Here is a 522,134-nt window from a genome sequence, read left to right on the forward strand (position 1 = left end):
AAATATATTCCTGAATGGACTCAGAAACCACACAGGTAGGAACCAGAACTTTAATAAAAAACAACGAGAGTCACTTATAAAAACAGAGTCCCTTATGGATGGTAGCTGCAGGAGAGGAAGTAGTATTTACCTGGAACAGCCTTCCAGCAGCAGTCTTTAACAAACAAAAAAACAGCTATTAATTTCACTGATACTGGAGGAAAACCGAGTATCGTAAAACATTTTATTTGAAACAGAATAAAAAATAAACATAAATAAAAGATTTATAAAAACAACCAAACCGTGTGTGTCTTCTGTTTAGTCACTTTATTAGTACCCAGTGAATGGGAAAATCTGCGCCTAAAGCTTTATAAAGCTAATTTTGCTGCGTATTAAAGGTATACTTACATTAGAGTTCCTGAAGCTGTAGAGTGGACGCTTGGATAAGTCTAACCATTGTACTCCTATTACACAGAGCCATTTATAAACTCTATAGCGTTATTACCACACGCATACAGGAAGTCACTCTGTCGCCAAGTACACACCCAGACTGATCTTTGAATCTTAGACAAACACAACATGGCTTGCAACAGTATTCAACTGGTTTTAGAGTCATTCGCAGATCATATTTATATTTCACAAATATATAATACTCCCAGTCAGTAAAAGGGACACTAAGTACCATAACCACCACAGTTTAGTGCATTATTTCGGATTATTACACAGCTCATTGTGGTTTTTATGGTGCTAGGAGGCCAAGGTTCCACAGTCCGTAAGGCTTTTGGCAAACTGTTTTCAAGTAGCATGACAGAAACTGTGGGAATATACACCACCTTCACCTGAAGCCCACCCCTTTACGCCACTAATGTGATAATGAAGTGAAAATGTATTCAGCAGTATAAATAAATGTTAACTCTGTGGAGCCTGATAATTCACACAGGCTCCTTGATGCTAATAGGGTTAGAAACCATTAAGTTGCAGCTAAAAGGGTTAATGGGCTTTAGCAGCACAGACAGGGCTGAAAACAGTTTGGCAAAAAACAAACAAACCTGCATCCATAGCCAAAATGCAGTGGTTATGGCGTTTGGAATTATGCAGTGTCTATTCTGGCCGGAACAATACTGGAACTTGGTGGTTCTGGGAACAAGTTTAAGGAGCAAAGAGGCTCAGGACGCTTTCCTGGCATTTTGCAAGATGGCGAACTTCAGTGGTGATGGACGCCGCAAATAACAAATACGCATCTTGATTCAGAGAAAGAGAACTCGGCAGAAATCAGGATACACACACACACAATTCTCTGTAAAACTAATACTTTATCTATTGAGCTTTGTTCAAACAAAAAATGCAAAATAGTTGAATTTCTTTGTAGAAATCAATTGAAAACTAGAGATGCTTTGTCAATCCCTAATATCACAGCATAATAATCTCCAGGTAAAATGCAGCGATCCTCCACATTATAAATATAGATTTCTGTATAAAATTAGACGCAGTAGTCACTCTGAGCCGCGCCAGCACTAATAATTTGGAAATTCTCAGCAAATGGCGCCTGATTGTCAGGACAGGGTCATGAAAATGCTTACTAAGCAATGGACAAATGCAATAAGGCACTAATGTCTGTAATGGCGGCCAGGAGTCGTCGCCAGGAGCATCGTTTAACCCATATACATTATATATAGATGTATCTTGCAAAGCAATGCGCAGCGCATGCCATTCTAATTAACAGGACAATGCCTATGGGAATAACTGGCAGAATTTTCTACTACAAATTTGCAGGATTAGACGATTTCACAGCATATAAAACCTGTTCATTTGGCGAGATTTTTCATCTACGCAGCATGGACGCACTAATAAGAATGCATGAAACGCACACTACTTGTGAGTTTTTTTTCTACATTAAAATATTGCTTATACCGGAACTCTGCAACACTGTCTAAGAGATGCACTTTACCCCAGGTATATACGTCAGCTTGCTATTAGCCCAGTGTCACACAGCATGTAACTGGTGGCTACTTTCGCTTTCTGACCTCGTATAATTGCTTATTGCAATATGCCACCGTCTATCTACGCCTACAAAAAAGTGGCATTGGTGGCAGCTGCAGGGAAGCACACACCAGACACCGCCACAAATCCCATTCTGCTCTAGTGGCACAGCTCCGTAACGACTTTAGGGGGAAAGCAGAGCTGTGTGTGCAGTTCAAGTGGACAAATTTAAACCATAAATTAATTCTCCAGTGCAAATGTCTTGCAGTATGTGTAACAACACTATATTCTTCTCTTATAGTACTTGTAGTGACTTCCCTCTATAGTGGCAGTGCGAAGGACCTCCCATGCAGGGGGTAGGCCATAAAGGATCTTCTCACCTCTGAGCAAACATACTAACTTCACATACAATAAGAAAGTTTCAATCAGAAAAAGCTTTACGTGGGTCTACGATCACCAAGTGGAAGACTATTAGTGTATTGCCGCACGAGATACACCGTGCAACCCTTGACAGTCTGGGGGAAGCAATGACGTGGACAGGACACTGATTTGCTGACCATGCAGATATTGCTGGGTCATTGCGCCCGGTTCAGTATGCCCAGATGTCACCGCTGTACAGTGCAAGCTCGATGCAGATTTCATGGGGCCTTCATCAGCTTTTCTGTCTGCTTGATGTCCAGTACGAATTGGCAATAATTCAAGAAACCAGTAATAACCGTAACAAAGTTTTAGCTCCAGCTTATGCTGTTTCCACAAGACAAGAATCACCGCTCGAAGGATTCCAGTCTTATCCCATCCAGAGATTAAACAGCAGTCTTTTTCCAGTGTTGATCCCAGAAAATGAATGGTGCAAGTTTGGGGTTTTCAAAGTTCTTTTGGAGAACATTAGAGCTTGGGGAAGGGGACATTCCTGTCTCTCTAGAAATAAGGACAGATCATCTAAATTGTTAAATTACCTGAGCACTCTAAGGCAGGCAAGATGTTTCAAATGTCCTTTAAGCAGTGGCGAGAGTTGCTGAAAGAGTTCTGGAAGATGTCTGCTCTGTGGTTTCTGGCAAGAGTTCATGGTAAAATACTGCACCGGCCCAAACCCTTAATATTTCCAGTCTTTGGTGGTCTCAGAGAGAGAGAGAGAGAGAGAGAGAGTAGAGGCCTTGATCTCTTTCCTCATCTCATACGATTTTGTCTCATCAGTGGGACAATACACGAAGGTGGACCTGCTTTCCCCAAGAAGGGGTGTTTCAAAAGCTCGTTAGCTGAGGCTCGTTGACTAGGATCTCTCACTAGAAGTCTGTCCAGGAAACCCTTTAGCAATGGAGACACCTAGAGAGAAACAGATATAATCAGCAAACAAGTCGAAAAACAATGTTACTTCATTTTAAGTCAGGTCAAATAAATGTAAAATTAAAAGGAACATGGATCACCTTTAGACACCTGTCTCATTCAAAAAAAAAACTTAAGCTGTGAAAGAGACAGTTGCCTCATTCTGCAGGTTGACAAAATAAAGGTAATTCTACATTTTTCATATTTACCTGCTTCTTTCTTAGGCTTTCCACACCCACTCCAGGGGAGGACAATGATCTAACCAATCAGTGTCCTATCCCTGGGAATGGTAGAAATGTGCACCGAGCATGCCAAACAAAATTACACATTCACTCTGCAACATCAGGACAGGGGGAGAAGATAGGAATTAGTGTGATCATGCAGAGCAGACTCTGCTGTTGCACAATGATGTCAAGTTTCTTACGTTAGTGGACTGGTCTGAAACCAAGCTGGGGGAAGGAGAGGAGGGAGGCTGAAGAGCTGTGTCCAATACTGCAATCCAACCAAGTTTATAGTAAGTTTATAAACATTTATTACATACTTGCAAAGTGTTTATTGCTTTATTTTGGATTGTATATTTGTTGAAAGGCGTTTGCTTGCTGGTTTATTAACTTACTTGTTAAGTGATACATGTCACTGATTGCTAGATACAGAGTGAGACAGAGCTATGGGGGAACCTAGATACAGTGTAAGAGAGAGCTACAGGAGGGGGGGAGGGGAGCAGATACAGAGTAAGAGAGAGCTACGGGGGAATTAGATACAGGGTAAGAGCTACGGGGGAACTAGATACAGGGTAAGAAAGAGCTACGGGGGAACTAGATACAGGGTAAGAAAGAGCTACGGGGGAACTAGATACAGGGTAAGAGCTACGGGGGAACTAGATACAGGGTAAGAGCTACGGGGGAACTAGATACAGGGTAAGCGAGCTATGAGGGGGTGGAAGGGCTAGACACAGAGTAAGAGAGCTACGGGGGAACTAGATACAGGGTAAGAGAGCTACGGGGAACTAGATACAGGGTAAGAGAGCTACGGGGAACTAGATACAGGGTAAGAGAGCTACGGGGAACTAGATACAGGGTAAGAGAGCTACGGGGAACTAGATACAGGGTAAGAGAGCTACGGGGGAACTAGATACAGGGTAAGAGAGCTACGGGGGAACTAAATACAGGGTAAGAGAGCTACGGGGGAACTAGATACAGGGTAAGAAAGCTACGGGAGAACTAGATACAGGGTAAGAGAGCTACAGGGGAACTAGATACAGGGTAAGAGAGCTACGGGGGAACTAGATACAGGGTAAGAGAGCTACGGGGGAACTAGATACAGGGTAAGAGAGAGCTACGGGGGAACTAGATACAGGGTAAGAGAGAGCTACGGGGTGCAGATACAGAGTAAGAGAGAGCTACTGGGAAACTAGCTGCAGAGTGAGACAACAGAGAGCTACAAGGGAACTAGATACAGTGTAATAGAGAGCTATGAGGGGGTGGGGAGGGGGGCTAGACACAGAGTAAGAGAGAGCTACGGGGGAACTAGATACAGTGTAATAGAGAGCTATGGGGGGGCTCTAGATACAGAGTAAGAGAGCGCTTCGGGGGGGGATTTGATACAGAGTAAGACAGCTGGGGGTGATCTAGATACAATGTAAGAGAGTGAGCTAGGTGGGGGGGCTAGATACAGTGTAAGAGAGAGCCACGGGGGGCTAGATACAGAGTAAGAGAGGGCTACATGGGGGGGCTAGATAAACAGTAAGCCAGAGCTACGGGGGAACTAGATACAGAGTAAGAGAGCTACGGGGGGCTAGATACAGTGTAATAGAGAGTTATGGGGGGGGGGGGGGGCTCTAGATACAGAGTAAGAGAGCGCTTCCGGGGGGGATATCTAGATATAATGTAAGAGAGTGAGCTAGGTGGGGGGACTAGATACACAGTAAGACAGAGCTACGGGGGCTAGATACAGTGTAAGAGAGAGCCACGGGGGGCTAGATACAGAGTAAGAGAGGGCTACATGGGGGGGCTAGATAAACAGTAAGCCAGAGCTACGGGGGAACTAGATACAGAGTAAGAGAGCTATGGGGGGCTAGATACAGTGTAATAGAGAGCTATGGGGGGGGCTCTAGATACAGAGTAAGAGAAAGCTACGGGGGAACTAGATACAGAGTAAGAGAAAGCTACGGGGGAACTAGATACAGAGTAAGAGAAAGCTACGGGGGGACTAGATACAGAGTAAGAGAAAGCTACGGGGGAACTAGATACAGAGTAAGAGAAAGCTACGGGGGAACTAGATACAGAGTAAGAGAAAGCTACGGGGGAACTAGATACAGAGTAAGAGAAAGCTACGGGGGGACTAGATACAGAGTAAGAGAAAGCTACGGGGGAACTAGATACAGAGTAAGAGAAAGCTACGGGGGAACTAGATACAGAGTAAGAGAAAGCTACGGGGGAACTAGATACAGAGTAAGAGAGCTACTGGGGGAACTAGATACAGGGTAAGAGAGCTACGGGGAACTAGATACAGAGTAAGAGAGCTACTGGGGGCTAGATACAGGGTAAGAGAGAGCTACAGGGGGCTAGATACAGAGTAAGAGAGAGAGCTACAGGGGGGCTAGATACAGTGTAAGAGCGCTACAGGGGGGCTAGATAGTATCTCCATTGGAATAAAACAGGGAGATACATAAATCCTGGACTGTTGGTGGTCCATGAGGACTGGGTTGGAGAACACTGATCTAGATACAATGCAAGAGAGTGAGCTATGTGGGGAAGTGTGGGGGCTCTAGATACAGAGTAAGAGATAAAGCTACGGGGGCTGGTGGGGGCAGGGACAATAGCTAGAAGAAATCAGATTAGGAAACAGGGCTTGCAGGAGGTTTTCAGTTTAAAAATGTTTGTTTCCAAAAAGAAGAATTAGCACAGCAGTAGGGGATTAAGCAGTAAACTAAGGTGAATTAACTGAGGTATGGGAAACTGCAGGTTAGAGAAGTTGTTAGCAAAGTGACAGTTATCAGGGTTGGTTAGCGAGATGACAGTTATCAGGGTTGGTTAGCGAGATGACAGTTATCAGGGTTAGTTAGCGAGATGACAGTTATCAGGGTTGGTTAGCGAGATGACAGTTATCAGGGTTGGTTAGCGAGATGACAGTTATCAGGGTTGGTTAGCGAGATGACAGTTATCAGGGTTGGTTAGCGAGATGACAGCTATCAGGGTTGGTTAGCGAGATGACAGTTATCAGGGTTGGTTAGCGAGATGACCGTTATCAGGGTTGGTTAATGAGGAAGATAGTTATCAGGGTTGGTTAGTGAGGAAGATAGTTATCAGGGTTGGATACTGAGGTGACCATTATCAGTGTTAGTAAGTGAGGTAGACAGTTATCAAAGCTGGTTAGTGAGGTAGACAGTTTTCAAGGTTGGTTAATGAGGTAGACAGTTTTCAAAGTTGGTTAGTGAGGTGACCGTTATCACGGTTGTTTAGCGAGATGACTTATCAGGGTTAGAAAAGGGAAAGGTGCCAGACCTCAAGAGACTACATTTGTTAGGAAGATTGAGCATTCTGGTCTACACAATTTTTCTACATTTTGTGACAGATTTGTTTGTTTTTTGGCACACAGTCTCACCTTCTGCACATTTTTCAGCTTAGGAGGTAAATTGTCCCTTATCATCTTCATAGCCTTGAGGGGAGGTTCGTTGAAATAGGGAGGCTCTCCGTCCACCATCTCAATCACCATAATACCCAGAGACCAGATATCAACCTGAGAATACAGGAATTAGAGTAAATTATCAAGTGGTCAGTGAACAAACACAACTTCTCATATGCTCAGTGAATTCTCACCTCAGGCCCGTAGGGTAACCTCGAGATCAGCTCTGGAGCCATCCAGTAAGGAGTCCCAACCAAGGACTTCCGGCGAGGGACCTCCTTATTGACCTGAGCACAGAACCCAAAGTCTGAGAGCTTCACCTGCAGAGGAAAAGGATTAGCAATGTCACAAAGAGAGAAACCAAGAGAAGGAAGGTTCAATGGCTGTGTTTTCCCCTTCCAAATACTGTTAAAACCTCAATGGGTGCATCTGCAGTCTCCTAAATATGACAAACTGTCATAAACCCATTTTCTGTGTCTGCTGTCTCCCGATGCAGATAATACCTCACTGGCTGCATCTCTACCTCCTCCTCGGTGACTGTGCCTTCAGCCTCCTGACACTTTTCAAGTTGTCCATAATCAGCACACATTTGACCAGGATCCCTTTGACAACACTCTCTGGCACCACTTTCTGAATTACTATATATATATATATATATATATTCATTTAAAAACTGCCAACATATTCTGTAGCACTTTACAATTATAGAATGGGAATAATTGATAACAAGTATTAAAAGAGACAAGAGGTGAAAAGGGCCCTGCTCAAACGAGCTTACAATCTTTCTGGATCTTTTACTCCCTGAGATCGTCAAGATTCATACCCGGCCATCATGAGTGAGTAGTATGGAGTCACTTTTGATGTCACGGTGGATCACCCCCTGTGAGTGAAGAACTGATAGAGCCTTCAGGACAGACACACAGACTGCAGCGATTTGCTCCTCGTCCATTCTGGGGAGAAAGAATGAGAGTTGGTTACAAGCAGAAGTAAAGGACCTGGAATCTAGCAAATTACAGGTGCTTAAAAAATAGTGTGTGAGTGAGGCTTAAAGGACAGAGACATAATTCACATTCCTGGACAAATATATTAGTCATGCTCAATACCTGGTATGTGTGACTATGTCAGTAAGTGCTCCTCCTTCTAGAAACTCCATAACGACCCACAGCTCATCTCCAACTAAGTAACTGTTGTACATCTGTACTACGTTCTCGTGCTGGTAATCTCTCATTATTACCACCTGCGGAGCATAGGAACCAATGAGCAAACATTTCACACAGCAGCTTTCGTTGCAATACCCCAAATGACCACAAGAAGGCAGCAAACACTAAAATCCCATATCCACTATTTGTCTGCACAATTAATTCCCTAAAAGCAGTGCAATGACAATCTCACCTCATTGAACAGAAGTTCTCGTCTTTGTTGCTTGCGGAGGTCCATCTTTTTAACAGCAACCAGCTTGCCAGAGCTCCGAATTGTGGCTATACATACAATGCCAGTTGAGCCCTCCCCGATTTTTATAAAATTCTCAAGGTAGGTCCTGGGGTCACCTGGGTCCACAACCATCTGCAGAGCGGCTCGGAACTGCTCATGGGACACCCGCTGTGGCTCCCTCTGAGGGGAGCGAGGTTGGGCTGGGTTCTGGTTTTGGGGGCGAGAGAGTTGGGGATCAGAGCTGTGCTGGGCAAGAGCAGCAGACGAGGGCTTCTCAGGAGGCTTGGGTTTAACTTGACCTTGCTGTGGCCGAGAAGATCCTTTGTTCCCAGGGCTTTTTGGATCAAGAGGTGCAGCGGAACGAGAGTCTGGCACCTAAAGAAAAGTGTAATATATGTACTGATCAGACATCTGACACATTCTACATAAAGCAAGGCAATAAAGATAACAGCAGTGAGCATGGTGGTTATAAAACACATTATCCATCAAACCCTAACTAACCTGACCCCAGCCAACCCACCACCAGCTAACCTGATCCCAGCCAACCTGACCCAAGCCAACCGACAACCAGCTAACCTGACCCAAGCCAACTCACAACCAGCCAACCCACTACCATCTAAGCCACCTCCAGCCAACCCCCCTTCAGCTAACCTGACCCCAGCCAACCCACCACCAGCTAACCTGACCCAAGCCAACCGACAACCAGCTAACCTGACCCAAGCCAACCGACAACCAGCTAACCTGACCCAAGCCAACTCACAACCAGCCAACCCACCACTACCAGCTAAGCCACCTCCAGCCAACCCACCTTCAGCTAACCTGACCCCAGCCAACCCACCACCAGCTTAACAGACCCCAGCCAACCCACCACCAGCTTAACAGACCCCAGTTAACCCACCACCAGCTAAACAGAACCCAGCCAACCCACCTCCAACTAACCTGACCACAGCTAACCCACCACTAGCCAAGCAGACTCCAGCTAATCCGACCCTAGTCAACCCACCACCAGCTAACCTGACCCGAGCAAACCCACCTCCAGCTAACCTGATCCCAACCAAACCACCTCCAGCTAATCTCACACCAGTTAACATGACCCAAGCAAACCTGACATGAGCAAACCCATCTCCAGCTAACCTGACCCCAACCAACCCACCACCAGCAAACCTGACCCCAGCTAACCAGACACTAGCTATACTAAAAGCTGCCATGTTTCTTATATTGCTTATATATCCTGTATGTGATATAGTTTATATACCCTGTATGTCGTGTTTCATTCTGTATGTGATATAGTTTATATATCCTGTATGTCATGTTTCATTCTGTATGTGATATAGTTTATATATCCTGTATGTCGTGTTTCATTCTGTATGTGATATAGTTTATATATCCTGTATGTCGTGTTTCATTCTGTATGTGATATAGTTTATATATCCTGTATGTCGTGTTTCATTTCTACAACACTGTTATATAGTTTATACATCCTGTATGTCGGGTTCCATTATGAATGTGATATAGTTTATATATCCTGTATGTGATATATAGTTTATATATCCTGTATGTCGGTTTCATTCTGTATGTGATATAGTTTATATATCCTGTATGTCGTGTTTCATTCTGTATGTGATATAGTTAATATATCCTGTATGTCGGTTTCATTCTGTATGTGATATAGTTTATTTACCCTGTATGTCGTGTTTCATTCTGTATGTGATATAGTTTATATATCCTGTATGTCGGTTTCATTCTGTATGTGATATAGTTTATATATCCTGTATGTCATGTTTCATTCTGTATGTGATATAGTTTATATATCCTGTATGTCGTGTTTCATTCTGTATGTGATATAGTTTATATATCCTGTATGTCATGTTTCATTCTGTATGTGATATAGTTTATATATCCTGTATGTCGTGTTTCATTCTGTATGTGATATAGTTTATATACCCTGTATGTCGTGTTTCATTCTGTATGTGATATAGTTTATATATCCTGTATGTCGTGTTTCATTCTGTATGTGATATAGTTTATATATCCTGTATGTTGTGTTTCATTCTGTATGTGATATAGTTTATACATCCTGTATGTCATGTTTCATTCTGTATGTGATATAGTTTATATATCCTGTATGTTGTGTTTCATTCTGTATGTGATATAGTTTATACATCCTGTATGTCATGTTTCATTCTGTATGTGATATAGTTTATATATCCTGTATGTCGTGTTTCATTTCTACAACACTGTTATATAGTTTATATATCCTGTATGTGATATAGTTTATATATCCTGTATGTCGTGTTTCATTCTGTATGTGATATAGTTTATATATCCTGTATGTCGTGTTTCATTCTGTATGTGATATAGTTTATATATCCTGTATGTCGTGTTTCATTCTGTATGTGATATAGTTTATATATCCTGTATGTCGGTTTCATTCTGTATGTGATATAGTTTATATATCCTGTATGTCGTGTTTCATTCTGTATGTGATATAGTTTATATATCCTGTATGTCATGTTTCATTCTGTATGTGATATAGTTTATATATCCTGTATGTCGTGTTTCATTTCTACAACACTGTTATATAGTTTATATATCCTGTATGTCGGGTTCCATTATGAATGTGATATAGTTTATATATCCTGTATGTCGTGTTTCATTCTGTATGTGATATAGTTTATATATCCTGTATGTCGTGTTTCATTCTGTATGTGATATAGTTTATATATCCTGTATGTCGTGTTTCATTCTGTATGTGATATAGTTTATATATCCTGTATGTCATGTTTCATTCTGTATGTGATATAGTTTATATATCCTGTATGTCGTGTTTCATTCTGTATGTGATATAGTTTATATACCCTGTATGTCGTGTTTCATTCTGTATGTGATATAGTTTATATATCCTGTATGTCGTGTTTCATTCTGTATGTGATATAGTTTATATATCCTGTATGTTGTGTTTCATTCTGTATGTGATATAGTTTATACATCCTGTATGTCATGTTTCATTCTGTATGTGATATAGTTTATATATCCTGTATGTTGTGTTTCATTCTGTATGTGATATAGTTTATACATCCTGTATGTCATGTTTCATTCTGTATGTGATATAGTTTATATATCCTGTATGTCGTGTTTCATTTCTACAACACTGTTATATAGTTTATATATCCTGTATGTGATATAGTTTATATATCCTGTATGTCGTGTTTCATTCTGTATGTGATATAGTTTATATATCCTGTATGTCGTGTTTCATTCTGTATGTGATATAGTTTATATATCCTGTATGTCGTGTTTCATTCTGTATGTGATATAGTTTATATATCCTGTATGTCGGTTTCATTCTGTATGTGATATAGTTTATATATCCTGTATGTCGTGTTTCATTCTGTATGTGATATAGTTTATATATCCTGTATGTCATGTTTCATTCTGTATGTGATATAGTTTATATATCCTGTATGTCGTGTTTCATTTCTACAACACTGTTATATAGTTTATATATCCTGTATGTCGGGTTCCATTATGAATGTGATATAGTTTATATATCCTGTATGTCGTGTTTCATTCTGTATGTGATATAGTTTATATATCCTGTATGTCGTGTTTCATTCTGTATGTGATATAGTTTATATATCCTGTATGTCGTGTTTCATTCTGTATGTGATATAGTTTATATATACCTTGTATGTCGTGTTTCATTCTGTATGTGATATAGTTTATATACCCTGTATGTCGGGTTTCATTCTGTATGTGATATAGTTTATATATAACCCGTTTGTCGTGTTTCATTCTGTATGTGATATAGTTTATATATCCTGTATGTCGGGTTTCATTCTGTATGTGATGTAGTTTATATATCCTGTATGTCGTGTTTCATTCTGTATGTGATATAGTTTATATATATCCTGTATGTCATGTTTCATTCTGTATGTGATATAGTTTATATATAACCCGTTTGTCGTGTTTCATTCTGTATGTGATATAGTTTATATATCCTGTATGTCGGGTTTCATTCTGTATGTGATATAGTTTATATATATCCTGTATGTCATGTTTCATTCTGTATGTGATATAGTTTATATATACCCTGTATGTCGTGTTTCATTCTGTATGTGATATAGTTTATATATACCCTGTATGTCGTGTTTCATTCTGTATGTGATATAGTTTATATACCCTGTATGTCGTGTTTCATTCTGTATGTGATATAGTTTATATATAACCCGTTTGTCGTGTTTCATTCTGTATGTGATATAGTTTATATATCCTGTATGTCGGGTTTCATTCTGTATGTGATATAGTTTATATATATCCTGTATGTCATGTTTCATTCTGTATGTGATATAGTTTATATATCCTGTATGTCGTGTTTCATTCTGTATGTGATATAGTTTATATATACCCTGTATGTCGTGTTTCATTCTGTATGTGATATAGTTTATATACCCTGTATGTCATGTTTAATTCTGTATGTGATATAGTTTATATACCCTGTATGTCGTGTTTCATTCTGTATGTGATATAGTTTATATACCCTGTATGTCGTGTTTCATTCTGTATGTGATATAGATAAGGTTAATGACTAGGATTTGTTTCTTTTGTTTCTTTACACCAAGAGCCAATGTAGGTTTGGCCATCACCTGGAATTATTTGTCACATTTAGTGGGTGTTTCTTTGGCCACTGTACAGCGCTGCAGAATAGGTTTGTGCTCTAAGGAAAATTATCCAACCTCCTTCTATAAACCTAAGCCATTGCAGCATTGTATTACATTGTGTTACATTGAAGGAATCATCGTGTTACTGTATAACTACCTGGTGAGCAGCTCCTCTGCTGGGATCAGTGTCTGCCCTGGGGTAGGTGTTAAATGGCCGTCCGGCTTGCTGTGCTGGCTTTATCGCTCCTTCACTAGCAGAGGTACTTGACGTGTGTATATTGGGCCCAGAGAGTGGTCTTTTGTCTCTCGGTGACTGTGGACTACCCTCTCCTCCTGCATAGGCAGACTTGGGTCTCCGCTCATCCTTATCCCTTCTCACCACCCGATCTGCAGGTTCACTGTAATCCATCTCCACTCCTGGAGGTTCTCTTTTCTCATCTGCTCGATGGTGAGAGCGATTTGCTCTGTGTTCAGTGGGTTTAGGATAATCTGGAGGCGGAGGACGATGTTTATGGGTGGGTTCCTGACCCCTTGGCTGTTGGGGGGCTTCTTTCTGCTCTTCTCTAGGTCGGTCCCTTCCCTGGTGCTCGAGCCGGCTCCGCTCAGACCCCCTACCATCGCTGTCACGTGGCTGTCGGGCACGTCTCTCGCTCATCCCATTTTCAAACTGGAGACGCTCCTCCCGCGGGTAGCATGGGGGACTCTCTCTTCGCAGGGAGTTAGAGCGGCAAACAGACATGGTCTCAAACTCATCCAGGAGCCAAGCCAAAGAGCCATCCCGTGCCAGCTTGTTCCCACGAACAATAGTCTGCCAGGGTAATGTTACAGAATTAGTTTAGTACACACATTCTATCCAAAAATAATAAGCAGCCTAAAGACCTTGATCCACAAAGCCAGCCTCACAAACAAAAACCTCTGTCTGCGGCTCTCAGGTACTGACCGAACCTTGGAAGATTGTCCACCTCATCTATTCTACCTGTGTCACCCATTATAAAATGTTACCTATTATACCTGTAGTTTATCCGTGACATTTTCTGTACATGCAGTTTTTATTTCCAGTGAATGTATTTCACCAATATCCCATGTAATATAGTTATTCATATTTTAGGTGATTGAAAAGTTTACCAGCCAGATTCTATCGGATTCAATATGTTTTCTCTCCCACCCCATCTCTGTCCATCGTTGCCCCTCCTGGCTGTAACGTTTCTTATCTCCATCCCAGTTTCCTCACTTCACACACGCAGACTTACAAGCAAAATCCTCATATTCATATACTCTCCATATTCTCTTAGCATAACCCGCCCACCCAGGTTCCTACTAATTTCATAGCATGTTCCTCCGGCTGCTTGAGATATTACTCAATTACCCCCTCAGTCTCTTTACACTAACAGTAGCTGCAACGTTCCTTTAATATCTCTGGCCGTCACTTCCAAAGTTTTCAAGGGGATCCCCATGAAGAGCCCGGTTGTGGCGAAACGCACGTCAGAACAATTGCAGACTCATTAGTTCTAAAAGATGAGACACAATTTTCTGAGACATTAATTCTCTAAATTTAAACATTATATTATTGAAGATACCTTCGGAACAGTCACTTCGTCTAGATGTGATTTTGTGCTGAATCTCGTACTTTGATCCTATATCCACTTCAATCCGAGCAATATAGAGTTTAAGAGGTTCTGGGTACTATAGATTCCCTCTGTTCCTCCTATTTATTTTTATTATTTTCCCTTTCCAGTCTGGCATTGAAAAGGCGCGAGTGTAATTAACCAAAGGTTAAACTTGGGATGGGGGTGGGAGGGAGAGGGGCACTGCAGGGTCACTTTAATGTGTTCGGTTCTTCAGTGGGTTTATTAATTATAACAAATGAAGAAACAGCATTAGGGATCGACCGATATTGATTTTTTAGAGCCGTTACCGATAATCTGTGAACTTTCAGGCCGACAGCCGATAACTTACCGATATTCTGTACATTTACCGTTTTGAAAAAATAAACAATTTCTACACAAATCTACTGTTAACTGAACATATTCATTATTTATTTTTTTGCAAATCTTTATTATTTATTTTTTTTATGAAGGTAAATGCACAAAATATATATGCCTTTCAGGAGTTGTGTTTTCAAGAATATATGTGTGTGTAGTGGATGCAGTGATAGTATTTGATTAGTGAATGCAGTGTGTGTGTTTGTGTAGTGGATGCAGTGTGTTTGTTTATGTAGTGTGTGCATAATGAATGCAGTGTGTGTTTGTGTAGTGAATGCAGTGTGTGTGTATTTATGTAGTGTGTGCATAATGAATGCAGAGTGTGTGTTTGTGTAGTGTGTAAAGTGAATGCAGTTTGTTTGTGTAGTGTGTATATAATGAATGCAGAGTGTGTGTTTGTGTAGTTTGTGTGTGTGTGTAAAGTGAATGTAGTGTGTTGAATGCAGTGTGTTTGTGTAGCTTGCATATAATGAATGCATATTGTGTGTGTAGTGTGTGTGTATATATAAAGTGAATGCAGTGTGTGTGTGTTTTTGTGTAGGTATGTAATGTGTGTAAAATGGGGGGGGGGTGCATTCTTATTTTAAATATTATTATTTGTTTTGTTTTTTAAAATATGTAAATGTTTAAACCTTTTGTTTTAGTCCCCCTCTCTGCTTCTTACCTGGCCAGGGAGGGGGATATGGCATTCCCTGGTGGTCCGGTGGCAAGGACTGTGCAGTGGAGGGCCCACAGCAAGCCCTTACTTACCTTCCCAGCAGCTCCCTTCAGCTCCTCTGTCTAACCCTCGCGGCCTGTGGTAACCAGTGGCAATGCTCTGACTGCCACGGGACTCGCGAGATTTAGACAGGGAGCTGAAGGGAGCTGCTGGGAAGGTAAGTAAGAGCTTGCTGCAGGCACTCCAGGACCGCCGGTCCTGGTCTGCATTATCGGTATCATTATAGGCAGATACTGATATTGACGAAAATTCTGAATATCGGCCGATAATATCGGGCAGACTTATAATCGGTCGATCCCTAAACAGCATATTTAGGAAAGATATTGTTCACCCCAGCCATTACCCACAGATCCCTGCTGTCCTGATAAGAGTGGCCGTTCGGGCACTTTAGTAGCAAGTTTGTTTTCAGGCTTTTGGGCTGACATTTTATCAGTAGGTATTTATTTAACAATAAAATATAGGAAAATGCTGAGTTACAAAAAAAAAAAATGAATAATAAAAATGGTCTGTGCATCTAATATGGGGAAACATTCCCTCACCACCAAGCATTCAGCCTTCCTGGAAGGGAAAATCCACGGCCATTTGCCATCCAAAGTCTATCTTTGATGCTATTTTGTATCACACTTTTATTATTATTATTATTATTATTATTGCCATTTATATAGTGCCAACAGATTCCGTAAAGCTTTACAATGTTATGAGAGGGGGGATTTAACTATAAATAGGACAATTACAAAAAACTTACAGGAATGATAGGTTGGAGAGGACCCTGCTCAAACGAGCTTACATTCGACCTGTTGAATGTAAAAATGATCATTGTGCAGGTAACTTTACTCCCATTTCTTGTAGATGCATGGAATAACCTTTCAGCAGAGGTGCTAGAGACTAATAACAGAGACTAGTTCAGGGAAGCCTGCAACGGCCCTGAACAGGAAACAGTCTGTTTTTAGAAATAAAATGTGTAAACTAAGCGGAGAACTGACTGTATCGGCTGTGAAACTTTACCTTCCTCTGGCCTCGCAGATAGCATCAAAGGGACTAGTAAAAAGGATGGGGGTAGGTGAGGTGCACCGTACCATGCTGTTACTTCCTCTTCCTGACACTAGCCAGGGCTCTCCCCATAGCACAGCACGCAGTGTGAATGAGAGGTTGCCTGGGATAAGCACAGAAGACATTCTAACTCACCTTCTGGGGGCCATGGCGGATGGTTGTGATGCATGCTGGGTCCACCAGCGGTTTGGGTCTCTTTGCGGATTCCTCGATTAGACTCTGCCATTGTCGGGGGAGTCCAGTGAATTTCTGTTCATGCTCATCAAAGCCTGTGTGCACCCGGTGCTCGAAATTCGACGGTGCAGAAATCTCAACGCGCTTCTTCTTTTTGACAAACATGTTTGCAATTAGACCTGTGGAGAGAACACGATATTAACACAACTCCATATTGAAAAACCTCAAGAACAATACAGACACCAACATGGGGGACTCCATCATATCTGGGAACTCAGAAAATAAAATACACACAGTATCTTACTATTTATTTTAAAAGTTCAGCAATATTAAAGATTTTGTTTTAATATATCTGCTACGTTGACTCTTGTCCTGAGATCACACATCCCATCATGCACCTGCCCGGAGACTATCAAAATGCGCTTATATTTGCCTTAAAATTTCCAATCATTTGGATGTTCTTAGAGCACATCTAAAACTATTGTTTATTAGGAGTTGATAAAAATAAAGGGAGAAGGCAAAAGATTAATGGCTTGATCCCTGCAGGCAGCAATATCAGAGTGCCAGCTCTTGGAACAAGCTTGTCTGTCACACACAATGAACATATAAGCAGCTGCTCTGTGTGTGCACTGTCAGCACTGAAAGAAGCACAGATGAGGGTTCTACCCTTACCCTAGGGCTTCATCCAGGCCAAAAATCAGAGTTACTTCCTCATAGCGATGAGCAGTGACCCCCCCCCCTGCTCCCCATAGGGCACACCCAATATAACGAAAAGTGAACATTTCTCCAAATTCAGAAAGTCTTAAACAGATTTATACTTCCCTTCAGCAGTCATGATATATTCCCTGACAGTGATAAGAGTGGGGATTACCTGCTACACTCCCCAAAAAGCCATGCCCATTTTAAGTAATACTATACAGAGTAGTGATAAGAGATGGGCTAGCAGCCCAGCCCCCTCTCGGGGAACGCCCATTCTAACACAAGGCACAGGAATGCTGTATATTCACATTATCATGTGACAACAACCATTCATCAGGATCCAGCACTCCCCCAGACTCTGCATCCTATCACTCACAGCCCAAATATACAAACTCACAAACAGCACCCTGAATAGAAAATCTAAATATATACTGAGAACTGCCCCAAGCATGGAAATACATACCGTAAATGACAAATAGAGCCAAGCACGTATCTTATATCACAGAAGAGCCCAATATCTGTCAAACAAACATCTTTAAACTTGGAACCCTTACATTAAACCGTGACAAGAAAACAAAACCTCAGGTAATACGGCACCAAGTGACATAAAATGACAACAGCCAACCGAACCAGACAATAATACCCATATACTAATTGTCACGTCCACACAGACTGAAAACTTTAACTGTGGAAATTATCAGAATTTAAAGTTCATTCATATTTTCAAATCAGCTAGGTTTAACCACGACTGTGGCCAAAAATGGGACAGTGAATAATCCAGTCAAAAAGTCACAAGGAAAGAGGCGAACAAATAACTGATTAATGATAAAGATGCTAAATTAATATCTATCAGTCAAGTTTCTATGGATTTGATCGTATATTTATATATACACAAAGTGCGCTAAGATCACGCCAGGCGGTAGCGCGGTTCTGCTTTTGAGTGCTCAAATTCTCTAAAACGTATGTCTGTCTCACTCGGTTAATCATTTCGTGATAGTGCGGTTTGTTTCTCCAAGATGCCCCAATTTTTATTCAAACACTGAAGCATATGATTTATATGGTTTGCTTTAGGTTAGCTTTAATTCCTGGCGGCTGCGAGACAATGCAGAGAGTATTAAGAATCAGTGAGATCCAGGTCGGTTCGGCCGCGCAGCCAGCTCTGATCTTGTCCACCATACTGTCAGGGGCCCTTGGGTGAGTGTATGGCTGACAATAAATAACATCACTCACATCAGACAGCCAAAACAAGGAGGGACGACGAGAAGGAGACAGGCCTTCTCCAAGGACTGGACGTGTATAGTTTACGGTATATCAAAGACCAGGGAAATCAAATGCTGTAATTATTTATCGCACACAGTCCATGGGAAAACTTGTAAATACCCACGCCGATTCTGTATAAACATGGCAAATTATTAATAAAGCATTTTGACAGAGACACAATGAGTGCCTGTTGACACATGAAATCCCTGGGGCAGAATATCGAACATAAATCTAGCTGCCAAAAAAAAACACAAACGATTGTCAATATAAATTGCACATTCAGGACAAATGGTTAACTGCGCCACATACTCCATGTGTATCGAGAAATAAAAGAAAAGAGAAGAGTAAACTGACATGTGGCCAAGGGCTCTGCTCTGGAAGTACCTTCTGATGCGAATGCTGATGGCATAATCGGAGGGGGTCAGGGTAGGACCAGTTCAAAGAAACAGACAAAGCAGGGGCTGCTGGCAAGATTCCCATTATGCAAGGACTGTCACAACATATTGGGGTATGGTGGGATTCTCGGTGGAAGCACCCTGATTCTGCAAACGAGACTTGGTGTATATAACTCCAAGCACCATGACCTCTTCACTGGTTTGAAGTAGTCCTGGTGCTATGAAATGCTGCACATGCAGAGTTTAACCCTTTTGCTTGCAGACGTGTAACTCCACCTCTAGCAGGGTCATTGGGGTTTCTTCAGGCAGACCAGGCTGGCTAATGTCAATTCTGTGCAACTTACATTGCACCGAATGTCAGTCATTTGTTAAGAGTGGTCAGCTGACGCTCTAAACAAATGAATGGCGGAAACTGTGGCATCTGGCCTCTGTGACTCTGCAGAAGCTGGAAGCACATCACCCGACCATCAGGGAACCTTGGGAACACAACTAAGGGAGCAAATCATTGCATTGTATCATAAGCACAACAGAAGGCAGCAGGGGAAATGATGCTTTAGTTTAGCCTTTAGTTTAACCCCTTAAGGACACATGACGTGTGTGACACGTCATGATTCCATTTTATTCCAGAAGTTTGGTCCTTAAGGGGTTAAATAAATGGAATACTGCAAGCAACTAAAATCTGTATTATCTTATTAAAATCACCAACATAGTCCATAGCACAGTACAACAGCAAAGATACTCTCAGCTCCCATCTTTTTTTTTTTCTATCAAAGTCTAGCAAGCATGTAATAAAATCCCTGGGACCATATCCCCAGCTACAGACAGCATAACAGCATGTGGGACATACAGCACCCTTGGACCTCATCATTCATGATTCAGGCATGGGGCCAGTGTAGAGGGACTAGCAGGAGCCAGGTGGCTAGCACAGGTTGTATCTTTTTGCTGAGCTCAGTGAATGGGTTAAAGCATGTCTCTCTCTCTTTAATCAGTAAATCCGCTGGCTGCACTCACTCTCCGCCTGTCTCGCAGCAGTTTAATCAGTAACTAGTAAAACACGTAGCGCTGCCTGCACAATGAAAGCCTAGTTTCAGTGAGAACGAGATATGGAGTATAGTGATAGCGTGGTGAAACGTAGGACTATACTCTCACCAAGCTTAGTGGAAAAAGTGCTAGCAAGTCACAGAAACACAGAGCCCGGTAAACAAGACTAAGCCAAGGATTTTACCAGACTGGGCAGCTCATTCCAACACCTCCACATCACATAACAATACATTTCCTATAAAGCTGCCATGCGCCTACTGCAGGGAGAGTTGGGAATAGCTTTCACCCCTCAATAATGGCAGTGTTTCACCTCCCAAATGCAGCGTTTATCTGGGAACATTAAAGGGACACTATAGTCACCAGAACCTCTACAGCTTAATGTATGCCCTGTCCCTGCAGGCTCGGCATTGTAAATAGTTAGAACACATGTTTGGGAAACACACCATAAGCTTCTAAAGAAGTGGTAAATAATCCTGCAGATTCCCTACCTCAATGTTGGCAGTGCTGTCCTCAAATCCAGTAATATTGGCTGCAAATTCAAACACGGATAACCAGGCTGACTACAATCACTTTACCTCTTAATCCCAGAAAGGTTTCCTTGGATATGTTCCGATACAATGCGGGGGGGGGTATTGGTAGCAACTAGTGAAGTCGATCCTAACCCCCTACATCGAACTTTGCTAGCACTATACATGAAGCATGGCTGAACGAGGACCAAACAAACAATTGATGTAGATGGCCTACACACCGTTTCAAGTCCCCCCTGGGCCATGGCAGTAACTACAAGCCTATATTATTAACTACATGGGACATGATGGCTACAATTATTGTCCAAGTTGTTATCTTTGCAGTTGCTGGCTGGATGCAGCCTGCGAGAACACACCTTGCAGGATTAGAGTGCAGCGAGAACACACCTTGCAGGATTAGAGTGCAGCGAGAACACACCTTGCAGGATTAGAGTGCAGCGAGAACACACCTTGCAGGATTAGAATGCAGCGAGAACACACCTTGCACGATTAGAGTGCAGCGAGAACACACCTTGCACGATTAGAGTGCAGCGAGAACACACCTTGCACGATTAGAGTGCAGCGAGAACACACCTTGCACGATTAGAGTGCAGCGAGAACACACCTTGCACGATTAGAGTGCAGCGAGAACACACCTTGCACGATTAGAGTGCAGCGAGAACACACCTTGCACGATTAGAGTGCAGCGAGAACACACCTTGCACGATTAGAGTGCAGCGAGAACACACCTTGCACGATTAGAGTGCAGCGAGAACACACCTTGCACGATTAGAGTGCAGAGAGAACACACCTTGCACGATTAGAATGCAGCAAAAACACACCTTGCACGATTAGAGTGCAGCGAGAACACACCTTGTCTGGTAGAGTACCTCACTCTGACTGCCTATGCTGGAGTCCCTAACTGCCCGGCGGTCTTCCTGAGACTGTCCGCCTGCCGGAGTTCCGGACGCTGAACACCTGCCGGAATTACTGAAACTGTCATTTTCAATGTTTTCATTTTACTTTCAGTATTTTATTTATTTATATACAGGGCTTGACAAATTTGCTTTGAAACGGGGAGCAAGCTAAAAAAAATTAGGAGCCAGATTTTATTTAAACTTACAAAGATTTATATTCGATGACAAAAAATACAATTCTTAAAGGGGCACTATAGCCACCAGGACCACTACAGCTTAATGGTGTATCTAGTTCTATTTGATTCCATTTGGAGTTACCCAGTTTAATTTATTGCTAGGATGCTGATGGTTTAAAGTGTGAAATAAAGATTTATATTGTATTATGTAGATATTTTTCCCTTTATCTTTCCACACCAACAATGAAGTTTCGGTCTTACCAGCGGGCAGCCCGTAATGATGGACAGGCAGTGGGAGGTTACATTACTCCCGAATGCCAGGCGGGTGTGATGTATTGCGGGTGCCACAACATCATTTTCGTTGTCCGCAATAAGGGAAGAACGCAGAAGTAAGCCATTAGGATGAGTGGGACGCCCTACAGATAGTGATTGTCCACTTCTTGCCCAAGTGACCGGAGGCCGCAGTTTAAATATGGATGAAATCCTGGACTACAGCACAGCGAACAGCAAGACGTGTCTTGACATCAACCATTTGGGAGATTCTGAAAAGTGCAATATCGGTTTTAATTATTTATGGTTTGATAATAAATTGTTCATCCAGCACTCTGTCCATACTGATTTCCAATTCCAGGAATCATCAATAGAGGATGTGCCACCCGACAAGTTGACACCAATCCTCTCAAGCTCAGGATTTTAAGGTGAGCTTAACACTGAAGTCCCTGTTAAGTGAATACGCCCATACTACGCTACTGTATTTTCACTTTGTTTATTTAAGACCTGCATTTTCATCCGAGGTGTAATGCTGCCTTAAGAACATAAAGATGCGATTTACTGAGCCAGTACTTTTAGGCACTTGTCCACGTTGGATGTTTTAGATATCACCTACCACTAATCATTTTAATAAGTTTAATCTGCATTATATATTTCTCTTTTTCACGGTTTTTTTACATATCAAATCTGTGTATATCCCTATTTACCTGTTAGGTACAAGGGTAAGCAATATTGCATGTTTATATTTTAAAGAGCTCCACTGTTATGTAGAAAGGTTCTGAATTATATTACAGCAAACTCAAATATCCTGACGCCACTTTGGGCCGCGGTATTAACTATAAGGTCACAGTGCTGGCTGTGGCCCTGAATGCAGTCACCCTGGGCCGTGACATTAACTATAAGGTCACAGTGCTGGCTGTGGCCCTGAATGCAGTCACCCTGGGCCGTGGCATTAACTATAAGGTCACAGTGCTGGCTGTGGCCCTGAATGCAGTCACCCAGGGCCGTGACATTAACTATAAGGTCACACTGCTGGCTGTGGCTCTGAATGCAGTCACCCTGGGCCGTGGCATTAACTATAAGGTCACACTGCTGGCTGTGGCCCTGAGTGCAGTCACCCTGGGCCGTGACATTAACTATAAGGTCACACTGCTGGCTGTGGCCCTGAATGCAGTCACCCTGGGTCGTGGCATTAACTATAAGGTCACAGTGCTGGCTGTGGCCCTGAATGCAGTCACCCTGGGCCGTGACATTAACTATAAGGTCACAGTGCTGGCTGTGGCCCTGAATGCAGTCACCCTGGGCCGTGAGATTAGCTATAAGGTCACACTGCTGGCTGTGGCCCTGAATGCAGTCACCCTGGGCCGTGAGATTAGCTATAAGGCCACACTGCTGGCTGTGGCCCTGAATGCAGTCACCCTGGGCCGTGGCATTAACTATAAGGTCACAGTGCTGGCTGTGGCCCTGAATGCAGTCACCCTGGGCCGTGGCATTAACTATAAGGTCACACTGCTGGGTGTGGCCCTGAATGCAGTCACCCTGGGCCGTGGCATTAACTATAAGGTCACACTGCTGGCTGTGGCCCTGAATGCAGTCACCCTGGGCCGTGGCATTAACTATAAGGTCACAGTGCTGGCTGTGGCCCTGAATGCAGTCACCCTGGGCCGTGGCATTAACCATAAGTTCACACTGCTGGCTGTGGCCCTGAATGCAGTCACCCTGGGCCGTGAGATTAGCTATAAGTTCACAGTGCTGGCTGTGGCCCTGAATGCAGTCACCCTGGGCCGTGGCATTAACTATAAGGTCACAGTGCTGGCTGTGGCTCTAAATAAAGTCACCCTGGGCCGTGGCATTAACTATAGGTTCACAGTGCTGGCTGTGGCTCTAAATAAAGTCACCCTGGGCCATGGCATTAACTATAGGTTCACAGTGCTGGCTGTGGTTCTAAATAAAGTCACCCTGGGCCATGGCATTAACTATAGGTTCACAGTGCTGGCTGTGGCTCTAAATAAAGTCACCCTGGGCCGTGGCATTAACTATAAGGTCACACTGCTGGCTGTGGCCCTGAATGCAGTCACCCTGGGCCATGGCATTAACTATAGGTTCACAGTGCTGGCTGTGGCTCTAAATAAAGTCACCCTGGGCCATGGCATTAACTATAGGTTCACAGTGCTGGCTGTGGCTCTAAATAAAGTCACCCTGGGCCATGGCATTAACTATAAGGTCACAGTGCTGGCTGTGGCTCTAAATAAAGTCACCCTGGGCCATGGCATTAACTATAAGGTCACAGTGCTGGCTGTGGCCCTGAGTGCAGTCACCCTGGGCCGTGGCATTAACTATAGGTTCACAGTGCTGGCTGTGGCTCTAAATAAAGTCACCCTGGGCCATGGCATTAACTATAGGTTCACAGTGCTGGCTGTGGCTCTAAATAAAGTCACCCTGGGCCATGGCATTAACTATAAGGTCACAGTGCTGGCTGTGGCTCTAAATAAAGTCACCCTGGGCCATGGCATTAACTATAAGGTCACAGTGCTGGCTGTGGCCCTGAGTGCAGTCACCCTGGGCCGTGGCATTAACTATAAGGTCACAGTGCTGGCTGTGGCTCTGTATGCAGTCACCCTGGGCCGTGGCATTAACCATAAGTTCACACTGCTGGCGGTGGCTTTAAATAAAGTCACCCTGGGCCGTGACATTAACTATAGGTTCACAGTGCTGGCTGTGGCTCTAAATAAAGTCACCCTGGGCCATGGCATTAACTATAAGGTCACAGTGCTGGCTGTAGCTCTAAATAAAGTCACCCTGGGCCATGGCATTAACTATAGGTTCACAGTGCTGGCTGTGGCTCTAAATAAAGTCACACTGGGCCATGGCATTAACTATAGGTTTACAGTTCTGGCTGTGGATTTGAAGGGAAGTATGCCAGGGCCGAGGCATTAACTATAAGGTCACACTGCTGGCTGTGGATTTGAAGGGAAGTCAGCCAGGGAAGCACAATAGAGAGGCGTTTCCATAACATGAGGGACCTTCCTGCTTTCACTCCCAATTAAAGCAAATCCAGAGTACTGTGACGTTATTGCCTTACTGCAGGGGTTCTCAACCCAGTCCTCAAGGACCCCCTACCAGTACAGGATTTGGGGATTACGTGGGTGTGTCTAAGGTGAAAAAAAACAACAAAAAACACCTTAGACACATCCAGGTAATCCAGAAATCCTGGACTGGTAGGGGGTCCAAGAGGACTGGGTTGAGGACACCTGCCTTACTGTAACATGGCTCCCCCCATAGCACAGTTAAATTCCAGGAGAAATTAATCAAAGTGTCTGGATCAGAGAATGTTGTAACTGTGGGGGCAAAATCCATGGGACGTCCCTGTGGCGTTCACATTTGCGTTACTGGTCAGATATAGATACATCGATAATCCTCCCCCAGTCTAAACACATCTTTCATTACAATCATAGTAACTAATGCTACATGGGTAATGGCGCAGGGTATAAAATAAGTGGCTATTATCAACGTATAAAACTACACAAATAGAAAATACACTTGAGTCCTATTCATCGAATAAAATAATGCATTAGCAGTATTAAAAAACAAGCCACACGGGTATTATACACGGAGTAAACCATGCTTCTGTTAGAAACAGTCCATTTAAAGGTCTCGCGTGAATTCACCCTCATTATCACCATCCCAGCCGAGGACTGCGTTTTGACGCAGTATGAGCAACAAGAGGAATTACGGTATCCACATTCTGCAATAAAGGGAGATACCCAGAGAAATTCAGAAATAATCACTTTCCAGTGTCCTTGAGGTGAATGTTCCTTTAAATGATCACAGCAAATAGGTCATCTATACACTATAACAACTATAGCCCATTGTAGTGGTAATGGGACTAACATCCCCTGGTAATGTAGCAAGCCATTTTTGAACAGATCGACACAATCCAATGGTCCCAGAAGTGACTGCGGTGTGCCTGCTCGTTTGCAGTATTGCTAATCAGACATCCCGCTACCACATTAGCATGTAAACTTTGGCTATGTCTTAACAGCACTGATTGGATAAGAGCTCACGAGGGGTTCTAGTGGTTATGGTGCTTAGTGTCCCCGTAACAGAATGAGCATGGTAATGTTGTTAAAAGATCTGAAAGGGGGTGGGTCTAACCTGAAATAATTCAGGGAATGAATGGGTTAGTGCGGTCTTGTGACCAGGCTGGCATGGGATGTGTTAATCCACTTAGCACTGCTATGTCACCAGTCAGACAGGGAATGGGTTAACAAAGTCTAATGGACAGACAAGAATTGAGTGGGTTAATGAGGTCAAGAAAGTAAGAAATGGGTTAATGGGGTCAAGTGACCTAACAGGCAAGGAATGGGTCAATCAGGTAATGAAGTCAGGGGAGAAAGGGTTCATAAAGTTATTAAATATTGTTTTTGTACTTTACTGTAACCAATGTTTTGTGGACCCAGGAAATACTTGAAAATCAGAGAAAACTCACCGTATCCTTCCTAGCAAAATATTTTATAAATAAATTAAACAAGACAGGGAATGGTAGTTAATGAGGTCATGTGAAGTTGATAATGGGGTTGATGAGGCCATGTGACCAGGCAGGGGGCCTGTATGCTGGCATCAGTCTAATAGAGCAGATTGGGGGATGGGCTGCTATGTTTGGAATGTAAGAGGAGACAGCAGGTCACCTCCTGGCAGCCCCCTGACTAATAAAAAGCCTGCCATGGGTCTGGGGTCCAGGCCGAGGCCATCTCCCGGCAGCCCCCCGACTAATAAACAGCCTGCCAAGGGTCTGTGTTCCAGACTGGGGCCATCTCCTGGCAGCCCCGACGAATCAACAGCCTGACAAGGGTCTGGGGTCCACGCTGGGGTCATATCCTGGCAGCCCCTGACTAATCAACAGCCTGCCAGGGGTCATCTCCTAGCATCCCCTGACTAATAAACAGGGGTCTGGGGTCCAGGCTGGACTGACAGAATAAACCCTCCAACAGAATGACTAACCTAGACAGTATGCAGGGAAAACAGTCTACCACAATAAGCCTCACAACCAGTTATTACAAAACCTCTCAACTAAACTTTCCATCAATCATAATAAACCTCACAATTAATTATAAAACTCCCCATCAACAAAACCCATCAATAAACTATAAACCTCTCAATTATAAAAAACCTCCCCACAAAGCACAATAAACCTCTCAATTATAAAAATCCCCACCATGCACAATAAAACTCAATTATTACAAAACTCCCCATCACAATAAACCTCCTAATTACAAAACTCCCCATCAACCAAAATAAACCTCTAAATTATTACAAAACTTTCCATCAACCAAAATAAACCTCTCAATTACAAAACTATCCAATCATAAACATATTAATTAACATAAAACTTTCCGTCAACCACAATAAATGTAATTATTATAAAACTCCTCATCAACCACAATAAACCTCTCAATTATTACAAAACTCCCCATCAACCACAATAAACCTCTCAATTATTATAAAACTCCCCATCAACCACAATAAACCTCTCAATTATTATAAAACTCTCCAGCAATCACAATAAATCTCACAATTATTATAGACCTCCCAATCAACCACAATGAACCTCTCAATTATAACAAACCTCCCAATCAACCACAAAAAACACTCATTATAAAAAACTCTCCATCAACCACAATAAATCTTTCAATTATTATAAAACTCTATCAATAAAAGTAAACCCATCCATAAAATCCACAAACAATTCATCATTAAATTCCCATCAAAGAATACCTCTCAATCAGCAAATATTCCCATCTCTCGTGGCCCCCAGGTTTATCAATACATTCACTGTACAAGACGTCTGGCTTCCCTCACATCCTATCCTCAGAAGTCGTGGCAATGATGGGTTAAAATGTGGTGACAGGTGCCTTGTTAGCAAACCTTTGCTCCAAACCCAAACAGATTTACTCATTAGATAAAGGGACACTATAGTCACCAAACAACTAGTTTGATGAAGCAGTTTTGATGCATAGACCATGCCTCTGAAGTCTCACTGCTCAATTCACTGCCATTTAGGAGTTAAATCACTTTTTGTTTCTGTTTATGCATAACTAGCCACACCTCCCCTGGCTGTGACCGACACAGCCTGCATGAACACAAAATGGTTTCATTTTCAAATCAGATGTATCTTACTTTTTTTAAATCTCCTGCTCTGTAAATTGATCTATAAACATGCAGGAGGCTCCTGTAGGGTCAAGCAAGCTTTTAACAGAGCAAGAAATATGAATTCTAAAGTAAACAAAGGAAGTGTAAACATTAGATGACTGTTCACAGGAAGTGTTTAGGAAGGCTGTGTAAGTCACATGCAGGGAGGTGTGACTAGGGTAGCATAACTAAAGTAATTTAACTCCTAAGTGGCAGAGAACTGAGCAGTGAAACTGCAGGGGCATGATCTATAAACCAAAACTACTTAATTAACCCCTTAAGGACACATGACATGTGTGACATGTCACGATTCCCTTTTATTCCAGACGTTTGGTCCTTAAGGGGTTAAACTAAAGTTGTTTTGGTGACTATCGTGTCCCTTTAACAAAGTTCAAAGCTGCAATACTAGTAGCTAGCCAGGGAGTTCCTTACCGATTCTGAAGGCATCTGTAGCCAGGCGGTCCTCACAGGATAAACGGTTTAAGGAGAACTCGCCACAAATTAATTTTCACTCAGCTGCAAGTGAGCAAGGATTTAAGAATTAATAGAGAATTTTGTTTCAGCCAATCTAAGCCCTAGAAGATTATTGTTTAGCTGCCAGCCACGGGTATCGTGGGATAGATCACATACCTTTAGAAGTTTCCATTTCCAATCTGTGTGGAGTTCAGCAACCATTATACAAAGCACAGAGACATGGGATCATAGCAGCCAATGCCTAGCACCTAAACATACCAGGGAATGTGGCTCCCATAAATATTAGGCAAAAAATAGCTGTCTGTTATCTCAAGCAGAAATTAGACACAGGGATTCAAGACTCAGAGAGAAATCTGTGGGGAATATCTCCCTTAACCCCTAAAGGATACATGACATGTGTGACATGTCACGATTCCCTTTTATTCCAGAAGTTTGGTCCTTAAGGGGTTAAAGTGACACCGACATTCCTTTAGTCTGTATAAGATGGCATATCAAGCTTATAGCATATGATATACACTGAAAGGGCTCATCAAACATTCACTATTAATTCCAGAAAATAGGCATGCACTCCATAGCATAGCCCTTTAGTAACCAGCATGACAGTAGAAGCTCTATAGGAGGATCTCGGCCAGGGTGGAGTGTTAGCTTCACGGGCAAGATGGATAACTAAAGTGTAAGGAAATCAGAACATGATATGAATCAGATTTAACCTTCTGAACGTTATATACATGGCTTAAAATGTCCTAAAGTACTAGCCAGGCCTTAAAAATTACTGGCCACTGCACACATGCAGGGATCATGGCACACTCACCAGGGGTGACTTTAAACGTGCCAGTATATATACACACACTAGTGCTGAGTGCAGTTTCCATAATAGACTGGAGACAGGGAGCATCTTGCGATCTAGACTCTCTGGCATGGATGGAAAGGACACAGAAGAAGACGACATCTCATTATGAGTTTTAGAAGGTATACAATACTGAGAGGAGGATGAATTGTGTGGGTGCCAGCTTTGCACGTGGTTCTGCCCTTTCAAAAGAACCTGCCAGGCCTTGAATTGGTTTACCAGCTGAGATGCTTACATTGTGCCGTGACCGCAGGACGATGATTCATTGTAATGAGTATGTAGAGACAATAAACGAGCCCCACACATTGCATGCCAACAACAGTGAACACGAAACCTGGACACTGTCCAAAATTTCCTAAACCCCACCCCCTGCCTGCCTCCTCGACTCCTAGATATGAATCTAGAGGGGTGTTCATTAAGCAACATCTATTCCGGCAGCGAGTGGGGCACTGCGGTTACACAAGGGACCGGCAGCGAGTGGGGCACTGCGGTTACACAAGGGACCGGCAGCGAGTGGGGCACTGCGGTTACACAAGGGACCGGCAGCGAGTGGGGCACTGCGGTTACACAAGGGACCGGCAACGAGTGGGGCACACCGGTTACACAAGGGACCGGCAACGAGTGGGGCACACCGGTTACACAAGGGACCGGCAACGAGTGGGGCACACCGGTTACACAAGGGACCGGCAGCGAGTGGGGCACTGCGGTTACACAAGGGACCGGCAGCGAGTGGGGCACACCGGTTACACAAGGGACCGGCAACGAGTGGGGCACACCGGTTACACAAGGACTTGCTGGCACTTTGGTACATTGGTACTCAGACAGAGCTCAGGGCCTCTGAACAAGCCATGTTTCTGTTTTTTGGTCACAGAGGACTTTCCAGTGCCATGCTAAGCAGTATATTCCCTAAACAGGAAACCGTGGAGTATTCACAAGAGAACAGCAAATTCACTCAAATTGAAAATGTGTTCCAACGCGGATCTTTTCCAGCTCTCTTATTTTAGCCTAAAATATGCCATGCCCCGAACTGCCCCCTGTGTGCGGATGGTGAGATGCCAGGCAGGTGTGGGTGACACATGGAGCTCAGTAACATCCACTTGTTTCTCCACAGCAAGTTGCAGCTTGTGCAGGAAAGGCTGGGAGCGGCCTCGGTATTGCACCTGTTCCGGCCTGTCACTCAGGGTCCAGGGAAGGAGGGGCCCCGCTCACCTGTGGCCAGAGATCCTAAATGTCAGGATGTGCACTGTGCTACCCCGGCACTGTGCTCTTTATTCTTCTGTACCCAGCACCCATTCTGTAAAGCAAGCTCTGGACTAAGTAAACTCCATTCATGTATAGCGTCTGCACATTAAGGCAAATGATTACCTGTTAACAAACCTCTCACACCCTGCCTGTAATCCACCAGACTCCGCCACACCTCTTAACCCTTCACTACCCAGGGCTACTCCCAGGGAATGTCTAATAGGAAGTATTAAATAACATATTGCCACCAAGGTCCAAATTCGCAACCATTCATGTGAGCCCCGAGTGAGGCCTCAGTATTGCCCCTTGCAGCACAATATCACAGCTAGCCACATACATGTATACAGCACGCACTGTCAGGGTTTTCACTACACAGAGAATTGTCAGGTCAAAATAGTGGAACCGTCACCGGCTTAAGACCCACTCTGATTCCAAGCTCAATGTCCGTGACATCTTCCCATATAATGTATCTACATAACATACATAATCAGAAAAGACCACTTTCTGGGTGACATGCCCCATAATTCACTGTCTCTCTGCATTCAGTCAGAAAGATTTATTTTGCTAATAGCTAAAGAATGGAGCAATCCGCAGGTTCCCATGGTGACTGCTCCACCTTTTACGTCTCCCCAGACCTCTGTAAAGATCTTGCTGCGCTCTGGTCAAAGCCCGCAGGAGATATTCCAGGAACAGCAGAGCCTAATCAGGAACATCCATGCAGTGTCGGATGGCCCACCGAGGGGAGAAGGAATGTTTTAACCACTTGTGAATAAAGTAGAAAAAGAGTCTGCATTTGTCCGTGATCTGTTGGCTATTCCGGTTATTCAGAATCACTGAACTTCATGCCTTTTCTGTGGTTTGTTAGTATACGTATCAGCGATACAGAATTTCCCAAACAGCCGTAAAAACACAACCTTCAACAAATATATCAAGATAAAGCAAAAACAAGGAACCTGTTTTGTTGCCATTAACCCCTTCATGACAGTAAGTTAGGGAATACAGCATGATCTGTCAGGAATGCAGTAATCACAGATTGTATTTATTTTGGTATAAGTTATGGTTGTGAATCAGTTTCACTGATCTTATCAGCAGATGTCATACAGCGGATTCATATCCGAAACGTATACCATATTTTAGCACAGTGAAGTGACCTTTCACACTAAATCAGTGTTATTCATTAATAATGTGAATTTCAATATCAGGCCAAAGTAGCTAAACTAAAAAACTGAATTTCCTTACAGTTTGACTATTTTTATCTAAAAATTTAAATTCACTTTGAATTCCCAGCAAAGATAAACATAAACATGGAATATGTGACAACTATCCTTATTACCTAACACTCATCTGAGTGACATCCCTCTTCATCAACACTGATATATAATACCCCGTCATGCCCGCTCCCATAGATTAAACCCCTGTCATCCCCTCTCCCATCCCCTATCCCATCTAATAAACCCTCCCCACCCTCTTTCCCTCTCCCATATATTAAACCCCTGTCATCCCCTCTCCCATCTAATAAACCCCTCCCCACCCTCATTCCCTCTCCCATCTAATAAACCCCCTGTCCACCCCTCCCCTCTCCCATCATGCCCTCTCCCCCCATCTAATAAACCCCCGTCATGCCCTCTCCCATCTAATAAACCCCCCGTCATCCCCTCTCCCATGTAATAAACCACTCCCCTCTCTCACCTAAAAGCCCCCTGTCATCCCCTCTCCCAACCCCCTCTCCCATCTACTAACCCCCTCCCCTGTCATCCCCTCTCTCACCTAATAGCCCACCTGTCATCGCCTCTCCCATCTACTAACCTCCCTCCCCTCGTCCCCTCTCTCACCTAATAGCCAGTCACCCCCTCTCCTGTCTACTAACCCCTCCCCCTCATTCCCTCTCCTGTCATCTCCTCTCTCTCACCTTATAGCCCCCTGTCATCCCCTCCCCCATCTAATAATCCCAGGTCATCCTCTCTCCCATCGAATAACCCCCTGTCATCCCCTCTCCCATCGAATAACCCCCTGTCATCCCCTCTCCCACATCTAAAACTCCCTTTCATTCCCTCCCCTATCTAATAAACCCCTGTCATCCCTCCCTATCAAATCACTCAACTGTCATCCAATATCCCACCTAATACCTTCCTCTTATCCACTCTCTCATCTAATACCCCCCAGTCACCCCCCCCATCTAATACCCCCTGTCACCCCCTACCCTCCCCATCTAATACCCCCCTGTAATCCCCTCCTCCCCATCTAATACCCCCCTGTAATCCCCCCTCCCCCATCTAATACCCCCTGTCACCCCCTCCCCATCTAATACCACCTGTCACCCCCTCTCCTCCCCCATCTAATGCCCCCTGTCACCCCCTCCCCTCCCCCATCTAATGCCCCCTGTCACCCCCCCATCTAATACCCCCCTGTCATCCCCCCCCCCTCCCCATCTCATACCCCCTGTCACCCCCCCATCTAATACCCCCCTGCCATCCCCCCTCCCCATCTCATACCCCCTGTCACCCCCTCCCCTCCCCATCCCATCTAATGCCCCTTGTCACAACCTCCCCTCCCCCATCTAATGCCCCTTATCACCCCCCTCCCCCATCTAATGCCCCTTATCACCCCCCTCCCCCATCTAATGCCCCTTGTCACAACCTCCCCTCCCCCATCTAATGCCCCTTATCACCCCCCTCCCCCATCTAATGCCCCTTGTCACAACCTCCCCTCCCCCATCTAATGCCCCTTATCACCCCCCTCCCCCATCGAATGCCCCTTGTCACCCCCTCCCCATCTAATGCCCCCTGTCACACCCTCCCCTCCCCCATCTAATGCCCCGTGCCACCCCTCCCTCACCTAGTACCCCTTGTCCCCCCCCCTCCCCATCTAAAACCCCCTGTTACCCCTCCCCCATCTACCCCTCCTTCGTTCTATTACCACCCCGTTACCCCTCCCCCCATTCCCCGTGTATTTGCCCTGTGTGTGGTATTAGCGCGGTTACCTGCCCCGGATCCTCCTCACTCCGCTCCGGCCGCCATATTGTCCTCCAGACTCCAACATCCGGGGACTCCCAGCTCCCCTAGCGACCGCTGCCTAGCAACACCACACGCTTCCCACCGCCCCGCCTACCGAACGCAATCATTGACCCAGCCGGCTGTCAATCAGAGCTCCACCAGCCAATAGCATGACAGAGACTGGGTGCGTCACACACTCGGCACACTGTGATTGGCTGCTCGTTCCTCCCGGTCTGACTGAACCCCGATATATAACCCGGACTGAACCCCGATATATAACCCGGACTGAACCCCGATATATATACTGACTGAACCCCGAAATATAACCCGGACTGAACCCCGAAATATATACTGACTGAACCCCGAAATATAACCCGGACTGAACCCCGATATATATACTGACTGAACCCCGAAATATAACCCGGACTGAACCCCGAAATATAACCCGGACTGAACCCCGAAATATAACCCGGACTGAACCCCGATATATATACTGACTGAACCCCGAAATATAACCCGGACTGAACCCCGAAGTATATACCGACTGAACCCCGATATATATACTAACTGAACCCCGAAATATAACCCGGACTGTACCCCGAAATATAACCCGGACTGAACCCCGAAATATATACTGACTGAACCCCGAAATATAACCCGGACTGAACCCCGAAATATAACCCGGACTGAACCCCGAAATATATACTAACTGAACCCCCGATATATAACCCGGACTGAACCCCAAAATATATACTGTCTGAACCCCAAAATATAACCCGGACTGAACCCCGATATATATACTGACTGAACCCCGATATATAACCCGGACTGAACCCTGAAATATATACTGACTAAACCCCGAAATATATAATGTCTGAACCCCAATATATAACCCGGACTGAACCCCGAAATATATACTGACTGAACCCCGAAATATAACCCGGACTGAACCCCGAAATATAACCCAGACTGAACCCTGAAATATATATTGACTGAACCCCGATATATATATATATACACACACACTATCTAAACCCCGAAATATATAATGTCTGAACCCCAATATTTAACCCGGACTGAACCCCGAAATATATACTGACTGAACCCCGAAATATATACTGACTAAACCCCGAAATATAACCCGGACTGAACCCTGAAATATATACTGACTGAACCCCGATATATATATATATATATATATATATATACACACTGACTAAACCCCGAAATATATAATGTCTGAACCCCAATATATAACCCGGACTGAACCCCGATATATACTGACTGAACCCCGAAATATATATATACTGACTGAACCCCGAAATATATACTGACTGAACCCCGAAATATAACCCGGACTGTACCCCGATATATATACTGAACCCCGAAATATATACTGACTGAACCCCAAAATATATACTGACTGACTGAACCCCCGATATATAACCCGGACTGAACCCCAGATATATAACCCGGACTGAACCCCGAAATATATACTGACTGAACCCCGAAATATAACCCGGACTGTACCCCGATATATACTGACTGAACCCCGAAATATATACTGACTGAACCCCCGATATATAACCCGGACTGAACCCCGAAATATATAATGACTGAACCCCCGATATATAACCCGGACTGAACCCCGAAATATACACTGTCTGTACGCCGATATATATATACTGACTGAACCCCGAAATATATACTGATTGAACCCCGAAATATATACTGACTAAACCCCGAAATATATACTGATTGAACCCCGATATATATATATACTCACTGAACCCTGATATATAACCCGGACTGAACCCCAAAATATATACTGACTGAACCCCGATATATAACCCGGACTGAACCCTGATATATATACTGACTGAACCCCGAAATATAACCCAGACTGAACCCCGATATATACACTGTCTGATTCCCGAAATATATACTGACTGAACCCCCGATATATATACTGACTGAACCCCGAAATATACACTGTCTGAACCCGAAATATAACCCGGACTGAACCCCGAAATATATATACTGACTGAACCCCGAAATATTACCCGGACTGAACCCCGAAATATATATACTGTCTGAACCCCGATACATATATACTGACTGAACCCCGAAATATATATACTGTCTGAACCCCGAAATATATATACTGTCTGAACCCCGATACATATATACTGACTGAACCCCGAAATATATACTGACTAAACCCCGAAATATATACCGACTGAACCCTGAAATATATAATGTCTGAACCCCAATATATAACCCGGATTGAACCCCGAAATATATACTGACTGGACCCCGAAATATATACTGACTGGACCCCAAAATATAACCCGGGCTGAACCCTTAATATATACTGACTGAACCCCGATATATAACCCGGACTGAACCCCTATATATGTACTGACTAAACCCCGAAATATATACTGACCGAACCACGACATATATACTGACTGAACACCGAAATATATACGAACTGAACCCCAATATATATACACTGACTGAACCCTGATATTTAACCCGGACTGAACCCTGAAATATATATACTAACTGAACCCCGATATATATACTGACTGAACCCCCAAAATATATACTGACTGAACCCCGATATATATATATATATATACAGGGCCGGTGCAAGGATTTTTGCCGCCCTAGGCAAAAGTAAAGTTTGCCGCCCCCCCCCCCCCCCATATGACATCACAATGCCCCATGTTAACTAACGCAAGTGCTGCAGTGCCGCCGTGTTTACATTAAAAGGCCTGCAGGGACAGGCTATAGACACCAGAACCACTACATTAAGCTGCAGTGGTTCTGGGGACTAAAGTGTCCCTTTAATGTGAGGTAAATTAGAGATTAGTGCCACGAATAATATACTAGATTGCCTACTTACAATCAGATGAGGATGGTGATGGGCTCTAGCTGCAGTCTGGCTCCACTCGTCTAGTCTATAACAGGCTCTCTGGAGGCTGTTTGTGTTCTGGGAGAACGGAAAGCAGCTCCATTTTTTTAAAGGCCCTTTACACAGCTCATGGTCTGGGCCCCAGGGTCCACCTTCATGTTCCACCAAATAGTTTGTTCACAGGAGTAGGGGATGTCCTGATATGTGTGTAAGGAATGCATTGTGTGAATCTGTGTTTGTATGTGTAAGGGCTGCAATGTGTGTTTCTGTGTATGTACGGGATGCAGTGTGTGCGTCTGTAAGGGGTGCATTGAGTGTGTGTAAGGAATGCATTGTGTGTTTCTGTGTGTGTAAGGGATGCATTGTATGTAAGGGTTGAATTGCTTGTGTGTGTGTGTCTGTGTGTGTAATGCATTGTGTGTTTTTCTGTGTGCAAGGGGTGCATTGTGTGTGTGTGATGGACGTCGATCTCTCCCTCCTCCCTTGTCACTCTCTTCTCCCCCTCTCCCTCCCTCGTCACTCTCTTCTCTCTCCCCCCTTGTCCCTCTCTTCTCCCCCCCCCTTGTCCCTCTCTTCTCTCCCCCCCTTGTCCCTCTCTTCTCTCCCCCCCTTGTCCCTCTCTTCTCTCCCCCCCTTGTCCCTCTCTTCTCTCCCCCCCTTGTCCCTCTCTTCTCCCCTCTTGTCCCTCTCTTCTCCACCCTCTTGTCCCTCTCTTCTCCACCCTCTTGTCCCTCTCTTCTCCCCCCTCCCTTGTCACTCTCTTCTCCCCTGCGTGTCCCTCTCTTCTCCCCCCTCCCTTGTCACTCTCTTCTCCCCTCCCCACTCTCATTCCCCCTCCTAACCCCGTCAATTCCACTCCCTGTCAATTACTTCCCCCCACCTTGTCAATTTATTTCCCCTCCCTTTCAATTTATTCCCCCACCCTGCCTGTCCATTTATTCCCCCACCCTCCCTGTCCATGTATCCCCCCCTCCCTGTCCACCCTTCCCCTCCCTCCCTGTCCACTTATCCCCCCCCTCCCTGTCCACTTATCCCCCCCCTCCCTGTCCATTTATTCCCCCCCCTCCCTGTCCATTTATTCCCCCCTGTCCATTTATTCCCCCCCCCTCCCTGTCCATTTATTCTCCCTGTCCATTTATTCCCCCCCTCCCTGTCCATTTATTCCCCCCCTCCCTGTCCATTTATTCTCCCTGTCCATTTATTCCCCCCCTCCCTGTCCATTTATTTCTCCCCCCTCCCTCTCCATTTATTTCTCCCCCCCTCCCTCTCCATTTATTTCTCCTCCCCCCCACTCTCTCCATTTATTTCTCCTCCCCCTCCCTCTCCATTTATTTCCCCCCCTCCCTCCCTCTCCATTTATTTCCCCCCCTCCCTCCCTCTCCATTTATTTCCCCCCCTCCCTCCCTCTCCATTTATTTCCCCCCCTCCCTCCCTCTCCATTTATTTCTCCCCCTCCCTCTCCATTTATTTCTCCTCCCCCCCACTCTCTCCATTTATTTCCCCCCCCCTCCCTCTCCATTTATTTCCCCCCCTCCCTCTCCATTTATTTCCCCCCCCCCTCCCTCTCCATTTATTTCCCCCCCCTCCCTCTCCATTTATTTCCCCCCTCCCTCCTTCTCCATTTATTTCTCTCCCCCCCACTCTCTCCATTTATTTCCCCCCCCCTCCCTCCCTCTCCATTTATTCCCCCCCTCCCTCTCCATTTGTTTCCCCCCTCCCTCTCCATTTATTTCTCCTCCCCCCCACTCTCTCTCCATTTATTTCCCCCCCCCTCCCTCCCTCTCCATTTATTCCCCCCCCCCTCTCCATTTATTTCCCCCCCTCCCTCTCCATTTATTTCCCCCCCCTCCCTCTCCATTTATTTCCCCCCCTCCCTCTCCATTTATTTCCCCCCTCCCTCCCTCTCCATTTATTCCCCCCCCCTCCCTCCCTCTCCATTTATTTCCCCCCTCCCTCCCTCTCCATTTATTTCCCCCCTCCCTCCCTCTCCATTTATTTATCTCCCCTCCCTTTATTCCCCCCCTCCCTCCCTCTCCATTTATTTCTTTCCCCCCCCCCCCCTTTATTCCCCCCACCCTCCCCTACCTATGTTGTAGCGTGGCCGAGCTCTGTACTGTCCGCGGGTACAGGGAGCATTTGTTTCCTGTACCCGGCCGGACTAAAAGGAAGTGAACACTCAGTGTTCACTTCCTGTTAGTCCGTCCGGGTACAGGAGACAAATGCTCCCTGTACCGGCGGATCATACAGGGCTGGCCACGCTACAGTGAGGGAGTGACAGGAGGGAGCGCTGAGCGCTTCCCTCCTGTCAGCTCCTCTCTTCATGCTGCGCCCGGGCGGTGCGCCCTCATGGACGCACCAGCCCGGGCGAAGCTGCAGCTGCCTGAGGCTCTCTGCAGAGCGCTCGGGCGGCTGCAGCATTAGGGGGGCCGGCGCTCCTGGCGGCGCCCCTTCCTAAGGGGCGCCCTAGGCGGCTGCCTAGTCCGCCTTAATGGTAGCGCCGGCCCTGTATATATATAAAAATAGATATATCCCCTGCACTCACGCTTGAAAGACAGTCCAATGCCGGGCGCACCACCAGAGCTCCAAGATATGTAGAAACAAACAAAAGGGAAGGCTGCTCTCCGGACTTTTAAAACAAAAAAGTTTATTCAAATAAAATTAAAAGCGACCAACGTTTCGGTCCCCGTTCGGGACCTTCCTCAGGGTCAAAAATAGGACAGCAAGACAATAATGTCTTGCCGGACTGAACCCCGAAATATATACTGACTGAACCCCGAAATATATACTGACTGAACCCCGAAATATAACCCGGACTGAACACCGCTATATATATACTGACTGAACCCCTATATATGTACTGACTAAACCCCGAAATATATACTGACTGAACCCCGAAATATATACTGACTGAACCCCGATATTTAACCCGGACTGAACCCCGAAATATATATACTAACTGAACCCCGATATATATATATATATATATATATATATATATATATATATACTGACTGAACCCCCAAAATATATACTGACTGAACTCAATATATATACTGACTGAACCCCGATATATAACCCAGACTGAACCCAGAAATATATACTGACTGAACCCCGATATATATATCTGGACTGAACCCCGATATATACTGTCTGAACCCCGATACATATATACTGACTGGACCCCAAAATATATACTGACTGTACCTCGATATATAACCCAGACTGAACCCCAAAATACTAGTACTAAAGATGCTTGCCATGATGGGGTTGAATAAGTTTGAGACTGGAGAAGTCAATATAAGTTAAATTTTCAGTTGAAGTTTGGAAAACCACTTGAAGCATTCGTTGTGCTGAGGTATTTCAATTACCGTTGTTTGGTTTGTTCATTGCAAACAGCTGAAAGTGTACATTTTGACGATAAACCTGATTTTCAGTTGGAGTTGAATAATGTTGATTACAACTGTATATACTGACTATATCCCGAAATGTATACGGACTGTACTCAATATAGAACCCAAACTGAACCCAGAGACATAAAAGGACTGTACCCCAATATATAGACCAGACTGTTCACTGAAATATATACTGACTGTAGCGAAGCTAAATACTTCCATTGTAAGTTCCTTCTTCCAAGAGAGAATAGTGCTTCAGTGATAATAGCGTTCCACAGACACTAGACAACACACACATAGGGCTGGGGACAAGAACTAGCTTTTTTTTGTCACAAACAGTGGTATTTATACGGACAATAGCAACCGGGGTAACACACAAGAACAATGGGTCATCTCCCTGGCATCTCTAGTTCTGAGAGATAATTTCATTAAAGACTTGACTTCCCAGACACCAGAATAATAAAACAGTGTACAAAAACTACCTAATCATATCTTTCATATACAATTTATACATCCCCATGCAGGTGTTGTTTACCCACTTAAAGTGTTTTTTAAAAATGGGCCTGGATCGGATGTGCCTAGCTTAAATATCGTCAAATTAAGTTTGACCGGTAGAGGCTACATCTCAATCCGGAGTGGAGTTCCAGACTGCCGCGGCTAGGTGCTGATGATCACTGAAATTGCTGGTTTCTAGTGTAGAGAAGGGGCTCTTAGGTAGCGATCGGTATCGTCCCTCTCCTCTATCTCCCCTCCAAAAAGCGCTCTTTTAGGTGTTAAATCCAAGAAGTAATACTAGCCGTTACTTTTACCGGTCAGCCATGTGAGTCCAAGCCGACTTGGAGTTCCATGAAATTGATGCCTGCTCCTGCTGAGCGTGTGTTGTGACTACCCCAAGCTCATGGAATAGTTTTCGGGCCTGAGATAGAGCGCTCAACATTGTGGAGGATAGGAGAGGGGAAGAGGGATCCAGGGGGTGATTAACTCTTGTTGTAGAGTTTGTAATTTGGAGTCCTGCACCAGTTGATCTTCTGGCCCGGCCCAAGCTCAGCAACATTGACTGTACCCCAAAATATAACATGGATTGAAAAAAAAAAAAAAACTTGTGAAATGCGTTGTGTAATATTGTAACATTTATGTTTTATTTCTTTTAATCATTAACATATATTTGGTTTTAATTCACTTTGTTATGATAGACCATTTATAACACTTTTTATGCAATATTACAATTTTATTTGTTCCTGGCATACCCAACTTCAGATCTGAACAACTATTTACCATCATATTCGGTGGTGATTATACCACCCATGCGCAGATATTTGAGTGACTTAACGCTCTATCAAATGTGAGTATAATAAATTTTTGTATTGCATCACATATTTAAGTTTACAGTAAGCACTATTGGATATGTTATTCTTCTTTCATATACCCACCTGCACATCGAGATATTCACCCCAAAAATTATATCCATCGGTGGCGATTGTACCACTGCAAGCAATTTAACTTAGAGCTAGTTTAAGTTCCATAACATGTACTGTATTGTAATGAGTCTTACCTGATCGGGAGTCCAGCTCGCAGAGTTATACGCTCACCCTTGCAAAGTAGACACAGACCAGGGTGACCAGGTAAGACGCCACCTGGCCTGTGAGTCTGTGCATGGGGGCTTTCCTGGAAAAGTGCTCCAAGACGCTGTACAGTAGGGATTAGCAGAAGCGTAGTCAAGGGAAGCCAAAATCAGGGAAGCTAGAGATCAGAGTAGTCCAGGAGGAAAGCCAAGGTCAGAAGCCGGAATTAGACAGGAAACACTGGAACGCAGGTACGGAGAAACAGGAACCAAACAAGGGAACCAGAGTCAATGAACTGACACCCCTCCCAGGGTGTGACAGGCTTTTATATCCAGCCAATTAATATGGCATACAGGTGTGCTAGAGTAGCCACGGGTAAGTTTAGCTCCCAGTGCTGGAACAAGGCAAGGACACCTATTAAGGCAATACTATGAATGGCTGGATAGCACAGTGGCAAAAGAGCAAGATACACAAAGCCAAAGTCCAGGGTTCAAATCCCCTGCTGGGCACTACTGGGGTGACCTCATCTGGCAGACTGGATGTTGCGGCGAGAACTGTGACAGTACCCTCCCGTCAAGAACGCCCTCCGGGCGTGAACAGGCTCTTCTTGGAAATGGTACTCCTCATCTTCGGTCTCAGTATCACTAAGATAGTCTTTATAATTAAGGTATCCCTTTACATCCTGGGATTTTATGGTACCAGTTTTGGGTACTAAAGGGGAGAGGCCAAGGTCATTCATGGACTTGGAGCAGGCGGTAAGTACCTTGATCCCAGGAGTCTTTCTCTCTGTACTTTTTTCCTTAGATGCATCACCAGGTAGTTCTCCTTTGGGCAGGGAAGTGGTGATGGTGCCAGTTTGTACAGGAGAGTCTTCTAGGGGTGGTGCAGACTCATCAGGATTACTGATTGTGACATTTGCCATAGTCTGAGTACCCTTTTGTGTCACAGAACGGGGACAGGGCTGGCAGTGTCCAGGCTGTCTTGCCGAGATGAAAGGGTAAGTCCATATGGCACCAGACAGAAGGGATCTTGGCCTATGTGGACGAGTTGGGCAAAGAGATATGAAATGCCCTCTTTTCCCACAGTATAGACATAGACCATGGGCTCTCCTGCGGCCTTTTTCCTTAGGGGGCAATCTAGTTCTGGTGAAACCAATCTCCATGGGTTCCTCCATGTCGACTGAATTTTCACGGCTAGCTCGAGTATAAGCAGGGTTACAAGGCGGGTCCCTGAAAGTGGGTTCATGCTGCAACATGATGGGATTTTTGTATTCACTAAATAATTCCTCTTCTCTAGGCAATCGGGTTCTGCGAGAACCTGAAGTAGGCTTGGAAGTTGCTTTTCTTGCTGTAAAACACTGAGAATCCATTGCGGACATAAACAACTCCCAGGAGTCCAAGACAGTACTTCTCTCCTGCAGCTTCTGGTGTGCCCACGCCTTAATCCGCCCGGTACATAGGTTAATAGCGGAGCGAACTTTGATAAAGTCGTGGCGTAGGTTCTAGATTTCAGGGCAAATAGTAGCTCACAATCCGTCTTGAACATCGGAAAAGCTGAACAGGAACGTCGAACCTGTCAGGCATAATGACATACGGTTCTGGGTATACATGTTCCGGGAATGGAAGTGTTGCTCCTTTAAATGCCAATGAACGTCTCTGCAAATCCATAACATTCTGGGACAGGTTGGAGACTTGCTCGGCCAGGGAGGTGAGTCATTTGTATAACTCTGCGGACTCCATTGGTCAGTTCATCTGTAATGAGTCTTACCTGATCGGGAGTCCAGCTCGCAGAGTTATACGCTCACCCTTGCAAAGTAGACACAGACCAGGGTGACCAGGTAAGACGCCACCTGGCCTGTGAGTCTGTGCACGGGGGCTTTCCTGGAAAAGTGCTCCAAGACGCTGTACAGTAGGGATTAGCAGAAGCGTAGTCAAGGGAAGCCAAAATCAGGGAAGCCAGAGATCAGAGTAGTCCAGGAGGAAAGCCAAGGTCAGAAGCCGGAATTAGACAGGAAACACTGGAACGCAGGTACGGAGAAACAGGAACCAAACAAGGGAACCAGAGTCAATGAACTGACACCCCTCCCAGGGTGTGACAGGCTTTTATATCCAGCCAATTAATATAGCATACAGGTGTGCTAGAGTAGCCACGGGTAGGTTCAGCTCCCAGTGCTGGAACAAGGCAAGGACACCTATTAAGGCAATACTATGAATGGCTGGATAGCACAGTGGCAAAAGAGCAAGATACACAAAGCCAAAGTCCAGGGTTCAAATCCCCTGCTGAGCACTTCTGGGGTGACCTCGTCTGGCAGACTGGATGTCGCGGCGAGAACCGTGACATGTATATGTGGTGGAATCTCGGTAAAAATAAATTTAGTAGGCCGAGATTGCCACGTGGTATGTGCACGTGCATATACTGTATTGGTCGGTTGCACGTGGCTAAGATACAATCAGTAGTGTACGGATAGATGATGAAGGGCAAGGAATAGCTGAGCTTACTAGCCATATGGTTAAACTAGCGCATAATCCAAGTAGTTGGTTTGGTAATTGGTGATGAGCAGTTTGGAGGACTCAAATTGGTATGAGCAGTTTGGAGGACTCAAGGCATTGGTAGGTGGAGTCATGCTAATCTTGATGCTGTGCCTTCTCCTACCATGTCTGATTCCTTTGGTAGTTAGGTCTGTGCATAGCATTATAGAGAATATAGCAGAGAGAAAGGCTGCTGCACAGATAATGGCTATATATAGGTATGAGGCTCTAAATCAAGGAGAACTAGTACAGGAAGAGGAATGTTGAGGGATTCGTATCTTTAGGGAGTCGCAGGGTCTGGTCTGGTTCATGGCAACTTGAGGTGTAAGCAAACTATGGTTAAGTGATGCATCTGGAATTGTGAAATATCAGAAGCATCAAAGGGGGGAATGTGGTGGAATCTCGGTAAAAAATAAATTTAGTAGGCCGAGATTGCCACGTGGTATGTGCACGTGCATATACTGATGTATCGGTCGGTTGGTTGCACGTGGCTAAGATACAATCAGTAGTGTACGGAGCATGTGCAAGAATACAGTATTCCCCTCCTCCATTGTGCTGGTCAAACAGGAAGTTAGTCTTTGTTCGGTTGATTGGGTAAGAGTATGTGTGGGTGGAGCTGATTATGGGTGGAGTTATATACCTATATAAGGGACCTACACTATTGTTCGGGGCTCAGATCTTGTTATATTTTGGTGACATTAGTCCCTCTGAGTCCCGGTCGGTGAATCGAATAAAGAATCTCTTCCTTCCTGAAGAAACCTGTGTCCATCTCTCTGTGCTCGGCTTCCGTCAGTTTCTCCGGTATCATTTGGTGCATTGGCCGGGAAGCTCATCGTTCAACGGTAGCTGAGAAGAAGAGGCGTGAGACGGTCTATCTTTGCCCACGCTCTCTACGGCTGCACCCCTGAACTTCTGCGTGGACCTCCCTTCGTCTCGGCGCCACTGGTCTGTTGTCCAGAAGATCATCGGCCTCTACGTAGTAAGTGCTGGGGTGTCCCCGTCGATGAGTGTGAACTCAGGTTCAGGAACGAGGAGGTAAGACGACTACTGTTTTAGACGGTGGACCCACTAGGGGTACTGGATACCGATTGTGCGGTAGGCCCATAAGGGGTTATTTGTGTATGGAATCTGCCCCCTCCAGTGGAGGGAAGGAGCGAAGGCGCACCGCTCAATTAAACGCCCTGTAGTCCGCCCGTTTAATTTTGGTTTGGAGTCAGGCTGGGTTCTGTGTAAATAGCCCAAGCCGGACACCGGTGTCTTGTCTAGACTAGCGTTCTAGGGTGTATATTACGTTCGCTAGGTCGGAGGGACCGGGAGACTAAGCGGCGTCTGTGTAGATTCGGTCCGCTAGATCTCAACCTATCTTGGCTAAGTGGAAAGGCGTGTAAATTTGGAACCCACTAGACTTTTGATAGAGTATATAGACTAAGAGGGTGCTGTTGTAAATTCCGCCCTCTAGTTCGCTATATGTGGTGCTTGGGCAGCGTGGCTAACCAAAACGGATGTAAATAGTTTTAGGTAGTCCATCGAGGTACTGGCCAATAGATTAGTTGGGAATTGTAAATGTGTTAAAGATTGTTGTAGTAGCGTGTATATCTTGCTAGATAGCGTGAGCTCTGCCGTCTAGCGAGAGTGTGAATAGTGTGTAACTGTATTATAGCGCACGGTACCATAACCATGTATAATTAATGATATGGTAAATAACTACTAACAACTGTCGTCTATGTTGTATGTTTAACACCATAACCACTACTAATGGAACTGTGACTTTAAATTGTACTCTAATCAATGCTAACCGTACTACAACTACTGTTTGTAAAGACGATGTTACTGGGGTGTGTTATAGACGGGTAATTCAGATATAGGGAATTATAGCGTGGGTGACTGTATAGTTTCGCCAAAAGGCACAGTATTAGTTATTTAGTGACTGGTGTAACAGCTGTGTGTGCACGGGAATTCCCTGAGTGTTTTGTTGTGTGCGTTTCGCTTAGTAACTGTACCACGTGGTGCTGTTGCCGAGGGAACGGGTGTGACCGTTGGAAGTGTGTTTGTTTAGTTTCTGTTGGAGACGACGCTTCATTGTTAAGTATGGGTGCGTCAGATTCAACGGTTATGGATCCCTTAGGATGTATGTTGAAAAACTTTAAAAAGGGATACAATGTGTATCATTATGGGGTAAAGATGTCTCCAACACGCCTGACTACTTTATGTAGTAGGGAATGGCCTACTTTGGTTGCTGCATGGCCACCACGTGGCAGTTTGGATCCTAATCTGGTACAGCGTGTACACGTGGCTGTATCAGGTAGGCCTGAACTTTACGGCCAGTTTCCGTATATTGATTGTTGGAAGCAGGCCGTAAATGACTTGCCAAAATGGATCCGGGTATGCCACGAGGAACAATGTCGCCTCATGGTGGCCAGAACTCGCTAGTCCACTAAGGCCGTAATTACGCCCATTTTGGACACGCCTCCTGAGTCTGAGATCCCCATGCCGCCCCCTTACTCCTCCTCCACAGGAAGAGGAAGAGGAGGTGCTGTTGGTAATGCTACTCCCCTTGCCCCGTTGTCCCCACCTACCCCCTCCTCTAGCTCAGAGCCCAGCCCACTTGTTTTAAACCCTCCCCTTCCGGTACCTACCTCTGTTAACTCCACCTACCCAGATTTGGCGCCATTTCTAGTTCCTGGTCAGGCTCCTCCTAGCCCGGCCCGGAATATTTTACTCACTGACCTCCCCCTCAGTAAAGCGTCCCCTTCCCCTCGTCTTACTACCCCTCGACCGGAACCCCTAACTGACGTTTCTAAACGAAGCCCCATACTAACCCGACAACTGACCGGTACCCTCCAACCCTGACACTATCAAATGCCTCTCCGACTGACACCAGGCCCGACACACATTAATGGTGACGGCCAGATACAACACGCTGATCCTGTATTCGTCTATGTTCCCTTCACTACTACTGATCTATTTAACTGGAAGACCCATAACTCCTCATACACCGATAAACCTCAAGCCATGACGGATTTGTTTACCTCCATAGTCCAGACACATAATCCCACTTGGGCTGTGTGGCGAAACCAGCTTCGCCACTGTGAACTGGAGAGGCCTGGCTGCTAGCCTCCTGCCCTGCGACTACGGCCCATGGACATATTGCTCTATAAACACTATATTTGGGCATGTAATAATTTATATTGCTGCTACTGGCCCTTTAAAATCAGCGATGGACATATTGGGACTTTTGGGACTAATGTCCCTTTAAGACTTTGTAACATATCACAGTAATACTGTCTTAAATATTATGTAGGTATTTATGTGTTCAGTTAAACTGGGGATATGTAGAAATGTGTGTTTTATGTGTTAAATGTATCAGTATGTAATTTTATGTCTTTTACTGTCTTTTTGCAACCATGTGGTTAATGGAGTCTGACTCTAGTCCTAGATAATTGAATTACTTCTCCAATTATCTCCAGGGCAGAAGGGAGGAAGCCGGAATGCATTGTGGGGGATGTTTTACTTCTGTTTGAGCCAGATTGTGCCATGCTGCAAGCCCAGGCCCAAAAGATACTTTTAGTAACTTTTAAACCCCTGGTCGGATTCATGCCATTTTTTAATATGTTGTTCCCCTGAATGGATTGATTGTGGATATGTATTTTTATGTGAATGTGATGTATGGTTTTAAAGTTATGAAAGTTGTGTAAAAGTATATTTTACTCTGTATGCATAATGGGATTATGTGTCACACTAAGGGGAGGGGATGTGTGGGAGGTAACATCTATGTCATTGGTTCTTTTATGCCTCCCCCTGGGTGTGGCCTGTATGTGTGAGTTGGAAATAAAAGCCAGACTGGGTGTCCCAGTCTAGAGTCTTGCTTAACCCTCAAAGCGATGTGTCGTCTCGGTCTTTGGGGGAATGGGATTGTATGCTGACTGCCAAGAGTGTAAGCCGATGTCTGCTTTTCTTGTTCAGCTGTTCCAGTGTTCGTGTGGTTCCAGTCGGGAGAATGGTGTTTGCAGTAGCTGCCTGTGCATCTGTAAAGGGGATTATCGCCTAAACTGGGTTTTATCCTCTTGTAAGTGAAACGGTCCGTTACAATTGGTGGCAGCGGTGGGATCGTTCCTACAACCAGAGGGACAGCTACATACAACACCATTTCTGGATTACAAATTGAGGGCAACGCTAGTATCCGTACAGCGACCCTATCTACAAAGGAAATCAGGAAAATGGAAGGAGACAGAGTCGCAGCTGCTGCAGCACCTCCGAGGGAGGAGGAGGAATCCGAGTTTGCCAGGGAATATAGGAGCAGGATGGCTCTATTCTCACCAGCCCGAGCGGAGCGGATGGCAGACCGGGTCTACAACGATGTACAGGCGTACCTCATGCTGCGAACGACGCAGAGGAACCAACAAGCTGCGGGATTGTTCCCACAGCCAGAAGGACAGCTACAGAACACCAATTCCTTGGAGTTACAAATTGAGGGCAACGTTAGCATTCGTGCAGCGCCCCTGGCAGCAGAGGTATCCAGCGACTTGGAGCAGACAAGTATGGAAGGCTCTGACGCTGAAGATGATTTTATGGCCAAGGTGAGGCAGCAAGTGGCCCAGTATGGGGGTTATATATCCATGGACACATTCCAGGGGATCTGGAACCAGGTCATGGCTGAGCAAAACTCAAAGATGGACGAAGAGTATGATGAGCAGGAAGAGTGGTACAGCAGCAGAGTAGAGGCTGCATCCGAGGAGGTTAGCCGCCCCCCCCCGAGGCGGCAGGAAGAACCCGAAGTAGGGGTCCTCATAGATTGGTCCTGTGAGGAACCACAACAGGCAGGTGGAGATGGGACCGAGGTCTCTCTACCGGCCCTACAGGGATGCTGGGCAGTCGGCCCAGATCCCCAGCGGCAGTGTGTAACCCAGGGAGCTGATGGTGTCGTCCATCCTCCCCAGCGGCAGGCTGAGTTACAGGGGGCAGAGGTTGTTGTTCCTGCCCCCCAGCAGCAAAGTGATATGCCAAGAAGGCAGTGTGAAGGGAAGGGAGAGGAGAGCAGCGTCCTCCCTCCCCAGCGGCAGTGTGTGCCCCAGGGAGCAGAAGGTGCAGTCCTTCCTCCCCAGCGGCAGTGTGTGTCTCCGGGAGCTGATGGTGTCGTCCATCCTCCCCAGCGGCAGGCTGAGTTACAGGGGGCAGAGGTTGTTGTTCCTGCCCCCCAGCAACAAAGTGATGTGCCAGGAAGGCAGTGTGAGGTGAAGGGAGAGGAGAGCAGCGTCCTCCCTCCCCAGCGGCAGTGTGTACCTCAGGGAGCAGAAGGTGCAATCCTTCCTCCCCAGCGGCAGTGTGTACCCCAGGGAGCAGAAGGTGCCATCCTTTCTCCCCAGCGGCAGTTTGCCATCCAGAGAGAGGAACTTGTTACACCCTCTCTCCCACGGCAACCTAACCCACCAAGGGGAGATGTTAAGCCCCACAACGGTGCAGATGGGACCGTAGTCTCTGCACTTACAGCACAAGGGATAGGGACGGTCGGTCCTGTTCCCCAGCCTCAGTGTGATGGATCCAAAGGGGAGACAGTCGGTCTCCCCCTCCGGCAGTCGAGCTGTGCACCTAAAGGGGAGACAGCCAGTCTCCAGCAACCAGGCGCCCACCAGACTACTCCCGTGGTAGTGCTGGCAACAGGACAGAGTACCGCTGGTCTCTGCCCCCTCAGCAACCCACCAAGGCAGCCTACCCGTCTCCCACCCAGCAGTGGTGAAACACCAGAACTTGGACAAAATCCTTCCTCACCCAGATGTAGTAACCGGTTAGTGTGGGTGGGCTGCTCTGTTATTTCTGTTTCGTGGGTGGGTTGCTGGACTAACCAGGGCACTGACCGGCAGAAAGTCAGGTACCCTGTTAGTCTAATTGGCAAAGGGGAGAAATGTGGCGAAACCAGCTTCGCCACTGTGAACTGGAGAGGCCTGGCTGCTAGCCTCCTGCCCTGCGACTACGGCCCATGGACATATTGCTCTATAAACACTATATTTGGGCATGTAATAATTTATATTGCTGCTACTGGCCCTTTAAAATCAGCGATGGACATATTGGGACTTTTGGGACTAATGTCCCTTTAAGACTTTGTAACATATCACAGTAATACTGTCTTAAATATTATGTAGGTATTTATGTGTTCAGTTAAACTGGGGATATGTAGAAATGTGTGTTTTATGTGTTAAATGTATCAGTATGTAATTTTATGTCTTTTACTGTCTTTTTGCAACCATGTGGTTAATGGAGTCTGACTCTAGTCCTAGATAATTGAATTACTTCTCCAATTATCTCCAGGGCAGAAGGGAGGAAGCCGGAATGCATTGTGGGGGATGTTTTACTTCTGTTTGAGCCAGATTGTGCCATGCTGCAAGCCCAGGCCCAAAAGATACTTTTAGTAACTTTTAAACCCCTGGTCGGATTCATGCCATTTTTTAATATGTTGTTCCCCTGAATGGATTGATTGTGGATATGTATTTTTATGTGAATGTGATGTATGGTTTTAAAGTTATGAAAGTTGTGTAAAAGTATATTTTACTCTGTATGCATAATGGGATTATGTGTCACACTAAGGGGAGGGGATGTGTGGGAGGTAACATCTATGTCATTGGTTCTTTTATGCCTCCCCCTGGGTGTGGCCTGTATGTGTGAGTTGGAAATAAAAGCCAGACTGGGTGTCCCAGTCTAGAGTCTTGCTTAACCCTCAAAGCGATGTGTCGTCTCGGTCTTTGGGGGAATGGGATTGTATGCTGACTGCCAAGAGTGTAAGCCGATGTCTGCTTTTCTTGTTCAGCTGTTCCAGTGTTCGTGTGGTTCCAGTCGGGAGAATGGTGTTTGCAGTAGCTGCCTGTGCATCTGTAAAGGGGATTATCGCCTAAACTGGGTTTTATCCTCTTGTAAGTGAAACGGTCCGTTACAGGCTGATTGCCAGCAATTGCTTATGACATTGTTTAACAACGAGGAAAGGACACGGATAAACCAAGCGGCAATTAAAGCGCTGGAAGAAGTGGCCTGTACACAAAACCAGGCCAACCCGGCAGCATGGGCCGCAGCCCATTATCCAAATACTGATCCGGAGTGGAATGTCAATGGCGCAGATATGGCCCATTTAAAAGCATACAGGGACACTATTATTGCTGGCATGAAAGCCGGGGGGGAAAAGGCGATTAATATGTCTAAGACGGCTGAGGTATTGCAGAAATGTGATGAATCGCCCAGTGCCTTTTATGACCAGTTATTGGAGGCATACCGGTTGTATACCCCCTTTAATCCAGAGGCTCCTGAGAATTCCCGGATGGTTAACTCTGCCTTTGTCAGCCAAGCCTACGGAGATATAAAGCGCAAGCTACAGAAGTTAGAAGGGTTCGTAGGGATGTCTATAACCCAACTAATGGAGATAGCAAACAAGGTTTATATGAATAGGGAGACAGAGACGAAGAAGGCAGAAGAGCGAAAGATGCGTAGGAAAGCAGATATGCTAGCGGTAGCTATCGCAGGCGTAGATAGAAGGGAAAAGGAAGCGTATAGGGGAAAGGATAAAGGCGAGAATAAGTGGAATGGGGAGCCTTTGAGTAGGAACCAATGCGCGTACTGCAGGGAAGAAGGGCATTGGAGAAGTGAGTGTCCACGGAGGGAACACTATGAGAGAGACAGACCTAGGGCAGGGTATAGTAACAATTATAGAGGCAGAGCGAGAGGAAGAGGAGGTCCTGGAGGAAATAGTGGGAATAATAGAGGAAGTGTTAGTGGAGATAGATATTACCCAGCAGCGCAGAGACCCCGCGAGAGAGAGGATAGGGACTTTGTGGGTTTGGCTGACACAGTCATGGAGGACTATTGATACCGACCGGGCTCCATCCCCCTTGGCCGAGCGGAGCCTATGGTCGATGTAGCAATAGGGGGAAAAAGGAGTTCCTTCATGATTGACACTGGTGCTGAACATTCGGTGGTGACTGACCTAGTCGCTCCTCCTTCAGGAAGAACTATCACCGTAATAGGAGCAATTGGAAGGAGTGCCGCTAAACCGGTTCTTAAAAGTCGACTCTGTACATTGGGAGGCCACGTAGTAAAACACCAGTTCCTTTACATGCCTGAATGTCCAGTCCAACTGCTAGGACGTGATTTGTTGTCGAAATTACAAGCACAGATAACATTTCTGCCTAACGGAACAACATCTTTGAAGTTCAATGGACCTTCAGGTATAATGACAATATCTGTACCAAAGGAAGAAGAGTGGCGACTTTATACAGTGTTGACTAGCCAAAACCCTAAGAGTGATGAATCCTTGTTCAATATACCAGGAGTGTGGGCAGAGAATAACCCACCAGGACTTGCTCGCAATATCCCACCAATTCGTATCGAACTAAAGCTTGGGGTTTATCCAGTGAACTTAAGACAATATCACATTCCACAAAAGGCCAAGAAGAATATACAATCTTATTTGGATAAGTTCATAAGGTATGGTATCCTAAAATTCTGTACTTCCCCCTGGAACACCCCATTGTTGCCTGTTCAAAAGCCCGGTACAGATGAGTATCGCCCTGTGCAGGACTTGAGAGCAGTCAATGATGCGGTAGTAAGTATACATCCAGTTGTGCCCAATCCATATAACCTGCTTGCTTTAATTCCGGGCGGGGCTACCTACTTCACAGTTTTGGATCTCAAAGATGCCTTCTTTTGCCTTCGAATTGCTGCGGAAAGCCAGTGTATCTTTGCATTCCAATGGGAAAATGCTGTAACGGGCTCGAAACGCCAGATGACTTGGACAAGACTGTCCCAAGGGTTTAAAAATTCACCTACCCTATTTGGATCAGCTTTAAGTCAAGACTTACTGGATTTCAAGTCCATCCCAGGAGAGTGTGTACTATTACAATACGTAGATGATTTGTTGATAGCAGCAGTTACAAGAGAAATATGTCAGCAAGCAACACATGATTTACTACACATTCTTTGGAAGGCAGGATACAAGGTGTCCAGGAAGAAAGCCCAGTTGTGTCAGCCAACTGTCAAGTATCTGGGATTCCATATCTCTGAAGGTCAAAGGATAATGGGGCCAGAGAGAAAAGAAGCTGTATGCCAAATACCAATACCCAAGAATAGAAGACAAGTGCGGGAGTTCTTGGGGGCAGCAGGCTTCTGTAGGATATGGATTCCCAGTTATGCGATATTGGCGAAACCTCTTTATGCGGCTATAAAAGGTACAGAACACGATCCCTTCCTGTGGACCCCCGAACAGCAAAAGGCATTTGAAGATGTGAAGAAGGCATTGATGAGTGCCCCAGCATTAGGTCTACCTGATCATACACGTCCATTCTACTTATATGTACACGAGCAAAGAAGAATGTCTGTGGGAGTATTGACACAGTACTTGGGATCATGGCAACGACCTGTTGCATATATGTCCAAACAACTGGATGCAGTGGCCAGTGGTCTTCCACCTTGTCTAAGAGCCGTAGCTTCCGCCGCCCTGCTGGTAGCCGAAGCTGATAAGCTCACTCTGGGTCAGGAACTCTACCTGCGAGTCCCGCACGCAGTACAGACGTTGCTAGACTATAAAGGCAATCATTGGTTTAGTAATAGCCGCATTACTAAGTATCAAGCTATGTTATGTGAAAACCCGAGAGTGCATCTAGAGACTGTTAATACCTTGAATCCAGCTACCCTTTTGCCGCAACCTACTGAGAGTCAACATGATTGCCTGGAGGTGATGGATGAAGTGTTCTCAAGTAGACCGGACCTTCGTGATTTTCCCATCCAGAACCCTGATGTCCAGTACTATACGGACGGCAGTAGTTATGTGAAAGAAGGGATTCGCTATGCAGGATATGCAGTGACAACCATAGACAAGGTGATAGAAGCTCGGCCATTGTCAAAAGGAACATCGGCACAGAAGGCAGAACTAATCGCACTCACACGAGCGTTACAATTGGCTGAAGGTTTGAGGGTGAACATCTACACGGACTCCAAGTATGCGTTTTTAACCACTCATGCCCACGGAGCCTTGTATAAAGAAAGAGGACTACTGAACTCAGAGGGTAAAGAAATCAAGTACGCAGCTGAGATATTACAACTATTGGAAGCCGTGTGGGAACCGAAAGAAGTTGGTATCATTGTCGAGCGCATCTGAAAGGTGATGGTGATGTAATAAAAGGAAATCGGATGGCAGATAATGCAGCCAAGCGTGCCGCTGAATCAGGAAAACAGGAGTATGTGGAACGTATAGCTGCTCTTATACCGACCCCTCTGTCTCAATGGACTCCAGTTTATACAGCTCAAGAAGAAGAGTGGTTAAAGACTGAAGCTGGGAAGTACCTGGAGAACAATTGGTATCAGTAAGAAGATGGAAGAATAGTTATTCCAGCATCGCTAGCTGTAGAAATTGTCCAGAATTATCATAACGGGACACATTCCGGAAGAGATAGTATGGAAGAATCTCTTGGGAAGCATTTCTACATACCAAGATTGTCCAACTTGACTCAAGCCATTGTATGAAGATGTGTGATATGTGCCAAGAACAACTCAAGGCAAGGTCCAGTGAAACCACCGGGAGTCCAGTATATGGGAGGACTCCCTATGTCCGATCTCCAAATAGACTATACGGTAATGCCTAAATCCGGCGGACATCGCTACCTACTAGTAGTTGTGTGTACCTACTCAGGGTGGGTAGAAGCATGTCCTACTCGTACAGAGAAAGCAGGAGAAGTTGTGCGATTTCTGTTGCGAGAAATAATACCCCGATATGGACTACCATGTCCTATAGGATCGGATAATGGTCCAGCCTTTGTTCACCAGTGCCTACAACAACTGACTCATATGCTCGGTATTAAGTGGAAACTTCATACGGCATATAGACCTCAGAGTTCTGGGAAAGTGGAAAGGATGAACAGAACTATTAAGAACCAATTGGCAAAGATGTGTCAAGAGACTCAACTTAAGTGGAATGTTCTTTTGCCAATAGCTCTGTTGCGCATTCGTAGTACACCTACCAGAAGGATGGGTCTCTCACCTTTTAAAATTATGTATGGGCGTCCACCTCCTGTACTTGGTAACTTAAGGGGTGATTTGAGTCAGTTGGGAGAAGGAATTACCCGGCAGCAGGTTGTAGAGTTGGGTAAAACTATGGAGGAGGTACAGAAATGGGTACAGATAGATTACTTTTGTCTACCCCTACAGCTATAAAGGTGGCTGAAGTGACTCCGTGGATTCATCACTCCAGGGTTAAACCAGCAGCAGTAGATTATTGGCAAGCTACACCAGATCCAGAGAATCCCTGCAAGATCCGGTTAAAGCGCACAACTCAGTCGGAGTGACGAGGAGATATTGGGACTTCAAGCGTAATTAAAGAGATCAGCAAGTAGGTGTTTTGACGGCCATAATAAAGCCTGACCACCTACCCACGTTACATAGCCAGAGTGTCTTGAAGGGACCTCTGTGAAGGGAAAAGAGGACTTGAAGGACTCCATTCCTTGCAGCCCTTACATCCTGGAAGCTCGCACGGACAAAGAATTAGGACAAGGATGTCAGGAGAAATGTATTTGATAATGTGCATATTTGTGTTTTTAATTATTCAGGAAGGTAGAGGTACCGACACACCTGGCTGTGAGGTTTGCATTAAGACTACTAAAACAGGTAATCATATTTCACAGACCCTTATTTGGCATTCACAATATGAGTGTAAAGGATATGTATCTAGGTGTAGATACTTAGGTATAGATTATAGTGTATGCCATTTAGGAATAGGAGAACCTAAGTGTTTTAGTCCAGAGTATCAACCCCGTACAATTTGGTTGACCCTTCGGAATGGAGACTCACAGGGGACCCTAATAAATAAGACAATACTAGAAACCGTACATTCTTCGGGTGTTCTGCTATTTGATGCATGTAAGGCGATATCAAGTGGTAGAAAACCATGGAATGTATGTGGGGATCTTAAATGGGAAAGAACGTATGGGTCTAATGATAAGTATATTTGCCCCAGTAGGAAGAACAAGTATATAGATCCAAAATGCCCAAATAAGGATTATAATTATTGTCCATATTGGTCTTGTGTAGGGTGGGCAACTTGGGGACAGACAGTAGATAAGGATATGATTGTTACTAAGTTGCCTACCAAACCATATTGTAAGTCTATGGAGTGTAACCCAGTCCATATACTTATTAATAATCCTGAACAGTTTATAGATAGGTTCGGAAACTTATTTGGGTTTCAGATATATGGGACAGGTTTGGATCCTGTAGCATCCCAAACTCATCAAGTTTTCCATTCTTTCTACGAGGAGATGAGTGTAGAAAATAAGATCCCCCATAATGCTAAGAACTTGTTTATTGATCTAGCCGAGAGTATTGCTGGTAGTCTTAATGTAACCAACTGCTATGTGTGTGGAGGTACTAATATGGGAGACCAATGGCCCTGGGAAGCAAGGGAGGTAATGTATTCCGGTTCTGAGACAATTGAACAGATAACATCTTCTCAAGCTGATTATCAAATGAGTGTTAGAGGTAAATCTGAGTGGCGATTAAAGACCTCCATTATAGGTTATGTTTGCATAGCAAGGAAAGGAAAAATGTTTAATACATCTGTAGGAGAATTGACTTGTCTAGGGCAAAAAGCTTATGATCATGATACAAAGAATACAACTTGGTGGTCAGCTTCAAATGTCTCAGAACCACCTAACCCGTTTGCAAGTTATACCAATTTAAAGGATGTGTGGTTTGACCTATCTGCTACATCTAGTTGGAAAGCCCCAGCAAATTTGTACTGGATCTGTGGTAAGAAAGCCTATTCGGAGTTACCACAGGACTGGGAAGGGGCATGTGTGTTAGGTATGCTCAAACCATCCTTCTTCTTGTTGCCTATTGAAACAGGAGAGACTTTGGGAGTTAAGGTATATGATGTGAATCATAGAAAGAAAAGGGGACCCCTAGAGATAGGTACCTGGGAAGATAATGAGTGGCCTCCCCAGCGTATTATAGATTATTATGGGCCAGCTACGTGGGCAGAGGATGGTACTTTTGGATATAGAACCCCAATATATATGCTCAACCGTATTATAAGGTTACAGGCAGTGGTTGAGATAATTACCAACGAGACATCGCAAGCGCTCAATCTCCTAGCGAAACATAATACTAGGATGAGGACAGCCGTTAAATAAATTAGCCCTGGATTACCTATTGGCAGTAGAGGGAGGTGTATGTGGGAAGTTTAACCTAAGCAATTGTTGTCTTCAAATAGATGATGAAGGGCAAGTAATAGCTGAGCTTACTAGCCATATGGTTAAACTAGCGCATGTGCCTACTCAGGTATGGAAAGGGTATAATCCAAGTAGTTGGTTTGGTAATTGGTATGAGCAGTTTGGAGGACTCAAGGCATTGGTAGATGGAGTCATGCTAATCTTGATGCTGTGCCTTCTCCTACTATGTCTGATTCCTTTGGTAGTTAGGTCTGTGCAGAGCATTATAGAGAATATAGCAGAGAGAAAGGCTGCTGCACAGATAATGGCTATATATATAGGTATGAGGCTCTAAATCAAGGAGAACTAGTACAGGAAGAGGAATGTTGAGTGATTCGTATCTTTAGGGAGTCGCAGGGTCTGGTCTGGTTCATGGCAACTTGAGGTGTAAGCAAACTATGGTTAAGTGATGCATCTGGAATTGTGAAATATCAGAAGCATCAAAGGGGGGAATGTGGTGGAATCTCGGTAAAAATAAATTTAGTAGGCCGAGATTGCCACGTGGTATGTGCACGTGAATATACTGATGTATCGGTCGGTTGGTTGCACGTGGCTAAGACACAATCAGTAGTGTACGGAGCATGTGCAAGAATACAGGATATAGTATTCCCCTCCTCCATTGTGCTGGTCAAACAGGAAGTTAGTCTTTGTTCGGTTGATTGGGTAAGAGTATGTGTGGGTGGAGCTGATTATGGGTGGAGTTATATACCTATATAAGGGACCTACACTATTGTTCAGGGCTCAGATCTTGTTATATTTTGGTGACATTAGTCCCTCTGAGTCCCGGTCGGTGAATCGAATAAAGAATCTCTTCCTTCCTGAAGAAACCTGTGTCCATCTCTCTGTGCTCGGCTTCCGTCAGTTTCTCCGGTATCATATATACTCGAGTATAAGCCGACCCGAATATTTAAAAAAAACTCGGAAAACTTATTACTCGAGTATAAGACTAGGGTGGGAAATGCAGCAGCTACTGGTAAATTTCTAAATAAAATTAGATCCTAAAAATACTATATTAATTGAATATTTATTTACAGTGTGTGTATATAATGAATGCAGTGTGTGTGTATGAGTGCATCGTGTGTGTATGAATTTTTTTTAGTGCAAGGACTGGAATAAAAAAATGTATTCTGATGTATTTGAATTGTGCTTTGTACCGCTTAGAATAAATATTAGAATACAAAACTTTATGTAAAGTAACTTTATTGAAGTTCATTGGTTTTCACTAGCAATTGAAGCAAATATTGAACAATCAAATTTCATACAGTGCCCATATTTGAAAGGACACTCCGGACTCCTGGAGCACTTTAGCTTGCCGAAAGGCTTTATGTGTGAACAGTGTGTCCTCTTTTCCATAAAGTTCATAGTTCAATAGAAATTCACACTTTTATAAATGAACTTTGTTACACCCCCCTGGCTGTCAATCAGATAACCAGTCCTGTTACTTCCTGGTTTGTTTAGCTAAGTGGAGATAAACTCAAAAGGCCTGCCTTGCAAAGACTTCTCATTGAACTACATTGGGAAGTCTGTGATTGGACAGCCACAGAAAGTCTGGTCGGGGTTAGACAAGAGATCTGCAGTTTTTGCAAGCTGTTTTTAGATATACATCAAAATAAATGCATGTTTTCATTTGTGGTATATCTACTAAACAGTGATTTTTGATTATTTTATTTTATCTGGGCAATGGTGTGTCCCTCTAACTAAAATTCAGCTTGTTCCACCCTTGGAAGAACAGTGTGACACCTTAGTAATGTTTCCACTCGAGAATCTCTGTGGATACATCTCCCGGCCTGTCCTCACAATCTTTATTAAATAATTTACTAAATCAGAAACACGGTATAATTAATTAATTGGAATTGGAATTTAAACTGTAGTTAAATTATACATTTATGGCTCTGGTAGATGACCTAGAATCCCCCAGCACTGAGCAGATAAGGGGCCCCCATTCGTGAGATGGCTTTGTGTGTCAGCGATTGCATCATCAGGCTCCGCCGTAGCCTTTTCCATTCTCCTAGTGGCGGCATGGCATTGCTTGCTACCACTCGACAGAGTAAGACTGCAACATACGTTTCAGGGGCCTCCTTCAAGGCATACGAAACTCATTTTTTCATTGTTGATTCATAGAAGAGACAAATTATTGGAAGGAGGGGAAGATCAGCGTCCTTAATCCTAGTTAACGATTGTCTTTGATCAGCCAGACGTCATCCACGATCTGGCCGTCCTGGGGAAAGAGGGGGTGCATTAGCAGTGTACCGTGCAGGAGACATCCTTTAACATTGGATAACAGATTATGGACAGAGGCAGACATCAGAAGTGGACAAAAATGTCACATGTGGAAGAATTGATTTTTTCCCTATTTCATGGTCCTGTATTTAGATTTTACGCTGTTAAGGACAGGGCTGTATCCACCTTTTGCTTGTTAAATCTGCTCTTACTTTGACACAATATCACTGTGTCTCACTATTTCCGTTTATGATACACAGAAACAATCCTTTTTATTAATCTTAAAAAAATCAATCCTCTAGCCCTGAGGTGATCTTCTGGTATAGGGAAGCCCCTGATAGTGATAGTTTGGTGATGTGGACCCCTTACCATAAGATGATAATTTGGTGATGCGCAACCCTGACCGTAGTATAATAGTTTGGTGTTGGGGACCACTGACCATAGAATGATAGTTTGGTGATGGGTCCCCTGACCATAGTATGATGTTTTGGTGATGGTTCCCCTGACCATAAGATGATAGTTTAATGATGAGGTCCCCTGACCATAGGATGATAGTTTGATGATGAGGTCCCCTGACCATAGGGTGATAGTTTGGTTATGGGACCCCTGACCATAAGATGATAGGTGGTGATGGGGACCCCTGACTATGGGATGATGGGTTCCCCTGACCATAGGGTGATAGTTTGGTGATGGGGCCCCCTGACCATAGGATGAAAGTTTGGAGATGGGCCCCCTGACCATAGGATGATGGCTTTGTGAAGGAGACCCCTGACTATAGAATAATAGTTTGGTGATGGGACCACTGACCATAAGAAGATAGTTTGGTGATGAAGACCCCTGACCATATGATGATAGTTTAATTGATGGACCCCCCTGACGATAGTATGATATTTTGGTGATAGGAACCCTGATCATAGAATGATAGTTTGGTGATGGGTTCCCCTGACCATTGGGTGATAGTTTGGTGCTGGGTACCCTGACCTTATGACGATAGTTTGGTGATGAGGACTCCTGGCCATAGGATGATAGTTTGGTGTTGGGGAACCCTGACCATAGGGTGATAGTTTGGTAGCCATATATTTTTAATATTATATTGTACCCTATTGTACTCAATGCAATGTTTGTGGGCCCAGAAATCTTAATGTATAAATACCTTATAAATATATCCAACAGTTGGAGCCCTATGCCCTAGGGTAATATTATTCAGGAATACCTTTTGAATTGGATTTGCAGTCAGTGAGATGAACTGATTATTTTCTCAAGTCAGATTTTTTTTTAATATACCTGTGACATGATTTATACTGCATAACAAGTATAAGCATTCATAGTAACTCAAACCTGATCGTCAGAAATCTGCTGCATGTGTATGTGAGTCTTGTTCGCAATAAGTATCCTGGTGTATCCATAATCTTCTATACGCACTGCGCTCCATGCTCGGGGAGAGGGAATGAATGGGTCCAACCTCTCACTGCAGCCCTGGGAGACACACAGAATATCTAACACATATATCTTATAGAGATACACAATCTAGTACACATATATTATATATAGAGTAAAGAAAATAAGGAATTTATCCTCAAAGAATAAATAGATAGGCTGATAAAAGGTGGGTGCAACGTATAACACTTAACAAGGAAGTGAACAGGTGGTAGTGAAGGATAGGTATATAAATTATCCAATTGGTAAACCAGCAGGCTTTATTTGTGTTGCCTAAAATGTATTACCATAAATTAGTCTATCCATTTATTATTAAAATAGAGACAGACAGCGATGTGACGTACGCGGACTCTGTGAGACACTACAGTTCTCGGCTAAAACCGAGAGGATGGAGCTAGAAATAGCGGAGCCTTCATCTCGCTGTTTCTTGTCTGCCAGCTTACAGCGACCAGCAAAGAGGCTATAATGAAATAGGAGCAGAAGGAACAAGTAAGGGGACTCTTTGTACTGTTTAAGCGTGATGCGATCCCGAATTGATCTCACAGCGGATAGAGGTAATTAATACCTGAATATATCTGTAATGCTTTTTATATAAGTATAGCGCCACTAGGATTGCCTTAAATTGATTAAAGGTTATACATTCTCCTTTCTAAAAGAGTCTGTAACAAAAGAGGCTATACTAAAATGGCTCCCAAACAGAGAGATAAAGAAAAGGTCTCTGAAAAAGAGAAACTCCCTCCTCCCAAAAAGGAAAAAAATCATCCTATAAGCACTATTTATTGACCGAAACCTAATGAAAATTATCAGGAAAAACACCACAGAAAATCGTTACCAGCAGACACCAAGGGAACAGACACATCTACCATAAGCTCTAATTTCAAGGAATTGCCCAACCATTACTACTATCAAAACACTTTTAGACGAATTATACGTAAAAATTAATAAAGATATGGAATTTAACTCAGGAGACTTGAGATCCGAAATAGCCTGCTTAGCAGAAAATCGTAATGCTCAAACAAATACTTTAACCTCAATCCAAGAAGAAAATAAATATCTCCAGGCTTCTTATTCAAAAATGGAATCTAAAATTAAAAATGTAGAGGATAAAATAAATGACATGGAAGACAGAGCAAGACGCAAGAATATTCGCCTTAGAGGCATACCAGAAGCAGTACAACAAAACCAACTCACTAATTTTCTTATGAAATTTCTTGAAGAATTTATCTCCATTCAGGAAATGGGAGTCTATCCTTTCGAAAGAGCACACAGAGTCCAAAAAACCTGAAGGCATTGATTCATCCTTACCTAAGGACATCCTAGTTAGATTTACTAACTACTATCTCAAAGAGAAGATAATGAAGTTTCGAAAAACAAAACAGTCGAGAATGGAGGATTTAAGAATATCAAATTATTCGCAGATATTTAATTTGCATCACGGCAAATCAGAAGAACTTATGCAGAACAGACACGGATTTTAAGGAATATAGATGGACATTCTACAGCTCTAGTAGCACGGTAACTTTTCAGGACTGCGGGACATCCGCAGGAATTAAAGAAGGGTTTTTTTTTTCTTTCCCCTCTCTCATCTCATCTCGTTTTGTGAATACGATGGAGCTTTTAGACAGGTTGCAAAGTAGTAAAAATATAAAAGGATCACTAGTGAAGCAACATAATATAATATGGGGGAAGACTCAGACTTGTGAAATATAACTCACGATGTAAAACGTTTAACGTGAATATGAAGTAGAATTTGCTCCTTGCTCACAAGGCATGTATGAATAAGAATAGTGTACAGGTTGGTTGGGGCTGAAGGGAAGATACAATAAAACGAGGGAGGAGTTTATAGTGAGAAATATGTGTGAATAATAGCAAATAGCACTATAGCACCTGTTTTATCAAAATGTTAAAGTTACTAGCACTTTTTTTAATTTATTTTTTTAAAGGTACAAACTCACACAATAGTAGGGATGAGCAGGAGATAAAGGGTTGGTGGGATGGGAGATACGAATGAGGGAATGCCGATTTACCTTGAGTTATTAGTTGGGGTTATATGTTTTGGGCGGATTGTTGTCCCTTCCTTCGTCTCTCCTCTCCCCCATCGATTAAAGAATTGATGGTTTAAATATGGTAAAATATGAAGAAGTGGTATTTGGATTGTGTTGGAGGTCCACACGTAAATGGTAATGATATAAAATGATCATGGTAATGAGACACTAATATGGGTTAAAAATGTAGGTAGATACTTGTAGAGGAAGGGAAGAGCATGAGATGGGGATAGTAATGAGCGAACTACGATTTTTTCCTTCATGAAGAAATAGAGGTTACATGATGTATTGTGTTGTGTTCCTCCCTTATTTTCTTAGTTCTCCCCATTGATGTATCAATTTGTAGGTTAATATTGGGTACTGGTGTACTTTTTTTTTTATAAGTATTGGAATACATAAATGTGTCACTTGGGTGGTGTGTGGCCCCCTCTTTTCACTGGGCCCTTCTTTGTCCTGCCGCATGACAGCATTTCTAAGCACGGATTCACGGGTAGTTGGGTCACTGTGCTTTGGTAGTAGGTGTAGACCTTTATCGGCGATCCCTAGTGGATCAGTCGGTAGAAGGTTATGTTGAATGAATGGATTTTGTATATCTGAAGAAGGTCCTGGGGTGGGAGGTGGATTGGAGTCGATGTAAGCGAATACGTTTGAGTATTCCTGGCTAATCATGGCAGCATCACTTATGGGTAGCTCCTCCCTTAGCAGTCACAGGACAGGAATTAATTAGATTAATTAATTAGACTGATAGGTATAAAGAGTCCCTCCTCCCCTTACACCACAGTCTTTTTTCCTGTCCTTAGCAAGTTCTACAGGACTTTTAACTTTTTCTTTTATGGCCACCTTCCTGCGTTTGTCGTGGGTTCGTTCCAAATGAAGTTCAGCCTCTCTTCATTTGAAGGCCCCAGTAAACAGCCTGCATGAGCAGGACTAACTGGGTCAGGTTCTGTGTAAGTACTGAACCGCTGCGTGGGATTTAGGTGTTCTGAGGGAGACACTGGTTTTCTATTTGTCTGATGGGGTTGGTCTTCCTTAAAAATTCCCCTTGTTATCAGCTTGCCCCTCTTAATTGGGGTCCAAAATCCCCCCCCCCCCGCACCTATTTCTGGCAGTTCTTTGAATCCATACTATGGGGCCCTGGAGTGGTCCTACCTGTGATTTGGTGTGTTGTCCGGTTCCCTGTGGGGTCTCCTGGATTGGTGGCTATGCCTTCTGGCCCATGGGGCTATTCCCCGACTGCCTGGGGCTTCCTGGGGGTTCGGGCGTCGCAGGCTGGGACACAGTTTGCGTTCCAGCAGACAGGCTGGTGCTCGCGGCCGGATCCGGCGAACCCGGAAGTGATTTTCCTTGGCCGCGAGCGTTTGGAACGCACGGCGTGCGTTCCAGCGGTCTGCGCATGCGCGGACCGGATGGTTTCCCCGGCTCTATTTAAACAGGCAGATTCTGACAGTCTGATTGTGCGCTGCATCAGCTGTTCGAGCGATCTCGTTCCTGGCTCCCCTGCAGTTCGCCCTTTGCTGTTTCTTGGCTGCCTGGAGGACTTTTGTGTCATTATAAGGTAGGATTCCTGATAATTCTTGTTTAAGGTTTATTTTATTTTCTCTTGCTGGTCAGTCTGCTCTGACCTTTTGGTTAGGTATTGTGTGTTGAATTTCCCTTTGGTTCTCCCTTGTAGTATGGATTCCCCCTCTGCCTCTGCAAGATCCCTCTCTAGAAAACATAGGTGAGCCATTCAATTTTTCTATTGGGGGGGGTTGTTAAAAAGAGTGCCAAACTAAGCCTGTAATATATGTCATATATGGCTTTATTTCAGCCCCAGCAAGCATCTGGATTCCCCAGCGAGGAAATCAAGGGAAAAGTCCAATAAATGCATTAATTGCTCATCACCTGCTCCACCTGGAAGGAACCTCTGCAGGGAATGCTTGTCGGAGGCGGCTAATGTCCCCAGTAAGACTTCACCGCAGGATGACCTTAAGCTCTGGATTTCCCGTGCAATTGCTGAGGGCTTTAAGTCTACCACGGGATGTGGTGGCCCTCCTAAGAGACGCAGAGCGGAACCTCAGTCTTCCAGCTCTGAGGAGGATCCGGACCTGTGGGAGGTCTCTGATGAGGGGGAGGAGGAGGCTGACTATGCCTCCAGGTCTCTGGACTCTAAATCTGTAGATCGGCTTATTACCCTCCTCAGAGACACTCTTAGCCTCACGGAAGAAAAGTCTGAATTGAGAGAGGCTGACAGGTTTTTTGAGGATCTGAAACCTAATAGACCAACGTTCCCAGTGCATTCCTCTATAAAGGACATGATCCTTCAGGAGTGGAATAAGCCGGAGAGGAAGTCCACCTTGAAAAACAAATTCACAAGGACTTATCCTTATTCTACCGTGGACTGCTGCCTTTGGAATTCGGTTCCCAAGGTTGATGCCGCAGTGATCCATATGGCTAAAAAGACCACGCTTCCTATAGACTCCATGGCATACTTAAGAGAACCTATGGAAAAGCGTATGGATGGTGACCTAATTAAAGCCTATCTGGCGCTAGGCTCCGCCCTTCATCCGGCAGTGGCGCTGACCACTCTCTCCAGGGCCCTACGAGTTTGGCTCGCTAATTTGGAGGAAGATATTGATCAAGGTGTCCGTAGAGAACATCTCCTGGGAAGTCTCAAGGATTTGAGCCTTGCTACTGAATTTTGCTCTGAAGCCTCCCTGGACATCACTCGCATGATTGCCAAAGGTATGGCCCTATCGGTGGCCTCCAGAAGGGCTTTATGGCTTCATTCCTGGGGGGCGGACTATGCCTCCAAAGCGTCCTTGTGTGGTCTACCGTTCCAAGGGGACCTCCTGTTTGGTAAGATCCTGGAGGATGCCATTCAGAAAGCGGCTGATGGGAAAAAAGCGTTTCTTCCACAAGTCAGCAGAAAGGGTTTTTCCTCCTCCTGGAAAACCAGGCGATTTAAGGATCGGTCCTTTCGGGACAGTAGAAGCTACAAGCCCGGAAGGGAGTATTCCAGGAACTCTTCGTGGAAGTCCTTCTCTCACTCCTCTTCCAATAAGGCTTCCAGAGGTAGAGGTGCCAGGACCTCCGGGAAGACCTTCTGAAGGTCCTCGGGCCCATCCGGGTACGGTGGGTGGAAGACTGCAGTTCTTTTACCCGGTGTGGGCCGCAAATGTCACAGACGAGTGGGTCACCTCAATCATAAAAGAAGGCTACAGGATAGAATTTTCCTCTCGTCCACGTGCTGCCCATTTCAGAAAATCAAAAGTGTCAGAAGGTGTCAAACGAAGGGCCATGAGGACTTGCATTTCCACTCTGTTGGGACAGAAGGTGTTGGAGGAAGTCCCTTCTCACGAAAGATTCCAGGGGATGTATTCCACTGTGTTTTTGGCCCCAAAGCCCCAGGGAAAGTGGCGTCTCATCCTGAACCTAAAAGGAGTGAACGCCTTTCTAGACGTAAGGACATTCAAAATGGAATCCTTACAGACTATCCTAAAGTGCGTAAAACCAGGAGATTGGATGACCTCCATAGACTTAAAAGACGCCTACTACCAAATCCCTGTAAACAGCAATCACATGCAGTTCCTTCGGTTCTGGGCTTTAGGAAGACATTTCCAGTTCCGAGGGCTTCCGTTTGGTCTCAGCTTAGCGCCAAGGACTTTCTCGAAGGTCCTTGTCTCTCTGATTGCCGTCATAAGGATGAGAGGTATCGAGATATTCCATTACCTGGACGACATACTCATCGTAGGGCCTTCGCAAGGAATAGTGGAGCATCATACATTAATGGCAATGAACATCCTGCAAGATCACGGGTGGCTTCTCAACATAGAAAAAAGCTCCCTGATTCCATCTCAGACCATCGTGTTCCTCGGAGCGGTGATAAATACCATTTCTGCTCATGTGTTTTTGTCTCCAGAGAGGGTCATGAAGTTACAAGACAAAGTCAAGAAGCTCCAGGTTCTCGAAAAGGCCTCGGCAAGGGAAGTCATGAGTCTCCTGGGTTCTTTGACGTCTACGATAGGTTTGGTGAAGTGGGCCCAATGGAAGTTTCGCCCTGTACAGAGTTGTTTTCTTCTCCAGTTCGACAGAGAAAAAACGGATTGGGATCAGGAAATTTCTCTGCCCCTGCCAGTAAGAAGAGAGTTGGACTGGTGGAGGAACGGGAAGAACCTAGCAAAGGGTTTTCCCTTGGAAGAACCTCCGTGGACCGTCATTACGACGGATGCCAGTTCTTCTGGTTGGGGTGCCCACCTCGATTCCTCATGGACTCAGGGGTGGTGGACTCGAGAAGAAAGTCGGCTCCACTCGAACCTAAGAGAACTGCGAGCTGTTTCCAAGGCCATTCAGGTGTTCCTTCCAAAGATCAGGAATTCCTGGGTGTTGATCAAGACGGACAACCGAGCGGTGGCCTCTTATATAAACAACCAGGGAGGCACAAGGAGCAAGCGGCTCTTAAAAGAGCTAGCTCCTCTAATGGTGATGGCCATGACCTATCTCCAGGGACTGAAGGCTATCTATCTCCCAGGCTCGGAGAACGTAGCGGCGGATTTTCTCAGCAGATCAGAAATTCTCCCGGGAGAATGGAAACTTCACCAGTCAGTTTTTGCTTGGATCACCCGTCGGTGGGGCATGCCCCAGATCGACCTGATGGCCTCGTACAGTACCTCGGCCATAGAGTAGGGTCAGGGAAACAGCGGCCCGAACCAGCCAAAGTAGAAGCGATAGCGAATTGGCCCCAGCCCCGGACCAAAACGAAAGTATTAGATTTTCTAGGGACCACAGGTTATTACCACAAATTTGTCCCCGAGTACAGTGCCCTGGCCAAACCCCTCACAGACCTGAACAAAAAGTCTCTTCCCAGACAGGTAGCATGGTCCCCGGAGTGCGCGGCATCTTTCCAGAAACTCAAAGTGCCGTTGAGCAATGCACCTGTGTTGGCCACCCCAAACCATACTAAAAGATTCTTGTCCACACAGAAGACTCCATGTTTGGGCTGGGAGCCATGTTGAATCAAGTGGGGGACGACGGGATGGAGCACCCGGTGGCATATCTTAGTCAGAAACTATTACCCAGAGAGGTCAGCTATGCCACCGTGGAGAAGGAATACCTGGCTCTCATATGGACATTAAAGAAATTACAACCCTACCTCTACGGCCGTCCCTTTACTTTAATGACAGATCATAACCCGCTTTAGCTGGTTAAACAGAGTCGCTGGAGACAATCCCCTTTGTTACGCTGGAGCCTGGCAAACAGAATGGCAATGCGAATGGTTTATCCTGGCAAACGGAGTTGGAACCTTGACTGACTTCCCTGGACATCCTCAAGCCAACCCGACAGGGTCTAGGCGGGTATGCCGACCCATGGAACTAAGGGGGGGCAATGTGAAGAAACTACCCTGTTTTGTTCGTTAACTTGGACCACGACCACCCCCCTGGCTCATTAACTACAAATGGAACTGCAGATTAAGTGCTCTCTCTGTGTGGCAGCCATTCGTATGGCAGCCATCTTGAACAGTTTGTGGATTTGTTCAGTTTTAGAACTCTCCGGAATAGACCGACCGCTACCTCTGAAACTGTGAAACTGTTTTGGGCATAAATATGACTTCCATGGAAATCCCGAACCCCTGAAGCCAACTGGGTGATTTTTTGGATATGTTGGTCCCCCAGATCGGGGCTATCTGGGGATGTGACTGTTGTGGGATTTCCATGTGTTTTGGGGGTATTTTTGGGGTGTTATTAAAATGTATGTTTCTTGTGCCTGAAACTAATTGAGTTTAGCTCAGTTCCTGACTCAATTATCTCACAGACACAGGGGAGGGATTATCTTGTTTTGTGTGGGAGTATCCTAGACCTGAGAGCCAATGTAATTACAGTGTGTTTTTTGTCATAGTCCCCTCTCAGGTCAAGTGGGGAATGCCCCTGTACAGCCTTGTCACTACAGATCCCCACTGCGACCCCACTAACCACAGCCCCCTTCCCGACAAAACCTGTCACTACAGACCCCACTGTTACCCCACTAACCATAGCCACTACTCCCCGCTCAGCCCTGTCACTACAGAATCCCACTGTGACTCCACTAACCATAGCCACTACTCCACGCTCAGCCCTGTCACTACAGAACTCCACTGTGACCCCACTAACCATAACCGCTACTCCCCGCTCAGCCCTGTCACTACAGTTCCCCACTGTGACCCCACTAACCATAGCCCCCTTCCCGACAAATCCTGTAACTACAGACCCCACTGTGACCCCACTAACCATAGCCAATACTCCCCGCTCAGCCCTGGCACTACAGAACCCCACTGTGACCCCAAAACACCCTGAACAGCCCTGTCACTGCAGACCACCACTAATTACAGACCCACTCCCCGCACAGCACCATCACTACAGACCTCCACTGTGACCCCACTAACCACAATTCCCACCCCCTACACAGCCTGTCACTACAGACCCCCCAATTCCTACACAACCTGTGACAACCACTGTGACCCAACTAACCACAGCCCACTCGCCGCATAGCACCATCCCTACAGACCCTCACTCACCGCGGACCCTGTTATTATGTGTACCGGAGCTTGGGGATTTGTATATGGACTTTCCATGGATCCGTTATAAACCTGAAATTTAAAAAATATATTTTTATATTTAAATTATAATTATTGTCGTGGAGATCCCATACACAGTATTAACAATATAACAGTATGGGCAGGAAATTATATGGATAAATACCGGTCTCCACCAGTAGCTAAAGGACAATCTACACTTAAAATATACACAATAACACAAAAATAAAATTCAGCGCAGGAGCAAGATGATAATAGTCCACAAGCAGCTCAAACACCAATACGGAGTCTCTTTTTTTCCCATCAGAAAACTGGATAAAAACTGGGGGTAAGTGCAATGCTTCAATAATCCTTGACAAGATATATGTGGAGAGAACCAGAGAAGATATAATAGTGTAGTATTTTAAAACTGTAGTTGTGATAGGTAAGATAAAATATGTGCACTCACACTTTCCTGGAGCTTCAATACAGCTCCAGTGTATGCGCCTGGGCGGAATAATCCCCGCCTATGGATCAAGTGCAGAGGTAATTCTTCAAATTATAGGTGTAGTAGGGGTGATCCTCATAAAAAATAAAAGTGTTTCTCCAAGGAGAAATGCGTAAAGTGTATTGTTTATAACTTTTTGATCACTATTTTATCTTATTATATACTGTATTACTTTTATTTTTTTAATATTAAAGTACTTTTTAAATTGGACCTAAGTTTGCTACTGTTGGATTGTTTGGAGCTATATCCCTGATGGAGATCATACCACCCAAGCGCTTTTGGATTGAGCAAATCGGAATTTGCTCTTTAGCATGTGAGTAGGTTTAATTTACTTTCTTTTTACATTCCTTTTTACGGTGTACACTATTGTGGTTCTGTTTGTTTATTTCCACATATACACGGATGGAAGAATTTATATTTATATCTGTATCCTTAAGTGGGGATCATACCACTTCAAACACTATCAGAGGAGCCAGGTTTTATGGCTCTATTACACATGAGTTTACATTTTATAGTTTTTACCTACCCTTGCTCCATAGCTCTACATACTTTACCATATACAATTTTTATTTGTTTGTTTTTTTGTGAGGATACCCCCTACTACACCTATAATTCAAAAAATTATCTCTGCACTCTATCAGCAGGGATTATTCCTCATACACTGGAGCTGTATTGAAGCTTCAGAAAAGTGTGAGTGCACATCTTGTATCTTACCTATCACAACTATAGTTTTAAAATCCAACACTATTATTTCTTCTCTGGTTCTCTCCACATATACCTTGTCGTGGATTACTGAAGCGCTGCACCTAACCCCCTGTTTTTATGCACTTAAAATATACAGTATATGTGACATTCTAACAGACACTTCACTACAAACATACTAGAACTGGTTACAGATCTGCATGTAGAATATGTTTGTGCTATAGTATTAGTATACTCACTGTGTAGTTATACACCGGCCACAGCCTCTCATAGGAATGTTCGTGGGCCCAAATTTCCAAATCAACCCCTGAAAGGAGACATATGATCATATAGACCAGACCTTTCTATTTAATAACTATCTCCTTATACAGACATGGCCGCTGGACTGAAATTCACATGACCCATTTATTGTTGTAACTTCTTACCAATTCCTCTTTTGCTAAAGATGCCGAGCTTGTTCTTCACAACCCAACATCTCTGAGTCTGTCTCCTGTCCTGCCGCTCAGCAGCAAGAGCTCCATAACTTCATCGCCCAGCCCCAGACACCTTGATCTCTCTTCAGTCTCCATCCTTGTATTCAAGCTTATATCCTGATCACACTATATTCTCTGTATATTGATCATCTCTGGTATCAGTGGTTCTGCCCTTCACCCGCACTCACACTGACCCTACCTTTCTAATTATTTCTTCATTAAGCCTATTCCCATTCTAGCTGCTGCACTGCAACCGGGAGTTCTTGGCCCGATCTCTTTGGCCTTCAAGCTTCCCCTCTATCTGACTTATCTCCTCTCTTCTCTTCAGTACCTAGTTCTAGCAGATACAATCCATATCTTCCCTACTCAGTCCAGGCTGTCATACCATATTTGTAGAACAGGTCCTCCAGACCATATTGTTCTTCAGGAAGTCCTCTGCGAACCTAAAACAAAAAATACTAAATACTAAATAATGCAGAAAATGAATTTACACAATCAAAGAGACCATATATGCGGTCACATCACAAGAGGGGAGATCCTTGTCTGTAGTTAGCTACTAAACCAAAGACAATATTGAAAACTAACACATATTGATGGCTATTTTCTGGTACTGAGATTCTCCCTCATTTACTTTCCAGAATGGATGACAATTTATCCTGTCTCACTATATACTCCATTTTCGTTTTCTTGCTAAGACATCCTGTCCTTTCTAGAGATATACATTGTGACTGTTCCTTACCACACTCTCGTTCTGTGTGCAGTCATCCTTGTTATTGTTGGAGCAGTACATAGGACGATGACCCATGGTGATGATCCAGGGCCTTTCCAAGCGATGAGATGGGCTGGCGGCTTCCTGTGGAGGGAGATGATCGCAAATGATATACTATTTATTAAATATTACTCATCTTGTACAGGGTCTATTTATACAATAATCCAGGAATATGAAGTAGAGAATGGTGCATTTTATGGCAAGGGGTGAGGCATCTGCGAAAGGATTTTGTTGATTTTGTTTATTGATTTGGTTATTTTGGTTGATGTTTTTTTTTTGTGGACTAACAAGGATTACAGAGGGAGACTGACCTGAAGATCCTTCTGAAGCCACAGGTACTGCTCTCCCACGAGCTCCTTACCATACTGAGGATAAAAATATACCTCGGTGGAGAGCGAGATGATGTGAGCAGGACCGAGGTTCCAACTGGAGATACGAGGAACAGACAGAAATACAAATTAAAACATTTTTTTATTTATATTGGCAGAAGCAGGACTCCATGTGAGAAACACGAGGACAAGCTGACCACGGGGAACCCAAAACATAATGCTGCCAGATAGATACATTGTGTCACTCTAATCGAAATGTGGGGCATCAGGCTGCCCCTCCATTACATCTGTCTGTACATCAGTTTGTCCATGATGTCCCACACTTATCTTGTGAGGTCCCTGGTGATATCACACCCACTCATCAAACACACCTGTGCACTTACCTGTACCACAGACCCTCTGTGCTACCCGGCATTGTGAAACGGTTACGGTAATTGGAGAAGTTACTGAAAGAGAATATGCAGATAAAAATCAGGAACATTAAGTTAAAAAAATGCAACATGGGGACAGAAAGAAATGATAGGGTCTCTCTGTAAACTCAGCGGAAAAACATCTCTCTCTACTGTACTCTGTTTGTCCTGATTAAACGCGAAAGCACAGAACCTCAAAAGGTGGCACAGGATTGATGATGTATAGATTGGATTTATAGATGCCATCTGGACTACCTTAGATAATGGTACTATACGGATCAGATCTGATAGGTCCTGTGTGGATTGGATGTGATAGATACCACGTGGAGTGAATCTGATAGATAAAACGTGGATTGGATGTGATAGATATCGAGTGGATATGATCTAATAGATATCATGCAAACTCATAGATAATCTATCAATCAGAATGCAAACTGATAGATAATCTATAGATCAGATTGCAAAATGATAGATAATCTATAGATTGGAATGCAAACTGATAGATAATCTATATATCAGATTGCAAACTGATAGATAATCTATAGATCAGATTGCAAACTGATAGATAATTTATGTGTGACTTACAACATACCATAATATGAATTCAGCAGAATATTGGTGAAATACTCACTAAGCTTCCTCGTGGTTTCCTGGGCAAGTCATGTAAGGGACATACGCAGCCACTGACTCAATCTGCCGCATAAACTCATCACCGACCTGAGCATCGTCCTGAAAGGAGTGAATGGTGGTTAGTACAAACGATGAGACAACCATCCAATGAGGGAGACTGCCCTACAATAAATAAAACTATCTTATATTCAGTGAGGCTGCCTTACAATGTGTCAGGCTACCAGGCAATTAATCTGACTACCTTATAAATAGTAAGATTTCCCTACAATGAGTGAGACTGTCCTCTTATGAGTGAGGCTGCCTAATGGTGTGTCAGGCTACCTCATAATAAATTAGATTGCAGTAAGTCATCTCAATATATCACGAGTGAGACTGTCCTACAAACAGTGAGACTGTCCTACATACCATGAGACTGCCCTACAAATCGTGAGACTGTTCTGCACACCGTGAGACTGTCCTACAAATTGTGAGACTGTCCAGCAAACAGTGAGACTGCCCTACAAACCGTGAGACTGTCCTGCAAACCGTGAGACTGTCCTGCAAACCGTGAGACTGTCCTACAAACAGTGAGACTGTCCTGCAAACCGTGAGACTGCCCTACAAACAGTGAAACTGTCCTGCAAACCGTGAGACTGCCCTGCAAACAGTGAGACTGCCCTGCAAACAGTGAGACTGTCCTGCAAACAGTGAGACTGTCCTGCAAACAGTGAGGCTGCCCTGCAAACAGTGAGGCTGCCCTGCAAACAGTGAGGCTGCCCTGCAAACAGTGAGGCTGCCCTACAAACAGTGAGGCTGCCCTGCAAACAGTGAGACTGCCCTGCAAACAGTGAGGCTGCCCTGCAAACAGTGAGACTGTCCTGCAAACAGTGAGACTGTCCTGAAAACAGTGAGACTGTCCTGCAAACAGTGAAACTGTCCTGCAAACAGTGAAACTGTCCTGCAAACCGTGAGACTGCCCTGCAAACCGTGAGACTGCCCTGCAAACCGTGAGACTGCCCTGCAAACCGTGAGACTGCCCTGCAAACCGTGAGACTGTACCTGCAAACCGTGAGACTGTACCTGCAAACAGTGAGACTGCCCTGCAAACAGTGAGGCTGCCCTGCAAACAGTGAGACTCTCCTGCAAACAGTGAGACTGTCCTACAAATCATGAGACTGTCCTGTAAACAGTGAGACTGTCCTGCAAACCGTGAGACTGCCCTGCAAACTGTGAGACTGCCCTGCAAACTGTGAGACTGCCCTGCAAACTGTGAGACTGCCTTACAAATCGTGAGACTGTCCTGTAAACAGAGAGACTGTCTGATAGTTCCTCTAGTGAGAACACAGTGTGTAATTTGTAACAGTGCTTTTGTAATGTGAGGACCAGTCTGTCACAGAGCGGGGAGACATGGAGTGACCTTTCGTTTCTGTAAATTGTCCTTATTGCACTCACTAAGAGGAGGCTGTGAGTCATGCAGAGAATCCCCTCACCTTGTCCATATCGTATGCAAAATCCCCTGTAACACATAAAGAGAGACAGTAAGCACTTAGTGTACATTCTGTCTGCACACACTGCCAACAACACAGCAATCACACGCCATGGCATGGTTAGTCCTGCTACAAAGCGCTCTCCGTGTTACTCTCACCTGAATCAGTGAGCGACCTTCATGGCATCACGCACTCCATGCAGCAATCACACGCCATGGCACGGTTAGTCCTGCTACAAAGCGCTCTCCGTGTTACTCACACCTGATACAGTGAGCGGCCTTCATGGCATCACGCACTCCATGCAGCAATCACACGCCATGGCATGGTTAGTCCTGCTACAAAGCGCTCTCCGTGTTACTCACACCTGATACAGTGAGTGCCCTGCATGGCATCACGCACTCCATGCAGCAATCACACGCCATGGCACGGTTAGTCCTGCTACAAAGCGCTCTCCGTGTTACTCACACCTGATACAGTGAGTGCCCTGCATGGCATCACGCACTCCATGCAGCAATCACACGCCATGGCATGGTTAGTCCTGCTACAAAGCGCTCTCCGTGTTACTCTCACCTGAATCAGTGAGCGACCTTCATGGCATCACGCACTCCATGCAGCAATCACACACCATGGCACGGTTAGTCCTGCTACAAAGCGATCTCCGTGTTACTCACACCTGAATCAGTGAGCGACCTTCATGGCATCACACACTCCATGCAGCAATAACACGCCATGGCACGGTTCGTCCTGCTACACAGCGCTCTCCGTGTTACTCACACCTGATACAGTGAGCGGCCTTCATGGCATCATGCACTCCATGCAGCAATCACACGCCATGGCATGGTTAGTCCTGCTACAAAGCGCTCTCCGTGTTACTCTCACCTGAATCAGTGAGCGACCTTCATGGCATCAGGCACTCCATGCAGCAATCACACACCATGGCACGGTTAGTCCTGCTACAAAGCGCTCTCCGTGTTACTCTCACCTGAATCAGTGAGCGACCTTCATGGCATCAGGCACTCCATGCAGCAATCACACACCATGGCACGGTTAGTGCTGCTACAAAGCGCTCTCCATGTTACTCACACCTGATACAGTGAGCGCCCTTCATGGCATCATGCACTCCATGCAGCGATTACTCCCATAATGCACATCATGCACTCCTCATCAGCTCATACTCATACTCTCACTATACACCGTATACTCCAATCTAATCCAGGCCGAGCCCCTCTCTTCTATAGTTAATGGCTATTCTCACCACTATCCGGCTAATAGAAAGCCGGCTGTGGACCGAACGGTAACCTACCAACGTGGAGAATAGCATCATACATGTCCATCTGTGTGTCCTTCTGCAGGCGAGACAGCGACTGAGCATTCTCGTTTCCCATGTCCCCAAACACGGCCAGCCGTGGAGCCCAGGCAGCACCGCTCTGCATGGCACGGAAAGAGAACTTCGGGCTCCAGCCGCGTTCACTGCCGCAGTGATACACTGATCGGAGAGTCAATAGAGAATGAGTGAAGAATGGGAGAGATAATAGGGACAAAAATCAATGTAAGTGATAGTGGGGACCGATAATAGAGGGAGAGTGGGGAGATGACTGGGAGAGGGGGAAACATGCATATATCACAGTATAGTCAGCGTACGTAATTTATTATGGAATAATTCACCAGAGAAATTGGTAGCACTCATTACAGCAAAAAGGGTTAACAATAACGAAGATTATCACCAGGAATCATGGGACAGGGGTAAAAGGACACACTATGGGGGGTACAATAACACACTATGAGGGGGTACAATGACACACTATGGGGGGGTACAATGACACACAATGGGGGGGTACAATGACACACAATGGGTGGCGGGGGGTACAATGACACACTGTGGGGGGTACAATGACACACTGTGGCGGGGTACAATGACACACTATGGGTGGCGGGGGGTACAATGACACACTATGGGGGGTACAATGACACACTATGGGGGGTGCAATGACACACTATGGGGGAGTACAATGACACACTACAGAGGGGTACAATGACACAATATGGGTGGCGGGTGGGGTACAATGAAACACTATGGGGGGGTACAATGACACACTATGGGTGGCGGGTGGGGTACAATGACACACTATGGGGGGTACAATGACACTATGGGGGGGTACAATGACACACTATGGGTGGCGGGTGGGGTACAATGACACACTATGGAGGGGGTACAATGACACACTATGGAAGGGTACAATGACACACTATGGAAGGGTACAATGACACTATGGGTGGCGGGTGGGGTACAATGACACACTATGGAGGGGGTACAATGACACACTATGTGGGGGGTACAATGACACACTATGGGTGGCGGGTGGGGTACAATGACACACTATGGAAGGGTACAATGACACACTATGGGGAGGGAGGAGGGGTACGATGACACTCAAAATCTAAGTGAGAGATTTAAACAGCATCTATTCAGGGGCAGCCAGCTAAATAAGAAGCAATCACCATGGAAACGAATGGAATGTCTCACAGCATTTAGCACTTTGCACCCAAAATAGCACCTGTTCGCCTTAATAAATGTCCCCTAAAACGTGTTACAGAAAAGCAGAGTAAAGTTCCAGTTTTGAGCATGGGGGATCCGAGAGCACGCGGAGATTGTAGAGTGTGGGAATCCGAAAGCGTGGGGATCAGAGAGTGTGGGAATCAGAGTGCACGAGGATCTGAGAGCATGGGGATCAGGGAGCGTGGGAATCAGACAATGTAGCGATAAGGGAGGGTAGGGATCAGGTAGTGTGGGAACCAGAAAGCATAGGGGTCAGATAGCGTGGGGATCAGATAGGGTGCGGATCAGGGGGGGGTGGGGATCAGGGGGGGTGGGAATCAGAGAGTGTGGGAAACGAGAGTGTGGGCATCAGAGAGTGAATTCTTTTTTTGGCAAATTGAGATAGAAAGAAGAGCGATGGGAAGTGGATCCAGATGGGTCCCGTCTCACCATATCTCTGTCCTGGTTTGAGGTCCTTTAAAGAGACTCTGTGAATGTACATAGATCTTTGCATCGGTCCCCCGTCCACAAAAAGGGTGGCATTGCCACACACAGAGATGTTAAATATAGCAGGCCATGGCAGGGCACTGAATTCCACAACAGAGGGGGTGAAGTTCAGTGTTGTCCAGGTCACAGTCATCGAGGTGGGATCACCTGAGCAAAGAAGACACCACATGGTTACTGACCCATCCGGGATATGAGACCACACATTTAGGGTAAGAGGCCACACTCACCAGTGAAGGACAGGTGGACCTGTTCAGGTTGCTCTCTAGAAATGCCAGCACTGTGGATCCATGAAAAGGACACAACTAGGAGGCCGAGAAAAGCCCAAATCTGCATCACTGCACAGAGAAAACAGGGACGTGAATTGTGTGCCGTGACAATACGTTGTCATGCTCTATAAATAAAAGTTATGAATATGTAACGTTCCCCATCACCCACAGAACTCATAAGATATTCTGTCATTATTGCGCCATTCGGTAAACTTGGAATCACCCAGAACGTCAGCAGTTTCTGAGATACTGGAAACTCTCAACATTTCCCAATCAGAGTCACTTCATTCACTCGACTTCCCTATTTTAATGTTTGATGGAAGAAGAAGCAAACCTGCTAAGCGCTTCTACCGGCTTTGTATAATAAGTCACGTGATTTGCTCTCCGTGTTACCTGTTGGACGTTATAAAATCGTGTAGGATCAGCACACATTCAGTCCATGTTACCTGGTGGACGTTATAAAATGGCCTGTAGGATCAGCACACATTCAGTCCATGTTACCTGGTGGATGTTATAAAATGGCCTGTAGGATCAGCACACATTCAGTCCATGTTACCTGGTGGACGTTATAAAATGGCCTGTAGGATCAGCACACATTCAGTCCATGTTACCTGGAGGGCGTTATAAAATGGCCTGTAGGATCAGCACACATTCAGTCCATGTTACCTGGTGGACGATATAAAATGGCCTGTAGGATCAGCACACATTCAGTCCATGTTACCTGGTGGATGTTATAAAATGGCCTGTAGGATCAGCACACATTCAGTCCATGTTACCTGTTGGACGATATAAAATGGCCTGTAGGATCAGCACACATTCAGTCCATGTTACCTGGAGGATGTTATAAAATGGCCTGTAGGATCAGCACACATTCAGTCCATGTTACCTGGTGGACGTTATAAAATGGCCTGTAGGATCAGCACACATTCAGTCCATGTTACCTGGAGGATGTTATAAAATGGCCTGTAGGATCAGCACACATTCAGTCCATGTTACCTGGAGGATGTTATAAAATGGCCTGTAGGATCAGCACACATTCAGTCTATGTTACCTGGTGGACGTTATAAAATGGCCTGTAGGATCAGCACACATTCAGTCCATGTTACCTGGTGGATGTTATAAAATGGCCTGTAGGATCAGCACACATTCAGTCCATGTTACCTGGTGGACGTTATAAAATGGCCTGTAGGATCAGCACACATTCAGTCCATGTTACCTGGAGGATGTTATAAAATGGCCTGTAGGATCAGCACACATTCAGTCCATGTTACCTGGAGGATGTTATAAAATGGCCTGTAGGATCAGCACACATTCAGTCCATGTTACCTGGTGGACGTTATAAAATGGCCTGTAGGATCAGCACACATTCAGTCCATGTTACCTGGAGGATGTTATAAAATGGCCTGTAGGATCAGCACACATTCAGTCCATGTTACCTGGAGGATGTTATAAAATGGCCTGTAGGATCAGCACACATTCAGTCTATGTTACCTGGTGGACGTTATAAAATGGCCTGTAGGATCAGCACACATTCAGTCCATGTTACCTGGTGGATGTTATAAAATGGCCTGTAGGATCAGCACACATTCAGTCCATGTTACCTGGTGGACGTTATAAAATGGCCTGTAGGATCAGCACACATTCAGTCCATGTTACCTGGAGGATGTTATAAAATGGCCTGTAGGATCAGCACACATTCAGTCCATGTTACCTGGAGGATGTTATAAAATGGCCTGTAGGATCAGCACACATTCAGTCCATGTTACCTGGAGGATGTTATAAAATGGCCTGTAGGATCAGCACACATTCAGTCTATGTTACCTGGTGGACGTTATAAAATGGTCTGTAGGATCAGCACACATTCAGTCCGTGTTACCTCGTGGATGTAATAAAATGGCCTGTAGGATCAGCACACATTCAGTCCATGTTACCTGGTGGACGTTATAAAATGGCCTGTAGGATCAGCACACATTCAGTCCGTGTTACCTGGTGGATGTAATAAAATGGCCTGTAGGATCAGCACACATTCAGTCCATGTTACCTGGTGGACGTTATAAAATGGCCTGTAGGATCAGCACACATTCAGTCCATGTTACCTGGTGGATGTAATAAAATGGCCTGTAGGATCAGCACACATTCAGTCCATGTTACCTGGAGGATGTAATAAAATGGCCTGTAGGATCAGCACACATTCAGTCCATGTTACCTGGTGGATGTAATAAAATGGCCTGTAGGATCAGCACACATTCAGTCCATGTTACCTGGAGGATGTAATAAAATGGCCTGTAGGATCAGCACACATTCAGTCCATGTTACCTGGTGGATGTTATAAAATGGCCTGTAGGATCAGCACACATTCAGTCCATGTTACCTGGTGGACGTTATAAAATGGCCTGTAGGATCAGCACACATTCAGGCCATGTTACCTGGAGGATGTTATAAAATGGCCTGTAGGATCAGCACACATTCAGTCCATGTTACCTGGAGGATGTAATAAAATGGCCTGTAGGATCAGCACACATTCAGTCCATGTTACCTGGTGGATGTTATAAAATGGCCTGTAGGATCAGCACACATTCAGTCCATGTTACCTGGTGGACGTTATAAAATGGCCTGTAGGATCAGCACACATTCAGGCCATGTTACCTGGAGGATGTAATAAAATAACCTGTAGGATCAGCACACATTCAGTCCATGTTACCTGGAGGATGTAATAAAATGGCCTGTAGGATCAGCACACATTCAGTCCATGTTACCTGGAGGATGTTATAAAATGGCCTGTAGGATCAGCACACATTCAGTCCATGTTACCTGGTGGATGTTATAAAATGGCCTGTAGGATCAGCACACATTCAGTCCATGTTACCTGGTGGATGTTATAAAATGGCCTGTAGGATAAGCACACATTCGGTCCATGTTACCTGGTGGATGTTATAAAATGGCCTGTAGGATCAGCACACATTCAGTCCGTGTTACCTGGAGGATGTTATAAAATGGCCTGTAGGATCAGCACACATTCAGTCCATGTTACCTGGTGGATGTTATAAAATGTCCTGTAGGATCAGCACACATTCAGTCCATGTTACCTGGTGGACGTTATAAAATGGCCTGTAGAATCAGCACACATTCAGTCCATGTTACCCGGTGGATGTTATAAAATGGCCTGTAGGATAAGCACACATTCGGTCCATGTTACCTGGTGGATGTTATAAAATGGCCTGTAGGATCAGCACACATTCAGTCCGTGTTACCTGGAGGATGTTATAAAATGGCCTGTAGGATCAGCACACATTCAGTCCATGTTACCTGGTGGACGTTATAAAATGTCCTGTAGGATCAGCACACATTCAGTCCATGTTACCTGGTGGACGTTATAAAATGGCCTGTAGAATCAGCACACATTCAGTCCATGTTACCTGGTGGATGTTATAAAATGGCCTGTAGGATCAGCACACATTCAGTCCATGTTACCTGGTGGATGTTATAAAATGGCCTGTAGGATCAGCACACATTCAGTCCATGTTACCTGGAGGATGTAATAAAATGGCCTGTAGGATCAGCACACATTCAGTCCATGTTACCTGGTGGACGTTATAAAATGTCCTGTAGGATCAGCACACATTCAGTCCATGTTACCTGGTGGACGTTATAAAATGGCCTGTAGGATCAGCACACATTCAGTCCATGTTACCTAGTGGACGTTATAAAATGGCCTGTAGGATCAGCACACATTCAGTCCATGTTACCTGGTGGACGTTATAAAATGGCCTGTAGGATCAGCACACATTCAGTCCATGTTACCTGGTGGACGTTATAAAATGGCCTGTAGGATCAGCACACATTCAGTCCATGTTACCTGGAGGATGTTGTAAAATGGCCTGTAGGATCAGCACACATTCAGTCCATGTTACCTGGTGGATGTTATAAAATGGCCTGTAGGATCAGCACACATTCAGTCCATGTTACCTGGTGGACGTTATAAAATGTCCTGTAGGATCAGCACACATTCAGTCCATGTTACCTGGTGGACGTTATAAAATGGCCTGTAGGATCAGCACACATTCAGTCCATGTTACCTAGTGGACGTTATAAAATGGCCTGTAGGATCAGCACACATTCAGTCCATGTTACCTGGTGGACGATATAAAATGGCCTGTAGGATCAGCACACATTCAGTCCATGTTACCTGGTGGATGTAATAAAATGGCCTGTAGGATCAGCACACATTCAGTCCATGTTACCTGGAGGATGTAATAAAATGGCCTGTAGGATCAGCACACATTCAGTCCATGTTACCTGGTGGATGTAATAAAATGGCCTGTAGGATCAGCACACATTCAGTCCATGTTACCTGGAGGATGTAATAAAATGGCCTGTAGGATCAGCACACATTCAGTCCATGTTACCTGGTGGATGTTATAAAATGGCCTGTAGGATCAGCACACATTCAGTCCATGTTACCTGGTGGACGTTATAAAATGGCCTGTAGGATCAGCACACATTCAGGCCATGTTACCTGGAGGATGTTATAAAATGGCCTGTAGGATCAGCACACATTCAGTCCATGTTACCTGGAGGATGTAATAAAATGGCCTGTAGGATCAGCACACATTCAGTCCATGTTACCTGGTGGATGTTATAAAATGGCCTGTAGGATCAGCACACATTCAGTCCATGTTACCTGGTGGACGTTATAAAATGGCCTGTAGGATCAGCACACATTCAGGCCATGTTACCTGGAGGATGTAATAAAATAACCTGTAGGATCAGCACACATTCAGTCCATGTTACCTGGAGGATGTAATAAAATGGCCTGTAGGATCAGCACACATTCAGTCCATGTTACCTGGAGGATGTTATAAAATGGCCTGTAGGATCAGCACACATTCAGTCCATGTTACCTGGTGGATGTTATAAAATGGCCTGTAGGATCAGCACACATTCAGTCCATGTTACCTGGTGGATGTTATAAAATGGCCTGTAGGATAAGCACACATTCGGTCCATGTTACCTGGTGGATGTTATAAAATGGCCTGTAGGATCAGCACACATTCAGTCCGTGTTACCTGGAGGATGTTATAAAATGGCCTGTAGGATCAGCACACATTCAGTCCATGTTACCTGGTGGATGTTATAAAATGTCCTGTAGGATCAGCACACATTCAGTCCATGTTACCTGGTGGACGTTATAAAATGGCCTGTAGAATCAGCACACATTCAGTCCATGTTACCTGGTGGATGTTATAAAATGGCCTGTAGGATAAGCACACATTCGGTCCATGTTACCTGGTGGATGTTATAAAATGGCCTGTAGGATCAGCACACATTCAGTCCGTGTTACCTGGAGGATGTTATAAAATGGCCTGTAGGATCAGCACACATTCAGTCCATGTTACCTGGTGGACGTTATAAAATGTCCTGTAGGATCAGCACACATTCAGTCCATGTTACCTGGTGGACGTTATAAAATGGCCTGTAGAATCAGCACACATTCAGTCCATGTTACCTGGTGGATGTTATAAAATGGCCTGTAGGATCAGCACACATTCAGTCCATGTTACCTGGTGGATGTTATAAAATGGCCTGTAGGATCAGCACACATTCAGTCCATGTTACCTGGAGGATGTAATAAAATGGCCTGTAGGATCAGCACACATTCAGTCCATGTTACCTGGTGGACGTTATAAAATGTCCTGTAGGATCAGCACACATTCAGTCCATGTTACCTGGTGGACGTTATAAAATGGCCTGTAGGATCAGCACACATTCAGTCCATGTTACCTAGTGGACGTTATAAAATGGCCTGTAGGATCAGCACACATTCAGTCCATGTTACCTGGTGGACATTATAAAATGGCCTGTAGGATCAGCACACATTCAGTCCATGTTACCTGGTGGACGTTATAAAATGGCCTGTAGGATCAGCACACATTCAGTCCATGTTACCTGGAGGATGTTGTAAAATGGCCTGTAGGATCAGCACACATTCAGTCCATGTTACCTGGTGGATGTTATAAAATGGCCTGTAGGATCAGCACACATTCAGTCCATGTTACCTGGTGGACGTTATAAAATGTCCTGTAGGATCAGCACACATTCAGTCCATGTTACCTGGTGGACGTTATAAAATGGCCTGTAGGATCAGCACACATTCAGTCCATGTTACCTAGTGGACGTTATAAAATGGCCTGTAGGATCAGCACACATTCAGTCCATGTTACCTGGTGGACGATATAAAATGGCCTGTAGGATCAGCACACATTCAGTCCATGTTACCTGTTGGACGATATAAAATGGCCTGTTGGATCAGCACACATTCAGTCCATGTTACCTGGTGGATGTTATAAAATGGCCTGTAGGATCAGCACACATTCAGTCCATGTTACCTGGTGGACGTTATAAAATGGCCTGTAGGATCAGCACACATTCAGTCCATGTTACCTGGAGGACGTTATAAAATGGCCTGTAGGATCAGCACACATTCAGTCCATGTTACCTGGTGGACGTTATAAAATGGCCTGTAGGATCAGCACACATTCAGTCCATGTTACCTGGTGGACGTTATAAAATGGCCTGTAGGATCAGCACACATTCAGTCCATGTTACCTAGTGGACGTTATAAAATGGCCTGTAGGATCAGCACACATTCAGTCCATGTTACCTGGTGGACGATATAAAATGGCCTGTAGGATCAGCACACATTCAGTCCATGTTACCTGTTGGACGATATAAAATGGCCTGTTGGATCAGCACACATTCAGTCCATGTTACCTGGTGGATGTTATAAAATGGCCTGTAGGATCAGCACACATTCAGTCCATGTTACCTGGTGGACGTTATAAAATGGCCTGTAGGATCAGCACACATTCAGTCCATGTTACCTGGAGGACGTTATAAAATGGCCTGTAGGATCAGCACACATTCAGTCCATGTTACCTGGTGGACGTTATAAAATGGCCTGTAGGATCAGCACACATTCAGTCCATGTTACCTGGTGGACGTTATAAAATGTCCTGTAGGATCAGCACACATTCAGTCCATGTTACCTGGTGGACGTTATAAAATGGCCTGTAGGATCAGCACACATTCAGTCCATGTTACCTAGTGGACGTTATAAAATGGCCTGTAGGATCAGCACACATTCAGTCCATGTTACCTGGTGGACGATATAAAATGGCCTGTAGGATCAGCACACATTCAGTCCATGTTACCTGTTGGACGATATAAAATGGCCTGTTGGATCAGCACACATTCAGTCCATGTTACCTGGTGGATGTTATAAAATGGCCTGTAGGATCAGCACACATTCAGTCCATGTTACCTGGTGGACGTTATAAAATGGCCTGTAGGATCAGCACACATTCAGTCCATGTTACCTGGAGGACGTTATAAAATGGCCTGTAGGATCAGCACACATTCAGTCCATGTTACCTGGTGGACGTTATAAAATGGCCTGTAGGATCAGCACACATTCAGTCCATGTTACCTGGTGGACGTTATAAAATGGCCTGTAGGATCAGCACACATTCAGTCCATGTTACCTGGTGGACGTTATAAAATGGCCTGTAGGATCAGCACACATTCAGTCAATGTTACCTGGAGGATGTTATAAAATGGCATGTAGGATCAGCACACATTCAGTCCATGTTACCTGGTGGACGTTATAAAATGGCCTGTAGGATCAGCACACATTCAGTCTGTTACCTGGTGGACGTTATAAAATGGCCTGTAGGATCAGCACACATTCAGTCCATGTTACCTGGTGGATGTAATGAAATGGCCTGTAGGATCAGCACACATTCAGTCCATGTTACCTGGAGGATGTAATAAAATGGCCTGTAGGATCAGCACACATTCAGTCCATGTTACCTGGTGGATGTAATGAAATGGCCTGTAGGATCAGCACACATTCAGTCCATGTTACCTGGTGGATGTAATGAAATGGCCTGTAGGATCAGCACACATTCAGTCCATGTTACCTGGTGGATGTTATAAAATGGCCTGTAGGATCAGCACCCATTCAGTCCATGTTACCTGGTGGACGTTATAAAATGGCCTGTAGGATCAGCACACATTCAGTCCATGTTACCTGGTGGATGTTATAAAATGTCCTGTAGGATCAGCACACATTCAGTCCATGTTACCTGGTGGACGTTATAAAATGGCCTGTAGGATCAGCACACATTCAGTCCATGTTACCTGGTGGATGTTATAAAATGGCCTGTAGGATCAGCACACATTCAGTCCATGTTACCTGGTGGACGTTATAAAATGGCCTGTAGGATCAGCACACATTCAGTCCATGTTACCTGGTGGATGTTATAAAATGGCCTGTAGGATCAGCACACATTCAGTCCATGTTACCTGGTGGACGTTATAAAATGGCCTGTAGGATCAGCACACATTCAGTCCATGTTACCTGGTGGACGTTATAAAATGGCCTGTAGGATCAGCACACATTCAGTCCATGTTACCTGGAGGATGTAATAAAATGGCCTGTAGGATCAGCACACATTCAGTCCATGTTACCTGGAGGATGTTATAAAATGGCCTGTAGGATCAGCACACATTCAGTCTATGTTACCTGGTGGACGTTATAAAATGTCCTGTAGGATCAGCACACATTCAGTCCATGTTACCTGGTGGATGTTATAAAATGGCCTGTAGGATCAGCACACATTCAGTCCATGTTACCTGGTGGACGTTATAAAATGGCCTGTAGGATCAGCACACATTCAGTCCATGTTACCTGGAGGATGTAATAAAATGGCCTGTAGGATCAGCACACATTCAGTCCATGTTACCTAGTGGACGTTATAAAATGGCCTGTAGGATCAGCACACATTCAGTCCATGTTACCTGGTGGACGTTATAAAATGGCCTGTAGGATCAGCACACATTTAGCACACGGCAGGGAATGTGTCCATATTCCAGGTTATTAACTGGAAGAACGGATGACTTAGAGACGTTTTTCAGTTGAGCTATTTTGTCCTTAAATTTGAAATTCACTTTAGTAAATAACCCTGGTAAGTGTCAATACTAATTTATCCGATTGGCGTCAGCAAAGAACGAGTTAGTAGCGCAATACAGGACTCACGCAGTCACCAACACAATCGCCAAAGCAGTCACCAGCACAGTCAATAATGCAGTGTCTCACGCAGTCACTAAAGCAGTCACCAACGAAGTCACGAATGCAATCACTAACATAGTCACTAGCGCAGTCACCAATGCAGTGTCTCACGTGGTCACTAACGCAGTCACCAATGCAGTAACTAACACAGTCACTCACTCAGTCACCAATGCAGTGTCTCACACAGTCACTAACACAGTCACCAACGTAGTCACTAACACAGTCACTCACGCAATCACCAATGCAGTCACCAACACGGTCTCCAACGCAGTCATTCATGCAATCACCAACGTAGTCACTAACGCAGTCATCAACACAGTCACTCACGCAATCACCAACGCAGTCACTCATGCGGTCACCAACGCTGTCTCCAATGCAGTCACCAACAGTCTCCAACGTAGTCACTAACGCAGTCACTCATGCAATCACCAATGCAGTCACTCACACAGTCACTCACGCAGTCACCAACGCATTCACTAGCCTAAAAGCGAGATATTGACGCGATGGTTTATTTCTCAGTGTTATGTGGAATTAGAATTTTATATCCACCACGGGTGTCTTTTTACAGACAACTTTCTGTTTATCAAACGTTACTATAGCGGCGCACTTTATCAGCTACCATTGATGGCTCCTTCTGGTGCTAATTGCACCGTGTTAATAAAAGTCATAACATAAAGAATAGAAAGTTAGAATTCTGCCTAATCGTAATAATTAACAAGCTCAAAACACACAGATCCACCACCCAACACCTGGTTCCTCTTTATGTACCTACCTGCCATCCTGCCCCCCAGGTGTAGTTAGCTGGCATATGCTGCAATGCGATATGTAAGGGATCAGTGGGTGACAGCAAGTTGCCATAAAGTTATCAGCTGACTGCCCCGGAAACAAAACAAATCGAAAGGATAAGGGGCATTGCTGGTGTCACACTGCCCCCCAGTGTCTACAACATGTAATGCGCTGACAGTCCAAACATGGCTGCCATATTCCATTAACCCTTTCACTACCAGATTCTTTACGTTTAAAGATAGCATAACATTTATTAGAAATATGGGATGCATAGTCACAAATAAATGTAGGATCGAACAGTGTTTCGGTGCAGTTAGCTGTGCAGAACACACACAAAATTCAATTATTGTAAATTTACAGCATTTTTGTCATTTTCCAGAAATTTTGGAGGGATAATCCCGATTTCCTGCTCCCTTGGCCTGTGGAATACACTGTCAGCGTAATTTACCAAAGTGAGAATTCAAAGTGAATTTCCAATCTAAGGCCAGGGCAGTTGAGCTGGAAGCATGGCTGACTTGGAGCATTTTTACAGTTGGGTTATTTTGACCTTAAAGGGACACTCCAACTACCCAAATCCTGCTGAAATGCTTTACTTGTGAAGAATGTGTACATTACATACATAAAATGAAGATTTTTACAGAAATTTACACTTTTTTTTTAAATTAACCTGGTTACACCCCCTGGCTGTCAATCAGACAGCCAGTCCTGTTGATACCGGAGAAACTGACGGAAGCCAAGCACAGAGAGATGGACACAGGTTTCTTCAGGAAGGAAGAGATTCTTTATTGGATCACCGATCGGGACTCAGAGGGACTAGCGTCACCAAAATACAGCAAAGTCTGAGTACTGAATACATAGAGTACATTCCTTATATAGCACTGTAGCTCCTCCCACAATTAACTACACCCACACATACCCTTAACCTATTTAATAAATAGAGTCTAAACTCATCCATCCGGTCTAACCACGTGGCTCATCTGATACAAAGGAGAGGGACGCGTAATTCCAGTTCTTACATTCCTGCACCTGGTCAGTACAGTGATGACAGTATCTTAGCTACGTGTAATTAACTAACTGATACTACAAACACATATACATACATATGCCTTGTGGCAATCTTAGCCTGCTAAACTTGTATTTTACTGGAATTACATCACATTCCCCCCTTTGATGCCTCTGATATTTCACAATTACTTGAGGCATCACTTAACCTTGGTTTGCATATACCTCAGGTTACCATGAACCAGACCAGACTTATCTTATGATGTGAATCTTTTAACACTCATCTTCCTGCATTGGTTCTCCTTGATCTAGAGCCTTATACTTATATATCGCCATTATCTGTGCAGCAGCCTTCCTCTCTGCTATACTTCCTATCAGGCTTTGCACAGACCTAACTACTAAGGGTATAAGACACGGTAGGAGTAGACACAACAGTAAAATCAGTAGGACTCCACCTACCACTGCCTTAAGCCCTCCAAACCACTCATACCAGTTACCAAACCAACTACTTGGATTGTACCCTTTCCATACCTGAGTAGGCACATGCGCTAGTTTAACCATATGGCTAGTAAGCTCAGCTATTGCTTGCCCTTCGTCATCTATTTGAAGACAGCAATTGCTCAGGTTAAACTTCCCACATACACCTCCCTCTACTGCCAAAAGGTAATCCAAGGCTAATCTATTTTGGTACACTGCTGTCCTCATCCTGGTATTATGCTTCGCTAGAAGATTGAGTGCTTGTGAGGTCTCATTAGTAATAATCTCAACCACCGCCTGTAATCTTATAATACGGTTGAGCATATAAATTGGGGTTCTATAACCAAAGGTACCATCTTCTGCCCACGTGGCTGGCCCATAATAATCTATGATACGCTGGGGAGGCCATTCATTATCTTCCCAGGTGCCTATCTCTAAGGGTCCCCTTTTCTTCCTATGATTCACATCATACACTTTAACACCTAAAGTCTCACCTGTTTCAATCGGTAACAAGAAGAAGGATGGTTTGAGCATACCCAACACACATGCCCCTTCCCAGTCCTGTGGCAACTCCGAATAGGCTCTTACCACAGATCCAGTACAAATTTGCTGGGGCTCTCCAGGTAGATGTGATGGATAAATCAAACCACACATCCTTTAAACTGGCATATCTAGCAAACGGGTTAGATGGTTCTGAGACATTTGAAGCCGACCACCAAGTTGTATTTTTAGTATCATCATCATAAGCTTTTTGCCCTAGACAAGTTAATTCTCCTACAGAAGTATTATACATTATTCCTTTCCTTGCTATGCAAACATAACCTATGATGGAGGTCTTTAATCTCCACTCAGATTTACCTCTAACACTCAAATGATAATCGGCTTGTGTAGATATTAGTTGGTCAACTGCCTCAGAACCGGACATTACCTCCTTTGCTTCCCAAGGCCATTGGTCTCCCATGTTAGTACCTCCACACACATAGCAGTTGGTAACATTAAGACTACCGGCAATACTTTCAGCTAGGTCAATGAACAGGTTTTTAGCGTTATGGGGGATCTTATTATCTATACTCATCTCTTCATAAAAGGAATGGTATACTTGATGAGTCTGGGAGGATACCGTATCAGTCTCTATTCCTATAAACAATAATGTCCCAGGATCTAAACCCGTCCCGTATATCTGAAACCCAAATAAATTTCCATACTTATCTAGGAACTTGTCGGGGTTATTAATAAGTATATGGACTGGGTTGCATTCCATAGACTTACAATAAGGGCTAGTCGGCAACTTAGTCACTATCATGTCTTTATCTACTGTCTGTCCCCAAGTCGCCCACCCCACACAAGACCAATATGGACAAAAGTTATAGTCTTTATTTGGGCATCTAGGACTCACATATTTATTTTTGCTACTGGGACAAATGTATTTATCGTTAGACCCATACGTCCTCTCCCATCTAAGATCCCCACATACATTCCACGGTTTTCTACCACTTGATATCGCCTTACATGCATCAAATAGCAGAACACCCGAAGAATGTACGGATTCTAACACCGTCTTATTAATTAGGGTCCCCTGAGGATCTCCATTCCTGAGAGTCAACCAAATTGTACGAGGTTGATACTCTGGACTGAAGCACTTAGGTTCTCCTACTCCTAAATGGCACACACTATAGTCTATATTTAGGTATCTACATCTTGATACCTCTCCTTTACATTCGTATTGTGAATGCCAAATTAGGGTTTGGGAAATATGGTTACCTGTTCTCGTAGTCTTAATGCATACCTCACAGCTAGGAGTGTCGGTACCTCTACCTTCCTGAATATAAAAACACATGTAAATAAACACAATCAAAAGCACATCTTTCGCCGTCATCCTCAGTCTTCGTCCGTGCGATGGAACCTCAGCTTCCAGGATGTGAGGGCTGCAGGGAATGGAGTTCTGCTCGTCTTCACAGGTGTCCCTTCGAGACTTTCCTGGCTTATACACTATGTGATGGTAAGCGGACAGGCTTTATTATGGCCTTCTCACTCACACCTGTAACAATAAAATTTGTAATCCACAATAATTCCTCGTTACTCCGACTGAGTAGTGCGTTTCAACCGGATCTTGCAGGGATTCTCTGGATCTGCTGTAACTTGCCAAGAATCAACTGCTGCTGGCTTAACCCTGGAGTGATGTATCCACGGAGTCACTTCGGCTACTTTTATCGCTGTAGGGGTAGACAAAAGAACAACATAAGGACCTCTCCACTTGGGCCCTAACGGTACATTATTCCACTCTTTAATCCACACTTGATCTCCTGGATGATAACTATGAACAGGGGGATAAATATTCACAGGTAATCTATCTTGTACCCATTTCTGTACCTCCTCCATAGTCTTACCCAACTCTACAACCTGCTGCCGGGTAATTCCTTCTCCCAACTGACTCAAGTCCCCCCTTAAGTTACCAAGTACGGGAGGTGGTCGCCCATACATGATTTCAAAAGGAGAGAGGCCCATCCTTCTGGTAGGGGTACTGCGGATTCGCAATAAAGCTATGGGTAAGAGAACGTTCCACTTAAGTTGGGTTTCCTGACACATTTTAGCCAACTGGTTCTTTATAGTTCTATTCATTCTCTCTACCTTACCAGAACTCTGGGGTCTATATGCAGTATGAAGCCTCCACTTTATACCAAGCATATGAGTCAGTTGTTGTAGGCACTGATGAACAAAAGCTGGACCATTGTCCGATCCTATAGAACAGGGTAGTCCATATCGGGGTATTATTTCTCGTAGCAGGAATCTTACAACTTCTCCTGCTTTCTCTGTACGAGTAGGACATGCTTCTACCCAACCTGAATAGGTGCACACAATTACCAACAGGTAACGATGTCCACCCGATTTAGGCATTACTGTAAAGTCTATTTGTAGATCGGACATGGGGAGTCCCCCCATAAACTGGACTCCTGGTGGCTTTACTGGTCCTTGTCTTGCATTATTCTTAGCACACGTTACACATCTGCGTACAATGGCCTGAGTCAAGTTGGACAATCTTGGTATGTAGAAATGTTTCCTGAGAGATTCTTCAGTACTGTCTCTCCCAGAATGTGTCCCGTTGTGATAATTTTGGACAATTTCTACCGCTAGTGATGCTGGTATGACTATTCTTCCATCTTCTAGCTGATACCACTTGTTCTCCAAATACTTTCCCGGTTCAGTCTTTAACCACTCCTCTTCTTGAGCTGTATAAACTGGAGTCCATTGGGACAGTGGAGTTGGTATAAGAGCAGCTATATGCCCCACATACTCCTGTCTTCCTGATTCAGCAGCACGCTTAGCTGCACTATCTGCCATCCGATTTCCCTTGGTTACATCACCATCTCCTCTCAGATGCGCTCGACAATGTATGATACCGACTTCTTTCGGCTCCCACACTGCTTCCAATAGTTGTAGGATTTCAGCTGCGTACTTGATTTCTTTGCCTTCTGAATTCAGTAGTCCTCTTTCTTTATACAAAGCTCCGTGGGCATGAGTGGTTAAAAACGCATACTTAGAGTCCGTATAGATATTTACTCTTAAACCTTCAGCCAATTGTAACGCTCGTGTTAGTGCTATTAATTCTGCCTTTTGTGCTGATGTTCCTTTCGCCAGTGGCCGAGCTTCTATCACCTTGTCTATTGTTGTCACTGCATATCCTGCATAGCGGATCCCTTCTTTCACATAACTACTGCCGTCGGTGTAATATTGAACATCGGGGTTCTGGATGGGAAAATCACGAAGATCTGGTCTACTTGAAAATACTTCATCCATTACTTCCAAACAATCATGTTGACTTTCAGTAGGTTGCGGCAAAAGGGTAGCTGGATTTAAGGTGTTTACAGTCTCTAAATGCACTCTTGGGTTTTCACACAACATTGCTTGATACTTGGTCATACGGCTGTTACTAAACCAATGATTTCCTTTGTAATCCAACAACGTCTGTACTGCATGTGGGACTCGTACATAAAGTTCTTGACCCAGAGTGAGTTTATCGGCTTCAGCTACTAGCAGGGCGGCTGCAGCTACGGCTCTTAGACAAGGTGGAAGTCCGCTGGCCACTGCATCCAGTTGCTTAGACATGTAGGCAACAGGTCTTTGCCATGATCCCAAGTACTGTGTCAATACTCCCACAGCCATTCTTCTTTGCTCGTGTACATATAAGTAGAATGGTCGTGTGTGATCAGGTAGACCTAATGCTGGGGCACTCATCAAAGCCTTCTTCACATCTTCAAATGCCGTTTGCTGTTCTTGGGTCCATAAGAAGGGGTCGTGCTCTGTACCTTTGATGGCTGCGTACAGAGGTTTTGCCAGTATCGCATAGCTGGGAATCCATATCCTACAGAAGCCTGCTGCCCCCAAGAATTCTCGCACTTGTCTTCTATTCTTGGGTATTGGTATTTGGCAGACAGCTTCTTTTCTCTCTGGCCCCATAATCCTTTGACCTTCAGAGATATGGAATCCCAGATACTTGACAGTTGGCAAACACAACTGAGCCTTCTTCCTGGACACCTTGTATCCTGCCTTCCAGAGAATATGTAGTAGATCGTGCGTTGCTTGCTGACATTTTTCTTTTGTAACTGCTGCTATCAACAAGTCATCTACATATTGTAACAATACACATTCTCCTGGGATAGACTCGAAATCCAGTAGATCTTGACTTAGAGCTGAACCAAATAGGGTAGGTGAATTTTTAAACCCTTGGGGCAGTCTTGTCCAAGTCATTTGGCGTTTTGAGCCCGTTACAGCGTTCTCCCATTGGAAAGCGAAAATACATTGGCTTTCTGCGGCAATTCGGAGGCAAAAGAAGGCATCTTTGAGATCTAAGACTGTGAAGTAAGTAGCCCCGCCCGGAATTAAAGCAAGCAGGTTATATGGATTGGGTACAACTGGATGTATGCTAACAACCGCATCATTGACTGCTCTTAAGTCCTGTACAGGTCGATACTCATCTGTACCGGGCTTTTGAACAGGCAGCAATGGGGTGTTCCAGGGGGAAGTACAGAATTTTAGGATACCATACCGTATGAACTTATCCAGATAGGATTGGATGTTCTTCTTAGCCTTCTGCGGAATGTGATATTGTCTTAGGCTCACTGGATAAACCCCATGTTTCAGTTCAATTTTTATTGGTGGAATATTGCGGGCCAGTCCTGGTGGGTTGTTCTCTGCCCAAACTCCTGGTATGTTAAACAATGTCTCATCACTCCTAGGGTTTTGGCTAGTCAACACTGTATAAAGTCGCCACTCTTCTTCCTTTGGTACGGATAAAGTCATAATACCTGAAGGTCCATTAAACTTTAAGGATGTTGTTCCATTTGGTAGGAACGTAATCTGCGCTTGTAATTTTGATAGCATATCACGTCCCAGCAATTGGACTGGACATTCAGGCATATAAAGGAATTGGTGTTTTACTACGTGGCCTCCCAATGTACAGAGTCGACTTTTAAGAACCGGTTTTTCAGCACTTCTTCCAGTTGCTCCTATCACAGTAATAGTCCTTCCAGATGGAGGAGCAACTAGATTAGTCACCACTGAATGTTCAGCACCAGTGTCGATCATGAACGCACTCCTTTTCCCCCCTATTGATACATCGACCATAGGCTCCGCTCGACCAAGGGGGATGGAGCCCGGTCGGTATCAATAGTCCTCCATGACAGTGTCAGCCAATCCTACAAAGTCCCTACCTTCTCTATCGCGGGACCTTTGCGCTGCTGGAATATACCTGTCTTCCCTAACACTTCCTCTGTTCCCATTACTCCCTCTATAACCATTACTCCCTCCGGGGCCTCCTCTACCTCTCGCTCTACCTCTAAAGTTTCCGTAGCCTGCCCTGGGTTGGTCTCTCTCGTACTGCTCTCTTTGCGGACATTCGTTCCTCCAATGCCCTTCTTCCTTGCAATACGCGCATTGATCCCTACTCAAAGGCTCCCTACTCCATCTATTATTGCCTCTATCTGGGCCCCGTTTATCTACGCCTGCGATCGCTACCGCTAGCATATCAGCCTTTTTACGCATCTTGCGCTCTTCCTCTTTCTTACTTTCTGTATCCCTGTTCATATAGACCTTATTTGCTACCTCCATTAGTTGGGTGATGGACATACCTGCAAACCCTTCTAACTTTTGTAGCTTGCGCTTAATATCTCCGTATGCTTGGCTGACAAAGGCGGAGTTAACCATTCGGGAATTGTCTGCGTCTTCCGGATTAAAGGGGGTATACAAGCGGTATGCCTCCAATAATCGGTCATAAAAGACACTGGGCGCTTCATCGCTTTTCTGGATCACCTCAACTGTCTTTGACATATTAATAGCCTTCTTTCCTCCGGCTTTCATGCCAGCAATTATAGCGTCTCTATAGGCTCTGAGTTGAACCATATCAGCACCATTTACGTTCCAATCGGGATCGGTGTTGGGATAGTGTGTCGCGGCCCATGCTGCTGGATTAGCTTGGTTCAAAGCACGGGCTCTATCTTCTAATGCTTTAATGGCTGCTTGATTTATTCTTGTCCTTTCCTCATTGTTAAATAAAGTCATTAGTAACTGCTGGCAATCAGCCCATGTCGGATTATGCGTCTGTACTATTGAGGTGAACAGATCAGTCATAGCTTGTGGTTTCTCAGTATACGAGGAATTATGGGTCTTCCAGTTTAAAAGATCGGTTGTGGTAAATGGGACATATACGAAGACTGGGTCAGCGTGTGCCATTTGACCTGCGGCATCGATATAAGCTGACCCGGGATTCAGACGAAGAGGCATCTGATAGTGCTTTAATTGTTGGGCACCAGTCAACTGTCGGGTTTGGATGGGGCTACGTAGAGAGGCGTCAGTCATGGGTTCCGGTCGGGGAGAGATAGGGTATGGGGATGTGGGAGGTCGGTTTTGGGAAAAGGTCGTAAATAAAACACTTCGAGCCGAGCTAGATGAAGCTTGACCGGAAGTCTGAAGTGGCGCCAAATCAGGATATTCGTTTCTAATGGGGGTGGGTTCTGGTTCCGGAAGGGGAGATTTAGTACGAGGGGGGGTGGATCCTGTACTGGAGGAGGAAGCGGAAGTGGATGAGGGTAATGAGGGGAGGGGTGCAGGACTTCCTGCGTTTGCGTCACTTCTTCTTAACGGAAAGTAAGGGGGCGGCAAAGGGATCTCGGACTCAGGGGGCGTGTCCAAAATGGGCCTAACACCAGTCCTAGTGGACGAGCAAGTCCTAGCTACCATGAGGCGACACTGCTCCTCGTGGCATGTCTGGAGCCATTTTGGCGAGTCATTTACGGCCTGTCTCCAACAGTCAATATAAGGAAACTGGCCGTAAAGTTCAGGCCTACCTGATACAGCCACGTGTAAGCGCTGTACCAGAGTTGGATCCAAACTGCCACGTGGCGGCCATGCCGCAACCAAAGTAGGCCACTCCCTAGTACACAAAGTGACCAAACGTACAGGAGACATCTTTACCCCAAAATCACAAACTTTGAATCCCTTTTTAAAATTCTTAACCATACATCCTAAGGGATCCGGAATCGTTGACTGCGACGCACCCATACTTAACAATGGAACGTCGTCGACAACGAATACTATACACGCGTACTATTCAACAGTCACACCCGTTTCCTCTGGCAACAGCACCACGTGGTACGGTTACCAAGTGAAACGTACACAATAACAATAAACACTCAGGGAATTCCCGTACACACACAGCTGTTACACCAGTCACTATATAATCAATATTATGCCCTTTGGCGTAACTATACAGTCACCCACGCTATAATTCTCTATATACGAATTACCCGTCTATAACACACCCCAGTAACATCGTCTTTTACAAATAGCGGTTACAGTACGGTTAGCATAGGTCAAAGCACAAGTTAAGGTCACAATACAATTATTAGTGGTTATGGTGTTAAACATGCAATGGACGACAATGATTAGTACTTATTATACAATGTCAGTAAATATACAGGGTTATGGTACCGTGCACTATAATACAGCAACACACTATTAACACTCTCGCTAGACGGCTGAGCTCGCGCTATCTAACAAGATATACACTTTACTAAACAATCGTTAACACATTTACAATTCCCAACTAAACTATTGGCCAGTACCTTGAATGGACTACCTAAAACTATATACACCCGTTTTGGTTAGCCACACTGCCCAATCACCACACATATAGCGAGCTAGAGAACCGAATTTACACAGGCGCCTCTTAGTCGCACTATCAAAAGTCTAGTGGGTTCCAAATTTACACGCCTTCCCACTTAGCCCAGATAGGATGAGAACTAGCGAACCGAATTTACACAGGCGCCGCTTAGTCTCCCGGTCCCTCCGACCTAGCGAACGTAATATACACCCTAGAACGCTAGTCTAGACAAGACACCGGTGTCCGGCTAGGGCTATCTTACACCTGGACCCCGCCTGACTAACCAAATCAAACGGTCTGACTAAAGAGCGTTCGATCGAGCGGTGCGCCTTCGCTCCTTCCCTCCGACAGAGGGGGCAGATACAGATTCAAAAACCCCTTTGGGCCTACCGCACAATCGGTATACCCCTAGCGGGTCCTGCCGTCTAAAACAGCAGTTGTCTTACCTCCTCGTTCCTGAACCTGAGTTCACACTCATCGACGGGGACACCCCAGCACTTCTCACGTAGAGGCCGATGATCTCCTGGACAACAGACCAGTGGCGCCGAGACGAAGGGAGGTCCACGCAGAAGTTCAGGGGTGCAGCCGTAGAGAACGTGGGCAAAGATAGACCGTCTCACGCCTCTGCCTCTCAGCTACCGTTGAACGATGAGCTTCCCGGCCAATGCACCAAATGATACCGGAGAAACTGACGGAAGCCAAGCACAGAGAGATGGACACAGGTTTCTTCAGGAAGGAAGAGATTCTTTATTGGATCACCGATCGGGACTCAGAGGGACTAGCGTCACCAAAATACAGCAAAGTCTGAGTACTGAATACATAGAGTACATTCCTTATATAGCACTGTAGCTCCTCCCACAATTAACTACACCCACACATACCCTTAACCTATTTAATAAATAGAGTCTAAACTCATCCATCCGGTCTAACCACGTGGCTCATCTGATACAAAGGAGAGGGACGCGTAATTCCAGTTCTTACATTCCTGCACCTGGTCAGTACAGTGATGACAGTATCTTAGCTACGTGTTATTAACTAACTGATACTACAAACACATATACATACATATGCCTTGTGGCAATCTTAGCCTGCTAAACTTGTATTTTACTGGAATTACATCACACTGTTACTTCCTGGTTTGCTTAGCTCAGTGTAGATAAAGAGGTTGCAGTTGCCTACAGCACCTGCCTTGAAAAGACTGCTCATTGAGCTGCATTGGGAAGGCTGTGATTGGACAACCACAGAAAGTCTGGGCGGGGTTAGAAGGGGAGGGCTTGCAAAGGCTGCAGACAAGAAAACTGCATTTTTTTACCAGCTGTTTTTAGATATACTGCCAATAAAAAAAAAAAATTAAATGCATTCATGTTTTCATTTGGGATATGTATACTAAACAGTGATTTATTTCTTTTGTTGTATTTGAGCATTTGAGTGTCCCTTTGCATTTGAAATTCACCTTAAATTCTCATTTGAGTAAATAATCTGTTTCTATGAGCATGGTCTCGATAGCCTCTTACCTCATTGTTTTTTGTTATATCCTACATTAAAACTATAAATTGATGCAGAATATGTGATTGTTGTATAAATGCCAATAATAATAATTTTGCAATGTGTATACACTGTTTTCTGGATGGAATTAATGAATTCCTGCATTAGTGGAGGATTGAGTCTCCTCCTTATGATACCGGAGAAACTGACGGAAGCGAAGCACAGAGAGATGGACACAGGTTTCTTCAGGAAGGAAGAGATTCTTTATTGGATCACCGATCGGGACTCAGAGGGACTAGCGTCACCAAAATACAGCAAGTTCTGAGCCCCGGACAATAGTGCAGGCTCCTTATATAGGCACATAACTCCTCCCATATTAAGCTCCACCCGCACATTCTCTTAACCAATCAACACAAATAAGAATTAACTTCCTGTTTGACCGCATGGCCTGTCCAGCACAATGGAGGAGGGGGAATACTACATCCTGTATTCTTGCACATGCTCCGTACACTACTGATCGTATCTTGCCTCGTGCAACCAACTGATCGATACATCAGCATATGCACGTACACATGCCACGTGGTAATCTCGGCCTACTAAATTTATTTTTACCGAGATTCCACCACACTTATAGAACCAGTTATGAGTCGACATTTACTTATTTCTCATTTCTGACAGTGACCGTTTCAGTAAAATGACGTGGTATTGTCGTACAGGACCTCTTTAGTAAGGAATTGTGTGGAATACCCTGTAATGGGGAACACGTGGTCAGGAACAGTATTCAGAAAATGCTACAAAATTCAGGTGATGGTGTTTGTGAAACCCTCGCATTGCTACCACCATCTAATCAAACTGATACCCAGCGGGACGGATCCAGGGGATTATATTAAACTCTGACCCTACCATCTTATTGGTCCAGTCGATTGCAGTCTTATCCTCCTGTTCTTACCTGTGGGAGGTCAAAGCATGGTATAATGGCGCAGATGGGCGCCACGCATTGCATGTTCAGAGATAGCCTTGTCTGCGCCCAAGTTTTACAAAGTGTAGCCGTCCTGTTTGAACAGTTCTGGAACAGCGCAGCATTGTGGCAACAGGGTTTCAATCCCCACTTTACAGCAATTTGAAATGAATTGTCTAATTTAAATTAAAGCTGTAACTTAGCGACGTTAGTACCGCAGGAAAACGTGGCTCTCCAAATAATGCAAGCACCACGTCTCAGTGTGAATTTAGAATTCATTGAATTCTGCTAAATACTTGTGTATCATGCGATCTATACCTGGGACTGGTTTAATGTTTCATAATTTAGGTTTTCGGTTTGTTAATTGCAAATTCATTTTTATTCACAAATTGCATTAGAGAATTTACTTTCTCTCCCTTCTTTGTAGCTACGGATCCACAGAGTTAAAAAGAAGAGAAAGTTTTTACCACATTGCAAAACAGAAGAATAACAGGACTATAATGCACTATTAATGTGCTTTGCACAAACTCAAAGTTCTGGATAGAAACCAGACACTAAGTAGCGCACTCTGCTACCCGTCTAGGGTGCTGGACACCAAGTACAGGACAACCACAAACCCTAACAAACTCAGTAAATTCAGTATCTGCCAAGTCTACATTGGATTTACTAAAATTATTAAGATTGAGAGTTAAAAAAAATCCTGTTTTTATAGATTCTGACAGAATTAAAAATAAAACACAAAATGAAGAAACGCTCAAGGAATAGCATTTAGTTTATAATTGTACTGCTGTCCCAGCCACTGCGATGAAACTGTTTTTTTGAGAAAAGCAGCAGCATAGAGAGAGAACAATTGTGCGTTTATTGCCCCCATTGTACAGCGCTACACAATTTGCTGGCGCTATATAAATAATAAAATAATAATTGCAGGAATCATCGCAGACCAGGAATGGCTGAAATACACCCTCCCCTTCTCTGTGTATAGAGCAGACACCAAAGGGGACAGAACCTTCCCAATCCCTTCTTTCCCAGCTCACCAATTACTAGAAAGATGGCTTTTATAGCACATTAATTTGGGACATAACCAGCATGGATGGATGATCAGGGATACAGAACACAAAACAGGAGTATTTAATAAAGTGAGAACATGGATTTAACATTTTAGGACAAATTAGTTGAATTTTCCCAATTTGGCCATTTTGGCCTTAAATGTGAAGCTCACTCTGAATTCTTACTTTACTGATTAACCCTGAGAGTTTCTTCCGGTATTCTCTCATCCTCTGTCGAAATATTGGAGGCGAGTAAAGAGATTATACAGGACAACTTGTCTTTCCAAAGTTCTAACAGATCCAGAATTAGGGCAGAATTTATATTGAGACATTATTCATCAACCGGGACTGAGATTTACACATACCATCAGAATGTAAAGGAAGCTGTGTGGGCATAGGGTTAAATACCGTAAATACACTAAAGGAAGCTGTGTGGGCATAGGGTTAAATACCGTAAATATACTAAAGGAAGCTGTGTGGGCATAGGAATAAATACCGTAAATACACTAAAGGAAGCTGTGTGGGCATAGGGTTAAATACCGTAAATACACTAAAGGAAGCTGTGTGGGCATAGGGTTAAATACCGTAAATACACTAAAGGAAGCTGTGTGGGCATAGGGTTAAATACCGTAAATACACTAAAGGAAGCGGTGTGGGCATAGGGTTAAATACCGTAAATATACTAAAGGAAGCTGTGTGGGCATAGGAATAAATACCGTAAATACACTAAAGGAAGCTGTGTGGGCATAGGGTTAAATACCGTAAATACACTAAAGGAAGCTGTGTGGGCATAGGGTTAAATACCGTAAATATACTAAAGGAAGCTGTGTGGGCATAGGGTTAAATACCGTAAATACACTAAAGGAAGCTGTGTGGGCATAGGGTTAAATACCGTAAATATACTAAAGGAAGCTGTGTGGGCATAGGAATAAATACCGTAAATACACTAAAGGAAGCTGTGTGGGCATAGGGTTAAATACCGTAAATACACTAAAGGAAGCTGTGTGGGCATAGGGTTAAATACCGTAAATACACTAAAGGAAGCGGTGTGGGCATAGGGTTAAATACCGTAAATTCACTAAAGGAAGCTGTGTGGGCATAGGGTTAAATACCATAAATACACTAAAGGAAGCTGTGTGGGCATAGGGTTAAATACCGTAAATATACTAAAGGAAGCTGTGTGGGCATAGGGTTAAATACCATAAATACACTAAAGGAAGCTGTGTGGGCATAGGGTTAAATACCGTAAATACACTAAAGGAAGCTGTGTGGGCATAGGGTTAAATACCGTAAATACACTAAAGGAAGCTGTGTGGGCATAGGGTTAAATACCGTAAATTCACTAAAGGAAGCTGTGTGGGCATAGGGCTAAATACAGTAAATATACTAAAGGAAGCTGTGTGGGCATAGGGTTAAATACCATAAATACACTAAAGGAAGCTGTGTGGGCATAGGGTTAAATACCGTAAATACACTAAAGGAAGCTGTGTGGGCATAGGGTTAAATACAGTAAACACACATTCCTGGCTAAAACCTGGCATCTGTATTTCAAATGAAATTTCCACCCGACCTGTGTATGAATTGCAATCCAAAACACAGACAGGGTTGTCCATTACAGAGAGTATCGCCAGGAATTCCAACTGAATTTATTGCAAATGAAACAAATTGGTCGGCAATGTTTGCAGTTCGACTATTTTAGTCTAAAGTTTCAAATGTACTCTGAATTCACTCTGAAAGACAATTCACACTTTACTGGCACGGACTGCTCGTTTCAGAGGGACGAAACTGTTCCTTCAGCTCAGTCAGATCTGTATGGTACAGGAATAAAGTTACTGGATTCATATCCAGGACAGTGCTCTCCTCACCTGTGATCACACAAAGACCACAAGACAAGAATAATGTATCATTTTATTTATTATTCAGGCTCTGAAAAGGCCGACTCCTAGAACTGTGTTAGGATGTGACACACAAGTACAGAGCAAGACAAAGTATCTCCTCCTTGCCCCCAACAAAGCCTGGGTGTCACTATTGCTGAGCGGGACTGTTCGACCGTACCCGTAGGACAATCCTGGGGTTATCCAGGCAGAATGTTCACACAAACTAACGCTCAGTAACAAATCCACACGGGAGGATTGTAACATGGTGCAGAGCTTTGAAAATTGCAAATTTGGTTAATTTCCAGCAGGTTGGAGGAAGGAATTTACTGTGGTACACTTCCCATCCTTCTGCTGCGCGCAACGCAAGACAGACCCCCCACCCCTACACAATGATGGGACAATAGAACACACATGGAAATGTTTTTGAATGTCGCCTATGCTCTTTCCATAGGAAGCAATTCCATTTAAACAGCAGTTTGTTTTCCTTGTTTTCAATTGTAAATCTTCTGTTTTCTTCTGTTATAGAAACAGTTACCTGTAAGCAAGATTTGTGTGGGTTTCATGCCACCTGGTCTGTAGGAGATCGTCACAGTACGGCCACCAAGTAAATGTGTTGGACAAGCTCCTAGTTTTTCTTTTTAACGTGGGCACAGTCATACTTTCCCCGAACCACTTTGAGCTTCACTCCCGGTAGATCCTGTGTGCGTCCTCCTTCCACCAGTACGATGTTGTGTTCCTGGAGGTTGTGACCCTCCCCAGGAATGAAGCACACCACCTCCTTGCCATTGCTCAGACGCACACGGGCGCACTTGCGATTGGCAGAGTTTGGTTTCTTGGGTTTTCGGATCATGGTCTTCAGTACAACACCCTTGAGCTGCGGACAGCCAAACGTGGGTCCCAGTTTGTGAACGTTAGGCTTCGGCTTACCAGCACGGTGCATCTGGTTTAGGGTTGCCATTGTTCGAGATTCCAGGGGCTGAGAGACCTGGACACCAACACGCAGCATGGAGCAACCTGCACAAATACAAACAGTTAGTGTGCAGGAGAACCCACCGAACTAAAAGACACACAGGGCTCATTCACTTAATCAGGGATTGTGGAAAACAGACATGGGACAGGACTATTTTATTCCATGACTGCATACTTTTTTTTACAATTAAACTGTTTTGACTTAAAATTTGCAACGGCTTTGTCCACTGTAAAGATTTAAACTTAATATATTGTTAGATGCCCTGAGTGGGTTTATATTATTAAAGGGATACTCCAGGCTCCCACACACGTTAGGTGCACTGTGTAGGTTAGGTTACAGTTAGTTATACTGGGTGGGTTTATATTATTAAAGGGACACTCCAGGCTCCCACACACGTTAGCTGCACTGTGTAGGTTAGCTTACAGTTAGTTATACTGGGTGGGTTTATATTATTAAAGGGACACTCCAGGCTCCCACACACGTTAGGTGCACTGTGTAGGTTAGATTACAGTTAGTTATACTGGGTGGGTTTATGTTATTAAAGGGATACTCCAGGCTCCCACACACGTTAGGTGCACTGTGTAGGTTAGGTTACAGTTAGTTATACTGGGTGGGTTTATATTATTAAAGGGACACTCCAGGCTCCCACACACGTTAGCTGCACTGTGTAGGTTAGCTTACAGTTAGTTATACTGGGTGGGTTTATATTATTAAAGGGACACTCCAGGCTCCCACACACGTTAGCTGCACTGTGTAGGTTAGCTTACAGTTAGTTATACTGGGTGGGTTTATATTATTAAAGGGACACTCCAGGCTCCCACACACGTTAGATGCACTGTGTAGGTTAGGTTACAGTTAGTTATACTGGGTGGGTTTATATTATTAAAGGGACACTCCAGGCTCCCACACACGTTAGATGCACTGTGTAGGTTAGGTTACAGTTAGTTATACTGGGTGGGTTTATATTATTACAGGGACACTCCAGGCTCCCACACACGTTAGCTGCACTGTGTAGGTTAGGTTACAGTTAGTTATACTGGGTGGGTTTATATTATTAAAGGGACACTCCAGGCTCCCACACACGTTAGATGCACTGTGTAGGTTAGGTTACAGTTAGTTATACTGGGTGGGTTTATATTATTAAAGGGACACTCCAGGCTCCCACACACGTTAGATGCACTGTGTAGGTTAGGTTACAGTTAGTTATACTGGGTGGGTTTATATTATTAAAGGGACACTCCAGGCTCCCACACACGTTAGATGCACTGTGTAGGTTAGGTTACAGTTAGTTATACTGGGTGGGTTTATATTATTAAAGGGACACTCCAGGCTCCCACACGTTAGATGCACTGTGTAGGTTAGATTATAGTTAGTTATACTGGGTGGGTTTATATTATTAAAGGGACACTCCAGGCTCCCACACGTTAGGTGCACTGTGTAGGTTAGATTATAGTTAGTTATGTTATATGTATGAAGTTTAACAACTTTCTTTAATTTATTTGCAGAATAATTTGTTTTATTCCACTAATCCACCTCCCATCTTGCAGGATTTCTTTTACCGGTAAAGGTTGATATAAACTCACCAAACTGCCACGACCTGGACGCAAAACTCAGAATTCCAGCCATTTTATAACAGCTGTTACCTGAAAAAGAGACAGATCCTTAAGGAATCTCGCTCAGCTACAGAGAATAGAGTGTCACGGGGACAGAGAATATACAGAGAATAGAGTGTCACAGAGACAGAGAATAGAGTGTCACAGAGAATAGACAGAGAGACAAAGAGCAGAAGTGAGAGCAGACAGAATATAATAGACAGTGAGAGAATAGAAGCAGCAGTTAGATGATAATATTATACAGATAATACACTGTGTAATAATAACAATATCAGGTTCACCTTGAGCAGCCTGCAGGCCTCACTCACAGACTCTGCTTCCATGTGTCTCTGCTTCCATGGGTCACATGATCAGTGGGCGTGTCTAACCAAAGCGAGGCTTAGAATGTCCAGGAAGATATCCCACACTCAGCCAGCTCGGTAAGTAGGAGCTATACCCAGAGCTACCTACCATTAACCCCTGCACTGCCAGAGCTGCCACCATGAACCCCTACACCGCCAGAGTTGCCACTATTAACCCCTACACTGCCAGAGCTGCCACCATTAACCCCTGCACTGCCAGAGCTGCCACCATTAACCCCTGCACTGCCAGAGCTGTCACCATTAACCCCTGCACTACCAGAGCTGCCACCATTAACCCCATCACTGCCAGAGCTGCCACCATTAACCCCATGCACTGCCAGAGCTGCCACCATTAACCCCATGCACTGCCAGAGCTGCCACTATTAACCCCATGCACTGCCAGAGCTGCCATCATTAACCCCTACACTGCCAGAGCTGCCACTGTTAACCCCTGCGCTGCCACCATTAACCCCTGCACTGCCAGAGATACCTCCGTTAACCCCTGCACTGCCAGACTGCCACCGTTAACCCCTGCACTGCCGGAGCCGCCACCGTTAACCCCTGCACTGCCAGAGCTGCCACCCGTTAACCCCTGCACTGCCAGAGCTGCCACCCGTTAACCCCTGCACTGCCAGAGCTGCCACCCGTTAACCCCTGCACTGCCAGAGCTGCCACCCGTTAACCCCTGCACTGCCATAGCTGCCACCATTAACCCCTGCACTGCCAGGCTGCCATTAACCCCTGCATTGCCAGAGCTGCCACTGTTAACCCCTGCACTGCCAGAGCTGCCATTGACCCCTGCACTGCCAGAGCTGCCACCATTAACCCCTGCACTGCCAGAGCTGCCGCCATTAACCCCTGCACTGCCAGAGCTGCCACCCGTTAACCCCTGCACTGCCAGAGCTGCCACCCGTTAACCCCTGCACTGCCAGAGCTGCCACCCATTAACCCCTGCACTGCCAGAGCTGCCACCATTAACCCCTGCACTGCCAGGCTGCCATGAACCCCATGCACTGCCAGAGCTGCCACCATTAACCCCATACACTGCCAGAGCTGCCACCATTAACCCCTGCACTGCTAGGCTGCCATTAACCCCTGCATTGCCAGAGCTGCCACTGTTAACCCCTGCACTGCCAGAGCTGCCATTGACCCCTGCACTGCCAGAGCTGTCACCATTGACCCCTGCACTGCCAGAGCTGCCACCATTAACCCCTGCACTGCCAGAGCTGCCACCATTAACCCCTGCACTGCCAGAGCTGCCACCATTAACCCCTGCACTGCCAGAGCTGCCACCATTAACCCCTGCACTGCCAGAGCTGCCACTGTTAACCCCTGCACTGCCAGAGCTGCCACTGTTAACCCCTGCACTGCCAGAGCTGCCACTATTAACCCCTGCACTGCCAGAGCTGCCAGTAACCCCTGCACTGCCAGAGCTGCCACTGTTAACCCCTGCACTGCCAGAGCTGCCACTGTTAACCCCTGCACTGCCAGAGCTGACACTGTTAACCCCTGCACTGTCAGAACTGCCACTATTAACCCCTGCACTGCCAGAACTGCCACTATTAACCCCTGCACTGCCAGAGCTGCCATTAACCCCTGCACTGCCAGAGCTGCCATTAACCCCTGCACTTCCAGGCTGCCATTAACCACTGCACTTTAAAGGTACAATCTGGGCTGCAGAATATATTCAGCCAGATTTCTTTAATTTTGTTACTGGATTATTACTTTACGATAATAACACCACCATTGTTACATATAGGCTACTACTGTGATATGTTGTACTTTCTGTTACATGTATTATTATTACTAACAACCTTGCTGTTAGTACTCCCCTCCCCTCTCTCTCCAACCCACCCCCTCCCCTCTCTCTCCCCCCTTCCCCTCTCTCTCCCTCCCCCTCTCTCTCCCTCCCCCTCTCTCTCCCTCCCTCTCTCTCTCCATCCCCCTCCCTCTCTCTCTCCCTCCCCCTCCCTCTCTCTCTCCCTCCCCCTCCCTCTCTCTCTCTCTCTCTCTCCCTCCCCCTTCCTCTCTCTCTCTCCCTCTTCCTCTCTCCCTCCCCTCTCTTCCTCACCCTCTCTCCCCCCTTTCTCTCCCCCCTTTCTCTCCCCCCTTTCTCTCCCTCCCCCCTCTCTCTCCCCTCTCTCTCCCTCCCCTCTCTCTCCCCTCTCTCTCCCTCCCCTCTCTCTCTCCCCTCTCTCTCCCCTCTCTCTCTCCCCTCTCTCTCTCCCCTCTCTCTCTCCCCTCTCTCTCTCCCCTCTCTCTCTCCCCTCTCTCTCTCCCCTCTCTCTCTCCCCTCTCTCTCTCTCCCCTCTATCTCTCTCCCCTCTATCTCTCTCCCCTCTATCTCTCTCCCCTCTATCTCTCTCCCCTCTATCTCTCTCCCCTCTATCTCTCTCCCCTCTATCTCTCTCTCCCCTTCCCCTCTCTCTCTCTCTCTCCCCTCTCTCTCTCTCTCTCCCCTCTCTCTCTCCCCTCTATCTCTCTCTCCCCTTCCCCTCTCTCTCTCCCCTTCCCCTCTCTCTCTCTCCCCCCTCTCTCTCTCTCTCTCTCTCCCCTCTATCTCTCTCTCTCTCCTCTATCTCTCTCTCTCTCCCCTCTATCTCTCTCTCTCCCCTCTATCTCTCTCTCTCTCCCCTCTATCTCTCTCTCCCTTTCACTATCTCTCTCTCTCAATCTTCCCCCTTACATTCTCTCTCTATATTTTTCTTTTTCAAATTTGGCCTAAACTTTGCATACATATATTTTGACTAGTTTATATAATTTACTCAGACACTATATATGATCCATGCTAATCTTGACATTTTCTCTTCTCTCTAGTAACAGATGTCCTGGTGTGTGCCTTGGCTCCTGACCGGTATGTTAGATAACGGCAGGACACACCTGTGTGCATACAGAAAGCTCTAACGGTCTTTGCGAATTTATGCCATGGGTCAGTCGGGATCCAACGAGGGACCTTCTGCTACAATCCAGTGCGTAACCCGCGATTTTCTACAGGTTCGGTTTGATCTGGAGCCTTTTCCTGATGAGATTCTTCAGAAGATCTTGAGCTTTCTGCCCCCGCGGGAACTGGTAACGCGGTGCCGGCTTGTGAGCCGTCGCTGGAAACACCTGGTGGACTCACCCACTCTCTGGAAGCTGAAATGTGAGCATGAACGCCAGGCAGATCTACTTAGAGCTTCCTCGCTATGTCATTTCTTCCCCTGGCAGAGAGTGTTTGTTAAGGAGATCTTCTGGAGGAACCTGATACGGAACCCGTGCGGCAAAGGTGAGACCAGAAAGGGGACAGAAACAGGCAAGGTAGGGGGAAAAAAGGCAGACGGACGGCAGAGTAAGAAATCTATTACATTCCCAAGATGAGATATAAGGCATTTACTATGACCCATCCATAACGTTATGACAGTGAAATCAGATTATTCATTTTTCGGATGCCATTATGGGCCGCGAATGGAGGAAACAACCCTTTAGGAATTAAGGTGACATTAAAGTTAAAATAACAGGAAACTGTTTTCTTTATTTATCGTATTATTCCTCTCAATGGGTGGCCAGTAAAAGTCTGGAAGCGTCAGCTGATGCTTTAATTCTCTCACCTTCCTCATATTATGGGGCAGAAAGAATGCTGACCTGGAGCCACAAGTTCCAGGTTAAAACAATGCAAAATAGTATAAACCCCAGAAGGTAAATCAGTGCCGGGACACATTACGCCACCATAACAACAATATATGGGTTTTCTTAACTCAGGGCTCGACAAATCCCAGGTCGTAATGGCGACTAGAAATTTCGCCCTGGCGCCTGGGATATCACCCCTTTAAGGCGACCACCCGGGGTAGCATTGAAGCCGGCCGCAGTGAGGAACATTGCGGCTGGCCGTCCGCCCTGGTGAACATGGAGGCGGCTGGTTGAGACAGCAAGGAGGCGGGCGAGTGAGGGAACAATAATCTACCTGCCTCTCTGCTCCCTCACAGACTGTTTAAAGGGAAAACAGGAAAGGAGGTTAGTGCTAATAATAAAAAGGCAGCGGCCTGGCAGAGCGTAACCCTCTATGGTAAGAATGGAAAACAACAACAACAGAAATGCAAGGCTGCGCCAACATGTATCAATGAGGACTACAAATAGTAAAAAGACATATAAATAAAACTTATAAAGGTTACAAAATGTCCAAAACGTTTTTAGAAGTTGCACTGTGGCAATAAATGTCTTTTAAGGTGCTTTAGATGATGGGGTCTCTTCTCTGTTTATAGTAGTCCTGTTGGTCTCGTGATATGGAAAACACAAGATAAAAGACTAATCGTATAGCGTGTAAGAGTCAATATATGTGAGAAAAAGATATAACTATTCCACTCACATTTTGATGAGCTATAGCCAGCTCAGGTATAACAGGCGTACAGCAGAACAATCCCCACTTATGGGATATATGGATGATTGTCCTCCGGAGGGAATGATGTCCAACTCTCAGGACAAGGGATATATAAAAACAACTAATAGTGCTCTCTGTTTAACACGGTATAAAAGTTGTTTAAATAAATAAAAATGTACTTACAAGTGTAGTGCAGGCCAACTGCACTATGGTAACAGCGCTGGTGGTATGATCCCCACCTCAGGATAAGCTTGTAAGCACGTGGTAAAATCAATTAAATGCCAGGTGAAAGTAGATAAAATAGTGTGTAAAAAGATAGTTGGCACAGATATTAGCCAAAAAAAATCTTAAATTATATAAAATACACAATTTATAAAACCATTTACGCGTTTCGCCACTAGGGCTTTTTCAAAATGGGATAACATTATAAACCTGTCAGATAGGAGTATATACGAGTACATAATCAGTTAAAAATTGGCACAAAAAAACGTCAATAGTCAATGGCCAATAGAATGAGTTATATATCACATATATTGTAAGTGAAAATAAAAAGATTTACATTAAAAGTAGCATTATACAAGGTCTTTTGCCATTAAAATCGTTAAAAAACGAAGTCTATATTCTTAGAAATATTTGATTTAAGGGCGTCACGTGACTCCCGTGAAACATGCATTGCATGTTGGGAAATGTAGTGCGCGAGTCACGTGACCGGCGCTTTCATTAGTGGCAGTGTGAAGCGAGCGATATAGCTCGCGGCATTATGGGGACCGGAAGTGCAGCTTGGGATATGTAGTGCTGACTAAGTCAGCAAGTGCGGTTGCCGTTCTGGTGGGCGGTACGCACGTGATGGGGGGCGGACTTTGTGCCTATGATGGGCACTTTGTCTTATATGACAGGTAGTGCTGAATACATCAGCATATAGGCGGTGTGTATATATATATAAAGGGGCAGGGCTCTGTGTTAAAAAGGCAGCATATATAATGGCTTGAAGGAGGATGTTAAAAATAATGGGCAGAGAGATGGTAGTGGCCATATTAACTATGGTGATACATGATATGTAAAAATACAGATACAAATAAAGAAAATAGTTCAAAGTAGAGTTAGGGACAATATTTAAAGGGAAAGTATCAGTCTTTTGAAAGATCAAATGCAGCGCTTGCATTTGTAAAAACCTTTCGCTCCTTCTAAAAAAGTATGGTTAGTGATTTGTTTGGTTTGTCTAACCAAAAATTATACTAGAGAAACCAAACAAATCACTAACCATACTTTTTTTAGAAGGAGCGAAAGGTTTTTACAAATGCAAGCGCAATCAAATAGAACCAATAAAAAAGTTACACCATAAGAGATTTTATCGGATGCAATACAACAAATGTAATCTACCTATTGGAGTGCCCATGTGGCCTCCGATACGTAGGTATGACTACAAGGTGCCTAAAGACAAGATTAGGAGAACACTGCAGGAATATTAAAAACCATTAGCGGTTGTTACAGGTTTGGTGTGATTGGATGATAACCATTAGCAGTTGTTACAGGTTTGGTTTGATTGGATGATAACCATTAGCAGTTGTTACAGGTTTGGTTTGATTGGATGATGACCATTAGCAGTTGTTACAGGTTTGGTTTGATTGGATGATAACCATTAGCAGTTGTTACAGGTTTGGTTTGATTGGATGATGACCATTAGCGGTTGTTACAGGTTTGGTTTGATTGGATGATAACCATTAGCAGTTGTTACAGGTTTGGTTTGATTGGATGATAACCATTAGCAGTTGTTACAGGTTTGGTTTGATTGGATGATAACCATTAGCGGTTGTTACAGGTTTGGTTTGATTGGATGATAACCATTAGCGGTTGTTCCAGGTTTGGTTTGATTGGATGATAACCATTAGCAGTTGTTACAGGTTTGGTTTGATTGGATGATAGCCATTAGCAGTTGTTACAGGTTTGGTTTGATTGGATGATAATCATTAGCGGTTGTTACAGGTTTGGTTTGATTGGATGATAACCATTAGCAGTTGTTACAGGTTTGGTTTGGTTGGATGATAACTATTAGCAGTTGTTACAGGTTTGGTTTGATTGGATGATAACTATTAGCAGTTGTTACAGGTTTGGTTTGATTGGATGATAACTATTAGCAGTTGTTACAGGTTGGGTTTGATTGGATGATAACCATTAGCAGTTGTTACAGGTTCGGTTTGATTGAATGATAATCAGTAGCAGTTGTTACAGGTTTGGTTTGATTGGATGATAATCATTAGCGGTTGTTACAGGTTTGGTTTGATTGGATGATAACCATTAGCAGTTGTTACAGGTTTGGTTTGGTTGGATGATAACCATTAGCGGTTGTTACAGGTTTGGTTTGATTGGATGATAACCATTAGCGGTTGTTCCAGGTTTGGTTTGATTGGATGATAACCATTAGCAGTTGTTACAGGTTTGGTTTGATTGGATGATAACCATTAGCAGTTGTTACAGGTTTGGTTTGGTTGGATGATAACCATTAGCGGTTGTTACAGGTTTGGTTTGATTGGATGATAACCATTAGCGGTTGTTCCAGGTTTGGTTTGATTGGATGATAACCATTAGCAGTTGTTACAGGTTTGGTTTGGTTGGATGATAACCATTAGCGGTTGTTACAGGTTTGGTGTGATTGGATGATAATCATTAGCAGTTGTTACAGGTTTGGTTTGGTTTGATTGGATGATAACCATTAGCAGTTGTTACAGGCTTGGTTTGATTGGATGATAACCATTAGCAGTTGTTACAGGTTTGGTTTGATTGGATGATAACTATTAGCAGTTGTTACAGGTTTGGTTTGGTTTGATTGGATGATAACCATTAGCAGTTGTTACAGGTTTGGTTTGATTGGATGATAACCATTAGCAGTTGTTACAGGTTTGGTTTGATTGGATGATAACCATTAGCAGTTGTTACAGGTTTGGTTTGATTGGATGATAACTATTAGCAGTTGTTACAGGTTTGGTTTGATTGGATGATAACCATTAGCAGTTGTTACAGGTTTGGTTTGATTGGATGATAACCATTAGCAGTTGTTACAGGTTTGGTTTGATTGGATGATAACCATTAGCAGTTGTTACAGGTTTGGTTTGATTGGATGATAACCATTAGCAGTTGTTACAGGTTTGGTTTGATTGGATGATAACCATTAGCAGTTGTTACAGGTTTGGTTTGATTGGATGATAACCATTAGCAGTTGTTACAGGTTTGGTTTGATTGGATGATAACTATTAGCAGTTGTTACAGGTTTGGTTTGATTGGATGATAACTATTAGCAGTTGTTACAGGTTTGGTTTGATTGGATGATAACCATTAGCAGTTGTTACAGGTTTGGTTTGATTGGATGATAACTATTAGCAGTTGTTACAGGTTTGGTTTGATTGGATGATAACTATTAGCAGTTGTTACAGGTTTTGTTTGATTGGATGATAACCATTAGCAGTTGTTACAGGTTTGGTTTGATTGGATGATAACCATTAGCAGTTGTTACAGGTTTGGTTTGATTGGATGATAACCATTAGCGGTTGTTACAGGTTTGGTTTGATTGGATGATAATCATTAGCAGTTGTTACAGGTTTGGTTTGGTTGGATGATAACCATTAGCGGTTGTTACAGGTTTGGTTTGATTGGATGATAACCATTAGCGGTTGTTACAGGTTTGGTTTGATTGGATGATAACCATTAGCGGTTGTTACAGGTTTGGCTTGATTGGATGATAACCATTAGCGGTTGTTACAGGTTTGGTTTGATTGGATGATAACCATTAGCGGTTGTTACAGGTTTGGTTTGATTGGATGATAACCATTAGCAGTTGTTACAGGTTTGGTTTGATTGGATGATAACTATTAGCAGTTGTTACAGGTTCGGTTTGATTGAATGATAATCAGTAGCAGTTGTTACAGGTTTGGTTTGATTGGATGATAACCATTAGCAGTTGTTACAGGTTTGGTTTGATTGGATGATAACCATTAGCAGTTGTTACAGGTTCGGTTTGATTGAATGATAATCAGTAGCAGTTGTTACAGGTTTGGTTTGATTGGATGATAACCATTAGCGGTTGTTACAGGTTTGGTTTGATTGGATGATAACCATTAGCAGTTGTTACAGGTTTGGTTTGATTGGATGATAACCATTAGCAGTTGTTACAGGTTTGGTTTGATTGGATGATAACCATTAGCAGTTGTTACAGGTTTGGTTTGATTGGATGATAACTATTAGCAGTTGTTACAGGTTTGGCTTGATTGGATGATAACCATTAGCGGTTGTTACAGGTTTGGTTTGATTGGATGATAACCATTAGCAGTTGTTACAGGTTTGGTTTGATTGGATGATAACCATTAGCAGTTGTTACAGGTTTGGTTTGATTGGATGATAACTATTAGCAGTTGTTACAGGTTTGGTTTGATTGGATGATAACCATTAGCGGTTGTTACAGGTTTGGTTTGATTGGATGATAACCATTAGCAGTTGTTACAGGTTTGGTTTGATTGGATGATAACCATTAGCAGTTGTTACAGGTTTGGTTTGATTGGATGATAACCATTAGCAGTTGTTACAGGTTTGGTTTGATTGGATGATAACTATTAGCAGTTGTTACAGGTTTGGTTTGATTGGATGATAACCATTAGCGGTTGTTACAGGTTTGGTTTGATTGGATGATAACCATTAGCGGTTGTTACAGGTTTGGTTTGATTGGATGATAACCATTAGCGGTTGTTACAGGTTTGGTTTGATTGGATGATAACCATTAGCGGTTGTTACAGGTTTGGTTTGATTGGATGATAACCATTAGCGGTTGTTACAGGTTTGGTTTGATTGGATGATAACCATTAGCGGTTGTTACACGTTTAGATTATTTTAAAGGTAGTATAAAATAAAAAATGTAAATTTGTTATTATTAAAGTCAATTATTATTAAATATAAAAGTAAGGTATTATTATTAAATGTAAATTATTATTCCTTCATTTGAAGTACAAATCAAAGTGTGATTTTTGTTGCACAGGACTGATTTTTAGCTTTTTTGTTCCACAGATGGGTTTGATCCCTGGAACGTTATCCATGGAGGAGATGGCTGGGTCGTGGAAAACAATCGATGTCCTGTGGAAGGAGCTGAGAGCCAGACATGTTTTGTAACGTCCTTTTTGTAAGTATGGTGACAGGATGAGTGTCTGTGACTGGGATTGCTCTAATAGCAGGATTTCTCCCATCTTTCCAAAAGCTGGTGCTCAAAGAGTCAGACCATAGACCTGCTGAAAGAAGGATTCTGCGAACACTACCTCGATGTCCACCAACCTCCGATCGCCATCAGTGACTGGTTAGTTGTCCCGACACACGCACTTTATTGGCATATTGGTTACACACCAAGGGAAACTGACACGCTAACCCATAAGCAATGACAGCCGATAGAGATCTAAATAGAGGACAGAGCAGTAATTCTGGCCTCAATGAGCAGCACAGAATGGGAGTAAATTGTCAAAGAAAGGGCTTGCATAGGCTGCAGACAGCAGATCTGCAGCTTTTAGAAGCTGCTTTTTCATATAACCTCAAAGACAACATACAGAAATAAATATATGCCTGTTTTCTTTGGGGGTCTACCTCCAAAATAGTGGGAAAAGGTCAGCTACTGGGGAGGCGGCATTGTGGAGACCTAGATCGACCTACTGACCGCTGTCTCATTTTCCAGGGTTGCCGGGAGGGAAGACTGCGGATGTATGTATGAGATCAACGTTCATCTCCTCGCTGCCGACAGACAATCCATCAAGACGTTTTCTAACCCCACATTACAGATAGATCAGTGGAACAATCAGATTTACCATCAGGTAAGCTCAGCTATGTGCAAACAATATACTATTGTGACTGACTGCTTGGCACCCCGACTAGGTACCTCCGTCAATCGCTGCTTCCTAGTATTTGTGAGTACCATAAGCACTGCACTGGAACACCATAACATCCATAAACCCCATGAACCGCCGCCTCTTGGTTGTGGTCTCGCCGTCCTCCACCCACAAAGGACCCAAGACCAGGATCCAGCTTCCAGTGGGTAGACCTCTCCTAGTCCAGAGAGCGTAGCAGGAACAGAAGAGCAAGAGCATTATACTCAGGGGAGTATTGGGATATAGCAATCCCCAGAGTGTAGTTCTCCAATCCCCCATACATGAGCCAAGACTTCATGAAGGGGTAAAGCATTCTCTTTAATGGAAGCCACAACTGGCCTTTTATGCAAGTCCCCATGCAAGGGCGACCCACATGGACCTTGTTGGGGACGGTGACATAAACTTGTAAACCAATAACAACAGAGTTAAAATGCATGACACTCCCACACATAGCATACAATCCGTCCCCTCTGCTTGGGAGATAATTGGATCAGTAACTGTACTAATTATAATCCAATTATCTCCAAGCACAGAAAAAATAAAAAAATGTAAAACACCCCAACAGTACCCTAAAAATACATAAAACCACACAAATGTTAAATCCCCTGATCTGGGTGACCAGCATATCCAAAAATCACCCAGATCAGTTTAGGGGTTCAGGATTTTCCTGGAAGTCTTATTGTTGACCCACTGTGCACATGGTCCCATGCCCAAAACAGTTCCAGAGAATTAGGGCGAACGGTCTGTCTCTCTGTCTGGAGTACATACTTCACATGAACCATTGGGCATGGTATATTGCTGGGCCCATAGTCCTGAGGTAAGAGGCTGGCCAGCAGGCCCCTCGAAGAACCCTTTGACGAGGTTCAGTTCGTTACAGGGCCATAATCACAGGGTAGGAGGCTGGCAAACAGGCCCCTCCCAAAGCCAGTGATGAGGTTACTTTCGCCACAACTATAGTTTACATTCCTTCTACTTATACATGCCACTTACTCTGTATCACATGTGCATCCCAAAACAGAGATCCTTAAAGGGGCACTGTTAAAGAGAAGAGTTGAACCAGGATGTTGTGTCTGTGAACGCCCATGCACACTGCCTCATCGTTCTTCCTCACCCCTGCACTGATCACAAGGGATTGGCTTGGGAGCTGGTGATAGGCTTAGAGCATCACTGACCGCCCATTGCGAGTAATAATACATACGGTAACTTGCAATACGCAGCTAGTAATAAGCTGACACCCTCAGTCTCTCACCGGTGCCCAAGCCAATCCTTTATGATTAGTGCTGTGGCGCAGCTTGTGCCAGGAGCACGTCTTTAAGGTTACTGTTAGAAGGAGCCCAGGAACTCCAGACGGTTTCACTGAGCAGTGGTTGTTACGGGGGCTTGACTTGATATGAACATTCCCCTTAACCGCGGATCCTTCTACACACTTCAAGCATGTAAATAGCCTTATGTGTCATCTGATTATTCTCTGCAGTGGTTTACAAACTATTAAATGGCAACAAAGCCATCCAACGTATCACAAAACTTTCCGTTTGTCACGTGACTGTCGCCAACTATAAATGTGTTCACGTTGTTGATACAGGTCAGGCAAGGACAAAACTGATCGCGGCCAAATAATCCCAGTAGAAAAGTGTACTATAATCGAAGTCCTATCTCATTAATGTTTGACGAGCCTTGGGACCAGAACTGCAGCAATAGGCTCATTGTTTTTGTCAGTTCTGTGCTATACTTTTGTGGTGCCATGTTTTAACTTCAAGCAGACCTAAAAACAAAAATAAGAAACAACAAAGTGGAAACCACAATCAAATAAGCATACAATTAAAAATACAACCTGGAAAATATATCCAAATTCTATAAAAGAATATAGTGAAATAAACGAAAGTGAAAATCAGACCTCTCACCCCTCTGGGGTATATGTAATGTGGACTTGATAGTAGATCCAAACAAATGTATCTTCAAAGAGATGGATAAAAAGAGCCATACATGGTGAAGTACGTATAAAATAATACAAAAAGAGATTTATTGGTATCACTTACAGACATAAATAAGTGGTAGGCATATCTCCACTCTCAGTGGAACTGGATGGCAGTATGGAAACTGGAAGCACAAATCCAATTGGAGTAGCAGAGACCACAGAGACAATAAAGGAATATAAAATAAATAAATAAAATTGAATAGAAACAATAAGAAAGTCCGGTATCCAACGCATTTCGTCCGAAATATAAAGGACTTCTTCAGGGATATGTGAGAGTTCTGGTGTAGAAGGACTTCTTATACCCGTCGTAATTTTCTCTAACGCCGTTCACCGGCAAAATGCGTTCCAGGTTGGAGCGCAAAGACGCATTTCCTGTGACGTCCATCCGTCTAAATTGCGCATGCGTGAAGAAGATCAGAGTTCTAGGCGTTCGAGAATCGAGCGCATCATAGCGCATGCGTGGAGACCTAAAAACTGAAGAAAATAGTATACACAACCGGCGAAATGTCGCCACATAGATTAATAAAAACGAAAACTGAAATAAATGATATACACAGCTTATAGAATCGGGAAAAGACATAAATAATATATGTATCCAAAATATAAACATGAAAAATATATGAAAAAACAAGCCAATGCACTGGACAAAATGCAATATATCCAATAAAGCACCAGTCAATGGACATATGCATAAGACCCATACAGTTTTATTAATGAATGACATACTAAGATGCTACAGAGAAAATTACAATATATTTGTACATGAATGGCAGTATATATGAAATACAGCTGAAAATGAATATAAATGTAAATACAATTTAAAAAATTAAAAATAAAATAAAAATAGAAATGGAAATAAAAATAAAATAAATATGAATATAAAAATAAATAATAAAATGAAAATAAAAAAATAAAATTAAAATTAAAAATTACATGAATATGGGATATGTAGGTAGATAAAAAAAATATACCGTAATACATATGAAAAAAGCCAAACAAATTGCAGAGATTGAGAGAAAAAAGAGAAATGAGTACATCCAAAAGCCAAAAAACAGATCCAGTGTTCAAATTGAATATTATATCAAACCTTGTAAATCTATTTCGGCATTAAGGCCATGATGTAATGTTTGTAAGGTATATATCCAGAAAGCTTGTTAGCGAATTAGTTCTGGAAGTTTGTCCCCTCCTCTGCATCCTAATATGATATGTTCTATACCAAAGGCTTTTTTTCACTAAAAACAAAAATAGCTGCATTAGGCGGGGGCGTTTTGAACAAACTCCCCCTTTGGGGAAACTCCTTTCCTGTCACATATTAATCAGATCTGGAGATAATACGAAAGGGGTAAAATCTGACCTGATAATTATTACAAATCAAACTCTATTAGATTTAGAAGCCCATACTAGAGACATTATTCAATATGGCTACTTTGTTCTACAGATTTGCGAATCTTTTGTCACTGTTTTCCTGTCTGTGTGTCTGTCTTCCTATCGATGTCAGATCTCCCAGCGTGACAATTTATTCCCCTCTCTCTCGATCACAGCCCCTTCCCACTCCTCCAGCAGCTCCCACTTATGTTCCTGTGACCGATGAGTTGCCTTGTCTTTTCAGGTTTCACATGTTTTCGAAAACTATGGCCCAGGAGTGCGATTCGTCCAATTCTCACATAAGGGAAAAGACACGTTGTTTTGGAAAGGCTGGTACAGAGCACGGTTTACAAACACGTCTGTCACCGTGAGATGCAACGTTAACGAAAACCAGCGGGTTGCATGTGAACATTCAGCATTCCATTGGTCTCGCCATCGGTAGTTCCACCAGATGCCATGGCAATGTGTGGTGAACTTACTGACATGTCGTGTTCTCACAATCTGACGGAGATTATTCAAAACCAAAGTGGGATTTCTCGCAGAGAATAAGAATGGGGATTGGAATCTATATATATATATTTATTAGAATAAGGTGAATATTTTCTACAGATATTGAATAAAATGAAGCAGGTGCAGTGGAAGAGAATATAGACAAATCATATGTTAATTGGTGTATTTTATTTATAAAATATTTTACCAGGAAAGATACATTGAGATTTCTCTCGTTTTCAAGTATGTCCTGGGTCCACAAAACATCACATTGATACAATAGGATACAATAAAATACAAAAACAATTTTAATATACAATATATACAAAATGTTACACAGAACAGGTAGGAAATATATAACAATGACAGGTACATTCTGTTTTCAAGTATGTAGAGAGGGATCTCTTAAAGGACTTTAAGCTTAGGGAAGATTTTAATTTGTGCGGGAGGTCGTTCCACAAATGCGGTGCTCTGTAGGAGAAGGAGGATCGGGCTGCTTTCTTTTTGTATTGAGGTAGACTAAGTAAAGTGTTGGTACTGGATCGGAGGTTATAGGAAGTGGGAACAGCCGGGGAAAGCATTGTGTTCAGGTAGGGTGGGAGTTTCCCAGTAAATTCTTAAACACAAGGCTGGAAAGATGGAGGGTGCGTCTGGATTCCAGCAACAGACAGTTTAGTTCTTTTAGCATGTCACAATGGTGGGTCCTGTAATTACATTGAAGCACAAATCGGCAGAACGAGTTATACAATGTGTTGAGTTTATTAATGTGGGATTGCGATGCAGATGCATATACTACATCCCCATAATCAATGATTGGCATCAGCATTTGCTGTACAATCTTTTCCTTTACTGTAGGGCTTAGGCAGGATTTGTTTCTGTACAGGGCACCTAGTTTTGGATAAAGTTTAGATGCAAGTTTTTATATGTGGAGGCCAAAAGATAGATTGGGGTCTAACATCATACCCAAGTATTTGAAAGAGTGGACTGCGGTCAGTGTGCCATTTGAAATGGTTTTGATGGATAGGTGGGAATTGTGTAATTTGTGTAATTTAGGTACCGTTCCAAAGATCATTGTGACAGTTTTGTCAGTGTTCAGGAAGAGTTTGTTTTTTGCAATCCACTTTTCTACCTCTGTAAACTGGTCTTGGAGCACAGCCTCAAGCTGCGGTAGATCGGAATTGTTCGCATAGATTACCGTGTCATCTGCGTACATGTGTATGTTTGAGGATTTGCAGACATTTGGCAGATCATTTATAAATAATGAAAATAGTAGGGGGCCGAGAATGGAACCTTGGGGAACACCACACGTGACTGGGAGAGGGAGGGAGTCGCTGTCAGAAATGGACACATATTGCGAGCGATCCGATACATACGATCGAAACCAGTTTAGCGAATGATCACCAATACCTGACTTTTTGAGTTTGTGCAGTAGAATGTCGTGGTCTACTGTGTCAAAGGCCTTTGCAAAATCAAGGAAAATAGCTCCAGTTAGGTCTCCTTGTTCCATGCCAGTTTGGATGTCATTGCAAACTTTGAAGAGGGCAGTTGTAGTGGAGTGATTCTGGCGAAAGCCCGATTGATCAGGGGTCAGATAGTTTGATTGTTGGTAATACTCACATAGTTGCGTATGGACACATTTTTCTAAGATTTTTGACAATACTGGGAGCAATGATATAGGGCGATAGTTAGAAACCAAAGTAGTGTCGCCACTTTTATGGATAGGCACTACTCTTGCAGTCTTCCAAAGTTTGGGTAAGTATCCAGACACCAAGGATTCATTAATTAGAGTTGTGACGGGTTTAGCAATTGCCGGTGCACTGAGCTTCAACAGCATTGCTGGGATTTGGTCAGGTCCGGACTGGTTTTTCATTTTTAGATTATTAAGATGTTTTTCAATTACACTAACAGGTACAGGTCTAAAAGTGAACTTGTCTATATTGGGCGTTTGCAAATTTAGTCGGTCCTGATCCACATTTGTAGTTTCAGGATGTGTGCCATTTATTAGCTTGGCAATCAGGGCAGTAGTGCATCCGACAAAATAATTGTTAAAGGCATTTGCTATATCTAAGGGAAGTTGCAGGGTTTGGTTATCCACTTTGACAGAGGAGGGTTGGGAGTGGATTGGGGGAGTGTGTAGTTTATTTATGACTTTCCAAAAGTTTCTAGGGTTTGACATGTTATTGTTCAGATTGTCATAGAAATATTGGGCCTTGGCCAATTTTGTTTGTTTTGTGCATATATTTTGCCATTGTCTATACGCACAGTGATCGTTCATAGAGCCAGTACGCTTAAACTTTGACCACAAAGAATCCCGAAACTGGTACATTTGGATGAGGTCAGCAGTGATCCAGTTCATATGTGCTCCTTTTACCCTCAACTTACGCAGTGGGGCATGCAGATTCCAAATTTGTAGGAGTTCTTCTTGATGTATGTGCTGACTTCCTTGACAATTTCCTCGTATCTCTTTTGGCTGTATGGTGGCTCAGTGGAATCCATTTTGTAAATAATTACTATAAAAAAGAGACCGGTACGCAATGGTTAATATGAGTTTCTGATTGAAATCTGCTAAAAAAATAAACAAATGGAAACATATTCTGGAGATATACTCCTATATTCTGCACCTGCTCTTTTTTACAGGAATTTCATATTTATAGTTTGTATGAAGCTCCACAGCAATAAAACTCACAGTAAAACACAGTGTGTATGGGTATCTCAGAGCTTTACAGCAATAAAACTCACAGTAACGCACAGTGTATGAGTATCTCAGAGCTCCACAGTAATAAAACTCACAGTAACGCAGTGTGTACGAGTATTGCAGAGCTCCACAGCAATAAAACTCACAGTAACGCACAGTGTATGAGTATCGCAGTGCTCCACAGTAATAAAACTCACAGTAACGCACAGTGTATGAGTATCGAAGAGCTCCACAGTAATAAAACTCACAGTAACGCAGTGTGTATGAGTATTGCAGAGCTCCACAGTAATAAAACTCACAGTAACGCACAGTGTATGAGTATCTCAGAGCTCCACAGCAATAAAACTCACAGTAACGCACAGTGTGTATGAGTATCTCAGAGTTTTACAGCAATAAAACTCACAGTAACGCAGTGTGTATGAGTATTTCAGAGTTTTACAGCAATAAAACTCACAGTAACGCAGTGTGTATGTGTATCTCAGAGCTCCACAGTAATAAAACTCACAGTAATGCGCAATGTGTATGAGTATCACAGAGTTTCACAGCAATAAAACTCACAGTTATAATTCCGGTTTGTGAAAGGTTGAGCTTGAGTCTTTTGCGCAGTGTGTGTTGTGAAGACCCCAGCCTGGAGAGGGTTAAGTCCAAGGTCTAACAACTTGTGACGAGGAGCAAATGTCTTTCGGAAGTTAAATGATGCTGATTGCTAAATTCACAGCCTCACCCAAAAGGTCGAACAAATGTGGTTGAAGTGCCAGAGAAGTAAGTCGACAGTTTTTGTTGTCTGTGGGAGAGTGTTTCTGGTTTTCAGCCACAGCGGTGTTGCTTTCCATTCTTGGCCCTTGAGGACTGCTTGGATAAACTGTAGCTCTGTTGTGGCAGCCATCTTGGTCACGCCATGCGGTTCTGCCTCTGAATCGGTAGGTCCCAGCGGGGACCGGGATATCCCCCATCGGTCCAAATAGTGGGGGGTGGGTTAAGGGGCAGCAAGTGGTGGCTTAAAGACGTGCGCTCAGCGTCGGCGATCGGCTGCTTCTCCACTACGCTGGTGCAGCAGACTCAATAGGCCTCCAGGTCAGGCACGTTAGCTGCTTGATAAGATGTCCTAGGCCAGTACCAAAATGACACACTTAGTGATAAGCTTAGCCTTTCAGCAGTTTAGGACCCTCTTGTAGCCAGATTATTAGCGTTAAGTGCTGGAATTTAGCTTGGTGACGCAGGAGCTACAGAGGGACACGTCCGGCCATCTTGGGTATCAGCCCCCTTCCCCCCAAGTGTGTCTATTTAGGAGGGACAGTCCCTCATTTATAACCTATTGTCTCTATTTTGTGGGAGCTCCATAGTGTTGGTGTGTTTCAGTGTTTAACAGAATTCAACAGCAATAATACTCCCAGTAATGTGTAATAAATGTGTTTAGAAATCAATCTGTGTAAATAAGATACATTGTTAGTTCTATAAATTGTTATTACCATATTTGCATTATGCAGCATCACCTGGGTGGGTTCACTTAAGTGTTGCGTGACTCGTGACACACGCAACTGTAACGCAACCCCATGGATCTGGGGCTGTAACTTTATGTGTAATGAGCCATGGAGGTTCACGTGGCATGGAAGATGTGATTCTGACCGGATGGTCTGATGGGCCGGTGGATACACTATTTCGGCAGCTGTTTTGTGTCGGAGAAGTGCAGCATTGAGGAATTGGCTGATCTGAGGACACTCTGCTAATTAAAAGGTTTGTACAAAATGTTTCCGATGGGTTCCACGATGCTGGTACAGTATGTCAAATGATTCCACGGGAAAAACTTATGGGAACCCATGTTCTATTGTAACGTACAGCGGAATAAGCTGGTGCTACAATAATAATAATATATCAGAAACATTTTAATAACTAGTAATACAATACTGTATAATAATTTAATAACTAGTAATAATATATAAAATTATTATACAGTGGGCCCTTGGTTTACAAACGCCTCGGTTAACATAATTTTCGGTTTACAAATGAAAATCCATTGAAAATAATGCCGCGGTTTACAAACTTTTTTCGCAATACAAAGCGAGTTTCCCCAGGATGCATTGCACCTGGGAGGTTTATGGCGCCGCCCCCTGCATGCTGGAGCCTGTGGGTAGCACGTGGCGTCGAGTGTGGAGGTGTTGGAGCGGCTTTTGTATCGAGTTTTGGAGCCATTCTGGAAATTGTTTGCAGTGGTTTGGGGACTTTTTGGTGCATTTCTCAAGCTGTGGAAAGGTAGGGAGCTGAGCTTCGTCGTGTGCATGCCTTTTACTGTGTGTTCTGCATTGTGGGTTGGTTTCCATGCCAGCTCATTTTACCTATTTCTGACCTCCAGAACGGATTAATTGGTTTTCAATGCATTCCTATGGGAAACCGCGTTTCGGTTTACAAATGTTTCGCAATAAGAAACGTCCCGGAGAACGCATTGAATTCGTAAACCGAGGTCTCGCTGTATATAATTTATTATTAACTAGTAATAACACAATATTATATAATAACATTTTATAACTAGTAATAATAATAATAATATAATAATAATAATATAATAGTTTAACCCCTTAACGCCGTTACGGCGTTCTATGCCGTCGCGGCTTTAAAGGGCTTTAAAGCCGTTGCGGCGGCATAGAACGCCGTAACGGCTGAAGCCCCCAGGAGGTAAGCTATACTTACCTCCGCCGCGATCCTCTTCTGGGGGTCTGCCTGAGAGCCCAGGCAGCCCCCCTCCGGCAAATGAGGCCCCCGGGGGCCATGTGATCGCTCTCTAAGAGCGATCACATGGCCCCCTATAGCTGGCTATGGATCTGCCAGCAGGGGGACTGTCTAAAATATTAGAGAGTCCCCCTGCTGGTAGGTAGTGTAAAAAAAAAATTAAATACACATGTTAAAATAAAATACAAGTATTTATATATATATAATATATGTATATATATTATATATATAATATATATACATATTATATATATGTAACGTCATACGTAATGTATTTTAATATTAATATTAGTATATATATTAGTATTAAAATACACTTAGAATGACGTTACATATATAATATGTATATATATATTATATATATAATAGATCTACATATATATATTATATATATATACGTATAATTACAATAATAAATAAATAAAATAATAAAATAAATAAATAAAATATTGAAACAAAATTTAAAATAAATTATATATTCATATGTAATTTCATTCTAACTGTATTTTGTTATTAATATATATATATTGGAAACAGAATACACTTAGAATGACATTCTATATATATCTATCTATATATAAAATACAAATAACCGCAAATATATATAGATAGATAAATACATATAATTACATGAAAGATTACATTAGTATACACGTAGAATTTAAATACCTATAAATGCATATATATTAAAATTCTACGTGTATATTTAAGTAATTTTTTAACATAATTATGTCATTTAATTAATTAAAATTTGATTGACATGCCTGACAACACAGGGAGAAAGTGCAGAGAATTTAATTCGCAAGCACTATATTTAACCCTGTAACTCTCCAAGAAACCATAAAACCTGTATATAGGGGGTACTGTTTTACTCGGGAGACTTCGCTGAACTCAAATATTAGTGTTTCAAACTGGTAAATTGTATTACAACGATGATATTTTAAGTAAAAGTGACGTTTTTTGCATTTTTTACAAACAAACGGCACTTTTATGGACTATATTATTGTTGTAATATGTTTTACTGTTTTAAAACACTAATATTTGTGTTTAGTGAAGTCTCCCAAGAATAACAGTACCCCCCATGTACAGGTTTTATGGTGTTTTGGAAAGTTAGAGAGTCACATATAAGGCTCGCATTTCATTTTTTTGACATTGAAATTTGCCAGATTGGTTATGTTGCCTTTGAGACCGTATGGTAGCCCAGGAATAAGAATTACCCCCATGATGGCATACCATTTGCAAAAGTAGACAACCCAAGGTATTGCAAATGGGGTATGTCCAGTCATTTTAAGTAGCCACTTAGTCACAAACACTGGCCAAATATTAGTTTTTTGCTTTTTTCACACAGAAACAAATATGAACGCTAACTTTGGCCAGTGTTTGTGACTAAGTGGCTACTAAAAAAGACTAAACATACCCCACGTTCAATACCTTGGGTTGTCTACTTTTTCAAATGGTATGCCATTATGGGGGTAATTCTCATTCCTGGGCTACCACACCGTCTCAAAGGTAACATTACTAATCTGGCAAATTTCAATTTGAAAATGGAACGTTCTATATTTGACCCTGTAACTTTCCAAAACACCATAAAACCTGTTAATGGGGGGTACTGTTGTACTCGTGAGACATCGCTGATTACAAATATGTGCATTTTGTTGCAGTAAAACCTAACAGTATTATGACATTTACAGCTAAAATGTGAGGCGGAACTACAAATTAAAAAAAAAAATTCTAATTTCTTACAGTTTTTTTTTATTTTATTCATAATAAATTGTTTCATATATAAATATTTTATATGAAATGAAAGCCCTGTTTCTCCTGAACAAAATGATATATAATAAGTGTGGGTGCATTTAATATGAAAGAGGTGAATTACGGTTGAACAGACATATAGCGCAAATTCCAGTTTTTGTTTACGTTTTGTTTTGATCAGAACGTGCACTATTGACTCCGTCCTGAAGGGGTTAATAACTAGTGATAATAATATATTATAATAATAATAGTTTAATAACATTTTATTAATGTGATAGTTTTAGTTGGTGTGTTTTGCTTGTTAAGCACCATGGCAACCAATGTCAGTCAGTACAGGAAATCTGTCTGGGCAGAGCTGGCTGACTTGTTAACAAGCCGCAATCTGACAGGATAGTCCCCTCTACAGCCCCGCCTCCTCCTCCACAGCCCCGCCTCCTCCAGACTAGGAGCTCACACCCACCACCATCTAACCAGCGCGTGCTGTCAGAGTCCTGCACTCTGATTGGTTGTTGGAATTGTTCCCGCCCCACTTTCTTGATGGCTATGTTTTAGCACTTCCCATTGGCTGTGTTTCTTACACTGGCCACGCCTCAGAGCTGTGATTGGTTAAATTCGGATTCCAGACTTATTTTGCCCCGCCCACTGCGTCTGATTGGTGTTTCCATGATGTCGAATCTCCGCCCCGCGCACTGGGTGCACCAAGATGGCGGCGCGCATGGTGACCCGGTGTTCTGTCAGCTGTGCCCGGGCTCTGAGCTCCAGAACCCCTGCTCCCCAGAGCCGGCTGTATGAGCACGGGAGGGAGGGCTACAGCCACCGGCCCCAGCTGGACATGGAGACCCTGAGCCGGGACCTGGAGAGAGCCCAGCGGGAGATAGAGGACAGGAAGGGCGGGGAGCGGGACCTGGGGGGGCTGGTAAGGGGGAGACTGGGGGGGAGGGGAGCGGGACCTGGGGGGGCTGGTAAGGGGGGAGACTGGGGGGAGGAGGGGGAGCGGCACCTGGGACTGGGGGGAGCAGGACCTGAGGGGGCTGGTAAGAGGGGACCTGGGGGGAGGAGGGGGGGCTGGTAAGAGAGGAGAGACGGGGGGGGGGGGGGCTGGTGAGGGGGAGAGCAGGACCTGGGGGGCTGGTAAGAGGGGACTGAGGGGCTGGTAAGGGGGGACTGAGGGGGAGAGCAGGACCTGGGGGGGGGGGGGCTGGTAAGAGGGTACTGGGGGGAGAGCAGGACCTGGGGGGCTGGTAAGAGGGAACTGGGGGGGGAGCAGGATCTGGGGGGGCTGGTAAGAGGGACCTGGGGGGAGCAGGACCTCGGAGGGCTGGTAAGGGGGAACGGGGGGGAGGCGGTAAGAGGATTCTGGGGGGTGGTCTGTTAAGAGGGACTGGGGAGAGTGACAGGGGTGTCTGTTAAGAGGGACTGGGGGTGAAAGACTGATGGGCTTGTAAGAGGGTAATGGCACAAGGTGTAGAGACACTGGGAATGGAAATAGACGCTGGGGGTAAGACTGGGCAAGGGTGGGGAACACCAAGGAGGAGAGGAATAGATACTGGGAAGAGAAGTAGAGAGACTTTGTTAACAGAGGGTGATAATAGTTCTGGAAGGGAAAAGCAAAGATTAGAGAGATTGACTGGAAAGCCACTGGTGGCAGTGAGAGTTGGGTTGGGGCTGTATGCTGGGGAAGGCAGAGAGAATGTGAAAGCCAGCAGCTAAGGATGATTGAATTTGGTAGAGTATAAGAGAATGAGGCAGTGGTGTGAGAGTTTGGAAGGCAGTAACAACGAGAGAGCTTTGGTGGCAGTGACAGACATCGGTAGGGACTGTACATTTGGAAGGTTAGGGGAGGGTCCTTTAGGGTGGTGGTGAGAGAGAGATTGGAGGGACCTCCAGGTGGTGCAGTGATGACACTGTTGAATAAAGACAAAGTGTGGGGGGAAAGTTTAAGTGAGTTAAATTGTTATAGTGGGGGAGTGTCTTTATCCTGTCACCCTCACAGGACATTGATTTATACTATCAGGTCAGGACGTGGGAGCAGCTGCAGAAAATCAGACAGGACATTCAGAAACTGGAAGATGAGAAGACCCAGATGGCCAAAGAAGTGAAACATCTAGTGGTGAGTAATTCTGTGTAAAATGTAAACACCATATAACTTGTTTTGACTAGACCCAGCAGATGCTCTCAGCCAATGAGAGGGCCCTGCTTGGCTCTCTAGAGCGAAGGTGATTCTTACTGTATGAAGACAGGACTCAGGGGCTGAGAGCATCCAGCATGTTGTCACACCTCTCTCAAATGGGTGACTGTTCTATCATGGGATGGGACCAGGACACCCCTGGCATCATAACTACTACACTGGGCTGAAATGGTTGGGGTGCTTGGAGTGTTCCTTGAACGGGGATGCTGATGTGGGCTTTGTTTGTTTTTTTGCTGTTTGTTACTCTTAGAGCGGATTCCTGGTAAATGTGTTTCTTTGTTCAATCCACAGCTGACGCACACCAAAGAAACCTTGGAAAAGGTACGTTCAGCAAAGAGCCATGTCGCACATTAGTCCTTGGTGTTTTATGTGGGGTGTTGTTTCCTGTCTCCTCTGTGTTAATCTGGCATTGTTCTGTGTCATGTATACTGTGTATCTTTGTGGAATTATTTTTAGTTTTCTGTAAGTTTTACCAGTTTTCCTCCGGTTTTAGCTCCCAGTGTATGTATCCCTAAGAAAGAGGGGTAAAGACATCCGGCAGCAGCTTAATAGCCTGTACCCAGAGGAGAGTGACCTAGACAGATCCTTTTATATCCGAGCTTTGCGGCTGCCAAACCGGACACACCCAGACACGGTAAGCGCTGAGCACATTTCAGATACAGGAGCCACTGATAATTAATACGTTCCCCCTCGGTCTAGTCAGCCACCCCAGAGACTTTGTGTGAATCAAACTTTAAATACTAGCTGATCAGAGTCTCTCCCAGTGTTCCTTTACCTATACATTTACTAGTAATATATCTAGCACTATGTGTGAGGAGGGAGGTTATAAAAACAGCTCCGTATCAATTATTCCCAACTCTTTGACAAGGTTTTTCATAGTTAATAACTATATCATGCATTGTTTGTTTGTTTTTTGTTCCTGCAGCCTGTTGGTGATGAGAGCAAAGCTCGAGTATTGGATATTGTTGGGGGGAAGCCTAGTAAGTGTCTGAGCTGCTGATAGGAGGTGTTTTGGGGTACAGAATGGTATGAAAGATTAGTGTGTTGGGGTACAGACCATTAAGAAGTCTCAGTGTGTGAGTTTGTGGGTTCCAGAATGGTAAGAAAGATGAGCGTGGTTGAGGTAGGAAGAAAGGTGAGGTCTTGCTGCAATTTTTGATATATTCTTTTATCTGCCTTTCATTCAGAGTTTGATTTTGAGCTGCAAAACCATCTCCAGCTTGGGGAAGATCTTGATATTATTCGTCAGCGGTATGAAAAGTGACTAGTGGCTGTAATGAATTTATACTAACCCTGAACTTGTAATTGCTATGTCAGCCAGATCCCCTCTGCATGATTGATATATCAAACCAGGTGGCTATTTCAGTTTCTTACAGCCTGACTACCCTACTGCCCCAATGGATTAAATAATCCTCCTTGCTGGACCTCATCGAGTCCTGACCTACACAGGGGTTATGGTGTGCATTCGCCAACACTGGCGGTCAGCAATGGGGGAAACTGGATAAATGAACCCTTGTCGTAACAAGCTCCTCCGATAACCAACAGCTGGATTGAACTCTGTAATAACAATAATAATCAGTGGGCTCTGTGCTTCAATTAACAAAAATCTAATTGGAGGAAAAAAAAAACATAAGATCCCATTGAATGCAGGATATACGTGTCAGGGGTCTGGTTAGTGGTTCTGGTCAGATGCCTTGCAGTCCATAGAGTGTGTGATGGCTACATGTAATCTCCCATGTAGTCCATACTGTGGTGTGTTATATATTAAAGTGTTTCTGCTCCTTTTTTTTATGTATGTATTTCCTTTTTGTCCCATTGTTTGCGATAGTGTTTTTCCTGCGTCTCTCTTGTATAACGTTTTGCTCCCACGTTTCTTGCTCCTAAAGTATTAAAATCAGATGCAGAGGTTTTGCTTCACTTTTCTATGGCGCACTGTGAGCAGCTTTATCAAGTATTGTCTTTGTTTTAAGGAAAATCCTTCAAATTGTAAACGTGTGGGTTGGTTTTCCCCTTACTGTCTTCATCATTTGTCTTATTTTGTGACTGTAAAAATTATCAGGAGCAAAATATCAAATAAAATAAAGTGTTCGACAAATCATTTGGGCGCATTACAGAGAAGACACGAATATTGTCTCCACTGTATGAAGATGGAGCGACTGTTTTATACATTAGAAAATGGCGCATGTGCACAAATGTGACTGATTGTGACCATCTTACAATAACCCTGTGTAGTCAATTATTACCAAACTCTCTGTATGTAGGCTGAAAGCAGTCTTTCGAAGTGCTGGTCACGGACAAGGAATAAATCCTATATATATATTAGTTTTAGACGCATCAAACTGTTTTACCATTTCTATAAAGGGATCGTTGACTGGCCGAGTACGGCATATCTCCTCTAGTCTGTCTGAAACTGAGCACGGCACACTCGGTTTATCCTGTTACCTTCTCTTTATATGCTGGTTTACTCATTAAACTCGCATACTGTAAAATCAGGTTGGCATCGGATTAGCTGAGCTAGAAAATGTCAGCTATAGTAAGTACCTGGCTATTTTACCCTAAATTAGCCAAGTGCATTTTATTTCTCTGTAATTAGTCAATCATTTAACTTGCTTTTAACCCCCACAATCTCTGCCCCAATAAATAATCTTTCATTCCCACTTGTTACTCCGTCATGTGAAAGTCTGCCTGTCTCTCCCTTTTACAATCTGTAACTCTGTTTCATGAATTGTACACTGTCTGCTCACGTGTTTCATTAGCTGATTGGAGCCACAGGCATTTTCCGCAGAATATTCCATACTATTGTGTAGGTTGGGTACACGGCAGCCCCCAGGCCGTGTTTTAGACTTCCATTTTATTGGAAGCAAAGAGGGATGAAACAGCTGGTATAATTAATCATCCCTTTGTCCTCGATTCTGTTACCATTGCAAACCTACCTTAATATAAGAAAGAATCGCTTACCTTGCAAAGAAAGCCCACCAGTCTCTACCATTTTTAACGTCTGCACCTTCTTCCAGTCACTGCTGTGGTGATAGTGACTTCTATTTAGTAGCGGGACCAAATAATCAGTTACCCTTTCGGATGCTAAAATCCTTCCTTGATGGACCTGGCACTTATTCATAGACTGTGACGGAAGATAAGAACCATTCGGCCCATCTAGTCTGCCCAATTTTCTAAATACTTTCATTAGTCCCTGGCCTTATCTTATAGTTAGGATAGCCTTATGCCTATCCCACGCATGCTTAAACTCCCTCACTGTGTTGACCTCTACCACTTCAGCTGGAAGCCTATTCCATGCATCCACTACCCTCTCAGTAACGTAATACTTCCTGATATTATTTTTAAACCTTTGCCCTTCTAATTTAAGACTATGTCCTCTTGTTGTGGTAATTTTCCCTGTGGCATAGTCTGTTATTGAAGATGAGTGCCACTAGTTGTTATAAACGAATCGCCTATCACTGTTGAATGACCTCGGCAAAGAATCGTGATTTAAATGGGCTGTGAGCTCTTCTACTCTTTATTTTGGTGTAGCGCACATTATGTGACCAGGGGAAACCCTGAGTATCCTCCTTAGAAGATTCAGAATTCTTTTTTTTCATTTTTTTTTTGCAGACGCCTCTCCCATGTGTCAGGTCACCGCTCATACTACCTCCGTGGAGCTGGCTCCCTGTTGCAGTACGCCCTTGTTAACTTCACAATTAATAAACTTATGAAAAAGGTGACCAGTCTCTCGCAGATTGTACTGTATTTCTATGCCTTCTCGATCTCTGTATTTCATCTTTTCCGTCTTTTCTTTAGGGATTTATTCCGATGTCGGTACCGGACATGCTGAGAGGTGCCGTGTTTGTGAGTCCGTTTATCTGAACCAATATCTATCCTCCTCCTGTCCCGTTCTATGAACTCGCAATAAAGCACAATAGGAAAGTGCAAAGAATGTATTCTGTGCTCCCTTTCCTCTTACCGCTCTATTCTGCTCCTCATTTTCCTGCTGAGCTCACACCCCCCCCTGCACATTCTCACTGCCCTTCTGACCACCTCCTGTTACTTTCTTCTTCTCCCCCTTTTTCAGGAAGGTTGCGGCATGCAGCCAGACGCTCAGAGTTCACAGGTTTATAATCTAGACCCCTCTCAATTCCCTGATTTAAACCTGGCTGGTACGTCTGAGGTTGGTATTGCAGGTGGGTGTCTTTGATATAGATTCACTCCTGTATTTGGCAGATTCACATTTCAAACTCTCTCTAAACCATCTATTCTCCAGGTTACTTCATGGATCACTCACAGACGCTGTCAGACCTCCCCCTCCGGTGAGCTGCTCCCACCAACCCTGGCTGCCTGGATCCTGTATTTTCCCTGGCTGTGCTAGGCTAGCCAGTCATACAATTTAAACTTCAAGACTATTTAGATTTTAAAAAGAAAACAACAACTTTTAGTTCTCTTAGCGATCAAATGTACAAAAAATCTCACATATGTATGTTCCATATCCACCCTGCTTTTCCTTGTTCCAATCAGGTGTTGTAGTAGCACACTTTACCCTCTGCTCATACTCCTCTGTATCCCCTGACCTTTTCCATTATTATGTCATGAGAATGGGAGTCTGTCCTCGCTGTGTGCAGCTGCTTGCCTGCACGTCATTCTCTTTTTATCCCTCCATCAGAGCTCTTCTTTCACTGTCCTCTCCTAAAAAACAGATCCCCTGTTTCAGCATCGTGAATGCCTTTTAATACTCTCTTCTTCCTCTTCAGGACAGTTTGCTGCAGCACGTGTTACAGAGCAGAGACTGACGCAGGACGGGAAACCTGGGGTCTTTACCGAGTTCATCACTTCACTAAAGTCTGTACCTAGTCGCTGAAACTCCCAGCATGCATCTGTGTCCAGCACCCTTGCCTCATGCCTCTCATTCTTACCTCCTCAGGTTGAGATGTTTGGCGTCACAGCAAACGAGAGCGGCACGGAGAGCCAAGAGCTGCACAATGAATTCTTACAGCTGCAGAAAGAGATCTTCTCTGATCTCGGTTTACATTTCAAGTGAGGAACATAGCACAAGCTTAACTGGGTGATGTTCAGAGATATGGGGGGCGACTGCAGACTGTTTGTAGGTTCACTCTGAATACTATGTAAATGATTCTTCCGCAGGGTTCTCGATATGCCAACGCAGGAGCTGGGGCGGCCTGCGTACAAGAAGTATGACATTGAGGCATGGATGCCGGCACGGGGGAGTTACGGCGAGGTGAGCAAAGCCTGTGCAGGGAATAGATTTTTTTCTTCGCCTTCAGATACAACGGGGTTAGGTATAAAAAGTGTTGGGACTGGTGCAATAATGGAAAATGGGGAGACATGAGTGGAATGTGCCTGCTGGTTTCACTGGTGATTACCCCAATTCTAGTACGTTTAGTCCACTTTTCCCAATACAACACTTTTATACATACCTCCCACTATGAGAGGAGGATGGGTCATTTTGTGTTTACAACATACACACTATATAAAAAAATATATATACATACATACAGGGAGTGCAGAATTATTAGGCAAATGAGTATTTTGACCACATCATCCTCTTTATGCATGTTGTCTTACTCCAAGCTGTATAGGCTCGAAAGCCTACTACCAATTAAGCATATTAGGTGATGTGCATCTCTGTAATGAGAAGGGGTGTGGTCTAATGACATCAACACCCTATATCAGGTGTGCATAATTATTAGGCAACTTCCTTTCCTTTGGCAAAATGGGTCAAAAGAAGGACTTGACAGGCTCAGAAAAGTCAAAAATAGTGAGATATCTTGCAGAGGGATGCAGCACTCTTAAAATTGCAAAGCTTCTGAAGCGTGATCATCGAACAATCAAGCGTTTCATTCAAAATAGTCAACAGGGTCGCAAGAAGTGTGTGGAGAAACCAAGGCGCAAAATAACTGCCCATGAACTGAGAAAAGTCAAGCGTGCAGCTGCCAAGATGCCACTTGCCACCAGTTTGGCCATATTTCAGAGCTGCAACATCACTGGAGTGCCCAAAAGCACAAGGTGTGCAATACTCAGAGACATGGCCAAGGTAAGAAAGGCTGAAAGACAACCACCACTGAACAAGACACACAAGCTGAAACGTCAAGACTGGGCCAAGAAATATCTCAAGACTGATTTTTCTAAGGTTTTATGGACTGATGAAATGAGAGTGAGTCTTGATGGGCCAGATGGATGGGCCCGTGGCTGGATTGGTAAAGGGCAGAGAGCTCCCGTCCGACTCAGACGCCAGCAAGGTGGAGGTGGAGTACTGGTTTGGGCTGGTATCATCAAAGATGAGCTTGTGGGGCCTTTTCGGGTTGAGGATGGAGTCAAGCTCAACTCCCAGTCCTACTACCAGTTTCTGGAAGACACCTTCAAGCAGTGGTACAGGAAGAAGTCTGCATCCTTCAAGAAAAACCTGATTTTCATGCAGGACAATGCTCCATCACACGCGTCCAAGTACTCCACAGCGTGGCTGGCAAGAAAGGGTATAAAAGAAGAAAATCTAATGACATGGCCTCCTTGTTCACCTGATCTGAACCCCATTGAGAACCTGTGGTCCATCATCAAATGTGAGATTTACAAGGAGGGAAAACAGTACACCTCTCTGAACAGTGTCTGGGAGGCTGTGGTTGCTTCTGCACGCAATGTTGATGGTGAACAGATCAAAACACTGACAGAATCCATGGATGGCAGGCTTTTGAGTGTCCTTGCAAAGAAAGGTGGCTATATTGGTCACTGATTTGTTTTTGTTTTGTTTTTGAATGTCAGAAATGTATATTTGTGAATGTTGAGATGTTATATTGGTTTCACTGGTAAAAATAAATAATTGAAATGGGTATATATTTGTTTTTTGTTAAGTTGCCTAATAATTATGCACAGTAATAGTCACCTGCACACACAGATATCCCCCTAAAATAGCTAAAACTAAAAACAAACTAAAAACTACTTCCAAAAATATTCAGCTTTGATATTAATGAGTTTTTTGGGTTCATTGAGAACATGGTTGTTGTTCAATAATAAAATTAATCCTCAAAAATACAACTTGCCTAATAATTCTGCACTCCCTGTATATATGTATGTATATGTCAGATTTTGTATCTCTGTGTTATGACCACAATAATAATAACAACAAAGTGTTTAACCAGGAAAGGTACATTCAGCTTACTCACGTAATTTTCAAGTACGTCCTGGGGATGTTACCTTAGCCCAACATCCAGGGGATGTTACCCCATTTAATGGTACTCATTTTATCTACCTCGGAAGGATGAAGGGCAGAGTCAACCCTGCCGGGATTTGAACCTGCGACCCAAGGGTTGAACAGATCTACTGAGGAAGCATTAGCCCACTGAGATTAAAGAGAAACTACACTGTGTATATTTTGTATATGTAAGCCGCCAATATATATCATAAATGTGTTTTAATTGGGGGGTTTTCTCTACCCTCTTGTCCAGTCATGCATATCATAAAATCGTCCCCTTATCATTACATCTCCCTTCCCAGATGAATCCGGTATGTCTTAAAGAAGTGTTTATTGTTTTTGTCAAGTGTCTTTCTCTTCGGTCCTGTAAATGTTTCTTGGTAAATCTACACTTTATTTTAGAATTCTTTGACACTCTTAGGGTTTTGGTAAAGTCCAAAGACTCTCTGGATCTGCAAAATTCAGCCCACAGCACCAGTTAGTTTATTTATTTTCTACCTAAGATTTCAAGTGCGTCAAACTGCACAGACTACCAGAGTCGGCGACTGAACATCATGTACCGCACCCCGACAGGAGAGCTGCGACACGCACATACAGTGAGTCCACATTCTATTTTACTTTCTGCTGCACAGGGTCACTGTATGTTCCATTAACTGGACTGTGCTCTTTCAGGTTAATGGCACGGCCTGCGCTGTACCACGTCTTCTCATCGCCATTCTAGAGTCTTACCAGTTAAAGGTGATTATGTTCCCACACCGATCCCAATGTGCAATCTGCCTAGCTTTACTTACCCTGCTCCTTGCACTATGAGCAGTTTCATTCTCCATTCTTGTTCTGTTTACTCTCTGCATCTGCAATGCCATAATTTGTCCTACCCAACCTTCATTATAGTCCTTTGTGTCTTCCCACAGGATGGACAGGTTCGCGTCCCAGCTGTCTTGCAACCTTTCATGGGGACAGATATTATTGAAAGACCACCCTACACCCCTGCAGAATACATTGGACCAGACCAGCGAAAATTCACGGGCAAGCCGCAGAAGAGTGTAGATTGAAGCTGGATTGGTGGGATTTGTCATGTGGCACAGACATCAGAGACTATGTGGACATAGCTTGATAAGACGGCCACATGTGCAGTGACTTGTTGAAATCTGGGCTAGGTGGGGCTTGTAACACAGGCACATTAGGGTGTGGATTCATGTGATCGTGGGTCAGTCTGTGGGAAAGATACAATCCCAGGTGGATTGGTGGACCAAACGTGACAGGGTGTGGATTGGTGAGATACTGGTTGGATGAGGCTGAAAGACTGATACAGACTTGCATTGCTATTATTGTGACTATTGAGGATGAGATCTCCCTGCCATCTAACTCAATGGCCGACAATGTAGTTTAATACAACTTGTCAATAAACCTTCCTGGCAGCCTAAAACATTGCGACATTGTCCTGGGTGCAGTTCAATTTAGTTTAAAAGCCCAGGGGCGACTGTTCTCCCAAACAGGTGGCAGACACATACCCTCAGGACGCCAATTTCCACACAATAAAATAGCAGGCGCACCTGCTAGGGATGGGTCACAGACAATGGTGAGTAAACGCAGGAAAACTGGCTCCTACTGCACTTAACGCTGTGTGCCAGGGACGCTGCATGTTAACCTGTTAGTGACTGGAGAGCTGAGCTCTAACATGTTATTTATAAACAACCCACACTCTGAGCAGAGGTGTTATGTTGATACATTGCACAGAATGCCCACCTGGTACGGACGATCTCAGGACAGACGGACATTACCAGCTGCCTGCGAGCAGGCGGGATATTGGAAAAACCTGGGCAGTTTGTGCTTTATAAAGACTGGTCTGGCACCGCTCATTTAAACAAGCTGATGTGTTCTTCTTCTGATTATTATAAAAACCAGCACAGACATAGTGTTCGATCTTCTCTAACATTTATCTTGCATTTATCGTGGCTTAGGTTTTTGTATTCTCTGTGTTTTGGTTAATGCATTTTATCAGCTAATCCCTGTAAAACGGCCAGATTCTGGGATCAAACCGAGAGCAAGCTCGCCGTTATTCATATTGTGTGGGATGAGAGCAGAGCTCTGATTTTTATGCTCCCTCCACCCGAAATGTGGCCAAGAGCTCTTCCTGTGCGCTCTGCCTTTTTACAGAAATCCGGCGGATGGTGGGATCACGGCTGGAAGGGGCAGTTATATCAATATAAATATTCCGTGGAACGTGAGATCAGTGCTTGGTGGGGCAGTTAGATCAATTTAAATATTCCGTGGATGGTGAGATCAATATAAATATTCCGTGGATGGTGGGATCAGTGCTGGATGGAGCAGTTAAATCAATATACTGTGGATGGTGAGATCAGTGCTTGGTGGGGCAGTTAGATCAATATAAATATTCCGTGGATGGTGGGATCAATATAAATATTCAGTGGCTGGTCAGATCAGTGCTGGGTGGGGCAGTTAGATCAATATAAATATTCCGTGGATGGTGAGATCAGTGCTGGACGGGGAAGTTGGATCAATATAAATATTCTGTGGATGGTCAGATCAGTGCTGGGTGGGGCAGTTAGATCAATATAAATATTCAGTGGATGGTCAGATCAGTGCTGGGTGGGGCAATTAGATCAATATAAATATTCCGTGGATGGTGGGATCAATATAAATATTCCGTGGATGGTCAGATCAGTGCTGGGTGGGGCAATTAGATTAATATAAATATTCCGTGGATGGTGAGATCACTGCTGGACGGGGCAGTTAGATCAATATTCAGTGGATGGTGAGATCAATGCTTGGTGGGGCAGTTGGATCAATTTAAATATTCCGTGGATGGTCAGATCATTGCTGGGTGGGGCAATTAGATCAATATAAATATTCTGTGGATGGTGAAATCAGTGCTGGACGGGGCGGTAAGATCAATATAAATATTCCGTGGTTGGTGAGATCAGTGCTGGGTGGGGCAGTTAGATCAATATAAATATTCCGTGGATGGTGAGATCAGTCCTGGACGGGGCAGTTAGATCAATATAAATATTCTGTGGATGGTGAGATCAGTGCTGGACGGGGCGGTAAGATCAATATAAATATTCCGTGGATGGTCAGATCAGTGCTGGGTGGGGCAATTAGATCAATATAAATATTCCGTGGATGGTGGGATCAATATAAATATTCCGTGGATGGTCAGATCATTGCTGGGTGGGGCAATTAAATCAATATAAATATTCTGTGGATGGTGAGATCAGTGCTGGACGGGGCAGTTAGATCAATATAAATATTCTGTGGATGGTGAGATCAGTGCTGGACGGGGCAGTTAGATCAATATAAATATTCCGTGGATGGTGGGATCAATATAAATATTCCGTGGATGGTCAGATCATTGCTGGGTGGGGCAATTACATCAATATAAATATTCTGTGGATGGTGAGATCAGTGCTGGACGGGGCAGTTAGATCAATATAAATATTCTGTGGATGGTGAGATCAGTGCTGGACGGGGCAGTTAGATCAATATAAATATTCTGTGGATGGTGAGATCAGTGCTGGGTGGGGCAATTAGATCAATATAAATATTCCGTGGATGGTGGGATCAATATAAATATTCTGTGGATGGTGAGATCAGTGCTGGGTGGGGCAGTTAGATCAATATAAATATTCTGTGGATGGTGGGATCAATATAAATATTCCGTGGATGGTGAGATCAGTGCTGGGTGGGGCAGTTAGATCAATATAAATATTCCGTGGATGGTGGGATCAATATAAATATTCCGTGGATGGTGAGATCAGTGCTGGGTGGGGCAGTTAGATCAATTTAAATATTCCGTGGATGGTGAGATCAGTGCTGGGTGGGGCAATTAGATCAATATAAATATTCCGTGGATGGTGGGATCAATATAAATATTCCGTGGATGGTGGGATCACTGCTGGACGGGGCGGTAAGATCAATATAAATATTCCGTGGATGGTGAGATCAATATAAATATTCCGTGGATGTTCAGATCAGTGCTGGGTGGGGCAGTTAGATCAATATAAATATTCCGTGGATGGTCAGATCAGTGCTGGGTGGGGCAATTAGATCAATATAAATATTCCGTGGATGGTGAGATCAGTGCTGGGTGGGGCAATTAGATCAATATAATATTCCGTGGATGGTGAGATCAGTGCTGGACGGGGCAGTTAGATCAATATAAATATTCCGTGGATGGTGGGATCAATATAAATATTCCGTGGATGGTCAGATCATTGCTGGGTGGGGCAATTACATCAATATAAATATTCCGTGGATGGTGGGATCAATATAAATATTCCGTGGATGGTGAGATCAGTGCTGGACGGGGCGGTTAGATCAATATAAATATTCCGTGGATGGTGAGATCAGTGCTGGGTGGGGCAGTTAGATCAATATAAATATTCCGTGGATGGTGAGATCCGTGCTGGGTGGGGGCAGTTAGATCAATATAAATATTCTGTGGATGGTGAGATCAGTGCTGGACGGGGCAGTTAGATCAATATAAATATTCCGTGGATGGTGAGATCAGTGCTGGGTGGGGCGGTTAGATCAATATAAATATTCCGTGGATGGTGAGATCAGTGCTGGGTGGGGCGGTTAGATCAATATAAATATTCCGTGGATGGTGAGATCAGTGCTGGGTGGGGGCAGTTAGATCAATATAAATATTCCGTGGATGGTGAGATCAGTGCTGGGTGGGGCAGTTAGATCAATATAAATATTCCGTGGATGGTGAGATCAGTGCTGGGTGGGGCAGTTAGATCAATATAAATATTCAGTGGATGGTGAGATCAGTGCTGGACGGGGCAGTTAGATCAATATAAATATTCCGTGGATGGTGAGATCAGTGCTGGGTGGGGCGGTTAGATCAATATAAATATTCCGTGGATGGTGGGATGCTAGACGGGGCAGGACTGATCAGTGTAATCGCAATCGATCTCTGGAACAGTCGACGAGGAGGATGTGATCATTTGTTGTGTTTTTTTTTTATCCAAGTGAAGTTAAATCACTTAAAATGTATAATTCATGCCCTGCCCCACAAATATAATGGGGTTCACTTTGACTTAGCTGGTTCTTTAGTTATACAAGTGGCTGTGAAAACAATAAATAATAATAATCAGATTGGACCATTTTGTCTCAGTATTTTGTCTTACTGTAATAATCTGTACCCGCAGCTTCTTTCGGTAAGATTTAGTATTTTTGAAAGTGTGTAGACACGGACAGATATAAGGACATCTCGTTCCATGAGCATAACTTTTACTATAAGAGGTTACCCCTCTCCCCTTTGTCTCTCTAAAAGCCCCCACTATTCTATAAAAGACTGTTAACTTGCTCGAATATAGTTTGAACATTGGCTTCCATTCAGCCAGTAGAGCTAAAGAGAGATTAAAGGAACAATAGATTCATTTAAAGGTTTTAATAATAATAATGAAATTGACTATTTAGTAGATCTAACCCAAACAGATGCATGCAGGTATTTATTGGGGATAGATAAAAACAAACGCTGAAGACAGCCTTTAAACTCCTAGAAGAAAGCTTCTCTTGACAGCCAGGGAGACGTTTGTCCCCCAAGTATTACTTTTTATGAACGGTCAGTAAAATGAGACTCCAGACACCTACAGCACTCCAGCTAGCTATGGAAAAGTCTGTCAATGGGAGCCGACCTAATATCAGGACTGGTTTACAGTGAGTGCTATGGAAAGGTCTGTCAATGAGAGCCGACCCGATATCAGGACTGGTTTACAGTGAGTGTTGTGGAGAGGTCCGTCGATGAGAGCTGACCTAATATCAAGACTGGTTTATAGTGAGTGTTGTGGAGAGGTCCGTCGATGAGAGCCAACCTAATATCAGGACTGGTTTACAGTGAGTGCTGTGGAGAGGTCTGTCAATGAGAGCCGACCTAATATCAGGACTGGTTTACAGTGAGTGCTGTGGAGAGGTCTGTCAATGGGAGCGACCTAATATCAGGACTGGTTTACAGTGAGTGCTGTGGAGAGGTCCGTCAATGAGAGCCGACCTAATATCAGCACTGGTTTACAGTGAGTGTTGTGGAGAGGTCCGTCGATGAGAGCGACCTAATATCAGGACTGGTTTACAGTGAGTGCTATGGAAAGGTCTGTCAATGAGAGCCGACCCGATATCAGGACTGGTTTACAGTGAGTGTTGTGGAGAGGTCCGTCGATGAGAGCCAACCTAATATCAGGACTGGTTTACAGTGAGTGCTGTGGAGAGGTCCGTCAATGAGAGCCAACCTAATATCAGGACTGGTTTACAGTGAGTGTTGTGGAGAGGTCCGTCAATGAGAGCCGACCTAATATCAAGACTGGTTTATAGTGAGTGTTGTGGAGAGGTCCGTCGATGAGAGCCAACCTAATATCAGGACTGGTTTACAGTGAGTGCTGTGGAGAGGTCCGTCAATGAGAGCCAACCTAATATCAGGACTGGTTTACAGTGAGTGTTGTGGAGAGGTCCGTCGATGAGAGCGACCTAATATCAGGACTGGTTTACAGTGAGTGCTGAATTGGGACCTGGATCTGCACATTTTTATGGACCTTATGCTGAAATTTTAATTTGTGGTTCTGGAATCTTAAAGTGAACTGTCACTTCTCTGGAATTGGCAGCATTAATTAAAACCTTGAAAATCACCCAGAACTTGTGTTAATAAAATAAGTTTTTTTTTTTATACTTTGTTTTGTTTGTTTTTGTTTTTCTTTTATTTCGGTGTCTTTTTTCTTCATCCCTTCTCTGTCTACTTTTCATTTTTGGCTATTCTGTATTTTGTGACGATATTGTTTCAGGCTCCAGCTTGTGTAATTATTATTTTGTATGGTAGATCTGTATCGTTACCATGTAAAGCCCACCTTCGCCAGCCTGCTGGGGCACAGAGCGCCTGGAGTCAATGTCCATGGTGTCAGCTATGTGACAGAGAAACTGTATGCGGTGGCATGGAGCAGAGGTGTGAATACACAGTGCCAACGGTACTTTCGTTGCAATCGCTGGTCGTTCAGATATCGTCCCCATTCACACACTGTCTATATGGCACTGAGCATTTCTGAGCCACGTCAGACCACAAAAATAATCAAAAGGTTTAGCAGCTTGTGTCTGTAGCCGTCCGTGGACCCTACCTTGATGTGGCCCAGCTCACAGTACTGCGAGATTTGTGGCTACGAGTAACAGTGTGCTTACAGTTGGCCAGGGCAACTCTAGGTGGATGGGAATGTAAGAAAGGTGGCATCTAGTGGCAATGCAGCACTGACGGACACTGAGACCTGCAACGCGTACATTCTGCCGCCAGTACCTGTGTTTACAGATTACCTGACTGTGTGTGAGTTTATACACCTGTCAGCAATGGGTGAGTCTGTAATGGATGAGGGGGTCCACGCATGTTGGGTCTTGTAGTGTAAGAGGTTCATGGACACTGCGTGGTGTTTGTAGATTTTGTTTCTGGGCTGTTCTCTGGCAGTGGAAGGTGTTTGTATGTCTCTGTACGCCGGCTGCTGTCTCGTTGCCACCTGCAGGTGGTCGGGAACATCTGTCTCCTCTGACGACATTCCCAATGCATTGTATGAGCTATTTAAGCTGCAGAATCCCAGACGCTGCACAGACGAGTCCATCTAGAGGCGCTGCCTCTCGCTCCATTCCCAGGAGGGTAAATCCGAATCTGAAGGCTCGCTGCTTCTTTCCTTAACGTGCCGGGGGACCATGGCCTCATTTCAGTGTTTGCTGGTACTTGCTGTTTGTATGAAAGGTGAGTTGTGAGCGAGCTGGCGTGGGATCAGTCCCAGGAACACCTACTCGTGGCTTCCTGCATCTCAGGGGCCACATTTATTTATCATTAAATATGGTGCACAATTGATGGAAACCGAACACTGGTAATTATACAGAGAGAAGGAAATAGAATTAGAATTCTTGAGACATAAGGAGAAGAGAACTGTGAGCTTCAGCCTCCTACAAGGTACTGTGCAAGAAAACCCGTGAGCTTACAATCCGGAGGATCCCTTATCATTGTATGCATTGAACCCCCTATGGTGGGACTGAGGGCTCCACACTTGCTACCAGGGTGGGAGTTGTTATTTATTAGATGGTGGGAGGTGGATGATTATATGCTTTATTATCTGGGATAGGTAGAGGGGTCAGATGATATAGGTTCTATGCAATTCGTCTGCTCATCCTCTTTAGTTCATGGACATACAATGCGTTATCAGAGGAGATGTCAGAGGACGCATTACTTGAGGGGGGTGTCAGAGGATGCATTACCTGAGGGGGTGGCTGAGGTTGCATTATCTGAGGGGGGTGTCAGAGGATACATTACCTGCGTTTGGTGGAAGGGGGTCAAATGATGCATTACCTGAGGGGGTGTCGGAGGATGCATTACCTGCGTTGGGGGAGAGGGGGGTCTCAAGATGCAAGCCTTATTACTTGGTGGAATGATCAGGGAACAAATGCCTTTTAATGATGGAATGAGGGCATAGACCCTATTCTATAGGGAGGTCAGGGGGCACAAGCTTTTAAGGGGTATTGGATTCCTTATTACCAGGGCTGGGGAGACACGGTTAGAGGATACCTGCCTTCTAGCTTGAGAGCAGAATATCCAATTTGCTGAATTCTTTTTATCATCATTGGCACTAATAGCTCTCCCTTGTCTTTCTGGTAACAATTCCCCATAACCCTCCCAGTGTGTGGCAATAAATACCCCTTTATCTTTTATCCTTTCAGTGTTGGCTTTCCCCTTGTCCACACGGCTCTCTGAGGGAGAGGAGAAGGTAAGAACCACCAACCCACAACTGTACACAGGGACATAAGGTGTGGGTGTATATAGCACTAGCAGAATATGGAATGTGGGTGTATATCATGGTAGTGCGATATGGGGTGTGGGTGTATATAGCGTTTGTGGGATATTGGGTGTGGGTGTTTATAGCGGTAGTGGGATATAGGGTGTTCGGTGTATATAACGGTAGTGGGATATGGGGTGTTGGGTGTATCTAGCTGTAGATATGGGGTGTTGGGTGTATCTCGCGGTAGATATGGAGTGTTGGGTGTATCTAGCTGTAGATATGGGGTGTTGGGTGTATCTCACTGTAGATATGGGGTGTTGGGTGTATCTCACTGTAGATATGGAGTGTTGGGTGTATCTGGCGGTAGATATAGGATGTTGGGTGCATATAGCTGTAGATATGGGGTGTTGGGTGTATCTCGCTGTAGATATAGAGGGTTGTGTGTATCTGGCTGTAGATATAGGATGTTGGGTGCATATAGCTGTAGATATGGGGAGTTGGGTGTATCGTGCTGTAGATGTGGGGTATTGGGTGTATCTAGCTGTAGATATGGAGTGTTGGGTGTATCTCACTGTAGATATGGGGTGTTGGGTGTATCTCACTGTAGATATGGAGTGTTGGGTGTATCTGGCTGTAGATATAGGATGTTGGGTGCATATAGCTGTAGATATGGGGAGTTGGGTGTATCGTGCTGTAGATGTGGGGTATTGGGTGTATCTAGCTGTAGATATAGAGTGTTGGGTGTATCTCACTGTAGATATGAGGTGTTGGGTGTATCTCACTGTAGATATGGGGTGTTGGGCGTATCTTGCTTTAGATATGGGGTGTTGGGTGTATCTTGCTTTAGATATGGGGTATTGGGTGTATCTCGCTGTAGATATGGGGTGTTGGGTGTATCTTGCTGTAGATATGGGGTATTGGGTGTATCTAGCTGTAGATATGGGGTGTTGGGTGTATCTCGCTGTAGATATGGGGTATTGGGTGTATCTTGCTGTAGATATGGGGTATTGGGTGTATCTCGCTGTAGATATGGGGTGTTGGGTGTATCTTGCTGTAGATATGGGGTATTGGGTGTATCTAGCTGTAGATATGGGGTGTTGGGTGTATCTCGCTGTAGATATGGGGTATTGGGTGTATCTAGCTGTAGATATGGGGTGTTGGGTGTATCTTGCTGTACATATGGGGTTTTGGGTGTATCTTGCTGTAGATATGGAGTGTTGGGTGTATCTAGCTGTATGGGTGTATATAGCTGTAGATATGGGGTGTTGGGTGTATTTTGCTGTAGATATGGAGTGTTGGGTGTATCTAGCTGTAGATATGGGGTGTTGGGTGTATCTCGCTGTAGATATGGGGTATTGGGTGTATCTCGCTGTAGATATGGGATATTGGGTGTATCTCGCTGTAGATATGGGGTGTTGGGTGTATCTCGCTGTAGATATGGGGTGTTGGGTGTATCTCGCTGTAGATATGGGGTGTTTGGTGCATTTCGCTGTAGATATAGGGTGTTGGGTGTATCTTGCTGTAGATATGGGGTGTTGGGTGTATCTTGCTGTAGATATGGAGTGTTGGGTGTATCTAGCTGTAGATATGGAGTGTTGGGTGTATCTAGTTGTAGATATGGGGTGTTGGGTGTATCTCGCTGTAGATATGGGGTGTTGGGTGTATCCCGCTGTAGATATGGGGTGTTGGGTGTATCTAGCTGTAGATATGGGGTGTTGGGTCTATCTAGCTGTAGATATGGGGTGTTGGGTGTATCTCGCTGTAGATATGGGGTGTTTGGTGCATTTCGCTGTAGATATAGGGTGTTGGGTGTATCTTGCTGTAGATATGGGGTGTTGGGTGTATCTTGCTGTAGATATGGAGTGTTGGGTGTATCTAGTTGTAGATATGGAGTGTTGGGTGTATCTAGTTGTAGATATGGGGTGTTGGGTGTATCTCGCTGTAGATATGGGGTGTTGGGTGTATCCCGCTGTAGATATGGGGTGTTGGGTGTATCTAGCTGTAGATATGGGGTGTTGGGTCTATCTAGCTGTAGATATGGGGTGTTGGGTGTATCTCGCTGTAGATATGGGGTGTTGGGTGTATCTCGCTGTAGATATGGGGTGTTTGGTGTATCTCGCTGTAGATATGGGGTGTTTGGTGTATCTCGCTGTAGATATGGGGTGTTCGGTGTATCTCGCTGTAGATTTGGGGTGTTTGGTGTATTTCTCTGTAGATATGGAGTGTTGAGTGTATCTGGCTGTAGATATGGGGTGTTGGGTGTATCTCGCTGTAGATATGGGGTGTTGGGTGCATCTCGCTGTAGATATGGGGTGTTTGGTGTATCTCGCTGTAGATATGGGGTGTTTGGTGTATCTCGCTGTAGATATGGGGTGTTCGGTGTATCTCGCTGTAGATTTGGGTTGTTTGGTGTATTTCGCTGTAGATATGGAGTGTTGAGTGTATCTCGCTGTAGATATGGGGTGTTCGGTGTATCTCGCTGTAGATATGGGGTGTTGGTGTTGGGTATAGCTCTAGCTCTGAATCCAGCGTTGCTTTATTGCATGTTATTCATTATTCTTGCCTTTTATTAAGTTACATGTATTATGTATGGCCTTTATTAAATTACATTTATTATTCATCAATGTAGTAGAATCTATATTAACTATGCCGGGGCCAGGAGCTTGCAAAGAGCATTAAGATCAGGGAGCTCTCCGGCTGTACTATAAATCTCACAATTCTCAGACACCATTTGTTGAATCCCATAGGTCCAGGTTTACATTTATTATCTCAGACTGAACCCATTCTGAATGACAAGTTTAAAATGTTTAGGGCCATTACAGCTACAATAACTAACAGCATGGGGCACCACAGGTGACATTGTCCTACCCATTTGAAGTCTTGAAGAGAATTACAGTTTATGTGGGAATACATTGTAGGTAAATAGTTTCTTACCAAACTACTTAACACCAAAACCAGCTACAGTTTCTATAAATAAGACTCACAAATACTTTCTAGCAGGTATCTCCCTGCTCCCATCCCCTCCACGATGTCAATGTATTAATATTTATTATCTATAAACAAGCCCTGATGTGTCCTGTCCTCCATTAAGGGAGTATAACTTTGAGGTAAAACTCTCGACTGTGCTGCAAAATATTCTATTGTTTTATCAGTGCTCGGTAATATGTTACACCTTTATAAATAATCAATAATCCTACCTACTTTCAATGCTGATTGAATTGTGACCCTTTTATAAAGATATTCAGCAGGTTAGCATTTTAGAGATTATAAGGTATCCCGGTCTAACAATACTTGAAACTACTTTAAAAATATTAGCTGAGAGGTGCAAATACTGTATTTGTAGCGCACAGTAAGTGCCACAAATTAATCTATAAAAATACTCGTCATTATAAATTCCATAAAGAACTGCAGCTAATCGATGACTATGTGTTTTAGGTAACAAGATGCATTCTGGAAGTTCTGGCAGAGTCTCTGTCCAAACCCCACGCAGAGCAAGTGAGCGGAGATTGTCTCAGGATCCTTAAAGAAGGTAATGGTTGTGGTGTCCCTCTGGCTCTCTTCCCCCACTCCTGACCTGTTTACTGGCTTCACAATTACCAGTTCATGACATGGACCAAAGGTCAAGTCCCTCCGTCAATGCCCATCTCACTTGCTCTTGTGGACAATTTTCATGCTGAGAAACATACCTGATCTTAACTAAGGTTTCCACAATACAGAAAATGTTATGTGTGAGGTTGAAATAGGTTGACAAACCGTGTACAGCCAGTTGGATATATATGTTATGTAGCCAGGGTGTTTGCTAATGGTCCTTGTGTTTTCCAGATGAACGGGTCATATCGATGCTACGTCATCAACATTTGCTACGAGAATTGGAGGAGTTAGCTCATAAAGGTATTTATTGTTGGATAACAATAAATCTATATCTTATCAATCAGTTCTCTGTTGCATCCCCCCCCCCCCATCCAAGTGAAACTGCCACCATACCACCCCATCAACAACCTAACCTAACTTCTGCACCCATCTACACCTCCGCTACAATCTTCTCTTTGTCTCACCAAAACAAGCCTACCTACCATTAATGCACATATCAAAAGATTCTCTGTATCTTTCCTCTTCTGTCTGCCCTCTTTAACCTACTGCACCCAACCCCATACACCTCACCCCTTCATATCTCCTACTAAATACACTATTAGATACATTATCTAATCTGCTTCCAACCACCACCACCCTCAGCACTCTGTCTGCCCAATGGAGAGCACTATATTAAACAAGGTCTTTCCCATTTTTTTCAAACTTAGAAAAGTCTGCACACATGGAGCAGGAGAATATGGACACTAGTGAGGAAGATGAGTTGAGGAAGAGAGCAAATGAACAGAGTAAGAGAGGACCAGCTGCCAAGAGAGGTTCTGAGAGTGAAGAATCCAGAGAGCGTCAGGAAACAAAGGAGATTGAGAAGATGGAGAAGGTGGAGATAAAGGAGAAAGAGCGTGGGGAATCAGCAGAAGGCAAAAAAAATGAAATGCTTGAGGAAGATGAAGAGAAAAGAAGCCCAGCAGAAAAAAGAGGGAAGGAAGAAAGAAACTCCGGGAAGAAGAGGAGCGGTGAGGGAAGCCCAAAAAGAAATCCCAGTAAGAGATTCAATGATGGGGAGGTGGAGGACAGCTCAGAAGAGGATGAGGATGAGCAAGGGTTCCACGGAAACAACCATGGATGGTACCACAGCAACCATGATGACTGGGAGGAGAGGAAGCGAGGATCAGCAAAGAGAATGGCAGAAGATCCCAGTGAAGAAGAGACCGCACAATTTGAGACTGAAGACAAAGGTATTAAATACTTCAATTCCAAGACTCAAATGCAAGGCCACCATGGAGAAGGGAAAAGATACATGCATTATCCTGAGGAAGGTGAGGTGGCCAGAGAGAGGAGCCATCATGGACCAGAGGAGGGTGAAAGGTATTACCACAATGGAAGGCCTGAAAATCAGGAGGAACAAGAGGAAGAGAGAGAGCTGAAGGAGATGGAGGAACGAGAGGAACACAAAGCTGAGGTGAGAAGGTGGTAGGGCTATTTTGAATTATTTGTGAATAACCACATAGAAGGGTAATACCAAAAACTTATTGCTCAATCAGTAATAGAAGGGGTTATAGCAGTACTAGTTATGGCGCCAGGAGTGACCTGGAGCCCTCTCATGTAATTAGTTTAACCATTTGCTAATAATTTGACAACTTACCTAGGCTGCGCTGGCCACTTGTCACTTCCTCAATATTGTTGAATGGGTAAGACAGTGACAGGCAACAGAGGGTTGTAGTCAATGGAGTATATTCGAAGCATGGGCTTGTCACCAGTAGGGTACCTCAGGGATCTGTACTTGGACCCATTCTCTTTAATATTTTTATTAGTGATATTGCAGAAGGTCTTGATGGTAAGGTATGTATTTTTGCTGATGATACTAAGTTATGTAACAGGGTTGATGTTCCAGGAGGGATAAGCCAAATGGCTAATGATTTAGGTAAACTAGAAACATGGTCAGAGTTGTGGCAACTGACATTTAATGTGGATAAGTGCAAGATAATGCATCTCGGACGTAAAAACCCAAGGGCAGAGTGCAGAATATTTGATAGAGTCCTAACCTCAACATCTGAGGAAAGGGATTTAGGGGTGATTATTTCTGATGACTTAAAGGTAGGCAGACCATGTTATAGAGCAGCAGGAAATGCTAGCAGAATGCTTGGTTGTATAGGGAGAGATATTAGCAGTAGAAAGAGGGAAGTGCTCATGCCATTGTACAGAACACTGGTGAGACCTCACTTGGAGTATTATACGCAGTACTGGAGACCGTATCTTCAGAAGGATATTGATACTTTAGAGAGAGTTCAGAGAAGGGCTACTAAACTGGTTCGTGGATTGCAGGATAAAACTTACCAGGGAAGGTTAAAGGATCTTAACATGTATAGCTTGGAGGAAAGACGAGACAGGGGGAATATGATAGAAACATTTAAATACATAAAGGGAATCAACACAGTAAAGGAGGAGACCATATTTAAAAGAAGAAAACCTACCACAACAAGAGGACATAGTCTTAAATTAGAGGGACAAAGGTTTAAAAATAATATCAGGAAGTATTACTTTACTGAGAGGGTAGTGGATGCATGGAATAGCCTTCCAGCTGAAGTGGTAGATGTTAACACAGTGAAGGAGTTTAAGCATGCGTGGGATAGGCATAAGGCTATCCTAACTATAAGATAAGGCCAGGGACTAATGAAAGTATTTAGAAAATTGGGCAGACTAGATGGGCCGAATGGTTCTTATCTGCTGTCACATTGTATGTTTCTCATTAACAGCCAGAAACTCATGCTATAATGGTTATAGTACTTTGAGTGTTTCTTTAAAGAACCTGGCTAAATGAATGATAATTGTCACCGCCATTGTCAGCATGACTCAGTCATAACTTTTCCAATAAAAACAGTCCACAAAACACACCAGTAACTGGACACAATCTGATGGCAGCAGCCCAATGGCAGCTTATCAGAGGGACATTGATACAACATTACATCAAGCAGTGAGAGCTCACATATAACTGTCTGGATTCACTTCCAGCCACTCCTATAGCATCGAAGAACCCCCAGAGACCCAAGTCATACTAGACAATAGAGAATCATCATTATTATTATTTGCTTTGTTTTATTATTGTGAAGGATGTAATACACTGTCTATGAGCAGGCCGGACTGGCCATCGAGCACACCGGGCAAATGCCCGGTGGGCCGCGGTGGCCATGGGCCGAGGCCTGCATGGGAGGTCCCAGGATCTCTCTTGACGGTCTATGCAGGGCCGGCACTATCCGAGCGCCGGCCCCGCTGTTTTCCATGACGGGGTGGTGGGGAGATCAAAGATCTCCCTCACCACCCCACTTGGACAGACATGTGGCTGGGGAGGGAGGGAGAGGACCCGGCGGAGCTCTATCTTGCAGCTCCGCCTGGTTCCTCTCGCGAGAGTGAACTCTAGCTCGCAGGCTAGAGTTAACTCACCACTGGACCACCAGGGATGGTGTAATAGTGCCTGAACCCCCCCTCCCAGATACCACCATGTCGGTCTCCCCCCCCCCCCCCTCTCTCCCAGGCTAAAGGTAAGAAGGGAGGGGGGGATACAATGCCTGCTTAATTTTATTTTTATTTTTTATCCCCCAAACACACACAATCCTTTCTAATATTCACACATAGCACTCTCACACACAGCACTCTCACACCCATCACACATAGCATTCTCACACAGAGCACTCTCACACCCATCACACACAGCACTCTCACACCCATCACACAGCATCCATCGCACACACATACTGCATCCTTCACATACACACATCCCTCGCAGACACCCACTACACCAAACACACACACAATACTTCCGAACATATTTATATTTTTTTTATATATATATATATATATATATATATATACACACACACTACAGCACCCCTCACACACATACTGCACTCCTAAACACATTATGTTCCACACACTATATCCCTTACCCAACTCTGGATCATATACACACACTAGATCCCTTTATACACTCTGAATCCGTTATATACACACACTCACTAGATCTCCTACACATTCTGGGTCCTTGAAACACACACTAGACTCCTGTATACACACACTGCGCCATCTACACACACACATACTACATTACTAAAATACACACTCTGGATCCCTTATAAACACACTAGTTTCATTGTAAACAAACACATACTACACCCCGAAACACACACTCTCTACAACCCCAACAAACACTACATAACCTATATATATACACACACACACACACACACTATATAGTGTATGTACACACTTACTACATCCCCTATACACACATTCTCTACAGCCCCTAGCCATATATGCATTACATTACACAAAAAACACAACACGACTAAAACCGACCTTTTTACACAATACCACACCACAATCAGCTCACTCTGCACACACACAATCCCACAAGCAGGATCCAAACACATGCACAATGCTCTTTCCTGGCCCTTTTGTCTCCGGGTATCCATTTATAGAGACACCAGAGACAAGTTGCAAGGAAACACAGTGCAAGCATGTTATTACATTTGCTTGCACTGTGCAGAACAAATGCAGGGCTTTTTTTTCTCATGCTAGAGCTCTTTAGCAGAGCTCTGCGCATGGTCTGCCCTGGAAGAGCATTGAACCAACATGCTCACTTTGAGAGGGGGCGTGTTTGTCATTGGTGATGATGAAACACACCCTGTCTGTCCCGCCCCCTTCTTAGTGGGCCGTTGTGATAAAAAAATGCCCGGGACGAATTTTTCTCCCAATCCGGCCCTGTCTATGAGTGTATTAACCCTTAACCACCCCAATAACCCTCCATTGGACCATTTCACAATACAATATAATGTGTTGTTATTTGTTAACACAGTCCATTAACTCTTAATCTGTGTCCATAGACACCAGAATGACCAGCTTACAATGGGTGGGCCTCTCCTGCTTTAAAATTGGCTGGCTTCATACGCTGCCATTGGTCCTGCTGTTTAGATGCGCAATGAAAGAAGCACAGCATTGTGGCATATGTTACGTGATCTAGAATGTATTATGTCTGTTTCCTGTAATAAAGACACTGTTTTGATATGTGGAATTAAATGGTTTATTTGATATCATGGAATAAGCTCTCGTACGCAAGAAGTCATGGAAGTGCCAAAAGTGAAAACAGTATGTCACAGGGACTGCGTGCATCTGAGAGACCAACTATGGTGTCACTAAAGACTTTATTCACTAAATAATAAAATTTTAAGACCAATTAGCTGGAAAAATCTCCAATTCAACTTCAATTTTAATGCTCTACAATTCACTGTTCAATGAATAAGCCCTAAAACGAGAGAGAGAGAGAGTGTGTGTGTGTGTGAGCATGTGCGCGCGCGTGCGTGTCTGTCTGAACAAAGAGATTGATAACAGACAAAAAAAAGAAACACAAGTTTTGGAAGCTCTACCTGCAAGCCTACAAACTTATAGAATTTTTTTTTAAAAAATTAGACAAATTAAAATGCATAAATACAGAGTCTTGGGTCATGAGATGAACAAACAGATACAGATGGAAAATATTGGGGCATGAGAAGAATTAACAGATAGAGATGGAAGCTCTTAGGGAATGAGAAGAACAGGCAGATAGAGATGCAAAATATCGGGTCTTAAGAAGAACAAACAGATAGGGGGTCATAAGAAGAATGGAGAAAAGTGCTGAGGGATAGAGAGTCGCAGGAATGTGGGTCACACGCAGACTTTTGGACACACGAACAGCCATGAATTCAGAAAAGCATGGTTTGTTAGTTGAAACTGGTTAGTCCAGCTCTTCTCATGTGTCAGGATCATAAAAACCTTTAGTTTCATAAACATCGAAGATGAATGGAAAATTACATTTACAGAGAACTAGATAACCTCCATTACGTTCAAATTTGTGTGCTTGCCATTAGTAATTTTTGTCTTGACACCATTTGCAACCATTATGGATAGAGCTGAAATACTGGACCTTGATACCTGCTGTAATCACACCTTTAAATAGCAGCAAACAGTTTGTGTTTGTTCTTTGGAGAATCCGGCCTATAGCGTTAGAGCAGGACTTTCGTCTCATGAACCAAAGCCTGAGATTTAGGGTGTGACTAGTAAACATATTTTGGTAGTTGAAACAAAGTCTGTAATGTCACAGAAAATCCTTTGTCCATTTTTTTGTATGAGTTGTATGATGTTCACAGTTAACAGTATTCTGTGCTTTCTCCACAGGAGCAGGACCTGCAGGAGGTGGAGAGAGAGCTGAGGAAAACTGCAGAGAGATTACAGCAGCTGCGCCAAGGTTGACCCTAAAGCTAGTGCTTAACCTTGCGTCTTCCTTGTCCACTTTCCACTATCCTGTGTACATACATAATTTCTGATCTTCCAAGGCTGGCTTTATACTGTTAGAAGACATAAAGCCAATCCTCTTGTGGCTTAGCTTTGAGTGAGCTTCACATAAAATGTTTGGGCTCTAGCTGGGTAGAAGGAAAAAAAAAAAAGTCCAAAACCCCCCAAAGCATCCCATTACATGTGGTAAGACCCTGGGCTAGGTCGGCCTGTGACTGTCCTAGAAGGTGGCCAGCAGAACATGTAGGGACGTCAGGCTGCAACCACAGACATAGGATCATTGAATATCTTCTCCTGCTCCAAGTAGACTCTATCCAGCACACATTCCTTAGTTTGAGAATTTTTAAAATCTTTTATTTGTTGTAAACTGGCTGCATCGTTCTGTCTGGGGCTGCAGGCGGGATGTTTTCTTGGTTCTTAATGCGGGGAAGTTTTCCTACATGTACATTTCTATAATGTGAGGTCATTTGCTCTCAGTATTGTTTGCCGTAATAACCAATAAAAAACAAACAAAAAAACAATGAACATTTGATATCGGAGAACTCATAATGTGGAGGGAGTGGGGGGACACAGAAAAAAAGAGTTATGCCTCCTTTTTCTCAATTAAAAAGACCATATTAGCATTGATCTGTAATCCCACCTGACCCTTCATCATGTCAGTTAGGTGAAAAGGCCTCGGCCAATAAAGGGAAGCACACAAGTAAGTCCAAGGACGGAGCTTCTGGAAGGAGAAAGCCATATTATACCCTGCAGCTCTTCCCTTGGAAGATTCATTTACCTACTAATTCTGTCACCAGTCATCCGAAAGGTTGGGGGTACACAAATTAAAATAGGGGGTATCGGGGAGGCTATTTTTATATGGATCTGCTAAAGCTGAGTCTGCCACCCAGGAGTTTGAGGGAGCAGGTCCTCGCAGGGTCTGGGGAGCTTCTGCAGGGGGGTCTGGGGATGGCTCCTTGGGATCTTCAAAGAGTTTTTCCACATGAGAGAGGAGAGCTTGAAAGAACTCGGGGACCCCTTCATAACCTAGAAAGGAAATAAAAAGGTTGAGGGATCTATCTTCTTTCCCAAAAAGAACCTGCCTTCACTACGGGAGAGCTGCTCCACAACAAACACTGCATGCAGAAACAACATATTAGGAGAGATATTGGCACTACTGGCACATATATTGCTTTGGGTTATAAGGACCAGGCTGATATCCAGAGGGACCAGGAATAATACAGATTTATTTTTCAAAAATGTAAAATTATATTTTTCACGAAAGTAAGAATTGTTGGGAATTCAAAGTGAATTTCAATTTTAAGGACAAAATTGTTGACCTGTAAAAATTCTCTACGTCAGCTATGCTTCCATTTTGTCCATTTTGGTTTTAAATATGAAGTTCGTGAAATAGCCTCAATATTTGTTCTATCCAGGGAGGACACAAAGCTCTGAACCAACAGATTTCTTTCTTGTTCAATTCCAAGTAAAGTTCCCCACCTAGTGGCCAAAATCCACAATGACAGCTTCAAGCTGTATGTGCGCCTTAGACTTCTAATTAAACTTCAGTGTGCCTTTAGGAGATTTTGCTAAAGACTAAATTGGTGGGCTTGTGGAACTCTTGGTTTGGGAACATAAATTAGGTTGACATGGGGCATATAGTAATAGAATGAGGGGTTCTCCAAATATTTGAGGTCATTATATTGAACACCACGTGGCTCATTATAATAATTATCCCATCCTGAATCATCACCATACAAAGTGGGAATATCCTTCAGCACACGCCTGGTATTGTAAGCCACACAGGAGTTATAATCGAACCTCTTTTACCAAGCTGGGTTATTTAAAAATCCAAATCCTCCGTGCCACCTATTCACTTTCTACGGAGTTACTGTGTTACCTGTCTCCTCTGACAGTACTCCTTATCTCCCGGAAAGACTTCTCTCTCATCATACCTGGAAATGCATTGACATCAATGACTGCACATCGGCCGCTCTGTGTATCGACGATAACATCCACTCCGAACAGCGACATACCAAGGGCCTCCTGGAGGCTCTGTACCACTTTTTTCACTATCGCTGCTGGTGGCGGGTGAACCTCTGGGCATGGCATCGCCTGGAAGGAGAGAATGGGGGATCACCGATATTGACCAATAAGTGAAGCCTTGGCTTGGACTTAGAAGCCATGGCAGCGGCTTACTGAATGTCAAGAAATGTCGGGCAGTTGGCGGAGTGAGGGCTCAGCTGCTTGGTCCATTTACTAGTGTGACAGTGACTCACTTGTGAGAGGTGGGAACAGGACTCAGCCTTGGAAACCTCATGACTGTTGAAGAAAATGGTCTTTTCATCTGGAAAGAAAAATGAGGGAAACCTCTTAGATGTACATGACATTTCACTGGTCATAAATGGTAGCAAGGAGACTGTTACAAGAATAAGACTCAAATCACTTTCCCACAACAGGACATTTCTTCTCAATTCAAAACTATTTAAAATGTCCCTCCTCTTCCCCTCTTTCATATTAAGAACTTTGCGCAGAGCGTTGCATCGAGGGTTCACTTCACTTATCTGTACAGAATCTTCTATATTATCAATCGTAGTGTGAAACATTTACCAAAATCAAATGTATGTTAATATTTCTAAAATGGCAAAATTTCAGGCAACCCTTCGTCAGATTAGGTGGCATTTTCAGTACAAGGGGTTTTAACATTTTTGCTGATCAATAAATATAACTAGCCAGCGCTATAATTACGCAGAGACTTGCAATTCTACATTACTTGTTAGGACACACTACGCTGCGTTAAAAACCCACTTTAAGGAATAAACCTATGGAAAGTTTTCTGTCAACCCAAACTGTTCTGTTTGGACCCCATTGGACATGAGAACCTTTCACCAAATATTTTCTGTGAAAATTAGATAGATAGACAAATAGGGTTTAATAAGTTATTCTTACCAAATATATCAAACCCCCACACCCCCTACCCCCAGCCAAAAAAAAAACACAACCCAAAATAAATATTTTTCATCTTCAGTGTTAGCTACACAGTACAAATTTATAAATGCAACACTTTTGTTTTTGCCCCCATTTTTCATGAGCTGAACTCAAAGATCTAAGACTTTTTCTATGTACACAAAAGGCCTATGTCTCTGTAACAGATCACCTGGCATCCCGACTTGGCACCTCTATCAACGGATGCTTCCTAGCTGACGCTAAGGACTATAAGCACCGCACCGGACACCACAGGCACAGCAGACTCCACAACTGCCTTAACTTAACTGGAATTTCGCCGTCTTCCTTCCACCCTGTATGAACCTCTGGCATCCAGGACTGTGTGGGAAAGACCTCTCTTCCAGGAGAGCGTAGCAGGAACAGCTCTTAGAAGAGCTAGTGATTAGAGCCCAGGGGGGTATAAAGAGTATAGCAATCCCCACTGTTCCCCTCCAATCAAGAGACAAGACTACGTGTTGAGGGTCAAACAGGAACTCAATTTTAATGGAGGCACACTGGCCTTTTATGCAGGTTTCCCAACAAGGGTGATGCCCAGGTGGACCTTGTTGGGCACAGGGACACAAAGTGTACAAGCCAATAGAAACAATTTAACAATGAACAACACTCCCACATACAGTACACAATCCCTCCCTTCTACCTGTGATACAATTAAGGTATCATTAACTTAATTATCCCCAAACAGAAAAAAACGCATATTTATATAAAGTCCAATAAGTACCTCAAAATACAACATATCCCCATACATCCCCTGATAGCCCTGATCTGGGTGAACAACATATCTAACAATTGCCCAGATCAGATCAGGGGTTCAGGAATTTTATGGAAGTCATAGTTTTGCCCAGGTGCAGGCATGGTCCCAAAACAGTTCCATAGAATCATGGCAAAGTGCCGCTGGAGGACCGACCAGGCACTACGAGGTTTTCATGCTGAAAATAGTTCCAGGGCATTTGCGGCTAAGTCCACCTGAAGTCTATTCGTGGTTTTGGTCTATGCGAACATGATGGCCGAATGTCCAATGGCGGTCACTTTGACTGTTCGGGAGCTCGAAGAACCATTGTTTAAAGTCCCAATAGCCACATATAGGATCTCTCAACCACAATAAATTAAAGGGGCCATAGTCACAGGGTAAAAGGCTAGCAAGTAGTCCCCTCCAAACCCCAGTGGCTAAATGGCTTTCGTCACAGTCTCAAATATTGTTCATGAAGCTGTCTAAATCTGTGTTAGTGAGCACTTCTCCTTTGCCGAGATAATCCATCCACCTCACAGGTGTGGCATATCAAGATGCTGATTAGACAGCATGATTATTGCACATGTGTGCCTTAGGCTGGCCACAATAAAAGGCCACTCTAAAATATGCAGTTATACTGTATTGGGTTGGATACGGGGGGGGTCCGAAAAACCAGTCAGTATCTGGTGTGACCACCATTTGCCTCATGCAGTGCAACACATCTCCTTCGCATAGAGTTGATCAGGTTGTTGAATTATGGCCTGTGGAATGTTGGTCCACTCCTCTTCAATGGCTGTGCGAAGTTGCTGGATATTGGCAGGACCTGGAACACGCTGTATACACCGATCCAGAGCATCCCAAACATGCTCAATGGGTGACATGTCCGGTGAGTATTTTGGCCATGCAAGAACTGGGATGTTTTCAGCTTCCAGGATCTGTTGTGTACAGATCCTTGCAACATGGGGCCGTGCATTATCATGCTGCAACTTAAAGGGTGATGGTCGTGGATGAATGGCACAACAATGGGTCACAGTATCTCTGTGCATTCAAAATGCCATCATTAAAATGCACCTGTGTTCGTTGTCTATAGCATATGCCTGCCAATACCATAACCCCACCGCCACCATGGGCCACTCGATCCACAACGTTGACATCAGAAAACCGCTCACCCACACGACACCATACATGCTGTCTGCCATCTGCCCTGTACAGTGATAACCGTGATTCATCCGTGAAGAGAACACCTCTCCTGAGTGCCAGGTGCCATTGAATGTGAGCATTTGCCCATTCAAGTCGGTTACGACGATGAACTGAGGTCAAGTCGAGACCCTGATGAGGATGACAAGCATGCAGATGAGCTTCCCTGTGATGGTTTCTGACATTTTGTGCAGAAATTCTTTGGTTATGCAAACCGATTGTTGCAGCAGCTGTCCGGGTGGCTGGTCTTGGAGGTGAAGATGCTGGATGTGAAGGTCCTGGGCTGGTGTGGTTACACATGGTCTGCGGTTGTGAGGCAGTTCTCTGAAATGTCTTTGAAGACAGCTTATGGTAAAGAAATGAACATTCAATTCACGGGCAACAGCTCTGGTGGACATTCCTGCAGTCAGCAAGCCAATTGCACGCTCCTTCAAAACTTGCAACATCTGTGGCATTGTGCTGTGTAATAAAACTGCACATTTTAGAGTGGCCTTTTATTGTGGCCAGCCCAAGGCACACCTGTGCAATAATCATGCTGTCTAATCAGCATCTTGATATGCCACACCTGTGAGGTGGATGGATTATCTCAGCAAAGCAGAAGTGCTCACTAACACAGATTTAGGCATATTTGTGAACAATATTTGAGAGAAATACGCCTTTTGTGTACATAGAAAAAGTCTTAGATCTTTGAGTTTAGCTCATGAAAAATGGGGGCAAAAACAAAAGTGTTGCGTTTGTAAATTTTGTTTAGTGTATTTTATGTGACTAAAAGAAATTCAGCTAAAAACCCATTTTAATTCCCAGGATCCGGGATATAACACTGCCATATGGACAAAGGCACATGGGGGTTAAACACCTATAAAAGATGGTTCCAGGAGCTAATATTCAGACCCTGGACTTGTGTTTTTACTTTTGATTGTTCAATAAGACATATTAAAGGAACACTCCAAACACATAAAGCTTGCTAAGTGTTTAATGTGTGAGGATTTTTGTTTTATTTTATTAAAAGGCCAATTTCAGGTAGCTCAAAGCACCTGCCTTGCAAAGACTTCTAATTGAGCTGCTTTGGGAAGTCTGTGATTGGACAGCCACAGAAAGTCTGGCAGGGTAAAAAGGGGAGGGCTTGCAAATGCATTAGACTAGAGATCTGCAGCTATTCCATGACAAGATTTCATATAAAGGAAACATGCAATACAAACTACATGTATATTATACTTTGGGGGTATATCGACTAAACTGTTACACACATTTTTATATATATAATTTGTTTTAACCCCTTAAGACCGGAGGGCGTACTATTACGTCCTTTTAAAAGCGGCTCTAAACGCCGCAGGGCGTAATAGTACGCCCTCCGGTTTTTAGTAACTTACCCGGTCGCCGGCGGTCCCACGCCGGCGATCGCGGTTGGGGGGACTCCCAGGGAGCCCCCCCGCGGCAGATCTTCCTCCTCCGGTCCCTCCCGGTCATGTGAGAGTGAGGTCCTTGCGAGGACCTCACAATCACATGGCCGGGATAGCTGGCTGCAGCAATGCCAGCAGGGGGACTGCCTGTAATGACAGTTAGTTCCCCTGCTGGCTGAAAATCAAATTAAAATAAGTTCAAATAAGTGTAAAAAAAATATATATATACTTAGATCATATATATATATTATATATATATGATCTAAGTATATATATACACATATACACACACACACATACACCGTCTAGGTGTATTTTAATATTAATATATATATAATTATATATATATATTAATATCAAATTACACGTAGACTGATACTGATTAAATATATATATAATTATTGTTATATATATATTTATAAATAATATAAAAAAAATAAATATGTAAATACGTAAAAAAATAAAATAAAAAAAATAATTACAAATAAAATATTAAAAAATATATAGATGTGTTTTATTTTGTTCTAACTGTATTGTGATATTAATATATATATATTTATATCAAAATACACGTAGAACGAAATAATATATATATCTATATACATAAATATATACGTATATATCACTATATATATACCTATATATAAATAAAAATATAAAAAAAAAAAATATATATATATACGTATATATACACATATGTATATATATACATATATTAATTCTACACATATATTTATGTAATAATTTTACATAATTAGGTATCCTAATTAATTACAATTAGCGGGACCTGCCTGACAACCCATGCCGAAAGTATAGGGAATTTAATTTGCTAGCACTATATTTAACCCTATAACTTTCCAAGACACCATAAAACCTGTACATGGGGGGTACTGTTTTACTCGGGAGACTTCGCTGAACACAAATATTAGTGTTTCAAAACAGTAAAATGTATTACAACGATGATATCGCCAGTAAAAGTGACTTTTTTGCATTTTTCACGCACAAACAGCACTTACACGGACAATATTATTGCTGCAATACTTTTTACTGTTATGTTTTTACAAATATTTGTGTTCAGCGAAGTCTCCCGAGTACAACAGTACCCCTCATGTACAGGTTTTATGGTGTTTTCAAAAATTACAGCGTCAAATATAAGGCTTGTGTTTCATTTTTTTCACATTAAAATTCGCCAGATTGCTTACGTTGCCTTTATGACCCTATGGTAGCCCAAGAATGAAAATTACCCCTATGATGGCATACTATTTGCAATAGTAGACAACCCAAGGTATTGCAAATGGGGTATGTCCAGTCTTTTTTAGTAGCCACTTAGTCACAAACACTGGCCAAAATTGGTGTTTTTTGCATTTTTCACACACAAATACTAACGCTAACTTTGGCCAGTGTTTGTTTTTTTTTTTTTTTTATTCCAATATTTTTTTTATTTTTATGGTGCATGAAAGATCACAACATTTCTTGTATGGCCACAACAGCCTTAACAAGCGCATTGGTTACAAGTGTACGAGCATATTTGTGGTAGGAAAGAAACTTGTACATAGTTTAGTGAGTTGCTTGGTTCATAGAAACATTGATGAGTTTAGCTCGGGAGTAGCGAGGATAAGGATAAGGACCAGAAGCTTATTATCTAGTGAGCTTGTAGCAATTACGTATAATGAGGAGCGCTGCCTGTTTTTGCGTAAGTTGTATATACATTAATGAAGGCTATCATGTGCCTCCCAAGTAGCAGTAGACTTTGCAATTGCATGTTACAGTGAGTCATACAGAGGGTATTACTATGTCTGTGACATTCGGGGCTGACGCTCGTTTGAGGTTTTACAATAGTATGTCACCTCGCAGTGTATGTATAGGGTCCGACGTCTGTTTGCCACTGACTGCTTGTGGTGAGGATGTCATCTGCGTAGGAGTGGGTATTGGTGCGGTATGGTGTGTGATAGAGGTTTGTTGCGGTGGGTGATGCCCCATAAGGTGGGGTATGTGGTGTTCTGATGTTCCATGTTTGGAACACGGGGTCTGCTCTGGAGGAGGGAGGGCGGCCTGTGGGCAGCAGGGAGATGTGGGTCGAGGTATCCCTTCAGTTACAGTCGCCTGTAGCGTGGAGTCATGGGTATTGGGGACCTCAGGTAGCAGGTTGGTCCGTGGTGTGTGGTAAGGGGTCTGTCGCCGGGGTTCTGTAGTGTGTGTTTGCTTTGCTTCCCTGACAGGGCCCCCTTTTGTTACCTGGCGTGTGGCTTGTGTCGGCCTCAGTCAGGTGTGTGAGGGAGGAGTCTTGTGTGTCAGGTGTCACAGGTGGTTCTCGTGCTCAGCGTAGTCACTCTGGCAGGGGGTGACATGCGGTCAGGGGTAGTAGGGGGGGAGTGAAGGGGAGGTAGCGATGGCGGGGGGTGACCAGGAATTAGTTTGGGTGTGCCTGGGTGTGCCTGGGTGTGAGAGGTGGGGTGTGGGCTTCGGGCTCCCGGGCCTGTGTCCGCGTCCCAGCTCCCCCCGTCCCTGGGTCCGGCATCGGCGTGCTCATTTCGGATCCGTCCTTCCGTCGGGACTGCCTCCGATGTTCCGTCGCTCCTGTCTGGGCCCTCCGGCAGGGGGGGCCTCGTATTTGATCCCGGGGGTTGCGTGTCTCCTCCGGTCCCTGAGGGGGAGGCGAGCCATCTTAGCCAGTGGTACCAGGTGTCGTGGTAGCGCTGTATACGTCCGGCCGCTGAGAGGATCAGCTCCTCGATCTGTCTGATGTCCTCCACTCTGGCTAGCCACTCTCTCAGCGTCGGGGCCGTGGGTTGTTTCCAGTGTGTCGGGATAAGACTACGCGCCGCGTTTAGGAGATGTGGTATCACTGATCTCTTGAATTTAGGTGTGGGGATTGAGGTTAGTTGGAGTAGGTAGGTTTCCGGCGTGAGTTGTATGTTTGCGTCCGTTATGGTCACCATGACAGCGTGAATCGCCGACCAATAGGGTTTGATGTGTGGGCAGGTCCACCAGATATGGAAGAGGGATCCCAGTTCCCTCCCGCACCTCCAGCATTCGGGTTCGCAGGCATCTGTTATTATGGATAGTTTCTCGGGTGTCCTGTACCAGTGCGAGAGCATTTTATATCCTGTTTCCTGGAATTTGGTGGCTATGGATGCTTTATGTATGAGCGTGAACACTGTGGTCCATTGTTCCGTAGGGAGTGTGTGTCCTAGATCCCTTTCCCAGTATTTAGTGAAATAAGGGAGAGGTGCATCGGTGGATGGTGTAATCTGTGTGCGGTATAGTAACGATATTGCGTGCGGTGGGCTCGGGGGGTTCGTGCACATCATCTCAAAGGCGGTGAGGGCTCGGGTCGCTGAGTCCAGTCCTGGCGTGGTCTGCAGGAACCTCTTCAGTTGATGGTATTTGAAGAGGAGCGACCAGGTGTGCGGGTTGTTCGGGACCAGTTCTCTCAGGGTTGTGATTGCGCCCTGTTTGTACACGTCCTTCAACCTGCAGGGGGTTGGTAGCCCCAGCGCTGTAATGTAGCGGGGATCCTCCGCCGGAGGGAGTCGTGGGTTGTGCGATACAGGGCAGAGAGGTGAGAGCTCCGGAGCCATGTCCTTTTGTAGAGCCAGTCTCCTCCAGATGGTCATTGTGACGTTCAGCGTTGGATGTTGTTTTGGCAATTCGCCTTGCGTCGCTTTCGGTAGCCACGGGAGGAGAGGGAGGGGAGTTTGCGAGAAGCTCGCCTCTATCGGGATCCACAGTTTGTCTTTTGGGTTGTGTGTCCATTCAATCAGTCGTTGGAGGTGTATCGCCTGTCGGTATTTTGTCAGGTCTGGTAAGCCTAGGCCCCCATGCAGTTTGGGTTTGGTGAGAGTGGCAAAGTTCAGTCTCGCTTTTTTACGGTGCCACACGTATTCTGTCATTGTTTTCCGGACTTGTGCAAAAAAGGATTTGGGGATATGGACTGGTAGGGTCTGTAGGAGGTATAGGAGACGTGGGAGAATATTCATCTTGAGTACACTGATCCTGCCCAGCCATGTGATATGGGGGAGGTGCCAGGCATTCAGGTCTTTTGTGATTCGTTCCAGGAGGGGGGGGAAGTTGATGCGGAAGGTGTCCGTAGGGTCCGCCGATAGCCATGTCCCCAGGTATTTGATCGCCTCTGTGCACCAGCGGAAGGGGAAGTCGTTCTGCAAGCTGGTAACCAGCGCTTGGGGGCATCCCACATTGAGAATCTCAGATTTAGTGTAGTTGATTTTTAGGTTTGACAAGGTGCCATACGTGTCGAATTGCTGCAGCAGTTCTCTGAGAGAGTGCCGTGGGTTGGTGATTGTAAACAGGAGGTCATCCGCATATGCGGAGACTTTGCTGACTCCCCATCTGCCTCCAATTCCGGAGATGCCAGGTTGAGCTCTAATGGCGTTGAGGAACGGCTCCAGACTGAGGACAAAGAGCAACGGTGATAACGGACAGCCTTGTCTCGTGCCGTTTTTTATCTCAAACGGGTCTGAGAGGAGTCCGTTCACCTGTACTCTGGCTGTTGGGTTGGCGTACAGGGCCGATATCCAGGCCATCATGTGCTGTCCTAATCCGAGGTGTGCCAGTGTGGACCGCAGGAAGGACCAATCGACCCTGTCGAAGGCCTTCTCCGCGTCCGTTGAGATCAGTAGGGCTGGCAAGGGACCCTGCTTTGCTGCGTGGATCAGGTTGAGTGCCTTGGTGGTGTTGTCTCTGGCCTCTCTGCCCTCCACGAATCCTACCTGGTCAGGGTGGATTAGGTCTGGCAGTAGCGGTTGGAGGCGAAGAGCCAGAATCTTGGCGAACAATTTGAGGTCGGTGTTCAGCAAAGAGATCGGGCGGTAACTGGCACAGGAGGACGGGTGGCCAGTGTTTGTGACCAAATGGCTACTAAAAAAGACTGGACATCCCTTATTTGCAATACCTTGGATCGTCTACTATTGCAAATGGTATGCCATTATGGGTGTACATTTATTTCCTGGGCTACTATACAGTCTCAAAGGCAACGTAACCAATCTGGCGAATTTCAATTTCAAATGTAACACGCTATATTTGACCCTGTAACTTCCCAAAACACAAAAAAACCTGTACATAGGGGGTACTGTTTTACACGTGAGACTTTGCTGAATACAAATATGTGTATTTTATTGCAGTAAAAGCAAACAGTATTATGACATTGACAGTTAAAATGTCATGTAGAACTAAAAAAATTTAAAAAAATCTTATTTTCTCACACTTTTTTCATATTAAATTATGTTTCATAGCTACATATTTGATATTAAATGAAAGCCCTGTTTCCCCTGAATAAAATGATATATAATAAGGGGGGGTGCATTTAATATGAAAGAGGTGAATTACGGTTGGACAGACATATAGCGCAAATGCCAGGTTTTGTTTAGATTTTGTTTCGTTCACAACTTGTACATTTGGCTGCGGTGTTAAGGGGTTAATGGAGTGTTTCTTTAATATAAATAAATCCCAATTTAAGTACATTCTCTTACTTACCTGTCTCTCCCAAGGGGAAATTCCGCAGAGAGGGTCTCCGTACCACAAAATGTTCTGACCCCACCACAAATACCTTGTAAAGAGTAGCATTGTGATTAATGAAGCTTTGTAAGAGGCATGGGGGAGTCACTTCATTTAAACCCCCCTCGTTAAATATCAGGGACATCTGGAAGGAGAAGGAGCAGAGAGCAAAGCACATTACATGGACCATGACTACAAGAAACACACTGCGTTTTATGTGAAAACATTAGCGCTCCAAACACGGACAGCTCGTTGACAGCATACAAATTATCAATTTTATTGCAGCGTTAATCATGTGAAAATATATTACTGAAGGCCTCCATTTAATATTTTTGAATAAACTTTTCAAATGATGAAAAAAATACGTCATATATAAAAAAGAATATATAAACATACATCATATCATTTAAAAAATGTATCCAAAGATATTAAATCAATTGAAACGCATTTCCAACGTTATTAAATCGAATCCCAAGACAGGTATTAAAAAGGGATATTGTGGGACTACAATAAAAGCAGAGGCAAGCTGCAGAATTAATAGGGGAAAAGAGATTTTAGTTTTGAAGAAAGAATAGAAAAATATATCTGTTTACAAAAAAAAGTGTCTCAATGAGGCTAAGATAATATTATCCAAATATTTACAGGGCCTGTTCAAATGACAAGAGGTCATCTATTGAGACTTAAAGAAAAGAGATTTTGCCCCCAGTAGAGCAAAGTGTTCTTTATTTATAGTTTTTTGGTAATTGTTTTACTTGAATCATGGATTACCGAAGAAAGAAAACAGGAGAATGGGTACACATATCAGATAGAATAGTCACAGTGGTATCCAACATGCACAGCCTATCATTTGCGACTACAGCTCATAACATAGGTGCAGACAGTACAAACAGTAGTGCTCGTCGAGGGTATAACTGAAGTCGTGTACTGTGTACATATAGATACAATGGATACCCCTACAAGCCAACGTGGCTTCAGTGAGTCCCTCGACATTAAGGAGTAAATAAAATAGAAGTTGCAGATAGATGGAGGGGTAATTCAGGTCTATGACATCACAACTCAGATAGTTGTCAGCATTATTGCCTCATGCCGTAAGAGGTAGAGGGCAAAGTGTTCTTTACAGTAATAACAATGAATATGTGGAGAAGCAGAATATTGAAGGATATAATAGTGGATTTTCAGGACATTAGCAGCTAGTTGATCCAGGGAGAAATCGGATTGCCCCTTTGAAGTCAAGAAGGATTTTATTTCCGATTTATAGGAACATTAAAAAATGCATTCAATTGGAATGTTTGCCTTTTTTTGGATCAACAGCAGAAATGGAGATTAGTACATAACTATACGATGGATCACAGGTTGTAAGAACCCTACCCAAGTTTCCTAACATACACTTAGAGGGTACCCCAGCAAATACACACCTGGTGAGAACGTGGTCCGTGGGCGATTCGTGTCTTACAGACTGTAACAGAGAGAAGGAATGCAATGAGAAAGTGCCATGTTTATATCTATCTATCTATACTCCATGTATGATATGTATCTGCCCCCATTCCCAAGAGCCCAAGTTTACACTGACTTTCACCCTTTCATTACATGGGCAAAACAACACTTCAGATACCTCCCAAGTTTCTGAATTGCAATCTTTCTTTTTGCAACAATTTATTGTGTAGTGAATAAATTCAATGTATTTCATGGAGACAGTTAGTTAAATTATTCAGTGTATTTCTTGGAGACAGTTAGTTAATTAATCCAGTGTATTTCTGGGAGACAGATAGTTAATTAATCCAGTGTATTTCTTGGAGACAGTTAATTAATCCAGTGTATTTCTTGGAGACAGTTAGTTAATCCAGTGCATTTCTTGGAGACAGTTAATTAATCCAGTGTATTTCTGGGAGACAGTTAGTTAATTAATCCAGTGTATTTCTTGGAGACAGTTAGTTAATTAATCCAGTGTATTTCATGGAGAGAGTTAGTTAAAGTGTTTAGTGGAGACAGTTTGCGGTGTGTGAGAATATGTAGCAATGAATCCCTGGATGAAGCCAATTTGAACGTTGTGCCTATCAGATCGTATGGGGCACAGATTTAGACTGATAAATGAGGGGAAACAAGATGGAGTCTGGAAGACAGGAAGTTATAAAGATGTCCAGTGTCGTGTGATGGGTCCTATGATAATGTCATGCATTGTCATACGGCGCTGTTAAGAATCCACCAGCTCTCAACATATGGAGGAATTTAACTCTTATCATTCTCAGCCTATACTTAACTTGTATTGTGTTATGACAATACATACCCTATACTGTGTTATACACAGACAATACATACTCACCCTATACTGTGTTATACACAGACAATACATACTCACCCTATACTGTGTTATACACAGACACACTCACCCTATGCTGTGCTACACACAGACAATGCATACTCACCCTATACTGTGTTATATACAGACACACTCACCCTATACTGTGTTATACACAGACACGCTCGCCCTATACTGTGTTATACACAGACATACTCACCTTATACTGTGTTATACACAGACAATACATACTCACCCTATACTGTGTTATACACAGACACACTCACCCTATGCTGTGCTACACACAGACAATGCATACTCACCCTATACTGTGTTATACACAGACACGCTCACCCTATACTGTGTTATACACAGACATACTCACCCTATACTGTGTTATACACAGACACGCTCACCCTATACTGTGTTATACACAGACATACTCACCCTATACTGTGTTATACACAGACACACTCACCCTATACTGTGTTATACACAGACACGCTCACCCTATACTGTGTTATACACAGACACGCTCATCCTATACTGTGTTATACACAGACATACTCACCCTATACTGTGTTATACACAGACATGCTCACCCTATACTGTGTAATACACAGACACGCTCACCCTATACTGTGTTATACACAGACATACTCACCCTATACTGTGTTATACACAGACACGCTCACCCTATACTGTGTTATACACAGACACGCTCACCCTATACTGTGTTGTACACAGACACGCTCACCCTATACTGTGTTATACACAGACACGCTCACCCTATACTGTGCTATACACAGACACGCTCATCCTATACTGTGTTATACACAGACACGCTCACCCTATACTGTGCTATACACAGACACGCTCATCCTATACTGTGTTATACACAGACACGCTCGCCCTATACTGTGTTATACACAGACAATACATACTCACCCTATACTGTATTATACACAGACACACTCACCCTATGCTGTGCTACACACAGACACGCTCACCCTATACTGTGTTATACACAGACATACTCACCCTATACTGTGTTATACACAGACACGCTCACCCTATACTGTGTTATACACAGACATACTCACCCTATACTGTGTTATACACAGACATGCTCACCCTATACTGTGTAATACACAGACACGCTCACCCTATACTGTGTTATAAACAGACATACTCACCCTATACTGTGTTATACACAGACACGCTCACCCTATACTGTGTTATACACAGACACGCTCACCCTATACTGTGTTATACACAGACATGCTCACCCTATACTGTGTTATACACAGACACGCTCACCCTATACTGTGCTATACACAGACACGCTCACCCTATACTGTGTTATACACAGACACGCTCACCCTATATTGTGTTATACACAGACACGCTCACCCTATACTGTGCTATACACAGACACGCTCACCCTATACTGTACTATACAGACCCACCCTTTACTGTGTTATACACAGACACGCTCACCCTATACTGTGTTATACACAGACACGCTCACCCTATACTGTGTTATACACAGACACGCTCACCCTATACTGTGTTATACACAGACAGGCTCATCCTATACTGTGCTATACACAGACACGCTCATCCTATACTGTGTTATACACAGACACGCTCACCCTATACTGTGCTATACACAGACACGCTCATCCTATACTGTGTTATACACAGACAAACACAATATTGTGACACGCAGTCACAGACACTCATATAAACACACTGTGACACACCCCGAGAACTTTGCTCTTTCTGTACGTGTGACACAGAACACACACTGTGCACCGCACCCTGTCCAAGAGATAACAAACTATTTCATCCTGAAGGACACACTCTGTCGCATACACACACTATGCAGTGTCACAAAAATCAATCATTGTACGAGTTCACAAAGTCACTAACTATACAATATCTAAATATCACTCACTGCACAATGTCACATAAATGCACCCTATGCTATGTTACACAGACACACAGAGTATATGTGTCTATGAATGGCAGATGGGAGTACCTGTGTAACACTCTGTAACACAATGTCACAAAAACACACACTGTGCTATGTTACACAGACAGACAGAGTATATTGTGTCTGCAAATGGCAGATGGGAGTACCTGTGTAACACAATGTAACACTCTGTAACACAATGTCACAAAAACACACACTGTTCTATGTTACACAGAGTATATTGTGTCTGCAAATGGCAGATGGGAGTACCTGTGTAACACTCTAACACAAATATACAAACATACACACACACAGGCATTACCCTGTAACACTAACACAAGAACACACACATACTAACTTCTGTGTTAAATCGATACATACAGTACCTTTTTCAGACATACAAAATCACTTTGGGATAGTGCGCAGGTAACCTGTTTCTTTGTTAAACCCAACCTTTTGCCTCACACACTTTGATCATGCAGAAGTGTACTGATGGGGGGGGGGGGGGGGGGAGAGGAGAGAGGGTAGTCAGCCCCCATGTGACATACTGGAGGGGGTTTGCATAAACGTATCCATATTTTTTACTCAGAAGGACCACATTCCTATTAACACAGTGACTGTGTTACAGTTTCCACAGTAACACTTCAAATGGATACAAAACGTGTAACAATGATTTGTTATTCCTGTAATTAACACAAATGGAGTAATTCACAAACTGCTTATTGTGGAGAATTAACAGAGAAATAACAAATCTGAAGACAAAATGACAAAATTGGAACACTCCTCCACCACTCCCGCGTTAGTAAATAACCCTATCTGTGTTTGCCAGAAACATCTCTAACTAACAAGAGATAAGCTCATGGCGCCCTGTGCCCGCTGGTAAATGCAGGACTTGTACTTTGTATGTTCTGTTTACATACTCAAACACCCCACACCCCAGGAATGATTGGGTTCAGAGGTCATCAACTCTGCCTTGGCAGCCTTACTGATTGGGAAGGTGAGATGGGCCCGCACCAGGGAGACAATATCGCAATGTTTGGACACCAACTCCACACATGGCGGGGAGAAGACCGAGCAGATACCTTCAGAGAAAACAAGAAAAACACAGTCAACAACATGAATATACCATGCAATCGAGGAGAGATCTCCATTATACCCGAGCACACGTTTTTAGTAAATATGGCTGCAATGCTCTCTGTTCTATCTAGTAAGCTGGTAGCAAGCACTGTGAGCAGGCTATTTGGGGTATGTTGTCCATCTCCTACTGACCATTGTTGCGGGACTCCAGGCTGCGCAGTAAGTGATAGGACTCGAATCGATCGAGGAGGGTGTGCAGAGCGGGCAGGGGGTCCAGGAGAATAGTGTACGGGTGAGTGTCCAGATAGACCTGTAAAGCAGACATTAATAGGTTAAAGGGTTACTCCAATCATCATAACCACTACAGCCCGCTGTAGTGGTTATGATGCCAGGAGTACCCTGGCATGGTTCCCCAGTTATAGGACAAGCCGTTTAGCAACAGATTGCCCCCTTACCTGGGTTTCCGATGCTCCTTGGTGGTCCTGTGTTGTACGTTCTGCTTGTGCTGAGCGCGGCCCTCCCCTTTCATTGGCTAAGAGTATCAGGTGACTGACAATGACTGACATTCCGTGCAATGAAAGTAGCACAGAATTGACATTAGCCAGCTGGAACTCTTGGTCTGAGCTGGCTGATGACGCTACAATTACAAGGGGAGTTAAATCTCTCCAATGAGGTGTAGTTACAACTCAGGCAGCAGAAGGGTTAAACTCTGTATGTGAAGCCTTTCATGGTAAAGCACTGCACACACAGATTGCAGGCACCATAACCACTTCAAGTCACTGACCTGGTCATAGTACTTGGAATAACACTTTAATTCCTTAACAACCGAGCACTTTTTTGATTTGATATTAGCATAACATGTATTTGAAGCGAGGGGTGCATCGCAAGCACATAACCATATCATAACACATCGGTTTTGTTTATAGGTTGCTTTGTGGACAAAGTAAAAAATTTTAATTCTGTAAATTTACACAATTTAAATTTTTTACGTACTTGTTCGTATTTTATAAAAAATATCTGATAAATGAAAAGATTTAGACATTATACAATGTCCTTTGTCTTGCAATATTCACCCAGAGTCTGAAACGTTAGTATAAAAAGGAAAAAAAAAATTTGTTATCACATACGGGTGTGAAAAAAAAGTTAAATAAAATGGTCAAAATACCTTGCTTATAGGTATCTTTAATTATACTGAAGGCATTACTAGCAGTTCAGTTGATTGTAGAAATGTTATGACCCATTGATCCTTCCTTTACTGTTTGAAAACAGGGAGTGAGCTGACATTTTCAGCACAATTGCAGACATTAAATTAGTTACCAGTGATGTCTGGCAGAGAAGTTTGTTAATCTAAAGACTGATAACAGTATTGATACAGACTGATAATCATTACTGAAGGTTAAATTAGGGTGAGTGAGGCTTTGTGAACTAAATCTTATTCTGTAAAATAAAAAGGTTTATGCTCGATTTAGGTAGTGAAGTGGTTAATATGGTAGAAGGTAATACTATATTAACACACATCACAATAAGGTTCACGCTACACATATATCACTTGTGTCTGGTTCTCCTCATAGCAAGACTTACTGCGTGAATGGGGGTGGGAGGGAGATTGTGAGCTCTTGGGTAATACCATTAACAGTGATAGCAATGGGGACAGGGAGAACTTAATAAATCATAATGATGACTTATTAACACAGACACCAGGAAAACCAAAGAAGGTTCGGGCAAACCAGGGCTCAGTGAAGGCAGCTTTATTGAAACATCCTGCAGAGAGCAATGTATTGATCTCTCTAAAAGAGGTCTTGTCAAGCTGCACTTTGTGGGAATATTCTACAGACACCAAGAGAAAGGTTGGAGCAGTAGATACAATATAAAGGATGGAGCAGGAGATACAATACAACGGTTGGAACAGGAGATACAATATAACGGTTGGAGCAGGAGATACAATATAAAGGATGGAGCAGGAGATACAATATAAAGGATGGAGCAGGAGATACAATATAAAGGATGGAGCAGGATATACAATATAACGGTTGGAGCAGGAGATACAATATAAAGGATGGAGCAGGAGATACAATATAAAGGATGGAGCAGGAGATACAATATAAAGGATGGAGCAGGATATACAATATAACGGTTGGAGCAGGAGATACAATATAAAGGATGGAGCTGGAGATACAATATAAAGGATGGAGCAGGAGATACAATATAACGGTTGGAGCAGGAGATACAATATAAAAGATGGAGCAGGAGATACAATATAAAGGATGGAGCAGGAGATACAATATAAAGGTTGGAGCAGGAGATACGATATAAAGGTTGGAGCAGGAGATACAATATAAAGGATGGAGCAGGAGATACAATATAAAGGATGGAGCAGGAGATACAATATAAAGGATGGAGCAGGAGATACAATATAAAGGATGGAGCAGTAGATACAATATAAAGGATGGAGCAGGATATACAATATAAAGGTTGGAGCAGGAGATACAATATAAAGGTTTGAGCAGGAGATACAATATAAAGGATGGAGCAGGAGATACAATATAAAGGATGGAGCAGGATATACAATATAACGGTTGGAGCAGGAGATACAATATAAAGGATGGAGCTGGAGATACAATATAAAGGATGGAGCAGGAGATACAATATAACGGTTGGAGCAGGAGATACAATATAAAAGATGGAGCAGGAGATACAATATAAAGGATGGAGCAGGAGATACAATATAAAGGTTGGAGCAGGAGATACGATATAAAGGTTGGAGCAGGAGATACAATATAAAGGATGGAGCAGGAGATACAATATAAAGGATGGAGCAGGAGATACAATATAAAGGATGAAGCAGTAGATACAATATAAAGGATGGAGCAGGAGATACAATATAAAGGTTGGAGCAGGAGATACAATATAAAGGTTGGAGCAGGAGATACAATATAACGGTTGGAGCAGGAGATACAATATAAAGGATGGAGCAGTAGATACAATATAAAGGTTGGAGCAGGAGATACAATATAACGGTTGGAGCAGGAGATACAATATAAAGGATGGAGCAGGAGATACAATATAAAGGTTGGAGCAGGAGATACAATATAAAGGTTGGAGCAGGAGATACAATATAACGGTTGGAGCAGGAGATACAATATAAAGTATGGAGCAGTAGATACAATATAAAGGTTGGAGCAGGAGATACAATATAACGGTTGGAGCAGGAGATACAATATAAAGGATGGAGCAGGAGATACAATATAAAGGTTGGAGCAGGAGATACAATATAAAGGTTGGAGCAGGAGATACAATATAAAGGTTGGAGCAGGAGATACAATATAAAGGTTGGAGCAGGAGATACAATATAACGGTTGGAGCAGGAGATACAATATAAAGGATGGAGCAGGAGATACAATATAAAGGTTGGAGCAGGAGATACAATATAAAGGTTGGAGCAGGAGATACAATATAACGGTTGGAGCAGGAGATACAATATAAAGGATGGAGCAGTAGATACAATATAAAGGTTGGAGCAGGAGATACAATATAAAGGATGGAGCTGGAGATACAATATAACGGTTGGAGCAGGAGATACAATATAAAGGTTGGAGCAGGAGATACAATATAACGGTTGGAGCAGGAGATACAATATAAAGGATGGAGCAGGAGATACAATATAAAGGTTGGAGCAGGAGATACAATATAAAGGTTGGAGCAGGAGATACAATATAACGGTTGGAGCAGGAGATACAATATAAAGGATGGAGCAGTAGATACAATATAAAGGTTGGAGCAGGAGATACAATATAAAGGATGGAGCTGGAGATACAATATAACGGTTGGAGCAGGAGATACAATATAAAGGTTGGAGCAGGAGATACAATATAAAAGTTGGAGCAGGAGATACAATATAAAGGATGGAGCAGTAGATACAATATAAAGGTTGGAGCAGGAGATACAATATAACGGTTGGAGCAGGAGATACAATATAAAGGTTGGAGCAGGAGATACAATATAAAGGTTGGAGCAGGAGATACAATATAAAGGTTGGAGCAGGAGATACAATATAAAGGATGGAGCAGTAGATACAATATAAAGGTTGGAGCAGGAGATACAATATAACGGTTGGAGCAGGAGATACAATATAAAGGATGGAACAGGAGATACAATATAACGGATGGAGCAGGAGATACAATATAACGGTTGGAGCAGGAGATACAATATAAAGGTTGGAGCAGGAGATACAATATAAAGGTTGGAGCAGGAGATACAATATAAAGGATGGAGCAGTAGATACAATATAAAGGTTGGAGCAGGAGATACAATATAACGGTTGGAGCAGGAGATACAATATAAAGGATGGAACAGGAGATACAATATAACGGTTGGAGCAGGAGATACAATATAACGGTTGGAGCAGGAGATACAATATAAAGGTTGGAGCAGTAGATACAATATAAAGGTTGGAGCAGGAGATACAATATAAAGGATGGAGCAGGAGATACAATATAAAGGATGGAGCAGGAGATACAATATAAAGGTTGGAGCAGGAGATACAATATAACGGTTGGAGCAGGAGATACAATATAAAGCATGGAACAGGAGATACAATATAAAGGTTGGAGCAGGAGATACAATATAAAGGTTGGAGCAGGAGATACAATATAAAGGATGGAGCAGGAGATACAATATAAAAGATGGAGCAGGAGATACAATATAAAGCATGGAACAGGAGATACAATATAAAGGTTGGAGCAGGAGATACAATATAAAGCATGGAACAGGAGATACAATATAAAGGTTGGAGCAGGAGATACAATATAACGGTTGGAGCAGGAGATACAATATAAAGGATGGAGCAGGAGATACAATATAAAGGATGGAGAAGGAGATACAATATAAAGGATGGAGCAGGAGATACAATATAAAGGATGGAGCAGGAGATACAATATAACGGTTGGAGCAGGAGATACAATATAAAGGTTGGAGCAGGAGATACAATATAAAGGATGGAGCAGGAGATACAATATAATGGTTGGAGCAGGAGATACAATATAAAGGACGGAGCAAGAGATACAATATAAAGGATGGAGAAGGAGATACAATATAAAGGATGGAGCAGGAGAAACAATATAAAGGATGGAGCAGGAGATACAATATAAAGGATGGACCAGGAAATACAATATAAAGGATGGAGCAGGAGATACAATATAAAGGATGGAGCAGGATATACAATATAACGGTTGGAGCAGGAGATACAATATAAAGGATGGAGCTGGAGATACAATATAAAGGATGGAGCAGGAGATACAATATAACAGTTGGAGCAGGAGATACAATATAAAGGATGGAGCAGGAGATACAATATAAAGGATGGAGCAGGAGATACAATATAAAGGATGGAGCAGGATATACAATATAAAGGATGAAGCAGGAGATACAATATAAAGGATGGAACAGGAGATACAATATAAAGGATGGAGCAGGAGATACAATATAAAGGTTGGAGCAGGAGATACAATATAAAGGATGGAGCAGGAGATACAATATAAAGGATGGAGCAGTAGATCCAATATAAAGGTTGGAGCAGTAGATACAATATAAAGGTTGGAGCAGTAGATACAATATAAAGGTTGGAGCAGTAGATACAATATAAAGGATGGAGCAGTAGATACAATATAAAGGTTGAAGCAGTAGATACAATATAAAGGATGGAGCAGGAGATACAATATAAAGGATGGAGCAGTAGATACAATAAAACGGTTGGAGCAGGAGATACAATATAAAGGTTGGAGCAGTAGATACAATATAAAGGATGGAGCAGGAGATACAATATAAAGGTTGGAGCAGTAGATACAATATAAAGGTTGGAGCAGTAGATACAATATAAAGGATGGAGCAGGAGATACAATATAACGGTTGGAGCAGGTGATACAATATAAAGGTTGGAGCAGGAGATACAATATAACGGTTGGAGCAGGAGATACAATATAAAGGATGGAGCAGTAGATACAATAGAAGTCCATCTTAGTGTATTTTAGACTTACCTGAAGCTGCTGGACGAGATAATGGGATTTGAGGTCTTGGCCAGCTTCTACAAGAAGGTCTGACAACTTGTGTATAATCAGATCAAAGGGACCTTGGTTACTGAGGGGCAATGAGAGATCCACCTAATGGCAACATGTTTTGTTTTGTTTTTTTAATTGAATTTATCACCTGGGAACTATTTAATGTGAACCTGGATTTTTTACCTTGCACACATAGCTGCAATATAACTACTGGCCCACATAGCTGCAATATAACTACTGGCACACATAGCTGCAATATAACGACTGGCACACATAGCTGCAATATAACGACTGGCCCACATAGCTGCAATATAACTACTGGCACACATAGCTGCAATATAACGACTGGCACACATAGCTGCAATATAACTACTGGCCCACATAGCTGCAATATAACTACTGGCACACATAGCTGCAATATAACGACTGGCACACATAGCTGCAATATAACGACTGGCACACATAGCTGGTATATAGAGTAATATAACGACTGGCACACATAGCTGGTATATAGAGTAATATAACGCCCGGCACACATAGCTGGTATATAGAGTAATACAAGCCTGGCACGCATAGCTGGTATATAGAGTAATACAAGCCTGGCACACATAGCTGCAATATAACGCCCGGCACACATAGCTGGTATATGGAGTAATACAAAGCCTGGTACGCATAGCTGGTATATGGAGTAATACAACGCCTGGCAAACATAGCTGCAATATAACGCCCGGCACACATAGCTGGTATATAGAGTAATACAAGCCTGGCACGCATAGCTGGTATATAGAGTAATACAAGCCTGGCACGCATAGCTGGTATATAGAGTAATACAAGCCTGGCACGCATAGCTGGTATATAGAGTAATACAAGCCTGGCACACATAGCTGGTATATAGAGTAATACAAGCCTGGCACACATAGCTGGTATATAGAGTAATACAAGCCTGGCACACATAGCTGCAATATAACGCCCGGCACACATAGCTGGTATATAGAGTAATACAAAGCCTGGCACGCATAGCTGGTATATAGAGTAATACAAAGCCTGGCACACATAGCTGGTATATAGAGTAATACAAAGCCTGGCACGCATAGCTGGTATATGGAGTAATACAACGCCTGGCACACATAGCTGCAATATAACGCCCGGCACACATAGCTGGTATATAGAGTAATATAACACCCGGCACACATAGCTGCAATATAACGCCCGGCACACATAGCTGGTATATAGAGTAATATAACACCCGGCACACATAGCTGCAATATAACAACTGGCACACATAGCTGGTATATAGAGTAATATAACGCCCGGCACAAATAGCTGGTATATAGAGTAATATAACGCCCGGCACACATAGCTGCAATATAACGCCCGGCACACATAGCTGGTATATAGAGTAATATAACAACCGGCACACATAGCTGCAATATAACGACTGGCACACATAGCTGGTATATAGAGTAATATAACGCCCGGCACAAATAGCTGGTATATAGAGTAATATAACGCCCGGCACACATAGCTGGTATATAGAGTAATATAACACCCGGCACACATAGCTGGTATATAGAGTAATATAACACCCGGCACACATAGCTGGTATATAGAGCAATATAACGTTTGGCACACTTACATCCGTCACATCGTATCCGCGGCTCCTGAAAAATAAAACGTTTCATAATGTAAGATATAAAAATAACTACTGTGTAGACAGTAGGGTAACACACACACACAGTGCATATAGTGTAGACAGTAGGGTAACACACACAGTGAAGACAGTAGGATAATACACACACACAGTGCATATAGTGTAGACAGTAGGGTAACACACACACAGTGTAGACAGTAGGATAATACACACACACAGTGTAGACAGTAGGTTAATGAACACAGTGCATATAGTGTAGACAGTAGGGTAACACACACAGTGAAGACAGTAGGATAATACACACACACAGTGCATATAGTGCAGACAGTAGGATAATACACACACACAGTGCATATAGTGTAGACAGTAGGGTAACACACACAGTGTAGACAGTAGGGTAACACACACACACAGTGCATATAGTGTACTGTAGACAATAGGGTAACACACACAGTGTAGACAGTATGCACAATCGCACACTGCACACTTCACCCACTTGCAAAGTTCCTCAAAGACATGAAAGTTGAGTTTTCTTTTCTTCTTGTCGTTGACACAGACGCCGATTCTCTTCCTCCTCTGCAAGGCAGGCATGGTGCACAGTAAACCTGTCTCCCTGGTTCAGCCCAAGCCTGCTGCACTCACCTTTGGCCTGTCTCAGCTAGGTAATGCAGGATGTCTGATACCCATGTGGGGCAGGCACAGAATAGCTCACAGGAGAGTCAGGAAGGAACCTTCCCAGAGATACCAGCTGATTGCCATAAATATTGATTAGCTCACCGTTACCAGGGATATACTGAGTGACACACCTTGTAATGACAAACAGTACGGCAAGATGCATGTCACTGTCACATTTACAGATCGATTACTGTGTACACACACATACCCAGGTCACACATGTACCACCTAACCATGGCTCGTATATAGCACCTAATCAAGGCCTAACCACCTAACCAGAGCGTACATATACCACCTAACCAGGGCACACATACCACCTAACCAAGGCTCATATATACAACCTAAACAGGGCGTACATATACCACCTAATCAGGGTGTATACATACCACCTAACCAGGGTGTATACATACCACCTAACCAGGGCACATGTACTACCTAACCAGGGCACATATACTACCTAACCAATGCGTGTACATACCACCTAACCAGGGCGTATACATATCACCTAACGAGGGCACATTTACTACCTAACCAGGGCGTATACATACCACCTAACCAAGGCGTATACATATCACCTAACTAGGGCAAACATACTACCTAACCAGGGCACATATACTACCTAACCAGGGCGTATACATACCACCTAACCAGGGTGTATATATTCCACCTAACCAGGGCACACATACCACCCAGCCAGGGCGTATACATACTACCTAACCAGGGTGTATACAGACCCCCTAACCAGGGCATATACATACCACCTAACCAGGACGTGCATAAATACCACCTAACCAGGGCATGTATATAACACCTAACCAGGGCGTGCATAAATACCACCTAACCAGGATGTGCATAAATACCACCTAATCAGGGCATATATATACACCACTTAACCAGGGTGGGTATATACCACCTAACCAGGGCGTGTATGTACCACCTAATCAGGGCATGTATATACCACCTAACCAGGGCGTGTATATAACATTTAACCAGGGCACATATACCATTTAACCAGGGCGTGTATATATCACCTAACCAGGACATACATACCACCTTACCAGGGCGTGCAATAGGGTTTATGTTTCAGGAGGAATAAGTCAAATGGCAAATAATTTAGGTAAACGAGCTGTGGCAACTGACATTTAATGTGGATAAGTGCAAGATAATGCTTTTTAAGTGTAAAAACCCAAGGGCAGAGTACAGAATATTTGATAGAGTCCTAACCTCAACATCTGAGGAAAGGGATTTAGGGGTGATTATTTCTGATGACTTAAAGGTAGGCAGACAATGTAATAGAGCAGCAGGAAATGCTAGCAGAATGCTTGGTTGTATAGGGAGAGGTATTAGCAGTAAAAAGAGGGAAGTGCTCATGCCATTGTACAGAACACTGGTGAGACCTCACTTGGAGTATTGTACGCAGTACTGGAGACCGTATCTTCAGAAGGATATTGATACCTTAGAGAGAGTTCAGAGAAGGGCTACTAAACTGGTTCATGGATTGCAGGATAAAACTTACCAGGAAAGGTTAAAGGGATCCTATAGTGCCAGGAGAACAAACCAGTTTTCCTGGCTCCTGGAGTGTCCCCCTCCCAATGCTTTCCTATGGGGAAAATCTGACGCTGGTGGCAGGGCCGGATTAACATAGGGGCTGATGGAGCTGTCCCTAGTGTCTGTGTCCCCATTTCTCCCAGTGTCCCCAAATGTCTCAGTGTCTCCATGTCTCCATCCACAAGTGCCCCCACGTGTCTCAGTGCCCCCAAGTGTCTCAGTGTCCTCACTGTGTCCCCATGTCTCTCAGTGTCCCCTAGTATCCTAGTGACACGGGAAACACAGACATGGGGACATGGGGAGAAATGAGGACACTGAGACACTGGGAGACTAGGGGACTGGGTGACATGGGGACACTGACACTGTGATACATAGGGACACTGATGCCAGGCTGTCCTTCCAATTCTTTGGACAGACATGCCCCCTTTTTGGGCATGTTCACCCCTTTTGGCCGTTCTGGTCACGTGATTTGCGTCAATGGCCCAACCTTTTACCCCGCCCATTGACTTCCTGCTTCACTGGTCACTGCTGTTAGTTGGTATGGATTTACTTGAAAGATGAGAGCATAAATTAGAGAGAGATTAGCATAGGGTATGTGTTTTCTTATAGCTGCATCCTATGAGTTTCCCTCCAGCACCATCTCCATCAGATACATGACGCTTGGGAGGTATGACTGTTTGTGTTTTTGGTCGATAGGATTCTGTAATTAGGCCCATCATAACTGTCAGCACCAGGCCCACTGGGCTCTTAATCTGGCCCTGGCTGGAGGTCAGTTTAGATTCCGGAAGCCATGTCTGTATCCACAAGTGGGAAGACAGAGGGCAGACTTAGAGCTGCAATATATTACATTGCAGAACTAAGAGCAAAAGGGACACAGCACCCAAACTACTTGTATACGCTGAATTGTTCTGGTTGCCTACAGTTTCTCTTGGGGTATTTTCTAAGTTTTGTGAAAATAATGTTTTTTTTCTGCCTGGAGCTAATTAATTTATTACTTTATCTGACTCAATTATTAGCAGAGAGGAGATAATTGCTTGTTTGTATTAGGAGTGTCAGTGTGTGACTGCATTGTTATTGGCTGTACTTTTTGTGTCCCTTTTCCCCACAGGGTCCACGGGGGAGTGCCCCTTGCATTGGGAATTGTATAAAAGCCAGTGTGGCACCAATAAAGCTTCAGTCTTGTTATACACTTCATCAAGTTTCGGCTGATGTTTGGGTACCTGTTCACTGCATTGGGAGAATTTGCTGAGAAAACTGTATTTGATCTGGATTAAGAGACAAATGGAAACCCGAACTGCGAGCTATAATCACTCATGCTCATAGCAGTTCGGGTGGAAACAGACGAACCGATAGCTACCACATCAGGGATCGTTACAGGGTCTCTTTATATTTACCATTCTATAGAATAATTTAGTCTTTAGTATTGTCTTTGCCTTATTTTTACTTCCCCTTACCCTATTTCACTTTATCCCTGGGTGCTGGGGGGGGCTTTCCATTTTACTTTCTCCTCTAACTAGATTCCGCTCCAGTTGCAGGCTCCATCCATGTGGGGACAACGACATGATATCATGTTCTACGGTACTATCATAAGGCCTTCGGGTGTCTCTGTTTCCTCTGTGGCTTGAGCACAACCTTGTCAACTCTCTGCCATCGGTCATCTTGGGCCCGAATGCCCTAGAGGACCATGCAACCACTTGCTTTTTAGGTCTTCCTCCTGGACCTGCTCCTGCGTTTGTCTGTGCCCCTTCTGGCTTCAGGTATGCCCGATTCGAGATTGAGGAGTCTCGGAAGGAGGCTTCCAAGGACACTGGAAGGGCTTGGAGACAACCAGTCACCACTCTAAGGGTAAGACTGGCTAAGCAGAACAAAACATTCCAGGCCAAGGATCAAGATTTGATTTCCACTCCCTCTTCAGATGAAGGTATGTTCCCTTAATACTCTCTGTGGTCAATGAGTGGAGGGCTGAAAGATCTGCATCTAAAGCGAATGATGACTGGCCCAAAAACAAGGCCTCAGACTGCAAGTATGCAAAGGAGTCAATTGTGGGTGAGACCCACCATGGTTCCAATTCCCAGCAGATCTCATTCTGGATTATGCGGAAAATTACATGTTTGAGTCGAGATGTATTCACTACCCTCGCCCGGTGGAGTGGATTCTGCCACGTCACATTACCAATGTGACAGGAATAACCCTGGGTTGGAAACATGGATGTGGCGAAACCAACTTCGCCACTGTGGGCTGGAGAAGCCTGGCTGCTAGCCTCCTGCCCGCTGACTATGGCCCCTGGACATATTGCACTTTAAAGACTATATTTGGGCATGTAATAATTTATATTGCTGCTACTGGCCCTTTAAAATCAGCGATGGACATATTGGAACTTATGTCCCTTTAAGACTTTGTAACATATCACAGTAATACTGTCTTAAATATTATGTAGGTATTTATGTGTTCAGTTAAACTGGGGATATGTAGAAATGTGTGTTTTATGTGTTAAATGTATCAGTATGTAATTTTATGTCTTTTACTGTCTTTTTGCAACCATGTGGTTAATGGAGTCTGACTCTAGTCCTAGATAATTGGATTACTTCTCCAATTATCTCCAGGGCAGAAGGGAGGAAGCCGGGATGCATTGTGGGGGATGTTTTACTTCTGTTTGGGCCAGATTGTGCCATGCTGCAAGCCAAGGCCCAAAAGATACTTTTAGTAACTTTTAAACCCCTGGTCGGATCCATGCCATTTTTTAATATGTTGTTCCCCTGAATGGATTGATTGTGGATATGTATTTTTATGTGAATGTGATGTATGGTTTTAAAGTTATGAAAGTTGTGTAAAAGTATATTTTACTCTGTATGCATAATGGGATTATGTGTCACACTAAGGGGAGGGGATGTGTGGGAGGTAACATCTATGTCATTGGTTCTTTTATGCCTCCCCCTGGGTGTGGCCTGTATGTGTGAGTTGGAAATAAAAGCCAGACTGGGTGTCCCAGTCTAGAGTTCCTGCTTAACCCTCAAAATGAAGTGTCGTCTCGTTCTTGGGGGGGATTGGATTGTAAGCTGACTGCCAAGAGTGTAAGCCGATTGTATGCTTTTCTTGTTCAGCTGTTCCAGTTCGGAGTGTTATTTCGTATCCAGCTCGGGAGTTCTGATGTTCTGCAGTAGCTGTGCCTGTCTCTAGAAAAGGGGATTATCGCCTAAACGGATTTTTCCCCTTTTATGCTGAAACGGTCCGTTACAATGGATTTCCAGATTTACTGTTGGAATGTGTGACTATCATGGTAACTCCCTGAGAAACGGGACTTATGGGGGTAGCTTTGTGTTTGGGAGGGGACCATGGCATATTCCTTTCTCAGCTTCCCAGTAACCTCTTATGTCTAAGCCACACTGTGCTTATTTGGGACACAGGGTCACCCACAAATTAATCGGCTATGAGGACTTCATGCACCAATTCGGGATAAACCTATGAACTCTGTGGAACTGCTGAGCGGATAGAAACTTCGGCATAGCCCGTTGAAACTAGTTCCAAACCCCTGCACCGGATCACAGTGCAATTTTACCAGTTAGAGCGCTCAGGGACCGCTAACCTTACCATATGTGTGGGGTTTACTAATGTATAAATATGTCTTTGCTGATATCAGGACCATCTTTAACACGGGGCAAACAGGGCAGCCCCAGTTGCTCCTGAGGGGCTCAACCCAGCTGCCACGTGGCCCCACTGCCTGCAAATAAAATTCTCCCCGTGCGCCCTTGGTGCTGGTATTGCGGCTGCACCAGGGCCCGCACACTTAGGGCCACCCAGAGATCATGTTTCAGCAGGGGCCTGGTAGGGCGCAATGGCCCTTTAACAGCGCGACTGGGCCCTTGCTTAACAGCAGCATGGGAGGAAATGACGGCCGCGAGTCACTTCCTCCCACCATAGGGACAATGAGCCACGCAGGAGGGAGGCTGATCCAGGAGGCAGTGAGGAGGGGGACTCACCGAGGAGAGCCAGACCCCAACTCCAAACACCGCAGCCAACACACTGGACCCCAGGGCAGGCACCCTCTTGCAAGTAGGAAACTGGAGGGTGACTTTAAAAGTGTAAAGTTTGCATGTGTGTGTGTCAGTATTTCAATGTCTGTGTGTGTGTCAGTATTTCTATGTGTGTGTGTGTCAGTATGTCTGTGTGTGTGTGTGTCAGTTAGTCTATGTTTGTCAGTATGGCTGTGTGTGCGTCAGTATGGCTGTCTGTCTGTCTGCTTCAGTATGTCTGTCTGTGTGCCAGTATGTCTGTCTGTGTGTGTGTGCGTCAGTATGTCTACCACAGTGTGTCTGTATGTCTACCACAGTGTGTCTGTATGTCTGTCACAGTGTGTCTGTGTCAGTATGTGTAACGGATCACCTGGCACCCCGACTTGGTACCTCCGTTAATGGATGCTCCTAGCGCTTCCTGAGGCCTCCAAGCACTCTAGCCGACACCACAATCACCGAATCAGAGAAGCATATGAATGCTTTCAAGCCTCTGAATGCTGTAGACAGTTGAATAGGAACCATACGAATAGGCTTGCACTCCTAGCAGTCAAACTGGAACAGCATGCAATAAATCCTTCCCCCCAATAATGAGACGACACATCACTTTGAGGGTAAAACAGGAACTCTCGACTGGCTCATCCAGCCTGGCTTTTATTACAATAATACACATACAGTCCACACCCAGGGGGAGGCATAAAATAACCAATCACATACATGGTTCAGCCCACACATCCCCTCCCCTCAGATAACATTAAACCCAATTATCCGGTACACCTTTTCAGCCAAGTTCTGGATGTACCCCAAAACCAGGGGGTACACCTTTAAATCCAGCATCGCTGGACAGCCCTTATTCAGGGGGACAACATATCCAAAAATCAGTTCATTCGGATAAACGGTTCGGGAGATATGGGGTTCCAAAGATTTGACCGACCGCATGGGTAAAGTATCCGAAAACAGTTCCATGCATTTTGGCCCTGCGGTCGGTCACAAACAAGGGAATGAAAACAGGCGAATTGCCTGTGTTATAGAGCCTGGAGAGGGTTTGAATGAATTCCCTTGTTTGAGGGGTTCTTTCTACCGAACGGCGGGTCATTCGGTAGTTTCTATACGAATTTCTGGAAGTATGGAGGTCTCAGCGGTGTTTGCCTAGTCAAGTGTCCGATTTTAGTTCCAGACACTCGACGGCAAAACACCGCTGTTCGGTAGTTTAAGATGGCCGCCGCCACGTGTTTGTTTCCCGAATGGCGGCCACCCAGAGGACACAGAATACATTACACTGATTGCCAATTACCCGTTTGCAACATTGTTGCAAACTGTAATTGGAGGCACACTTATTCCTGGGTGGTCTGGTTGTTCGGTAGTTTCACTCAATAAAATAAATGGAGTGATTCTACCGAACAATCAGATGAATGCTGCATACATATCCCAGGTTAAACTTAACACACAAATACACATATAATATTACAGGCAGTACACTAGAATATGTATCACAGTCTTAAAGGGACAGTAGTCCCAAAAGTCCCAATATGTCCATAGATGCTGTTAAAAGGGCCAGTAGCAGCAATATACAGTACAATATGCCCCAAATAACCCAGGGGCCATAGTCAGCAGGTAGGAGGCTAGCAAACAGGCTTCTCCAGGGCCCAGTGGCGAGGTTGGTTTCGCCACAGTATGTCTGAGAAGGGTAAATTGCGTTACATTTTGATACAATAAAACTGCCTGCTGCATGAATTCGGAGTGCCTGTGAGTCTCTTTCTGTGTCAGTATGTCTGTCACAATGTATCAGTATGTCTGTCTCGTTAGACCCAGTCACTGTGTTTCTGTGAGAGGGACGTTAGACCCAGTCACTGTGTCTGTGAGAGGGACGTTAGACACAGTCACTGTGTGTCTGTGAGAGGGACGTTAGACCCAGTCACTGTGTGTCTGTGAGAGGGACGTTAGACCCAGTCACTGTGTCTGTGAGAGGGACGTTAGACACAGTCACTGTGTGTCTATGAGAGGGACGTTAGACCCAGTCACTGTGTGTCTGTGAGAGGGACGTTAGACCCAGTCACTGTGTGTCTGTGAGAGGGACGTTAGACACAGTCACTGTGTGTCTGTGAGAGGGACATTAGACCCAGTCACTGTGTGTTTGTGAGAGGGACCTTAGACCCAGTCACTGTGTCTGTGAGAGGGAAGTTAGACCCAGTCACTGTGTCTGTAAGAGGGACGTTAGACCCAGTCACTGTGTGTCTGTGAGAGGGACGTTAGACCCAGTCACTGTGTCTGTGAGAGGGAAGTTAGACCCAGTCACTGTGTCTGTGAGAGGGACGTTAGACCCAGTCACTGTGTGTCTGTGAGAGGGACGTTAGACCCAGTCACTGTGTGTCTGTGAGAGGGACGTTAGACCCAGTCACTGTGTGTCTGTGAGAGGGACGTTAGACCCAGCCACTGTGTCTGTGAGAGGGACGTTAGACCCAGCCACTGTGTCTGTGAGAGGGACGTTAGACCCAGCCACTGTGTCTGTGAGAGGGACGTTAGACCCAGCCACTGTGTCTGTGAGAGGGACGTTAGACCCAGTCACTGTGTCTGTGAGAGGGACGTTAGACCCAGTCACTGTGTCTGTGAGAGGGACGTTAGACCCAGCCACTGTGTCTGTGAGAGGGACGTTAGACCCAGTCACTGTGTGTCTGTGAGAGGGACGTTAGACCCAGTAACTGTGTGTCTGTGAGAGGGACGTTAGACCCAGTCACTGTGTGTCTGTGAGAGGGACGTTAGACCCAGCCACTGTGTCTGTGAGAGGGACTTTAGACCCAGTCACTGTGTGTCTGTGAGAGGGACGTTAGACCCAGTCACTGTGTGTCTGTGAGAAGGACGTTAGACCCAGTCACTGTGTCTGTGAGAGGGACGTTAGACCCAGTCACTGTGTGTCTGTGAGAGGGACGTTAGACCCAGCCACTGTGTCTGTGAGAGGGACATTAGACCCAGCCACTGTGTCTGTGAGAGGGACATTAGACACAGTCAGTGTGTATCAGCGAGGTGTGATTTCCCATGATACTTTGTACATTACTGGTTTTTCTTGTTTCTGAAACCATTTCCTGGAACTCTAAATTTATCGCCTGTAATGAGTTGCAAACCCAGCCCCTGCCGCATGGTAAGTTACACTGAGATCACACTCTGCTCTGTGCTACTGGGGGGGGGTTATGGTAGAAATCTAAATATACAGAAAGTGTGAGCGCTCCTAAGAACAAATCCAGATATGAGATATCAATATTTAATACTTCATTTATATACAAAACACGTACGTTGATAGTAGCAAAAACACTATGAAATCATCATATCATACATAGGAGAGTTAACGTTAATTAATAGGGTCTTGCCATAGGAGAATTAACTGAGGTCCGAAAGACTTCAAAGCACAATTCTACAAAAATGTATCAGATAAATGTAAAAAGTATCTGCATGATACATAAAAAGCAACAACACACAATGCTGAAAGGGACACTCCAGGCTCCCACACACGTTAGATGCACTGTGTAGGTTAGGTTACAGTTAGTTATACTGGGTGGATTTATATTATTAAAGGGACACTCCAGGCTCCCACACACGTTAGATGCACTGTGTAGGTTAGGTTACAGTTAGTTATACTGGGTGGGTTTATATTATTAAAGGGACACTCCAGGCTCCCACACACGTTAGGTGCACTGTGTAGGTTAGGTTACAGTTAGTTATACTGGGTGGGTTTATATTATTAAAGGGACACTCCAGGCTCCCACACACGTTAGGTGCACTGTGTAGGTTAGGTTACAGTTAATACTGGGTGGGTTTATATTATTAAAGGGACACTCCAGGCTCCCACACACGTTAGATGCACTGTGTAGGTTAGGTTACAGTTAGTTATACTGGGTGGGTTTATATTATTAAAGGGACACTCCAGGCTCCCACACACGTTAGGTGCACTGTGTAGGTTAGGTTACAGTTAGTTATACTGGGTGGGTTTATATTATTAAAGGGACACTCCAGGCTCCCACACACGTTAGATGCACTGTGTAGGTTAAGTTACAGTTAGTTATACTGGGTGGGTTTATATTATTAAAGGGACACTCCAGGCTCCCACACACGCTAGATGCACTGTGTAGGTTAGGTTACAGTTAGTTATACTGGGTGGGTTTATATTATTAAAGGGACACTCCAGGCTCCCACACACGTTAGGTGCACTGTGTAGGTTAGGTTACAGTTAGTTATACTGGGTGGGTTTATATTATTAAAGGGACACTCCAGGCTCCCACACACGTTAGGTGCAGTGTGTAGGTTAGGTTACAGTTAGTTATACTGGGTGGATTTATATTATTAAAGGGACACTCCAGGCTCCCACACACGTTAGATGCACTGTGTAGGTTAGATTACAGTTATACGGGGCGGGTTTATATTATTAAAGGGACACTCCAGACTCCCACACACGTTAGATGCACTGTGTAGGTTAGGTTACAGTTAATTATACTGGGTGGGTTTGTATTATAAAAGGGACACTCCAGACTCCCACACACGTTAGATGCACTGTGTAGGTTAGGTTACAGTTAATTATACTGGGTGGGTTTATATTATTAAAGGGACACTCCAGGCTCCCACACACGTTAGGTGCAGTGTGTAGGTTAGGTTACAGTTAGTTATACTGGGTGGATTTATATTATTAAAGGGACACTCCAGGCTCCCACACACGTTAGATGCACTGTGTAGGTTAGATTACAGTTATACGGGGCGGGTTTATATTATTAAAGGGACACTCCAGACTCCCACACACGTTAGATGCACTGTGTAGGTTAGGTTACAGTTAATTATACTGGGTGGGTTTGTATTATAAAAGGGACACTCCAGACTCCCACACACGTTAGATGCACTGTGTAGGTTAGGTTACAGTTAATTATACTGGGTGGGTTTATATTATTAAAGGGACACTCCAGGCTCCCACACACGTTAGGTGCAGTGTGTAGGTTAGGTTACAGTTAGTTATACTGGGTGGATTTATATTATTAAAGGGACACTCCAGGCTCCCACACACGTTAGATGCACTGTGTAGGTTAGATTACAGTTATACGGGGCGGGTTTATATTATTAAAGGGACACTCCAGACTCCCACACACGTTAGGTGCACTGTGTAGGTTAGGTTACAGTTAGTTATACTGGGTGGGTTTATATTATTAAAGGGACACTCCAGGCTCCTACACACGTTAGATGCACTGTGTAGGTTAGGTTACAGTTAGTTATACTGGGTGGGTTTATATTATTAAAGGGACACTCCAGGCTCCCACACACGTTAGATGCACTGTGTAGGTTAGGTTACAGTTAGTTATACCGGGTGGGTTTGTATTATTAAAGGGACACTCCAGGCTCCCACACACATTAGATGCACTGTGAAGGTTAGGTTACAGTTAGTTATACTGGGTGGGTTTATATTATTAAAGGGACACTCCAGGCTCCAACACACGTTAGGTGCACATCGTAGGTTAGGTTACAGTTAGTTATACTGGGTGGGTTTATATTATTAAAGGGACACTCCAGGCTCCCACACACGTTAGGTGCACTGTGTAGGTTAGGTTACAGTTAGTTATACTGGGTGGATTTATATTATTAAAGGGACACTCCAGGCTCCCACACACCTTAGATGCACTGTGTAGGTTAGGTTACAGTTAGTTATACTGGGTGGGTTTATAGTATTAAAGGGACACTCCCGGTTCCCACACACGTTAGCTGCACTGTGTAGGTAAGGTTACAGTTAGTTATACCGGGTGGGTTTATATTATTAAAGGGGCACTCCAGGATCCCACACACGTTAGATGCACTGTGTAGGTTAGGTTACAGTTAGTTATACTGGGTGGGTTTATATTATTAAAGGGACACTCCAGGCTCCCACACACATTAGATGCACTGTGAAGGTTACGTTACAGTTAGTTATACCGGGTGGGTTTGTATTATTAAAGGGACACTCCAGGCTCCCACACATGTTAGATGCACTGTGTAGATTAGGTTACAGATAGTTACAGTGGGTGGGTTTATATTATTAAAGGGACACTCCAGGCTCCCACACGTTAGGTGCACTGTGTAGATTAGGTTACAGTTAGTTACAGTGGGTGGGTTTATATTATTAAAGGGACATTCCAGGTGCACTGTGTAGGTTAGGTTACAGTTAGGTTACGGTTAGTTATTCTGGACAGTCTGCATCACTAGCGACAATCCCTCAGCTGGCTGCCCACCGCGTCCCTATTCCTTGGCCACTATTGTTGGTCTGTATGACATAATTTCTTGCATTTCTGCAGTTAGCTCTCTATATTAGTACTATGAACTACAAGTCCCAGAAGTCTTTGCAATGTTGATGAATTAGAGCTTGTGGATTGAGCTCTGTAATGGAAGGTTAATTGAGCGTTGCTAGCTGAGTCACTTCCTTGTTTGGGGAGAGCTGGCAGCATGGACTCTGCCTTCTGTAACTGGCAGATCACTGTAGCGTGATCAATATTTCACTCAGTCCCTGCAGTATGCAGCATTCACACACTGCATCTGTGAAAGCCATTAATAGTGTGTTTCTTGATACATTTCATCCATGCAGTATATGAAGGATACATACAGTGAAGGGCAATTTACAATGTAGGAGCCTGCACTCTCTGAATTCTCAGCCCAGCCCCACAAAAAAAAATAAAAAAATTCTGCGTTTATTGTTCAACCTTTCCTTTCAAAATAGCACAAACAATTAACACTTCAGATAAGGAGAGGCCTCCACCTAAAATATTAATGTGCTAAAATACATAAAAATAATGTATATTTGTAAGGAAAACAGGGAGCCGCAGGCAGCTACCATGGGCACACAGTCAGTAACGCTATACATGCAGGACTCCACACAATGAAGTATTCGGATGTGTCCTGCAAACACAGAATGATTGGATTCCCTCTGTAGCCAGTGTGACGGGCTTGGCCACTCTCTGTCTATCTACCTGCAGTCCCACTCAAAGCAGGTCCTTCTCGCCCCTGATTTCCCTACTGGGCTGTAACCGCATGCTGCTCCTCCAGTGCCAGGAGGGGGCAGAATAAATTATATTAAATAACCACAATTCTGTTTCTAAACACTCGCAGGGTTATTAACTAAGGTGAGAATTCAACGTGAATTTGAAATGTAAGGGTAAAGTAATCAAACTGGAAACATAAATAACTTTATTCCAGTTTGATTATAATGGCCTTAAATGTGAAATTCATGTTGAATTGTTGTTGAATTCTCACTTTAGTGAATAATCCTGCCAGAAATCTTAGTACACCCTGATCAGAACACCTATATCATCTGTGTATGAAAAGTGCTGCCCTGTAATATGTAGCATTCATGTGCTACAGGAGGGAAATCAGTAAATTAATCAGGGCAGCTCTTGTGGAATTCCTTGTTAATTAAGTAATTTCCCTCCTACAGAATATGACGGTTTACATAAAGCTTAGAATCACCTTTCATATTGTAACATCCGGAACTCGATCACAATATGTAACAATTCTGGTTCCAAAAATGTTGAGTATTTTAACTATTCAAACTATTTGTCCGTCTACAGCACTAGCAGCCAGAGGACAAAAAGTTAAAAACATTGCTTGGCAGCACGAGGGTTAAAATACATGGAGGCTGTCCGGCACTCGCAAGCCAATACCTAAAGTAAAAGTTACAAATAAATTCCAATGGGTGTTAATATGACCCTGATCTAATTATAGGGTGTGGGCTATACTATACATAGTGTGTGGGAGAGGAGGGCATGTCTTTTTCCTCATCCTCAGGCCCCACTCATGGGCAGATGGTGGGAGCTATTTAATAATTAAGAGAGGAGTTGCTATTGTAGACCCACAGCCCCGTTAATCATTGGCGTCAGGTGGGGTGATATGAGTACAGTAAGAGTGCGTGCCAATGTTCACCCCCCTTGCTTTAGAGTCCCCCTTCGCTGGGTGGCTAGGGGTCCCCAAACCCCCCTGCCAACCCAAATGTAAAATGAAAGCATGCAAAGACTGGGAGCAAGTTATTGGAGGTTACATAGGCTGAGCATATAGAATCTCATACCAAAAACCTGTCTATGGTAAATAACCATTCCATACTGGCCTTCACCATATTGTCATGATGTCATGGAATGTCCAATAAATAGGGCATGTTGTCTGCTCTGTAAGTCCTTGGTAGACATCACCTTCTAAGTAATGTTTGTACTTTTCTACCCCCAGATCTCGTTTTTACATTAGGAAGGTTTCATGGACCCATGTCTAATTGGTGCAGCTAATGGAACCTTCTCCAGCTAAGAGAAGCAGGCGTGACTCATCAGAAGCTCCCACCGAACATCCCCTGTTTGTGGATCCCAGTTTTCCCCATGATGAAGCTCTCCGAATTGATGGTGTGACGTGGAGAAGACCCAAGGTACGTTGGATCATTGATCTCATCCTGATTTTCTTCGTTTTCTGATACTATCCATGTCTTTCATGGTGTCCCTTCTTTACAGGAGATCTGTGCCAGGCCTCAGTTTATTGTGGGTGGAGCTACCAGAAGGGATGTCTGCCAGGGGAATCTGAGTATGTGGCATATTCCCACTGGATGGGTATTTTTTTATTATTTTAGTAATGTAGTAATGATGGCATTTAAACTTGTCATTTTTATCTCTGCAGGTAACTGCTGGTTCCTTTCTGCTCTCTCCTGCCTGTCCCTGTACCCTCATCTCCTGCAACAAGTGGTACCTGCTGGACAGGACTTTGAGGATGGGTACAATGGCAGCTTCAAATTCCAGGTAATAATTCACACTAAGTCTATTCACTTACTGAGCATTGTGATACCCCTCAGGCCTGCATTCTCATTGATGTCTACTAAAGCCCATACTGTCTCCTGTGTGTGTTCATCTCTAGCTGTGGTCTTGTGGAGTAATGAGAGCTGTTTCTGTCTTCCTTGTGCTCAGTTTTGGCAGTATGGAAAGTGGATTGAAGTACTGGTGGATGATCTCCTGCCCACAGTTCCACTTGGTGACAATGGCGACTGTGGAGTAGGTCGAGCTCAATATAAACTTCTATTCATGCACTCAAATGATACAGATGAGTTCTGGAGCTCTCTTCTGGAGAAAGCATATGCCAAGTGAGGATAAGTTAGGAGGAGAAGCCCCACCAAGACAACATACATTTTGCAAAAAGTGCTAACAAAATGGTCCAGACACTCACAGAACGAAGATCATAGACACTTAGTATTCACACTACAAATCTTCGTAGGTACTCAGTACTCAAACTACAAATCATTATAGACAATAAGCACCCACACAGGTGTCCCTTATGGACATATGTCAAAGAGGAGACGCTCATAGGTCATTAGACCTCACCAGAGATACTGTCAAAACACAGGACAGATACTCGGCAACATTCAACTTTCACATGACAGACACTCAGTACTCACCCCTGTCCTAGAAACTACAAGTTGCTAATGGCTGTATCTCTTGCAGGCTGAAGGGGGGATACTCTGCTCTACAGATGGGATTTGCCAGCGAAGCTCTGGTTGATATGACTGGTGGAATAGTACAAAGCATTAAGACCAGTGGATCATCAACAGAATTATGGAGTCATCTTAGTCATATGCTCCAGAGAGGAGCCCTGATCTGCTGTGGGAACACTCAGGTACCCCAATTTATTCAGAGTTCAGATAAATTGGCCCAAACTTTTACCATTCACAATCCCATATGTTCAATGTGAATAGAAATGTGAGCATCATAGTTTCTATCAAGAACATAACATAATGTAAAGATCTTAATATTATTCACATTTACAGAAAAATTTCCAAAAATACTTCATTATAAACAAACTCGTCCAATCATCCCTCATCATACCACACCTTACAATACTCACTATTGAGAACCTCACTCTAACATTACTCACAATACTCAAAATCTAGAACCTCACTGTAGCATCCCTCACAATACTCACCATCTAGAATACAGGTAGGCAACCTCTGGTGGACTACATCTCCTTTGATGGTTTGCCAGCAGCTGGCTGTAAGAGCATTATGAGAGTTGTAGTTCACAACATGTGGAGTGCTGAAGGTTGCCTATCCCTGATTAGAACCTCACTCTAACATCGCTCACAATCTAGAATCTCATTCTACCATCCATCATAATACTCATGATTAGAACCTCACTCTAACATCCCCCACAATCTAGAATCTCATACTACCATCCATCATAATACTCATGATTAGAACCTCACTCTAACATCCCCCACAATCTAGAATCTCATACTACCATCCATCATAATACTCATGATTAGAACCTCACTCTAACATCCCTCACAATCTAGGATCTCATACTACCATCCATCATAATACTCATGATTAGAACCTCACTCTAACATCCTTCACAATCTAGAATCTCATACTACCATCCATCATAGTACTCATGATTAGAACCTCACTCTAACATCCCTCACAATCTAGAATCTCATACTACCATACATCATAATACTCATGATTAGAACCTCACTCTAATATCCCTCACAATCTAGGATCTCATACTACCATCCATCATAGTACTCATGATTAGAACCTCACTCTAACATCCCTCACAATCTAGAATCTCATACTACCATACATCATAATACTCATGATTAGAACCTCACTCTAATATCCCTCACAATCTAGGATCTCATACTACCACCCATCATAATACTCATGATTAGAACCTCACAATCTAGAATCTCATACTACCACCCATCATAATACTCATGATTAGAACCTCACAATCTATAATCTCATACTACCATCCATAATAATAATCATGATTAGAACCTCACTCTAACATCCCCCACAATCTAGAATCTCATACTACCATCCATCATAATACTCATAATTAGAACCACACTCTAACATCCCTCACAATCTAGAATCTCATTCTACCATCCATCATAATACTCATAATTAGAACCTCACTCTAACATCCCTCACAATCTAGAATCTCATTCTACCATCCATCATAATACTCATAATTAGAACCACACTCTAACATCCCTCACAATCTAGAATCTCATTCTACCATCCATCATAATACTCATAATTAGAACCTCACTCTAACATCCCTCACAATCTAGAATCTCATTCTACCATCCATCATAATACTCATGATTAGAACCTCACAATCTAGAATCTCATACTACCATCCATAATAATACTCATGATTAGAACCTCACTCTTACATCCCTCACAATCAAGAAATCTCATACTACCATCCATAATACCGGTAATACTCATGATTAGAACCTCACTCTAACATCCTTCACAATACTCTTCTAGAACCTGAACTCTCTGTTCCTCTTGTTATATACTATTATTAAACCAGAAATTACCTCACTTCTTCCCATTATGTCTCTGCAGGGAGAACTTGAGACCTCCAACTTAATGGGTATTCTAAGCTATCACATGTACTCCGTGACTGGTGCGAAGGAAGTAAGAGAGCGTCAAAACATAGCATAAATCCACAATCTATTTATTGTTAGCAAAGTACCTGTAATGGTATACATATACTATACTATATATTTACTACTCTTTCTCTATCACTGTTAGCCTTTTCTGCTTGCACTGGAAGGCAGTTCCAGGTATCTACTACCCTTTCTATATCGCTGTCAGTCTTTACTGCTCCCACTGGAAGGCAATTCAAGGCACTAACTATCCTTTCTTTATCACTGTTAGTCATGATTGCTTCCACTGGAAGGCAGTTCCAGGTATCTACTACCCTTTCTATATCGCTGTCAGTCTTTACTGCTTCCACTGGAAGGTTATTCTTGATATCTACAACCCTATCTTTAGCTGTAAAGTTATGGTGAGATGGAGATTCTGGATTATGGTTTATTTCATTAATGTCGGTTTTAAGGCAGTTTTAAAACTCTTTCTAGATTGAATTCTAGCACTAGTGCTGGTTGGAGATTCCATGACTTTAGAGATTCTTCCTCCAGGTCCAGACAATCCAGGGGACCGTGTGTCTGCTTCGAATTCGTAATCCATGGGGTCATAAAGAGTGGCTGGGTCCATGGAGAGATGGGGGGCCTGAGTGGCAGTTCGTGGAAAACCTTCAGGAAATAGAGGTTGTAATTCTGGAGGACGGCGAGTTTTGGTAAATCTGCATCTACGTACTGTGTTACCACAGAGAGAAACCTGCATGTATCCACCAGAAACTAAACATCATTCCCACACAGTCCCAGTAATCTCCCTTTTCTCTATAGGATGGCTATAGAAGACTTTCAAAATAACTTTCAAGTTCTGGAGATCTGCCACTTGGGGCCCAATAGCCTGTCCAGAATTGGGGGAGCAGCACGGCCTTGGGAATGTGTAACCTATGAAGGAAAATGGGTAAAAGGTCTATCAGCCGGGGGCAGCATTGCATCCGTAGGTACGATTTTTAACTAAAATAGAATATACTTCTTAATGGAGAAGACTCCGTGTCCCATAGCTCCTTCTGTCTGTGTCACCCTGCAGTGGGAGGGACAGACTCCGTGTCCCATAGCTCCTTCTGTCTGTCACCCTACAGTGGGAGGGACAGACTCCGTGTCCCATAGCTCCTTCTGTCTGTGTCACCCTGCAGTGAGAGGGACAGACTCTGTGTCCCATAGCTCCCTCTGTCTGTGTCACCCTGCAGTGGGAGGGACAGACTCCGTGTCCCATAGCTCATTCTGTCTGTGTCACCCTGCAGTAGGAGGGACAGACTCCGTGTCCCATAGCTCCCTCTGTCTGTGTCACCCTGCAGTGGGAGGGACAGACTCCGTGTCCCATAGCTCATTCTGTCTGTGTCACCCTGCAGTGGGAGGGACAGACTCCATGTCCCATAGCTCCCTCTGTCTGTGTTACCCTGCAGTGGGAGGGACAGACTCTGTTTCCCATAGCTCCTTCTGTCTGTGTCACCCTGCAGTGGGAGGGACAGACTCCATGTCCCATAGCTTCATTCTGTCTGTGTCACCCTGCAGTGGAAGGGACAGACTCATGACTCGCGATTTGCCGCATGTATCCCAAATGTTGGCTATACTGCTGTTTCTACAGCATTCATATTCTGATATTAGAATGGGTTCAAAGCGCATTCATTTGTGGTGTTTTAAATTTGTGACTTTTGTTGAAGCGCAGATAACAGGAAATACAGGATAGCGAAACACTGCAGTTCAATATACTGATATGAAAGAGGAGTACATTTGGTAGGCAGCTAGTGGCCATTAACTCCCGGTGTTCTTGGGTCTGCTGCCCCCTTGTGTGAGGAAGTTAGATGTAATCTCTAATGATCAGTGAACTCCAATGTCTTTATACAGATTCCTTTTGGATGAATCCCCAGTTTTCTTTTGTACTGCTGGAGGAAGACAATAATTCCAATCACCCTCATCCAGCATGTAACTTTATTGTAGCCGTGATGCAGAAACACCAGAGGCTGCGGAGAGCTGGATCTATCCGTGTAGCGTGTAACATATTCCAGGTAGCGTGTTTTATCTCATGCAATTCACAGACTTCTAATAAGATACAAAGAGAATCTGGCATCCATCGCTTCTTCCATATTTTATAACCCATGTCATCACTCGCAAACTCCTTTAATATTTACAGGTTTTATGGCTAATACACTTCCTGCCGTCAGTTTTAGTTTTATATTCAGTGTAACATATAATGTCCACTGTCAAAGATGCTCTTTTTAGCTACTAGGTTAAGGACAATTGCCATTACATTTTCCCTTCTCGATTAAAAAAAAAAAAAAAAAAGATAATTACATTTAATCAAATCTTAAAGGGACACTCCACTGACCAAATAAAACATAAAATACAACTACTTTATATAGCTACAACTACTTTATATAGCATGTTTTGTTTCCCATGGATATCCCCGGAATAATACAGGTTCCATTTTGTATGACTAATCCCATATTGGTTGTTTTAGGGGGATGAGACTCATGCCTACCTGTTCGAAGAGACCCTTCGCCACTCTCAGCCCTTGCTGTGTTCTGGACCGTGTGATAATCACAGAGAGGTGGTCGTGTGTTCCCGTCTTCCCCCAGGACGATACGTTATCATCCCCTCATTAGAGAAAGCATCAGACGAGGGTGAATTTGTGATCAGAGTCCTGACAGAGAAGAACTGTTCCAGGTAAAGGGGCACGTCAGAAAAGATGGCAAGACATATAAAAATAAAGAGATGGGGGGTCCCCCCCCCAAATCTTACAAGAAAAACACATAAATACTGATATATACATAAAAACTCTCTGACAGTGATGGGGCTTACTGACAGAAAATATTATCCATAAGTTATTCATTCCCTAAAGCAAATCTACATTAATTATGGCACATTTAATAATGGCAGACCCATCCCAGAACCAGATGGGCACTTACAGTAGTCACCATCACCAAGAGCTCAAGATAGACAATTCAATTAGGTACCTGGGTGATTCCTATGTTTAAGTCACCCTGTGTCTATTGTGGGTGCAGGGTGTGTATGTAATGCGTGTGTTGGGGGTTAAATGTTAGTGTGCTCTCCTGTCTTGCTAATGTTTGCAATCAAGTAGGTGGATTTGGCTGTGGAGCCTGTACAGCGCCACCTGTTGGTTGTAATGATCTAGCAACAGCGATATGCACGACCTGAATAGCAAGTCTTGCATATTGCTAATTCTACAGGCAGGAGAGATATTTTCTGTTGTCTTCTCCACCGCTTTATAAATATGTCATTGTGTTATAATATGTCTGCTATGATTTGACTGTTTGCAATTTTATTAAAGTTGTCACAACAATCTAAGTGTAATGAACATATGGGCTAGTCCCGAGTTAAAAATAAAGATTTGTGGGGGGTGGAGCCAGGAGCAAAACCGAGAGCATGCCATTTCTAACGGCTCCTGAACAGTGTATATAATCTTACAAATAACTTTGCAGAGATGGCCAAGGAATTAATATCTCAAAATCGAGGAACAGAGAAGGGGGTAACCCAAATAGAAGAATGTAGCAAAAAGAGGGGGGAGGAGGAAGAGAAGAGATCTGTTCCTAAGATAGAGTATACACAAAATTATAAAAATCTAGAAGATTTTATTAATGAATCAAAAAAACATCAAAATAACTATCCCAGCTATGACTGTCTGACAAGGTACAAGACAATAGTAGCAATAGTACCTTGGCCATCTCTGTAAAGTTATCTATCTTTTAGGTTTTAATACCATTTCCGGCCTACTTATCGATCAATAATCAACACATAATCACGAGTACTTATTCCACATAAGTTTCATAGTGCCTAGTTACCTAATGACTGACCTACTTGACAGATTGGTTGACTCAAGTTTAGGTCAAGAGGAGATTACTAATGTCTTCTCAACTAACCCTCTAACATTACATAATGTTACTGATAGTAACATTTGTTAAGACCTGCAGTGGTGATGGTGCTGCGGTCTCCTGTTCCTTTCCCAGCTGCTGAGTATTAGTGATTATAGCTCCAGCAGGGGGTAGAGATGAATACAGCTTCCCAGACAATCCTTCCCAGTGGATAGAATATTCCTTCCCCAAACATGAGCCAAGACTTCATGAAGGGTGTAACAGAACTAAAGCTTTATTGAAACAGGCTGGCTTTTATGGGGGATCCTCATGCAAGACGACGTCCCAGAACAAACAAATACATTCACCAATCACTGTACAGTATTTTACTAATACACGCCCTCCCTCTGCCTGGGAGATATTGAGATAAGTTAAGTAGTAAATCAATTATCTCCAGGCAAGGGGCACACATTTTCCCCAAAAGTTAGAACACCCCTTTCCCCACAAGGTATCCCCACAAAATACATATCCCCTGATAGCCCCGATCTGGGTGGCAAACATATCCAAATTTCACCCAGATCGGTTCAAGGGTTCTTGAAAAGTGTGGAGGTCATGTTTTACCGACCACACACAAGGCTCCTGCCCAAAATAGTTCCACAAATTCAGCGTGTGTGGTCGGTCAATGGGGAAAAAGGCGAAAAGCGGCCAAAATACCGAATATACCCTCCTGGCTCGTAGTAGCGATTGTTCCCCTGGTCTGTACGAACATAACTACCGAATGCCGTTCTTCTGGCTGTTCGGTAAGTAGGAGAAGCGGGAGTTCGGTAGTTTTCAGCGGTGGTTCGTGCGGTCGAGTGTCCGATTTTAGTTCCAGACACTCGACGACCAAGTCCCGCTGACTCTCCTCGTGCGAACAAGATGGCCGCCGTTTTCTTTTCCACGTGGCGTTCAGCTATACGAACAGCGGCCACCCAGGGAACACTTAATTGACGGTGCTTTTGAACATAACAAGCCAGGAGGGAGGTCGGGGTTCGGTAGTTGCCAAACTAACAATCCATTGTAGGCAGGAAAAATGAAACAAAATACATAAAAATAGAAGAAAAGGTCAGATAAAGTCCCTTTTCTTCACATTACTCCCCCTTAGTTCCATGGGTCGGCATACCCGCCTAGACCCTGCCGGGTTGGCTAGGGGATGTCCGGGTGGTATCATTAAGTGTCCAAGTCTGTCTGACGGGAAAGCCCATCAGCGGACGGTACTGTAGTGTAAAATTGTAGGGCTGCAACGCTAAACTCCAGCGTAGCAACCGGGGGTTGTCTCCAGAGACTCGGTGGAGCCAAATGAGGGGGTTGTGGTCAGTAAGTAAGGTAAAAGCACGGCCATAGAAGTACGGTTGGAGTTTCTTTAAGGCCCATACTAGTGCCAGACATTCTTTTTCCACGGTGGCACAGCTGACCTCCCGAGGTAGTAACTTACGGCTGAGGTATGCCACCGGGTGTTCCATGCCATCTTCCCCCACTTGGCTCAGCACGGCTCCCAGCCCAAACATAGAGGCATCTGTGTGAACGAGAAAGGTCTTATTAGGGTCTGGGGCCGCCAATACTGGAGCTTCGCTTAAAGCCGTCTTAAGGCTCTGGAACGCTGTTGCACACTCCGGGGACCACGTTACTTGCTTGGGTAGGGCTTTTTTGGTTAGGTCGGTGAGGGGTTTTGCTAGGGTGCTATACTCAGGGACGAACTTGCGGTAATACCCTGCTGTGCCTAAAAAGGCTAATACCTGGGTTTTAGTGCGGGGCTGGGGCCAATTCGCTATGGCCTCTACTTTGGCGGGTTCGGGGCGCTGCTTACCAGACCCTACCCTATGCCCTAAGTACTGGACCTCTGCCATGCCCACATGGCATTTATCGGGTTTCAGGGTGAGGCCGGCTTCCTGTAACTTGCTAAATACCAAAGCCAAGTGTACCAGGTGGGTTTCCCATGTGCCGCTGTAGATGGCGATGTCATCCAAGTAGGCACATGCGAAGTCCTGCATCCCTTCCAGAAGTCGGTCCGCCATCCTTTGAAACGTAGCCGGGGCATTCTTCATCCCAAACGGCATAACCCTAAATTGGTATAGCCCGAATGGGGTGACGAATGCCGACTTAGGGATGGCGGACGGGTCTAGTGGAATTTGCCAATAACCTTTACACAAGTCCAGGGTAGTCAGGAAGTGCCCGCTGGCCATGCGATCGAGCAATTCGTCGATCCGTGGCATAGGGTAGGCATCCGTAATCGTCCGGTCGTTCAGTTTCCGGTAGTCAATACAGAAGAGAGTCGTACCGTCTCGCTTCGGTACTAGCACCACCGGGGACGCCCAGGGATTTTGGGAAGCCTCAATAACCCCCAACTCTAACATTTCTTGGAGTTCCTTCCACATGCTAGTTCGTACTGCTGCCGGTATACGATATGGCTGCTGCCTCAAGGGGGTCTCCCCCTGTGTCTCTACCCGGTGCACTGCGGCGGAGGTGTATCCGGGTAGAGCTGAGAATAGCCCACCGTATTCCTGCAGCAGGTGCTTAGCGTCTGCCTGCTGAGTGGAATCTAGTTTTTCCCCCAACCCGACCTGTTCCAAGGTCCCGGGGTTAGCTGCTAGCAGGTCGGGTAAGGGGAGTCCCTCACTATCATCTGTGGATGGGGCGCATATGGCAGCCACGTCCTCAGAGCGCTCGTGATATGGCTTCAACATGTTCACATGAAAGGCTCGTCGGATCCTTTCATCTGAACATTTGGCCACAATATAAGTGGTGTCGCTAATCTTTTCTACCACTTTGAATAGCCCCTGCCCCGCTGCCTGGAGCTTGTCCTTTTTGGAAGGTCTGAGGGCTAGTACCTTCTGCCCTACTTCCAGGTTCCTATCTCTTGCCCCTCGGTCATACCATTGCTTCTGGCGCTTCTGGGCCGCTTGCAGGTTCTCCCGGACTGACTCGGTTAGGGCCTGCAAGCGGTCCCGAAACTCCAGCACGTATGGCAGAACTGGGACTCCCTCCTCCCCTGTGTTGCCCTCCCAGTGCTCCCGTATGAGGTCCAGGGGTCCCCGTACTTTTCTCCCGTAAAGGAGTTCGAAGGGGGAGAACCCAGTGGACGCCTGAGGCACTTCCCGGTAAGCAAACAGGAGATGCGGTAGAAACTTCTCCCATTGACCGTAGGACTCTGTGAACGCTGTGAGCATTTGTTTAAGCGTGCCGTTAAATCGTTCACAGAGACCGTTGGTCTGGGGGTGGTAGGTGGAGCTAAATAATGGTTTGACCCCGCAGCTCTGCCACAACTGTTGAGTTACAGTTGCCGTGAACTGGGTCCCTACTCAGGAAAAGATCTTAACCAGAGCCTCTGCTACCGTCTCCGCCTCAATGTTGGAGAGCACCACAGCCTCAGGGTATCTGGTGGCATAGTCCACCACCGTGAGGATGTAGCGCTTCCCGGAGGAGCTGGGCTTGCTGAGAGGCCCTACCAGATCTACTGCCACCCTGTAGAATGGCTCCTCTATTATAGGTAGGGATCGTAACTTGGCCCTAGGGTGATCCCCCCTTTTCCCTATCCTTTGACAGGTGTCACAGGTCCTGCAGTAGGACTGCAAATATTTGGATATCCCTGGCCAGAAGAACGTCTGGGTTAGGCGGTCCTTAGTTTTCTTGATACCCAGATGTCCTGCTAGCGGGATATCATGGCTGAGCCTTAGAAGCTCTGCCCTGTATTTCCGGGGTACTACCAGCTGCCTCTTTATAACTTGCGCTGCCCCATTCCCCACTCCCCCTGTGACCCTGTACAGCAACCCCTTGTCCCATTGGAATTCCTCGTGGGCATTACCTTCCCTAGGGGTCCCTACTGCCTTCCTGTAGCCTGCTAAGGTGGGGTCTGCTTGCTGGGTTTGGCCAAAGTCTTGGGGGGTGCCCCAGAAGGGGATAGGGTTAGGGTTGGCTACGGGGTTTTCAGTTCCTACCAGTGGTTCCTCGGAGTGTGTCGGTCCAGCTCGGCGAGCTTGCGCCCTGGTAGTCACTGCGCAGGCTCCAGCAGGCTCGGATTGCACCAGCTGTGAAGTCAGGAACCCCAAATCATTCCCCAACAAAACTTCCGCCGGTAGTCCAGCCATAATGCCCACTTCCATTGGCTTTGCGCCACTGCCCCAATTTAACTGTACCCGGGCTGTGGGTATCTTGTGGATGGCACCCCCGGCCACTCGTACTGCTACAGTCCTGTTGGTGCGGGCCTTGGCAGCTACAGTGTGGGGCTGTACCAACGTAAGGGTAGCGCCAGTGTCTCGTAGCGCCTCTGCTTCTTTACCGTCTATGGTGACCAACTGTCGGTGGTGGACCCGGTTGTCGACTTCGGCTTGGGCTAGATCCACCTCATGTAGCACGGCCCACTGTTCTGAGTCTGGAGTGGGCTCGTCCACAGGGGAATGCTGATAGTGGTGAGCGGCGGCCCTCGGGGTTTGTGGTGGCCGCTCCCAGCTGGTTCTGCTCCGCTGAGGGCAATGGATTTTGTAGTGCCCGGGCTGATTGCGCTGGTGACATACCAGTGGGGGTCTCCGGGTAAAACCAGGCTGGGTTGTGGGGGGCACCGTGGGTGGTCTGGGGTTGGTCACAGGCCCTGGTGGTGGAGCACTGGACCTTACCAGAGGACGGTTCCCACTAGTTTCCCCTTTTCGGCCCTCATTATGCTCATCTGCCAGCTTGGCTGCGGCTTCGATTGTAGCCGGCTTTCTGTCTCTGACCCAATCCCTGGTGTCTACCGGGGTGTGCTCAAAAAAATGTTAGAGTAAGAAGAGTTGTAGTACCTCTTCCAGTGTGGTGGCCAGGCAGCTTTGTATCCAGTTCTGGGCTGCCCTATACAGCCTAAAGGCCCTTTCCGTGTAGGAGTCTCGGCCCCCTTTCCGCAATGCCCGAAATTTCTTTCTGTAAGTCTCTGGGGTCACGGCATACCTGGCCAGCAGAATTTCCTTTACCTTGGCATAGTCATGTATGGCTGTGTCAGGAACTGCTCTGTAGGCCTCGGCTGCTCGGCCCGTGAGTATTGACGTTCAAAATCCTGTAAATATGCGTCAATTTCCATTTCTCCGTCCGCAAAGCTTTTAAATGCAGCATAGTTAATTTTTCTCCGCTGCCCTCCATTTGTAGATCCTGTTAGGGACGCGTTGTCTACTTGGTTCAAGCTTGCCTGCAGGGCACTGCGTTCTGCGTTCACCTGTGCCAGGACTTGCGTTATTGCCTCAGGTGGGGGATTTGGCCCATATAGATTTAGCCTCCACATCACCTTCTGTTGGAATTCTGCTTCCTCCCGGCTGACATTCGCCATGCTGCTGGTTTGGTCGCCCTCCATCAGTTCTGCTATGAGGGTAGCTTTCTTTTTGTTGCTTGCCACCTGACCTCGGGCTTCCAGTAGATCTTTTAGCGTGGTCCTTTTTAGTTTCTCGTACTGCTGGGCCATTCACCAGTTGTCTCTCCGTGTTCCATTCAATCCCGTCGCTTGCCACCAGTTGTTAAGACCTGCAGTGGTGATGGTGCTGCGGTCTCCTGTTCCTTTCCCAGCTGCTGAGTATTAGTGATTATAGCTCCAGCAGGGGGTAGAGATGAATACAGCTTCCCAGACAATCCTTCCCAGTGGATAGAATATTCCTTCCCCAAACATGAGCCAAGACTTCATGAAGGGTGTAACAGAACTAAAGCTTTATTGAAACAGGCTGGCTTTTATGGGGGATCCTCATGCAAGAGGACGTCCCAGAACAAACAAATACATTCACCAATCACTGTACAGTATTTTACTAATACACGCCCTCCCTCTGCCTGGGAGATATTGAGATAAGTTAAGTAGTAAATCAATTATCTCCAGGCAAAGGGCACACATTTTCCCCAAAAGTTAGAACACCCCTTTCCCCACAAGGTATCCCCACAAAATACATATCCCCTGATAGCCCCGATCTGGGTGGCAAACATATCCAAATTTCACCCAGATCGGTTCAGGGGTTCTTGAAAAGTGTGAAAGTCCTGTTTTACCGACCACACACAAGGCTCCTGCCCAAAATAGTTCCACGAATTCAGCGTGTGTGTGTCAATGGGGAAAAAGGCGAAAAGCGGGCAAAATACCGAATATACCCACCTGGCTCATAGTAGCGATTGTTCCCCTGGTCTGTACGAACATAACTACCGAATGCCGTTCTTCTGGCTGTTTGGTAAGTAGGAGAAGCGGGAGTTCGGTAGTTTTCAGTGGTGGTTCGTGCGGTCGAGTGTCCGATTTTAGTTACAGACACTCGACGATCAAGTCCCGCTGACTCTCCTCGTGCGAACAAGATGGCCGCCGTTTTCTTTTCCACGTGGCGTTCGGCTATACGAACAGCGGCCACCCAGGGAACACTTAATTGACGGTGCTTTTGAACATAACAAGCCAGGAGGGAGGTCGGGGTTCGGTAGTTGCAAACTGCCGAACTAACAATCCATTGTAGGCAGGAAAAATGAAACGAAATACATAAAAATAGAAGAAAAGGTCGGATAAAGTCCCTTTTCTTCACAACATTAATACCGCCTTTTTTGAGATCCAAAATCCTACCAGGACCAAATAAGAAGCGTTTGGGAACTTACAAGCCTAAGGCAATACTTAGAGCAGAAACTTGTCCCTAGATGACTACGTCCGGATATCTTATTACCAGATAAAATCCAGACTGAGGAGCAGCTCAGTGAATGGAACACCATTTTACTGGACTGCTCCTTTAAGTTAATGGATTTTCTGGTTAAATTGGAAAAAAATAATTTTGAGGTGGTAAATACTAAGTTAAAAGATGACATCACCTCAATTAAAAAACATAAATCAGATGATTTATTTGTTCAGATGGAAACTAAGTTACAACAAAAAATGAAAAGGAGATACAAGGTAGAGCCACGACGTCACAAGAATATGTGAAGTTGTAGAATCTATCTTATAATAGCCTACCTCAGAGCTACAAAATAGGGGGTAACCCAAACAATAATAAGTACAACGAGGAGACCCTTGAAACAAGGGGATCCCAAAGAGAGTAGCTCTGAACACAGAAAGTACATATGTAGTACCAGATAATGAAAGGAAAACGAGAAGGAAGAGAGAGGGGAATCACATATAAATGAGTAAAGGGATGGAAAGGGTGAAAGGGAGTAAACAGAAAAAGTGCTACCTATTGTGAAAATAAAAAATATATATGTATAAATAAAGCACTCGACGTGCGTTTCAGCGTGAATGCACGCCGTCGTCAGGAGCAATAGGTAGCACTTAGGTAGTCAGTATGCTGGGATAAGTTAGTTAGTTTACCAGTTTGTTCAGGATTCTTAGGTAGGCAGCTTTAGTCCTGTGTGGTGTTTCTAGACCTTGTATAGGGTTATTTATTTTGGGTTTGTTTAACCCATTCGTCTACAGGATTTCCAGTCTGCCTTTTGATAGTGGGGACTTCTCATTTTTTGGGGGTTATCAGCCCTTATTTAGTCCTTATTTAAGGAACTGTGGGAGGCAGAGGGTGGAGATAAGATTTTTTTCTGTTTACTCCCTTTCACCCTTTCCATCCCTTTACTCATTTATATGTGACTCCCCTCTCTCTTCCTTCTCGTTTTCCTTTCATTATCTGGTACTACATATGTACTTTCTGTGTTCAGAGCTACTCTCTTTGGGATCCCCTTGTTTCAAGGGTCTCCTCGTTGTACTAAGTTACAACAAAATATAATTAACTTTAAACACCATCTGAAGGTTAAAAAACATACTAAATTTCAAAGGGATTTTAAAGACTTTAAAGGACCACTATAGTGTCAGGAAAACATACTCGTTTTCCTGGCACTATAGTGCCCTGAGGGTGCCCTCACCCTCAGGGACCCCCTCCCGCTGGGCTCTGGGGAGAGGAAAGGGGTTAAAACTTACCGTTCTCCAGCGCCGGGCGGGGAGCTCTTCTCCTCCGATCCTCCGCCTCTCCTCCCATTCGGCTGAATGCGCAAGCACGGCAAGAGCTGCGCGTGCATTCAGCCGGTCTCATAGGAAAGCATTATCAATGCTTTCCTAAGGACGCTTGCGTGTTCTCACTGTGATTTTCACAGTGAGAATCACGCAAGTGCATTTAGCGGCTGTCAGTCAGACACCAGTAACCTAACCTTTGGTGAACGTGAAGCCTTAAAAGAACTAAAACAACAAACTGATGTCATAATAAAACCAGCCGACAAAGGGGGCAATATTGTACTGATGAACCGATCTGAATACGTCAACATGTGTATGTTACACCTTGATGACAAAACTCATTATAGGATCCTTCCCTCGGATCCCACCTTGAATTTTGTAGGAGAATTGGCTACTTTACTTAATGTTGCTTTAGACCAACAGGTGATTTGCAAGGATGAATTCAGATTCCTACTACCACATAAGAATCCCACTATTGCAACATTCTATTGTCTGCCGAAGATACACACGGGCACTAGACCCCCTCCTGGCAGACCCATTGTGTCTGGGAACAATTGCCTCACTGAATCCTTAAGTAAATTTATTGATAAAATCTTGCACCCCATGGTACTATTATTACCATCCTACCTTCAGGATGCAAAGTCTACTCTCCTGACATTACAGAACTTGACAGTTCCACCTTACACACAACTGGCAAGCCTGGATGTGGTGGCACTGTATACCAACATCCCCCATGAAATAGGGATAAGGGCATGCAGGTTTTTTCTGAACAATACATCATACAATGACCTTCAGAAAAATGTCATTATGGCCATCTTAGAGTTCATTTTAACGCATAACTACTTCATGTTCAATGGCCGCTATTATTTACAGATCTCTGGCACAGCAATGGGGACGGCCTGTGCACCCACCTATGCTAATTTGTTTCTGGGATGGTGGGAGCAACATGTCGTCACTACTCCCAAATTTAGCCGCTTTCATGAGTACATCTTAAGCTGGCATAGATATATTGACGACATGTTGCTCCTCTGGACAGGGTCCGTCCCCATGTTTGAAGAGTTTGTTAAAGCTCTTAACGACAATGACATCAATCTCAAATTAACACATGTGATAGATGAACATGAATTGGTATTCCTGGACCTCAAAATTCTGCTAGAACAGGATGGAACTATCCAAACGGAACTGTTTAGAAAAGCAACATCAACCAACAGTCTGTTGCATTGGGAGAGTCATCATCCCTTCAGACTGAAAGCTTCCATCCCCTATAGTCAGTACCTGAGAGCTAGACGTAATTGCTTGGTAGACCAGACATTCTACAATGCATGTAAAGTACTGAAATTGCGATTTAGGGAACTAGGGTACCCCAACCGTGTTTTAAAACACGCTTTCCATCGGGTGTGTAGCATTGACAGAAACACCAGCCTTCAATTTACGAAACCAAAACAAGAATCTAAGGCCCCACGCTGTATTGCGACATTTGACCAGGGTTGGGGACCTATGTCCCAAGTCCTCAAGAAAAACTGGCCCATACTTCTATCTAACCCGAAACTTCAACATGTGTTACCAAAGTATCCACCCCTAACAGCGCGCAGACCAATCAACTTACAAGACCAACTTGTACATAGCCACCTGGCACCTCCGCGACCACCAACCAATTGGTTATCGAATACTAAGGGAACCTACAAATGTGGGCACTGTAAGGCTTGCCAATATATTTTACCCTCAAAATTCACCACATTTACTCAAACCCGAATCAGGGTTGAGACGAATGCCCTGATCAACTGCAGCTCTATGCAAATAATTTATTTGATCACATGTAGCTGTGGTATTCAATATATTGGCAAGATCTTCCAGCAGTTCAGACGCAGGATCCTGCAACATATAACCTCTGTAATAACACCATCACACCGACTCCTGTAGCAAGACATTTTCTCAACTTTCATGACGGTAATTTTGACAACTTGAGATTCCAGGCAATTGAGAAACTATTACCAAACCCAAGAAAGGGAGATTTTAATAAGATCCTGCTCAGAAAAGAATCTCAGTGGATTTTTTCATTCAAGACCTTAGCTCCATCAGGTCTGAATGAAGAATTTAATTACACACCATTTATAAATAAATAATTTATCAGCCATACACAGACATTAATATGGCTAACTTCCTCATAAAGTCATTAAGAACTCATTAATACAGTTTTTTCTGTATTGTTTTTTGGATTGGCACTATTGCAAGATATTATTATGTAACATGACCATATCTAATTACTACTATATCTGGTAAAAAATATCTCCATATCACCTATGGTCTTGCCAGATGTAATAAGGACAACAACAATTTTCTTTATTATAGTACTCTACTGTTACATCATTAAACCTATCCCAGAAGTAACTATATAATTGGTACTCTGGTTTGTAGATATTAGGTAGCCCATTTTCATATGGGTCACTTGGACCAGATCAATACTGTGGTTACCCATAGCAATGGAAGAAATGAGGGTCAAAAATCACCCTTTGACTCTTCTCCCTCATTGCTTTTTGACCTTGGGGGTTTCGTTATTTATTTATTTTACTTCAGCCCTATATTTTTGGCTGGTTATTTATTTACTGGCATCTGAACCTAGGAAAAGCACTCCTCCTATAAAACTATGGACTCTTTTTGAGTCATATGGGCCACCGTACCTGCTCTTAATGCTTGAATTTACATGTGACCAATGAAATTCAAGGGCGGGCTATTTGAACTCCGAGACACTGACGAATCAGTTCCCCCTGATGAGCCTCCGAGTCAGGCGAAACGCGCGTCGGGGCGCGACATTTTCTGTGTGCTCCTGGACATCACTATGCTAGTGTATTTCTAGCACTGAGCTTAGACGGCATTAAGCCATCCGGGGCACATTAGATCTCTTAACCGACCAGGGCATTTTGGAAATAATTCTGTATGTGCCGCCTAAGTGTTTTCCCGTCATGGCTAATATGCTACTGACTATATATTACAATCTGATTATACAGTGAACTGTGAGATTTAGACGGCGGGCAGCCATCCGCAGCACATTAGATTTCCATACCGATCAGGGTATTTCTGAGAATTAACAGTTTTTTCTCTTTTTTTTCTCTATTTCTGTGCTGGTTGGCTTTATTATAGTAGCAGGACTTCCTTATCTCTTAACTACTCTTTATTGCCTTTCCTATACCGGGCGCCCTTGAAGGCACCATTCTAATTTCCTACTCACTACACTTGCCTAATATTGAACTAGATATATGATTAGGCAGTTAGAGGGACAGTGTCATATCAGTATCACTGTAGACAGGAACAATATTATTATCCTTAGACGGGTTTAGGCATCCGAGAGTGTCCAGCTACTCTGTATTGCATTTGACAAGAACTCTTTTCTCTCTGAGTGTCTAGATACTTTGTTTTGTATCTAGCTCTTTCTTGACAAATTGACTACAATACATTTTGTTACTGTCAGGGTACCTGAGGTCTCTACCTCTGAGAAGGGTAGAGACTTGGTTGTTTATCCTTCCAGACACGCCATATCTCCCGTTCCTCGCGGTCCATCCAGTCATTCTAACGCTGGCCGCAAGGGATCCGCTTCCTTTTCTAACAGGACGCTCGATACGTGACGTCGTGACGCTATTCCGAGCGACCTGCCACTCTATTGACTTTAGCCTATCAGCACTCAGCTGAGGCGTGTCTACTCTCTGGACTCAGGGTATTTAAGCTGGCTTCACTCGTCAGCTCATTGCCCTGTCGTGGTTCTAGCTTGTCTAGTCACTCAGTGCTCTTGTATTCTAGTATTCTCTTTGGTTCTGACCCGGCTTGTTGTACTATTCTGCTTATCTCTGTTATCCCTCTGACCCGGCTTGTCTCTCGCTTACCTGTCTTCTCGTTCCCCCGACCTCGGCTTGTCTCTGACTATTCTCTGTACGTTAGTCCGGCCATTCTAAGGCCCGGTATACGTACCTTTCTACTGTTAGTACTCTGCGTGTTGGATCCCTGTCCCGATCCTGACATTACGACAGGGCCAATGGATCCTGCAGGTACTAACAGTCAGCTTGGTTCTTCCGACCCCAGGTTTGATGCCATGGAACACAGGATGGATCAGATGGCCCTAGCACTACAGGCGCTTTTGTCTCGTGCTAGTAACCCACCAGAGGAGACACGGACTCCTTCGATCTCTCCTGTAAGTTCAGGCCTAGAAGTAGCTACTGTAGGTGCTTCTTCTCGTATTACTCCACCAGTACGTTATGGCGGTTCTCCTGAGAAGTGTCGTGGCTTTTTGAACCAGATCAGCATCCATTTCGAATTACAACCCTGTTCCTATCCTACAGATAGAGCGAAGGTTGGATTTATTGTTACGTTACTCATTGAGAAGGCTCTGAGATGGGCTAATCCTTTATGGGAGAATGATAGCCCGTTAGTCTACAACTATAATGCCTTTGTAGCTGCTTTTAAAAGAACTTTTGACCCCCCTGGTAGGAAGGTCAATGCAGCTAGATTACTGTTGCGCCTTAGACAGGAAAATCGAACACTTGTGGATTATGCACTAGAGTTCAGATCCTTGGCGGCAGAAGTTAAGTGGAACGAACAGGCTTATATAGATGTATTTTTAAATGGGTTATCAGATGTAATCCTTGACGAGCTCACTACTAGAGAGCTCCCTGAGGGTTTGGAGGATTTAATTTCTTTTATCTCACGCATTGATGAACGCTTAAGAGAGAGGCAGAACACTCGAGATAGGACTCGTAGACCCTCCTTTAAACTAGCTCCTGCATTTCGAAATTTTGAGATCGAGACCTCACGTTTCCCTGAGCCTATGCAGATAGGTAATACTCACCTCACAGAGGAGGAGAGACAGTACAGGAGAAGGGAGGGTTTATGTATGTACTGTGGAGTCAGAGGTCATTTACGCCTAAATTGTCCCAATCGTTCGGGAAACGCTCGCACCTAAGTTTCTCTAGAGGACAGACCTTGGGTGTATCTATTTTGTCCTCTGTTCACAATTATAAAGATCACAGGCTTGTGTTACCCGTTTCTTTGACTTGGGAGAAGGGAGTAGTAAAAACCATGGCTTTGATCGATTCTGGAGCCGCTGAGAGCTTTATCGATCAAGTTTTTGTTAACAAACATACTATCCCATCCCAGTTAAGGGAGACACCTCTGGCCGTTGAGGCCATAGATGGTAGACCTTTACTTGAGCCTGTTATTTTCCGTGAGACCATACCTGTTAATTTAACTGTTGGTATCTTGCATGAGGAAGACCTATCCCTGTTGATCATCTCCTCTCCGTCTATTCCCATAGTTCTGGGGTACTCTTGGTTAAAGAGACATAACCCTATCATTAATTGGGAGTTAGGGGAGATAATCTCATGGGGGCAGAGTTGTCAGGAGAAATGTTTGCGGAAGGTCTCTCCTCTTTGCCTGGCGAACACGTCGGCTAATTCCTCTAATCCTACAGAGACTCAAATACCACCTCAGTACCTGGATTTAAAGGCGGTATTTGATAAAAAGAGAGCCGATACTTTACCTCCACACAGATCCTTTGATTGCAAGATTAATCTACTCCCTGGTACCATGCCTCCCAGGGGTCATGTATACCCATTATCTACTAAAGAGAACTCAGTTCTAGAGGAGTACATTCACGAGAATTTAGACAAGGGATTCATTAGGAGATCCTCCTCCCCTGCCGGGGCTGGATTTTTTTTTGTTAAAAAGAAGGATGGTTCACTTAGGCCTTGTATTGACTATCGAGGTTTGAACAAGATAACCATTAGGAATGCTTACCCCATTCCTTTGATTACCGAACTCTTTGATCGTTTAAAGGGTTCTACCATTTTCACCAAGTTAGATCTCAGAGGGGCATATAACTTGGTGAGAGTCCAGCAGGGACACGAGTGGATGACGGCATTCAATACTCGCTACGGCCATTATGAATATACTGTCATGCCTTTTGGGTTATGTAATGCATCGGCTGTGTTCCAGGATCTGATTAATGAGGTTCTTAGAGAATTTCAGCAGGAGTGTGTTATTGTATACCTGGACGATATACTCATACATTCTAGAGAGATTGAGAATCACCACGATCAGGTCAGAAGGGTTTTGCACAAACTTCTTCAACATGGGCTGTACTGCAAATTGGAGAAATGTAGTTTCGATCAGTCCCAAGTAAATTTCCTCGGTTATGTGATCTCTGGGGAGGGATTTAAGATGGACCCGGATAAGCTCCAGTCCATTCTGGATTGGCCTCTACCCAAGGGTCTCAAGGCCGTTCAGAGATTTATTGGGTTCTCCAATTACTATAGGCGCTTTATTAAGGGTTATTCTTCTATTATTGCGCCCATCACCAATATGACCAAACAGGGGGTTGATACTAAGAATTGGTCTACGGAAGCTCTCCTTGCTTTTAAGACTCTCAAGGAGCGTTTTGCTTCCGCCCCAATTTTGGTTCACCCTAATACCACCCTTCCTTTCCTACTTGAGGTAGACGCCTCAGAGACTGGCGTAGGTGCTATCCTATCCCAAAGGCTAGGTGTGGATAAACCATTACATCCATGTGGATTTTTTTCTAAAAAATTGTCTGGTGCGGAGAGCAGATATGACATTGGGGACAGAGAACTACTAGCTGTTATCAAAGCTTTGAAAGAATGGAGACATTTATTGGAGGGGACATTACATCCTGTTACTATTTTAACGGATCACAAGAACTTGTCCTATATTGGAGAGGCCAAGCGATTGTCTTCCAGGCAAGCTCGTTGGTCGTTATTCCTCACCCATTTCAACTACGTTCTTACCTATAGGCCTGGTTCTAAGAATTCTAAAGCCGATGTTCTATCTCGCCAATATGAACCTTTGGCTTCTTCTGAACCGGTCCTGTCCTCTATTGTACCCCAATGCAACATTATTGCTAACACAAGTCTCAAAATCCATTCTCCGCTGCTTGCCCAGATCTTGAACTCACAGCATCTGGCACCTGGACAGACTCCTGAGGGAAGAAAATGTGTCCCTCCTGAACTCCAACTGGAGCTCTTACAGTGTTTCCACGAAAGCAAGGTGGCTGGTCATCCTGGCATTCGCAAGACTTATTCCCTGATCTCCAAGGATTTTTGGTGGCCTTCCTTACGAAAGGATATTAAGGAGTTCGTCGGGGCTTGCGAGACTTGTACCAGGACTAAACAGCCTCACGCATCTCCCTGTGGTTTGTTGCTCCCCTTGGACATTCCTGAGAAACCATGGTCCTGTTTGGCCATGGACTTTATTGTGGATTTACCTGCTTCCAAGAGACAGACTGTTATTCTCACGGTGGTGGATAGATTCACTAAGATGGCTCATTTTGTACCGTTGCCTAAACTTCCCTCGTCTCCTGAATTGGCGGAGATTTTTGCGAGAGAGGTTTTTCGCCTACATGGGATACCTTCTGAAATCGTTTCTGATAGAGGCTCTCAATTTGTCTCACGATTCTGGAGATCCTTCTGTTCTCAATTAGGCATCAAATTGAACTTTTCCTCTGCATATCACCCTCAGTCTAACGGAGCCGCTGAGCGTACGAATCAAAAGATTGAACAATATCTGCGCTGCTTTGTTTCCGAACACCAGGATGATTGGGTCGGTTTGATTCCTTGGGCAGAGTTCGCACACAATAATCTCGTTTGTGATTCTACTCGTTCCAGCCCCTTCTTCATGAACTATGGCTTTCATCCCTCCATTTTTCCTTCGGTCTCTTCTTCCCAAGGAGTACCGTCGGTTGATGATCATGTCGCCAATCTGAAGAAGTTGTGGGATCAGACTCGGCAGATTCTCCTGCATAATTCTATGTTGTTCAAAAAACACGCTGATAAACACAGAAGGGCGGCTCCAGTTTTTGTTCCTGGGGATAGAGTATGGCTGAGTACTAAGAACATTCGTTTAAAAGTCCCCTCTATGAAATTTGCACCTCGGTACATAGGCCCGTACAGGGTTTTGTCTCGTATCAACCCGGTTGCGTATCGCCTAGCTCTGCCATCGGCCTTACGCATCCCCAACTCCTTTCATGTGTCCTTGTTGAAACCATTGATTTGCAACAGATTCTCCTCTGCGGTTTCCTCACCTCGTTCTGTTCAGGTGGACGGTCAGGAGGAGTACGAGGTCAACTCCATTATCAATTCCCGATTGTCCCGGGGAAAATTACAGTATCTGGTCAACTGGAAGGGATATGGTCCTGAGGAGAGGAGTTGGGTACCTCAGGAGGACGTACATGCCCCTCGTCTCCGCAGGGTGTTTCACTCCCGCTTCCCATCTCGTCCCGGTTCCTTCCGCCCGGTGGGCGTATCTGAGAGGGGGGGTACTGTCAGGGTACCTGAGGTCTCTACCTCTGAGAAGGGTAGAGACTTGGTTGTTTATCCTTCCAGACACGCCATATCTCCCGTTCCTCGCGGTCCATCCAGTCATTCTAACGCTGGCCGCAAGGGATCCGCTTCCTTTTCTAACAGGACGCTCGATACGTGACGTCGTGACGCTATTCCGAGCGACCTGCCACTCTATTGACTTTAGCCTATCAGCACTCAGCTGAGGCGTGTCTACTCTCTGGACTCAGGGTATTTAAGCTGGCTTCACTCGTCAGCTCATTGCCCTGTCGTGGTTCTAGCTTGTCTAGTCACTCAGTGCTCTTGTATTCTAGTATTCTCTTTGGTTCTGACCCGGCTTGTTGTACTATTCTGCTTATCTCTGTTATCCCTCTGACCCGGCTTGTCTCTCGCTTACCTGTCTTCTCGTTCCCCCGACCTCGGCTTGTCTCTGACTATTCTCTGTACGTTAGTCCGGCCATTCTAAGGCCCGGTATACGTACCTTTCTACTGTTAGTACTCTGCGTGTTGGATCCCTGTCCCGATCCTGACAGTTACACTGTTCAGTCAACTGCGATTGTATATGGCTATCATGAGTAAAGGGAACAAGTGTTTGTATTAACACATATCCATCATTGACACACGCTGTCTTGTCTCTTTACGTGTACACACGTTATACAGCATTAGATTTAGTTTTGGATACGTCTGATACTATTGTATCCCAGTACATTGCACAGATAACTGGATTCTCCGGACAAGCTTATTTTGGCTGCGGATCTGGAGTATTGTCGATACCTTAACTCCAGTCCTTGACACATCGCAACAGCGATGTTTCACAACCCAGTTTAACCTTTTCTCACTTATACCGTGAGTTGAGGGGACCAGTGTATGTATCAGTACGATCAGAAACCAAGACTACACATTCCTTACAGAAACACGCTGTTTTGTCTCTTTATGTGTACACACTTTACATGGTAACATATTCAGGTTTTTGGATGCCCCTGATATTATTGCATCCAATTACATTGCACAGTGAACTGGGTTTTTTGGATAAGCCTATTTTTGGCTGCGGAATTGGAGTACGGCTGATGCTTTAACTCCAGTTCCCCCCCCCCCTCCCCCCCCCTCCCCCCCCACCTCCTATTCATCGCCATAGCGATGGTTTGCTACCCAGTTTAGCAATTTTTTACTTAACTGTTCTATTCTCTTTTTGCATTTATTTTATTTATTTTGTTTATTATTTTGTGTGTTCTCGGCTTCTTGACTGCTACTATTGTCTTGTACCTAGTCAGACAGTCATAGCTGGGATAGTTATTTTGATGTTTTTTTGATTCATTAATAAAGTATCTTCTAGATTTTTATAATTTTGTGTATACTCTATCTTAGGAACAGATCTCTTCTCTTCCCCCTCCCTCCAAATATCTTAATCTACCTGTACAATCCACAATCCGCAGACAGGGGTTCAAGCTGCGCATATCGATGCCCTTCTTTCAACCCGCAAAGACACCTAAGCAGAGACCCAGGCCTGGGGCCTGCACCATGCAGACCCTTATGGAGCTGGAGAAGTTCCTTGGAAGTGCATATGCGGCCACAGAGCACAACTACCTCAGCCAAACACACCCAGAGCCCTCCGTACACCTGCCTGCCATGGGACGTCGCTCCCAGAAGACGGGCACTCCGTCCGAGCACCAGGACATCACAGCACTGCTCCAAAGACAGGTACGGCCCAAGATTGCACCTGCAGAAAGCATCCACACTGCGGCCTCTGACATATACTCAGAGCACCAACAACAGCGCAAGCCACCCACTACACCACCCGATCCCACGGCCAGCACGGAAGACTCGTCCCCCGCAACGAAACACGACCTTAAGGTCCTGCTGCAGGACTTCCACTAGGTACTTGCAGCTGAGCTTGCAATACTACGCTCAGACATGCAAAACACCACCGACAGGGTCTGGGCTACAAAGGAGGACATTATTGACTTAAATACAGGCCTCACCAACATACACACCATGGTACAGCAGCTGACTAAATCGCACCAAATACTCTCACTACAGATGACCACCAGGAAGACCGGTACAGACGTAATAACGTCAAAATCAGGGGCATAAAGACAGCAATATCGGCAGAGGAGCTACCCCATTATGTCAGGAGATTAATGGCAACAATACTGCCCCTGGCAATGGCAAAGAAAATCACGCTAGATGAGGTGTACAGACTCCCAGGGCCCACCGGGCCACCACCGCACACCGCCAGAGACATCATCGTAAAATGCACCTCGGCACAAGATTGGGGGAATATCATGGCGGCCCTGAGTGGCAAGACGCCACTAACCTTCGAAGAAACACAATTGACCTTCTATCAAGATGTTACCAGAACGACCCTATAATGGCACAAATCGCTCACACACGTCACGCAACAACTGAGAGCTGCAGGCATAGCTTACTGCTGGGGAACACCGGACACGCTACAAGCAACCCACAACAGAACCACTCACTCACCGACCTAGACTAGAGGACGCATCTGAGTTCCTTTCATCACTGGGGCTGGCAGAACCACGGATGGGGCCCAGAAACCAATGCCCCGGCAGGTCATGGGACCTAGCCACCACCATACCCTTTGTTCCAAGAATGGGAGCTGAGAGGCAACTGGGCATCTGAAAGCAGTCGGCAACGGAGGTGTTCGTGCCCACTCTAAAGATGACGAGCAGGGGGGGCGGAGCCTGACACGGACCGGAGCAGACACACATTGCCGGAGCTCCGGTGCAATCCACTGCAATCTACAGTAACCGGGGACACCCCGTATCATTCTCGGCCACACAAACGAGCACTGACCTCGGAGAACCTTACTGTGACGACGATGCCCTTCCTCCTGACGCCCGGCTCCAAAACTAAGCGCCGAGGCGGCAAGGCCTACAGGACGGGCAGGCAGCCTCAGACCATAACGGGAACGCACTGGCCCTGGAACATCCAAGACTTTGAAAACTGGTACCCCAGCACACAGAGCTCAGGTGAGATGGGTCGCAGGGCGCAAAAAACGCCCCAAAACATCTCGAAGCCGCAGCGCGACATAGGCCAAATGCTACAGGCCCCAAGCGCAGTGAAGGCCCAAACTCCCCGTGACACATCCCCACGACCATCAGAGAAGGGAGAAACACAGGACAGTCCACACCCCAGTCCCCAACACCCCATACCCACATGGACGTCAGAAGCCAGCACACCGGCCTCAAAACAAGACATACAGGCAATGCTGACAGGCCTACAACAGAATTTCAGACAAATGTGGGAAGCAGATCTGGCAGTACTTAAGCTGGACGTGCACGCAGTGTCAACGCGCACACAGGCGATCGAAGAGGAGGTCAAGGGACTGAGGGGAGAAAGTGCGACACCTACAATCCTCACAAGCGACAATGTCCAGGCAATTAACCTCCTGGATGATAGAGGGCGCCGCAAAAATATTAAAATTCGAGGGGTACCTGAGTCAGTGCCACTAGAAGAATTGCCACACTTCACCAGACGCCTTGTGGCCACACTCTTACCGACAAGACAAGCAAAAACATTCCAATTCAATGGGATCTATAGGATAGCCAAATCCCCACAAGCACCCACCTCAGCTCCACGGGACATAATATTAAGATGCCTATCAATGTCAGACAAACTGGGGCTAATGGCAGCAATACAAGGGCAGACCCCTTTTGACTTCGAAGCATGCCAACTCTCCTTCTTCCAGGACTTAAGCAGAGCCACACTACAATGGCGCAAGAGTATGCACCAAATCACCAAACAACTCCAAGCGGCAGGAATAGCCTATAGATGGGCGACCCCAGGAACTCTCTGGATCCCTAAAGATGATAAGCACTTCAAGGCCACCGACCACACGGAGGGCCAAGCATTGATGACTGCTCTAGGACTACCGAACCTCGATGACACAACTAGACCCTCAGCCAGGGACAACAAGAACAGATACAACCGCGACTCCTGGAATAAGCAGGGGCACCAAACCCAAGACCTGAAGGAAATGCCTTTGCCGACAGCCGATTAGGCTTTAGTTTAAACATTTTGTTTAAAGATTTTGTGTTAATAAGTCTGATACTTAAACTACATGTAGTTCTATGTTCTTTCTCATTCTAAAAGTTATTGCAGTGCGAACGAGGCTCACTAGAGCCAACCACCCTTGCTCCGACGACACCTCCCCCCCCCTCTCCCTGGGGTTACAGGGAACTGACATCAAGGGCGACATAGCAAACCAGACTGGCATCAAGCACACCACCAAGGCTAATAACTCTAGCCTGGAACCACACGGGTTAGGCTTGATCCTGTCACACCACAGCGACCTATAACCACCTAGACTTAACAGCCATAGTTGTAAAATTGACCAGCGACCACACGCAGCCACCACTAGGACGAAAAGACACCTTACAACTACACACACAGGTGCAAACTAATGGCCTCAGTCAGGAACAACAAAGGAGCGGACTTAGTCCTAGAAGGGAAACCCACGGAGGGACCCCACGACCACCATAACCCACTCCAGGCCTATGTGCAGAAGGGCCACATCATACACCCACAACCTTGAGACACAAGGCAGGGAACCATAAATAATACCCAGACTTAGCCGTAACCACCCTCTCCCCTCCACTCAAGACCCCATAAAACAAGGGGTGACATAAGCAGACAGGTGTCTCCTACCCTCACGGTTACATGATTTAACTTACTCACTATAACAATGAGACCAATCGTAATTACAAAATGTGTGTGAGAAGAATCTAGTAATGCCTGTATATAATATGTACTGTTTGACGTGTAGAGGCTGTTGTGGCCATACACGTGTGTTTATCATCTTGCCACACGAAAAATAAAGATTTATAAAGATGACGAGCAGAGATCTGCAACTTAACTGACCTCATGTTTTATTTTCTATCTTTTCTCATATGGTTTCTCTTAAATTGTGTGTGATTAACATTGTTTTACAGTTTGACTAAGATATATAACACTCCACAGAGGCCCCACTTACAATGACGGAAAACCCATGCGGGAGTGACCCAAACGGCTCTAGAGCCCACAGGTAACCCAGTCACAACTAGGCGAGGCATACACTACACCTCAATACCCAACCCCCCTAGCAGCTCCCTTGGTTAGGGTCGCACCCCGCTTAATTGCAAGGTACCCCTACAACAGTTCCTTGTTGGAACCCATCACGCTGACACCCATATAGAACAATCTCAATGCAGAAACCAACACGACAGGCAACCTTGCATGACCTCCCAACAATGTCATTGACCCTCGACGGCTCGCCTCATACAGAGGATCACCACCAACGCTGAACCCAAGACTCTAACATTGTGTCACTACTCAGATATAGAAACCCCGTACCTCAACCATGTATTATACCAGCACACTTACGATTACTGACCCACTAGGCGCACTCACCTACTGATATATACAGAATTAATCATGTTTAAAGGATCACACTAGCACTGGGATAAGTCAAGAGAGATAGGCCTGAGAGCTGCAATTGCTTTTGTAAAGGCAATAAATATAATCACTGTAAGCAGAGCTGCAGTGGAATAGGCAGAGGGCATGATACCTGCATAGAAGGGCACCTGGTTGGGTGAAGAGCTCCTGAGAGACCCCAGTCAAGTTTTGGCGACTGGGGCAGAAGCATTCCAGGGTCCCTGCAAGCAGGTAGGAAGTGGACTCGACGGAGGTACTCTGTCGGAGTATAGGAGCTCTGTCACAGGCATACCCAGCCAAGAATCAGGTGGGCAGACCCTGACCAGAACCAAGTGGGCACACCTAGCACAGACCTAGGTGGGCAGACCCAACCCAGAACCAGATGGGCAGACCCATAATGGAACCAGATTAGCAGACCCAGCACAGAACCAGGTGGGCAAACCCAACACTGACCTAGGTGGGCAGACCCTGCACAAAACCAGGTGGACAGAACCAGGAACCAGGTAGGCAGGCCCAGAACCAGTTGGGCCGACCCAGCTCGGAACCAGGTGGGCAGACCCTGTAAAGAGCCAGTTGGGCAGATCCTGCATGGAACCATTTGTGCAGACCCAACACGGAACCAGATGAGCAGACCCAGCCCAAAACTAGGTGGGAAGACCCAGCCCAGGACCAGTTAATCGGTACATGGTATCACATGGTAGAATTTAATAAATTATTGGTAACACAAATAAATGTATAAGGAATTGATTGGAAGACATTATTCAGATGATGAGGCACACGGATTACATTTTTGCGATAATAAAGAGCCCGTTTCTGTAAGATTTAGTTCTAGCAAGAAGATTTATCTTTCAGAGCGAGGAGAAGGCCATTGCTGCTTCTTTGGTATTTGGAGAGATGACTTGTTAATTCCTGTTTATGTTCCATTCAGAGAGGAACGTGGAATTCTGCTGAAATGTAGATTAATGTAAATATTGATGAAGGAGGAAGAGAAAGAGCTTGCGTTTTAGGAGAAGCTATAGTCTACGTGTTGAGCTTTAGATGTTTCAGTCTGTGCCATTTCTGTCTATCTCCATTGGCAATAGCTCAGCTCTGTTGGTTTCATCTGGTTTGATTGTGTTTTGGTTAATGGATATGGTTATGGTTGTGTGGTTATATATAGGAATGCCGTGGTCCTGCCTATGGCATCCTTCCTTTGACAGTCGATAAATCTGATAACTGTACCCTATTTAGATTATACAGGAACATGGGAAGGGTTAATGGGCAAGACAAAGATAAAATGGTGGCTTTAACACATTGCTCTGTGTACGTGGCCCTCTGTGGCATAATGAAAGAACAAGGCCGAGACCCATCCTGCATTGCATCATGGCGGCCGCAGTCTCAGTTTGCCGCACTCTCTTTTCTCACGCCACAATCGGTCTCTGTGACATTGCTGTGTTTTTGTTTAGAGTCGTCTGAGCGTTAATACTCAATGACTCCATCACATCTGTTTATTTATATGATTGAAGATTCCTGTTTATTCTATAGCTATATATTTTCCAGTCTCCACGACAGCTGATAAGCTTGTTTACAATTAACCTGTATTAACCATTTTAAACTGTGTGATTAATACTTTTTATATATGTGTGAGTCCTGGTGTATTACGAGAGCTGGGCGTATATGCCTCCTGATTTCTCTACAATATTTCAATAACCCAGATGAGAATGTAATGGGGTGAGGGTAAATGTATAATCTAGCTTGTATTCTGTAACCGTGAAAGGAATGTTTAATTATTGAGAACATTTTAGGCACCATAGATGCTGTATGTGGAAAGTCTATAGGTTTTCCATGTTTTTTTAAATGTTATATTCGGTGTTTCTGTTTTATTTTACATGACTACCACTCCCTTGGCTTTTTAAATAAATTTTTAAATCACTTTAAAAGTAAACTTCCAGTGCCGGCGCAGTCTCCACATTGCAGCCCGATCTGCCTTCCGTGAAGTCGTCAATCATGACCATTTTTGTCCAATCAGATGCGTCACTAGAGAAGCATTGCGGACAGATGGAACATGCGTTTAGTGCAATCCACCCGCCCATTGCTTTTCCAGAACACTGAATTGGACTCACACTCGGCATCAACCGTCAGAGTACTCTGTATGGAAACATTCAATAACTGTACTTTGTTGCTGTCTGTCTGAGTGAACACCACTGATTGGTGTGGAAACTGTAAAATGTAAAGTCAGCTTTAAAGAAACAATGTAGCATTACAAACATGTATTCCTAACAAAATAGTGTTCAAACTGTTTACGTTTACCTCCTCCCCATTTACCATTAAAAATGTTACTCACTTTGTAGCCCTCACCGCATCAGTCTGCATGATGCCATGACGCCTCTATAGGGAGGCATTTGTAGGCTAATGTGCATGCGCCAATATAAATGCTCCCTAGGAGAGTCATTTCATTGAATAGCCAGGTCTGACTCCGTTACTCAGCGAAAGCACCCTGTTAATAACATTCCAGGGTTAAACTAAAAGGCCTCTGCACCCAGATCATAGAAACATAGAATGTGACGGCAGATAAGAACCATTCGGCCCATCTAGTCTGCCCAGTTTTTAAAAATACTTTCATGAGTCCCTTGCTTTATCTTATAGTTAGGATAGCCTTATGCCTATCCCACCCATGCTTAAACTCCTTTATAGTGATGTCCCGGACGGTTCGCCGGCGAATAGTTCCCGGCGAACATAGTGTGTTCGTGTTCGCGGCGGCTAGCAAACATATGCGCAGTTCGATCCGCCCCCTATTCGTCATCATTGAGTAAACTTTGACCCTGTGCCTCACAGTCAGCAGACACATTCCAGCCAATCATCAGCAGACCCTCCCTTCCAGACCTTCCCATACTCCCTCCAGACACTCTGTGTTACTGCAGATACTCCCTCCAGACACCCTGTGTTACTGCAGATACTCCCCCCAGACACTGTGTTACTGCAGATACTCCCTCCAGACACTCTGTGTTATTGCAGATACTCCCCCCAGACACTCTGTGTTACTGCAGATACTCCCTCCAGACACCCTGTGTTACTGCAGATACTCCCTCCAGACACTGTGTTACTGCAGAAACTCCCTCCAGACACTCTGTGTTACTGCAGATACTCCCTCCAGACACTCTGTACTACTGCAGATACTCCCTCCAGATACCCTGTGTTACTGCAGATACTCCCCCAGACACTCTGTGTTACTGCAGATACTCCCTCCAGACACTCTGTGTTACTGCAGATACTCCCTCCAGACACTCTGTGTTACTGCAGATACTCCCTCCAGACACCCTGTGTTACTGCAGATACTCCCTCCAGACACTTTGTATTACTGCAGATACTCCCCCCAGACACTGACACAGAGCAGAATAGGGACTGTTCTCCCTACATAGGGTCACTTGGCAGATATGGATTGACACCTATCCTAAGGATCCCTGATACACACTGACACAGAGCAGAATAGGGACTGTTCCCCCTACATAGGGTCACTTGGCAGATATGGATTGACACCTATCCTAAGGATCCCTGATACACACTGACACAGAGCAGAATAGGGACTGTTCCCCCTACATAGGGTCACTTGGCAGATATGGTTTGACACCTATCCTAAGGATCCCTGATACACACTGACACAGAGCAGAATAGGGACTGTTCCCCCTACATAGGGTCACTTGGCAGATATGGATTGACACCTATCCTAAGGATCCCTGATACACACTGACACAGAGCAGAATAGGGACTGTTCACCCTACATAGGGTCACTTGGCAGATATGGATTGATACCTATCCTAAGGATCCCTGATACACACTGACAGAGAGCAGAATAGGGACTGTTCCCCCTACATAGGGCCACTTGGCAGATATGGATTGACACCTATCCTAAGGATCCCTGATACACACTGACACAGAGCAGAATAGGGACTGTTCCCCCTACATAGGGTCACTTGGCAGATATGGATTGACACCTATCCTAAGGATCCCTGATACACACTGACACAGAGCAGAATAGGGACTGTTCACCCTACATAGGGTCACTTGGCAGATATGGATTGATACCTATCCTAAGGATCCCTGATACACACTGACAGAGAGCAGAATAGGGACTGTTCCCCCTACATAGGGCCACTTGGCAGATATGGATTGACACCTATCCTAAGGATCCCTGATACACACTGACATAGAGCAGAATAGGGACTGTTCCCCCTACATAGGGTCACTTGGCAGATATGGATTGACACCTGTCCTCAGGGACCCTGATACACACTGGGGGGGACCTACTGTCCTCTCCCCCGCCCCCACCCCTGCGCGGTGGGTGGGGGCCATAAAAATAATGAGGGGGGGGACCTACTGTCCTCCCCCCCCGGCCCCCACCCCTGCGCGGTTGGTGGGGGCCATAAAAATAATGAGGGGGGGACCTACTGCCCCCCCTCTGGCCCCCACCCCTACGCAGTGGGTGGGGGCCATAAATCACAATGGGTGGGACCTACTGTCTTCCCCCCGCCCCCACCCATGCGCGGTTGGTGGGGGCCATGAAAATAATGAGGGGGGGACCTACTGTCCTCCACCCCTGCGCGGTGGGTGGGGGCCATGAAAATAATGAGGGGGGGGGACCTACTGTCCTCCCCCCAGCCCCCACCCATGCGCGGTGGGTGGGGGCCATAAAAATAATGAGGTGGGACACCTACTGTCCTCCCCCCCGGCCCCCACCCCTGAGCGGTGGGTGAGGGCCATAAAAATAATGAGGGGGGGGACCTACTGTCCTCCCCCCCGGCCCCCACCCCTGAGCGGTGGGTGGGGGCCCTAAAAAAAACAATAAGGGGGAGACCTACTGTGCCCCCCCAGCCCCACCCCTGAGTGGTGGGTGGGGGCCCTAAATAAAAATCTTTATTTTTATGGCCCCCACCCACCGCGCAGGGGTGGGGGCAGGACAGTAGGCCCCCTCATTGTGATTTATGGCCCCCACCCACCGCGTAGGGGTGGGGGCCGGGGGGAGGACAGTAGGTCCCCCCCCCCTCATTATTTTTTTGGCCCCCACCCATCGCGCAGGGGTGGGGGCCGGGGGGAGGACAGTAGGTCCCCCCCTATTATTTTTATGGCCCCCACCCACGGCGCAGGGGTGGGGGCGGAGGGAGGACAGTAGGTCCCCCCCCCCCCAGTGTGTATCAGGGATCCTTAGGATAGGTGTCAATCCATATCTGCCAAGTGACCCTATGTAGGTGGAACAGTCCCTATTCTGCTCTGTGTCAGTGTGTATCAGGGTCTCTGAGGACAGGTGTCAATCCATATGTCAAGGTGTCAATATGTCATATGTCAGGTGTCAATCCATATCCATTGTGATTTAGGAATGTTAGGTGATTTATGCCCTTTATGGATTAAAACCAGACTCTGCATCAACTGTGTAATTTTCCATGGGAGTTTTGCCATGGATCCCCCTCCGGCATGCCACAGTCCAGGTGTTAGTCCCCTTGAAACATTTTTTCCATCACTGTTGTGGCCAGAAAGAGTCTCTGTGGGTTTTAAAATTCGCCTGCCCATTGAAGTCTATGGCGGTTCGCCCTGTTCGCGAACGTTTGCGGAAGTTCGCGTTTGCGAACTGAAAATGTTATGTTCGCAACATCACTACTCCTTTACTGTGTTAACCTCTACCACTTCAGCTGGAAGGCTATTCCATGCATCCACTACCCTCTCAGTAAAGTAATACTACCTGATATTTTTAAACCTTTGCCCTTCTAATTGAAGACTATGTCCTCTTGTTATGGTAGTTTTTCTTCTTTTAAATATAGTCGCCTCCTTTGCTGTGTTGATTCCCTTTATGTATTTAAATGTTTCTATCATATCCCCCCTGTCTTTTCTTTCCTTCAAGCTATACATGTTAAGTTCCTTTAACCTTTCCTGGTAAGAAAACCACACTATTGAGATGAAGTGATTGTATTTTGGTGCTTAGACTGTCCCTTTAATTGGCTTATTTACTACATATCAGGTGATTACCAATATATTGATTTAATCGTTACACTGACTGGCTGGTACATTTGTATAAGGTTGGCTGGTTTATGTTAGTAAGGTTCATGTTACTTTGTCATTTCAGGCCTCCAGGTGGAGCTGTCCCTTATCGAGAGATTCTGGTAAGTAGCTGTATTCCTCTTATAATGACATGCTGTAAATTAGGGTAGTTTTTAAAGGGACTCTCCAGTGTCAGGAAAACATAACCCCTTCAGTGACTTACCTGAATATAGCACCGATTTCCCCCGGCGCTGGGTCAGGCTCCTCCTGGCGGGGGAGACCTAATGTGCATGCGCGGCAATGGCCACGCGCATTAGACCTCTGTATAGGAAAGCATTATTCAGTTCTTTGCTATGGGGATTTCAGCGACGCTGGAGGTCCTCATGCATAGCGTGAGGATGTCCAGCGTTGTTTAAAACACTTTTGGCTGAGGGCTATTAGAGTTTTATTCCACATTTAAAAAGTGATTGGCTCCCTATCCCATGCCATCAGATTTATAATTTAACTCCCAGCAGCCTCAGACAAATTGTCACTATGTAATGCAGTGCGGAAGGCAAGTTCTTGCACTCAGTTTTACTGGATATAAATGCTCAGTGGAGAGGAATAGAGAACGGCGTCTCTCACAATGCGTATTAACCTCTTACAGCCGCTGTCACTGGAGAAGGATCTGTGCAGCTCTCGGTTCCAGCAGTTTGCGAGCCAGGTAACGCTCCATGACATGATTCTGGCAATTTACACGTCATATTACTCTCACTATTACTGCTATTACTCTCTCAATTACTCACACTTACTCCCTCACTAAAACACACTTACTCCCTCAATAACTCACACTTACTCTCTCACTTACACATGCATACTCTCTCACTTACACATGCATACTCTCTCACTTACACACACTTACTCTCTCACTAACACATGCATACTCTCTCACTAACACATCCTTTTCTTCACCCTCTCTAATTCACACTTCCTCTCACCCACGATTACTATCTCTCTACCTCACATTTCATCTCTCACTTATTTAACCTTACTGTCACTAACTCACATTCACTCACTCACTCATTTATTTAACCTTACTCTCACTAACGCATGTTTACTCGCTCACTTACTTAACCTTTCTGAAGGAATGCCTCATCACTCATACTATTCCCTTTTCGAACGCTATCATTCCATTTATATACCCACTGTTTCGGTAACTGAACAAGGAACACCCCGACAGCTTATAAGAACGTTCAAACCCTCTGTTAACAAATGCGAAACCACAAGGGAAACAACTAATGAATGCTCTCCTGTGTGGCCGCCATTTCGTACAGTCAAATGTACATGGGCGACAGAATGGATGGAGGCCATCTTGTCTCAATCTTTTTGGATATGATAGTCACTCAGATCAGGGCTATCGGGGGATGTGACTTGAGGGGGTTCCATGTATTTTGGGGGTACTTTTGGGTGTTTAAAAATTGTTATACTTTCCCCCCCCCTCTCCTTTTTTTTTTTCTCTTCTCTCTCTTTCCTCGCCCCACTCACTAACTTCCCACGACTACGACACATTCCACCCACTCCCAAACCCACACCCCGACCACCCAAACACACCAGACCACCCATCACACTCTTTCCCCGCCTTTGAAAATACGTGACGGAAAGTGACAGACTAGCGACAACCTCAAGGCAGGAAACGGACACTACACTCTCACTAACTATACTTAGAGACTAAATGTTGAGCTATACAGATATCTTTTGGTTATATGGGAAATGGCAGTGGCTTCCTCCCCACATGGGTTCAGGAACCTAGGACACTAGACAATGTGAAACAAAAGTCAAAGCTGTATTATAGACCAATGAGATGAGCACCCTCAAAAATCAGATATCTTAGTGTTTATACTCTTCAGCCTGAATACAACTTACGTGAAACCGTATACTGTAACTGTTACCTCATGTTCACAAGACTTGTTATTGCCTATTTCTATGCTGTCATCACAAAATAAAGAATTGAAAAAAAAAAAAAAAATTTATACTTTTCTGTACCTGGGAGATAATTGAGTTTGTACCGTTCCTGACTTACTTATCTCTCAGGCACAAGGGAAGAGTTTACCTTGCCTGCATTAAACAGATCTACTCCCAGCATTCAGTCTCGACTAATGTGTGGGAGGAATACTATACTGGCTATAATTACCTACACAACTTGTTGTAGCTATTTTACTCTGGAAAAGGGAATCTGTGGCGGCGATATACTGGCGGTCCGCCACATGTGGTGGCAGCGGTGGGATGGTCCCTTTTTTCTGGAGCTCACAGCTGAAGTTGGAACTATCCTAGAAAAGCAATGGATGGAGATCAGCTGCGCTCAGCTCAAGCGTACTACTTTAAAGGAACTCCTAGAAGCACGAGAAGACATTGCCAGCAGCAAAGCAAAAAGGACTTTAATCAGCGAGCTAATGAAGCTGGCCAGAGAAAATGTAACTGCAGGGAACCTTTCAAGTCCCCCAGAAGACACCGAGCAGATGAGGGAGATTCAGGAACAGTTAGCACTTTTTGGCTCGAAACACCCCCCAAGAGGTCATTCTCAAGATTCTGGCCAATGTGGATACGAAAGCCCATAAGAAACGCGAACATGAGTTTCGTATACTCAAAATGCAGCGAACGAGAGCAGTTTCCTGGAACAGCCTCAGCCTCCCACCGGAGCCGCGAAGGGTACCATTCACTGCATTTAAGGCATTCCAAGAGACAGAGGAGGAGATTGATGGATATCTGGCTGATTACGAGCAGCAATGTGTCCTTCACAAGGTAGCAGAGACCAAATGGATTACCATCGTTGCCGTAAAACTGTCTGGGAAGGCTGCTGATGCATTTAGAGCCATACCAGATGTAGCGGACCATGGGTAACCTAAATGGTTACCTCTGCTATTACCTTCCTTCAGCCACTCTGGAACCATCAGCATAAGTAAATACCCATTCCCCCAGTAACCAGACGAAACATAGTCCTGGGTGTCAATTCAAGTTTATTGTCACACACACAGCTTGTATGCCCAGACCCCTATATGGTGTTTACAATGCAAGAAAAAAGGGGTTTCAATCCCAGGATCCTCTGTGCCTGAGAGATAATTGCGTGAGAAAAATTCTCTAAAAAAATTCTCTCTCAGGTACAGAAAATCTAACAAAATATACATTACCCCAAAAGTGTCCCCACCATACTCAGGAACACCACAAAAATTACATTACCCAATAGCCCCGATCTGAGTGTACAACATATCCAAGAATCACTCAGATTGTTTTGGTAAAATGAGAATGCCATTGAGATAAAGTTTTGACCAGCCAGACACGAAGTGCTAGCCCAGAACAGTTCAATGAAAATAGGTGTTCTGGCCGGTCTCCGTTGGTGAGGTTCCTGTGCTAACACCAAGTAAGGGAATCGTTTCATTTCAGGATACAAATGCTCCCCCTAGTCGATAGTTTATATCTCCCGAACGTCGTTAGTGTATGTGTTTGGGAAATAGAACGGACAGCGTGAGTGCCTAGCCGAAAAAAGTTCCAGGCACTCAACAAGTAGAAAAAACAGACAAATGAGTAGTAGTTCTGCCACACCATCCTAGCCGGAATACTGTCTGGGAAGGCTGCTGATGCCTTCAGATCCATACCAGACCAAGAGATCCACAGCTACGAGCGAGTGAAGGAAGCCCTGTTGGCCCGGTACGCAGTCACCTCAGAAGCTTACCGCAGGAAATTTAGGGAGCTGAAAAAAGCCAATTAGGACTCCTACACAGAGTGGTCTTGAAGGATGCACCAAGCCGCCTCTCATTGGATCAATGGCAATAGTCAAACAACTACCATGGAAGATGTACTACAGCTATTGTTACTGAAACAATTTTTCACTTTAGTACATCTCGACATAAAAGATTGGGTAAGAGATCGATGCCCTCTCACTCTACCTGAAGCAGCCAGGTTAGTCGATGAATATACAGATGCCTGCAAACTAGACTGGCCCCAACCTAGAGCCCCTGCCACCCTGGGTAGAACCATCATTACCTGCACAGGGAGGGAATTATCGGCCACTTCCACGACCAGCGTCTGAAGCCTACGTGCTCCAGCAGAAGACCGGACCCTGCCACTTCCGCTGCAAGCAAGTGGGCCACGTTCGAAATAATTGTCCCCTAGAGCCACTTCGACCCACCTGGAACCAGTCAGGAACTCCAGCCACTCGGGGAGCCACTCTCTGCCTGAATAACAGGCAGGACCTCTAACATTTGCTTTCGCTTCCTCGACTAATCCCGAAGTACACACCGTGCCTACACGAGCTCAGGCACAAGCCAGGGAAGTCAACTCATATTCCTCGGAGGCCTAGGTGCCGCCGACAGTAACCTTAGGACCGCTAGCTTGGGATAACCCGGAGGACTTTGAAAGGGAAGTAGCAGGGGATAACCCCCCTTGGGAGGATTAGGTGGAGAACAGTTTGTGTGAGAGCGGTGAAGGTTGTACAGGATAACGGAGCCCAAATTAAACAAATTGGACCCGTTCAGAAGCACCAACTGGTGGTGCCTCGGAAATACTGGTTAGAGCTTCTGAAAGTGGGACATGATGTACCGTTAGCAGTGCACCTGGGAATATGGTGGACAGCCTATCGGATAACCCAGAACTTTTTCTGGCCTGGCATATCCAGGGATGTCCGGCAGTACTGTCAAACTTGTGAAGAATGCCAGAGGGTAGGAAAAAGCGGAAACCAGCCGAAGGCTAAGCTGATCTCTATGCCCATCATAGAGGAGCCCTTTAGCCGGGTCGCCGCAGACCTGATAGGACCCTTGGGTCAGCCTAGTCCGGTAAGAGATACATCCTTACTGTAGTGGACTATGTTACCAATACCTCAAAGCCATGGCCCTCCCCAACATCCGGGCAGAAACGGTAGCGGATGCCCTGGTCCGGATATTCTCTCAAGTAGGATTTCCTCGGGAGATCCTTTTGGATCAGGGCACCCAGTTTACAGCAGAGGTGACCCACCAACTTTGGAAGGTTTGCGGGATCAAACCTATCATGAGTTCCCCCTATCACTCCCAGACTAATGGTCTCTGCTAGTGGTTTAACAGGACTCTCAAGCAGATGCTAAAAACATTTACAGCCGCTTGCAGAGACTGGGAGCGGTTCCTACCTTACCTCCGATTTGCATACTGGGAGGTCCCTCAGGAATCGACTGGGATTTCTCCCTTTGAACTGTTCTATGGGAGACTGGTCCGAGGTCAATTAGACCTCATTAGAGAGCATAGGGAAGGGGAGACAGAGATAAATGTGCACCAGCCTCAGAGGATCCCGATGCATTACCCCTACACGACCTGATAGGAGGTGACCCTAGAGAGGGAGCTATAGAATTGGTACAGCTAGGAGACTGGTTAGGGGCCCAAGAGAGGGCCCAAGTGATACGACTTTTAGAAGCCAAACCGGCAATGTTTTCTCAGGAACCAGGATACACTACCCTGGCCACGCATAGGGTGGACACTCCGGGTGCGCATTCCTGGATGACATAGCGATTTATAGTGACACGTGGGAGGCTAATCTAGAGGTACAATATCTGGGCCACCGTGTAGGATGTTGGAAACAACAGCCAGAACCCGCTATGATTGAGGCTGTAGCCAACTGGCCCACTCCCCGTACCAAGACACAATTCATGGCTTTCTTGGGAAAAGCCGGCTACTACAGACGTTTTGTCCACCGACTACAGTGCCCTAGCAAAGCCCCTGACCAACTTGACTAAAAAGAACCTACAATATACACGTATGATACTGCACTCAAAGTTTCATATAAAGAAAATATATATTTCCCTTTTTGCCATATTTTTATATTATACTGTGCAATAACAGACGTATATTAATAGACTCAGAAATAAATATATATTTTATTTATATCAAACTTTGAGTGCGGTATCATACGTGTATATTGTATATACCCAAGGTATTTATATGTGGGCTACCTTGATACCAGCACCACTATAGATAAGAGAGTGCCTGTACATGTTGAATTTTCAATAAAAAGAACCTACCTAGGCAGGTCCTGTTGTCATCAGAATGTGAGGAAGCGTTCCAAGCCTTAAAACAAGCTCTCATCAATGCTCCTGTCCTAGCTGCCCCAGATCCTAACAAACATTTTATTGTTCATACAGACGCTTCCATGTTAGGACTGGGGACGGTTTTGAGTCAAGTTGGAGAGGGCGGAGCCTACCTTAGTCGGAAATTACTGCCGAGAGAGATCAGCTATGCGGCCATTGAGAAAGAGTGCCTGGCTCTAGTATGGGCACTGAAGAAATTAACCCCTTATCTTTACGGACAAGCCTTCACCTTAATCACTGACCACAATCCACTAGTATGGCTCAATCGGGTCGCAGGAGACAATGCACGACTGTTGAGGTGGAGTCTGGCCCTACGGCCCTACGACTTCACCATCTAATATTGACCCGGTAAACAGAAAGGGAATGCGGATGGCTATCTCGCCAGATCAAGTTGGCCAATTGATAAAACTTCTGTTGTTTTTTTCCCCATGTTCCGGACATCCCCAAGTTGACCCGAAAAGGAATGCTCCATCACTCATACTATTCCCTTTTTGAACGCTATCATTCCCTTTATATACTCACTGTTTCGGTAACCGAACTAGGACCACCCCCACAGCTAATTAAAATATTAGAAAGCTCTGTTAACAAGTGCAAAACCACAAGGGAAACAACTAATGAATGCTCTCCTGGGTGACCATCATTTCGTACAGCCGAACACACGTGGTAGACAGAATTGATGGTGGCCATCTTGTCTCCCAAACGCAGGCAGCGGTACCTGGTCGTCGAGAGCCTGGAACTGATTTCGGATAGGCACTTTCACAAACACCGGTGAAGACTGAACTTCTGCCCGTTCAAGTTCCCGACCACCCTTACAAAAAGCGTTCGAGAGATACAAACTACCAAATGTGGGAAGCATTCGACACTTGAAATCATTTGTCTATTATGTGTGGTTTTCGTATGGAAGTCTGTGAACAGAGACCGGCCATTGCCACGATTCCTCTGGAACTATTTTGGGCTTCTACCTTGTGGATGGTCGGTCTGACAATCCCACACCACCGAACAGATCTGAGTGATTTTTGATGTGATAGTCACTCAGATCAGGGCTATCTGGGGAGGGCGTTCCATGTATTTTGGTGGTACTTTTGGGTGTCTCAGAGCGTGTGGTCTTTTAGAGCGATCACATGGCCCGCAGGGGCCTAATTTGCTGAGGGGGGACTGTCTGGTCTGTCAGGCAGCCCCCCAGACTGGGAGCAACACCGATCTCCGGCAGGGAAACGACGGCGATTGGTTAAGTGCATAGGACGGCTCATATTTGCGGTCCTGAGGAGTTAACCTTACTCTCACTAACTCATGTTTACTCCCTCACTTATTTAACCTTACTCTCGCTAACTCACGTTTACGCGCTCACTTATTTAACCTTACTCTCACTAACACACGTTCATTCCCTCACTTATTTAACCTTACTCTCACACACTCATGTTTACTTGGTCACTTATTTAACCTTACTGTCACTAACACACTTTCATTCCCTCACTTACTTAACCTTACCCTCACTAACACAAGTTTATTCCCTCACTTATTTAACCTCACTCTCACTAACTCACATTTACTCCCCCACAGGATGGCAGACTCACCAATACTCAGCTTCAAAAGCTTTTAGCCAGTCTGTTCAGTGAGTTTGGTAAGTGATTGTCATTGCTAATACTCTGTCTCTGGATAAGGCATTGTCCACAAGGGATCCAGGAGCTTCTTTTTAAAAATAATACTGTTAAACAGTGTTTTAATAAAGACAAATGCCATTCCCACCATGCAATATTGCTATTTCACCGGGATAATGCTGGTTACCTTTAATTACCTCTCCTTGCCTCCTGTTTCTTGTTACCACCTCTCGTTACCACTGGATTATTCCTCTGTAAATAGTAAATTACCCCCTTTCATTACCTCTTGTTACCCTTAGTTACCCCTTCTCATTAACTCTGGTTACCCCCTCCTATTACCCCTAGTTACCCACGGTCATTACGTCTGATTGCCTCAAGTTACTGTTTCTACAGGAACAAATACGTATTCCTGACCCTATAGTGTTAAAACCACCATTATTGTCCCCTGCCCCTCTCCTGCTTTGCCCACCAAATATGTTATAATCTTACCTTTATTCCAGTCTGCTGCTGCTGGCACTGCCCCCATTTGCCTTCTTGGCTGACATTATCAGAATTGTTGCTCATATCCAATTATATCCAATATCCAATTACAATACTTTTACCATAGGATTGGCTGAGTCAAGGAGGCAGATCAGGGGCAATGCAAGCACAAGTCAAAAACAGCCTTGGTCAATCAATGCATCTTTATGAGGAAAGTTCAGTGTCTGCATGCAGAGGGTGGAGAAACTGAATGTCAGTACTGCACTGTGTGCAGCACTGCCCCAGGAAGTACCTCTAATAGCCATCTGAGGAGTGTCCAGTGGAGGTATCCCTAGGCTGTTATAAAACACTGCATTTTATATGAAAATACAGTGTTTACTACAAAAAGCCTGAAGGGACTGATTATACTCACCAGAACAAATACAATAAGCTGTTGTTCTGGTGACAATAATGCCCCTTTAATGCTATTTTCCCAGATTTTTTGTGGCCCAGACTGTCTCTTGCATATTAAATATGAAATGTATGGAGGTGAACACTACTAGAATGCCCCTCCCTCAGCTGGCACAGGGGCCCTGACTGACCTCCATTAGGGTGTCTGTATCAGAGTAGTAACAGTTGCTGGCAGTGACCCACGGTTCATGTAATATTATTATTTTTATGCACAGCTAGAAGGTAGACTATATGTGCTAGCCATATTATGAGAATATACAATATATCTGAAATGATCTGGGTTATTTTTCTCCCCACAGCACCCACTCTGCCTAGCTTCACCTTGGATATGTGCCGCTGCCTTCTTGCTTCCGTGGATGTATCCTGAAATATGAACATTCCCCCAGTGGTGTGTAGACCATCAGTGGTCCAGCACCTATGCATCCATTATCAGAGTGGTTGTACTGTCCTCCTTCTAAACTCCAGAAACCATTATCAACCTGCAGGTTATTACTACATTGTCTGTTCTCTGAGATTAAAGGGTTATTCTAGTGTGACCCTAACGGACCCTAAATTATCTATATTATGATTATTGGCAGTGCCTTACAACTATATAAAGGGGGAAGTTGACAGTAAATGAGATAAACTAGTCGAATTGTGACAGTAATGATGGGTTGATGAGGACCCTGTTCCAAGGAGCTTACAATCTAGATATTTGAATTAATGATGTAGATTACACATTACAATATTGCAAAATAAATAATTTAGACAATAAAAAAATTACAATTTTACTTATCTTAAAGAGTCCCAGAGCTGCAAGCGGAATCCAGAGCATGTGTCCTTTTAAACACAGCAACATTCCTGTGGTTTCCACGGTGATTGCTTCATTTTGACAGAATTGCATCTTCTAGGTGCAGCCTGGTGTAGCAGAGCAAATATGAGATAGAAATGGGGTTCTACGTTCAGACAGCGTGTAGTCTTTACCTCTGTTGATCCATTTAATATGGAATTCCCTGCTTTGATGAGTACAGTACACAGTAGATGTGACAATTGTGCCCCTGTCACCTCGTCATTTCTCTTCTGTTGTGAGTCCATAACTCTTGCCAGACAGCTGCTGTGGGTTCCATAGACTATGAGCAGTTTACTGAACTCTGGAAGGCCATCTCAACTGGGACGGTGAGTACTGTATCCACCCTTTCAATATTAGAACCTGCAGTGATAGCAATAAATCAACAAAGATTTGTATCTATCTGCAGCACATATTCTATAACATGCCCAGGCAGGAAGATGGCAAACTTGGCAAAGATCAGATAGTACCAGCCCTGCAGGCCGCAGGTAAGTAATTCGTAAAGTTCATTCATTAAAAAAAATCTTTATTTTAAAAATTTGATTGATTATGTCCCAGTACAGGGGGCTACAGTCCCTTTAAAACCCAATTAGACATATGTGCAAAATCCAATAAATAAGATAAAATAAAAATACAATATAGTAAAACAATACAATACGCTGTAGTAATACAATATGGTATAATACCGTGACAGGTCCCCTGTTTTACCTTGAATGGTCCGGTATACGAACACCACCGAACAGATTGGACAATTTGGTTCGTATAATGAACAATATACCGAATGGATAGACCACTCAGAACAGTCGTGTGCCGCTCATTAACCTGCCTTCCGGTTTAATATGGCCCCGCAGTTAATTTGGTAAATCTATCTGTTGTGGCCCCAGTGAATCCCCAAGCGCCGCTCAGGACCCCTAGGATCTCTGGATCTTTGAACGCAGTGGTCCTGAGCGACGCCCGGGGATTCACTGGGGGCCAAGAGATTGCGAGAACGCAGGCGGACCTGCAATGACCTCAGTCTGCATTCTCGCGATCTTTTGGGCGTCACGGGATTTAGTGCGCACGATTGCGGAATTTGGTTCCTTCTCCTTGCTGGGACAAAAAGAATGGACAGCATAAAAAGGTACAGAATAAAGAGGGACAGTATAAAGAGCGACAGAATAAAGAGGGACAGAATAAAGAGAGAATGGACAGAATAAAGAGAGAAGGGACAGAATAAAGAGGGACAGAATAAAAAGAGAAGAGACAGAATAAAGAAAGGAGGGACAGAATAAAGAGAGAAGGGACCAGGGACAGAATAAAGAGAGAAGGGACAGAATAAAGAGAGAAGGGGCAGAATAAAGAGAGAAGAGACAGAATAAAGAGAGAAGGGCCAGAATAAAGAGAGAAGGGGCAGAATAAAGAGAGAAGAGGCAGAATAAAGAGAGAAGGGCCAGAATAAAGAGAGAAGGGGCAGAATAAAGAGAGAAGAGACAAAATAAAGAGACATAATAAAGGGATCTGAGACAGAATAAAGAGATGAAATGAAAAGTATGCTGTTTGCAATAAACTTTGCATAAAATAGTTAGTTTGCATTTAATTTTAATGGTTCAAAGAATGTCAGGCAAAATGGTTGGCCCTCACGCATGTTTACTTCGTCAAATATGGTTCTCTTTGAAAAACGTTTGGACACCCCTGTGCTCAGGGACGGACTGGGAACAGAAAGCAGCCCTGGAAAAAAATTATTCCAGCCTTATAATTCATCGGGCCACAGAGTGTTTGTGTTTTTTATATCGATGTGCTTTGGGGCTCTTATATTGCTTATTACCTGCAGCCCCTCACTCCGTATGATCCATGGGTATTACAGTGCTGTAATACCCACCCTCCAGGCTGACACACAATCTCACAAAAGACAAGCTCAACAACACACACAAGTTCTCTTACTCATACACAAGCTCACTACAGACAGCTTACTGATACACACAACCTCACTACAGACAAGCTCGCTGACACACACAAGCTAACTCAAGTAGAGATCACTGATACACACAAGCTCACTAAAGACAAGCTCAATGACACACATACAAGCTCACTACAGACAAGCACGCTACAGACATGCTCACTGACACAAATACAGACAAGCTCATCTGACACACACAAGCTCACTACAGACATGCTCACTGACATACACAATGTACCTATAATCTCACTGACACACACTCAAGCACAGCACACACACATAAGCACACTACAACCTCACTGACACACACATAAGCTCACTACAAACGCATTGAAACACACAAGCTCACTACAAGCTCACTGACACACGCAGAGGCTCACACACACACATAAGCTCACTACAAGCTCACTGACACACACACAGGCTCACACACATAAGCTCACTACAGACATGCTCACTGACACACACAGGCTCACACACATATAGGCTCACTAAAAACTCACTGACACACAAAAGCTCACTGACACACTGGCTCACTACAAACTCACTACATGCTCACTGACACACACAAGCTCACTATAGACAAGCTCTCTAAACACACAAAAGCATAATACAGACAAGCTCATTGATACAAACAAGCTCACTATAAGCTCAGTGACACACACTCAAGCACTGTACAGACATGCTCACTACAAGCTCACTGACACACACATAAGCTAACTATAAACTTACTGAAACACAAGCTCACTACAGACATGCTTACTGCACACAGGAGCTCACTACCAACTCACCGACACACACAGGCTCACTACAGACATGCTCACTAAAGCACACACAGGCTCACACACATAAACTCACTACAGACTCACTGACACACACATGCTCACTACAAGCTCACTGACACACACACACATAAGCTCACTACAAGCTCACTGACACACACATAAGCTAACTATAAACTTACTGAAACACAAACTCACTACAGACTCACTACAAGCTCTCTGACACACAACCTCACTACAGACAAAAAAAAATGTGACAATAAATTTAAGGACGATAACTATCCCAGAAAATCTTGAACTACATCTGAACCTTTTATTCTAATATTAAAAAGGGACTATTCACTAAGGTGTTTATTGGTGATTTGAGAACCACCTTTAAGACCACAATAGCAAAGTTGGGGAAAAAATTCCAATTCTACTAAAAAAAGATTTATTTTTTTTACAACTTGGATATTTGTCCTAAATATTGAAAGACAATTCATCAGCACAAGTCACTTTTTATTTAATAAGCCCCTTAATATTTATATCAAAGGTAACATACGTCCAACAGGTGATTAGAAAAGAATTATTAACTTTTTAGGTTTTTCTGCATCTATTAGTGTCTTAAAAGAACACTCCAAGCATCCTAACCACTACAGCCCGCTGTGACTATTGCTAAATTGGATAATTGTCTACATCATCTAATATCATAAACAAATGCTTTTTAACCACTACAGACCTCTGTAGTGGTTATGGTGCCAAGAGAACCCTGCTGCCATTCATCACTAAGGTGTCAAACTTTTTTAGCATGGATTGACATTTATCTAGGTTTTACTGGGCGCCCATCCCGCAACTGTTACATCTGGTATTCTACAGCAGGAGAAGCCATATTTCACTGCTTAGCACAAACTAGGACTGGAGTCATAAGCTGAGAGTATCAGTGCTGTCCTCAATCTGCATGGTAGCATTCTGTAGTAGTTGTGGTATTTGAATTGTTTCATCAATTTAGAATTTCAGTTTACGGTTTATTATAAACTGGTGCTTAGTGTATATACTCCACAAAGTTTCATTATTTAAAACAGGGCTGCCCAATAGGTAGCACCCCAGACATTGTAGAACTACAACTCCCATGATGCCTTTTCATTCTAAAGGCATGAAATACATCATGGAAGTTGTAGTTCTTCAACATCTGGGGATTTACATTTTAGGCGGCCAGGATTTAAACAGTGCATTGTCTGAAACTCACAAGTGTCCCTTTAAATTTAAAGTCTGTGGTAAATTCCTGTCAATTTTCAGTTTAATGAATACACCTGCCAGTGTTTTCCATAGGGATTAATTCACACACAGAAGCTCACTACAAGCTCTATACATATACACACACACACACCAAACTCACTGACACACACTAGATCACTACAAGCTCTATACATACATACACACACACACTACAAACTCACTGACACACACTAGATCACTACAAGCTCTATACACACACACACACACACCAAACTCACTGACACACACTAGATCACTACAAGCTCTATACATACATACACACACACACACACCAAACTCACTGACACACACTGGATCACTACAAGCTCTATACATACATACACACACACACACCAAACTCACTGACACACACTGGATCACTACAAGCTCTATACATACATACACACACACACCAAACTCACTGACACACACTGGATCACTACAAGCTCTATACATACATACACACACACACCAAACTCACTGACACACACTAGATCACTACAAGCTCTATACATACATACACACACACACCAAACTCACTGACACACACTAGATCACTACAAGCTCTATACACACACACACCAAACTCACTGACACACACTGGATCACTACAAGCTCTATACATACATACACACACACACCAAACTCACTGACACACACTAGATCACTACAAGCTCTATACATACATACACACACACACACCAAACTCACTGACACACACTGGATCACTACAAGCTCTATACATACATACACACACACACCAAACTCACTGACACACACTGGATCACTACAAGCTCTATACATACATACACACACACACCAAACTCACTGACACACACTGGATCACTACAAGCTCTATACATACATACACACACACACCAAACTCACTGACACACACTGGATCACTACAAGCTCTATACATACATACACACACACACCAAACTCACTGACACACACTAGATCACTACAAGCTCTATACACACACACACTACAAACTCACTGACACACACTAGATCACTACAAGCTCTATACACACTCACACTCTCACTCACACTCTCACTCTCTCTCTCTATCAATCCTGGGCTGCTTAGTGGCTATATAATTACCTGTACCTTCACTGTACCTGGACTGTGAGTGCAGTGTGAGCATTTTCCATGTAGCTCTTCCACTTCCTGTGTGAAAGGTCACCAGGGAGAGGCTGGGGGCGGAGCTCTAGTGCAGGGGCTGGATCTGTAGACTGTCCATGCGGAGCTGGAGGGAAGCTGCTTTTGTGAGAGAGTGAGAGAGACATGCGGTGCTCTCACTGCTCTCTGCTGCAAACCAGCTGTCACCGCCTCTGGCAGCCATCCAGCAAACTTTCTGCCCCAGGCTCCAGCCCCAAACAAAGATGTCAGAGGAGGAAAAAAAAGAGTAATGTGCTGCACTGCCAGCCCCAGGAGCACCGGCCCACCGGGGAATTACCCAGTATCCCGGTGGGCCAGTCCGGCCCTGCCTGTGCTAGAGGAAGTGGGTTATAGTGACACAAAAGGTATAAGTACGGGTAATGAAAAAGGTTGCCAGAAAAGTAATCACTGAGAATTTAGAAGATTATTTTTGACAGTTGCAGGAGAGGAGTCATGAGGGCGCGGGCTGACAACCTGCTAACAGTTTCACTGATATGCTTCCTGAAGAAGTGTGTTTTTAAAATTTTAAGGAGTGGAAACTGGGTGAAAGTCTAATGGAGGAGGGAAGTGAGTTCCACAGAAAAGGTGCAGCCCTGGAGAAGTCTTGAATGTGAGCATCAGATGTGGGAGTACGGACAGAGGATGGAAGTGGGTCTTCGGCAGAGCGCAGGGGGCTCGACGGGACATACTTGTGTATTAGGGAGGATATGTAGGTTGGAGCAGCATTATGTAGGGACTTGTAAGCAAGCACCAGAATCTTAAATTGAGCCCTATATCTAACTGGAAGCCAATGGGGACTGACAGAGGGGGAGATGTGGGAGGTGCGGGCGGACAGGAAAATGAGCCTCACTGCCGCATTCATTATAGATTGCAGCGGTGCATGCTGGGAACACGTAAGACCACTGAGAAGGGAATTGCAGTAGTCAAGGCGAAAAAAAAAACGTCATGGACCAGCACCTTAGCTACATCTGGTGTTAAAAAGGGGCTACCCACTACCCTTAACCCTGCAACTGTAAATAAGGCAGTTTTCATAAACTGCAATATTTACCTTGCAGGGTTAACTCCTCTAGTGGCTGTCTACTAGACAGCCACTAGAGGGCACTTCCGAGTTTCTAGCACATATTTGCCGCGCATGCGAATTAGGTCTTCCCCATCGCCGGCCACGCATGCGCAATAGGTCTCCCCCACCGGATGACGTCTGCAGGGGAGGAGCGTGGGCGGACCCTGACCCAGCGCCAAGGGACATCGGCGCTAGATACAGGTAAGTCACTGAAGGGGTTTTAACCCTTTCAGCAACCTGGGATGGGGGGTGGGAGGGAGAGGGGACCTGCAGTGCCAGGAAAGGGGTTTGTTTTCCTGGCACTGGAGATTCCCTTTAAGGAAGTGATCGGCCATCCAGTTGGAAATCACAGAGAGGCAGGCAGCAATAAGCTGTAACAATGCAACAAGTTGTAACAATGCAATGAGCAGTAATAATACAATGAGCTGTAACAATGCAATGAGCTGTAATAATACAATGAGCTGTAATAATACAATGAGCTGTAATAATAAACTGAGCTGTAATCATACATTGTAATAATACTCCATTGTAATACAGTAATATTTGTTGCCAGTCTAGCCTTCATGACATTCTGCTTCTGTTCGCTTTACTCTGCCATTAGCAGGACAGTGAGCGGGGTAATATATCTTATTTCTTGTCCTAGGGCTGCCGCAGGATAATTTTTTGGTGCAGCTGTCATGCGTGAGGTACGCCGACCAGGACAACTCATTCCGTTACCCCAACTTCATCTGTTGCCTCCTAAAACTGAAAAGTGTGATAGGTGAGGACAGACGTCAAAGACAGACAGACCATTGTTGCCCTCCAAAACAGGGACAAAATTAATATTGGTAAGGCAGATGTGACATCTCTGTATTATCAATCGAAGAGCAGGGAACCAAGCCCAAGTTTCGGTCAAGCCACTCAAACCGTGTGATCCAGAACCAGGTGCAATGTCCACTGGCTACCATAACCACTACATTGGTATGTAGTGCTTATGGTGCCTAGACTGCCCCTGAATGTATCAATTCATGGAACATTCCACAAACCCATAAATGAACGCCGTTACACAGCTATAACTATTTCTCCATCTTGCACAGGTCATGCATGGTGCCTCTGTACATATTAATATCTTTTTAAAAATCATTACAAATGTAAACCCTCCACTTTGAGAAGTTACAGGGACAAGCTTTGCTTCCCACGGTGTGCCGTGTAGTTTAACTCCGCCATGTCTTTCTATGAGAGCACCGGTACTGCAGTTGTATGTATAAAGCTGATGCGAGTAGCTTTGTTCACTAATTGATTCATTTTTTTCATGAATGAAATTACTTCCAAGTTCTAAACTGCTTGTTTTCACGAAGCCCAAACTGACCAGCTGCGTAATTACAACCTTATCTTCGCGGATTTTAATAAATGTAACGTTGTTTGTTTTTTTATGTAATGTGTTATCCCATAGCTCAGTGTCTGCCGCAGTAGATATACAGCATTTACAATAAATGTTTGAAAAGTGACATCTAGCTCCGTGTAATCCATTGATGTGTTTTCTGCAGGGCTTTTTCAGGCTGCGGACCGCTCGGGCTCGGGCACAGTGACCGTAGACTATCACCAGGTAAGTAGTGATCCGATAAAGGCAATAACCAGGGGAGCAAGGCTAGCCACAGAAAACATGGATCCAATCAGACAATCACAGGCTGCTCCGGTCAAAGCCATTATAATGAACCGTCTGGCTATTCTATCCAAGTTCCAACCCATAATTTCTATGGACAACCAAATGGTGAAAGCGGCACGTGAGGGCCTATTCACTAGCACCAAATTCTAGCGAATGGCAAAATTGAAGTTAAAATGGCAAGCTGTGACTATGGCAGGCTTGGCTGAAATGTGCAATTTCCATATAATTATGTGTATATTAGCCAAGATCACTTGCTAACGTGCTTGTTTTCTGGTAACAGTGGCTGCGACTGGCTATGTACAGCTGACCGCAGAGGATTCAGACGGCAAGAGACTGCTCAATCGGCGCTAGCCGGCCACCACGCGGCTGGAGACACTGCCGACCTGTCACCCCACCATATAAGATGATTCAGGCAGGGCCGGTCTGTAAGAAGATAAGGAAACGGAGGACCTGCGCGTTTAAATACCAACATCAGGCAGAAAGACACCTGGACATGAGAACACATGGCGTGCGATCCCAGAATGCATCTGTTTTTTAAAGTGGCGGTCTCCTATGCTAACGCTAAACAGCCCCTCTGATTTTGTCTCCTTCCTGAGATCTATTGCCTTTTACCGTATTTTAAAAAAATGACTACCAAACCTAAAAATACCTCATAAACCACATACCTATGTGGCCGCCTTGTCCTCACCAGACACAGTCATTAAACTTTGACTTCTATTGCAGGATGGTCGTTGTGATTTACTTCACATACACGCACACATTTGTATTACAAAATATTGACTTTAATTGTCCGAGGGGGTATTTATTATTATAGTCTGAGGTAGTTTATACACATAGAGGGTATTTATTACTATAGTCTGAGATAGTTTATACACAGGGGGTATTTATTACTATAATCTGAGGTAGTTTTTACACATAGGGGGTATTTATTACTATAGTCTGAGGTAGTTTATACACAGGGGGTATTTATTACTATAATCTGAGGTAGTTTATACACATAGGGGGTATTTATTATTACAGTCTGAGGTAGTTTATACACATAGGGGGTATTTATTATTACAGTCTGAGGTAGTTTATACACAGGGGGTATTTATTACTATAGTCTGAGGGAGTTTATACACAGGGGGTATTTATTACTATAGTCTGAGGTATTTTATACACATAGGGGGTATTTATTATTACAGTCTGAGGTAGTTTATACACGGGGTATTTATTATTACAGTCTGAGGTAGTTTATACACAGGGGGTATTTATTATTACAGTCTGAGGTAGTTTATACACAGGGGGTATTTATTACTATAGTCTGGGGTAGTTTATACACATGGGGTATTTAGTTTTACAGTCTGAGGTAGTTTATACACGGGATATTTATTACTATAGTCTGAGGTAGTTTATACACAGGGGGTATTTATTACTATAGTCTGAGATAGTTTATACACGGGGTATTTATTATTATAGTCTGAGGTAGTTTATACACAGAGGGTGTATGTATTACTATAGTCCTAGGTAGTTTATGCACAGGGGGTATTTTTTTACTATAGTCTGAGGTAGTTTATACACATAGAGGGTATGTATTACTATAGTCTGAGGTAGTTTATACACATGGGGTATTTATTATTATAGTCTGAGGTAATTTATACACATAGGGTATTTATTATTATAGTCTAAGGTAGTTTATACAAATGGGGGGTATTTATTACTATAGTCTGAGGTAGTTTATACACAGTGGGTACTTATTACTATAGTCTGAGGTAGTTTATACACATAGGGGGTATTTATTACTATAGTCTGAGGTAGTTTGTACACAGTGGGTACTTATTACTATAGTCCGAGGTAGTTTATACACATGGGGGTATTTGTTACTATAGTCTGAGGTAGTTTATACACAGGGGGTATTTATTACTATAGTCTGGGGTAGTTTATACACAGTGGGTATTTATTATTATAGTCTGAGGTAGTTTATACACATAGGGAATATGTATTACTATAGTCTGAGGTAATTTATACACATAGGGGTATTTATTACTATAGTCTGAGGTAGTTTATACACATAGGGGGTATTTATTACTATAGTCTGAGGTAGATTATACACAGGGGGTATTTATTATTATAGTCTGAGATAGTTTATACACAGGGGGTATTTATTACTATAATCTGAGGTAGTTTTTACACATAGGGGTTATTTATTACTATAGTCTGAGGTAATTTATACACATAGGGGGTATTTATTACTATAGTCTAAGGTAGTTTATACACAGGGGGTATTTATTACTATAGTCTGAGGTCGTTTATACACATGGGTATTTATTACTATAGTCTGAGGTAGTTTATACACAGGGGGGTATTTATTATTATAGTCTGAGGTAGGTTATACACGGGGTGTTTATTACTATAGTCTGAGGTAATTTATACACAGGAGTATTTATTACTATAGTTTGAGGTAGTTTATACACAGGGGGGTATTTATTACTATAGTCTGAGGTAGTTTACACACAGGGGGTATTGATTACTATAGTCTGAGGTAGTTTATACACAGGGGGGTATTTATTATTATAGTCTGAGGTAGTTTATACACAGGGGGTGTTTATTACTATAGTCTGAGGTAATTTATACACAGGAGTATTTATTACTATAGTCTGAGGTAGTTTATACACAGGGGGTTATGTATTACTATAGTCTGAGGTAGTTTATACACAGGAGGGTATTTTAATTAAATAATCTGAGGTATTTTGTTTATGGGGCATTTATTACCTGGAGGCCTGGAGCAGTGTATTATACAGGGAGGCTGTTTATTATACACTATGATACCCTGAGCTGGGGCAGTCTATATTATACTGGGAGGCTGTTTATTATATACTGATACCCTGAGCTGGGGCAGTGTATATTATACTGGAAGGCTGTTTATTATATACTGATACCCTGAGCTGGGGCAGTGTATATTATACTGGGAGGCTGTTTATTATGCACTATGATACCCTGAGCTGGGGCAGTGTATATTATACTGGGAGGCTGTTTATTATATACTGATACCCTGAGCTGGGGCAGTCTATATTATACTGGGAGGCTGTTTATTATATACTGATACCCTGAGCTGGGGCAGTGTATATTATACTGGAAGGCTGTTTATTATATACTGATACCCTGAGCTGGGGCAGTGTATATTATACTGGGAGGCTGTTTATTATACACTATGAGAGGGTGGGGAGGTGGTATGTCATGTGATCTGAGGGCCCTGACAGACTGGGCAGGGTCAGAGGAGACGCCTTGAGGCGGGAGATGGCTCTGTGAATGGGTAGAAGAGGCGGGTCCTACACGTCAGCGGGCGGGCTTAGTATAACTGTCTATTGGGCGGAGCTCTGCTTAGGCGGGGAGTGAGAGGGAGTTGCCTATTGGTGGTGTTGGAGGGAGCGCCGGTGTTTGGCTCCTCCCCCTCTCTCACCATTGGCTGGCTCGGTTGTGGTGAGTGTGCAGACGCTGTGCGGGTTTAGTGCGCATGCGCAGCCCCAGCTAGTAGCCGCGGGTACAGACAGCGCCCGGCACTCACTCACCGGAGCAGTCACTCACTGACGGCCTCACTGCTTCTTCACACCCGCTCAGCCGCCATGGTGGACTATCACGCGACCCCCGGGGTCCCCAGGCCCATGGGAATCATAGGCCCCGATGGCCGGTACATGGAGCAGGAGGACGACTGGGACCGGGACCTGCTGCTCGACCCGGCCTGGGAGAAACAGCAACGGAAGGTAATTATATAATAATATCATTAATAATAATAATAATATCATTAATAATATACACAGAGACCCGGCCTGGGAGAAACAGCAACGGAAGGTAATTATATAATAATAATAAATATCATAATAATCATAATAATATACATAGAGACCCGGCCTGGGAGAAACAGCAACGGAAGGTAAATATAATAATAATAATATATATAATATAATATATACATAGAGGCTTGGGAATAACAGCAATGGAAGGTAATTATAATAATAATATATATAATATAATAATAATAATAATAAATATAATATATACATAGAGGCTTGGGAATAACAGCAATGGAAGGTAATTATAATAATAATATATTATACACAGTGACCCGGCCTGGGAGAAACAGCAATGGAAGGTAAATATATAAATATAATAATAATAATAATAATATACATAGAGATCCGGCCTGGGAGCAACAGCAATAGAAGGTAATAACATCTAATATATACAAACTACAAAGAAGGCTAATATTGTATAAACGTGTGTATATATTGTATCAAGAGAGGACCAGGTAGCATGCATGTAGAGACCAGGCCTGGGAGCAGCAGGAAATCTATCTCTATCTCTCTGAGGTAGTTTTGTATAGGGGGGTTATTTGTTGCAATAATCTGAGGTAGTTTGTTTATGGGGCATTTATTAGCCCCATAAATATGTGTGTGTGTGTGTGGATACATAGAGCCAGAGAACATGCATATATTATAGAGTCCAAGGAGAAACCACAGAGGAAGGCAACATATATTCCCCATACATAGACTATTTATTGGGAGTCAATTCTTCATTGACGGAAGCGCAAATGTATAATTTACAGTTATACGGTGATCGGATGTGGATTTATTTTCTTTAAAAGGATCATTGGGTTTCCTTGGCCATAACCATATTGTGCGTAAAACGTCTGCTTTGGTTTTTTGGGGGGGAGGGCAGGGGAATCTGCATCATTTCTGTAGCGCTAAATTAGTTAATATTATTCTATAGAGCCCTGGTAAAACACTTCATGAATTATACATATTACTCTATATGGCCCAGCTAACACACTAAATGAGTTATACATATTCTATAGAGCCCTGGTAACACACTAAATAAGTTCTATATATGTCTGTTTGCCAAGCTAATGCCAAATGAATTTTACATATGACTCTATAGAGCCCAGCTAATGCAAAATGAGGACATGCAATGTTAGTGTAGGGTCTCTATGGATCAGACTGTTATGGCTGTAGGACCATGGTCCTTAACAGGATATAGGAAACCACAAGCTGTAAATATGCAAGCCAATTTTTAGATTCTCTTCCAAATGTCAGCCATTCAGATTCATATCTGTTAACATCCTGTTTGTAGGTTACTATTTTCAGAACAGTTTATTGGTTTGCTAAATGAGTTAGCATTCATTTGATTAATCCCCTCCTGCATGCATTCCATGTTCCAATGTGCGTTTGTATGATGTATGTTCCATCTGGTACGTGCATTTTCCGGGACTCGACTCACTAACTTTACCTTTTGTATTCAGCACAGCAGTAACCTTTCCTGTATTCTGTTCCTCTCAAGTCCACATGACTTTACACCTATATTTTTGTCATTTTATTCCCTGCAATGGTCACTGGGTGTATTTTTCAAGCAGGACAATACACAAATGGAGTTTGACAAGGTAGAGCAGACGTAGTTTCCTGGTCTGTACAAGCCATTTGCAGAGCTGCATGGTTTTCTGGATTCCATTTATCTAGTTGTATACCTTATACAGGCATTGATCTATTGCCTTTCTGTTGCTAGCCACAAGTGCAAGACTGGGCAAACTTAGTATGGGTATCACAACCTAAAACTTAAGTTCAGACTTGGGTCAGTGATTTTATTTAGGAGCACAAGTTTCCGATTGCTGCCACGAAGGATGGCCTATTACATGGCAATAATTGTCTCCATTTAAAAGTTATTGATCATTGAGTGGACACATGCATAGCACATCTATCAACTGAGCATCTACCTCTACCGTCCTATTGGGCACTTTGCTCACCGCTGGAATGGCTGTAGCTGTGTGTTGCCTGTTATATCCCTAATAAAGATTTCTATTTTTGACATGCATTGCTTAGAATCATAGGATATTGTATAGTGAGAACATACTTTCTATTGTAAAACTTTGCTTAGTTACTATAACATCCTGATCTTTGTGCACTGTAACACTGCTTTCATCCTCAGTAGGTTTTCATTAAGCTCACAGCCTCATCGCATTCATTCACCAACATATATGGAGTGGCTGCAAGACCTTAGCAATGACTACAAGGAGGGAAAAAAACTTATGCACTCACATGAGGCAAACACGGCTGGATTAATGTGACCATCAAATCCTGGCTTGTAGTCACCATGACTAGGGGATATGAGAACAGGAGTTACATCAGGTTCGCTATTAACCACTTCTATAAAGCCATGTTCCTGTTGTGTAGGTAGATGGTACATGTAACCGTTTTTATTTTATTCAATTTTTTTGTGGTCTTTGAGATCTCAAATCAGAAATGATGCAATGGCAAATAATGTGAGATGACATTTGTGTACCAAATCAGGCTTCTTGTGGTTTGTACAAGTAATGACACTTGTAAGTCAGTTACATATACTAATAGGTGTAAAGATCATATCTGATGGCTGCCATCTATAAACTCCTTCCTTCTTGCAGCATCTCAAATGTTGCTCATGGCTTGCAGCCCTGGTCTGATTGCTTTACGTTCTGTGTGTGCCAATGGCATCAAAGCCTTTTAGCTAACATGTCTGCACTTTTCATATGACTTTATGGAATTCAGTTTATGTAGGGCAATATACATAGTTAATGTGATTGTCCTGTCAAAACCTACGAGGAGCATTTTAATATCTGGTTTGATGTTAAGTGGCTGATGGCTTTTCTCTAAGGTTCTAGTTGCACGCTTCTCCTGGGATGTCGGCTAGTGATATTTTATTCCCTAGCAAGGAAACCTCAGCTCAATACACTTCCTTCTAGTTTCTCAGTCCAGCTGTGATTCTGGGCTTTCTGGCAGGTCCCTGTTCATGTAGCACTAGATGAGTGGAATGCTCGCTCTTGCCTGGAAAATCTCAGATATTTTCCAGCTTTCTGTCTGATGGGTGTGTGATGCTAGGGAGTCATACTCATTCAATGAGAGGTGTAGTAGCAATGTGCCGGTATCGCTGGGTGTGGTGACACATCCCTCCTCCATTGAAGTAGTCTCTTGTGACATTGAAATGTTGTATATTAGTAACACTTGGCAGTGGGGATGCTGTCACAATGCAGCGTTAGGTTCTCCTGTAGGCTATAGTGTGGCACTATCTGGTGTATTCTTCAGTGTTTGACACGGATTAAAACGTGTGTTGGGGAAATAATTCTGGTTAAGATGTGATTGTGAGCCACACTGATCTATGGTTAGTCTCGCCATTGCTTTTTGGTCTCTTAATTAACTAGAGCTCTAAAATGTATTCAGTTTTAAAATACTTCAGCTGCGTAATGATCTGAAAATACAAAGTATCTGTCTGAATCAAACTGCATTGGTTCCCAATCCTGGCCTGAAACCTGTATATTGGGTCTCCCTCAATAACAAGTCCAAAAGTCAGAACTTCAGTCTTCTGCCCCATTCACCACGCTGTACATGAAATGATTCAGCAGAGTCTGTCATCCCCCTTTGCGTGTAAGTGGTTGATTTTGTTTTGTCTGCTCTGAATAATCAAAGGAGGTTCCTCCCATTAAAACAGTCTTTTATAGCCTTTTAAGAAGACCCTGTCAAATTAGACCTGGAGAACTCTTCTTGAAAGTGGAAGAAGGATCTGCCATGGAAGACTGTAAATGTTTCCTCAGTAGGAGACACAGAACGAAGCGGTATTCCTGCCATGGCTCCTGGCATGATTTTTAATAACTTGAAGTTATTTCAATGACTGTTGTCTCCATGTTCTGTGAAAGCAGATCTGGGGTGCAGAAATAGAACCTGTATTTTGTGTTCTGCTTTTTTAAGGAACTGCAAGTTCTGCTAAGCGCAGACATTGTGGTTAATGTGTGAGCAATAACTTTCTGCTGCATCTTGCTTCCACAAAGCATAGTACTTCTGTTGCTGCAACTGCTCCCAGATTTTCCTGAGTGAAGTTAAACTATTAACTGTGAGCCTCAAAACCTTTCCAATTCCCCTGGCTAGGGACGCTCTCACAGAGCCTGAATAGCCTCTTTATAGAGCTCTCTGAGGAAGCACAGTTGCCTTTTTATGGCAGACAATAAGCAGCTCTAAGTAGGCCGCCCTGTGTTCAGGTGCTGGGCAGACCTGGAGATCAGGTTTATCAGGATGCCACATGGACCAGCAATGTGCGGGCTTTTTGTTAACCGTGCACTGACTTTAACCCATTCAGTGGCAGCTGCAAACTATCTCCCCCTTTAAATGTAGGGTCCCTTGAGGATTCCTTGTGGCTGTCTGTGGATTGTGCCCTGTTTTCAAGAATAATAGAATTCAGAAAGGGATTTATATATCTCCATGCTTACTCTGCTTTCTTTTGTCCTTTTCATATACTTTGCATTCTGTGTTCCTGCCACATGCAGTTAGCAGAGTATTTAGTATAAAAATGTTAAAATGCATGTTCCAGGGCCTTCTTAGTAGCGGCTGCTGCCAGTGCAGTGGGATTGTACTTTTAACCTTGCAGCCGTGTAATCATTAACGGTTTCTGTAATGTTATGTCAGGAGAGAAAAGGTTAAGTATGTCTTTGTTTGCTGAGTTGTGCAAGGGTGGTTTTAACTCTTGACCGACCAAGTGAAAGGGTGAGGCCCTTGAAATGCTTGGGAAAGACAGGTAAAGGTGAACCAGTCAGGCACTTGTGGATGCAGGATTCACATCATGGTTATAAAGTGTCTGCAGCACTCCAATAGTTTTTAAATGAATTTTTTTACAGGCTCTTTAATCGGGTCTGGATAGAAACACTTAGATTTAGGTGACTTTTTTTTGACACTTCAGAGTGAATTAAAAGCCAAATTGGAAGGAAAATGATAGAGGGTTTTTTTGTTCTTTTGCCAATGTTTCTTTAAATTCCTGGAATTCTCAGTTTAGTGAATAACCCTGTAAGTGTTGAACATTGGCAACTATGCATTAGTGAATAAACTTTGCGAAGTCCTGGTAACAGTTATTTTCCAGTCACTGGGTGGGTGTTATGGCTGTTACTAGCGACTGGACTCACAATTCCCATTCACTCCCTCCCGGTCAGTGGCTTCCCGGTCTTTATATTCCTGAAACCTTTTCTTTTATTTCAAATCCACTTATCATGCTGTCTAGTAGGGGTAGTTTATTAACCCATTTCATGCCTCAAACAAGTGGTTCTATTGCCATATGTTTGTAACTGTTACATTGCTCATATAGACCTGTTCTTGCTCTATCTTTACTAAGTATTTTATTATGAAGTGCTGAGGCCGGACCTGCAGGCTTCTCATTAACATTGCATATGGCCAAACCTGTCCCCTCTGCATCGTGACTTCCTGTGTTTTGTGGTGTGCTGTCATCACACCTCCTTCCTGGTGATTTTCTCTCTCTATATCTACATCTCTCTCGATTTGATAGCACAGTGATAATGTCACTGACTTTGAACCACAGGTTCTAATCCCGGCACCAGTAAGTGCCCTTGGGCAAGACACCTAATGATATATACCCTGCTCACCTTAATAATATGAGAGCAGCACGAACGAAGAGTCATGCCGGCTCGGACGTCGCCCGGATTAACAAGGTCCGTGTCAGATGCTAGGGAACCAGGGTAATCTGAAAAGTGGGCTACTGGAACAAATCATTCCTGGACACTGAGAGAGAACCTAGACCTGCTTAAATGCTACTACGACAGCAGACCCAATGAGAGGCTACATGAAACGTATGTGGATGCTATGGATGAATAAAAGACCATCTAGCCCAACACTAAAACAGCTGGTTACACAACGTTTTAACATCTTCAAGAGAAATCTAGTGTCACAACTGGAAATGAATGGACTACAGAAAAAAACAACCATACACCATGAGGAGGAAGAAATTCCCATACCCACATTCTTACCTGCAGAGAATTGTCAACCTCAATCCATACCCCAAGATGGCATAACAGATATAAGGAAAATGATCCTAGAAAAACTTGCAGTCGTTAAACTGCAACCACCAGAGAGCATACTAGCTGCAGTTAATGAAGCATTGTCCACAATCCCATCCTGCACCGTCACAGAAACTAACAGACTCGTATATGCCACAGCACTAGTGGTCCTCCAGCTACTTGACTCAAAGAGAAGCAATGCCCACCATGGAGACTACGAAGGAAGTTGGTAAGCTGGATCAACTTAACAGAGGTGGAAAGATCAAAGATACTTCCTGGCTGCTGCGGTAGTACAAGGATATGCCTATACCAGAGGTGCTGGAAACAGCTAAGCAAAGACTGATGGCACTGGCAACCAGACCGAGCAGATACACCAGAGAAGCAGAGGCGAAGAGAATCAATGCATTCTTTACCAAAGAACCATCCAAGATATATGCACAGCTACAGGGTAACCACCACTGAGACTGAACAGTACTGGAAGAATATCTGGGAGCAAGAAGCATCTCTGCGCTCTATAAATAATATAATAATAATAATAATAATAACACTGAGGCCCAGTGGCTACTAGACCTGAAAGCTGACCACTGCATGCTGCCAGAACCAGAACAAGTCATCACAGTTGAAGATATCCAACAGAGAGCAGCACACATGCAGAGCTGGTCATCACCATGATCCACTACTGGATTATGAAGTTAACAGTGCTGCATGTATGCCTAGCAGCACAAATGAACCAGCTACTAGCAACAGGCTCCCACCCTGACTGGCTAACACAAGGCAGAATAATACTGGTCATGGAGGACCCTCACAAGGGAAGAGGACCATCCAACTACCGATGAATAACCTGCCTCCCCACAATATGGAAACTCATGTCAGGCATCAAAGCCTCCAAGATCCAAGGGTATATGGTTAATATATGAGCAATACTCAGACGGGGATTGGAAACGGCACCAGAGGATCAAAACACCAACTACTGGTAGACCAAGCAGTCGCAAGAGATTCTAAGATCAGACTGACCAATCTGTGTATGGCCTGGATTGACTACAAGAAAGCCTATGACACAATGCCACACACGGATACTGGAATGCTTGGCTCTATACAAGGTCAACAAGACAATAGGGGCCTTCATCAAGAACTCGATGGACAAATGGAAAATAACTCTAGAAGCCAATTCCAGGACAATAACTCAAGTGAACATCAAATGTGGCATATACCAAGGTGAAGCACTATCCCCAATGATGTTCTGCATAGGCTGCAACCACCTTGGCCAGATCATCATGAAGAGTGGATACGGATACAGGTTCAAGAGTGGAGCTACCAGCAGCCACCTTCTCTACATGGACATCAAGCTGCATGCCAAGAATGAGCGAGACATTGACTCACTGATCCACCCAACGATTATTTTTAATATTTTTATTTTTTTCACCCCATAGGATTTATAGTAGACCTGGCGCTGTGAAACCTGGCCAGCCATGTGTCTATTAAGCTGTAACAATAGAAAGCCAAGATGGGCAATTGAGTGGTTTTAAAAGAACACTACTTTGGGAAAATAAAAATCACTGAGTATATATACTCAGAATGAAAACATGTATGCAAATAATTATGCATTTTACGTTCAGGTTATATCTAAACCAGCTTGTAAAAGCTGCAACCCTGCTGTCTGTATCCCTCTTTCTCCAGCCTGTACTTTATCTTCTCATTGAAAAGCCTCTGTTCTGGAGCTGAAATCGTCCACATGCCAAGGTAGAAGGCAGGCATGCTGTATCCCTGGGTACCTGCAACTTCCGTGAGCTTGATAGTCCTAACATGTGGTAGAAAACTTTCATAGCTTTGCGTGGCAGCCAGTGAGGTGTTTTGCCGTTTGTAACAATGCAACTTCTAGCCCTTTTTTATAAACTGTCCCAAATCTGACAGCTTCCAGACACTTACCAGCTAGCTGGTCCTTTAACCGGTTACTCAAACGTCCATGACCACTTCTGCTTTTTGATGTGGTCACGGAGGAAGAAATCTGGATGTGCAGTGTTTCTGCATAGCACATGTGACTTTGGCAGGCTGGCACTCCAAATGTCAATTCTGTGCTTTTTACCTGTGTGCATATTTTAATCTGGCAACAAGCATTCTGATTCTTCCCTTGGAAGCTTGCTTCTGCCCTCCATGCCTCCCTTCCCACCCCCTCCTCTTGCCGCTGAGTCTGTAAGCCTGGAAAACTATCCTACTCTATTAAAAAGCCTTTTGATTGGACCTTGATGTGGCTGCTGTCACAGAAGGGCCCGGTGCTGCTTTTCAGGTTAAACTTTATTTTCAAACACTCTCCCCCTGACATTTGGGGGTCATAAGACATTAAAATAAATATATGTAATATGGATAGACTGACCCCTAATATTTGCACATTGCAGCAACAGGTGGCATGGCTGGTGTGATTTTGCTCAGCCTGTATTTGCAGGGTTTCAATACTGGTGAAAGCTGGCTCCCTGTTGCTGTCCTGGAATTCCAGCTATGTATGTTCTTTAAAACAGCCCAGTAGAAATGTCTGAAATGCCATTTGGATGTTTTCTCAGGCCAGTGCTGTAAACCCAGTCAGATTCACTGACTTTGTCTTATTTGCCCTTCCCTCCACGCAAAGACGTTTGTCTTTGTATAGATTTTATCCTAGTTAAACTACTAGGAGCAAACCTCCTTTACTAATTGTTTGTGTTCCCCAGTCTGGCTGCTGTACTTTGCTCTGTCAGGATGTGTTGATTCTTTGCTGCTTGCTATTGCTGTGGGTGTAAATTGTTGTTTGCTCCAACTTGTGGCTGGACAGAAGCCAGGCAATAAACACAAGATGTATTATGAAGACTAAATTCGTTTGTGCTGGGTTTATTTTTTGTGTGCCAGGGATCTGTGTATGAAGTAGTCTGTGTGCTTTAAGTCCTATCTAAAGGATTCCTGCCATCTAATCGCAGTGTCTGGACAGCTTAATTCTCATAGAAAACCAAAAGGGCGACTTTGTGGTTCCCTTCTGCTGTGTTCATCCCACACTGGGTTATTCGTTAAATTACACAATCATAAAGGCCACAAGACCTGTCTCTTAACACATCCTCAGGATTATTCAATAAACTCCAGATTGTGCAGCGTTAAATCTGAATGATACATTTAGGAAAAACAGAGCCGTGACTCAAGCTGGTTTTGGAAATTCCTCTATCTGCCATTTTAGCCTTCATTTTATACTTTGGATTGAATTTGCTAAAATCATAGTTTAGTGAACGATCCTGCAAGTCTGTGGTCCAGTTCTTTGTGGCAGTTGGCATAAAGACTGTGCTTGTCTTGCTATCATCCCTCTAATATCTGCAAACAGCCCCAAATAAAAGCAATTGCTATACCTCCTCATAATGCAGGGAATCTCACACTGTGTGTGGGTTGGTGAGTGCTATGGAGGGGCACCTACTGGTTCCAGTCTACACAGTTCTTCTCGCTGGGCAACCATGTCTAAAATGTTGCCAAGAATCTGCATTTTATTGCCCATTGAATGACTTCCATCTTTCAGCATTCTTTCCTAATTAAAAGCACCTTTTTATTATTCCAGGTTCTGGATATTTCCACTTGCCCACTGACCTGTAATGAGGACGTTGCACAAACTAACAATGGTGTTGTACACATGGATTGGGCTACTAAGATTTCCTCCCCCTATGTCAATTGATGTGTGTGTGTATAAACACAGGAGAACTGTAAAGACCTGTTATTTTGGTCCTTGTGAGTGGTGTAAATTGACGGGTAGGTAGCAGGCCTGGACATTGAGATACACTAGCGTATTGCTCAGTTTATAAACTTGCTATCTTGTAGCAGATAACCTCTGTAAATTTCAGTTGCAGGCAGAGGTTTAGATTCGTTGGGGAACGCGGAATAGATTTTTGAACAGTCTTTGCCAGCTTTGTGACAGTCTGTTTAAAGCATCCCTTTACCATGTGATGCTCTTCAGAAATGTTGCTGTTTATGACCCTGGTCAGGGAGGAGTGGTGTCTGACACAGCCTTTCTCCCCCTGCAGCTTTCTAACAATGAACTGCCCTTAATCAGGTTGAAGTGGGGGCAGGGAGTACAATACTGTTTACACCAACTTTAGGCTGGGTGCCTGTTCCAGCCTTGTCAATTGCTTGAGTCTATAGTGGGGTGTGGCGAGGAGCGTTTTCAGTGCACAGCCAGTTTGTTTGGTAATCTAGCCGGCTCATCGCAATGTACTTGGTTACCATGTCAGATCTCTCAATATGGGATACATTGGTTTCCTGTACCATGTCTCCATTAAACTCCTCAACCAGACACACTTTGATTTAATGCCTTGTATGTGTCTTATATGGTTTGCATATCCATTCTCCCACTGATTCTCACACTGGCCAAACTAATAAACAAAGGAACTTCTTAGGGACACCTAAGATAAACATTTATTTTTGTAAATGCGTTATTTTAAGATTTTCATAAGACACAAACCAATGGAATAGAAATGGGCTTGCAGATTCATAGTTCTGCTTAATGCGTTGAAGCTAATTCGATCTAGTATGAGAGAAGCAGTATATTTATCTCAGAATAATTGCAACTGAATGTAGATGTTATAGATGTAGTCTCAAGCGTACAGCTGATCAGTCCAGGAAAGTGCCTGGATTAACCAATACCTCCTTAAAGGGAAGGATAGCTCAGCAGGCTGTTTCCATGTCTCATGCTCATAGCCTCTATCTGGATATAAAGAAATCTGTACCAGCAACTGATTTACTGTAGGCAAGTTTACTGTCTGCCAGTGACCAGTTTTTAATTTGGTCATAGTGTGGGCTAAACATATGCTTTCTAATGGATTTCAGTCTAGAGTTGGCTCAGTGCCTGCAGTTTACCAGATTTTGGTAAAATTCTGGTAGCTAGTCCTATTTGTACTGGGAAAACTTTTGCCATACTTATACTTTAGATTGTGGGGCAAGCGTGTGGCTGCTTTACAACCTCAGACGTCCTTTAGGCCGCAAAACCACCAGATCACTGAAAGTTAGAACAGTCAGCAATTCCATCTGGAAAAGATCCCTCCAAATGAAACTGTTTTTGCCCCAGACTTGCTATGGGTCTGCTTTTTGGGGCCATTTGGTATGGTGGTCAAGGGTTGCGTCCTCTCCCCAATCTACTCCTTTACATTTTGTACATTTTACTGTCTGAACATTGTGCATGGCTGCACCTGACACATCAGTTTGAATGTAGTGAGAATATAAATGTTGACTTTAGAAAGGGCAGAGCAAGTAAAGTACGCTTCCAATGCTTGCTTTTATTTGTTAGCGTCCCATAAATGACATCTTAATTTTTGCTCTTTCTGTGAAGGTGTTGCTGCATTAATGGGACTTTTAACCTCCCCACCCCTTAATAAATAACTGAGCACAGTATTTAAACTTTGTGTAGGATATTATTGTAAAACTGGGACAATTTAATCCCTGCACTCTGTTCACAAAATTAAATAATCTGTCCTTTCATATAACTCGGGGTTGTTTAGTGACCTGTCTCACGTTCCGCACAATGCACAGCTTTATTCACTAAATGGTCAATGATCTGGAATTCAACAGGGAATGCAAGTTTTAGGCTAGAGTAGCCAGATTGAAAATTCTCCATCTCGACTAAACTTTGCAATTCCCTGGTGAATTCCAGCCAGTTCATGGTTTATTGAATGCATGTCTCAGCAGGATTTGACATTTCTGATCTCTTTAGAATAATTTTGTAATTCATACAATTTGGGGTTTTACACTCCAAAAGCCACTAATACATCTTGTCCAGCCCTGAATGTGATGTAATATTATAGAATGCAAACGTATTGTGCAGCACTTTACAAATGGTGAAAGGAGATAAAAAGAAGGCCCCTTGCACACAATCTAGATCTGTTTTCTTAATTTGCTTTTAGGGACTGTAGCCAGATACTAAACTAGTGTTAAAGGACCACTATAGTGCCAGGAAAACATACTCTTCTTTCTGGCACTATAGTGCCCTGAGGGTGCCCCCACCCTCAGGGACCCCCTCCTGCCGGGCTGGATGGAGAGGAAGGGGTTAAACTTACCTCTTTCTCCAGTGCTGGGCGGGGAGCTCTCCTCCTCCTCTCCTCCCTCTTCTCCTCCACGGCTAAATGTGCATGCGCGGCAAGAGCCGCGCGCATTCAGCCAGTCTCATAAGAAAGCATTTACAATGCTTTCCTATGGACGCTGGCGTCTTCTCACTGTGAAAATCAGAGAGAAGCACGCAAGCCCTCTAGCGGCTGTCAATGAGACAGCCCCTAGAGGCTGGATTAACCCGTTTATAAACATAGCCATTTCTCTGAAACTGCTATGTTTATAGAAAAAAGGGTTAACCCTAGCTGGACCAGGCACCCAGACCACTTCATTAAGCTGAAGTGGTCTGGGTGCCTATAGTGGTCCTTTAACCCCTTAAGGACCAAACTTCTGGAATAAAAGGGAATCATGACATGTCACACATGTCATGTGTCCTTAAGGGGTTAAGGTTTCATACCCAGATGTATGTAAAATGAGTGGGGAACCATCATAGGCTGAGCAATTACAAAGTGTTAGAATGATGGAAGGGTCTCATACATGAAACCCGTGGGGATTGGGAATTAGAAATAAAAATACAATACATGAAAAGGGGCTACAGAATAATTCTGAACGTTAGACTGGAGTGATCTCCCAGCTAGATGTAGCGAGACAGGCTGCATATGGTGTAATATAGCATGTGGCCAATAAGGTTCTCTCCTTCTAATCCCGGTCCACTTTCATGGAGACTCGTGTAAATGCATTCACTATTAAACTATATTGCATGTTTTGCAGTTTCCTTATTTTACACATCCTAAAGCTACTGAAAATAGAGACCAGCCTGAATTTCTAGTATTGGCCCCATATGCAGTCTCTATCTTGCTATATCTCCATCTATAGCTGGGAGATACTCCAGTCTAACTTTCAGAGTTATTCTTTAGCCCTTTTTCCACATTTATTGCTACATTCCCAATTCCCATGGGTTTCATGTAAAACACCCTTCTATCGTTATTTATTTGTATGTAAAATTAGTAACTTGGCCTTACTGGAAATTAAATCTGCAGCTTTTGATGTTTGAATAGGTACTGGCCACGGTGCAGTAATGGCCTGTACTAGGGTTAGGCTGATTATCAGTTGCACCGTTTTATTAGAGCTGATATTCAGCATTTTACTGATCAATATCCTCATTGTAGTTACCGATATTACAGATAACTTGCCTCTCCCAATCCCCACACGCTGCCTTCTGCATCCAGAAACCCTAGCTGTCAGCAATGATGCGTTGTGACCTCATGTCACCCCTTTTTGTGAGTACCTGCATGTGAAGCTCAGATGAAGGGAGGGAGGTGAGACTGTGAATAATGTACTGGTGAACTGACAGTGATAGGAGTGTGTTATATATTGGACTGGCTGACCATTCGATTAGTGGGTTATTTCAAACTGTTTGCTGCAGAGGATTGCTCCCACCGTTATTGTAGACCAATATTCCCCCATAATCTTCCCAGAACGATAATAAATATCCCTTGCTCTCACAGTCTGAAAGTGACTTGTTAATGAGCTCACAGTGCCTCTAGGTCAGCGAGGGCAATCTCTGGCACTGCAACTATTGGGAGCTATAGTTCCCTTAAGGTTCCACATAGCTGAACTTGGGTAGTGACTTATTTTCTTGACTAGTACTGGGTTTTTTTTGTGTTTTTTTTTGTGTTTTTTTTTTTTTTTTTTTTTAACAGGATTATCTGCTTTCTTGTTATTTTAAGGTTTTTCTGGCTCTGTTTCCAAGTGAAACCTAACCTGTAGGATGCCCTCTGTCTGTAATACCTGGGTGCAGCTGATTGTACAGCAGGGGTGGGGACACAGCCTCTCTCCATGTACAGACCTGTTGCTGTTCTATCGCTCGCCTCTTATCTGTCAGACAGGTAAAACACACTCTGTAATCACACCTGATCAGCCTGTCGTCCCAGGTTCCCAGCTCACTGCAGCCATATTAGTATCTCGCCCATACTGTAACACTAAATAAATGAAAATAAAGACAAGTGGTGCTAATCTGTCCTGTAGGCCTGCTAGGGTGTCTGAACTAGTTTTGGACGTAGAAGGCTCGTTACACTATGTAACAGAATAGTTATCCTCCGTTTAATTGTTTCAGTTCCTGTATCTGCATAGTGCATCGGTCTCCTGTGTGGATTTAAAATCTTATCCATCAATCCCTTCCATTCTGACATGCTGTTATTAATCAGAGATTGGAAGCTTGTTTGAGTAGGGCCTTCTTTACTGCTAGTTTCTGTTCATATTCTGAATGTCCAATATCTATCAGTTATCCCCGTGCTATAGCATATGTTAGCGCAATAAAATAGTACAGGAATTATGGTGAGGGAGCGTGCTAGTTTTTCAGGTCCTGCCAGATCTTCTTGGCATCTGATTGAGGAGACTGTGCTGTCTGTCTAATCAGAAAATGTGACCGTGATGGCAGTGTGTAACCTCATATCTCCTGACAGCAGTAAATAGAGCTGAAACTGGGGGCTGGGAGTATACCATCTTCTGCCATGCCCTGGTAGCCTGGGAAATGGCTTTCTGCCGGATAGTGGGCTCAGATGAAGTAGAAGTAATTCTCTTGCACAGATGAATGTGAAGTTCTGTGCTGTCTGTAAAATGCCTTGTAGCAGCCATCACATGGAGTGAATGAGGCCTGCTGCACCTGTTGTGGATTCTGTTAGCAGGGCTGAGATCCAGCACCCAGGCGGTGGTGGCAATGCTGAACTATGAGGACTTAGTGCTCTGGAATGGCCAAACATTACATGTCCAGGTGTCGGTTTGCAATGCAAATCCTGCAGCCACCTTCTGCCAGGCTATCCTTATTTTCTTCCTGCCCAGTGAGAGAGGCAAGGCCCTGCCCTTGTCCTGTTTCAGGCATGCAAATAGTTTATCATCCACCTCCCCCACCCGTCCTTCATCCTGTCTCTGCAGACTGCTCTCATCTGGGAAGGGACTGCTTGTGATTCGGATGTCCTGAGCTTCCTTGTTTTAGGTCTCTCATAAACACACTGATTGCTTTCAATGGCCTCTCAGCACTCTTCTTTGCCACTTATTAAACAAGTGATGTCATCTTTACTTTTTTTTTTTTTTTAAACCCCCACTGCTCCCCACAGATATCTCTAAACGTGTCCTGCTCACTTTATATTTAAAACCCTGAACAGTTAACAAAACATCCGGCACTCGCCCCAAAAACTGGCTAAATGGCAGCCCCCACCGCTGTCAGTAATGTACACAATAGAATACACAAACGTTAAATGGGGTCACCAGAATTGGGCTCAGACTGCTTCCATGCTGCTCAGTGGAAGGAGTCGGTGTTGGCTTGGCAAGTTTCTGAGCTGCAGAGACGTGAAGTATGTTTGGGTTGGGATTTTACTCCAGTTTCCTTCAAATACTCCATGTACACATTTCCTGCTGCTGCTACCATGTAAGATCAAGCTATGGAAATTCTCTTCATTCTTTACCCTTATTAGGCATTTGTAAACTTTTGAAGTTTTTGTTGAGGAAATTCTTTCTCGTGTTGATATCACCCGTGTTTATTCACACACATGTTGTATGCAGAAGACTGCTTCCCCATCTTTATTAATGCTTTCCTTGAACCTGCCATGGCATTAACACAGGGTCTCAAAGGTTTCCAAAATCCGTGCCAAATATGGAGCGTCTGGAGTGCCTGCCCAGACCCCCCTCAATGCTTGTCTAAACTTAGCAGCTGTGGAATTTCTACTGCTTAAAAATGGATTATGCACAAAATAAAGAAACTGAAGTGCAGGACTGCTGAATGCAGTTGTCTGTGCAAAGGAAAGTTGGAGGAATTATTGCCACGGAGGGCTGCCCTACGTGTTAGGAACTGACTTGACCAGACAGAACTTGTAACAATTTCCCAGAGCAGCAAAATGCTGTAAGCTGATGCTCTCAGTGCATTGGCCTCGGCAACTAGGCCTGAGAGAGGGTTTGGGTATCGCTCATTGTGTTCAGTCTGACCGCATAGGTTGCTTTGCAAACGGCTCGAGGAGCAGCCACTAGTGGTTTATTTTTTTATTTTATTTTTTTTTATTTTTTTTGTTCTACCTACAGGGCAGTAATAAAGGGCTATAAATATTTTATCATTTTAAAATATTCCGATCATTTAATTTTTTGGAGCACGGCTCACTGCCCTCATTGGCTTGGCTACACTTGTAGCCGAAAGATTCCTGCACAAGTACAGGAGTGTTAGACCAGGGGTTCAGTGGACTACTTTTGTTGCAACTGGCTTGTCCATGGCGTTCTGTATAAAACACTGAATATTTAGTCATGACTCCTGAGCTTTGGGTTTTCCCTTCTAGCAGTTGTACTATTGTAAGACCTCTGTAAAAGGCTGTGCTTTGTTCCATCCTCAGAATAAGGGTGGATGTTCACACCCGCTCAGTCTCTATTGATGCTAAGGGCCAAAGTGCTCCAATGTAATTGCAATGATGGCAGTTACCTAATACCGTATTAGCCAAGTCTGTGAAACCTGGCAATAGTGAAACATTCCAGACTTATTGCCAAACTTTGTGAAACTTCCTGCCTTGTAATTGCATACACTGCGCTCTCCGGCCATCTTAGGCTTGGTATGGCTACTTCCAGGCCTCACATGTCCTGTTATATCGAACGCACAGCTCTGGATCAGTATTGGGCGGAGGGGAGGGGTTAAAGGGCTCTCCTCTTGTATCCAAATCCCATGCTGTAAAATGTCAACAATTCTTTTTACTCAGATTGAATTGTTTTTCCAAACTCCCACATTATGAACCATTATATCCATTCTACTCAATGTCAGTTGCAATCTATAAATCCAGTTTGCCTTATAATGAATCTGATATCTAATCTCAGTTGAACCAGGGATATAATTCTCTACTCTTAAGGATGCGGTAATTTGCTATAAAATGCCCACTGCAAGAATATGGTGGCTAAGTATGGCACGTTGGCTATTTCTGAACAATGTGACTGAGCAGTAAAAATTGTGGTGGGTAGGCTATACCTAGATGTTTCCACGGTTACTCAGAGCCCAGTGGCATGCTTCTAGCCTTGCATTTTGTATGTTATGTAGACGTTTCTGTAAATGCATTCAAAACATGTGGAACGTCTAGAGCAGGTTTCTGAATGTGTTTCAAAGTATTCAATGTCCTTTTCGGTAACTAAGCAATGACCCTGAACAGGAATTTCAGTGGGTCTGACAGCCTGGTATGTGCTGTCGTGCTTAAAACCTCAGAAATCTGACTGTGGAAGAATATTTTCCCTCTCCTGTGTGGCGGGTAATTTGTGTAGCTTGACAGGCTTTCTGCTCCTTGTACCCTCATTCCTTGAGGGAGCTTTAGATTCGATGTTCAGCATAAAATGCTTCTTTTAGCCCAGAGAAAATGCTTTAGATTTTGACTTTAACTCTTGCTCTGCATGCCAGACCCGGAAACTCTATGCTTGGCAGGAAATCTTTCTGATAGAGTATCAGTTCCTGTAAGATCACTGCGGACTCTTACTGAAAAGTGTTTGCTTGTCACAGTAATCTGATATAAGGTCTATAGACCTTCTAAGGTGCTATTTATTCCCCTTCGGGCTGCTAAGTGGTTAACTGGCTGCGTGGGAGCCAGCCTTTTGTATACAACTTCTGTTAAAGCAGTTGTGTTGTAACATTGTCCCTTGTTCTCTGGCCGCCTTCCTGTCCGATGTCAGCTTGTTTCACTGTTTAAAATTCCTGATGTCGTGAAAGGTTTAGTTGGATATTTATTGCTTGATGTGCAGAGTTACTGGATCCTGTCCCAGTCAGGAAATGCTCAGTCTATCTGCCTTACTGTGCCTTCCTCTGCTTGTTCTGTAGAGTCTCATTAACTCCTAAATCTGAGCAGAGCCATACTTCATTGGCCACCAAAAGGTTACTGATGGCACAGAAACTTTGCCAGGCTGATTAATATGCTTGATTTTCTAAACATGGCTATTTTCAGATAACCGCACATATATAGGCTTACCTCCTATAATGTCACCTGGTGATTCTTTCAATGGAAAGATGTTCTGTGTGGGCGTGGGATAATCCCGTAACCTGGAGTAGTGACTTGCTGCCATCTGCCCTACTTTCTAAATGTAGTGGGAGGTGGAGGGGAATGCTTCCTGTCACACCTAGATGTATGGCTTTTCTAGTGTTTGTGGACCTGTGACCTGGAAGCAACGTTTCATTAGAGCGTGGGATGCTTCTTGTCAGAATGTGGTTTACTCTAATCTAATCCATTTTGACTTCTTCCTTGGTTTTTCATTTAACGGCTGCCGTTACTGGCCTTGGTGTTCTGTGGATATATCCCAGGATACAGAGAGCTCCTATGGACCGAATGGGACATTAAACAGAAGTGTTATATGGTCTCTATACACGTGCTGTACGCATTCTTTACATCTCAATGCAGAGGATTGTACTCTGAAGCTTTTGTGTGTATTGCAACTTGACTCTTGCAGACACTAGTTCACCCTCTGTCCATTTCCCCCTTATACAAGCTTTGTTTAACGGACTGTTAAATGTTCTAAGTCCTCCACATTTGGTGTCACATCTCACAATTCAGTAAGCCAATTTGTTACAAAAACCTTGAACTTTGTTAAATCTTTCTACCAAGCTAGCCATGCATGACGTTCTCTCTCAGCCCCTCTGAACACCCTGCTGCCCCCCCCCCCTCTCTTTTAGCTTTTGGGACGATTGTCAGTTACAGCTGCACAGAAAGTGAGGAGAATCACATTTTGATATGATTCCAGTCTTAAGAGCTCTGTCTGCTTATGGAGTGACAGTGTAATTGTCCCCTAACCATTGCCCCCTAACCATTTTAAATTGCCCTTAGTCATTGCAAGATAGTATAGAGCAGCTGCTGCTCAGTGACAGGAAATTTAAACTTTTCCCCTGGGTTTCTGGCAATATTGGCATGAATTATAACTGGTTCTTAAGGGGTTAAACAACTGAGATCCAGCCCTATGAATAATGGGGAGACTGTAGCCTCCTTATATAGAGGTGCCTGCAGCTATACATGTTTGTATATTTATTAGTAAACATGCTGCTATTCTATTACCCAGTGTGCAGATTTCAGCGGGTGTTCGAATTAAAGAAATAAAACAGCTGTCATGCTGGCCCATCAGAACTAACCTTCACACAAACCTTTCTTTCAAAAGGCCCTGTGCCATCATCTCTAGGGAATTCTCTAGACTGCCCTGGCCAGACTGAACCAAGCTGCATGAGCTGGATCATCAAAGATATGGAAAGTGGGTATCGCTGTGTCCTTAAGATTAGGAGCTTTGTAACAGCCCAGTTTCCCCCTAACCCCCAGTTTACACTTCCATGGGAATGCTGGTCAGATGAATAGCTGATTAAAGGACCAGCCTATGTCACATTCCTCATGGCTGAAATAATGGCAGGCCCGATGATTGGCCAGTGGTAGGGGCGGAGCGACTCATTCAGAACTCTACCTGACATGGCATCTTGCAGGGGAGACATTACTGGGCTACAGGCACAATGTGATTCTCCCCCATCCCCTAGTCTAATTAATGGACACTAATTGCTTCTGTTTGGCCTGTAATTAGCAGCTGTCTACAGCACTGTTTAATGATGGAACTATCCATATGACAATGGAGTATAGCTGATCTAAATGCAGATAGCCATGCATACTCTTAATGAGGGCTGAATGGAGATCAGATGCTGTTTAGAGACAGGTTGGAAAAGGTGTGTAATCTGTTAAACATCTCAAAAACAGTTTTCCTAATACTTTGCAATCCTTTTGCATATCGTCAGGCGCTGCTCTTAGGATAATTTCTACGCAGGGCCCATTCTTTCCGGAGCCCTGATTGTACTGTGCATTGACTGAGTAGCCAGTTAGACAGTAAAGGGTCTGTTGGGTGTGTCTGTGTGTCTGTGTGTTTGCATTAGTTTAGCAGGCAAGTCCTTGCATACATCACCTGGGCGTGTGCAGAAGGGAATGCTGGTTATTGCTGCAGCATTCCTCAGGTACTATACCTACCTGCTTGCTCTCAAGGACACCACCTTACCAGTGCTGTATTGCATATCTCACACCATGACGTGGAAGGTGTTGGAATGCAAGGAATTGGGCTATTTACGTGCATTTAGTGGGCTAGGCTCAGTGATGAGCAGGTGAAACAATGGAAACTTCTAAATTGTGGGTGAAAGAACTTGCCAGCATAGTGTGAGTAACCTCATCCACCCCATGTGAACAAGTGTTCTTTAAAAATGTCCTTATTACTTCATGTTAATCCAGGTGTAGCAATAGAGGAAACACTAGGAACAGGTGTGACCGTAGAGGCCGGGGGCCCCCTAGTGGCCATATAAGTGCCAACAGCAGGAGTGTCACTACTACAGTTATAACCTCATCGCTTGTACGTCTTGTGTCTGGAGTTGCTGTTTTGCATGCATGTTTTTGTGGTAATTCACCTGTGTGTGTGATGCATGCACTATTGAGAAGTACAAATGAAAGTCCCATCTATTATCTGACACTGAATAAATGGAGTACACAGGGGCGAGCTGCTGTGAGTCTTTCCATCAGGAAATGAGCCAGACCTGTTCTAGTTTTTGAGCAGACTTCTCATTTGTGCTCTGAAAACCTTTGGGCTGGCTGGTGTCATGAGAAACACAGAAACCCTTCCACACACTTTCCGAACACACTTGTACAGTAAAGCTTCACATTCCTGTGAGTCATTAATGTGGGAGAGCTGTATGAGCACCTTACCAGCTGACAGCCTCTGCTTACTATCTGGCCAATACATCTGGGTATTCATAGGAAACCTTTTGGCCACTATTGCAGAGTTACTGAATATATCCAACTCTATTATTTTGGCATAAAACTTGCAGTTTTGTCTGTTTTCCACAATTCACAGTTTAGTGAATAACCATGTGAGGCTGGATTTCATGCGGTCGTCATTTTATTTTTTTGAGCTCCGTATCCATGTGGGGTGACACGGTGTCAGCTTTGACTTTTCATTCTCCCCACAGACCTTCACTGCTTGGTGTAACTCCCACTTACGCAAGGCTGGCACTCAGATAGAAGACATCGATGAGGATTTTCGTGATGGGTTGAAGCTCATGCTTCTGCTGGAAGTCATTTCAGGTGAACGGAGTAGTTGGTAAAAAAAGGGCATGGAGCACAGAAGGGACATGCTCAGTTTATAAATCTGGGGAACTTTTTACAAATGTATTTTATATATTGTAGGGGCACGTCTTCCAAAGCCAGAGCGAGGGAAAATGAGGGTTCACAAGATTAATAACGTTAACAAGGCCTTGGACTTCATTGCAAGCAAAGGTGTGAAGCTGGTGTCTATTGGGGCAGAAGGTGAGTTGGCATAGCCTGCTTAAGTGATCGACCGGTTGCCTCTATATTCAGATTGGAAATGTGTACCTATGGGAAGGAGTTTGTCCGTGTGCGGCTGAGGGTGATATTCTACGTAGACGGCTTTGAGGAACCATTTGTATCTGCTGGGAAAGGCACACTATAGAGGATGGTAAACCTTTATCTGTATCTCAATACAGTAAATGACTTGCAATAAAGAATATGGAGGCAGAATCTGATTATCATAAAAATCAAACCTCGAACTACATTTTGACTCCTAATCTCAACCAGCACTAGAAGCATTAATGGGGTACTCTAAGCCCCGAAAGCACTACATTTTAAATGGACACCATATGCATTGTAACCACGTCAAAGGTTATAGGGTCTGGAGTTCCCTGGCACTGTCCTTCTGTTAAGTGATAAAACGTTTTAATGCTAAACAAATCCTTCATTTATTGCAGAGCTGCTTGAAATTGTTTTACTTAATGCAGGGACGATGCCTAGGGACTCCAGGCCCTATAACCAACACCAGTGAATTGACATGGCAATGGCTGCTGGTTTGTAAGATTTGATGGGTTTAACATTTTCTGGTCTATAGATGGTCCTCTCACAAGCAGTGAGCCCTTCAATCATTATACTTTGCTCTCTTTTCAGAAATCGTTGATGGCAATTCAAAGATGACTCTAGGAATGATCTGGACAATTATTCTTCGTTTTGCAATTCAAGATATCTCTGTTGAAGGCATGTGTAAAATTAGACAACACTGTGCTCCAGTTACCTCCCCCACCTGAAAAAAACTCTTATTTTGCTTAAATCCTCATTTTTTCAGAGACCTCTGCAAAGGAAGGCTTGCTGTTGTGGTGCCAGAGGAAGACTGCCCCATACAAGAATGTCAATGTCCAGAACTTCCACATAAGGTAAACCACGTTGTACATTGGCCTTTAACTGTCCTGATTTCTCACACCCTGTATTTACCATAACCATTGCATTACAGCTGGAAGGATGGATTGGCTTTCAATGCATTGATCCACAGACATCGGCCTGAACTGATAGAATACGATAAACTCAGAAAGGTAAGCCTCAGCGTCTTCTTCCACTGACTGCTGGTGGCCCATTCTGCTGCTCCCTGACTGCTTCCTGTTTTGTTGTTTCCTTCTCTAGGATGACCCAGTTACCAATCTGAACAATGCCTTTGAAGTGGCTGAGAAGTATCTTGATATCCCCAAGATGTTGGATGCTGAAGGTGAGCAGTGGTCGCTGTGATCTTGACATTGATTTCATTAAGCAGGTCTGGAGGCCACAAAATTACTTATGAATGTGATTCATGGAACCTCTACACCTCCTGGATTAACTGCTGATCCCCTTGCAGATGCAAATGGGAGAATTGCCAATTTTAGTTTGAATAGAAAATCTATGTATCTACTTTTTTAGATTCCAACCCATCTACATACTGCATACTCCTTGCTCTTATTTCATCTCCTCAGCGTGCTCTGCAGGTAGCAATACAAAAAAAACAATCCTGTTTTTAGAGCATGGTGCATATTGATAACGAGTATCATGGGTGTCTCTTAAGATCAACCCATGTAACCCGTAATTGACTCTATTTGCAAAATCATTTAAGTCTCTGAATACTGCAAAGACTCTGCTCAGGTCCCGAGATCAGTCTTGTGATTTTCCTGAATAACATTGCAATGGGGATCAGCTTCCTCTGTTTTCCATGTCTCAATATATCTCCTTCATTTCCAGACATTGTCAACACCGCTCGTCCTGATGAGAAGGCAATCATGACCTATGTGTCTTCTTTCTACCACGCCTTCTCTGGAGCCCAGAAGGTAGCGTTCTGGGGTGGCCTGCAGTGCCTTCACCCGTCTCCTCTGTCCTTCGCATGCCTCACCTCCTGCTTCTCTTACAGCTGCCTGGCATGCTCTCAGCTCGCTGTGTGTCTGGACTCCTGAGTGGGGGTCCTCAGTGTGTTTACTAAACCTTCCTCCCCACCCATCTTTTTTGGAAAGAGTCACTAGCTACTTCATAACCCCCCTCGCTTTTCCTGACACAGACCGAGATTTGAGAGGTGCAGATCTGGGATTGGATGCCCCTCCTCTGCCTCCTGGCTTACACTGTTCCCTCTCACTCTGCCTTTGTCTTTTTTTTCCTCTCTCCTTTTCTCTGTGCAGATATAGTAGGCACTCTCAGGCCTGATGAGAAGGCCATAATGACCTACGTTTCCTGCTTCTACCACGCTTTCTCTGGGGCTCTGAAGGTGAGCTGCGGCTTTCAGCATCTTATGGCCCGAGTGCTGTTTCTCTTTGATCATTCACTGGATTGCTCCCTCAATAACACTATACTTATGGAGGAATAAAGCCCTTCGGTGATTTATCCTCTCTGTAAAATCGCTGCACGTATTTACAATGCATCTTGGCAGCAAATTAAGGCACCCCCTTCTCCCCAAACCCTATGATTCTTTTTTTCAGGCTATACACCTCTATGTAAATCAAGGCAGTAAAACTTTTAGTATAGAAAAGGCATTTCTCGATAGAAAATCCTCATGAAGTGCTGCTGCTTCTATCAGACGCACCTATGAGGCAATAGTAAATGTTGGGACTGAAGTTTGAGCTGGTCAGGCTATTAACCAATCACAGCTGTAAAAATCTGCTTATTCATATTGAGTCTAGTCTTGGCCAATCTCTTTCTTCATCCTCACCACAGCAGCACCCGTGATGACTTGTGCAATAAAAGCCACATAACATATTGTATCCAGCTTTGTAATGTGCAGCACCAGGCTTCTGTGCACAGGCCCCGTATCTCAGCCTTCAATCCAAATGGCTGGCTGCAAGCTTTCCCCCGGCAGAGGAGTAATTAAAGAGTGCATCAAGGGATGAATAAGCGCAATATATTTAATAGAAGGCTTTTCGTGTAGGTTTGAGGGTTTACTTGAGATGTATTGGTGCTCTGTTTAAACTGTCTGCCTGTCCTTGTAATATGTTGCTTGACTGGAGAAGCAAATGTGTGCAATGCAACCTGCAATGGGTATACTGCTTTGCTCTTCTCAGTGGCTTTGGATGGCGTGCAGTATTCTTGGCTCCTTTATCTTAGTCTGTTTGGTGCAATTTGTGAATTTCTTATCATGGTTCTTCTGTTTAGGCCGAGACTGCAGCTAACAGGATCCGCAAGGTACTAGCTGTGAATCAGGAGAATGAGCACCTGATGGAGGATTACGAGAAGCTTGCTAGTGATGTGAGTCTATCCTTAGTACTTTAAAATCTTCGGATAACCAATACTCTATTCACAGATTAACTTATATTCTCTCTATGAATAAGGGACAGAGGGGAGAGGCCTAGTTTAAAGATTTTATTAAATGGTTTGCCAAAAGAAAAGGAAGAAAAAAACTCAGCAGAATTATCTTAATTTTTTACTTTGCTGTGATCTGCCACAAAGCCCCTCCCCTCCTATTTAGTGTAGATTTACAGCATCTTATCAATGCGAGGAACCCCTTCACCCACCTGAAGCAGTATTTTCTGAACACTTCCTGCCCTTTAACCCCTTAAGGACACATGACATGTGTGACATGTCATGATTCCCTTTTATTCCAGAAGTTTGGTCCTTAAGGGGTTAAGTGAAATATTGGGCTTCCTGACTCGTTACCCTGTAATGTACTCCCCTAATGCAGTTTGTGCTTGGTCTCAGACATACTCTCAAGTAGAATAGCGGCAGACACAAGTAGCCCATGACCTGTGTGCCTTGAAGATTAGAGCAGCATCAGATCTGTTTCATGATCAGGGGTCAGGTTTGGGGGATGTGCAGTATTAGATTCCTTGTGATTTGAGTTTAGTAAGCCTGTAATTTTCCCCCTTTTAGCTTCTTGAATGGATCAGTCGCACAATTCCTTGGCTGGAAGACCGCGTGCCTGAGAAGACAATGCAGGACATGCAGCAAAAACTGGAGGATTTCCGTGAATATCGCCGTGTGCACAAACCTCCCAAAGTACAAGAGAAATGCCAGCTGGAGATCAACTTCAACACCCTGCAGACCAAACTGAGACTTAGCAATCGCCCTGCATTCATGCCGTCAGAAGGCAAGATGGTGTCGGTGAGGAATTGACACAAGAAGCAGGGTAGCAATGCCAATATGCGGCTTGCTAATTTTCCATACGTGTAAATCGCATGTTTGCCAATACTTCTCCCCCTGTCTTCTTCCTCCACAGGACATTAATAACGGCTGGCAGCATTTGGAGCAAGCTGAGAAAGGCTATGAGGAATGGCTTTTGAATGAGGTTCGCCGATTGGAGAGACTTGAACATTTGGCTGTGAAGTTTCATCAAAAAGCAACAATTCATGAAAGCTGGACCGATGGTAAGAGGTGGAGTTTGCTTCTTGGGGCCCGGAAAAACTGGGCTTTAAATAGACTCTCCATAAACATGTTGTAACGGTTTTATGTGTGAGGTACTGACGAAGATTCCCAGAATTCACTGCTCAGTCTAGCTTGCTTGAAAGCGTGCTAGCCAGGCCTAACAGTCTTCATTCACAAAGGAAAATAACATCTGGGCCAGACTGGACAAACCGCGCCACTTTATTTGCTGTGTAACGTATTGTTTTAAATAAAACACTTTACAGGGACAAACTCAATGTGTAAATTACACTTTACAAATGCTATGCAATATAAAGTCGATGTTGTAAAGTTTGGAAAATAGAAGTGTATTTTCATACTGGTGGACACTAATGGGGTTTAGCCAAAGGGTAATTTAAAAGGATTGTGTCATGACCAGTATATGGCTCCTACTTTTCATTTATTTATTGTAGCTTTGTACCAGGCTAACAGTGAATTAGATATCACAGTACATCTTGGGTGTGAGACCCCTGTGCACCTGTGGCTAAGTATAGTGAAAAAGATAAGTTTGTTTGCGAGAGGCAGCCAGCAGTGACCACTTAAGACTTTCTTGCAGCTGCATTTCAAGACCTTGTCCTAGTTTGTGCTTTTTCAAAATATTTACTGAATGAAGCGACTTTTTACTGATGATCCATTAAACTGGAAAAGCATTAGGGGATTTGAATAGTGCACCCATTAAACAGAAGAAACCAGAACTGTAAGAATAATGTTCAGACTTAAAAGGTGGGGGGGGCGGGGGGGGTCGTCTAGTCACATGTAACCTCTGAATGCATTAATTTTAGAGATGGGACCATCTAGTAGGAGATATAAAAGTGCTTTTTCTCGCCCCATTCTCTGCAGGTAAGGAGGCTATGCTAAAGCAGAAGGATTATGAGAGTGCCACCCTAGCCGACATCAAGGCTCTCATTCGCAAACACGAGGCTTTTGAGAGCGACTTGGCTGCCCACCAGGACAGAGTGGAACAAATTGCTGCTATTGCACAGGAGCTGAAGTGAGTAGTGTGAAGGATATTTTAGGGGTCACATTTGTCCGGTTTTCCTGGCACTATAGCTTCTCCCTCCATCAAGGCATTGTGACGTTTGGAAAACAAGATCCTTGTTGCCATTAATCTTTGCTACTGCAAACAATTGCCTGCTCTTCTTTATATACACGGAGACAGTTTTCATTTTTGTTTGCTGCAGATTTTACAAGTATAGTACATACACATAGTACACATTTCTCTAACAAGCTGACCATTATAATCTCTTTTTTTTTTTTTTAAATCTTATTGCCCTGTAACAGATGTCACACTCCAGATGTGATGGACTACATATCTCCTGAAGCTTTACCAGCATTATGGCTGTAAGAAAATTATGGGAGCTTGAGTCCACATCTGGAGTGCCGACATTTGCCTATACCTGTAACATGGGCGTAACTTGCTGGGATTTGAGCTTTTCACATTCTGTCTAGGTTGTGTATTAAGAATGGGGGGGAAATTCATTAAAATGTTTTAATTTTCTTGCATTTCTACACGTCCATTTCACAAATAGTTTAACCCTGGAAGGCAAGATAATGCCTGATTGCCAGACCCCATTCCTTTGAGATGACGTTTTGGGTTCAGGGTGACCCTTTAAATATAGGGAATTGTAAACCTATTAAAATCTGGGAAATTACAGTTTGCTTTTAAATTCCACGGCCTGTGTTTAACTACTCCTATCCCAGGAGTTCTGTATTAGATGTGTAGAGGGCTATGGGAGTTGAAAGTAAGCTGTGTTCTGAGGAGACTTGTTAATTCAGTGAAGAAGAATACTTCCAATGACTGCATTTTTTTTTTCTCCACACAGTGAGCTTGATTATTATGACTCTCCCAACGTGAATGCTCGCTGTCAGAAAATTTGTGACCAGTGGGATGTTTTGGGATCGTTGACGCACACAAGAAGAGAAGCGCTGGAGGTGAGAACATGTTTTGGTGACCTAAGGAAGAATTTGTTATTCATGCGGTGTTTTGGTTTCAGGAAAATATATTTAGCTCCATGTACGATGGTTCCTTTTGATGCAATATTCTTGTAGCATAACATATGTGACGCTTTCACATGACCTTAGACTGCAATAAAAACGTTATATGGTGTGTGAAAAACAGGCGACTCTAGGCGTGCACATTACCTGCTTCATTGGGTGGTGGGGTTAAAAAGCACTTTGCGCTAGACTAAAAATGTTTGTGTTTTTTCTTCTTCTAATATAAAGCCACCATCAGGGGAATTTAAAAATGGGTCTTGACGTACCCTGAACTAATTAGATTAAAAACACAATATAGCAGAGACCTCTATGAAACCTCAGTACTAATTTGGAAGTTTCTTCAGTAATATGATTCTTGTATCAGACAAAAGCAGAATTTAATAAAGAAACTTTTATTATTACCTAAAATAGTAACAGTGCATCCAAATATCAGTCAAATTACACAATTTTAGACAGAATATAAAGAAATAAACACAAAAAAAATCGAAATACTTCAGTGTACTAGCAAACCACCAGTATTTGTCTTGAGTGCTTTGGTAAGGAAATGACAATCCACTGCCAAGTGTGATGGTTTTTGTGTTTTTTTTTTATTTATTTATTTTCAGAGGGGGGTGATTTTATTTGAGATACACTTTTAAGTGTATTTTGGATTCTAGGTTGACCCCGAGAGTTTTGGTGGCTGTTGGAATCTGTTTTAAAGTGCAATTATTGTATTTCAAAGCTGACTGATAATTAAGGATGAAATATATTTATGTACAGGTGCTTCAAATATTTGTAACCAGGTCTGATCATCTCTGTGAATCCAGACAATTTAATTTGAGACCAAACATGATATATCTTTCATACACAATGCCTCCTAATCAAATTACATCACAAACACTTCCCGAAATTTTAAGTAAAATTACCCTTCATTGAACATGCAATTTAAATCCTATACATAAAGTTGTGTGTTTCTCATAATCTCTGGGTCCTATCTGATACTACCTCAGCCTTAGAACCAGACACAAATTGTAAATTCCTCCAAACAATGTAAGTAAAATGCAATTGAATGTTTGTTTCTATCTTATTGTAGCAAACAGAAAAGCAGTTGGAAGCCATCGACCAGCTGTACCTGGAGTATGCCAAGAGAGCAGCGCCCTTTAACAACTGGATGGAAGGGGCCATGGAAGATCTTCAGGACATGTTCATTGTGCACACCATTGAAGAGATTGAGGTGATGACATGCTAACCATGTACTTGTTTTGTTTTCCCACACACTGGTTGTATGCACTAAAATTGTGAATTAACAATTAACCAGGGAATTGGAAATTGTCTAAAATAGCAGTTAAACCACTGCAAAATTATTTTGAATTGCTCAGAAGCGGCTCTTGGTTTCAATGTGAAGGTAAACTTTCTTCCATTTTGATCCTCAGGGTCTCATTACAGCCCATGAGCAGTTCAAGTCCACTCTTCCAGATGCTGACCGTGAGAGGGAGGCTATCCTTGGCATCCAGAATGAAGCCCAGAAGATTGCAGATTACAACCATATCAAGCTTGCCAGTGGGAATCCTTACACCGCGGTAACACCGCAGACTATCAACTCAAAGTGGGAAAAGGTAACTGCAAGAGGGTTCCACGAGCTTGACAAAACACCGTCCGTTTCAAGATTTTACCACATGTTCCTTTCTTCAGGTTCAGCAGCTGGTCCCAAGGAGAGACATTGCTTTGAAGACCGAGCAAGACAAGCAACAGTCAAATGAGCGCTTGCGTCTCCAGTTTGCAAACCAGGCCAACGTAGTGGGACCATGGCTACAGTCCAAAATGGAGGTAAATGCAGCACTTTTTTCAGCTTTTATTTTTTTGAAGATCCATATCAGTAGTTGTATTTTGTTCTGCGATAAGTTTACAAATCCGAATTGTACATAAACATTAATGTTCTCTTAAAATGACTGTAAATCTTCATTACACCTCTTTATCTAGTTTCATTCATTTATAAAGCAAATTTATTTTACTGTGAGCGTTCCCTCCATGACATCTACCCATTTTGCAAAGCTATTTTACCAGTATTGGAACTATAATCCAAGTTGTCTTAAAAGGAACTAATAATCAGAATTCTCTGCTTTAGACAAATATTCAGCAATTCTGTTTTTTACAGAAGCTGACTGGCATCATGAATTTATCTGTCTTTGAGAAACAAGGCTCCTGCATGAGGAATGGCTCACTGTTATATGCTTGTTTATACCAGACTCTCTTTTTAATGTAGTACTCCATTCTAAAGAGCTGTGTCCTGGAACCTGCCTGCTTGGTGCACTCTGCTGGCAAGCTCCAGCAACCACTATTGAATTCTATCAGAGTATCAGGACAATTGTATAGGATCGAACTTCACTAATTTAGCTTTTAATAGCAACTTTCTGCTCCCTGTCTTTTTTTTTTTTAATTTTATTTTCACTTGTCTCTTGCCAGGAGATTGGCAGGATTGCCATTGAGATGCATGGTACCCTAGAGGATCAGATGACTCATCTGAAGCAGTATGAACAGAGCGTTGCCAACTACAAACCCAACATTGACAAGCTGGAACAGCAGCACCAACTCATCCAGGAAGCTCTGATCTTTGACAACAAGCACACCAATTACACCATGGAGGTGAGCTTCCTAGCAAAGTATAGGGCTTCAGGTCAAAATAGTGGTCCATGTTGGCACTGATTTAATGCAGAGTAAATGGGTTAAATCTGTGATTTACCATAATCTTAATATCTCCAACATCCTGAGCTCAAAGGCAAAATGTTTATTACAGTCAAGTCTTTTTTTGTCATATGCATGTATCCGGCACGGGCCTGACGTAAGTCCACCTGTACCTGCACTGAATGTGTGTGCTGCATCATTAAGGGGAGATTTTTTTTTTTTTCTTTTCAGCACATCAGAGTTGGTTGGGAGCATCTCCTTACCACTATTGCACGAACTATCAATGAGGTGGAAAATCAGATCCTAACCCGTGATGCAAAAGGCATTAGTCAGGAACAGATGCACGAGTTCCGGGCATCCTTCAACCACTTTGACAAGGTGAGATGCATGTTATATCTTCTCAGGTTACAGTGTTCATACTCTGGTGTATTGACACTGGTAGACTATGGATTATCTTCTGTAAAATATAAGGGTGTTTGTGGGTTTTCTTGTGGTTTTTTTTTTTGGGGGGGGGGGGGATACTTTTTCAAGCAGATAACAAATGCATGAATATTACATTTTATTCAATTTTTATAATGTACTTGGACTTCCATTAATTCTGCTAGATGATGGGATTTTGAATTCGTAGCGAGGTTCTTTATATTTTGCTGTTTGTGCTGCTCTTAGTGGTAGCTATTTCAGTGTTATTCTCTCTTTATGTTGTCTAGATCTATGGGGTAAATAAGGCTTTTTTTTGGTATCTCATATTTTCAGAGCCTTAAATAGGGAGAGGTGAAACTTTGTAGTCATTCAGGTGTTTGTGGAGTCAATGGGCCCTGAGTCAGTGGTAGTTGGGGGAATTCATTGGTGTATTTTTTTTTTTTTTTTTTTTTTTTTCCCCAGATAGCCAGAAGTAATTCACTATATACATGGAAGTGTATTAGGAATGACCTAAATTTGTTTCCCTTTTTTTTTTCTCCATCCCACCCTCCTGTCCTCTCCATTTCCTCTGGGAGGTTAGCACTATTTAACAATAAGACATCACAGAGGAAAGGGTCCATCTGTCCCTTGTCATTGTGTCATTTGTACATTGTGTAACGTGTATTTTTTTTTTTATTTCTCTTCTGTTTGTGTTCTGATCGTCACCATCATGTCATCTCATGACTTGTGTCTCCGGATCCATCCTTCCCTTTCCCACCTTGTCCTGCCCATCTCAGGACCATACAGGTGCTCTGGGACCTGAAGAGTTCAAAGCCTGTCTCATCAGTCTGGGATATGATGTGGAGAATGACAGACAGGTACCCAAATTAGCCGTCTGCTAGTTTCTTTCCTTTCTCTTGGCTGCCTATTTTTCCATATTATTCGCCTTTAACTCCTTTCATGTGGACGACAAAATCACTGCTGGTTCTGTAACCGTTGTTACATATACAACATTCCTGCTTGTATATGTAAAAAGTTTCATTTTTCGTCTTGCTCACAACCATCCCACTGCATTTTTTCTTCTTTCTCTTTGCTGTTGCTTTCTTCTGTGTCTGTCACTGTCTCTTGGAAAAGAAGAGAATTGCTGCCCTGGATGGGGATGACTTCCGAGCTCTTCTTATCTCTACGGGATACAGCTTGGTATGCGCATCTCCATTTTGCCCTGTGATTCACCTAACACCACTTAAAACTGCTGCTGACATGCCCTGTCTAAATTGCCTCCTTAATGGGCTGTTTGTCTTTAGGGAGAGGCAGAGTTCAACAGAATCATGGCCATCGTTGATCCAAACAACTCTGGCATGGTGACTTTCCAAGCATTCATAGACTTCATGTCTCGGGAGACTACAGACACAGACACTGCTGACCAAGTCATTGCCTCCTTCAAGGTGTTGGCTGGGGATAAGGTGAGTGAAGGGCTAAGTCACTTTATGTATTTGCTGGAAGAATTCTTACTGCCAATGTCATTCATGCACCTTCTCTCTGTTTCAGAACTATATAACTGCAGCAGAGCTGCGCCGGGAGCTACCGCCAGATCAAGCAGAGTATTGTATCGCTCGCATGGCTCCCTATCAGGGTCCTGATGCAGTACCAGGAGCGTTGGATTACATGTCCTTTTCTACTGCCTTGTATGGTGAAAGCGACCTGTGAGGGAACAGTAGGGATAGGATTGGGGGGGGGGGGGGGGTCTCTTTTGGTGAAGTGGCAATCACCCCCTATCGGCTAATAATGCCTTCCTATGGCATAGACTGAGCTCTGGAAGAGCAAGGGGAATGTTGGGTTATTCCATGCCCCTATCACCAAGGAGTAATAGGGGGTCATGTTAACTTTCAATCCCTTTGCAGGGAGGGAGGAGGGTGCCAGACCAATCCTCCCCCTCTTCAAAGCTATCTATGCAATGGCTAAGGAGTAAGGGATGCTTGCTCACACTGCTGGCACATATATTGAGCTTCTGGATAATCTTTTCATATCTCACATTCCTCCCCCACCCCCAATCTCCCTTGGTTTATTTATTCCTGGTCCTTTCACACCTGAGTGTGGCGGATTCCCAGTGCTAGAGCAGCTGGGGGTCTCATACTGTGTTTGTCTGCCTCTTATGAGGGCAGCGTTATAAATCTTCTGGAGGGCTCCACACTGCAGGCAGGGGAGAGATCCATTTTTAGTATGCGTGCTTCCCTTGAGCAGTCATAAATATTAAATTAATAGGGAAACACACAGGTCTGTCGGAAAAGGCAGCTAGTGTTCATATGCTCACATCTGTTACAAACACTTCTGGGGCATCTAAGGGAAGACCTTATTGGCAGGACAGTTAGGCCAGCTAAAGATCCCTAAATAATCATGTTGCAGGAGGAGAGGATATGTGAAACCGTGCACATATTCCCCCAATGTTTTATTAAACCGCCACTGTCCTACAACTACATTCCTGTTGCATTTTCTCTGAGGATGGGAATATGCTGCATGCTATTTGGAGGAGCTCCATTCTGTTTGGGGTGTTACCCCTCTTTTCTCCCACCCAACAATTTCACTTTTGGCCCATTTACAGAATAAATACTATGCTATGAAATATTTTCTCTCTCTCTCGAAGGACCAAAAAAGTAAAATTAGAAGGAAAAAAAAAAACTTTAAGAGGGTTACTATTTACTTAATTTAGGGGATTTATGATAAATATATATATATATTCACCTAGCAAAACATATATTTGCAGTTTTTTTTTTTTTCTTTAAATAAAAGAGTGCTGATTTTTGTCTGTAACATTCCTTGTCTCACTTTTTATACTGGCTGCCGTACAGGAGAGAGAGCTTGAGGGGCAGCATCCTACTGTCCATTATTCCTGCCTCTCCTTACACAACAATAAAAGTGATTATTTTTAAGATAGCTTCTGCTGTTTTGTCCTTTGTTACAGATCTGACTTTGAACATTGCCTCTGTGTGGGTCCCAGGGATGGGTGAATGGGGGAATATTATATATCTCACTTTTTACCTGTCAGTTACTCAGCAGTGTCTTCATAAGACTAGCGTTCAGTACTGCCCAATATTATAAAGCTACATGATCCCTTCTGGGCAACCGGGATGACGGTTCCCATTATTTCATGTGTCACTAAAATAACACTTGTACCAAATGTTTTCTTAACCCCTTAAGGACCAAACTTCTGGAATAAAAGGGAATCATGACATGTCCCACATGTCGTGTGTCCTTAAGGGGTTAAGGACACCGCTTCAGAAGCAATTTTAGAATTTTTTTGCAGTTTGTGTTAAACCTCAATTTGCGTCTCTCATTTATTATACCAACACATATTATATACCGTTTTTGTTTGCTTTTAGGCAAAAAAATACTTTAATTTGATGTGTAACATACATATATAAATTCTCACTTATTTAAAAATAAAAAAAGCTAAATAAAGTTACAGGTCACAAAATAAAAGGACTAAAATTGAATTTTGAACCCCTTAAGGACGGAGGCAATAGTTCAAGTTCTGAACAAAATAAAACCTGGGATTTGCGCTATGTCTGTTCAACCATAATTCACCTCTTTCATATTACGTGCACCCACACATAATATATTATCATTTTGTTCAGGAGAAACACGGCTTTCATTTCACATCAAATATTTATATAATAAACCTAATTTAATATGAATAAAATGTGGGGGGGAAAAGAAATAAGTGGGAAATTAAGAAATTTTTTTTTTTTTATTAAGTTCTGCATGACATTTTAACTGAATGCCAGAATACTGTTGGCTTTTACTGCAATAAAAACACACCATTTGTATTCAGCAATTTCTGATTTCCTATGAACAGGTGTTATGGTGTTTTGTAAAGTTACAGGGTGAAACATAGCACATTAAATTTTTCAGTTTATACACATTGAAATTTGCCAAATTAGTAATGTTGCCTTTGAGACCGTATGGTAGCTCAGGAATGAGAATTACCCCCATGGTGGCATACCACTTGCAAAAGTAGAGAATCCAGGGTATTCATTATGGGGAATATCCAGTCTTTTTTAGTAGCCACTTGGTAACAAACACTAACCAAAGTTAGCTTTCATATTTAGTTTTTGTGTGAAAAATGCAAAAAACAGTCACAAACACAGGCCAGAGTAAGCGTTCATATTTGTTTTTGGCATTTTTCACACATATGAAAGCTAACTTTGGCCAGTGCTTGTGACTAAGTGGCTACTAAAAGACTGGGTATACCCTACTTGCAATACCTTGTGTTGTCTACTTTTGCAAATGGTATCCCATCATGGGGGTAATTCTCATTCCTGGGCTACCATACGGTCTCAAAGACATTACTAATCTGGTAAACTTCAATGTAAAAAAAAATGAAATTACAGGGCTTATATTTGACTCTCTAACTTTTCAAAACACCATAAAACCTGTACATGGGAGAGACTTCTCTGAACTCAGATATTATGATTTCAAAACTGTAAAACTTATCACAACAATATTGTCAGAGAGTGCCATTTGTGTGTGAAAAATGCAAAAAAACTTTACTTTCGGACAATATCATTGTTATACAAATAACCTTTTAAAACCTTTAATCCCTTCAGGACGGAGTCAATAGTACACGTTCTGATCAAAACAAAACGTAAACAAAAACTGGAATTTGCGCTATATGTCTGTTCAACCGTAATTCACCTCTTTCATATTAAGTGCACCCACACTTATTATATATCATTTTGTTCAGGAGAAACAGGGCTTTCATTTCATATAAAATATTTATATATGAAACAATTCTTTATGAATAAAATTAAAAAAAACTGAAATTTTAATTATTATTTTTTAATTTGTAGTTCCGCCTCACATTTTAGCTGTAAATGTCATAATACTGTTAGGTTTTACTGCAACAAAATGCACATATTTGTAATCAGCGATGTCTCACGAGTACAACAGTACCCCCCCATTAACAGGTTTTATGGTGTTTTGGAAAGTTACAGGGTCAAATATAGAACGTTCCATTTTCAAATTGAAATTTGCCAGATTAGTAATGTTACCTTTGAGACGGTGTGGTAGCCCAGGAATGAGAATTACCCCCATAATGGCATACCATTTGAAAAAGTAGACAACCCAAGGTATTGAACGTGGGGTATGTTTAGTCTTTTTTAGTAGCCACTTAGTCTCCCGAGTAAAACAGTACCCCCTATATACAGGTTTTATGGTGTCTTTGAGAGATACAGGGTCAAATATAGTGCTTGCGAATTTATTCTCTGCACTTTCTCCCTGTGTTGTCAGGCATGTCAATCAAATTTTAATGAATCAAATCACATAATTATGATAAATTACTTAAATATACACGTAGAATTTTAATATATATGCATTTATAGGTATATAAATTCTACGTGTATACTAATGTAATCTTTTATGTAATTATATGTATTTCTCTCTATATATATATATATATATATATATATATATATATATATATATATATATATATATATATATATATATATAATTTATTTATTTATTTTGTTATTAATATATATTGGAAACAGAATACACTTAGAATGACATTCTATATATATCTATATATAAAATACAAATAACCGCAAATAAAAATTATATATATATATATATATAATTTTTATTTGCGGTTATTTGTATTTTATATATAGAATGTCATTCTAAGTGTATTCTGTTTCCAATATATATTAATAACAAAATACAGTTAGAATGAAATTACATATGAATATAATTTATTTTAAATTTTGTTTCAGTATTTTATTTATTTATTATTGTAATTATGTGTGTGTGTGTGTGTGTGTGTGTGTGTGTGTGTGTGTGTGTGTGTATATATGTAGATCTATTTATTATATATATATATATATGTGTATGTAGATCTATTATATATATATAATATATACATATTATATATGTAACGTCATTTAAAGTGTATTTTAATACTAATATTAAAATACATTACGTATGACGTTACATATATGTATATATATTATATATATATATATATATGTACTTATTATTATTATTATTATTATTATTATTATTAATATATATATATGGCATTTTAATTTATTTTATAACATTTTAATTATTTTTTTACACTACCTACCAGCAGGGGGACTGTCTAATATTTTAGACAGTCCCCCTGCTGGCAGATCCATAGCCAGCTATAGGGGGCCTCATTTGCCGGAGGGGGGCTGCCTGGGCTCTCAGGCAGCCCCCCAGAAGAGGATCGCGGCGGAGGTGAGTACGCCGGACCTCCAGGGGCTGCAAGCCGTTACGGCGTTCTATGCCACCGCAACGTCTTTAAAGCCACGAAGGCATAGAACGGCGTTAAGGGGTTAATATTTGTGTTCAGTGTGAACAGTACCCCCATGTACAGGTTTTATTGTCTTGGAAAGTTACAGGGTTAACCCCTTATGGACACAGCTTAAAAAGCTTGTCTTACCCTTAAGCACACAAGCCTTTTTTGCTTTTTGTGTTTAACCCCTTAAGGACCAAAATTCTGGAATAAAAGGGAATCATGACATGTCACACATGTCATGTGTCCTTAAGGGGTTAAACGCAACTTGCATCTGTCATTTATTGCACAGACATATTATTATATACGGTTTTGTTTTTTTTTAAAGGGCGATAGTCCCCTTTCGTTTTAATGTGTATTCTACTTAATTTTTTTTTTTTCCTCCTACCATCATAGATTTATCATAAATTGTGTGAATATGCACTATCTTTAAGTTACTATGTTCTTAACCAAATATGAAAAAGTTAAGTTTTCATAACATAGAAATAGGTAACCCAATATCCTTAGCAGTACATGCCAACCTTTCTTGTAGTCCTTAGCTTTTGGGTTAACCCTATTTGGAGTGTACTCAGAGATTTAGCTCTCTCCCTTTTCTTGGATTTCATGTGAAAATACATGAAAGTATTACAAAAAATAAATTTTATTTATAATACACATATATTTATATATTCAAATATTGGAAAGGAGTAGGCACTCGCAGGACTTTGTTATGAAAAAGTAAAAAAAAAGTTTTTTTTAATTGTGCAGCATCAATGTTTCGAACCCACTCGTGGTCCTTTCTGAAGCCCACACCAACACTTCTGGTCTCAGAGGTAAACATAAAGTCTCACTCTCCTCAGGAGCTGCTGCAGCCAATTAAATAAACCTATGGCACTGTATGGCATGGGTTAATATACTGATCACTTGTAGACAGGCATGTACATGTATTACATAATCCGTAATATTCACTGCCATTCCTGAACTGTGATGCCGCTCATTCCCGCGCTAATGGCTCTACACTACAGAGTCTAAAATAGAAGATAAATGCGGTTTCTAGTGCTTACAATGTCCAAACGTGAAAGGCAGCTATTTCCCCCCAAATCAGAGTCGCTTTTGTCTGGTCGTTGATGTAGAGGAGATGAAAAATTGGAAGAAACGCCTTGGAGGGGTCCTCAAATTCCAAGTGACATAGTGGGAAAAGAGAGGAAAAATATATGGTGCAGTATGTCACATTTTCTAATTTAAAACAAAAGGAAATACATATATAGCGTAGGGAGCTATCTCTTAGCTCTGGATGTAGCACCTGGGCAGTATAATCCCCGCCTACGGACATAATGATAAAATCTTGGTCCGACTGAATCAGTTATGCATATGTAACATAAACCCAAGAGTAAAAAATAGTGCAATCTCTACTCTGGGGATATAGGTGCATACGTCTTTCTAGGGGTGGGTAAAAAAATAAAACACTAAGTATAGTGCACACCCTGTGGCTATAAGAGCATATAAAATAGGAAATGCACTCACTACTTTGAGAGCAGAAAGAAGGTTTTGCTCAATCCAAAACGCTTGGGTGGTATATCTCCCACCAAGGAAAATTATGTCTCACCCGGCAAATCAGGAAGGAACTTGATTTCATTCACTGCATTTGAGAAAGCCTACCCATTAGGTGAAACGCATTGTGATTTGTATACTTGTTCCTATATTTGCTTTTATTTATGTGAGTAATAATGAAGTTTAATCTATATTATACTCTTGGACCTTCCTGATGCTTCTGAAGATGATGCATCATTTTCCTTGGTGGGAAATCTATCACCCAAGATTGAGTTGGATTGAGCAAATCCTTCTTTTTGCTCTCAAAGAAGTGGTAACATTTTTATTTATTTTTTGTAAATATTTTTGTTTTACGGTAAGGAGGAAGTCATTCAGATGCATATGAGACCTGCGAGTCTCAACGTTTTGCAAACCGCAAAGTAGCAATCATAAATGCAAGGATTAGACACGCAGGTCTATGAACATGGCAATAATTAGGAGACTCGCAGGTCCCAAATCGTAGAGTAAGCAACCTTAATGCAAGGGATTCATAGATGGACTGTATGAGTGTAACTGTAACATGTTTAGACTCACATGTCATTTTTTTTTTTTTTTTTTTTAATTCTTTATTTTTGTCGTGCATGTATCACCAACAGTTACTCAAAGCTACCTCAGCTTCTGAGTGCAATTTACAGTATTCAACAGAATCACAGGTGGGTACAGCACAAATTTTAGATTATAACAAAAAACAGAACTGTGGCGAAACCAGCTTCGCCACTGTGAACTGGAGAGGCCTGGCTGCTAGCCTCCTGCCCTGCGACTACGGCCCCTGGACATATTGTACTGGAAAAACTATATTTGGGCATGTAATAATGTATATTACTGCTACTGGGCCTTTAAGGGCCATCCGTGGATCTATGGGGACTTTTGGGATACTGTACCTTTAAGACTGTGGAGCGTAGTACAGTAATCCTGCCTTTAATACTTTAATGTCATGTATGTATTTTTGTATGCAGTTAAACCTGGGTTATATATATATATATATATATATGCAGCATTCATCTGATTGTTCGGTAGAATCACTCCATTCATTGTATTGAGGAAACTACCGAACAACCAGACCACCCAGGACTAAGTGTGCCTCCAATTACCGTTTGCAACAATGTTGCAAACGGGTAATTGGCAATCAGTGTAGTGTGGTCTTTGTCCTCTGGGTGGCCGCCATTCGGGAAACAAACACGTGGCGGCGGCCATCTTAAACTACCGAACAGCGGTGTTTTGCCGTCGAGTGTCTGGAACTGAAATCGGACACTCGACTAGGCAAACACCGCTAAGACCTCCAGACTTCCAGGATTTCGTGGGGAAACTACCGAACGGCTCGTCGTTCGGTAGAAAGAAACGTACGAACTAGGGGATTCATGCGAATCCCCCTTAGTCTCTATAACACCAGTAATTCGTCTGTTTCATTCACTTGTTTGTGACCGACCGCAGGGCCAAAATGCATGGAACTGTTTTCGGATACTTTACCCATGCGGTCGGTCAAATCTTTGGAACCCCATATCTCCCGAACCGTTCATCCGAATGACTTGATTCTTGGATATGTTGTCCCCCTGAATAAGGGCTATCAGGGGGATACCTGTTTTGGAGGTGTAGCATATGTATTTGGGGTACATCCAGGAATTGGGGAAAAGGGTGTACGGTATAATTATGTTAAGTGCTAATCTAAGGGGAGGAAATGTGTGGAAGGTACATCCATGTGATTGGTTAAATTCATCCTCCCCCTGGGAGTGTCCTGTATGTACTTGTTTGTAATAAAAGCCAGACTGGGTGTCCCAGTCCAGAGTTCCTGTTTTACCCTCAAAGTGAAGTGTCGTCTCATTATTGGGGGAAGGATTTATTGTATGCTGTTCCAGTTGACTGCTAGGAGTACAAGCCTATTCGTATGGTTCCTATTCAATGGTCTACAGCATTCATATGCTTGGGAGAATTTAAAAGGTTTCTCGAATTCGGTGATTGTGGTGTCTGCCAGAGTGCTTGGAGTCCTCAGGAAGCGCTAGGAGCATCCATTAACGGAGGTACCAAGTCTGGGTGCCAGGCGATCCGTTACAAGAACATTAAAAGAAAACTACACCATCAGTTAATGTTGAGTTGGAGAACACGTAGCGTTTCATACATGGACAGGACCAAAGTCTGTTGTGACAAGTAGAGGCATTCTCACCTCCGATGTTACCCATTTATATAAGAAGAGGCTAGCGGACCCTGGGGTATGCCCGGAAATCTTCAAGGAGAACCTCGATACAGTACAACCAATGCTCTCTCCTATACAATACACATGTACATTGTCATCACATGCCTATCTCTGGCCAATGCCCAAGGTGACCGCTGCTGAATAGGAGGAAGTGTAAAGTGCGACTGGCGCGGCAGTTAAGCCAAGTTACCAGTCTCAATCAATGTCTAACTTATAGACTACATTGCTCGTCCGACCGTGTCTCCGGGCTGATGGAGGTGTAAAAATAACTCCGCCTCCCATGGAGAATCCAGAGGGAGGGGTGCGATAGTGATTCATAAGAAACAAGAAAGACAAGAGAAATTAACAGAAAGAAAAAGACGAGACTAAGAAAGTTAGAAAAATAAAGTAAGGCGAGAGAGAAAAATGAGAAGTAGAACAGCCATCTAAAAAATAGAAAGCAGATTAGATGTGGGGAGAGGAAGGGGAAGGAAAAGAGAGGGGGGGGAGAGAGAGGGGGGCTTCCTACGTGAGGCCATACATTCGTTCACGAGATGAAGTGCCGTCAAGCTCAGCCTGAGCCCAATAGACTACTGTCCCATGGCTCCCAAATCTTTTTAAACGAACCTATTGTCCCTCGCACTCTTGCAGTCAAGTCGTCCATGATTCTACACTCTCTAATCCTAGACGTCACTCCGGAGAAGTCGGGGCCTTCTGGGGAAAGCCACGCGATCGCTATGGCCCGGCGTGCGCTCAGGGTAATCTTATGCACCAATTTTTGTTCCCTCTTGGTCCAGCCCTCTAGAGACCTATTCAGCAGGTACACCCAAGGGTCCATATGCAGGGGTCTGTTGAATGTCTGCCTCAGGAGGTCCTCTACCGACCTCCAGAAGCCGGTGAGTTTTGGGCATTCCCACCACATATGGATATAAGTGCCCCGGGAACCGCAACCCCGCCAGCAGTCATCGTTGTCTAACCTGTGCATGCGATACAGTTTAACAGGCGTGGTATACCACCGCAGCATAGTCTTCCACGCCTGCTCTTGGAGAGTGACACAAATCGAGACAGTGGAATTCGCCTCCCAGATCTCCCTCCACTCCAAACCCTCCAGAACTTCGCCCAGGTCCGCTTCCCATTGATCAGTGTAATTTAAGTTACCCCATTCACTGGTTTCTGCGCTTAAGTGTGCGTACAGAAGCGTAATCATACCCTTGGGGGTGGTCCCATTGGAGCAAAGCCTCTCATAAAAGGTCAACGGACCCAAAGCAGCCTTCTTAATGTGGGGTTTGTTGGCAAAGTCGCGAATCTGGACGTAGCGGAAAAAATCTGCAGGGGTGAAATGGGCACTTTGTTGTAGCTCAGTAAATTGGACCACCGAGCCATTTTGGTAAAGCTGGTGTAGACGTTGGAGCCCCGTTCGTTCAATGTTACGGAATTCTCTGGGTGCCATGCCGGGGGGAAAATCCCCGTTTCTAAGGATCGGGGTCATCGGAGAGGGAGACGTCGCCAGTCGGTATTTGAGATGACATGCGTCCCAAATTCGAATATAATTGAGGATGGACGGACACGTACTCCGTATAGTGGGTCTATGCTCTTTGGGGACCCACGTTGTGAACTCGGGAGCATCGACCCCTACCATCATAGATTCTATGTCCGCCCATCTTCTCTCCCCTGGCGGGGAGTGCCACATGGCTACCTGCGTAAGCTGGGCCGCAAGATAATAGAAGTATAGATTTGGTAAGCCCAAACCCCCTCTATCCTTTCTTCTATACAGAACTTGGCGAGAAATTCTATGCCTCTTATTCTGCCAGATAAAGTCCCCAATCGATCGTTGCAAATGGACCAATTGGGCTTTGGTGATGCGGATGGGAAGAGCCTGAAATAAAAACAATATATGTGGCAGAATGTTCATCTTGACAGAATGAATACGGCCTATCCAGGAGATGGGCCTATCTGTCCACTTATCAAGGTCGCCCATTAGGGCTCTAATCGTCGAAGCATAGTTAGCGTGGTATAGGCGATCAGGGTCAGCGGTCAGGTGAATCCCGAGGTACTTAACGGAATGCGCTTCTATCTTGAGTTGATACGTGTCCTTGATCCGTGTGATCACCGCGTCCGTGAGGCATACCGGGAGAGCACTAGATTTCTGAATGTTCGCCTTATAACCTGATAACTCGCCGTAGTCTGCCATGACCCTCTGTAGCGCCAACATGGAGTCAATAGGATTCGTAACAGTCAGGAGTACGTCGTCCGCATAGGCCGACACTTTATATTCATCGGCTCCTACCCTGACACCTGTAATATCAGGGTTTCGTCGGATGGCTTGCAGTAGCGGTTCTAAGGCAAGCACAAATAGGAGGGGGGAGAGAGGGCAGCCCTGCCTAGTTCCGTTATACAGCCGGAACGGAGTCTTTGGAGCGCCCGTTATTTGGACCTGCGCTCGGACATCATGGTACATTGCTCTCGTCACCATCACATATTCGTCTGGAAAGCCCATAGTCTTCAATACCGGGAAAAGGAATTGCCATCGTGCCCTATCGAAGGCTTTTTCTGCGTCAATGGACACCGTCAGGGTGGGGGTGCCGGTGGTCTTCTGTTTCCATATCAGGTCAATGTTCCTTCTGGTATTTTCAAACAGCTGTCTGCCTTGAATGAAACCGACCTGATCTGCGTGTACTAGGGTGGTCAATAGGGGGTTCAGCCTGTCCGCTTGAATCTTTGCTAGGATCTTCAGGTCGTGGTTAATTAAAGATATGGGCCTATAATTTTCCGGGAGGAGCGAATCCTTTCCCGGTTTGGGCAGCAAGACTATGGTGGCCAAAGACATATCAGGATCCAGCCGGCCCCCCTGACGCAGATGTGTGAAGAGTCGAATCAATTGTGGTATGAGTTCTTCCCGAAAGGTTTTGTAATAGGTGCCATCGAAGCCGTCCGGTCCAGGCGCCTTATTCCCTTTCAGGTGAGATATAGCTTTGTCAACCTCATCCTCCGTAATTTCGGCAGCCAGCGCTCCTGCAGCTTCTTCGCTCAATTTGGGCAACCCCAGGCTATCTAGATATTGGAGGATCTGGTCCTCCTCTCTCCCTCCGTGATGACTACCGCCGGGCGAGTGATTGTATAAAGTCTTATAGAAGTCCTCAAAAACCCCCGCTATCTCGGCGGGTGTCAGTTTCGTGGTGCCATCCGGATGTCTGATAGCAGTAATATGGGCCCTGTCCTGTCTAGGTCGGAGAGTCCTGGCAAGAAGGGTGTCCATTTTGTTGGCACTTTCGTAGTAAGTCCATTTGGACCATACCATGGACCTGGCCGCGTCATCCAATAACAGCGTACGTATGTCTCTCCGGACTGCTTCCAATTGCCTATATGTTCTCTCTTCCGGCGCTGTCTGGTGTTTCTGTTCCAGTGTTCTCAGTTGTCCCAGGAGCTTTTCCAGAGTCTGGTATTTCAACTTCTTCTTCCTGGTGGCCAATTTAATTAGAGTCCCCCTCATGAAAAAGATGGGAAAAAGGAAGGAAGAAAGGAGAAAAAAAAGGAGGAGAGGGAGAGAAGACAGCGTCCAGACTCAATCTGACACCAAGAAACTCTGGTCTTACCAAACGCCAGAGTGTTTTGGGAACGTGTTCCCACCTTCCAGCCACGGTCAACGTAGGGAGGAACAACGGGACAATGAGCTCCCAACTTCAGGCGCCCCCTCACAGCTACTCCCGCCTTAGTAAAGCCTGCCCCCCCGTTCGGTGGCCTGAAGGGGTCCCCTGCCCCAGCGGTGACCTTGCCCGGTTGGCCTAGAAAAAACAGGCTGCCCCTCAAGGACGGACTAGCCCTCAGTATTAAAGCACCCAAGCGCCGGGAAAAAACGGCCTGCATAAGTCTAATATGCGACTTATCGGGGAAGGAAGGGGGGGGGAGGGGAGGGGAGGGGAGGGGGGGGAAGGAAGGGGGGGGGAGGGGAGGGGAGGGGAGGGGGGGGAAGGGGAGGGGAGGGGAGGGGAGGGGAGGGGAAGGGGAGGGGAGGGGGGGGGGGGGAAGGGGAGGGGGGGGGGGGGGAAGGGGAGGGGAGGGGGGGGGGGGGAAGGGGAGGGGAGGGGAGTGGGGGGGAAGGGGAGGGGAGGGGAGCTTGGGGAGTATATAAGGAGTTCCTTGGCGCTGGGCACTTGGACATCATATGTTAAGGTTTGGAAGGAGTGGGACGAGACAGTACAACAGGTAGGGGAGGGAGAGCTCGTCGGCTAACCAGTTAGACGTGTTGTTATGGATTCTGTGTCGTTTGTTCGCGAAAGGAGCATCGCCGTCCATGGTGGACAGGCATATGTCGGCCCTGGCGTTCCTATTTATATTCAACGGGTGGGAGGATATCACAAAACACTTTCTGGTAAAGCAAGCGGTGCGGGGCTTTCGGAAGGGTAGAAAGTCGGACGCGTAGAGGCCGGTATCGTTTAAACTATTACAAGGGAAACGCTACCTGTCATATGTTTTTCACAATTCGAGGTTGCGTTATTTACAGGGGCGTTTGTTTGGGCCTTTTTTGGGGCGTTTCGGATTGGGGAGTTGGTCAGTGCCAACAGAGCAGGGGTTGGCGGGTTGCAGATGGAAGATGTGGCGATCAGTGCAGATAGGGTGCGGATTCGGTTGGATCGCTCACAGACAGATGTTTTTGGCAAGGGTTGTGCGGTGACTCTGTTTGAGTTGCCGGGGTCTGGAGTATGTCCAGTGGCTTGTGGGGCCAGGTTCCTCGAGCTACGGCCAAATGTAAAGGGATGTTTCTTCATACACGCTGACGGCTCGGCGCTGTCACGTTTTCAATTTGTAAGGGTCTTTCGGCTGGGCTTAAGGAAGATGGGCTTGGAGCCCATGCAGTTCGGTAGACACTCATTCCGTATCGGAGCGGCTACTGAGGCAGCAAGCCTGGGGTTAGGAGAGGAACAGATCAAGTGGATAGGGAGATGGGAATCGGTTCAGTTCCGCTCGTACGTACGGCCGGACAGGTTGGTTTGAAGTGGAATATGGGGGGCAGTGAATGGTGGGGGTTGCGTTGCCGTTTCACTGTTTTTGTTTCATTTCAGGTTGGTCGGTGTGGATAATTGGGCATTCGTATATTCACTGGGCGCAGAAGAGGGCTGCAGTTAAAAGACAAGGAACGGGGGCGGGGCCGGACCGCCGACGGGATCAGACACGCTTTGTCTGAGCTCCCGCTTTGAGGCCCGAAAATGGCGCAAACTGGGGGCAAAATCCTCCTAGCCACCTGCAACAACTATCACCCTGATCCCCAGATCCTGGGGTTCGAGGGGATACCCTTCAAGAGGCCCTCCGTAACCCGACGAAGGCCCAAGGCGTGAGGAGCTTGAGCCGGGATGAGACGGCCGCTCTCCCGGGTCTCCGGCCGGTGTCCGGCGTCCCCCCCCCCCTCTGGACCGGGGGGGTCATCCCGGTCTGCATACCAGCAACTCCTGCCATGTCACGACACGCGGGGCCGAAACTACCACCCTGCTGCTGTAGAAAACCCACCGGCGGTATTCCCCAAAATGGCCGCCGCACGCCAACAACATGTGCGAGCTAGAGCGATCAAAGCTGACCGAGGGGAGGCCCCCACTATGGAGACTGCTCAGGCGGCGCGGTACAGCGACAGGCAAGCCGGCGCAGAGGCATTCTCTGACACTGACCAAAACTGGATCCCCTGTGACCACTCGGCATTAGTGGCCTCCACATGGGCTCAAAGCCCTAGCACCACAAGATGGCGGATCATCGTGCAGGAGCACCACAAGACACCCAGACACAGTACAGCCTCATGCTCTTGCGGAGGGGGCATACCTGCATGGGACATGCCCGCTGCGGAGCGACCAGCGACCTCCCCAGCGACTGTGCAATGAACGAAGGGGTATGAAGACCCGGACGGCTTTCAGGCACGTTCCAGGGATGGCGCTGGCAGACCCTGTTTAACCTGGTGGACACCTGATATGATCCAGCTTACACAGACTTAAGTTTATATTTTCTTTTTTATTCCTTGCATGCCTTACTTTAGCCTATGGGTCTAACACATGGACACATTCTCTCCCCAACAACCAGAGCAGCAAATATCCAAGTTTTACATGCCATGCACCATATCTTGAGTAATATGTTTTTATTACGTTTTTGACTTATAATCAATAGGTAACTGCTGATCTGTTTGCATGTCAATTTGCTAGAAGGTACACAGAGAGACTCATGTGGGAATACCGTGCTTATGATCTCCCCCCATACCTCTAAGCTTGGCAAGCTCTGCCTCTGCGCAGATTACCTAAAGCTAACTTCGTGCCCGGTTCCAGCAGTAAATGCCTGTATGTTATGCCTACTATCCCTGCTTTCCAGGAGATCGCTCCATTATATGTTAACTTATGTAGGAGACTATAAGCCAATATAACACACCTGCGATTATCTTTCTATAGCGCCTCATAAATATTACGTTTGAATTTAACCTGAAAAACAGATGCGCTTGATGCTCTAACATAAAATTGTCACTAGCTTGTTATAACGTACAAAAAAAAAAAAAAAAAAAAGTGCAGTTTCTGAGTACCACATTGTCAGTACTAATGCTTAATCCATGTGTGCTGTTGTGGCACTTGATATATGCTTGTAACTTCTCATGCACAAACAAAATAAAGAATTTAAATTAAAAAAGACAAGGAACACAGATGGGCTTTCCTCTGGAATGGGTGGAGTTATCCTGGTTTGGTTTTTGGGGTTTTGGGTGGCAGCGCATAAGTTTTAAATTGTTTAGTAAGGTCACGAAGGGAACCTTTACGGATGTAATAGTGGTTCACGGCGGGGGGAACGACTTAGGGTTGGTCCCCCAACGGGAACTGGTTAGGTGAATGAAGAGGGATATGGATCGGCTGCAGGAGCTGGTTCCTGGCGTCGGGGTTTGTGTGGTCGGAAATGGTGCCTCGCTTGAGTTGGAGATACGCCAGGGATCCGGCTGCAGTAGCTCGATGCAGGGGCAAGGTCAATAAGACCATGGCCGCGTTCATATGCAGGATAGGTGGCGTAGTGGTACAGCACCGGGAATTGGAGGAAAGGCTGCCAGGGTACTTTAGGAACGATGGGGTACACCTGTCAGACGTTGGTTATGATCTACTTAATTTGGGTTTTCAGGACGGTATTGCACAAGCCCTGTTTAGGTGTTGTGGGGGTCGCACATGAGCTTAAGGATATCAAGTCATGTGCTGTGGCGGAAAAGGGCTTGTTAAATAGGACTTTTGGTGGAATAGGAAGTGGATAGGCCAAGGTCTAGGCTGGAGTAGGACGGAGTTAAAGAAGTGTTTGGTAGGTTTAAGCTCATCGGTGGCTACGAACCAAAGGGTGTAGGGGTGTCTGGGTACACCCCTACAGTTTACCAGATGGAGGTGGGGCCTCTTTGGTAGGCCGTGTGTTATACGTTATGTATTATTTGGAATGTTAATTGATGTTCCTTGGTAGGGTCATTGTCAGGGTTATTGGGCAAGAGCGATTGGAACGGAATTAGTACTTGTGACAATGACCCTAAATTGTTAATTTACATATTTATAATAATTTAATAAAGCTGTGGACTTTATACTCCAACAGAATAAATTGGTGTCCGAGTATTATTTAAGTTAAAGGTTTATCACATGCCGAATAACGACTGTGCACATGTCATGTAATCCTGCAACCTATTTGTTCTCTTCTGTTTTATTTGTCCTTCTATTTTAACCTATACTTTTATTTATAAGTTTTCTTATTATTTACTTTCATTCCTGTTTATAATCTATTTAGGGCATATTGCCCAAGCCCTGTGCATTATGGTCAAACATCTCCACTTTGGTCTTGTTTGTCCAAAGGACATTGTTCCAGAAGTCTTGTAGTTTGTTCAGATGCAACTTTGCAAACCAAAACAGTTCCAGAGAATTAGGCTGTGCAGTCGGGCTACTTCAGGGACTCGAAGTAACATATAAAATACCATGTTTGAATGCCGCTTCGAACCACTTCAACTGTTTGGGAGCTTGAAGTGCCGCTTCGAAAGTTCAAAGTGTTCCTGGTATAAGTTCAAAAGGGCACAAACAGTGTTTTTTTGTTTTTTTGTTTTTTTAATTCTTTATTTTTGATGTGCAGATGATTACAGTATATTAACGGTCGCCACAACAGCGTATTTCAATAGATCAATACAGATTGACAGTGGCATGAGGATTCACACATTTTTATATATTTTTGTTAACCAAGCTTAACTAAACAGGTTGACGATATGAGATGAACTAAAATACCATGAAGTACTAACGATTAGTTATCAATTCTGTTCTACTGTGCTATCTTAGTCATAGTATATAGGCACGGATTGCATAATAGCAGTAGCTGGTTGAGTTAGTGTATATCTGAGTTATTACAACAGGCTTGTTATGCTTGTTTTTTGTTAGGGAACAAAACAGCTTGCTAGGCTTGTGATTATATACAAGTGTAGTTATAAACCAACGCGCTACCTAGTTAATGCACCCTAGGGCGCAGTATGAGTCTCCCTGCAGTGTCATTAGATGGCATATAGAGAGATATTAGAAACATAAAGCAAAGTATAAAGTAAACCAAAACATAATACTCAAGAGCATGATACTCAGGATTCGATGTATGAAATTTAAAGGTCAGGTCAGCTAGCCATTTTGTTTAGGGTAAAAATTGCAATCCGGCCTCAGACCCGCAAGTCGGCATAGCCGATTCCGTCTGATGGCAGGCTAGCTGTTGCAAATTGAGCACATGAACTGTAAGCTGGAGTGTGTAGCCATGGTTCAACTCAAACTAGGGTATGCTATAGGCCCTGTTATTCAATGGGCTGGGAATCATTGCATTACAATAGGGTACATATCAGACTGTGTGCATTCAACAATTAAATCTTAGACCAATTATAGCTTAAAGGCTTCACTTTAAACATTCTATGCACTCCTATCTTATGTCTAACTATTATGACACGCTGCACTGCTTTAAGTGGGTGTTTGTGCTCTAAGGCTTACTAGTGCAGTTTAGTGATGCGTGTGCCATGCTATGTGTTACGGAAAATGTTATCATACTTACCGTAATTTTATTTTCCTGGCTATTATTCATGGCAGCATCACTTATGGGTAGCTCCGCCCCAATCAGGAACAGGACAGGACAAAATCAATGAATCAGGCTGGGTATAAAAGGTCCCTCCTCCTTCTATCCCACAGTCTAGTCCCAAAGCTAATAACAAAAACAAGGGGGGGGGGTTCGCTGATGCTGCCATGAATAATAGCCAGGAAAAGAAAATTACGGTAAGTATGATAAAATTTTCCGTATTCCTGGCTAATCATGGCAGCATCACTTATGGGTAATACCCAAGCTTCACCATAGGGTGGGAGAAAAACAAAACAAACACATCCAACCAGATGATGCTGAAATAAGTTTAATCTAGATAGATTCAACAGAGGACAGAACACCTCTACCAAAGGACGTAGAGGAAGAAGCCAAATCCAGTTCATAGTGTTTGATGAAAGTGAGAGGAGAAGACCACGTAGCTGCCTTACAGATGTTGTCAGATGGAACCTCTGCCCAGTTAGCCCATGACGTTGCTAAGGCCCTCGTAGAGTGTGATTTGATCCTACTAGGAGGAACCAGGTCTTTCAACTGATAAGCCTTCACTATGGTATTGGAAATCCAACGTCTCAAGGTGGAAGTAGAGGCTGCCCCCCCTCTCCTGGGGCCAATTGGAAGAAAAAACAACTGTTGAGACTTCCGAAAGTTAGCAGAAACCTCTATGTACTTAAGAAGGCACTGCCTGACATCCAATTCATGAAGTTTCACTTCTTCTGGAGTAGAAGGGGATGGATAAAAGGACGGAATAACAATTTCCTGTAGGATGTGGAAATTCGAGACAACTTTAGGCAGAAACTCTAGTTTGGGTCTCAAGATCACCCTGTCGTGGAACACTTGAAAGTGATTTTCACCGCAGGATAAAGCATGAATTTCAGACATGCGCTTTGCAGTAGTAACAGCCACCAAAAATAATGTCTTATAGGTAAGCAAGACAATGCCCAGCTCATCCAAAGGAGCGAAGGGGTTTTCAGACAACACCTCCAGTACCATAGGTAAATTCCACGGAGGGGAGTAGTTCCTATTAGGTGGCCTTGTAGCTTTGAAGAATCTAGAAATCAGAGGATCCGATGCCCAAGATTTGTTGCAGAGAGCAGATAAAGCCGAAGCTTGGACTTTTAGAGTACTCAGACTCAGCCCCTTCTCCAGACCTGTATGAAGGAAATGTAGCACGTTGATGTTAGATGGCTGAAGAAAATTCACATTATTAACATGAGACCAGGAACGAAAAACTTCCCATATCTTATGGTAGCAGGAAGAAGTAGACACCTTTCTGGATTTAAGGAGAGTAGACACCACAGCTTCAGAGATCCCTTGAGCTAGAAGTCTCTCCTTTTCAAGAGCCATGCCCCCAATTTCAGCTGGCTGGGGATGAACAGCTGGTCCCTGAGTCAAGATGTCCGGTCTGAGAGGAAGAGGCCAAGGAGGTTCCAGTCTCATCTTGTTTAGCAAGGGAAACCAAGGCCTGCGTGGCCAGATTGGAATGATGGCAATGACTTTGAGGCCTTCCTTCCATATTTTCCTCAGCAGTCGGTAGATCATTGGTAGGGGAGGGAACGCATACCCCAGATCGAAATCCCACGGAAGAGACAGGGCATCCTGTCCTTCTGCTCGATGATCCGCATGAAGGGAGTAAAACCTCTTCACTTGAGAATTGTGGTATGAAGCCATCAGGTCGATCTGGGGTACACCCCACCTCAGGGAGATCAAGTGAAACAATTCCGGGTGCAGTTTCCATTCTCCTTGGAGAATCCTGGTTCTGCTGAGGTAATCCGCCAGAAAATTTTCTGGTCCTGGGAGATAAACTGCTTTTAGGCCTTGTAGATGCCGTTGCGCGAACCTCATTATCGGGGACAATTCCATCAGCAGAGCATAGCTTCGAGTGCCTCCCTGATGATTTATGTAGGACGCCACTGCTCTGTTGTCTGTATGTATCCTCACCCAGGCCTCTCTTATTAAAAGACGGAACCCCATTAACGCCTTGAGAACCGCTCTCATTTCTCTCAAATTTGAATGGAGTTTTGCCTCCTTCCATGACCAAGCTCCTTGAATCCAAGAGTCGTTCAAGTGAGCTCCCCATCCCAGGAGGCTGGCATCTGTTGTTATGGTCATCCAAACTGGTTCTTCCAGTGGAAACCCACGAAGAAGGTTTTCTTCTTTTGTCCACCAACATAGCTCTCTCGAAATCCTCAGGAGTGAATGAATCTTTTGATCCCAATTTCCGGAGTATGCCTTGAACTGTAAGTGAAAATGCTTCTGAATGGGTCGCATCCTCCACTGGGCCCATTTCACTAGGCCTATTGTGGAAGTAAGAGACCCTAACAGGCTCATGAACTCTCTTGCCGTGATGAATGACTGTCGACGCAGACCTCTGATCTTCTTCACTATACGTTCTATCCTGTCTGTAGACAGAGAGACTAGGCCATGCACCGAATCTATATTTGCTCCCAGGAAAATCATTTTCTGAGAAGGCACCAAGGAACTCTTTTTGTGGTTTATCAGCCAACCATGATCTTGAAGGCATTTGATGGTTATCGCCGTGTGGACATCTACTATCTGACTGGACGGACCTACAATCAGAAAATCGTCCAGATAATGAAAAAGTTCAATGTTCTGTGTCCTTATAAAGGCCACCAGAGAAACCAGAATTTTCGTGAATGTTCTGGGCGCTAGACTTAGGCCGAAAGGAAGTCCCTTGAACTGGTAATGATACCCCGAAATCCAAAACCTCAGAAACCGGCGATGACTGATATGGATAGGAATCTGATAGTAGGCGTCCTTGAGATCGATGGAAGTCATCCAGTCCCCTGTCTTTATATTGGGCAGGATTGTGGTAATGGACTCCATCTTGAACGTTCTTGGTACCAAAAATGTATTCAGAACTTTTAGGTCCAGAATTAGACGCCATTTCCCCAGAGGTTTTGGGGCCAAAAATATCGTAGAGTAATGGCCTCTGTAACGTTCTTTGTAAGGTACTTCCTCTATGACCTGAGTCCGAAGAAGTTGAGAGATGATATCGTTCAGAGCAGCTTCTTTTCTTCCTTTTGCCACTCTTGAACGGACAAAGGACGTTCGAAAGAGGAATTCTTTGAATTCTATCTTGTATCCTTCCATGAGGATAGAAAGAACCCAGGAATCTTGAATACTTCTGGCCCAAACCGGATAGAAGAAGCGAAGTCTGCCTCCTATAACATCTGGCCGGGCCAACAAACGTTCAGAAGCTTTTATTAGCTGGTCTAGATCCTCTTCCTCTAACCGGTTTTGATGAAGAGGACTGATAGTTTCTCCAGTTAGAATTCCCTGAATATTCTCTTCCGGGCCTGTATGCTCTGACATCTCGAAAGGATCGGTCTCTGAATTTTTTATCCTTCCAGTAGGGAGCACTAAATTTTCTCTTCCCTTGGGGAAAAAATGCCTTTCTCCCATCTGCTGCTTTGTGGATAGCATCTTCCAAGACTTTCCCAAATAATAGTTCACCTTGAAAAGGGAGCGCACATAGAGAGGCCTTAGAAGCGTAATCTGCACCCCAAGAGTGAAGCCATAACGCTCTCCTAGAGGCTACAGACAGCGCCATACTTTTAGCTACCATTTTTGTAAGATCCAGGGAAGCTTCAGAGCAGAATTCCGTGGCCAGCTTTAAATCTTTAAGGCCCTCCATGAGGTGTTCTCTACGGACTCCCCTGGTAATATCCTCTTCTAGATTATCCACCCAAATCTTAAGAGCTCTGGACAAAGTGGTAAGGGCAATGGCTGGATGTAATGCCGATCCCAAGGCCAGGTATGCTTTAATCAGGTCAGCGTCCAATCGCTTTTCCATTGGCTCCCTCAAATATGCCATTGAATCAATGGGAAGGGTCGTTCTTTTCGCCATGTGAATGACTGCTGCATAGATTTTCGGAACTGAACTCCATGATTTGCAGTCCTCAGGTGCATACGGGTATAATCTAGGAATCTTGCTCTTTAAAGTTACCTTCCTTTCCGGTCTATTCCATTCTTCCTCTATGACCTCCTTGATGGCCGAATGAACTGGAAAAGTGGGTCTGTTAGGCTTCAGATCTTCAAAATATCTGTCAGACTCCTTCTTTTCCCTGCTTTCTTCAGGAATTCTCAACGTGTCTCTAATAAGAAAAAACTGTTTATCTACAGACCTGGAATCCAGTGATTTTGAGTCACACTCGTCCCCTTCTTCCTCTGAATAGTCTTCCATGATATCAGATTCCTCTTCCGATTCCATATAGTTTTCTACTCTGGGACGCTTAGAGAATTTAAACCCTTCAGCGATTGCTTCAGATATCCATTTCTTTAAGTCGGCCTGTGGGGAACTTTCTTTCGCTGCTTCCGTCAGGCAAGATCTGCACAGGTTATTCCCCGAAGGAGCCACTAGGTTGCAGTTCACACATCTGTTAGATTTTTCTCTATATTTCTTGGGAGAATTGTCTTGCGATTTTTCTGGGCTGTAATAGAGGCCAATATACAATATATTATAGGCCTGAAATGGCACTCTTTTCCCCCCTCCAATTAAAAGGAAGAAATGCGGCTCACCTATGTCTTCTAGAGCGAGATCTTTTTTTTTTTTTTTTTTTTTATTCTTTATTTTTGTTGTGCATTGCATTACAGAGATGTATAATTGTAGATTATGCTAACGTAGTGTACCTATAATCTTAATTTTAATAATGACAGGAGGCGAGTATTTTGCATAACTTTCTTTACTTTATGCCTCCAGCAGCACAAGTCAATCAGAAAACTTTAAACCAATCAGTAACAGGCATCACATCCATATATAAAGCCCTGACAGTCACATGATTTCCTCTTTCTTTGATGCGAAAACAGTCCATTATAACGTCAGGGAATTCAAATAACAGTCCTGAGTAACGGGTAGAACATAACTTGGAACACGACTTGAAAAACCTTCCAGCTTTATCTTGATCTTTATCTTTATGATGGTTACTCTGAAAAGAACAGAAATACGTGAAAGGTGGTGGAACCCAACTGATGTCCACATTAAAAAAAAAACAGTACTATATGCATCTATATTTATATTACGTTAAATTTTTTTAACATTAAACAACCATGGTTTACTATAATAATCGCCACGGCTGTAACATCCGTCAACTATATAAGCATCCCATAAATATACTGAAATATCCAAAATCTTATAATTAGACTGAAAATGATAACCAGAAAAATTTGAATTTCCCAGAGTATAGGGAGGGAAACAGGGAGGGAAAATACTCGCCTCCTGTCATTATTAAAATTAAGATTATAGGTACACTACGTTAGCATAATCTACAATTTTATCACATGACAGGAGGCTTCGTATTTTGCATTTTTAAAGCTTGGTATGAGCAAAAGAATGCGCGTGTGGTTGACGAAATAAATATACGGAAGTTATCTCGCCGTGTCCAATTTGCCGCCTGTAAAAAATATAGAGGCCCCTCATGAAGGCCGGAGAAGCAGCCGTGCCTCGTACCGAATGAGTACCTAAAGCACGTCTCCTCCCCCGTTAACGATGACAACCAGTGAACCCATCTAGATGGAGTGTTCATGGTAACTGGCTTGTATGGTTGTTATAAACCCCACCGATGTCTTAATGTGTCAATCTAAGTGTTGTCGGGATCTCCATATAACCAAACACCGCTATAACTGCACAAAGACTGTGAAAAAAACGCCGGGAACAGGGTAAAACACGGACGCGAAAAAGATTTAGTTCTACGAGAACCGTAGAGGTCCTTCCTTCAGGTGATACCGAAAAACCATATACGTCGAACTCCAGAAGATCTGATATCCAACGAAAATCCAACATAATGTGATTATGACTGACGTCGGGATAGGTTCGTGTTATCTGACTAGTTACGAAACAAACCCAATCAAAGTCTCACAACAGTGATACTTTAACTCATGGTTTTGGACCGTATGCTACCCCACGGAAAAAACGGTCTATCAAAGGTTCTTGATCGACCGGAGTGTCGTGAATCGTACTATGCGCTGTCGAAATAACGGAACGTATCCCGTTAATGGAGCGGTCGAATCGTTCCGATCGGCCCGTCGTGAAAAAATTATGGGCAAGATTCAATATCGAGGTAGCTAGGGGTAATAAAAGGATCGTAGTCCCTTTCCATACCCCCGTGACTTCCAAGTGTTCCATGTGGATAAATCATTTCGGGGAATACCTGTTGTCCATGAGTCTCATGACTCTAGTTGGTTGCGATAGTCCCTTGACATACCCGTCCCCCTTGGAAGACACCAATCCACCAACTCTAGCCGCTCCTGCGTTAACAATCGATGATGTTCTCCCTTTGATCTGCCCGAAGGCAAGTTAAAACTGAAGAAGCAGAGGATGATCCCAATTAAAGACAATCATTCTAGAAGTCCCGCTTAGCTCCTTTACCTCTGTAACGAGTACTATCGAAGTCCTTGCCGTTCTGATCCCAATTTCGTAGGTGTGCCCGGATCTCATGCAGTGAGCTTTCAGCCGATGTCTGGCCCGTCAGTGAAGTGGTCCTGGGAAGTAGTCAAGGTACTATGGAGCCTTTCCGTCATATCCGTCGAATCTCCTTACGAAAGTCGTTATCGCTGATGTGGGGAAGGTGCAATCCGTCCAATGTGGCATCTATTCCGAAGTAGAGATATGTAGTTACTCGGAACTGGAATCGAACCGACTCCGCTTCGATCACTATGAATCCCAACAATTCCAGGAACTGTGACAATAAATCTCGTTTGTCTACACAGTTAGGAATTGGGCTTGCCAAGGGTCAGCAAGTGTTACGGCGGATACCCTTTGCTCTTCAGTGCGTCCTGACCAGCTTCCAAGACTTCTTGAGGGACTAAGTGAGCCAGTAGGTAAGTGTCCTTTCAAATCTAACCTTGCAGAAAACCTTTTCGAGGAGTAGGTCTCCTAATAGATGTATACCTTCCTTCTTGAGATGTCGGTACGTCCCCAAAACCATTGGGTTGTCCTATGTTGATGACGGTGAGAGTCTCCTGTCTTCTTCTTTACTACTTTACGTGGACCTCGGTCTGATCGTGGCATGAATATCCCTGTAGTGACACCGAGCTCACTGTTGAGGATTATCTTGTTCGTTCCTAGATGACATGGGTATTCCATCCTGAGCTTGTTTCGTACTTCTTTTCCCCGAAGCCGGAGGTTTGCAAGGTGTGCCCGGTGCTTCGGCAAAACCCCTTTTCGGATGATCCTGGGTGTCTGGTGGTACGCGCGTCAACCGAGGTTTTCCAGTGTGCCAAAAGAAACTTTTCTTGCCAGGCGGGTTCTGACTTTTCCTCTTCCGATGGAGACTCTCCGTTCTCTTATGATCTCCAGAGAAGGGGAAGAATGGAGTCCTCGTACCCTGATGAAGGGGTCTGAGATGTTCAATGTGCAGAACGTTCTTAGAGACGGTTCCGCTAAGTCGGGGTGTTCTCTTTCCCCTTTGGGGAAGTCGCGTTGGGCCCTTCCCATGGTGTTTAGGTGGTAAGGTGTCCGACTTGTTAGCCAGCCTCTTGGAGAGGGCTTCTTCCCCCGGAGCTGCCCTGGCGGCTTAATCTTCACCTGGAAATTTGGTCGGTGAATTGAGGGAAATCTGACCTGTTGGTTCACACCCTTTCGGTCTGTGGAGTCAGGATTGTACAACAGTACGCGTATTGCCCCTCAGTGTGTCTCTGTGTATAACCGGGGTCACCCAGCATTTCGATTAATCGGTACCACTTTCGCAGGATCTGGGTAGTGGTCTGAGAATGAGGACACCCTCCGTAGGACCGGGACGTATCCTGGTATGGGAGACGTGAAAGTCTCCCTATGTATAATCTAATGGTTCATCCTTATATGTCCTAGAGTTGTGGAGTTTGGCGGTATAGTGAGTTCTCCTTCTCGGTTAAGGGAAGGGCGTACGGGTCCTTCAATTGGGGCGTAGAGGTGTCGGAACACATGCATGTAGTGTGCCCTGGTCTGTGCATGCAATGCCAGAGCATATTCTGAAGGTAGAAACCCTGGACAAGGGCGCGGTGGTCACCCCTTCGTACCTACGCCACTAGCACCGGGTAAGACTATCCTGGGGTCATGTTGGGACCCTCTTCCGGTCTGTGGGGTACCGAGACAGGTGTCAGGTACGGTAATACACTTATTGCCACTAGTGGGTCTCCACATACCGCTGGGGTTCTCCGGGAACTGTTTCTATCAGTACCACTTAGAGATTTCCTGGAGTGGTCTGAGGAGGGGGTTGCCCTCAATAAGACCGGGCTGAACGGTCAGGAATGTCTGGGCGTAAGCCCGTATGGGGAGGTACGGTAGTCTCCAAATTATCCAAGGGGTCACCCTTATTGGGTATAGTACTGGAGCTTTGGCAGCACCGTGAGCTCTCCTTTCTTGGTGCTGTCGACATACATGTATCCATTGTGTTCCGATCTGGCATACAGTAACAGATCGTACTCCGTGGTTATCAGCCCGTCCTGGGGCGTGGGGATTAGACCCCAATATCTATATGTCCTTAGCCCTTCCGGGTCTTGGTTGGGTTCTCTGACTTCCTGAGGTATGTCTTGCCAGACCTCCTCCTCCGAGGGAGAGTCCTCTCCCCTCCGTTCGTCTATGATTTCTAAGGACGATGGAGATAATGGTTCCTCATCCTCTCATGAGGGTCTTGTGGAGTGTCTGACATAATGGTAGTATGATTTTTTCCCGTCTGTGGGGAGACAGAGTATACGTCAGTGCGTATGTGTCTACACAGTGGCTTCCACGTACAACTGGGGGGTACCCAGGTACCAAATAATCAGTACCACTAGGAGTTTGACTAGTGGTCTGAAGAGGGGTCACCCTCTTATCGACCGGAGTGAACGGTCTTTAATGTTGGGACGGAGCCCGGTAATGGTCGGGACGAAGCCCGGTAATGGTCGGGACGGAGCCCGGTAATGGTCGGGACGGAGCCCAGTAATGGTCGGGACGGAGCCCGGTAATGGTCGGGACGGAGCCCGGTAATGGTCGGGATGTAAGCCCGGTAATGGTCGGGATGGAGCCCGGTAATGGTCGGGACGTAAGCCCGGTAATGTGAGGTATCGAAGACCTCAGTACGCTTTTGCAAGGAGTCACCCTTGTGTATGGAATTTTGTGGAAATTTTGCCATTGTGGATTGTGCGTACTTCGTTATAAGCCCTTGATTGGGCGTGGAGGTCACCCTTGTACAACAAATTGTTGTTGTTGATTGTTTGTATGTAGTGATTTCTGGGTAGTTCTTCAGTGCTTTGTAACAATCATCATTGCCTTCTGAGTGTTCATCTAATTGGGCAGTGCAGCCTGAGCCTGATGGGAGTTGTTCCTGGTTTGGTGTAATACAATCCCAACGGTGAGTTACCTGCAGTGGTCCTTTAGCACAGAGCTGTAGGAGTTAACTGCAGTGAGGAGTGTGCTTAGCCTGATGAGAGTTGTTCCTGGTTTGGTGCAATACCATCCTCACGGTAAGTTATCTGTAGTGGCCCTTTAGCACAGAGTTGCAGGGGTTAACTGCAGTGAGAAGAGTGCTTAGCCTGATGGGAGTTGTTCCTGGTTTGGTGTAATACCATCCTACTGGTAAGTTATCTGTAGTGGCCCTTTAGCACAGAGTTGCAGGGGTTAACTGCAGTGAGAAGAGTGCTTAGCCTGATGGGAGTTGTTCCTGGTGTGGTGTAATACCAACCTACTGGTAAGTTATCTGCAGTGGCCCTTTAACACTGAGTTGCAGGGATTAACTGCAGTGAGGAGTGTGTTTAGTTACACATTATATTCAGGGCCGCCATCAGGGCATGACAACCGAAACGGTTGTCATGGGCCCGGCGGTCCTGGGGGGCCCGGACTGCTCAGGTCGTCCGGGCCCCACATTCAGTGGGAACATACCGGGTATGTTCCCACTGGGCCGGCCTCTTCTCCTGGGGGGCCCAGCAGCCGGTCACCTCAGGGCCCCCCAGAGGCTGGCCCTGCTGACACCCGGCGCCGGCGGGCGCGCGAGGGAGCACTCTCCTCTGAGTGCTTCCTCTTCAGCTCCCTCGCGCACCGTACTGATGCCGGAGCCGGAAGATGACGTCATCTTCCGACTCCGGCATCAGTACGCGGCGCGCGAGGGAGCTGAAGAGGAAGCACTCAGAGGAGAGTGCTCCCTCGCGCGCCCGCCGGGTCACCGGGCGTCAGGAAATTTGAGTGGGTGGGGGTGGCGGGGGGGAATTTGAATGAGTGGGGGGGGGAGAGGGAAGGCAGGAAAATTGAGGGAGGGGGGAGGGAGGAAATATGAATGAGGGGGGGAGAGGGAGGGAAGGGAGGAAATTTGAGGGAGTGGGGGGGAGAGGGAGGAAATTTGAATGAGTGGGGGGAGAGGGAGGGAAGGGAGGAAATTTGAGTGGGTGGGGGTGGGGGGGGGAATTTGAATGAGTGGGGGGGAGAGGGAAGGCAGGAAATTTGAGGGAGGGGGGGAGGGAGGAAATATGAATGAGGGGGGGAGAGGGAGGGAAGGGAGGAAATTTGAGGGAGTGGGGGGGAGAGGGAGGAAATTTGAATGAGTGGGGGGAGAGGGAGGGAAGGGAGGACATTTGAGGAGTGGGGGGGAGAGGGAGGGAATTTGGGGGGAGAGGAAGGGAGGAAATTTGATGGGGGGAGAGGAAGGAAATTTGGGGGGGAGAGGAAGGAAATTTGGGGGGGAGAGGAAGGAAATTTGGGGGGAGAGGAAGGAAATTTGAGGGAGGGGAGGGAGAGGTAGGAATTTGAGGGGGGAGAGGAAGGGAGGAAATTTGAGGGAGGGGGAGAGGAAGGGAGGAAATTTGAGGGAGGGGGGAGAGGAAGGAAGGAAATTTGAGGGAGGGGGGAGAGGAAATTTGAGGGAGGGGGGAGAGGAAGGGAGGAAATTTGAGGGAGGGGGGGGAATTTGAATGAGTGGGGGGGAGGGAAGGCAGGAAATTTGAGGGAGGGGGAGGGAGGAAATATGAATGAGTGGGGGGGAGAGGGAGGGAAGGGAGGAAATTTGAGTGGGTGGGGGTGGGGGAATTTGAATGAGTGGGGGGGGAGAGGGAAGGCAGGAAATTTGAGGGAGGGGGGAGGGAGGAAATATGAATGAGTGGGGGGGGAGGGAGGAAATATGAATGAGTGGGGGGGAGAGGAGGAAATTTGAGGGAGTGGGGGGGGAGAGGGAGGAAATTTGAATGAGTGGGGGGAGAGGGAGGGAAGGGAGGAAATTTGAGGAGTGGGGGGGAGAGGGAGGGAGGAAATTTGGGGGGGGAGAGGAAGGGAGGAAATTTGAGGGAGGGGGGGAGGGAGGAAATATGAATGAGTGGGGGGGAGAGGGAGGGAAGGGAGGAAATTTGAGTGGGTGGGGGTGGGGGGGGGAATTTGAATGAGTGGGGGGGAGAGGGAAGGCAGGAAATTTGAGGGAGGGGGGGAGGGAGGAAATATGAATGAGGGGGGGGAGAGGGAGGGAAGGGAGGAAATTTGAGGGAGTGGGGGGGAGAGGGAGGAAATTTGAATGAGTGGGGGGAGAGGGAGGGAAGGGAGGACATTTGAGGAGTGGGGGGGAGAGGGAGGGAATTTGGGGGGAGAGGAAGGGAGGAAATTTGATGGGGGGAGAGGAAGGAAATTTGGGGGGGAGAGGAAGGAAATTTGGGGGGAGAGGAAGGAAATTTGAGGGAGGGGAGGGAGAGGTAGGAATTTGAGGGGGGAGAGGAAGGGAGGAAATTTGAGGGAGGGGGAGAGGACGGGAGGAAATTTGAGGGAGGGGGGAGAGGAAATTTGAGGGAGGGGGGAGAGGAAGGGAGGAAATTTGAGGGAGGGGGGAGAGGAAGGGAGGAAATTTGAGGGAGGCGGAGAGGAAGGGAGGAAATTTGAGGGAGGGGGAGAGGAAGGGAGGACATTTGAGGGGGGAGAGGAAGGGAGGACATTTGAGGGGGGGAGAGGAAGGGAGGAAATTTGAGGGGGGAGGAAGGAAATTTGAGGGAGGGGGAGAGGAAGGAAATTTGAGGGAGGGGGAGAGGAAGGAAATTTGAGGGGGGGGAGAGGAAGGAAATTTGAGGGAGGGGGGAGAGGAAGGAAATTTGAGGGAGGGGGGAGAGGAAGGAAATTTGAGGGGGGGAGGGAGGAAGGAAATTTGAGGGGGGAGGGAGGAAGGAAATTGGAGGGGGGGAGAAGGAAGGCAATTGGAGGGGGGGAGAAGAAGGAAATTGACGGGGGTAGGGGGAGAGATTGACATCCATCACACACACACACACAATGCACCCCTTGCACACAGAAAAACACAATGCATTACACACAGACACACATACACAAGCAATGCATCCCTTACACACAGCAACACACAATGCACCCCTTCCACACACTCAGTGCATCCCTTACAGACACACACACTGCATCCCATACATACACAAACTCACCTTGCAGCCCTTACACATACAAACACAGATTCACACTATGCATTCCTTACACACATCAGGACACCCCCCCCCCCCCCCACACACACACACACACCCCTGTGAACAAACTCATTGGTAGAACATGAAGGTGGACCCTGGGACCCAGACCTTGAGCTGTGTAAAGGGCCCTCAAAAAATGGAGCTGCTTCTCCCAGAACATTGATTTTTGTGACCACAGTTACAAACCGCCTCCAGAGAGCCTGTTCTACACCAGACCAGTGGAGCCAGACGGCAGCTGAAGCCCATCATCATCCTCATCTGGTTGTAAGTAGGCAATCTAGTATATTATTCGTGGCACTAATCTTTAATTTACCTCACATTAAAGGGACACTATAGTCCCCAGAACCACTGCAGCTTAATGTAGTGGTTCTGGTGTCTATAGCCTGTCCCTGCAGGCCTTTTATTGTAGACACGGCGGCACTGCAGCACTGTTAGTTAACATGGCAGATCATATGGGTGGGGCACTGTGATGTCACATGGGGGGGTGGCAAACTTTACTTTTGCCTAGGGCGGCAAAAATCCTTGCACCGGCCCTGCAGACACTGCATCCCTGTGGGCGGACTCGAGGGGGGGGGGGGGGACTCGGGTGCAGGCGCCGGGGGGCCCAGACCTTGAGCTGTGTCAGGGGCCCCAAAATTTCTGATGGCAGCCCTGATTATATTATGTGAGCATTAAGAATTAATTCAAATGGGGGCGGGGCCTGACCGCAGAGCTGAGAAGACGTTAGCCTCAGCAGCTCCTGCAGCAAGCGATGAATAAAGCTACTTATCACAGTCAAATAAGCGACCAATCGTTATAGAAAAGCATCCAAACGTGGGGTGACACCGAGAAGATCAAAATGATACCTCTCAAGCAACCAGACGAGCAAAATCCACTCGGCAAAGGCCTCAGGCCTACCCACATGGCAGGCACGAGAGGGACGGCCGCCTTCCCGATGCCACATATAGCTGACACAGCATACATGGGTCTCCGTTCCCCCCCCTTGGACCGGCGGGGGTTATCCCGGTCCACCTTCCAGCAGGGAGAACTCACCTCCGAAACGCTTCAGGGTGCAACTCCAACAGGGAGACACGAGGCCAGGCCAAGATGGCCGACAGCAGCAGCAGCACAGAGTGCAGACGACTGGGCAGAGGCCTTCGGGGCAAAATTTGACGCCGTATGTAGGCAGTTCTGGAGGCGAATGGAGAATAACAGCCAGCCCTCAGCGCCGACACGGGCTATCGCTATACCCAGGCCCACGAAACCCTCTCCAACACAGCTAGGACGACTGGCTACCCTCCCTCTTCCACGGAAGCAGGGAGCACCCGAAAAGGTGAAACTGCAGAGCCCCGACTCACCCTCTGGCACACCACGAGCATCACCTACAAGGGACGCCACTGGCAGGCAAAACAGAGAAGAGTCCCGAGCCATAAGACAAAGACCATCACAGGTGCCGAAGCGTCGACCCCCCACAGCAGCTCCAAGAGCACACCCGAGTCTACCACACCGTTCTGCCGGGAAGCAGCGTAGACCTCGGCGACCGGATGGCGCACGACACAGACGGCACAACCAGGTGCAAAATACAGCTACTAACCTACATTCGTCCGGACCCAGCACTGCAGGGGGGCGAGGTATGAAACCACCGGTCCCGATCTCTCACCGCTCTAGCAAGCTACACTGGCCAAAACACGGGTCACAACACCTAAGACTCTCACGCTACCGGATGGCTGACCCTCCACTAAAAGGTATCGGCTGAAGGGACTCATGACAGAGTATAGATCCTCCCGCAGCTGCTACATACTCCTGGGAGATACTCAGTTTAAATAATAAATGTTTCCCTTACCATTTCGAACGTTAACCAGAACTATTTATTTTCTGTTGATATAGCTGCATGGCCTTATGCCTTTCATCATAATCACATAAAATGAGCATGCCCTCTCTATGTTCACCGTAAGTGGAGGAAAGGCCCCTTGAATGACCCAAGCAACCGTTAAATGCCTCACTGTACACCTAACTCCAGCTAACTGCGGTACGACCTGCTGGGAATTTAACTGGCCTAGTCACTACATATAGATCACCACACCCGGTAGAATCATTGTATAGCCTGGCATCTAACTGCGCCCAGCTGTTGTGCCATTATTGGTGTGGAAACCGGACACCCCTAATCATTCACTATTCCCAAACGAGTTCTACCTCTCATGTAACCTACCATATATCATTTAAGCAATCCCAATGTGTGTTACTCGATTTAGTTAGAAACGTCTGCGTAAGGATAATGTTGATGTTTTGAAGTTTCCATTTGATTGCCTTAACATTGTCAGTATCATCTTGGTGACACCCATGGGTACTATACCTTTATATGTTTTTCCTGTTAAAATTAAAAATGTGCAATTTCTTCACTCGCCATATTAATGTCAATGCATTGTATCACATGTCGATGTACTGCCTATCACCGCTGTTGTGGCGATGTAAGCTCATTTGTTATTCCTTGCACGCAAAAATAAAGAATTTAAAAAAAAAAAAAAAAAAAAAAAAGAATTAATTCAAATAATAGGATAAACAACAAAACTTCTCAGTGTACATGACAGAATATTTTGTCAGCTTCAGTGTAAAGCAATCATAATTTTTTGCTCTTTCAATCAAGTGGTGTACCTGTGATGGCACACATACTGTAATACTTTAATGGCACATAAAAACGTTAATAGAAGCAGAAAATCTGTGCCAGTTCGTGGGAATCACGAACTGGCGAAACTAAGATGGCCGCCGAGGATCTCGCGGTATCGCGAGATCCAAGATGGCCGCCGTTCGCGCGCAAATTTGCTGCGCAGTCCGCGACCGCGGCCCGCAATTGCGGTCCGACGGACTCGGTCTGCACCCCCTCGCGCCCCCCTACCCACCCCTCGGTACCCTGGGACCCTTAGAGGAGCCTGGTGGTCCCGCGCGATCGCGGTAAAATGCCGCGAATCGCGAGGGACAAACAGGCAAGCCAGCAGACAGTAACAGATCCCAGCAGGGGAAACACAGTGGGAAAAAAAACACCTAACAGTCCAGGGAGAAGGATGGATTTAGCAGGGGAAATAGAGGAGGCAGATGAAAAGGGAGGCCCCAGACAGGGGGAAGAAAAGAAAAGGTACAATACCAAAATCAGTTAAAGGGACCACAAGATCAATATGCATTATATATAGAAAAACAGTTGAGAGCTTAATACTCTGACCTGTGCCTTGGCTGGAAGCAGCAAAGAAAGAGGAAATCATGTGACTGTCAGGGCTTTATATATGGATGTGATGCCTGTTACTGATTGGTTTAAAGTTTTCTGATTGACTTGTGCTGCTGGAGGCATAAAGTAAAGAAAGTTATGCAAAATACGAAGCCTCCTGTCATGTGATAAAATTGACATTTTTAGCAAAGTAAACATTATGATATTATACGTGTTACACATATACAGTGATCGTGATTATGCACATTTTTTGTTTATGTTTATCATGGGTGGGTCCCTAGTGGGCTATTAGCGAGTATGGTACATGGTATATTGGTGTTGTCTGTTCAAGCCCCGGGAGGGTAATGCATGAGGTGCATGTTCCTAATGCAATGTAGGGGTTTACAAGTCGGTCGTGTCCGCTCAATTGTGAGCATGATTGGAAACATGCACGGGTCTAGGATTGAATCGTGTGGTTTCCTGCACCTGGGTGCCAATATTGTGGTAGGGGTGACTACCTTTGGCTACCTTCGTGCATGGCTTAGCCGTGCGGTGGAGGTATTGCCCCTAACCAAGGGGGTAGCGGGGGGGGGGTGTTTGCGGTGAAGTAGCGAGTTATGCGTGGCTTTATGGAACCGGACTAGGGCCTTATGTGATACTGCTTCGAGGGTGCCTGGTCATGATATAGTGAGCCTGGTCTCTCTATTCCCAGGAGACCCAGGTCAGTGTTAATAAACGAAAAAATAAGGCAACAACTGTAAACCATAATCAAAATGTTACAACTGAACAACTTTGCAGCCTAAGGCTGCTGGATCGGTGAGTCTCTCCAATAAGTTTGGGTTGGAGCTGGTGGCTTCCCTGCCAGTCAGGTGTCAGGTGGATGGTCGGCTGCAGTCGGCTGCAGTCCTTGGTACAAATGGTACCACACTGGATGGGTCCCATCCGTGGGCGCGGTTTAATCCTGCTGGTGCTGTCGTCTCATTCGGTATGTCCAGTGTTGCGAGGAATGCAGGAATATCAGTCCCAGTGCTCAGTTTTTGTACTGTCCCTTTGTGTGAGACGAGGAGGGTTCGTGGCGTTCCCCACCTGTAGGATACTCCTGCTGCCCGCAGCCGGGTGGTGACCGGGTTCATGGACTTTCGCCATTGAAGTGTGGCTTTGGATAAGTCCTGGTAGAAGGATAGTTGCGCGTCTTCAAATGCAAGTGGGGTCTTATTCCTTACCGCTGCCATTATTTGCCCCTTATCTTGTGGCAGTGCACAGCGGAGTATGACGTCGCTGGGCATTGTAGAAGTGGTTGTGGTGGGCGTCGGTAGGCGGTATAGTCCAGCAATGGTGATTTTTTTCGCGGTGGCGGGTGGCAGCACCGAGGCCAGCAGCCTTCTCACATAATGTGGTAGTTCCTCCTGGGAGACGGTGGTCGGTATGCCCCTTATCTTTATGTGGTTGCGGCGGTATCTGTCTTCCTGCGCCGCTACTTGTAGTGAGAGCGCCTGTTGGGCTGCTTGTAGGTGGAGTATAGATGCTTGCATGGTAGAGGTGTCTTGGCGGAGCTCTTTAATACCCATTTCAGTTGTCTCTATTCTGCCTGTCAGTTGTTGTATAGACGTTTTTAGAATGGGCAGGTCAGTAGTGAGAAGGCTTTGAATATCCTGCAGCATTGTGTATAGGATTTGGAGGTCCTGTTTGGTTGCAGGCTCAGTAGTACCTGCTGAAGCTGTGGGCTGTTGCTGCATGTCCTCCGATGGGCTCTGAGTCTGAGGTGTGAGAGGTGCAGCTGTGTGGGGAGCCCCTGGAGGAGTTTGATTTTCGGCGGCCGCCATCTTGGCTGGAGTGTGCCGCTGGAGCATAGCTCCGATATCCCTCTGCTCTGGGGCATTACCTGGTGTAGGCTTCTGGTTCCTGCGCCCCATGGGTGTATAGGCAGGTGCTGTATGTGGCGACCACCACTCCGCTGCGTCTCCAGCAAGGTCCCCGTTCCAGAGGTACTCGAGGCCGCGGTCTGTGGGCCTGCAGTAGGCCCCGGTCTTGCGTTTCGCCTTAAGGTGTTTCGGGGAGTATTGGAAGGGCATCAGGGGATTCTGTGGGGTGTCCCCCGGCAGTATCTGGTGTTTGCAGGGTCGGATGGTAGGTAATTGCCAAGATTAGACTTAGATTGATTTGGAAATTAACGGAGCTGGGAGAAATGGCGTCCGGTCCGGTTCAGTGCCAGGCTCCGCCCCCTAGAGCGAGATCTTGAGGCAGAGGGAGAAGCCATCTAGAAAATAATATGCTTATTGTAGAACAAAATTCACTTTAAGAAAAAAAAAAAAAGGGAACAACAAATATCAATATAGAAAAGATTTACCTTAAAACCAGATTCTATGCGAAAAAGGCAACTTTCCTTGACACCAGATGCTCAGGGAAGATACCAGGATCAATTCTGAGCGATTTTCGAATTTTTGATTTTTTGGCGCTATATCCCTTTAAGCGCGCAATTTCCCCACACATGCGCAGAACGGCCGCCGCCGGTACCGGGCATGCGCCGGTATTCCGAACAGAGAAGAGGGGGAATCGGATGAAAACACAACCCCTGCCAGCCGAGGATGCTGCAGAGGCAGAAGATTCAAGCAGGATGAAGCCAGAAAGAAGGATTTTGCTGGAGTAGATATTTTAAAGAAGCTAACCAGCAAGGAAAGCAGAATATATTACCAGTAAGTAAGACTTACCCTAGCTTCTCCAAAACTCTGTCCTCAGATCAGGGGGGTTATTTGATGCCATAAGGGGAATTTTTAAGGCAACAGCCGACCCCACATCATAAATTAGTAGAATAATTTCTCCCAATATAGTACAGATACTAATCTGTACTAAAACTCAGTTAGTCCTGCCCGTGCAGGCTGTTTACTGAGTTCTTCAGATGAAGAGAGGCTGAACTTCATCTGGAGGCCTATGGTACACATGGGAAGGTGGCCCAAAATAAAATATCCTGTGTGTCCTGAAAGGACAGGAAAAAAGACTGTGGGATAGAAGGAGGAGGGACCTTTTATACCCAGCCTGGTCTGATTAATTGATTTTGTCCTGTCCTGTTCCTGATTGGGGCGGAGCTACCCATAAGTGATGCTGCCATGATTAGCCAGGAAACAACACTTTATCATTAGGTAGCATGCTTGGCTAATCGTAGGCATATTCAATGCAAAGGCAAATAATGGTGTGTGTCCATGGCTGCAAGCTTTTTGCAGGAGTCCGTCAGGTTAAGTGGGTTATGCATCAAAGCATGGGGTGGCAAATAAAAGAGAGTTGTTTTAAGTGAGAGAGCAGCTGGTAAACATAGAACCTTGTCCTTAGACCGTGTGGCGTCCACAGGGGGTCCGGTAGGTCAGACAGCCCTGGTGTGACCTCTGCCGTGGAAGGTAAGTCCCTGGTCAGCCGACTCCCGACGGCGGGAAGCGCAGTGACCCTGGAAGGTGGTGTTTGGCATGTGGGTCTGTTGGTAGGTGACACATATGAGCTGGCTGTGGGTGGTCTTGATACCGGAGAAACTGACGGAAGCGAAGCACAGAGGGATGGACACAGGTTTCTTCAGGAAGGAAGAGATTCTTTATTGGATCACCGATCGGGACTCAGAGGGACTAATGTCACCAAAATACAGCAAGTTCTGAGCCCCGGACAATAGTGCAGGCTCCCTATATAGGCACACAACTCCTCCCATATCAAGCTCCACCCGCACATTCTCTTAACCAATCAACACAAATAAGAATTAACTTCCTGTTTGACCGCATGGCTTGTCCAGCACAATGGAGGAGGGGAATACTACATCCTGTGTTCTTGCACATGCTCCGTACACTACTGATCGTATCTTGCCTCGTGCAACCAACTGATCGATACGTCAGCATATGCACGTACACATGCCACGTGGTAATCTCGGCCTACTAAATTTATTTTTACCGAGATTCCACCACATTCCCCCCTTTGATGCCTCTTGATATTTTACAATTACTTGAGGCATCACTTAACCTTAGTTTGCTTACCCCGCAAGTTACCTTGAACCAGACCAGACTTATCTTATGATGTGAATCTTCAACATTCATCTTCCTGCATTGGTTCTCCCTGATCTAGAGCCTTATATTTATATATTGCCATTATCTGTGCAGCAGCCTTCCTCTCTGCTATATTTTCTATCAGGCTTTGCACAGATCTAACTACTAAGGGTATAAGACACGGTAGGAGTAGACACAACATTAAAATCAGTAGGACTCCACCTACCACTGCCTTAAGCCCTCCAAACCACTCATACCAGCTACCAAACCAACTACTTGGATTGTACCCTTTCCATACCTGAGTAGGCACATGCGCTAGTTTAACCATATGGCTAGTAAGCTCAGCTATTGCTTGCCCTTCGTCATCTATTTGAAGACAGCAATTGCTTAGGTTAAACTTCCCACATACACCTCCCTCTACTGCCAAAAGGTAATCCAAAGCTAATCTATTTTGGTAGACTGCTGTCCTCATCCTGGTATTATGCTTCGCTAGAAGATTGAGCGCTTGTGATGTCTCGTTAGTGATAATCTCAACCACCGCCTGTAATCTTATAATACGGTTGAGCATATAAATAGGGGTTCTATAACCAAAGGTACCATCTTCTGCCCACGTGGCTGGCCCATAATAATCTATAATACGCTGGGGAGGCCATTCATTATCTTCCCAGGCGCCTATCTCTATGGGTCCCCTTTTCTTCCTATGATTCACATCATACACTTTAACACCTAAAGTCTCACCTGTTTCAATAGGTAACAAGAAGAAGGATGGTTTGAGCATACCCAACACACATGCCCCTTCCCAGTCCTGTGGCAACTCCGAATAGGCTTTCTTACCACAGATCCAGTACAAATTTGCTGGGGCTCTCCAGTTAGATGTGATAGATAGGTCAAACCACACATCCTTTAAATTGGCGTATCTAGCAAATGGGTTAGATGGTTCTGAGACATTTGAAGCCGACCACCAAGTTGTATTCTTAGTATCGTCATCATAAGCTTTTTGCCCTAGACAAGTTAATTCTCCTACAGAAGTATTATACATTATTCCTTTCCTTGCTATGCAAACATAACCTATGATGGAGGTCTTTAATCTCCACTCAGATTTACCTCTAACACTCATATGATAATCGGCTTGTGTAGATATTAGTTGGTCAACTGCCTCAGAACCGGACATTACCTCCTTTGCTTCCCAAGGCCATTGGTCTCCCATGTTAGTACCTCCACACACATAGCAGTTGGTAACATTAAGACTACCGGCAATACTTTCGGCTAAATCAATGAACAGGTTTTTAGCATTATGGGGGATCTTATTATCTATACTCATCTCTTCATAAAAGGAATGATATACTTGATGAGTCTGGGAGGATACCGTATCAGTCTCTATCCCTATAAACAATACTGTCCCAGGATCTAAACCCGTCCCGTATATCTGAAACCCAAATAAATTGCCATACTTGTCTAAGAACTTGTCGGGGTTATTTATAAGTATATGGACTGGGTTGCATTCCATAGACTTACAATATGGGCTGGTAGGCAACTTAGTCACTATCATGTCCTTGTCTACTGTCTGTCCCCAAGTTGCCCACCCCACACAAGACCAATATGGGCAAAAGTTATATTCTCTATTTGGGCATCTAGGACTCACATATTTATTTTTACTACTGGGACAAATATATTTATCGTTAGACCCATACGTCCTCTCCCATCTAAGATCCCCACACACATTCCACGGCTTTCTACCACTTGATATCGCCTTACATGCATCAAATAGCAGAACACCCGAAGAATGTACGGATTCTAACACTGTCTTATTAATTAGGGTCCCCTGAGGATCTCCATTCCTGAGAGTCAACCAAATTGTACGGGGTTGATACTCTGGACTGAAGCACTTAGGTTCTCCTACTCCTAAATGGCACACACTATAGTCTATATTAAGGTATCTACATCTTGATACATCTCCTTTACACTCGTATTGTGAATGCCAAATTAGGGTTTGGGAAATATGGTTACCTGTTCTCGTAGTCTTAATGCATACCTCACAGCTAGGAGTGTCGGTACCTCTACCTTCCTGAATATAAAAACACACATAAATAAACACTATCAAAAACACATCTTTCGCCGTCATCCTCAGTCTTCGTCCGTGCGAAGGCACCTCAGCTTCCAGTATGTAAGGGCTGCAGGGAATGGAGTTCTGCTCGTCTTCACAGGTGTCCCTTCGAGACTTTCCTGGCTTATATACTATGTGCTGGTGAGCGGACAGGCTTTATTATGGCCGTCTAAAACACTCACTTCACCAAATCCCTGTAACAATAAAATTTGTAATCCACACGATTCCTCGTTACTCCGACTGAGTAGTGCGTTTTAACCGGATCTTGCAGGGATTCTCTGGATCTGCTGTAACTTGCCAAGAATCGACTGCTGCTGGTTTAACCCTGGAGTGATGTATCCACGGAGTCACTTCGGCTACTTTTATCACTGTAGGGGTAGACAAAAGAACAACATAAGGACCTCTCCACTTGGGCCCTAACGGTACATTATTCCACTCTTTAATCCACACTTGATCTCCTGGATGGTAACTATGAACTGGGGGATAAATATTCACAGGTAATCTATCTTGTACCCATTTCTGTACCTCCTCCATAGTCTTACCCAACTCTACAACCTGCTGCCGGGTAATTCCTTTCTCCAACTGACTCAAGTCCCCCCTTAAGTTACCAAGTACGGGAGGTGGTCGCCCATACATGATTTCAAAAGGAGAAAGGCCCATCCTTCTGGTAGGGGTACTGCGGATTCGCAATAGAGCTATGGGTAAGAGAACGTTCCACTTAAGTTGGGTTTCCTGACACATTTTAGCCAACTGGTTCTTAATAGTTCTATTCATTCTCTCTACCTTACCAGAACTCTGGGGTCTATATGCAGTATGAAGCCTCCACTTTATACCAAGCATATGAGTCAGTTGTTGTAGGCACTGGTGAACAAAAGCTGGACCATTGTCCGATCCTATAGAACAAGGTAGTCCATATCGGGGTATTATTTCTCGTAGCAGGAATCTCACAACTTCTCCTGCTTTCTCTGTACGAGTAGGACATGCTTCTACCCAGCCTGAATAGGTGCACACAATTACCAGCAGGTAACGATGTCCACCCGACTTAGGCATCACTGTAAAGTCTATTTGTAGATCGGACATGGGGAGTCCCCCCATAAACTGGACTCCTGGTGGCTTTACTGGTCCTTGTCTTGCATTATTTTTAGCACACGTTACACATCTGCGTACAATGGCCTGAGTCAAGTTGGACAATCTTGGTATGTAGAAATGTTTTCTGAGAGATTCTTCTGTACTGTCTCTCCCAGAATGTGTCCCGTTGTGATAGTTTTGGACAATTTCTACCGCTAGTGATGCTGGTATGACTATTCTTCCATCTTCTAGCTGATACCACTTGTTCTCCAAATACTTTCCTGGTTCAGTCTTTAACCACTCCTCTTCTTGAGCTGTATAAACTGGAGTCCATTGAGACAGTGGGGTTGGTATTAGAGCAGCTATATGCCCCACATACTCCTGTCTTCCTGATTCAGCGGCACGCTTAGCTGTACTGTCTGCCATCCGATTTCCTTTGGTTACATCACCATCTCCTCTCAGATGCGCTCGACAATGTATGATACCGACTTCTTTCGGCTCCCACACTGCTTCCAATAGTTGTAGGATTTCAGCTGCATATTTGATTTCTTTGCCTTCTGAATTCAGTAGTCCTCTTTCTTTATACAGAGCTCCGTGGGCATGAGTGGTTAAAAACGCATACTTGGAGTCCGTGTAGATGTTCACTCTTAAACCTTCAGCCAATTGTAACGCTCGTGTCAGTGCTATCAATTCTGCCTTTTGTGCTGATGTTCCTTTCGCCAGTGGCCGAGCTTCTATCACCTTGTCTATTGTTGTTACTGCATATCCTGCATAGCGGATCCCTTCTTTCACATAACTACTGCCGTCGGTGTAATATTGAACATCGGGGTTCTGGATGGGAAAATCACGAAGATCTGGTCTACTTGAAAATACTTCATCCATTACTTCCAAACAATCATGTTGACTTTCAGTAGGTTGTGGCAAAAGGGTAGCTGGATTTAAGGTGTTTACAGTCTCTAAATGCACTCTTGGGTTTTCACACAACATTGCTTGATACTTGGTCATACGGCTGTTACTAAACCAATGATTTCCTTTGTAATCCAACAACGTCTGTACTGCATGTGGGACTCGTACATAAAGTTCTTGACCCAGAGTGAGTTTATCGGCTTCAGCTACTAGCAGGGCGGCTGCAGCTACGGCTCTTAGACAAGGTGGAAGTCCGCTGGCCACTGCATCCAGTTGCTTAGACATGTAGGCAACAGGTCTTTGCCATGATCCCAAGTACTGTGTCAATACTCCCACAGCCATTCTTCTTTGCTCATGTACATACAGGTAGAATGGTCGTGTGTGATCAGGTAGACCTAATGCTGGGGCACTCATCAAAGCCTTCTTCACATCTTCAAATGCCGTTTGCTGTTCTTGAGTCCATAAGAAGGGGTCGTGCTCTGTACCTTTGATAGCTGCATACAGAGGTTTTGCCAGTATCGCGTAGCTGGGAATCCATATCCTACAGAAGCCTGCTGCCCCCAAGAATTCTCGCACTTGTCTTCTATTCTTGGGTATCGGTATTTGGCAGACAGCTTCTTTTCTCTCTGGCCCCATAATTCTTTGACCTTCAGAGATATGGAATCCCAGATATTTGACAGTTGGCAAACACAACTGAGCCTTCTTTCTAGACACCTTGTATCCTGCCTTCCAGAGAATGTGTAGTAGATCGTGCGTCGCTTGCTGACATATTTCTTTTGTAACTGCTGCTATCAACAAGTCATCTACATATTGTAACAATACACACTCTCCTGGGATGGACTCGAAATCCAGTAGATCTTGACTTAGAGCTGAACCAAATAGGGTAGGTGAATATTTAAACCCTTGGGGCAGTCTTGTCCAGGTCATTTGGCGTTTTGAGCCCATTACAGCGTTTTCCCATTGGAAAGCGAAGATACATTGACTTTCTGCGGCAATTCGGAGGCAAAAGAAGGCATCTTTGAGGTCTAAGACTGTAAAATAGGTAGCCCCGCCCGGAATTAAAGCAAGCAGGTTATATGGATTGGGCACGACTGGATGTATACTAACAACCGCATCGTTGACTGCTCTCAAGTCCTGCACAGGTCGATACTCATCTGTACCGGGCTTTTGAACAGGCAGCAATGGGGTGTTCCAGGGGGAAGTACAGAATTTTAGGATACCATACCGTATGAACTTATCCAGATAAGATTGGATGTTCTTCTTAGCCTTCTGCGGGATGTGATATTGTCTTAGGCTCACTGGATAAACCCCAAGTTTTAGTTCGATTTTAATAGGTGGAATATTGCGGGCCAGTCCTGGTGGGTTGTTCTCTGCCCAAACTCCTGGTATGTTGAATAAGGATTCATCACTCCTAGGGTTTTGGATAGTCAACGCTGTATAAAGTCGCCACTCTTCTTCCTTTGGTACGGATAAAGTCATAATACCTGAAGGTCCATTAAACTTTAAGGATGTTGTTCCATTTGGTAGGAACGTAATCTGCGCTTGTAATTTAGATAGCATATCACGTCCCAGCAATTGGACTGGACATTCAGGCATATAAAGGAATTGATGTTTTACTACGTGGCCTCCCAATGTACAGAGTCGACTTTTAAGAACCGGTTTTTCAGCACTTCTTCCAGTTGCTCCTATCACAGTAATAGTCCTTCCAGATGGAGGAGCAACTAGATTAGTCACCACTGAATGTTCAGCACCAGTGTCGATCATGAACGCACTCCTTTTTCCCCCTATTGATACATCGACCATAGGCTCCGCTCGACCAAGGGGGATGGAGCCCGGTCGGTATCAATAGTCCTCCATAACCGTGTCAGCCAATCCTACAAAGTCCCTACCTTCTCTATCGCGGGACCTTTGCGCTGCTGGAAAATACCTGTCTTCCCTAACACTTCCTCTGTTCCCATTGCTCCCTCTATTACCATTACTCCCTCCGGGGCCTCCTCTACCTCTCGCTCTGCCTCTAAAGTTTCCATAACCTGTCCTAGGTCTGTCTCTCTCAGACTGTTCTCTTCGCGGACACTCATTTCTCCAATGCCCTTCTTCCCTACAGTATGCGCACTGATTTCTACTTAGAGGTTCCTCATCCCACTTACTATCGCCTCTATCTGGGCCCCGTCTATCTACGCCTGCGATCGCTACCGCTAGCATATCTGCCTTTCTACGCATCTTGCGCTCTTCCTCTTTCTTACTTTCTGTTTCCCTATTCATATAAACCTTATTCGCTACCTCCATTAGTTGGGTGATAGACATACCTGCAAACCCTTCTAACTTTTGTAGCTTGCGCTTAATATCTCCGTAAGCTTGGCTGACAAAGGCGGAGTTCACCATTCGGGAATTATCTGCGTCTTCCGGATTAAAGGGGGTATACAAGCGGTATGCCTCCAATAATCGGTCATAAAAGACACTGGGCGCTTCATCGCTTTTCTGAATCACCTCAACTGTCTTCGACATGTTAATGGCTTTCTTTCCTCCTGCTTTCATGCCAGCAATTATAGCGTCTCTATAGGCTCTGAGTTGAACCATATCAGCACCATTTACATTCCAATCGGGATCGGTGTTGGGATAATGTGTTGCGGCCCATGCTGCTGGATTAGCTTGGTTCAAAGCACGGGCTCTATCCTCTAGTGCTTTAATGGCTGCTTGATTAATTCTTGTCCTTTCCTCATTGTTAAACAAAGTCATTAATAACTGCTGGCAATCAGCCCATGTCGGATTATGTGTCTGTACTATTGAGGTGAACAGATCAGTCATAGCTGGTGGTTTCTCAGTATACGAGGAATTGTGGGTCTTCCAGTTTAAAAGATCGGTTGTAGTGAACGGGACATATACGAAGACTGGGTCAGCATGTGCCATTTGACCTGCGGCATCGATATAGGCTGACCCGGGATTCAGACGAAGAGGCATCTGATAGTGCTTTAATTGTTGGGTACCGGTCAGTTGTCGGGTCTGTATGGGGCTACGTGGAGGGGCGTCAGTCATAGGTTCCAGTCGGGGAGAAATGGGGTATGGGGATGTGGGAGCTTGGTTTTGGGAAAAGGTTGTAAATAAAACACTTCGAGTCGAGCTAGATGAAGCTTGACCGGAAGTCTGAAGTGGCGCCAAATCAGGATATTCGGATTTAATGGGGGTTGGTTCTGATTCCGGAAGGGGAGATTTAGTACTGTGGTGGAATCTCGGTAAAAATAAATTTAGTAGGCCGAGATTACCACGTGGCATGTGTACGTGCATATGCTGACGTATCGATCAGTTGGATGCACGAGGCAAGATACGATCAGTAGTGTACGGAGCATGTGCAAGAATACAGGATATAGTATTCCCCTCCTCCATTGTGCTGGACAAGCCATGCGGTCAAACAGGAAGTTAATTCTTATTTGTGTTGATTGGTTAAGAGAATGTGCGGGTGGAGCTTAATATGGGAGGAGTTATATGCCTATATAAGGAGCCTGCACTATTGTCCGGGGCTCAGACTTTGCTGTATTTTGGTGACATTAGTCCCTCTGAGTCCCGATCGGTGATCCAATAAAGAATCTCTTCCTTCCTGAAGAAACCTGTGTCCATCTCTCTGTGCTTGGCTTCCGTCAGTTTCTCCGGTATCATTTGGTGCATTGGCCGGGAAGCTCATCGTTCAACGGTAGCTGAGAGGCAGAGGCGTGAGACGGTCTATCTTTGCCCACGTTCTCTACGGCTGCACCCCTGAACTTCTGCGTGGACCTCCCTTCGTCTCGGCGCCACTGGTCTGTTGTCCAGGAGATCATCGGCCTCTACGTGAGAAGTGCTGGGGTGTCCCCGTCGATGAGTGTGAACTCAGGTTCAGGAACGAGGAGGTAAGACAACTGCTGTTTTAGACGGCAGGACCCACTAGGGGTATACCGATTGTGCGGTAGGCCCAAAGGGGTTTTGAATCTGTGTATCTGCCCCCTCTGTCGGAGGGAAGGAGCGAAGGCGCACCGCTCGATCGAACGCTCTTTAGTCAGACCGTTTGATTCTGTTAGTCAGGCGGGGCTCTGGTGTAAATAGCCCTAGCCGGACACCGGTGTCTTGTCTAGACTAGCGTTCTAGGGTGTATATTTTGTTCGCTAGGTCGGAGGGACCGGGAGACTAAGCGGCGTCTGTGTAAATCCGGTTCGCTAGTTCTCATCCTATCTGGGCTAAGTGGGAAGGCGTGTAAATTTGGAACCCACTAGACTTTTGATAGTACGACTAAGAGGCGTCTGTGTAAATTCGGTCCTCTAGCTCGTTGTATAGTGCGACTAAGAGGCGTCTGTGTAAATTCGGTTCTCTAGCTCGCTATATATGTGGTGATTGGGCAGTGTGGCTAACCAAAACGTATGTAGATTGTTTTTAGGTAGTCCATTCAAGGTACTGGCCAATAGTTTAGTTGGGAATTGTAAATGTGTTAACGATTGTTTTAGTAAAGTGTATATCTTGTTAGATAGCGCGAGCTCAGCCGTCTAGCGAGAGTGTTAATAGTGTGTTGCTGTATTATAGTGCACGGTACCATAACCCTGTATATTTACTGACACTGTATATAAGTACTAATCATTGTCGCCAATTGCATGTTTTAACACCATAACCACTAATAATTGTATTGTGACCTTAACTTGTGCTTTGACCTATGCTAACCGTACTGTAACCGCTATTTGTAAAAGACGATGTTACTGGGGTGTGTTATAGACGGGTAATTCGTATATAGAGAATTATAGCGTGGGTGACTGTATAGTTACGCCAAAGGGCATAATATTGATTATATAGTGACTGGTGTAACAGCTGTGTGTGTACGGGAATTCCCTGAGTGTTTATTGTTATTGTGTACGTTTCACTTGGTAACCGTACCACGTGGTGCTGTTGCCAGAGGAAACGGGTGTGACTGTTGAATAGTACGCGTGTATAGTATTCGTTGTCGACGACGTTCCATTGTTAAGTATGGGTGCGTCGCAGTCAACGATTCCGGATCCCTTAGGTTGTATGGTGAAGAATTTTAAAAAGGGATTCAAAACTTGTGATTTTGGGGTTAAGATGTCTCCTGTGCGTTTAGTTACTTTGTGCACTAGGGAGTGGCCTACTTTGGTTGCGGCATGGCCGCCACGTGGCAGTTTGGATTTAACTCTGGTACAGCGCTTACACGTGGCTGTATCAGGTAGGCCTGAACTTTACGGCCAGTTTCCTTATATTGACTGTTGGAGACAGGCCGTAAATGACTCGCCAAAATGGCTCCAGACATGCCACGAGGAGCAGTGTCGCCTCATGGTAGCTAGGACTTGTTCGTCCACTAGGATCGGTGTTAGGCCCATTTTGGACACGCCCCCTGAGTCCGAGATCCCTTTGCCGCCCCCTTACTTTCCGTTAAGAAGAAGTGACGCAAACGCAGGAAGCCCTGCACCCCTCCCCTCATTACCCTCATCCACTTCCGCTTCCTCCTCCAGTACAGGATCCACCCCCCCTCGTACTAAATCTCCCCTTCCGGAACCAGAACCCACCCCCATTAGAAACGAATATCCTGATTTGGCGCCACTTCAGACTTCCGGTCAAGCTTCATCTAGCTCGACTCGAAGTGTTTTATTTACAACCTTTTCCCAAAACCAACCTCCCACATCCCCATACCCTATCTCTCCCCGACCGGAACCCATGACTGACGCCTCTCTACGTAGCCCCATCCAAACCCGACAGTTGACTGGTGCCCAACAATTAAAGCACTATCAGATGCCTCTTCGTCTGAATCCCGGGTCAGCTTATATCGATGCCGCAGGTCAAATGGCACATGCTGACCCAGTCTTCGTATATGTCCCATTTACCACTACCGACCTTTTAAACTGGAAGACCCATAATTCCTCGTATACTGAGAAACCACAAGCCATGACTGATCTGTTCACCTCAATAGTACAGACGCATAATCCGACATGGGCTGATTGCCAGCAGTTACTAATGACTTTATTTAACAATGAGGAAAGGACAAGAATAAATCAAGCAGCCATTAAAGCATTAGAAGATAGAGCCCGTGCTTTGAACCAAGCTAATCCAGCAGCATGGGCCGCAACACATTATCCCAATACTGATCCCGATTGGAACGTAAATGGTGCTGATATGGTTCAACTCAGAGCCTATAGAGACGCTATAATTGCTGGCATGAAAGCAGGAGGAAAGAAAGCCATTAACATGTCGAAGACAGTTGAGGTGATCCAGAAAAGCGATGAAGCGCCCAGTGTCTTTTATGACCGATTATTGGAGGCGTACCGCTTGTACACCCCCTTTAATCCGGAAGACGCAGATAATTCCCGAATGGTTAACTCCGCCTTTGTCAGCCAAGCATACGGAGATATTAAGCGCAAGCTACAAAAGTTAGAAGGGTTTGCAGGTATGTCCATCACCCAACTAATGGAGGTAGCTAATAAGGTTTATATGAACAGGGATACAGAAAGTAAGAAAGAGGAAGAGCGCAAGATGCGTAAAAAGGCTGATATGCTAGCGGTAGCGATCGCAGGCGTAGATAGACGGGGCCCGGATAGAGGCGATAGTAAGTGGAATGAGGAACCTCTAAGTAGGAATCAGTGCGCTTACTGTAGGGAAGAAGGGCATTGGAGAAATGAGTGTCCGCGAAGAGAACAGTCTGAGAGAGACAGACCTAGGTCAGGTTACGGAAACTTTAGAGGCAGAGCGAGAGGTAGAGGAGGCCCCGGAGGGAGTAATGGTTATAGAGGGAGTAATGGGAACAGAGGAAGTGTTAGGGAAGACAGGTATATTCCAGCAGCGCAAAGGTCCCGCGATAGAGAAGGTAGGGACTTTGTAGGATTGGCTGACACGGTCATGGAGGACTATTGATACCGACCGGGCTCCATCCCCCTTGGTCGAGCGGAGCCTATGGTCGATGTATCAATAGGGGGAAAAAGGAGTGCGTTCATGATCGACACTGGTGCTGAACATTCAGTGGTGACTAATCTAGTTGCTCCTCCATCTGGAAGGACTATTACTGTGATAGGAGCAACTGGAAGAAGTGCTGAAAAACCGGTTCTTAAAAGTCGACTCTGTACATTGGGAGGCCACGTAGTAAAACATCAATTCCTTTATATGCCTGAATGTCCAGTCCAATTGCTGGGACGTGATATGCTATCAAAATTACAAGCGCAGATTACGTTCCTACCAAATGGAACAACATCTTTAAAGTTTAATGGACCTTCAGGTATTATGACTTTATCTGTACCAAAGGAAGAAGAGTGGCGACTTTATACAGTGTTGACTAGCCAAAACCCTAGGAGTGATGAGACATTGTTTAACATACCAGGAGTTTGGGCAGAGAACAACCCACCAGGACTGGCCCGCAATATTCCACCTATAAAAATTGAACTGAAACTTGGGGTTTATCCAGTAAGCCTAAGACAATACCACATCCCACAGAAGGCTAAGAAGAACATCCAATCCTATCTGGATAAGTTCATACGGTATGGTATCCTAAAATTCTGTACTTCCCCCTGGAACACCCCATTGCTGCCTGTTCAAAAGCCCGGTACAGATGAGTATCGACCTGTGCAGGACTTGAGAGCAGTCAATGATGCGGTTGTTAGTATACATCCAGTTGTACCCAATCCATATAACCTGCTTGCTTTAATTCCGGGCGGGGCTACTTATTTCACAGTCTTAGACCTCAAAGATGCCTTCTTTTGCCTCCGAATTGCCGCAGAAAGTCAATGTATTTTCGCTTTCCAATGGGAGAATGCTGTAATGGGCTCAAAACGCCAAATGACTTGGACAAGACTGCCCCAAGGGTTTAAAAATTCACCTACCCTATTTGGTTCAGCTCTAAGTCAAGATCTACTGGATTTCGAGTCCATCCCAGGAGAGTGTGTATTGTTACAATATGTAGATGACTTGTTGATAGCAGCAGTTACAAAGGAAAAATGTCAGCAAGCAACGCACGATCTACTACACATTCTCTGGAAGGCAGGATACAAGGTGTCTAGAAAGAAGGCTCAGTTGTGTTTGCCAACTGTCAAGTATCTGGGATTCCATATCTCTGAAGGTCAAAGGATTATGGGGCCAGAGAGAAAAGAAGCTGTCTGCCAAATACCAATACCCAAGAATAGAAGACAAGTGCGAGAATTCTTGGGGGCAGCAGGCTTCTGTAGGATATGGATTCCCAGCTATGCGATACTGGCAAAACCTCTGTACGCAGCCATCAAAGGTACAGAGCATGACCCCTTCTTATGGACCCAAGAACAGCAAACGGCATTTGAAGATGTGAAGAAGGCTTTGATGAGTGCCCCAGCATTAGGTCTACCTGATCACACACGACCATTCTACTTATACGTACATGAGCAAAGAAGAATGGCTGTGGGAGTATTGACACAGTACTTGGGATCATGGCAAAGACCTGTTGCCTACATGTCTAAGCAACTGGATGCAGTGGCCAGCGGACTTCCACCTTGTCTAAGAGCAGTAGCTGCAGCCGCCCTGCTAGTAGCTGAAGCCGATAAACTCACTCTGGGTCAAGAACTTTATGTACGAGTCCCACATGCAGTACAGACGTTGTTGGATTACAAAGGAAATCATTGGTTTAGTAATAGCCGTATGACCAAGTATCAAGCAATGTTGTGTGAAAACCCAAGAGTGCATTTAGAGACTGTAAACACCTTAAATCCAGCTACCCTTTTGCCGCAACCTGCTGAAAGTCAACATGATTGTTTGGAAGTAATGGATGAAGTATTTTCAAGTAGACCAGATCTTCGTGATTTTCCCATCCAGAACCCCGATGTTCAATATTATACAGACGGCAGTAGTTATGTGAAAGAAGGGATCCGCTATGCAGGATATGCAGTAACAACAATAGACAAGGTGATAGAAGCTCGGCCACTGGCAAAAGGAACATCAGCACAAAAGGCAGAATTAATAGCACTAACACGAGCGTTACAATTGGCTGAAGGTTTAAGAGTGAATATCTATACGGACTCTAAGTATGCGTTTTTAACCACTCATGCCCACGGAGCTTTGTATAAAGAAAGAGGACTACTGAATTCAGAAGGCAAAGAAATCAAATACGCAGCTGAAATCCTACAACTATTGGAAGCAGTGTGGGAGCCGAAAGAAGTCGGTATCATACATTGTCGAGCGCATCTGAGAGGAGATGGTGATGTAACCAAGGGAAATCGGATGGCAGATAGTGCAGCTAAGCGTGCTGCTGAATCAGGAAGACAGGAGTATGTGGGGCATATAGCTGCTCTTATACCAACTCCACTGTCCCAATGGACTCCAGTTTATACAGCTCAAGAAGAGGAGTGGTTAAAGACTGAACCGGGAAAGTATTTGGAGAACAAGTGGTATCAGCTAGAAGATGGAAGAATAGTTATACCAGCATCACTAGCAGTAGAAATTGTCCAGAACTATCATAACGGGACACATTCTGGGAGAGACAGTACAGAAGAATCTCTCAGGAAACATTTCTACATACCAAGATTGTCCAACTTGACTCAGGCCATTGTACGTAGATGTGTAACGTGTGCTAAAAATAATGCAAGACAAGGACCAGTAAAGCCACCAGGAGTCCAGTTTATGGGGGGACTCCCCATGTCCGATCTACAAATAGACTTTACAGTGATGCCTAAATCGGGTGGACATCGTTACCTGTTGGTAATTGTGTGCACCTATTCAGGCTGGGTAGAAGCATGTCCTACTCGTACAGAGAAAGCAGGAGAAGTTGTGAGATTCCTGCTACGAGAAATAATACCCCGATATGGACTACCCTGTTCTATAGGGTCGGACAATGGTCCAGCTTTTGTTCACCAGTGCCTACAACAACTGACTCATATGCTTGGTATAAAGTGGAGGCTTCATACTGCATATAGACCCCAGAGTTCTGGTAAGGTAGAGAGAATGAATAGAACTATTAAGAACCAGTTGGCTAAAATGTGTCAGGAAACCCAACTTAAGTGGAACGTTCTCTTACCCATAGCTCTATTGCGAATCCGCAGTACCCCTACCAGAAGGATGGGCCTCTCTCCTTTTGAAATTATGTATGGGCGACCACCTCCCGTACTTGGTAACTTAAGGGGGGATTTGAGTCAGTTGGGAGAAGGAATTACCCGGCAGCAGGTTGTAGAGTTGGGTAAGACTATGGAGGAGGTACAGAAATGGGTACAAGATAGATTACCTGTGAATATTTATCCCCCTGTTCATAGTTATCATCCAGGAGACCAAGTGTGGATTAAAGAGTGGAATAATGTACCGTTAGGGCCTAAGTGGAGAGGTCCTTATGTTGTTCTTTTGTCTACCCCTACAGCGATAAAAGTAGCCGAAGTGACTCCGTGGATACATCACTCCAGGGTTAAGCCAGCAGCAGTCGATTCTTGGCAAGTTACAGCAGATCCAGAGAATCCCTGCAAGATCCGGTTGAAACGCACTACTCAGTCGGAGTAACGAGGAATTATTGTGGATTACAAATTTTATTGTTACAGGTGTGAGTGAGAAGGCCATAATAAAGCCTGTCCGCTTACCATCACATAGTGTATAAGCCAGGAAAGTCTCGAAGGGACACCTGTGAAGACGAGCAGAACTCCATTCCCTGCAGCCCTCACATCCTGGAAGCTGAGGTTCCATCGCACGGACGAAGACTGAGGATGACGGCGAAAGATGTGCTTTTGATTGTGTTTATTTACATGTGTTTTTATATTCAGGAAGGTAGAGGTACCGACACTCCTAGCTGTGAGGTATGCATTAAGACTACGAGAACAGGTAACCATATTTCCCAAACCCTAATTTGGCATTCACAGTACGAGTGTAAAGGAGAGGTATCAAAATGTAGATACCTAAACATAGACTATAGTGTGTGCCATTTAGGAGTAGGAGAACCTAAGTGCTTCAGTCCAGAGTATCAACCTCGTACAATTTGGTTGACTCTCAGGAATGGAGATCCTCAGGGGACCCTAATTAATAAGACGGTGTTAGAATCCGTACATTCGTCGGGTGTTCTGCTATTTGATGCGTGTAAAGCGATATCGAGTGGTAGAAAACCGTGGAATGTATGTGGGGATCTTAGATGGGAGAGGACGTATGGATCTAACGATAAATATATTTGTCCCAGTAGTAAAAATAAATATGTGAGTCCTAGATGCCCAAATAAAGACTATAACTTTTGCCCATATTGGTCTTGTGTGGGGTGGGCGACTTGGGGACAGACAGTAGATAAAGACATGATAGTGACTAAGTTGCCGACTAGCCCATATTGTAAGTCTATGGAATGCAACCCAGTCCATATACTTATTAATAACCCCGACAAGTTCTTAGATAAGTATGGAAATTTATTTGGGTTCCAGATATACGGGACGGGTTTAGATCCTGGGACATTATTGTTTATAGGAATAGAGACTGATACGGTATCCTCCCAGACTCATCAAGTATACCATTCCTTTTATGAAGAGATGAGTATAGATAACAAGATCCCCCATAATGCTAAGAACCTGTTCATTGACCTAGCTGAAAGTATTGCCGGTAGTCTTAATGTTACCAACTGCTATGTGTGTGGAGGTACTAACATGGGAGACCAATGGCCTTGGGAAGCAAAGGAGGTAATGTCCGGTTCTGAGGCAGTTGACCAATTAATATCTACACAAGCCGATTATCATATGAGTGTTAGAGGTAAATCTGAGTGGAGATTAAAGACCTCCATCATAGGTTATGTTTGCATAGCAAGGAAAGGAATAATGTATAATACTTCTGTAGGAGAATTAACTTGTCTAGGGCAAAAAGCTTATGATGATGATACTAAAAATACAACTTGGTGGTCGGCTTCAAATGTCTCAGAACCATCTAACCCGTTTGCTAGATATGCCAGTTTAAAGGATGTGTGGTTTGATTTATCCATCACATCTACCTGGAGAGCCCCAGCAAATTTGTACTGGATCTGTGGTAAGAAGGCCTATTCGGAGCTGCCACAGGACTGGGAAGGGGCATGTGTGTTGGGTATGCTCAAACCATCCTTCTTCTTGTTACCTATTGAAACAGGTGAGACTTTAGGTGTTAAAGTGTATGATGTGAATCATAGGAAGAAAAGGGGACCCATAGAGATAGGTACCTGGGAAGATAATGAATGGCCTCCCCAGCGTATCATAGACTATTATGGGCCAGCCACGTGGGCTGAGGATGGTACCTTTGGTTATAGAACCCCTATTTATATGCTCAACCGTATTATAAGATTACAGGCGGTGGTTGAGATTATCACAAATGAAACATCACAAGCGCTCAATCTTCTAGCGAAGCATAACACCAGGATGAGGACAGCAGTCTACCAAAATAGATTAGTCTTGGATTACCTTTTGGCAGTAGAGGGAGGTGTATGTGGGAAGTTTAACCTAAGCAATTGCTGTCTTCAAATAGACGACGAAGGGCAAGCAATAGCTGAGCTTACTAGCCATATGGTTAAACTAGCGCATGTGCCTACTCAGGTATGGAAAGGGTACAATCCAAGTAGTTGGTTTGGTAGCTGGTATGAGTGGTTTGGAGGGCTTAAGGCAGTGGTAGGTGGAGTCCTACTGATTTTACTGTTGTGTCTACTCCTACCGTGTCTTATACCCTTAGTAGTTAGGTCTGTGCAAAGCCTGATAGGAAGTATAGCAGAGAGGAAGGCTGCCGCACAGATAATGGCGATATATAAGTATAAGGCTCTAGATCAAGGAGAACCAATGCAGGAAGATGAGTGTTAAAAGATTCACATCATAGGATAAGTCTGGTCTGTTTCAAGGTAACTTGCGGTGTAAGCAAAACTAAGGTTAAGTGATGCCTCAAGTAATTGTAAAATATCAAGAGGCATCAAAGGGGGGAATGTGGTGGAATCTCGGTAAAAATAAATTTAGTAGGCCGAGATTACCACGTGGCATGTGTACGTGCATATGCTGACGTATCGATCAGTTGGATGCACGAGGCAAGATACGATCAGTAGTGTACGGAGCATGTGCAAGAATACAGGATATAGTATTCCCCTCCTCCATTGTGCTGGACAAGCCATGCGGTCAAACAGGAAGTTAATTCTTATTTGTGTTGATTGGTTAAGAGAATGTGCGGGTGGAGCTTAATATGGGAGGAGTTATATGCCTATATAAGGAGCCTGCACTATTGTCCGGGGCTCAGACTTTGCTGTATTTTGGTGACATTAGTCCCTCTGAGTCCCGATCGGTGATCCAATAAAGAATCTCTTCCTTCCTGAAGAAACCTGTGTCCATCTCTCTGTGCTTGGCTTCCGTCAGTTTCTCCGGTATCAGTACGAGAGGGGGTGGATTCTGTACTGGAGGAGGAAGCGGAAGTGGATGGGGGTAATGAGGGGAGGGTTGCAGGACTTCCTGCATTTGCGTCACTTCCTCTTAACGGAAAGTAAGGGGGCGGCAAAGGGATCTCGGACTCAGGGGGCGTGTCCAAAATGGGCCTAACACCAGTCCTAGTGGACAAACAAGTCCTAGCTACCATGAGGCGACATTGCTCCTCGTGGCATGTCTGAAGCCATTTTGGCGAGTCATTTACGACCTGTCTCCAACAATCAATATAAGGAAACTGGCCGTAAAGTTCAGGCCTACCTGATACAGCCACGTGTAAGCGCTGTACCAGAGTTGGATCCAAACTACCACGTGGCGGCCATGCCGCAACCAAAGTAGGCCACTCCCTAGTACACAAAGTGACCAAACGTACAGGAGACATTTTAACCCCGAAATCACAAGTTTTGAATCCCTTTTTAAAATTCTTCACCATACAACCTAAGGGATCCGGAATCGTTGACTGCGACGCACCCATACTTAACAATGGAACGCCGTCGACAACGAATACTATACACGCGTACTATCCAACAGTCACACCCGTTTCCTCTGGCAACAGCACCACGTGGTACGGTTACCAAGTGAAACGTACACAATAACAATAAACACTCAGGGAATTCCCGTACACACACAGCTGTTACACCAGTCACTATATAATCAATATTATGCCCTTTGGCGAAACTATACAGTCACCCACGCTATAATTCTCTATATATGAATTACCCGTCTATAACACACCCCAGTAACATCGTCTTTTACAAATAGCGGTTACAGTACGGTTAGCATAGGTCAAAGCACAAGTTAAGGTCACAATACAATTATTAGTGGTTATGGTGTTAAACATGCAATGGACGACAATGATTAGTACTTATATACAGTGTCAGTAAATATACAGGGTTATGGTACCGTGCACTATAATACAGCAACACACTATTAACACTCTCGCTAGACGGCTGAGCTCGCGCTATCTAACAAGATATACACTTTACTAAACAATCTTTATCACATTTACAATTCCCAACTAAACTATTGGCCAGTACCTTGAATGGACTACCTAAAAACAATCTACATACGTTTTGGTTAGCCACACTGCCCAAGCACCACATATAATCGAGCTAGAGGACCGAATTTACACAGACGCCTCTTAGTCGAACTATCAAAAGTCTAGTGGGTTCCAAATTTACACGCCTTCCCACTTAGCCCAGATAGGTTGAGAGCTAGCGAACCGAATTTACACAGACGCCGCTTAGTCTCCCGGTCCCTCCGACCTAGCGAACAAAATATACACCCTAGAACGCTAGTCTAGACAAGACACCGGTGTCCGGCTAGGGCTATTTACACCAGAGCCCCGCCTGACTAACAGAATCAAACGGTCTGACTAAAGAGCGTTCGATCGAGCGGTGCGCCTTCGCTCCTTCCCTCCGACAGAGGGGGCAGATACACAGATTCAAACCCCTTTGGGCCTACCGCACAATCGGTATACCCCTAGTGGGTTCTGCCGTCTAAAATAGCAGTTGTCTTACCTCCTCGTTCCTGAACCTGAGTTCACACTCATCGACGGGGACACCCCAGCACTTCTTACGTAGAGGCCGATGATCTCCTGGACAACAGACCAGTGGCGCCGAGACGAAGGGAGGTCCACGCAGAAGTTCAGGGGTGCAGCCGTAGAGAACGTGGGCAAAGATAGACCGTCTCACGCCTCTGCCTCTCAGCTACCGTTGAACGATGAGCTTCCCGGCCAATGCACCAAATGATACCGGAGAAACTGACGGAAGCGAAGCACAGAGGGATGGACACAGGTTTCTTCAGGAAGGAAGAGATTCTTTATTGGATCACCGATCGGGACTCAGAGGGACTAATGTCACCAAAATACAGCAAGTTCTGAGCCCCGGACAATAGTGCAGGCTCCCTATATAGGCACACAACTCCTCCCATATCAAGCTCCACCCGCACATTCTCTTAACCAATCAACACAAATAAGAATTAACTTCCTGTTTGACCGCATGGCTTGTCCAGCACAATGGAGGAGGGGAATACTACATCCTGTGTTCTTGCACATGCTCCGTACACTACTGATCGTATCTTGCCTCGTGCAACCAACTGATCGATACGTCAGCATATGCACGTACACATGCCACGTGGTAATCTCGGCCTACTAAATTTATTTTTACCGAGATTCCACCACAGTCTGGGCTGGCTCGCTGTTTGTGTGAGCCAGCAGCCGGTGTCTCCGTGGGGTGCTCGTCATCCGAGGCCGAGAGCTGTGCGAGGGCGGTCTCACCCGCACGGACTGGGTTTCAGGCAAGTGAGCTCTGATAGTGGGACGACTCGTACTGAATTGGGGGGGTATCCTCCGTGCCTTCCTCCGTCTTTTCATTATGATCAGCCTCTCGGTGCCACTGAGTGGTGTTGGCTGTGCTGCTTTTGTCGCCGCTAGCTTTTGTTTTGGGTCTGTGGTTGCAGGTCCTTTTGCCTGTTCAGCGAGTTTCTCCCAGAGTTGTGACCAAAAGCGATCAAATGCCCTTGATATACTGTCCTCGTGGGGAGCCCAGGGATCTGGGTTTTGTGTGGCGGCCATCTTTACAGCCAGCATGCCGATTTGCGGTTTCAGTTGCTTGGTGCTTTTAAACAGTTGCTTGTGTCCTGTTGCTACGTGGGGGCCGGGATAACCCCCACCGGCCCATAGAGGGGAAGCGTGGCCCAGACCGTCGTCGATTTGCAGGCGAGGCGGGAGATCGGCCGCGTCCTCCGCCTCAGTGTAGTTTGTAGGCCGAAATGACTGTCAGAGCCCATAAAGCTCTCAGCAGGGTAGTAGAAATTGGTGCCCGGCCTCTCCCGTGCCTTCAGAGATCGGGTTCTGCCGGTACTGTATAGCAGGTAGCAAGTTTTGGGCCAATTTCTCTGTATTTGCCGAGGAGCTCCTTCAACATGCGTCCTGCTTGCTCGGTAGTCAGTCCCCCGCCCCCCCCCCCTCCCCCACAAACAGTGTTTTTAAACATAGTCTATTACAGGGGCCATGGTCACAGGGCAGGAGGCTGGCAAACAGGCCCCTCCAAGAACCAGTGGTGAGGTTACTTTCGCCACATATCTTCCCTCCCAAGGGGAGACTAACCAGGTACCTGACCTCCTGTTGGTCAGTACCTGAGTTAGTCGAGGAGCCCACCCATAAGTAAATACTGGACCTGGTGACTTCTGTAGCCCATCTCTGTCCTGTATGTCCTCAGCAGTCAAGTGGGCATCTAGTACTCCTGGTCTCCTTTGTATTCCCAGGCATAAAGTTGTAGGTAGTTGGTGAGCAGAGGCCAGCGGCGTTCTGCCCTGTAGCCAGAGTTTCAGCTGGGTAACTCAGGGGGTCGTCCGGTCTTGGACTGAGGAAAAGGGGAGGGCAGAGGCCAACTGCGCTGTGCCATGTTGCCAGTGATTCTGCTGGGATGGGGTCAGCCGATACTACCCCCAGGTCCCGGTTGAGAATCTGCTGTGGAGAGGAGGGATCGCTTATCTCCTCCTCCTGCTATTCCTGTGGGGTTGGTTAGAGATCTGGACAGGCCATCCAGCATCCATGTAGGATTGGTACAGAGACCGCGGTCCCATCTGCACCATTGGGGTCAGTGGTGCTGTCCCCCTGTAACTGGGGAGAGGATCCAGCTGTCTCATCTTCCAGTATATCTGGCTGCCGCTGGGGAGAGAGACCGGTTGTCTCCTCTCCCTGTACGGTAAGCTGCCGCTGGGGAGTAAGACCGACTGTCCATACTCCTGGTACCTATGGCTGTGGTTGGGGATCTGGGTCCCTGTAGATCTGGTACAGAGACTACGGTCCCATCTGCACCATTGTGGTCAGCATTGCTGTCCCCCTGTAATGGTGAAGAGGGATCAGCTGTCTCCCCTTCCGGTATATGCTGCTGCCGCTGGGGAGAGAGACCGGTTGCCTCCTCTCCCTGTAAGGTAAGCTGCCGCTGGGGAGTAGGACCGACTGTCCCTACTTCCAGTAACTCCAGCTGTAGTTGGGGATCTGGGCTGGCTGCCCAGCATCCTTGTAGGGCTGATGGAGAGACCTCGGCCCCATCTCCACCAGCCAGTTGAGGTTCCTCGCAGGACCAGTCTATAAGGTCCCCTATTTCTGCAGCTGGTAGGGAAGCAGGGAATACTGTGGCCAAGTCTCTGGAGGACATGTACTGCTGCTGAGGTGCTGGACCGATTATCTCTGTTCCCGACAGTGTACCTGGTTGCTGCACTAAGCTGAACAGATTTTGATAGCTATGCTCCAGCTCCCACTCCATGGTGACCAGATGACTCCAGGTCACCAGCTCTAGGGAGATCCAGCAGGGTTTCCCTGATGTCATGGATGTCCCAAAGTTGATATTTTGCCAGACACTCAAAGTTAATGCCCTCCTCAAAGGCTTTCCACAGTAAGGCCAGGCCATTATAGTCCTCACCTTCCTGCATACTGTCATCAGCCATCCAGTGGTTGCGCTAGGTGGCGTACCACTTTAGTGCCCTGTAAGCCTCGTCCAGCCACAACACCTTCCAAATCAGGTCCCACAGTTCTGGCACCCACTCATCCAGGGGTTGCTTTACTAGGAGAGGTAACCGCAGGGCCACGAGTACCTAGTTCTTCCGCCGCTGCTGCACATCCTCCAAGGCCTCGTACCATAGCTCCATTCGAGTGGCATCTCTCCAGTCCAGTATGCCCTCCTCTGATACAGGCCCATCCTGTTGGGCCAAGTGTTGCTGCAACCTCCAGAGAAACTCCTCCTCACATGGGGACGCTGCACGTGTGCTAGCTCGCTCCATTCTCCCGAGTTCCTCTGTAGACAGAAGCACTGCACGAGTGCTAGCATTGCCCTCAATTTGTAAAATCCACCCGGTGTCTCCAAGGTGCGTCTTCTTGCACTAGGAAGCCATCCCACCACTGCCACCAAATGTGGCGGACCGCCTGGCACCCCAACTGGGTTCCTCCGCCAATCACTGTATCCTAGCACCTCCGAGTACTTCCAAGTACTCCACCAGACACCATCAGCACCGTAGTACCCACTTCCAGTGTTACAGCTTGGCTGGGGTCTCACTGTCCTCCACCCACCCTGGACCCAAGACCAGGATCGAGCTTCCAGTGGGCAGATCTCTCCTACTTCAGAGAGTTTAACAGGAACACTCCAAAGAGCAATCCCAAGAGCAGGGATTATCGCAGGTATAGCTTTCCCCCACAAGCATGAGACGAGGCCCTGTGTTGAGGGTAAACGGGAACTGATTTTAATGGTGCCACACTTGGCCTTATATGGCAATCCCCACGCCTACTTGGACGCTTCAAACCACTTCGACTATTCGGGAGTTCAAAGTGTTCCTGGTATCAGTCCAAAAGGGCACAAATAGTGTTTTTAAACAAAGTATATTACAGGGGCCATAGTCACAGGGCAGGAGGCAGGCAGACAGGCCTCTCTAAGAACCAGTGGCGAGGTTACTTTCGCCACAATCTGCTATGTTAAAATTAGTGTAGGACCCACAGATACTGTGGTGAAGTGGTGGGCTTAACACGGTTTGACCATGTGGTGTGACCAAATGCCCATATTGGTTGGCCAAGAGAGGTAAAGTTAAGTTACCTGTTGTGTGCACTATTCATTAATTTGTATTTGCATGATGTTGGTCTTTACAGCTACATCACTACTAAAAAATTCATTTTCTGGGTGTGCCCCCAATTCCTTTTTTCTGTGAATGTTACGTGTATCACAGATTGTCTCCTCTCCAGTGGGAGTCCCTGTGGTTTGTTCATATGATTGGAAGTGGTTTTACCAGTTTGCAGTGCAGACAGTTGGGTAAGATCTGCCCCACCTTGTATAAAGCCGTATAAAGCATCTTTGTGTTTGCAGGCACTTTGCTCACTTGGACGGATTGTGACACAGCTATGGCATTTGTTCCAGCTCCCGGCTACCAGCCAGCGTTCAACCCCGTGAGTAGCCAACTGTCTACTGGCATGATGGCCAGTCTTATATAGCGACTGTCCATATACTTGACTGCGTATGTATCGCCCTGTTATAGGGACTGTCTGTATATCTAGATTTATACCGATCTCTCAGTTATAGGGACTGTCTGTATATCTTTCTATTATAGCGGCTGGCAATATACCTGGCTCTGTACCTGTTCCCATGACACAGAGGTTGCTTTGGTACCTGGCTCTGTGCTCCTGATACATTGATTACGAGTGTACCTCCCTTTGTACATATTTCCCTACTAAAGGGATTGCCTGTATACCTGGCTCTGTATCTATCACTCTGATATAAGGGCTGACGGTATAACTGGCACTATATCTATCTCTTTCTAAAACAGGGGCTTGTCTTTTACATAGCTCTTTGCCTGTCATCCTGGGCTGCTGGTATACCTGGCTCTGTGTACCCATCTGCCTGATACAGGGGCTAGCTCTATGTAATTATCTCACAGATAATGGACTGCGGGTATACCTGGCACTGTGTTATTATCTCCTAGATAATAGGCTGCGAGTACACCTGGTACTGTGTAATTATGTCACAGAAAATGGGTTGTGGGTACACCTGGCACTGTGTAGTTATCTCCTAGATAATAGGCTGTGTGTACACCTGGTACTGTGTAATTATCTCACAGAAAATTGGTTGTGGGTACACCTGGCACTGTGTAGTTATCTCCTAGATAATAGGCTGCGAGTACACCTGGTACTGTGTAATTATCTCACAGAAAATGGGTTGTGGGTACACCTGGCACTGTGTAGTTATCTCCTAGATAATGGGCTGTGGGTACACCTGGTAGTAATTATTTCCTAGATAATGGGCTGTGGGTACACCTGGCACTGTGTAATTATCTCCTAAAAAAAATGGGCTGTGGGTACACCTGGTACTGTGTAATTATCTCCTAGATAATAGGCTGTGTGGACACCTGGTACTGTGTAACTATTTCCTAGATAATGGGGCTGTGGGTACACCTGGCACTGTGTAATTATCTCCTAGATAATAGGCTGCGGGTACACTTGGCACTGTGTAATTATCTCCTAAATAATGGGCTGTGTGGGTACACCTGGTACTGTGTAATTATCTTCTAAATAATGGGCTGTGGGTACACCTGGTACTGTGTAATTATCTCCTAGATAATAGGCTGTGTGGACACCTGGTACTGTGTAATTATCTCCTAGATAATAGGCTGTGTGGACACCTGGTACTGTGTAACTATTTCCTAGATAATGGGGATGTGGGTACACCTTGCACTGTGTAATTATCTCCTAGATAATAGGCTGCGGGTACACTTGACACTGTGTAATTATCTCCTAGATAATGGGCTGTGGGTACACCTGACACTGTGACAGTTGGTGTGTCTGAGATAATGTAGTATAGAAACATAGAATGTGACGGCAGATAAGAACCAGTCGGCCCATCTAGTCTGCCCAATTTTCTAAATACTTTCATTAGTCCCTAGCCTTATCTTAAAGTTAGGATAGCCTTATGCCTATCTCACGCATGCTTAAACTCCTTCACTGTGTTAACCTCTACCACTTCAGCTGGAAAGCTATTCCATGCATCCACTACCCTCTCAGTAAAGTAATACTTCCTGATATTATTTTTAAATCTTTGCCCCTCTAATTTAAGACTCTGTCCTCTTGTGGCTTGGTGATATTGTACCCAGGACCCAGCAAAGAAGGAACCAGAAGCTTGGGGTTAATAAATGCTCTGTATTTACATTGGATCTTAGTAGTGTCCCAGAACGAGTAGGTCCATTGGGTGTGACTAGCTTGCTTGTCCTTAGTAAAACACTCCGGGTGTGTTACTTGCTGTTTTTGGTCTCCTTGTGGTACTAACAAGTGTGAACATGGAGGTGGGATCGGCTGGTGGGGTCCAATGTGACCGATTTGTGAATATTTCTGTAGGAATTTGGACTCCGCCCTGCCTTACTCAAATGTTTACTATTTCCAGCCATCCCTTTTCCCTGCCTAAGCTCTTTACCCTGTGTATGAGTTACCGACAGACAAGACCCCAAGACCATACATATATAGCGGTCAACAAAAAAATCAATTTTAGCGAGATTGCAAGAAGATTTTGATCTCTAAGACATTTAAAGAAAAACAATACTAATGTTGTTTCCAAAGATTGTTTTGTATTGTGTTTCGATGTGCTGCTAAATTAATATTTATATTGAGTGAGATGAGTGTATTAGGTTTTCAAGTCACTCTCTCAATTACAAAGACAAATACAAAAAAGAAAATTGTCTCAGCCCTTGAGGCCACATGTCTATTAATGAGTGCCATTTTGTTGTGCTGCCCCGATACAATGTTATTCTGATTCTGACATGTTTCCTTGATGTTACTACGTTTCGGCATCTCATTTCCTCACTAGTTACTTGAACAGCAGTAATTTTGACCTTTAGGCCTCGGTAAATTTTTGTTATGGGCCGGTCATTTGAAGAACCAGACATATGGATTCCAATCCCTGTCTACCGTCCCTATCCTAATAGCTTCTGGCCTGAACCCCCTTTGTGAGTTCTAATTCTCCTGATGGAACTTGCGTTGCATGAGATAAATGTGGGACATGAATGGTGCGTGGGCCCTGAGTGATGAGCAGACAATTAAAACACCAATCATTGAACAGCTAAGGAGAGATGTAAATACTTAATGAGGGGTGCAATTATTATAAACAAAAACAGATTTTAAAGGGACACTCCAGGCACCCAGACCACTTCTGCCCATTGGAGTGGTCTGGGTGCCAACTCCCAACACCCTTAACCCTGCAAGTGTAATTATTGCAGTTTTTATAAACTGCAATAATTACCTTGCAGGGTTAAGTCCTCCTCTAGTGGCTGTCTATCAGTGATTTAAACTACGCTGGACGTCCTCAAGCTATGCATGAGGACCTCCAGCGTCTCCAAAATCCCCATAGGAAAGCATTGAATAATAATAGTTTGCTGAAGTCGGCAGGGGAGGAACGTGGGCGGAGACTGACCAAGTGCCGAGGGACATCGGCGCTGCATTCAGGTAAGTCACTGAAGGGGTTTGACCCCTTCATCAACATGGGATAAGGGGTGGGAGGGAGAGGGGCACTGCAGGGTCCTGCAGTGCCAGGAAAACGACTATGTTTTCCTGGCACTGGAGAGTCCCTTTAAGAAGATTTTAGTTAATAACCACTACAATGCCTCTTTTTAGCCGGTACCTTACACAACAATGATTGCTGGTGGGCTGCGAGAAGGAATGGCCATCTTTATCCAAGGTGCTCTACCCAGTCATCATAACAGGTAAGATCTGTCTCTCTTCCGTGCTTCTCCTCTTAACGAAACCCTTTCCTCCATCTTCTCCTGTCCACTGTCTACGCCTTTCCATCCTCCCTTACAATCCTGTGTTTCTTCTCGTCCTCTTTTCTTTTCTGCTATTCCTCTTTGCTATTTTGCAGTCTCTTGTATTTTTACTCTCAATAAGGAATTTAATTTCCATCAAAACCATTTTCAGTCCTTTCTTTTTCCTGCTCCCTGCACTCATCTCTGCCTAAACCCTCTCCTCTGTCCAAAGGTTTACCATAAATCTTTCCACTGGCCAATATGAAGGCTCAGACATTGCTTTCCACCTGAATGCACGCTACGATGGCCGTGACCGTGTGGTTTTCAATTCGTATCAGGGGGGGGAGTGGAAAGAGGAGGAGATGAAGCGAGAGATGCCGTTTAAATCAGGAAAAGTCTTCCAACTGGTCTACCAGATCACTCGCAACAACTACCAGGTGTGATGGGCCTCCATCTGCGACAATCACTACTCCATGTTACCAATCACACCCACTATGTCCCACTATGTCCCAAACATTCTGCCCGTCACATTGGGTAACGTTCTGCCCATCACATTGTAGAACATTCTGGCTATCACATTGTAGAACATTCTGCCTGTAACATTGGGTAACATTCTGCCCATCACATTGTAGAACATTCTGTCTGTCACATTGTAGAACATTCTGCCTGTCACATTGGGTAATGTTCTGCCCATCACATTGTAGAACATTCTGGCTATCACATTGTAGAACATTCTGGCTATCACACTGTAGAACATTCTGCCTGTCACATTTGGTAACATTCTGCCCATCACATTGTAGAACATTCTGGCTATCACATTGTAGAACATTCTGGCTATCACACTGTAGAACATTCTGCCTGTCACATTGGGTAACGTTCTGCCCATCACATTGTAGAACATTCTGCCTGTCACATTATAGAACATTCTGCCAGTTACATTGGGTAATGTTCTGCCCATCACATTGTAGAACATTCTGCCTGTCACATTGGGTAACGTTCTGTAACACTGTAGAACATTCTGGCTATCACACTGTAGAACATTCTGGCTATCACACTGTAGAACATTCTGGCTATCACACTGTAGAACATTCTGGCTATCACACTGTAGAACATTCTGGCTATCACACTGTAGAACATTCTGGCTATCACACTGTAGAACATTCTGCCTGTCACATTGGGTAACGTTCTGTAACATTGTAGAACATTCTGGCTATCACACTGTAGAACATTCTGGCTATCACATTGTAGAACATTCTGGCTATCACACTGTAGAACATTCTGCCTGTCACATTCGGTAACGTTCTGCCCATCACATTGTAGAACATTCTGGCTATCACATTGTAGAACATTCTGCCTGTAACATTGGGTAACGTTCTGCCCATCACATTGTAGAACATTCTGGCTATCACACTGTAGAACATTCTGACTGTCACATTGGACAACGTTCTGTAACATTGTATAGCATTCTGCCTGTCACATTATAGAACATTCTGCCTGTCACATTGGGTAACGTTCTGCCCATCACATTGTAGAACATTCTGCCTGTAACATTGGACAACATTCTGTCTGTCACATTGTAGAACATTCTGCTGGTCACATTGGGTAACGTTCTGCCTGTCACATTGGCTAACTGTCTGTCTGTCTCAGGTGTCAGTAAACTGTGCTCCATTCTATGAATTCGCTCACCGGATTCCAATGGAACGAGTCCAATGGCTACAGGTGTCTGGGGACATCACACTGCAGTATCTGTGCATCATAGGAAGTGGCCCAGGGGTGAAAGGGGTAAGCCATCAAGCCAGGACGACTGGAGAACTCCCAGTGTGAGCTGTGTGAGTGTACCCTGTCTAGCCTGCCTTACTCAATATCCGTCTACTCCCCATGTGAGTGAGGCTTCTCTACCCAATATCTGTTTACTCCCAGTGTGAGTGAGGCTTCCCTACTCAATATCTGTTTACTCCCAGTGTGAGTGAGGCTTCCCTACTCAATATCTGTCTACTCCCAGTCAGGGGCGTATTAGCCGCGAGGCAAACAAGGCATTTGCCTTGGGCGGCATTTTCCAGGGGGCGGCAAAAAATGCCGCCCCCAAATGCCCAGGGCAAATGCCTTGTTAGCCTCGCGGCTAACCGACATGCTGGGCGGTCGGGCGGCGCGGCCGGCGAGGGAGCACTTCCAGAGGTGTGTTTCCCTGGTGGTCCAGTGGCTGCTGGGCGGCGCGGACGGCGAGGGAGCACTTCCTCTGAGCTCTCTGCTCAGCTCCCTCGCGCGCCGCGCGCAGAGTGAGGCTGGGAGCCGGAATATGACGTCATATTCCGCCTTCCAGCCTCACTCTGCGGGCGGCGCGCGAGGGAGCTGAGCAGAGAGCTCAGAGGAAGTGCTCCCTCGCCGTCCGCGCCGCCCAGCAGCCACTGGACCACCAGGGAAACACACCTCTGCAGAGGACCCCCCCCCAGCATTCCCAAAGGTAAGGAGGCTGGGGGGGGTGTTTAAATAAATAAATAAAAAATGTTAATGTGGGTGAGTGTGTGTGTCTGTGAGAGTGTGTCTGTGAGAGTGAGTCTGTGTTAGTGAGAGTGAGTCTGTGAAAGTGAGAGTGAGTCTGTGAGAGTGAGTGTGAGAGTAATTCTGTGAGAGTGAGAGTGAGTCTGTGAGAGTAATTCTGTGAGAGTGAGAGTGAGTCTGTGAGAGTGAGTGTCTGTGAGAGTGAGTGTCTGTGAGAGTGAGTGTCTGTGAGAGTGAGTGTCTGTGAGAGTGAGTGTCTGTGAGAGTGTCTGTGTCTGTGAGTGTCTGTGTCTGTGTCTGTGAGAGTGAGAGTGAGTCTGTGAGAGTGAGTCTGTGAGAGTGAGTCTGCGAGAGTGAGAGTGTCTGTGTCTGTGAGAGTGTGAGTGTCTGTGAGAGTGTCTGTGTCTGTGATGGCGTCTGTCTGTGAGAGTGTCTGTGTCTGTGAGAGTGTCTGTGTCTGTGTCTGTGATGGTGTCTGTGTCTGTGAGAGTGTCAGTGAGAGTGTCTGTTAGTCTGTGTGTGTGTCTGACTGTGTATCTGACTGTGTGTGTGTTTGCCTGTGAGTGTGTGTGTATGTTAGTGAGTGTGTGTGTCTGCTAGTGAGTGAGTGTGTGTCTGTTAGTGTGTCTGTTAGTGAGTGTGTTTGTCTGTTACTAAGTGTGAGTGTGTCTGTTAGTGTGTGTGTTTCTGTTAGCTAGTGTATGCGTATCTGTCAGTGAATGTGTGTGTGTGTATTTAGAATGCGGGGCGGGGGGAAGGGTTGGGTTGGGTGGGGTGGCGCGGGAGGGGGGCGCCTGAATTTTGTCCTGCCTAGGGCAGCACAAAACCAGAATACACCACTGCTCCCAGTGTGAGTGAGGCTTACCTACTCAATATCCCTTTACTCCCAGTGTGTGTGAGGCTTCCCTACTCAATATCTGCTTACTCCCAATGTGAGTGAGGCTTCCCTACTCAATATCCCTTTACTCCCAGTGTGAGTGAGGCTTCCCTACTCAATATCTGTTTACTCCCCGTGTGAGTGAGGCTTCCCTACTCAATATCTGTTTACTCCCCGTGTGAGTGAGTCTTCCATACTCAATAACTCTTTACTTCCATTGTGACTGAGGCTTCCCTACTCAATATGTGTCTACTCCCCATGTGAGTGAGGCTTCTCTACCCAATATCTGTTTACTCCCAGTGTGAGTGGGGCTTCCCTACTCAATATCTGCTTACTCCCAATGTGAGTGAGGCTGCCCTACTCCATTTCCGTATTCTCACCTTGCAGTGAGTGTCAGTCCCAGCAAGGTGGTGGGAATTCTGATAATTGTGTTAATCCGATTTTATTCCAGGGTCTGGTCATGTCGGCCCCACAAGGGGAGCTTCCGGTGAGCATTATATCTATATATCTTATTATTATTATTATTATTATTATTATATTGTCAATATACTATTACATGATATGATGAATTAGTATGAAGAGATAACCGTATTTTCATTCTTTTAAGCAATTAGTGTAAGATATGATATGATAGAACATTTATATATGATATTATTTTAGATATTAGATCAATATAATTTATTATATATTTATTAACCCCTTCACTACCAAATATGTTTTGCCTTAAAAATAATTAAAAAATAATTAAAAAAGGATATTATATAAGAAGTGATGCATTGCTGCAATATGTTTGTGATTAAACTACATTTTGGGTACCGACTGCTGATCACGAACATTAACAAAATAAAATGATGTAAATTTATACAGTTTTTCTGTGTTTGTTAAAGGGACCCTATAGTCACCAGAACAACTACAACTTATTGAATTTGTTCTGGTGAGTAGAATCATTGCCTCAGAGAAAATGCAGTGTTTACATTACAGCCTAGTGATAACTTCACTGGCCACTCCTCAGATGGCTGTTAGAGATCCTTCCTGGGTCATGGCTGCCTAAAATGCATCCAAACATTCAGTATCTCCTCCCTCTGCATGCAGACACTGAACTTTCCTCATAGAGATTCATTGATTCAATTCATCTCTATGAGGAGATGCTGATTGGCCAGGGCTGTGTTTGAATCATGCTGGCTCTGCCCCTGATCTGCTTCCTTGTCAGTCTCAGCCAGTCCTATGGGGAAGCATTGTGATTGGATCAGGCTACCACTTCTGCTGATGTCAGCAGGCAGGTCTAAAGGAAACAGGGACAAAGCCAGCAGCTTCAGGCTTGAATACAAGTAAGATTTTACTATATTTAGGGAGGCATGAGGGGACCGGTGGCTAGATGGTGGTTTTAACCCTATAGGGTCAGGAATACATGTTTGTGGTCTTGACCCTACAGTACAGTATAGAGAGGTAAGTATAGTGTGGGAGGGGTTTAGAATGTTTCCTAGACCATCCGGCCCACTTGATCTCTTGTCAGACAGGAAACTCAATATGAGCAGTGAAACAGAAATGCAATTTCTCGTAATTGGATATTTAGTAGGTGTGACCAAAACCATCTAAAAAAAATGGTTAAAGTATTTTCTTATAGTTATTTTAATGACCCTGCTGGTAGCTTTTACAAAACGGCAGCAGAATGTAAACATGGATGTTTGTATGAGGCCCCAATACAGAAAGTACAGCTAGGCCACGAATCTGTACAATGCAGGGTGGTACAGGCTGCTGTTCACAGAATAACCACCTGGCGGAGACATGGGCTGTGCGGCATTGTGACCAGCAGCACTGGAGCCACATGGACGGTAGGAAGATGCCTTTATGGGCTCAGTTTATTTGTATTGATTCACAATACAGATTGGTAACGTGTATACAGGTTGTTGGGAGGGATGAGGTTGATACCCGATATTATTGATTACATGTGTATTGTCTGGTGATTGCAAGATATTTGTATAAAGTTGGTATTATAGGTTATGGTGTCATACTATTGCAGTAGTATGTTATAAATCTATTATACTGTCGCATGACGTTGCATGTGTTTAGTATTATAGGCCGAACCAATCTATTATTGATTACTTTGTCTTCCTTTCTCACGCAGCCCATGCTTGGACCCCCCATTCTAAATCCAGTAAGTCCATGTTCTGCACTGACCCCCATAGCACCCGATCTTTGGATTACACTGTAATAACCAGGGATAATTCCTTTGCAGGCCATGCCTTTCACTACAAGTATCCGCGGGGGGATGACCCCAAAACGCACAGTGGTTGTGAAAGGGTTGATGAACTCAAACGCCAAGAGGTAAGAATTGCTCTGCAGAGCAGTGAGAGGAGGAGTGAGCATTGCTCTGCAGAGCAGTGAGTGGAGGAGTGAGCAATGCTCTGCAGAGCAGTGAGAGGGGGAGTGAGCATTGCTCTGCAGAGCAGTGAGTGGAGGAGTGAGCATTGCTCTGCAGAGCAGTGAGAGGGGGAGTGAGCATTGCTCTGCAGAGCAGTGAGTGGAGGAGTGAGCAATGCTCTGCAGAGCAGTGAGTGGAGGAGTGAGCATTGCTCTGCAGAGCAGTGAGTGGAGGAGTGAGCATTGCTCTGCAGAGCAGTGAGTGGAGGAGTGAGCATTGCTCTGCAGAGCAGTGAGAGGGGGAGTGAGCAATGCTCTGTAGAGCAGTGAGTGGAGGAGTGAGCAATGCTCTGCAGAGCAGTGAGTGGAGGAGTGAGCATTGCTCTGCAGAGCAGTGAGTGGAGGAGTGAGCATTGCTCTGCAGAGCAGTGAGTGGAGGAGTGAGCATTGCTCTGCAGAGCAGTGAGTGGAGGAGTGAGCAATGCTCTGCAGAGCAGTGAGTGGAGGAGTGAGCATTGCTCTGCAGAGCAGTGAGAGGGGGAGTGAGCAATGCTCTGCAGAGCAGTGAGTGGAGGAGGGAGCATTGCTCTGCAGAGCAGTGAGTGGAGGAGTGAGCAATGCTCTGCAGAGAAGTAAGAGGAGAAAGGTCTGGTCACTGATGGTTTCACTAATGTCAGGAATTTCTCACACTTTTCCAGCTTGATAATCAACTTTAAGGTGGGATATTGCAATGACATCGCTCTGCACATCAATGCCCGAATTAATAAGTCAACGCTCATCAGGAACAGCTTTGTGAATGGAGCCTGGGGAGAAGAGGAGAAGGAGGTCACAAAGTACCCCTTCAAACAGGGAGACTTCTTCGATGTGAGTGAAACATTCATATGACTGGACTTCCTGATTGACATATAGAGACTCAGGACCTCCTGAGTGAAGGGATATGTAGAGAGACAGGACCTCCTGAGTGATATATGAAGAGACAGGACCTCCTGAGTAAGGAAACATAAAACCATAGAATGTGACGGCAGATAAGAACCATTCGGCCCATGTAGTCTGCCCAATTTTCTAAATACTTTCATTAGTCCCTGACCTTATCTTGTAGTTAGGATAGCCTTATGCCTATCCCATGCATGCTTAAACTCCTTTACTGTGTTAACCTCTACAACTTCAGCTGGAAGGCTATTACCCTCTCATTAAGGTAATACTTCCGGATATTATTTTTAAACCTTTGTCCCTCTAATTTAAGACTATGTCCTCTTGTTGTGGTAGTTTTTCTTCTTTTAAATATAGTCTCCTCCTTTACTGTGTTGATTCCCTTTATGTATTTAAATGTTTCTATCATATCCCCCCTGTCTCGTCTTTCCTCCAAGCTATACATGTTAAGTTCCTTTAACCTTTCCTGGTAAGTTTTATCCTGCAATCCATGAACCAGTTTAGTAGCCCTTCTCTGAACTCTCTCTAAGGTATCAATATCCTTCTGAAGATACGGTCTCCAGTACTGCGTACAATACTCCAAGTGAGGTCTCACCAGTGTTCTGTACAATGGCCTGAGCACTTCCCTCTTTCTACTGCTAATACCTCTCCCTATACAACCAAGCATTCTGCTAGCATTTCCTGCTGCTCTATTACATTGTCTGCCTACCTTTTAGTCATCAGAAATAATCACCCCTAAATCCCTTTCCTCAGATGTTGAGGTTAGGACTCTATCAAATATTCTGTACTCTGCCCTTGGGTTTTTACGTCCAAGATGCATTATCTTGCACTTATCCACATTAAATGTCAGTTGCCACAACTCTGACCATTTTTCTAGTTTACCTAAATCATTTGCCATTTGGCTTATCCCTCCTGGAACATCAACCCTGTTACATATCTTAGTATCATCAGAAAAAAGACATACCTTATCATCAAGACCTTCTGCAATATCAATAAATAATAAATAAATATTAAAGAGAATGGGTCCAAGTACAGATCCCTGATCCCTGAACTTGATGGACGCAAGTCTCTTTTCAGCTATGTAACTATGTAACTATTGGGATGCGTTATGATTGAATGGACATATTGCATGAAGGAACAAATAGGGGGTTTGTATGTAGTAATGCTTCTGCATAGGGAAAGCTATAGGGAAAGCTATAGGCACTGAGTAGATATAAACATTCATAATGTTCAAACACACTACGCTAGTGAGTTGTAAATGTGTGTAATGATGGCAGTCATACTGTGTATATTGCATTATTATTCTTTCTGTTCCTTCCAGATCTCTGTCCGCGGTGGGGAGAAGCGGTTTAAGGTTTATATAAATGGTCATCACTGCTTCAACTATGAACATCGGCTCTGGAACCTGCAACAAATCGACACACTAGAGGTGGAAGGAGATGTGAAGTTGTGCTTTGTCCACTTGTAACGGAGCCTGTATCTAGCACGCCTGTAACAACATCTGCATTCATTCAACTCATTGTCCATCCACCCAACCCTCTAACCAAAACTGTATTCATCTAACCATTTTCCATCAACCCAACTCTCTAACCAAATCTGCATTTATCTAACCATTTTCCATCCACCCAACCCTCTAACCAAATCTGCATTCATCTAACCATATTCCATCCACCCAACCCTCTAACCAAATCTGCCTTCATCCAACCTTTGTCCATTAACCCAAATCTCTAACCAAATCTGTATTCATCTAAGCATTGTCTATCCCGTTAACCAAATCTGCATTTATCCAACTCCTCCGCTACAAAATTATGTCTCTGACTATCCAGCTGTGTCTCTAACCAAACTTTCTTACACCAAACCATGCAACTCAACACCCATTTAACTTCCGCTTACCCCCCGCCACCATCTGTTTTGTATGAATGTGGACATATTTTAAACAATAAATAAAATGTTCTTACAAAACTCAACATGTATTTTTTATTCTGTAACTGCTACTCAGAGTGGGTAAATTATTGTTGCTAAATGTCACTATGGAGTGGATTAATTTTTTATTGGTAAATGTTACTCTGCAAGGGTAAAGCATTACCACTAAATATTACGAGGGTGGGGGAGCTATCATTACAAGTTATACCATCACTGAAATAATAACACCCAGTGATTTTCTTCATAGAGTTTGTTTTCCAGCCAATCAATGTGAAACCATAATAATATTTATATATAAAATCAGTAAAAATGCAATGGGTCAAGGTTCTTGAATAAGTCCATCTACAAAGGATGTTTGTATTATATTTCCTTCATGCAAAAATGTAAAATGCTGCCCAATATATTATCTATCTACGGATATATAGCCCATAAACAGGGCAAACCAGGAAAATAATCTATTATGTCAAGGAGCTCGTTATTTGTAATTGATCACTGATTATGACGTGGTGCTCCATCTCAGCCCACCAGGAGCCCTGTGTCCTTCTAGTAATCAGAAATTGCATTTATACTGCATTTCTTTAGTCTGGAATGTTGACCCTGTTTCTCAGCTATACAGAATTCTGTACTCTTTGACCTTTGGCTTGTCTCACTATCTTGACTTTGTGTGTCCTTTGACCGCGGCCTGCCCTTTGACCATTGTTAAGCCTCTAAGGACCAGTAATATTTCCTCTTTACCTAACTTTCTGAGATTTACTTGTTGGAACTCCCTACCAATCTTGTCAGTTTTACTGGGCCTCAAGGCTCTTACAGAGTCACTTTAATCCCACGTGCCTTGAGCCGCCTTTAAACCTTCCTCTTGTCTTTTTTATAACCATCAGAATGCAACATGGCAGACAGCAAGAGACCAACAAAAATGGATGCAGGCCATGTGCATTGTTAAACAAAGGGTTATAAAATCTCCACAGGTAGAGGGTGGGCAGATACACAAACCACACAGATAGCCATCTACATTGTGGGAGGAAAAGGTGTCTGATCAGGGACTGGAGGTTTTATTGCCCTTAGGCATGCCCTGCTGCTAAGAAATGGACTGGCATAAAGGAAGTGTTAGATTAGGCCATGAATTGCCTCCTGTGGTGCCCTAGCCTAGCACCTAGCATGGGGCAATCTAATGGGGGCAAGTCATCCATGGTGTTAAAAAAGGTCTGTTTAAACTACAGAACCAAAGGTCATTGTGTTTCAATTGTTGGAGCGGGGAATATGGAGGCAAATCTCTCAAAAGAACACTGGATATAATTCCTCCTACTATGCCAGCAGCAGTCATGCTCACAGACAATTTAACAGGCCTCACAACCATCCAGATATCGGTGGGACAATCCCGATTTATGGATCCTGTTCTGCCGTCCAGACTTTGTTCCCTGGAGTCTAACCTTTTTGTTTAAATAGGGAATAACAGAGATTTATTTATAAAAGTGAATATCTGAAGTGAATTTGACATTTAAAGGGACACTGTAGTCATCAAAACTTTAGCTTAATGAAGCAGTTTTGGTTTATAGATCACAATGAATTCACTGCTAAATTCTCTGCCATTTAGCAGTTAAATAACTTTTGTTTCTGTTTATGCAGCCTTAGCCACACCTCCCCTGGCTCTGACTCACAGAGCCTGCATGAAAATAAAATATCATTTTCAATCAGAAGTAAATTACTTTAGAAGTTTTTATCTCCTGCTCTGTAAATTGAATTTTAATCACATACAGGACTATCCTGCAGGGTCTAGCAAGATATTACCAAGGCAGGAAATCGGAAATTCTAAGTTAAACTGAATTTGTAATAAAGAAAGTGCAAACATTAGATGACTCTTTAGAGGAAGTGTTTAGGAAGGCTGGGTAAGTCACATACAGGGAGGCGTGTCTATGGCTGCATAAACAAACTGATTTGACTCCTAAATGGCAGATAATTGAGCAGTGAGACTGCAGGGGCTGATTATGAGAGTTTTTCCATTTCAGCTATTTTGAATAACCCAGTAAATGTTTTTTTTTGTTTTTTTTCACTAGCAGTTGAACTTTTTGGTAAAATATTATTTTTGACCAGAATGTGAAAACGTATTTCGACACACCATGAAATATTTGTTGCACAATCCAGGGACTTACACCCATTAACTCCACCACGTACCATGTTAGCCCATATGATAGATGTGGCCACATCCTTGCCGATGCCTGGGGCATAATGCGGTGGCATTACACATACATTAGGAGATTAATTTGGTTAAGAAGTAGATTAGGAGAAGACTAGAATAGCATTTGCTTTGTGATGGTACTTTACAACTTGCAAGAGCAGTATGATATCTCTCCCCCAGGTCCATAAAATAATAATCGGATCACAATCACAAACAGAACTTCATTTGCACTCATACCCTCCAACTCCCCTCTCTCCCCACCCCCCTCCCCCTCCTTGATTCCCAACCTGGCGCTGCCCCTCCCCAGCAGCCTCTTTGTATATAGCGCTCACTCTGAACACACCCCATAATTGGCACACAAAACAGAACTAGCCTGGGGCTCTTCATGCAGAGCTGCCATTACCTGCCCCAGACACACCTTGAGATTAGGAAGAAAAGAGGTTAGTTTGTATGAGTGTACTGTAGCTGTAAAGCAGGAATATTTACCCTCCTCCCTCCCCCTCCCCTCATACTGTATCTTCGCAAACAAAGAGTCCTTAATACCGGACACATCACCAGCAGCCCCTTCCCATGGACAGGAGGTGTGTGGCCAACGGTCTGTCTGAAAATAAAATAAAAAAATGGTCAGTCAGCAAGTCTGAGGAAGTATGGATATAGAGGCTGTAATAGTAGGACAGGTTCTGGAAAAAAACAGGCAAAGTGTAGGAATAGTGCAAGGTCAGAAGGCAGGCGAAGGTCAGGACACATACCAAGGTCGGGAGACAGGCGAAGGTCAGGACACATACCAAGGTCGGGAGACAGGCGAAGGTCAGGACACATACCAAGGTCGGGAGACAGGCGAAGGTCAGGACACATACCAAGGTCGGGAGACAGGCGAAGGTCAGGACAAATACAAAGGTCGGGAGACAGGCGAAGGTCAGGACACATACAAAGGTTGGGAGACAGGCGAAGGTCAGGACACATACAAAGGTTGGGAGACGGGTGAAGGTCAAGAGACAGGCAAAAGTTTAACAAGGAATTGATGATGAACAGACACAAATGATGGAAGCTTTGCTTTAGAATGTAAGTTGGTTTGAGCAGGGTCCTAAGCACCTTCTGGTCCCGTACGTCCAACTTGCATTGTTGCAACTTCTTGTTTGTTAGCCTATTGTACAGCGCTACAAATTGTTAGCACCTTATAATTAATAGTAAATCAGAGTTGCTACAGATTTCCATTAAATGAAACCATTTTGCTTTATTCAGATTTTTTTTTCGTTTTCATGTGTTTTGTATTTTGCTTTTATAAGTTTCCTGTCCTTCACCTGTGAATATTGGATCCTGGTCCTTCTAGATATCACTGGATACCACTGGATGTGGAGATAGTATTTTTTAAATTTGATATCGTGTAGGGAAACCTACATGATATTCAGCAGATGCTTTTAATGTTGTGGCTGTTCAGTGTATGTATGTATAGGTGTCTGTATAGATATTTATACACTGCACTCCCTTGAAGCCAGTATCCTGCCAGTTTAATAATTATCTGTGAACGATATAGGTATTATGGATGAATGTATAGGATGTATAGGTGTCTGTTATATATATGGATGTCTGCATTGTATATCACTATGTATTTGTTTCCTTCTGCAATTGTTTTCAATGATGAGTTGCTATGGAAACAGTGTGCTGTGTGATGTGTGTATTTGTGCAGACGCTCCGTCTGCATCATGTAGCGGAGATGATCTGTGCCAGCTCGATAATCAGACAGAGGGAGACACTAGGAGCAAAGTGAACAGCAAGCATGTGACCAGAAATTAACGAGATCCCAATATCGGAACCAAGAAACGGCAAGTCCCCCCCCCTCCCCCCCTCCCACAATGTCTGCTCCAGGAAACCTTGACCCCCAGATTCTGAATGAGGAAAAAGGGACCCCTTCAAGTTTGCACCAGGAAATCTCATATCTTTATTAAGAATCTAGGCTCTGCAAATCTTCATAAGGTACCAAGGACCCCCAACATATGAATTCCAAAAGAGGGAATCATTATCTGCACAAGGACACATTATCTTTAACCGAAAACAGAGGCTTCTCTGACAACTGTCCTTTGACAAGCAAGACCCCATTACATAATATAAGAAAGCAATTCATGGGGGAAATAAATCAATAGGAAGAAGGAATTCATGAAGTTCCCCAGGGCTCACAGATTTCCATTTCCTCGATAGAAACGCAACAAAATTAGCACCACCAAACCAGTGCCTGGATGACTACTACATCCCAACAATTTTAATATGGAGTCATCACAGGCCGGCGAGACACAAAGTCCTGGGGGTTTTTCAAAAGACATTCAAAACACAAGCCACATCTCGGGGGAACATAAATCTCCTCGACAATCTAAGCTATCTTGTTTCAAGGGTGTTTTCTGCCGTTTCAGAAGGAGAGACCAGGTGGGAAACCAGTCAGAAGACGTAGAAGAAGTAACACCATGCATAGCCAACACACCAGTGGGTAGAAGAAAATTTCCAGGAGTGGGGGTAATGAAGCGCAGGGCCTGGACCATTTTTAGGCTACCATGTCTTAGATCTTCAGAAGACCGAGAGGTCAATGATTATTCAAAGGAAAAGAAAGGAAGGAAAAAGAGAGGAGGGAACTATAACCTCCAAAACCCTTTGGAAAAAGAATCAAAATCTTATTCTAGGTTATCTTTACTGAAGAAACATAGGCGTCACAAACAAAGGAGGAAAAACGAGATAGTGGGGAGAGAGGGAGACCAAGAGAGAATTGAAGATCTCTATTTAACAGAGATGCAGACTGGCAGAGACCATATCCTGCAAAGAGAATCTGTAGGATCGGAGGACAAAAAATTAGGAATACACAAAGAGAGTTGGCCACCTGGGGAGCATGAAATGGGAAAAGATGCTCTGCACTTGGAAATACACAGTAAAAGTGAAACGGGGGCCATGGAGGGACATGTAATCCTGGATATATGTGATGGCAAGGAGACAGTCATTCTAAAAAAAGTAAAACAAGATGTTGTAGGGAAGTCAATAGATGAAGAGAAGACACATGGTGAGATGCAGAAAGAGATATGTCTATGCAATCTAGAACAAGAGCGACAGAGTAAGATAAAGGGAGAGATAAAGGAATACGGTGAGAAGCTATTTTACAATCTAGAACATGAGGATAAAATACAAAGAGATTTATTAGATAATCTAGAACATGATAGACAGTGTGAGGTGCGGGTAGAGAAAGCATTAGATAATCTAGAACATGATAGACAGTGTGAGGTGCGGGTAGAGAAAGGATTAGATCATCTAGAACATGATAGACAGTGTGAGGTGCGGGTAGAGAAAGCATTAGATAATCTAGAACATGATAGACAGTGTGAGGTGCGGGTAGAGAAAGGATTAGATCATCTAGAACATGATAGACAGTGTGAGGTGCGGGTAGAGAAAGGATTAGATAATCTAGAACATGATAGACAGTGTGAGGTGCGGGTAGAGAAAGGATTAGATAATCTAGAACATGATAGACAGTGTGAGGTGTGGGTAGAGAAAGGATTAGATCATCTAGAACATGATAGACAGTGTGAGGTGCGGGTAGAGAAAGGATTAGATCATCTAGAACATGATAGGCAGTGTGAGGTGCGGGTAGAGAAAGGATTAGATAATCTAGAGCAAGAAAGGCAGTGTGAGGTGCGGGTAGAGAAAGAATTCGATCATCTAGAACATGATAGACAGTGTGAGGTGCGGGTAGAGAAAGGATTAGATCATCTAGAACATGATAGACAGTGTGCGGTACAGGTAGAGGAAGGATTAGATAATCTAGAACAAGAGAGACAGTGGGAGGTGCAGGTACAGAACGAATTAGATAATCTAGAACAAGAGAGACAGTGTGAGGTGCAGGTAGAGAACGAATTATATCATCTAGAACAAGAGAGACAGTGTGAGGTGCGGGTAGAGAACGAATTAGATAATCTAGAACAAGAGAGACAGTGTGAGGTGCGGGTAGAGAAAGAATTAGATCATCTAGAACAAGAGAGACAGTGTGAGGTGCGGGTAGAGAAAGAATTAGATTGTCTAGAACAAGAGAGACAGTGTGAGGTGCAGGTAGAGAAAGAATTAGATCGCCTAGAACAAGAGAGACAGTGGGAGGTGCAAGTTGAGTTAGCATTATATAATCTAGAACATGATAGACAGTGCGATGTGCAAGTAGAGAAAGGATTAGATAATCTAGAACAAGAGAAACTAATTGACATGCAGAGAGATACGGGGATAGAGACACAAGAGAGGGATGGTGAAGCGGTCAGGAAAGAGTTGGGATACAGGATAAAGGCTGAACTGGATAAAATAAAATCACAAAGATATTTCTCGGAATCCATGCCAGAAATGAAAGTTCCAGCTGAAGTTAAAAGAGAGTTCACAACAAATTTTAAACATTTAACAGAAATGAAGTCCAACTCCGAGAGACCATATAATGGAGATAAGAAGGACTTAAACTGTCACAGGAAACACCTGGAGGAGGACGTATTGATAACAAAGGCTCTGGACAATGAGCCAACGGAACACAAGTCTGACTGTTTGAAGTACTTGTTTCACCTGGAGCCAGAAGGTGGACTGTGGGCAGCAGAGAGTCCAAGAGATGGAGAACAGTTGATAAATATTCTTTGTGACCAAGAACGGTCAAGCTGTGATTCTGTGTGGGATTGGTTTTCAGAAGTTGATTCTGCCACTAGGAACATTGTTAGATTTCAAAATGAAAACATTGACTTTCGCGGACCAGAAGAACAGGTAATATCACCTACAAACATTACGGGTTACGAGGAGTGTGACTGGGAATTCAGCACTGACAATGCAACCATAACAGACTCCCAGGATGATGGGAGAAGGCCTAGCCATCGATGTGTAGATGTTGGACGACATATAAGGGGCTGTGAAATCATGGGATCGGGGGATCTGAAACTCGAGGTGGAGGATATGGTCCAATCAATGGTTGAGGAGGCATCTCTGAGACTGTCCTGTTATAGCCAGGATATACACAGCTCAGGATAACATGCACTAACAAAGAACAGTGCATATTTATTACACATACAGGGCTATTTACTAAATGGCTTCAGCAAGTTCACATAAACTATTCTGAGTACTTTAGAGCTTCATCTTAGATTCAAATTTATTACAATACTTGGCTGCAGAAGTGAAGGCCCTACATTACTGATAAGGAATAGAATATATACTGATAAAATGACTCCTGATATAAAACATAATTCAAAATGGAAAGAGAGGGTTTTCTAAAGCCTCCTAATAGCCACAAGCCGCATTGGGCCCAATTTATTCCTACCTATACATGCAGCAGGCATAGTTCATGTAAACCTACTCTTCCTCTTAATAATAATAATAGCAATACACCACTCGTGAGTAATGTCCCTAAAGGGGCACAACTTCCTGGCACTAATAATGCCAAAGTCTTGACAGTGTCACGTGGTGCCTACCCCTGATTTCATACATCCATACTTCACAACATATCAAATGGAGACTATTACAGGACATTTAGATGACTCAATGACTTCTAAGAACTGAAAATGTAATTTGGAACAGAATTGATACACAGAGTTGCTAGAAAAAAATGTCTCATTAGGATAGGAAAGAGGGACAGAGGGACTAGAGCTCAAAATACGGACTGTCTCCCTAAATACGGAAATTTGGGAGTAATGTAGCTCTACGCCATCTTGCCATAAGACCCGCCTGACTTCTGCTGTAAACCTGTCCTGCAATGCAGTCAGTAAATACCAGGAAGAAAAGCTGGTTTGTTTTAGTGATAGAATTGTCCGATTTGGTACATGGATATGTCTGTGCATGTTAAATGTTCCTCACTGTGTCTTAATAAACTCACCTTTTTCCAACTCTGAATGGAAATGCTATAATTGTGTAACATAGGAACAGTGCTGAATTAAGGGAACCGTGTGTAAATATTCCTGGGCTCATTTACTCCTAGATACCACCGGAAAGTGTAGCTCAGGCATTGCAGGCTTTAATAAACAGGAGACAGCAGAAATATATTCATGCTTTGTGATAATTTTTTTTTTTTTTTTTTTTATCATTTTATAACATATATTTCATAAAATATATATTTATCTCCTTTCAATAGTTTATAATATGATTATTGGATGAAAAAAATATTTTGGGGTGAAGGTGGTCTATTATTTTCTGTTTCACTTGTTCTCTTATCCCACATGTTTCATCTAAAGGTGTCTTAACCCGGAATCATTGTGTGCACCCTCATCAAGTCCCTTCCCCACCTGTCTAAACTACGCCCTCTTTACCTCCTTGTTTAATATTTATTCACCTGTCTCCAGGAAATTCCACGTTATCACAACTCTCCAAGCCTGCCTCTCTCTCTGCAATTTTTGATTATTCTCCTTTTTGCTAACCTAGTCCTTTCCTCGTGGCTTTCTGTTTTTCTGGTTTCCCCGACTACTCTCCTCAATGTCCCACATGCTCTCTCTCCTTACACCTGTCCCATGCTTACTCCATTCTCTATCAGATAGAGTCTATCTTATTGTTGTCTTCACTTTGTCTCCTGGTCCCCGTATCTCCATCCTCGGCCAAGGCCTCTTCCCCATGGGCCTCTTCTCCATCATAACCTGTGTCTTCCTTATCCTTCAACTCAGGTCTGTGCTTCCTTCCTCCAACTACATCCTCTGCTCTGTGTATATTCCTTTTATTCCCCTGAACCTGCTTTTACTTTGTTTCCTGGTTTCTGCTTCTCTTCCACATTTTTTCCCACCTCTATATACTATTTTCTTCCCCTTTGCATTATGGTTTCCACCACACCAACTGGCCTACTTCAAAAATGCCCCCCTACTGCCATTTTTAGGTGGCCATCCTTCAGCCATAAAATGTTTATTTTCTCTGCCGTAAGTACGGTAGTGTGGTGGCTGAGAGAATTCATCTTTAACCTCAGCTTGTTTCAGAGTAGAAAGAATGTATTTTTTGTTAGAAGCCTGGGCCCGTTATATGACGTGGGATATCCCCTCTACCAGCTTTAGATTTTCCTTGTTTGGGACCTGTTGCTCACAGCAGAACATAATAATATTTGTTGAAATGAGAGACTTACTACGTACTGGGTAATTCAATTAAATCCGAATTCCCCCAATCCAGATAAGCAAATGTAATTTGGGACCATCTGGGTGTATTCACATACCAAAACGTACCATTGTATTGATCATTGCCCAGATTTTGGCATTATATTAATGTCCGCTGGATTTCAGTCAGTCCAGAAACATACCACTTTCAGACTTCGGGTTACTACCATTCGGCATGTTACGGATGGGGTCATCATTTCTAAACAGTGGGATGGGGTATTAATTAATTAAAAACATGGGGGGGGGACCTATCTCTTGTTCCACCTTGAACCGCCACCAACTGCCCAGCTGTGGCCAGTTAGTTGCATGTGGTCCCATCCCAGCAGTCTGGTGGGGCTTCTAGTGATATTTACAGTGGATGTGCTCATTCACTCCAAACCAGTAGATTTCCATAGGATATAATAAATCTCGAAACAGACAATAACAAGAGAATATAGTGATTTCACTAGATTTTAAGCATCGATTTTACCAAGTTAATCCTACAATGTGCTGACAGTGGGTGTTATGGGAATGATATTTAATCCTCACTGCAGGGCAGGAGGTGTTAATCCCCCCTCCCCAGCATTTTCTAGAAAGCTCACACTACTTGTACAAATTGAGGTGCGCATGTGCAAATCACATGTTGGTAAATTTAGGGAATCGCCATGAGTTAGCATGAATTAGATGTTCCTAAAATCCAAATCTTAGTAAATAATCCCAAATATTATTGATCAAGCACGAGTAGTTTGTATAATTCCTCAAACACTGTGTATAAACTGAGAATTATTATAGGGTTTGTAGACAAAACATCGCAGCTTCGTACCGTCATTTCTCCAGAATAAAATCAGACTGTAATGAATAGTAATAGCAAGTAAAGGAATACTGCAATTTCAGTGATCTGTAACCATGGCATTCCAAACAGCCAAGAATGAACTGCTCTTTAATGGCGGTTTAGAAGTTCTGAGAGGAGCTACGATCATCTTCAAGTCAAAGGGTTAAAAGCCAATTAAAGACATATTTGCACATATACTACACTAATATTTTTGCTTGTTTAGTGTGAGTTGCATTTTGCAGGAAGGCAGTAACCCCAGGTCTTTAACGTTTCGAAGCATGAGGATTCATGTATAAACATGCAATCTCCGCTCACTGACGCACAGGGCGATCCCGGGTTCCAATAAACAGGGAGAGAGATGCCAGGCCTTAAAAAAACAAGGGTCTCAAACAGAAAAGTGAGGAAACATTTCAAAAGTGAAGCAATCACCATGTAAACCAACTTTTACAAATTATAGCTGCATGGATATGGCACCAACAGCAGCAGTATCGCAGAGTTACAGGTTTGATGCAAGGTCCCGGACAATTTCACTTTTCTAAAGTATCATTAAGTTTAGTAATAATGCCTAGACCACAGGAAATGGACATTTCTACTTGTTCTATATCATTGTTAGCCTTTACTGCTTCCACTGGAAGGCTATTCCAGGTATCTACTACCCTTTCTATATCACTGTTACTGCTCCCATTGGAAGGCTATTCCAGGTATCTACTACCCTTTCTATATCACTGTTACCGCTCCCACTGGAAGGCTATTCCAGGTATCTACTACCCTTTCTATATCACTGTTACTACTCCCACTGGAAGGCTATTCCATGTATCTACTCCCCTTTCTATATCACTGTTACTGCTCCCACTGGAAGGCTATTCTATGTATCTACTACCCTTTCTATATCACTGTTACTGCTCCCACTGGAAGGCTATTCCAGCTATCTACTACCCTTTCTATATCACTGTTACTGCTCCCACTGGAAGGCTATTCCATGTATCTACTACCCTTTCTATATCACTGTTACTACTCCCACTGGAAGGCCATTCCAGGTATCTACTACCCTTTCTATGTCACTGTTACTGCTCCCACTGGAAGGCCATTCCAGGTATCTACTATCTTTTCTATATTGCTGTTTCTTTATGGCCCACACTGAAAGGCTGTTCCAGGTGTCTACTACCATTTCTATATCACTGATGGCGTTTACTGCTTCCACTGGAAGGCTGTTCCAGGTATCTACTACTCTTTCTGCATTGCTGTTTGACTTTTTTACAGCATGTATAGAAAGACAAATCCAAACCTGCCAAGAGCATTCAGTGACTCCAAAGTGACCAATCAGAGAAGACATGGTCAGGTAAAGGTAAACTTGATTTTTCAGGACAACAGCGCCATCTTAAGGCTGAATGGCACACACTGAAACTTCAACAACTATACTCTTTGTCACGCTGTGACTAATAGGACATTCTCTATATCGTGATTGTAATATGAGATCAATATTCCCTTATACCTCAGAGGATAGGGTGTGTGCAGTCAGGATCATTTTTCAGTTTGTAAAATTCAGAGTAAAAGAGCGAAAAATCTGCTAATGGATTAAGGATCTGATATTCGTGCACTTTTCCAATTGTTAACATAAGGTATTCTAGTTTGAACTTGTTGTTCCATGAAATATTGTGCTAAGTCCTAACACGCTTGAACGTAGCATGATAATGTGTCGCTTTTAATCTGCTACGGCAATAGTTTGTTCTCTAAGCATATTCCGCCATTGAGACAGTTCTGGTGTGATAGTGGGGGATGGGGTAAGTTTATGGCATTCAGACAATTCTGAGATTTTAGGTTGAATTTTCTTTAAGTGGGAGGCTCATTGAATAAGAGTCATCGCCCAAATGACATGTTGATTTAAATCTACGCTTTTCTGGGATTTTCAACCCTTTAACAAGTGGTTGGTATAGTGTACTGGAGGAGCCCCCGTGCCAAAAAGTCATGAAAATCACACAAAAGACCCACCAAACCCAACAAAATAGGCATGGGACCAAGCACGGTTCTCCTCTCACAAGTAACATGGTGCTGTTAGCTTGCTTATCTGTAAATGGAGGCACAAATGACATATTGAGGTAAACAGAACCTAGGTAGTAATTAAGGCATATGCAACCTTCGTAACATCCCATTCATTCGCGACGTACAGATATCTGGGTAGCTCGTGCTGTCTGGACATATCCGTATCATCAGTTTAATAGACTATGAATTATACATAACCTTTTAAGTTTAAGCGAGGTACATACAAAGAAAGTTATAGTAGAAGCAGATTCTCAATGTGTCCTACACCTGCCTTGGTGGGGAAGGAGAACCTGCTCCAGAGGTCGCTGTGGCGCCCTCTTAAATGTGATATACGCCTTTGCGGGAGCAGCTTTCGAAATGAAGGCTGCTGAGACACAGTTGTGCTGTTGCAGAGGTGATAGTGCTTTACCTGCTGTGATTTTCTGCGAATTGCTGCGTTTCTGGCTATTGCTCAGAGAGAGCTAACAGAGATGCATCCATGCGACTCCAAGTCGCGGCCACGGACCCCCATTTCCTACATGATTTTTGGCAATATTCTGGGAGAGACACTTCATTAGTACTTATTACTTTGTTCGCCTTTTTTTGTACACAAGCGCTTAAATATTTTTCTCATCTTTATTAAGTGTTCTTGCATAGCAAGACCACTTAATGTTATCTCACATATATATTATTATAGCCAAATTTGCCACCCTAACTCCTCCCACAAAAATACTCTGACCTGTGCCAGGCTGCAGCAGCAAGTGATGTCATAGACAGGGCCTTTTGCACCTGCTAATGTTTTTATAACTGTATGTTTTAATGTAACTGTGAAGCACTTTGGGCAACAACGTTGCAATTAAATGTGCTATATAAATAAATAATAACAGTTACTCCGCCCACTCCAGTTGTAGACTACTGGTGGAGGCAAGAACACTTCACAATTTCCCCAGAAATTGTAGCTTTTCTAGTTGTATTTGACTTAATAAAATGTATTTGTTTTTGCTTTTATTATCATTTAGTACCTAGTCTGGCAGCTATTTTTTTTTTTAGATATTTGGTATTCGCATTTGACCAAATCCACCATGTTTTCTGGGACACATCGCGTGTACATATTGATTGCAAGCACATGAAAAGGGAAGCCTTGTAGTATGTAGAATTCAGAAGGTGTAGGATATTAAGCAATTAATTAGGCATGAAGAATCATGCAGAATATGCATTATACATACTGCAGACCAACGCTTTTAATGTGTTTTTAAAAATATGACAAAATTATGTTATCCTGAAAATATGGTGGATCTGGCCATCCTGCTCAACAATTCTCTAGAAGTTGATTGGACGATGCTCAGCACTAACTACAACGCTATTTATAATTTAAAAATATATGGATTTCACTTTAACATGATTTGCTGAGATGCCAGATTTATAGCCTCTCCTGAAAGGTCAGATCACTTTGTCAGGTGTCCAATAACCTCCTACAACCTGTCAAGGCCCTTACAAGACTCCCTCCCAGGCTTTCCAGGGGCAGTTTTTTGGGAACAAGTCTGGGATTCTGCAGACCTACTTGGCTTGGGATGGACAACTTGCACCACAAAACATTTTTTTTTTATATAAGAATGCTTTCAAGGAAATTAAATATTATACATTTTAATGATGTAAAATAAAAAAGAGAGAGAGAGAGTAATTCCTACGTTTAGTATTTGGGTCCTTCTGCCATGTAAAGGCAACTTGGGTCGTACAGCGTTTTTAAACCAACAGTCTTCCCTGTTTTTGTGCTGGGAGTGAAACAAGTAAGACTTGGAAACAGAAAGGCTCACTGAGTGCTTCTCTCACTCAGTCTGTCTGGGGACACGGAGTGCTTCTCTCTCACAGTCTGGGGGACACTGAGTGCTTCTCTGTCACGGTCTGCTTGGGGTTCACTAAGTGCTTCTCTCACAGTCTGGGGGTCACTGAGTGCTTCTCTGTCACTGTGTCTGGGGGTCACTGAGTGCTTCTCTGTCACTGTCTGTCTGGGGGTCACTGAGTGCTTCTCTGTCACTGTCTGTCTGGAGGTCACTGAGTGCTTCTCTCTCCCTGTCTGTCTGGGGGTCACTGAGTGCTTCTCTCTCCCTGTCTGTCTGGGGGTCACTGAGTGCTTCTCTCTCCCTGTCTGTCTGGGGGTCACTGAGTGCTTCTCTCTCCCTGTCTGTCTGGGGGTCACTGAGTGCTTCTCTGTCACTGTGTGTCTGGGATTCACAGAGTGCTTCTCTGTCACTGTGTGTCTGGGATTCACAGAGTGCTTCTCTGTCACTGTGTGTCTGGGATTCACAGAGTGCTTCTCTGTCACTGTGTGTCTGGGATTCACAGAGTGCTTCTCTGTCACTGTGTGTCTGGGATTCACAGAGTGCTTCTCTGTCACTGTGTGTCTGGGATTCACAGAGTGCTTCTCTGTCACTGTGTGTCTGGGATTCACAGAGTGCTTCTCTGTCACTGTCTGTCTGGGATTCACAGAGTGCTTCTCTGTCACTGTCTGTCTGTGATTCACAGAGTGCTTCTCTGTCACTGTCTGTCTGGGATTCACAGAGTGCTTCTCTGTCACTGTGTGTCTGGGATTCACAGAGTGCTTCTCTGTCACTGTGTGTCTGGGATTCACAGAGTGCTTCTCTGTCACTGTCTGTCTGTGATTCACAGAGTGCTTCTCTGTCACTGTCTGTCTGGGATTCACAGAGTGCTTCTCTGTCACTGTGTGTCTGGGATTCACAGAGTGCTTCTCTGTCACTGTCTGTCTGTGATTCACAGAGTGCTTCTCTGTCACTGTGTGTCTGGGATTCACAGAGTGCTTCTCTGTCACTGTGTGTCTGGGATTCACAGAGTGCTTCTCTGTCACTGTGTGTCTGGGATTCACAGAGTGCTTCTCTGTCACTGTGTGTCTGGGATTCACAGAGTGCTTCTCTGTCACTGTGTGTCTGGGATTCACAGAGTGCTTCTCTGTCACTGTGTGTCTGGGATTCACAGAGTGCTTCTCTGTCACTGTGTGTCTGGGATTCACAGAGTGCTTCTCTGTCACTGTGTGTCTGGGATTCACAGAGTGCTTCTCTGTCACTGTGTGTCTGGGATTCACAGAGTGCTTCTCTGTCACTGTGTGTCTGGGATTCACAGAGTGCTTCTCTGTCACTGTGTGTCTGTGATTCACAGAGTGCTTCTCTGTCACTGTCTGTCTGGGATTCACAGAGTGCTTCTCTGTCACTGTGTGTCTGGGATTCACAGAGTGCTTCTCTGTCACTGTCTGGGATTCACAGAGTGCTTCTCTGTCACTGTCTGTCTGTGATTCACAGAGTGCTTCTCTGTCACTGTGTGTCTGGGATTCACAGAGTGCTTCTCTGTCACTGTGTGTCTGGGATTCACAGAGTGCTTCTCTGTCACTGTGTGTCTGGGATTCACAGAGTGCTTCTCTGTCACTGTGTGTCTGGGATTCACAGAGTGCTTCTCTGTCACTGTGTGTCTGGGATTCACAGAGTGCTTCTCTGTCACTGTGTGTCTGGGATTCACAGAGTGCTTCTCTGTCACTGTGTGTCTGGGATTCACAGAGTGCTTCTCTGTCACTGTGTGTCTGGGATTCACAGAGTGCTTCTCTGTCACTGTCTGTCTGGGATTCACAGAGTGCTTCTCTGTCACTGTGTGTCTGGGATTCACAGAGTGCTTCTCTGTCACTGTCTGTCTGGGATTCACAGAGTGCTTCTCTGTCACTGTGTGTCTGGGATTCACAGAGTGCTTCTCTGTCACTGTCTGTCTGGGATTCACAGAGTGCTTCTCTGTCACTGTGTGTCTGGGATTCACAGAGTGCTTCTCTGTCACTGTGTGTCTGGGATTCACAGAGTGCTTCTCTGTCACTGTCTGTCTGTGATTCAGAGTGCTTCTCTGTCACTGTGTGTCTGGGATTCACAGAGTGCTTCTCTGTCACTGTGTGTCTGGGATTCACAGAGTGCTTCTCTGTCACTGTCTGTCTGTGATTCACAGAGTGCTTCTCTGTCACTGTGTGTCTGTGATTCACAGAGTGCTTCTCTGTCACTGTGTGTCTGGGATTCACAGAGTGCTTCTCTGTCACTGTCTGTATGTGATTCACAGAGTGCTTCTCTGTCACTGTCTGTCTGGGATTCACAGAGTGCTTCTCTGTCACTGTCTGTCTGTGATTCACAGAGTGCTTCTCTGTCACTGTCTGTCTGGGATTCACAGAGTGCTTCTCTGTCACTGTCTGTCTGTGATTCACAGAGTGCTTCTCTGTCACTGTCTGTCTGGGATTCACAGAGTGCTTCTCTGTCACTGTCTGTCTGGGATTCACAGAGTGCTTCTCTGTCACTGTCTGTCTGTGATTCAGAGTGCTTCTCTGTCACTGTGTGTCTGGGATTCACAGAGTGCTTCTCTGTCACTGTGTGTCTGGGATTCACAGAGTGCTTCTCTGTCACTGTCTGTCTGGGATTCACAGAGTGCTTCTCTGTCACTGTCTGTCTGTGATTCACAGAGTGCTTCTCTGTCACTGTGTGTCTGTGATTCACAGAGTGCTTCTCTGTCACTGTGTGTCTGGGATTCACAGAGTGCTTCTCTGTCACTGTCTGTCTGTGATTCACAGAGTGCTTCTCTGTCACTGTGTGTCTGGGATTCACAGAGTGCTTCTCTGTCACTGTCTGTCTGTGATTCACAGAGTGCTTCTCTGTCACTGTGTGTCTGGGATTCACAGAGTACTTCTCTGTCACTGTCTGTCTGTGATTCACAGAGTGCTTCTCTGTCACTGTCTGTCTGTGATTCACAGAGTGCTTCTCTGTCACTGTCTGTCTGGGATTCACAGAGTGCTTCTCTGTCACTGTCTGTCTGTGATTCACAGAGTGCTTCTCTGTCACTGTGTGTCTGGGATTCACAGAGTGCTTCTCTGTCACTGTGTGTCTGGGATTCACAGAGTGCTTCTCTGTCACTGTGTGTCTGGGATTCACAGAGTGCTTCTCTGTCACTGTGTGTCTGGGATTCACAGAGTGCTTCTCTGTCACTGTGTGTCTGGGATTCACAGAGTGCTTCTCTGTCACTGTGTGTCTGTGATTCACAGAGTGCTTCTCTGTCACTGTCTGTCTGGGATTCACAGAGTGCTTCTCTGTCACTGTGTGTCTGGGATTCACAGAGTGCTTCTCTGTCACTGTCTGGGATTCACAGAGTGCTTCTCTGTCACTGTCTGTCTGTGATTCACAGAGTGCTTCTCTGTCACTGTGTGTCTGGGATTCACAGAGTGCTTCTCTGTCACTGTGTGTCTGGGATTCACAGAGTGCTTCTCTGTCACTGTGTGTCTGGGATTCACAGAGTGCTTCTCTGTCACTGTGTGTCTGGGATTCACAGAGTGCTTCTCTGTCACTGTGTGTCTGGGATTCACAGAGTGCTTCTCTGTCACTGTGTGTCTGGGATTCACAGAGTGCTTCTCTGTCACTGTGTGTCTGGGATTCACAGAGTGCTTCTCTGTCACTGTGTGTCTGGGATTCACAGAGTGCTTCTCTGTCACTGTCTGTCTGGGATTCACAGAGTGCTTCTCTGTCACTGTGTGTCTGGGATTCACAGAGTGCTTCTCTGTCACTGTCTGTCTGGGATTCACAGAGTGCTTCTCTGTCACTGTGTGTCTGGGATTCACAGAGTGCTTCTCTGTCACTGTCTGTCTGGGATTCACAGAGTGCTTCTCTGTCACTGTGTGTCTGGGATTCACAGAGTGCTTCTCTGTCACTGTGTGTCTGGGATTCACAGAGTGCTTCTCTGTCACTGTGTGTCTGTGATTCACAGAGTGCTTCTCTGTCACTGTGTGTCTGGGATTCACAGAGTGCTTCTCTGTCACTGTGTGTCTGGGATTCACAGAGTGCTTCTCTGTCACTGTCTGTCTGTGATTCACAGAGTGCTTCTCTGTCACTGTGTGTCTGGGATTCACAGAGTGCTTCTCTGTCACTGTGTGTCTGGGATTCACAGAGTGCTTCTCTGTCACTGTCTGTCTGTGATTCACAGAGTGCTTCTCTGTCACTGTCTGTCTGGGATTCACAGAGTGCTTCTCTGTCACTGTCTGTCTGTGATTCACAGAGTGCTTCTCTGTCACTGTCTGTCTGGGATTCACAGAGTGCTTCTCTGTCACTGTCTGTCTGTGATTCACAGAGTGCTTCTCTGTCACTGTCTGTCTGGGATTCACAGAGTGCTTCTCTGTCACTGTCTGTCTGGGATTCACAGAGTGCTTCTCTGTCACTGTCTGTCTGTGATTCACAGAGTGCTTCTCTGTCACTGTGTGTCTGGGATTCACAGAGTGCTTCTCTGTCACTGTGTGTCTGTGATTCACAGAGTGCTTCTCTGTCACTGTCTGTCTGGGATTCACAGAGTGCTTCTCTGTCACTGTCTGTCTGTGATTCACAGAGTGCTTCTCTGTCACTGTGTGTCTGTGATTCACAGAGTGCTTCTCTGTCACTGTGTGTCTGGGATTCACAGAGTGCTTCTCTGTCACTGTCTGTCTGTGATTCACAGAGTGCTTCTCTGTCACTGTGTGTCTGGGATTCACAGAGTGCTTCTCTGTCACTGTCTGTCTGTGATTCACAGAGTGCTTCTCTGTCACTGTGTGTCTGGGATTCACAGAGTGCTTCTCTGTCACTGTCTGTCTGTGATTCACAGAGTGCTTCTCTGTCACTGTCTGTCTGTGATTCACAGAGTGCTTCTCTGTCACTGTCTGTCTGTGATTCACAGAGTGCTTCTCTGTCACTGTCTGTCTGTGATTCACAGAGTGCTTCTCTGTCACTGTCTGTCTGGGATTCACAGAGTGCTTCTCTGTCACTGTCTGTCTGGGATTCACAGAGTGCTTCTCTGTCACTGTCTGTCTGTGATTCACAGAGTGCTTCTCTGTCACTGTCTGTCTGGGATTCACAGAGTGCTTCTCTGTCACTGTCTGTCTGTGATTCACAGAGTGCTTCTCTGTCACTGTCTGTCTGGGATTCACAGAGTGCTTCTCTGTCACTGTCTGTCTGGGATTCACAGAGTGCTTCTCTGTCACTGTCTGTCTGGGATTCACAGAGTGCTTCTCTGTCACTGTCTGTCTGTGATTCACAGAGTGCTTCTCTGTCACTGTCTGTCTGGGATTCACAGAGTGCTTCTCTGTCACTGTCTGTCTGTGATTCACAGAGTGCTTCTCTGTCACTGTCTGTCTGGGATTCACAGAGTGCTTCTCTGTCACTGTCTGTCTGTGATTCACAGAGTGCTTCTCTGTCACTGTCTGTCTGGGATTCACAGAGTGCTTCTCTGTCACTGTCTGTCTGGGATTCACAGAGTGCTTCTCTGTCACTGTCTGTCTGGGATTCACAGAGTGCTTCTCTGTCACTGTGTGTCTGGGATTCACAGAGTGCTTCTCTGTCACTGTCTGTCTGGGATTCACAGAGTGCTTCTCTGTCACTGTCTGTCTGGGATTCACAGAGTGCTTCTCTGTCACTGTCTGTCTGTGATTCACAGAGCGCTTCTCTGTCACTGTCTGTCTGGGATTCACAGAGCGCTTCTCTGTCACTGTGTGTCTGGGATTCACAGAGTGCTTCTCTGTCACTGTCTGTCTGGGATTCACAGAGTGCTTCTCTGTCACTGTTGTCTGGGATTCACAGAGTGCTTCTCTGTCACTGTCTGTCTGGGATTCACAGAGTGCTTCTCTGTCACTGTCTGTCTGTGATTCACAGAGCGCTTCTCTGTCACTGTCTGTCTGGGATTCACAGAGCGCTTCTCTGCCACTGTCTGTCTGGGATTCACAGAGCGCTTCTCTGTCACTGTCTGTCTGGGATTCACAGAGTGTCTGTCTGTCTGTCTGTCTGTCTGTCTGTCTGTCTGTCTGTCTGTCTGTCTGTCTGTCTGTCTGTCTGTCTGTCTGTCTGTCTGTGCCACGCCCTATCTCTGCCATTGTTCCCTGCTCTCCTAACTTCCCGACTAACCTGGCAATGCAGAGAAAAAGGATTTTATAGTCAGTGGTTCATGACGTTGGCAAACTACTCTTTCCTCATTGGTCGCTTTTTTAACTGGCCCCACCATTGGCCAGTATCAGCCTGTGGCGAGAGATACGTCATCCTAGTGATGCGCATGCGCAGTGCGGTGCTCAGGGTCACTGACAATGCGCAGTAAGCAGGGGGAGGAGTAGGAGGAGACATGCGCGTGCGCGTTGGAGGGGCGGAAGCGGCGTGGGGGCACTGAGCACGCGCACTGAGTTCCGTGAAGGCCAGGGCAGAGATCTGCGCATGCTCAATACGGCTCAGGGTAAGGGCAGGGCTCCTGCGCCTGCGCACTTCTAGTCGGTGTGGTACTTCTGCCCGCGCCCTTCCGATTCCGGGATCCAGAGCCAGCCGGGGTCAGGAGCCGGTACCGAGGGCAGTCCCGGGATCCGCTATCCGCAACAGCTGTAAGAATCGGGGATCAATAACATGGGCGAGATCGGGGGAACACGGGCTACCCGGGATTAACTGAGGGGGGGGGACATGGGGTACCGGGGATTAACTGAGGGGGGGGGACATGGGGTACCGGGGATTAACTGAGGGGGGGGGAACATGGGGTACCGGGGATTAACTGAGGGGGGGGGGGCATGGGGTACCGGGGATTAACTGAGGGGGGGGGGGGGAACATGGGGTACCGGGGATTAACTGAGGGGGGGGGGAACATGGGGTACCGGGGATTAACTGAGGGGGGGGGGACATGGGGTACCGGGGATTAACTGAGGGGGGGGGAACATGGGGTACCGGGGATTAACTGAGGGGGGGGGGCATGGGGTACCGGGGATTAACTGAGGGGGGGGGGGAACATGGGGTACCGGGGATTAACTGAGGGGGGGGGAACATGGGGTACCGGGGATTAACTGAGGGGGGGGGAACATGGGGTACCGGGGATTAACTGAGGGGGGGGGCATGGGGTACCGGGGATTAACTGAGGGGGGGGGGGACATGGGGTACCGGGGATTAACTGAGGGGGGGACACGGGGTACCGGGGATTAACTGAGGAGGGGGGACACGGGGTACCGGGGATTAACTGAGGAGGGGGGACACGGGGTACCGGGGATTAATTGTGGAGGGGGGACACAGGATTAATTGAGGAGGGGGGGACACGGGTTACCCGGGATTCATTGAAGAGGGGGACACAGGATTAACTGAGGAGGGAGGGACACGGGGTACCGGGGATTAACTGAGGAGGGGGGACACGGGGTACCGGGGATTAATTGTGGAGGGGGGACACAGGATTAATTGAGGAGGGGGGGACACAGGTTACCCGGGATTCATTGAAGAGGGGGACACGGGATTAACTGAGGAGGGAGGGACACAGGGTACCGGGGATTAACTGAGGAGGGGGGACACGGGGTACCGGGGGTTAGCTGAGGAGGGGCGACACGGGGTATCCGTGATTAACTGAGCAGGGGGGACACGGGGTACCGGGGATTAACTGAGGAGGGGGGGACACGGGATTAATTGAGGGGAGGGGGAGACACAGGGTACCCGGGATTAACTGAGGGGAGGAGGGGACACGGGGTTCCGGGGATTAACTGAGGAGGGGGGACACGGGGTACCCGGGATTAATTGGGGAGGGGGGACACGGCATTAACTGAGGAGGGGGGACACGGGGTACCCGGCATTAACTGAGGAGGGGGAGACACGGGGTACCCGGCATTAACTGAGGAGGGGGAGACACGGGGTACCCTGGATTAACTGAGAGGAGGGGGGGGCACGGGGTACCCGGGATTAACTGAGGGGAGGGGGGGACACGGGGTTCCGGGGATTAAATGAGGGATGGTGGGACACGGGATTAACTGAGGGGGGGGGGAGACACGGGGTACCCGGGATTAATTGAGGAGGGGGGACACGGGATTAACTGAGGGGGGGGGGAGACACGGGGTACCCGGGATTAATTGAGGAGGGGGGACACGGGATTAATTGAGGAGGGGGGACACGGGATTAACTGAGGAGGGGGGGACACGGGGTACCCGGGATTAATTGAGGAGGGGGGACACGGGATTAACTGAGGAGGGGGGGACACGGGGTACCCGGGATTAATTGAGGAGGGGGGACACGGCATTAACTGAGGAGGGGGAGACACGGGTACCCGGGATTAACTGAGAGGAGGGGGGACACGGGGTACCCGGGATTAACTGAGAGGAGGGGGGGACACGGGGTACCCGGGATTAACTAAGGGGAGGGGGTTCCGGGGACACGGGATTAACTGAGGAGGGGGGGACACGGGGTACCCGGGATTAACTGAGGAGGGGGGGACACGGGATTAACTGAGGAGGGGGGGACACGGGGTACCCGGCATTAACTGAGGAGGGGGGACACGAGGTACCGGGGATTAACTGAGGAGGGGGGGGACACGAGGTACCGGGGATTAACTGAGGAGGGGGGGGGACACAGGGTACCGGGGATTAACTGAGGAGGGGGGACACGCGATTAATGGGGGAGGGAGGGACACGGGGTACCCGGGATTAACTGAGGAGGGTGGACACGGGGTACCCGGGATTAACTGAGGAGGGTGGACACGGGCTACCGGGGATTAATTGAGGGGGGACATGGGATTAATTGAGGAGGGGGGACACGGGGTACCTGGGATTAACTGAGGAGGGGGGACACGCGATTAATGGGGGAGGGAGGGACACGGGGTACCCGGGATTAACTGAGGGGAGGGGGGGGACACGGGGTTCCGGGGATTAACTGAGGGGTGGGGAGACACGGGATTAACTGAGGAGGGGGGACACGGGGTACCCGGGATTAATTGAGGAGGGGGGACACGGCATTAACTGAGGAGGGGGGGACACAGGGTACCCGGCATTAACTGAGGAGGGGGGGACACGGGGTACCCGGGATTAACTGAGGGGGGGACACGGGGTTCCGGGGATTAATTGAGGAGGGGGTACCCGGCATTAACTGAGGGGAGGGGGGGACACGGGGTACCCGGGATTAACTGAGGGGAGGGGGGGACACGGGGTACCCGGGATTAACTGAGGGGAGGGGGGGACATGGCATTAACTGAGGAGGGGGACACGGGGTACCCGGGATTAATTGAGGAGGGGGGACACGGGATTAACTGAGGAGGGGGGACACGGGGTACCGGGGATTAACTGAGGAGGGGGGACACGGGGTACCGGGGATTAACTGAGGAGGGGGGACACGTGATTAATGGGGGAGGGAAGGACACGGGGTACCCGGGATTAACTGAGGAGGGTGGACATGGGGTATCCGGGATTAACTGAGGAGGGTGGACATGGGGTACCCGGGATTAACTGAGGAGGGTGGACACGGGGTACCCGGGATTAACTGAGGAGGGGGGACACGGGCTACCGGGGAGTAATTGAGGAGGGGGGACATGGGATTAACTGAGGAGAGGGGGGACACGGGGTACCGGGGATTAACTGAGGAGAGGGGGGACACGGGGTACCGGGGATTAACTGAGGAGAGGGGGGACACGGGGTACCGGGGATTAACTGAGGAGAGGGGACCCGGGGCACCCGGGATTAACTGAGATGGGGGGGACCCGGGGCACCCGGGATTAACTGAGATGGGGGGACACGGGGTACCCGGGATTAACTGAGGAGGGGGGGACACGGGGTACCCGGGATTAACTGAGGAGGGGGGGACACGGGGTACCCGGGATTAACTGAGGAGGGGGGGACACGGGGTACCCGGGATTAACTGAGGAGGGGGGGACACGGGGTACCCGGGATTAACTGAGGAGGGGGGGACACGGGGTACCCGGGATTAACTGAGGAGGGGGGACACGGGGCACTCGGGATTAACTGAGTAGGGGGGGACACGGGGCACCCGGCAGGGGGGCATTACATACTCTGGATTAGCTGGCAGGGGGGCATTACATACTCTGGATTAGCTGGCAGGGGGGCATTACATACTCTGGATTAGCTGGCAGGGGGGCATTACATACTCTGGATTAGCTGGCAGGGGGGCATTACATACTCTGGATTAGCTGGCAGGGGGTCATTACATACTCTGGATTAGCTGGCAGGGGGTCATTACATACTCTGGATTAGCTGGCAGGGGGTCATTACATACTCTGGATTAGCTGGCAGGGGGTCACTGTATACACTGGATTAGCTGGCAGGGGGTCACTGTATACACTGGATTAGCTGGCAGGGGGTCACTACATACTCTGGATTAGCTGGCAGGGGGTCACTGCATACTCTGGATTAGCTGGCAGGGGGTCACTGCATACTCTGGATTAGCTGGCAGGGGGTCACTGCATACTCTGGATTAGCTGGCAGGGGGTCACTGCATACTCTGGATTAGCTGGCAGGGGGTCACTACATACTCTGGATTAGCTGGCAGGGGGTCACTACATACTCTGGATTAGCTGGCAGGGGGTCACTACATACTCTGGATTAGCTGGCAGGGGGTCACTACATACTCTGGATTAGCTGGCAGGGGGTCACTACATACTCTGGATTAGCTGGCAGGGGGTCACTACATACTCTGGATTAGCTGGCAGGGGGTCACTACATACTCTGGATTAGCTGGCAGGGGGTCACTACATACTCTGGATTAGCTGGCAGGGGGTCACTACATACTCTGGATTAGCTGGCAGGGGGTCATTACATACTCTGGATTAGCTGGCAGGGGGTCATTACATACTCTGGGTTAGCTGGCAGGGGGTCATTACATACTCTGGATTAGCTGGCAGGGGGTCATTACATACTCTGGATTAGCTGGCAGGGGGTCACTGTATACTCTGGATTAGCTGGCAGGGGGTCACTGTATACTCTGGATTAGCTGGCAGGGGGTCACTACATACTCTGGATTAGCTGGCAGGGGGTCACTACATACTCTGGATTAGCGGGGCGGGGGCCTGTAAATATCCTGGATTAGCAGGGAGGGGGTCAGTAAATATCCTGGATTAGCAGGGAGGGGGTCAGTAAATACTCTGGATTAGCAGGTAGGCATGGCAAAATTAGGGCATGTATCTGATTTCATCCTCTAACTGCTCAAGATATACATGTGGGGTATTTGTGTACACAGAACACGCAGCAGAATACAAATGTCTCTTTGAGGACAGGGCCATAATAGATAGGGCACACATGCAGTTCCCCTTAAATTTACGTACACTTATGTATGTGGAAAAAAATATAAAAAGTCAAATTTACTGTTACATTTTACAGAAATTGTTGACAAATTTGCCAAGTGTAATGACTTTAAAATGTTTTATATTAATTAGTCCACATTTTATACTTTTACAGTGTCCAATAGGGACATTGGTCCAGTAAATCAATCAGTGAAAATTGGAAATCTGTAAGACAGTAGCAGAGTGAGGAGTAGGGGATAATGGGATGGTAGTGATATGCACAGGATCTGTTAAATTCCAAGTGAAACGTGTAAACAGCAAAAATGAATAAGCTGCAGATTTGGTTTAATGAAAGGTGTCAGAATGCTCCGAGTTAAAAACCCTGGGGAGGTCTTCTTTCCTTAGATATGTGCTTTCACTGTAATGAAAGCTTATAGAGCAAATTATGTCAAAGTGTCAGTGACACTGTTGCATCAAATTTTTGGTGCAATTTAATAATTGTGGTGGTTTTTACCTGTTGTCTTTTAATACACCTTATTTTGCTATAATTTGCTTAATCTTTTATATACATTTCAGAGAACACCAGCATTAGGAATACATAACTGTATTTCTAAAGCTTTAGCTACACTTTTCAGCTACAAGGACCCTCTCTGCTGGGTTGATTTCATTCTCCAGCGAAGTCATTCTGATGGGGGAATCTAATGCACATGCACAGCAAGCACCGTATGCGTGCTAGGCCTTCCCCATTGGAATCCTCATGCAAAGAGGTTGTCTTCATTTTGCATTATAAACATTGCATTGCTCTGAAATTGTTATGTTTTACTTTGCAGGGTTAAGGGGACAGGGACACAGTGCCCAGACCACTTCAATGAGATGAAGTGGTCTGGGTGCCTGGAGTGACCCTTTAAAAGAAAACTGAGCAATGCATTAAAAAAAATAAAGTTGTAGATGATTTTCAATGTTTTTTTTTTTTCTATAGAATTGACTGTTCCCCTTTAAGTTTAGTGTGGTACAATGTTTTGATATTGCAGAATTCTTTGTAATCTGTTTATAGAAAATTGTTTAAATGCTGGCTATTGTAAGTGAATCCTGCATATAATTTCCTGTTGTTACCCTCCAACAGTTGGAGCAGAGCTTCCATCATGTATAGTAGTGGAGTGTAACACCATTAGAGTTTATGAAAGTCTATATGGAACTTTTAAGATCTGTGAATAAAATTCCCTGCAAAATGTTGGGGGCATGCAGTATAGGGACTTCCTGCCTCTGGTTGATGTGGCTTTGTATATAGGTGTTTCGGGGGGGGTGATTTGCTGTTGATTTTTCTGTTTTCTCTCCCCATATCCAGCGCAGCTGTATGGACTCTGAATCTCCATCATGGGGCACATGTTATCCAGGGTGTTTGGGAACAAGGAGATGCGGATTTTGATGTTGGGCCTTGATGCGGCTGGTAAGACCACCATTCTCTACAAACTCAAGCTTGGCCAGTCAGTTACCACCATCCCAACTGTGGGCTTCAATGTGGAGACTGTCACCTACAAGAATGTTAAATTCAACGTGTGGGATGTAGGTGGTCAGGACAAGATCCGTCCTCTATGGCGACACTACTACACCGGCACACAGGGCCTGATATTTGTGGTAGACTGTGCTGACCGAGACCGAATAGACGAGGCACGGCAGGAACTGCACCGTATTATAAACGACCGAGAGATGCGAGATGCAATCATTCTCATCTTCGCCAATAAACAGGATCTGGTAGATGCCATGAAACCCCATGAAATCCAAGAAAAGCTTGGACTGACTCGTATCAGAGACAGGAACTGGTACGTTCAGCCGTCTTGTGCCAACACTGGAGAAGGACTCTATGAGGGCCTTATGTGGCTAACTTCAAACTACAAATCGTAAAAACCTTTATTTCTATGGTGATTATTAATATTTTTTTTAATATATAATTTTTTTTTTTTTTACTTTTACATTTGGAAAGACTGACCCGCATAGCGGAATTGCTTTTCTTACTGCTCCACGGAGCTCTGTTTATCCAGACGAGGGGAGAGCATTGCGCTTTGTAATGAACGAAGAGGCACTGTTTGTATCGGAGATCTGTGGTTCTCTGCTGAAAGGGCCACAAAGGATATGGAGAGAGACTAAAGGCCCATTGTGGTATCTGCCTTAATTCTCAGCATACTAATGTATGACCGGGATATTTACTGAGCGTTTTTTCCATCTGACATACCTGAGCGTGTTCCCTGTCCTGTTACTAAGGGCTGGTGCTGTGGGATTGCTCCGTCCTTTGTTACAGGTTTCATGTCTACCATACAGTACAGGTGCCTGCAGACCCCATTTCTAGGCAATACGGTTACCCTCTAGTAATATATTCCCTGAATCTCAGCCCCATAACCTCTCATTAGTGTATGTTAAGGATCCTTAGAACACTAGGGGCACGGTTTGTCTCAATAATTGGGCCATTGAATATCTGCCTGCAACAATACCCCACACACTGCACGGTTTCAGGGTTTGCTACGGTGTGGCACTGCAAATGTCTGTCATCTTATACAGACTCCTAAAATGTTAGGCCAGACACAGCCATATGTGCAGCAAAATATCCCATGTCCAAAATGTATTGATTTTCTGCTTCAAACAGTATTTTGTTAATTTAACCCTGAGGTCTGATGTACATACTTGCAATTAATGATTAATCTAAAGAGCATAGACCTGTAGTACCCGGCCAAGTCCTGTCCACCCCCAGTCCATTCAGCATGCTCTCAGTTTTCATTCCAAGTCTTACGTTTATTTTGCACCACACATTCCCGCAGGACTTCACACATTTCTTGGTAAAACATGCTTTGGAAAGGTTCAGCGTGATTGCAATTGTCAATTTTTCTGATACAGCTTTATTTTTTACTTTTTAGCTTTTTTTCTGGGGCCATATCCCACGCCCCTCTTGCACTCATAATTTAAACCAGCTTTAATTATTAAAGAACTAAATACAAAATGTGTGTGACTGACCTTCCCTTCATTCCTAGTTAATAATTCAATTTGGGATGGTGCTAATTAACCCACTCAGTGCTGGGAGAACTGCAGTGGTAACAGTGTTAGGTCCTTGTCTGTCCATAGGCCCCATTTTTTTAGGGGTGTCCTATCTGCGAATGCCATGCTCTGTTTGTAATGAGCTGTGGTATTTGCACATGTCCTGATTGCCGTGTTTCCTATGCAGTGTTCCCTGTCCTGCTCAGTCTTCCAGTCCCGGGGGTAAAGTCCTGGTATTAGCACTGATCTCACAGGAGAGACCGGCTGCAATGCGAGTGGTATACTCGTTACTGACATGCACGGTTAAGCTATGCAGACCCCTTGCCATTGAAGGGATTTTCCAGCCCATCTCAGCACTTGTTTCGGTTACAGTGTCACACTTTTACTTACAATCATTTTCCTTTCATGTTCACTTAAAATGTCAACTATTAAATAATGTTCAAATGATGCATCAAAACTGTCTCCAGCTACGTGGTTATTTTTCCTATTTTGTTTAATATGGTGTGTGTGTGTAGTCTGTATTCTGCATTATGTGTTCGTAGAATACGGTGATTGGGTTTCCTGTTATCATAGACCCAACCAAGAAGGCGGATGTATGGGGTATAGATTCAATGGTTCAAGTGACCTAGAAGTTAATTTAATGGCTTTCTTACTATTTAAAAGCAGTCAACACAGACTGGTTTCGGAGTGTGTAGCACTACTAAAGGTTGCCCACCAAGTGTGGTAACCTTTGGCATTAATTGCATATCTGTGCGTGTGGTATTATTATTATTATATTTATAGAGCGCCGTCAAATTCCACAGCGCTTTACAATGGGTGGACGAACAGACATGTAGTTGTACCCAGACAAGTTGGACACACAGGAACTGAGGGGTTGAGGACCCTGCTCAATGAGCTTACATGCTAGAGGGAGTGGGGTAAAATGACACAAAAGGTAAGGATAGTATTAGACTAGTGACAGTTGCAGAAGAGGAATAAGTTGGCAGCTATTAACAGTTTAATTGATACGCTTTTATGAAGAAGTGGGTTTTTAACGATTTTTTTGAAGAGTGGAGACTGGGTGAGCATCTAACGGAGGAGGGAAGCGAGTTCCACAGGAACAGTGCAGCCCTCGAGAAATCTTGAAGGCGAGCATCAGAGGTGGGAGTACGGACAGAAGATAGACATAAGTCTTCAGCAGATCGTAAGGGCCTAGACGGGACATACTTGTGTATAAGGGAAGATAGGTGGGAGCAGCATTATCTAGAGATTTGGTACAACATACACAAGTGAGGCAGGTCCAGTGATGGCTGTAAGTACACTTACTCCCCGAGATTCGTAGCCAATGCTGGCATTCCACAGCCTTCACTGTTAGAATTGTAGGTTTATTTACTAAATGTCAAGTTGTAATGAATTGAAAAGTGAAAAATAGCCAAATTGCTATTTACTGCATATGAAATGGAGCATTCTCCATATTTACTGCCATTATACGTTAAGTAGATTAACCCCATATCAGTTGAGGGATCACTACAGGGTCAAGAACACAAACATGTATTCCTGACCCTATAGTGTTAAAACCATCATCTATAGGTCTTCCCTCCCTCTCCCTGGCCTCCCTAAATATAGTAAAATCTTACTTATATTAGAGTCTACAGATGCCTCTGATCTGCCTGCTTGGCTGACATCATCAGAAGTGATTCTGTAAGCCAATCACAATGCTTCCGCATAGGATTGGCTGAGACTGTTAAGGGGCAGAGCCAGCACAAGTCAGACACAGCCCTGTCCAATCAGCATCTCATAGACTCAATGCATCTCTATGAGGAAGGTTCAGTGTCTGCATGCAGAGGGTGGAGACACTGAATGTTTGGATGCATACTAGACAGGACTGCCCAAGGAAGTGGCTCTAGCAGCTACCTTAGGAGTGTCCAGTGAAGTTATCACTAGACTGTGATGTAAACACTGCATTTTCTCTGAAAAGACTGTTTACAGCAAAAAGCCTGAAGGTAATGATTCTACTCACCAGAACAAATTCAATAAGCTGTAGTTGTTCTAGTGACTATAGGGCAGTGAGTGCATGCTGTATGAGTGGTGCTATTAATTCCATTCAGTACCCGCTCCCTGTGGATACACCCCACTTCATTGCACACAGCTGCTGACCATCAGATATGGAGGCCACACTCATCTGCTCACATCAACTTTCAGCAGGCATCTTGGAGGAACCTGGCAGACTATACAGCCCACTGCATAGTTCTTGGGGTTTACTGGCTAAACAACGAACTGCAAATGTAGGACAATAGAGCTGAGCGAGAAAATCTTTTAGATATTTTTTTCTGTTTTGGCCTACAGTTAGCAGTTCCTGGTTTGGTGAATTAAAACCCTGTATTTCTATACCTGAACCTGCTGTCAGTGTTTTGCTGGTAAGAGTCCTTTAAACTAGTTATGCCTGTGTTTATTTTAATGTTATTCCTGGGCTATCCAGGCCAACAAAATGTTAGCCAACCTAGGATTTTAATTGATTTAAATAAGCAATAACTGGGTTTCTCTTGCATGATTACCTTTGTGTAGCCATAGACCACTGAACAAGGGCAGACTCTGCTTGACTTCGGACAATCGAGTACAAATCACAGTGATCCAAGAATAAAAAAAATATATATGATAAACCGCTATAGAAAAATAAGAAATCTGCACAATATAAAGCGACTGATTGCAGCGCATGTTCCCAAACCAGGAACTGACCTTAATACTGTAGGAAGTTACTCTCTAAATTCTGAACTGCAGTGAACTTCTGAATAATGGAGGCAAAAACAACCGATTAGGAAGTATTCCCCAAAACAGTTACAGTTTGACTATTTTAGCCTAGTCTGAATTTTTCTATCTTGAATTGAATTCACTGCATTTCAGTTTGTATCATTACAGGTCATAGTATTAATATTACAGTGTATTGGATTATTACAGTTTACAGGGTATTTCTCTAAAGTGAGAAATGTGGGGAATTCAAGGTGATTTTAACATTTAATTTGAGTACCTGAACTGAAAGGCTAGCTGATTTGGAGAAATGTTCCACTTTTTGATTTATTTAGACTTTTAAATTTGAAATTCACTTTGAATTCCCTACAATAATTGCTTTATTAAATAACCGTGATATTGTATTATTAAAGGAACCCCACAGCCGGGAAGCTCCCTACACTCCCTGTACTGAGCTAACCCAGGAGGCCATGTAGGACAAGCAGCTGACACACTCAGCCAGTGAGCTGGCCTTGCACAGCTCAGGGAAGGTAACAGACGCTCTTTGTTAGAGCTTGGGGCTCCTGAGGACCCAAGATTAGTTGTCAAACAGTAACAGTATGGCTTGTTACACTGGAAGGGTGACAGGGCACCATAACCACTTCATCATTCGCTACAATTCACTGTATTATGGTATGTGTTATCACCGCTTACAATATTATTACTCCCCAGAAGGGATAGACCAATTATTGGTTCCACAGTTTATTAGAGCCGATAGTCAGCATTTTACTGACAATCCTGTCTTCACACGCTGCCTTCTGCATCTAGAAACTCTAGCCGTCGCCCAATGAAGCGCCATGTCATGACCTAATGTCACCCCTTTCTGTGAGTCCCTCCGTGTGGAGCTTAGCTGAAGGCAGGGAGGTGAGACCGAATAATCTACTTGTGTAATGTACTGTCTGACAGTGATAGGAGTGTGATTGCTGCCAGCAAGTTCAGTTAATGCCAGATTAATCGGCCCAAAAGGTGACCAATAATTTGTATCAGCATTGTCTCTGGAAAAATTATATTGGTTCCTGCTACCCAGTGTATTATTTACAGGATATTGTATTATTACAACTTTTTTCTTTAATGAAATTACTTGCAACAGCTCAATTATATATCCTATCCATTGAAAAGAATAAATTGATATTTAGTTATATTCCTCATGAATAAAGGTCCTGGTAAAATCTGGGTGTTGGGCGATACATTAATATCAAGGCATGTGGTGACATGGGATGCTGTAGATTGTAGGATATATGGTCTGGGAAGGATGAATAGAGTGTAACATACAGTTCTGTGTATGGATACGTACGATGGTGAGGTACCTAGCGCTTGTTAGATCCGAGTATGCCGGCTGGTACTTTCAAACCAGAGTCTCTACTATCTGGCAGTAACTAGGTATAGGTCAGGGAAGGGTACAGTCCTCAAACTGGTATGGCGGTGAGTCAGTATGTAAAATATGAAGACAGAATATAATGTAGCATATTCTATAGGTAAAATAATTAACACAATTTTCTGGAGCTTATGTTCAGCTCCAGATATATGCGCCTGGGCGTTCTCCGCCTGTGGATATGTCGCTCAGCTTGGTTCCTTGTAGATGGTAGGTCAGGGTCAAGCATCAGACTCTCAAGCGTTCAGAGGTATTGCCCTCAAAATTGCAGTGTCACAGATATTCATCAAATACATCAAATAAGAATAAAACAGAAAAATAGTGCTCTCTGTTTTGTTGTTGTAAAAACAAAATAAGAGTTATACTCCCAAAAGGAGAGCAAAAAAATAGGTTTTTGCTCAATCCTGTGTAGCGTAGGTGGTTTCCCTACACTACACAGGATTGAGCAAAAACCTAATTAATTTATTATGTTACCTCACCACCTATAGAAAATACTACATTATATTCTGTTTGCTGTCCAGTTTGACTACAGCCAGAAGGCGCTGCTTCCCTGTACCCTTTCCTGACCAGTAGTGTGTATGGGTTAACACAAGGTAGCATGGCCTGGGAAGGGTTAACACAAGGTAGCATGGCTTGGGAAGGGTTAACAGGCTATTTACTAAAGTGACCATTGTTGAGAATTTGAAGTGAATTTCAGATTTAGGGCTAAAACAGGCGAACAGGAAAACTTCTCCAAGTCAGCCATGATTTCAGTTTGGCTACTCTGTCCTTAAATACGAAATTCCGGACATTTCTCAGTTTAGTAAATGCCTGTAACTCCAATGGAATAACAAAGCATGGAAAGGATTAACACAGCATGGGAACGGGTTAACACACAGGATAACAGCATGGGAAGGGTAAACACGGGATAACACAAGCAGGGAGAATACCGCAAGGGAAGGGTTAACACACAGGATAATACGGCATGGAAGGGTAAACACGGGATAACAAAACAGGAAGGGATAATACGGCACGGGAAGGGTTAACACACGAGATAATACGGCACAGGAAGGGTTAACCCGGGATAATATGGCATGGGAAGGGTTAACACACAGGATAATACGGCACGGGAAGGGTTAACACACAGGATAATACAGCATGGGAAGGGTTAACCCACGGGATAATACGGGAAGGGTTAACCCACGGGATAATACGGCACGGGAAGGGTTAACCCACGGGATAATACGGCACGGGAAGGGTTAACCCACGGGATAATACGGCACGGGAAGGGTTAACACACGGGATAATACGGCACGGGAAGGGTTAACACACGGGATAATACAGCATGGGAAGGGTTAACACAGGACAATACAGCATGGGAAGGGTTAACACAGGACAATACGGCAGGGGAAGGGTTAGCCCGGGATAATACGGCACGGGAAGGGTTAACACACAGGATAATACGGCACAGGAAGGGTTAACCCGGGTTAATACTGCAGGGGAAGGGATAACCCGGGATAATACGGCGCGGGAAGGGTTAACCCGGGATAATACGGCGCGGGAAAGGTTAACCCGGGATAATACGGCGCGGGAAGGGTTAACCTGGGATAATACGGCACGGGAAGGGTTAACCCGGGATAATACGGCCGGGGAAGGGTTAACCCGGGATAATACGGCACGGGAAGGGTTAACCTGGGTTAATACGGCAGGGGAAGGGATAACCCGGGATAATACGGCGCGGAAAGGGTTAACCCGGGATAATACGGCGTGGGAAGGGTTAACACGGGTTAATACTGCAGGGGAAGGGATAACCCGGGATAATACGGCACAGGAAGGGTTAATCCGGGTTAATACAGCAGGGGAAGGGATAACCCGGGATAATACGTTGCGGAAAGGGTTAACCCGGGATAATACGGTGCGGGAAGGGTTAATACTGCAGGGGAAGGGATAACCCGGGATAATACGGCGCGGAAAGGGTTAACCCGGGATAATACGGCGCGGGAAGGGTTAACCCGGGTTAATACGGCACGGGAAGGGTTAACCCGGGATAATACGGCGCGGGAAGGGTTAACCCGGGATAATACGGCGCGGGAAGGGTTAACCCGGGATAATATTGCACGGGAAGGGTTAACCCGGGATAATACGGCACGGGAAGGGTTAACCCGGGATAATACGGCGCGGGAAGGGTTAACCCGGGATAATATTGCACGGGAAGGGTTAACCCGTGATAATACGGCGCGGGAAGGGTTAACCCGGGATAATACGGCAGAGGAAGGATTAACACGGCACGGGGAGGGTTAATGGAGTGGCGGGTGCCCGGGGGGGAGCACACTCCGGGCCCGCTCACTGCACACCGTGCGCTCACACTGAGGCGCCATTACACAATGACTGAGCGACACAAGATGGCGGCACTCTCGCGCTAAAAGACAGCAAATCAGGGCTCGTAAACGCCAATCGCCAGCTGTAGCTGCATTGATTGGCGGTTTTCTCCACCAATCACAGCGGCAGCCGAGAACCCAAGATCCCGCCTTCCTTTGAGTTTAGTTTACAGTCCAGCCAATAGGCGGCGTGGGCGTGTCCTGCAATAGCCAATGAGTGAGCGGACTGTGGGACCGGCAGGCGTCTGGCCCTATCAGTGGCTGGCCTGTGGGCGTGGCGTCGCGGGTTTTGCCCGGCGCCATGTTGCGGCCAGCTCAGTCCCGGCGGAACTCTGAAGATGGCGGCAGCTGCGGCGGTTGGAGGAAGAACTAATTTTTACGGGACCGAGGGCGGACGTGCCCCCAAGAGGCAAAAGACGGACGGGACTGACGACAGCGTGGCGGCCTCCGTGGTGAGAGATCCGGGTGTGACCGGCCGCAGTGCTTATAGTACCGGCCGCCCATTGTGGCCCTCTGCGGGCAGCTCCGGGGTGGGGGAGAGGGGGGGCTGCAGCCCTGTGTGGCCCGCTCGCGGTACAGGCTCTCCCTCATTGATTGAGTACCTACAGGCCGGCTCCATTCATTGTGTCTGGTGTTGGTGTGTATGGTGTATGTATGCGGTGTGTTAGTGTAGAGGGCCCTCGTGGCCGGCCATTGTCCTGGAATCTCCCGCATTTCACTGTGTGAACACGTTCTATGGATGTTACAGAATCCCCGCCCGCCTGAGTGTCTGAGATGGCTTAGAGATTCCTAAAGCGGTATAACAGGGGGGGATGGGAGCTCTCCTCTCCATAGATTGCCCTACACTGTCTGAATTTGGGGGGCTTTGTTTGACTTGTTTGTGATGTTCGTAGTTTCATTGTCTCCCTTTATCTTTTACAGGAAGGATATGACGACCCTCACAAGACCCCGGCATCACCGGTGGTCCATGTGAGGGGTCTCATTGATGGAGTGATCGAGTCTGATCTTGCTGAGGCTCTCCAGGAGTTTGGAGCAATCAGGTATGGCATTTATAATATCCTTTGTGATGACCTTGTGGGATTACATGATGCATTGGTTTTGTTCTTTGTGTTTGTGCTGTATGGAGAACATTCCTTAAAGGGCTACTCAAACCCTATTATTGGCCTTAGTAACCCATACTGTACAGGTCCTGGTGGCTGGGGAATATTGCACCAGCATGCTGAATCCAACTTTGTATGGAGCCCATTGTCTCACTGAGCTCTGTCTGCTGCTAAAGGTGCAACATCCAGCAGTTTTAGTGCCCAGAGTGGCTAAGGGAACAATGCTTGCTAATCCCATCTCCTACAACATTGAGGCATGATCTCCTCCATCTTTGGGGAGGGGGGCTTTACATCATGCATAATATAAGTGATGACTCCAAAATGCCAGAGAAATAAGCAGTGAGACTATAACAAAACTGCTTCACTGTACTAAAGTTGTTTTGGTAACACTATAGTCCCCTGAACAACTTTAGCTTAATGAAGCAGTTTTGGTGTATATAACATGCCCCTGCAGCCTCACTGCTCAATCCGCTGCCATTTAGGAGTTAAATCCCTTTGTTTATGAACCCTAGTCACACCTCCCTACATGTGACTTGCACAGCCTTTCAACACTTCCTGTAAAGAGAACCCTATTTAGGCTTTCTTTATTGCAAGTTCTGTTTAATCACATACAGGAGGCTTTTGCAGGGTCTAGCAAACTATTAACATAGCAGGGGATAAGAAAATCTTAATTAAAGTTCAATTATAGATTGAGATACAATTATTTAAGGTAAATTACATCTGTTTGAAAGTGAAACCTTTTTTTTATGCAGGCTCTGTCAATCATAGCCAGGGGAGGTATGGCTAGGGCTGCATAAACAGAAACAAAGTGATTTAACTCCTAAATGACAGTGAATTGAGACGTGAAACAGCGGGAGAATGATCTATACACTAAAACTGCTTTATTTAGCTAAAGTAATTTAGGTGACTATAGTGTTCCTTTAAATACAGCTATCTTTGTACGGTTATTATATAATGTTGGTCTGTCAGGGAGAATTATCATGGGAGTCTAGGGAGCATGCCTGTTCACTCTAATTGATCTTTAGGATTGATTCAAAGACCAACCGTTGTAAGATGGTTACATAGTATGGGGGGGGGTCCATTCTACTTTTCATGCATTTGACTCCATCTACATGGTAACTTGGTATTCTTGTCTTTTCTGTAGCTATGTGGTGGTGATGCCTAAAAAAAGGCAAGCCCTGGTGGAGTATGAGGATATCCTGGGTGCTTGCAACGCAGTTAATTATGCTGCAGACAACCAGATCTACGTGGCTGGTCATCCAGCATTTGTAAACTACTCCACCAGTCAGAAGATCTCACGCCCAGTGGATTCAGGAGACGATTCAAGGGGTGTCAACAACGTGCTTCTCTTTACCATCCTCAACCCCATCTATTCTATCACTACGGTAAGGTCCCCTCGCTCTTTCAAGGTCAGGGTGTTCAGTTTTGGGGTTAGTGTTATCCTGTTTGTTAATAACAAAATATGTATGGGGTAGTTGCCTCTCTGCTTCTTTTATCTAACTTTTTTCTTGTTAAAATTGGGTGTCAATTCTTGTGGGCTTTTTGTATTTGAGTGTCTGCTCCTGTGATCTGTCTGTATAGTTTGTATTATAGTAACTGCTGGTGACTAGTTTTTCAATATGGATTTTTCAGGACGTATTGTACACCATCTGTAACCCATGTGGACCTGTCCAGCGCATTGTCATCTTCCGAAAGAACGGTGTCCAGGCCATGGTTGAATATCCTTATCTTAAGTCTAATTTAGCTGTTGCTGAATTCACTCTTTACTCCTTTTTGATAGAATAGCACAAGTTGGTCCTTTGACATCTTCAGATTTCCATGTGAATAAAATATAATAAACATAGCTGTAAATAGTTCTTGATGTTCTGTATACAGAATCTTCCTCAAATGTTAAACTATTCCTTGACTCCATGTACATTTGACTCCGTGCAAAGTGCCCAGCGTGCCAAGGCTTCTCTGAACGGTGCGGACATCTACTCTGGTTGTTGCACTCTAAAGATAGAATATGCCAAGGTGAGTGTGTGCTTGACATTCTGCTCATGTGAAGTCTGTTTGGTTTATATAAAGGTCCTCACGTCCTCACGTCCTCTTTCCTCAGCCTACCCGACTGAATGTATTTAAAAATGACCAGGATACGTGGGATTACACCAACCCCTCCCTGAGTGGCCAAGGTAAATCATTGTCATAGCTTTCTCAATGTGTATACATGCTTTCAATTAGCCCATGATAAAATGCACTAGAGTGGCTCCTCACGCTCTGTAATGCCATGGCTTGGTCTCCTGGTCAACAAACTGCTATTGAACATTTTAGTCTAGTTACCCATCCAGCAGCTTAGCCTGCCAGCCTTCCTCATGTAATCTTTACTAAGGAAGTGATGGTGTGCTCTTTGACTTAGGCAGCAGATTTTTGCGCCAAAGTTCAAGCCATGGCATTACATGACCAACCTAACACATTTCTTTTCCAAGGTACATATTAGATTCCATGTGCAGAGGTCAGCTTAGTGCTGCCTGATACGAAGGTGCTTTCTTTCAAACTGGCCCCAATGGTGGCTTATATTTGGGGGGCATATCCCAGCTCACTCTTGGGGTTCAGGTCTGACAGGCCCTCGTCTGCACATTGCTTTATAAACACACAGTGTAGTGAGGCAGTATGAAGACACTCATCGCAGAAATACAAGGCCATCTGCAGAGGTCAGACACGGAAAACATCACATGGTGAACAAGAGAAACTTGCTGAAACTGGGGCTGCAATACGCTACAGCAGGCATGTAACAAGCACAATGAGACTGCTCCCAACACAGCACAGAGACCGCTCAACATTACAGCAGACATGTAACAGGTACAGAAACTGAGTTACACGCCATAGCCATGTATTCACAAGGAACACAGTTATGTAACAGCCACAGACGTGTGTCACTGCATGGCTGGCAGTGACGAGTCGGAACATGCACCATTTAACATATCGTGAGTCTCCAAGCCCCACAGACAGTCTCTTCACCAACCTCAGATCAGTGGGTCAAGTCGAGAAGAGCCGAACATAGCCTCATTACCATTTCAAGATACAGGATGTGCCTCCCTGCCCCTTACCTTCAGTGTGTGCGGGGGGCCGCATCTCCATGACAAGAGACACACTACAAGCACATGGAGCACACAGAACACGGAAACACGTTAGCAACACGTGAGCCTTTTTGAGAATGACCGTTGTTTTCTTTCCGTGTAACTCATGACTATAAAACCATGTGATGCAGGGTCGCTGAGTGTGTATGGCGGGGTGGCATCTTTCAGAGCTCTGCTTACGCACACACGAGGTATCCAATGGTAAGAGAAATACAGATATGTTATGGTCACAGTTGGACCTTGTGCTCTTCTGTAAGTAACCTTTTATCAATCTCCTCTCAAATGAACTGTCTTGTGTTAATGGGGTCTCAATTGTGGGGCTGTAATTCAGCGTTTTAAAGGGTGTACTGTGTATCGGGGTCATTGGGGAAAATGGGAGGAGTTATTAAATGGGGAGGTCCAGTCTAATGCAGCTCAGGAGCCCTGATCCATAGTCCCCGTAACTGGGAAGGGAGTGGTTGTTTCTCGGCCCTTGTGGGAGCTTTCTGATTATTGGTTAAATGGGCGGTGGTCCATAGTGGGCTTTAGTGGGCATGTAGTTTTTTTACATCCTGATTGATCTGTTGCTCATCTGCAGGTGATCCTTCTGGAAACCCTAACAAACGGCAGAGGAACCCCCCGCTATTGGGAGATCATCCTGCTGAATATGGTAAGAACAGCTCCTGCCCTGCAAGAATTCTGTGCATTAAAGACTTCTGAACCCTAAGTGATTCTCCATGGGATTACATGCCAATACATTACAGCAACCTGAAACTGTAATGCTCTGCAATTTGCTACATAACATTTTCTTTTGAGCAAGATTACATTTTATGAAAGTTGGTTTATACTGCATCAAAGTGGCCAATGGCTGCACTGTGTTTTCTTCACCTTTATTATTCACCCTCTTAAACTTTACTACTTTTAATGTTTTCATCTAAATGACTGACTGCATCTTGCAACTATCACATTTCTTAGTTGGAGGACCACATGGAGCCTACCATGGACATTATCACGAAGAAGCCTATGGTCCCCCACCTCCACACTACGAAGGTCGTAGGATGGGCCCCCCACAAGTTGGAGGTCTACGTAGGGGAACACCCAGCCGCTATGGCCCACAATATGGCCATCCTCCACCACCACCAGAGTACGGCCCACATGCAGATAGCCCAGTGCTGATGGTGTATGGCCTGGACCCGACAAAGACTAACTGTGACAGGGTATTCAATGTATTCTGTTTGTACGGAAATGTGGAGAAGGTGAGGCACTTGTACATTATTCTACAGTTGAGCATATGGGGTTTATGGTCAATGTCTAACCGTGATGTGTTTGCCTCCCAGGTCAAGTTCATGAAGAGTAAGCCTGGGGCTGCCATGGTGGAAATGGCCGATGGATATGCTGTTGACAGAGCTCTCTCTCACCTCAACAACAACTTCATGTTTGGGCAGAAGCTGAGTGTGTGGTGAGTTACAAGCTGTTGCCTGCTCGCTTTCCTTCTGTTTGACCTTGATACGCTCTAAACTGCTCTGCTTTACAAAGGGTTATTCACAAAGTGTGCATTTTTAGGGTTTCAACAAAGCTTTAAATTTTTGGTGCAAAATCAGGAGACGTTATCTCTCAATCTTCAGTTTGGCTACGTGGGTTTGGCACTTAGAGTATTGGACAGTATCTTCAAATTTCTCCAATACTCGATATGAACAGGAATTGTCCTGTGGGAAATTAGTACTTTCAGATGGGACATGTGCGTATCAAAATGGTGAAATGCACACTGTAGAAACTGAAATCTAACGTGGTGATGTCAACTGCTGTAACTCTGCTGTGCTGCACCCACCATTAGCGGGTCCCTTGGGCTTACTGCTGCTGTCTCCACTGTGAGCATTTAGCATTTAAGGAAATCTTAATACTTATAAGGTGCCTACAGTAAAATCACTGACACAGGGAAACATGTTTATATATGGATCAGTGTCCTTGTCTCCTCCATCCTATAGAATACCTCCGTGTCTAGCTTAAAGTATTCTGTTGCTAATCCGGTCTGCTTCTCTCCAGTGTATCCAAGCAACAATCAATTGTACCAGGTCAGTCCTATGGCTTGGAGGATGGTTCTTCCAGCTTTAAGGCTTTCAGCGGTTCCCGTAACAATCGTTTCACATCCCCGGAACAGGCAGCAAAGAACAGAATCCAGCAACCAAGTAACGTCCTGCATTTCTTTAATGCTCCTCCTGATGTGACTGGGCAGAACTTCTATGAGGTGAGTGACTGGACTGGTGGTGACCCTTTGAAAGTGCATGTTGTATTGGGTGTTGTGTTTTATGTTTATTTTCACTATCGTCCTAGATCTGTGAAGAACTGGGTGTGAAGAAGCCATCCTCCGTCAAGGTGTTTACTGGCAAACGTAAGTTTTGAAAATCCCCTTCTTAAAGGCTAAACCTAAAATCTTTGACGTTGCAAACAATATGCTATTGCCCTGTCTGCTGCATTCTCTGCCTAAAGAGGTTCGGGTACTCTAGGCACCAAAACCACTCAAGCCCATTTCCTTGCTCAGAGCTGGGGATTGACATGCATAGCTGAGTTTGTATGTAAAACTGGTGTGGAAGGGGAGCAGCATATTTAGGTCCATGGTCATGGTTTGGACATAGGGCTTGCAAACACTCACTTCCAGGGCGCAATGCATAAAGTTTGTGCTGAGAGCAAGGAGTAGTACGTCCTGGTTCTCTGAACTAGGTGAGCTGTGCCATAAAACTTATCTTGTGAGTTTCACAGATTTTGACACATGGCGGTAGGGCCAAAATATTGATGGCACTTTAGATATTAGACACCAGGTACTAGGGCTCGACCAACATTGTGTTTTTTTGTTTTTAGATTTGATACCGATACAATAATCTTTCAGGCCGATAGCGGATAACTCAGATACCGATATTCTGTACATTTACCATTTTAAAAAACTATTTCTACACAAATCTACTGTTAACTGAACATGTTTGTTTCTTTTTGCAAATTTAAGGTAAATGCACAGAATATACATGATAGACAGAATTTTTTGTTTTCAAGAATATATGGAGCGGATGCAGGGAGTATTTAGTGAATGCAGTGTTTGCGTAATGTGGGTGGGTAGGTATGTTAAGTGTGTAAAATGAGGGGGAGAGCCTTTTTATTTTAATGTTTTGGTTCCCGCTCCCTGCTTCGTACCTGGCCTGGGAGGGGGAATATGACATTCCCTGGTGGTCCGGTGGCATGGACTTTGCGGAGGGGGCCCAGCACACTCTTACTTACCTTCCCAGCAGCTCCCCTGTCTAACTCTTGCTGCCTCCGGAGGGTTGCCATGGAAACCAGTGGCAACACTGACGGTCGCGAGAGTTAGACAGGGGAGCTGCTGGGAAGGTAAGAGTGTGCTGGGCCCCCCAGGACCCTGATGGCGGCCCTGGTCTGCAGTATCCATATCTTTATTGGTCAATACCGATATTGATGAAGATACAGGTCAATTCCTACCAGGTACCAAAAATCACTACAGCCTACTAAAGACCTGTAGATAATTTTGTTTTTTGTCTCTTGCATGTTAGTCTGTCACTAGGCGGTCTGTTTCTAATCTTACAATTCAGAATTGAGCTGACTGAAACTTTACCTCTTTCTCAGCAGGTGAACGGAGCTCTTCAGGTCTTTTGGAGTGGGAAGCAAAAGGTGATGCTCTGGAGTCACTCAGTCTCCTCAATCACTTCCAAATGAAGAATCCAAGTAAGTACTGCCTAGAGATTTGTTGCTTCCCTGCCCCATGTCTGTGTGAAGCTGAGACTGGATTTCCAATTCCTGCAGTCTTCGTTGATCTGAGTGTTGACCCTTCATGTTGTGAATGTTAAGTTGAAGGCTGTATCCTGTGTACTAATGGCTTTTCACTTCACAGATGGCCCTTACCCGTACACCCTGAAACTGTGCTTCTCCACTGCCCAGCATGCATCCTAACCGCGAGGAGGGACTACTGCATCGATAAAACCTGCCGCTAATGTTTAGTACTAGTGCGCCTTTTTATGTTGGATGTTTGGGAGGGAGGGAGGGGGGTTGTGACTTATTTTTATTTTTTGTATTGTATGATTGTGAGTGCGTTGAGCATATCTCAATAAATATCTGGGGAAAACCTGCGTCTGAGTTTAATAGTATGGAAAAATGCGATCTGGAAAAACTGTATCCTGGCTCCTGACTGGCCAACTAGCGTTATTAATGGCTCCACCATTAAAGGATCACTATAGGGTCAGGAACACAAACATGTATTCCTGACCCTATAGTGTTAAAACAACCATCTAGCCACCCTGGTCGTCCCCTCATGCCTCCATAAATATAGTAAAAAATCTTACTGTATTCAAGCCTGAAGCTGTAACTCTGCATGCTGTTAGACTCAGAAAAACAAGCAGTCTGCTGCCATCATCACAAGTGGTAGCCTGATCCAATCACAATGCTTCTCCATAGGATTGGCTGAGACTGACAAGAGGCAGATCCAGCACAAGTCAAACACAGCCCTGGTCAATCAGCATCTCCCACATAGAGATGAATTGAATCAATGAATCTCTATGAGGAAAGTTCAGTGTCTGCATGCAGAGGGAGGAGATACTGAATGTTTGGATGCATTTTAGGCAGCCATGACCCAGGAAGGATCTCTAACAGCCATCTGAGGAGTGGCCAGTGAAGTTACCACTAGGCTGTAATGTAAACACTGCATTTTCTCTGAAAAGACCGTGTTTACAGCAAAAAGCCTGAAGGTAATGATTCTACTCACCAGAACAAATTCAATAAGCTGTAGTTGTGCTGGTGACTAGTGTCCCTTAAGATTCAACTTTATTGTCACTGTATCTTGTATGTAGAAGGGCAATGAAACAGTTGGCCTCTGAACGGAAATGCAGCAGTGATTTATAAAATACTATTTAAATGTATTACCAGTGTAGGCTTTCCAGTTCATACTTAATAGGGCAATTCGCTAATACTTAAGAATACATTACTACCAATTTCCAGCCTAATAGGACTTTAACATTAACACATGACCCATAACTCAAAGTAAAGTAAAAAAAAAATTGTTACTGCCATTCAGGTAATACTCCAGGCAAATATATACCCAATCTTTGACATATCTTAATCACGTGACACAAATGCTTAATGTAAGCCCACAGCTGTATGCATAAAGTGCAAAATACAAGCACATAAACCATGTAGTCAGGGAATGCAGGGTAGCAGCACCTTAAGTGTGTTCAACTCCAAGATGGAAAGATGTGTAAACAGAGGATAAATAAAATGGAATATGGTGCAGTATTTGATGCTGGTGACGATAAATAAAAAGGAAATGCAATTACAATCATCTGGAGCTTGAAATTTGCTCCACATATATGCGGTTGGACTGTACGATCCCTGTGTACATAGTGGTACATAGGCATGGCATGGAAATACGTTGCACTATTTTATAAGGAAAATGAAGTAGAGTAAAACAGGATAACCTAGATTAGGTGTAAGCTTTCACGGAGTGTTTTGAAGTGTCTGTTTGGACAGGGTGATATCGTTCAGTGAGAAAACAAGGGTCACCTGTCTGAGCAATAAATGTAGGTTAAGCTAGGAGACTTATAAAATCTACTAATGTATTAGCATAATAGTGTTAAACCATATATGATTTATGTTGCGTTCGTGCTGCTGGGTTTGCATTAGCCTAGGTTAGATTTTGTCAGGAGACTTAGCTTGGATGGCAGCCAGCACCCAAAATTGGTAAGTCAGCCGATATCCTGGCTGGGCACCCATCTTCATGTGTAAATAGTGCACTGTATTGAGACCTGCTGCTTGTCAGAGGCAAGTCACCCTCCAGGCCTGTTCCAGAGCCTGCACCCTGTTGCCACAAACTTGGCGTCTCCCTGCGTCCAAAGTCTTCCCATCTGGGAAATTGTGGAGAGATGTATCGTGTTGGAGTACGTTTTGTTCCCTTCCTCATATGTGGCCGGTGTTTTGGGGGTATTCCCCAGTTAGCCGTAGGCCCAGGAAGGCATACAGTAGGATGTTACGCTGTTCGTGTAATTATAAAAATATGTAAACCACACAAATGGGATATGTATATATGAGCAGATTAGAAATAATACAAATGGCAACTAATAAAAATCCTAAAAGGACTAGCAAGTGCTTTAAAAAAAAACAGGTCTTACAATACAGACTCCAATAGCGTTTTTCAGAGGAAAGATTGAAACCGTAATTTTATTTACTGTAAATTCTATTTTCCTTCGAGTAGTGGAAGTACTGGAATTAGTGGCTAGTGACCTCCATTAAAGGCCAAGAAGCTCAGCAATAATTAAATATTAAAATTCCTGCATAATTACGTACAGATAGCCGTTCTGCAAACCATCCCCATTTATCTAAAGACACTGCGACCAAATACTGCAAAAATAATTTATTATCCAAATGGGAGGCAAAAGGCCGTACTGCCACTGCATTAAGAAAAATAGAATTTACGCTAAGTTTACGCCGGCGGTCCACGAAGCAAAGGGGATACTGGATCCAGGGTGATGCTGGCTTGACAAGCTGCAGTCCCCTGGAGGAGAGAGCAACGATGCCCCAATCGGGGTCTACTCCGTCGGTGAGTGGGGCGGACAGCCGCTGCCCCACTATCGTGCCTAACAGAACCCAGCCTGGGGCCCAAACAAATGTGAACAATGCCCTGTCCCCCCCCCCCCCCCCCCCCTCTGGACCGGTGGGGGATATCACCTCACAGCTGAGCCGAAAGAAGCTGATCCCGAGACAGCGTGGTGAGCTCAAGATGGCTGCCGACCTGCAACCCCCATCACAACAATCCATCCCAAAGCACCAGAACTGGGCAGCTATGTTTGAAGCAAAGTTCGAGCAGCTATGCCAGGAATTTTGGCTCCGAATAAGCCAGTGCCCGAAAACACACACAGCGCCCAAACCACTCTTACGAGATCCACCCGGTACTGCAGCGACCATGAGTACTGGGAAGCCCCTGCCACACTCACCTAAGACGGCGGGAGGTCTCCTCAGGGGATGGCCGACCTCACATGGCAGAATGCCCCACACGAGGAAACGGCAACTGCGGGAGAGACCGAAGCGGGACCAGCGCCGTCGGAAGCCCAGCTGCACTACCACACACCCAAAACGCAATCTGCTTGGGGTCCCTATCCCCTCCATGGCGCACTCCCCGGGAACACATGGCATGTACAAGAAGCTGATGATCGATGAAAACGGATGGAGCTGCAAGTCAAGTGACGCGGTCTGGGACAGGAGGGATGCCTTGCAAGGGACTCTGGAACTCTCACCTAACCTCTATCGGGTTGGTGTGGGCTGAAACTGACTGGCTATGGGACGTATCTCGGCTTGTGTATTTGAACTGTTGAAAGTTTCATGTTGTTTGGGGGACCCCAGCGGTTTCTATTCTTTCCACCCCTCCTTTACCCCAACTTTCCCCTGCTACACTACTCTGTTAGAACTCTCCATTTTATTTGAGACTGGTTCTTGGTATTTTGTGTAGTCTTAACATGTATCTCCAATCAATAACCTCAGTGTAACTTGCCTACTGGCAAAAATGACAGGCTTTCACGCATATATGACAGTCCCACTTAAATGGCACCCACCCTGCTCAGCGAGTTAAGCCTGATTTATGTGTCCTCTAGCCAGCCTATACTATACGCGACATACACCTGATAGCACTGAGGACCGTTTCTCTTAGATAATAGCTGTATTACGCAGTTACTTAATCTACTCTCACAGCCCAGTTGGTAAACAAAATTGAGAATTTACTGCAATATAGCAATCTGGACGTATGCTATCTAACCTGTAGCAATCATCTTATTAACAAAAATGTGCTTACTTATCAAGACCATGAATCTGTTATGCATGTCTTATTGTATGCTTGCTAATGCTATTGTGGCCTTGCAAAGCTATTTGTGTTACTCTCTGCACACAAAAATAAAGAATTTAAAAAAAAATGACTGTTTTTCCTGTCGTATAGTGGCAGTACTGGAACAAGTGGGATATAGCAAGATCCCTTAACCAAACAGGTTGGGATCGGGTGGGAAATCAGTAGGCAACTGCATGAACCACCTTGTGCCTAAAAGCAGTTTCAGAGGAGGAGAATATGTCCAGCCTCTAATGCTTTATGAAAAGAAGACCACGTAGCAGCTTTACATATATCTGCTGGAGATGCCGAAGACCTTTCAGCCCATGATGTTTCCATCGACCTGGTGGAATGAGCCTTGATTGGTAATGGTAGGGAGAGATGGCTAATCTCATAAGCTGATTTAATAGCCTCCGTAAGCCATCTGGCGATCGTAGGCCTAGAAGCCTCTTTACCTTTAAAAGCACCTAGCAAATTGACAAAGAGATGATCTGAGTTTCTGTATGGAGCTGATCTGTGGAGATACATTTCTAAAGCCATTTTACGTCCAGGAAATGCCATTTTTTTCAGCGTCTGAAGATTAAGCTTGGCAGAAAACCAGAAGGATGAATGGTTGATTGGTAGTTAGTCTGGAGAGTGCTTTAGGTAGAAAAGAAGGTTTCGGATTCAAGACCACTGATGGAAAACTGTAAATTCAGCAGATGATGACGGTGCTTGTGATTCTCCAATCCGTCTTGCCGAGGTAATTGCCACCAAAAATGCAGTTTTAGGAGAGTACATTTTTCAATGGGATTTCATTTAATGGTTGAAAGGGGGCACTGCAGATTGCCTTCAGAACCACAGCCAAATCCCATGTAGGAATCAAAGAAAGTCTAGGAAGACACTTCAGAAAAATAGCTTTAAGAAAATCTAAGAATGAGCCTGTTGAATGCCAAATCTCAAATTAGGAAATGGCTTAGAGGTGAAACCTGGACTTTGAAACCATCTTGCAAAAATGAAAGGATGCATGGAATTGATGGATCAAAAGACAACCATTCCTGGTGACAGCAAGGCCATGCATGTACAATTATATAGGCTTATTAAAATAAAAACATTTGTACCAAAATTGACGTTCTGAACCGCGCATGTGGAAATAAATTAATTGATTTTGAAACAATGGCGCATGCACATTTAGTGTCTGCTATACATTGTGTGTAAATGATAGCTTGGGGTTACTGAACACTATGAAGTAATGGTTGGGATGTAAGAAGTCCAAACCTGGTCTCCGGCATAGGCCGCCAGAAAATGGCTCTACAGTGCCAATCTCTGCCTTGGGCCCCCTTTTATCACAGATGGCGGTTTTCTCTTGACTGCAAGAGCGATCTCTAATCTCAGTACATTCTCCTAACTATACCAGCCTGCCCAATATCATTATCATCAGTAGTCATCGTGTTTCATCAAACGCTCCCTAATTGAGAAATTTGCATGTGTATCCCTCCCTGATATCTAAATGAGGGTCTCTTACGCCATATCTACCTGTCTCCTCTTATAAATTACAGTTTGGAGCTGTCCCCTCTCTCTCTGCAGTCTGACCGCCTGTTCTACAGGTGATTCGTTAGAAGCTCCAGAGTAAAACAAGGTCTCTCAGTCTGATTTATTATCAGCTCCTTACGGGTCATTACATCGGTTCTGTTGGGATCTTTGGATCAGCCAGGAATTCTGAGATCTGCCAGGAATTCAAAGTGAATTTAAACTTTTAAAGAACAACTGTCACTTTGTTTTTGTTTTTAATGAAGTATATGTAACAAAAACAATGAGTAACTCATCCCTCACCTTTAGTATACGATGGGATCCTTCAGCCGTATATCAGACTCCTTCCAACTCCTCTTTCTTTGCTGCTTGTCTCCCAGGTGAGTCTATTCTGATTACATTGCCTTTGATGAATTTAGTTTTTATATGTTCACTTTTATTAAACTTTTATTTTAAAATTCTGCCTTCTAATGGTTCAGAGTTGTTTTATGTATATATGTTATATGTATATATTGCTGGATTTTTCTCTAACCTTTTTAAATTTTGTATTTTTTTTGTATATAATTTGTCTTTGTACTACCTAGCCTATGTTTTTTTCTTCTTTTTGTATAACTTTTCTATGCCTATCTTTTTTTTTTTTTTTTTGTCAATCTCTTTTTATTGAAATTTCGTTTTTTCATACCCGTGCGGGTCAAGAATATTTGAGACATACATCAAACATAATCATGAAAACATTGTAACGGATCGCCTGGCACCCCGACTTGGTACCTCCGTTAATGGATGCTCCTAGTGCTTCCTGAGGACTCCAAGCACTCTGGCAGACACCACAATCACCGAATCCGAGAAACCTTTAAATTCTCCCAAGCATATGAATGCTGTAGACCATTGAATAGGAACCATACGAATAGGCTTACACTCCTAGCAGTCAACTGGAACAGCATGCAATCAATCCTTCCCCCAATAATGAGACGACACTTCACTTTGAGGGTAAAACAGGAACTCTCGACTGGCTCATCCAGCCTGGCTTTTATTTCCAACTCACACATACAGGCCACACCCAGGGGGAGGCATAAAAGAACCAATGACATAGATGTTACCTCCCACACATCCCCTCCCCTTAGTGTGACACATAATCCCATTATGCATACAGTGTAAAACAGTGGTAGTCAACCTTTTTTTACCTACCGCCCACTAATGCAACTTTTTGGTTGAAAAAATTTCCTTACCGCCCACCAGTTTTCGCGCAAATGCGGAATATTGTTTAGAAAGGAGGGTGTTTTACAAAAAATAAATGTACGTACATTTATCTTTTTATTTCTACTTAATGCAGGTTTATAAGGTTTTTAACTTTATAAAGTTTAATGAGAAAACAATAAAGTAAATTGAAATTACCTTTACTAGTGATTAATGAGATCCTTGAGGTTGATGCTGCGAGACTAAATATTTGATATCTGGTTCGATTTTCGTAAGGAACAAACGAAGGTCTCTTTCAGTGATATTCAGACGACTTCTCTGTTTGCGCATAATATGATTTCTCATATTATCTCTCTATGATTTTTCTTGTGCGTCAGCTCATCTCCTCTCCCTCCTCAATTCCCCTCCCCACCTTTTTTCCCCCCTTTTTTCTATTTTTTAACCTTCCTTGTAGCAATGCCCAGTAGGAAGGCTGGGCTAGGTAGCCCACTTACTATATAGTCCACTATAACAGACAGACACACGTACAAGACACACATACAGACACACACACGACACACATACATACACACACACGACACATACATACACACACGACACATACACACACACTACATACACACACACACACACACAACACACATACACAAATACAGACACATAGATACACATAGATACACACACACGACACATACATACACACACACACACGACACATACATACACACACACACACGACACATACATACACACACACACGACACATACATACACGACACATACAGACACACATGACACATACAGACACACACAACACACACACACACATACATACATACACACACACATACATACATACACACACACATACAGACACACACAACACACACACACACATACAGACACACACAACACACACACACACATACATACATACATACATACACACATACAGACACACACAACACACACACACACATACATACATACACACACACATACATACATACACACACGACACATACAGACACAGATACACACACACACACACGACACATACACACACGACACACACAGACACACATACATACACACACACACACACATACATACACACACACACACACACACACACACAACACATACAGGAACACAGACAGACACACATACACACAAGACACATACATACAGACACACACAAGACACACATACCAACAGACAGTCACACATACATACACACACAAGACACACATATATACAGACACACACACACACACACACACATTATATTTAAGTCACCCTCCTGTTTCCTACCTTTTAGATTCAGGAGGGTGACTTTCCCTGGGGTCCAGTGGTGGCTCAGGTGGATGGGAGTCAGAGTTCCCACTCTGACTCCCTGGTCTTCCTCCCGCGCGGCTCTCAGGGTTAGCTGGGAGGAGTGACTGGGGAATCACTTCCTCCCAGCTCTGCGATGTCATCACAGGGGGCCCGGTCGCGCTGTTAAAGCGCCCGGCGCTGACCGGGCCCCCTCACAATCCACATCCATCGGGTGGCCCTGACAGCATGGGCCACCCGATGGACCCCTCCATATGCAGCCCCGGCGGTTTGCCGCGCGGGCCGGAGCCGCAATTTGTCACGGCGGTACCCAGTCGCAGGGGTACCGCCGGCTCGCACCCGCCCGCCCGTCCGCCCGGTCGTCAAAACCTGGAAATCCCTACCGCCCACCTGAAATCCTAAAACGCCCACTAGTGGGCGGTAGGGACCAGGTTGACGACCCATGGTGTAAAATATACTTTTACACAACTTTCATAACTTTAAAACCATACATCACATTCACATAAAAATACATATCCACAATCAATCCATTCAGGGGAACAACATATTAAAAAATGGCATGAATCCGACCAGGGGTTCAAAAGTTACTAAAAGTATCTTTTGTTCCTTTCTGGCTGGCAGAAAAACATCCCCACAATGCACCCTGGTTTCCTCCCTTCTGCCCTGGAGTTAATTGGAGAAGTAATCCAATTACCCAGGACTAAAGGCAGACTCCATTAACCACATGGTTGCAAAACGACATAAAACACTTTAAAATACATAAAGTCACATTTACACATAACACACAGACATTTCACCTATCCCCAGATAGCTGGGATCTGCACGCACAAAACTACCGAATAGCGCGCAGATCCTACTCACACAGTACAATTGCCATGGAGCTAAAGTCTTTCCCATAGTCTTTCATTATATGAATAGGCTCCATGGTATGGCTATCTGGGGTATCACATTCCCATAAAGTCTGGTCCATAGTCCAAAGGCAAGAGGCGGGCAATCAGCCCCCTCCAAGGACACGTGGCGAGGTCGGTTTCGCCACAAACATAGTATGGCATGAACAACAGCATGTAAACGAGATCATGTACTAGAGAATGTGGGCCTGCAATGGTATGTTATCGTGAGTGTGTGAATTGCCTCGGGAGAATGGGCGAGTAGCCATAATATGTGTGTAGTAACCCTCTCGGGTTCTGAGTTATGGCCTTCTTCTATGTGTACCCAGGGCCCTGGGGGGGGGGTACGTAGGTTTGGAGCGGTCGCTCCCTCTTGCCAGTGGGGGGGAATGGGGTGAGCTAGGAGTGGCTCAAGGCCAGCAGATTATGTGCAGTTATAACTGTGCAACATAGAACATGTGTGGTAAAGTCTCTATTATTGGAATCAGGCATCAGGAGTAGGTCGCTTGTCAATGGCCTGGTTGGGTGCGGGTATGCCCAAAGCGTGGCAGAATGTCGGGAACTCCTCAAGAGTAGAGATTTTGTGAACAGTTCCGTGTCTAGTGACCACCAGGAATCTGGGTGACCTCCAATGGTATTCTATCCCCGCTTCTCTGAGGGTGCTGGTGACTTGGTTCAGCGATCTGCGCCATTGTAGCATGGCTCTGGTGAGGTCTTGGTAGATGTTAAGCTGTGCGCCTTCAAATGTGAGTGGCGTCTTGCCCCGGAGAGCAGTCATCAGGATTCTTTTGTCTTGGGAGGTAGCACAGCGGACAATCACGTCTCGGGCCAAGTTTGGGGCTGTCCTGCCCGAAGGTGGTAGGCGGTATATCCCATCCGTATTAAATTTCTTGGCCTGTGTAGGTGGCAGGATGGCGGCCACGAGGCGTCTCAGGTAGTGAGGTAATTCGTCTGAGGAGACGTTGTCTGGTACTCCTCTTATTTTTATGTGATTTCGCCTTGTCCTGTCGTCGAGGGCGATATAGTGGAGGGAGAGTGCTCGCTGTTGATTCTGGAGTGCCAGTACAGTGTCCTGTAAGGTGGTTAGTCCCTGTTTGATGTCAGTAACATCGTTCTCTGTGGTCTGTACCCTGCCAGCTATAGCCTGCACGTCAGACTTAATGGCTTCTATGCTGGTCGCCAAGAGGTTTTTGATTTCCCCAATTAGGTGTTGGAAGTCCCGCTGGGTGACTGGGGCAGACCCATCAGTGGTTCCCCCTGGTGTAGGTACCTGATCTGGGGGTTGGGCATGTGGGCTGGGACCCCTGTGTACCTTCATGGTGTCCTGCTCCGCTGTTCCCGCCATTGTGGCTGGCGGCCTGTGTTATTGCAGCATGGTGCTGATATCCCTGGACCCTGAGGCCGTCTCCGGTGGGGGTTTCTGGGACCGGCGGACCATTTCTGCCCAAGTGTGTAGGGGTGCCGTATAGGGATCGTCCCCTGTTGAGTCCTCAGGCTGATCAAGGCCGTCGAGGAATGCCGCCCAATCGAGGGCTGCAGCCGGCTTGTAGGCCGCAGGTCTGCGTTTCCGGCGGTTCACCCGTGCCGGGCACACAAACGGCATGGGAGGTGGTAGGGGAGAGTGCTGATGATGCCCCTGGTCAGGAGTGGGTGAGTTGGGGGTGTTAATCCCCACTTGTCGGGATTTTTGCGGGTTACGGTCGGGAGCTGTGCTGAGGTGCGACCGCTCCGGCTCGTGGTCAGGCTCCGCCCCCCTTCTATGCCTATCTTATCTGTCCAATTGATTTAGTTCCCGGCGAGCCGTTTTTATAGCAGCCCGCGGGGTTCCCACTTCTGCAATGCTTTTTCAGCCTCTCTCTTGACCCGCCTTCTCACAGCCGCGGACTACATTTCCCAGTGAGACCAGGGCGAGATTTTTTGCGCCTCTTCACAGTCTCCCTCCCATCCACATCAGCTCTGACGCGATCTCCCGCCTCCCTGTACTCACAGTGGCCAACCTTTCTCTGTCCTCCGTTTTACCGGCGCTAATAAATGGCAAAACTGTGGGCATCTCCGCTCCATTTTAAAACTGTGATAAGTTTTTTGGGTTTTTTTGTCAATCTCTTTTTATTGAAATTTTTGTTTTTTTTAATGTCGTACCCATGTGGGTCATGAAACACAATAAACATACAGTATACTTCATTATTGGATGCAATACAGGGTAAACAATAGTGTGAGTACAAAATGATGCACTAGGAGTTGTGGACCAACATTGGTACGGTATCAGGAGTGTGTGAACTGCTTCGGGAGAATGGCTGAATGGTAGTGATGGGCTTAAGGCAACCCTATCGGGTTTTAGAGGTATGGCCTTCTTCTAGACGTACCCGAAGCCCCAGAGGGGCTGCTGGGCTGTGCACAGAAGGTGCCCCTGGTCATGAGTGGGTCAATTGGGGGTTTTAAGCCTCAATTGGCAGACTTTGTTGCGGGTTTTGGACGGGAGCTGTGCTGTGGTGCGACCGCTCCAGCTCGTGGTCAGGCTCCACCCCCCTGTGATAAGTTTTTACCTCATGTTTCAACATTACCTTTCTAATATTAAGCTATACATTATTGTTATTTAGGTTCTGATTATTCTTCCTTCTGAATAAAGACCTGCTTGCTTAAATTTAACAGGTTTTTGTGGGTGACCCCCACTTTCTATTAATCAGACACATACTGTTGTATTTTTTTTTTTTATTCTTTATTTTATTTGTGGATATGCACATGCAAAAGGAGGTACAGTAATCTTGTTATCCACTTTTTTTTAAAATGGTAAGTATGGTAACAAAAACATGCATATTCAACTTTCATAAATATCTTTACAGCAGCACAATAGTGTATATGCGGTTAGTTTGCATGAGTTGGGTTTTGCTATTGTGTTGTGGTATGTGAGCTAATCCCTCTGGGGCTTAACATGTTGCTCGGGGGGTCGTCCCCTGGTAAAGCTGAGTGCTCCCTTTGCCTGGGTAGTTGTTAGTGCGTGCGCAGGTGTCTACTGAGGCTCTGGGTTAGTATGCAGGAGGTGGGTGCCTGGTGAAAAATGGCGTGGGGTTGTGTGAGTGCTTAAGGTGGCCAGCGCTCTTGTGTGCGGAGCGCACTGGCATCGCTGCTGAACTGCGTGTCGCCTCTGGCTAGGTCCTCCTGTGCTTCGTCTGGGTGTCATCCCTACTGTCGTGTGGGTGGAAGCAGACATGTGGTGGGCATGGAGGGGGTGTGAGTCGGTTGGGAGCTGGCATATATGTTGGCTTGCTGGTATGTGCTGTTGCCAGGCTTGCGGTCTGGCCACGGATGGTACGCGTTCTGCGCAGGTAATGCTCGGGCTGAGTTCTGTGGGTGAAATAATCTATGCATACAGACATTTTAAACGGTAACTGACATTTTAAACGTTAACTAGGTTAGTGCAGAGTAGTCCAAACCGGGATTTGGACCCGACCACGGTCGGGGAAGGCGTGTAACTTGGGTGAATGTCCCGTGCCTCTGTGAGGCCAAGTAGCAGTAGTCCCTTGAGTTTAGTCCCCTGGGTCAGTTGTAGATGGGTGGGAACCTCTTCTTGGCTCAAACGGGGTGATGTTGTTCACATCCCATTGTTGTCTCCTGGGGCTGCCCTTCCTATGTTCCGTCTGCGTTGTGATGCCCCGCTGGGTCAGGAGCAGTTGGCCCTCCGTTGGTGAGTGTAGCTTGTGCATTGTTCCCTCCACAGTGACCTGAAGGGAGCGTGGTGTGCCCCAGCGATATGGGATCTTCTTCTGTCTCAGCACACTGGTAACAGGGCGCATTGTTTGCCGCCAGAGCATGGTGGGCTTTGATAAGTCATTGTAAAATGACAGTGTGTGTTGCTCGAAGGACAGGGAGGGTGAGTCCCTGACCGCTGTCATGATTGCCGCTTTGTCCAAGTATGTGACAAGCTGTATTATGACCTCGCTTTGTGGTTGCTGGGGCAGTCTGCCCTGTCTGCGGACTATGTAAATATTGTCCACCAGGTTGCTTTTAGCCTGCCTGTGGGGAAGTAGTTGATGAAGCAGACGTCTTATATATTGTGGCAGTTCTGTTTTCTCTATCGTGGTAGGTATTCCATTAATCTTGATGTTTTTGCTGCGGCTGCGGTCTTCAAATTCGGTCATTCTCAGGGACATGGTGGCTTGTAAGTCTGCTAGCCGTTTCTGCTCTGCAGCAAGTGTGCTTTGCTCGGCTTTGAGGTGGTTGGATGTCTCCTCTGCAGCCTTTATTCGCCCTGTGATTGAGAGCATATCTTCTCTCAGTATTGTTAGGTCCGCCTGGAACATCTTGCGGATATCTCGGAGTAAAGATTTAATATCTCCTTTTGTGGCTGGGATGTTGTTCTCCTCATCCGAGGACTCCTCATGCAGGCCCCCGGTTTGGGGGATCTCATCCAATGCGTCCAGAGAGAGTTCTTCCTCGGACGACGAGATATCAGCTTGTGGGTCCGCCATTTTGGGCGCCATGCGCGGGAGGCCTCCCTGCATGTAGTCTCCGATATTTCGGGATCCCGTGGCCAGGGCTGCTTTAATTTTCTTTGCCCGTTTTCCCATTGCAGTTTGGGGGTGCTGGTCTGTGTATCGCGATTTATCGACCGGTTTGCTGCCGTTTTTGGGCTTATTAGTACGGAGCTATCTCTCTGCACGTCCGTTCTGTGTGCTGGCTTGGCTCCGCCCCCCTTTTGTTTTTTTTTAATTCCTTATTTTTGTAGTGTTTTAGCATATTTCACATATGAACAGAGACATTGCAGAAGGTATCATCATAAAATATCAACTAAATACGTCACATGTCTGATTTACTGCACTTTTTAAAAAATAAAACATTTTTTAATCAATAGTATCAAGATGTATATTCATGCTTGTAAGACATAGAGTAGGGTAAATGACGGTAGATTGCTAAACACAGGCTAGACATGCTGAGAGAGGTTAATAAAACATGCACACAACTTACTCAGAACTAAAAACAACATGGCTTAAATGAAGGCATATGCAGGCAAGGCCATTATGTATAGATACGAGAGAGACCTTATACATAAGTGAAGAGTTGCTGAACAGTAAACTATAGTAATAGGGAAGGGTGCGCTATGCTGAGTGAAGACAAGCTACCATAAGCTAAACCAGCCTATCAAGATTGAGTTCTGTGACCAGAGTGTTGGCTAGACATGGTAAGAGAAACCACTTGGGAACCCTGCCTGCATAGCGGTAGAGAGAAGGCCATAAGGCCATTGGGACCTAGCCTGTCTAGGGATAGTTATTTCTCCCTAGGCTGTGGCCTAGCGCCATAACGCTGAACGCTCCCAATGGAGATGCTGATTGGCCGCACAGCTTTTTGCCACACACGCACAATAGTCTCCTATGGGAAGCATTGGATTGGCTGAGATCATCAAGTTTGATCTCAGCCAAAGTGAAGAACACACTCATAGGACTTTAAAATCAACAAGATAAAGTCATTTGTTTTTTACAGTGGTGCAACAGCATACATCCACCATTTCAGTCCCATCACCTAACTTTTCTTAATATGTCAAGGTAGTTGGACTGAAACATTGCTCATCTCATGAAAATAAATTTGCTCTTTTGCTTACTTTGAAGTCCTACAAGTGTGAGGACGTCCAGTATCAGTGAGGCGACTTTTTTATACCGTACTTTTCCAAATCAACCTAGGTTTCTATGAAAACTGAAGCTTTTGTTTTTTTGTGGCCCACATAAATTTCAACCTTGTTTATTTGGCCCGTGTTAGCCTTTGAGTTTGACATGCTTGCTCTAGACCCTCTAGAGGGCTTCACTTACCGTCTAGCTGGTCACTTGATAGATGACTATGGTGCCAACTATTCTGATGAGGATTTTCCGGCGAATGTGCTTAAAGATTTCTAAACATCAGTAAAAAAGGAAACCTTTATTACTAAAAATTCCAATGGTACAGGCTCGGGTAACTCTAAGTCCAAAGAGCCTTCTTCAGACATCCTCCTGGATGCTTCTGCTCTCCCACTCTTTGACCCTAGGATAATTTGGCACCCACGCTCCAGACCACATTGCTAATTTCTTTAAGATGTGGCTGCGCAAGCCCTTAGAGAAGCAAATTAGAGTTAAATTCAGGGCCGAATGCCCCGGGCCAACTATTCTAGATGAAGTAGCTTTAACACCAGAATTTGACCCTATGCTGGTTACTTTTCTCACAAAATCTGGCACGCAAGGGCATTGAACAAGGGTTAAAAGCAACCCAAGACAAACTCCTGGACCTTGCAGGGCCTATCATCCAAATTTTTATTCTGGGAGATGAAGCACTCACTAGTGGAGAGTTTGATCTGCATACTGTGCGGGAGTGGACTCAGAGCATTATGCCTACTAGGCTATGCCAACGTGGCAATCCCAACTGAAAGGCGTAAAGTGTGACTTAGCACACATTACAGGCCTTCTCTCTGCATCCATCCAGGCTATGTTTTCAGGACCTTTACAGTACCGAGTGATGCATAGATTGAAAACTTTCTACTTGCATCGCTCCATTTCTTACGACCAATTCAAATCCGTGACAGACAAGGTCTGTATAGAACTCCACTGGTGGCTTCACAGTATGGAATCGCAACCAGACTTCGGATCGCAACCAGACTTCATTTTGGAGTCAGATGCCAGCCTCTTGGGATGAGGAGCAACTTGTTCTGAGTTTTCAACCTAAGTGTCTTCAGGACAGGCACTCCATATCATTGTCTCAAGCTAATTCACCTCCTACGAGGACCTCTCAAATTGGATCTCTTCACATCCCAACTGAATCGCCTAATGGATGCCTTCTTCAGCTGGCTCCCAGACCCCCTGTTCTTGGCGGTCGATGTGTTCCTGTAATTATGGCCAGCCAGGGGAGCATATGCGTTCCCTCCCTGCTCAAGGACCCTTCATCGGGTCAGAGAGTCAAAATAGTCATAATAGCTCCATTATGGAGAGCCTAGACCTGGTTCCCCACTCTGCTGTAACTATCTGTTACCTCGATCCCTCGATATCCTCAGGAATCCAGTGAGCGACTGCCACCCACTCGCCCTGCAGGGCCATCTTCACCTCGTAGCTTGGACCGTTTATGGGGATCCTGGCATGTTGCGGGATTTTTTTTTGAGGGTCGTGGGGGGAGGGCGGAAACCCTGCAACGACCGCGCAGGAATCGTGTCCCCCTCCTGGAGGGGCCCTTTCAAAATCGGGACATAGCCCCCACGAAGGGGCCCTATCAGTCTCCGTTTGAGCCCACTACACTGTTGTCCCAAGGTTCCCAATTTTTTTTTAAATGTAGCTATTGTCCCTCGTACCCTCGCTGTCAAGTTGTCCATAATTCTACATTCTCTCATCCTAGATATGACGCCTGAGAATTCTGGGCCCTCTGGGGAGAGCCATGCAGCCGCTATAGCACGGTGTGCGCTCAGAGTTATCTTATGTACTAATTTCTGTTCTCTCCTAGTCCATCCATCCAGAGATCTATTTAACAGATATATCCATGGGTCCATGCCCAGGGCCAGTTGTCCCAAAAGATCCTCCACGGACCTCCAGAAGCTACGTAACTTCGGGCAGTCCCACCACATGTGAATATATGTTCATCGGGCTCCGCAACCCCTCCAACAGTCGTCAGTGTCCAATTTGTGCATTCTATATCATTTTACTGGCGTGGTATACCACCTAAGCATAGTTTTCCATGCTTGCTCCTGAAGAGTGACACATATTTAAACAGTGGCATTCGCCTCCCATATCTCCTGCCACTCAACTCCTTCCAAGACTTCCCTGAGGTCCGTCTCCCATTGATCCGTATAAGTCAGTCTTCCCCATTCTCCATTTTCCGTACTAAGATGAACATATAAAAGCGTGATCATACCCTTGGGGGCTGCCCCATCCAGGAAAAGCCTCTCATAGAAGGTTAGTCTTCCCAAGGCTGCTGTTTTAATGTGTGGTCTTCTAGCGAAATCGTGAATCTGAACATATTGAAAAAAGTTCGCAGGAATTAAGTGGTTGCCTTGTTGGAGCTCTGCAAATTGGACGACCTCTCCATTTTATGCATTAAAATTTTAAATCGTTACCTTAATACTTGTGCATGTTTGATTTCTCTTGTCTAAGAGACCTTCACAATGTTCTCTCTCTTTTCTCCTAGTGTGAAGATCTCGCATTGTCTCTGCAAAGAGTTTTCCACCGTCTGGTGACAACTTGTTTACTTGGTTGACCCCATAATGATCTACTTATTGATGTACTGTTCTCCGTTCAATACCAGTCTATTGTTTACAATGTTGACTACTGCTGTTCGGTTACATCAAGGAAGAGGAGTTGGGAGGAGTCTGATGGCACTATATATATATATAACTGCTTGAAAAGGGTTTAACACTGAATGCTGGGAGAGGGACCAAGTACTCCAGGCACCATAACCAGGGCCAGCTGCCATAGCATGCACCGGCCAGGGGGTGCAATGTCTGAGTGACCGGCAGGAGGGGAGCGCACAGCACTCCACCTCCTGTCAATCACTTAGTGTAGAGCAGCTGCGTGGACCGCCGTGGAGGATCATTATCCTTTACCCAATCTGACAGGAAGCAACACGCACACGGCAAGCAGATCACTGTTAGACCAGGTTGAGGATAAAGATTGTGCCATGCCATCACGCTACAACTGAGACAAGTGACACAAAGGTGGGTGGAAACACATAAAGGGGCTGTGGGGGCAGAAAAAGAAAGACACAAAGGGGCTGGTGGGCGGAAAAAGAAACACACAAAGGGTGGGTAGAAACACACAAATGGGCTGGGGAGGCAGAAAAAGAAACACACAAAGGGGCTGGGGGGGCAAAGAAAGAAACACACACAGGAGCTGGGGTGGCGGAGAAAGAAACACTCAAAGGAGCTGGTGTGGCCGAGAAAGAAACACACAAAAGAGCTGGGGACAGAGAAAGAAACACACAAAGGAGCTGGGGTGGCGGAGAAAGAAACACACAAAGGAGCTGGGGGGGCGGAGAAAGAAACACACAAAAGAGCTGGGGGGCGGAGAAAGAAACACACAAAAGAGCTGGGGTGGCGGAGAAAGAAACACACAAAGGAGCTGGGGGGCGGAGAAAGAAACACACAAAAGAGCTGGGGGGCGGAGAAAGAAACACACAAAGGGGCTGGGGGAAGAGGCACAATGGGAGGGGGGGTGGTGTCAGACACCACAATGGGCTAAGATACACTAAAAGGGCTGCAGGGGGTAAGAAATTTAAAAGGAGGGTTTAAGGACAACTGTCACCTCATTATTTTTCTAATATAACGTGCAGTTCGCTGTCCGGCCGGCAGGGTGCTCCGTGCAGTTCGCTGTCCGGCCGGCAGGGGGCTCCGTGCAGTTCGCTGTCCAGCCGGCAGGGGGCTCCGTGCAGTTCGCTGTCCAGCCGGCAGGGGGCTCCGTGCAGTTCGCTGTCCGGCCGGCAGGGGGCTCCGTGCAGTTCGCTGTCCGGCCGGCAGGGGGCACCGTGCAGTTCGCTGTCCGGCCGGCAGGGGGCGCAGGTTTCCTGTGTACTGAAAGTGACCATGACATGTAAACTCTACCACGTTCTGATTGGCAGCAGTCGCTCCAATCAATGGGAAGTTACAATTGCCAAACACAAGATGGCCGTCGCCAGCCACTGACCTCTGACACACTTGGGAAAGTGAATCCAGTCTGTCTGTGTATTAGTATGTCTCTGTATAGTGCCATGGCTGCGACAGCACTGAGAGGGATGGCGAGGAAAGGTATGGCTGGACAACAGCTCTCTGTATACAGTGTGATGGCTGGGGGAGGCTCTCTGTATACAGTGTGACGGCTGGGGGAGGCTCTCTGTATACAGTGTGATGGCTGGGGGGGGCTCTCTGTATACAGTGTGATGGCTGGGGGGGCTCTCTGTATACAGTGTGATGGCTGGGGGGGCTCTCTGTATACAGTGCGATGGCTGGGGGGCTCTCTGTATACAGTGTGATGGGGGGCTCTCTGTATACAGTGTGATGGGGGGGCTCTCTGTATACAGTGTGATGGGGGGCTCTCTGTATACAGTGTGATGGCTGGGGGGGGCTCTCTGTATACAGTGTGATGGCTGGGGGGGCTCTCTGTATACAGTGTGATGGCTGGGGGGGGGGCTCTCTGTATACAGTGTGATGGCTGGGGGGGGCTCTCTGTATACAGTGTAATGGCTGGGGGAGGCTCTCTGTATACAGTGTGATGGCTGGGGGAGGCTCTCTGTATACAGTGTGATTGATACCGGAGAAACTGACGGAAGCCAAGCACAGAGAGATGGACACAGGTTTCTTCAGGAAGGAAGAGATTCTTTATTGGATCACCGATCGGGACTCAGAGGGACTAGCGTCACCAAAATACAGCAAAGTCTGAGTACTGAATACATAGAGTACATTCCTTATATAGCACTGTAGCTCCTCCCACAATTAACTACACCCACACATACCCTTAACCTATTTAATGAATAGAGTCTAAACTCATCCATCCGGTCTAACCACGTGGCTCATCTGATACAAAGGAGAGGGACGCGTAATTCCAGTTCTTACATTCCTGCACCTGGTCAGTACAGTGATGACAGTATCTTAGCTACGTGTAATTAACTAGATACTACAAACACATATACATACATATGCCTTGTGGCAATCTTAGCCTGCTAAACTTGTATTTTACTGGAATTACATCACATTCCCCCCTTTGATGCCTCTGATATTTCACAATTACTTGAGGCATCACTTAACCTTGGTTTGCATATACCTCAGGTTACCATGAACCAGACCAGACTTATCTTATGATGTGAATCTTCAACACTCATCTTCCTGCATTGGTTCTCCCTGATCTAGAGCCTTATACTTATATATCGCCATTATCTGTGCAGCAGCCTTCCTCTCTGCTATACTTCCTATCAGGCTTTGCACAGACCTAACTACTAAGGGTATAAGACACGGTAGGAGTAGACACAACAGTAAAATCAGTAGGACTCCACCTACCACTGCCTTAAGCCCTCCAAACCGCTCATACCAGTTACCAAACCAACTACTTGGATTGTACCCTTTCCATACCTGAGTAGGCACATGCGCTAGTTTAACCATATGGCTAGTAAGCTCAGCTATTGCTTGCCCTTCGTCATCTATTTGAAGACAGCAATTGCTTAGGTTAAACTTCCCACTTACACCTCCCTCTACTGCCAAAAGGTAATCCAAGGCTAATCTATTTTGGTATACTGCTGTCCTCATCCTGGTGTTATGCTTCGCTAGAAGATTGAGCGCTTGTGATGTTTCATTAGTGATAATCTCAACCACCGCCTGTAACCTTATAATACGGTTGAGCATATAAATAGGGGTTCTATAACCAAAGGTACCATCCTCAGCCCACGTGGCTGGCCCATAATAATCTATGATACGCTGGGGAGGCCATTCATTATCTTCCCAGGTGCCTATCTCTATGGGTCCCCTTTTCTTCCTATGATTCACATCATACACTTTAACACCTAAAGTCTCACCTGTTTCGATAGGTAACAAGAAGAAGGATGGTTTGAGCATACCCAACACACATGCCCCTTCCCAGTCCTGTGGCAGCTCCGAGTAGGCTTTCTTACCACAGATCCAGTACAAATTTGCTGGGGCTCTCCAACTAGATGTGATGGATAGATCAAACCACACGTCCTTTAAATTGGCGTATCTAGCAAACGGGTTAGATGGTTCTGAGACATTTGAAGCCGACCACCAAGTTGTATTCTTTGTATCATCATCATAAGCTTTTTGCCCTAGACAAGTTAATTCTCCTACAGAAGTATTATACATTATTCCTTTCCTTGCTATGCAAACATAACCTATGATGGAGGTCTTTAATCTCCACTCAGATTTACCTCTAACACTCATATGATAATCGGCTTGTGTAGATATTAATTGGTCAACTGCCTCAGAACCGGACATTACCTCCTTTGCTTCCCAAGGCCATTGGTCTCCCATGTTAGTACCTCCACACACATAGCAGTTGGTAACATTAAGACTACCGGCAATACTTTCAGCTAAATCGATGAACAGGTTTTTAGCATTATGGGGGATCTTATTATCTATACTCATCTCTTCGTAAAAGGAATGGTATACTTGATGAGTCTGGGAGGATACCGTATCAGTCTCTATCCCTATAAATAATATTGTCCCAGGGTCTAAACCCGTCCCGTATATTTGAAACCCAAATAAATTACCATATTTATCTAAGAACTTGTCGGGGTTATTTATAAGAATATGGACTGGATTGCATTCCATAGACTTACAGTATGGATTGGTAGGCAACTTAGTAACAATCATGTCTTTGTCTACTGTCTGTCCCCAAGTTGCCCACCCCACACAAGACCAATATGGACAAAAGTTATAGTCTTTATTTGGGCATCTAGGACTCACATATTTATTTTTGCTACTGGGACAAATATATTTATCGTTAGACCCATACGTCCTCTCCCATCTAAGATCCCCACATACATTCCACGGCTTTCTACCACTCGATATCGCTTTACACGCATCAAATAGCAGAACACCCGAAGAATGTACGGATTCTAACACCGTTTTATTAATTAGGGTCCCCTGAGGATCTCCATTCCTGAGAGTCAACCAAATTGTACGAGGTTGATACTCCGGACTGAAGCACTTAGGTTCTCCTACTCCTAAATGGCACACACTATATTCTATATTTAAGTATCTACATCTCGATACATCTCCTTTACACTCGTATTGTGAATGCCAAATTAGGGTTTGGGAAATATGATTACCTGTTCTCGTAGTCTTAATGCATACCTCACAGCTAGGAGTGTCGGTACCTCTACCTTCCTGAATATAAAAACACATATAAATAAACACTATCAAAAGCACATCTTTCGCCGTCATCCTCAGTCTTCGTCCGTGCGATGGAACCTCAGCTTCCAGGATGTGAGGGCTGCAGGGAATGGAGTTCTGCTCGTCTTCACAGGTGTCCCTTCGAGACTTTCCTGGCTTATACACTATGTGATGGTAAGCGGACAGGCTTTATTATGGCCTTCTCACTCACACCTGTAACAATAAAATTTGTAATCCACAATAATTCCTCGTTACTCCGACTGAGTAGTGCGTTTCAACCGGATCTTGCAGGGATTCTCTGGATCTGCTGTAACTTGCCAAGAATCAACTGCTGCTGGCTTAACCCTGGAGTGATGTATCCACGGAGTCACTTCTGCTACTTTTATTGCTGTAGGGGTAGACAAAAGAACAACATAAGGACCTCTCCACTTGGGCCCTAACGGTACATTATTCCACTCTTTAATCCACACTTGATCTCCTGGATGATAACTATGAACAGGGGGATAAATATTCACCGGTAATCTATCTTGTACCCATTTCTGTACCTCCTCCATAGTCTTACCCAACTCTACAACCTGCTGCCGGGTAATTCCTTCTCCCAACTGACTCAAATCCCCCCTTAAGTTACCAAGTACGGGAGGTGGTCGCCCATACATAATTTCAAAAGGAGAGAGACCCATCCTTCTGGTAGGGGTACTGCGGATTCGCAATAAAGCTATGGGTAAGAGAACGTTCCACTTAAGTTGGGTTTCCTGACACATTTTAGCCAACTGGTTCTTTATAGTTCTATTCATTCTCTCTACCTTACCAGAACTCTGGGGTCTATATGCAGTATGAAGCCTCCACTTTATACCAAGCATATGAGTCAGTTGTTGTAGGCACTGGTGAACAAAAGCTGGACCATTGTCCGATCCTATAGAACAGGGTAGTCCATATCGGGGTATTATTTCTCGTAGCAGGAATCTCACAACTTCTCCTGCTTTCTCTGTACGAGTAGGACATGCTTCTACCCAGCCTGAATAGGTGCACACAATTACCAGCAGGTAACGATGTCCACCCGATTTAGGCATCACTGTAAAGTCTATTTGTAGATCGGACATGGGGAGTCCCCCCATAAACTGAACTCCTGGTGGCTTTACTGGTCCTTGTCTTGCATTATTCTTAGCACACGTTACACATCTGCGTACAATGGCCTGAGTCAAGTTGGACAATCTTGGTATGTAGAAATGTTTTCTAAGAGATTCTTCAGTACTGTCTCTCCCAGAATGTGTCCCGTTGTGATAATTTTGGACAATTTCTACCGCTAGCGATGCTGGTATAACTATTCTTCCATCTTCTAGCTGATACCACTTGTTCTCCAGATACTTTCCCGGTTCAGTCTTTAACCACTCCTCTTCTTGAGCTGTATAAACTGGAGTCCATTGAGACAGTGGGGTTGGTATTAGAGCAGCTATATGCCCCACATACTCCTGTCTTCCTGATTCAGCAGCACGCTTAGCTGCACTATCTGCCATCCGATTTCCCTTGGTTACATCACCATCTCCTCTCAGATGCGCTCGACAATGTATGATACCGACTTCTTTCGGCTCCCACACTGCTTCCAATAGTTGTAGGATTTCAGCTGCGTACTTGATTTCTTTGCCTTCTGAATTCAGTAGTCCTCTTTCTTTATACAAAGCTCCGTGGGCATGAGTGGTTAAAAACGCATACTTAGAGTCCGTATAGATATTCACTCTTAAACCTTCAGCCAATTGTAACGCTCGTGTCAGTGCTATCAATTCTGCCTTTTGTGCTGATGTTCCTTTCGCCAGTGGCCGAGCTTCTATCACCTTGTCTATTGTTGTCACTGCATATCCTGCATAGCGGATCCCTTCTTTCACATAACTACTGCCGTCGGTGTAATATTGAACATCGGGGTTCTGGATGGGAAAATCACGAAGATCTGGTCTACTTGAGAATACTTCATCCATTACTTCCAAACAATCATGTTGACTTTCAGTAGGTTGTGGCAAAAGGGTAGCTGGATTTAAGGTGTTTACAGTCTCTAAATGCACTCTTGGGTTTTCACACAACATTGCTTGATACTTGGTCATACGGCTGTTACTAAACCAATGATTTCCTTTGTAATCCAACAACGTCTGTACTGCATGTGGGACTCGTACATAAAGTTCTTGACCCAGAGTGAGTTTATCGGCTTCAGCTACTAGCAGGGCGGCTGCAGCTACGGCTCTTAGACAAGGTGGAAGTCCGCTGGCCACTGCATCCAATTGTTTAGACATGTAGGCAACAGGTCTTTGCCATGATCCCAAGTACTGTGTCAATACTCCCACAGCCATTCTTCTTTGCTCGTGTACATACAGGTAGAATGGTCGTGTGTGATCAGGTAGACCTAATGCTGGGGCACTCATCAAAGCCTTCTTCACATCTTCAAATGCCGTTTGCTGTTCTTGGGTCCATAAGAAGGGGTCGTGCTCTGTACCTTTGATAGCTGCGTACAGAGGTTTTGCTAGTATCGCATAACTGGGAATCCATATCCTACAGAAGCCTGCTGCCCCCAAGAATTCTCGCACTTGTCTTCTATTCTTGGGTATTGGTATTTGGCAGACAGCTTCTTTTCTCTCTGGCCCCATAATTCTTTGACCTTCAGAGATATGGAATCCTAGATACTTGACAGTTGGCAAACACAACTGAGCCTTCTTTCTAGACACCTTGTATCCTGCCTTCCAGAGAATGTGTAGTAGATCGTGCGTTGCTTGCTGACAGATTTCTTTTGTAACTGCTGCTATCAACAAGTCATCTACATATTGTAACAATACACACTCTCCTGGGATGGACTCGAAATCCAATAGATCTTGACTTAGGGCTGAACCAAATAGGGTAGGTGAATTTTTAAACCCTTGGGGCAGTCTTGTCCAAGTCATTTGGCGTTTTGAGCCCGTTACAGCGTTCTCCCATTGGAAAGCGAAAATACATTGACTTTCTGCGGCAATTCGGAGGCAAAAGAAGGCATCTTTGAGATCTAAGACTGTGAAGTAAGTAGCCCCGCCCGGAATTAAAGCAAGCAGGTTATATGGATTGGGTACAACTGGATGTATACTAACAACCGCATCATTGACTGCTCTTAAGTCCTGCACAGGTCGATACTCATCTGTGCCGGGCTTTTGAACAGGCAGCAATGGGGTGTTCCAGGGGGAAGTACAGAATTTTAGGATACCATACCGTATGAACTTATCCAGATAGGATTGGATGTTCTTCTTAGCCTTCTGCGGAATGTGATATTGTCTTAGGCTCACTGGATAAACCCCATGTTTCAGTTCAATTTTTATTGGTGGAATATTGCGGGCCAGTCCTGGTGGGTTGTTCTCTGCCCAAACTCCTGGTATGTTAAACAATGTCTCATCACTCCTAGGGTTTTGGCTAGTCAACACTGTATAAAGTCGCCACTCTTCTTCCTTTGGTATGGATAAAGTCATAATACCTGAAGGTCCATTAAACTTTAAAGATGTTGTTCCATCTGGTAGGAACGTAATCTGCGCTTGTAATTTGGATAGCATATCACGTCCCAGCAATTGGACTGGACATTCAGGCATATAAAGGAATTGGTGTTTTACTACGTGGCCTCCCAATGTACAGAGTCGACTTTTAAGAACCGGTCTTTCAGCACTTCTTCCAGTTGCTCCTATCACAGTAATAGTCCTTCCAGATGGAGGAGCAACTAGATTAGTCACCACTGAATGTTCAGCACCAGTGTCGATCATGAACGCACTCCTTTTCCCCCCTATTGATACATCGACCATAGGCTCCGCTCGACCAAGGGGGATGGAGCCCGGTCGGTATCAATAGTCCTCCATGACCGTGTCAGCCAATCCTACGAAGTCCCTACCTTCTCTATCGCGGGACCTTTGCGCTGCTGGAATATACCTGTCTTCCCTAACACTTCCTCTGTTCCCATTACTCCCTCTATAACCATTACTCCCTCCGGGGCCTCCTCTACCTCTCGCTCTGCCTCTAAAGTTTCCGTAGCCTGCCCTGGGTAGGACCCTCTCGTACTGCTCTCTTTGCGGACATTCGTTCCTCCAATGCCCTTCTTCCTTGCAATACGCACACTGATCCCTACTCAAAGGCTCCCTACTCCATCTATTATTGCCTCTATCTGGGCCCCGTTTATCTACGCCTGCGATCGCTACCGCTAGCATATCAGCCTTTTTACGCATCTTGCGCTCCTCCTCTTTCTTGCTTTCTGTTTCCCTATTCATATAGACCTTATTAGCTACCTCCATTAGTTGGGAGATTGACATACCTGCAAACCCTTCTAACTTTTGTAGCTTGCGCTTAATATCTCCGTAAGCTTGGCTGACAAAGGCGGAGTTAACCATTCGGGAATTGTCTGCATCTTCCGGATTAAAGGGGGTGTACAAGCGGTACGCCTCCAATAATCGGTCATAAAAGACACTGGGCGCTTCATCGCTTTTCTGGATCACCTCAACTGTCTTCGACATGTTAATGGCTTTCTTTCCTCCGGCTTTCATGCCAGCAATTATAGCGTCTCTATAGGCTCTGAGTTGAACCATATCAGCACCATTTACGTTCCAATCGGGATCGGTGTTGGGATAGTGTGTCGCGGCCCATGCTGCTGGATTAGCTTGGTTCAAAGCACGGGCTCTATCTTCTAATGCTTTAATGGCTGCTTGATTTATTCTTGTCCTTTCCTCATTGTTAAATAAAGTCATTAGTAACTGCTGGCAATCAGCCCATGTCGGATTATGCGTCTGTACTATTGAGGTGAACAGATCAGTCATGGCTTGTGGTTTCTCAGTATACGAGGAATTATGGGTCTTCCAGTTTAAAAGGTCGGTAGTGGTGAAAGGGACATATACGAAGACAGGGTCAGCGTGTGCCATTTGACCTGCGGCATCGATATAAGCTGACCCGGGATTTAAGCGAAGAGGCATCTGATAGTGCTTTAATTGTTGGGCACCAGTCAACTGTCGGGTTTGGATGGGGCTACGTAGGGAAGCGTCAGTCATGGGTTCCGGTCGGGGAGAGATAGGGTATGGGGATGTGGGAGGTTGGTTTTGGGAAAAGGTAGTGAATAGAACACTTCGGGCCGAGCTAGATGAAGCTTGACCGGAAGTCTGAAGTGGCGCCAAATCAGGATATTCGTTTCTAATGGGGGTGGGTTCTGGTTCCGGAAGGGGAGATTTAGTACGAGGGGGGGTGGATCCTGTACTGGAGGAGGAAGCGGAAGTGGATGAGGGTAATGAGGGAAGGGTTACAGGACTTCCTGTATTTGCGTCACTTCCTCTTACCGGAAAGTAAGGGGGCGGCAAAGGGATCTCGGACTCAGGGGGCGTGTCCAAAATGGGCCTAACACCAGCCCTAGTGGACGAACAAGTCCTAGCTACCATGAGGCGACACTGTTCCTCGTGGCATGTCCGGAGCCATTTTGGCGAGTCATTTACGGCCTGTCTCCAACAATCAATATAAGGAAACTGGCCGTAAAGTTCAGGCCTACCTGATACAGCCACGTGTAAGCGCTGTACCAGAGTTGGATCCAAACTGCCACGTGGCGGCCATGCCGCAACCAAAGTAGGCCACTCCCTAGTGCACAAAGTGACCAAACGTACAGGGGACATCTTAACCCCAAAATCACAAACTTTGAATCCCTTTTTAAAATTCTTAACCATACATCCTAAGGGATCCGGAATCGTTGACTGCGACGCACCCATATTTAACAGTGGAACGTCGTCGACAACGATTACTATACACGCGTACTATTCAACAGTCACACCCGTTTCCTCTGGCAACAGCACCACGTGGTACGGTTACCAAGTGAAACGTACACAATAACAATAAACACTCAGGGAATTCCCGTACACACACAGCTGCTACACCAGTCACTATATAATCAATATTATGCCCTTTGGCGTAACTACACAGTCACCCACGCTATAATTCTCTATATACGAATTACCCGTCTATAACACACCCAGTAACATCGTCTTTTACAAATAGCGGTTACAGTACGGTTAGCATAGGTCAAAGCACAAGTTAAGGTCACAATACAATTATTAGTGGTTATGGTGTTAAAACATGCAATGGACGACAATGATTAGTACTTATTATACAATGTCAGTAAATATACAGGGTTATGGTACCGTGCACTATAATACAGCAACACACTATTAACACTCTCGCTAGACGGCTGAGCTCGCGCTATCTAACAAGATATACACTTTACTAAACAATCGTTAACACATTTACAATTCCCAACTAAACTATTGGCCAGTACCTTGAATGGACTACCTAAAACTATATACACCTGTTTTGGTTAGCCACACTGCCCAATCACCACATATACATAGCGAGCTAGAGATCCGAATTTACACAGGCGCCTCTTAGTCGCACTATACAACGAGCTAGAGATCCGAATTTACACAGGCGCCTCTTAGTCGTACTATCAAAAGTCTAGTGGGTTCCAAATTTACACGCCTTCCCACTTAGCCCAGATAGGATGAGAACTAGCGAACCGAATTTACACAGGCGCCGCTTAGTCTCCCGGTCCCTCCGACCTAGCGAACGTAATATACACCCTAGAACGCTAGTCTAGACAAGACACCGGTGTCCGGCTAGGGCTATCTTACACCAGGACCCCGCCTGACTAACCAAATCAAACGGTCTGACTAAAGAGCGTTCGATCGAGCGGTGCGCCTTCGCTCCTTCCCTCCGACAGAGGGGGCAGATACAGATTCAAAAACCCCTTTGGGCCTACCGCACAATCGGTATACCCCTAGCGGGTCCTGCCGTCTAAAACAGCAGTTATCTTACCTCCTCGTTCCTGAACCTGAGTTCACACTCATCGACGGGGACACCCCAGCACTTCTTACGTAGAGGCCGATGATCTCCTGGACAACAGACCAGTGGCGCCGAGACGAAGGGAGGTCCACGCAGAAGTTCAGGGGTGCAGCCGTAGAGAACGTGGGCAAAGATAGACCGTCTCACGCCTCTGCCTCTCAGCTACCGTTGAACGATGAGCTTCCCGGCCAATGCACCAAATGATACCGGAGAAACTGACGGAAGCCAAGCACAGAGAGATGGACACAGGTTTCTTCAGGAAGGAAGAGATTCTTTATTGGATCACCGATCGGGACTCAGAGGGACTAGCGTCACCAAAATACAGCAAAGTCTGAGTACTGAATACATAGAGTACATTCCTTATATAGCACTGTAGCTCCTCCCACAATTAACTACACCCACACATACCCTTAACCTATTTAATGAATAGAGTCTAAACTCATCCATCCGGTCTAACCACGTGGCTCATCTGATACAAAGGAGAGGGACGCGTAATTCCAGTTCTTACATTCCTGCACCTGGTCAGTACAGTGATGACAGTATCTTAGCTACGTGTAATTAACTAGATACTACAAACACATATACATACATATGCCTTGTGGCAATCTTAGCCTGCTAAACTTGTATTTTACTGGAATTACATCACATGATGGCTGGGGGAGGCTCTCTGTATACAGTGTGATGGCTGGGGGAGGCTCTCTGTATACAGTGTGATGGCTAGGGGAGGCTCTCTGTACACAGTGTCATGGCTGAGGGGGCTCTCTGTATACAGTGTGACGGCTGGCGGGGGCTCTCTGTATACAGTGTGATGGCTGGGGGGTGCTCTCTGTATACAGTGTGATGGCTGGGGGGTGCTCTCTGTATACAGTGTCATGGCTGGGGGGGGCTCTCTGTATACAGTGTGAAGGCTGGGGGGGGCTCTCTGTATACAGTGTGAAGGCTGGGGGGGGCTCTCTGTATACAGTGTGAAGGCTGGGGGGGGCTCTCTGTATACAGTGTGATGGCTGGGGGGGGCTCTGTATACAGTGTCATGGCAGGGGGGGCTCTCGATATACAGTGTCATGGCTGAGGGGGCTCTCTGTATACAGTGTGACGGCTGGCGGGGGCTCTCTGTATACAGTGTGATGGCTGGGGGGGGCTCTCTGTATACAGTGTGATGGCTGGGGGGGGGGCTCTCTGTATACAGTGTGATGGCTGGGGGGGGCTCTCTGTATACAGTGTCATGGCTGGGGGGGGCTCTCTGTATACAGTGTGACGGCTGGCGGGGGCTCTCTGTATACAGTGTGACGGCTGGGGGGGGCTCTCTGTATACAGTGTGACGGCTGGGGGGGGCTCTCTGTATACAGTGTGATGGCTGGGGGGGGCTCTCTGTATACAGTGTGATGGCTGGGGGGGGGCTCTCTGTATACAGTGTGATGGCTGGGGGGGGCTCTCTGTATACAGTGTCATGGCTGGGGGGTGCTCTCTGTATACAGTGTGATGGCTGGGGGGTGCTCTCTGTATACAGTGTGATGGCTGGGGGGGCTCTCTGTATACAGTGTCATGGCTGAGGGGGCTCTCTGTATACAGTGTGATGGCTGGGGGGGGGGCTCTCTGTATACAGTGTGAAGGCTGGGGGGGGGCCTCTCTGTATACAATGTCATGGCTGGGGGGGGGCTCTGTATACAGTGTCATGGCAGGGGGGGGCTCTCTATATACAGTGTCATGGCTGAGGGGGCACTCTGTATACAGTGTGATGGCTGGGGGGGGGGGGCTCTCTGTATACAGTGTGTATCATTGGTCTTAGTTCTTTATTAACCCCCTGCATGCTGCACTTATGCATTTATCCTGCCCTCTGTCTCCACCCTTTAAAACTCTGAACTTTGTCACAGTAACAAGTTCGAGTCTCTGTCTGTAACTGTCTCGAGATCACCGCTGTCACAGGTAATGACCATATATCCCTGGCCAAACTGAGCGAGTCCCTAGTCACTAACACCCTGCCTCGCAGGACGGCCGGTTCCTAGACTATCCTTCCACAGGGGCCATAAACGGAGTTATAGGCATTTCAAAGGCTGGTTATAAATCACAGCAAGACAGTCACCGAGTCAATAGTCCTGAATTTGTTTACAGAGTTCATAGTCCAGATAGAATTCCTGTGGTCAATACCGGACGCTGCACAATGAGCTTATTTTTATTAACCGGGCTGTAGCCACCTTAATTATCCCCAATCTGATCCCATCCAACGGTCACAAGGTCCATTACTATCCAACACAAACGGTCTAGGCCATTAATGGACTCTTTATTGTGTCAGTTTATACGTAGGGACTGACGTGATGACACAATAAAGAGTGGTAGAACATTATTTTATGGGAGAACAAATGAACTCCTGCCCCCATCTTCTGTAAAATGTAACTTCCTTAGTACCAGAATCCGGAGGAAAAAAGTAGATCATAATTATTATAGTTTTGTAGTGCCTATAGTATATCGGTTTTGATTGTTAAAGGGGAGCAGTCACCTCCCAGGGTTTGTAATAATATGTTTAGTTATCCCTATATTTAACAGATATATATCCTATAACTGGACGTCTCCATCTTAGCTCCCTGTCAATCATTGTTATAAGCCCCGCCCTTTACACCTGTCAGTCAGCATAGAGAGAGCAAAACTCGAAAGGAGGAGACATGAAACACTGTCTATTTCTCCTCTTCATTTTCAATGTTGGATCTGTCTTTGTATTGTCTGAACTGAATTATGATGTCATTTGCTAAATCTTTAGGATAAATTTAAAGGGACTCTCCAGTGCCAGGAAAACATATCCGTTTTCCTAGCGCTGCAGTGCCCCTCTCCCTCCCACCCCCCATCCCATGTTGCCTAAGGGGTTAAAACCCCTTTCGTGACTTACCTGAATCCAGCGCGCTGCCCCTCTGCGCTGGGTCAGGCTCCGCCCACGCTCCTCCCCCGCCGACGTCAGCCGGCAGGGAAGAACTAATGCCCACGCGCGGCAATGGCTGTGCGCATTAGACCTCCCCATAGTAAAGCATTTCTCAATGCTTTCCTATGGGGATTCCTGCGACGCTGGTGGGCCTCATGCATAGCGTGAGGATGTCCAGCGTCGTTTAGACGTCAAAAAGTCGTCTAAGAAGCCAGAAGTCCCTCTAGTGGCTGTCTGATAGACAGTCACTAGAGAAGGACTTAGCCCTGCATTATTATTTATAAAAAGTGCAATAATTACACTTGCAGGGTTAAGGGTGGTGGGAGTTGGCACCCAGACCACTGCAATGGGCAGAAGTGGTCTGGGTGCCTGGAGTGTCCATTAAAAGAAAACAGAGCTTCTCATGAAAAGAATGCTATAGGGGATTTTCGGTCTTTTATTCAATGGTGTAAATGCCAGAGAAGTTCCCCTTAAACCGTCACTAAAGTCACTTTGGTTACGTCCTCTCAATGATGGCTGAGTGCAGCTGTCCTGTCGTTGTAACCCTGCCATGTCATTCTTCTTTTTGAAATGTCAATGTTTACATTGCTGGATTAAATCCACATCCAGTTGCTGTCCTACTGAAAGCCACTAGAGGCGAGTCCTCAGCACGGACCGAGTAAACCTCCACCACGTGATGCGGACGCCCCATGGCAAAGCATGGGTTCACTGCTTTCCTATAGCTGAGCTTTGATTGGGTGTTTGGTGCTCGATACACATGCTCTGTGAGGAGCATTGGGATTGGATCATCATGGAGGAGGCCATACCTCATCGATGACTTCGTCGAAGGTGGAGAGGTAAATAGCAGCAAGGGGACCTCAGAGCTGGAATAAGGTAAGTAAAACTTGTATTCAGTTTTGAGGGCACGCAGGGGGGGGATCTGTATCCCCCATAATCTTTTGCCTAGGTGAGGTGTTTTTAAATAAAACTATTACATTCTATGAGACTTGAAATTGCTGTTTAGTGAATGAGTGAGTGCACTGGATCTCGTATGCTTTATTTTCCTAGGGACAGGGGCACTGTGGTGTTTGGATTGCAGGTTTGTTATAGTAATTTCCATTCCTCAGAACTCCGTGGAGCATTCCTGGGAGTGCGCAATATGGCGTCGGAGGTAGAAGTACCCAAGTATCAGTACGAAACCCTTAAAGTCACAACAGAAGACAATCATGTCTTACACGTGGAGATTAATCGACCGGAGAAGAGAAACGCTATGAACAAAAGTTTCTGGAGGTAAAGGAGACTGTCATTCAATGTACACACCCAGTGCACTAGTTTAGGAGTATATACTAACATAGTTACACAATTTACACACTCTGTGACTAATTCAGGAATACTCGCTGTGTGTACTGATACAGTAATACACCTTACACACTCTGTGACTAATTCAGGAATACTCGCTGTGTGTATTGATACAGTAATACACCTTACACACTCTGTGACTAATTCAGGAATACTCGCTGTGTGTACTGATACAGTAATACACCTTACACACTCTGTGACTAATTCAGGAATACTCGCTGTGTGTATTGATACAGTAATACACCTTACACACTCTGTGACTAATTCAGGAATACTCGCTGTGTGTACTGATACAGTCATACACCTTACACACTCTGTGACTAATTCAGGAATACTCTCTGTATGTACTGATACAGTCATACACCTTACACACTCTGTGACTAATTCAGGAATACTCGCTGTGTGTACTGATACAGTAATACACCTTACACACTCTGTGACTAATTCAGGAATACTCGCTGTGTGTACTGATACAGTAATACACCTTACACACTCTGTGACTAATTCAGGAATACTCGCTGTGTGTATTGATACAGTAATACACCTTACACACTCTGTGACTAATTCAGGAATACTCGCTGTGTGTACTGATACAGTCATACACCTTACACACTCTGTGACTAATTCAGGAATACTCGCTGTGTGTATTGATACAGTAATACACCTTACACACTCTGTGACTAATTCAGGAATACTCGCTGTGTGTACTGATACAGTAATACACCTTACACACTCTGACTAATTCAGGAATACTCGCTGTGTGTATTGATACAGTAATACACCTTACACACTCTGTGACTAATTCAGGAATACTCACTGTGTGTACTGATACAGTAATACACCTTACACACTCTGTGACTAATTCAGGAATACTCGCTGTGTGTACTGATACAGTAATACACCTTACACACTCTGTGACTAATTCAGGAATACTCGCTGTGTGTACTGATACAGTCATACACCTTACACACTCTGTGACTAATTCAGGAATACTCGCTGTGTGTACTGATACAGTCATACACCTTACACACTCTGTGACTAATTCAGGAATACTCGCTGTGTGTACTGATACAGTAATACAGCTTACACACTCTGTGACTAATTCAGGAATACTCGCTGTGTGTACTGATACAGTAATACACCTTACACACTCTGTGACTAATTCAGAAATACTCGCTGTGTGTACTGATACAGTCATACACCTTACACACTCTGTGACTAATTCAGGAATACTCGCTGTGTGTACTGATACAGTAATACACCTTACACACTCTGTGACTAATTCAGGAATACTCGCTGTGTGTACTGATACAGTCATACACCTTACACACTCTGTGACTAATTCAGGAATACTCACTGTGTGTACTGATACAGTAATACACCTTACACACTCTGTGACTAATTCAGGAATACTCGCTGTGTGTACTGATACAGTCATACACCTTACACACTCTGTGACTAATTCAGGAATACTCGCTGTGTGTACTGATACAGTAATACAGCTTACACACTCTGTGACTAATTCAGGAATACTCGCTGTGTGTACTGATACAGTAATACACCTTACACACTCTGTGACTAATTCAGAAATACTCGCTGTGTGTACTGATACAGTCATACACCTTACACACTCTGTGACTAATTCAGGAATACTCGCTGTGTGTACTGATACAGTAATACACCTTACACACTCTGTGACTAATTCAGGAATACTCGCTGTGTGTACTGATACAGTCATACACCTTACACACTCTGTGACTAATTCAGGAATACTCACTGTGTGTACTGATACAGTAATACACCTTACACACTCTGTGACTAATTCAGGAATACTCGCTGTGTGTACTGATACAGTCATACACCTTACACACTCTGTGACTAATTCAGGAATACTCACTGTGTGTACTGATACAGTCATACACCTTACACACTCTGTGACTAATTCAGGAATACTCGCTGTGTGTACTGATACAGTCATACACCTTACACACTCTGTGACTAATTCAGGAATACTCTCTGTGTGTACTGATACAGTAATACACCTTACACACTCTGTGACTAATTCAGGAATACTCGCTGTGTGTACTGATACAGTCATACACCTTACACACTCTGTGACTAATTCAGGAATACTCTCTGTGTGTACTGATACAGTCATACACCTTACACACTCTGTGACTAATTCAGGAATACTCGCTGTGTGTACTGATACAGTAATACACCTTACACACTCTGTGAATAATTCAGGAATACTCGCTGTGTGTACTGATACAGTAATACACCTTACACACTCTGTGACTAATTCAGGAATACTCGCTGTGTGTACTGATACAGTCATACACCTTACACACTCTGTGACTAATTCAGGAATACTCGCTGTGTGTACTGATACAGTCATACACCTTACACACTCTGTGAATAATTCAGGAATACTCGCTGTGTGTACTGATACAGTAATACACCTTACACACTCTGTGACTAATTCAGGAATACTCGCTGTGTGTACTGATACAGTCATACACCTTACACACTCTGTGACTAATTCAGGAATACTCTCTGTATGTACTGATACAGTCATACACCTTACACACTCTGTGACTAATTCAGGAATACTCGCTGTGTGTACTGATACAGTAATACACCTTACACACTCTGTGAATAATTCAGGAATACTCGCTGTGTGTATTGATACAGTAATACACCTTACACACTCTGTGACTAATTCAGGAATACTCGCTGTGTGTACTGATACAGTCATACACCTTACACACTCTGTGACTAATTCAGGAATACTCTCTGTGTGTACTGATACAGTCATACACCTTACACACTCTGTGACTAATTCAGGAATACTCGCTGTGTGTACTGATACAGTAATACACCTTACACACTCTGTGAATAATTCAGGAATACTCGCTGTGTGTACTGATACAGTCATACACCTTACACACTCTGTGACTAATTCAGGAATACTCTCTGTATGTACTGATACAGTCATACACCTTACACACTCTGTGACTAATTCAGGAATACTTGCTGTGTGTACTGATACAGTCATACACCTTACACACTCTGTGACTAATTCAGGAATTCTCGCTGTGTGTACTGATACAGTCATACACCTTACACACTCTGTGAATAATTCAGGAATACTCGCTGTGTGTACTGATACAGTAATACACCTTACACACTCTGTGAATAATTCAGGAATACTCGCTGTGTGTACTGATACAGTAATACACCTTACACACTCTGTGACTAATTCAGGAATACTCGCTGTGTGTACTGATACAGTCATACACCTTACACACTCTGTGACTAATTCAGGAATACTCTCTGTATGTACTGATACAGTCATACACCTTACACACTCTGTGACTAATTCAGGAATACTCTCTGTATGTACTGATACAGTCATACACCTTACACACTCTGTGACTAATTCAGGAATACTCGCTGTGTGTACTGATACAGTAATACACCTTACACACTCTGTGAATAATTCAGGAATACTCGCTGTGTGTATTGATACAGTAATACACCTTACACACTCTGTGACTAATGCAGGAATACTCGCTGTGTGTACTGATACAGTCATACACCTTACACACTCTGTGACTAATTCAGGAATACTCGCTGTGTGTACTGATACAGTAATACACCTTACACACTCTGTGACTAATTCAGGAATACTCACTGTGTGTACTGATACAGTCATACACCTTACACACTCTGTGACTAATTCAGGAATACTCTCTGTGTGTACTGATACAGTAATACACCTTACACACTCTGTGACTAATTCAGGAATACTCACTGTGTGTACTGATACAGTCATACACCTTACACACTCTGTGACTAATTCAGGAATACTCGCTGTGTGTACTGATACAGTAATACACCTTACACACTCTGTGACTAATTCAGGAATACTCGCTGTGTGTACTGATACAGTAATACACCTTACACACTCTGTGACTAATTCAGGAATACTCGCTGTGTGTACTGATACAGTAATACACCTTACACACTCTGTGACTAATTCAGGAATACTCGCTGTGTGTACTGATACAGTCATACACCTTACACACTCTGTGACTAATTCAGGAATACTCGCTGTGTGTATTGATACAGTCATACACCTTACACACTCTGTGACTAATGCAGGAATACTCGCTGTGTGTACTCATACAGTAATACAATTTACGTGTGACCCATTGCTTTGGTTTCTCGCTATGACACTATTCCTGGCCATTTGTTCCGCAGTGAGATGGTTCTCTGCTTTCGTGCAATCTCTGATGATCCAGATTGTAGAGTGGTCGTGATTTCGGGAGCTGGAAAAATGTTTACATCAGGTATACAGCCTCTTTCTAATTGGATCCATTGACGTGAGGGTAGGAGGTTGGAAGGAGGTGGGGGCTGCTGGAAGGGGTAATTGGTGGAACGAGGGCTTGGTAGGGGTGAAAGCTGGAGATGAGGAGGGGTAGAAGCTTTGGAAGGCTTGGGATCACCTTTTATCTCTGCTCTCACCTTTTTATTGTGTTTAGGAATAGATCTGATGGACATGGGGAGTGACTTTATGCAACCAAGGGACACTGACACGGCCAGAACAGCCTGGGAAGTACGCAGGAAACTATCCGCTTACCAGGAATCCTTTTCCGTCATTGAGAAGGTTGGAAGACACACAGAAATAAGAAATTCCCAAATTGTCCTGAATGTGTATTTTTTTTTTTTTTTCCTCCTTTACCTTTATCTAGCGCTGACCAAGCTCTCCCCCCTATTACTCTTTTATTTTCTGTCCATTATTATTTTACACTGCCCCGTGGGTGCTGTTTTCTGTTGGTTCCATATGCCACGTTCAGACTGTACGGCCAATGCCAGGGAGTGAGGCAGTGTCTGTTACGGTATCGGTGGGATCACGTTGTGTATTTTGTGTTTCAGTGCCCAAAGCCTGTGATTGCTGCTGTACACGGCGGGTGCATCGGTGGAGGTGAGACATGTTAAAATGAGTTGGTGGTATCACTGGAACGAGGGGACATCTTTGGGCTGGGAATGTTAGGGCTGCAGTTAGGATTAAGGAGAAGTATATTACAGCCCTCTGAGTCAATGCACATTGTGACATTTAACTTAGCTTTCACATACTGTTAGTATTCATACAGGTAAAGTCCTCAAATCAAAGCTGATTTAACATTAACTAGGAACCAATAATATTTAATCTGATGTCTCCATATAGAATGTCAGTTGGACTAATTGGCAGCTCGCATGTCAAAGAAGTTTCTAAGTGTTTGTGTTATTAGAATATAGATGTGTTCCGTGACTCGGGGCACACCTGATCCAGACATCTTATCCAGACAGTATTGTAAGGTAGGATGTGATTGTAGTTTATATAAAGCTACATTGATGGAATCTAATAAAGTGGCTTTCGTGGCACCCACACACATTATAGAAAGTCATATTGGATGGAATACTTTTTATTGATTTATTGTTGATTAAGTTGATGCTCTCAGCCAATGAGCCAAGGGCCCTCTGGAGAGCTAATGGAAGCTCCTATCTATCCTATCAGTGTTGGTAATGGATGTGGAGTCCGGCAGACCCCAGATAATAAGTCAAACTATTCGAAAATTGTATGACTTCAGGCCACTCCTGCCACCATAACACTTGTGGTGCGCAGTAGTGGTTATGGTGCTTTGAGCATTCTATTTAATCTCACAGAAACCCCTGTAGTGCACAAATAAATAATAAACATGTATATTTTTATCAACAGAATATACATATATATTTTTGTCATCTGAATTGAATTATGAAATGAGCCAGCTCCTGCATAGAGGGTACTTTTTAACCTTTAGAGGATTAGGAGCACTATAGGGTCAGGAACACAAAACATGTTTTCCTGACCCTATAGGGTTAAAAACACCATCTAGCCCCCCAGCACCCCTCATGCCTCCCTAAATATAGTAAAATATTTCTTGTACTCAAGTCTGCCGCTGCTTACCTGGTCCCTGGTTCCTTTAGACCTGCTCACTGCCTGCTGACATCATCAGAAGTGGTGTTCTGAGCCAATCACAGTTGTTCCCCATAGGATTGGCTGAGACTGACAAGGAGGCAGATCAGGGGCAGAACCAGCACAATTCAAACACAGCCCTGGCCAATTAGCATCTCCTCATAGAGCTGAATTGAATCAATGAATCTCTATGAGGAAAGTTCAGTGTCTGCATGCAGAGGGAGGAGATACTGAATGTTTGGATGCATTTTAGGCAGCCATGACCCAGGAAGGATCTGTAACAGCCATCTGAGGAGTGGCCTGTGAAGTTATCACTAGGATGTAATGTAAACACTGCATTTTCTCTGAAAAGACAGTGTTGACAGCAAGAAGCTTGAAGGTAATGATTCTACTCACCAGAACAAATTCAATAAGCTGTAATTGTTCTGGTGACTATAGTGTCCCTTTAATTTGTAAATACGGGGCATAGACCGTGGGTGTCGTGACTCTGTGTCTTTGTTGCAGGAGTGGATCTCATCTCTGCTTGTGACATTCGTTATTGCACACAGGACGCCTGGTTTCAAGTTAAGGTAATTGATTGCTCCTTCAGTGAGAGTTAAAGGGACGTGTGTGACACATGGCTGCATGGGTTAAAAATGTGTGGAGATCCCTGTGCAGCATAAGCGCCAGTAAATCTGTAAACCTCACTCCATTCTGGTCTAATAATGAGCTGACAATATTCCTTTACTGGATGATTGCTGGGGCAGTGAGACTGTGAGCTTCCCTAGGGACAGATAGAAATTGGTAGAAGATGAGATGAATCCATACATGGGAGGTGGGGTTCCATGCAGTAAGATGGCATCTGTTGTATTTCTCTCTCTGTTTGGCAGGAGGTGGATATCGGTATGGCCGCTGATGTTGGGACCCTGCAGCGACTTCCTAGAATCATCGGAAGTATGAGGTACGGCGGGTAATAAATTGAGGGGGTGGGGAGGTATCTGTGTTTTACAGGGCAAGGTGTGTCAGTGGGTTCATTTTACCTTCTCCCCTCCTGCAGCCTGGTGAATGAACTCGCCTTCACTGCGCGGAAGATGATGGCCGATGAAGCGGAGAGCAGCGGATTGGTCAGGTATTGGCGTTTGCTTCCAGAACTATTCTGAGAATTTAAAGCTAGTCTGTCCCTTTCAGGCTCTTTTTTCAAAATGTGAAGATGGCATCTCTGGTTAGGGTCCAGTGGTCATGGGGTGCAGTCAAAGGTAAGTTTTACCGAAAGATGTACCTCGCGGTAGTTGCCATCTTCATGCAGGCGAGCCTCCTCGTCTGCCAGGAGCCACGTCAGTGCTGTACCCCCATGTATGCACAAGGAGTCTGGAGGACCATGCAAAACCTCAGGAGCCCCCGTAGATCACATCCTGCAAAACCTCAGGAGCCCCCGTAGATCACATCCTGCAAAACCTTCAGGAGCCCCCGTAGATCACATCCTGCAAAACCTTCAGGAGCCCCCGTAGATCACATCCTGCAAAACCTTCAGGAGCCCCCGTAGATCACATCCTGCAAAACCTCAGGAGCCCCCGTAGATCACATCCTACAAAACCTTCAGGAGCCCCCGTAGATCAAATCCTGCAAAACCTTCAGGAGCCCCCGTAGATCACATCCTGCAAAACCTCAGGAGCCCCCATAGATCACATCCTGCAAAACCTCAGGAGCCCCCGTAGATCACATCCTGCAATGAGTGAGACAATGCCCGAATCCCGATGTCTGCTGGGATTGGACCTCCGCCTTTTGTTAACTTTTCTCATATGGAATCCTTGGATTCAATGAAATTCCAATGCAGTCAGTGTTCGGATTTCATAAAGATTGTATTCTGTATAATTTTTTGATTATGTTGTCAGCGCTAAGTAGATAATCCCCTTAAATATAGTTTGGGGTATACACATTAACAAATGTATCTGCAACAATCAGAGACAACTATGTGATACAATATCTAGCATAAAAAGTGTCAATGTTGCTGATTATTTATATAAAACAAAATAATATCACAATCCAATGCATAGGATATTATAGCAGGGTCCAAACTGTAGGAGAGTCCACAAAATGGTTGAAAACACAGACTGGTGCTTGAGATCCCTTAAAAAAGACAGAAAATAAACATAGTATAATACTGTATTTAATGTCTTAGCATAAAAAGGGAATCCTGATGAACAATGAGGTGTTCGTTTTTATTTGCTTGTATCTGGTGTGATTGCCAATACGTCTAGTCTCCTGTGCCAGCCGAGGTTACATCTGCGGAAGAGAGGACTTCACAGAGCATCCAGCCTGCCTCAGTGCACGAGGCAAACCGGACGGCACATTTGGGACATAGAAGAGACTGCAGCCAGATAAGCTTTTACGTGGTCCTTAGAAATAAGCACCACATCTATTTCTTGTAAGGGTTTTTCATGTTGGGGAGGGGGATTCCCTTTTTATGCTAAGACATTAAATACAGTATTATACTATGTTTATTTTCTGTCTTTTTTAAGGGATCTCAAGCACCAGTCTGTGTTTTCAACCATTTTGTGGACTCTCCTACAGTTTGGACCCTGTTATAATATCCTATGCATTGGATTGTGATATTATTTTGTTTTATATAATAATCAGCAACATTGACACTTTTTATGCTAGATATTGTATCACATACTTGTCTCTGATTGTTGCAGATACATTTGTTAATGTGTATACCCCGAACTATATTTAAGGGGATTATCTACTTAGCGCTGACAACATAATAAAAACATTTCTATTCATTGAATCTGGGAAAATTCTTTTTTTGTTTAGCTGCTGCAATTTGGAGGTACTTTGTACCATTGCACACAAGTTGACTATATACCATCTTTCTTTGCGCTCTCTTTTTCACTTTACTGTATTCTGTATAATGTTGTTCCTGGCTTAGCATGGCATCACTAATGGGTATGTTTACCCCCAGCAGACTGGACAGGACACTAATTGTTCAGTTAAAGAAAGTTTTCTTTAAGCTATGGTCCCCCATGGAAAACAATCCTCCTTAGCATCCGTTCCCCAGCGACCCATGGAAAGGACTGGTTTATCACAATCCTGTCCATCAGCGTTACTTTTTCTGGGAAATAATTATCATTTGACTGGTCACCCGTTTGGGCTCATCTCCTGCCTCAGTACAGAAAGTATTGAAGAGTTAAGTATACTTTATTCTTCCTTTGTTGCATTTCTCACCTATACCACCTATAAACAGTAAGTGCATCAGTAGAATTTATTGGGGTGAGGGAGTGAGTGAGGTCAACTCCAGAGAGGGTGCAAATGTACATGTGTCCGGAGAACTTCATTATGTGCAGGTGTCATTCTTATATCTGCCAGTAGGCGTCACTCTAAGGATTGAAGGATGTTGAGACCCAACCTTGTGTACTCAAGATGTGATCTTACTCCCTGCGCTGGTGGAGTATCATATGAATTTATCTATTAGTGCACATAAATAGTGTAACTTTTCTGATAGTATACATAAATAGTGTAATTTATCTAATAGTGCACATAAATAATGTTACTTATCTAATAGTGCACATAATGCAATTTATCTAATAGTGCACATAAATAGTATAATGTATCTAATTGTGCACATAAATAGTGCCATTTTTCTAATAGTATACATAAATAACTCGCCCGGTCATGGCGTCCGGTGTTGGCACACTGTGTGTGTAACTTTCCCAGGCCTATTATGGCATCCGGTGTTGGCACACTGTGTGTGTAACTTTCCCAGGCCTTTTATGGCGTCCGGTGTTAGCACGCTGTGTGTGTAACTCGCCCAGGCCTATCATGGCGTCCGGTGTTAGCACTCAGTGTATAATTCGCCCAGGTCTGTCATGGCGTCCGAGGATCGCACGCTGTGTGTAACTTGAAAAGGCTTGTAATGGCGTACAGTGTTAGCATGCAGTGTATAACTAACTCCGGCCTATCACTGCGTCTGGTGTTAGCACGCTGTATGTTTCTTGCCCACACCTGCCTGTTTTTATTTGAGGTTGCCCAGCCTAGTTCATAATCTTACCCGTGATACCATTCCATTTCCAAGTTCTCTGGCAACCTAACTTTTTTCCCAGTGACGTGGACTCCCCTAACTGCAGTGGGAAATACGTTGGAGAGGAGGACTTTATCACTACGGGGAGGGGTGGTCATGGTGCTCGGAGTAACCGTTTAAGCATTTTTTTTAACAGAAAAACTGCATGGACAGGGTTCATAGAGTCGCCCTTTAATGTCATTTTGATTAAAGTGCTTATTATACCCCCGTGTGTTGTAATGCCACATTGTCTTTTTCTTTCTCCTCCAGTCGTGTTTTTCCCGATAAATCCGCCCTCCTCCTCGCTGCATTTGGTCTGGCATCCGAGATTGCCAGTAAGAGTCCGGTTGCTGTCCAAGGAACCAAAGTGAACTTGGTCTATTCCCAGAGCCACTCAGTGCAGGAGAGCCTTGATTACATGGTTGGTGTCTTCCCCAGCCTAGCACCAGTACCCCCTCCAGTGACAATTCTCCCAGTGTTTACTGTTTCTTGTTTGGGTTACAGGCGTGTTGGAACATGAGCATGCTGCAGACAGACGATGTCCTGAAATCGGCCCAGGCCGTTCTGGAGAAAAAATCTGTAAAAGATGTAAACTTCTCTAAACTATAGGAGGAGCAGAGAACCCAACGCAAGACAGAATCCAGAACAAATCTTAGAGTGCAGTGACAGAATTAGACAGACCCTAGAAAATGGGAACCGAATTAGACTGAGATTGAATTAAATTACGGATCGGAGCCCTGGGACAGAATTGAATGGACCCTGGAGCACAGGGAGAGAATTACCGTTGGTATAGCGGACTCAGCCCATGTTGTTCCTCAGGGTGTATTAAGCACTAATTAAAGATGTTTCATTTGTATTTCTGATAATCTGTGCATTTAATTCCGATAATATGATGTCTCTAATCTTGACTGATTAATCCATGCTTTCTTCAGCCTGTTAGGGATAATGTCATCTGTCTGAGCTTCGTTCCCTAATAAAGAACATTTCATCTGTTTCCATGTGTTTATTGCTTGTATAGATACTTATTCAGCATTTCTTAAAATGGATAAAAATGTGAATGAGAACCATATTAAAGTGCTTGTAATTCATTCAAATTAAAGCTAAACACACTGTTACTTCTCTGGAAGTTATCCCATTCAATAAAATATTGAAAATAACTTAAATAACCGTAACTTGGATTTATTCACTAAACACAGAATTGTAGCGATTTTGGCCTTAAAGCGAAACTGTCACCATCTGGGGACTTTGCCAAGATCCCCGACGGTGTAATCGCTGCAGGGGGGTCCAATGGCTTGAACCTGTCCCTTGCGGGCGTCATCATCCTCTTCTGGCTGGTCCCATTCTTCTCCTGGTGCTTCTCACATGCTCAAAAGTATACAGCATTTAGGTCTTTGGAGGATCCAAGCAGAATATTCTAGCTACAGGGAAAATACTGAGAAAGAAGTCCCTATTTCAGTGACATTCCAACACAGTCAATATGAGTATTTAATAAAGATTCTAATTTCGCGGGGAGGGGGTCACAGTGCGCTTAAAACTGGAAATTTGCCTTGAATTGCTGACAATTGAGTTTACTGAATAACTCTGTTAGAATTCTATATTAAACATTGAAAGACGCAGAAAGTAAATAAACTGCGAGATAAGAGCAGGTATGAGGCAATCGGCAAACAGGTGGTTCCACTATATATAAAAATGTTATCTATGTTCAATCAGCTCCTATCACTAAGGGATTACTAGTCACTACCTCTCAGGTCTAAATTTACATTTGCTTATTTTAAACTGATTTGATTGATTGAAACTCAAATCATAAACCAATAAAAGATTATATTTCTCTAAACAGTGAATGGGAAATTGGAAAATGTAGACCGAAAGAACAGATTTCCAAAAATTAAAAAAGGCTATTCTGCTGTAAGTTATTCCACGCACAGATTTACAACATTGGTTTCAATTCTTCTCAATTCACTGTTGGGAGAATAACCCCCTATTCTGTTTATCCTATAATGCTACTACGTATTTCAAAACTCCCAAAGATTGCTTTAAAAAATCACTTTGATTGAACGTTGTCGAAGAGAAGGAAAAAAGAAAATTGAATGTTGTGTTTACACCCACTTTATCAGCTTTGTTGGAAAGTGGAGTTACAGACCCAAAAAGAGTTTGTGACAGTACCAGAAAATATAGGGGTGTGTGTTACAGCAATAGTTATAGTGTTTGTGTTTCTGAAAATAATAGTTTACAGACTGTGTGTGTGTGTGTGTGTGTTACAGTCATAGTTATAGACTCTGTGTGTGTGTGTGTGTTACAGTCATAGTTATAGACTCTGTGTGTGTGTGTGTGTGTGTTACAGTAATTGTTACAGACTGTGTGTGTGTGTGTGTGTGTGTTACAGTCATAGTTATAGACTCTGTGTGTGTGTGTGTGTGTGTTACAGTAATTGTTACAGACTGTGTGTGTGTGTGTGTTACAGTCATAGTTATAGACTCTGTGTGTGTGTGTGTGTGTGTTACAGTAATTGTTACAGACTGTGTGTGTGTGTGTGTGTGTTACAGTCATAGTTATAGACTCTGTGTGTGTGTGTGTGTGTGTGTTACAGTAATTGTTACAGACTGTGTGTGTGTGTGTGTGTGTTACAGTCATAGTTATAGACTCTGTGTGTGTGTGTGTTACAGTCATAGTTATAGACTCTGTGTGTGTGTGTGTGTGTGTTACAGTAATTGTTACAGACTGTGTGTGTGTGTGTGTTACAGTCATAGTTATAGACTCTCTGTGTGTGTGTGTGTGTGTGTTACAGTAATTGTTACAGACTGTGTGTGTGTGTGTGTGTGTTACAGTCATAGTTACAGACTGTGTGTGTGTGTGTGTGTGTGTTACAGTCATAGTTATAGACTCTGTGTGTGTGTGTGTGTGTGTTACAGTAATTGTTACAGACTGTGTGTGTGTGTGTGTGTGTTACAGTAATTGTTACAGACTGTGTGTGTGTGTGTGTTACAGTCATAGTTATAGACTCTGTGTGTGTGTGTGTGTGTGTTACAGTAATTGTTACAGACTGTGTGTGTGTGTGTGTTACAGTCATAGTTATAGACTCTGTGTGTGTGTGTGTGTGTGTTACAGTAATTGTTACAGACTGTGTGTGTGTGTGTGTGTGTTACAGTCATAGTTATAGACTCTGTGTGTGTGTGTGTGTGTTACAGTAATTGTTACAGACTGTGTGTGTGTGTGTGTGTGTGTGTGTGTTACAGTCATAGTTATAGACTCTGTGTGTGTGTGTGTGTGTGTTACAGTAATTGTTACAGACTGTGTGTGTGTGTGTGTGTGTTACAGTCATAGTTATAGACTCTGTGTGTGTGTGTGTGTGTTACAGTAATTGTTACAGACTGTGTGTGTGTGTGTGTGTGTGTGTGTTACAGTCATAGTTATAGACTCTGTGTGTGTGTGTGTGTGTGTTACAGTAATTGTTACAGACTGTGTGTGTGTGTGTGTGTGTTACAGTCATAGTTATAGACTCTGTGTGTGTGTGTTACAGTAATGGTTCTATGAGAAAATAGGGGGCTGGCTGCACTCACCTGAATATGCATAGTAAGGGTGCTGCTGGGGGCCAATTTATACACTAAAAACAGAAAATCCAGCCCACTCCATTATCCCCTAAACAGCAACTTCAGTGCTGTTAGAGTAGGACCTGCCAGAATGGGGTACATTGACGTTGTGGCAGGCTTATGCAATGTATGATCATATAATGTAACTAAACCCCCATTATTTTTTGCCTGGATTAGGTGTTTAAAAAAAACGAACTAAATCTGTCAGCACTGAAGTTGCTGTTTAGGGGATAATGTAGTGGGCTGGGTTTTCAGTTTTTATTGTATAATTTGGCCCCCAGCAGCACCCTACTTATGCATATTCAGGTGAATGCAGCCAGCCCCCTGTTTTTTCATATGTATATATATTTATATTTGGGAGTCTTGCCAACTCCTTGGCTTTGCACCCCTCCCTGTAACAGGTGCCTCATCCCAGGGCCTCGTAAAGGACTGTGTGCAGGCCCGGACTGGCCATCGGGCATACTGGGCAAATGCCCGGTGGGCCGCGATGACCGTGGGGCCGAGGCCGGCAGGGGAGATCTCATGCCAGCGCTACCCGAGCGCCAGCCCCGCTGTGTGCCTCCATGGGACGGTGGGGAGATCAAAGATCTCCCTCACCGGCCCACAGGCACTGGTACAGGCGGCTGGTGCTGGGGTGTGAGGGAGGCAGGCAGGAGGAGAGAACACCGGCGGAGCTCTAGCCAGCAGCTCCGCCGAGTCCTCTCGCGGGATTCTGAGCGTTGCCGCGGTTACCGCGGCAACGCTCAGATCTCGCGAGAGTGAACTCTAGCCTGCAGGGGCTAGAGTTCACTCTCACCACTGGACCACCAGGGAAGGAAGCTGCAGAAAGGATCCCCCCTCCCTTCTTACATTATGCCTGGGAGGGGGGATATTAAGCAACTGCCCCACCTCCACTAGGACCACCAGGGATCAGGGAGCACCCTCCATGGCACCACGGCACCCCACCATGGAAACCCGGCTCCCCACCCCCTCCCAGGCTAAAGGTAAGAAGGGAGGGGGGGGGGAATATAAATATAACTGTTTATTTTTTATTATTAATAAAAAAATATATATTTACTTTTAAATACAAAATACACTCACAATAACAGCCCCCTCACACACACACAGCACTCCCAGACACACACCCACAGCACTCCCAGACACACACACACACACAGCACTCCCAGAAACACACGGCACCCCGACACACAGCGCACCCCCAGACACACACAGCACACACAGCGCACCCCGACACACACAGTGCACCCCCAGACACACACAGCGCACCCCCAGACATACAAAATACACTCACACTAACAGCCCCCTCACACACACAGCACTCCCAGACACACACACACTGCACTCCCAGACAATCACAGTGCACCCCCAGACACACACAGCGCACCCCCAGACACACACATCGCACCCAGAAACACACAGCACTCTCAGACACACACAGCGCACCCCCAGACACACACAGCGCACCCAGAAACACACAGCACTCTCAGACACACACAGCACTCTCAGACACACACAGCACCCCCAGACACACACAGCACCCCGATACACAGCGCACCCCCAGACACACACAGTGCTCCCAGACACACACAGCGCCCCCCCAGACACACACAGCGCCCCCCGACACAGCGCCCCCCAGACACACACAGCGCCCGCCCCAGACACACACAGCGCACCCCCAGACACACACAGCACCTTCAGACACACACAGCACCCTCACTCACACACACACATATATATATATATACTTTATAATATATACACACACACACACTAAAGCACCCCTCACACTGCACCACTAAACACATTACGCTCCAGATAAACGCTAGATCCCTTGCCCTATATGCACTCTTAATCCTCCACACACACACACACACTCCCCTATACACACTCTGGGTCCTTTACACACTAGATCTCCTACACACACACACTACATTCCTTGTCAGCAAACACATACAACATTCTCTAAACACACCCTCTCTACAACCCCTAAACACACTACGTCACCTATGCACACACACTACAGCCCGTATGCACACACTCGCTACATCCCCTATAACACTATGTCCCCTATACACACACACTCTCTATAGCCCCTAGCCACACATATTACACCACAAACACAAATGAAATTGACCTATTTACACAATACCACACCACACTCTACACACACGCAATCCCACAAGCAGGCTCCAAACATATGCACCATGCACTTTCCTGGCCCTTTTGTCCTCTGGTATCCCACTTGTGGAGACACCAGAGACAATTTAAAAGCAAACACAGCGCAAACATGTTATTAAATTTGCTTGCGCTGCGCAGAACAAATTCAGGGCCTTTTTCTAATGCCAGAGCTCTTCAGTGGGGCTCTGCGTATTGAACCAACATGCTCACTTTGAGAGGGGGCGTGCTTGTCATTAGTGATGACAAAACACACCCTCTCTGGCCCCGCCCTCTTCTTAGGGGGCCGCTCTGATTGAAAAATGCCCGGGCCTAATTTTTTTCCCAGTCCGGCCCTGACTGTGTGTTACAGTAATAGTTATAGACTCTCTATGTGTATGTGTGTTTTACAGTAATGGTTATACACTGTGTGTGCGTTACAGTAATTGTTAGACACTGTAGGTGTATGTGTGTTACAGTAATTGTTATACACTAGGTGTGTGGGTTACAGTAATGGTTATACACTGTGTGTGTGTGTTACAGTAATTGTTATACACTCTGTAGGTGTGTGTGTGTTACAGTAATGGTTATACAATAGGTGTGTGTGTTACAGTAATGGTTATACACTGTGTGTGTGTGTGTGTGTTACAGTAATGGTTATACACTCTGTAGGAGTGTGTGTTTCAATGTCTCTCGTGTATATGTGAGATTTAATGTCTCTGAACAATTTGTGTGTGTGGTGCCACGATCTGTGTATACGTGAAGCCCAGAATTACACGTGTACATTACGGCTTGGTGTAAGGTTCATAGACATTATAGATCGAGGAAATAACTGTAATGTGGGTATCCTGGCCGCTCCCGCCTGATAATCAGCATTTATTGCTGATAAGAATGTTTGCCAATTCAACTCGCAGTGCGCTCCCATAATGTCTGCATTTATTGCTTTTCAGTCAAAGGCCGCTCATCCGTTCTACTTTATAGCTCAGAATATATTACTCTGCATTTCGTACCTGGGAATACCCAAAACTAAACTCTCCCCCTGCCTGGGGATAGTGTGACTGCTAGTTCAGTGAAGGAACCAAGTGTCTGAACCTGTTTAATGACACCTTCATGATTCACTTAAAGGGACACTCCACTGTCCAAATACAAAATAATTACAAATCACTGTTTAGTACATATAGCCCAAATGAAAACATGTATGCATTTAATTATCAGATATAGAGAACAGAGAAATTTCCCTTAGTCCTAGATTAACACAAACGTTAAATCTACGGCTAGGGAAATGGGTCAGAATTGGTGGTACCAGCTCCACCAGATATTTGCATGAACCCTTTAATGTGAGGATAATTGAACAAACGCACAATGCTCAGATTGTTCCCCTTTAAAAGGGAGAACTACTAAGCAAGCTGGTATGATAAAACGTACACGTTAATATTCAGCCTAATAAATCTTAGGATCTGGAGTCCGGTGGACAGGACAAAAACAGGGGAGGCAAAAGGAAATACAGAGCGATTCTAGCAATTATTGTTGCAGTGCATAAAAGATATCCCTATATCCACAAAGATACATTGGAACTTTATTAGCCTGTTATAAGATAAAGGGATACAATAGCAGCTGTGTATCAAACAGAATAACTCTGTTTCCTGTAGTTGCCAGTAATATCTACCCTTGGTGCATCAGAGGATCCTTCCTTTTGAATACTGTTACCAAGGAAGCCTTTAGGTGATAATCCCCTGAGCAGTACAATCCCTTCAGGTCTTACTGTGAAATCAATCGATTGGGTGATATGGCAACCCAATATGAACACAGTGTTAGAGTCTTCTGGGATATTGTAGCCAGTGCTAATATAGAGAAGTAATACAGAGGGAAAGATTGTCTGATAGCAAAAAGGACAGCGAGATCAGGGTATGTAATTGTAAGATAGAGTCTAATATAACGAAAGCCTGTCGCTGTTCTATTGTTTCCCTAACTTCTGCTACTAAACACCTTCGTGGGTGTTCTAAGCTGGATGGCTATACTAGATACTTATGTCCTCTCGAAAAAAATTGGACTCCAAGAAAGGAGATAGAAGAACTAGTGATTAGCGAGAAATAGTCATAACCAAAGTGATAGAGGAGGGGTTCCCTTGGTGCATTGTGAGTAGTGCACTGTGATGTGCCGAGGTGCAGTGACTGGGAATCCCCCCCCCCGTGTTGCCCGACGCGCGGTTCGGAGTATCAAACTCCTTCGTCAGGGGTGGAAATTGCCGCCCAAACCCTCCCGGTATTTAAATAACGGATAGCCAATCGGAGAGGAGATCGTCAAGTCGTCATCAATGACGTGCCGTGCTGAGTCCACGTGGACACAAAAGTAGGTGGAGTTGAGTCTCACTTACGTCGGATAATTGACTGAACAGCCCTTAGTGGATATTGATCATATTTAAGTAGTGTAAACAGGAAGAATTTATGATAATATCGTCAGTTATGGTTTGGCTATTATTATTTTAGCCCATTGGACATACAGAGCACTATGTGCCAATGATCTTGTAACCATATATGTACTATATCCAACATACTGTGAACAAACCTGCCGCTAAGGTGGTAAGCTATTTACACAAATATAGATCTGCCATTAGTATGCAGGAGTAGAAAAATGCTATGTCCAACATTAATATGAATGTATACACAGCTGTGGTGGTAAGTTGTTCACATAGATATAAAGCTGCCACTAGTATTTTTTAATTGTATATTGTTCTAATTAAAATCGATCTCTTTTGATCTTTATATGGTATGAATGGAACCTCTTCCGGAGCTAGGTTAACAGCCTTGTTGGGGAGAGTTACGTTGATCCATACATAAAAGAATCTCTGTATAGAATAGAGGGTGAGGGGGAATGGATGGTAAGTCCTGGGACAGCTGATGTCCCTGTTGAAAGTATAATAATAAAGTGACAAAATAATTAGAAAAACATTCCCTTAAGCTAATCAGAAGTGACTAAGATAAATAGAGTGGGCTATTTACAAATGTACAGAGGCTATATTTTATTTGGAGACTTCTAAATAAATGGGGAGTATGAAAACCCCTCGTTGAGACCTTTGGGGGACAGGGTTTTGAGGCGGTAAATCCAATAGCATTCACGTCTCCTTAAGCGTTGATCCCAGTTGCCCTTCCTCTGGTCCTGTTTGATTAATTCAATGCCTTGGAATTTGAGGACATTGGGGGTCTCCATTGTGAGCTGTTTTCACATGTCTGGAGACCGAGGTTTCAATGTTCCTGCATTTAATTATGTTTTTTTTCATTGAGGGTAAATCTTAAACCAGCATACAAAAACTGTAGATCTCTTGTCTGCAGCCTTTGCTAGCCTTCCCATTATAACCCCGCCCAGACTTTCCGTATCTGTCCAATCACAGACTTCCCAATGTAGCTCAATGAGAAGTCTTTGCAAGGCAGGTGCTCTGGGCAAGTGCTGCCTCTTGACTTTAGCTCCACTGAGCTAAACAAACCAGGAAGTAAGAGGACCACCTGTTTGATTGACGGCCATGGGGGTGTAACAAGGTTAATTTATAAAAGTGTCATTTTCGATTGGAATCTGCACACTCTTCACACGAAAAGTTCCTCAGCAAGCTAACGCACGTTAGGGCTTTGGAGTGTTCCTGTAACCCTGCACTGCAGAGAGCCCCAGGAGGAAGGATTTCCTAAACAATTGTTTAATGTGATTAGAGCTGGCATTAGGATGCCAGGATTGGACCTGCCAAGAATGGGGTACATTACCGTTGTGGCAGGCTTCTGCGATATATGATCATCTACTGTAACTGTACCCCCATTACTATATTTAATAAGCTCAGGGCAATGTGTATATTTTACTGACTCCATTAAATGAATTCACAGTCTGTTCTCTGATCATTCTTTGTCACAGGTGAGTTCCTTGCTTGCTGCCAGTACCTGGTGGTATCTCTGTTCCGTCAGATGGGTATGAGGTTTGATACCAGTGGGTGCGTGTGTCATTGCTAACGTCCCCGGTGTTTGCTCGGATATTAGTACATGGGTTTTTTGTCACGTGTACAGTAAGGTATTTAAAGTCATTTCTCAAGGATGGAGAGTAGGGGTCAAGGGTTGTAGGTGTTGTTAGACATTTGCCCAACCCACTTCTTATCTCTTTATTAAGGCAGCTACCTGTATTCTGCTCACAGCAATCAGCAGACATGGCTTTCGTGGCAGCTCCTGGTTACCAGCCAGTCTATAATCCGGTAATCAATTCATCGCCATCACCTTCAGTATCAACAATGTCTGTCTGTCTCTTTCCCCAGCAATGTGCCTGTATGTCTGTGTCAATCTGTCTGTCTCATACCATCTCACTAAGTCTGTATCATACTGTCTCACTGTGACAGTCTCATACCATCGCACTGCGTCTGTCTTATTTCCATGCATTATGTCTGTCTGTCTTATACCATTTCACTGTGTCTGTCTGTTTCATACCATCACACTGTGTCTCTTTGCCACACACTGTGCCCGTGTCTGTCTGTCTCATTGCCCCACACTTCTTGTGTCTATCTCATTGTCACGCACTGTCTGTCTTGTTGTTCCACACTGTGTCTGTCTATCTCATTGTCACGCACTGTCTGTCTATCTCATTGTCACCCACTGTCTGTCTTGTTGTTCCACACGGTGTCTGTCTATCTCATTGTTACACACTATCTGTTTATCTCATTGCCACGCACTGTCTGTCTTGTTGTTCCACACTGTGTCTGTCTATCTCATTGTTACACACTATCTGTCTATCTCATTGTCACGCACTGTCTGTCTATCTCATTGTTACGCACTGTCTGTCTATCTCCTTGTCACGCACTGTTTGTCTAACTTATTGCCACGCGCTGTCTGTCTTGTTGTTCTGCACTGGATTTGCCTGTCTCATTGCCACATTGCCACATACTGAATTTCTCCTTGCCCTGCAATGTGTCTGTCTATCTCATTACCCCACACTGTGTTTGCCTATCTCATACCATTTTACTGTGTCTGTCTATTTCATACCGTTTCACTGTGTCTGTCTGTTTCATACCATTGTACTTTCTATCTGTCTCGGTGCCCCGCATTGTGTCTGTCTCATTTCTCGCAATGTATTTGTTTATCTCATTGCCACATACGGTCTGTCTTGTTTCATCACACTGTGTCTGGTGGTCTCATTCCTTGCATCGTGTCTGTCTGTCTCATTCCTCTCATTGTGTCTGTCTGTCTCATTGCCACATACTGTCTGTCTTGTTTTATCACACTGTGTCTGGTTGTCTCATTCCTTGCATCGTGTCTGTCTTGTTGTTTCACACCGTGTCTGTCTGTCTCATTCCTTGTGCATTTCAGCAATATAATGTGCTCGAGGAGTCTGGAGTGTCCCTTTAAACACGGGAGGTTATATTGTATGCATGCTGCAGGACTGTAATGGCTCTTTATATACGCATCCTGTGGTTCCAGTCTTATTGGAAAATAAAATCCATTAGTACATTTCATACTAAAACAAAATTCTAAAGAATTAAAATCCGAAATGCAGAATTTAGGCAAAAAAGGGCTGATTCGGAAAAAAATATCAAACTCATCAGCAATCCCTACTTGGCTAGTTTAGTGTAAATTTTTAAAATCCTATTTAAATTCTCTACATGTCAGAGTTTAGTCAATAAACCGACTTTGTCAGCAACAACGTGGCAACTTTCCCGAATTTCCCGAATGCAGCTATTTTGGTCTAACATTTCACGGTCAATTCTCTGACGGGTTATTTTGCCACTGATGGCACTGATGTGGAGTCAGAGGATTTCCCAAATCAGCGGGGTTTTTTTTTCTGGTTTTGCACTTCATGTTTCAGTTAATCACAGCTCAGTGTTTAGTGAATAAATTGAGTGTCGTTCGGTTAGTAAATAACCGTGAAAGCAACGTCTTGCGCTTGTTCAGACACAATGTATTCGCCTTTCTATAGAGCGCCTGTTAAAAGTCAGAATTGTTCTATTCACTAAAACTGCAGTTACTATAGTTAGATGCAATGTAACTCTGTATACAAATAGAACATGCTTTATTATTATTATTATTACTATATTATATTATAAGTAGTAGTATTATATTCATGTTCTGATTCTCGGCCATTTGCACATTTTCTTGGGTCTCTCGTTGGGTTTCCCCGCCATTTAACAGCTTATCTAACAGAGTCAAAGATAAATTGATGCCAGCCAAACCGTGCTTACTGGCGCAATTATACTATAGCATCACGGGAATCCCTACTCAATTCGCGTGAATTAATGTTACATCCGAGTCTAGATTTCTGAATCAATATTTATTTATACTGAACCAGTATATACAATAAAAAAGGTCTGACAGGTGTCTGCTGTACGTTAAGGTGTGCGTTTTGTGTGTTTCTCTTCCCCTGTCCAACCCGACGCGCTCTTCATTGTATTATTTTGCCCTCTGCCCTACAGGCGCTCCCTTTCCGGAACCCAATCTATGGCGGTCTGCGGCCGGGGATGTCGGTTTATATTCAGGGCGTTATCCCCCATCATGTTCACAGGTCAGTAAGGGAGAGGTTTAACGAGGGGGAGGAAGATTTTCAATCCGTTTATTGCGGCTGACACAGGGCGTGGATGAACTCTGAACCGTGCTTTATAGATATACAATACAGGGAATGCATAGGTGTATGTTTAACATGCAATGATTAATTTAACTCTTTTATTGTTGGCACAGAGACCTCACCCCTCCTTACAGGGCTACACATTACTCATTCATTCATTGGAAGGGTTAACACATTATAGTAACTACCAAGCAAAGTTCCACTTGGAGTTAAATTACAGGAAGCTCTGTGTGTTCTTTGTCATGGATTTCAAAGTGCAATCACGGGATTAGGTTACATATAACGTCCTAATAATGGCGGTTCCCTCCTTCAAAGCAATTTCAATCCTGATATTTCTCCTTCATCTCTGCGATAATTCTACCTCTCTCCTTCCTTTATACACCCCATCACTATCTCTCCTTCCTTTATACACCCCATCACTATCTCTCCTTCCTCTATACACCCCATCACTATCTCTCCTTCCTCTATACATCCCTCACTATCTCTCCTTCCTTTATACACCCCATCACTATCTCTCCTTCCTCTATACACCCCATCACTATCTCTCCTTCCTCTATACACCCCATCACTATCTCTCCTTCCTTTATACACCCCATCACTATCTCTCCTTCCTCTATACACCCCATCACTATCTCTCCTTCCTCTATACATCCCTCACTATCTCTCCTTCCTTTATACACCCCATCACTATCTCTCCTTCCTCTATACACCCCATCACTATCTCTCCTTCCTCTATACATCCCTCACTATCTCTCCTTCCTTTATACACCCCATCACTATCTCTCCTTCCTCTATACACCCTATCACTATCTCTCCTTCCTCTATACACCCCTCACTATCTCTCCTTCCTCTATACACCCATCACTATCTCTCCTTCCTCTATACACCCCTCACTATCTCTCCTTCCTCTATACATCCATCACTATCTCTCCTTCCTCTATACATCCCTCACTATCTCTCCTTCCTCTATACATCCATCACTATCTCTCCTTCCTTTATATATCCCTCACTATCTCTCCTTCCTCTATACATCCCTCACTATCTCTCCTTCCTCTATACATCCCTCACTATCTCTCCTTTCTTTATATACCCCTCACTATCTCTCCTTCCTCTATACATCCATCACTATCTCTCTTTCCTCTATACATCCCTCACTATCTCTCCTTCCTCTATACATCCATCACTATCTCTCCTTCCTTTATACATCCCTCACTATCTCTCCTTCCTCTATACATCCCTCACTATCTCTCCTTCCTTTATACATCCCTCACTATCTCTCCTCCCTCTAATTATCCCTCACTATCTCTCCATCCTCTATACATCCCTCACTATCTCTCCTCCCTCTATACATCCCTCACTATCTCTCCTCCCTCTAATCATCCCTCACTATCTCTCCTCCCTCTAATCATCCCTCACTATCTCTCCATCCTCTATACATCCCTCACTATCTCTCCATCCTCTATACATCCCTCACTATCTCTCCTTCCTCTATACATCCCTCACTCTCTCTTCTTCCCAACATACATTCTCCATTTCCCATCACTGGTTAAACCATCAGCTGTGATATCAGTTAAAGTTCGTGATTAAGCAGATATCACAGATGATGGTCAATGCCTAGGGACAGCTCCATTTTTTTTATCTGTTGGTCCATATCTCTTTCACATCTGATTATTTCCCTGTCAGGTTTGCTGTGAACTTCTCCTGTGGTCAGTATGACGGAACAGACATTGCCTTCCACTTCAATCCACGATTCGATGGGAAGGACCATGTTGTTTTTAACTCTTTCCAGTCTGGCTCCTGGGGCCCAGAAGAGAGGAGACATGATGGCTTCCCTTTACATAAAGGGAGACACTTTGAGCTGGTCTTTATAGTTAATATGGGAGGTTATCAGGTGAGCAATATCTTCAATTAAACAATATTTAAGCTTCAGAACCACATTTGTAAAAAGTCAATCTCACATGTAACCTTTGAAATGAAGTTCATCCATAGCAACCAAATTAAATCACCCTTACATTGCTCTCGAAGTTAATGTGTAAAGTAATAGAGACGAGGGAGCAAGAATGCCTGATGCTCTTTTCCTGGTACTATTGATGGACAAAACAAATTTAATGTGACATTAGTAACAATAATGTAGATGTCAAAAAGTAGAAGGATGAGGACCAGATGGATCCTGAGTTTAGCTATAAACAATATATTTATAAGTGGTCCGTGAGTTAACCTGTATTAGTCATTCATGTTAAAACTTGACCGGCCAGTCAGTATAAGTAGAAATGATTGGAGAATTATTGAAATAGGTGGATGCCATAAATATGATCATTCTCTTCATCTCCGTGGACAAGTTTTTATGATAACAAAGGAGGTGCCCCTTGCTGTTTCTCTTTCAACAGGTAAATGTCAATGGATTACCATTCTATGAATACCGTCACAGGATTCCCATTGAACGCGTGCAATGCGTACATGTAGACGGAGACGTGACCATTCAATCCCTCACAGTGGTCGGCGGAGGCGGATACATGGGTGGGGTAAGCGATGAGTTGTATGGTGACAGAGAAAATGATGACAGAGTTTAGGGGGTAATTACATTAAATAATATTAATAGAAAATATATGTTTAAATTAAGAATGAAGGATGGTGACATGTTGGAGTAGTAATGCATTAGTAAGTTAGTAGGTTATGACCATTAGTGAGCCAAGAGCTCCTGCAACACAATTACCTGTGCCCTAATGCAAATTCATCAACCACAGACCATAGCATGCATTGCTGGTAAAACTAAACAGACAGGCTAGACTAGGTTTTCAAATTAAATGGGTGAAACTGTTGGTATTTTAATGGGAGATTATGTGGATATTGTTGGATTGAGTTATACAGACAGTTTTGTTGGGGTTGAGTTGTTGGATGTGTGATGTTGTGGATATTTTTGGCATTTGGCTGTTGGGTTGATTTTGCAGTGGGTATTGTTAGGCTTGGGTTGTTAGATGGGTATAGCTGTGTCTATTGTTGTTGAGTTGTTAGATGGGTATAGCAGTGTCTATTGTTGTTGTTGGGTTGTTTGATGGGTATAGCAGTGTCTATTGTTGTTGAGTTGTTAGGTGGGTATAGCAGAGTCTATTGTTGTTGAGTTGTTAGATGGGTATAGCAGTGTCTATTGTTGTTGTTGGGTTGTTAGATGGGTATAGCAGTGGCTATTGTTGTGGTAGGGTTGTTAGATGGGTATGGCAGTGGGTGTTATTGGGTTCAGTTGTTGGGTGGATGATGCAGTGAGTATTGTTAGGTAGGAGAAGCAGAGGGTATTTTTATGGTTGGGATGTTGGATGGGTGATGCAGTGGGTATTGTTGGGGTTGGGTTGTGATGCCGAGGGTATTGTTAGGTAGGAGATGCAGTGGGTATTGTTGGGGTTGGGTTGTGATGCCGAGGGTATTGTTAGGGAGGAGATGCAGTGGGTATTTTTATGGTTGGGATGTTGGATGGGTGATGCAGTGGGTATTCTTGGGTTCTGTTGTTGAATGGGTGATGCAGTGGGTATTGTTTGGGTTCGGTTGTGATGCCGAGGGTATTGTTAGGTAGAAAAAGCAGATGGTATTTTTATAGCTGGGATGTTGGATGGGTGATGCAGTGGGTATTGTTGGGGTTGGGTTGTGATGCCGAGGGTATTGTTAGGTAGAAGAAGCAGAGGGTATTTTTATGGTTGGGATGTTGGATGGGTGACACTCTGGGTATTGGGGCTGCATGCTCTTGTGTGATTTACCCTGCATTCTATGTTCTTGACATTGGTTTGGGGACTTTATTTACAGGGTGCTGCGACACTTCCTTCCTTCCCTCCAGGAGGGGTAAGTATTACACTGTGAAAAGCCTGAAAAATAAAATAAAAACACCCAGGCGGTGTGTCATGTAGGTAGGTGGTAGACAGGCCCTGTGTCATGTAGGTAGGGGCATCAGATTATGCAGTGTGTGGGAAAGGGGAATCCAGGCCCTTTTTTTGTGGGTAAGGGGAAGCCAGGCCCTGTGCTTTGTGGGTAGGTGGTGGCCAGGCCCTGTGCTTTGTGGAAAAGGGGAATCCAAGCCCTGCCTTTTGTGGGTAGGTGGTAGCCAGTACCTGTGTTATGTGGGTAGTAGGTGTTAGCTAGGCCCTCTGATTTGTGGGTAAGGGGAAGCCAGGCCCTGTGCTTTGTGGGTATGAGGTAGCCAGGCCCTGTGCTTTGTGGGTATGAGATAGCCAGGTCCTGTGCTTTGTGGGTAGGTGCTAGCCAGGCCCTGTGTCATGTAGGTAGGTGGTAGCCAGTCTCGGTGCTGTGCGTGTGTTAGTGAGGAGCAAAGTACTAGGTGAAGTGGGTCAGGTGAGAACCCAGGAACTGGTTAATATTTAGGGAGGCTAAGTGGGTGCCTAGGATCCCCAGAGAGTAACTGGCTGAATAGAATAGAACACGTTTCTATTTATATTAATGATAGAGCTTGTACTGAGGTTCCCTGGTGGGAGGGGGATGCAGACTTTAGTAGTTGGTTTCTGAGGTTATCTGAATTTTACCGTGACCCTTTCTCTCTCCAGGGACAAATGCCGGGATTTCCAGGTGGGAACCTACCCGTGAGTATCTTTTACAGTGTGCAAATAATACTGTAACTACTAAGCAGCATTTGTGTAGATGTGTTTAACCATTTACTTTATGTATCATTATCTTGGCAGATATTGGGGGGCCCTACATATAACCCGGTGAGGATCCACGGATGGATGTCTGTTCATGTTCATGTTCATGTGGCTCATGTTTTGTCTCTTTTCTGACCCTCTGTCAGTGTGTGTCCATCTATCTGTCTGTGCATCCCTGTGACTGTGTGTATGTATTGTTTTGTGTGCCTTTGTGTCTCCCTCTAGCTGTTTGTGATTGGCCCTCTAGACTATCCATCTGTGTCTGTCTGTGTGTGACCTTTTGTCTGTATCTGTCCTCTATCTGTCTGTAATCCTCTAGTCTGTCTCTATCTAGCCCTTTACGTGTTTCTTCTGCTCGTGTGTGTCCCTTTGTCTGTATTTTTCCTCTGTCTTTGCATGTCCCTTTGTTTCTGTGTCCCTGTCTGTCTATCTGTGTGCGTCTCTTTGTTTCTGTGTGTCCTCTATCTGTGTGTGTCCCTTTGTTTCTGTGTGTCCTCTGTCGGTCTATCTGTGTGTGTCTCTTTGTTTCTGTGTGTCCTCTGTCTGTATCTGTGAGCGCCACTTTGTTTCTGTGTGTCCTCTGTCTGTCTATCTGTGTGTGTCTCTTTGTTTCTGTGTGTCCTCTGTCTGTGTCTCTTTGTTTCTGGGTGTCCTCTGTCTGTATCTGTGTGCACCCCTTTGTTTCTGTGTGTCCCCTGTCTGTCAATCTGTGTGTGCGTCCCTTTGTTTCTGTGTGTCCTCTGTCTGTCAATCTGTGTGCATCCCTTTGTTTCTGTGTGTCCTCTGTCTGTCTATCTGTTTGTGTCCTTTTGTTTCTGTGTGTCCTCTGTCTGACACTCCTTGCTTTGTGTCTACAGCCGGTGCCATACTTTGGAATGATGCCGGGAGGTTTATCATCCAAGAGAACAGTGATAGTCAGAGGATTTGTTCCAATGGGAGCTCAGAAGTGAGTTTCATGCAGCTTTATACACAGCACACTGTATTCTTGCATACATCTTATACACAATATATTGTCTTCTTACATACAGATATTATCGTTAAATTCTGGTGTCATTTATGGGAACTTCATTGCCAAAAATACTAGCATGTTTCTTACTAAGCAGTTACATATGACAAGCATAAAATCTCTGCTTCTTTGCTATACATTGCTATTTAAGGCATATCCTATAATATCTGAAACATTGTATTCTTTCAATACTCTGTGTGTAATACAGAGACACCCCCTGCTCTGTGTGTAATACAGAGACACCCCCTGCTCTGTGTGTAATACAGATACACTCCCTGCTCTGTGTGTAATACAGAGACACTCCCTGCTCTGTGTATAATACAGATACACTCCCTGCTCTGTGTGTAATACAGAGACACCCCCTGCTCTGTGTGTAATACAGAGACACCCCCTGCTCTGTGTGTAATACAGAGACACCCCCTGCTCTGTGTGTAATACAGATACACTCCCTGCTCTGTGTATAATACAGATACACTCCCTGCTCTGTGTGTAATACAGATACACTCCCTGCTCTGTGTGTAATACAGAGACACTCCCTGCTCTGTGTATAATACAGAGACACCCCCTGCTCGGTGTGTAATACAGATACACTCCCTGCTCTGTGCGTAATACCTGTGTTAATATTACAAATGTTTCTTCCTTTGCAGGTTTGTTATTAATTTCAAGGTGACATCAACCAATGAAATCGCATTGCATTTTAACCCTCGAATGAATGAGAATGCCGTGGTGCGGAATAGCTTGCTGAGAGGATCGTGGGGGAACGAAGAGCGAAACGTTCCGTTTAACCCCTTCCTTCCTGGACAGTATTTTGATGTCAGTATCAGATAAATGCAATCTGTACATATCTGTGCTGGGCATCTCCCAACACACCCCTCTACCTACCTGACACCCCCTCTACCTACCTGACATAACCTACCTGGTACAGCCTCTATCTATTGGACATAACCAACCTGACATCATCCTCTACCTACCTGACATAACCTACCCAACATTCCCCTCTACCTACCTGACATACCCTACCTGACATCATCCTCTACCTACCTGACATAACCTACCCAACATTCCCCTCTACCTACCTGACATACCCTACCTGACATCATCCTCTACCTACCTGACATAACCTACCCAACATTCCCCTCTACCTACCTGACAACCTACCTGACATCATCCTCTACCTACCTGATATAACCTACCTGACATAACCTACCATCACCCTCTACCTACCTGACGTCACCCTCTACCTACCTGACATAACCTACCTGGCACGCCCTCTACCTACCTGAAATACCCTACGTGATATACTCCCTTTACCTGTCTGACATGTCCTGTCATCTCTTTGCCCCTCTACCTGCCTGACATTTTCAATCCTGTTGCATTCAGAATATTCTATTCTCTCACATGGATCATTTCTTCCACCAGATCTCCATCCGATGTGGGAATCATCGCTTTAAAATCTATGTGAATGGCCAGCACTTCTGCGACTACGGTCACCGGTACTCTGCGTTCCAGATGGTCGATGGACTTGAGATCGATGGCAATGTGGTTTTATCCCTCGTGCAGTTTTAAAAGCCTATCTTCCACCCGGACCCACCCAGACCCGGGGACCGTCTGTGAATCATTTGGTGTCAAAACAAAACATAATAAAAAATGGGAATTACATGTGGCTCTGACCAGTGAGAGAAAGAGCTGTGTTTCTGAATTAAATCTCCAATCCACATTCCTTGCGTCTGTGTGTGTTCTGCTTACTGTATAAATATGTTTCATTTTACATGTCCCGCAATACGTTGCCGCAGACGGAATTCTGACAGAATTTCCTGTTTGAGCCCACGTTACATTTGAATTATCACATATTAACTGCAGCTTTAATGATGTCAGGTGGAGCTGTTCCAGTGGATGGCTGAGAGTTATGGGTTTGTTAGGATGTAATGATTTTTCTGAGAGTGATGGGCATCAAATGATAAAGACATCACCATAGCAAATCATTGGAAATGTCCTGGCTGTCGGCAACCAGAAAACATACCCGGGGTAAACTAGGCTGGAAAGCCCTCAAAGATTGAAAACAGCTCTATCAAAATACCATAATGTCCATATCTCATAATAGCTTGGCAGACCACGAACAATATAACGTTGTATGCGTTTGTTATTATCATTGTGTGCTTAATCAGTTTTCAAGGGGATATGATTAGCAGGAATATACAACCAATAGATAATATTCAGGCTATAATTAACATGTGCACGGAAGAGGTGGGCTATAGTAAGCAGCAAATGAATAGTCAGTTCTTAAATTTCATGTGTGGAAGCAGGAAAAAATATCTGAGTAACTAGACGAGGGCCAAATAGTGATGGCTAGACAACCAGGTCCGAGCATTTCCAAAATGGCAAGTGTTGCAGGACGTTCCAGTATGCAGTGGTTAGTACCTACCTAAAGTGGTTCAGGGAAGGACAACCAGTGAATATGGGGATCGAAGGCTAGCCCATCTAGTCCAATCACAGAGAAGAGCTATTTTAGCTAAAATTTCTGAAATGCTGGCCATGATGAAAAGGTATCAGAATACACAGTGCATCACAGTTTTCTACATATGGGGCCATTCAGAGTACCCATAATCCGTGGCGGAACTACCACCGGTGCAGGGTGGGGTGGGGGAGCAGTTCAGGGCTCCACTGATTTATCCTGCACTCTGGCCATCTGGACAGGTCTACTAATAGAGCTGGTGGGGAGCTAAACACAGGAGGCACTGTGCTGGGAGTTCACTTCCTCCATGAGAGCAGCGCAGGGGAGAGACGGAGCGGAGAGGAAGCTCAGCTCTGCCCAGCATGGGGGAATGAGACATCCTGGAAGCTGCTTGTCCGTGTGCACTGTATGGGTCAGTCAGTGTATGTTTGTATGAGTCAGTCTGTCTGTGTGTGTGGGGGGGGGAGGGCGGTCAGTCTGTGTGTGGTGTGTGGTGTGTGGGGGGGGTCAGTCTGTGTGTGGTGTGTGGGGGGGGGTCAGTCTGTGTGTGGTGTATGTGGAAGGTCAGTCTGTGTGTGGGGGGGGATCAGTCTTTGTGGTGGGGAGTCAATCTGTGTATATGTGGGGGTCAGTCTGCTTTCTGCTTGACCTGCTTCCGTCTGAATTCCATGCTCGTCCCTCTGTTGAAACAGCTGTGACCAAGTATCCAATGATCTAATCGCTGCAAAATCTTGTGGTCATTATTCTATCCTTATTCTCCTCAACCTTTCTGCTGCTTTTGACACTGTTGATCTTCGTGTCTCTGACTGCCTCTCTGCTATTTCCTACTGGATGACTGCCCACTTCCTTAAACTCAACCTGTCCAAAACAGAACTTCTGGTCTTTCCTTCCCCAAGTGTTGTTACTCCTGTGTCTGTCTCCCTCCAAGTCAACGGCGCTACCATCACCTCTACCTTGCAGGCTCACTACCTAGGTGTTCTCTTTGACTCGGACCTCTCCTAAGGTGCTGGTCCATGCTGCTATCCTCTCTCACCTGGAGTACTTTAATCCATTTACATGCTCCCAACTTGCCCTGTTACAGTCTATAATGACTGCGTCAGCCAGGCTTAACTTCTTGACCTCCCACGCATCCCCCTCTGTAGTCCCTACCTTGGATTTCCGTAAGATAAAGGGCACAATTTAAGATTCTTGTACTTGCTTACAAATCTCTACACTGCTTCGACCTACCTATCGTCCCAAATATGCAAGTATGTCCCGTCTAGGCCCCTACGCTCTGCCGAAGACCTACGTCTGCCCTCTGTTTGCACTCCCACCTCATGCTCCCCCATGCTCACCTTCAAGACTTATCTAGGGCTGCTTGTGGAACGCCCTTCCCCTCTCTGTTTGACTTTCACCCAGTCTCCACTCCTTCAAAAAATCTTTGAAAACTCACTTCTTCAGGAAGTCGATACATTTAAATTGTCAACATCTTTCTCTCCTCACATCCTAACTCCTCTCCTAAAACTGTCATAAAAAAATAAATAACTAAAAAAAAACTAAGCTCTTATTCTATCAATGTACTTTTCTACCCCTACCCTTACCTGTTGTGTCACTATACCCCACTCCCTCTAGCATGTAAACTCACTGAGCAGGCCCTCAATCCCTCTGTTACGGTGTCACTATACCCCACTCCCTCCAACATGTAAACTCACTGAGCAGGACCCTCAATCCCTCTGTTACGGTGTCACTATATCCCACTCCCTCCAACATGTAAACTCACTGAGCAGGGCCCTCAATCCCTCTGTTACTGTGTCACTATACCCCACTCCCTCTAACATGTAAACTCACTGTGCAGGGCCCTCAATCCCTCTGTTACTGTCACTATACCCCACTCCCTCTAACATGTAAACTCACTGAGCAGGGCCCTCAATCCCTCTGTTACTGTGTCACTATACCCAACTCCCTCTAGCATGTAAACTCACTGAGCAGGGCCCTCAATCCCTCTGTTACTGTGTCACTATACCCCACTCCCTCTAACATGTAAACTCACTGAGCAGGGCCTCAATCCCTCTGTTACTGTGTCACTATACCCCACTACCTCTAACATGTAAACTCACTGAGCAGGGCCTCAATCCCTCTGTTACTGTGTCACTATACCCCACTACCTCTAACATGTAAACTCACTGAGCAGGGCCCTCAATCCCTCTGTTACTGTGTCACTATACCCCACTCCCTCTAACATGTAAACTCACTGAGCAGGGCCTCAATCCCTCTGTTACTGTGTAACTATACCCCACTCCCTCTAACAAGTAAACTCACTGAGCAGGCCCTCAATCCCTCTGTTACTGTGTCACTATACCCCACTCCCTCTAGCATGTACGCTCACTGAGCAGGGCCCTCAATCCCTCTGTTACTGTGTCACTATACCCCACTCCCTCTAACATGTAAGATCACTGAGCAGGGCCCTCGATCCCTCTGTTACTGTGTCACTATACCCCACTCCCTCTAACATGTAAGATCACTGAGCAGGGCCCTCAATCCTTCTGTTACTGTGTCACTATACCCCACTCCCTCTAACATGTAAGATCACTGAGCAGGGCCCTCGATCCCTCTGTTACTGTGTCACTATACCCCACTCCCTCTAACATGTAAGATCACCGAGCAGGGCCCTCAATCCCTCTGTTACTGTGTCACTATACCCCACTCCCTCTAGCATGTAAACTCACTGAGCCGGCCCTCAATCCCTCTGTTACTGTGTCGCTATACCCCACTCCCTCTAGCATGTAAGCTCACTGAGCGGGGCTCTTAATCCCTCTGTTCCTGTGTCGCTATACCCCACTCCCTCTAGCATGTAAGCTCACTGAGCGGGGCCCTCAATCCCTCTGTTCCTGTGTTGCTATACCCCACTCCCCCCTGCACCCCCCACGCTACGCCTCTGGCCCCACCTCATCAGATCTCTCGCCCCTATCATATGCAGTCGTTAACGCACATCTTCAACTGCTCTCTTTCTTCGTGTGTTGTCCCAGCTCCCCTTAAACATGCAACTGTTGTACCTGTCCTCGAAAAAGCCATCTCTTGACCCAGTTTCCCCTTCCAACTATCGTCTCATATCCCTGCTCCCCTTTTCCTCAAAGCTTCTGAAAAGACTTGTTTTTACCCTTCTCACTTGCTTCCTCAATTTCAACTCTCTTCTCGACCCTCTCCAGTCTGTGCCACCCCTTCCACTCTTGGCAAGGTAGGAACAAGGAAAGGGGAATATTTGTTTGTTTTTTTGTTTAAAAAATAAATAAATGATTAAAGTGAAAATTGTGAAATCCCTCCCTATTACACTCCCTACACCACCCTAGATACAGTACACCTCTCCATACACACACAGTGCACCCCTCACACACTTCATCCAGGCATACATCCACTCATACATACACACACACACACACACAAACACTGACTTTCCCATATATGGTATATATGTAAAACATACAAGATTCAGTGCACTCACTCATTTACTAAACAGCAATTTCAAGTCTCACGGATTGTAATAGTTTTATTTAAAAACACCTCACCTAGGCAAAAAATAATGGGGGTTTTGTTACAGTATATGATCATACGTTGCATAAGCCTGCCACAGCATCAATGTACCCCATTCTTGGCAGGTCCTACTCTAACAATTTAATGTCTGGTCTTGTGAGATGAATCCACTTACTTGGGATATTACTTTCTCCAGAAACTCTCTGCAGGTCAAGGTTAACCTTCTCTGGGTGCCCTGTACATTTGTACCACAATATATACATATCCTGTATGCTGACCTGGGATGTTCGTTGTAGCATGGCGTCTTTCTCGTCTAAAAAAAAATACATCTCCTGTGTCACTTGGAGAATGTTTTGTCTATCCCAGAAGAGAGATCTTTCCTTGAATATCCCAGCTGAGGCATCATTTTTGTCCATGGCAAATTGTATTGCGTCTCCTGAAAAGAATTTCTTGTTTCCATGGGCAGGTGTCTTCACTGTAATAAACAAGGCGCAGCGGCGGATCTACAGCTGATGCTTATGTTACGGACCAGGGCCCGCACACTGATGGCCCATGCACTTAGGGCCACCAGATGGGCATGTGTCTTCAGGGGCCCCAAAAGATTCTTGCACAAGAGCCCTCCCTCTCTATGTTAGTTCCGCCACTGCCCATGATGATCCCTGTAGCGGAGAGCTGATTTCTCGCAGCTATTCTCCACTTAAGATCCTAGGGAGGCTCAGGAACAAGTCATTAGTAAATCCACAGCAGAGTTTCCAGCAGGTAAAAAGGTACAGCAATATCCCCACAGCACTCCCAATAACTGGACGACACACAGTTTCAGGAGTAGAACTGACTATCGTTTATTCCAAGGTTTCTTATAAAGCCTGCTCCCATGCAAGGGAGGGATTTACAGTAATTAGGACAGTAACCAATACAGTGCTTGTTACCTCCCACACATCTCCTCCCCTCAGATTGAGTCATAATCCCCTTAACTTGCACAGCAATTTACCCCAAACCTGGATGTACCCCTAAACCATCCCCTAACATTAATATTAGGGTACCGCTAGGTAGCCCTGATCTGGGTGACTATAATATCCAAAATTCACCCAGATCGGACCAGTAGTTCGGTAGTTACGGGGAGGTGAAGTTTGACCGACCGCACACGAGTTGGTATCCGAAAAGGGTTCCATAAGATTGGGCCCTGCGGTCGGTCTCCGTTCGGCAGTTAAAACATACATTTATAATTGCCATCCACACTTAAATTCACATAGATGTTGGTTCCCTCATTCGGTACTTTGTCTCTACCGAATGGGGATTTGTTAGGACTCTCCGTTCGGCAGTTACGGAGCTCTGGAGGTCTCAGCGGTGTTCGGTTGTTTGAGTGTCCGATTTGAGTTCCAGACACTCGACGACCAAACACCGCTGAGATTTTCATGCGTAAGATGGCCGCCACGTGTACGCATGCCGAATGGCGGCCACCCAGATACAATGTTAATGAGCCGGTTAACTTGCGGTTTAGAAGGAATGTGAACTTTAATTGCTGGCACACTTCTCTCTGGGGTGGTCCCTCAGTTCGGTAGTTTCCATAAGCATATGGTACGGATGGAAACTACCGAATAACATACAATTCACATAGTAAATATTCGAATGCAATTTAAACACAGGCAAAAAAATAGAACGAATACAGTCACACAGGCATGTTATAGGACAGGCTTACTGCATTCCGCTACAATCCCTGTACACTGCCTAAATCGCTTTCAATGGGGATGTGAGAACTGGACCATGTGGCAATGGAACAAGTTTGCCTGGTCTGATGAATCACATTTTCTTTTAGATCAGTTGGATGGTCTGGTGCTCGTTCGTCATTTTCCTTGGGGCAAGATGGCAGGAAGGCAGGCCAGCGGAGGCGATGTTATGCTCTGGGTAATGTTCTGCTGGGAAACCTTGTTTACAAAGTTCCATGTGGACGTTACTTTGACATGTACCACTTACCTAAAGATTGTTGTAGACGACGTACAACTCTTCATGGCAATGGTGATCCCTGCTCGCAGTGGCCTCTTTCAGCAGGATAATGCACCCTGCTACACTGCAAATATTGTTCAGGAATGGTTTGAAGAACATGACAAAGAGTCCAAGATGTTGCCTTGGCCTCCAAATTACTCAAATCTCAATCCGATTGATGAAACCACAAATCCGATCCATGGAGGCCCCAGCTCGCAACTTGCAGGACTTAAAGGATCTGCTGCTAATTTCTTGGTGCCAGATACCACAGGACATGTTCAGAGGTCTTGTGGAGTCCATGTCATGATTCATCCAAGCTGTTTTGGCAGCACAGGGGACACATGATATTAGGCAGGTGGTTTCAATATTGAGGATTACTTCAAAATTGTTCTTTGTTGCCTTCTTTTGGAACAACAGGATAAATAGATGTGTTTTAAAGGTTGAACTAAGAGTCCTCACCAAGAATGTGTTCCATATAACCACAACCCTTACAGTATAGATCAGGGGATAGGTAACCTTCAGGAACCTTCTGGAGTGCTGAAGGTTGACTACCCCTGGTATGGATATTTACGTGTTCAGTACGGGGAGAGTCAAATATCGGTACAACTCTTAAAAGGACAGGAGAGGCACCATCAACCCTACATCTTATTGTATCATTAGTTTGGTAATAGAGTGCACTCATGTGATTAGTTTGTTTTTCTTGCACACATTACTGTACTGCACAACCATTGCTAAACTTTTATTTTGGCATGAAGAAACCCTTTAATTTTAGTTTAGTCTTATCATTATGTAATAAACAATTGGATGCACCCTATATTATATTGATCGCTAGCCTACCACCATTTTGAAAGCCGCCATTTTGAATGCATTAATATTAAGCATGTGAGGTATCTTGCAGGTATTTTGGCGATTCTTGACGTCGGACTCTCAAATCACTCTTTATTCGCTTCGTATTCCAGTAAAATCATATCTCAAACCATGCTGCTGATTTATCTTTAATTATGGAATATAATTCCCACTTGGGTATCTGTGCATGTTCTGTGCCTTAAATATAGTCAATACATCTGTGGCACGAAATAAATAATCTGAATTCAAAACCCCTTATATCAGTCCTCCCAAAAAACTCGCTACCCCACCATAAACGCTTTCTTCTCCCCACTCATCCTGATTACTCTCTCCCCCAATAACTTAGAACACCATAAATGCCTATCTCTCCTCAATTTCCCTACTCGTTTCCCCCTCAACAATTTCCTTTCCCCCCCACTCACTAACCAACCATTCTCCTTCTCCAATGTAAACATTATTTCTTACACGCACCACAATCACCACTTCCCCCCTTCACCCATTCTGTCTCCCCAAACTCTTTCTTTGCAGAGATATTAATTCATCCGTATGTTCTAATAACAAGAGCTAAACTCCTATCTTCCTGGGGCTGACTCTGGATTTTAGGTTAAAACCAAACTCGTCAGGGTGTAGATGGGCGACAGATGCACAGTGCAGTGTTAATTATTAAAATAGTAAAATCCTATCAGGATTGCGGTCCTCATGGGCGGAGTTTGAATCCATTGCAGTAGACCTTTGGTTGTTCATTGTAAAGTTAAAATAACTGTTATTTTATCACCATGGAGGCAGAAAGTCTCTGACAATCAAACAGAATGACCTCCTGCCTTCAGATTGTATGCCTCTCATTGCCACGGTCTCTGTTCAGGCTCAGTACTGGTCCTGGACACATCTCAAGGACATTGTGACTACGTGGGGGGAGGTCCATTTACATATGTTAACATCAGAGACCAGGCAAAGCGTTGTGACAGACAGCCAGACCGATTTATGGGAAGAATAAAGAGAGAAGCTGCCAAGACCAGGAACAAAAGAGTCAATGACACCAGGCGGTTAAACCATGAACGCGAGCAATCCAGGAAGGGACAACACTCTCTACGAGGACCACACGGAAAAAGGGTATTTCTGAGAAAAAAAAAGAAAGAGAAATGGTTATCGGTGTCTGTGAAATGGGCAACGTCTTTATAACACACTAGCATATACAGGACAAAAGCAACATTTATGTACAATACAGTACAACTCTCATTATCTCACCCGTCTTCCATGAGAATAGACACCTCTTGGACAGCAGGCTGCGGAGAAAGGTTTACATTAAATGTAATGAAAGAAGAGAGTAAGTTAGTGGGCAATGGCAGTCAGCAGTTACTACGGCAAGTAAGTAATATCATTTATAAAAATGGTGATTTTTGTGACAGAAATATAATTTTGCTGATTTTAAAGCAAGTAAAGATGGGATATAGTAAGCATTAGTATATACTAAGACTGGAAAAATGCTGGGATGCAAATCGATCAGGGGAAAGGGCGATTTTGTTTTTAGTAAAAAAGTGTTTCTGAGGGGAATATGATAAATATACACAAGGTCAGTTCAAACAGCTCTCTTGAAATCTGTTCATTACTCAGACTTCATAAAAGACAAAATGTCACCCATGAAAGCAAACAATTAAAAACAGGAAGGTGTACAACACACCAACCAGGGAGGTGGAACGTGTAAGGTGTACAACACACCAACCAGGGAGGTGGAACGTGTAAGGTGTACAACACACCAACCAGGGAGGTGGAACGTGTAAGGTGTACAACACACCAACCAGGGAAGTGGAACGTGTAAGGTGTACCATACGATACACCTACCCTTTGTTGGGACGTAGGGATTAAGCTGTAAAATGGAGGGGGGAAAAAAAAGGGACTAATAGTGGAAAAATGTCAGGGGTATAAGTGGACTGTAGGTGTCCAATGGGAATGAGCCTTCACGGACCGGCTCAGATCGTATAGGTAGAAGTGTACTAGGTGAATATAACAATTCTTTTAATTTTTGTAACTTTGTTTTTAAAAGTAACAAAAATAGAAAGCTATCTGCCAAGAATACAAACAAATTGTTTGTATACACGTCCGTAAAAACGCGTATCGGAGGAGGAACAAGGACAATTTGTTTGTATTCTTGGCAGCTTGCTTATAAATTTTGTTAGTTTGCTTTTAATTGTTATGTTTATTAAATAATATAGTCTTATAAATCACTCCTGCCTGCTTGCTTGAAAAGAAGGGTGTGTCCCCCTCAGAGGCACAGAGCGCGATCACCTTGAGCCAGGTATTAAGGGCTCTGGAATAGGTGAGCAAGTTTTTTCTATTGTATATCTGTTTTATCATACCTTACATACTACACCAGAAGTCTACTGGTTTCCCCACTTTTTCGTTTCATATCCTATATGTGAGCGGACAGAAGAGGGGATTGTGTCACCTATACGATTCTACCTATACGATCTGAGCCGGTCCTGGAAGGCTCATTCCCATTGGACACCTACAATCCACTTATACCCCTAACATTATTACACTATTAGTCCCTTTTTTTCTCCATTTTACAGCTTAAGCCCTACGTCCCAACAAAGGGACGTAGTGTTCCTATAGTACACCTTACACTCTCCACGTCTCTGGTTGGTGTTTTGTACACCTTCCTGTTTTTGATTATTTGCGTGGGGGTGGAATAGGGGGATATCCACCTGAGTGTAGTAGCGTGTGAACTTGTTATATTTATATAACTGTACCTCAGCGCCTATATATTCACAGAGCACTTTGTGTTTTTTTCAAGATGTCACCCATATAGATTTCAAGAATAGAGATTTCACCTACTGCAGAAGAAACAGTTCTTTACAATCAAAATAAAGATGTGGAATTCTGTGCCTAAAGAGATTGTTTTGCCAGATGTGGTTTTACACCACCGACATCAAGTCTCTGTTTGAATGATTATGCAGAGTTTTGAAAACTGAATGAGCACTATATGCACCCACCCTATGTACCTACCTCTACACGAGTCGGTTTCAATCGTTTTTTCTTTCCATGGCGTCTTCTATGCTCTGAATGATTGTGCTTTAAATTACTATTAGAAACTAGGGAGTCTGGTGGCTCATTGCAAAGAATCCCTTTCATGTCATCTCCAGATGAATTCAGCTGGTCCATCCTTTGTTTAAAGCCAAACTCATCCTTACCAAGCAGACCTAAAATAAAACAATTACATTTAGAATTTCCTCATATGCCAACCCCCGTATAAAGGTATTTACTCTCAACCCCGTATAAAGGTCCTCCTCTGAAACCTCTCACCTATTATTTGATAATCCAAACTCTGACTTTTCATTCATTTAAACTCTGACTCTCGATAAACTGAACTCACACTTTTGTTAAACCAAACTTCCTCTCTTCAATAAACCAACATTTTCTTTGTTGATAAACAAAACTCTTCAATAAAACTGTAATCTCATCAAACTCAAACTCCCACTCTTTAATAGCCCAAACTCCTCCTCTTTAATAGCCCAAACTCCCACTCTTTAATAGCCCAAACTCCCACTCTTTAATAGCCCAAACTCCCACTCTTTAATAGCCCAAACTCCCACTCTTTAATAGCCCAAACTCCCACTCTTTAATAGCCCAAACTCCCACTCTTTAATAGCCCAAACTCCCACTCTTTAATAGCCCAAACTCCCACTCTTTAATAGCCCAAACTCCCACTCTTTAATAGCCCAAACTCCCACTCTTTAATAGCCCAAACTCCCACTCTTCAATAGCCCAAACTCCCACTCTTCAACAGCCCAAACTCCCACTCTTCAACAGCCCAAACTCCCACTCTTCAACAGCCCAAACTCCCACTCTTCAACAACCCAAACTCCCACTCTTCAACAACCCAAACTCCCACTCTTCAACAACCCAAACTCCCACTCTTCAACAACCCAAACTCCCACTCTTCAACAACCCAAACTCCCACTCTTCAACAACCCAAACTCCCACTCTTCAACAACCCAAACTCCCACTCTTCAACAACCCAAACTCCCACTCTTCAACAACCCAAACTCCCACTCTTCAACAACCCAAACTCCCACTCTTCAACAACCCAAACTCCCACTCTTCAACAACCCAAACTCCCACTCTTCAACAACCCAAACTCCCACTCTTCAACAGCCCAAACTCCTACTCTTCAACAGCCCAAACTCCTACTCTTCAACAACCCAAACACCCACTCTTGAATAATCCAAACTCCCACTCTTCAACAAAACTAAACTCACACACTTAATAACCAAACTCCTACTTTTCAATAGAACTCACTCTTATTCTTTAATAAAACCAACTCCCACTCTTCAATAAAACTAAACTCTCATTCTTTGATTGCCTATATTTTCGCCGACTCATGATAACCCAAATTTCTACCTTCATTGAGCCAACACTCCTCCCCCAGGATCAAATTTCCTTTATCTCAATAATCAGAAATCTTGGTAGCCATCATGTGAATTATACTTACAAGATAGAAATGGGCCGTTTAATTCCGGTTGCATCTTGCTTCCGTGTAAATAATTATACAGCACCTAGAGGAGTAAATAAACAAGTTAAACATAACCTTTGACATAGAGATTTACAGACTGAAAGACAGAATCAAACACAAATACAAACGAAATAGAGAGGCACATGGTCAGACAGAAAAATATATTTAAAAATACTATATGGTTACAAAGTTAGAGTTATATACAATAATGTTATGTACTAATAACATAAAAAGTAAAGAGGCAGACGTGAGCTTGACCTGTGTGGACCGATGGTCAATTGTTGGAGCTGAAGTCTGACATTCCTTGTCTTCTGTTTTGTTCTCCAATTTTGGGGGGCTCACAGAAGGCATGTAAAGGTCCTGATAATCTCCCTGCAGCTCTGTATCAACCAGGTCATCAGCACTGCCATGTATAGCCAAAGGGTTGGAGTTAAAGCTGCTCTGGGACCCACTGGTCTTCATAAATGTACGTGGAACTGTTAAGGTACAATAATCCATGATAAATATACTGACGAGGGGAACAGGGAAAAGATACAGTAACGAGAGCATGGAGAAGATATAGTAAGGGGAGCAGGTAGAAGATACAGTAAGGAAAGCATGGCGATGATACAATAAGGAGAGCATGGAGAAGTTACAGGAAGGAGAGCAAGGGTATACAGTAAGGAGAGCATGGAGAAGATACAGTAAAAGAGCAGAGAGAAGATACAGGAAGGAGAGCAGAGAGAAGATACAGGAAGGGGAGCAGGAAGAAGAGTAAGGAGAGCATGGAGAAGTTATAGGAAGGAGAGCAAGGATATACAGTAAGGAGAGCATCGAGAAAATACAGTAAAAGAGCAGAGAGAAGATACAGGAAGGAGAGCAGGGAGAAGATACAGTAAGGAGAGCAGGAAGAAGATACAGGAAGGAGAGCAGGAAGAAGATACAGGAAGGAGAGCAGAGAGAAGATACAGGAAGGAGAGCAGAGAGAAGATACAGGAAGGAGAGCAGAGAGAAGATACAGGAAGGAGAGCAGAGAGAAGATACAGTAAGGAGAGTATGGAGAAGATACAGGAAGGAGAGCAGGTGGAAGATACAGGAAGGAGAGCAGGTGGAAGATACAGGAAGGAGAGCAGGTGGAAGATACAGGAAGGAGAGCAAGGAGAAGATACAGTAAGGAGAGCAAGGAGAAGATACAGTAAGGAGAGCAGGGAGAAGATACAGTAAGGAGAGCAGGGAGAAGATACGGGAAGGGGAGAAGATATGGGAAGGGGAGATGATATGGGAAGGGGGAAGATATGGGAAGGGGAGAATGGAGAAGATACAGGAAGGAGAGCAGAGAGAAGATATGGGAAGGGGAGAATGGAGAAGATACAGGAAAGAGAGCAGAGAGAAGATACGGGAAGGGGAGAATGGAGAAGATACAGGAAGGAGAGCAGGGAGACGATACGGGAAGGGGAACAGTGAGAAGATACAGGAAGGGGAACAGTGAGAAGATACAGGAAGGAGAGCAGTGTGAGGGATATGGAGATTATTTTGAGGCTGGATTTAAAAATAAAAAGGGTTCATGTAGGGGTTCACTCTGTTGACTCACATGGGTCAACTGAGGCAGTTGTATAGAAAGACTCTTGTTCATCGTTTGAGCTTGCTCTTCCAACATCACCCAAAGGATCCCACTCCAGATCCACCTCCAAAGCCCCCCTGGCGGCCCCTTCCAGATATGGAACAGATCCTGACGGAGGCACAGATTGCCTCAGGCATACTCCATCTTCACTGCCCGCCTCTAGAAATACATCGGACGAGCCTGTCGACATTATTTCAAGTTCCCCATCCAAAAAGTCATCTTCAAATACCTTTCAGAAAGAGTTTTGGTCATTCACTTGCACCTACTAAGATAACTACTGAGTATATATACATGGCAGTGACACAGAGTCTGTCCCTCCCACTGCAGGGTGACACAGACAGAAGGAGCTATGGGACACGGAGTCTGTCCCTCCCACTGCAGGGTGACACAGACAGAAGGAGCTATGGGACACGGAGTCTTTCCCTCCCACTGCAGGGTGACAATGGATTGGTACCTTACCAGCTTTGTACTGACGAGCCGTTTTTGTAGACGGGAGAGGTGGCTGAATATCTCTTGACAGTAATTGCCAAGCTCCGCTATTTCCTCCTCCAGTATCTCCGCATCTTTTGGGTCACTCTCATTGATTAAGTTATCACCCCGTTCAAAAAGATCTTCCATCCGTTCCATGTTACTGCGCACATCCTCCTTGAACATCTGAAAGTGGACAAGATGTGTGGTATTAATACTGTGATTGTAAATAAACACAAACCATGGATCACTATATAGGGTCATTGTAATAAATTATATACATTGCAATATCAGTACTAGCGGATAACATGTATATATATATTAGTATTAGTATATAAGTAGTATGTATGCATTGTTCCCTCACCTGCAGTTGACGTATCTTTTCAGATGGGTTACCACTGTTGATATACTCTACGCTGGATAATCCCTGGTCCATTTCAGTCAGCCACAACCTCATCTCTTCTTGGTTCATGTCAAACTCCTCTCTCTGCTGAACTCTTTTCTGCAGGAAGATGGACAGAAAGGGTTTCAGCTGTGTTTGGAATTGTGAGCATCGTGCTGTCCACATTCTGATTCAGATTCAGGTCATAGGAGTGGAAGGGCCTTGTGGCCTCCAGAAGATACCTTCAATGTCTCGTGTATTGCCTCAATCTCTCTCTGGAGATGGTCCCAGAGCTGGTTTAGCTCCTGCATTCTGCTACGCAGAACACGAGGAAGCACGGTCCGGTGGGGAAGCTGTGTAAGACGCCAGTACTGTCTGTTTAACGATTCCAGGTCCAACAACCTCTCCCTCATTTCTCTGAGGAACATCTATGAGGGAGAGAGGAGGAGTGACACAAAGAGGAGAGAGGAAAATTGAGAGATGAGAGGGAAGAAGGAAGAAATGAGGAGAGAAGGAGAATAAAAAGAGAAGTGGGACGGTAGATAACATAAAAAAGTATTTTAAATTATAAAGAGCCAGTGCACATTACTGGCCACTGAAATGGTCTCGCGCACTACCGCTGGCTGAATGGATTAAGACACATTACTGCTCACTGGATAGGTCAGGGCACTCAACTGCCCGGATCAACATAAACTGAATGGGTCAATGCACAGTACTGCTAACTGAAAGGGTCAACGCACCCTACTGCCCACTAAATGGGTCAACGCACCCTAGTGCCCACTAAATGGGTTCTCTCAGTTCTGCCCACTGAATGGATCAACGCATTCTACTGCTCACTGTATAGGTCAACACACATTACTGCTCACTGAATGGATCAACACACACTAGTGCTCACTGAATGAGTCATTCTTGGTCGGACACTACTTTAGGAATACAGTGCAAATTAAAATAAGGATCAAAAGCTAACATTTCAATCATTCATGACAGACAGAACTGGTCAATATCCCTAATTCTCTTTTCAGGTCCTGCACATCATGTTTTCAGATGAGTACACAATGTGGGTTCAGAAACACCTTTTGAACATAATGGTTGAGAAGTATCTATGTAATGTTAAATGGGTGACGTCAATAATCTATCAAACAATTATGGATTAATTTCTCTATATGGTTACAATTGTAACTATAAAATTGTGGAGAGATAAAATGGCAGCTTTGTAAGTAGTCACGTGGACTTTGATTTAAGAGATCAGAACACGTCTTATTTTATAGGACAATGACGAGAACTATGAAGACTGGTTTATTATCAGTGACCCACAACCTATGGAAACTGATGGAGGGCGTTAGACATGGATAACGTAGAATGCTACATTTCACACTAGTATTGCAGGGACTTTTTATTTTTGGAGTTTAACATTATGTGCAATAATGTATTTTAATTCTGGCTTCCTACCAAGACTGAATTCCATCTAAGACATCGTGTGCTTTGATTTCAAGGCATTTATTCAATGCGCGTTTGTGAGTTTATTAAACCTTATATCATCCCTTGAGGGGTAATTATCGTAGTGAAGTATTGTGTTTGTTCCTGATCATATTAAACTATTGTGTTTGCTACTGGTGTTGGGTTTGCTGTTTCCCACTATTTTGTGGTATATTCTGTGTTGGACATGTCAGATGGAGGATTGCATTTCACCGTACAGTTTGTTATGTATGGCAAAGGTGTGATATTTTGTGAAATGTATAAGAATGATTTATACACAATAATGTTTTTGTTTCAAATTGTGTCAGTACTGGTTAAATAATAATGATTATCACATATATTTTAATAATTTAACATTTATCACAAATCTTTTTGGCCATTATACACCGCTGATCCCTGCCCTCCGGAAAAGACGGTGTTTAACATCTCCTTCCTTGAAGCAGCAGAGCCTTGCTCTTTGAAGCAAAAATCTTACTTCCAGTTACGATTTGGCAGGAGTGATGGTTGACTCTTCCAGGATTAAAACGAGGTAAGGAGCTCACTAAATGTTGGCCTTCAAACCTTATAAGAACAGGTATAAACTACTAGTAAACTAGTAAAGGCCTGTCCGTGACGCTTAGTTTCAATGTATCGCTCACCTCATATCTGCTCAAGGTTGCTTTGGCCTCTTTGTGTAGGGTTCGTGGTGGAAGAGAAGATGTGATTTGGGCCAAATGAAGCCAATCCTCAAAGCGAGACAGAGAGTCCAGGAACTGGTCACAAAACTTCCCGTCATTTTCCATCCTGGAAGAGAGAGCTACAAGAATCAGAGTTATGGTGCAACGCAGGACCATGAGTATCTTTTAAGCCCATGTTGTAAATTGATGGTTAAAGCCTACTGTTTAAAAGGATGTCTCGAGGAAGGAGTCAGGTTTAGTCACTAAATGGGGAATTTGCAGAAACGACATAAGAATTGTGATTTTTAGTTTTCCATTGTGGTTACTTTGGACCAAAATTTGCTATTTTGCTTGCAATTTCCCGCAAAGGAACTTCATATGACACTCACTGGGCTTTTTTGTCCATCGACGAGTTGCACATCTTACATCCTTCTGGTAACATAATATGCAGCTCTGATTCACTGGGTAAACCAACATGGGACAGGTAGGTGGGAGAAGCAGGGGATGTTTCAGAGGGTGGCATGGTGATTAATACAGCAGGGTCTTGAGATAATGGACAGCTACACAAAGTGACAGACGGACATGTTGAGGATTTGAAAGAATGTTCACTTTGGGGGAGCGAGGAAATATTTGGGGGGATGCAAAGTAAGGGATCACTTGGATGGCCGGGAAGAGTCTCAGGTAAGACACTATGTATAAAGGGTGAGTTAGATTTACAAGAACTGCTAGAAAAAGACCCAGAAGAACCATCAGAGGAGAAGAGTGAACTGCGGCCACCAGGGGGAGAAGCTAGATTAGGAGGAGGATCAGGTAAGGAGATAAGACAGAGAGAGGAGATGTCCTGTGCCATTAAATGAGAGGGCGAAGAAGAGATATTGACAGATTGAGGATAGTGGGAGTTAGATGTGACCACAGGATTGTTAAAATTAAGGAAATCGTCACATCTTGAAGAGTATAGAAAGGAGTTGTTAGAGTTAGAGAGGTATGGACCATTTGAAGCAGAGACAAAGTTCCAGGTAGAACAAGGTGGTTGGCTATATGAGTGGAGAATAGGACAGTCAGTCATTGATAGAGATGGAGAGTCCAGAAAGTGCCTTGGGGAGTATCTAGTCTGAGGGACCAAGTAAGGATCAGAAGAGCTGGAAATGGAGCTGTCAGGAGTGGAGCTTCAGACAAGTCTGAAGAGTGTAGGGCTGAGCATGTGGTAATGGGAAGTGATACGCATTCTGAATTAGTGGGGGGATGAACAATTGGGAGAAGAGATAGTGGAGTAGTTGGGATAGGAGTCAGGACTTCTGGAAGTGGGCAGAGTAAAGCAGATGGATTTCGGGAACGTGGAAGAGCTGGCAGTGGAGAGTCTGGAGCAGTTGGCAGTGGGGAGGCTGGAGCAGTTGATGTCTTCTTCTCTCATACTCTATGGCCAGTAAAGTTCCTGTAATATGAAAAATGTCTTAGTTAGTAGCATCCAGCAGTCTTATCCCAACCCCACTACAGCAAAATCAGCTTCATATTACTGAACGTTGATCCATATATCATACTGAGTATAATGAAATCTGCTAAATATTACTGAACGTTGATCCATACATCATACTGAGTATAATGAAATCTGCTTCATATTACTGAACGTTGATCCATACATCATACTGAGTATAATGAAACCTGCTAAATATTACTGTAGGTTGATCCATACATCATACTGAGTATAATGAAATCTCCTAAATATTACCGAACGTTGATCCATACATCATACTGAGTATAATGAAATCTGCTAAATATTACCGAACGTTGATCCATACATCCTACTGAGTATAATGAAATCTGCTAAATATTACTGAACGTTGATCCATACATCGTACTGAGTATAATGAAATCTGCTAAATATTACTGAACGTTGATCCATACATCATACTGAGTATAATGAAATCTGCTAAATATTACTGAACGTTGATCCATACATCATACTGAGTATAATGAAATCTGCTAAATATTACCGAACGTTGATCCATACATCATACTGAGTATAATGAAATCTGCTAAATATTACTGAACGTTGATCCATACATCATACTGAGTATAATGAAATCTGCTAAATATTACCGAACGTTGATCCATACATCATACTGAGTATAATAATATCTACTAAATATTACTGAACGTTGATCCATACATCGTACTGAGTATAATGAAATCTGCTAAATATTACCGAACGTTGATCCATACATCCTACTGAGTATAATGAAATCTGCTAAATATTACTGAACGTTGATCCATACATCATACTGAGTATAATAATATCTACTAAATATTACTGAACGTTGATCCATACATCGTACTGAGTATAATGAAATCTGCTAAATATTACCGAACGTTGATCCATACATCCTACTGAGTATAATGAAATCTGCTAAATATTACTGAACGTTGATCCATACATCCTACTGAGTATAATGAAATCTGCTAAATATTACTGAACGTTGATCCATACATCCTACTGAGTATAATAATATCTACTAAATATTACTGAACGTTGATCCATACATCCTACTGAGTATAATAATATCTACTAAATATTACTGAACGTTGATCCATACATCCTACTGAGTATAATGAAATCTGCTAAATATTACTGAACGTTGATCCATACATCGTACTGAGTATAATAATATCTACTAAATATTACTGAACGTTGATCCATACATCCTACTGAGTATAATGAAATCTGCTAAATATTACTGAACGTTGATCCATACATCATACTGAGTATAATAATATTTACTAAATATTACTGAACGTTGATCCATACATCCTACTGAGTATAATAATATCTACTAAATATTACTGAACGTTGATCCATACATCATACTGAGTATAATGAAACCTGCTAAATATTACTGAACGTTGATCCATACATCCTACTGAGTATAATAATATCTACTAAATATTACTGAACGTTGATCCATACATCATACTGAGTATAATGAAATCTCCTAAATATTACCGAACGTTGATCCATACATCATACTGAGTATAATGAAATCTGCTAAATATTACCGAACGTTGATCCATACATCATACTGAGTATAATGAAATCTGCTAAATATTACCGAACGTTGATCCATACATCCTACTGAGTATAATGAAATCTGCTAAATATTACTGAACGTTGATCCATACATCCTACTGAGTATAATGAAATCTGCTAAATATTACTGAACGTTGATCCATACATCCTACTGAGTATAATAATATCTACTAAATATTACTGAACGTTGATCCATACATCCTACTGAGTATAATAATATCTACTAAATATTACTGAACGTTGATCCATACATCCTACTGAGTATAATGAAATCTGCTAAATATTACTGAACGTTGATCCATACATCCTACTGAGTATAATAATATCTACTAAATATTACTGAACGTTGATCCATACATCCTACTGAGTATAATGAAATCTGCTAAATATTACTGAACGTTGATCCATACATCGTACTGAGTATAATAATATCTACTAAATATTACTGAACGTTGATCCATACATCCTACTGAGTATAATGAAACCTGCTAAATATTACTGAACGTTGATCGATACATCCTGAGTATAATGATATCTGCTAAATATTACTGAACGTTGATCCATACATCCTACTGAGTATAATGAAATCTGCTAAATATTACTAAACGTTGATCCATACATCCTACTGAGTATAATGAAATCTGCTAAATATTACTGAACGTTGATCCATACATCCTACTGAGTATAATGAAATCTGCTAAATATTACTGAACGTTGATCCATACATCATACTGAGTATAATGAAATCGGCTAAATATTACTGAACGTTGATCCATACATCATACCGAGTATAATGAAATCTGCTAAATATTACGGAACGTTGATCCATACATCCTACTGAGTATAATGAAATCTGCTAAATATTACTGAACGTTGATCCATACATCCTACTGAGTATAATGAAACCTGCTAAATATTACTGAATGTTGATCCATACATCCTACTGAGTATAATGAAACCTGCTAAATATTACTGAACGTTGATCCATACATCATACTGAGTATAATGAAACCTGCTAAATATTACTGAACGTTGATCCATACATCATACTGAGTATAATGAAACCTGCTAAATATTACTGAACGTTGATCCATACATCATACTTAGTATAATGAAATCTGCTAGATATTACTGAACGTTGATCCATACATCATATTGAGTATAATGAAATCTGCTAAATATTACCGAACGTTGATCCATACATCATACTGAGTATAATGAAACCTGCTAAATATTACTGAACATTGATCCATACATCATACTGAGTATAATGAAATCTGCTAGATATTACTGAACGTTGATCCATACATCCTACTGAGTATAATGAAATCTGCTAAATATTACTGAACGTTGATCCATACATCATACTGAGTATAATGAAATCTGCTAAATATTACCGAACGTTGATCCATACATCATACTGAGTATAATGAAACCTGCTAAATATTACCGAACGTTGATCCATACATCATACTGAGTATAATGAAATCTGCTAAATATTACCGAACGTTGATCCATACATCCTACTGAGTATAATGAAATCTGCTAAATATTACCGAACGTTGATCCATACATCATACTGAGTATAATGAAATCTGCTAAATATTACCGAACGTTGATCCATACATCCTACTGAGTATAATGAAATCTGCTAAATATTACCGAACGTTGATCCATACATCCTACTGAGTATAATGAAATCTGCTAAATATTACTGAACATTGATCCATACATCATACTGAGTATAATGAAATCTGCTACATATTACTGAACGTTGATCCATACATCCTACTGAGTATAATGAAATCTGCTAAATATTACCGAACGTTGATCCATACATCATACTGAGTATAATGAAATCTGCTAAATATTACCGAACGTTGATCCATACATCCTACTGAGTATAATGAAATCTGCTAAATATTACTGAACATTGATCCATACATCATACTGAGTATAATGAAATCTGCTACATATTACTGAACGTTGATCCATACATCCTACTGAGTATAATGAAATCTGCTAAATATTACCGAACGTTGATCCATACATCATACTGAGTATAATGAAATCTGCTAAATATTACCGAACGTTGATCCATACATCCTACTGAGTATAATGAAATCTGCTAAATATTACTGAACGTTGATCCATACATCATACTGAGTATAATGAAATCTGCTAAATATTACCGAACGTTGATCCATACATCATACTGAGTATAATGAAATCTGCTAAATATTACTGAACGTTGATCCATACATCATACTGAGTATAATGAAATCTGCTAAATATTACCGAACGTTGATCCATACATCATACTGAGTATAATGAAATCTGCTAAATATTACCGAACGTTGATCCATACATCATACTGAGTATAATGAAATCTGCTAAATATTACTGAACGTTGATCCATACATCATACTGAGTATAATGAAATCTGCTAAATATTACCGAACGTTGATCCATACATCATACTGAGTATAATGAAACCTGCTAAATATTACTGAACGTTGATCCATACATCATACTGAGTATAATAATATCTGGTAAACAATAATAAACGTTGATCCATACATCGTATAATGGGATCTGCTACATATTTAATAACATATACATTGCAGCATCTGTCATACGGGCAGCAAAGGATGAAATTAAAGAGGTGTTATATATATTTGTATAATATTATACAATCAGAAAGTTTAATCCTGTAAACAAACATTCTATTAAACCAGACTCAGATTGTCTGACATTTTCTCCTCCTTCCGTTGGTTGTGATAAGAATTCAGTTGCCGTTTGCTGACGGCCTCGTTGGAATATTCAGGATAACGTCCTGCCCTATCGATCTGACCACAGACCCCGGCCCATATTTGATTATAACCGGACTCCATCCACCTTGCAGTGAAGGAAGGAGCTTGGACTCCTAGTATGTGATTCATTTCTCGTCACACTGTCTGGGTTACTTACTGACGTGAGAAATAGCTGAGCTGGAATTACTCTTTGTCGGCTATGGTGTCGGTTTGGCTACTTTGATCTTAAATTTGGAATTCACTAAACTAATTCTCACGTTAGTAAATAATTCTGTTTTAATCTGCGTGCAATAAATGTTTAGACAAAGGGCGCCATCTCCCGGGCATTTCTACTGCACGTTTCTATCAGACTGTGTATTTAATTAAGTGGACGGACTATTAATTGTGGAAGATTATAAAATGATTTGTCTTACAGTTATATATCGAACTTTAAATGATTACATTGTTATATTGTTAAATTGTTATGCCGTGGGCTTCATGCAAATTGATAAAGGCATTTATTATTTACTAAACTGTTTCTTTTTGTTGTTTGTTAATCGCCTTTAAATATTTAAATCCGCTTTATTTTCTTAGAGCAAAAAATAATTTGCAATATATTAGCTCGGGGTAGCTTTTCAGCTCTGTTTAGTATAGTGGCTGGGGCACTATTGGGAATTTTGCTATGTAATAATTGTAATATAAACTTAGACCAAGTTATGGGGTCCTTCCCTTATCGTCCTGGTCACCATCACCACACTGGCCAATGCAGCCCAGCCAGGGGTCTTGGACCTCCTCTCGCACAGGTTGGGGTCCCACCTGAGGGTGCATTGACTCTTTAAGGTTGAGAAAAGGGATCCAGTACGGACGCTGGGAGCGACCATCGCTTTTCAAATGATTTCTCTATAGAACTCACCATTAAAGTCTGTGGGAATTTTTTGTAGATAAATTATTAGAAAGTTTTCTTTAACCGTATGGACTCATTTGGAACGTTTATTGAGCCAAGGCCTTAATAAGAGCTTGCTTCCCCATTGTTATCACTCGGCGTTACGCCAATCTAGCTGCCATGTACAGTAATATATAATATATATAGGTGGGTGACGGAAGCAAGCAGTATGGGGGGATTAAATAAGGCACTAGGAGGAATTGTGGGAGTGATGGGAAATTGAGAATTATTGAGAGGGGCACAACTGATCGGGGTGGGGGTCTAGGATGAATACAGATGAATCAAAATAAAATGAGTTCACCGTTATCTAACCAGCACTAAAATTGGCACAGGGCTTAGTCCTCATTAGTATATTGCAAATCCCAGCCCTGTATCATCTGGCCCTGTTAGTACAAGCAGGTTGGGATATGTAATATGTATTAGAGGAGACACGCAATGTAGGATTCTCCCACACACGTATGTAATTCTCATTATATTAATGGTGAGTCAATGTTACAGCGCTTCATAGCCGCTAATTGCAGGATTGTGCGGCAAATAATTACATATTACATGGAAATAAAAAGCAGGGACACCGGTAACAGGGTTCGCTCATACCTGGGGTATGTTTAAATATCTCTTGGTAAACCAACTCCTGAGGTGTGTTTCCCCAACGGAGACTTCATGACGCGTGGATGCTGCTGTGCAACCGAGACAGGTTTTAGTTCCACATTCGGGTTCAAAGTTCACATAAATGTTCCCTGGATACCGCGCCAAAACAAACAAGTCTTACACATGGGCTTCCGTGTCAGAAAGTGTGGCAGCACGCCACCTACCCAGGACTGTAAATGGCATTTGATAAAAAAGGGACAAAAAATATGAAACTTTGCCTCTTTATAAATCAACAGCAAGGCAAATCAATGGCATCAAGAAGGCATAGGGGCATTTGGTTGGTTTTAGCATGATATTCATGCTCTGATTTACGCCACATTCAGAGCGTCCTTTTAACCCCTTAAGGACACATGACATGTGTGACATGTCACGATTCCCTTTTATTCCAGAAGTTTGGTCCTTAAGGGGTTAAATGCCATCCTCACACAGGACACTACACACAAACTGCCTGCAGCCCCCCTCAGAGAACTAAATACCCCCCTACACAGGGTATTGTAGGAGATTTGGGATAGGTGGATATATATCATTAGATGTCTTGCCCCATCTACGGCAGTGACGTTACCTCCGCTCTAACGCAATGAAGTTACTGTACTCTTAAATGAATTGTGTCATATACAGATTCACTTCTCCGTCACACCGTACAGGTTATCACAAGTCGGACTCTCTTTCCTCTGGCACTGGAAGGGCTAAGAAGTTGTTTGGTTTAATTTATGCCGCTATATAAAGTGCTCCTCCATTGCTGCGTCTTTGATGCACCCTGGCTGCGTTCGTTAAAGCGACGGTCATGCTAAAGAGATGGCTGCCCAGATGGTATTTGTTGCGATTTTATCTATTGATGTTTTAGTAAATATCCCCCATACTACTATCCAAATGAAACACTGTTACTGCCTACTTCACTGCCAAATATTACATAGTCTCATAGTGATAAAGGCTGGAAATAGACTCCGCCCATCGCGCTCAGACTTTCCCATATCTCTGATTCTGCTGTCTATCCAAAAGAAAGTGAAAACTCAATCTGAAAAGATCTTCTTCAATTATGAAATAAATCGTTCCTGACTCCACACGGCAATCAGATTTCTCTTCGGACCGTCTGTTAGTGCCCTGCGCATTAACTATTAAATATAATGTTAATGACAGTGACCTGGAACACACACAGCCGGGTTCTCTACACGCAGTCAGTGATTGCTGTGTGAGTGATGGCCATGAGCCACGCCGTGTGCCACAAATTACCATCATACTAATTGTACAGCGGAGGGAACCGAGGATGACTTCGCCCAAATATATACAAGTGAACATATAAATAAGCATGCCCTTCCCAGGAGTCACCTGAATGATGTAATTAATGAGGGGAGCGAAACCATCATCATAATAATAATGGCTTTAAAGGGACAATCCGCTGCCCAAATACAACAACAAAAATAAATAAAAATCACTATTTAGTAGATATACCCCAAATTAAATGCACGTATCCACGAATATCTGTAATCTGCCCAAGCCAGAGACTGTTCCCCTACATCCCTCTAAGATTATTACAGAACCACCAACTGTAGCCATGACAAAACAAACCGTAACAAGGAGAAAATGAAAAGAACACGTCGTTCGGTTTAATCGTATAACTGTGTCTGCGTCAGCCAGTGTAAACATGTCTGAACAGGCTGGATAACTGCGATCTACAGTTATTTATAAAGAACAATTCGAAATATGAAGAAATCCGTAGGAACATTCTGTTGTTTCCGTGGCAACAACTTCACTTTTTCGCAAGTTAGGGGAGATATATCAAAGTGTCACCAACACTTTTATACATCATTTTCAGCAAAGTTTTGGTGCAACAAATATCTGCTGCTTTCTGTGCTCCCTAAACCTAATTTTGGACGTACACCATTTTTTTGCCGATGCAACGTTTACTGTAAATTATTTTTTTTTACCACTTTTACTGACAGAAAAGTAGTCGAATTTATCCCACCACTGTAAATGTGGCGATCTTCTGAAAATGTCAGGATTTACGATGCAGAAAAGCATCACTTTTTAGATCACTTTAAAAAAAACACCATAAAAATGAATGAGAGAATTTAACCGCCACTTTTCAGAACACGTTGATAAATGACCCCCAGATTATCAATTGTATCAATAACAGTCAGTCCGCAATATCCCTCTATAAAATAATATAATGTATAATCTGTAAACAAAGCTCAAGTTAATGTTGTTTATATGCCACCAACATAATCCATAGTGCAGTACACACATGTTAAAATGCTGACTGTAACCCAGCAGTATGGGCTTGTCAGCCTTGTCAAACTCAATACTGTATACACTACAGAAAAGTCAATGAGTGTTATAATAATTATCTAACGAGCATTATATAGTACGTGACTAATACCTCTGTCATGTGAGCTTACAATCTATTTGTAGATACTTCCTGTCCAGTAATAGCTCTGAATGTTAACGCTTTCTCTGGTACTGACGATATAATTGTGTTTTGACGTTTGGATTGTTATAGGATTCATTTTTACCACCTGTAACTAGTATAACTGATTTATTCGGGGCGTGATCTCTCTCACTATTTGATCTTAAACCTGTTTAATATAAACAATCAGAGGGTCTCAGAATTAAAGGCTCAATTTTACTTCTCAAGATTTGTAATATTCTGTTTCATTCTCTAGATTTAAACAAAGCTATATCTGTAAGGTGTAAAAAATATAAAAATTAAAATGTAGGAATCCACACCACTTTATTTGCGACTGGGCGCCTCCATCTTAACTCCCTGTCAATCATTGTTACAAGCTCCGCCCTTTACACCTGGCAGTCAGTATACAGAGAGCCGCCTCCATCTTAACTCCCTGTCAATCATTGTTACAAGCTCCGCCCTTTACACCTGGCAGTCAGTATACAGAGAGCCGCCTCCATCTTAACTCCCTGTCAATCATTGTTACAAGCTCCGCCCTTTGAACTGTGCAATCATCAGAGGTGAACAGAAATTAAACATTGTGGCACATTAATGAAAGTGTTCTGACGAGTGATGGTTACATTCTGTCATTATTTTGATCACGTTCATTAATCTAAAAAAATTGATCTAAAAAGTAATCGTTTTCGGTCTAGTTAATTTCAATTTTCACAGAAATTTACATTTAGTCCGGAACAAAATGGTGCGTATTAGAAAACGCCAGTTAGGAAAGGAAAAGAACAACAGATTTATTAAAATGGCTCCAAAAATGGCAACAAAAAATATTCGTGGCACTTTGCTAAATCCCCCCCAATGTTTGTTTTGTATCCTCATCCCATGCAATTATGTCATTCGCTAAATGTAAAAACACAAGTTATAGGGGATTTTTAGTGTTGTTTCCCTTTGATACAGTAAAACGTGATTTTACAGGTGGTTTATGGGAGTTTAATCAGACATTTTTATTGCAGCTCTCTGTTTACGCTCCTTTTGATATAATTTGGCGTTTTGTACCTTTTCATCTCCACGAATTTACGGGACCTTGCATCTGGACTGTTACTGTTTTTACAAGTCACAAAACTTCCCTTTCACACAATAAACATGGTGACTGAGCGTGACACGTCAGTGATCATCACACACCTGCAGCCAGCACGTTACATAGGATACACTTTGTATTTACCCGATCACCATGAGACCACGGACACAATGCACGTCTCGAACAGGTGTGCAGTGCATCAATACTGCTACTTGCTGTATATAGAAATCAAATGCTGCAAGAGGGGCAGGGTTGCTCTGAGATATTTTAGGTGACTTGCTTAAAACAATTTATAGAACTAAAATGTAATTTTAAAGAAGTTTGGTCCTTAAGGGTTTAAAGACACATTGAGAGTATTATTGCTGTGGAGCTCTGTTCTACACTCAGACACATTACTGGGAGTATTATTGCTGTGCAGCTCTGTTATACACTCAGACACATTACTGGGAGTATTATTGCTGTGCAGCTCTGTTATACACTCAGACACATTACTGGGAGTATTATTGCTGTGGAGCTCGGTTATACACTCAGACACATTACTGGGAGTATTATTGCTGTGGAGCTCGGTTATACACTCAGACACATTACTGGGAGTATTATTGCTGTGGAGCTCTGTTATACACTCAGACACATTACTCGGAGTATTATTGCTGTGGAGCTCTGTTATACACTCAGACACATTACTCGGAGTATTATTGCTGCGGAGCTCTGTTATACACTCAGACACATTACTGGGAGCATTATTGCTGTGGAGCTCTGTTATACACTCATGCACATTACTGGGAGTATTATTGCTGTGCAGCTCTGTTATACACTCAGACACATTACTGGGAGTATTATTGCTGTGGAGCTCGGTTATACACTCAGACACATTACTGGGAGTATTATTGCTGTGGAGCTCTGTTATACACTCAGACACATTACTCGGAGTATTATTGCTGTGGAGCTCTGTTATACACTCAGACACATTACTCGGAGTATTATTGCTGCGGAGCTCTGTTATACACTCAGACACATTACTGGGAGCATTATTGCTGTGGAGCTCTGTTATACACTCATGCACATTACTGGGAGTATTATTGCTGTGCAGCTCTGTTATACACTCAGACACATTACTGGGAGTATTATTGCTGTGGAGCTCGGTTATACACTCAGACACATTACTGGGAGTATTATTGCTGTGGAGCTCTGTTATACACTCAGACACATTACTCGGAGTATTATTGCTGTGGAGCTCTGTTATACACTCAGACACATTACTCGGAGTATTATTGCTGCGGAGCTCTGTTATACACTCAGACACATTACTGGGAGCATTATTGCTGTGGAGCTCTGTTATACACTCATGCACATTACTGGGAGTATTATTGCTGTGCAGCTCTGTTATACACTCAGACACATTACTGGGAGTATTATTGCTGTGGAGCTCTGTTATACACTCAGACACATTACTGGGAGTATTATTGCTGTGGAGCTCTGTTATACACTCAGACACATTACTGGGAGTATTATTGCTGTGGAGCTCTGTTATACACTCAGACACATTACTGGGAGCATTATTGCTGTGGAGCTCTGTTATACACTCATGCACATTACTGGGAGTATTATTGCTGTGGAGCTCTGTTCTACACTCAGACACATTACTGGGAGTATTATTGCTGTGGAGCTCTGTTATACACTCAGACACATTACTGGGAGTATTATTGCTGTGTAGCTCTGTTATACACTCATGCACATTACTGGGAGTATTATTGCTGTGGAGCTCTGTTATACACTCAGACACATTACTGGGAGTGTTATTGCTGTGGAGCTCTGTTATACACCCAGACACAATACTGGGAGTATTATTGCTGTGGAGCTCTGTTATACACTCAGACACATTACTGGGAGTATTATTGCTGTGAAGCTCTGTTATACACTCAGACATTACTGGGAGCATTATTGCTGTGGAGCTCTGTTATACACTCAGGCACATTACTGGGTGTATTATTGCTGTGGGGCTCTGTTATGCACTCAGACACATTACTGGGAGTATTATTGCTGTGGAGCTCTGTTATACGCTCAGACACATTACTGGGAGTATTATTACTGTGGAGCTCTGTTATACACTCAGACACATTACTGGGAGTATTATTGCTGTGGAGCTCTGTTATACACTCAGACATTACTGGGAGCATTATTGCTGTGGAGCTCTGTTATACACACAGACACATTATTGGGAGTATTATTACTGTGGAGCTCTGTTATACACTCAGGCACATTACTGGGTGTATTATTGCTGTGGGGCTCTGTTGTACACTCAGACACATTACTGGGAGTATTATTGCTGTGGAGCTCTGTTATACACTCAGACACATTACTGGGAGTATTATTGCTGTGGAGCTCTGTTTTACACTCAGACACACCATCAATATGGAGCTCCTAATAAACAGGGACGTTGGGAGAGAATAGAGGGACAGAGGGATTGGGCCCAAAATAGGGACTGTCCTCCTGAATACGGACACTCTGGATGTAGGCTGTTGGAACCTTATGCGTACATTGATGTCCCTCCTGCAGTATTTACATTTAACCTACCACATGGGGATCACTTTTCATGCCCTGTCCACCTGCCTAAAAGTTTGTATTTGTCGAGTAAACAGTCTGGATATGGCAGTAGTTGTTTGGGGATAGTTTATGGTATAACTCAAAAAATAAAATATGCTCTTTATTTTTTTTTTTTAAAGCAAACATTACATGGTGTTGAAGGGATTAAATCAGATTTTAATTATGGAATAGGCTGCTTCTCACTACAGGATTAGGCCTAAAATGTTGTTTCAAAGGGACACTATAGTCACCAAAACAACTTTAGCTTAATAACGTCGTTTTTGTGTATCTGCTCCTGCACTCTCACTACTCAATTATCTGCCATTTAGGAGTTAAATTACTTTTGTTTCTGTCCTTGCAGCTCTGGCCACACCTTCCCTGCTTGTAACTGACAGAACCTATATAACAAAAAGGGTTTCCTTTTCAATCAGATGTTATAGTGCTTGTTACGTTTATATCTCCTGCTCTGTAAATAGAACTGTAATCACACACAGGAGGCTCCTGCAGCATTTTGAATGCTATTAACAGAACAGGAGATAAGAAATTCTAAAATAAACAGAATGTGCAACAAAGGAAGTTCAAACATTAGATCTCTCTTCACAGGAAGTGCTTAGGAAAGCGGTGTAAGTCACATGCAGGGAGGTGTGACTAGGGCTGCATAAACAAAGGGGTTTACCTCCTAAATGGCAGATAATTGAGCAGTGAGATCACAGGGACATGATCTATACAGAAAAACTGATTCATTAAGCAAAGCTTGTTTTGGTGATTATTTTGTCCCTTTAACACTGATGACACAGTGCCATTTAAGTGCTTTAAATGCTGACTACGTGCGCAGGGTTTGTGGGTAACAATATTTTGTGGTAGTGACAGAATTCCCCCCAGCTGTACTGTCAGCGCCAATTCAGCAGTTTTGAAGCATTTTAATTATCTTATGCCAAAGGTAAAAATACCCAGAATGCCTCCCCCCTCCCTTTCCTGATTGGCTGCTCAATGTGTGGTATCTGTAATATGTTTTATAAATGATCCAGAAAACAGGAGAAAGTTTCTGTAAGAAAATGCCCCCAGCAGAATGAGCTGCACAGCAGGTAAGGCAAGATCAAAGAATAGAATGTTCTTAAAGGGAAACAGACACAATTTATTGTTACTAATAAAAATAAAAGATAGTATGTGTAATATATTTATATTTTTTTAAATATATTTCTTATAACTTAATAACCCTTTCCAGTGTATGTTCTGATCTAGGCTTGCTGTCCAAAGTCCTCTGGGGTAGGAAGCACCTAGTATCCCCCAGGCACAGTTTGAGCAGGTCAACCTGTCCAAGACGGCATGTTTTCGAAGCTCAACTCTTCCACATGACTCCAACATTCATGAATGCAAACAAGCTGTTCGTTACCCACATGGTCTTGGTGCATCTGACCAAAGAGGCCTCAAGGATGGCCTCCCCCATGGAGAGAATTGGTAAGGCAAGAAACTCAGTGAAAGGAGGTGTTTACTTACGTGAGTTCATTGCCAATTTACACACAGTGAAGGTACAATACACACAAAATGTTTATCTTAAATAATAATGAAAAATGATGACAGATTTCTAATTTCAGCCGTAAACGTGACCATAATCAATCTGTATGCTGACAAAGGAAAGTTATATCAGGTTTCTGATTTTACAATAAGGCTCTTTCCCCCTATAAACCACGTGACCCGATAGCACCCTCTCTCAGAATACTGTACAGAGTTCCAGCTGCGGTTGATGAGAGTTGTAATCCATAACGTCAGACTCCCTGCAATGTAAGTTAGCTTGTCCAGCGGGTGCGATATTTTATAGACATAAATAAACATTACACATGCAGCTTGCCAGGAGTCTTATCAGCCCATCAGAGTAACAGTTAGTCTGCATGAGACGACAAATATTTGCATTTTGTTTCAGTGTTCTAAGAAGGAGACTGCAATACTGGCTTTGTGGGGTGAATTGTGCATCACTGCGCCGAGTTAATACAAGAGAAAAGGGGGACTGTTTGGGGGGTAAGGAGCGCACACATTACAGGAAACTAAAAATAAAAAAAATAAACCCAGTGTGGCCCAGGAGGGGGTCAGTCAGGAAATAATGACAATTACATATTAAAGATTTAAGTCACTTCATGTAAAATACACAGACGGCAACTCAGACAGAAGAGGGCAGTTAGTGACTTAAACCCGCAACAATTGGGTGGGCTAAACCGAAAAATTAGATCCGTTAGCCGGAGGTAAGAGCAAGCCTGGCAGTTTTTTTTTGTAAATTAATGCCAATTACAGACGGGTTCATTTATATAGAATTTCTGTCCTGGTTATAGCAGCAATGTGGACGATACAACCCTTAGGACTTATTGCCCTAATTGCAGGTCTGTTATAACACCTGGAATTTATACATCTGTTGATTCAAAGGCACACTAATTCTCAGGATTATTCGCTAAACGCCAAACTGGCGTGGATTGAAAATTAAATGGTTATATAGCCACGCTGTGACTGTAGCACATTATACTTCCTTTGATGATACACGGACAGCAAGTTTTCTTTAACAGCTGCCCGTGGCCAAGTGACCTCACACCGTCCAATAGGAAGCATCCGGTAAAATACAATAGTTGTGTACACTGTCCTAATCCCGCGCTCTGGTCCTGTGACCTGCGTTTGCTCCCACGTTCAGTAAATACACAGTGTTTACTAATAATGCGACAAATTGCAGACAGAGCGTAGAGTGCGATGGGTGACTGCATGTTGGTGAGACGAGGAAGTTAAAGATGTGTTAACAGAACGTACATCCCACGGGCCCAATACGTAAACACTACAGACCCCATTCCTGTACAATCCAAAACACCAACAGTTGGGTGTTCGACGCAGATTCCTGAGCAGCAGCTGAGACGTCTTCTAACAAAAATGTTTTTGTGATTTATTTGCCTCTTATCCTCGAGCACATGATGACATTGCTGTGTGCCAGACGTGATTTACCATCAAACACAAAAAATTACATAAAATAAGACTGTGGCCTGCAGCATCCTATACATCCATGGGTATTATTATTTATAGTTTTACCATTCCATTCCAAACAGGTATAGAACACAATACTCTAGGTGAGATCTTACTGGGGATCTATAAAGTACTATCACTACCTCTCTATGTCCTCCTGGGATCTGCTCTATAGAACTGAACACAATACTCTAGGTGAGACCTTACCGGGGATCTATAAAGTACTATCCCTACCTCTCTATGTCCTCCTGGGATCTGCTCTATAGAACTGAACACAATACTCTAGGTGAGATCTTACCGGGATCTATAAAGTACTATCACTACCTCTCTATGTCCTCCTGGGATCTGCTCTATAGAACTGAATACAATACTCTAGGTGAAATCTTACCAGGGATCTATAAAGTACTATCACTACCTCTCTATGTCTTCCTGGGATCTGCTCTATAGAACTGCACACAATACTCTAGGTGAGATCTTACCGGGATCTATAAAGTACTATCACTACCTCTCTATGTCCTCCTGGGATCTGCTCTATAGAACTGCACACAATACTCTAGGTGAGATCTTACCGGGATCTATAAAGTACTATCACTACCTCTCTATGTCCTCCTGGGATCTGCTCTATAGAACTGCACACAATATTCTAGGTGAGATCTTACCAGGGATCTATAAAGTACTATCACTACCTCTCTATGTCCTCCTGGGATCTGCTCTATAGAACTGAACACAATACTCTAGGTGAGATCTTACCGGGATCTATAAAGTACTATCACTACCTCTCTATGTCCTCCTGGGATCTGCTCTATAGAACTGCACACAATACTCTAGGTGAGATCTTACCGGGATCTATAAAGTACTATCACTACCTCTCTATGTCCTCCTGGGATCTGCTCTATAGAACTGCACACAATATTCTAGGTGAGATCTTACCAGGGATCTATAAAGTACTATCACTACCTCTCTATGTCCTCCTGGGATCTGCTCTATAGAACTGAACACAATACTCTAGGTGAGATCTTACCGGGATCTATAAAGTACTATCACTACCTCTCTATGTCCTCCTGGGATCTGCTCTATAGAACTGAACACAATACTCTAGGTGAGATCTTACCGCGATCTATAAAGTACTATCACTACCTCTCTATGTCCTCCTGGGATCTGCTCTATAGAACTGAACACAATACTCTAGGTGAGATCTTACCGGGATCTATAAAGTACTATCACTACCTCTCTATGTCCTCCTGGGATCTGCTCTATAGAACTGAACACAATACTCTAGGTGAGATCTTACCGCGATCTATAAAGTACTATCACTACCTCTCTATGTCCTCCTGGGATCTGCTCTATAGAACTGCACACAATACTCTAGGTGAGATCTTACCGGGATCTATAAAGTACTATCACTACCTCTCTATGTCCTCCTGGGATCTGCTCTATAGAACTGAACACAATACTCTAGGTGAGATCTTACCAGGGATCTATAAAGTACTATCACTACCTCTCTATGTCCTCCTGGGATCTGCTCTATAGAACTGAACACAATACTCTAGGTGAGATCTTACCGGGATCTATAAAGTACTATCACTACCTCTCTATGTCCTCCTGGGATCTGCTCTATAGAACTGAACACAATACTCTAGGTGAGATCTTACCGGGGATCTATAAAGTACTATCACTACCTCTCTATGTCCTCCTGGGATCTGCTCTATAGAACTGAACACAATACTCTAGGTGAGATCTTACCGGGATCTATAAAGTACTATCACTACCTCTCTATGTCCTCCTGGGATCTGCTCTATAGAACTGAACACAATACTCTAGGTGAGATCTTACCGGGGATCTATAAAGTACTATCACTACCTCTCTATGTCCTCCTGGGATCTGCTCTATAGAACTGCACACAATACTCTAGGTGAGATCTTACCGGGATCTATAAAGTACTATCACTACCTCTCTATGTCCTCCTGGGATCTGCTCTATAGAACTGCACACAATATTCTAGGTGAGATCTTACCAGGGATCTATAAAGTACTATCACTACCTCTCTATGTCCTCCTGGGATCTGCTCTATAGAACTGAACACAATACTCTAGGTGAGATCTTACCGGGATCTATAAAGTACTATCACTACCTCTCTATGTCCTCCTGGGATCTGCTCTATAGAACTGAACACAATACTCTAGGTGAGATCTTACCGCGATCTATAAAGTACTATCACTACCTCTCTATGTCCTCCTGGGATCTGCTCTATAGAACTGAACACAATACTCTAGGTGAGATCTTACCGGGATCTATAAAGTACTATCACTACCTCTCTATGTCCTCCTGGGATCTGCTCTATAGAACTGAACACAATACTCTAGGTGAGATCTTACCGGGATCTATAAAGTACTATCACTACCTCTCTATGTCCTCCTGGGATCTGCTCTATAGAACTGAACACAATACTCTAGGTGAGATCTTACCGCGATCTATAAAGTACTATCACTACCTCTCTATGTCCTCCTGGGATCTGCTCTATAGAACTGCACACAATACTCTAGGTGAGATCTTACCGGGATCTATAAAGTACTATCACTACCTCTCTATGTCCTCCTGGGATCTGCTCTATAGAACTGAACACAATACTCTAGGTGAGATCTTACCAGGGATCTATAAAGTACTATCACTACCTCTCTATGTCCTCCTGGGATCTGCTCTATAGAACTGAACACAATACTCTAGGTGAGATCTTACCGGGATCTATAAAGTACTATCACTACCTCTCTATGTCCTCCTGGGATCTGCTCTATAGAACTGAACACAATACTCTAGGTGAGATCTTACCGGGGATCTATAAAGTACTATCACTACCTCTCTATGTCCTCCTGGGATCTGCTCTATAGAACTGAACACAATACTCTAGGTGAGATCTTACCGGGATCTATAAAGTACTATCACTACCTCTCTATGTCCTCCTGGGATCTGCTCTATAGAACTGAACACAATACTCTAGGTGAGATCTTACCGGGGATCTATAAAGTACTATCACTACCTCTCTATGTCCTCCTGGGATCTGCTCTATAGAACTGAACACAATACTCTAGGTGAGATCTTACCGGGATCTATAAAGTACTATCACTACCTCTCTATGTCCTCCTGGGATCTGCTCTATAGAACTGAACACAATACTCTAGGTGAGACCAGTTACCGGGGATCTATAGACGTCTCTTGCTTTATCCTGCAGATTACATTGCTGAATCGAATACTTTGCATCTGATGAGATTCTGACTCTCTGACTGTGAGATTTAAGAATCTATGAATGCTGTTACCTTGTAATTTGGGGTGCTTGCCGATCCTCAGATGAAGATGCTTCCAGAGGGTAGAACAGCTGACATTTCTGTTGCTGTTTTGACCTCAGTCATGGAGACACACCCAGGGAGGATGTTCAATCAGGTTACCTGACCTCAGGTAAGAGGCTTCAGTCCCTCCCAGCATCTTCCCTCACACGCTAGTCAGGTGTTCCCTGCCAGCAGCTCATACAAACACAGCAGGATTTAACCCATTGTGGCCTCCAGCGTACTGCACGTGTCTGTTACTGGATAAAGCAATGGGACCTCTTACACAAGTGACAATATATAATATTATAAATAGCTGCGGAATAAGTTGGTGTTATATAAATTATGATAAATAATAAAGGATGAGGCCAGTTCTACCTACTTTTGAGTTGCGTTTGGTGAGTGACGTTCCATTTTCTATAGATACTTCTCCCTCCTATAATGATTATTAAAGGGGTTTATTCAATAGAAAGCATGCAGTTGTGAAGGAAAAAGAAAAAAAAAACGATAAAATTTAGGGTAAAATGTCAAGCTCTGACTAGCGAATTTTTACAAATCAGTTATCACCCTGAAAATTACACTAAAATCGTACAAGGTGCCAGGGGCACAGACACACAAACAGATACACAAACACACAAACAGATACACAGACATACAGATACACTTGTATAAGTTCGTATTTGCGTAGTGAATGCAGTGTGTTTGTGTAGTGAATGCAGTGTGTATAGTGTATGAAGTGTGCAGTGTGTATGAAGTGTGCAGTGTGTGTGTGTATAGTGTATGAAGTGTGCAGTGTGTGTGGTGTATGCAGTGTGTGTGTATAGTGTATGAAGTGTGCAGTGTGTGTGGTGTATGCAGTGTGCAGTGTGTGTGGTGTATGCAGTGTGTAGTGTATGAAGTGTGCAGTGTGTGTACAGTGTATGAAGTGTGCAGTGTGTATATAGTGTATGAAGTGTGCAGTGTGTGTGTATAGTGTATGAAGTGTGCAGTGTGTGGTGTATGCAGTGTGTAGTGTATGAAGTGTGCATTGTGTGTATAGTGTATGACGTGTGTGCATAGTGTATGCAGTGTGTGTATAGTGTATGACGTGTGTTCATAGTGTATGCAGTGTGTGTATAGTGTGTGCGGTGTGTGTGTAGTGTATGCAGTGTGTATAGTGTGTGCAGTGTAGTGTATGCAGTGTGTATAGTGTGTGTAGTGAATGCAGTGTGTGTGTAGTGTATGCAGTATGTGTGTATGCAGTGTGTGTAGTGTATGCAGTGTATGTGTATGCAGTGTGTGTGTAGTGAATGCAGTGTGTGTGTAGTGAATGCAGTGTATGTATATGCAGTGTGTGTAGTGTATGCTGTGTGTGTGTATGCAGTGTGTGTGTGTATGCAGTGTGGAATAAGTGCTGCCACTTACCTGCCCGTCCTGTCCTCCTCGACTGGTGGTCCGGTGGCACAGCATCACTGGGCAGTGAAGAGGGGCCCAGTTCTCTCCTCTCTGCTCGTTTCCCATCCAGCAGCAGCAGGGTCCTCTGTTCTCGCGATCCGCGAGAGCGTTGCCGTGGGTTGCCATAGTAACCCGCTGCAACGCTCTCGCGGATTGCGAGAACAGAGGACCCTGCTACTGGATATAAGACACAGGGGCGGTGAAAGTTCGCCCCGGGCACCCCCCTAGTGAGTGGTACCCAGGGCGGACCGCCCCCGCCGCCTCCCCCCCCCCCCCTTAGTACGCCACTGCAAGGTGCACTTCACCATTTTAACACTTTTGATTAAGGTGATGCCCACACCCTGCGCTCTGGTATATGTTACTTGCCTTCTTATTATTATCAGAATTTATATAACGCTAACTTATTCCGCAGCGCTGTACATTATAAAAAGGGAGAAAAGTAACAATAAATGAGACAATAACACAATGTTACAGGAACTATAGGTAGATGAGGACCCTGCTCCAACAAGCTTACAGTCTAGAGGAGGTGGGGTATAAAAACACAATAAGAACATTGAGGGGAATAAAACCAAATGACAAGGTGGGAAAGTAGCAGAACTGGAGGTGACAGTGGAGTGCGGCTCTTTAGGAGAGAGGAAGACTGTTTAGCTTTTCTGAACAGATGGGTTTGGAGAGAATTCCTAAATGACTGAAGACTAGGGGAGAGTCTGATTGTATTATATAAGCAATATATTCATGTGGTCTAGTGTGTGTTAGTGTGTGCTAATTAAATTGTGATCTAGTTACAATGTGTTAATTAAATTGTGATCTAGTGTGTTAGTTACATTGTGATCTAGTGTATGTGTTACAGTGTGTTAGTTACATTGTGAACAGGTGTATTTGTTAGTGTTTGTCACCGTGTGATCTGATGTATGTGTTTCAGTGTGTTTGTCACCATGTGATCTATTGTATGTGTTAGTGTATGCTGATTACATTATGATCTAGTGTATGTGTTACATTGTGATCTAGTTAAAGTGTGTTAATTACATTGTGATCTGGTGTATGTGTTAGTGTGTGTTTGTCACCATGTGATCTAGTTTATGTGTTAGTGTTTTAGTGTATGTTTGTTACAATGTGATCTAGTATATGTCACAGTGTGTGTTTGTTACAATGTGATCTGGTGTATGTGTTAGTGTGTGTTTGCCATTATGTGATCTGGTGTATGTTTTAGTGTGTGTTTACCATTATGTGATCTGGTGTATGTTTTAGTGTATGTTTACCATTATGTGATCTGGTGTATGTGTTAGTGTGTGTTTGCCATTATGTGATCTGGTGTATGTGTTAGTGTGTGTTTGCCATTATGTGATCTGGTGTATGTGTTTCATACAATGTGATCAAGTGTATGTGTTATAGTGTGTTAGTGTGAATGTTACAATTTGTTTGATTGTTACAATGTTTTTTCCACTAAACAGGTAAGTGTAGTAAACGGAGCCATTGAAGCAGAGGTAATGAGAAGCGAGTAGTTTAACACAATTCTTTTATTATGTAACTGTTGTAGACTTTATTTAGGCTCAGACAGATCGGTACATGTTAGGTGGAGTTTGCTATCCTGAGGCTGTGTAATAAACAAGCGTTCTGTTGTCTTGACAGATTTAATGTGCGATTGATCAGATTTAGGACAATGTGACAGTGTTTCTGTGGATGTTATATGGATTGAGATCCTGAATTGTTTAATGTGTGAATAGGGGGAGTGAGGACAGGGGCACAAACAGCGCACCAAACACTGACATTCCTTTTCTTAGAACCATTATAACAATAGAACATTTAAAAGTAGAATATTGTTTCGGTCTTCAGGGGAGTAACATGAAATGCCCTATTGATCCAAGTGCGACATTTTACACATGGAGTACTACTGTCAGCATTATCTATCTTTCCAATATGTCACATGAACCGTCGCCGGAGCCAAAGCTCACACAGAAAACGCAAACAGATATGGTGGCCAGAGATAAACGCCAATGGGATCATTTAGGGATGGATGACCTTTGAACTGCTTCTGGCTTGATAAGCACCATAGCTTCTTCCTGGTACGCACTGAGCAGTTTCACTTTATGCACAACCCGTTTTTACATTTTAACGTATCCATCACCCATCTCACCTTCAGGTGCTTTATGTCAAGGTTTTGATCAAATCTCTTCCATAGTCACATATCATGAATCTGTCACCTACATGTGTCTAAAAGATAAAATGCAGATATTTCAGTTATACATTGTCCTCACGACAGCGCCAACAAATATTTAGGCAAAACGATAGGAGGGAGAGGAAAGAGTTAGTGGAAAGGGATGTACAATGGGTGGGAAGTTAATTGCTTATTTGATAAGCCTCCTAAAGCATTCCTTAAAGAGAAACTCTCTACTAGACATGTGCAATTCGTTTCGGTACGAATATTAATTCGGACGAATTTCGGGAAATTCGGGTACTTCCGAATGTCCAAATAGATGAATTGCCGAAGTTCCGAAATTACCGAATTTACAAAGTGTCGAAGCACAGTATTGCCTAAAAACTAATATACTTACCCAGTGGAAGAATTAAGAATGTTACACTGTATACAATTTTAAATAAAAAGTATATAAGCATAGCCAGGATTCAGCTGTAAGAATTTGCAACACTTACAACAATAAAGTAACACACATTCATATAAAATGTAAGTTACTTAGCCAGTCAATGTAATGACAGGAATGAATAATTAGATAACACCCTAATTTTCACGGTATTAGAGAGCTATCTACTAAAAGGCTGAAAGACCTAAATTGGTATTTTAGCCAAATTTACTAATACTAAGTAAAGATTACTCAATGAGAAGTCTTTGCAAGGCAGGTGCTCTGGGCAATTGCTGTCTGTTGAGTTTATCGCCACTGAGCTAAACAAACTAGGAAGTAACAGGACCAGTTGTCTGATTGACAGACAAGGGGGTGTAACAAGGTTAATTTATGAAAGTGTCAATTTCTATTCAAATCTGCACTTTTTGTGGAACAAAAGAGGACACACTCTTCACAAATAAAGTCTGGAGTGTTCCTGTAAAGGAATAGAGATTCACTGAAAGTTTAAGAGGATGGGGATGGGAGTTCCATAAAAAGGCTGCTGTCAGAAAAGTCTCTCAGGTAGGAGTTGGTGAGTTGGGTGCAGGCGTATATTGCAGGTCTTTGGCAGAACTGAAGTGCCAAAAATGGACATGCTTGTTTATTACTGATGATGTGAAAATTGGAGCACCGGTTTATAGGTAAAGACTATTATTTTGTTGTTAGGGACATTGTACAGCAACCTGGGCATGGTATCAGCAAATTGTGAGCCTTCACAGGCTGATGATCAGCTACTCACAAAAGGATTATATTATGTAATGGAAACAAGCTGGATGTGTTTTATTTCCCCTTAACTTGCATCTTAAAGACTTTATGAATAACAACGTTATCCTTCCAGTGAGGTAATGAACAGATTGAAATATATATATATATATATATATATATATATATATATACATACACTGCTCAAAAAAAATAAAGGGAACACTTAAACAACACAATGTAACTCCAAGTCAATCACACTTCTGTGAAATCAAACTTAGGAAGCAACACTGAGTGACAATCAATTTCACATGCTGTTGTGCAAATGGGATAGACAACAGGTGGAAATTATAGGCAATTAGCAAGACAACCCCAATAATGTAGCAAACTCGCCACAGAGTGGTTCTGCAGGTGGTGACCACAGACCACTTCTCAGTTCTTATGCTTCCTGGCTGATGTTTTGGTCACTTTTGAATGCTGGCGGTGCTTTCACTCTAGTGGTAGCATGAGACGGAGTCTACAACCCACACAAGTGGCTCAGGTAGTGCAGCTCATCCAGGATGGCACATCAATGTGAGCTGCGGCAAGAAGGTTTGCTGTGTCTGTCAGTGTAGTGTCCAGAGCATGAAGGCGCTACCAGCGCCTTCAACCCAGCAGCAGGACCGCTACCTCCGCCTATGTGCAAGGAGGAGCACTGCCAGAGCCCTGCAAAATGACCTCCAGCAGGCCACAAATGTACATGTGTCTGCTCAAACGGTCAGAAACAGACTCCATGAGGGCCCGACGTCCACAGGTGGGGGTTGTGCTTACAGCCCAACACCGTGCAGGACGTTTGGCATTTGCCAGAGAACACCAAGATTGGCAAATGCGCCACTGGTGCCCTGTGCTCTTCACAGATGAAAGCAGGTTCACACTGAGCACATGTGACAGACGTGGCAGAGTCTGGATACGCCATGAGGAACGTTCTGCTGCCTGCAACTTCCTCCAGCACGACCGGTTTGGCAGTGGGTCAGCAATGGTGTGTGGTGGCATTTCTTTGGGGTGCCGCACAGCCCTCCATGTGCTCGCCAGAGGTAGCCTGACTGCCATTAGGTACCGAGATGAGATCCTCAGACCCCTTGTGAGACCATATGCTGGTGTGGTTGGCCCTGGGTTCCTCCTCATGCAAGACAATGCTACACCTCATGTGGCTGGAGTGTCAGCAGTTCCTGCAAGACTTAGGCATTGATGCTATGGACTGGCCCGCCCGTTCCCCAGACTTGAATCCAATTGAGTACATCTGGGACATCATGTCTCGCTCCATCCACCGTCACGTTGCACCACAGACTGTCCAGGAGTTGGCAGATACTTTAGTCCAGGTCTGGGAGGAGATCCCTCAAGAGACCATCCGCCACCTCATCAGGAGCATGCACAGGCGTTGTAGGGAGGTCATACAGGCACGTGGAGGTCACACACTACTGAGCCTCATTTTGACTTGTTTTAAGGACATTACATCAAAGCTGGATCAGCCTGTAGTGTGCTTATTTTGATTGTGACTCCAAATCCAGACCTCCATGGGTTGAAAAATTTGATTTCCATTTTTTTATTTTGGTGTGATTTTGTTGTCAGCACATTCAACTATGTAAATAAAGTATTTCAGAAGAATATTTAATTCATTCAGATCTAGGATGTGTTATTTTTGTGTTCCCTTTATTTTTTTGAGCAGTGTATATACACACATATAAAATGTATTTTCAAACTGAAATGTACAGAATTCAAATAACCAGAAAAACTAAACATGCATTGAGCATCAAAAGGTCCTGCCACAATCCCAAACTGACAGATATTACTGTTATTTATAAACTCTATTAATACATGTTTATTAACGGATATTTTTTAACGTCAGCAAACGCAGTAAGAAGCCTGATCTCCACAACATGAGACAAAACCATTTGATTATTCCCTTCCTCTTTCTATAGAACTATTACAAAGAGCTCTACACAAAATCCAGAGTGATCCCACTGCTGTAGTAATTCTAGTGACAGCCATTCTAAGGGTCCGTAGCAACCACTCCAAACGGTCAATCAGGACTTTGAAGAAGAAAAACCAGCGTATATAAATAATATTAATATATTTATACAGTCCTCAGAAGAAGATTCCAATAAATGGGTCCAATCCCTTTATTATATTCTTAATATTTATCCAGTTCACGGGAACGTTTTACAATCTGTAAATAATTTTAATTTTTTTAGTGGCGACATAGAAACATAGAATGTGACGGCAGATAAGAACCATTCGGCCCACCTAGTCTGCCCAATAGTTCTTTATTAAAAGTGATCTGCTGTATTTTGTGTGCTGTGCCAGTAGCATTCTTGTATAACCATGCATCAACCATAACCTGGGGGAGTCAGTGTTTTCCTTTTATAAACACCATCCACGTAGCACCCAAGCCTCGCAAACTCTCCAATCTGACCCTACAAGGTGCTGCTAGTTATGGCTTTCCTTATCTGTATTTTTGTGCCTCATTTATTCAGTCTTGGCTTGTGGAAAAAAATTAAAACATTCATAAACTCCGCACCCTGCTCATTTGATGTTCACTTATTTTTTGTTGGTTTAGTATTCATAAAACGACCAATATATTTATTAAATATATTCTCAGTGACATGATATAAAACAGGAGTTCACCGAGTGCCAATGTGTAGGGTAAAAGCCACGATCTGTATATAAAGATACAGAGCAGAGAGCAACATGCAAACGCTGTGCTCTCGGCCTGTTGGAAGTACACTCTTTAGCACAGTTTAATGGATGTACAATTAGAACAATCGCAATGTACGCCATATCGTATTCCTTTCTGCTTAAAGAGTCAATTTAGAGTCGTTCAGATCTTGTCATCTCCCTTTCCCAAAGAAGAGGGACGTTTTCAGGACTTTAGGGACATAACGGATAGTCAGCGACACCCGTGTCCCTCTCTGTAATGTTTCCTCAGAAGAAGCTGAGCATTGTGCTAAGTTGGCTACGGTATGACTCAACGTGTCACACATCACTGGTCGTATCCCATGAAGGTAACGCGTATACAGATCTTCACGCAGAAGGAGGAGACTCCGTGGCTCCAGCAGCAGGGAAAAGACATGGCGCTGATCCTCTGACTTACTACCCTGGAACAAGAAACAGCTGTTATAACATACAATAAAAACACCTCCTCCAAAACATAAAGCAAACCTTGCTACACTTCAAATAGAGAACCTGAGATTTGGACTAGTTGTCAAACCCTAGACTTGTATAATTTACCAGTTGTTGGTCCTCTAGACATTCTCGATCCACAGGCAAGTAGAAGTCCAAAACAATATGTGACCCTAGGCTAATGGTGGTGACTGTGGGGTAATATAGAGGACCATCCTCATGAGGCTGTAAGGGAAGATAAGACATAATAAAAAACCAAGGAAAAGACAGAATGCATTTAGAGTTTCCATATACTTACCATTATACCCTCTCCAGACTTATACTCATTGACTAGCACATGGTTGGCAGAGTAATCACCAAACGCTCCCAATGATGAAATCTTCTCGGTGTAGGTCTGCAGCCAGGAGGGCAGCTTTTCCAATACCATTCCCCGAGGGTGAGGTAGGCCCCCTATAACAAAAGATATCAACATGGGCAATAAGCAAAATATGTTATATTACACCACATTATATACATAATACAGAAACATTCAGAACACACAAGTTGGAGGGCAGGATCTTCTGAGAAACCAAATTCCTAAATAAGGCAGGTCCCTTGTTTTCCGTCAAATAAGAGGGGCAGTAACAGTGAAGCCAAAACGGCAAAGAGCACAGCAAGAAAGTAGTCATAAAGATTGCAGACAGAGATGGGTACGGACAACTATGCCAAAATTCAAAACGAGGGCCAAAAATGAGGATACAGACACAAAGACATCATGTGAAAGGCTGAAAAGGATACATAGGGAAACATGGGGCGGCTGCAAAGACATAGGGAAACATGGGGCGGGTGCAAAGACAGGGAGACCCAAGACAAGAAGGAAGGACATAATATCTCACCCCAGTTCTGTAATTTCCTCCCAGAAAGCTGAGTCCATTTGGGCTTGGGAGCGTTATATACCTGAGTGTCAGAAAGGGTACAATCAGTTATGGCGTGGCAGTCACTAATAGCCTGGGAGAGTTTCATAGACTTTACTCTGTACCTGGCGTAACAGGTATTCTTCCTCCTGCTCACTGATGAATTCTGGGATGTAATATGCCGCACGAGGAACCTGCTTAACAAAAAGACCCAGTCTGTAAGTTCTGGGAAACGTCTCAGAAACTTAGAAAAAGGTAAATCAAGTAGCAACATTTTAAAAATACTGACTGGTTACATGAATTCAGTATGAAAGGATTGGAGTAAATGGTTCCATCAAATTATTAAACGGACTCTCAACAGCACTTTCACCACTGCAGCATTCTGTAGTCGCTGTGATCTGGTACCATTCTAGGGAAACCTGCTAAATTGTTTATGAAGAGTGTGACACTTGGTTTGCAGTTCACTTTAGCAATGATATGCTAAACTAGAGGTTCATAATTCCATATTACCAATAGACATTCATTGGTGCCAAACAGACTCAGGAAATCGTGTATATATATATATATATATATATATATATATATATATATATATACACACACACACATACACATACATACACACACACACATAAAAAAATATATATATACACATATATACAGTGTGTGTGTGTGTGTGTGTGTGTGTGTGTGTGTGTATATGTATATTTCTTCCACACAAAAAAATAATTAAGGATAAATAATCCACGCTATCTCCTGAATGCACTCTCATGAATATTAAAAGGATTAGAATAGCATGGCTAGAAAATGTAATAAAGTGTAAAACTCCTACTTATGTAACTAACGTAACGCAAACAGCAGCTTTAAGTACCAACAATAGTTGGCATAGCCTGCTATAAATTGCATAAACTGCCAATAAGCAGCATAAAGTTCCAACACATCGGGCGCAGGGAAGTCTGACGGACTTTTGGATCCTGTCACAGCGCTTTCGCGCCATCTTAGCCTGTCAGACCGCCATTTACTTGTTCAGACGAATAGCCTATTGCCGGTTCACGACATTCGTGTGTTTTTCCACGAACGCGTAAGTTTCACGAACTTACGCGTTCGGTTGTTTCCCCGACACGATTACTTGCTTATTTTTCGCCATTCGCGGCGGCAAGTTACACGAACGCTCCTGCCTTTTCGGGACTTTCGCCATGCGCATTGGCCATTTTTTTTCCGCGCTCGGAGCTTGTTACTGCCCCCAACGGCCGGTACTCGGAGTTGAGGTTTAGTGATAGTGGCGGTCGGACGGCTCTCTGTATCTCTGGTCTGATTTTCAATTGTATTCTAATATTGTGAGTACTTGTCTGTTCCCTGATTCCCTCTCCCTTTCTTTGGGTTAATAAACCCTTCTCTAAGTTGTTTCATTCCTCTAGGTTCAACAATTTAACGGTTTCTTTTCTATACCTGTCAGTCTTCATTGCATAATCATTATGCCTGCTGACAAAGATAATCAAAACCCATCTGGGTCTTATGTCCCCACTCAAGAGGATTCAAAAATACCTTAAGCTGAGCTTGATACCCCTGCTGATATGCGGACTCTATTTGACAAAACTATGTCACAGGCTATGACTAAAGCCTTTACCTCAGCCATGGGACTAATGTCTGACTCACTGTCACAGACACTGACACATGCCTTTATTCAGGCTCAGAAATCGGCACAACCGGCCATTACCCAGGCTTACCGACCACGACCCCTGTACAGCCTCAGGCTGGCCGTAAGGCCTTGGCAAAACAAAACACTCCTCAATATCTCAGATGGACAGTTATGCACCTGTCACAGATGGCGCGTCTATTCCACCACTGCGCAAAAGAGCCACTAGCCGGGCAAAATAAGATAATGGAAAAGGCCAAAAGCCCAACTAGATTCTGAGTCAGATCTCAGCGATATTGAGGGGGAAACCTATCTGGATTCGGAAGATCCCTCGGATCTGGAATCAGATAGTCTGGCCGAAGGATACGATCCTGACCGAGACCGCACTGCGTCTCAAGCCGAGACATATCATGTGGAGCAAAAAGCCCCAGGGGACACGGATACGATCCTGGACCCCCACGGGGAACCCCTATTTGACCCCGATGATCTGCGCCATCCACAATCAGCGGAATGGTCCCCCTCGGACCATGTGGCGAGATATATAGCGTCTAGAGTACGCAAGCCTTTGGATAAGGCGACACGCAATAAGACCCACGGTCCCTGATGATGCTTGCAGAACACCTGCAGTTAACCCTAAAATTATACAATTCCTGAGTAAGACAGGTTGGAAGCCTAACAAAGGCTTGGATTTTTCCCTGCGTAATTGCCAGGATAAAGTATTAGACATATTGGGTCCGGCAACTAAGATTTTTGAAATGGTCGAAGACGACCAAGATTTGGACCGGGCTGCCATAAGCGGGTGGATCCAACGAATCATTTGTTTAATTGGCAATGCTAACACTGCGATGGCCACGGAGCGTCGCAAATCTATATTGTTAAAAATTGAACCCAAATTAATTAACATTGCTCTGAATGAGCCGGGCACCCAAGCCAAAGGTCTCTTGTTCGGAGACAACTTCGTTAAGGAGCTCGGCTCCTTCGTCCATACGTTTACTGCCCTTGATAAAGCGCAATCTAACATGCGCAAAGTATTCCACCCTAAGGTTTTTGGTGGGGCTTGAAGAGCCAGGAGCCGCCTGTCCGGCCGTGTTAACAGGAGTTCATTTAGACAGAACTGAGGCTCCTATATTGGGCGAGCTAGTTTCCAGGAACATCGCAACGTCCCGGCCTTCTTCCCACAACGTGGGCGGCCATGGGTTGCTCGAGGACCACGGAGTGCTCACTGAGGACGACGACCTTATGGTAAGTCCTCTTATGTTCCATTTTTCCCTAGGGGCAGTGGGGGGCAGACTCCGTCATTTTTTCCATGTATGGTCCCACATTTCATCAGATGTCTGGGTACTCAACACTGTAAAAGGATATGTCATAGACTTCCTGTCTATACCAATGCAACATTCCCCTCCACGGGAAATCCGTTTTTCCCAACAAGACGCAATACTTGTCACCAAGGAGATCCGGGACTTGGTAAAAAAAAAACGAGCCATCACAGAAATCCCTATGACCACACCAGGGTATGTGAGCAACCTATTTCTAGTTGCCAAAAAAGGTGGCGGTGTCCGCCCAGTGATCAATTTGAAACACCTCAACACTTACGTATCATACAACCATTTCAAAATGGAGGGAATACACTGTCTAAGAGATCTCCTCCAACCATCAGATTGGTTTCGCCACAGTTTCCATCCAATCTCGCCACTGTGAACTGGAGAAGCCTGGTTGCTCGCCTGCTCCCTTTGGACTATGGACCAGACTTGAAAAACGTTTATTCTCCCTGCAGAAAGGCTTGTTCGTGCCTTTCAGCCGGGGTGTTCGGTAGATTCCAGCTACCGAACAAACTACCGTATGAGGGACCACCTAGGAGCAGGAGTGTGCCATCAATTAACCGCCCAGAAGCTGCGGTTAACCGCAGCTTAATTGATGAACGCTGGGTGGCCTTTGTTCATTTGCCGAACACATGGCAGCGGCCATTTTAACTTCCGAACGGCCAGCGGTGTTCAGCGCTCAAACTATGGAACTGAAAACGGACACTTTATTGCGCGAACACCGCTGAGCCGCCAGCCTCCTTACCTCGGCATTCGGTAGTGGAACCGACTGGCTGTTCATTCGGTAGTTTGACCGTATGAACAGCCTCACCCCAGATAGCCATGCCATGGAGCCTATTCGTGTAACGAAAGACTATGTGAAAGACTTTGGCTCCATGGCGATTGAACTATATGTATGTGATCTGAGCGTCATTCGGTAATAATGTGCGCTCAGATCTAAGCTACCTGGGGATATATTGCATGTATGTGTTTTGTGTACTAAATGCATCAATAGGTAATTTTATGTCTTTTACTGTCCCAATTATCTCCAGGGCAGAGAGGAGAGAATGTGAGGCATTGTGGGAGGTAACTCATGTGTGATTGGTGTATTGTGTAATTACTGTAAATCCCTCCCTTGCATGGGAGGATCCCATATAAGCCTGTTGTGTGAGCTGAAGTGTTGTCTCATTCTTGGGGGGAATTTGACTGTATGCCGATTGCCAGGAGTGTAAGCTGTTCGTATTGCCTTTCCTGTTCGGCTGCTTCCAGGGTTCGTGTGTCTGCTGTTCGAGAGTTGGTGAATACGTGCAGTTTGGAGTTCGGGAGGTTGGTGATTGCAGTAGCTGTTGGTCTATGGGAAAGGGGATTATCGCCTAAACTGGGTTTTATCCTCTTGTGAGCGAAACGGTCCACAACAGCAACGTTAGACCTACAAGATGCTTACCTTACGGTGCCGATTGCCCTACAACACCAAGACTTCCTGCAATTCATTTGGCAGGGAAAAAAAATGGAGATTCTCCTGTCTCCCTTTCGGTCTATCTTCAGCCCCGTGGTGCTTCACCAAACTTATGAAGCCCGTGGTCGCCTTACTACGCAGTCGAGGAGTACGTCTTATAATCTACTTAGACAACATCCTCATCATGGGCCAATCTTCTCAACTCACCAAGACCCATCTGCACTGGACTCTATTCTATTACAAAACCTAGGTTTTCTCGTCAATTGGGAGAAATCCATGTTGGTTCCCACACAACACAGAGTTCTTGGGCCTCATCGTGGACTCTACGTCGCAGACCCTACATCTGCCAATAACAAAATGAAACAGTATAAAGAAGGAGATCAGACGCACGCTGGCAACTCCCCAGCTCACTCTCAAACAGTTGGCAAGAATGATAGGTCTTCTGGCGGCCTCCATACAGGCCATTTTCCCGGGCCTCTCCATTATTGGGCGCTACAACGCTTACAAGCTTCCCACTTGAGAGACGGGGTAGCCTACACGGACTGGATCACCCTAAACGCGGAAGCGAAAGACTAACTAAAATGGTGGCTCCTCCATATGGAAGCCTGGAATGGCCGCGCCATCTTTGGCACCACACCAGATCTCATAATAGAGTCCGACGCGAGCTTACCTGGTTCGGGTGAACGCTGTGGAAATGTATCTACAGGTGGCAAATGGTCCGACATGGAATCATCCCTCCACATCAATTGCCTGGAATTTCTCGCTGATCCTTTGCGATCCGCAGTTTTTCGCCTACTCAAGCCCAGAGCTCTATCCTCCTGAAGATGGACAATATATCGTCAGTCCGATATATCAACCACCTATGGGGCACGAAATCGAGGATTCTGGCGAACATGGCACGAGATTTCTGGCAATTCTGCCTGACACAAGGCATCTCAGTCACAGCAGAATACATACCCGGTCTCTGCAACACCACGGCGGATTGGTGCTCACAACACCTCAGAGACCCCAGCGACTGGCGACTGGACCCCAGGGTCATCAAAGATATACGGTCACTATGGGGCCCCATGGACAAAGATCTTTTTGCCTCCCGCTTGAATGCCCAACTGCCCAGATTTGTCAGCTGGAGACCATACCCATCAGCACTGGCAACAGATGCATTCACCCAAGATTGGGCGTCCACAAGGAATTATGCCTTTCCACCGTTTGAAATGATCCCACGTTGCCTACTGCAGCTGCAACGCCAGACGGGAACCCTGGTGATTGTGACACCATTATGGCCCTCCCAACCATGGGTTTCCCCCCCCCCTCTTAGAGATGGAGATAGATATACCCCGCATTCTCCCACACTTAGAGTACCTCCTTTAGGACCCGGAAGGATCCCCTCATCCCTTGATACAACAAGGCCTTCTACATCTTACAGTGTGGCTGATTTCAGGGGACCTTGGGCAATCCAGGAAGTTTCGGAGACAACTCTCCACCTTCTCGAGGGCGCATGGGCACCCGGCACGAGACAGGCTTATAAGTCTTCGTGGATCAGATGGCGTGATTGGTGCCTGGAACGAGATTTGGATCCCATATCGGCTCCTTTAACCTCGATCCTTCAATTCCTGACTTCACTGTTTGAAGATGGCAAAGCCTACCGTACAGTGAACCTGTACCGATCGGCCATTTCGGCTACACACCGAGGTTTAGATGGAATCCCGATTGGACGCCAGACGATGATATGTAGACTCTTACGCGGCATAAAATTTGCACGTCCCCCGGTGCCACGATATTCGGTACTGTGGGACGTCTCCATCATTCTCACTTTCCTAGAATCATGGCCAGACAATGCAGTTCTGTCCCTGAAACAGCTGTCTGCTAAACTGGTTATGCTCCTTTGCCTCATATCCTGCAAGAGGGTTTCCGATGTCAGAGCTCTGGACCTCACCGCATGTTCCTACACCCCCGAAGAGGTCAATTTCGATATTTCTCAAAGAACAAAGTCGTCATCAAAGAGAGTGTCATACCCAGTGTTTCCGGACAGGCCGCTCCTATGCCCGGTCAAATGCTTACAAACTTACGAATCTCGCACCTCCGCACTACGGGACATAACGAAACACGAACTCTTTGTTTCATTCCGAAAACCACACCTTCCAGTATCTACTCCTATCCTCGCTCGCTGGGTTAAATGGATTATGTCCTTAGCGGGCATTGACACGTCATTATTCTCACCTCACTCTGTACGGGGAGTGATGGCTTCCAAAGCCTCTTCGATTGGTTGTCGACTTGAAGACATTATGAAAGCGGCCGATTGGTCATCAGAATCCACCTTTCGTGACTTTTATTTTAAACCCATTCAACACTTTGCGGGAACGGTAGTCTCCCAGCGTTAAACCAGCATAATAGGAGCCTCCGTGTCTTAATAAAATTCACAGATTTTACTATTATCATGACGTAAAGTCATGATTTTATTAACGACACGGAGGCGAGTATTATCCTTCCCGCCCAGCCCGAAGAAGGAGGGAATATGGGTAAGTTGATCTCACGGTAAGTCCTGATTTATGGAGTTTCCTCTTCATGCTATGTATGTCATTACTTGATCTTATCCACAAGGAACAGATTAAGGGTAAGTTGGCTCACGGTAAGTCCTGATGTCATGGAGTTTTTTCCCTCCGGTTATGTTTCTCAATCCCTAATCCTTATTCACGATAGCTTGAAATAATTAAACTCTATCCACAATGACTGGTGATTCATGCATACACTCTGTTTCATACTAGAATATTACCATATCTTTTACAGCTTAATCTACATATCTTTACGGATATTACCTTTGTGATCGGACCAATTTTTGGTTGGATGGTTATCGTTATTCGGGATCGCAAATAAAGAGGAATAGGATTGACAGAGCCTATTATGCTGGAGAGAGGAACCTGATTGGCTGTTCCTGTTGCTAAGGAGATACTACTCTCAGACTCTAATGTTATATACTGGTTATGTTTAAAAAAAAAATGTCTTTGCTGCTGAGGGAAATAAAGAAAGAGTGCAGCATAATAGGAGCCTCCGTGTCGTTAATAAAATCATGACTTTACGTCATGATAATAGTAAAATCTGTGAATTGTCGGCTGAAACTGGAAAATTCCAGTAGCCACTAATCAAAGATGATTCAGGTGATAACGCAAAATATTAGATACAAATTGTAGCACACCACTCCTTCAAGATGTTTCACGTTCTCTCATCCCCCACGCGATTCCCCCCCTTCACGTTCTCCCATCCCCCACACGATACCCCCCCCCTTCACGTTCTCCCATCCCCCACGCGATACCCCCCCCTTCAAGTTCTCCCATCCCCCACGCGATACCCCCCCCCCTTCACGTTCTCCCATCCCCACGTAACCCCCATTCACGTTCTCCCATGTTTTGTGCAGTAGCAGAATGTGAAGCACTTTATAGTAGGCTATTCTAATATTTGTCTATTATTCATCAGCTTGGGTTCAGGAGATAGTGTGAATTATTTTTTTCTGTGAAATTATATATATATTTATTGAATTGGGATTTTTTTTGTGCTCCCTCTCAATATATATATATATATATATATATATATATATATATATATATCATTACATTACATTAGACAGAGTATGGTTTATAGTAGAGGTGCAGCAGCTGATACTATTACTATTTTAGTTACGTTCTATTTAATCCTATATCTGTCATATAATCCAATACACGAAATCTAATCTCAGATATGCCCCTCTAATCTGTCAGCACCTCATCTAATCCTAAAAATGCCCCAACAATCCCAGGGAATTCACATACTTTATCCAGGAGAAAACATTCCAAGTCACAGGAACCAACCCCAGTCTGCATCCCAGCAATCTGCAGAGACAAAAGAAATATCAGAATCAAATCCACATGTGACCTTCTCAGAGTCTTATTCTGTCCATCTAATGATATGTTCTGAATAATAATAAACTCAAACTCAACACAAATCATACTTTTATATTTGATATATGTTATATTTATAACCACATGGCATATACACATATCAGACTATACAGAGGATAATTCAGTCCATGTTATATTATAACACAGGGTATATACACATTATATCAGACTATACAGAGGATCATTCAGTCCATGTTATATTATAACACAGGGTATATACACATTATATCAGACTATACAGAGGATAATTCAGTCCATGTTATATTATAACACAGGGTATATACACATTATATCAGACTATACAGAGGATAATTCAGTCCATGTTATATTATAACACAGGGTATATATACACATTATATCAGACTATACAGAGGATAATACAGTCCATGTTATATTATAACACAGGGTATATATACACACATTATATCAGACTATACAGAGGATCATTAGAGTCCATGTTATATTATAACACAGGGTATATACACATTATATCAGACTATACAGAGGATAATACAGTCCATGTTATATTATAACACAGGGTATATACACATTATATCAGACTATACAGAGGATCATTCAGTCCATGTTATATTATAACACAGGGTATATACACATTATATCAGACTATACAGAGGATAATTCAGTCCATGTTATATTATAACACAGGGTATATACACATTATATCAGACTATACAGAGGATAATTCAGTCCATGTTATATTATAACACAGGGTATATATACACATTATATCAGACTATACAGAGGATAATACAGTCCATGTTATATTATAACACAGGGTATATACACACATTATATCAGACTATACAGAGGATCATTAGAGTCCATGTTATATTATAACACAGGGTATATACACATTATATCAGACTATACAGAGGATAATACAGTCCATGTTATATTATAACACAGGGTATATACACATTATATCAGACTATACAGAGGATCATTCAGTCCATGTTATATTATAACACAGGGTATATACACACACATTATATCAGACTATACAGAGGATCATTCAGTCCATGTTATATTATAACACAGGGTATATACACATTATATCAGACTATACAGAGGATCATTCAGTCCATGTTATATTATAACACAGGGTATATACACATTATATCAGACTATACAGAGGATCATTCAGTCCATGTTATATTATAACACAGGGTATATACACATTATATCAGACTATACAGAGGATCATTCAGTCCATGTTATATTATAACACAGGGTATATACACATTATATCAGACTATACAGAGGATCATTCAGTCCATGTTATATTATAACACAGGGTATATACACATTATATCAGACTATACAGAGGATAATTCAGTCCATGTTATATTATAACACAGGGTATATACACATTATATCAGACTATACAGAGGATAATTCAGTCCATGTTATATTATAACACAGGGTATATATACACATTATATCAGACTATACAGAGGATCATTCAGTCCATGTTATATTATAACACAGGGTATATACACATTATATCAGACTATACAGAGGATAATTCAGTCCATGTTATATTATAACACAGGGTATATACACACACATTATATCAGACTATACAGAGGATAATACAGTCCATGTTATATTATAACACAGGGTATATACACATTATATCAGACTATACAGAGGATAATTCAGTCCATGTTATATTATAACACAGGGTATATACACATTATATCAGACTATACAGAGGATCATTCAGTCCATGTTATATTATAACACAGGGTATATATACACATTATATCAGACTATACAGAGGATAATTCAGTCCATGTTATATTATAACACAGGGTATATACACATTATATCAGACTATACAGAGGATCATTCAGTCCATGTTATATTATAACACAGGGTATATATACACATTATATCAGACTATACAGAGGATCATTCAGTCCATGTTATATTATAACACAGGGTATATATACACACACATTATATCAGACTATACAGAGGATAATACAGTCCATGTTATATTATAACACAGGGTATATACACATTATATCAGACTATACAGAGGATAATACAGTCCATGTTATATTATAACACAGGGTATATACACATTATATCAGACTATACAGAGGATCATTCAGTCCATGTTATATTATAACACAGGGTATATACACATTATATCAGACTATACAGAGGATCATTCAGTCCATGTTATATTATAACACAGGGTATATATACACATTATATCAGACTATACAGAGGATAATTCAGTCCATGTTATATTATAACACAGGGTATATATACACATTATATCAGACTATACAGAGGATCATTCAGTCCATGTTATATTATAACACAGGGTATATACACATTATATCAGACTATACAGGGGATCATTCAGTCCATGTTATATTATAACACAGGGTATATATACACATTATATCAGACTATACAGAGGATAATTCAGTCCATGTTATATTATAACACAGGGTATATATACACACATTATATCAGACTATACAGAGGATCATTCAGTCCATGTTATATTATAACACAGGGTATATACACATTATATCAGACTATACAGAGGATAATTCAGTCCATGTTATATTATAACACAGGGTATATATACACACACATTATATCAGACTATACAGAGGATCATTCAGTCCATGTTATATTATAACACAGGGTATATACACATTATATCAGACTATACAGAGGATCATTCAGTCCATGTTATATTATAACACAGGGTATATACACATTATATCAGACTATACAGAGGATCATTCAGTCCATGTTATATTATAACACAGGGTATATATACACATTATATCAGACTATACAGGGGATAATACAGTCCATGTTATATTATAACACAGGGTATATATACACATTATATCAGACTATACAGAGGATAATTCAGTCCATGTTATATTATAACACAGGGTATATACACATTATATCAGACTATACAGAGGATAATTCAGTCCATGTTATATTATAACACAGGGTATATACACATTATATCAGACTATACAGAGGATAATTCAGTCCATGTTATATTATAACACAGGGTATATATACACACACATTATATCAGACTATACAGAGGATCATTCAGTCCATGTTATATTATAACACAGGGTGTATACACATTATATCAGACTATACAGAGGATCATTCAGTCCATGTTATATTATAACACAGGGTATATATACACATTATATCAGACTATACAGAGGATCATTCAGTCCATGTTATATTATAACACAGGGTATATACACATTATATCAGACTATACAGAGGATCATTCAGTCCATGTTATATTATAACACAGGGTATATATACACATTATATCAGACTATACAGAGGATCATTAGAGTCCATGTTATATTATAACACAGGGTATATACACATTATATCAGACTATACAGAGAATCCTTCAGTCCATGTTATATTATAACACAGGGTATATACACATTATATCAGACTATACAGGGGATAATACAGTCCATGTTATATTATAACACAGGGTATATATACACATTATATCAGACTATACAGAGGATAATTCAGTCCATGTTATATTATAACACAGGGTATATACACATTATATCAGACTATACAGAGGATAATTAAACTATATATTTATTTTATTATATGACATTACTTGAGGTTGGTTCATTACCTCTCCCAGAATCCTTTGCGGTCACGGCTACTTATAACATGGGCTGCTGTGACTGTACTTCCTGTTTCTCATAATTGAGTGGCAGTAGTACTAACCAATCAAAGATTGGAGCTCCCGCCCCAGCCAATCACCAATCGCAAACTTCAAACTGTTATCTCGGCCAATCGGCAGCGATCCCGCCCTTTTCCTGTCATAACATTTCAAATGGCATAACATTTCCATAGAAACGGAGGAAAGGCACGTGCTAAGGAAGGAGGTTGTTAGTAGGGCGAGGGCGAGGGCGGTATATAACCCCATACATGGGGTTACATGGGGTGTTATTACAGGAGAGGGGTATATGACCCGGTATTCTTACAAGAGAGGGGGATATAACCCCAGAGAGGGGTATTATTACAGGAGAGGGGTATATAACCTCAGAGAGGGGTATTATTACAGTAGAGGGGGTATATAACCCCAGAGAGGGGTATTATTACAGGAGAGGGGGTATATAACCCCAGAGAGGGTTATTATTACAGGAGAGGGGTTATATAACCCCAGAGAGGGGTATTATTACAGGAGAGGGCGTATATAACCCCAGAGAGGGGTATTCTGACAGGAGAGGGGTATATTACCCCATAGAGGGGTATTATTACAGGAGAGGGGTATATAACCTCAGAGAGGGGTATTATTACTGGAGAGGGGGTATATAACCCCAGAGAGGGGTATTATTACAGGAGAGGGGGTATATAACCTCAGAGAGGGGTATTATTACAGGAGAGGGGGTATATAACCCCAGAGAGGGTTATTGTTACAGGAGAGGGGGGTATATAACCCCAGAGAGGGGTATTAATAAAGGAGAGGGTGTATATAACCCCAGAGAGGGGTATTATTACATGAGAGGGGGTATATAACCCCAGAGAGGGGTATTATTACAGGAGAGGGGGTATATAACCCCAGAGAGGGGTGTTAATACAGGGGGTATATAACCCCAGATAGGGGAATTAATACAGGGGGTATATAACCCCAGAGAAGGGAATTATTACAGGAGAGGGGGTATATAACCCCAGAGAGGGTATTATTACAGGAGAGTGGGTATATGACCCCAGAGAGGGGTATTAATACAGGGGGTATATAACCCCAGAGAGGGGAATTATTTCAGGAGAGGGTATTATTACAGGACAGGGGTATATAACCCCAGAGAGGGGTGTTAATACAGGAGAGGGGGTATATGACCATGGAGAGGGGTATTATTACAGGAGAGGGGTATATAACCCCAGAGAGGGGTATTATTAGAGGAGAGGGGTTTATATCCCCAGAGAGGGGTATTATTACAGGAGAGGGGTTTATAACCATGGAGAGGGTGCATTATTACATGGGCTATTTAACCCAAGAGAGGGGTATTAATACAGGATAGGGGGTATATAACCATGGAGAGGGGTATTATTACAGGAGAGGGGTATATAATCATGGAGAGAGTGCATTATTACATGGAGTTTATAACCCCCAGAGAGGGGTATTATTACAGGAGAGGGGTTTATAACCATGGAGAGGGTGCATTATTACATGGGGTATATAACCCCAGAGAGGGGTATTAATACAGGATAGGGGATATATAACCATGGAGAGGGGTATTATTACGGGAGAGGGGGTATATAACCATGGATAGGGGTATTATAACAGGAGAGGGTGTATATAACCCCAGAGAGGGGTATTAGTACAGGGGGTATATAACCATGGAGAGGACATTAGTACAGGGTGTTTTCAACCATGGAGAGGATATTAGTACAGGGGGTATATAACCATGGAGAGGGTATTAGTACAGGGGGTATGTAACCATGGAGAGGGTATTATTACAGGGGGTATATAACCATGGAGAGGTTATTAGTACAGGGGGTATATAACCACGGAGAGGGTATTAGTATAGGGGGTATATAACCATGGAGAGGACATTAGTACAGGGTGTTTATAACCTTGGAGAGGGTATTAGTACAGGGGGTATATAACCACGGAGAGGGTATTATTACAGGAGTGGGGGATATAACCATGGAGAGGGTATTAGTACAGGGAGGATATAACCACGTAGAGGTATTAGTACAGCGGGTATATAACCATGGAGAGGGTATTAGTACAGGAGAGGGGGATATAACCATGGATAGAGTAGTAGTACAGTGGGATATAACCATGGAGAGGGTATTAGTACAGGGTGTTATAACAACGGAGAGGGTATTAGTACATGGGGGAATATAACCATGGAGATGTTATTAGTACAAGGGGGATATCACCATATAGAGGTGGTATTATTACATGGGGTATATAACCATGGAGAGGGGGTTTATTACAGGGGATATATAACCATGTTGAGGGTGTATTATTACAGGGGGTATATAACCATAGTGAGGGAGCATTATTACATGGGGTATATAACCATGGAAGGGGGGGGGGGTATTATTACAGGGGTTATATAACCATAGTGAGGGAGCATTATTACATGGGGTGCATAACCATGGAGTGGGGGTATTTATTACAGGGGGCATATAAACATAGAGAGGGGGTATATAACCATGGAGTGGGGTATTTATTACAGGAGGCATATAACCATGGAGAGGGGGAAATATTACATGGGGTATATAACCATGGTGAGGGGGCATTTGTACAGAGGATAAGGGAGGGGTGGCATGCCCATGTGCTTGTTTTGGATGGACGCACCTTGAGCAAGTGGGGTAGCTGCCAGCAGGTGAGCGTCTGAAAGAGTAGTGGCTTAAGAAAATGCTTGAGTACAAGTGGTTACAGGGGAAGGATATTCTTTACTTGGGGGAATCAAATTTGGGTACGTTTAGATGTGGGGTTAATTGAGATTTGGGGTACTGCATGGCCTGAGCTGGCTTTAGTGGGGAGATGGATCCCAGGATCAAAGGGCAACAATTCAAAAAAGATTTTATAAAGGGCTAACGTAGGCCTCGTTGAATATTTTTGGGTATGCATTTCAAATGATTTAATATATTGGAAAATGTTTAAATATTTTGATAAATCAATAATGTTTTATATATGTTATATGTTTTGATATTTTAATAGCTTTAAAGAAAACATTTAAAGGTTTATCCAATAATATTAAATAATTTGAAAGGCTCATCTTGGAGTTTAATAATTAAACTCAGGATTGTAGTGAAATCAAAACCAAATTGCAATATTTAGGCCAAATAATTATTTAGAAAAATCCCCCAATTCAGCCTCAGTCACATATAAGCTTATTACAGCCTACATTTTCTATTAACCACAATTTTTGTCATTTTTTGTTTTTTAGTTTATGATGTCCTTGGTGTGTTATACTTGTAAATGTGAACCGGTATAAACAAAGAATGGAATTACAAAATAAAGGTACAATTTATCATTTTACCACCGGGGGGAGTGATGGCCTCTGATTGCGATATTAAAGGGTTACTGTTGGAAAATACATAGTTTTACCTATGCAATGCTTAGTGAATATTCCCCTAAACATACAGAGCTATTTATATATATATATATGTTATGTTCCAGGGTGTCCGTCTCATGTCCTGCTTTCTACTTCTGTAATTCTTATTACATAGCTCAGGTATTACTGTATTCATAGATTGAAAGACCGAATGGTCAGGAGGCCTGATTATAATACAAGATACTCATGCTTTGAAAGGGTTAAACTCGCATTTTTTTAAACATGCATTATTTTTCTGTTCTTACCTGACACCAGCTTTCGCTATCTCTTATAAACATCCTGCACTTGAAAAAACATAGCATTCTTTCTAGCACCTGCAATTCTTAATTGGGTTCCTAATCTCATACTGTCACGTGCATCAGTTAGGACTAACTAGCAGCATTATGTAACGATATATGAAAAACGATACTTTCGGTTCTGAGACTTCCATGATTGGTTAATGTTGCCATTGATGTATACACCCCTAGACAAACTATGTATTATATATACGATGTACGACGCATTAAACCTTCAAATGCTTATTGATAATCCATCTGAAATGGTGTGACTTCTTGGAGTATTCCCAGAAGCTGATTACAGAGACAAAGGAAAGCAGAAGCGTGTTAGTGCATAAGTCCATGGCAGCGTAAGGGTTTCCAGACCCTGTTATTATTTCCAGCCTATCAGTGACTATAAGCACAGTGATTCGAAGTGGTCATGGTGCCTGCAGTCTCGCTGTGAAACGCTGTGTATACCAAGTTCAAGCCGTTGGCTGCCGGTGGTGTAGCTTGGGCATCACTAGCTGCCTCACAAGAGTTCCAGGCTGGCCAATATCAATGCCTTGCAAGACTGGTGTCTGACACCAGCGCAGCTAATGGTGGCATGTCCCCCACTCTGTGCTTCTCATTTCCTTACTCGACTCAAGCCCACTGGATCCTAGCTGGCTTGGGGAAATGTCCCCAACAATTCTCATTTTAGTTAGTAACACTATAAATGCTGCCATTTGGATTTCAGCTCACTGTAATTCAGAGTTCAGTAAATATTTAGTAAATGATTAATATGCTCTAAAACGTCTATCAGAAGCAT

The 522,134-nt window shown here is 44.3% G+C and overlaps 16 protein-coding genes across 29 annotated transcripts; 10 read left to right on the forward strand and 6 right to left on the reverse strand.

Annotated features, from left to right (window-relative positions):
- Window positions 1–1,272: 1,272 nt before the first annotated feature.
- On the reverse strand, window positions 1,273–33,989 carry PAK4 (p21 (RAC1) activated kinase 4). 3 transcript variants are annotated; one of them, XM_063431222.1, is made up of 9 exons: window positions 33,919–33,989; window positions 16,884–17,101; window positions 13,156–13,806; window positions 8,299–8,712; window positions 8,010–8,143; window positions 7,730–7,856; window positions 7,101–7,226; window positions 6,886–7,020; window positions 1,273–3,282 (listed from the first exon to the last, which is right to left on the reverse strand). In XM_063431222.1, exons 2-9 carry the CDS (start codon window positions 17,085–17,087, stop codon window positions 3,127–3,129), a joined length of 1,947 nt encoding a protein of 648 aa, XP_063287292.1. In that variant the 5' UTR covers window positions 17,088–17,101; window positions 33,919–33,989; the 3' UTR covers window positions 1,273–3,126. The 3 variants fall into 3 exon arrangements, with proteins under 3 accessions (XP_063287292.1, XP_063287291.1, XP_063287293.1); XM_063431221.1 differs by lacking the exon at window positions 33,919–33,989 and adding an exon at window positions 30,906–31,024; XM_063431223.1 differs by lacking the exon at window positions 33,919–33,989 and adding an exon at window positions 17,595–17,790.
- Window positions 33,990–58,751: 24,762 nt separating this feature from the next.
- On the reverse strand, window positions 58,752–88,380 carry ACP7 (acid phosphatase 7, tartrate resistant (putative)). The gene is made up of 14 exons (XM_063431225.1): window positions 88,295–88,380; window positions 78,354–78,461; window positions 78,070–78,273; window positions 76,387–76,569; window positions 75,087–75,112; window positions 73,619–73,716; window positions 72,961–73,023; window positions 72,560–72,674; window positions 72,219–72,332; window positions 71,865–71,922; window positions 71,246–71,313; window positions 69,800–69,871; window positions 61,127–61,264; window positions 58,752–59,786 (listed from the first exon to the last, which is right to left on the reverse strand). Exons 1-14 carry the CDS (start codon window positions 88,299–88,301, stop codon window positions 59,739–59,741), a joined length of 1,302 nt encoding a protein of 433 aa, XP_063287295.1. The 5' UTR covers window positions 88,302–88,380; the 3' UTR covers window positions 58,752–59,738.
- A 14,945-nt stretch (window positions 88,381–103,325) lies between these two features.
- On the reverse strand, window positions 103,326–398,809 carry MRPS12 (mitochondrial ribosomal protein S12). Of its 2 annotated transcripts, none has more exons than XM_063431261.1 (4): window positions 398,798–398,809; window positions 106,173–106,204; window positions 105,862–105,921; window positions 103,326–104,322 (listed from the first exon to the last, which is right to left on the reverse strand). In XM_063431261.1, the coding sequence occupies exons 3-4, from the start codon at window positions 105,902–105,904 to the stop codon at window positions 103,934–103,936; spliced, it is 432 nt and encodes a 143-aa protein (XP_063287331.1). In that variant the 5' UTR covers window positions 105,905–105,921; window positions 106,173–106,204; window positions 398,798–398,809; the 3' UTR covers window positions 103,326–103,933. The 2 variants fall into 2 exon arrangements, with proteins under 2 accessions (XP_063287331.1, XP_063287330.1); XM_063431260.1 differs by lacking the exon at window positions 398,798–398,809 and adding an exon at window positions 199,872–199,881.
- On the forward strand, window positions 106,268–120,500 carry FBXO27 (F-box protein 27). 2 transcript variants are annotated; one of them, XM_063433217.1, is made up of 6 exons: window positions 106,268–106,310; window positions 109,050–109,497; window positions 115,636–115,747; window positions 115,823–115,918; window positions 116,288–116,423; window positions 120,062–120,500. In XM_063433217.1, the coding sequence occupies exons 2-6, from the start codon at window positions 109,158–109,160 to the stop codon at window positions 120,257–120,259; spliced, it is 882 nt and encodes a 293-aa protein (XP_063289287.1). In that variant the 5' UTR covers window positions 106,268–106,310; window positions 109,050–109,157; the 3' UTR covers window positions 120,260–120,500. The 2 variants fall into 2 exon arrangements, with proteins under 2 accessions (XP_063289287.1, XP_063289288.1); XM_063433218.1 differs by having other exon boundaries at window positions 109,050–109,374.
- Window positions 128,154–139,096, forward strand: SARS2 (seryl-tRNA synthetase 2, mitochondrial). Of its 2 annotated transcripts, none has more exons than XM_063431226.1 (16): window positions 128,154–128,393; window positions 129,492–129,587; window positions 129,957–129,986; window positions 130,159–130,299; window positions 130,591–130,645; window positions 130,853–130,916; window positions 133,275–133,380; window positions 133,461–133,508; window positions 133,732–133,840; window positions 133,921–133,966; window positions 134,405–134,492; window positions 134,575–134,687; window positions 134,796–134,889; window positions 137,361–137,453; window positions 137,530–137,595; window positions 137,769–139,096. In XM_063431226.1, exons 1-16 carry the CDS (start codon window positions 128,181–128,183, stop codon window positions 137,907–137,909), a joined length of 1,503 nt encoding a protein of 500 aa, XP_063287296.1. In that variant the 5' UTR covers window positions 128,154–128,180; the 3' UTR covers window positions 137,910–139,096. The 2 variants fall into 2 exon arrangements, with proteins under 2 accessions (XP_063287296.1, XP_063287297.1); XM_063431227.1 differs by lacking the exon at window positions 128,154–128,393 and adding an exon at window positions 129,348–129,418.
- Window positions 144,354–155,515, forward strand: CCER2 (coiled-coil glutamate rich protein 2). The gene is made up of 6 exons (XM_063431229.1): window positions 144,354–144,607; window positions 145,576–145,622; window positions 149,070–149,163; window positions 149,457–149,525; window positions 149,933–150,681; window positions 155,427–155,515. The coding sequence occupies exons 1-6, from the start codon at window positions 144,562–144,564 to the stop codon at window positions 155,499–155,501; spliced, it is 1,080 nt and encodes a 359-aa protein (XP_063287299.1). The 5' UTR covers window positions 144,354–144,561; the 3' UTR covers window positions 155,502–155,515.
- Window positions 154,283–181,271, reverse strand: LOC134572329 (inositol-tetrakisphosphate 1-kinase-like). The gene is made up of 10 exons (XM_063431228.1): window positions 180,918–181,271; window positions 180,407–180,431; window positions 178,750–178,872; window positions 172,910–173,027; window positions 172,627–172,722; window positions 168,782–168,822; window positions 167,346–167,511; window positions 157,802–157,869; window positions 157,478–157,637; window positions 154,283–156,569 (listed from the first exon to the last, which is right to left on the reverse strand). Exons 1-10 carry the CDS (start codon window positions 181,010–181,012, stop codon window positions 156,334–156,336), a joined length of 1,128 nt encoding a protein of 375 aa, XP_063287298.1. The 5' UTR covers window positions 181,013–181,271; the 3' UTR covers window positions 154,283–156,333.
- Window positions 189,651–247,617, forward strand: CAPN12 (calpain 12). Of its 2 annotated transcripts, XM_063431258.1 has the most exons (20): window positions 189,651–189,787; window positions 194,863–195,052; window positions 195,135–195,204; window positions 195,298–195,416; window positions 195,582–195,754; window positions 196,113–196,284; window positions 198,029–198,100; window positions 198,607–198,764; window positions 198,874–199,040; window positions 199,945–200,105; window positions 200,558–200,763; window positions 229,705–229,741; window positions 230,266–230,322; window positions 237,262–237,322; window positions 238,529–238,587; window positions 239,316–239,384; window positions 239,465–239,543; window positions 245,894–246,010; window positions 246,777–246,835; window positions 247,176–247,617. In XM_063431258.1, the coding sequence occupies exons 2-20, from the start codon at window positions 194,918–194,920 to the stop codon at window positions 247,200–247,202; spliced, it is 1,998 nt and encodes a 665-aa protein (XP_063287328.1). In that variant the 5' UTR covers window positions 189,651–189,787; window positions 194,863–194,917; the 3' UTR covers window positions 247,203–247,617. The 2 variants fall into 2 exon arrangements, with proteins under 2 accessions (XP_063287328.1, XP_063287329.1); XM_063431259.1 differs by lacking the exons at window positions 245,894–246,010; window positions 246,777–246,835; window positions 247,176–247,617 and having other exon boundaries at window positions 239,320–239,384; window positions 239,465–239,542.
- On the forward strand, window positions 250,373–284,446 carry ACTN4 (actinin alpha 4). Of its 2 annotated transcripts, none has more exons than XM_063431230.1 (21): window positions 250,373–250,635; window positions 271,744–271,858; window positions 271,961–272,080; window positions 272,732–272,818; window positions 272,907–272,994; window positions 273,072–273,150; window positions 273,239–273,320; window positions 273,824–273,909; window positions 275,219–275,311; window positions 275,933–276,163; window positions 276,279–276,426; window positions 277,301–277,451; window positions 278,284–278,392; window positions 279,528–279,668; window positions 279,868–280,050; window positions 280,127–280,261; window positions 280,898–281,077; window positions 281,348–281,494; window positions 282,313–282,393; window positions 282,820–282,978; window positions 283,064–284,446. In XM_063431230.1, the coding sequence occupies exons 1-21, from the start codon at window positions 250,498–250,500 to the stop codon at window positions 283,220–283,222; spliced, it is 2,712 nt and encodes a 903-aa protein (XP_063287300.1). In that variant the 5' UTR covers window positions 250,373–250,497; the 3' UTR covers window positions 283,223–284,446. The 2 variants fall into 2 exon arrangements, with proteins under 2 accessions (XP_063287300.1, XP_063287301.1); XM_063431231.1 differs by lacking the exon at window positions 273,824–273,909 and adding an exon at window positions 274,252–274,337.
- LOC134572332 (galectin-4-like) lies at window positions 343,427–355,518 on the forward strand. The gene is made up of 9 exons (XM_063431232.1): window positions 343,427–343,603; window positions 346,811–346,899; window positions 347,171–347,375; window positions 348,586–348,720; window positions 350,766–350,801; window positions 352,440–352,469; window positions 352,551–352,639; window positions 353,374–353,539; window positions 354,927–355,518. Exons 1-9 carry the CDS (start codon window positions 343,559–343,561, stop codon window positions 355,071–355,073), a joined length of 942 nt encoding a protein of 313 aa, XP_063287302.1. The 5' UTR covers window positions 343,427–343,558; the 3' UTR covers window positions 355,074–355,518.
- On the forward strand, window positions 375,916–384,171 carry LOC134572334 (ADP-ribosylation factor 6-like). The gene is made up of 2 exons (XM_063431233.1): window positions 375,916–376,047; window positions 382,036–384,171. The coding sequence occupies exon 2, from the start codon at window positions 382,065–382,067 to the stop codon at window positions 382,590–382,592; it is 528 nt and encodes a 175-aa protein (XP_063287303.1). The 5' UTR covers window positions 375,916–376,047; window positions 382,036–382,064; the 3' UTR covers window positions 382,593–384,171.
- HNRNPL (heterogeneous nuclear ribonucleoprotein L) lies at window positions 390,501–398,528 on the forward strand. 2 transcript variants are annotated; one of them, XM_063431234.1, is made up of 13 exons: window positions 390,501–390,658; window positions 391,128–391,246; window positions 392,451–392,691; window positions 392,939–393,024; window positions 393,223–393,319; window positions 393,405–393,477; window positions 395,000–395,071; window positions 395,377–395,657; window positions 395,739–395,860; window positions 396,445–396,646; window positions 396,733–396,790; window positions 398,029–398,127; window positions 398,294–398,528. In XM_063431234.1, the coding sequence occupies exons 1-13, from the start codon at window positions 390,545–390,547 to the stop codon at window positions 398,350–398,352; spliced, it is 1,623 nt and encodes a 540-aa protein (XP_063287304.1). In that variant the 5' UTR covers window positions 390,501–390,544; the 3' UTR covers window positions 398,353–398,528. The 2 variants fall into 2 exon arrangements, with proteins under 2 accessions (XP_063287304.1, XP_063287305.1); XM_063431235.1 differs by having other exon boundaries at window positions 398,032–398,127.
- A 17,955-nt stretch (window positions 398,810–416,764) lies between the features above and the next one.
- On the forward strand, window positions 416,765–442,296 carry ECH1 (enoyl-CoA hydratase 1). 2 transcript variants are annotated; one of them, XM_063431237.1, is made up of 10 exons: window positions 416,765–416,902; window positions 430,862–431,024; window positions 435,360–435,448; window positions 435,641–435,765; window positions 436,035–436,083; window positions 437,599–437,663; window positions 437,964–438,034; window positions 438,131–438,202; window positions 441,401–441,551; window positions 441,635–442,296. In XM_063431237.1, the coding sequence occupies exons 1-10, from the start codon at window positions 416,848–416,850 to the stop codon at window positions 441,737–441,739; spliced, it is 945 nt and encodes a 314-aa protein (XP_063287307.1). In that variant the 5' UTR covers window positions 416,765–416,847; the 3' UTR covers window positions 441,740–442,296. The 2 variants fall into 2 exon arrangements, with proteins under 2 accessions (XP_063287307.1, XP_063287308.1); XM_063431238.1 differs by lacking the exon at window positions 416,765–416,902 and adding an exon at window positions 428,650–428,770.
- Window positions 442,297–450,982: 8,686 nt separating this feature from the next.
- LOC134572337 (galectin-4-like) lies at window positions 450,983–460,695 on the forward strand. Its single transcript, XM_063431239.1, has 10 exons — window positions 450,983–451,096; window positions 453,302–453,390; window positions 455,134–455,341; window positions 455,838–455,972; window positions 457,243–457,278; window positions 457,995–458,030; window positions 458,130–458,156; window positions 458,948–459,036; window positions 459,744–459,909; window positions 460,516–460,695. The coding sequence occupies exons 1-10, from the start codon at window positions 451,052–451,054 to the stop codon at window positions 460,660–460,662; spliced, it is 978 nt and encodes a 325-aa protein (XP_063287309.1). The 5' UTR covers window positions 450,983–451,051; the 3' UTR covers window positions 460,663–460,695.
- A 7,611-nt stretch (window positions 460,696–468,306) lies between these two features.
- LOC134572338 (uncharacterized) lies at window positions 468,307–496,888 on the reverse strand. Of its 4 annotated transcripts, none has more exons than XM_063431240.1 (12): window positions 496,800–496,888; window positions 477,363–478,405; window positions 476,956–477,100; window positions 475,084–475,269; window positions 474,824–474,961; window positions 474,451–474,645; window positions 473,962–474,220; window positions 472,650–472,867; window positions 472,371–472,434; window positions 470,885–471,078; window positions 469,127–469,164; window positions 468,307–468,997 (listed from the first exon to the last, which is right to left on the reverse strand). In XM_063431240.1, exons 2-12 carry the CDS (start codon window positions 478,037–478,039, stop codon window positions 468,784–468,786), a joined length of 2,328 nt encoding a protein of 775 aa, XP_063287310.1. In that variant the 5' UTR covers window positions 478,040–478,405; window positions 496,800–496,888; the 3' UTR covers window positions 468,307–468,783. The 4 variants fall into 4 exon arrangements, with proteins under 4 accessions (XP_063287310.1, XP_063287312.1, XP_063287313.1 ...); XM_063431242.1 differs by lacking the exon at window positions 496,800–496,888 and adding an exon at window positions 486,835–486,893; XM_063431243.1 differs by lacking the exon at window positions 496,800–496,888 and adding an exon at window positions 486,816–486,860.
- Window positions 496,889–503,703: 6,815 nt separating this feature from the next.
- On the reverse strand, window positions 503,704–517,719 carry ALKBH6 (alkB homolog 6). 2 transcript variants are annotated; one of them, XM_063433220.1, is made up of 7 exons: window positions 517,622–517,719; window positions 513,799–513,858; window positions 505,734–505,802; window positions 505,591–505,651; window positions 505,014–505,165; window positions 504,824–504,940; window positions 503,704–504,690 (listed from the first exon to the last, which is right to left on the reverse strand). In XM_063433220.1, the coding sequence occupies exons 2-7, from the start codon at window positions 513,847–513,849 to the stop codon at window positions 504,424–504,426; spliced, it is 717 nt and encodes a 238-aa protein (XP_063289290.1). In that variant the 5' UTR covers window positions 513,850–513,858; window positions 517,622–517,719; the 3' UTR covers window positions 503,704–504,423. The 2 variants fall into 2 exon arrangements, with proteins under 2 accessions (XP_063289290.1, XP_063289289.1); XM_063433219.1 differs by having other exon boundaries at window positions 505,734–505,805.
- Between the last annotated feature and the right edge of the window lie 4,415 nt (window positions 517,720–522,134).

Source organism: Pelobates fuscus, chromosome 9 (genome assembly GCF_036172605.1).
Source record: "Pelobates fuscus isolate aPelFus1 chromosome 9, aPelFus1.pri, whole genome shotgun sequence".
NCBI lineage: Eukaryota > Metazoa > Chordata > Amphibia > Anura > Pelobatidae > Pelobates > Pelobates fuscus.

Excerpts from the sequence above, each read along its gene's own strand:
- PAK4 (XM_063431222.1), bottom strand. The coding sequence starts at position 17,087 with ATGTTTGTCAAAAAGAAGAAGCGCGTTGAGATTTCTGCACCGTCGAAT. Across the intron at positions 7,857-8,009 it reads GACATAGTCACACATACCAG|AATGGACGAGGAGCAAATCG; the intron begins GTATTGAGCATG and ends CTTTCTCCCCAG. Across the intron at positions 7,021-7,100 it reads GGTTACCCTACGGGCCTGAG|GTTGATATCTGGTCTCTGGG; the intron begins GTGAGAATTCAC and ends CTGTATTCTCAG.
- ACP7 (XM_063431225.1), bottom strand. Across the intron at positions 73,024-73,618 it reads GGAAACCACGAGGAAGCTTA|TAACTTCTCCAATTACCGTA; the intron begins GTGAGTATTTCA and ends ATTCTCTTTCAG. Across the intron at positions 71,923-72,218 it reads GCACACAGAACGAGAGTGTG|GTTCGCAGAGGACTTCCTGA; the intron begins GTAAGGAACAGT and ends TTTTTGTTTTAG.
- MRPS12 (XM_063431261.1), bottom strand. The coding sequence starts at position 105,904 with ATGGCTGGAATTCTGAGTTTTGCGTCCAGGTCGTGGCAGTTTG. Across the intron at positions 104,323-105,861 it reads GTCCAGGTCGTGGCAGTTTG|GTTGCTCCATGCTGCGTGTT; the intron begins GTGAGTTTATAT and ends GTATTTGTGCAG.
- FBXO27 (XM_063433217.1), top strand. The coding sequence starts at position 109,158 with ATGGGTCAGTCGGGATCCAACGAGGGACCTTCTGCTACAATCCAGTGC. Across the intron at positions 109,498-115,635 it reads ACGGAACCCGTGCGGCAAAG|ATGGGTTTGATCCCTGGAAC; the intron begins GTGAGACCAGAA and ends TTTGTTCCACAG. Across the intron at positions 116,424-120,061 it reads ACAATCAGATTTACCATCAG|GTTTCACATGTTTTCGAAAA; the intron begins GTAAGCTCAGCT and ends TTGTCTTTTCAG.
- SARS2 (XM_063431226.1), top strand. The coding sequence starts at position 128,181 with ATGGCGGCGCGCATGGTGACCCGGTGTTCTGTCAGCTGTGCCCGGGCT. Across the intron at positions 129,987-130,158 it reads CCAAAGAAACCTTGGAAAAG|CTCCCAGTGTATGTATCCCT; the intron begins GTACGTTCAGCA and ends CTCCGGTTTTAG. Across the intron at positions 134,688-134,795 it reads GATCTCGGTTTACATTTCAA|GGTTCTCGATATGCCAACGC; the intron begins GTGAGGAACATA and ends ATTCTTCCGCAG.
- CCER2 (XM_063431229.1), top strand. The coding sequence starts at position 144,562 with ATGGCCTCATTTCAGTGTTTGCTGGTACTTGCTGTTTGTATGAAAG. Across the intron at positions 144,608-145,575 it reads ACTTGCTGTTTGTATGAAAG|TGTTGGCTTTCCCCTTGTCC; the intron begins GTGAGTTGTGAG and ends TTATCCTTTCAG. Across the intron at positions 150,682-155,426 it reads GAGAGGAACACAAAGCTGAG|GAGCAGGACCTGCAGGAGGT; the intron begins GTGAGAAGGTGG and ends CTTTCTCCACAG.
- LOC134572329 (XM_063431228.1), bottom strand. The coding sequence starts at position 181,012 with ATGCCTGCCTTGCAGAGGAGGAAGAGAATCGGCGTCTGTGTCAACGAC. Across the intron at positions 173,028-178,749 it reads ATCTCGTCCAGCAGCTTCAG|GTCTATCTGGACACTCACCC; the intron begins GTAAGTCTAAAA and ends TCTGCTTTACAG. Across the intron at positions 167,512-168,781 it reads ACGGACCACGTTCTCACCAG|ATGTCCCTGATATTTAACGA; the intron begins GTGTGTATTTGC and ends TTCTCCTTCCAG.
- CAPN12 (XM_063431258.1), top strand. The coding sequence starts at position 194,918 with ATGGAACCTTCTCCAGCTAAGAGAAGCAGGCGTGACTCATCAGAAGCT. Across the intron at positions 237,323-238,528 it reads CAGTCTGTTCAGTGAGTTTG|CACCCACTCTGCCTAGCTTC; the intron begins GTAAGTGATTGT and ends TTCTCCCCACAG. Across the intron at positions 246,011-246,776 it reads AAAACTGAAAAGTGTGATAG|GGCTTTTTCAGGCTGCGGAC; the intron begins GTGAGGACAGAC and ends TGTTTTCTGCAG.
- ACTN4 (XM_063431230.1), top strand. The coding sequence starts at position 250,498 with ATGGTGGACTATCACGCGACCCCCGGGGTCCCCAGGCCCATGGGAATC. Across the intron at positions 275,312-275,932 it reads ACGAGAAGCTTGCTAGTGAT|CTTCTTGAATGGATCAGTCG; the intron begins GTGAGTCTATCC and ends TCCCCCTTTTAG. Across the intron at positions 276,164-276,278 it reads CAGAAGGCAAGATGGTGTCG|GACATTAATAACGGCTGGCA; the intron begins GTGAGGAATTGA and ends CTTCCTCCACAG.
- LOC134572332 (XM_063431232.1), top strand. The coding sequence starts at position 343,559 with ATGGCATTTGTTCCAGCTCCCGGCTACCAGCCAGCGTTCAACCCC. Across the intron at positions 343,604-346,810 it reads ACCAGCCAGCGTTCAACCCC|CCGGTACCTTACACAACAAT; the intron begins GTGAGTAGCCAA and ends GCCTCTTTTTAG. Across the intron at positions 352,640-353,373 it reads ATGAACTCAAACGCCAAGAG|CTTGATAATCAACTTTAAGG; the intron begins GTAAGAATTGCT and ends ACACTTTTCCAG.
- LOC134572334 (XM_063431233.1), top strand. The coding sequence starts at position 382,065 with ATGGGGCACATGTTATCCAGGGTGTTTGGGAACAAGGAGATGCGGATT.
- HNRNPL (XM_063431234.1), top strand. The coding sequence starts at position 390,545 with ATGGCGGCAGCTGCGGCGGTTGGAGGAAGAACTAATTTTTACGGGACC. Across the intron at positions 390,659-391,127 it reads ACAGCGTGGCGGCCTCCGTG|GAAGGATATGACGACCCTCA; the intron begins GTGAGAGATCCG and ends TATCTTTTACAG. Across the intron at positions 395,658-395,738 it reads TGTACGGAAATGTGGAGAAG|GTCAAGTTCATGAAGAGTAA; the intron begins GTGAGGCACTTG and ends TTTGCCTCCCAG.
- ECH1 (XM_063431237.1), top strand. The coding sequence starts at position 416,848 with ATGTCTCTGTATAGTGCCATGGCTGCGACAGCACTGAGAGGGATGGCG. Across the intron at positions 435,449-435,640 it reads TGGAAAAATGTTTACATCAG|GAATAGATCTGATGGACATG; the intron begins GTATACAGCCTC and ends TATTGTGTTTAG. Across the intron at positions 438,203-441,400 it reads GAGAGCAGCGGATTGGTCAG|TCGTGTTTTTCCCGATAAAT; the intron begins GTATTGGCGTTT and ends TTTCTCCTCCAG.
- LOC134572337 (XM_063431239.1), top strand. The coding sequence starts at position 451,052 with ATGGCTTTCGTGGCAGCTCCTGGTTACCAGCCAGTCTATAATCCG. Across the intron at positions 451,097-453,301 it reads ACCAGCCAGTCTATAATCCG|GCGCTCCCTTTCCGGAACCC; the intron begins GTAATCAATTCA and ends TCTGCCCTACAG. Across the intron at positions 458,157-458,947 it reads GGGGCCCTACATATAACCCG|CCGGTGCCATACTTTGGAAT; the intron begins GTGAGGATCCAC and ends TTGTGTCTACAG.
- LOC134572338 (XM_063431240.1), bottom strand. The coding sequence starts at position 478,039 with ATGACTGACTGTCCTATTCTCCACTCATATAGCCAACCACCTTGTTCT. Across the intron at positions 474,646-474,823 it reads AAAAGATACGTCAACTGCAG|ATGTTCAAGGAGGATGTGCG; the intron begins GTGAGGGAACAA and ends GTCCACTTTCAG. Across the intron at positions 472,868-473,961 it reads AACTGCCTCAGTTGACCCAT|TTCCACGTACATTTATGAAG; the intron begins GTGAGTCAACAG and ends GTACCTTAACAG.
- ALKBH6 (XM_063433219.1), bottom strand. The coding sequence starts at position 513,849 with ATGCAGACTGGGGTTGGTTCCTGTGACTTGGAATGTTTTCTCCTGGAT. Across the intron at positions 505,806-513,798 it reads AATGTTTTCTCCTGGATAAA|CAGGTTCCTCGTGCGGCATA; the intron begins GTATGTGAATTC and ends CTTTTTGTTAAG. Across the intron at positions 505,166-505,590 it reads GAGGAAATTACAGAACTGGG|GGGGCCTACCTCACCCTCGG; the intron begins GTGAGATATTAT and ends CTTTTGTTATAG.